The sequence below is a fragment of the Thalassophryne amazonica genome, chromosome 2 (assembly GCF_902500255.1).
Source record: "Thalassophryne amazonica chromosome 2, fThaAma1.1, whole genome shotgun sequence".
NCBI lineage: Eukaryota > Metazoa > Chordata > Actinopteri > Batrachoidiformes > Batrachoididae > Thalassophryne > Thalassophryne amazonica.
The window spans coordinates 115,186,860-115,763,575 of NC_047104.1; the positions used below are offsets into that span (position 1 = coordinate 115,186,860).

Genomic DNA, 576,716 nt, shown 5'->3' on the forward strand with positions numbered 1-576,716 from the left:
ATATTGACTTACGGTCTGAAGACCAATGGATGGCAGTCTGTCAGCATCTACATATTTGGTCCCATTCGCTCTGCTGTACCAAGTGTGTTGCACATGCTGAAACACTCTTGGCACCATAAAGATAGAACACACATCTGACAGCGGTCTATATGCAGTTTTTGCATCATCTGATCACAATCTACATCAGGGGTGCCCAAGTTCGGTCCTCGAGATCTACCTTCCTGACACTCTTAGTTGTCTTCCTTCTCCAACACACCTGAATCCAATGAAAGGCTCATTAACCCCTTAACACCCATCATCGCATATATGCTACAATCTCTGACTCAAATATGCAACTTACCAAATTGACCTGTAAGCCCGTTGTTGCAAATTTGCAACATACCATCATTATTATTATTACATTATAACATAAAGTCATTACCATAATACCCAATATTACTATCTAGTTTTTGTGCAAAATTGAAATTAATAATCTCAACATTATTTACCATCGACTTAAAGGCAAAAACACACACAAAACATTTTTTTATATACAGCTATATAAATTTGGGCGTTAAGGGGTTAAAAGCCTGCTAACAAGTCTTTCATTGGACTCAGGTTTGTTGGAACAGGGAGACAACTAAGAGTGTCAGGAAGGTAAATCTCGAGGGCCGAACTTGGGCACCCCAGTCTACATATTCTGACGGCATCAAAACAGCATCTGAAATGATCTGATCGTGGTTGATTGAACTCTGAGATCAATTGGTCCCTGCAAAGCCTGCCGACATGTTGTGGGATGTCCACCTCCACTGGACCCCGGCCAGGGACGGCAAAGGAAATCATATACAGTGGGTGTGAACAGCGCACAATCAAAAAGAAAGTACAGTGTGCCGCTGCACCTCTCCATGGTCTCATGAGTTGTAATGCGTCATAGCGCCCTTCAGGAATGGAGCTGAACGGATCTCATTGCTGTAATATGCATGTTATTACCTGATCACCATCTAAACTCTGTAGGAGGTGTCACATGGAACTCTATCCCAGGCCGTGATGTTATTAAACTTGAGACTTCCCAACAATGCAGAGCGCACAGGAACCAAACCACAGCCTGTGGTGAAAAGCCCCTCACCAGGCTGCTGTGTGCTGCAAATAACCATGAAAAAATTAAATCCTGTGTGATAATCCAGCTGACATCACAATGTACAGAGTTGTGTTGTGAAGTGAGTCCTGAAGTGAGCAATAAAGAAAAAAATAAATTAAAGTTAGTTGGAAAGGTTCCATCTGATGCATGGTGTGACTGCTTGGCCCACTGCCAGCAAAGTTTCAACAAAGGTGCCCTACACGTGCACGCTTAGTGGCATGCAGCCCTTATGAACACACACACAGAACAGCTGAGTGATAATTGTGCACTTGTGCGCACATGTGCGTGAGGAACACGGCGCTGCCTCCCACTCTGGTCCTGTGTTTGCCATCCAGACGTTTGGACATCAGGCAGTCTTCAGCACCTTTTATGGCCATCTGACAGCAGTCTGTGTCATTTAAACTGTTGTCTACATGTGCTTTGGATGCCATCGTGCAGGTGTAGATGAGGTAATCTGATTGCCTTCTGACACTGCTGGCCACGCTTCTTTTCCTCCCGACTGCGTCCGAAGATGGTAATATTTGCTGTTTTGACCTGGTTCTTGCACATTCTTGCTATGTGTGAAGGGGGCTTTAAGGTGCAGCCTGTCAGTGCAAATAACATAAACCTGAATAAACCACGCGCCAACTTGAAAGGTCTGGAGAAGAAAAGAAAAATAAACATAAAATTTAACTGAATGAAAGTATGTTCAGAGCACAAATTAAGGGAAAAAAGTCAATTATGCAAATTAGGCAATTATGTCATTTGTTGTTATAGGCCAGTCTGAGGCCTACTTGGATGGATGGATGGATGGATGGATGGATGGATGGATGGATGAGATTTATTGACATTGTCATTACAAGTGCAACAACAATGAGATTACGTACACACTCACATTTCCACAGACAAGATACAGCAATTAATCCACAATTATTACTTGTTTACCGTAATAATGGCACACATCAGAATTGAGTGTGTGGTAGCCGCTGCAACAGGAGTCACGCCACCGCTAGCTTGGGGGGAACGGGGACCTGCCGCAGCTAAAACCACGCAGCCCCCGGAGGAGAGAAGGGGTGGTGTGAGCAGTGGCCGGGATGGGGTGTGTAATGGGGGCAGGAGGGGAGGTAGAAGGGAAAGTGGAACATGCTTCAGTCTTTGTCCATGTGTGAGTTGGTCTGTCCTTGTGCACTGGAGTAAGAGAGATAAGGAGGCAGCCAATCTTCCCAAGGCTGTAGAAATTCTTCTGGAGGAAAAACAATGGGCATTTTATCCTTGAGAGGCTGATAAGCCTGCCGTGTTTGTGGTTGAACAGTGAAAAACACTTTTCCAGCTTCACATGAACAAACCAAATCCCAATTATGAAAATTCCCCAGCCTCTGAAATCTTCACCTTCTCCTGCAAGGCGTGCATTTGCTCTGAGATGTTATCCAATTTGCGTCTGAGTTCAAGGGTTAACGCAGTCTGAGAATGCATCACCTTGCCCACTCATTAATCATGACGGACAAGCAAGGGGTCGTGGTTTTGGCAGCAGCCATCTTGCCAATCTTCCAGTAGGTCAGGGCAGCACATAAGCCAATAAGTACCAGCCCTCCTACTATGAATCCAAATATGAATAAATCCTCGACGTCCTCCACACAGAAAGGCGCAAAGCATGCGACCCGCCACGTCTCCCAGGCATCGAGAACATAGCCCGCAGGGTAAGTTCCATCCAGGCACACGGGGTCCCTCGGCCCTGATCTTCTTGTAGAAAAATGGTGTCAATAGTGTTCAGAGACCACCTGATCAATTCCATGGTTAATCCAATATAGTTTCAAGAATTCACAGCCTGGTGAAGTAGGGACTTTGAAGGTTGGAGCAGAGATAGAGGAGAGAGGAGGAGATGCAACCACCCTCGCTGGAGTCCCAAGTTGTTGATCTTGTGCTTATTCTTTGTACCATGCACATTTACTTCAATAATGTATTATTATTGTTAAAACTTGATCTTTGTGCCAAAAAATTGTGTTACTATATTGGTACACAATATACTGTGGTGACTATGGCTTTCGATATAGCTGGTAGATCTCAATACACTTTCAACTTTAAAATATATCTTGGTTCAAAAAAGTTGGGCACCCCTGTGGTAAAGGATACCATCCTACATAACACTGTCAAATATGAAAGAAATTGTATCTTTTTTGACAAAGTTAGGAAATTTTGAAAATTCTTTCAATGTTAAAGACAGGGATTTTTCCACTTGTCTAAGATTTTTCCTGACGTTGACCTATGACATTGAAAATTTAATTAGTTGTTGCCTCTCAGGATATGTATCTTCAGTAAAAATTTCATAACAACATATGAAAAATTGTGGGCCGCAGGCTGTTCACAAACAGGCAAACAAGCAAACAGGAGTGAAAACATTACCTCCTCCAACTTCACTGGCGGAGGTAACAAGTAGCATTACTATCTTTAGGCCCATCTGCACACAAAGCACAGCCCTGAAAATATGTAAAGCAATTATGCTCCTTTCACCCCACATGAAGTAAATGGCTTAAAATCGATCAGTGGAATCAATAGTCTCATGCCGGGAGTCTCTCACACTGCTGGAGGATAAAACCAAGAGAGCAGAGAAAAGTGAAATGGAACAAAAATCCAACAGTGACATCAAAGAGAAAAACAGCGTTCAATACTTGTGGTAACATTGTTTTCAGCTGTTTGAAATTCATGAGCAAGTATTTTTATTTTTTTTTTACTTTCAATGTAAGCACAGTCCAAGAATATTTGTCCATATTATTGACTGTCGGTAAATCACATCATTTTTTAACCAGTGTCCTCGAGTGATGAGTGATTAAATTAAAGATTAAAGAGCTGATCTTTACTTATCCCTAATGACACAATGTTACAACTACCTTTTATTAGCTTGACTAAAGTATCTTGAAACATTTAAGTGGGATTTAGGATGCATCACTGACATACATTGATGAGGCTCAGCTGAAAAATTCTGCCTCCAACACAGTTATTTCAATGACAAGCAAGATACTAAAGTGAAACTGATATATGAGAAAAATCCTTCACTTATTGAGTGTCACTAAACCAAACTCTTTTTTTTGCTTTCAATTTCAGGCATGCACAGAATTGGCTTTGACTGAACACATGCACACAGTAGTTGTTAAAAAATGGCAATGCACATGGACGTGTTTGAAACAACGTGCTCTTATTGAATTCCTCACAGCGGAGGGTTGGGCACCCATGAACAGCCATCAGTATGATGTGTAAAGCGCTTTGAGCGTTTGATGCAGATGGAAAAGTGCTATATAAATACAGTCCATTTACATTTACATTTAGTTCCTTCCAAAATCCCATTCACTGCAACTAATGAAAGGAAACAGAGGTTTTACAGAGTTATGTAATCATCCTCTTCACCAATATGCAGACTACAATTACAAAGCCATTTCACTGTCATTGGACGTTCTTCTGCTTTGGATCTTAATGGCAGTTGGAAAACCAACTTAGAGGTGCTTTACTGCCACCTACTGAACTGGAGTGTGGACAGGAGACTCAGAGAGGAGAAAAAACCCTATATTCTCCCCATGAATCCTGTAATTTGAAGATAGTCTCACAAAAAATTGCATACTTTCCATGTTGCTATCCCCAACAAATTCCCATGTTAAATTTAGGTTGTTGTCCCTACATAAAGCCACTAATTTGGGCAGCCTCTCTCAGCACACAGCTTCCATAACAAGCAGAGCATTAATTAGGTAAGTGGGTGCCACAGTGTGGAGAAACAGGTGCACTTAATCAGACAAGCTGTCAGTGAAGATGTCAGTGAGGCTGTCATGGGTGTGCCATCACAAAAACCTACAACCGAGGCTGGTAAACAAATGACTGTACACTCCATTACAGTTCTAACTTACTTAGTTTCAGTCACCGAAAAGCAAATTTATAGTGTCAAGTTACCAACTAAATGCACCATGGCAGATGAACATAATAAACACCCAAAACAAAGTTCTAGCATTTGTTATGCACTTAAAAAAAAAAAAAAAATCAGTGATAGAATTCCAACATACGTACATTCAAACCTTAACACACCTTTACAGACACACGTAAAATAGCCTATCCATTAGCCTATCTGAACAAATCTCGGTGTCATTGAATTGAAGCATCACAGAACAGGTAACAGTATCTTCAAGACTATATTTCACACTGGAATATTAGTCACATCTAACAAAAAATATGTCATGAAGAAGTTAAAACAAACAAACAAACAAAAACATCTAAGTTGCATTGATTATTGAACCGTGGTGCTACTGCTTCATGCAACAAGAAGCAAACATAACTTAATCGATGCATTATTTATTTATAATGCAGACGCTGCATTAGCAAGCAGAAGGTAACGGGCTAATTAATGTTACTATTTGAGGCATAAACAGCTTAACGGCAAACTGCTTCTTGTCGTTACTGAACAAACAAATACGTCATTAGAAGTGTTCGGGTGCACAAGACTGGGTGTGCAGATAGTGCCCACCATACATATATACTGTATGTATATATATATATATATATATATATATATATATATATATATATATATATATATATATATATATATATATTCACGGCGCTGTGAATACTTTCCAGATGCAACGTACATGATAATGCAGTGTACATTGGCCATCAATTAATTTTAACGTATAAGTCACAAGACCAGCCAAACAAGAAATAAAGGTATGACTTATAGTCCATAAAATACTGTAGCTGTTTTCTTGTGAAAGATTTATAAAACTGATCATTATTGGAAACACTATATGTGTTTTAAAATTATTTTTTTAAACTTATATACAGGTATTATGACCAAAATGATTGTGTTTTATTTGTAAATTGCTTGTATTTTATTTATTTCAATGGTTATCTTGATGTTGCTAATTTTATAGTTTCTTATGATGTGTGCTGCAACATTTCTTGGCCAGGTCACCCTTGTAAAAGAGGTTTCGATCTCAATGGGCTTTTTACCTGGTTAAATAAAGGTTAATAATAATAATTTTCAATTCAATTTGTTTATATAGCACTAAGTAACAACATAAGTCACCACAAGGTACTTCACAAGGCTCAGGTCAAACATTATCAACCTCCATGAGCTAGCACATAGGCAACAGTGGCAAGGAGAAACCTCCCTGGGGTGTATTTGAGGAAGAAATCTCAAGCAGACCAGACTCAGAGGGGTGACTAACTGCTTTATAGGTCATCCTAACAGTAACAAAAATAGAGTACAAAACAGAGTACAACAAATAATTTTGAAACATACCAAAACAAAAACAGAAAAAGACTTTGACGATATTATAGTCCATCAGCTGTTACTGTCTAGAAACCTTTTGTCAAGACACTTCTGACAAGACACTAATGTTGTCACTGGCAGCCAGACCTTTACTTCACTAACAGTTCCAAAATTTAAACATGACCGTAGTCAGTCCTTCTTCATTATGGTGGAGCGTTATGTTTGAGGATTCTGTGTTGTGGGCTGGGGTGTTTGGCTGGCTTGGTTTTTGTTTTCTGTTTCTCCCACCAGGTGGTATGCATTCAGGACTGAGTGGCTGAGCATTAGGACCTCACCCTGAACACCTGAGGCTTGTTATCACGTGCAGGTCATCAGGACTCACAGCTGTGGTGTATTTTGTCTTGATCAGAGATTGCTGCATTTAAACCTTGAATGCACAGTGTGTGATTGCCAGAGACTCGACCTTGTGAGCAGACGTGTGAGATTGACGTCAGGAGAACAATCTCACCATCATGGACGCAGAGACCGCTCCAGGTTTGACGCCACAGTCTGTGAAGGAGGATTGGGTGAGGTCTCACGCTCTTCAGCACACTTCCTGAGGTAATTCGGTTTTTGGTGACTTTTATGAAGTAATGACAGTGGATTTGGTGTCCCTCACACCTTGTGTTAGTGAGCTGTCACGTTATGCTAATTGTCTAATCAGCTTCTGCTGCAGTGGAGATTTGAACTGAGTTGTTCCGTGCCTGCAGGGTAAGAAGCTGATGTATAGATTTAAGCCAGGAAGTGTTTGCTGATTGCGTGCACCTTTGAGTTGTGTCTCTCTGTGTGGAGTTGGACTCACCTTATGTTTTCTTTCTTCACAGACTTGGTTTGTCGCGGCCACCTGGGGGGTGTCGGCGGGGTCCCTGGGTCCGAACTGCTGTGGCTCCGGACCGTTTGCGCTGTTGAGAGCGCACCGTGTTTTCACCTCACCAGACCGCGGACATTTTTGGTTGTTTATCACTACACTGTTATGTTTATTAAATTCTGTTATCTTTTGAACCGTGCTCTGCTTATTTTATGCTGGGTCCTTTCAAACGCTGGGTCAGTGCTCCGACCGCGTCCGAAACATAACATTCTGTGCTGCCGCATGAAAATCCACTTCGAAACTGAGAATAAATTATTGCACATTTCTTTGGACGCTTCAAGACTACACAAGCAATTTCTGTAAGCTACTAATGTTGCCATACTTGCTGATGGTGATGATCATAATGAGCAGTGAGAAACAGCAACTTGTACCTGGCATGACTGTTTGTGATCACTCAGTCCACCTGGTGTCTTCACTAGTTTGACTAGTTCCACCACCAGTACCAGCATCAGCACCTGCAGAATATCTAAATGTCCATCCATCTGCTTGCTCCTTCTTCAGACTCAGAGCTGTACATCAGTTTTCAATCATCTAATAAAACCATCACTGCATCACCTCCTGCCTCGGTCCTGTGAACTGTTAGTGTTGTTAATTTCTCTGTCCACTGAATGAATTTTGAGTAGTTAATCAATATTGGTGGTGGTGCCAAATTAAGTTAAAACTAAAAATTTAAGTCAATGAGTTATGTTATTTTTTAAGAATAAGTTATTTCGGCTGCTCGCTTTCAGTTCGGTGTCACCACAGGGGATCCAACATGGATCTGCATATTAATTTTGCACAAGTTTTTTGTCAGATGCTCTTCTTGATGCAGTTCCACAGAACATGAATGGGCATGAGTGAGTGACTGAGGAATCTGAGTGTTTGGGTGCGTGACTGTACTGGATCAAGACTAAGATCCAGGTTTTCAAGAACATCCTGGACTGGGCCATTCAGAAGTGTACTTGTATGCAGCCAAAGTCTTGAACTTATGAAGACATTCTCTTATCTCGGTAGTGACGTTAATGTTTGTGGGACCTAGCCAAGACTTGGACACTAACCAGTCTGCTAGGGTGATGACTGGATGTCTTTGGTACTCAGTCTCTTTGGAGGATCCTTGGATACCGCTGAAATGTCAAACAAGTGGTACTTATTGAGATTAAGATGAGAAGTATCTCTTATATTGTGAGGGAGCATCAGCTTTTACCTTTTTGGCCATGTGATGCTTTTCCCTATGCATGATCCAGGGCCTTAGTGTTGAGGAATCCAGCAGCTGGAAAAGTCCAAGGGAACATCCACATCTCACCTGGCTGCTGCTTCCAGAGGCGAGAATGGACTTCTTGTCTGCCCGGGTGGTTGCCCTCTAGGACCCAAGGTGACTTTCTGGTGTTATGAATGCAGACGTGTGAGAGCACTGCATGCTCCCAGAGTTGACTTGCTTCAATCAGTGTTTGAACTTCAGACACAATGTTACTGGGATTCCTAACAGGACTTATCCCCTTTAAGGCAGAAACATATTTATGAGAAATCACAGGTTGCCACTGTTGACCTGTTTGCCCTGCATAAACGCATCAGGAAAGTGCTCACACAGCCAGAAATCACTTCAGCTGTCAGCCAGACAGACAGCGAGCGGTTGATGTGATCCACAATTCCATACGTCTCGGTTATTAACAGTTGGTTTCTGAGTGTGAAAGCTGGTCCCAGTGTCTCAGTTGTCTAAAGCTCACAAACCATTATTCAAAATAGGTCGTGTTTTGGGAAGGTGAAAAAGTACTTTGTGTCACAACCGGAGTTCAGTTACTCAAAGGATTCTTGACGAGTCATTTAATGTACACGCCCACCGTAGAGACTGGAACCTGACATAAATGCTGCAAAATGTTTCTTCTTCAGACAAATCACTGACAGAATCACATGCATCGCTTCACATCCACCAGAGTGCTGTTTCTCCTCCTTCTGTCTGCAGATGCAAATAGTAATATAACATCCATACAGCCGCTTTCATTGACTGGCTTTGCAGGAATGAATCACTTTGGTTTATGTGTAGTGGAGGGTAATAAAACATGACTTTTATTTTACGGTACAGATGCTGCACATTATTACTTAACCACAAATATTTCACTCTTCACAATGAAATGTGACTCACCCGGATGTGGGCAGGGTCAGTGGAGCCACCTTTAACACATTTGTCTGGTTGTCTTCCTCCCCTGTGACCATAAATAGAAACTACCCCAGACACATTACTGTTCATTTTCCAACGCAGATAACTTGCATTATTGCACAAAAGTGATACTGTAGTCATAACGGCTTCATATTTCCTTCCACTTCCACAGCAGAGAATCAATACAAGCCCACATGGCGACTGAAGGGAACTGACCCGTGCGATTTACATCGTGTAAACTGAGCAATGAGCTCCCATAAATAGAAGACTCAGAGTTATCGAAAGCAACACAAGCAGACACACTGATGTTTTCAGCACCTTTGTGATGACTGTTTTGGACACCACAAGCCCCAGTGGCAAACACACATCTCTAAATATGTAGTTATGGTCCTAATAAAGGGGTCAGAGGAAGCTTTCACTCTGACACGGCAGATGAAGTGCAAGGACTCTGGGAGAGCTGTAAGCAGTCATAATAACAGCAATCAGAGATTTCTGACGTCCGTCAATCTGTTAAGTAGTTTTGAAGATATCCTTCAAAGCACACAGTGGGGTAAAGAAGTATTTAGTCAGTCCCTGATTGTGCAAGTTCTCCCATTTAGAAAGATGAGAGAGGTCTGTAATTTTCAACATAGGTACACTTCAACGGTGAGAGACAAAATGAGAGAAAAAATCCAGAAAATCACAGTGTAGGATTTTTAAAGAATTTAATTGTAAATTATGGTGGAAAATAAGTATTTGGTCAATAACAAACAAGCAAGATTTCTGGCTCTTACAGACCTGTAACTTGTTCTTTAAGAAACTCTTCTGTTCTCCACCTGTTACCTGTATTAATGGCACCTTGTGGAACTCGTTATCTGTATAAAAGATGCCTGTCCTATCCTATGCCGTAAGAATATGTTACAATAATAACAACAGTGTTTAAAAATGGAGCGTCTTGTGTGTCCTTGAAGAACATCCCTGAACTGCTCAACCTTGTGGTACATTGTCTCTCACCTTCACAGTGAAGGACACAGAGGTGTGGTGATAAAAGAAGAAGAAAAACTCAAAATGTCTTGACAACATGTAGGAAATGGAATTTCAACTTTCATGTCATGGTGTTTACATTTAGCGTCAGGGGAGCAGGAAAAGACCCAAATACAGAATGTGTGTGTCAAGGCATGATGATTCGTGCTTATTTAGCAAACCGAAAAGCCAGGAGAAGCCAAGAAGCCAAAGGAATAAGGCTACAATCATGAGAGAAAATCCACTGATTAAAGTAAACAAAAGAACCAGACAATGAACACGGATCTTACACGGGAATACTCACCAAACACACTAAGCTGGCTGAACACGACATGATTGTAGGATAGGATACTGGTGTATTACAAACGCATTCATGTAATCAACCAGCGTATTGCAGAAAAACTGCAGAATACAGTGTAGACATAGACACTGCAATGTTTACCCCTCCCACGATCAACTCCATCTCTCTCTCTCTCTCTGTGCCAAACCTTTGACTGGTAGTGTATAAAAGGAGGAAAATTCTGGCCATTCCATTCTATGTGCAGTTTTTTTCTTTTTAATGTTTTCAGCCCTGGTTGTTGTTTGTGAACAGCCTGTAACCCACATTTTTTCATATATGAAATTTTTACAGAAGATTCATATCATGATAGGCAAGAAGTGATTCAATTTTCAAGCTCACAGGTCAAAGATCAAGTTCAGGAGAAATCTTGGAAAATTGGAAAAATCCCTATCCTTTATCATTGAATGAATTTTCGAAAATTTATAACTGTCAAAAAAGATCAAATTTTTTTCATATTTGAAAGCATTATGTAGGATGATATACAAATAATGAATGTTTATGAGTTCAATGGTATGAATATTTCATGAGGTGAAACCGAATTAAATATTCATTCCATTGAAAGAATGTAAAAACATTCATTATTTGTTTTATATAACGGCTAAAATAGATCATTGTCATTTGATATTTTATTAATTTATAAACAACAGAAAAGGGACTTACATTTTGGTGTTCCACTGTGACGTGGAGTCCAGTGATGCTGTGCACTGACTTTGGACTTCCATTAAAAAAAAGATTTTGTGTAGTTCCTCAGTCCAGCCAAAAATCACATCAGCGTTTCATGTTAGCAGCTCTTCATGCATCCAGATGGCTTACAGCAGAGTGGATTTTGTGTGTGTGTAGTGGCATCAGTTAACTCAATCAAGTCATCATGTCGCTGTCCTGCACACACATGCAACCGGCTCGGTCCAGCTGTGTACCTCCTCAGTGCAGTGAAAAAAAAAAGCCACATCAGAAATGAGTCCAGGTTTTCTTTCTCTTCCTGCTACCAGACAGCACAGTGGATTTGTTTTGTGTGTGTGTGTGTGTGTGTGTGTATCTTACACGAATTAGCAGTGTCAGTTAGCTCAAATTATGTCTCAGGAGAGTTGGGTCCTCAGTGCAGCGGGAGAAAAAAAGCACGTCAGAAATGAGTCCAGCTTTTGTTCTTTCTTCCTGCTAACAACCTCCAGGCAGCACAGTGGATTGGTTTTTTGTGCACGTGCATGTGCGTGCACGAGCATGTGCGTGCACGAGCAAGCATGGCCGCACGCGTACTTGTGTGTGCGTGACGTGCGCATGCATGAGCATGTGCGTGCGCACGTGCGCGTGCATGAGGACATGCGCGTTTGCATGCGTGTGCGTGCATGTGCGTGCGCGTGTGGAGGTGAGAGTGCAATGGTACCAAATGTATGGAACTAAATTTACACTCTAAATGGAACCAAGCCGCACTCTGAATGCAATGCAACAAAAATGGGATGAATTAATCCATGTCATGTGACATACTGTACAAAGCACCAATCAAATGACCAGTATCCACAATGACAAAGTTTGATCTGGTGTCGCCAACCAAAAAGTCCCCCCTAAAAATCGGTCCGCCCTGCCTTCACTGCGCATGCATCATTAGCTGCGGTTCACTGATTATCCAAGCCAGTCTCACGGCATGGCATGATTCAGAAGCACGAAATATACATTAATCTATTGGTTTGTCATACTGTCATGAAAAGTGCAAAATTTTCATCAGCACAAATTTATTCTAATTCATTCTGTGATGGGTGTGCGTAATTAAAAGTGCAGCAGGGGGGTTATGGTTAGGGTTGGGTGTAGGAGTAGGGTTAGTAATAGTGAGTTAAAAAAAAAAAAAAAACCCAGTCTCGACAATTTGAATCATTTTGTGACGGGAGGACGAAAAAAAAGTGAGACTGGGCTGGATTATCACCTCATTTCTGCTTCAAACTGCACTCCACTCATCATCTGTCTCAGCGACAGATATCTGAAGCTTTTGTACAACAATCATTTCCTCATATATTCAGCATTATTTCACCATAAAAGACAGAGGAAGAGATCAGAGCGCTAGCTGATGCATTCACTGCACGTCGGTCATTTCAAAGCGACACGTACAGTAGTATTGACTCGTTTCTGCTTCAAACTGACTTCAGAATTAATTAAGAGGTTTTATCTTGTCACCTGATGGTTCATAATCCCATTAATCCATTTGATCGCTTTGGGCGAAGAAACTCTGTCTCAGACGAGCTGCCGAACTGACGCATGTACAGTGGAGGCAGGGCGGACCAATTTTTAGGGATAGACGCAGCTGATTTGAATTACAGATTCTGTGGCCATTCAAATTAAACAGTGAAAACCCCATTTGATGTACATTTTGCATTACATCTCAATCAAAAGTGTCTCAATCACTCTGATTTGTGACAATGAGGCGCAAAGTGGCACTCTCAATGAATAGACTGTTTGATCCGCATCTAGGGTTGCCACATTTCAGAAATGAAAATAAAGGACCCCACCACCACGGCTCCTCAGGGCCACTACCACCACCCATGGAGTGGTATATTTAATTTTGAAAAAAGCATTTAGCCATACGGTGTTTAAAGCTTTAAGTGCTTTATTAACAAAACACTGTTAATGATAAACTGTGCAGTCACTGAAGTGTGCAATAATACACATAAATATTAAGGAAAACAGACCAATAATATTAATCTTTAAAGTGAGGGCATTTAATTTAAGAGGAAATAAAAAATAAAAATACTTGTTTGCCTACACTTTGCCTTGTACCCACTGCCACCATTGCTGTCAAGCCAGGGGTTCGACTCTTCCCACTCAACGTCTGTACATTTGCAAACATTTTTGCTTCTGTGGATGTGTTGGAGTTTCGGGTGTAGACATGCCAGGCAACCAGGACCAGAAAGGTGGGCACACGGAGATACAGACGTGAAAGTCTGAGGTCTGTCTGCTGTACCTCGAGGACTCGACATGAGGTACAGGGATGACATTGGCAGCCCTTAATATTTCCTGTTTTGTTTTGTTCATTATTCCATTTTGATGAGTGTATGTGTGTGTGTGTGTGTGTGTGGGGGGGGGGGGGGGGGGGGGACATTTATGAAAATATGGAACAATTTATGTCCCGTATTGATGCAATACAGGACGCAACAATTAATTGTCAAATAAAGGACAACGGGTGGCAACCCTATCCGCATCTGATCCGTATTGCGGATTTAGTGGATATTTATTTTAACATTGAAAAGCCCTTTTGATCTACATTTTGTATTCAATTTTAGCTTATGAAAAGCCACTTTTAACAGGACTTTGACCTTGAAAAATTTTCCAAGGTAAAAATTTGTGGATTTGGACACTAGTGTTGGCGGAGGTTTGCACTCTATGAGCACGGTGCTCAAGTGTCTTTGTTTTGACTGCTCCCAATCGGGGTCAACACCATACACAATTTCGTTCTGGAAGGCCAACTGTCTCTACTTGGCCTATTTTGGACGATGTCCCAATAACACTGTAGTATTTGGTGATGGGTGAGTGTGTCATTGCATCTGTAGAACTCCAAAGTGACGACGCCACTGCCCCTTGACAACTGCTTTGCTGGTTTTATACAAATTGTTGCTAGGGAACCTGTTGACATCAAAATAGCCTTGTTAGCATCCTTCTTTTCTGATGGGACAAAAATCGTTATTTTGAGGGGAAAACCACTACAAATCTGATCATCTGAAACGTTGTAACTATTCTCCATGTGACTGTGATGAACTGTGCGAGCTAGTGTGTGATATACGAGGTCTGTTAGAAAAGTATCCAACCTTTTCATTTTTTGCAAAAACCATATGGATTTGAATCACGTGTGATTGCATCAGCCAAGCTTGAACCTTTGTGCGCATGCGTGAGTTTGTTCACGCCTGTCGGTTGCGTCATTCGCCTGTGAGCAGGCTTTGTGTGAGCAGTGGTCCACCCCTCTGGTCGGATTTTTATTGCGAATAAAATGTCTGAACGATTTGGAGCTTTGCTGCATCAAATTTTTCCAGAAACTGTGAGAGACCTCCAGGTGGACACCATCTGAAAATTCAGATGGCTTTCAGGGACAATTTTATGGGGATTACACAGATTAAGGAGTGTTCCAGCCAGTTTAAAGACCGCCCACAGCGTCTGAGAGCACGGCGCACTCCGAGCGCCGATCGACAGGCTGACACCCCGCTGAAACAACCAGATCATTTCCAACGTGAAGGCTTTGTTGATCCGGGACGTCGTCTGACTTCCACAAAAATGGCAAGACGTGGATATAAGCACTTTTTCGGCACATTCCACTGTTACAGGAGTTTTTGTCATGGAAAGAGAAGTGGAGGGATGCGCCACGGAGCCGCTCATGGCGCAGGACAAAACCACCTCCGTGTTGGTCTCACAGGACGGCTCCTCTTTCCATGACAAAAACTCCTGTAACAGTGGAATGTGCCGTTCATTTCCAAACTGGACGCTGTGTTGATCCGGGACATCATCTGACTAGCACAGGAATTGCGGAAGATGTGGACATCAGCACTTTTTCGGCACATTGAGACAGACGTGCGGAGGAATTCCGCTCGTCGGGACGGAGCCGCATGGCGCAAAGCAACGCCGTGATGAAGCCTCACAGGACATGTTGTGGCATGTCCAGCTCATGCACAATTTCTCGGCTAGTCACACGACTGAAAAGCCACCGAAAGCCGTCTGAAAGCCATCTGAAAGCCGTCCTGTGAGACCAACACAGAGGTGGTTTTGGCCATGAGCGGCTCTGTGGCGCATCCCTCCACTTCTCTTTCCATGAAAAAAACTCCTGTAACAGTGGAATGTGCCGAAAAAGTGCTGATGTCCATGTCTTGCCATTTTTGTGGAAGTCAGACGATGTCCCAGATCAACAAAGCCTTCACTTTGGAAATGATCTGGTTGTTTCAGCAGGGTTTCAGCCTGTCGATCGGCGCTCGGAGTGCGCCGCGCTTTCAGACGCTGTGGGCGGTCTTTAAACCGGCTGGAGCACTCCTTAATCTGTGTAATCCCCATAAAATCGTCCCTGAAAGCCATCTGAATTTTCCGAATGGTGTCCACCTGGAGGTCTCTCACAGTTTCTGGAAAAATTTGATGCAGCAAAAGCTCCAAATCGTTCAGACATTTTATTCGCAATAAAAATCCGACGAGAGGGGTGGACCACTGCTCACACAAAACCTGCTCACAGGTGAATGACGCAACCGACAGGCGTGAAAAAACTCATGCATGCGCGCGAAGGTTCAAGCTTGGCTGATGCAGTCACACATGATTCAAATCCATATGGTTTTTGCAAAAATAAAAAGGTTGGATACTTTTCTAACAGACCTCGTAAATAAGTTACATTGTGGTAAGTGTTGCTGTTCTTCATTGTGTTTAGCTATTGTGGACATGCCCACATCTCTGTTGCTCTTAGATTCATGAAAGCTAAATGCCAAGACAAATACAATTAAAACTGTGTGAATGTCACTGGTGTTGGCCTGCATCTGACTGGGTCGTGTCACTAATGTTTTTCACAATGTTATTGATTTACATACTTCTAAATTTATATTTCCAATCTGTAAATTATGCATGATGAACGAGTAGATTGATTGGGTGGAAAAAGAGGCCAAAGTCAGATCTCTGCTATAACACCAGTGTAAGGCCAGGGCATGAAAACAGGGTAACCCCAGTGCAGATAGATTTGTGCATTGCTGTGGCTTTTATTTATTTATTGCATATACACAAATAACGGTGGCTTAGGGGTTAGCACTGTTGCCTCACAGCAAGAAGGTTTGAACGTTTTCCTGGTGCTTGCATAGCTTCCGGGTGCTCCGGCTTCCTCCCACATCCAAAGACATGCAGATTAGATGGATTGGAAACTTTAAATTGTCCATGGGTGAATGTGTTTGTTTGTCTATATGTGGCCCTGCGACAGACTGCCGACCTGTCCAGGGTGTACCCCGCCTCTCGCTCTGTGATTGCTGGGACAGGCTCCAGCCCCCCTGTGACCTTTAATTGGAGTAAGCAGTTGAAGATGAGTGAGTGATATAGACAAATAACTCACATTTTGTATTTTATCTGTCACCACTGTACAGGAGGATGAAAAAAGTCCACACGTTGCAATGAAATTTGACTTCAATAACACAAAATGACCATTATGAAAAGATCTTTTAGGACCTGCTCAAGCGTTGTCATGATATCAATGCAGAGGGGCACTGAATTGGTACCTCCCCTGCCCCCTCACCACCCCTAAAAACCCACATGTTGGATCATTGTCAGAGAAACAAGCCACATGGCCAAAATACCACAGCTGATGATACCTTACAATGCATGTGTAACCCAATGGGTTTTAGTGCCCAAAAGAAGAAAACTATTATTTTAGTGCCCAAAAGAATTATACCATTTATGGTAATGTCAATCATTTTTAAAACTGTAAATCAAGGCATCTTATAGGCCAAAATAGAAACACTGTTTCCCCATTGGCTCAAGACTCCAATTAGCCCCTTGTCGAAACGGGTGCATGCTCATATTTTTCTGTTGATCGAGAGATGAAAGCACACGCAGAAGAACCTTCGAGAGAGACGAAAGCACACATAAAAGAACCTTCGAGAGAGACGAAAGCACACGCAGAAGAACCTTCGAGAGAGACGAAAGCACACGCAAAAGAACCTTCGAGAGAGACGAAAGCACACGCAGAAGAACCTTCGAGAGAGACGAAAGCACACGCAAAAGAACCTTCGAGAGAGACGAAAGCACACGCAGGAGAACCTTCGAGAGAGACGAAAGCACACGCAAAAGAACCTTCGAGAGAGACGAAAGCACACGCAGAAGAACCTTCGAGAGAGATGAAAGCACACGCAAAAGAACCTTCGAGAGAGACGAAAGCACACGTAGAAGAACCTTCGAGGTAGACAGAAGCACACGCAGAAGAACCTTCGAGAGAGACGAAAGCACACACAAAAGAACCTTCGAGAGAGACGAAAGCACATGCAAGAGAACCTGAGGATAATCAAATTACTTCATCTGAACGAAACCACATTGGACCTGAGACATCGGAGGGCCGGACCCGACCCACCACTGCAATTTGAAAGCCATTGGAACACTTTGATCTGCGGGGAACTGGGCTGGAGGACTGGACTCTGATGAGAATAACTACAGAAGCATCTCGGCTGGGTTCTTTTTTTTCCCCTCCTTATTCTATCTACTGGACCTGGATCTGGAATTCTCCCTGACGAGAGAGATGGCGAGCCTACCCTGTTGAACTGAACTGAACCGGAGTTGGCCTTTTGGGAGAGCAGGTCGCTCTCCCAGCAACACAGACAATTGGAGTGTGGTAGGAAGACCTGCATAAAGGAGTTTTGAGTTGACTGACTAAGACACTGACTAAGCCGGCAGGACTAATAATTGTTTTGAGCTCACCTAGGGACACTGGATTTTATGTTTTTGTTTATTCCATCAATGAATGTAAACTGGATTTTTACAGTTGCGTTAATCAAATTGTCTTCAATACAGTTCATATAAACTTTATCTGTGGCTCCAGTAACTGTTTTGACTCTTACTCTTGTCTCATTACCCTCCCTCCCGAACCTAGTCTCTGGTCCATCTTAATCAATTATACGGTAATTATACGTCATTACCGCAAGACCTTGGTTACAGCGTTAAACATGCAGTACTTCTCTTATGAGTCTCCCAGAACATAAAAAAAAATTCTCTGTCAAGAATATGACTCACAGTCTGAAAGTGTATAAATCTTATTGGTGCAGCAGGTGTTCAAAAGTTCTCTACAATCTACTAAACTGTTAAATTAAAAAGTTTTTTTCATTTTCTTTTATAATTAAAGTAATATCGACATTTATTTTTTGCCCGCGTGGCCCTCCATCCAGATTCATTTAAAGTCCTTCAATCTGACACCTCTGGTTAAACTGAAAATTGTACAAGAATATGCATAAAACACAAGTGCGCCTTACGGATGTATATTCAAAGTTATTGTCAGTCCATAAAGTTAGATACACGTACAGTAAGTATTTGAACATGGGCACAGTTTTAGTCATTTTTGATAGACTTATTGCAGCACTTGATAGGACTTATGCTGAGCACAGACAGGTGGACAGACAGACAGATGGATGGACAGACGAAAAGCCTTTGCAATACCTGATCGCCATATTTGATTGCCTCGGGTAATAAGAGGACAGAACCAGATGGTGTGGCTCCTCCACCACCGGACCTGTCCAGCTCGCTGACGTGTGTGCACAGTGGGTCAGAGCTGGCCTGCCTGCAGAGCCGCGTGGCTGCAGGCTGCTGGACTCGCTCAGCCGCTTCCAGAAGCACTGTTCCTCTTCCATCATATAAAAGGAAAAGTGTGTTGTCAACCCCTCTGTTGTGTGGGCCGCTGAAGAGGAGGTACTGCTGGCCCACCACCACCAGAGGGCGCCCTGCCTGGAGTGCGGGCTCCAGGCACCAGAGGGCGCCGCCGCCTCACGTGAGCAGCTACGGTGACAGCTGTCACCCATCACCTGAGACAGCTGACGGCAATCATCTGTGGGGTATATCAGCAGGACGGCACCTCCACCTCATTGCCGAGATATCGTTTCTACCTACGAGGTAACGTATCAAAGCAGACGGAGTGTATCCTTTTGGATTAGTGTATAGCTTGTGGATTACTGTTCCAACGAGAGGTGGAGGTAACTTCCCTGCTGTTCGGAGTCTTGGGTGCAAACGCGCCCCCATCTAACTGTTCTTTGTTCCTCGCCAGCAGTACCAGGTTCGACACGCGGAGGCAGTGGCCACCTGGGAGTTCGGGACTTGGCGGCTCCAGTATTCCCGGGGTCCTGTGGCGGAGGAAGCCGTGTGGTTCGGGTCTTACCTTGGAGAGGCGTCTCCTATCTTCGAGCCTGCCCACACGACACTTTTGTGAATTGACTGTTGTCCATTTCGTGATTGGTTGTATTCGTTGTGCACGTTCACAACAGTAAAGCCTTGTTATTTGACTTTCTCCATTGTCCGTTCATTTGCGCCCCCTGTTGTGGGTCCGTGTACTGACACTTTCCCAACACCCTCACAAGTCACCTCACCTGTTGTACTGACTTACAGAAGCTAAACTGAGAAGGGTTTGAGACACCCGTGAGGAGAAATTTGTCTGTATGCAATTTCTGAACAGTTCAAAATTCAACCAACATGGAGCAACGTCCTGTGGATCATGCGAGAGAATTGCAACACCCGGCGTACGTTGTGTGAAATTTCCTGAAATCCATCGCAAATGCCAGTGAGATACTGTCTTAGGAAAAGCCCCATCAACATGTGGGTGTCAAACAAACCTCCTGTTGTTTATTCGGCTGCTCCCGTTTTTTTTTTTCGTACGTCTGTTTACTGTAATTCCGCAATGAGACAGTACTGTAATCTTTATGCAGTAACAGGCTGTTGTGTGTTACAGTAGGACCCCTGTATCATGTCTGTTTAGAACTGAATAGGCTTTATCAGGAGGCTAAAAGAGGTGTGCATGCCTCCTAAACGGAATAGTCCTGGTTCAAAGGTGGCCATGTCACATTCTCCTCATACAGCTGGATCTGCACCAGAAAAGCCAAATCAGCATGTAGATACCAAATCCTCTAATCTTTTAAGTTAGTTGGCACACTGTAGAATAACAGTATGAACCCGGTGTCGCAGAACGAACGGTCCCCCTAAAATCAGTCCCCCCGATGACGCGTTCACAGATTAACACCTTGTTTCTGCTTCAAACTACACACCAGTCATCATCTATCTCAGTGACAGATATCTGAAGCTTTTGTACAACAATCATTTCCACAATAATTCAGCATTATTTCATCAGAAAAGGCGGCAGAAGCTATCAGAGCTGTGGCTAAACGAGCTGTTAGCTGATGCATTCACTGCGCGTCAGACATTTCAAAGTTTCAAGGAATTTTGCCTCGTTTCTACTTAAAACTGACTTTAGAAAGATTTAAGAGGTTTTACCTTCATCATCTGATGGTTAATACTCCCATTAATCCATTTGATTGCTTTGGGTGAAGAGACTCCGTCTCAGACGTGCTGCTCTGGTCCAAAACGATGCATGCGCAGATGCAAAAGGAGGACAGATTTTTAGGGGCGGACCGTTCGGTCTGTGACACCGTCAACTGTAGCTGCCAGTAAATTACTGTAAATTAACAGTCTTTTTTTACCCAGTAACAATTTCCTCTGGATAATCCTAGTACCAAAGACGTCCAGTCATCTCCTTAGTTTCTTGGTTAGGATACAAGTCTGACAACCGTACAGTAAGACGGGAAGCACCAGGACTGTACCTTCATACTCCAGTGAAGACATCAGCATCTCCAAGCACGGTGACTAAAACTGTGCCCATGTTCAAATACTTACTAACATTATGGACTGACAACAGTACAGCTGTGAATGTACAGCTGGTGCACTTGTGTTTTATGCATATTCTTGTACAATTTTCAGTTTAACCAGAGGTGTCTGATTGAAGGACTTTAAATGAATCTGCATGGAGGGCCACACAGGCCAAAAATAAATGTCGATATTACTTTAATTATACATACAACTGCTGCTGCATTACAGTTAAATTAATTATAGTGAACTGTTTTTTATTTAACAGTTTGGTAGATTGTAGAGAACGTTTGAACACCTGCTGCACCAATAAGATTTATACACTTTCAGACTGTGAAAGAAGAGAAATTGCATCCAGCGCCGTGAGCATCACTTCTACCCTCCTCCTCCTGAGAGAGAGAGAGAGAGAGGGAGAGAGAGAGAAACTGGCTGTTTTCCCTTCGCTCTCGTTTTGGATAAACACGTCCAAGGAGAAACGCACTGACTTTCTCACTGAAGAAGTTCTTTTGAATCATTTTTGGACAGCCTAAAACCAAACTCTGTATATTCCAGTGCCCCCCCCCCCCCCCCCCCCCTGCATTATTATTCCTTCTTTTTTAACTTGCTACAGCTGTATTTTTTGCGCGCTATGATCGGTGCTTTCCATCCTGTCCACACGGAGGGAATCAGGATTCCCGATTGAGAAATACAGTTGAACTTCTTTGGATTCTGGATCTTTGGACGTCCCCCCCCCCCCCCCCCCCCGTTTTTTTTTAAAATATTTTATCTTAGGTTTATTTTTGGGGGGGGTGTTCTCCTCTGCTGACCAGCCTGCGCACCCTCTGACTCGGGAGCGCGCTCAGCATGCTGTCCGCCGGGACATACTGCGCGCTTTTCCACGCGCTCTCAAGTGTCCTGTCGGACCCGGGGACCACAAACCGAGGTGAGTGCACGTGCATGTAGATCAGCATGATGTGGATTCAAACTGTGATCCCCGCTGCCCACCTGTCTCCGCTGCACATCAGCGCACACACTCATGGACGCGCACGCGCGCAACGCAAAGTAAACAATAATGAGAAGAAGCACTGACTGGAAATAATGTGCAGTCAATTAAACATCCTGCTCCAACTCTCCATGGATGATGGAACGTGTCTGTTTGCAAGATGAGTGTGGAAACAAACTATTTGTATAAGAAGAACCTGCAGTGGGGGGGGGGGGGTGTATTCCTGACCTTAGGCATTTTGTTCATTTTGCGCCCTCATTAGGGTTGATGGATCAGGTGTGCCTGATTGTTGTCTGGCACAAAATACTCCCATGAGTATTTCCTCCTCCAAGGTCAACTGGACTGCCACTGATCCATATTCCAGTAACTTTTAAAAGGCTCCCCATGACATATTGTTTATTTCTTGAGATGTGTGAAAATAACAAAAAAAAGGGAAAAAATGGGAAAAAATTGGGGAAAAAATGAAAAACTACATGAAATTAAACTGCTAATGGGTTTCATGGGTAGTAGGATTCCAAAGCCAACCTGGTCTCACTGCAAGTCGTGATTCAGCAGTACGAAACTCGTATACATTAATCTAATGACATCCAGATAGCTGGTACTGTTATCCTGACCTGTTGAAGTAGAACCTGGAATTCCAAGAAAGAATCTTCCAGTATTTTATCCATGAACTTATTTAGAAAGGTTCTGCTACTAGTCTATAAAATTGTTCACGGACTGGCACCTGCCTACCTAGCTGACCTAATTAAACCTTATGTACCGGCCCAGGTTTTACATTCTCAGGGTGCAGGACTACTTTGTGTCCCTAGGGTGAATAAGAAGTCTGCGGGTCACAGAGCTTTCTCTTATCGTGCCCCTGTTCTGTGGAATGATCTCCCTGCATCAATAAAACAGATTCTGTGGAGAATTTCAAGTCCAGACTTAAGACGCACTTATTTTCCCTTTCGTATGGTTAGCATACTGGCATAGTATAGTTCTATGCTTTTTACTCTTTTAATTCATTTTATTAGGAAACGGAGCGTGCCGCGGCCTCAACTTTACCTAATTCTGGGTCCTTTAGTGAAGTTTAGGGCTAGTGGCTGGCGAGCACCTTAGTATTTACTGTTTTTCTTGTTGTTTAGTGCTGGCAAATTATACTGTATTTCTTGTCTTTCTGATGCCTGATTCTGTTTTTCTCCCTGTTTAAGGTGCAGCTCCATCCAGAGATGGGTGGGGTATTTGTGCTGGAGACCCTCCTGTTCTGTGCTCCATCAGCATTTCCTGTGTATTCATTTTGTGAATTGTTCTGTAATTTATGTTTGTAGCATGGCCCAAGCAGAGGGTCACCCCTTTGAGTCTGGTCTGATTGAGGTTTCTTCCTCAGAGGGAGTTTTTCCTTACCACTGTTGCTCTGGGGGTTAGTAAGGTTAGACCTTACTTGTGTGAAACGCCTTGAGGCAACTCTGTTGTGATTTGGCGCTATATCAATCAATCAATCAACTTTTTTCTTGTATAGCGCCAAATCACAACAAACAGTTGCCCCAAGGCGCTCCACATTGCAAGGCAAGGCCATACAATAATTATGAAACACAGTCTACGTCTAAAGCAACATAACCAAGGGATGGTCCAGGGTCACCCGATCCAGCCCTAACTATAAGCCTTAGCGAAAAGGAAAGTTTTAAGCCTAATCTTAAAAGTAGAGAGGGTATCTGTCTCCCTGATCTGACTTGGGAGCTGGTTCCACAGGAGAGGAGCCTGAAAGCTGAAGGCTCTGCCTCCCATTCTACTCTTACAAACCCTAGGAACTACAAGTAAGCCCGCAGTCTGAGAGCGAAGCGCTCTAATGGGGTAATATGGTACTACGAGGTCCCTAAGATAAGATGGGACCTGATTATTCAAAACCTTATAAGAAAGAAGAAGAATTTTAAATTCTATTCTAGCATTAACAGGAAGCCAATGAAGGGAGGCCAACACGGGTGAGATATGCTCTCTCCTGCTAGTCCCCGTCAGTACTCTAGCTGCAGCATTCTGAACCAACTGAAGGCTTTTTAGGGAACTTTTAGGACAACCTGATAATAATGAATTACAATAGTCCAGCCTAGAGGAAACAAATGCATGAATTAGTTTTTCAGCATCACTCTGAGACAAGACCTTTCTGATTGTAGAGATATTGCGTAAATGCAAAAAGGCAGTCCTACATATTTGTTTAATATGCGCTTTGAATGACATATCCTGATCAAAAATAACTCCAAGATTTTTCACAGTATTACTAGAGATCAGGGAAATGCCATCCAGAGTAACGATCTGGTTAGACACCATGCTTCTAAGATTTGTGGGGCCAAGTACAATAACTTCAGTTTTATCTGAGTTTAAAAGCAGGAAATTAGAGGTCATCCATGTCTTTATGTCTGTAAGACAATCCTGCAGTTTAGCTAATTGGTGCGTATCCTCTGGCTTCATGGATAGATAAAGCTGGGTATCATCTGCGTAACAATGAAAATTTAAGCAATACCGTCTAATAATACTGCCCAAGGGAAGCATGTATAAAGTGAATAAAATTGGTCCTAGCACAGAACCTTGTGGAACTCCATAATTAACTTTAGTCTGTGAAGAAGATTCCCCATTTACATGAACAAACTGTAATCTATTAGACAAATATGATTCAAACCACCGCAGCGCAATGCCTTTAATACCTATGACATGGTCTAATCTCTGTAATAAAATTTTATGGTCAACAGTATCAAAAGCAGCACTGAGGTCCAACAGAACAAGCACAGAGATAAGTCCACTGTCCGAAGCCATAAGAAGATCATTTGTAACCTTCACTAATGCTGTTTCTGTACTATGATGAATTCTAAAACCTGACTGAAACTCTTCAAATAGACCATTCCTCTGCAGGTGATCAGTTAGCTGTTTTACAACTACCCTCTCAAGAATCTTTGAGAGAAAAGGAAGGTTGGAGATTGGCCTATAATTAGCTAAGATAGCTGGGTCAAGTGATGGCTTTTTAAGTAATGGTTTAATTACTGCCACCTTAAAGGCCTGTGGTACATAACCAACTAACAAAGATAGAATGATCATATTTAAGATTGAAGCATTAAATAATGGTAGGACTTCCTTGAGCAGCCTGGCAGGAATGGGGTCTAATAAGCATGTTGATGGTTTGGATGAAGTAACTAATGAAAATAACTCAGACAGAACAATCGGAGAGAAAGAGTCTAACCAAATACCGGCATCACTGAAAGCAGCCAAAGATAACGATACATCTTTGGGATGGTTATGAGTAATTTTTTCTCTAATAGTCAAAATTTTGTTAGCAAAGAAAGTCATGAAGTCATTACTAGTTAAAGTTAATGGAATACTCAGCTCAATAGAGCTCTGACTCTTTGTCAGCCTGGCTACAGTGCTGAAAAGAAACCTGGGGTTGTTCTTATTTTCTTCAATTAGTGATGAGTAGAAAGATGTCCTAGCTTCACGAAGGGCTTTCTTATAGAGCAACAAACTCTTTTTCCAGGCTAAGTGAAGATCTTCTAAATTAGTGAGACGCCATTTCCTCTCCAACTTACGGGTTATCAGCTTTAAGCTACGAGTTTGTGAGTTATACCACGGAGTCAGACACTTCTGATTTAAAGCTCTCTTTTTCAGAGGAGCTACAGCATCCAAAGTTGTCTTCAATGAGGATGTAAAACTATTGACAAGATACTCTAACTCCCTTACAGAGTTTAGGTAGCTACTCTGCTCTGTGTTGGTATATGACATTAGAGAACATAAAGAAGGAATCATATCCTTAAACCTAGTTACAGCGCTTTCTGAAAGACTTCTAGTGTAATGAAACTTATTCCCCACTGCAGGGTAGTCCATCAGGGTAAATGTAAATGTTATTAAAAAATGATCAGACAAAAGGGAGTTTTCAGGGAATACTGTTAAGTCTTCTATTTCCATACCATAAGTCAGAACAAGATCTAAAATATGATTAAAGTGGTGGGTGGACTCATTTACTTTTTGAGCAAAGCCGATAGAGTCTAATAATAGATTAAATGCAGTGTTGAGGCTGTCATTCTCAGCATCTGTGTGGATGTTAAAATCGCCCACTATAATTATCTTATCTGAGCTAAGCACTAAGTCAGACAAAAGGTCTGAAAATTCACAGAGAAACTCACAGTAACGACCAGGTGGACGATAGATAATAACAAATAAAACTGGTTTTTGGGACTTCCAATTTGGATGGACAAGACTAAGAGACAAGCTTTCAAATGAATTAAAGCTCTGTCTAGGTTTTTGATTAATTAATAAGCTGGAATGGAAGATTGCTGCTAATCCTCCGCCCCGGCCCGTGCTACGAGCATTCTGACAGTTAGTGTGACTCGGGGGTGTTGACTCATTTAAACTAACATATTCATCCTGCTGTAACCAAGTTTCTGTTAGGCAGAATAAATCAATACGTTGATCAATTATTATATCATTTACCAACAGGGACTTAGAAGAAAGAGACCTAATGTTTAATAGACCACATTTAACTGTTTTAGTCTGTGGTGCAATTGAAGGTGCTATATTATTTTTTCTTTTTGAATTTTTATGCTTAATAGATTTTTGCTAGTTATTGGTGGTCTGGGAGCAGGCACCGTCTCTACGGGGATGGGGTAATAGGGGGATGGCAGGGGGAGAGAAGCTGCAGAGAGGTGTATAAGACCACAGCTCTGCCTCCTGGTCCCAACGCTAGACAGTCACAGTTTGGAGGATCCCAAAAAATTGGCCAGATTTCTAGAAATGAGAGCTGCTCCCTCTAAAGTGGGATGGATGCCGTCTCTCCTAACAAGACCAGGTTTTCCCCAGAAGCTTTGCCAATTATCAATGAAGCCCACCTCATTTTTTGGACACCACTCAGACAGCCAGCAATTCAAGGAGAACATGCGGCTAAACATGTCACTTTTATATAAATTAAAATAAATTGAAAAATGAAATAGAAAGTCACAAATGGACCAGAGGAATGGCGATTGTGCCCATCAAAATGAAAAAAGAGCCTTTTTTGACTGGAAAAACTACAGAGGCATCAAACTGATCTTACATGAAGATCCGTGAAAGGGTTGTAGAGTGGAGGGTGACCGAGGCAGTTTGGCTTTATGACAAGTAGATGAGCAAATAAGGGACTGGTCACAGTAAGACAGCTTATTATTGAGGTTTCAAATCCCGCAAAATCATGCAAAACTTAGGAGAGTTCGCCGCTCTGCGAGATGTCAGTAACACTAAGAAATGCATTGAGACACTCTGATCAGGCTGCAATTTAACCGCTGCACACGGACAACAGCACTGACACCGCAACATAGAACTCTTTGTATATTGTGTCTAAAACCCTGGGTTTATAGATGTTGTTATTGTTTGCTTTATGTAAACATGTGAGAAGCTCAGGTTGTTTCTCCGTTATTTTCAACGGGAGTTGCTGTGAGTCGTGATCACTTCCTGTTCATGTCGTTCTGAGGGAAAGTGAAGTTTGCTCTTTAACATCCTGCTTATTGTCCTTTACAGCACTGTTTATCCTGTTTGTTCCAGAGTAATATATATATATATAAAATGTCTGAAATTCGGTTTGCGTTTATGAAGTAGCAGACACGGAATATTTGGAATATTTGTTTTAGGAGGTTTTCAGGGTCTCATGCATGCAGTATCTTCTTAACATGATGAAAGGCATAAAATTGACATTTTGGTTGTATAATGTTCATTTGAAATTGTTGTCATGTGGTTTCTCCTTGTTGTTTAGACTGCAGTGACTCTCTGGTGTGCAAGGGATTATGGGATATCTCAAAAGGGCGTGGTATAGAGGAAAAATACACTGACTTACATTTGGAATTTATAGATTAAGAGGGTTGGACATGCAGAAATGTGGATAATGACTGATGAGAACATGTATGGAGGAGTAAAGAAACAGTAAGAAACAGTATTGGAGTAGCAGGAAAAAAGCACCATTTGGTTTTGGTGTACATCAAGGATCTTTTTAAAGCCCTTTTCTTTTTATTCTAGTTGTAGTTGTGTTGGGTTTTGGGGTTAAGGACAAGTCCCCCTGTTGTTGTTATTGGTGTTGTTGTTGTTTTAGCATAAGAAGATTGGATAAGGGCTTTGGAAAACATAGCTGGGTGACCTGAACAGCCAGAGGAGTCTGACTTTATGCTCAAGAAGTTAGTCTGCAAAAGTACATCAAACACAAATAATGTCACAGCTTCTTTGTACACAATGTAGATCTTCTGGAATGCCTTTGATGCACTGAAAAAAGAGCATGTTTGAACCAACTTAAAAAAGTGTTACAATTTGTGAAAACCTGAATGAATTAAGTTGTTTGAACTTAAATTTAGATAGATAGATAGATAGATAGATAGATAGATAGATAGATAGATAGATAGATAGATAGATAGATAGATAGATAGATAGATAGATAGTCTTTATTGTCATTGTTACTTTTTACAAAGTCACAACGAAATTGAAAGTGCTTCGGCTCGTGAGTTAAGAGTAATACATAGTTTAAAAACATAAAAACATATTGCACTGACTATGAACAGGAATAAAACATCTAAAAGAAAAAAAAAAATAAAACAAATTGCACTGTTTATGGACAGGAATGGTACGGTCACAGGTTACACTGGGTGAAAAAGACTGCCACCAGTGCACAATGCAAATTTTGCATTATAGCTGCTAAATACTGTTTTATTGTTCTGACTGTCACATCTGGGGCTTATTTAAGGGACTGTGTCCACCTTTTTTGGGCAACTTACAGGCATTTGTTGCAGTGTTATCCACAGATCAGTCATGTCCGTGGAGGCTACATTAAAAGGCTGCGCACCCCCAGCGTTATACATGAGCAACCCGTGGAGTACTCATGCGCCAAACAATGTAACAACGGTCTGTTGCTTGTTAACACAAATAGCAAATCAGCCAATCACATGGCAGCAACTCGGTGCATTTAGGCATCTAGATGTGGCGAAGACGACTTGCTGAAGTTAAAACCGGACATCAAATCGGGAAAGAAAGAGGATTAAAGTGACTTTGTAGCATGGTTGTTGGTGCCAGATGGGCTGGTCTGACTATATCAGAACCTGCTGAGTGTGTCGAATTTTCATGCACAACCATCTGTAGGGTTTCCTGCCTTAATTCTTTGTGGCATAGATTCAACAAGGTACCACCTTGCAAGGTGTACCTAATAAAGTGGCCAGTGAGTGTATGTTAAATTGAATAGGACAGTGTGTTCAAACTTTTGACTGGTCCTGTATATATCAACAGATACACTGATATTGTCAACTTTTTCACACCTAAAAACAACTCTCGACCTTTTCTTTGCAGATTTCACAGACCTGGCCATGAACCAGGTCAAGAGCCAAATGCTCAGTTACTTTAGTGTTTCAGAATGTGGGAGCACACACAAGAAGTGTTCCCCATCACCAGATTTGGCTTTAATTGCAGATGATTAAAACCAATATTCAACAAGATCTTCATCATCATTTACTTTCAACTGCAATATACTATGATAAGTAAAATAATTACTTTATCAATGTCAAAATATTTATGGATGTAAATGTACATGCAAAAATGTCTGCTTGATTTCTGTGTGCTGTCAGTCTGTGAGTGAATCAGACAATTTGTGAAACTTGTCTGGAAAGATTTCTAGAGTGTACAGATACTAGAACTGCTCAATTATGACAAAAACCATAATCTGAATTATTTGGGTTAAAAATGAAATTAAGACTATTTAACCAGCCCAGTCTCACATTTTTTTTTGTGTGCTCCTGTGACAAATGAGTCAAATTTTCGTGACAGGTTTTTATTTAACTCTGTTCCTAAACCTACTCCTACCCCCAACCCTAACCTTAACCCTAACCTAATATTACTCCTTCCCCCCACCTTAACGATAACCACCCCCGCTTCACTTTTAATTTCATGCAGCCATCATGGAATTAATTAGAATGAATTCGTGCTGCCGTGACAAAAATGAGGCGCTTTTTGTCACAATATCACGAACCAATATCAAATCAAATCAAATCAATTTTATTTATATAGCGCCAAATCACAACAAACAGTTGCCCCAAGGCGCTTTATATTGCAAGGCAAGGCCATACAATAATTACGGAAAAACCCCAACGGTCAAAACGACCCCCTGTGAGCAAGCACTTGGCGACAGTGGGAAGGAAAAACTCCCTTTTAACAGGAAGAAACCTCCAGCAGAACCAGGCTCAGGGAGGGGCAGTCTTCTGCTGGGACTGGTTGGGGCTGAGGGAGAGAACCAGGAAAAAGACATGCTGTGGAGGGGAGCAGAGATCAATCACTAATGATTAAATGCAGAGTGGTGCATACAGAGCAAAAAGAGAAAGAACCCCCCCCAGCAGTCTAAGTCTATAGCAGCATAACTAAGGGATGGTTCAGGGTCACCTGATCCAGCCCTAACTATAAGCTTTAGCAAAAAGAAAAATTTTAAGCCTAATCTTAAAAGTAGAGAGGATAGACAATAGATTAATGTATATTTCGTGCTGCTGAATCACGACTTGCCGTGAGACCAGGTTGATTTAACATGACTACATGACTATGGGAAAGCACCATGGCTTAGTGGTTAGCACTGTTGCCTAACAGCAAGAAGATCAATTCAGGCAGCAAGATCAATTCCCACCTGTGGCAATTCTGTGTGGAGTTTGCATGTTCTCCCTGTGTTTGTGTGGGTTCCCTCTGGGTGCTCCAGCTTCCTCCCTCACCCAAAGATATGCAGGTTAGGTGGACTGGAAACTTTAAATTGTCTGTAGGTGTGCGTGTGGGTGAGAATGTGTCTGCGACAGACTGGTGTCCCATCCAGGGTGTACCCCGCCTCCTGCCCTATGACTCCAGCCTCCCCCCCATCGCCCCCGTGACCCTCAATTGGAGTAAGCAGTTGAAGATAAGTGAGTGAGTGAGTACATGACTACGACTTTCAAAACTTTATTCAACTTTTTAAAAAATCTTGCATTTTGAGATTGGTCTATCTGAATTGAAAAGCAAGCATAAAATAAAACTAAATATTCAACTCTCAGACATAAATAAAGAAGGGAAGAATAAAGTGAAGGGAAGTGTGGGCAAGACCCGCATGAGGTGGGTGGGACCACTGAAGGCTGAACATACCTCCATCTGGTTGTTAACAAACAAGCTCAAGATAACAGGCTCAGCTTTGTTTTGGCTTCAATGGCCCCACCCCACTCACACTGATCTTGCCCACACACCAGGTGGATTGGCCATTGGGAGTACCAGGATTTTTCCCGGTGGGCCGATCAGTAATGGGCAGATGGCTGCCAGGTTTTTTATTTTTTGGTGTGTCTTGACATGGTAACGCTCGTGGCCCAGGGAGAGAGACATGCACCAGCCCACAGAGCTCAGCTGCAGCCTGCAGACACAGCATAGGCCCAGTGGCTTGTTTGTCAAAAGAATACCTGACCCGATTGTGGCCCTATGATAAGCTACAGAGGCCCAGGAGTCCCACCCATGCATGTTATAGACCCCCCCCCCCCCCCGTCCAATCACCTTTAATGATAAGCAATCACAATGAAAGAAAAGTATTTAAAATTTCACTCACCCTTAATTGGAGTAAGTGGGTATGAATGAATGGCTGGATTTGAGTCAGTGGAAATACTGGAGCACAGACATTTTTAATGGTTCTTTAGGCAAATTAACAGCCTAGAAACACAGTATCTCAGACAATTGCAATAAAATGCTCAGAAAGGACAAACATGGTTTCATCCACAGTAGCTAGTGCTACGCTTTTAGCTAATCCACATAACCGTACCTCGCAGAGGCTACCGCTAGCTGTGGCAGTCTACACAAACACACACACACACAAAACATTTGCTGCTTGAATTTATCACACGTCAAAAGATGAGCAACACTGAAAACACATTGCGCTAAAGTAATTCTTTTTTACTCACTCATAAGTGACATCAAAATGAGATTAATTACCAGGTCCTAACAGATACACTTTGGAGTTCCTGTAGTGTTACTCGATCTTGTCCGTGGTGTTTCTGAGATGCCCATTTCTGGAAGTTGTCTTCAGTGATTATACAACCCCTGGCAAAAATGATGGAATCACTGGCCTCGGAGGATGTTCATTTAGTTGTTTAATTTTATAGAAAAAAAGCAGATCACAGACATGACACAAAACTAAAGTCATTTCAAATGGCAACTTTCTGGCTTTAAGAAACACTATAAGAAATCAGGAAAAATAATTGTGGCAGTCAGTAACGGTTACTTTTTTAGACCAAGCAGAGGGAAAAAAAATATGGACTCACTCAATTCTGAGGAATAAATTATGGAATCACCCTGTAAATTTTCATCCCCAAAACTAACACCTGCATCAAATCAGATCTGCTCATTAGTCTGCATCTAAAAAGGAGTGATCACACCTTGGAGAGCTGTTGCACCAAGTGGACTGACATGAATCATGGCTCCAACACGAGAGATGTCAATTGAAACAAAGGAGAGGATTATCAAACTCTTAAAAGAGGGTAAATCATCACGCAATGTTGCAAAAAATGTTGGTTGTTCACAGTCAGCTGTGTCTAAACTCTGGACCAAATACAAACAACATAGGAAGGTTGTTAAAGGCAAACATACTGGTAGACCAAGGAAGACATCAAAGTGTCAAGACAGAAAACTTAAAGCAGTATGTCTCAAAAATCGAAACTGCACAACAAAACAAATGAGGAACGAATGGGAGGAAACTGGAGTCGTCTGTGACCGAACTGTAAGAAACCGCCTAAAGGAAATGGGATTTACATACAGAAAAGCTAAACGAAAGCCATCATTAACACCTAAACAGAAAAAAAACAAGGTTACAATGGGCTAAGGAAAAGCAATCGTGGACTGTGGATGACTGGATGAAAGTCATATTCAGTGATGAATCTCGAATCTGCATTGGGCAAGGTCATGATGCTGGAACTTTTGTTTGGTGCCGTTCCAATGAGATTTATAAAGATGACTGCCTGAAGAGAACATGTAAATTTCCACAGTCATTGATGATATGGGGCTGCATGTCAGGTAAAGGCACTGGGGAGATGGCTGTCATTACATCATCATTAATGCACAAGTTTACGTTGATATTTTGGACACTTTTCTTATCCCATCAATTGAAAGGATGTTTGGGGATGATGAAATCATTTTTCAAGATGATAATGCACCTTGCCATAGAGCAAAAACTGTGAAAACATTCCTTGCAAAAAGACACATAGGGTCAATGTCATGGCCTGCAAATAGTCCGGATCTTAATCCAATTGAAAATCTTTCGTGGAAGTTGAAGAAAATGGTCCATGACAAGGCTCCAACCTGCAAAGCTGATCTGGCAACAGCAATCAGAGAAAGTTGGAGCCAGATTGATGAAGAGTACTGTTTGTCACTCATTAAGTCCATGCCTCAGAGACTGCAAGCTGTTATAAAAGCCAGAGGTGGTGCAACAAAATACTAGTGATGTGTTGGAGCGTTCTTTTGTTTTTCATGATTCCATAATTTTTTCCTCAGAATTGAGTGATTCCATATTTTTTTTCCTCTGCTTGGTCTAAAAAAGTAACCGTTACTGACCGCCACAATTTTTTTTCCTGATTTCTTATAGTGTTTCTTAAAGCCAGAAAGTTGCCATTTGAAATGACTTTAGTTTTGTGTTATGTCTGTGATCTGCTTTTTTTCTACAAAATTAAACAACTGAATGAACATCCTCCGAGGCCGGTGATTCCATAATTTTTGGCAGGGGTTGTATTTGCGTACAGAAAAATCTGACTGTTACTGGGCTGGTGATGACACCAAATGTATCCAGCGTAATATAATCGTCTCGAAAATGGGTTTCCACTAACACAGACAGTGTGTTCTGCTGCATAAGTATGAGGAACACAGGATATAATGATGTTATCTCGTCTCAGTCACACTCACACATCACATGGATAAGTGGCTGCTATAATGTAATCTGCTCTTGACATCTTCCACTTCCCACATTTGCCGAGGTCACTTTTAATATTCCTGTCTGAATGTTTAATGTGTAAGATACAGCTTTTCAAAAACGACAGGAACCCTTTCACCAGCCAAATGTCAGCGTCTCCTTCACTGGCTTTGTGTTTGTGTGCAGTTTTCCCCCACAGGATGCTTGTGTGCCTGCGGTGGTGACAGGCTTGAAGGCTGAAGAGAACGCTTACAGGGGATACTGGGGGGAAAAACACAATATGATGAGCTAGAAATATAAAGTCTAAACTAATATTTCTTTGGGGGCCAGGTGCAATTTTTCTGAGGTTGTCTTTGAACGGAGAGTCTAAACTGTGGAGCACGTCTCTGTAGGACACACTGTGACAGATGAATGTGACTCGACACCATTGCCTACAAAGCAAAGTTTACTATAAACTTCTTTTTTAATCTGTTTCTTCAACACTAAATCTAAAAACACACATTTAACTACTCAGAATGTGTATTGGTCCACTGGGGCAGACTGTGCATGTGGACATTCTGGAAAAGTCCCAAACAGTCGTTCATTTCGTCAAATTTGACAAAATGTCTTACCTGAGCTCTATTTGTAGTCCCAAATGTCAGACTGATTGGTGGTGAGTTGTCTGTGTGAGTGTTTTCAGATGTGTGCATAAGTATTGCCAATTGACAGATTAAAAGTGTTTTCCCAATGATAACAACATATTTTATCTTGGAGTTCAGTATCTACTGTTGGAACCTGTGTGTAATGTTCTGCAACAACTGTGTTGAAGAATTGCAAGCAAAGTGCAAAACAGAATATGTGTTTAAGGTATTGTCACATTGGGCCTCATGTATCAACGTTGCGTATGGCGATATTTGATCGTATATGGGGTGTACGCCAAAATGGCTGCGCTACTTGACATTTATCAATGTGGTCGTTGGCGTACGCTGTGCTGAAAATATACACCACGTCAAGAGGTGGTGTAAATTATACACCAAAATGAACCAGCAGTGGAATCCACATAAAAATGAAAATGATCAACATGATAAACAGTGCCATCATACAAATCAATGCATATGTTAAATAAATAACACTTTCTTGATTATACTACAGAATAATTAATACAAATCCCGCTTTTGCGGGATTGTTGGTCTCGATCACGATCCATGGCCATGGCAGGTGCGCACTGCTTGATACATGTCACGGCAACATTGGTGTACTTCAAATTTACACCGTAAATTTACGCCACAAGTGCGCAACGTTGATACATGAGGCCCGTTGTGTTTTAGCTATTATTCCAAGAAGTTTTGGATTTGAAGTTTTAGTCTAAGCATTCGATTTTTGGGTGTAAGCAGTTGGCAAAAACTGGAATAAATATTCATCGTCATGGGTTTTGTGATGCTACTTGCTGTGAATGTGATACAATGACTGGTACATTATTGTGAGGCACAGTCGTATCAGTGGTACATATAGTGGTGGGCCTCTTTTGGGGGGAGTCCAGGGTGGTTTTTTTCAGTCGTACTCTTTTCCTGTTGGTCAATCTCAGGAAACTTTCATTTTTTACAAAGTTCCCAAGTGGAAGATGATTGCATTTTCCCTGTGCTAGAAAAAATTTAGGGCTTGGACAGCAAAAATGTAGTAAATCTTCTGTATTTTTTAACTTTAATATATCTGTCAAAATGCAACATATTTCAATCTACATCGATATAAATTTTGTTGGGTTTTGACCTAAAAGTTTACTGTTCTAAACAGAGAATCTCTGAGCATATAGCTGCAAAATGAGCTGCAGTTATTCAGAATTTTTCTGCTGGTGAACATTTGTAGAGAGAGAAATTCATGAAATTATCATGAAGTGGTGATTGAATGCATTTTGTATCAAATCAGTGCAAATTACCCTTAGTTTAGTTCACACTGTCTAATGGCACAATGAAGGTCTGAAGTGATTAGAAAAAAGTGGACATGGTGTTGAGAGAAGTGTGACAGTAAGTGTGCCCAGGTATGTGTGTCCTTAAGTGTGTGCATTTTAGTGTGTATGCTTGTGCGTATGATTTTATGTGTGAATGTGCATATTTATGTGTATATTTTTGTCTGTGTGATGACATGAATGTTATCTGTGTGCATTTTTGTGTGCCTGTCTGGGAGCCTCGATGGCAGTGCATGCATGCAATGTATGTGTGTGCATGCATGAATGCTATATTTGTGATTTGTGTGTTGAAGGGATGGGCTATGTGTTTATACGTTTTGTCAGTGAGGAGTGTGTGTGTGTGTGTGTGTGTGTGTGTGTGGGGGGGGGGGGGTCAGATATAGGGGAGATAGAGAGGGTGGTGGGCGTGTTGCTCCCTTGCAGCATTCTGAACACTTACAAAAACTACATCCAGTAGTGTTTTCACTCAAACCTCAATAAAGTCATGAAAGCAAACCTGCCTCATCGTTTCTAAGAAGCCTTCTTTAATTTGGCCCAGACTTCTTTGTCCATGTGACCAGCTGTGACACGCGTTGGGGAGCAGAGTAAATACAAACAGTACTCAAGTATTCTTACTTTATAATTATAATTCCTCAAGTAAAAGTACTCACAAAAATAAGTATTTGAGCAAGAGTAACAAGGTTTCTCCTAAATCTACTCAAGTAGCAAGTAAATTTTCTATTGTCCAATTTATTTAATTGAATTGCATTTGAATAGATTATTTAAAAGTTAAAGTGCACATTAATTGTCATTAATAAAGTAACACAACTAGGTAAATGCCAAATTAAAAGTACGGTTTAATTTCAAACATTCTGAATTTTTATTTATTTATTTTTTTACTAAATGGTTGCAATGTAAGGGAGTATCAACTATGACATTTTGGCCATGTGGTCTGTTTCTCTGTGCATGATCCAGCACACAGGAGCCTGAGTGTTGATGATTCCAGCAGCTGGAGAATGCCAAGGGGACGTCCATGTTTCACCTGGCTGCGGCAGATAGATGGTTATTGTAGAGATGTGGGAACAGACTGGTTGTCTGCCTGTGTGGTTCCCATCCAGGACCCAAGGCGGTTCTGTGGTGTTGCAGAAACGCAGCATCAGCACATGTTCCCAGACTTGGTTTGATTTGAAATCCTCAAAGCAGAGGCTCAGATGCAGTCTGCAAGTAAGAATGTTTTCAGTTATCAAAATAATCTGAAATTAAACTTAAAACCATAAAACGGACAAAAGATTGGAAGGTTGGACAGTTAAAAATCAAATCACATTCCAATAAATTAATAAATAAAAATCTATGCCTTCCACGGTGGCGGACACAGTTCCGTTAATCCGCTAACTTTTTTATTAGCTGATTAGCTTTTCAGATAACTTTGAAAACCATTAGCGGACCAATTAACATCCGCAAAATTTACTTCCAATAACTTTTAGACCGCAAACATATTTTTGTAGGCGTAGTGAATAAAGCTTAACAGTTAAACATGTTGGGAAAGTGTAGGAACACGGACCCACAACAGGGGGCGCAAATGAACGGACAATGGAGGTAGCCAAATAACAACACTTTACTGTTGTGACAAAAAGCACAACAAACACGGCAGATTACAACAATAGACAAGACGTCAATTCACACAATGTGTCGCGTGGGCAGGCTCGAAGATAAGAGACGTCTGTCCAAAGCAGAACCGGAACCACACGATTTCCTCCGCCACCGAAACCCGGGAATACTGGAGCCGCCAAGTCCCGAACTCCCAGGTGGCCACTGCCTCCGTGTGTCGGATCTGGTACTGCTGGCGAGGAACAAAAACAGTTAAAGGTGGGTGCGTGTGCACCCAGCAACCCGTATGGCGGGAAAACCACCTCCTCCTCTCGTCGGAAGAATGTCTGCTATTTCACGCACAAAAATAACAAGGTGTAAATGTTGACAAAAGACAACACAGTCGGCTGAGAACAGTACCTTCAAGGTAGAGCGATATCTCGGCAAAGAGGTGGAGATGTCGTCTGCTGATCAGATGATTGGTGACAGCTGTCATAGGCGATAAGTGACAGCTGTCACCCCGGATGCTCCTGTGAGGCGGCAGCGCCCTCTGGTGCCTGGAGCCCGCACTCCAGACAGGGCGCCCTCTGGTGGTGATGGGCCAGCAGTACCTCCTCTTCAGCGGCCCACACAACAGGACCCCCCCCTCAACGGGCGCCTCCTGGCGCCCGACCAGGCTTGTCCGGGTGGCGGCGGTAGAAATCGGCCAGGAGGGCCGGGTCCAGGATGAAGCTCCTCTTCACCCAGGAGCGTTCTTCGGGTCCGTACCCCTCCCAGTCCACCAAATACTGGAAGCCCCGGCCCATCCTACAGACATCCAAGAGCCGACGCACAGTCCAAGCCGGCTCGCCATCGATGATCCGGGCAGGAGGCGTGCCGGACCCGGAGCACAGAGGGGTGAGGTGTGATGCGGCTTTATCCGGGACACATGGAAAACAGGATGGATCCGCAGTGAGGCCGGAAGCTGAAGCCTCACTGCGGCTGGACTGATGACCTTAAGGATCCTGAAGGGACCGATGTAACGGTCCTGTAGTTTGGGGGAGTCCACTTTCAGGGGAATGTCCTTGGTGGACAACCACACCTCCTGCCCTGGCCGATACGCAGGGGCCGGGGTCCACCGACGGTCTGCATGGGCTTTTGCCCTCGTCCGGGCCTTTAGCAAAGCAGAACGGGCGGCGCGCCACACCCTGACGGCACTTCCGCAGGTGGGCCTGGACCGAGGGCACACTGACCTCTCCCTCAACCACCGGAAACAACGGGGGCTGATACGCCAGACACACCTCAAAAGGGGAGAGGCCGGTGGCTGAAGACACCTGGCTGTTATGGGCATACTCGATCCAGGCCAAATGGGTACTCCAGGCCGCCGGGTGCGCGGCCGTCACGCAGCGCAGGGCCTGTTCCACCTCCTGATTGACCCGTTCTGCTTGCCCGTTGGTCTGAGGATGATACCCGGACGAGAGACTCACCGTGGCCCCCAGTTCCCGGCAGAAGCTCCTCCAGACTTGCGAGGAGAACTGGGGACCGCGATCGGAGACGATGTCTGTTGGAATCCCATGCAGCCGGACGACGTGGTGGACCAGGAGGTCCGCTGTCTCCTGGGCAGTCGGGAGCTTCGGGAGGGCCACGAAGTGGGCCGCCTTGGAGAATCGGTCCACTATCATGAGGATGGTGGTGTTGCCCTGGGACGGCGCGAGGCCCGTGACAAAATCCAGGCCAATGTGGGACCAGGGGCGATGAGGCACAGGCAGCGGCTGGAGCAGTCCCGATGCCCTGCGGTGGTCAGCCTTGCCCCTGGCGCAGGTGGTGCAGGCCTGGATATAATCCCGGACGTCAGCCTCCAGGGACGCCCACCAGAAGCGCTGCCGGACAACTGCCACGGTCCTACGCACCCCTGGATGACAGGAGAACTTGGAGCCGTGACAGAAGTCCAGGACTGCAGCCCTGGCCTCTGGTGGGACGTAAAGTTTGTTCTTCGGCCCAGTTCCGGGATCCGGGCTCCATGCCAGGGCCTCCCGGACGGTTTTCTCTACGTCCCAGGTGAGGGTGGCCACGATAGCGGACTCCGGGATGATAGGTTCTGGGGGATCCGACAACTCCGTTTTGACTTCGTCTTCATGCACCCGGGACAAGGCATCCGATCTCTGGTTTTTGGTCCCGGGGCGGTAGGTGATCCGGAAGTCAAAACAGCCGAAGAACAGTGACCAGCGGGCTTGCCTGGGGTTCAGCCGCTTGGCGGTTCTGATATACTCCAGGTTCCGGTGGTCAGTGAAAACCGTGAATGGCACGGACGTTCCCTCCAACAGATGTCTCCACTCTTCAAGAGCCTCTTTCACCGCAAGGAGTTCTCGATTGCCGACGTCATAGTTCCGTTCAGCCGGGGTCAACCTGCGTGAAAAGTAGGCACACGGGTGAAGTACCTTATCGGTCTCTCCGCTCTGGGACAGCACGGCTCCTATCCCTGAGTCAGAGGCGTCCACTTCAACCATGAACTGGCGGCTAGGGTCGGGCTGCACCAAAACTGGCGCAGTAGAGAACCGTTGTTTCAACTCCTTGAACGCGGCTTCGCACCGATCCGACCAGGTGAAGGGGACTTTTGGAGAGGTCAGGGCTGTCAGGGGGCTAACTACCTGACTGTAGCCCTTAATGAACCTCCTATAGAAATTAGCGAAGCCGAGGAACTGTTGCAGCTTCCTACGGCTTGTTGGTTGGGGCCAATCTCTCACCGCCGCAACCTTGGCCGGATCAGGGGCGATGGAGTTAGAGGAGATGATAAACCCCAGGAAGGACAAAGACGTGCGGTGAAACTCGCACTTCTCGCCCTTCACAAACAGTCGGTTCTCTAACAACCGCTGCAGGACCTGACGTACATGCTGGACATGGGTCTCAGGATCCGGAGAAAAGATGAGAATATCGTCCAGATATACGAAGACAAATTGGTGCAGGAAGTCCCGCAAGACGTCGTTAACCAAGGCTTGGAACGTCGCGGGGGCGTTGGTGAGGCCGAACGGCATGACCAGGTACTCAAAGTGACCTAATGGGGTGTTAAATGCCGTCTTCCATTCGTCTCCCTTCCGGATCCGAACCAGGTGATACGCATTTCTAAGATCCAGCTTAGTAAAGATTTTGGCTCCATGCAGGGGGGTGAACACGGAATCTAACAATGGCAACGGGTATCGGTTGCGAACCGTAATCTCATTCAGCCCCCTGTAATCAATACATGGACGAAGTCCGCCATCTTTCTTGCCCACAAAAAAGAAACCTGCCCCCATCGGGGAGGTGGAGTTCCGGATCAGCCCGGCAGCTAATGAGTCCCGGATGTAGGTCTCCATTGATTCGCGCTCAGGTTGTGAGAGGTTGTACAGCCTGCTGGACGGGAAATCAGCGCCTGGAACCAAATCAATGGCACAATCGTACGGATGGTGCAGGGGAAGGGTGAGTGCCAGATCCTTACTGAAGACGTCAGCAAGATCGTGGTACTCAACCGGCACTGCCGTCAGATTGGGAGGGACTTTGACCTCCTCCTTAGCCTGTGAACTGGGAGGAACCGAGGATCCTAAACACCCCGGATGGCAGGTTTCGCTCCACTGAACCACCACCCCAGACGGCCAATCAATCCGGGGATTGTGCTTCAACATCCATGGGATGCCCAAAATCACGCGGGAGGTAGAAGGAGTTACAAAAAACTCAATCTCCTCCCGGTGGTTTCCAGACACCACCAGAGTTACTGGTTGTGTCTTGTGTGTGAGTAAAGGGAGGAGGGTGCCATCTAGTGCCCGCACCTGCAACGGCGAAGGAAGCGCCACCAGAGGGAGCCCTACCTCCCTTGCCCATCTGCTGTCTAGCAGATTCCCTTCTGACCCCGTGTCCACCAGTGCTCGGGCTTGAAGGGTTAAATCCCCACTTAGGATTGTGACTGGGAGTCGTGTGGCAATTTGTGTGTGTCTCACTTGAATGTTTTGACCCCCCCTTAGCCCAGTCTCTACGGGCGAGTGTTGTCGTTTTGGCCGTTTGGGGCAGTTTCTCTGTGTGTGCTCAGTTGAGCTGCAGAGAAAACACTCTCCACGGATTAGCCTCCCCATTTTGGCCCTGTGCGTTTCCCTAACAACGTCAGCAGGGGGAGCTGTTGCCCCACAAAGCGCTGCGGCTGTGGAGCGTGGGGAGGGCAGCCCCTTTTCGAACCCAGAAGGGAAAGGGGCGGCGCGTATCCGGTCACGTCCTTCGCCTCGCTCCCGACGGCATTCCTCCAACCGATTGTCTAACCGTATAACGAGATCGATAAGCCCATCTAAATCCCGCGGTTCCTCCTTAGCTACCAGCTGCTCCTTCAGAACCAACGACAGTCCGTTTATGAAGGCGGCGCGGAGCGCAACGTTATTCCAGCCGGACCTCGCAGCCGCGATGCGGAAGTTGACTGCATAAGCGGCTGCGCTCTCGCGTCCCTGTCTCATTGACAGCATCATGGTTGAAGCGGTCTCTCCTCTGTTAGGGTGATCAAACACTGTTCTGAACTCCCCCACAAACCCAGTGTATGCTGATAACAACCGTGAGTTCTGTTCCCAGAGCGCCGTAGCCCAGGCGCGTGCTTTACCCCGAAGCAGAGCAATCACATAAGCTATCCTACTAGCATCAGTCGCGTACATGACGGGACGTTGTGCGAAGACGAGCGAACACTGCATAAGAAAGTCCGCGCACGTCTCCACACAACCCCCGTACGGCTCTGGAGGGCTTATGTATGCTTCAGGGGAAGGTGGGAGGGGTCGTTGAACGACCTGTGGAACATCACTGTTGCGCACAGGATCGACAGGAGGGGGAGCCGCAGCAGCGCCCTGAGGGCGCGCTTCCACCTGCGCGGCGAGAGCCTCCACCCTGCGGATAAGGAGGACGTTCTGCTCGGTCATTAGATCCAACCGAGCCGTAAAAGCGGTGAGGATTCGCTGCAACTCACCGATCATTCCTCCTGCAGACGCCTGTGCGCCCTGCTCTTCCATTGGCCGTTCAACAGCCGGTTGACGCCCCTCGGGGTCCATGACGTTGGCCGAGATATCCTGTTGGGAAAGTGTAGGAACACGGACCCACAACAGGGGGCGCAAATGAACGGACAATGGAGGTAGCCAAATAACAACACTTTACTGTTGTGACAAAAAGCACAACAAACATGGCAGATTACAACAATAGACAAGACGTCAATTCACACAATGTGTTGCGTGGGCAGGCTCGAAGATAAGAGACGTCTGTCCAAAGCAGAACCGGAACCACACGATTTCCTCCGCCACCGAACCCCGGGAATACTGGAGCCGCCAAGTCCCGAACTCCCAGGTGGCCACTGCCTCCGCGTGTCGGATCTGGTACTGCTGGCGAGGAACAAAAACAGTTAAAGGTGGGTGCGTGTGCACCCAGCAACCCGTATGGCGGGAAAACCACCTCCTCCTCTCGTCGGAAGAATGTCTGCTATTTCACGCACAAAAATAACAAGGTGTAAATGTTGACAAAAGACAACACAGTCGGCTGAGAACAGTACCTTCAAGGTAGAGCGATATCTTGGCAAAGAGGTGGAGATGTCGTCCTGCTGATATACCACTGCTGATCAGATGATTGGTGACAGCTGTCATAGGCGATAAGTGACAGCTGTCACCCCGGCTGCTCCTGTGAGGCGGCAGCGCCCTCTGGTGCCTGGAGCCCGCACTCCAGACAGGGCGCCCTCTGGTGGTGATGGGCCAGCAGTACCTCCTCTTCAGCGGCCCACACAACAAAACACGTTTGTAAAGCCTGAAATCATATGTTTTAGTGCCTGGCTGTTACATGTTTTGTAGCAGACAGACAAGTTCAATCCTCTGACAGCATAGGAGAGCTGGCTATCAGAGAAAGGAAGAGGAGGAGGGAGAAAAAAGATAATTTATTTTCACACCATACAGACTTGCAGATGTATCACAGCAGGAGTCATGCACAGCAAAAATGTTTAAATTTTAAACAAACTAATTCCGGACAAGTTATTGAAATTAACGTTACATCTGTCATTTTAAAGTAATGCACTAATTTTGAAGGTTTTAGCATTTTACACACATGTGCCGAAAAGCATTATGGGAAAATTTGTTTCCTGTTATCACTGGTTGGTGATTATATGTAAAAACAAAACAAAAACAAAACAAAAAAACACACACACACACACACAAGTTACTGTAACGTGTCGATTTTTACAAATCTGTATTTGTAAATTTGTCTTTTTTGTAAAAAAAAAAAAGGCAATTTGAAAACTGAAAATTCTGTTTGCTAAGCGATTCAGCACTTTTAGCGAATGTGTGGCAATGAACACTGCTATCCAGTAGATGACAGTGTTCATGGCAGTGTGAATTCCAGTGGCAGTGTGAATTTTCCTATGCTTTTCGACGTGTCTATAAATGCTAAAACCTTCAAAATTAGCGCATTACTTTAAAACTAAAACATATAGCTGTTATTTTCACTTTGTAAAATGACAGAGGTGATGTTAATTTCATTAACTTAGTGAGGTAAGTGTTGAGCTTCAGAAGCAGTTGGTTCTCCAGACTCCTGCACTTGAATCGTGATCTTTTGGCAGTTGCATTGTCCAGCTTCTGCAGTCTGTCAGTGACTGAAATCTTTGCCAGACACAGAGAAGAACCATTGATTGTACAGGCAGTAGCCAATGAAAAATATAATTACAAATTGTACACATAAGTCCAGTGTGCAGAAAACGACAGTGTTGTGTTAAAACAACAACAAAGCAAATCATGAATGAATGAATGAATGAATGAATGAAAACTGTTTATTTCGAACATTTGATACAACAACAATTACAAGATAGATCAGTAAAGACAACAGCAAAAAAGTTCCTACTGTGTACCCAACATGTCCGAAAAGGGGTAGGGTGAAGCATCAGCTTATTTATCCCTACCCCTTCTTCCCCACAACCAGTAATACCCTTTGCCACATATACACATAGATTCCTACACACCTAAACCAATATCAATATATATATATATATATATACATATATATACACATACACATACATATACACATCAACATACATACACATATACATACACATATACACATATACATATATACACATATATATACACAAACATAAATATACACATACACATACCTACTTACATACAAAATACTATATATTTACAAGCTGAAGCAAAAAACAAAAACACCCTAACCCTCATTACCCTTCCTCCTCCCTATACCCAGAAAAAAACATATTTTTGTACCGCTGTTTGAACTGGTTCATGCTTGGACATTGCTTGAGCCCCACTCCCAATCTGTTCCACATCCTCACCCCACAGACAGAAATACAGAAACCTTTTAATGTTGTTCGTGCCCACTGATGCTTTAAATTAAATTTCCCCCTCAGACTGTAATCCCCTGATCTGTTAAAAAACATATTTTTAATATTTGCTGGAAATAAATTGTTTATTGCTTTATACACAATTTGTACTGTTTGAAAATGAACCAAGTCTGTGAATTTTAAGAATTTGGATTGTAAAAATAGTGGATTTGTATGATCTCTATAGCCAGTATTATGAATAATTCTTATAGCTCTTTTCTGCATTACTGATAGTGATTGTGTTGTACCTTTATAAGTATTACCCCATACCTCTGCACAGTACTGTAAATATGGTAAAACCAGTGAGCAGTAAAGAATGCGGAGTGAGTTGTGGTCCAGAATATGTTTCGCTTTGTTTAGAACTGAAATGCTTCTTGACAGTTTACTTTGTATATGTTTTATATGAGTCTTCCAGTTTATCTTATCATCTATTATCACCCCCAGAAACTTATTTTCATGTACCCTTTCAATATCTACCCCCTCGACTTGTAACTGAACCTGTATGTCTGTATTACAATAGCCAAATAACATGTATTTTGTTTTACTTAAGTTTAATGATAATTTATTTCTGTCAAACCATATTTTCAATTTTCCCATTTCTATACTGATCCTCCTCAGTAACTCCTGCAAATCCCCCCCTGAACAAAAAATGCTTGTGTCATCTGCAAATAATACTAATTTTAATATTTTGGAAACATTGACAATATCATTTATATAAATTAGAAACAGTTTTGGACCCAATACTGACCCCTGTGGGACGCCACAAGCATTGTCCAAGCATGATGATGTATATTCCCCCAACTTCACAAACTGTTTTCTGTTACTTAAGTAGCTTCTCACCCAGTGCAACACCAACCCCCTAATCCCATACTGTTCAAGTTTATTGATTAATATGTCATGATTAATTGTATCAAAAGCCTTTTTAAGGTCTATAAATATTCCAACTGAATGTAATTTGTGGTCTATGGCGTTTGTAATCTCCTCAACTGATTCTATTAATGCAAGTGATGTTGAACTATGTGCTCTGAATCCATATTGACTATCAGTAAGTAATTTATGTTTATTTATGAATTTGTCTAATCTATTATTGAATAACTTTTCTAATAATTTGGAAAATTGTGGAAGCAAAGAAACAGGTCTATAATTTGTGAAGTGGTGTCTATCCCCAGTCTTATACAGCGGCACAACCTTAGCTGTTTTCCATGATTGGGATCATGGAGGAAAGCGTTGTTCTGCAGCAACTGTTCCATCAAGAATGCATTCAAGTGGGTTTGGTTCGAGGAGAAGAACAAAAATGCTGACTTTTTCTTGTATATGAAAAACTAACACCACATTACTTTCATGACTGATGTAATTAGGTAAGAGTAAAAAGTACTCTCCTAAGCATCTACTTTGAAAAGCACATTTTTTTAAAAAAACTACTCAAGTACATGTTGGAGTAAATGTAGCACATTACTACCCACCTCTGTTCGGGGGTGGGATGACACACTCAGTGTTCTCACACAGGCACAAAATGATGTCTTTGCAGGCTGGCCAAGGAAAAAAACAATAAAATAAAAAACTTGTTGACCCCAGTCTTCTGCATACTGCGGATTCCAGTGCTTGTTTTCCTTGTCTGTATCTGTGATGACACCCGGGTACAGGTTATGTCACACTTCAGCACACACCATGTGCCACCATCTTCAGGATTTTTCCACTGAAATTGTGTGGCTGTGGTTACCGTGGTTGCCATGGGAGCTGACTGTTGATGACTGAACTTTGCATTAAAACACAGTACCGATTTTGTTGTTGTGCACAACCAGTAGATGTCCCTCCACATCAGTGGAGGGGTGATAAGGTTTCTGTCCTGTTGTTAATCCGATGATAATTTTCCCTCAGTTTTTTTTATACAATATTTGTGCTTTTCTCACTCATTGAAATCATTGGTGGTTTTCCACCTGCCTGACTCCAGGTCAAGGGTTACCAATTTTAGGGTCTGTGGGCCAAATTTGGCAAGCACACCCTTTGTTTTGGGCCACTATGGCAACTGATAAGCTCTCTGCATACCAATAAATTATTGTTAAACAGATTATAAAGCTGTGTTTTATTATTGCACAATTCTATTTTAGATTAAGAATGTTAAACTTCCATAAAACCTCATATGTTTAACTGTAATGTATTGCTATATGTATAACTATGGTGGCCGATAGAAGCCACAACACTTCACAACTGTAAGAGAGCCCTAGCAAATGGAAAATGCACAAATGCCAAAAGCACCTGCATCAATTCAACGACATGTTTGCTTCAATCCAGTGTATATACGGTACAATGAATCCAGAAAGTATTCACAGCATTTCACTTTTCCACATTTTCTGATGTTACAGCCTTATTGCAAAATGGTGGAAATTCATTTTTTCCCCTCAAAATTGTGCTCACAACACCCCATAATGGCAACATGCAAAAAGTTTTTTTGTTAACGTGCACGTGCATAAATATTCACATCCTTTGCTCAGAACTTTGTTGATGCACCTTTGGAAGCAGTTACAACTTCAAGTCTTCTTGAATATGATGCCACAAGCTTGGTGCACCTATCTTTAGGCAGTTTTGTTCATTTCTCTTTGCTGCACCTCTCAAGCTCCATCAGATTGGATGGGGAGCGTCGGTGCACAGCCATTTTCAAATCTCTCCAGAGATGTTCAATCAGATTCAGGTCTGGGCTCTGGCTGGGCCACTCAAGGACATTCACAGATTTATCCTGAAGCCACTCCTTTGATATCTTGGCTGTGTGCTTAGGGTCATTGTCCTGCTGAAAGATGAACCGCCACCCCAGTCTGAGGTCAAGAGCGCTCTGGAGCAGGTTTTCATCCAGGATGTCTCTGTACATTGCTGCATTCATCTTTCCCTCCATCCTGACTAGTCTCCCAGTTCCTGCCACTGAAAAACATCCTCACAGCATGATGCTGCCACCGCCATGCTTCACTGTAGGGATGGTGCCTGTTTTTCTTCAAACATGGCACCCGCCATTCACACCAAAGAGTTCAATCTTTGTCTCATCAAACCAGAAAGTGTTGTTTCTCATGATCTGAGAGTCCTTCAGGTGCCTTTTGAAAAACTCCAGGTGGGCTGCCATGTGCCTTTTACTAAGGGCCCCTAAACACATAACACAAAAGATGCAGAAACCAGAAGAAAATCCACAAAATGAGGAACTGCTAAACATTCCACCTGTTGTTGGGAGGGACGCACGGTCAGACAGGAGTGCACAATACCACGTTGACAGTTCATGTTCAGTTCATGCTCATGTTCACGCTCATGAACATGGTGCGAGCACGTGGAAAGGCATGCACACAGCAGCGGAGGAAATTTTTTTTAAAAAACACCACAATTCATAATACTTAATTCCTGTTATAAAGAGCGGATTTAGCCTCCGCCTAGACGTACACCAGGAAGTAAAGAAATTACGTGAATTAATGTTTTTCTTTTTATGTTTTACATGAATTACCTGATGTGCTCGTCTCATGAAGAGTCGGCTCCCGTCTCATGAAGAGTCGGGTTCCCGTGTCATGAAGAGCATTGTGAACACATCAATTGGCATGGCATGTCCACCGTGCATTGATCGATATTCACAAGCGATATTCACCAGCGTTACGGTGCACTGATCCGGTGATCAGCTGAAGCGATATGTTTTAATTTATTCCCACGTGAGGACAGCAAGCTGATGTCAGTGCTCCACTGTGAAGTTATGCGATGTCACATTCTACCAGCCACTACAGGTGTTCCCCCAGCTGTGACTTGCGAGCACAGATATCTGTACAGCTGCAAGTCGCAAGGGGATAAACCCTCCCCCTTTGCCTGCGGATGTCTCTGCTGTGGGGAAAAACAAAACACACACACATCTTAAACAACACTGCAATTTATAATATTTAATTCCTCTTATCGAGGAGACAATACAAGTATAGACCTTTTGTTTCTCTGTATATGACCCATGGTCATAGATGTACAGTCATGAAATGACATGATTATAGCAGTTCACGCTTTTCATGTTCCCACGAGCATGTCCAGTGAGCAGCACGTGTGTCCAGCGAGTGGCGTGCTGATGGAGAGACATAGTGTCATGTGGACCATAGCTCACATGGGTGACGTGACATTCAGATCACCAGCTGAGTGTTCACATGATCAGATGGTTCTTTTAACATGGAGCAGCCTGCTGGTGTGCACGGTGACTGGCTGCTCCAGCCCATGGCAAAAACAATATATGTTTTTATGTATTACCACGTGAGGACAGCAGGCACATGCACATGCTTCATGATGTAGAGTTGTAAGGTAATGTCATTCAAAACATGGTAGGTGTTCTCCAGCTGAGAGTCGCAGGTCCAGAGATCTTAACAGCTTCTGCTGTTTGGGGCCATGCCCACCTGTTCGTGCAGCTCACAGAACAAAGTGTCACTCTCTGTTTCTGTGATCTGTGATCGTTTGTTTTAGTTATTTGTTATGAAATTGTGTATGTAGTTATTGTAGTAATTCTTTATATACCTGTGGTCTCTGTGTTTTTAATGTATCATGTGCACTGAGCCATCATTTCCAGCTGTCACTGAGTGGCCGGCGATCATCGTGCTGTGTGTGCTCAGACGTGGCTGGTGTCCCCATGTGAACATGTTTGTACATACATATCAGCATCAGAATAACTACACCTTTTCTAAGTGCCCAGCGAGCAGTATTACATGTTCATGTGTGGCACCTGGAATTTGGCCGACACCTGCCGAGATAGGGGTCGAATGCGCACTCGCAGGGTATTTGTTATCTTCCGGCCACTTGTGTGTGTGGATGGTTATGGCGACAGCTGTACGAGGCATTTGAGGCGGCTACGATTTTTCACGAGTGGTATGCAATTCCTCCTTTGTGCGCCAGTCAGCTTCAATCATGTTATGTGTGAAGGTGCCCTAATGAGTGGCTTCTGTCTGGCCATTCTACCATACAAGCCTGATTGGTGGTTTGCTGCAGAGATGTTTGTTCTTCTGGAAGGTTCTCCTCTCTTCACAGAGGAATGCTGAAAGTTTGACAGAGTGACCATGGGGTTTTTGGTCACCTCCCTGACTAAGACCCTTCTACCCCATCCCCTGATAGGAAGGTTTCTGGTGGATCTGAACTTCCTCCATTTTTGTATGATGGAGGCCACTCTGCCCTTCTCCCCCAATCACTCAGTTTAGACGGATGGTCAGCTCTAGGAAGAGTCCTGTTGGACCAGAACGTCTTTGATTTATGGATTATGGAGGCTACTGTGCTAACTGGGACCTACAAAGTAGTAGAAATGTTTCTGTACCCTTTCCCAGATTTGTGCCTTGAGACAGTCCTATCTTGGAGGTCTACAGACAATTCCTTTGACTTCATGCTTGGTTTGTGCTCTGACATGCACTGTCAACTGTGGGACCTTATATGTAGACAGGTGTGTGCTTTTTCAAATCATGTCCAATCAACTGAATTTACCCCAGGTCGACTCCAGTTAAGCTGTAGAAACATCTCAAGGATGATCAGTGGAAACAGGATGCAGCTGAGCTCAATTTTGAGCTTCATGGCAAAGGCTGTGAATACCCGTGTACATATGATTTCTTAGTTTTTTTAATGTTTTTTAATAAATTAGAAAAATTCTCAGAACTTTTTCCACATTGTCATTATGGGCAACTGTGTGTAGAAATTTGAGGAAAAACTGAATTTATTCGATTTTGAAATAAGGCTGTAACAAAGCAAAATGTGGAAAAAGTGAAGCGCTGTAAATACTTTCTGGACGCACCGTATACAGTGCCAAATCACAGCATAAACTTACTCACTCCCTCAGCAAGCAAAATAAACATTTGCATCATAAACAGTGTCGCCACAGTTACTTTGAAAAAGTAATCCAATTACTGATTACTGATTACTCCTTGAAAAAGTAACTTAGTTACTTTATTGATTACTCAATTGTAAAAGTAACTACTAGTTCCTTTTTTACTTGCTTTCCCCAGCTGCCAACAACCCACCTCAACATGACAATGATACTTGTTTTGCCAAAACTCACTTTATAGTCACCCTTTCTTGACTTCAATGAACTTGTTTTATAAAAAGTAAAATAAAGACCTCTTTCTTGACCTCATATTTAACTGTTGACAGCACTGTAACAGTAAAATGTGCAATTTCTAACCTACATTGTTTATAAATGTAACTATTAAATTCTTTCTAACATTTTTCTAACATTTAAATTCTCTAAACATTTTACTTGTCAAAATTATTATTATTATAAGTAGTATTAGTAGTTGGAGTAAAAAAGGCTTTAAAACTGGACCTTTAATCTAGGGGTGTTGTTGGGGGGGGGCACATCCTTGCCCCATGCCCCCATTCCATCTGGATTTGCCCCTGCTTTGGCGTTTGAGCACAAAGAATGGATAACATTTATTTATGCAGAAAACATGACCAGATTTACAGGTAAGAAAGTTTTATTGCGTTTTCACATCATGTGGTCATCAGAAAGAGAGTTTAGGTGCATTTGAGTGGAAAATAGTGTTAGTTGTTGACGCGTCGCAGAGGATCAGCTGTTTTTAATGAGCAGATATGGAGCGGCTCAGCTCAGAATTCTAAATGAAGGAGAAAAAAAGCATAAAAATGTCTTTGTAAAGCTCAGTGCAGGTGTAAGAGGCGCTTTAATAGGTGAGGATGAGTCGTAGCTGCTGCAAAAAAACGCGGATGAAAAGCTCACAGCTCGCTTAAAGTGGGCAGTTCAGTCGAACTCCGACCCCCTGCCCACGGACCAAGTTTAATGCTGCTATCGACCCACAATGCAAAAATAATCGTAACGCACAGTGACTTGGAGAAGTAACTTTAATCTGATTACTGATTTGGAAAGATTAACACGTTAGATTACTCGTTACTAAAAAAAAAAAGTGGTTAGATTAGAGTAACGCGTTACCGACATCACTGATTATACATAATAATAAGAGTGTGTATATGATAACAAGAACCTTAACAATTTATAAATACATTAAGACAGTAAATTAACATTAAAAAATTACCCAATTACTCTTCAGGTCTGAGGTGTAACGTTCTAAAAACTCTGGACTCACACACCATTCCAACTCATTATAGAAACTGCATGATTTATTACCAGTCTTGAAAAAATGTCATCTACCTATTTTATAAAGACTACCCAATTTAGAGCCTGTGGATCCCCACGGGCAACGTGCTAGTAACTCTTTAATGTTATAAACTCAGTTCAGTTGTACTCGTTTTACATTTAATGACTTTGAGAAATGCAGTTTTTTTGTTGTTTTTTTTTGTTTCTTTTTTTTTTTGCTGATACCGTTAATATTGCAATTTAATACAAAAATATTTCATTTTAAAATTGAAATATACTGTAAAACACTGGACATCTTGTTTTACTCAGGAATAGAGGCACAAGTTCTGTATTTTCATAACTTATTTAAAAAAAAAAAAAAAAAATATATATATATATATATATATATATATATATATATATATATGCAAGATGCTTTTTGGAGCAACTACCCCCTGAGGAATTAATGCAAATGTTGTTAGTTTTTATTTTTTTGTAATTATCTTTTCTGCACGTGCTACTGTTTTCTTAATTTGGAACTGTTGTGGTCTCACAAGTAGTGTGGTGTAATTCATAGATAATTGGCAAAGCTTCTGGGGAAAACCTGGTCTTGTTAGGAGAGACGGCATCCATCCCACTTTGGATGGAGCAGCTCTCATTTCTAGAAATCTGGCCAATTTTCTTAAATCATCCAAACCGTGACTATCCAGGGTTGGGACCAGGAAGCAGAGTTGTAGTCTTACACACCTCTCTGCAGCTTCTCTCCCCCTGCCATCCCCTCATTACCCCATCCCCATAGAGACGGTGCCTGCTCCCAGACCACCAATAACCAGCAAAAATCTATTTAAGTATAAAAATTCAAAAAGAAAAAATAATATAGCACCTTCAACTGCACCACAGACTAAAACAGTTAAATGTGGTCTATTAAACATTAGGTCTCTCTCTTCTAAGTCCCTGTTAGTAAATGATATAATAATTGATCAACATATTGATTTATTCTGCCTTGCAGAAACCTGCTTACAGCAGGATGAATATGTTAGTTTAAATGAGTCAACACCCCCGAGTCACACTAACTGCCAGAACGCTCGTAGCACGGGCCGAGGCGGAGGATTAGCAGCAAACTTCCATTCCATCTTATTAATTAATCCAAAACCCACACAGAGCTTTAATTCATTTGAAAGCTTGACTCTTAGTCTTGTCCATCCAAATTGGAAGTCCCAAAAACCAGTTTTATTTGTTATTATCTATCGTCCACCTGCTCGTTACTGTGAGTTTCTTTGTGAATTTTCAGACCTTTTGTCTGACTTAGTGCTTAGCTCAGATAATTATAGTGGGCGATTTTAACATCCACACAGATGCTGAGAATGACAGGCTCAACACTGCATTTAATCTATTATTAGACTCAATTGGCTTTGCTCAAAATGTAAATGAGTCCACCCACCACTTTAATCATATCTTAGATCTTGTTCTGACTTATGGTATGGAAATTGAAGACTTAACAGTATTCCCTGAAAACTCCCTTCTGTCTGATCATTTCTTAATAACATTTACATTTACTCTGATGGACTACCCAGCAGTGGGGAATAAGTTTCATTACACTAGAAGTCTTTCAGAAAGCGCTGTAACTAGGTTTAAGGATATGATTCCTTCTTTATGTTCTCTAATGCCATATACCAACACAGTGCAGAGTAGTTACCTAAACTCTGTGAGTGAGATAGAGTATCTCATCAATAGTTTTACATCCTCATTGAAGACAACTTTGGATGCTGTAGCTCCTCTGAAAAAGAGAGCCTTAAATCAGAAGTGCCTGACTCCGTGGTATAACTCACAAACTCGCAGCTTAAAGCAGATAACCTGTAAGTTGGAGAGGAACTGGCGTCTCACTAATTTAGAAGATCTTCACTTAGCCTGGAAAAAGAGTCTGTTGCTCTATAAAAAAGCCCTCCGTAAAGCTAGGACATCTTACTACTCATCACTAATTGAAGAAAATAAGAACAACCCCAGGTTTCTTTTCAGCACTGTAGCCAGGCTGACAAAGAGTCAGAGCTCTATTGAGCCGAGTATTCATTTAACTTTAACTAGTAATGACTTCATGACTTTCTTTGCTAATAAAATTTTAACTATTAGAGAAAAAATTACTCATAACCATCCCAAAGACATATCGTTATCTTTGGCTGCTTTCAGTGATGCCGGTATTTGGTTAGACTCTTTCTCTCCGATTGTTCTGTCTGAGTTATTTTCATTAGTTACTTCCTCCAAACCATCAACATGTTTATTAGACCCCATTCCTACCAGGCTGCTCAAGGAAGCCCTACCATTAATTAATGCTTCGATCTTAAATATGATCAATCTATCTTTATTAGTTGGCTATGTACCACAGGCTTTTAAGGTGGCAGTAATTAAACCATTACTTAAAAAGCCATCACTTGACCCAGCTATCTTAGCTAATTATAGGCCAATCTCCAACCTTCCTTTTCTCTCAAAAATTCTTGAAAGGGTAGTTGTAAAACAGCTAACTGATCATCTGCAGAGGAATGGTCTATTTGAAGAGTTTCAGTCAGGTTTTGGAATTCATCATAGTACAGAAACAGCATTAGTGAAGGTTACAAATGATCTTCTTATGGCCTCAGACAGTGGACTCATCTCTGTGCTTGTTCTGTTAGACCTTAGTGCTGCTTTTGATACTGTTGACCATGAAATTTTATTACAGAGATTAGAGCATGCCATAGGTATTAAAGGCACTGCGCTGCGGTTGTTTGAATCATATTTATCTATAGATTACAATTTGTTCATGTAAATGGGGAATCTTCTTCACAGACTAAGGTTAATTATGGAGGTCCACAAGGTTCTGTGCTAGGACCAATTTTATTCACTTTATACATGTTTCCCTTAGGCAGTATTATTAGACAGCATTGCTTAAATTTTCATTGTTACGCAGATGATACCCAGCTTTATCTATCCATGAAGCCAGAGGACACACACCAATTAGCTAAACTGCAGGATTGTCATACAGACATAAAGACATGGATGACCTCTAATTTCCTGCTTTTAAACTCAGATAAAACTGAAGTTATTGTACTTGGCCCCACAAATCTTAGAAACATGGTGTCTAACCAGATCCTTACTCTGGATGGCATTACCCTGACCTCTAGTAATACTGTGAGAAATCTTGGAGTCATTTTTGATCAGGATATGTCATTCAAAGCGCATATTAAACAAATATGTAGGACTGCTTTTTTGCATTTACGCAATATCTCTAAAATTAGAAAGGTCTTGTCTCAGAGTGATGCTGAAAAACTAATTCATGCATTTATTTCCTCTAGGCTGGACTATTGTAATTCATTATTATCAGGTTGTCCTAAAACTTCCCTGAAAAGCCTTCAGTTAATTCAAAATGCTGCAGCTAGAGTACTGACAGGGACTAGAAGGAGAGAGCATATCTCACCCATATTGGCCTCTCTTCATTGGCTTCCTGTTAATTCTAGAATAGAATTTAAAATTCTTCTTCTTACTTATAAGGTTTTGAATAATCAGGTCCCATCTTATCTTAGGGACCTCATAGTACCATATCACCCCAATAGAGCGCTTCGCTCTCAGACTGCAGGCTTACTTGTAGTTCCTAGGGTTTTTAAGAGTAGAATGGGAGGCAGAGCCTTCAGCTTTCAGGCTCCTCTTCCTGTGGAACCAGCTCCCAATTCAGATCAGGGAGACAGACACCCTCTCTACTTTTAAGATTAGGCTTAAAACGTTCCTTTTTGCTAAAGCTTATAGTTAGGGCTGGATCAGGTGACCCTGAACCATCCCTTAGTTATGCTGCTATAGACTTAGACTGCTGGGGGGTTCCCATGATGCACTGTGTGTTTCTTTCTCTTTTTGCTCTGTATGCACCACTCTGCATTTAATCATTAGTGATTGATCTCTGCTCCCCTCCACAGCATGTCTTTTTCCTGGTTCTCTCCCTCAGCCCCAACCAGTCCCAGCAGAAGACTGCCCCTCCCTGAGCCTGGTTCTGCTGGAGGTTTCTTCCTGTTAAAAGGGAGTTTTTCCTTGCCACTGTCGCCAAGTGCTTGCTCACAGGGGGTCGTTTTGACCGTTAATTCACATAATGCTCAGCCACATGGGTGTACAAGCCAGTGCATTCTGAGTGCCGACACCAGTCCCAGGTAAATGAAAAGGGTTTGTCAGGAACAGCTTGTGGAGTATTTTGTCATATTGTACATGCTGATCCTCGATCAAATTTGGATGAGACCTAGGTTGAGAACGTCAACCACTGGTACAGTTGTCCTGCAAGTTTCACTGTTGGGTGAAAAAGAAAAAGTGTAGAGAATGTTCTGAGGCAGCAGGAGAGGAGGAAGGTGAGAAGTGTGGAAGTGCAAGTCAGAACTATGAATGTTGGCAGTATGACTGGTAAAGGGAGAGAGCTGTAGGATAAGGAGAGGAGAAAGGCAGACATACTGTATGTACAAGAGACCAAGTGTAAGGAAAATAAGACCGGGAGCATTGGAGGTGGGTTCAAACTGTTGTATCATGGGTTGGAGGAGAAGATAAATGGTGTAGGAGTAAATCTGAAGGAAGAGTATATTAAGAGTGTGTTGGAGGTGAAGTGTGTCTCTGAGGTAGTTACAGACGATGTCCTGGGGATGGAAATGGCACCGACTCGGCAGAATGGCTCAACTCATCATAATGCACACTTGCCTTGTTGTTTGCTTTGTAACATGATGATCTGAGGGTATCAGGAGTGTAAAACTGATGGGCCCAAAATAGCTATATACAGAAGGCCAAGGCACACTTCCCCAAAAAACCCTTGCTCACCTGTGGTCATGAGGGTTGGGTCATGACTGAAAGAACTAGATCGCAGGTACAAGCGGTTGAAATGGGCTTCCTTAGGGGGGTGGCTGGTGTCTCCCTCGAGATAGGCTGAGAAGTTTGTGGGGAGCTCGGAGTAGAGCTGCTGCTCCTTCGCATTGAAAGGAGCTATCTGAGGTGGTTCGGACATCTGGTAAGGATGCCCCCTTGGCGCTTCCCTAGGGAGGTGTTCCTGGCACATCCATCTGGGAGGAGACCCCAGGGAAGACCCAGGACTAGGTGGAGAGATTATATCTCCACACTGGCATTGGGAACTGTTCGGGATCTCCCAGACAGAGGTGGTGAATGTGGCCCGGCAAAGGGAAGTCTGGACTCCCTTGCTGGAGCTGTTGCCCCGTGACCTGATCCCGGATAAGCAGTTGAAGATGAGATGAGATAAAATAACAACAATATTGATTGATTTTATTTTGGTAAAAATCTATAGATGTAAAATGCACATATTAATAACCACATACAACACATAAAGTATAAAACACACTTATTTCTGTTGTTGTCCAAAAGAAGATACATGATCAGCATGTGTGCAACAGATATCCAATAATAAATGAAATTAATGAGGTTGCAAAATACAATATTAAAGAATAATCGTAAACATAGTAAGAGTTTAATATTGAATAAAAGCAGACAACTCCCAAGAAGGGTAATTATTGAATAAAAATTCCTTAGCTCGAGACCTGAACTGGCATTTGTACAAGACCAAAAACCCTGAAATTGAAAAACATTTAATAATACATATAGTGTAGTGTGCTAAATTGCACATCGATTGAGTTAAAAACATCATAGTTAATAATAATTAAAAATGGCTAACAACATTTGAGTATTTACATTTGAGTATCACAGCGGATACAGTCAGGTCTGGAATGGTATTTGGCACAAGTGTTACACCAGATGTCCTTTTTGATGCAACTCCAGTTTTCCTTGGAGAAACACACACAGGTCCTAGTGTTCCGAAGAAGTCTCACATTCAAGTACAAACCAGGACACACACTTAGCTTCTGAGATCTGATGGGATCAGGCTCACAGAGAGCAGACTGGCTGCACTTAGGTATTTAGTACAATTAAACTTATGAATGACAACCTTTTGATCCAATGTGTTCATGATGTGATTTTCCATGTTGAAGCTGTCAGATTTGTAGAAAGGTAAATGCATGTTCACTAGTGGCCTATCTGAGGGCATTCTGATTGATGTCCACAGTTTAGTCACTGTAGAGCCTCAGATTTTAATTTCCTTCAAAAAGACCTTTGAAATGTACTGGATGTAGCTGTTCTCAAGAATTAAAGGAAATCTCTGTGCTGTGTTGCTATCTGATGGTTGTCAGTGGTATTGCTGACAACAGTGGTAGTGGTAATTAGCTGGATGACTGATTTGCACAATGTGATGTAACAAATTGTTTAGTTAGCTGTATGTCATTTTCTTCATGAGCCGCCACTGATTACCAGTAGGAACAAGATAAATTAGAAGTGTCCTTAAAAGCAAAGCTGCGTGTCAATGTACAATGTCCTCCAAAAGTATTGGGCCCCTTGGTATTTTACACATTTTAATTTGTTTATGCCATTTCAAATACAAAACGTAAGTAAGTATGTTGGAAAAGTTCTTGTGCTTTATTATTTTTCATTATTATCGTGATGAGAGAATGTGGAGTTTTCTTTTAATTGATGTGATGTATGCTGAATATTTATTGTGCTAACTTTACATTTGTGTGACCACTTAATGCTGAGGTTTTTCATGTGAAAAGACAAAAGAGAGCTTTTTCAGGGAATAAGATAAGAGAAGGCCACTCTCCACCATTTGAGAAAAATATGTTTGCTTTGGCCAACCTTGGGTTAGATAAATGTGGCACCTGTATTGGAGACATGGGGGAGTTATGACTGGTGAAACTGTATATTATATGAAGTTTTGTTAATGTGCTTCAGTAATGGCACTCCCGCGGTAATAAAGACTTCAAATTGAAGCAAGACGTCTGTCTTCCTCTTCCTCTGCCACCAGTCAGGGTGGTTATTATTATTATTATTATTATTATTATTATTATTATTATTATTATTATTATTATAGTAGTAGTAGTAGTAGTAGTAGTAGTAATAGTATTTTTTTTGACAAAGTAAAGGCTTTTCTTTCACCAAAAGATCAAATCTAGGCTTGCATTTTAGATGTACCTTCTGGCAAATTGTAGCTGAACTTTCAGGTCTTCTGTTTAAGAAAATCCTCCTCTATACCACTTCATCATGAAGCTGTATAACTGGGAAAACAAAATGCAAAGCATGCACTATGCACAATTTCCCCAGTCACAGCCACACAAGCCTATAACTTCTTCTGGGTTGTCTGGGTGTCTTGGTGGCTTTCCTCACTCTTCTTCTTGCACAGTCACTTTTGAGTGTCTACCCAACACAGATTTACCATATAGTGCCATAGTGTTTGCATTTCTTAATACCTGATGTAAATAAAGTCCAAGACATATTCAGGGACTTGGAAATGTTCATGTATCCATCCCCTGACTTGTCTGAAGAAAACTAGCAATCAAACTGATTATTTGCAGGTATTATACCAAAGCATTCCATTGTACCCATCATCTTGGCTTTGATATTTTTAATTAATTTACATCAAGTTGAAGAAATTTGCTTTGAGTTTGAGATTAAGAAACATCATTTTAGAATTATTTTTATATTGAGAAGCCTTTACTTTTTGTGTTTGAAATAGCATAAACAAATTCAAATGTGTGATATACCGGGGGCACAATACTTTTGGAGGACACTGTGTGATGGAATAATTGAAGACAGGTGTCACAAGAGAAAACTAGGAGCAGTCGGGAATGTGGAACTTTAAGTGGATGTCAAACAAAAATGCATGATCTCAGCTGTCTGTGGCAATGTGTGACACATTTTTATTCAGACACTTTTGCTGTCTTTATATTATACAAGACTGCAGCCTCATCAGTGTCGTTATCAGGTTAATTAGAAGCTTATTATGAATGTAATTTGGAAGCTTTTTACATACTTTAATTATTATCTCATACAGAAAAACCAACAGCTCCAAGGCACATGAGTATACGGTGCATCCAGAAAGTATTCACAGCGCTGCACTTTTTCCATTTTTTTTTACGTTACAGCCTTATTCCAAAATGGATGAAATAAAGTTTTTTCCTCAACATTCTACACACAATATCCTGTAATGACAAGCTGAAAAAAGTTTTTTTCTTTAGATTTTTACAAATTTATATATATATATATATATATATATATATATATATATATATATATATATATATATACACACACACACACACACACACACACAAGGTTGGGTAGGCTCACTTTGAAATGTAATCCAAATGTATGTACATACATACATACATGTAATCCACATGTATTATTTCAAAGTAATCCTACCCAACCTTGTATATATATATATATATATATATATATATATATATATATATATATATATATAAAGAAATCACATGTACAGCCCCAATTCCAATGAAGTTGGGACGTGGTGTGAATTGTAAATAAAAAACAGAAAACAATGATTTGCAAATCCTCTTCAACCTATATTCAATTGAATACACTACAATTACAAGATATTTAATGTTCAAACTGATCAACTTTATTGCTTTTGTGTAAATATTTGTTCATTTTGAAATAGATGTCTGCAACACATTTCAAAAAAGCTGGGACAGTGGTATGTTTACCACTGTGTTACATCACCTTTCCTTCTAACAACACTCAATAAGCGTTTGGGAACTGAGGACACTAATTGTGAGTGTCATGACTGGGTATAAAAGGAGCATCCCCAAAAGGCTCAGCTGTTCAGAAGCAAAGATGGGGTGAGGATCACCACTTTGTGAACAACTGCATGAAAAAAATAGTCCAACAGTTTAAGAACAATGTTCAATTGCAAGGAATTTAGGGATTCCATCATCTACAGTCTATAATATAATCAGAAGATTCAGAGAATCTGGAGAACTTTCTACACGTAAGCGGCAAGGCCGAAAACCAACATTGAATGCCTGTGACCTTTGATCCCATCGTGTCCTCTGGACAAAAGAGGAAAAAGACCATCCAGATAGTTACCAGCGCAAGGTTACCAGCGCAAGGTTCAAAAACTGTGATGGTATGGGGGTGTGTTAGTGCCCATGGCATGGGCAACTTACACATCTGTGATGTCACCATCAATGCTGAAAGGTACATCCAGGTTTTGGAGCAACACATGCTGCCATCCAAGCAATGTCTTTTTCTGGGACGTCCCTGCTTATTTCAGCAAGACAATGCCAAGCCACATTCTGCACGTGTTACAACAGCGTGGCTTTGTAGTAAAAGAGAGCGGGTACTAGACTGGCTTGCCTGCAGTCTAGACCTGTCGCCCACTTAAAATGTGTGGCGCATTATGAAGCGCAAAATACAACGGAGACCCCGGACTGTTGAACAACTGAAGCAAGAATGGGAAAGAATTCCACCTACAAAGCTTCAACAACTAGTCCACCTGGGGTAAATTCAGTTGATTGGACATGATTTGGAAAGGCAAACACCTGTTTACATATAAGGTCCCACAGTTGACGGTACATATCAGAGCACAAACCAAGCATGAGCTCAAAGGAGTTGTCTGTAGACCTCCGAGGCATGATTGTCTCAAGCCACAAATGTCGGGAAGGTACAGAAACATTTGCCCTGCTTTGAAGGTCCCAATGAACACAGTGTCCTCCATCATCCATAAATGGAAGACTTTCAGATCCATCAGGACTTTTCCTAGAGCTCACCGCCCACCTAAACTGAGTGATTGGAGCAGAAGGGCTTTAGTCAGCGAGGTCACCAAGAACCCAATTGTCACTCTGTCAGAGCTCCAGTATTCCTCTGTGGTGAGAGGAGAACCTTCCAGCAACCATCGTCCAGCAACCGTCTCTGCAGCAATCCACCAATTAGGCCTGCATGGTAGAGTGACCAGATGGAAACCACTTGTTAGTAAAAGGCACATAGCAGCTCACCTGGAGTTTGACAAAAGGCATCTGAAAAACTCTCAGACCATGAGAAACAAAATTCTCTGGTCTGATGAGACAAAGACTGAACTCTCTGGCGTGAATGCCGTGTTGTGTGTGGATGAAACCGGGTATCATCCCTACAGTGAAGCATGGTGGTTGCAGTATCATGCTGTGGGGATGTTTTTCAGCAGCAGGAACTGGGAAACTAGTCAGAATTGAGGGAAAGATGAATGCAGCAATGTACAGAGACGTTCTGGATGAAAACCTGCTCCAGAGCACTCTTGACTTCAGACTGGGGCGATGGTTCATCTTTCAGCAGGACAGTGACCCTAAGCACCCAGCCAAGATATCAAAAGAGTGGCTTCAGGACAACTCTGTGAATGTCCTTGAGTGGCCCAGCCAGAGCCCAGACCTGAATCTGATTGAAATTTCTGGAAAGATCTGAAATGGATGTGCAACGACACTCGCCATCCAACCTGATGCAGCTTGAGAGGTGCAACAAAGAGGAATGAGCAAAACTGCTCAAAGATGGGTGCACCAAGCTTGTGGCATCATATTCAAGGAGACTTGAGGCTGTATTTGCTATCAAAGGTGCATCAACAAAGTATTAAGCAAAGGGTATGAATACTTATGTGGATGTGATTTCTTTTTTTTTCTTTTTTTTCATTTTTAGTAAATATGTAAGCATTTAAAAAAAAACTTTTTAATGTTGTCATTATGAGCTGTTGTGAATAGAATTTTGAGGGAAAAATTAATTTACTTCATTTTGGATTAAGGCTGTAACATAAAATGTGGAAAAAGTGAAGCGCTGTGGATCTATGCAATCCTACAAATAACATAAATTGTCTTCACTCCTGAACAATATTACATTTGTGGACAAACTATTAAGTGAGTCCAATTTTATGAGTTTATTTTATTATAACATGCATAATGCACTGTGTAGCAACAATTAAGTGATAATCATCAAATTTGATCAGCTTGTCAATCAGTTTCACAATTTTTACCTAGTTTCAACAAAATGTCCTTTTGCAATCATTTATGAGCAATGCTATGAAGACAAACAATCAAAGGCAAAAACAAAATATACTTTTTGAAAGCAGCAGCAATGTCTCCTGTTACAGTGCCTTTTTGCCTTGTTGGCAATGTGTGGACATTAGTTTACAGTTATGAGAGCATACGAGTATTCAATCTGTATCATCATCATCTTTTATCATGTTTGTGAAACTACAACGAATGCACATTTTGCATGTCACACTCAATGTATTTGTATAATACAAATATTTTAATTAGCATGCTGATGAATTTCCATGTGTGTGTGTGTGTGTGTGTGTGTGTGTGTGTGTGTGTGTGCCTACTCACATTTGCATGTGTATATAGGAGGGTGCCAAAAATGTGAAGGGAACAATTAAAGTGTCTTTTGTTGCCAGTATTTAACTGATGTTTGCAGTCACCTGAGATCCATCTGTCTTTAAGTGCTGTGTGTTCTTGAATCTGTCACACTGCAGTTTAGAGGGCAAACTCAGTTGACAGAAGCGAGCTTCCATCTACCCCAGGGGTGGGCAACGAGGGCCGAGACACTGCAGGTTTTCCTTGCAACCAATCACCTCAGCAGGTGGGTTGCTGATGAGCCTCTCCCTTGAACATAAACACCTGGTTATGAATGAAATCACCTGCTGAGACACCTGAACATTAATGAAATCACTTGCTGAGGTGATTGGTAGCAAGGAAAACCTGCAGTGCTTCGGCCCTTCATGGCACATGATTGCCCACCCCTGATCTACCCTATTTCCTCTGTACTCCTCCATATCCCATGAGCCCCCAGTACCACCCCCCACCAGACACACACAGAAAATGTTGCTCATGGCATTGAATAAAGGGAAACATCATAAAATACTGTAGTGGGTGTATGAAGGCTTTATTGTGATCCAGAATTAGGAATTCCATCTGCAACTAAGTTCTAATACTATGTAAGTTCTTGACTACTTTTTACTTTTGTTTAATTTTTCAGTTTTATTTTTGATTAAGTTTAATTTTTACCGAAGAGGAGGAATATGAGGGACAGCACCGTGGCTTAGTGGTTAGCACTGTCGCCTCACAGCAAGAAGGTCATGGGATCGATTCCCACCTGTGGCCTTTCTGTGTGGAGTTTGCATGTTCTCCCCATGTTTGCGTGAGTTCCCTCTGGGTGCTCCAGCTTCCACTCATTTCCAAAAACATGCAAGTTATGTGGATTGGAAACTTTAAGTTGTCCGTAGGTGTGCGTGCAGATGTAAATGTGTTTGTTTGTCTATATGTGGCCCTGTAACAGACTGGTGTCCTGTCCAGATTGTACCCCACCTCGTGCCCCATGACTGCTGGGATAGGTTCCAGCCCCCCTGTGACCCCCTAATTGGAGTAAATGGATGAGTGAGTGAGTGAGGATGAATATGAGCCCTAATGCTATGACCCTGCCTACATAATGTGTTAGGGACATCCCGAGCTGACTGATGCAATTGGAATCAGACCTGATCAAGCCATTTTTGATTGAACAGTACTGGATAAATTAAACCTGAGTCAATAAATAAATGTGCATTCCCTTTCACTTTGCTTTCGAGTGTGTGGTACCAGTGGAGCGAGCAGCCAGACAGAGCTGCTGTACACAATTTAAAAGCACATAAATGATGTTGCTTTATATTCACAATAGCCATCATCCGTTTTCTATACACACTTACTTCAATAAAGGGTCATGAGGATATCCACAAGTATGTTTTATTCACAGAGTTCATCAACAGTGCACGTCACTCTCACAGTTTCATCACCTCAGTCAGTGGCGGCTCTTGAAAAATTTCTCAGGATGGGCAATTTTTCCGATAATGACTAAGGCGACTCACTCACTATATACATTAAGCAAGCCTATCGTATCGATTTGATGTTAGCTGATTAACTCATAGAGCAATACCTCCACTAGATGGAAGCATATAACAGAAAGATTTTCCCTCTAGCTACATAAATTACAGGTGGAAATCTCTGGAAGATAGTTGCACCCAGGAACATTCACAAGCAAAATTTTAATAAAAAGCAACTGGGGATTAAGGACTTTGCCCAAGCAGGCCCAGATCCAGACCGGTTTGGACCGATGCAGTTGCATTGGTCAAATTTTTTTACGCATCGTTTGTCATCGGTAAAAAAAAAAAAACTTGAATAATCCCGAATAGTGCCGAACGTGTCCCCGCAGAGTCATACGGGCGTACAAATAAAGTCAGATATTCAGGGTTTGGTCTGCAGCGGGTCTGTAATCAACTGTTTCTGCAGCGCGACTCCACTTTGAAACCGTGAACCACTGAAGCAATACTTCGATTCAATGGCTCGTGGCTCTTTGATTCGCTGCTCTTCAGAAGCGGTAAGTCTGCTTCTTAACCCCTCTCAAAGCCATTAAAATATCATGAGTCACTTTTATGTGGATTAAAGTCACTAACTGGGACTCTTGTATTGTTGCAGTCAAGAAACGAAACACTCCACACGCTGCGCGGCTGAGACAGAGTCCGGACGGAATTACTAACTTCAAAATGAATTGCCGCTTTAAATAAAATGACACATCTTTCCAAACATTGTAATACAGACAAGAAACTACAATCGACTAAAATGTTTTTTTCCTCCCAAAATGAAATGCTGTATTTCGTTACAAATTACACCCTGACATGCTGTAAGAGCTCAGCTCAGATATATGGAGTGACATTTATGCCAATAATGTCTAAAAGGAAATGCTTTTGACAAAAACTACAGATTTTGTTTATTCCTATTTATGTCCAGAGATCAAGGATCCACCATGTAGAGTTTATTATGTCCAGGGTTAGGGTTAGGGTTAGGGTTAGCCTAACCCTAACCCTAACCCTTACATGCTGGACTGTTTCTAATTTTGATTGGTATCAATGGAAAATGTCTTCTGTGAACTGTCTGTATCTCAATATATTATTATTAAGAATATATGCAGTCATATTTTTATTGATTTTATCAATTGAAAAAAAAAAATCATATATAGATTCAGGTATAATTGAAATATTTTGGCAATAAATTTGATCCTGTTTACAGTCAATTTTTGTTATAGTGTTGTTTTTTTAGGATCATATTTATATAAATAAGTGTTCACTACGGTCCATGAAGTATAATAAATATATTAAAAGAAGTGTGACAGTGTATGTTGCACACGAGTAAAAGAATGAAGATTATTGAATAACAAGACGCGTACAATTTTTATGTTATCATTGGGCAAAAATGCATCTGTCAGATTTTCACTCTGGATCCAGCCCTGCCAAGGGCCCTTTGTGATTTTCAGATAGAAAAGTGCTGTATAGATTTGTGTACGTGTGTGTGATTCTTAGGTAAAATGAGATGATCTGGGGTATTTCTGTTACATATGGTCCTACTCTGGGCAGAGTAGGACCATATGTTCACTGGCAGTGTTAAGGTGTCTTGACACGAGCATGTTTTTGAGTAAATTCGTCTTTAACGGGTGCAGACAAGACGCTGGTGCTAAACTGCTTCCGGCATAGGCGATGCACATTATGCCTAACCAGACCCCGCCTACCGAGAGGCTGACTGCTATAGGCTAGTGACTAGAGGTTAAAAAAACTCCAGCTTTTGTTGGCTTCTGGTTTATTCTTCTCTACAAGAGTCAAGACAGAAGTCAGACTACCAGAGCAAGAATTTTAGCTGAGGAAGCTTCTGTGTTTTGAAGCAAAACGTCCTCACGTCAAGCAACCCAGTCCAGTAGAAGATTCAAGCTTCTCTACTATGGAAACCACCTGGACAACTGAGAGCCTACACAGAAACATTGCAACCAACTGTGGGTATGAGGCCCTGGCACTGGTACGTAAGCTGGAAAGGACTGCTAAAAAGATAGCTAACTTTAGAAACCACTTAAGATTTAACCTAAGATGCAAACAAAACAATGTTATTCCCAAATGCATGAAGCAAAAGGCACTAGAAGCAGGCCACACAGCAGAAAAGATCCAGCACAGTTACCTTAGGAGGATTTTGGGTCTTAGAATTAGAAGGCTTCATTTTAAAATATTAGACTTCCAAAATAATCTTGATAGTCTTTACAAAAGGTTAGAAACCTTAGTGGGGGAAGAGGCCCATAATAAGATCACAAAGTTCATAGTTAAAATTCAAATGGCTGAGCATTTAAAAAGTAAGGAGAGGCAAATCAGGAAGTTTCACAACCTTTTAGTGCAGAAAAGGTGTACTTTCAGTGGGAGTAGTTTTAAAGATACACCCAGACAAATTAGTGACAACAGGGAAAATTGGGTAAAGAATCTGTCCGACAGGGTTCTTACACAGACAGAAAAGGATGTGCTCACCAAAGGACTAAATTTCTCAGTGACCCCTAAACATATACCGACAGTAGATTACATCACTGCAGTAGAGTCAGCCATTAAACACAACAGTTTGTCAGAGTCAGAAGCTGGGGACCTCCGACTAAGAGTCACAGCAGCGCTTAACAGTGCTAAGCCTCCTCCGTCCAACATCACAGGAGAAGAACAGAAAGCTTTGGCAGCACTGCAGAAGGACCAAAGCATCCTTATCCTGCCAGCAGATAAAGGCAGATGCACAATGGTCCTGAACACATCGGACTACGAGGCCAAGATCAACAACTTGCTCAATGACTCCAGTACACACAAACGTCTGAAGAGAGACCCCACGAGTGGCTATAAGAAGAAAATCATTAGCTGCCTCCAAAACCTGGAGAAAGAGGGATTCATCGACAGGCAGACATACTACAGACTATACCCGGGGGACGCCACTCCGTGCATCTATGGACTGCCCAAAATCCACAAACAGGACGTGCCACTCAGGCCTATTGTATGTAGCACAGATTCCATCACATACAATTTGGCCAAGCACCTCAAGTGGATTTTGGCTCCTCTAGTGGGTAACGCAGACCACCATGTGGAGAACACACAAGATTTTGTGAACAAAATCAAGGACCTGCAGCTGCAGGCAGATGAAGCTATGGTGTCATTTGATGTGACTTCGTTGTTCACCTGCATCCCCACTGCTGAGGCCATCTCAGCTGTGAGGCAGAAACTGCTGGAAGATGTGTCTCTACCTGAAAGGACCAAACTCACACCAGACCACATCTGCCAACTCTTCGAGATCTGTCTTAACACCACATATTTCCTGTTTAGGGGGAATTACTACAGGCAGATACATGATTGTGCGATGGGGTCTCCGGTATCCCCCATTGTAGCCAATCTGTACATGGAGCGAGTGGAGAAGACAGCCTTGACGTCGTTCACGGGCATCTCTCCCAGTCACTGGTTCAGATATGTCAATGACACATGGGTTAAAATCAAGCAACAGGAGGTCGAGGACTTTACAGAACACATCAATTCGGTGGACTCCAATATCAAGTTCACACGTGAGGATGCCAGAAACAACCATTTAGCCTTCTTGGACTGTGATGTTACGATTGGAGAGAACAGGCAGCTCCAGACAGAGGTTTACAGAAAACCCACTCACACTGACCAATGTCTGCTCTTTGGCTCAAACCACCCCCTTGAACACAAGCTCGGGGTGATCAGGACTCTTCAACACAGAGCCCTACAGGTGCCCACAACTGCAGAGGGAAGGGCTAAAGAGCAACAACTTGTACGGAAAGCCCTCAGTATGTGGGTACCCACGTTGGTCCCTGGACAAAGTGCAGAAGTCCCAGAAAACAAAGAGACCAGATAGACAGGAGACGGAGACAAGAAGAAGAGGAGTGTCTCTCCCTTATTTAGCAGGAGTAGGGGAAAAACTACAGAGGATCTTCAGACAGCACAAAATCCCAGTTTACTTTAAACCAGTCAACACCTTGAGACAGCAATTAGTTCACCCTAAGGACAGGATCCCTAGTTACAAACATAGCAATGTAGTGTATCATATCAGATGTCAGGAAAACTGTAATGAACACTACATAGGTGAGACGAAGCAACTTTTACACAAGAAGCTATACCAGCACCGCAGAGAGGTCGCCAGTGGATCTCAGTCTGCAGTTCATCTCCACCTGAAAGACACTAACCACACGTTTGAGGACAAGGAAGTTAAAATCTTAGCCAGAGAGAAGAAATGGTTTGTGAGAGGTGTCAAGGAAGCATTCTTTGTAAAACAGTTGAAACCCAGCCTTAACCGCGGAGCGGGTCTCAGACACGCTTTGTCCCCTGTTTACAATGTGGTACTCAGGTCAAAGCAGTTTCAGTCTTTTGTTCATGGTAATGAGCCATTCACGTCATCAGGAGAGAGTCGTCAAGGGAGCCATCAGGGGAGGCTTCCGTCCTGTCATTAGGAGAGTGCTAACTAGAGCACAATAGGTGCTAATTAGAACTGTTGTTTAGTCACTAGCCTATAGCAGTCAGCCTCTCGGTAGGTGGGGTCTGGTTAGGTTAAAAAACGCCAGCTTTTGTTGGCTTCTGCTTTATTCTTCTCTACAAGAGTCAAGACAGAAGTCAGACTACCAGAGCAAGAATTTTAGCTGAGGAAGCTTCTGTGTTTTGAAGTGACACGTCCTCACGTCAAGCAACCCAGTCCAGTAGAAGATTCAAGCTTCTCTACCATGTTTTAGCTTATCTGTAAACAGTTGAATCATTTTAGGGTGTTCCACAACAGCAATTAAGCCAAATCCCTGCTTATTTTGACAAATCACAACTTTCTAAGCAAGGGTTACATTCCAGCAGTCTCACTAACATCAAGTCTCACTGACGTACCATAGTAACATATACTTCTGAACTAGTTTGGTTGCTACCAGGCTAATTGTCTGACTTGCCACTTAACCATACCTGTCAACTCTGGAAAATATCAGAGAGAGAGATATTTTTTTTGCCATGAACTTATCATGAATGTGCAACCCACCCTTGAGCCCCGTAGAGTGCTGTGCATTTTTTCTTTTTTTCTTACTAATTAGTTAATTCATTGTAATGAATTAATTTATTTATTATGCAAATAAATAAATAAAATAAATATAAATAAATATAATAATATAATATAATATAAATATAATATAATATAAATATATAATATAAAATATAATAATAAATAATATAAAATAAATGTAAATAAATAAATAAAAATAAAAAAATTCCACTCAAGCTAAGTGCCACTCTTTGCCACTTTGAGTTCATCCTTTGTAGATTTGAAGTCACTAACCTTGCAATCTGAGTTGAGTTTGAATCAAAACCACAATCAAATTTATTGCCAAGTAAGTTCGCACATACAAGGAATTTGATCTGGGTTTACTGGAGCAATAAGAAAAGAAAAGAAAAACAATTCTATAAGTAAAAGTCAAATAGACAAAACCATATTCACTGTTAAATAAATCAAATGGAATGGAATGGAATTCCAATGCATACGCTGAAATGTGAACAGTTACTGGCCACCACTTCAAGTTGGACCAATGCAATGCATTCTGGGTAAAATGTACTGATAAATAAATGTGTCCTTATTCTGCAGATTGCAATGCTTTATGCTACTGCTGTGGTGAACATGTTGAAGTTTCTTAGAGCTTGTTAAAATTATGTCCTTTTGATGTCTAAATTATGAAACAACATGACACCATAAGTGAGTGGTTGGGTTGTATTATGGGCTTCAACATATCAAGCTTCTGAGCTGTTGGAGTGTAGTGTTGTTGAAACAATTCCAGAAATTTCTCCTGCTTGTTTACCAAATGCAGATAACTTAATAAGTGACATTTTTTTTCTAGAGTCTGACGTATCACTCCATAAAAATTTTTTAATTTTTTTATGGAGTGATGCATAGCTTAAAGTTGTTTAAATAAATGTATCACTCCATAATTATTTTTTTGTTGTTTTATGGAGTGATACATAGCTTAAAGTTAGTATTTAAATTAATGTATCCCTCCCTAAAAAAGTTTTAATTTATTTTATGGAGTGATACCTTAGTCTAAATAACTTTAAACTAAGGTATCACTTCATAAAAACACTCTGAAAACAGTTATTTTAAAAAAGCTACTTAAACTTATCTATCACTGAATTAAAAAAAAGTTTAAATTTTTTATGGATTGATATGTTAGTTTGAAGGTTGAAAGGCACAAGTCAGATACCACAAAAAACTTAACTATGAAATTGTCTGTTTTTGTGAACATGCAGGAGAAATGTCTAAAACCACTGCAAAGCTCAGCATTTTGAAGCCCATATTATAACCCAACCACTCACTTATGGTGTCAAGTTGTTTCATAATTTAGGCATCAAAAACAAATCTAAGAAACTTCAACATGTTCACCACAGCAGTAGCATAAAGCTTTGCAATCTGCAGAATAAAGACATTTATTATCAGTACATTGTACCCAGAATGCATTGCATTGGTATGCACGTGCGTGCGTACGTGTGTACGTGCGTGCATGCTTCCAGCAGTTGTGGTAATTCATCTTTATATTAAAAGTGTGAGTGATTTTAAGTTCAATTTAAGTACATAATATAATTGTAAATATGTTAAAAATACATGGATGACACAAAAAATTTCCATTGTAGTCCATTTAAAAATCAAATGACAAAAAATAGAAATACAAATAAAATATTAATAGTGTATATAATAACAAGAACCTAAACAATTTCTAAATACATTAAGGTGGTAAATTAACATTAAAAAATTACATAATTAACAGGAAATAAAAGGGTTGAGTTTTTCTTCTAAAAATTGTTGAGGTCAAAGGTTCTACAAACATTCTGGTCTCACACGCAATTCCAACTCAATATACAAGCTTTGCTTAATTTATTAACATCCTTACCACAAAAACGTCACTACTTACTTTTATAATGCTGTAACTCAGTTACTTTTTGCAAGAAGTAACGAGTGACTATAACTAATTACTTTTTAAAGAAATGTTCCCAGTACTTAATATGAAACCCTTTAATACGTATTTATGATGGGCTGGACATGGCCTGGACATGCCAGAACATGTTCTGTGACGCTTCATCACGGCGTTGCTTTGCGCGTTCGCGGGTGCCGCGACGAGCAAAGTGTCTGTCTCAATTTGCCGAATTTGCCAAACGTCTGTCTCAATAGCACAGGAATTGTGAAAAGATGTGGACATCAGCACTTTTTCGGCAAATTGAGACAGACGTTTGGCAAATTTGGCAAATTGAGACAGACGCTTTGCGCATCGCGGCACAGAACATGTTCACATGTTCTGGCATGTCCAGGCTCATCCACAATTTCTTGGATAATCACTCGACTGAAAAACCACTGACAGCTGTCTGAACGCCATCTCAAAGCCGTCCTGTGAGACCAAAACTGAGGTGGTTTTGTGTCGGTCCAGCAGCAAATCCATCGTGACGCGTGAAGCGTCCGCTCGGCTTTCCATGACAAAATCTCTTGTTAAAAGTGAAATCTGCAGGAAAATAGTTGATGTCCAGCTCTTGTGATAACCAGAGAAATTGCACACGATGGTCACGGATCCACAGAGCGATCCATTTAGAAATTAAATGGTCGCTCAGCCTGTCGATGGCAGCTGGAGCGCGGCGCGCCCCACGGCTGCTCTGGGCCGTCCTTAAAGGGACAGTAACATCCCTTAATGTCTTTGAAGCCCATAAACTTTTTTACCAAAAACCACCTGAATTTCTCGAATGGTGTCCACATGGATGTGCCTCACAGTTTCTAAAAAAAATTTGATCAAGCAAAGCGGCAGTCTCTCAGCCATTTCCCTGACAATGAAAATCCGCCAAGAGGGCTGGACCACTCCTCACTCAAAGCCTGCTCACAGGCGAATGACGCAACCGACAGGCGTGAAATAAATCACGCATGCGCATGAAGGTTCAAGGTTGGCTCACGCAAGCGCACGTGATTCAAATCCATATGTTTTTTTTTTAAAATAAGGTCGGATACTGTTCTAATAGACCTCGTATATATATATATATATATATATATATATATATATATATATATATATACAGTGGTCCCTCGCTATAACGCGGTTCACCTTTCGCGGCCTCGCAGTTTCGCGGATTTTTTTTGTGCAATTTTGCATGCTTTTTTTAAACAGCGCATTGTGTTCTGCGTCCTTATCCGGCGGGCCGGTCGCGGCACCGGTCGACATCACCGTGATTGCTCTCACTGCCTCCGATGCGCTTTCTGCGGGCTCGGTAAGCACAGCAGCGGGCCACTCACACCGCCCTCCTGTCTGCTGTGTGGAGCTGCGCCAAATCTGGCAACAGGTCCAGAGACTACGCTCACTGTTTTGATGTGGATGTTGACCGCAGCCGCAGAGCTCTGTGGCCACCGAGAGAGGACTTGGATTCTTTGCGGGTCCCGCATCCGTACCTCTGGAGGCAGTGAGCGGAGGGAGAGTTCTGCGTGTGTCTGTTTATAATCTTCTTGCCCAGAAGAAAAAAGAGAGTGTTTACACAGGAGAGAAAAGTGAGAAAATGTTAATGCCTGTTTGAGAAAAGTGTATAAAGTGTGTAGTGAGGGGTTTTACAGCCTTAAAACATCTATAATAATTGCAAAAAATAGCTGACTACTTCGCGGATTTTGCTTATCGTGGGTTATTTTTAGAACGTAACTCCCGCGATAAATGAGGGACCACTGTATACAAACATACGTACACACATATGCACATATACATACACACCCACGTACATACTTATATATATATATATATATATATATATATATATATATATGTATACGCATACATATACACACATACATATGCATATATATAAACATGAGTGGGATTGAAAAGGAGATAGGAGCATCTACTTTACAATATGTGAAATGGAGTTTAGGTGTGGTAAGGTGACATTAGTGCAGGGATTTGTAAAAGAGCTGTTACTGCACGTGATTTGTGGACATATTATTGCATGTGGTTATTTCACAGTGTTATTGTACAGCCTGACAGCAGCAAGGAGGAACGACCTGCGGTATCATTCCTTCTTGCACTGAGGGTGCCTCAGTCTGTCACTGAACGAGCTGGTCAGCTCCACTACAGTCTGGTGCAGAGGGTGAGAGGAGTTGTTCATGATGGATTTGAACGTGGTTAACACCCTCTTCCAGAGAGTCCAGAGGACAGCCCAGGACAGAGCTGAACTTCCTGACCAGCTTGTTCAGTCTCTTTCTCTCCTGCTCTGTGCTGCCCGGGGACCAACAGATGACAGCATAGAGGAGAGCAGAGGCTGTAACAGAGTTGTAGAAGGTCTTAAGCAGAGGCCTGCTCACTCAAAAGGATCTCAGTCTCCTCAGGAGGTGGAGGAAACTCTGACCTTTCTTGTACAGGGCGTCAGTGTTGTGAGTCCAGTTGAGTTTGTTTGTTGAGGTGAACACCCAGGTATATGAAACTGTCCACGGTCTCTATGTCCCCCCCCTGGATGTTCACCGGTGTGTGAGGTGGTGGTTTCCTCCTGAAGTCGATCACCATCTCCTTCATCTTGCTGGTGTTGAGACACAAGTGGTTGCGCTCACACCAGTCCACAAAGTCTGTGATGACCGACCGGTACTCCAGCTCGTTCCCCTCAGACACGCGACCCACAATGGCGGCGTCATCAGAGAACTTCTGGAGGTGGCAGCTGTCTGTGTTGTAGGTGAAATCCGAGGTGTAGAGATTGAAGAGGAAAGGCAAGAGGATATGCCCTGGGGGGCACCGGTGCTGCACCATACCACCTCAGACTGACAGCCGCGCAGCCACACGTACTGCGGCTGGTCTGTGAGGTAGTCGATGGTCCAGGCGGCGAGGTGTCCATCCACACCTACCTCCTCCAGCTTCCCCCGCAGCAGCTCCGGTCTGATGGTGTTGAAAGCGCTGGAGAAATCAAAGAACATGACTCTCACAGCGCTCCCGCCAGTCTCCAGGTGGGTGAGCACTCGCTGCAGCAGGTAGATGACAGCGTCATCTACCCCGATGTTGGGCCTGTAGGCAAACCGCAATAGGTCCAGGGTGTTGCTCACCATGGTGTGGAGGTGAGACAGGACAACCCGTTCCATGGTCTTCATGAGGTGGGAGGACAGGGCAACTGGTCTGTAGTGGGCCGGTTCCTTGGCGTGCAGTGTTTTGGGAATTGGGACCACACAGGAGGTCTTCCACAGGGTGGGGACCACCCCCAGGCTGAGGCTCATGTTGAAAATGTGGCTGAGGACCTCACAGAGCTCATCTGCACAGGTCCTCAGCAGCCTCGGGGAGATCCCATCAGGTCCTGCTGCTTTCCTCTGCTTCAGCCGCAGGAGCTGGCCTCTCACCTCAGTCGGAGTTACAGTGAGGGGGGGCTGAGGTGTGAGTTGAGGTGGGCTGGTGCTGAATACAGTCGCAGGCGATGAGGGACAAGGTCCGGGGTGCAGTGGGGGTGACCGGGGGGTAGACGGTGGGGGGTCAGAGGGACTGGAGGGCTGGCTGCTGGAGACATGTGGAGGGCCGGGAGCAGGCAGGGGGGCAGGCGTGTAGGAGCCAGAATGGTTAAAGTAGCTGTTTAGCTCCTCTGCGAACCAAGAATCCCCAACTGCGGTCCTACTGGCACCCTGCCCAAATCGGCGGTTTTGAGGCATCTCCACATGTCTCTGACGTTGTTCCTGGCCAGCTGCTCCTCCATCTTCCCTACGTACACCTTCTTGGCTGCATGGGTCTTCCACTGGAGCTCCTGTTGGACTCTACGCTGCTCCTCTCTGTCTCCCGAGTTGAAAACCCTCTTCTTCTGGTTCATCAGGACCTTCAGCTCGGGGGTCATCCAGGGGTGGTTGTTGGGAAAGCACCGTACCCAGTTGCCCTCAAAAGTATTGCAACACTTGGTATTTCACACATTTTAATTTGTTTATTCAATTTCAAATACATTACAATACATTATCTTCCTTCGCTCAAACTGAAAGCAAATCTCTACAACTTGATATAAATTAATTAAAAATATAAAATCCTGCTTCCTGATAAAGTGGTGTAGAGGAGGATTTTCTTAAAAAGAAGACCTGATAGTGACAGAAAGTACATTTGAGATGAAAGCCTAGATTTGATGTTTTGGTGAAAGAGAATTTTGTATTTCTTCATAACTGATGTAAATAGAGTCCACGACATATTCAGTGCCTTGAAAATGTTCACATTTCCATCCCCTGACTTGTTAAAGAAAACTTACAGGTTTTATCAAGTTTTAGAGATTTGGTTTCAGTTTGAGTTTGAGGAAGATAATTTTAGAAATTTTTATTCTTTTTTTGTATTTCTCATATTTAAAATGGCATAAACAAATTAAAATGTGTGAAATTCCAAGTGTTCCATTACTTTTGGAGGGCACAGTATCCTAACCTTATGATGAGTGCAAAATGAGTGTGGTATTATTATTGTTTTGTTTAAGAATATTTAATTTTCACTGTTACTGAATTTTCATATCAATATGATATACGATATGACTATGATTTGACGCAAAGTGCAGCAAGGTATATCTTCTATTATACATTCCAAATCTAAGGTGGAACTCTACTAGTGTTTACTAAGGTACACTGAAATATCTTTAAAGAAAAAAATATATATTAAAAAAAAAAAGAGATACGAGAGAGTAGAGCCACTTATGTGCCTGGTCTTGAGAACCAGGGATGGTAGGTTGAAAAGCTTTTTTATCCCATGGGAACTCTCCCTACCCACCTAAGCAGCTCAAGAATACGGACAGCATGTATATAAGTTACATTTACATGACAACTTATATGACAATATTGAGTTACGATAATTTGGCCATATTGTACAGCCCTACTGTCAACTAGCTGAAAACTTTGAATATTAATTTACATCTACATTAAAAAAATGCTTAAAGTGGAAGGGAGTTAAGAGTGCGGTAAGTGGGGGGGGGGGGGGGGGGGGGGGGGGGGGGTCAACTGAAAAGCAAAAAAAAAAAGAAAAATGCTTAAAAAGGTGGGGGGTGTGAGCGGCAGAGCCCCTCCAGAGGCTGAAAGGCAAAATAAGGAAAATGTTTAAAAAGGCGGGGGGGGGGGGGGGGGGGGTAGTGAAGCTGAAAGGTTTTTGCCATGCTAATGCTCCCCTGAAGCATTTACTCAAAATAAAGTCTGAAGGACCTAAATGACATGGTGAAATGCTGACGAGCTTCGCTCATTCATGTCTGCAACATATGCATATTATTATTAATAATAATGAATGTATTTTAATAACTAAAAAAATTTTCAGTCAATATTTACTGAGTATCCTAGCTAAGTGTAGTTGATGAGCCGTGTAAAAATGTATTTTTTAAATGTTTATGAAAAAATAAATAAATAAATAAATATGTTGGGAAGGTGTCGTAACACGGACCCACAACAGGGGGCGCTAATGAACGGACAATGGATAAGGGAAGGAGTAACAATTTAATGTTGCACAAGAACACAACGTAAAATAAACAAAGGTACTGCCAATCACACACAAGAGGATTGCGGGCAGGCTCGAAGATAGGAGACCTCAGATGAACGAAGAGCCGGGACCCACACCGCTTCTACCACCAACGGCCTGAAGAACACCGAAGCCGCCAAGCCCCGAGTCCCCAGGTGGTCTCTGTCCTCCGTTGTCGGCCCTGGTACTGCTGGCAGAAAAAACAGAAGGTAGTGAGTGTGAATCCTCACACCCAGCAACCTTGATTATTGATTCTTGTGGAGGGAGAGCCTCCACCTCCAATCATACACACGTGCAGCTCCGAAAATCCAGTCAAGGAAATACCACCAGGAAAAAACAGCTGCAAAACAGATCAGATTATTATTTGACGGATAAGTCAGCAGAGAGATTACCTTGTATCGTAGGAGATTTCTCGGCGAGGAGGTGGAGTCGCCACCCGGCCTTTATGGTGATGGTGAGATGATGAGTGACAGCTGGTGTTGAGGATGATTGACGGCTGTCACTCCCAGTGGTTCTGGCGCCCTCTTGTGCTTGAAGCCCGCACTCCAAGCAGGGCGCCATCCGGTGGTGGTGAGCCAGCAGTACCTCCTCTTCAGCGGCCCACACAACAGGACCCCCCCCTCAACGGGCGCCTCCTGGCGCCCGACCAGGCTTGTCTGGGTGTCGGTGGTAGAAATCGACCAAAAGGGCCGGGTCCAGGATGAAGCTCCTCTTCACCCAGGAGCGTTCCTCGGGTCCGTAACCCTCCCAGTCCACCAAGTACTGAAAGCCCCGACCCATCCGACGGACGTCCAGGAGCCGACGAACGGTCCATGCCGGCTCCCCGTCGATGATCCGGGCAGGAGGTGGGTCGGGTCCGGGGGAGCAGAGCGGTGAGGTGTGGTATGGCTTGAGTTTGGAAACATGAAAAACCGGATGGATCCGCAGTGAAGCCGGGAGAGTTAGCTTCACTGCGGCCGGACTGAGGATCTTGGCGATGGGGAACGGCCCAATGAAGCGGTCCTTGAGTTTGTGGGAGGTTACCTGGAGCGGGATATCTTTGGTGGATAGCCACACCTCCTGCCCTGGTTGGTATGTAGGGGCCGGGGAACGCCGGCGGTCTGCATGGGCCTTGGCCCTCGTCCGGGCCTGCAACAGGGCAGAGCGGGCGGCCCGCCACACCCGGCGGCACCTCCGCAGGTGGGCCTGGACCGAGGGTACCCCGACCTCTCCCTCCACAAGTGGGAACAACGGGGGCTGGTAGCCCAGACACGCTTCAAAGGGGGAGAGGCCGGTGGCAGAGGATACTTGGCTGTTGTGAGCGTACTCGATCCAGGCCAGATGGTTACTCCAGGCCGCCGGGTGAGCGGAGGTGACACAACGAAGAGCCTGTTCAAGTTCCTGGTTCGCCCGCTCTGCCTGGCCGTTCGTCTGTGGGTGGTACCCGGACGAGAGACGCACGGTGGCCCCCAGTTCCTTACAAAAACTCCTCCAGACCTGCGAGGAAAACTGGGGACCACGATCCGAGACGATGTCCGACGGTATCCCATGCAGACGCACGACGTGGTGAACCAGGAGGTCTGCCGTCTCCTGGGCCGTTGGGAGCTTCGGGAGGGCCACGAAGTGGGCCGCCTTGGAGAACCGGTCCACTATCGTCAGTATGGCGGTGTTGCCCTGGGACGGCGGGAGGCCCGTGACGAAGTCCAGACCGATGTGGGACCAGGGGCGATGAGGCACAGGCAGGGGTTGGAGGAGACCCCTGGTCTTGCGATGGTCCGCCTTGCCCCTGGCACAGGTGGTGCAGGCCTGGACGTAGTCCCGGACGTCGGCTTCCAGTGACGCCCACCAGAAGCGCTGCTGGACTACTGCCACGGTCCTACGCACTCCAGGATGACAGGAGAGCTTGGATCCGTGGCAGAAGTCCAAGACGGCAGCCCTAGCCTCTGGTGGAACGTAGAGTCTATTCTTCGGACCGTTTCCCGGGTCCGGGTTCTTAGTCTGGGCCTCCCGGACGATCTCCTCCACGTCCCAGGTGAGGGTAGCCACGACAGTGGACTCGGGAAGGATGGTGTCGATGGGGTCCGACAACCCGACCTTGGCTTCCTCTTCGTGCACCCGGGACAATGCATCAGATCGTTGATTTTTGGTCCCGGGGCGGTAGGTGATCCGGAAGTCAAAGCGTGCGAAGAACAGGGACCAGCGGGCTTGCCTGGGGTTCAGCCGCTTGGCGGTCCGGATGTACTCCAGGTTCCGGTGGTCCGTAAAAACCGTGAAAGGCCCCGTAGCCCCCTCCAACAGGTGTCTCCACTCTTCTAGAGCCTCCTTCACCGCGAGGAGTTCTCGATTGCCCACGTCATAGTTCCGTTCAGCGGGGGTCAACCTGCGGGAAAAGTAGGCACAAGGATGGAGAACCTTATCGGACTCCCCGCTCTGGGACAGCACGGCTCCTATTCCTGAGTCTGAGGCGTCCACCTCTACTACAAACTGGCGAGTAGGATCAGGCTGCACCAGAACTGGAGCAGATGAAAACCGGCGTTTCAACTCCCTAAACGCGGCCTCGCACCGGTCCGACCAGGTGAAGGGGACTTTGGTGGAGGTCAGGGCGGTCAGGGGGCTAACGACCTGACTGTAACCCTTAATGAACCTCCTGTAGAAGTTTGCGAAGCCGAGGAACTGTTGCAGCTTCCTACGGCTCGTTGGTTGGGGCCAATCCCTCACCGCCGCAACCTTGGCCGGATCCGGGGCGACGGAGTTGGAGGAGATGATAAACCCCAAGAAGGACAGAGAAGTGCGGTGAAACTCACACTTCTCGCCCTTCACAAACAGCCGGTTTTCTAACAACCGCTGTAGGACCTGACGTACATGCCGGACATGGGTCTCAGGATCCGGGGAAAAGATGAGTATATCATCCAGATACACGAAGACAAACCGGTGCAGGAAGTCCCGCAGGACGTCATTAACCAAGGCTTGGAACGTCGCGGGGGCGTTAGTGAGACCGAACGGCATGACCAGGTACTCAAAATGACCCAACGGGGTGTTAAATGCCGTCTTCCATTCATCTCCCTTCCGGATCCGAACTAGATGGTACGCATTCCTAAGATCGAGTTTGGTGAATATTTTGGCTCCATGCAGGGGTGTGAACACCGAATCCAAGAGGGGCAATGGGTATCGATTGCGAACCGTGATCTCGTTCAATCCCCTGTAATCGATGCATGGACGAAGTCCGCCGTCTTTCTTGCCCACAAAAAAGAAACCAGCACCCATCGGGGAGGTGGAGTTCCGGATCAACCCGGCGGCCAAGGAGTCCCGGATGTAGGTTTCCATTGATTCGCGTTCCGGACGTGAGAGATTGTACAGCCTACTGGACGGGAACTCACTGCCCGGAACCAAATCGATGGCACAATCGTACGGTCGGTGTGGTGGAAGGGCGAGCGCCAGATCTTTGCTGAAGACGTCAGCCAGATCATGGTACTCCCCTGGCACCGCCGTCAGATTGGGAGGGGTTTTAACCTCCTCCTTAGCCGTCATTCCGGGGGGAACCGAGGATCCTAAACACTCCCGGTGGCAGGTTTCGCTCCACTGCACCACGACCCCAGACGGCCAATCGATCCGGGGATTGTGCTTCACCATCCAAGGAAAACCCAAAATCACTCGGGAGGTAGAAGATGTCACGTAAAACACTATCTCCTCCCGGTGATTCCCAGACACAACCAAGGTCACAGGCTGGGTCCGGTGTGTGATTAGCGGGAGTAGAGTGCCATCTAGTGCCCGTACCTTCAAGGGCGAAGGCAGAGCCACTAGGGGGAGCCCCACTTCCTTTGCCCATCTGCTATCCAACAGATTCCCTTCGGACCCCGTGTCCACCAGTGCTGGGGCGTGAAGGGTTAAATCCCCACTCAGGATTACCACTGGGATTCGTGCTGATTTGCGGGAACTTCCCGTGCACATGTTATGGCCCACCCTTAGCCCAGTGTCTAAGGACGGGCGTTGGTGTTTGACCGTTTGGGGCAGTCTTTTAACAGGTGCTCACATGAGCCACAGTAAAAACATTCCCCGCGGGCCAGTCTCCTTTGTTTAATATCTGATCTCACTTTAGCCCTGCTCGTGTCCATAGCTTCGTCAGCAGGGGGAGCTGTTGCCACACGGAGCCCACCGGCAATGGAGCGTGAGGACGACGTCACCCCGTCAGACCCGGAAGAGAGAGGGACGGCTTGTGCCCGGCCACGCCCCCCGGCCTGCTCCCGACGGTGTTCATTCAAACGGTTGTCTAAGCGTATAACCAGAGTGACAAGCCCGTCGAAAGTCTGCGGTTCGTCCTTAGCCAGTAAATGCTCCTTCAGTACTGGAGACAGTCCGCTTATGAAGGCGGCGCGGAGCGCGACGTCATTCCAACCCGACCTCGCAGCCGCGATGCGGAAGTCGACAGCGTAATCGGCCGCGCTCCGACGCCCCTGTCTCAGTGACAGCAGCACGGTCGAGGCGGTCTCGCCTCTGTTGGGATGATCAAACACCTGTTTGAACTCCCGTATAAACCCAGCGTATGACGTCAGAAGCCATGACTGCTGTTCCCAGAGCGCTGTAGCCCAAGCGCGTGCCTCACCTCGAAGCAGATTAATTACATAAGCCACCCGGGTGGCGTCTGCCGCGTACATGACTGGACGCTGTGCAAAAACGAGCGAACACTGCATCAAGAAGTCTGCGCACGTCTCCACACAGCCTCCGTACGGTTCAGGAGGACTTATGTAAGCTTCAGGGGACGGTGGGGGGGGTAGTTGAACGGCCAGTGGAACATCTACATTAGGCCCCGGACCAGCAGGAGGAGACACTGCAGCGACGCTTGACTCGCGTGCTTCCACTCTGGCGGTGAGAGCCTCCATCCTCTGATTGAGGCTTGCATTTTGCTCAGTTACCAGCTGTAACTGAGCAGTGAAAGCGGTAAGGATTTGCTGCAGATCACTTACCACGCCTCCTGCTGACGCCTGCGCTCCCTGTTCTCCCATTGGCTGTTCAAGCTGTGGTTGACGCCCCTCGGGATCCATGACGAATGGCCGAGAAATCCTGTTGGGAAGGTGTCGTAACACGGACCCACAACAGGGGGCGCTAATGAACGGACAATGGATAAGGGAAGGAGTAACAATTTAATGTTGCACAAGAACACAACGTAAAATAAACAAAGGTACTGCCAATCACACACAAGAGGATTGCGGGCAGGCTCGAAGATAGGAGACCTCAGATGAACGAAGAGCCGGGACCCACACCGCTTCTACCACCAACGGCCTGAAGAACACCGAAGCCGCCAAGCCCCGAGTCCCCAGGTGGTCTCTGTCCTCCGTTGTCGGCCCTGGTACTGCTGGCAGAAAAAACAGAAGGTAGTGAGTGTGAATCCTCACACCCAGCAACCTTGATTATTGATTCTTGTGGAGGGAGAGCCTCCACCTCCAATCATACACACGTGCAGCTCCGAAAATCCAGTCAAGGAAATACCACCAGGAAAAAACAGCTGCAAAACAGATCAGATTATTATTTGACGGATAAGTCAGCAGAGAGATTACCTTGTATCGTAGGAGATTTCTCGGCGAGGAGGTGGAGTCGCCACCCGGCCTTTATGGTGATGGTGAGATGATGAGTGACAGCTGGTGTTGAGGATGATTGACGGCTGTCACTCCCAGTGGTTCTGGCGCCCTCTTGTGCTTGAAGCCCGCACTCCAAGCAGGGCGCCATCCGGTGGTGGTGAGCCAGCAGTACCTCCTCTTCAGCGGCCCACACAACAAAATAAATGAGCAGCTTGGATTGAAGATAGGGTTTATTTTTTCTTCATGCGTGGCACATACTGATCGGTGGAGACCTGAGTTTAACAACCACCAATGGTACTGATGTCCAGCAGAATGGTAGCAAAAACTGTTACTGTTGGGCAAAGAAGAAGAAGAAAGTGAGAATGTGCCCAGAGGCAGTGGGAGAGTTGGAAATGTAGAAGTGTAGAAGTGAGAGTGGAGACAGTGAATGTAAGTAAGACTGTTAAAGGGAGAGAGATATGATGGAGAGGAGAAAGGTAGACATATTGTGCGTACAGGAAACTAAGTGGAAGGTAAATAAGGACCGGACCATTGGAGGTAGATTCAAAGTGTTTGAAGGTGTGGATGGATGGATAAATTAACTCAGATAAAACTGAAGTTATTGTACTTGGCCCCACAAATCTTAGAAACATGGTGTCTAACCAGATCCTTACTCTGGATGGCATTACCCTGACCTCTAGTAATACTGTGAGAAATCTTGGAGTCATTTTTGATCAGGATATGTCATTCAAAGCGCATATTAAACAAATATGTAGGACTGCTTTTTTGCATTTACGCAATATCTCTAAAATTAGAAAGGTCTTGTCTCAGAGTGATGCTGAAAAACTAATTCATGCATTTATTTCCTCTAGGCTGGACTATTGTAATTCATTATTATCAGGTTGTCCTAAAACTTCCCTAAAAAGCCTTCAGTTAATTCAAAATGCTGCAGCTAGAGTACTAACGGGGACTAGAAGGAGAGAGCATATCTCACCCATATTGGCCTCTCTTCATTGGCTTCCTGTTAATTCTAGAATAGAATTTAAAATTCTTCTTCTTACTTATAAGGTTTTGAATAATCAGGTCCCATCTTATCTTAGGGACCTCGTAGTACCATATCACCCCAATAGAGCGCTTCGCTCTCAGACTGCAGGCTTACTTGTAGTTCCTAGGGTTTGTAAGAGTAGAATGGGAGGCAGAGCCTTCAGCTTTCAGGCTCCTCTCCTGTGGAACCAGCTCCCAATTCAGATCAGGGAGACAGACACCCTCTCTACTTTTAAGATTAGGATTAAAACTTTCCTTTTTGCTAAAGCTTATAGTTAGGGCTGGATCAGGTGACCCTGAACCATCCCTTAGTTATGCTGCTATAGACGTAGACTGCTGGGGGGTTCCCATGATGCACTGTTTCTTTCTCTTTTTGCTCTGTATGCACCACTCTGCATTTAATCATTAGTGATCGATCTCTGCTCCCCTCCACAGCATGTCTTTTTCCTGGTTCTCTCCCTCAGCCCCAACCAGTCCCAGCAGAAGACTGCCCCTCCCTGAGCCTGGTTCTGCTGGAGGTTTCTTCCTGTTAAAAGGGAGTTTTTCCTTCCCACTGTAGCCAAGTGCTTGCTCACAGGGGGTCGTTTTGACCGTTGGGGTTTTACATAATTATTGTATGGCCTTGCCTTACAATATAAAGCGCCTTGGGGCAACTGTTTGTTGTGATTTGGCGCTATATAAAAAAAATTGATTGATTGATTGATTGATAAATGGTGTTGGTTTGATTCTCAACAAAGTATAATAAGAGTGTGTTGGCGGTTGAGTGAGTGTCTGACAAGATGATGAATGTGACATTACTAATTGAAGGGGTGATGATGAATGCTATCAGTGCATATGCCCCACAAGTAGTTTATTTGAAGAAGGGGAAATAATATTTTTGGAATGAGTTAGGTGAGGTGGATGAGGTTGATGTGAAGAGCTGCAGTAATTACGGAGGCATAAATTTGATCAGCCACAGCATGAAGTTAGAGCAGTGGAAGCTAGGCTGAGAAAAGAGGTGAGAAGACTGCATTTCTGATTCTGTCAAAAATCACTAGTTCTCTGTCTCTGTTAGTTTCTCGAAGTCCCACATTGTCATTTTATATCTCTGTCTACCTTCTGAACAGTAATGAGGCCATCCAGTTATATAATTCAGTCCTTAATTACCAACAGTGAATGAAAGTTAAATAAAGTCTGTGTAAATACTGAAGTGGTTGATTTAGTTTTACCAAATCTTTTTTTGTTATTATTTTACTTTACCTGTTCTTGCATTTAACAAACTGCATCAGCCCCATTAAATTTGACCAGATTGAGAAAAGTCTAATGTGGTCTGTGACAGGTCATCTGAAGATTTGACTCTGTGGTCTATAATGTCGACCACTGAAGAAGGACACACTTTATTGTTGAGAGATTCTAATTAACTAGTAATGCAGAGACAAAGATGATTGCACATTCATCATAACAAATTGACTCAGGGGGCGTCGCAAGGACCAGATAATGACTCTCTTCATGCCTGTGGCGTGACCAGCGTGCAGACAGATTGGGACGTTACACTTGTATGTCCACCATCTGCATGTGAACAAGTGTAAAATCATGTTTCTGCATAAAACACACACATTTTAAAAGAGCAACAAAATAAACGTGGCTGAAGCGAATGCGATTGTCCCACATAATGAAAACATCAGTGCAACTACCGACCTGCCCACTTGTCTGCCTGTCCATCTTAATCTCACATTATTTGACATTTACAGTGCCTTGCAAAAGTATTCAGCCCCTTGGTATTTTCCATTTTGTATCCCCAGTTACACAGCTTCATGGCAAAGTGGTACAGATGAGGATTTTCCTTCACCAAAACATCAAACCTAGACTTGCATCTCAGATGTACCTTCTGGCAAACTGTAGCTGATCTTTCAGAAACTCCTCCTCTATACCACTTCATCATGAAGCTGTATAACTGGTGGTACACTATGCAAAACATGCACTTATGCACAATTTCTCCAATCACAGCCACATACGAGGTCTGTGAGAAAAGTAATGGACCTTATTATTTTTTTCAAAAACTATATGGATTTGAATCACGTGTGATTACATCAGACATGCTTGATCCCTCGTGGGCATGCGAGAGTTTTTTCACGCCTCTCGGTTACGTCATTCGCCTGTGGGCAGTCTTTTGAGTGAGGAGTGGCCCACCCTCTCGTCGATTTTTTCATTGTTTAGGAATGGCTCAGAGACTGCTGCTTTGTTTGATAAAAAATTTTTCAAAACCTGTAAGGCACAACTGAGTGGACACCATTCGATAAATTCAGCTGGTTTTCGGTGAAAATTTTAACGGCTGATGAGAGATTTTGGAGTTTTACTGTCGCCGTAAGGACGGCCCATGGCGCCTGACGGCGATCTGCGCTCCGAGGCGGCGTCGTCTCGCTGTTTCAAGCTGAAAACTTCCTAATTTCAGGCTCTGTGGACCCAACACGTCGTGAGATAACAGAGAACTTTCAGAAGAATTCGGGATCAGGAGTTTATCCAGACATTCCACTGTTAAAGGAGATTTTGTAATGAAAGAACGTGCGGGCAGATTCGCATGTCGGGCCGGACCCGACCGCGGGGGGTCGCCACAGGAAAAACACCTCTGTTGGAAACCTTAACAGACAAGTTGGAACATGCCCAAGCTGTTAAACAATTTCTCAGATACTCACTTGTTGAAAGCCATCAAAAGCCGCCTGAATTTTACAAATGGTTTTCAACACGGAGGTGTTTTTCATGTCGCGGCGCAGACGGATTTGCCACGTCGTCACGGATCCGACTCGGCAAATTCGTCCGCACGTTCTTTCATTACAAAATCTCCTTTAACAGTGGAATGTCCGGGTAAACTCCTGATGCCGGCTTCTTCTGAAACTTCTCTGTTCTCTGACGACATCCTGGGTGAACAGAGCTTTAAATTAGGATGTTTTCAGCTCGAAACAGCCAGACGGACGCCACCTCCGACCGCGCCGCGCCGATCCGCTTTGTGGGCTGTGCTTAAAGCGAAAGAAACTCCACAATCTCTCATCAGCCGTTAAACTTTACACCGAAAACCAGCTGAATTTCTCGAATAGTGTCCACACGGATATCCCTCACCGGTCCTGAAAAAATTTGATAAAGCAACGTGCGCCGTCTCCCTGCAGCTTCTCAGACAAAGAGATTACGATGGGAGGGGGAGTCCACACCTCACTCAAAGCCTGCCCACAGGCGAATGACGTCACCGACAGGCATGACAAAACTCATGTATGCGCACGAGAGTTCAAGCTTGTCTGACGTAAAAACATATGAATCAAATCCATTTATTTTTTGAAGAAAATAAAAAGGACCGCTTTTTTTTATCACAGACCTCGTAAGCCTATAACTTCTTCTGGGTTGTCTGGGTGTCTTGATGGCTTTTCTCACTTTTCTCCTTCTTGCACAGTCACTCACTTTTTGAGAACTGTCTACTCCACATAGATTTACCATAGAGTGCCATACTGTTTGTATTTCTTCATAACTGATGTAAATAAAGTTCACGACATATTCAGTGCCTTGGAAATGTTCATGTGGACGAAAGCCGTCTGAATTTTCCAAATGGTGTAAGAGCTGGGCATGTTAGGGCTTGACCTGTGAGACCAACACGGAGGTGCTTTTGTCCCGCGCCATGAGCGGCTCCGTGGTGAATTTCTCCTCTCCTCTTTCCATTACAAAAACTCCTGTAACAGTGGAATGTGCCGAAAAAGTGCTATGTCCAGCTGTCTTGCCATTTCTCTGGTAGTCAGACGACTTCCCGGATCAACAAAGCATTTACTTTGGAAATGATCTGGTCATTTGAGCCTGTCGATCGCCGCTCGGTGCACGGTGCACCATCCGCCGCTGTGGGCCGTCTTTAATCCAGTTGTAATTGTCCTTAATCTGTGTGATCCCCATAAGATCTTCACCGAAAGCCATCTGAATTTTCCAAATGGTTTCCACCTGGCTGTCTCTCACACTTTCTGAAAAAATTTTGATGAAGCAAAGCGGCAGTCGATCAGCCAATTTCCTGACAATGAAAATCCGCCGAGGGGGCTTGACCACTCCTCCCACAAGGCGTGCTCACAGGCAAATGACGCAACCGACAGGCGTGAAAAAACTCACGCATGCGCACGAAGGTTCAAGCTTGGCTGATGCAATCACACATGATTCAAATCCATATAGTTTTTGCAAAAAATAAAAAGTTCGGATAGTTTTCTAACAGACCTCGTATGTCAGAGCACAAACCAAGCATGAAGTCAATATGGGGATTATGTCATGGCAGTTTTTGTCCATCTCTCTATCTGTCTGTCTGTCCATCCCAAAAAGGGGTATAAAGGTTCTGAAATCAACACACTTTTAGGGGTAGTTTTGTGAAACGTGGTATAAATCCTTGTTATAGGTTGGCGATACGCATATTTTCATATCGTTCGAGTTGGGCCCATTTTACCAGAGTTATGGCCCTTGATTAAGACAGCTAGACTCTGTCAGTTTCATGATTGGGTCCCTGCATTGTGAAATCAACTCCTCTCACATTTTTGGTAGGAATTTCATGTAAGGTGGTACAAGTCCTTGTTATAGGTTGTAATATGTATATTATGATATCATTCAACTTGGGCCCATTTTACCAGAGTTATGGCCCTTGATTAACACAGCTAGACTCTGTCAGTTTCATGATTGGGTCCCTGCATTGTGAAATCAACTCCTCTCACATTTTTGGTAGGAATTTCATGTAAGGTGGTACAAGTCCTTGTTATAGGTTGTAATATGTATATTATGATATCATTCAACTTGGGCCCATTTTACCAGAGTTATGGCCCTTGAGAAATCTACACTCCGTCAGTTTCAGGAGTGGATGCCTACTTCCTGAAATCAACTCCTCTCACATTTTCAGTAGGAATTTCATGTAAGTTGGTACAGATACTTTTAGCTTGGTGATATGCATATCATTCCAGTTGGGATCATTTTACCAGAGTTATGGCCCTTGATTAACAAAGCTAGACTCCATCAGTTTCATGTTTGGGTGCCTGCATTCTGAAATGAACTCCTCACAGTTTTAGTAGGAATTTCATGTAACTTGGTACAAATCCTTGTTATATGTTGATAATATGCATATTTTCATATGTTCCAGTTGGGCTCATTTTCCCAGCATTATGGCCATTGATTAACAAACCTAGACACTGCCAGTTTCATGAGTGGGTACCTGCATTCTGAAATCAATTCCTCTCACATTTTCAGGAGGAATTTTGGAGAACGTGGTACAATTCTTTCAAATGTTATCAGAATGTAGCAAGCACTTGTACCAAAGCAGCATTTGCCAGCGGGGGATATTGTGCTCTCAAAGCACTCTTGTTAAAGAGAATATAGCATCAAGTCTTTTCAACTTCTAGGATATTGAGCTTGTCAGTTAAGTAGCAGAGGAGGATGTTAATCAGTTTCAGCTGCCTTGGTGTTAATGAAATTAACAACAGGTGCACTAGAGCGACAACAGTGAGACGACAACCAAAACAGGAATGGTTTTGCAGATGGAGGCCACTAATGTTTTTCCTTCCTCACCTTTTCTGACTGATTTTTCGCTAGTTTTGCATTTGGCTAGGGTTAGTGTTACTACTTGGTGTACAGGAGTCCAACTCCTCCATGATGGTACATCAATATGTGCCATTGCCAGAAGGTTTTCTGTGTCTCCCAGCACAGTCTCAAGAGCATGGAGGAGATTCCAGGAGACAAGCAGTTACTCTAGGAGAGGTAGACAGCAGGGCCATAGAAGGTCCTTAATCCATCAGCAGGACTGGTATGTGTTCCATTGTGTAAGGAGGAACAGGATGAGCATTGCCAGAGCCCTACAAAATTACCTCCAGTGCATTAAAAAAACTGACTCTTTGGATGAATGCAATTCATTTAGGAGCAGGATTTCCATCTAATAAATATATGTAGCCCTAACTCAAACAAAGCACATCCATGCAAGATAATTTAGTTTAAACAAATATTTATTAGATGGAAATCCTGCTCATAATTGAATTGTGTTCATCCAATGAGTCAGGTTTTTTTTTTAGGGCAGGCCACTGGTGTGAATCTCTTTGACCACGCAATCATAAACAGACTTCATGAAGGTGACCTGAGGGTCTGACGTCCTGTAGTGGCCCCTGTGCTCACTGGCTAGCATCATGGAGCTCAACTGACATTTGTCATAGAACACCGGAATTGGCAGGTGTGTCACTGGCACCCTGTGCTCTTCACAGATGAGAGCAGGTTCAACCTGAGCACATGAGAGACATGAAAGGGTTTGGAGACACCGTGAAGAATGTTATGCTGCCTGCAACATCCATTGGCATGACCGGTTTGGTAGTAGATCAGTGATGGTCTGGGGAGGCAGAACCCTGGAAGGATGCGCAGACTAGGCTAAAGGCACCTTGACTGCAGTTATCGGTATTGGGATGAAATCCTTGGACTCACTGTCAGATTCTACACTGGTGCAGTGCTTCCTGGGTTCCTCCTTTTGCACGACAATGCCCAGCCTCATGTGGCGAGAGTGTGCAGGTAGTTACTGAAGGATGAAAGAATTTGTACCACTGACTGACCCTTACACATGTCTGACCTAAATCCAATAGACCACCACTGGGACATTATGTTTTGGCACATCCAACACCACCAGGTTGCACTTAAGTGATGCCCTGGTCCAGATATAGCAGGAGATCCTCCAGGATACCATCTGTCGTCTCATTAGGAGCATGCCCCAGTGTTGTCAGGCATGCATATAAGCCTGTGGGGGCCATACAACTACTGAGTACTATTTTGAGTTTTTTTGAGGGGTGGGGGTGACAGCCAATCAGAGTAGAGCTGCACAATGACATCACTGGCTGGTCTCTCTCTGGCTCTCCAAAACTGCTTTGTTTATGTGTAAATGTAACATGTTTCTCATATATTAAAAAATATGTAAAAGCTAGGGAGAAATAAAAACTTCTAAAACTGAAAATGCTGTTTTTTAACCTGATAACACCTCTGGAGTGATTTACAAGACATTTCACGGACGTGAGCGTGGTGAAGTCACTGGCTGGTCTCGCTAAAACCTACCGACAAATAAACACTTCTAAAACAGAAAGCACTGTTTTGTAACCTGATAACACCTCTGGAGTGATTTACAAGACATCTTGCAGACGTCAGCATGCACACTAACTCCTGCTTTTGTCAAAAGCTCATGTATGTGCACACACACATGCTCTCCTGCAGACACCATTAAAACATAAATAAAACATTTAGGCGCCACACATAGTGTGAAGTTTGGTCGACATCTTTTTTGGTCGATTACGTTGCAACAGCGTGAAACTGTTCGAAATTAGCGCACCATGAAACATCACACCGACGGGCAGGCGTGCACAAACCCGGTGCGAGAGTTCGTGCACGCGCCGGTGTCTTTCGAGCACGAACAGTGACAGGTGCAGCACATGCTACCGCTTATGTGGAAGAAATAAAAACCAGCTGGTACATGTTGAACCACATTGCGCCGCTTATGTGGAATAATTTAAAAAAAGAAAAAAGCAGGAGACAGGGACGACATTACACGGTTTGCACACGATTCCTGCGTCATGCACATTTCGTCCAAACTTCTTATTATGTGTGAAGGGGCCCTTATAATTGATTGATTGATTAATTGAGTTTATTCTGCAACATCAACATAAACATACAGAGGTGAATGTATCAATGACACACGGATAACTCATAAATGCTTATTTCCATTGTGGTCCTTTTGAAATTCTGATGTCACAAGATAGAGGGGCTTGATTAAACACATACAAATTGTACATAAGACAATAGGATCTTAATAATGAATGTAAATATCAATAAATGTTGTGACAACATTTGGGACCCCTTGCGCATTTGTTGTTCTTTTGGCTGCTCCAGTTTTCACTCTTGAATTTCCACAGTGGATTCACTATGGATCTGCATTTTAGCTTGGCAGAGGTTTTACATCTTGTATCTGGAAGGAATGCGTATGAACTGCTTGCACTGCAGAGATCCTTTTTTTGGTTGTTTGCTGAAAATGATACCCTTTGAAGTTGAAGTGAAGGCACTCTCGACAAAATGACATAAACTAGAGCACTGTGCTCATAGAGCGCAAACCTCTGCAAACATTAGTTTCCAATTCCACAAAATTTTACCTTGGAAAATATTTTCAAGGTGAAAGTTCTGTTAGAAGTGACTTTTGATTAACTAAATTTGATGTAATCAAATGTCAGGACTATGTATTTAGTTCATGCACTTGAAGTGAAGTTTTTTGGTGGTGTTGTCAGGTTTTTTTATTTTCTAATTTTCAGTTTCTGAATTCATTTTCAGATAATTTTCACAGAACATTGGTTATCTCTGCTATGTACAGTGGGGCAAAAAAATATTTAGTCAGCCCCTGATTGTGAAAGTTCTCCTACTTAGAAAGATGAGAGAGGTCTGTAATTTTCAAGATAGGTACACTTCAACTGTGAGAGAGAAAATGAGAAAAAAAAAATCCAGGAAATCACATTGTAGGATTTTTAAAGAATTTATTTGTAAATTATGGTGGAAAATAAGTATTTGGTCACCACAAACAAGCAAGATTTCTGGCTCTCACAGACCTGTAACTTCTTCAAGAAGCTTTTCTGTCCTCCACCTGTTACCTGTATTAATGGCATCTGTTGGAACTCATTATCTGTATAAAAGACACCTGTCCACAGCCTCAAACAGTCAGACTCCAAACTCAACCATGGCCAAGACCAAAGAGCTGTCCGAGGACACCAGGAAGAACATGGTAGATGTGCACCCGGCTGGGAAGAGTGAATCTACAATAGTCAAGCAGGTTGGTGTGAATAAATCAATTGTGGGAGCAATTGTAAGAAAATGGAAGACATATAAGACCATTGATAACCTGCCTTGATCTGGGACTCCACGAAAGATCTCATCCCATGGGGTCAAAATGATCATGAGAACAGTGAGCAAAAACCCCAGAACTACATGGAGGGACCTGATGAATGACCTGCAGAGAGCTGAGACCAAAGTAACAAAGGCTATGCACTACGCACAGAGGGACTCAAATCCTGCAGTGCCAGGTGTGTCCCGCTGCTTAAGCCAGTACATGTCCATGCCCATCTGAAGTTTGCCAGAGAGCATATGGATGATCTAGAAGAGGATTGGGAGAATATCATGTGGTCAGATGAAACCAAAATGGAACTTTTTGGTAAAAACTCAACTCGTTGTGTTTGGAGGAATGCTGAGTTGCATTCCAAGAACACCATACCTACTGTGAAGCATGGGGGTGGAAACTGGAAACATCATGCTTTGGGGCTGTTTTTCTGCAAAGGGAACAGGACGACTGATCTGTGTTAAGGGAAGAATGAACGTGGCCATATATCATGAGATTTTAAGCCAAAACCTCCTTCATTCAGTGATAGCATTGACAATGCAACGTGGTGGGTCTTCCAGCATGACAGTGATCCCAAAAACACCGCTTGGGCAATGAAGGAGTGGCTCCGAAAAATGATTTCAAGGTCCTGGAGTGGCCAAGCCAGTCTCCAGACCTCAACGCCATAGAAAATTTGTGGAGCGAGTTGAAAGTCCATGTTGCCCACCGACAGCCCCAAAACATCACTGCTCTAGAGGAGATCTGCATGGAGGAATGGGCCAAAATATCAGCTACAGTGTGTGCAAACCTGGTGAAGACTTACGGGAAATGTTTGACCTCTGTCATTGCCAACAAAGATTATGTTACAAAGTACTGAGTTAAACTTATTGGCCAAATACTTATTTTCCACCATAATTTACAAATAAATTATTTAAAAATCCTACAATGTGATTTTCTGGATTTTTTTCCTCATTTTGTCTCTCATAGTTGAAGTGTACCTATGATGAAAATTACAGACCTCTCTCATCTTTCCAAGTAGGAGAACTTGCACAATCAGGAGCTGACTAAGTACTTTTTTACCACACTGTACAATTTGTCATTGCTTTTTGGCACTTTGTTTCCAACTGATAACTGGAAGATAGACAAACAGGCACAGAATTGGAACCTCCAATTTTGGTGGTGTAGGTACAGTTGTATGCAAAAGTTTGGGCACCACTGATAATTTTCATGATTTTCCTTTTTAAATCATTGGCTGTCTGGATCAGAAATTTCAGTTAAATATATCATATAACAGACGAACACACTGCTATTTGAGAAGTGAAATGAAGTTTCTAGTATTTACAGAAAGTGTGCAATAACTAAACAAAATTGGGCAGTTGCATAAATTTGGGCACCCTTGTCATTTTATTGATTTGAATACATTTAGCACGAGTTTAGCACTACTAGTTAAGGCCCCAAGTGGCAGGCCAAGCAAAATCTCAGATAAGCTTAAGCGAAGGATGGTGACAACAGTCATAGTCAACCCACAGACCTGCTCCAAAGACCGACAACATGATCTTGCTGCAGATAGTGTCTCTGTGCATCGTTCAGCTATACAGCACACTTTGCACAAGGAGATGCTGTATGAGGCTGTAATGCAGAGGAAGCCTTTTCAGAGTTGCTTGAGGTATGCTGAAGCACATTTGGACAAGCCGGCTTCATTTTGAAATATGGTGCTGTGCACTGATGAAACTAGAATTGAGTTATTTGAACATAACACAGGGCAGTATGCATGGCTGAAAAAGAACACAGCATTCCAAGAAAAACACTTTTGGAGGTGGTTCCATCATGCTGTGTGGCCAGTGTAGGTACTGGGAATCTTGTTAAAGTTGAGGGTCACATGGATTCCAGTCAATATCAGCAGATTCTTGAGAACAGTGTTCATGAATCAGTGACAAATTTGAAGTTACGCCAGAGCTGGATCTTTCAACAAGACAACGACCCTAAACACTGCTCAAAATCTACTAAGGCATTCATGCAGAGGAACAAGTACAACATTCTGGACTGGCCATCTCAGTCCCCAGACCTGAACATTACTGAAAATCTGTGGTGTGATTTTTAAGCAGGTTGTCCATGCTCGGAAACCAACAAACCTGAGATGTTGTGTAAAGAAGAATGGTCCAAAATACCAGAATCCAGAATCTCATTGGAAGCTATAGGAACCGTTTAGATGTATTTTTTCTGTTGGGGTGCCCAAATTTATGCACCTGCCTAATTTTGTTTAAAGAATTATTGCACATTTTCTGTAAATCCTATAAACTTCATTTCACTTCTCAAATATCACTGTGTTTGTCTGCTGTATGATATATTTAACTGAAATTGCTGATCCAAACAACCAATGATTTATAAAGGAAAGTCATGGAAATTATCAGGGGTGCCCAAACTTTTGCATACAACTGTAAATCCATAACAGAAAAATGAGTGATTGAGGCATTTTCCATTGAGATATAATGCAAAATGTATAACAAAAAGGGCTTTTCAATATAAAATTCAAATGTCCACAAAATCCACAATCCAGATCAGACTTTGTCAGGCGATAGTGAGTGACAGTCTGCACCCCTCTTTCAAATATAAGAGTGATTGGGGCATGTTTGATTCAGATATAATGTAAAAATACATTCAATTTAAATGGCCACAAAATCTGTAATCTGGATCAGATATAGATCCATCTTTGTCATCCTATATAATGCTTCTAAATATGAAATAAATTCTTTTTTGACAGAGTTGTGAATTTTTGAAAATTCATTAATGTTTAAGATTGGGATTTTTCCAAATGTCCAACATTTTTCCTGACTTTGACCTTTGACCCATGACCTTGAAGACTGAATCAGTTCTTGTGTATCAGGCTATGAATCTTCAGTAAAAATGTCATAACAACATATAAAAATTGTGGGCTCCAGGCTATTCACAAACAATCGGGGTGAAAACATTACCTCCTCCAACTTCAGTGGTGGAGGTAATTAAATAAAAGCATTGAATACAAAAGATTGGCATGTATAATTATGTGCTCCTGTTAGTAGAACACAAGCAACTCATTGCTTTCACAGCTAGTTTTCGTTAAGGACGTCAGGGGATAGATACATGAACATTTCCAAGTCACTGAATATGTGGAAATGCAAACAGTAAGGCACTGTACGGTAATTTTTCCTGGATTAGGCCATTCTAAAAAAGTGAAAAAACCCAAATGATCCGCACAGCCACAGCACTCCCAGTCAGAAAAAAAATTTTATTTAACAAAAAAATAAATGTAACGTTTCAGGCAAATGCCCTTTGTTCTAAAAAAAGTGGCCATGCAAAGAGGAGACTAATGAGGGAAGCCACCAAGACACCCAGACAATTGTGCAGGAGTTACTGGCTCCTATAGCTATGACTGGAGAAGCTGTGTAGACCTTTTGTCTACTACATTATCATACAGCACAAAGAATGATTTTCCTCTTAAAACAGTTTTGAATTAAAGAAAGCTCCAGGTCATTCCAGGGTCTCAAACTACCTTGTTAGGCTTACAACTGGGTCTGGGGAGTTAAAACCCTTGAAAAAGAATTGTTTTCCACAGCTTTTTGTGTGTGCTGCACCCTGTAACTCCACTGTAGTTAATTTTGTGATGTGTTGTAACCTTACTTTGTGAAATACAAACACCACAAATGACTGAAGCATGAAATGATGGTTCTCAATTCCAAATTGGGAATTGTGAAACAAAAGCGCATAACAAGGATGGAAATGCGCACAAATGCACTCTTCCTTCTGCTGCATTAACGAAAATTCGCTTAAGAGTTGCGATACTAGTTGGATGGAAACCCAGCTAATGAGAGAGAGTACCAGTTCCTGTTGTAATACTGGTACACGTAAGTACCGTTTGTTACCATGACATAATATGGTAGAACAACCAAAGGTATTGTTCAGTCTTATTTGTGAAAGTTAATCCCACACGATCTGGTTTCTATACTGTGCTGGTTATTGCACCATAAGCAGCACAAAATACCAGCAAATTTGCTCGCTCTCCATTGACTCCGGTTAACTCTGGTGTGAGCCTGTTGTGAAGAGACTCATCCACTATGGTGGCGATGCTGGATTACGTTGCAGCAAGTTATGAGGCGTCTACGTATATAATGTCTATATTCCTACCCACCTGTGGATGTCAGCACGTTTGCCTCACAGCGAGAAGGTCCGGGTCTGTCTATATGTTTCGTACCTGTGAGAGACTGGTGGTCTGTCCAGGGTGTACGCCGCCTTTTAACCAGTGACTGCTGGGATAGAGCCTAGTGACTTTTAACAGGACTAAACTGGTTCAGAAAATGAATGAATGGATTTGGAGGCTGTAATTGGTATTGCTGCTGAACTTGGATGACACTTTTTGTATGACATGACATGAAAAGTTAAGCACTACATTTCCTGCATATTCCTATGAATTCCCATGCGTAATGTGGTTAAATAAAGTTTTTAAAAAATCTTAAACTGTTAACAAGCACCCATTTGGTTAAGGTTAGTTTTAAGGTTAGAATAACCATAACAATAAAGAAAATATGACTTACTATTTTTTATTCTATCTTGGATAAACCTTGTCCTGGGGGTTAAAATATGTGGCATATGTATAAAATCCACACAAAAAATACATATGGCTCACAATATGCTAAACTGTTATGAAAGTGTAACATAAAGGTCAGTTTTTCAAGTTACATGTTTTTATTGCAAACTAGTTTGAAATTGTAGTACACATATATTTCTTTCATAAAGCATAGCATTTTTTCTGGATATTCCACTGTTAAAGGAGATTTTTTTAATGAAAGACGTGCGGATGGGTCCGCGCGTCGGGACGCAGCCGGTGCGGTGCGGCGGCACAGGAAAAACACCTCCGTGTTGATAACCATTTGTAAAATCCAGGCGGCTTTTGATGGCTTTCAGTGGAGTGAGTATATGAGAAATTGTTTAACAGCTGGACATGTTCCAACTTGTCCTTAAGGCTTCCAACGGAGGTGTTTTTCCTGTGGCAGAGCATCGCGGCGGCTGCGAGCCGACGCTGCAATCCGTCCGCACGTCTTTCATTAAAAAAAATCTCCTTTAACACTGGAATATCCAGATAAAATGCTGAAACCGACTTCTTCTGAAACTTCTCTGTTCTCTCACGATGTCCTGGATCAATAGAGCCTGAAATGTGGAGGTTTTCAGCTTGAAACAGGCTGACGACGGCGCCTGGGAGCGCTGCGCGACATCTCGCACCGTGGGAAGTCCTTAAAGCGACAGAATCACCTCAAAATCTCTCATCAGCCGTTAAAATTTTCACTGAAAACCAGCTTAATTTTTCGAACCATGTCCACTTCGATGTGTCTCACAGGTTTAGAAAAAATTTTGATCAAACAAAGCGCCAGTCTCTCAGCAACTTCTCAGACAAAGGAATTCCGACGAGGGGCTGGACGACTCCTCCCACAAGGAGTGCTCACAGGCGAATGACGTCACCGACAGGCGTGGAAAAACTCACGCATGCGCATGAGGGTTCAAGCATGTCTGAAGTAAAAACATATGAATGAAATCCATATAGTTTTTGAAAAAATAAAAAGGACCTATACTTTATTGACAGACCTCGTATACATTAGTTACATTAGTTTTAACAATAACAAACATTTCTATTCAACAATCCATATTTAATAAACACATTCATGAAGTACCTCAGGTGTAATATAACGGTTTAGCATATTGTGAGCCATTTGAATATGTACAAATGTTTGTTTACCATTTGTCGTACATTTTAGTACAAACCTTTTGTGAGGTTATGCTGTACTGAGAGGTGTACCTAATATTTAAGCAGACCTCAGTCCAATTCTGATAAGTGGAAGTGACACAGAAATGATTTTGGATAAATATAGCCGAAGCAAACACTTCCTCCTCTGACTCTGTCCACGTATGTGTGGTTTTAAAGTTCCATTGCTTTGTCAGTTTCTTTCATTTCCAAAGCCTAGGTCTGGTGGCCACCAAGGCCACTGCTGTTTGTTTCTGTATAGAGAAAGAGAGAGAATCAGGAAGAGAGCCGCTGCGAGTCTGTACCAAACTGATGAACCTCCTTAAGTGTGTTGCTTGCACTGGGAATGACACAAAAGTATGTTGTCAGTAAGTCAAATTTAGAAAAAAAGACATCATTTTCTGTTTGCAATGTTTGCCAGAGAGAGAGAGAGAGACAGAGAGAGATAGAGAGAGAGATTGGGAGGGGGCATTGAGAGAAAGAGAGAGAGAGAGAGAGAGCCATGATTCTCCATTTGTCATTCCATCTTTTCTGCTAGAATCAAATCTGTGATGAAGACATGATCACTGCTAACAGGATGCACGTCCTGGTCCCTCCAGTCAGTTCAACACACACAAAACAGACATCCACAGCCAGTGGTGGGCACAGTTCTGCTAACCGCTAATTAGTGAAGCTAACTTTTTTGTGAGTGGATTATCTTATCAGCTAACTTCAAAAACCATCAGTGGACCAATTCGCTTCCAATAAATTTAGTTCCGATAACTTTTAGACCGCTAACTTTTTTTACCTAGTTAGTAATGGTGATAAACATTTATAAACCCCGGTGGCACCTGTCTGCTACATATTTTGCAGCAGTGTGTCAACTGAGCTCACCAGCAGAAGGGACCTGGCTGCAAGACTACCACAAAACAAAACAAAAGTCATCAAACTTCACAGAATTTGGTGGTCCAGCCGTCAGACAGACGTCTTGAAAAGGAAAGCAGGATTGACTTATAGTTTTGATTTATAAATCAAATTAATCTGGATAGAATAACTACATTAATGTCAACTCTCATTTGTACAAAGTGAAAATATAACACATCTTTTAATTTTAAAATAATGCACTAATTCTGAAGGTTTGAACATTAGTACACACAGATGCCCAATGGAATTATGGGTAAACTGAGCCTCCACTCACACTGATTGGTTGACTCATTCATTCTTGTAAAAACCAACACAAGTTAATGTAAAGTGTGTGTTGGTGTTTACAAATAAATGTGCATTTGTAAAATATGTATTTTTTTCATTTGTAAAAAAAAAAAAAGCATTTGCTAAACCGAAAAGTCTATTTGTTGAATTGTGATTCAGGTCGACAACTGTGTTATATAACCGGGCGCAATTCCCACTGCCATCCAGTAGATGGGTCAAAATGCATAGAACACTGCCATCTACTGGCATCCACTACAGGCAAGCAAGAGCTTTTGACAGCTCTTGCTTGCCTCTACTGGTGGTTGGCTCTCACTGCGGTATTGTATCACTTCCTGTTCCGGAGCACAGCGGTGTTTTGCTGTATCTGTTAGCTGTTTAATCTGCGCAGTTAGATTGATCTAGTTACCTAGATAACGATTTGTTTCACAGTGTAATCTTCACGTGCCTTAACTAAAGCACTCCCTCTGCTGAATCACCTCTAAATTATTTACACATTATTCACTTTGTGTGTTTTTAGGAATCCGCTAGCTTAGCGCAGCTACTAGCTCTTAGCCGGTTTAGCATGGCGGCTTCTCCTGTCTCTCCCGCACTTTTCTGCTCTGGGTGTGAAATGTTTAGTTATTCCTCGGCCTCCTTTAGCAGTAATGGTACTTGTAATAAGTGTAGCTTATTCGTAGCTTTGGAGGCCAGGCTGGGCGAATTGGAGACTCGGCTCCGCACCGTGGAAAATTCTACAGCTAGCCAGGCCCCTGTAGTCGGTGCAGACCAAGGTAGCTTAGCCGCCGTTAGTTTCCCTCTGGCAGATCCCGAGCATCCGGGAAAGCAGGCCGACTGGGTGACTGTGAGGAGGAAGCGTAGTTCTAAACAGAAGCCCCGTGTACACCGCCAACCCGTTCACATTTCTAACCGTTTTTCCCCACTCGACGACACACCCGCCGAAGATCAAACTCTGGTTATTGGCGACTCTGTTTTGAGAAATGTGAAGTTAGCGACACCAGCAACCATAGTCAATTGTCTTCTGGGGGCCAGAGCAGGCGACATTGAAGGAAATTTGAAACTGCTGGCTAAGGCTAAGCGTAAATTTGGTAAGACTGTAATTCACGTCGGCAGTAATGACACCCGGTTACGCCAGTCGGAGGTCACAAAAATTAACATTGCATTGGTGTGTAACTTTGCAAAAACTCTGTAGTTTTCTCTGGGCCCCTCCCCAATCGGACCGGGAGTGACATGTTTAGCCGCATGTTCTCCTTGAATTGCTGGCTGTCTGAGTGGTGTCCAAAAAATGAGGTGGGCTTCATAGATAATTGGCAAAGCTTCTGGGGAAAACCTGGTCTTGTTAGGAGAGACGGCATCCATCCCACTTTGGATGGAGCAGCTCTCATTTCTAGAAATCTGGCCAGTTTTCTTAAATCCTCCAAACCGTGACTATCCAGGGTTGGGACCAGGAAGCAGAGTTGTAGTCTTACTCACCTCTCTGCAGCTTCTCTCCCCCTGCCATCCCCTCATTACCCCATCCCCGTAGAGACGGTGCCTGCTCCCAGACCACCAATAACCAGCAAAAATCTATTTAAGCATAAAAATTCAAAAAGAAAAAATAATATAGCACCTTCAACTGCACCACAGACTAAAACAGTTAAATGTGGTCTATTAAACATTAGGTCTCTCTCTTCTAAGTCCCTGTTAGTAAATGATATAATAATTGATCAACATATTGATTTATTCTGCCTTACAGAAACCTGGTTACAGCAGGATGAATATGTTAGTTTAAATGAGTCAACTCCCCCGAGTCACACTAACTGCCAGAATGCTCGTAGCATGGGCCGAGGCGGAGCATTAGCAACAATCTTCCATTCCAGCTTATTAATTAATCAAAAACCCAGACAGAGCTTTAATTCATTTGAAAGCTTGACTCTTAGTCTTGTCCATCCAAATTGGAAGTCCCAAAAACCAGTTTTATTTGTTATTATCTATCGTCCACCTGGTCGTTACTGTGAGTTTCTCTGTGAATTTTCAGACCTTTTGTCTGACTTAGTGCTTAGCTCAGATAAGATAATTATAGTGGGCGATTTTAACATCCACACAGATGCTGAGAATGACAGCCTCAACACTGCATTTAATCTATTATTAGACTCAACTGGCTTTGCTCAAAATGTAAATGAGTCCACCCACCACTTTAATCATATCTTAGATCTTGTTCTGACTTATGGTATGGAAATTGAAAACTCCCTTCTGTCTGATCATTTCTTAATAACATTTACATTTACTCTGATGGACTACCCAGCAGTGGGGAATAAGTTTCATTACACTAGAAGTCTTTCAGAAAACGCTGTAACTAGGTTTAAGGATATGATTCCTTCTTTATGTTCTCTAATGCCATATACCAACACAGTGCAGAGTAGCTACCTAAACTCTGTAAGTGAGATAGAGTATCTCGTCAATAGTTTTACATCCTCATTGAAGACAACTTTGGATGCTGTAGCTCCTCTGAAAAAGAGAGCTTTAAATCAAAAGTGCCTGACTCCGTGGTATAACTCACAAACTAAGTTGGAGAGGAAATGGCATCTCACTAATTTAGAAGATCTTCACTTAGCCTGGAAAAAGAGTCTGTTGCTCTATAAAAAAGCCCTCCGTAAAGCTAGGACATCTTACTACTCATCACTAATTGAAGAAAATAAGAACAACCCCAGGTTTCTTTTCAGCACTGTAGCCAGGCTGACAAAGAGTCAGAGCTCTATTGAGCCGAGTATTCCTTTAACTTTAACTAGTAATGACTTCATGACTTTCTTTGCTAATAAAATTTTAACTATTAGAGAAAAAATTACTCATAACCATCCCAAAGACGTATCGTTATCTTTGGCTGCTTTCAGTGATGCCGGTATTTGGTTAGACTCTTTCTCTCCGATTGTTCTGTCTGAGTTATTTTCATTAGTTACTTCATCCAAACCATCAACATGTCTATTAGACCCCATTCCTACCAGGCTGCTCAAGGAAGCCCTACCATTATTTAATGCTTTGATCTTAAATATGATCAATCTATCTTTATTAGTTGGCTATATACCACAGGCTTCTAAGGTGGCAGTAATTAAACCATTACTTAAAAAGCCATCACTTGACCCAGCTATCTTAGCTAATTATAGGCCAATCTCCAACCTTCCTTTTCTCTCAAAAATTCTTGAAAGGGTAGTTGTAAAACAGCTAACTGATCATCTGCAGAGGAATGGTCTATTTGAAGAGTTTCAGTCAGGTTTTAGAATTCATCATAGTACAGAAACAGCATTAGTGAAGGTTACAAATGATCTTCTTATGGCCTCAGACAGTGGACTCATCTCTGTGCTTGTTCTGTTAGACCTCAGTGCTGCTTTTGATACTGTTGACCATAAAATTTTATTACAGAGATTAGAGCATGTCATACGTATTAAAGGCACTGCGCTGTGGTGGTTTAATCATATTTATCTAATAGATTACAATTTGTTCATGTAAATGGGGAATCTTCTTCACAGACTAAGGTTAATTATGGAGTTCCACAAGGTTCTGTGCTAGGACCAATTTTATTCACTTTATACATGCTTCCCTTAGGCAGTATTATTAGACGGCATTGCTTAAATTTTCATTGTTACGCAGATGATACCCAGCTTTATCTATCCATGAAGCCAGAGGACACACACCAATTAGCTAAACTGCAGGATTGTCTTACAGACATAAAGACATGGATGACCTCTAATTTCCTGCTTTTAAACTCAGATAAAACTGAAGTTATTGTACTTGGCCCCACAAATCTTAGAAACATGGTGTCTAACCAGATCCTTACTCTGGATGGCATTACCCTGACCTCTAGTAATACTGTGAGAAATCTTGGAGTCATTTTTGATCAGGATATGTCATTCAAAGCGCATATTAAACAAATATGTAGGACTGCTTTTTTGCATTTACGCAATATCTCTAAAATTAGAAAGGTCTTGTCTCAGAGTGATGCTGACAAACTAATTCATGCATTTATTTCCTCTAGGCTGGACTATTGTAATTCATTATTATCAGGTTGTCCTAAAAGTTCCCTGAAAAGCCTTCAGTTAATTCAAAATGCTGCAGCTAGAGTACTAACGGGGACTAGAAGGAGAGAGCATATCTCACCCATATTGGCCTCTCTTCATTGGCTTCCTGTTAATTCTAGAATAGAATTTAAAATTCTTCTTCTTACTTATAAGGTTTTGAATAATCAGGTCCCATCTTATCTTAGGGACCTCATAGTACCATATCACCCCAATAGAGCGCTTCGCTCTCAGACTGCAGGCTTACTTGTAGTTCCTAGGGTTTGTAAGAGTAGAATGGGAGGCAGAGCCTTCAGCTTTCAGGCTCCTCTCCTGTGGAACCAGCTCCCAATTCAGATCAGGGAGACAGACACCCTCTCTACTTTTAAGATTAGGCTTAAAACTTTCCTTTTTGCTAAAGCTTATAGTTAGGGCTGGATCAGGTGACCCTGAACCATCCCTTAGTTATGCTGCTATAGACTTAGACTGCTGGGGGGTTCCCATGATGCACTGAGTGTTTCTTTCTCTTTTTGCTCTGTATGCACCACTCTGCATTTAATCATTAGTGATTGATCTCTACTCCCCTCCACATCATGTCTTTTTCCTGGTTCTCTCCCTCAGCCCCAACCAGTCCCAGCAGAAGACTGCCCCTCCCTGAGCCTGGTTCTGCTGGAGGTTTCTTCCTGTTAAAAGGGAGTTTTTCCTTCCCACTGTAGCCAAGTGCTTGCTCACAGGGGGTCGTTTTGACCGTTGGGGTTTTTACGTAATTATTGTATGCCCTTGCTTTACAATATAAAGCGCCTTGGGGCAACTGTTTGTTGTGATTTGGCGCTATATAAATAAAATTGATTGATTGATTGACTGATTGATCCACCACAGAAATCATCCAATCCAGCACATGGATTCAGCCCCATCTCGAACAGAAGATACAGCTGAAGTAATTGATTCCTTTAGAAGCAATGGATATCTTGGTAGCACTATGATGACCACTAATAATCCTGTTTTGAGCTCATGAATAACATTTTGAAATATTATAAAATACAGTCAAAAAGGTCAATGTCGCTATGCACAAATAGTGTACAGAACATGGCTCTAATGCTTCCTCCTCTCTCGTTTCCTCTGACTGAGTGATTAAATTTCTAGATTGGAGGATTAGCCCCTGTGATTATTGCTACACTGACAGTTCTGTTTTGCCATGTCTGAAATAATACATGCAATTTCAGTACTCTTCAACTATCAGATCATTAACCAAAAATGATATGATACTTAATGATCTGACATTTCAGAGACACAATATCAGCTGTAATTCTGTATCAGCAAAGCAGACTGGTTGTGGCTGAACATTATGACATATAACATTTCTGAGACAGGCACCAGATGGTCTGGGATTGCTGTGATGTACTTGGCCATGCCACTGGCTGTTTAAGGTCGCCTCTGTATTTACAAAAGCAGCATGAGCCCTGTCTCTTTTCTGTTAGATATCTGAGCAATGACGGCTGTGGTTATTGTTGTCATCAATATAAATGAGCTGAGCATGGCAGATTTAACTAAATCATTGAATGGTGAATGTGATGGAGGGTAGAGAGAGGTGTCATTTGAGTCCCTGACTGAGCCAAAGACATCTTCTGAATGCCTTGGGTGGTGTGAAGCAGAGCGCCAGTCAAAAGTGAGATGCATCCTGCCTGTTTGTGTGTGATGTCGTTCTTACTTGTACAAACATTTTAGTTTTGGCGAAGTATCCCAAGAGCAATTCATAGATTGGCACTCAGTCTAATCAAGTTTAACCCTCTGGGGTCCAGGGGTATTTTCACAGTTTTATCATGCTTTCAGAAAATCCCCCTTTAAGGCAGTTTTTGTAGTATAATGCCCATGTCTTGCATCTCAACATGTTCAGGGCTTGGTTTCATAAAGCAGTCTAATATTTTAGTCTACTAAACCTACTTAGTCGACTAAGCTCAGTCAACCAGCATTAGCCATCTAATCTCCGTTTCACATTAGTTGATGATTTTCACGGGACTTGGAAGTGCTGTTGCCAAGAAACAACTCCAATGTACGAGAGTTTTGTTTATGTCCGGTGTCGCAGACCAAACGGTCCCCCCTAAAAATTGGTCTGCCCTGTCTTCACTGCGTATGTGTCATTTGGGCCCACAGCAGCACGTCTGAGACAAACTCTCTACACCCAAGAGATCAAAGGGATTAATGTGATTATTAACCATCAGATAAGGTAAAACCTCTTAAATCATTTTAAAGTCAGTTTTAAGCAGAAACGAGTTGATAATTGGTGAGTCGTATTGATGCTCTGAAATGACGTAGGCGCAGCTGCAACTGTGGCATTCTGATCGGTCTGCCGTCTTTTATTATGAAATAATGCTGAATTTATGTGGAAATGATTGTTGTACAAAAGCTTCAGATATGTCGCTGAGATAGATGATGACTGGACTGGAGTTTTAAGCAGAAACGAGGTGATAATCAGTGAATCGCTGGTGAAACTCAGAAATGGCAACGCTGAGCTCCGAAATGACACATGCGTAGTAAAGACAGGGTAGACTGATTTTTAGAGGGGACCGTTCTGTCAGCGTCACTGGGTTGGTCGTCTACTACAACCATGGCTGACTCTGCTGCACCCAGAGATGCTCCCAGAAAAAGGCCCCTATGTTCTCCAAAGAGGAAGAAGCTCTCCTTTTGGAGGAATACGAATGATGTAGGAGTGCTCTTGAGCGTTCCAAAGGAACAACGTCGGCCCAAGCTGCCAAAAGACGGGCCTGGGAGGAGATCGCAATGTCCCTCAATAGGTAGCTGGACAAATCGCATGATGTGCAGGATAAGTGCCGAACTAACATCCCTCACGATTCGGCACATGGTGGACTTGGAGACGTGGATAATGTCGCTGATAACCTGCTGAAAGGTCCCACTGGCGTAAATCCTCAGTGCAATCAAAACTGGAAGAAGGGCTGGCAAGGTGTTGTTTCTCCTGTTTTTGTGGTTGATGACTAGAGCTATCACGTCCATGATGAAGAGGATTGTAGACGAACAGAAATGGTATCGCTGTTGAACCTTGGTGTCCATAAACATCTCCAATGAATTATTGTGGTCCTAGAACACATGCTATCGCTGTAAGGCTCTCCTTCCTTCCTGCTCTATCAAGTGGTGGTACATGACAGCCACCATTTTTGAGGTAAGACACTGAAGTTTTGTTGACTAAAATAAAATTAGCCTCATCTGTAGCAGGCTAAAAACTTTAGTCAGCTAACGTGAAACTTTAGCCACCTAAGTGTTTTGTGCAATGACTAATGCCAAAAGATCGACCAAGTGAGTTAAGGCAACTAAACAAGATTAGAATCCTTGGTACTCTGGCAAAATAATTTCCTTCGGGATAAATAAAGTTTATCTTATCTTAACATATCTTATGAAACCGGGTCCTGAACAATCTCCGTTTTCAGAATATGTCACATATATGTCAAGATTACTGTATGTAGAATTACCCCATTATCCAATCAGAGGGCTCAAGGCTCTCCAGACAAAGTTCTGCCTGATGAGAGGGTGGGCCAATGCACAATCATGGCCAATATCATGTACATCAGAATGCCAATTTCAATAAAATGTTGAATGTCATACTAAATACAAACTATAGAGCACTGTGCTCGTAGAGCGCAAACCTCCAAAAAGCACAATCAGTTCTTGCCTATCAGGATATGACTCCTCTATAAAAAAAAAATGTCATAATGACATATGAAAAAGTGTGGGCTCCACAAACAAACAGGGATGAAATCATAACCTCCTCTAACTTCACTGGCAGAGGTAAAAATGAGTGATTGAAGCACTTTTGACTGAGATATAATGCAAAATGTACACCAAATGGGCTTTTCAATATTAAATTCAAATGTCCACAAAATCCACAATCCGGATCAGAGCTGGATCAAACTTTGTCAGGCGATAGTGAGTGACAGTCTGTACCTCACTTTCAAATATGAGAGTGATTGGGGCATGTTTGATTAAGAAATAATGTAAAATATACATGAAATGGGGTTTTCAATGTTAAATTTAAATGGCCACCGAAACTGTAATCTGGATCAGATCAGAAACTTCTTCAGTGGAAATGGGATACCATCCTACATAACACTCTCAAACATGAAACGAATTTGATCTTTTTTGACAGAGTTATGAATTTTTGAAAATTTGTTCTATGTTAAAGATAGGGGATTTTTCCTGACTTTGACCTTTGACCTATGTCTTTGAAAATTGAATCATTTCTTACCTATCAGGATATGAATCTTCAGTAAAAATGTCATAATGATATTTGAAAAATTGTCCAAGGCTGTTTACAGACAGACAGACAAACAAACAAGCAGGGTTGAAAACAAACATCTCCAACTTCGTTGACTGAGGTAACAAACAGCGGTTGAAACATAACCTCCTTCAACTTTGTTGGTGGCGGTAAATACATCACAAATAACTCACCTGATTGTGTCATTTTTTTGTCTGACACCTTTAATCATGTGGATGAATAGTTTTGGTGCTACAAATGGGTTGATCAAAGTCTTCAGGTCTCAAAGGCAGTGGTGGGCATCTCATTTGCCTACAGAGGATATAGTAGTTTTTTCTGAAAACAGCTCTCTTCTGTTTGCAGAGGGTAGAACAATATAACTACTAAGAAATTATTAACAGGTAGGTCTCAACTGCTTTTAAGTTTTAAAAATGTTTGTCACTGTTTAGCTTGGTTTATTACATTATCGGTCTAAAAGTTATTGGTCGGCAATTCATCAGAAGATAATTAGTCCGATGATGGTTTTTAAAGTTATCTAAAAAGATAATCCGATAATGAAAACGTTATCTTCGATAATTATCTGTTATCGGATTATCGGAAGTGTGCCCACCACTGCTCAAAGGTAGTGTAAAATATGTTACTCGTATTTCTACCCATTTCTTTTATGTAAGATTCTGCCCCTTACCAAAAACCAAACCATTGTATTCCTCATTTTGAGTTTATTCAAGGTCACATTAGAAACCAGGCCTGGAACACTCACAGACAGTGTCCATCTTGTGAAAGACTCCTAAAATGAGTCATACAACACTTTTTATACCTCGTGGGTGTTAACAATAGGTGTGGTTTAGTCTTACATTTCTAATGTTACTGGCTCTCACCAACAGGGGAAGATCTCCGTGTGTCTGAAACTTGGACACATGATGGAAGTGAAACTTAACTTGTATTTCTCAGAACCTCCAAACAAATAACACAGTAGTTGATAGCTAACATAAAAATAAAGAATTAGCACAGATATTATCTAACAAATATAAAGATCTTGAAGCAACACATAAATTGTTAAGTCCCTTTAGCTGTTCTCTTGTTTTCACTTGGGGGTTGCCACAGGAGATCTGCATATTGATGTACAAGTTTTATGCCGGATGCCCTTCATGATGTAATTCCCTGTGAGTTGGATAAATTTGGCAGAGGTGGGGTTTGAATCAAGAACCTTCTGCTCTGTAACCAAATGCACTAACCACTTGCCAACACCCCTACCCAACAAAAACTGAGATGCTGCACTTTGCAGTCTGTGGCAATGAGAACGAGAGAGAGAGAGAGAGAGAGAGAGAGAGAGAGAGAGAGAGAGAGAGAGAGAGAGAGAAAGTGACCATCTTTAGGTTCTGGAATTGGCTGTAAATGCAAGATCAGATACAACAGGGACTCAAACAAGAGGTGACATAAAGTCCCACAGTCTATGACAAAGATCACAGGGATTCACTGCTTGATGGGAAGTGCCTTGTTCTGTGCAGTATCATGCCATAGGAGAAAATATTTTATTGCACACTGTAAAAAATAAAGTTCAGTCAAGTTGAAAATGTAACACAACCGACACAATCCAAGTGTTTATTCTATTTAATTACAGTTATAGGTTTTGTGCCAGAGGGTAACTGTTCTAGAACAGTTCAACATTTCTTCATTGTGAGTGACTCCTGAGAGTTAAATAGAATCAACACTTGGATTGCGTAATGCTATCAATGTCTGTCATTCTTAAATGCTAAAAATAGGTTGCAAATGATGTAGTTTGGGGTGGTGGTCAAGCAACTAAGTGTGCTTGTTTCCAGCACAGAAGGTTCCTGGTTCACACCCCACCTGTGCCCATTGTCCATATAATATGCGCCAGGAAGGGCATAAAGTGTAAAACTTGCCAAATCCACCTCAGATCACCTGTGGCGCCCACCAGTGGAAAAACAAGGGAGAAGCTGAAGGGACTTACAAAGTAAAGATAACACAACCTGCTGTCAAAGATTTTTAAGTTTTGTGGGTTTTTTTCCCAACTTCAGGTGCCATGCAATTACATTAAATCAACTTGCTTTTCTAAAATTAGGTTATTAGTTCATTCAAAAGATAATGTTTATCTCAACCAAATCTTGCTAGTTATAATGCAAAGTGGAGTCAACTTAAAAACGCTTCACAGATGGTGTAAGTCATCCTTTTTAGATATCAACGTGAAGAAAACTAAAGAGATGTTAATTGATTTTAGGAAAAAGCAGGATGATATTTCTCCTGTAGTTATATTAATGGACTGGCTGTGGAAGTTGTACAGAACTATAAGTACCTTGGAACCTTTATTGACAGTGGATTAACCTTTGAGCACCAGATTGACCCGGTATGTAAGAAAGCTCACCAGCACATGTATTTTTACCGTAAACTCAGGCATTTTAATGTGGACAGTACTTTTATGAAGATGTTTTATTCCTGTTTTATTGAATCTGTTCTTACCTTTTCTTTTATCTGTTGGTATGGGTTTTTAAATTTGAAAAACAAAAACCGTCTGGATTGTATTGTAAATGAGTGCAACAAGATTGCTGGCGTTTCCATAAACGACCTGCCATCTATATATAAAAACAGATCAATTAAGAAGGCAAGGTTGATCATGGACGATTCCAGTCACCCCCTGTACCCTGAGTTTGCAATGCGTCCATCTGGTCATAGATTCATGTCAAGTATAAGAACTCCTTTATTCCTGTTGTTATTAGATTTTTAAACACTATCACATGAGTGGTTTTTAACTAGGTTTTCTTATTATTGAGTTATTATGTTTACTGTGTGGTGAGTTTTCATTGTGAGTTTTTATGCTATATTTTAGATCATGTTATGTCTATGTATGTCCGAATGTGTTCTACTGCTGGCTGCACAACGAATTGCCCCTGGGGGGCTAATAAAGTCTACTTGATACTTGACAGCTGGTTGTGTTATCTGACTCAACTTACGAGGTCTGTCAATAAAGTAACGGTCCTTTTAATTTTTTTCAAAAACTAGATGGATTTCATTCATATGTTTTACGTCAGACATGCTTGAACCCTCGTGCGCATGCGTGAGTTTTTCCACGCCTGTCGGTGACGTCATTCGCCTGTGAGCATGCCTTGGGAAGGAGTGGTCCTGCCCCCTCGTCGGATTTTCATTGTCTGGAAATGGCGGGATGAAAAGGACTTTTTTTCCATCAGAATTTTTTCAGAAGCTGTTAGAGACAAGCACCTGGAAACCATTCGAAAAATTTATCTGGCTTTCGGTGAAAATTTTACGGGCTTCACAGAGAATAAGGTCTGTTACTACAGCTTTAAGGACCCCTTTAAGGACGATCGGCGCGTCGCGCTCTGAGCTGCGACGACGCGGCACAAGCCACTGGACCATTTCTAAACGGATGGCTCTGTGGATACGAGACCGTCGTGTGCTCTTTCTCTGGTTATCACAAGAGGTGGACATCAGCCATTTTCCGGCAGATTTCACTTTTAACAAGAGATTTTGTCATGAAAAGCCGCGCGGAGGCTTCGCGTGTCACAACCGATTCGCTTTGGAAGCGAGACAAAGGAACACCTCCGTTTCGGCGTGTCAGAGGACAAGTTTGGACATGTCTATCTTGGCTTTCAATGCTTACCAGTCCAGTAAGTATCAGTGAAATTGTGGAGAGCTGGACATGTCCAAAGTTAATGAGTTAGAGTTAATGACTAACTCATTAACTTTGGACATGTCCAGCTCTCCACAATTTCACTAATGAGTGACAGCTGTCACCTATCACCAACTCATCAACCACTCCATAAAAGCCGGACGACATCTCCACCCCGCTGCCGAGATATCGTTTGCCTTCGAGGTATTTTCTCAGCCGTATCCAGTTAAGTAGTAGGTGCTACTGTTAATTCTTACTGTGTTCCTGTTTCGGAGGTGGAGGTGTTTTACCCACCATTGAGGAACTGTTGCTGATTGTATTCCTGGGTGTACACACACCCACACCTAACTGTTTCTGCTTCCTGCCAGCAGTACCAGATCCGACAGCCGGAGACGTGGCCACCTGGGGACTCGGAACTTGGTGACTCCAGTATTCTCTGGGTTCGGTGGCAGTGGAAATCGTGTGGGATTGTCTTCTATCCTCGAGCCTGCCCACATGTCACCTTAGTACATTTGACTCTGTCCAAATTCTGTATTTGTCTATATTTCGTTGTGCACACTTCACAACAGTAAAGTGTTGTATTTTTGGCTCATCTATTGTCCGTTCATTTACGCCCCCTATTGTGGGTCCATGTAATTACACTTTCACAACAGGATATCTCGGCCAACGTCAACCATCTGTTGGACAGAGAATGGAAGAGCAGGTGCACAGGCGTCTGCAGGGGGCGTGATCGGTGAGTTGCAGCAAATCCTCTCCGCCTTTACTGCTCGGTTGGATTTAATGGCCGAGCAAAATGTCATCCTCAACCGTAGGATGGAGGCTCTCACCACGCAGGTGGAAGCGCGCGCTCAGGGCGTGGCTGCAGCTTCTCCTCCTGATGACCCGGTGCCGAATATAGACATTCCACTGGTCATCCAGCGAACCCCCCCACCATCCCCTGAAGCTTACATAAGTCCCCCGGAGCCGTACGGAGGTTGTGTGGAAACGTGCGCTGACTTCTTAATGCAGTGTTCGCTCGTCTTTGCACAGCGTCCCATAATGTACGCTTCAGACGCCAGTAGGGTGGCTTATGTAATTAATTTGCTTCGAGGTGAGGCACACGCCTGGGCTACGGCGCTTTGGGAGCAGAATTCACAGCTCCTTACCACTTACACTGGGTTTGTGAGGGAGTTCAGAACGGTTTTTGATCACCCTAACAGAGGCGAAACCGCTTCAACAGTGCTGCTGTCTATGAGACAGGGAAGTCGGAGTGCAGCTGAGTATGCAGTCGACTTCCGCATTGCGGCTGCAAGGTCCGGCTGGAATACGACTGCGCTCCGCGCCGCCTTCATAAACGGACTGTCATTGGTCCTGAAGGAGCACCTGGTGGCTAAGGATGAGCCGTGGGATTTGGATGGTCTAATCAATCTAGTTATACATTTAGACAATCGATTAGAGGAACGCCGTCGGGAGTGAGACGAAGGACATGGCCAGGCACGCACCGTCCCTCTCCCTTCCGGGTCCGAAAAGGTTCCGCCCTCCCCACGCTCCACAGCCTCTGCGCTCCGTGTGGCAACAGCTCCCCCTGCTGACGATGCTATGGACACGAGCAGGGCCAGATTAAGATCATCTTACAGACAGAGGAGAATAGCCCGCGGGGAGTGCTTTTTCTGTGGCTCAAATGAGCATCAGCAGAGAGACTGCCCCAAACGGTTAAACACGAACGCCCACCCTTAGAGACTGGGTTGGGTCCAGACATTCACGTGGGACATACACGTATTTCCACACGTCTCCCAGTCACGATCCTGAGCGGGGATTTAACCCTTCAATCCCCAGCACTGGTGGACACGGGGTCAGAAGGGAATCTGCTGGACAGCAGAGGTAGGGCTCCCTCTGGTGGCGCTTCCTTCACCTTTGAAGGTACGGGCACTAGATGGCACCCTTCTCCCTTTAATCACACACAAGACACAACCAGTAGTTCTGGTGGTGTCTGGGAATCATCGGGAAGAGATAGAGTTTTATGTGACTCCTTCTACTTCCCGCATGATTTTGGGCTTCCCGTGGATGGTAAAACACAATCCCCGGATTGATTGGCCATCTGGGGTTGTGGCTCAGTGGAGCGAAACCTGCCACCGGGAGTGTTTAGGATCCTCGGTTCCTCCCCGTTTAAGTGCTAATGAGGAGGTTATAGTTCCCCCCAATCTGACGGCGGTGCCGGTTGAGTACCATGATCTTGCTGACGTTTTCAGCAAAGATCTGGCTCTCACCCTTCCCCCCCACCGTCCGTATGATTGTGCCATTGATTTGATTCCGGGCGTTGAGTACCCGTCCAGCAGGCTGTACAACCTCTCACGTCCGGAGCGCGAATCAATGGAGACCTACATCCGGGACTCATTAGCTGCTGGGCTGATCCGGAACTCCACCTCCCCGATGGGTGCTGGTTTCTTTTTTGGGGGCAAGGAAGACGGCGGACTCCGTCCATGCATTGATTACAGAGGGCTGAACAAGATCACGGTTCGCAACCGATACCTTCTGCCCCTGTTAGATTCAGTGTGCATGGAGCCCAAATCTTTACAAAACTTGATCTTAGGAATGCGTACCACCTGGTTCGGATCCGGAAGGGAGACGAATGGAAGACGGCATTTAACACCCCGTTAGGTCACTTTGAGTACCTGGTCATGCCATTTGGCTTCACTAACGCCCCCGCGACATTCCAAGCTTTGGTAAATGACGTCTTGCGGGACTTCCTGCATCAATTTGTCTTCGTATATCTGGACGATATACTCATCTTCTCCCCGGACCCTGAGACTCATGTCCAGCATGTACGTCAGGTCCTGCAGCGGTTGTTGGAGAACCGGCTGTTTGTGAAGGGTGAGAAGTGCGAGTTCCACCACTCGTCTTTGTCCTTCCTGGGGTTCATCATCTCCTCCAACTCCGTCGCCCCTGATCCAGCCAAGGTTGCGGCGGTGAGAGACTGGCCCCAACCGACAAGCCGTAGGAAACTACAACAGTTCCTCGGTTTTGCAAATTTTTACCGGAGGTTCATTAAGGGCTACAGTCAGGTAGTTAGCCCCCTGACAGCCCTGACCTCCCCAAAAGTCCCCTTCACCTGGTCGGATCGGTGCGAAGCCACGTTTAGGGAGTTGAAACGTCGGTTCTCGACTGCACCAGTTCTGGTGCAGCCCGATCCTTGCCGCCAGTTTGTGGTTGAAGTGGACGCCTCTGACTCAGGGAAAGGAGCCGTGCTGTCCCAGAGCGGGGAGTCCGACAAGGTTCTCCACCCTTGTGCCTATTTTTCTCGCAGGTTGACCCCGGCAGAGCGGAACTATGACGTGGGCAATCGGGAACTTCTTGCGGTGAAGGAGGCTCTTGAGGAGTGGAGACACCTGTTGGAGGGAGCTTCGGAGCCATTCACGGTTTTCACGGACCATCGGAACCTGGAGTATATCAGGACCGCCAAGCGGCTGAACCCCAGGCAAGCCCGCTGGTCACTGTACTTCGGGCGTTTTGACTTCTGGATCACCTATCGCCCCGGGACCAAGAATCAGAGGTCGGACGCTTTGTCCCGGGTACACGAGGATGAAGTCCAAACAGAGCTGTCGGATCCACCGGAATCCATCATACCTGAGTCCACTATCGTGGCCACCGTCACCTGAGATGTGGAGAAGACTGTCCGGGAGGCCCTGGCACGAAGCCCGGACCCAGGCACAGGTCTGAAGAACTGCCTATACATCCCACCAGAAGCCAGAGCTGCAGTTCTGGATTTTTGTCACGGTTCCAAGCTCTCCTGTCACCCAGAGGTGCGAAGAACCATGGCAGTGGTCCAGCAGCACTTCTGGTGGGCGTCCATGGAAGCCGACGTCCGGGAGTATGTCCAGGCCTGCACCACCTGCGCCAGGGGCAAGGCTGACCATTCGAGAGCCCAAGGTCTGCTGCAACCGCTCCCGGTGCCTCATCGCCCCTGGTCCCACATCGGCCTGGATTTTGTCACGGGCCTCCCGCCGTCCCAGGGCATGACGACCATCTTCACGGTAGTGGACCGTTTCTCCAAGGAGGTCCACTTCGTGGCCCTCCCGAACCTCCCAACAGCCCAGGAGACTGCAAACCTCCTGGTTCACCACGTCGTGCGTCTGCATGGGATACCAACAGACATTGTCTCCGATCGTGGTCCTCAGTTCTCCTCCCAGGTCTGGAGGAGCTTCTGCAGAGAACTGGGGGCCACCGTGAGCCTCTCGTCCGGGTATCACCCACAGATGAACGGACAGGCAGAGCGGGCTAACCAGGAACTAGAACAGGTCCTCCGTTGTGTTACATTTGCGCACCCGATGGCCTGGAGCAACCACCTGGCCTGGATCGAGTACGCACATAACAGCCCGGTGTCCTCTGCCACTGGCCTCTCCCCGTTTGAGGTGTGTTTGGGGTACCAGCCCCCATTGTTTCCCGTGGTGGAGGGAGAGGTCGGTGTGCCCTCGGTCCAGGCCCACCTACGAAGATGCCGTCGGGTGTGGCGTTCCGCCCGTTCTGCCTTGTTGAAGGCCCGGACGAGGGCTAAGGCCGATGCAGACCGCCGGCGTTCCCCGGCCCCTGCATACCAGCCCGGGCAGGAGGTGTGGTTATCCACGAAGGACATTGCTCTCCAAGTGGACTCCCCGAAACTGAAGGACAGGTACATAGGCCCCTTCAAGATCCTAAAAGTCCTCAGTCCGGCCGCAGTGAAGCTCCAACTCCCAGCTTCACTGTGGATCCACCCCGTGTTTCATGTTTCCAGGATCAAACCGCACCACACCTCACCCCTCTGTGCTCCCGGACCGGCACCGCCTCCTGCCCGGATCATCAACGGGGAGCCTGCGTGGACAGTCCGCCGGCTCCTGGACGTCCGTCGTATGGGCCGGGGGTTCCAGTATTTGGTGGACTGGGAGGGGTATGGACCAGAAGAACGCTCCTGGGTGAAGAGGAGCTTCATCCTGGACCCGGCCCTCCTGGCCGACTTCTACAACCGACACCCCGACAAGCCTGGTCGGGCGCCAGGAGGCGCCTGTTGAGGGGGGGGGGGGTCCTGTTGTGTGGGCCGCTGAAGAGGAGGTACTGCTGGCCCACCATCAGAGGGCGCCCTGCCTGGAGTGCGGGCTTCAGGCACGAGAGGGCGCTGCCGCCTCACAGGACAGCCGGGAGTGACAGCTGTCACTCATTAACTCCTGACAGCTGTCACCTATCACCAACTCATCAACCACTTCATAAAAGCCGGATGACATCTCCACCCCGCTGCCGAGATATCTTTTGCCTTCGAGGTATTTTCTCAGCCGTATTCAGTTAAGTAGTAGGTGCTACTGTTAATTCTTACTGTGTTCCTGTTTCAGAGGTGGAGGTGTTTTACCCACCATTGAGGAACTGTTGCTGATTGTATTACTGGGTGTACACACACCCACACCTAACTGTTTCTGCTTCCTGCCAGCAGTACCAGATCCGACAGCCGGAGACGGTGGCCACCTGGGGACTCGGAACTTGGCGGCTCCAGTATTCTCCGGGTTCGGTGGCAGTGGAAATCGTGTGGGATCCGGCTCTTCTCTGGACGGATGTCTTCTATCCTCGAGCCTGCCCACACGTCACCTTAGTACATTTGACTCTGTCCAAATTCTTTATTTGTCTATATTTCGTTGTGCACGCTTCACAACAGTAAAGTGTTGTATTTTTGGCTCATCTATTGTCCGTTCATTTACGCCCCCTGTTGTGGGTCTGTTTCATTACACTTTCACAACACTCACAGGCGAATGACGTCACCGACAGGCGTGGAAAAACTCACGCATGTGCACGAGGGTTCAAGCATGTCTGACGTGAAAACATATGAATGAAATCCATATAGTTTTTAAAAAAATAAAAAGGACCGTTACTTTATTGACAGACCTCGTATTCTTTTTTATAGTGTACACAGCAAAAACAGACATTAATTGAAATTAACACTTGTTGACAGCTCTTGCTCTTGTACGGTTGTTGCCCAAAGATGCTAAAACTATGCAGCATAGCTCCAGCATCTTTGCTGCTCCTCCCAAACAAGCCCATGTACGCTTCATGCCCCCCCCCCAAAATAAATAAATAAATAAATAAAAATGGTGGTATCTGCAAAATAGCTGATGCCACTTGCATTTTCTTTTGATGCTCAGAGAAGCTTTGTATGTTAGGCTAGCATGTAGCTAAGCTATCATTAGCACTACGGTACACAGATAATTCTTGTTGGATTATTAAAGAATTCCTTTAATCATGTTCACTTCAGAAAACATTCATATCCCCGTGATCACTAGGTAAAAGGTAGGGTACAGGCCGGTGTCACAGACTGAACAGTACCCCCTAAAAATCAGTCCCACCCCCTGCCTTCACTGTGCATGCGTCATTTCGGATGCTCAGCAACAATTCATGAATTATCGCCTTGTTTCTGCTTAAAACTGACTTTAGAATGATTTAATAGGTTTTAGTTTGTCATCTGATGGTTAATAATCACATTATTCCCTTTGATCGTTCGATCGAGAGTCAGACTCAGAGAGTCAGACTCAGACGTGCTGCTGTGGAGCTCTGATCGCTCCACCATCTTTTATTATGAAATAATGCTGAATTTATTTGGAAATGATTGTTGTACAAAAGCTTCAGAGATCTGTCACTGAGATAGATGATGACTGGAGTGCAGTTTGAAGCAGAAACGAGGCGATAATCGATGAAATGCTGCTGATGCTCCGAGATGACACATGCTCAGTGAAGGCAAGGGGGCCGATTTTTGGGGGAGGGCGGGCCTTTCGGTTGGTGACACCGGCATTCTATCACAGGGCCCCATACAGACAAACGCATTGAATTCCTGCATATCTTTGGAGGCGGAGGGAAGCCAGAGCAGCAGAAGGGAAACCATGTACAGTAAATTCCACATAGAAAGGACCAGGTCAGAATCAAACGTGGGACCTTCTCACTGTGAGGTAACAGTGCTAATCAAGAAGCCACTGTGCTATAATAATGTTTTAATAGTCATTCATAGCATCTTTAAGGGATCTGTAGATTTTTCAGTACATTTATTGGAGATGTTAATATAAAGACATAATCTTTCAGGTATTTAACAGATATGCATCTTGCTCTTTATTCTTCTTTTTATTTATACGTGATGTAGGACAGAAAACTCCTGACCTCTAGGAAGAAGAGCATTCATCTCCCAGACTTATGTAAACAGCGTTTACTTCAGGGGATGACTCAGACTTTCCTGAGAGCTGTTATTTCATAGGTGGTTGAATATGATAAGAGCTTTGCAGCTCTGGCAGCCTCTTTATTGACAGCTTGATAACAGTTGTCTGCTTTTTTCCTGTTGTGTCACCCCATTTCTCGTCTTCTTAAATTTCCTGTCCAACCTGGCTCACATCCTCTCTGTCCTGGTCTCTCGTCACTCTTTCCATTTATACTGTTGTTCTTTCGTTCTTCCAACTTTATGCTATTATTTTACTTTTGTATTGTCACCCCCACTCTCTACAGTGGTTCTGTTGGACACGACGGCAGTGCTTGGAGAACTGGACTGGAAGACCTATCCTGTCAATGGGGTGAGTTCCATTAGCATCTTCTTAAATATGTATCAACCTGCTGTTATGAAAATCTATCTATCTATCTATCTATCTATCTATCTATCTATCTATCTATCTATCTATCTATCTATCTATCTATCTATCTATCTATCTATCTATCTATCTATCTATCTATCTATCTATCTATCTATCTATCTATCTATCTATCTATCTATCTATCTATCTATCTATCTATCTATCAATCAATCAATCAATCAACTTTTTTCTTGTATAGCGCCAAATCACAACAAACAGTTGCCCCAAGGCGCTCCACATTGCAAGGCAAGGCCATACAACAACTATGAAACACAGTCTACGTCTAAAGCAACATAACCAAGGGATGGTCCAGGGTCACCCGATCCAGCCCTAACTATAAGCCTTAGCGAAAAGGAAAGTTTTAAGCCTAATCTTAAAAGTAGAGAGGGTATCTGTCTCCCTGATCTGAATTGGGAGCTGGTTCCACAGGAGAGGAGCCTGAAAGCTGAAGGCTCTGCCTCCCATTCTACTCTTACAAACCCTAGGAACTACAAGTAAGCCCGCAGTCTGAGAGCGAAGCGCTCTAATGGGGTAATATGGTACTATGAGGTCCCTAAGATAAGATGGGACCTGATTATTCAAAACCTTATAAGTAAGAAGAAGAATTTTAAATTCTATTCTAGCATTAACAGGAAGCCAATGAAGGGAGGCCAACACGGGTGAGATATGCTCTCTCCTGCTAGTCCCCGTCAGTACTCTAGCTGCAGCATTCTGAACCAACTGAAGGCTTTTTAGGGAACTTTTAGGACAACCTGATAATAATGAATTACAATAGTCCAGCCTAGAGGAAACAAATGCATGAATTAGTTTTTCAGCATCACTCTGAGACAAGACCTTTCTGATTTTAGAGATATTGCGTAAATGCAAAAAGGCAGTCCTACATATTTGTTTAATATGCGCTTTGAATGACATATCCTGATCAAAAATAACTCCAAGATTTCTCACAGTATTACCAGAGATCAGGGAAATGCCATCCAGAGTAACGATCTGGTTAGACACCATGCTTCTAAGATTTGTGGGGCCAAGTACAATAACTTCAGTTTTATCTGAGTTTAAAAGCAGGAAATTAGAGGTCATCCATGTCTTTATGTCTGTAAGACAATCCTGCAGTTTAGCTAATTGGTGCGTATGCTCTGGCTTCATGGATAGATAAAGCTGGGTATCATCTGCGTAACAATGAAAATTTAAGCAATACCGTCTAATAATACTGCCCAAGGGAAGCATGTATAAAGTGAATAAAATTGGTCCTAGCACAGAACCTTGTGGAACTCCATAATTAACTTTAGTCTGTGAAGAAGATTCCCCATTTACATGAACAAACTGTAATCTATTAGACAAATATGATTCAAACCACCGCAGCGCAATGCCTTTAATACCTATGACATATCTATCTATCTATCTATCTATCTATCTATCTATCTATCTATCTATCTATCTATCTATCTATCTATCTATCTATCTATCTATCTATCTATCTATCTATCTATCTATCTATCTATCTATCTATCTATCTATCTATCTATCTATCTATCTATCTATCTATCTATCTATCTATCTATCTATCTATCTATCTATCAAGTGGTTCTTTAACTTGTCATGATAGGGGAACCACCACTGGTGCTATTTTAGTGCTATTTGGCACAAATTTTGTTTTGCGTGTACCTCGCCGACAACATACCAACATAACCTCACCAATAACTGCGATGGACACACACACATATATATATATATATATATATATATACACACACGAGGTCTGTTAGAAAAGTATCCAACCTTATTATTTTTTTCAAAAACCATATGGATTTGAATCACGTGTGATTGCGTCAGCCAAGCTTGAACCCTTGTGCGCATGCGTGAGTTTTTTCATGCCTGTCAGTTGCTTCATTCGCCTGTGAGCAGGCTTTGAGTGAGGTGTGGTCCACCCCTCTCGTCTATTTTTTAGTGCGAATAAATGTCTGAACGATTTGGAGCTTTGCTGCATCAATTTTTTTTCCAGAAACTGTAAGAGACCTCCAGGTGGACACCGTTCGAAAAATTAATATGGCTTTCAGGGACGATTTTATGGGGATTAAACAGATTACAGGGTGTTACTGCCCCTTTAAGGATGGCCCACAACTGCTGAGAGCGCAGCGCGCTCCCAGTGCCGATGGACAGGCTGACACCCCGCACAAACAACCAGATCATTTCCAATGTGAAAGCTTTGTTGATCCAGGACCTCATCTGATTTTCACAAAAAGGCAGAAGATGTGGACATCAGCACCTTTTTCCGGCACATTCCGCCTTTACAGGAGTTTTTTTTTTCATGGAAAAAGAAGCCGAGGGACGCGCCACGGAGCCGTTTATTACGCGGGACAAAACCACCTCGGTGTTGGTCTTACAGGACAGCTTAAAGGTGGATTTCAGACGGATTCCGGTTGCTTTCCAGTCGTGTGAATATCCGATTGTGATTGTGCATGAGCTGAACATGCCAGAACATGTCCTGTGAGGCTTCATCGTGGCATTTCTTTTCGCCATGCAGCTCCGCCGCGACGCGCGGAATTCCTCTGCCTTTGTTCCTCTTTCCATAACAAAAACTCCTGTAACAGTGAAATGTGCCGTTCATTTCTAAACTGGACGCTGTCTTGATCCAGTATGTCCTCTAACTAGCACAGGAATTGTGAAAAGACGTGGACATCAGCACGTTTTCCGGCACATTAAGACGGACATGCGGAGGAGTTCGGCGCGTCGTGGTGCAGAGAAACGCCGTGATGAAGCCTCACAGAACATGTTGGGGCTTGTCCAGCTCAAGCTCAATTTTTTGGATATTCACACGACAGAAAAGCAACCAGAATCCGTCTGAAAGCCGTCCTGAGAGACCAACACCGAGGTGGTTTTGTGCCGCGTCAAGAGCGGCACGGTGGCGCGTCCCTCGGCTTCTTTTTCCATGAAAAAAAAACTCCTGTAACGGTGGAATGTGCCAGAAAAAGTGCTGATGTCCACGTCTTTTCACAATTCCTGTGCTAGTCAGAGGACATACCGGATCAAAACAGCATCCAGTTTAGAAATAACGGCACATTTCACTGTTACAGGAGTTTTTGTCATGGAAAGAGGAACAAAAGCGGAGGAATTCCGCGCATCGCGGTGGAGCTGCATGGCGAAAAGAAATGCCGTGATGAAGCCTCACAGGACTGGGAGGAAATGGAATCTATGAATAAGCCAAAGAAGAAACCCTGGTGTACAAGGCTGTGCCTAGCTCCAGTATACTGGGAGCCCTCTGGACTGCCAGACTGTTGGCCACTGCACCAACATCTACCTGCTGGATCTCTGCAGCAGCATGCAGACACAGAAGAAAGAGGAAGGATGTATGAAGACATCATGAAGGCAACAGGTCCTTCTACCTGTTAGACTTCCCTTCTCAGGTCCAAGACAGGTGAAACCATCATAGACCAGGGATAGTACCTACAGCATCGAGTTGACCAAAGTGTAGTTACAAACATTGTCCTGAATCCTATCCCAGACCTGTCTGTCATGCTGGAGCAGGATATATCACCAAATGTGGAAGTGCTTAGCAAAGCCACTGATTGCCTTGCTTGTGGGAAAGCTCCTGGGAGTGATAGTATCCCTCTGGAAATCCTGAAGAGTGGTAAACCTGTACTGCTTCAGTTCCTTCACAAATTCCTCTGCCTCCAATGGGAACATGATTATATCCCCCAGGACATGTGAGACCACAGTGACAGCAATAATTATTAGGGTATATCTTCTGAGTGTCATTGGCAAGGCATTTGCCCATGTCACTTTGATGTGCCTGTAAACTCTAGCCTCCCGCATTTATCCAGAATCCCAGTGTTACTTCTGAGCTGGCCAGTCAACAGTAGCCATGGTCTTCTCAAGACACAAGCTGCAGGAGAAGTTTCAGGAGCTGCAGATACATCTCCTTTATAGACCCAACAAAGGCGATTGACCTCGTCAATTGGGGCAGATTGTATCAGCTTCAGCAGAAGATTGGCTGCCCTCCTTAGCTGTTGTGATCATCATGTCATTCCATGATAACATGCACAGTACAGTCTGCTTCAGTGGTGCAATATTTGAGGCCGTCCCAGTCAGCAGTGGAGTAAAGTAAGGCTGTGCACTTGTGCCAACACTCTTTGGTATCTTCTTTTCCATCCTCCTCTGCTATGCCTTCAGTGACTGCAGAGATGCCTCTGCATTCAAACCAGGACTGAAGGCAAGGTGTGTAGCATCAGCCACTGCTGTTCCAAGACCATAGACATGGACATATAGCAGCGCAGTTTCATTTGGGGGTGGGCGCTAAAGGGGTAAAATATAATGCATATGACGTAATATCTCTACTTCCGGGGTGGAAACCACAACATTATCATTGGGGTTTTGGCCAAATTACATGTAAACAAAGTGAAAATGCAAATAAAAAGTGACGATGCGGTGGGAAAGTGGACATGTGTTGCAGTTGGTTTATGATCCAGAGCACAAACGTGTAGAGGCGGTTTTGCAGGTGACAGAACAGAGCTCCTCTGGTTAGCTGTGTAGGTTAACACTTACTGACATGACATCTCCTACCTCTTCACCTTTTCTTCTCCACCAGAAACCGAGAAAAATACTTTTCACCACTGCTTCGGTGATTGCAGCCGAAAACACAACCATACACACACCAATTATCCATGTGAAGTTATGTTGTGTATCAGCCCAGAGTCACGTTTTTTTTTTTCGTGCTCCCATCACAAAATCATTCAAATTTTTGTGACTGGGTTTTTTTAACTCACTATTACAAACCATACTCCTACCCCCAACCCTAACCTTAACAATAACCTAACCGTACTCCTTCCCCCAACCCTAACCTTAACCATAACCTAACCCTACTCCTTACCCCAACCCTAAATATAAACACCCCGACCCCACTGCTTCACTTTTACTTTTGTGCAGCCATCACGGATGAATGAATTTGTGCTGCCATGATGAAAATGTGGCGCTTTTGTGATTATATCATGAACCAATAGATTAATGTATATTTCGTGCTGCTGAATCACGACATGACATGAAACTGGGTTGTGTGTATATATTGGTCCCTATAAGTGGTCAAATCCCGCAATATCATGGAGGGTTAAAACGAGACTGCGCTGCCCTGTTGGAAAGCTACTTTTCGGTAATGATACAGCCTTGGTATCAAACATGGAAGATAGCCTGTAGCAGCTTGTTAGCTGACTCCCCCATGCATGCAAGGAATTTGGACTGACCATCAGTCTGAAGAAGACAAACATCATGGCACAGGGCGCACACCATCCTCCAAAAATTGTTATAGATGGGCACAACCTGGAGGTTGTAGAGAACTTTACATATCTAGGATCCATTATCTCCAGCTTGCTTTCTACTGATGCTGAAATAAGACACAGGATTGCCAAGGTTACAGCAGTTATGGCCAGACTAAACCAGAGCATATGGAATAACTCCAGTCTTGCCAATAAGACTAAACTGCAAATTGACCAGGACTGAGTGTTCAGCACCTTCCTCATAGACCACCTATGTGAGTCATGAGGGGAAGCACAATAGCCTCCATGTGAGATGCCTGTGGTGCATCCTGCGCATCCAGTGGCAGGAAAAGTCCCCAACACTTAGGTCCTAGAATGAGCCAATATGGAAAACATGTTCTCCATTCTCAGTGAGAGGCTCCTTTATTAGCTCAGTCACATCAGGGCCTGGTTTCATAAAGCAACCTAATCTTTCAGTCTACTAAATTTTCTTAGTGGACTACAGTTAGTCACCCAACATTATCCATCTAATCACCGTTTCACATCGATGACTAAACTTGTAGATTAGCTGTCTTTATCAGGCTGAATGGTCTGGAATGGACACAAATGCACGACTCAAGCAAACAGCTCTGGTTTTAAGATGGTTTTACTGTAGAAGACAGCGGAGGTCGGTACACGAGTAGGCAGTCCAGGAAAAGCAGCAGTACAAAAAACATCAGGCAATCAGGTGTGGTCAAAGCAACAGGCTGGAGGTCAGGTACACACAAAGAGGCAGGCAGAACTATGGAACGCAAGGACAGAGCTGGATTGAGGGCACAAGGCATGACAAACTGGCGAGAGACAAACACACCCAGTGAGCTTAAATAACTGCAGGTGGTAATCAGCAAATCAGGGACAGGTGTGCATGGAAAGCACCAGAACAAGGCGTGGCCAGAGAAAGAGAGAGAGAAACACCCAGCAAGAGAAGAAGCCAACCAAACCCAATGAAATGCAAAAATAACTAACAGCACAAAAGAACAAACAACCCAGAACACCAAGCAAAACTCAAACTGTGACAGTACCCCCCCCTCTACGGCCGGCCCCGGACGACCCAGGCACAGCAGGATGAGAGTCACGAAACTCACGGATCAGAGCAGGATCAAGGATGAAGCGGGAGGGAACCCATGACTGCTCCTCGGGGCCATAACCCTCCCAGTCAACCAAATACTGAACCCCACGACCACGGCAGCGAGAGTCCAGGAGCCGCCGCACGGCAAAAACAGGGCCCCCATCCACACACCGTGCGGCAGGGGGGGAATGGCCGGGGGGCACAACGGGTTGGAACGAGCAGGCTTGACGTGGTTAACATGAAAGTTAGCGTGGATGTGTATTGTCCTAGCGAGGCGGAGGTGAACAGAAACTGGATTTATAACCTTGGAAACAGAGGATGGACCAATGGCTCTGGGAGCCAGTTTCCTAGGTAGTCCTTTAAGAGGAAGATGACGGGTTGAGAGCCAAACTTTCTGTCCAGGTTCATATGCAGGTGCGGAGGATCTCTTACGATCGACTGCCATCTTATAGGCCGCAGCGTACCGTAGGAGGGCCCTACAGGCCCACTCCCAGGTTCGTCGGCAGCGGAGAATGAGTCCTAAGGCAGAGGGAACAGAAGAATCAAGTGCAGTGGACAGAAACAGTGGAGGTCGATGACCATAAACTACATGAAATGGAGAAAATCCAGAGGATGCAGAAGGAAGACTATTGTGTGCCAGTTCTATCCAAGACAGTTGAGCAGACCATGAGGCAGGATGCTGGGAGGCGAGAATCCGGAGTCCCTTTTCCAACTCTTGATTGAGACGCTCTGTCTGCCCATTGGCCTGGGGGTGGTAACCTGAGGTTAAGCTGCCAGAGACCCAGAGGAGACGGCAGAATTCCCTCCAGAAATTTGACACAAACTGCGGTCCTCTATCAGACACAGTATCCTCAGGAAATACATGCAACTTGAACACATTAGGGAGCATTATTTCTGCAGTTTCCTTAGCTGAAGGAAGTTTAGGCAGAGGGATGAAATGAGCCATCTTGGATAATCTATCCACCATGGTTAAAACCGCAGTATTACCTCTAGAAGATGGCAGACCAGTTACAAAATCCAATGTGATATGTGACCAGGGACAAGTAGGGACAGGCAGTGGCATTAAAGAGCCCGCAGGCGAGCGATTAGAGGATTTGTGAATAGCACACATTGAGCAAGCATTAACATCTTTCAACATCCCAGGCCACCAAAACCTCTGTTGAATTACAAACTCAGTCTTCTTGATTCCTGGATGACAAGAGAACCGACTGTCACGTCCCCACCTGATCACGTACCCTCTGAGTGCAACCGGAATGAAAAGCCTACCCTGGGGACAACCTGGAGGAACCGGAGTATTGCCTAAGGCAGACTGGACCCTGGATTCTATGTCCCACGTTAATGCCGACACAAAACAAGATGCTGAAAGATAGTCCCTGGATCAGCCGGCGTATCGACCGGGTCGCCCTGCCATGATAACGCATCAGGCTTGCCATTCTTGGAGCCAGGTCGGTAAGAGATTACAAAGTCAAAATGGATGAAGAAAATGGCCCACCTGGCCTGGCGTGCATTAAGCTGCTTAGCGGTTCTAAGGTAAGCTAGGTTCTTATGATCGGTAAAGACTAAAAAGGGAATCTGTGCCCCCTCCAACCAGTGGCGTCACTCCTCCAAGGCCACTTTAATTGCCAACAGCTCGCGGTCGCCAATGCAATAATTTCGTTCAGCCGCAGTCAATTTCTTCGACAAAAAGGCGCATGGATGCAACCTATTGTCTGAGGCTTTAATCTGCGACAGGACAGCACCAGCGCCAGTATCTGAAGCATCTACCTCAACCAAGAACTGTCGAGCTGGGTCAGGGAGGAGCAGCATGGGGGTCATGGTGAAGCAATGTTTTAGGACCCTAAAAGCCTCGTCGCACCCCGGTGTACATACGAACGGTCGGAGGGACGACATGACCTCATGAAACGGAGCTGCAACTGTGCTGAAATTATGGATGAACTTTCGGTGGAAACTGGCAAAACCCAGGAACCTTTGGACTTCCTTGCGGGTGGTAGGCACCGGCCAATCCAGCACGGCCACAACCTTCTCAGGGTCCATCTTAATCTCTCCCTCTGTAATAACGAATCCGAGGAATGATACTGTGGGTTTGTGGAACTCACATTTTTCGGCTTTAACAAATAGATTGTTTTGCAGCATAGTTTGCAGAACGGTGCAGACAAACATATTAAGATACTCGCGCAGCACGTCATTAACCAGGTTTTCGAACACCGCTGGGGCATTAGTGAGACCAAAAGGCATGACCAGGTACTCGTAGTGTCCTGAGGGCATATTAAAGACGGTCTTCCACTCATCACCTTGCTTAATATGAATCAAAGGATATGCGTTGCGAAGGTCGGTTTTGTGAAAATTTTAGCTCCTTCTAAGAGCTCAAAAGCAGATGAGATGAGTGGCAGCGGCAAAGGGATTTATCCTTCTTTTCTACAAAAAAGAATCCCGCTCCTGCAGGTGATGATGATGGTCTAATTAAACCAGCAGCCAGAGATTCTTAAATGTACTCATTCATGGCGTTGCGTTCAGGAGCTGACAGAGAATAGAGCTTCCCTCGGGGTGGACTAGCCCCGGGGAGTAGCTCTATTGCACAATCATATTCCCAGTGAGTTGGTAATGATTTAGCTTTGCTTTTACTAAACTGGTGCCTGAACTAAACTGGTCACTGTTGCCAAGTCATGATAGCAGGATGGCACCCCCACCAGGTCCATCTTGGAAGTGGACTGAGCACAAACAGGTTTAGACACACATGAATCGTAACAAGCAGGCCCCCAGGAAATATGAGTTCTGTTAGAAAAGTATCTGACCTTTTTATTTTTTGCAAAAACCATACGGATTTGAATCACGTGTGATTGCATCAGCCAAGCTTGAACCTTCGTGCGCATGCGTGAGTTTTTTCACGCCTGTCGGTTGCGTCATTCGCCTGTGAGCAGGCTTTGTGTGAGCAGTGGTCCACCCCTCTCGTCGGATTTTTATTGCGAATAAATGTCTGAATGATTTGGAGCTTTGCTGCATCAAATTTTTCCAGAAACTGTGAGAGACCTCCAGGTGGACACCATTCGGAAAATTCAGATGGCTTTCAGGGACGATTTTATGGGGATTACACACATTAAGGAGTGCTCCAGCCGGTTTAAAGACCGCCCACAGCATCTGAGAGCACGGCGCACTCCGAGCACCGATTGACAGGCTGAAACAACCAGATCATTTCCAACGTGAAGGCTTTGTTGATCCGAGACATCGTCTGACTTCCACAAAAATGGCAGAAGACGTGGACATCAAGACTTTTTCGGCACATTCCACTGTCACAGGAGTTTTTTTCATGGAAAGAGAAGCGGAGGGATGCACCACGGAGCCGCTCATGGCGCGGGACAAAAGCACCTCCGTGTTGGTCTCACAGGACGGCTTTCAGATGGGTTTCAGACGACTTTCGGTGGCTTTTCAGTCGTGTGACTATCCGAGAAATTGTGCATGAGCTGGACATGCCAGAACATGTCCTGTGAGGCTTCATCACTGCATTGTTTTGCGCCATGCGGCTCCACCGCGACGCGCGGAATTCCTCCGCTCCTCTTTCCATGACAAAAACTCCTGTAACAGTGAAATGTGCCGTTCATTTCCACACTGGACACTGTGTTGATCCGGGACGACGTCTGACTTCCACAGGAATTGCAGAAGACGTGGACATCTGCACTTTTTCGGCACATTGAGACAGACGTGCGGAGGAATTCCGCGTGTTGCGGTGGAGCTGCATGGCGCAAAGCAACGCCGTTCAGACATTTACTCGCAATAAAAATCCGACGAGAGGGGTGGACCACTGCTCACACAAAGCCTGCTCACAGGCGAATGACGCAACCGACAGGCGTGAAAAAACTCACGCATGCGCATGAAGGTTCAAACTTGGCTGATGCAATCACACGTGATTCAAATCCATATGGTTTTTGCAAAAAATAAAAAGGTCGGATACTTTTCTAACAGACCTCGTAATTTCTCCCCTAGCCCAGTCGAAATTGGGACCATGTTTTTGTAACCAGGGATGCCCCAAAATAACCAGGTGAGTCATTTTATTAAAAACATGAAAAATGATTGATTCAGAGTGGTTTTCAGAAATTATCATCTGAACTGACTGCGTGCAATGGTTAATCCACCCCACTTTATGACCATCCACAGCACGCACCACCAGAGGGCACAAGAGCTCATACAGTTTAAGATGTAGAGACTTGACCAGAGAAGACAAAATCAAGTTTGCATCTGAACCAGAATCCACAAATGCAGGCACAGATACTGATGAATGGTCAGAAATTAATTTAACCAAAATCACATCTTGTGCTGAGGAAGGAGAAATTGCGTTTTGACTCACTCGAATCTTGGCTTGTGGCTGCATGGTGGCACCCCTGGCTTGACAATAGGTTATCATGTGACTGGAACACCTACAGTAAAAACAAAGTCCTCTTTCATGGCGTCGCTGCCTCTCAGCGGAGGAGAGACGAGTGCGACCCAATAGTACTGGCTTCTCAGAGCTGCGGTGTGGAGATTCTGAGCAGACACGCCTGTAGGAGGATGAGTGGGCAGGAGGTCTTGTGGCGCGTCGAGCAGGAAGCCGGGCGGCATGGTGAGGAAGGTCCTGTAGCCGTCGGTCAGTCCGTATGGCGAGTGCAATGAGCTGGTCGAGGTCCCCAGGCAATTCTACAGCCACCAACTGGTCCTGAATGTTTTTGGCAAGCCCCTGAAGAAAAACATCATGGAGTGCCGCAGGATTCCAATCACTCTTGGCTGCCAGGATGCGGAGGTCCACAGCATAGTCGGCAACTTGGCCGACTATGCTGCTGCCTCAGCCTCATGAGGGCATGGGCTGCTTCTCGTCCCGGAGAAGTGTGCTGGAAAACCGATTGCAGTGCAGCTGTAAAAGCCGGAAGAGAGGCACAGGTTGCAGATCGGCGACCCCACTCCACTGTTGCCCACGCCAAAGCACGACCGGTCAGGTGAGTGATCACGTAAGCTATCTTTCCCTGTTGGATGGGAACTTACATGACATGAGCTCAAAGATCAATTCACACTGTGTAATGAAAGGTGTGACGTCCCCAGACTCGCCTGAAAAGCGTTCAGGAGGTGACAGCAAATTGCAGTATTCATGTTCAGGTATGGAGGCCAATGCAGACATTGATGGTCCTGAAGGAGGCACACTGGTGCTGTCGGTGGTTGGAACAGTAGAAGCCTGATGATCAAACATAGACAGTAATTGACCCATCTGGGTGCTCACCAACTCCATGAATGAGCTCTGGCGTTTAGCGAGGTCACTAAACCGGGAAGACAGTGCGGTGAAGCGATCCTGTTGCTGTGCGAGCTGCTTACTGTGGTGTTGTACTGCCAGCTGAAATAGGTTTGAGCCGGCTGTGTCCATCGTTGGCCAGTTTGTACTATCAGGCTGAATGGTCTGGAACTGCAGGACACAAATGCAGTCCAGGAAAAGCAGCAGTACAAAAAACATCAGGCAATCAGGCGTGGTCAAAGCAACAGGCTGGAGGTCAGGTACACACAAAGAGGCAGGCAGAACTATGGAACGCAAGGACAGAGCTGGATTGAGGGCACAAGTCACGACAGCGAGAGACAAACACACCCAGTGAGCTTAAATAACTGCAGGTGGTAATCAGCAAATCAGGGACAGGTGTGCATGGAAAGCACCAGAACAAGGCGTGGCCAGAGAAAGAGAGAGAGAAACACCCAGCAAGAGAAGAAGTCAACCAAACCCAATGAAGTGCAAAAATAACTAACAGCACAAAAGAACAAACAACCCAGAACACCAAACAAAACTCAAACTGTGACAGTACCCCCACTCTACAGCCGGCCCTGGATGACCCAGGCACAGCAGGACGAGAGTCACGAAACTCACGGATCAGAGCAGGATCAATGATGAAGAGGGAGGGAACCCACGACTGCTCCTCGGGGCCATAACCCTCCCAGTCAACCAAATACTGAACCCCACGACCACGGCAGCGAGAGTCCAGGAGCCGCCGCACGGCAAAACTCAAACCGTGACAGTCTTACCTTAAGCCTGGTTCACACGGCAGGATTTTAAAATTATCTTTAGGTTTCCAAAACCTGAGAGACCACACACGTGAAGATGAAAAAAATCATAGCTCTAACAGGTTTGGTCGTACAGTGTGTGGTGTTCAGCCACACAGTAAGGACAACACCACCACACATGAACAGATTTCACACACCAACATTCTCAGGTCAGACAGGAAATCTCGCAAAATCTCTCGAGATTAAACATGACTTCAGAGTAAACAAACAGAGATACTTGTGGGCTATTTAAAACAGAGTGTTAAAAAAAACAATACAAAAAGAAAAAGAAAAGGCATTCTTTAAAGGAGTGGAGACAACGCGACCACCGGACTTTCTGGTAAGTCAGAACAGCTGTTTTGATTTTATTTTCCGCTCCGTACGTCCATCACCTCACTTTCTGATTGGCTGCACGTCACATTCAGCAGGCTGTGTGCTCGTTTTAGTCGGAGGACACAACACACGCTGCGATATCGGGCCAAGAAAATCCAACATGTTGAATATCCCTGATTTGCGATCGGAGCGCTCCTGACATCTTTCCGAGCAGATCAGAGCGCTCTGAACACACCACACATGGCAGGAATATCTGATGAGATTATCTTTAGCATCATCACAATTGTCGGGGCATCCTTAAGATTGTCGGAAGGGGAAGATTGGGTCCAATATCAGCTTAATTATCCTGCCGTGTGAACCCGGCCTTAGTCGACTGTTTTCACAGGTAAAACGGCCTCGCGTGTGCCGTTACCGAGAGATGGCTCCATGCGCGACAGTTTTGTTTACGTCCGGGTTGGTTGTTGTCATGAACTATCTAGCCTTTGTTTCATTAACTGACTTTATTAACATTCACAGACCCATACGAACTGCAGAACGACTTGCTTAGGACTTAGCCTAGCAATTTCACTCTTTGGTTTCTTCTTCTATGCTTTCGTCAACCTTTTTGTGCACACAATGCTGCTCAGTGCAACAACGACGCCCGGTGGCTCGTGTGAGAACTGTCACAAACACATCATGACAGTCGTCTGCTGCAACCATGGCCAAAAGCAGAGGAAGTTCTCCTTTTGAAGGAATACCAGCGATGTAGGGGTGCTTTTAAGTGTTCCATCAAGTGGTGGTACATGGTAGCTGCCATTTTTTGAGGTAAGACATTGAAGTTTTATCGACTAAAATAAGATTAGCTTCCTCTGTACCAGGCTAAAAAGTTTAGTCAGGTAATGTAAACCTTCAGCCGACTTGCTTTGTGCAACTAACATCAACAAACTTGTAAACTAAGTGAGTTTATTCAACTAAACAAGATTAGACTGCTTCATGAAACCAGGCCCAGGAAAGTGGACCTACATCGCATCCCTAAAGACCTTCTGTATGTTGAGCTGGTAGAGGGCTCATGGTTTACAGCGCTACAAAGAAATCTGTAAGAAAGATATGAAAATGTGCACCATCAACAATGACACTTGGGAAAACTGTGGAGAAGACTGCTCAACCTGGCGCCACGCTGTCAAACAGGGTACAGTGGTCCCTTGTTTATCGTGGGAGTTACGTTCTAAAAATAACCCGCAATAGCCAAAATCCGCAAAGTAGTCAGCGTTATTTTTTACAATTATTATAGACGGTTTAAGGCTGTAAAACCCCTCACTACACACTTTATACACTTTTCTCAAACAGGCATTAATATTTTCTCACTTTTCTCTCATGTGTAAACACTCTCAAAGTTCAAACCTCAGTAGAAAAATAAGACCAACCTGTTTTCAGGCCCAAACATTTGTTTGAGAAATAAAAATAGAACGTTTTCCTATAAATAATTATGATGGCTTTTAGAACTAACAAATTTAATTTTAACGATCAACCTACGAGGTTGGACACATAAGAAATTATTAATAGTGACTGACCAGTATTTCACAGTTCCTCTGATCGTGCCTCTTCGTCCTGGCACCGCTCCGCTGTAGCGTGTTTTTCCACTGAGTGGCACCCCTGTGCAGGTGTCTTTTTCCGAGTGAAGAACACAGTTATGGGTAGTTGTTGGCGCTGTTTTTTCTTCTGGGCGAGAAGATTCTTATAAACAGACATGCAGAACACAGTGCGCGTGCTCTCCCTTCGTGGTGCCGCGACTGGCCTGCTTGATGAGGACACAGAACACAATACGCTGTAAAAAAAAAAAAAAAAAGCATGCAAAATTGGACTAAAAAATCTGCGAAACTGCGAGGCTGCAAAAGGTGAACCACTTTATAGCAAAGGACCACTGTACACAGATAGAGGTGAGGACTGTGCAGCTCGAAGGAAAGAGAGCTAGGATGAAGGCAAAACAACAGCAACCAGAGAACTTCAAGACTGCCATTCACGAGTTGGACTGTTTAGCTGCTCGTAAAGGTGCAAATGAACATATGTATACAGTACACATAATACAGATGGTGAATCAATCAAGTGGCTAAAGTAAATCACAAAACACAGAACAAATCAAACAACAACAAAAAATTTATCATGCGATGTCACTTCATAAGAGCTCCTGAGCTAAAACTCCAAACTGTCCTTACTCTTATCTTTATTCAGACAGACCCTCTGGCCAGAAATGTCAGGGATTTCATTCCGCTCAGAACAGATAAAGATGTAAACAGGCACAACTATTTTTACACTAGAGGGAAGACAAGCCTTGCATTTCAAAGAAAATCACACCGACAGTTGGTGACATAATTCCAGTGCTGAAATCTGTGCCAGCAGCCTGATCTCCAACTCAGTCAACTCAGAAAAACCTAGAGACTTTCTTGCAGAAAAGTCAGTTGAAAAATGTCAAAGATATATTTGATATATTTGAGATTTATCTCAAGTCAATTAGTAATCGGAAACTTTGAATGGCACTGCCATGTCTGCAAAAAGCTTCTTTCAGAAATCACAGCAAGAGGTTTGTAACACATCCAAGGCTGACTCAGGAATGAGTGAACTTAAACAAGAAGGTTATGTTTTTAACATATCAGTCTCTGGGTTTTTAAGCTCAGTCACAAAAAAGTAATTAAAAGATGTTCAGAAACGTTGATAAGGAGGTTGACCTGACCTGTAGGAGGTGTGATTACAATGTGAAGTGGCACTTGATAATTATAAGTGGCCTTGTACTTGAGATCCACTTTCACTGACACTAGCATGTTGGTTGTGTTTGCTTGATCTGGAGCTTTCAGTTCATGTTGTAAATAGAAACTCATACGAGGTCTGTTAAAAAAGTAACGGACCTTTTTATTTTTTGCAAAAAATCACGGGACATGTTGACATGCCCAGCTCTCCACAATTTCTCGGATACTCACTCGACTAAAAAGCCACCGAAAGCCATCTGAATCTTCTGAATGGTGGAAGACATGTCCCGTGAGACTTCCAACACGGACCTGCTTTTGTTCTCCGCCATTGCGGCTTCGTCCCAGCGCGCGAATTCCACCGCACGTCTTTCATTACAAAATCTCCTTTAACAGTGGAATGTGCCTAAAAATGGCTATGCCCACCTCTTCTGCAATTTCTCTGGGTCACACGACGTCCCGGATCAACACAGCCTTCACTTTGGAAATGATCTGGTCATTTCAGCCTGTCGATGGCTGCTTGGAGCGCGGCGCGCCCTCTGCCACTGTGGGCCATCTTTAATCCGGTTGTAATGCTCCTTAATCCTTGTGACGCCCATAGAATCTTCACCGAAAGCCATCTGAATTTTCCGAATGGTTTCCACCTGGCTGTCTCTCACAGTTTCTGAAAAAATTTGATGCAGCGCTGCTCCAATCGTTCAGACATTTTCCTGACAATGAAAATCTGACAAGGGGGGAGGACCAGTGCTCACTCAAAGCCTGCCCACAGGCGAATGACACAACTGACAGGCGTGAAAAAACTCACGCATGCGCATGAAGGTTCAAGCTTGGCTGATGCAAGCTCACATGATTCAAATCCATATAGTTTTTGCAAAAAATAAAAAGGTCCGTTACTTTTCTAACAGACCTTGTATAAGTCCTTTTCCTAATTTTGGGAAAGTTGAACATGCAAACTTACTTTCTCATGCAACATCCAAAGATCATCACTCCTTGCTTTGTGTTTTGGTGCATACAAATACTGTAAGTTTATCATTTTGGTGAAACTACCATAAGAACTGGCCCTGAGCAGGTCCATAGAGGCAGGGTTCTACAATAATAGACAGGATCTGAGGATTCAAGATGGAAGCAGGTACATTGCACACTAAGAGGCACAACCAAGTAGGTAGGATAATGTATAGTAGGGGTATTCATCTCCAGTCCTCGAGGGCCAGTGTCCTGCAATGTTTAGGTGTGTCTCTGCTGCAAAACACTTGAGTCTATTAATGAGGTCATTAGCAGCACTCTGGAGAACTTAACTGCATATTGAGGAGGTAATTCAGCCATCTGATTCAGGTGTGTTGGACCAGGGACACATCTAAAAGTTGCAAGACACCGGTCCTCAAGAAGTGGAGTTGAAGACTCTTGATGTATAGGAACATCTGTGACAAATATAGATTTGGGCACCAAAAATCTAAGTGGGCAACATCATCAAAGGTGGTTGAAAACAGTAGGGCTGAGTTGCTGTGGGAATTCAAGTTCCAGATAAACAATCAGGTGCTGTCCAACCAGTCGGTTATAGTGGTGGTTGGTTGGCGAAAAGCCATGAAGGGCAGTTGTGGTAGACGTGGCTATTCCAAGAGATAACAGCATTAAAATGGCAGAACATGAGAAGATAAAGAAGTACCAAGGGCTGCAAGAAGAGCTACAATGGATGCAAAAGGTAAAGGCCAATTGGTCCCCATGGCAACAGGAGTTCTCAGGGCTATGATCACCAAACTGGGAGAATGGCGTCAGCAGCAGGTGGAACATCTGAGGAGTCTGACAGTTCCAGACAGTATTTTAGCTGTTAATAAGGACTGCACTCTTCTGGACAACCTCCCAGTCCTTTAGTTGACGATCGAATCTTGAGGGAGGCACACACCGCTCCCACCACAACCGCAACTGCCACTACACAAGGATATTTTTTTTTTCTTTTTTATAAAGGAATACTGCTGTATTTGTGGAATACTGCAGTTACAAGGAGTAGAAGTGGTGAAAGTAGATGAGTTTAAATATTTGGGGTCAACTGTTCAAAGTAATGGAGAGTGTGGTAGAGAGGTGAAGAAGAGAGTGCAGGCAGGGTGGAGTGGGTGGAGAAAGGTGGCAGGAGTGATTTGTGACCGAAGAATATCAGCAAGAGTGAAGGGGAAAGTTTACAAAACAGTAGTGAGACCAACTATGTTGTATGGTTTAGAGACAGTGGCACTAACAAAAAGACAGGAGGCAGAGCTGGAGGTGGCAGAGCTGAAGATGTTGAGATTCTCTTTGGGAGTGACAAGAATGGACAAGATTAGGAATGAACATATCAGAGGGACAGCTCAGGTGGGACGGTTTGGAGACAAAGTCAGAGAGGCGAGATTGAGATGGTTTGGACATGTGCAGAGGAGGGACCCAGGGTATATAGGGAGAAGGATGCTGAGGATGGAGCCACCAGGCAGGAGGAGAAGAGGGAGACCAAAGAGGAGGTTCCTGGATGTGCTGAGAGAGGACATGCAGGTGGTTGGTGTGACAGAGGAAGATACAGAGGACAGGGTGAGATGGAAACGATTGATCTGCTGTGGCGACCCCTAACGGGAACAGCCGAAAGACAAAGAAGAAGACTGCTGTATTTTCTGTGATAGCCTGAATAGTTTTGCTGTAGTGAGCAACAGTCTCATTAACTGGTTAAATAAAACAGCACAACAATAAACCACAGCCACAATTCTCAGCAAATCAATAATTTATCACAACTATAGAGATTTAAAAATATTTTTATTGGCCCTGGCTCTCTTTCTTCGTTCTGTTCTGACAATGACAGATTGTCTTGTATGAATCAAATCTTCACAACTCTTATCCAGGACGAGCACCTTAATCTATAGAAGCATGTGTGTGCCTGTGTGTGTGTGTGTGTGTGTGTGTGTGTGTTTGTGTGTGTGTGTGTGTGTGCGCACGTGCGTGTGTGTGTGTGTGTGTGTGTTTTCATTATAACATACCAATAATGTCTAACTGAAAGTGATTATTGGCATTCAAACCACATTTTCACCTTTAAGTAAACAAGAATTATTTAGCCATCCAGCATGTTCGCTGTCAACAGCACACAGTGGTCTTGTTTGTCTCTTTATGAGTGAGTGATACCAGGTCAGGGATAGCCTCATCTGAAGAAAAGTGGGACAGCAAAAGATGGGTGACAAAATTAAAAAAAAGTGGAGGAAGCCAAATGTGATGTGTTGGCAGGACACTAGACAGAAGGGGAGCAATGACAGTTTATTTAAATTTATTTTAGTTCATATAGTGCCAAATCACAACAAAGCTGCCTCAAAATGCTTCACACAAGTAAGGTCTGACCTTACCAACCCCTAGAGCAAGCACACAGGGGACAGTGGTAAGGTAAAACTCACTCTGATGATATTGAGGAAGAAACCTCAAGCAGACCAGACTCAAACGGGTGACCCGCTGCTTAGGTCATTCTACCAAAAAGGTTTATTTACAGAACACAACAGCTATTGATGAGAGTCCATGCAGGCATCCAGTCAACCTTGCTCAGTTCTTCTCACTTCTCTGCCCTTGCTCTACTCCAGGGGTGGCCAAGTTCGGTCCTCGAGAGCCACCTTCCTGACACTCTTAGTTGTCTCCCTGCTCCAACACACCTGAATCCAATGAAAGACTCATTAGTTGGAGCAGGGAGACAACTAAGAGTGTCAGGAAGGTGGCTCTTGAGGACCAAACGTGGCCACCCCTGGAGTAGAGCAAGGGCAGAGAAGTGAGATCAGGTTGTAACTTGCTGTACAGTTGCACAAATGAGCAAGATAGGATGTTGACTGTGTTATACCAAGACTCTAAAGACAGTAGCATCAGTATGAATAGAGCTGATTGATCATGAGTGTGAACCTGGGCTTTGATGAGACTGTAGTTAGCATTACTTACATATATGCTACCCATGTTGGCTGTGAAGAGGAGAACTATTTCTGAGATCAAAAAAATAATGAGCATAGGAAGACACCAGATGGACAAAAGGAGTTTTTGTGGTCTGTCCCCTGTCTGTGTCTTTTGTCCTTGTTAGTTGTCTTTATGATCTGTCCCCTGTCTGTGTTCCTAGGTTAATGGTCATTGTGCTCCAGTCTTGTGTTCATGTCCATTAGCCATGCTGTTTTCCTGTTTGCACTCTTTTACATCTTTGATTTCCATGTTAGTTTTCTGCCTTTTCTTCCCTGGTTTGTACTTGGTTATTTTGTGGTTCTCCTTTTAGTTTTATTATTATTATTATTATTATTATTATTATTATTGTGGTATGTTTTAGGTTCTACTCACCCCCAGGGTTACTTGAGGTTTGTGACATGACGCTTTGGTCTTTGTCAGTTTCTGTGTGTGTTTGTAGGCGTGTCATTTTTACCGGTCTCCCCTACACAGCTGCTCCACACTTCCTAATCACTCCACCTGTTGTTTGTCAGCCCATTTCTGTCACTATTTAGTCATGCACTGTTTCCTTTTTAGTTTGTCGGATTAGTCTTTGCATTGTATTTGCTCCACCGTACTGTTGTGATGAAAAGGGAGCTGAGCCATAGTCCTCTTCTGCTGACGTTTTGACATCATCTTCACTTTCCTCCACAACCGACTCGGTCCACTCATCTGCCTTGTTATCCATCAGTTCTTTCGGGTGCTGAACACCATAATTGGATTGTCGGCTTGATCTGTTATGTCGTTCCACAAACTTCAAATACCAGCCATTTGAGGCGTTGACGTTCTGGTTTCCATGTTGCTTATGCAGCCGCAATGCCTCATATTTCCCTGTCACGTAACCTCTGCTGTTTGCCTTTCCTGGAACCATTTTATCAGCTCCTCTTCAATGTCCTGATAGCGTGCTTTAGGCCTGCCACTGAACAGCCGTTTTGCTGTTATGTCCAAGGTTGTAAGCTTATCCTTACACCACTCCCGGACACATACCCTATTGACTAGGAAAATCTGAGCATGCTTCTCCTTCTCTTCCACTTAATGACTTTTAGCTTGAACGATGCCAAGTAGCAGCATTTGTGCTGAGCCATTTTATGTAATTGTGTAGCAGCCACTGCATGCAGAAAAACATTTGTTTCGACTCTGCGCTGCTTCCGTTGCATGCAGTACACATGCCGCCCGTACATACCGTAAGGCCGTACTGTGTACAGCATGCATGCAAGCAAGCATGTTCACTCAAACAATTGTCAATAAATGCCCCCCTTTGCGAAAATTTCAGTCCTCCGTGGGATTTAATAGAGTAAATATGGTGTTTAGACAAGCTGCAGTTTTTGGGAAGAAAACACCCCTATGAAGACAATCAAAGTAGAGCTGATGAAGACCTTCTGCTGTGGATCAAAAAAGTAACAAGAGCCTCGATGCACACAATCAGTTTGTATGTGGCTGGGTACAAGAGTGACCTGCAATCACATTTGAGGAAAATGTGGTTTCAGCCAAGGTAAGAACACTGTGTATTTTTTTTTCATGTACTCCAAATAAACATCCACTTTTCCACATGCCCTTGCTCCACCCAGCCGTTTCACTCAAACATTGGTCAGCACAGGTAACAGCTGTGGGGCAGCTTAATTCAAAGCAATTCTCATTTCAAATAACACCAAAAGCAGGAATGACGTTGAAATGCACTTTCACTTACTATGAAATGACTGCAGTAAATCAATACGTTAGCAAGATTTGTGCCATCAGAATTATCCTTCAAAGCTGCCTGCCACACTCAGTGTCGATCTACACACTACTTTTCATGTGCTTCTCCGTGGTGTGTTATCTGATAATAATGCCTCTCCACCTGTCCATCATACTCTGATCTATAGTGTCAACCTTCCACTTTACATTAATTGACCCTCATCCTTGGGATTCTGCAGTTTACAGCTGATTTATTCACGTTTGTCTTACGTGTAAGTTTATTTGTGTGTGTGTGTGTGTGTGTGTGTGTGTGTGTGTGTGTGTGTGTGTGTGTGTGTGTGTGTGTCTGTGTGTGTGTGTGTGTGATGTAGTGTGCATCTCTAATGGCCCGGTCACACGGCAATCGCTGAACAAAGGGGAAAAAAGTCACAAAGCCACAAATCGTCGAGAAAAAATGGACGAATGAGCCGGCATGTCTTCCATCACCGAACAGCCCGCGAGTGCAGAGCGCATAAAAGACCGAAACAAAACCGAAATTAACAAAAGAAAAACAAAGTGAACGGAGACCTTGATGCATTGATCATTTCTGCAGTGAGTCTGCAGCTGCGTTGTCTTGACAACAGGTTTGTCTTCATTACGTGTGCCCACACATGCATGTTGGCGCCAGAGACGCCTGCAAAGTGCGTAAATACTTAAAGTAGTTGATCAAATGTTCTTGCCACTATTGTTTGTTTATGAAAACATTGCTTTTCGTCCCACACATGGACGAGTCACGTTCAGCTCGTTGGATCTTTAGCTATTGATCCCTTCAGATACCGTCAGTGTTTGTGCACACGTCACTTAACAAAGGGCAACGAAGCCCTAACAAAACAAGAAATCTGGACTTTTGTTGACTTTTGTTGGCATCGTTTAACCTTCACTCAGCTTCGTTCCTGCAGTGGTCGCTTCATCAGGATTTTTAAACTGTCGAAAAATTTGAACGAAAGGTAATGAAAACCTCAGTTCTTCTGTATTTCGTTTTATGTTATCGTTTGCTTAGTTTTTGTAATGTTAGCCTTTTGTTTGAGTTTGTTCAACCAGCTGAATGTTTTCACACAGTACAAAAGCTGGTGTCGCAGACCGAACGGTCCCCCCAAAAATCGGTGCCCCCTGCCTTCACTGTGCATGCCTCGCCTTCACTGCTCATGCGTCATTTCAGCAGAAATTCACAGATTATCACCTCATTTCTGCTTCAAACTGCACTCCAGTCATCATCTATCTCAGCAACAGATATCTGAAGCTTTTGTACAACAATCATTTCCACATAAATTCAGCATTATTTCATAATAAAAGGCGGGGGAGCACGGCAGCAGCACGTCTGACTCTGTTTCTCTGAGTCTGACTCTACACCCAAAGCGATCAAAGGGAATAATGTGATTATCAACCATCAGATGACAAAGTAAAACCTCTTAAATCTTTCTGAAGTCAGTGTTAAACAGAAACGAGGCTGTTTTAAGCAGAAAAATCAAATCAATTTTATTTATATAGCGCCAAATCACAACAAACAGCTGCCCCAAGGCACTTTATATTGTAAGGCAAGGCCATACAATAATTTCGGAAAAACCCCAACGGTCAAAATGACCCCCTGTGAGCAAGCACTTGGCGACAGTGGGAAGGAATAACTCCCTTTTAACAGGAAGAAACCTCCAGCAGAACCGGGCTCAGGGAGGGGCAGTCTTCTGCTGGGACTGGTTGGGGCTGAGGGAGAGAACCAGGAAAAAGACATGCTGTGCAAGAGAGCAGAGATCAATCACTAATGATTAAATGCAGAGTGGTGCATACAGAGCAAAAGGAGAAAGAAACACTCAGTGCATCATGGGAACCCCCCAGCAGTCTAAGTCTATAGCAGCATAACTAAGGGATGGTTCAGGGTCACCTGATCCAGCCCTAACTATAAGCTTTAGCAAAAAGGAAAGTTTTAAGCCTAATCTTAGTGTGACTCGGGGGTGTTGACTCATTTAAACTAACATATTCATCCTGCTGTAACCAGGTTTCTGTAAGGCAGAATAAATCAATATGTTGATCAATTATTATATCATTTACTAACAGGGACTTAGAAGAGAGAGACCTAATGTTTAATAGACCACATTTAACTGGTTTAGTCTGTGGTGCAGTTGAAGGTGCTATATTATTTTTTCTTTTTGAATTTTTATGCTTAAATAGATTTTTACTGGTTATTGGTGGTCTGGGAGCAGGCACCATCTCTACGGGGATGGGGTAATGAGGGGATGGCAGGGGGAGAGAAGCTGCAGAGAGGTGTGTAAGACTACAACTCTGCTTCCTGGTCCCAACCCTGGATAGTCACGGTTTGGAGGATTTAAGAAAATTGGCCAGATTTCTAGAAATGAGAGCTGCTCCATCCAAAGTGGGATGGATGCCGTCTCTCCTAACAAGACCAGGTTTTCCCCAGAAGCTTTGCCAATTATCTATGAAGCCCACCTCATTTTTTGGACACCACTCAGACAGCCAGCAATTCAAGGAGAACATGCGGCTAAACATGTCACTCCCGGTCTGATTGGGGAGGGGCCCAGAGAAAACTACAGAGTGCGACATTGTTTTTGCAAAGTTTCACACCGATTCAATATTAATTTTAGTGACCTCCGATTGGCGTTACCGGGTGTCATTACTGCCGACGTGAATTACAATCTTACCAAATTTATGCTTAGCCTTAGCCAGCAGTTTCAAATTTCCTTCAATGTCGCCTGCTCTGGCCCCCGGAAGACAATTGACTATGGTTGCTGGTGTCGCTAACTTCACATTTCTCAAAACAGAGTCGCCAATAACCAGAGTTTGTTCCTCGGCGGGTGTGTCACCGAGTGGGAAAAATGGTTAGAAATGTGAACGGGTTGGCGGTGTACACGGGGCTTCTGTTTAGGGCTACGCTTCCTCCTCACAGTCACCCAGTCGGCCTGCTTTCCCGGCTGCTCGAGATCTGCTGGAAGGGAACTAACGGCGGCTAGGCTACCTTGGTCCGCACCGACTACAGGGGCCTGGCTAGCTGTAGAATTTTCCACGGTGCGGAGCCGAGTCTCCAATTCGCCCAGCCTGGCCTCCAAAACTACGAATAAGCTACACTTATTACAAGTACCATTACTGCTAAAGGAGGCCGAGGAATAACTAAACATTTCACACCCAGAGCAGAAAAGTGCAGGAGAGACAGGAGAAGCCGCCATGCTAAACCGGCTAAGAGCTAGTAGCTGCGCTAAGCTAGCAGATTCCTAAAAACACACAAAGTGAATTATGTGTAAATAATTTAGAGGTGATTCAGCAGAGGGAGTGCTTTAGTTAAGGCACGTGAAGATTACACTGGGAAACAAATCGTTATCTAGTTAACTAGATCAATCTAACTGCACAGATTAAACAGCTAACAGATACAGAAAAACACCGCTGTGCTCCGGAACAGGAAGTGATACAATACCGCAGTGAGAGCCAACCAGCAGTAGAGGAGGCGATAATCGGTGTATCGCTGCTGATCCTCTGAAATGCACAGTGAAGGCAGGGGGGACCTTTTTTTTATGGGGGCTTGTTTGGTCTGCGACACCGGTTTTTGAGCGCTTTTGTGGAGGAGCTACAGCTCCATCCCAGTGCCGAGTCCTGGAACGCAGAGATGCAGATGCACACTGCTCCAGCGGTGGCTCCAGGTGCATTTCATTTAAAGCGTCAAGATCAACATTAGCTTCGGTTTTGTTTCATTCCTCTTTCGTCCCTTTTTGCGCTCTTGAGTCGCAGGCTACTTGGTGATAAAGCTCGGTTGTCCACCTTTTCTCAATGAATTGTGATCTTTTTTTACTTTTTTCCTTCGTTCAGGAATCATCGTATGCTGTGTGACTGGGCCATTAGGTTTGTTTCCTTTCTTGGACAAGACACTTTGTCTGCATAATGCCAATATACCCAGCTGTAAAGGATTACTGGCATCGGCAAAAAGGAAGTAACCTGTGATGGACTGTCATCCTGTCCAGGTGGATTTTGTAGCACGAGATAAGCACAGCACCAATGGGTTTTAGGGCCTATGTATGTAGGACTAAAAGAAGAAGAATTGGTGAATTGTTCAGAGTGAAAGTACTCTGTCTTGAAACAATGAGCATTATCAATTACTCTAACATGATTTTCCTTTCTCTTTTTTTTACATTGACACGTGCAGTTAAAACGATGTAGAAAAGTCAAGAACAGGCAAAAGGGAAAGCAGCTAATGTCAATAGTCAATAGAGCTCAATAGAGCCGGTCCATAAGTAAAAATTATATTCATATTATCCATAGAGATTTAGACTACAAGCTCAAAAGTTGTAACCATCCAACACAGACTCACTAAGATCTATGATGTTGCGTAATGATGGTATGTGCTCCTGTTGAAGCCACAAGTTTGTATGATAGTCACCTCATTTTAACAAAAATATGTTTTATTTGCAATGCCACCAAAAAGAACAACACGACCCAGAATCCTAAAATTCAATGTCAATTTCTCTGAATGGTGGATATCAGATTACCAGATAAATATTTTTATTAAACCCTGAGGTAACCAGCTGTTGTGGTTCTGGTGCTCTCAGTTAATATGACATGAGAAATGCTGCCTAGATGAGCATCTCAGTGGGTCAGCCTACAATGAGGCACACATAATGTGAATGTAAATGCTTTTGCTAAGCTAAATTCAAATTCTGATTCACGGGAGTTTATAGAATTATTTTATTATAGTTTATTATTAACTATCTAACTGTTTTTCCAAGTTGACTGGGAACAATTTTGGACTCCTATTTAAAGTTCTTGTTGGACTGTTGACATCAAAGCACCAGTGACGCACACCAAAAATGTAAGTCCCTTTTCTGTTGTTTATAAATGAATAAAATATCAAATGACAAGGATCTATTTTAGCTGTTATATAAAACAAATAATGAATGTTTTTCATTGTTTCAATGGAACGAATATTTAATTAGGTGAAAGCTGGAATTTTCCATTCAACAAGGCGAAGCGTAGTATATTATTTTAATATTTTATAATTATACAGTAATTCACCTCATGAAATATTCATACCATTGAACTGATAAACATTCATTATTTGTATACTATTATTAACCATATTAAAAACTATAAGAATGCAAAGGATTTGAAAAATGTTGAGAAGATTGAGATGGTTGGATTCGCATTTAAACATAATTGGCGGTATATACACAATCTTGGACCCTTTCCTACTTTTCTTGTTTTTCTTTCCTTTTTTTATCCATATCATATGTTTTATGGTTGTAGTTGATTGGCTTGGTTCCAGTATTAAAGTCAAGTCAACTTTATCTGTCAGTTTTGCAATGTATACACAGATATAATGACAATTGCAATTTTGTTCCTCTCAGTCTCCTGGACAACACAGAGTAAAAAAAGTAAGAATGTACTACAAGAGCTATCAACAACAGTAAACAGTAAGACAGTAGAATGTGGTCAGTGAGGTACCTGTTGGTAGCAGGATGTCTTGTGCAAATTGAGCAGTGATTCAACATTGATGAGCTTATTCAAAGTAATTTAAAGTGCATGTAGTGCATAAGCAGTCCTTGGAGATACATTCAGTGTTTGTGAGGAGGTTGTCAGGAGTAACAAGTCAGTGTCCTTGGAGTGGTGGGGGGGTCAGGATCCAGAGTTTGTGTGTGAGCAACAGGAGAAATGAAGGAAGAGCAGGGAGATAGTTGAGTGCTTTGACAGCCTGGTGAGTAAAACTGTCCCTCAGTCAGCTCGTCCTGTCCTGGAGACTCTGCAGTCTCCTCCCTGACGGTAACAGGCTGAAGAGGCAGTTTAATGGGTAAGTGAGATCTCCCGTGATGCGTATGGCCTTGTGGGTGAGTCGGGTGCTATATATGTCTTGGAGGCGGAGAGGGGTACCTGTGATCTTCTCAGCTGCTATCACGATGCGTTGAAGGGTCCTGCTGTAGGATGCGGTGCAGGCGTGAAACCACACCATGGTGCAGCTTGATAGGATGCCCTCGATCGTGCCCCTAAGGTGCACATGATGGAGGGCGAGGCCCTAGCTCTTCTTAGTTTGTGGAGGAAGTGGAGACATTGGTGAGCCTTCTTGGCCAGTGATGTCTCTGGTGGTCGAGGAGAGATCCTCTGTGATGTGTACACCCAGGAACCTGGTATTGCTCACCCTCTCCACAGCAGCACCGTTGCTGGTCGGAGGGGAGTGTTGGATGTCTGCTCTCCTGAAGTCCACAACAATCTCTTTTGTCTTCTCCATATTCAGGGAGAGGTTGTTGTGCTCATACCATGAAGTCAGGTGGTTCACCTTGTTCTTGTAGTTGGTCTTATCGTTGTTGCTGATGTGACCCACCACACTTGTGTCATCTGCGAACTTGATCAAGAGGTTGGTCTTGTGCAGCGGTGTGCAGTCGTGGGTCAGCAGGGTGAAGAGGATGGGGCTCAGCACACATCCCTGGGGTGCATCCGTGTTCAAGGTGATGATGCTAGATGTGTTGCTGTCGACCCGCACTGCCTGTGGTCTACCTATCAGGAAGTCCAGCAGCCAGTTGCACAGTAAGGCGTTCAGTCCCAGCTGGTCCAGTTTGACGATCAGCTGTTGGGGGATGATTGTGTTGAATTCTGAGCTGAAGTCAATGAACAGCATTCTGACATATGAGTCCTTATTGTCCAGATGTGTAACCGCTGTGTGGAGAGTAGTGGCGATGTCATCCTTGGTTGAGCGATTGGACCGATATGCAAATTGGAAGGGGTGTAGGGAGGAGGGGAGTGCAAACATGAAGCTTTGTGAGCGCTGATTCTGCTGAATGTTCTTCTAACACTGCCCACAGACAGTATGATCGCAGTATAAAATAAAATGCTTTATGTAAAGATTTTCTGAAACACCAATGAAGAAAATGAGTGGGGTTTGTACTGCTGGAAGTGAAGCCCTTAAAAAAGTGGGCAGTCACTGTTGAGCTCTATTTAGCACATGTCTATACAAAACATATGTCACATTAACATTTTTATACCCAGTATGATTGACTAAATCACTACGAAAAGGTTCAATTATGGCACAAAGTGCAGAATCCTGTGTAGTAATTGCTGAGTAACAACAAGTCAAAGCTGTGCACCCCCTCCAGGCCTTACCTGCACAGTTCCAGCACATCATTCCAGATGTCTCTTTCATTATTATTGAAAGTACAGGCTACTGTTTATGGTAAAAAACATGGCCTCGATTCAGCTGTCACAGATTGTGTACAGGGTGTCTTTATCTTTTAGGAAACATTCCCCTCTCTAAGCCTCTGTCAATGATGAACAACTCCTTTCCCCTGACTAAACTGAATGGTTGTCAGAGATTCCCATCAGGCACTAAGTATAGACTTTAAGCTACCAGGTGCCTTTGGATGGAAAAAAAAAAACGAAATATCAAACAGAGGTAGGTTTATGTGAGGGTTTCACAGCTGTGTTTGAATAAAAAAATGAATCTTAAAGCGGCTACCCATTAAAGTTCTGAGAGGCTGGTATAAGCATGCATCATATGCGTGAAAAGGCATTGAAAACAGGATACGGCAGACAAATTTACTTGGGATGCGCATGTTTTTATGCTGTGAATGAACACAGAATATGATTCACATGTTCACACTGAAGGTGTTCTTATTGGTGTCATTCCTGACAGTTTTTGATGTTAACCTGCTCTGCCTGCCAAACAAAAGGGTTCTGCTGGAAACGCAAATCAAGCCAGACTTAACTGTTCCGACCCGTACCATACTGTGCAGTACCGACCCGAGCCACTAGGTGGAAACGGGGTTGTCAGCATATGCTGGCTAAATCGTCACAGTCTGACAGGACCCTTAAGGATTAAATCTAATATTGTATAGAGAGCTGACTATCACATTCAGGTCACAGTTTATAGCTCACAGAAAGAAGCATATGGCTATTAATTTTACTGTTGTACTTAAAAATTGAATGTGGCACCAGCAGATAATTGAGGTTTCATCCAACTTTAAAAATTTCTTAATTTTTCTCGAGCAAATTTCTAAACTTTAACCATATATCAGCAATTATATAATGGCTGAGTGGATCTTTGTCATTTGATTGGTACTTTGTATGTCACGTGACATGGATTATTCGTCCCATTTGTGTTGCGTTGCAATTAGTGTGCAAATATGGTTCCATTTACTGTGTAAATTTGGTTCCTTTGGTACATTTAGTACCATTGAACACTGCAAACCCCGCCTACGCATACACTAGTGGGGGCAGTGTATAGCTAAATATGGCGGTGTTTGTTTTGCTGACGGACGATGATTTGAAGGAGCTACGTAATTGAAAGTGCTAATTCTTCGAATACACGCACACACACACACACACAAAAAAAACATCCACTACGCTATAAGTTGTGTGGAGGCATGAAGACCTATTTGGATGAAGAGGATAAAGTTAGGATGAAAAGCTGGACAAATTTCTGACACAATTTTTCACTTGACTGAGGAAGTACACAAGGTGTTTTTTTTTTTTTTTTGGAAGTATCACGGAGTGCATCTGTTTTTGCAAGGTGACTGAGAACAATTTTGGACTACTATTTAAAGTTTGTGTTGGACTGTTGATGTCAAAGCACCAGTGACACACACCAAAATGTAAGTCCCTTTTCTGTTGTTTCTAAATTAATATAATATCAAATGACAATGATCTATTTTAGACATTATATAAAACAAATAATGAATGCTTTCTTTCAATGGAACCAATATGTCATGACGTGAAAGATGGAATGTACCATTCAATGAGGCAAAGTCGAGTTGAATGGTACATTCCAGCTTTCACCTCATGAAATATTTGTACCATTGAACTCATAAATATTCATTATTTGTATAATATATCATTTCTAAATGATACATTTAGAGTATAATCAAATGCTATCTGTCATATTTTGTGCTTTTATCTGTAAGTGGGCAATTGCAATAAGTGTAAGACAGTGAAAATGTCAAATAACTGACATCCAAGGTTGACAAACGAAAACATTAAAGTTAAAGTAAAATGTCCTTACAAAAATTAAGTGAAATAAAACATTTTGCCTACATTGTTATGAAGGCTTTTGTAGACAAATAGTTATTTTACAGATTTTTCACTAAATCATCATGACCACACACCTTCAATAAGCCTATGGCACTAAAAGTTCAGCAACCTTAAAATTAACTTTAAAAATGTTAAATTGTTAATATGGAATTAGCTGACCTAATTATACCCTATGTACCGGCCCGGGCTCTGCATTCACAGGGTGCAGGACTACTTTGTGTGCCTAGGGTGAATAAAAAAATTCTGCAAGCCACAGAGCCTTCTCTTATCATGCCCTTGTTTTGTGGAATGATCTCCCTACGGAGATAAAACAGTGAGATTCTGTAGAAACATTCAAGACAAGATTAAACGAGGTTAGCAACGGGGAGGGTTGGTGTGCGGTGACCGGACCTGTGGTGGTGGAGGTTACGGGTGAGAATTGTTTTTTGCAATTAACAGTGGCCATACTAAGCCACAATAGTTAACATGGCACCACCCAAGAAAACGGAGCAACTTGAGGAAAAATATAGAGGAGATAAAGACCTCAATAAACCAGATATTAAAAGACATGTCTAATTTAGACAAGCTGACAGTGGAGATTAAAGAACTCCAAAAACTGGTTAAAGAGAAGGGCAAGATCATTAAGAAACTTGAACAACGTGTAGATGAACTTGAACAATTCACTAGAAAAGATGATGTTATAATATCTGGACTAGAAACAAGGCATCGGACATATGCAAAGGTTGTTGGATTCTGGTGGAACCAGTGGGGAGAATGCACCACCTGAAGAACGACAATCATTGGAACAGCAAGTTACAAACCTTTTATATAAAAAAGGTGTTGACATCCATCAAGACACGATATCAGACTGCTATACTGTTCCAACTAAAGATAGAAAAAATAAACTGTCTAACACTGTTATACGATTTACAAGCAGAAAATATAAAAATGAATTATTAAGACAGGCAAAGAATTTGAAAGGAACGAGTGTCTACATAAATGAGCATCTAACAAAAAAAAATGCAGATATTGCTAGGGAAGCAAGACTATTAAAAAAACAGAAACACATTGTTGCTACATGGGTCTGGAATTACAGGGTGTGGATTAGAGTAAAAGAAGGAACAAACGGTATACAAATCGAAAACATGGAGGACCTTACAAAATACAGACCTGAATAGACAATCAAATATGACGTCTGTTGGTAATTGGACCAACAACAAAAAAATCAGCTCAAACATGGAAACAGATGATAAAATATATGACATAGACACTAATATTGATGAAAGTATATTTGACAAAAACGATTGGTTGTGAGTATTATACGGTAGAACAGCTAAATAGTGAAAAAATTGCAGAAGATACCCTGTCACTCATACATATAAACAGTCAAAGCTTGTATTGTAAAATGTCACAAATAAAAGATTATTTAAATCAGTTTAAAAATAGATTTAGTATTGTTGCAATCACTGAATCTTGGCTTAATGATGATCTCATGGATGATGTTCAAATGAAGGTATATGAGCTGTATTTTGTGAACAGAAGAGATAAAAGGGGCGGTGGTGTTGCTCTGTACATAAAGGCAGATCTGATATGTACAATTGTAGAAGAAATGACAACTGTGGATGACGTCATAGAAATTGTAACAGTGGAACTTGTACATGAAACATCTAAGAATATTCTAATCAGTTGTGTATACAGAGCACCAGACACTTGTGTTGTGAAATTTACAGATAGAATAATAGAGTTATTCCATCAAATTAAAAATAAAATGCTTTTTATATGTGGAGATCTGGAGCTCCAGTTGCCAAAGAATAAGTGATTTTGTGAATTCAGTGTATAGTTTGGGGTTATTCCTCTTGATAACAAAACCAACCAGAATTACATCGCAAAGTGCAATGGTAATCGACAATATATTTACAAATAGAACAGATGAAATTATCAGGAATGGGATCTCGATGACAGATGTTAGCGATCATTTACCAGTTTTTTCAATATTTACATATAAAAATAGGTACAAGAAAAAAAACTGTTATAAACTTTAAAAGCGATAAGTCAGTAAAAGCCTTAGAGGCATTAAAATATGATCTTAAAAATCAAAATTGGGAAGAAGTTTATGTCAGTGATGTTAATGTAGCATATAACTAATTTATGAAAATATTGATGAACTCATATAATATAAACTGTAAATTAATAGAAATTAGTAAGAAAAGAGTAAATAAACCATGGCTGACAAAGGGAATAAAAAATGCTTGTGCAAAGAAAAACTATTTATACAGGTGCTTTTTAAAAATGCAAACAAAGGAAACAGAACACAGATACAAAAAAGATAAAAATAAACTATTGACAATAATTAGGAAACAAAAAAAAGATTATTATAGTGAACAATTAAATAAGAGTAAAGATAATATGAGGGCAACATGGGGAATTATAAAAAGTGTGATTGAAAGTGATGGAGCAAAAGCAACTTTTCCAAATTACTTTGTCAAAGAAAATAAAGAGAGATATGACATAAAAGAAGTGGCAAATGGGTTTAATGATTATTTTTCAAATATAGGATCAAGTCTGGTGGGAAATAAACCAATAGTAGAAGATACATTACATACACTTGTAAATACGGTCAATAGTATTTTCCTGGACAATGTGGAAAAAGATGAAATAAGAAATATTGTAAAAAACTGCAAAAGATCAAATGACCATGAAGATTTAGACATGATGACTGTAAAAAGTACAATAGAAACTGATATTGAACCATTCACTTATATTTGCAATTTGTCTCTGTCAACAGGGATTTTTCCAGATTAAATAAAAATTGCCAAGGTAGTCCCATTATATAAAAATGGAGACAAACATAATTTCTCTAATTACAGGCCAGTATCATTGCTTCCACAGTTTTTTAAATTATGGAAAAAGTTTTTGTGACAAGGTTGGATAAATTCACTGAGAAACATCATATTTTAAATAATGCTCAGTATGGATTCAAAACAAAACATTCAACAGCTATGGCAATTATGGAATTAATAGAGAAAATATCAACAACAATAGAAAATAAGGATTATTTTGTAAGTATTTTTATTGATTTGAAAAAGGCTTTTGCTGTTATTGACCACTCAAGATTGCAATATGGAATAAGAAGTATTGCGCATCAGTGGGTAAAAAGCTACTTAGAAAACAGAAAACAGTTTGTTCAGATAAATAATACCAAATCAGAATTGTGTAATATTACTTATGGAGTACCACAAGGATCAGTACTTGGACCCAAACTGTTTATTTTGTATATCAATGATTTTGTGAATGTATCTAATGTGCTTGGTAGCATTTTATTTGCTGATGATACAACGCTGTTTTACTCTGGATCAGATATACAGGAAGTAGCACAAGTGATAAATACAGAATTGGAAAAGGTTAAACATTGGTTTGATATAAACAGACTGTTACTAATATTAATAAGACAAATTTCATATTGTTTAATGACAGAGCAAAAAAATAACGTGTCATTACAAATAGATGGAATGGATATACAAAGGGTAAAAGAAACTAAATTTTTAGGAGTCATGATTGATGAAGATCTTACATGGAAGTTACGCATAAATTACATAAAAGGAAAAATAGCGAAAGCCATTGCTGTTTTGCATAAAGTAAAATATTCATTAAATAGTTATGGATTATTAACATTGTACAATTCATTGATTGTCCCATATTTAACTTATTGTGTAGAAATCTGGGGATCAACATATACAGCTTATATACAACCTTTGCTTATTCTGCAGAAAAGGGCTTTAAGGGTGATTAGCAACAGTGGTTTTAGAGATCCATCTAATCCATAGGGTACTTAAATTTCATGATTTGGTCGATTTGAAAATATTACAAACAATGTACCAAGCTAATAAAAATGCTTTACCAACAAACATTCAAAATATGTTTGAGAAAAGAGTAAGTAGTTATAAACTGAAAGAAATAGAAGTCTTTAGAAAGCAAGATTTAGAACCAAAGTAAAGGAACGGAGTATTGCAGTAAATGGTGTAAAATTATGGAACAATCTCAACAAAGAAATTAAAAAATTAAGGTTGCTTAAATGATTTAAAAAACGTATTAAACTAGATGTATTAACTAAGTATGAAACTATGAAATAAGTCAGTGGGCTGTAAGGAAGTCAAAAAGGTAATTTATTAATAATCTTTAAAATGTTTTAAGTTTAAAAATGTAACCTGTCAGAGATGTAATCTATTAAATAATGGTCATAATTATGAAATAAGTCAGTGGTATGTGACAAGTTAAAGAAATACAATCTGTTAAATAATGTCGAATAATGACGCTGGATATTGAAAGATTGTATTGTAAAAAGAGGCAGAAAATATAAGACTTGTTCTTCTCTCTGCTTCCTTTCATTCTGGTAATTGAGATGCTTTATTTCTGCTTTTCTGTTTTTTTTCTTTTAAATGAATGAAATAAATATTGAAAAAAAAGATGCATCTATTCTCCCCCTCGCATGGTTAGCATATTGGAATAGTATGATACTATGCTTCCTATTCCTTTAACTCATCGTATTAGCAATGGAACAGGTCTTAGTCTCACGTCATCTAAATTCTGGGTCTGTTAGTGAAGTTCAGGGCTAGCTGCCAGCGATCACTTTTGTATTCTCTCCGCTTCCCTGTCAATTTACTGCTGGTGAACTCAGATCTTAGGTGCAGTTTTTCCCAGCTGACTGATTCTGCTCTTTTTCCTCTCTGTCTGAGGCACTGACAGTACCATCCTTGTCCAGCACCACCAAGGTGCCAGATTGACCAGATTAGCCTGTTCCATGAGGGACCAGAGGTCCCGACCTGCAGCCTACCAGTGCTGAACATTATGTATGACAGACAGACCCAAGATGGACTCTGCTGTATTTTCAATTAAGGACTCTGTTTTTGTTGCTCATCTGTTTGTAAACAAACTTTTGTACAATCTGTAAAAACCTTGTAACTGTTAGATTGGCTTAAGCAGTGTGTCACCCCTCTGAGTCTGGTCTGCTTGAGGTTTCTTCCTCATTATCATCAGAGGGAGTTTTTCCTTACCACTGTCCCCTGTGCGCTTGTTCTAGGGGTTGGTAAGGTTAGACCTTACTTGTGTGAAGCGCTTTGAGGCAGTTTTGTTGCGATTTGGTGCTATACAAATAAAATAAATTGAATTGATGGACACAAACATTTATAATATGAGATACATATTTGTCATTTTACATAAATTCTAAATAAGTAAATTGTACATGATTTTTTGTAAAACTGAAGAAAATTGTCATTGTAAGCTTAATAGCTAAAATAAAAGTTGGTTTATTACAGGTAATGCGTTTTTTCACAGTTTTTTTTATCTAGTTAAAATAAAATCAAAAACAACTTGAAAACAATAGTTATTCTCAGTTAAACTAGCATATATTTTTATACACTGTAGGTCAATTGTGGTTTTCTTCATCAAAATGAAAGAAAACTCCTCACAATGTTTAATTATAATTATCGGCATTGTTATCAGCAAAGATTAATTTGAAATTATCTGCATTTCAAATGTTGGCAAAACCCTAATATTGTAGATCCCTAAAATAAATGGCATGCAAGAAATCAATATTATGTGTTCAGTAGTGTCACCCCCCCACCCCCTGCTCCTCCCGTAGCTTGCCTTCTTCTACTCTTCCTGTTTCACTCCAGACGACAATGTCAAGGTCAAGCTTGTGGGGTTTGCGAGAGATGAGAGCTGTTGGCCTTTCTGTTTGTACTTGACTTTTGTTGTCTATCAAGGTTCATATGGTTCATGATCCAAATATGATTACTAATGTTTCTTTTTTTCTACCACAAAGCTGGTGACTATCTTGATGCAGTAATCCAGACAGGTTAAGGTGAAGCAGACTATGTTTAGGGCATCTTTTCTAGCCCCCTCCCTGTTCAGGGTGAACAGAGCGAATCCGAAATAGGGCTGCTCAGTCGCAGACGCATCCAACGAAAAACCCTCCTTCTTCTTCTTCCAAGGGTCTGACACATCTAATGCTTCCATGCTGGGTCAGAGCTCAGGGCTTCCAGATTGACAGTCTTGCTCCTGTCCCTCTTTGTAGATCACAGAAAGACTTGTGGGTGTGCAGCGCAGCATGGAAAATCTGCATCCAGGGTTGATCTAGAAAGGCCTGTGCATGGGTTTGTTTAACAAGACAGTATTGTTGCACGCCAACAAACACATGGACCGTGAGAGACTGTAAGCCTGGTCCGATTGCCGGGAAAGCCCAGACAAGCTGGGTCTGAGGGCCTGCTGTAGCCTTCATCCCCCATCACAGCCATTAGGTTACAAGCCTTCACTTCCTCCACCTGATCTGGTGCTGTGGAGGACGTCTTTTTGTCACCAGCACCCCATTAGCCACCACATCTTCAGGGTTCCTGTTTGACACAAATGGTTACTGTAGCAGCCACAGTGCACACAAGGTGTCCACTGTATTTCACCTTAATATCATACGTGATCCATTGCCCGAGTGTCACGACGCAGATAAGGATTTGAATTTTACAACCCTTTGATGGACCACTTCAATCAACAAAGCAATTTTGTTCTGCCTATGAAATAATCTATTCACCTGAGTGTCATTTCGTGCACACACCACATGCTGAATACTTGGGCAACAGCAGGTTTTTCAGCCACAAGTAATAAACCCATCTCTACTCTGCAAGTACTTTATAGGACATGTCAATCCACTTGTGATGCCTAATGAGAGTGAGTTGAGGTGTGGTTATTAGAATAATTTGTGTTCTCATGTCTCCATCTTTCTGGAACCAAATCTCATTGTCCCTTCAGGAATTTTCCTTCATATTGGGTATGTTATTAAATTGGATGTCTTGTCAAAATTTAAATAGATAGCAATCTGTTAAAACTGATATTTTAAGCTCTTTGTTCATCACCTCAGCAAATATTTGGTACATTAACTCCATATTTGCTATGATGTTTGAGGTGATGATACAGTTTATATACACTCAACAAAAATATAAATGCAACACTTTTGGTTTTGCTCCCATTTTGTATGAGATGAACTCAAAGATCTAAAACTTTTTCCACATACACAATATCACCATTTCCCTCAAATATTGTTCACAAACCAGTCTAAATCTGTGATAGTGAGCACTTCTCCTTTGCTGAGATGATCCATCCCACCTCACAGGTGTGCCATATCAAGATGCTGATTAGACACCATGATTAGTGCACAGGTGTGCCTTAGACTGCCCACAATAAAAGGCCACTCTGAAAGGTGCAGTTTTGTTTTATTGGGGGGGATATCAGTCAGTATCTGGTGTGACCACCATTTGCTACATGCAGTGCAACACATCTCCTTCGCATAGAGTTGATCAGGTTGTCAATTGTGGCCTGTGCAATGTTGGTCCACTCCTCTTCAATGGCTGTGCGAAGTTGCTGGATATTGGCAGGAACTGGTACACACTGTCGTATACGCCGGTCCAGAGCATCCCAAACATGCTCAGTGGGTGACATGTCCGGTGAGTATGCCGGCCATGCAAGAACTGGGACATTTTCAGCTTCCAAGAATTGTGTACAGATCCTTGCAACATGGGGCCGTGCATTATCCTGCTGCAACATGAGGTGATGTTCTTGGATGTATGGCACAACAATGGGCCTCAGGATCTCGTCACAGTATCTCTGTGCATTCAAAATGCCATCAATAAAATGCACCTGTGTTCTTCGTCCATAACAGACGCCTGCCCATACCATAACCCCACCGCCACCATGGGCCACTCGATCCACAACATTGACATCAGAAAACTGCTGACCCACACAACGCCACACACGCTGTCTGCCATCTGCCCTGAACAGTGTGAACCGGGATTCATCCGTGAAGAGAACACCTCTCTAGCGTGCCAAACGCCAGCGAATGTGAGCATTTGCCCACTCAAGTCGGTTACGACGACGAACTGGAGTCAGGTCGAGACCCCGATGAGGACGACGAGCATGCAGATGAGCTTCCTTGAGACGGTTTGGTTATGCAAACCGATTGTTTCAGCAGCTGTCCGAGTGGCTGGTCTCAGACGATCTTGGAGGTGAACATGCTGGATGTAGAGGTCCTGGGCTGGTGTGGTTACACGTGGTCTGCGGTTGTGAGGCTGGTTGGATGTACTGCCAAATTCTCTGAAACGCCTTTGGAGACGGCTTATGGTAGAGAAATGAACATTCAATACACGAGCAACAGCTCTGGTTGACATTCCTGCTGTCAGCATGCCAATTGCACGCTCCCTCAAATCTTGCGACATCTGTGGCATTCTGCTGTGTGATAAAACTGCACCTTTCAGAGTGGCCTTTTATTGTGGGCAGTCTAAGGCACACCTGTGCACTAATCATGGTGTCTAATCAGCATCTTGATATGGCACACCTGTGAGGTGGGATGGATTATCTCAGCAAAGGAGAAGTGCTCACTATCACAGATTTAGACTGGTTTGTGAATAATATTTGAGGGAAATGGCCTTTTTTTTTTTGAAAGGAAGATACCTCAGTCAGATCAGACTTGGTGTGGTGGCCATCTGATATGAATATTCTATCAAGACAGAACAGATAACACACTACTGAGAGAACATACAAACATCACAGAAAAGTTTCAGCCAAATCAACCAATGTCATTTTTCACAATGTAGATAATTGAATAGACAAGTTTGAGATCAGAGTCTCAGAGAAACAGGCTGAGTCCAAATTCAGCAGCTGCACCTAACTAAGGATGTAAGTGTCAATAGCTAGTTCTTGATTTATAATGTTAGATATCAAGGTAGGATATCACATAATTTTAAGCAAAGAATGCAACTGAAGCATTTTGGAGTATTGTAAGCTTTGAATTGAAGCCAGCAGGCTGAATTCAAAACAAGAAGCCACAGCTGATCAGCTTCATCAAATTTAAACTGCCTGAACAGCATTATGGTTCTACACTGTGACTGTTAATTCCGTACATAGATTGATTAAATATTGTCATTCAAAGACAGGTGATACTGTGTGTGTTGTGTGTTTGTGTATATGAGAAAGAGAATGACAGAGAGAGAGAGAGAGAGAGCAAGGTGACTGCAAATATACACTCAGTTGCCATATATAATGCAGCCCTGTAACAAATCCACCTTCATGAAGTAATGAAACTGTGTCCTCTTAAAATCAATGCCACCAGCCGCCACTGTGCAGGACCTCAGTCACTCAGATCCAAGCTATCCAGATGTTAACGTATCTATATCAAGAGGATTTTCTTTCACCAAAATATCAAATCCAGGCTTACATCTCAGATTTACCTTCTGGCAAACTGTAGGTGAACTTTCAGGTCTTCTTTTTAAGAAAGTCCTCCTCTATAACACTTCATCATGAAGCTGTATAACTGGGGATAAAAAATGCAAAACATGCACTATGCACGATTTCTCCAATCACAGCCAGCGAGTCCTATAACTTCTTCTGGGTTGTCAGGGTGTGTTGGTGGCTTTTCTCACTCTTCTCCTTTTTACATAGTCATGCCGTTTTTGAGAACTGTCTACTACACACAGATTTACCATAGAGTGCCATATTGTTTGTATTTCTTCATAATTGATGTGAATAAAGTCGAAGACATATTCAGTGACTTGGAAATGTTCATGTGTCCATCCCCTGACTAGTCTGAAGAAAACTAGCAATCAAACTGAATATTTACAGGTATTATACCAAAGCGTTCTATTACTTATGCAACCCAACATCTTGACTTCTAGATTTTTAAATCATTTATATCAAGTTGTAGAGATTTACTTTCAGTTTGAGTCTAAGAAAGATAATTTAGCAAATTTGTATTTTTTGTATTTGAAATGGCATACTCATACTCATTTTCAACCGCTTAGTCCAATTAAGGGACCCATAGGACTGGTGCCTATCCTAGCAGTCATAGAGCATGAGGCGGGGTACACCCTGGACGCCAGTCTGTCACAGGGCCACAAACAGACAAACAAACGCATTCACGCCCACTCGCACACCTACAAACAGTTTCAAAGATTCCAATCCACCTAACCCGTATGTCTTTGGATATGGGAGGAACCCGGAGCACCCGGAGGAAACCAACACAAACACGGGGAGAACATGCAAACTCCACACAGAAAGGCCACAGGTGAGAATTGAACCCATGACCTTCTCGCTGTGAAATGGCATAAAAAATTAAAATATGTGAAATACCAAGTATTCCAATACTTTTGGAGGGCAGTACAGTGTACAAACCTCAGTCCGTGATTAGCATAATTCGGTATAATTCCACTGCGCGCCTTTGACAGTGATTGATTTATTTTAAATGCCTGGATTTTTCATAAATAGATAGACATGACAGTGAGCTGAAAATATGATTAAAAATGCAGAAAAAAGCAATGAACCAACCATTCACCAGCCTGAATGTTCATAACACTTGCAGCCATGATGCGCCACTCTTCAGTAACATGACTTGCAGTCTTCTCACTCTGTTGCTTTGGCTAATTTTAGTCAGCCGGATATTGCAGTATCAGTGTGAGCACAATGTATTTAGTTCTACACTTTACGCTGGAACTTTTTCTGCTATGCCTGTTCTCATAGGCAGAGTGATTAGGTGCATAGCTAATTGCCTCAGAGAGTGCAGGCTACATCTCATCTTTCATACGAGTGTCTGCATTTGTTTTCGCTGCTGTGAACCATGCCACATCCCCAGGGTTCATTTTAGAACACAGAGGCAAACCGAGTGACAAATCACCGTTTTCTCTTGTTTGTATGCATAATGGAACGCCAATTACTTAATGCTGATGTTATGCAAACCAGAGCGCCTGCCTTCTTTAACGACACCGTATTTCTGCTGCTATCCCAATAAGGAGGACACCCAGTTGACAAAATGTGCAGCGTTTAAGTAATGCATCATAGAGACATCAAAAATGTATTTTTTATGTTTATGCACCTGTTTTGTATTTATGAGGACATTTGTACTTCAGTGCACAAGCTAAAAAAAGTGAGAGGATAACTGATGTGGGAAAGCACAGACAAGTAATCTACAACTTATTTTGTTCATCAAAACCATCATAGTGACAATATGAATAGCAGAAAATTTACTTCATTAAAAGGTTAGTTAAGTACAAAAAAGTTACCTAACAGTAATAATTAGGGAGGCTACATATCGCTTTTCCATATCCAATACGGCACTGACACCACAATGTGACTCATATGAGCAACAGAAGTGTTGGGAAAGTGTAGTGACACGGATCCACAACAGGGGGCGCAAATGAACGGTCAATAGATGAGCCAAAATATAACAATTTAATGTTGTGAATGTGCACAACGAACATACAGACAATCTCAGAATATCATAACAGTCAATACACAAAGGTGACGTGTGGGCAGGCTCGAGGATAGAAGACGTCTGTCCTGAGAAGAGCCGGAACCACACGATTTCCGCCGCCCCAGAACCTGGTGAATACTGGAGCCGCCAAGTCCTGAATTCCCAGGTGATCACCGTCCCCGACTGTCGGATCTGGTACTGCTGGCGAAGAACAAAGACAGTCAAGTGTGGGTGTGTGTACACCCAGTAACAACAACGGTGGGAATGCCACCTCCACCTCTCATTCAATATGTTGCAGCGGTCTCAGCTGAAAAGGAGCGCCGTCTTGCACAGCCTCCTCACAAACGACCGGTTCTCCTGCAAACACTCACAATAATAGATTTATCGATCTCAAAAAGGCTGAGAGTATTACCTCCAATGAAGTATGATATCTCGGCAACGAGGTGGAGATGATGTCTGGTCTTTATGGAGTGAGATGATGTTGAGTAGATGGATGACAGCTGTCAAGAGTTAATGAGCGACAGCTGTCACCCCCGGCTGTGTCCATGGCGGCAGCGCCCTCTCGTGCCTGAAGCCCGCACTTCAGGCAGGGCGCCCACTGGTGGTGGGCCAGCAGTACCTCCTCTTCTGGCGGCCCACACACAACAGCTCCTCTTCACCCAGGAGCGTTCTTCAGGTCCATACCCCTCCCAGTCCACCAAGTACTGGAACCCCCGACCCATCCGACGGACGTCCAGGAGCCGGCGCACCGTCCAAGCCGGCCCCCCGTCGATGATCCGAGCAGGAGGGGGCGCCGGTCCGGGAGCACAGAGGGGTGAGATGTGATGAGGTTTGATACGTGACACGTGGAAAACCGGATGGATCCGCAGTGAAGCCGGGAGTTGGAGCTTCACTGCGGCAGGACTGAGGACTTTGAGGATCTTGAAGGGGCCAATGTACCTGTCCTGAAGTTTTGGGGAGTCCACCTGGAGGGGGATGTCCTTCGTGGAAAGCCACACCTCCTGCCCGGGCTGGTAAGCAGGGGCCGGGGATCGCCGGCGGTCTGCATGGGTCTTCGCCCTCGTCCGGGCCTTCAACAAGGCAGAGTGGGCGGAGCGCCACACCCAACGGCACTTCCGCAGGTGGGCCTGGACCGAGGGCACACCGACCTCTCCCTCCACCACGGGAAACAACGGGGGCTGATACCCCAAACACACCTCAAATGGGGAGAGGCCCGTGGCCGAAGACACCTGGCTGTTATGCGCATACTCGATCCAGGCCACATGGTTACTCCAGGCCGTCGGGTGCGCGGATGTGACGCAGCGGAGGGTCTGTTCCAGTTCCTGGTTGACCCGCTCTGCCTGTCCGTTCGTCTGTGGATGGTACCCGGACGAGAGGCTCACGGTGGCCCCCAGTTCCCTGCAGAAGCTCCTCCAGACGTGTGAGGAGAACTGGGGACCACGATCTGAGATGATGTCAGAGGGTATCCCATGCAGACGGACAACGTGGTGGACCAGGAGGTCTGCTGTCTCCTGGGCTGTTGGGAGCTTCGGGAGGGCCACGAAGTGGGCCGCCTTGGAGAAACGGTCCACTATCGTGAAGATGGTGGTGTTGCCCTGGGACGGCGGGAGGCCCGTGACGAAATCCAGGCTGATGTGGGACCAGGGGCGATGAGGCACCGGCAGCGGCTGGAGGAGTCCTTGGGCCTTTGTGTGTACTGCCTTGCCCCTGGCACAGGTGGTGCAGGCCTGGATATATTTCCGGACGTCTGCCTCCATAGACGCCCACCAGAAGCGCTGCCGGACAACTGCCACGGTCCTTCGCACCCCTGGATGACAGGAGAGCTTGGAACCGTGACAGAAGTCCAAGACTGCAGCTCTGGCCTCTGGTGGGACGTACAGACGGTTCTTCGGACCTGTTCCTGGGTCCGGGCTCCGTGCCAGGGCCTCCCGGACGGTCTTCTCCACGTCCCAGGTGAGGGTGGCCACGATAGTGGACTCAGGCAGGATGGACTCCGGTGGATCCGACAGTGCAGTTTTGACCTCCTCTTCGTGTACCCGGGACAAGGCATCCAACCTCTGGTTCTTGGTCCCGGGGCGATAGGTGATCCGGAAGTCAAAACGCCCGAAGAACAGTGACCAGCGGGCTTGCCTGGGGTTCAGCCGCTTGGCGATCCTGATATACTCCAGGTTCCGATGGTCAGTGAAAACCGTGAACGGCACAGACGCTCCCTCCAACAGGTGTCTCCACTCCTCAAGAGCCTCTTTCACCACAAGGAGTTCTCGATTGCCGACGTCATAGTTCCGTTCAGCCGGGGTCAACCTGCGTGAAAAGTAGGCACACGGGTGAAGAACCTTATCGGTCTCTCCGCTCTGGGACAGCACGGCTCCTATCCCTGAGTCAGAGGCGTCCACTTCAGCCATGAACTGGCGGCTAGGGTCGGGCTGCACCAAAACTGGCGCAGTAGAGAACCGTCGTTTCAACTCCTTGAACGCGGCTTCGCACCGATCCGACCAGGTGAAGGGGACTTTTGGAGAGGTCAGGGCTGTCAGGGGGCTAACTACCTGACTGTAGCCCTTAATGAACCTCCTATAGAAATTAGCAAAGCCGAGGAACTGTTGCAGCTTCCTACGGCTTGTTGGTTGGGGCCAATCTCTCACCGCCGCAACCTTGGCCGGATCAGGGGCGACGGAGTTGGAGGAGATTATAAACCCCAGGAAGGACAAAGACACGCGGTAAAACTCGCACTTCTCGCCCTTCACAAACAGTCGGTTCTATAACAACCGCTGCAGGACCTGACGTACATGCTGGACATGGGTCTCAGGATCCGGAGAAAAGATGAGAATATCGTCCAGATATACGAAGACGAATCGGTGCAGGAAGTCCCGCAAGACGTCGTTAACCAAGGCTTGGAACGTCGCGGGGGCGTTGGTGAGGCCGAACGGCATGACCAGGTACTCAAAGTGACCTAATGGGGTGTTAAATGCCGTCTTCCATTCGTCTCCCTTCCAGATCCGAACCAGGTGATACGCATTCCTAAGATCCAGCTTAGTAAAGATTTTGGCTCCATGCAGGGGGGGGACACGGAATCTAACAATGGCAACGGGTATCGGTTGCGAACCGTAATCTCATTCAGCCCCCTGTAATCAATACGAAGTCCGCCATCTTTCTTGCCCACAAAAAAGAAACCTGCCCCCATCGGGGAGGTGGACTTCCGGATCAGCCCGGCAGCTAATGAGTCCCGGATGTAGGTCTCCATTGATTCGCGCTCAGGTTGTGAGAGGTTGTACAGCCTGCTGGACGGGAACTCAGCGCCTGGAACCAAATCAATGGCACAATCGTACGGACGGTGTGGGGGAAGGGTGAGTGCCAGATCCTTGCTGAAGACGTCAGCAAGATCGTGGTACTCAACCGGCATTGCCGTCAGATTGGGAGGGACTTTGACCTCCTCCTTAGCCTGTGAACCGGGAGGAACCGAGGATCCTAAACACCCCCGATGGCAGGTTTCGCTCCACTGAACCACCACCCCAGACGGCCAATCAATCCGGGGATTGTGCTTCAACATCCATGGGATGCCCAAAATCACGCGGGAGGTAGAAGGAGTTACAAAAAACTCAATCTCCTCCCGATGGTTTCCAGACACCACCAGAGTTACTGGTTGTGTCTTGTGTGTGAGTAAAGGGAGGAGGGTGCCATCTAGTGCCCGCACCTGCAATGGCGAAGGAAGCGCCAGCAGAGGGAGCCCTACCTCCCTTGCCCATCTGCTGTCTAGCAGATTCCCTTCTGATCCCGTGTCCACCAGTGCTCGGGCTTGAAGGGTTAAATTCCCGCTCAGGATTGTGACTGGGAGTCGTGTGGCAATTTGTGTGTGTCTCACTTGAATGGTTTGACCCCTCCTTAGCCCAGTCTCTAAGGGCGAGTGTTGTCGTTTTGGCCGTTTGGGGCAGTTTCTCTGTGTGTGCTCAGTTGAGCTGCAGAGAAAACACTCTCCACGGATCAGCCTCCCCATTTTGGCCCTGTGCGTTTCCCTAACAACGTCAGCAGGGGGAGCTGTTGCCCCACAAAGCGCTGCGGCTGTGGAGCGTGGGGAGGGCGGCGCCTTTTCGAACCCGGAAGGGAGAGGGGCGGCGCGTATCCGGTCACGTCCTTTGCCTCGCTCCCGACGGCGTTCCTCCAACCGATTGTCTAACCGTATAACGAGATCGATAAGCCCATCTAAATCCCGCGGTTCCTCCTTAGCTACCAGCTGCTCCTTCAGAACCAACGACAGTCCGTTTACGAAGGCGGCGCGGAGCGCAACGTTATTCCAGCCGGACCTCGCAGCCGCAATGCGGAAGTTGACTGCATAAGCAGCTGCGCTCTCGCGTCCCTGTCTCATTGACAGCAGCACAGTTGAAGCGGTCTCTCCTCTGTTAGGGTGATCAAACACTGTTCTGAACTCCCCCACAAACCCAGTGTATGCTGATAACAACCGTGAGTTCTGTTCCCAGAGCGCCGTAGCCCAGGCGCGTGCTTTACCCCGAAGCAGAGCAATCACATAAGCTATTTTACTAGCATCTGACGCGTACATGACGGGACGTTGTGCGAAGACGAGCGAACACTGCATAAGAAAGTCCGCGCACGTCTCCACACAACCTCCGTACGGCTCAGGAGGGCTTATGTATGCTTCAGGGGATGGTGGGAGGGGTTGTTGAACCACCACTGGAACGCCCTGAGCGCTCGCCGCCATCTGATCGGAGAGAGCCTCCACCCTGCGGTTCAGGAGGATGTTTTGCTCAGTCATTTGATCCAACCGAGCCGTAAAGGCGGTGAGAATGTGCTGCAGCTCACCAATCACGTCTCCTGCAGACGCCTGCGCTCCCTGCTCTCCCATTGGTCGTTCAACAGCCGGGTGACGCCCCTCGGAGTCCATGATGCTGGCCGAGATATCCTGTTGGGAAAGTGTAGTGACACGGACCCACAACAGGGGGCGCAAATGAACGGTCAATAGATGAGCCAAAATATAACAATTTAATGTTGTGAATGTGCACAACGAACATACAGACAATCTCAGAATATCATAACAGTCAATACACAAAGGTGACGTGTGGGCAGGCTCGAGGATAGAAGACGTCTGTCCTGAGAAGAGCCGGAACCACACGATTTCCACCGCCCCAGAACCTGGTGAATACTGGAGCCGCCAAGTCCTGAATTCCCAGGTGATCACCGTCCCCGACTGTCGGATCTGGTACTGCTGGCGAAGAACAAAGACAGTCAAGTGTGGGTGTGTGTACACCCAGTAACAACAACGGTGGGAATGCCACCTCCACCTCTCATTCAATATGTTGCAGCGGTCTCAGCTGAAAAGGAGCGCTGTCTTGCACAGCCTCCTCACAAACGACCGGTTCTCCTGCAAACACTCACAATAATAGATTTATCGATCTCAAAAAGGCTGAGAGTATTACCTCCAATGAAGTATGATATCTCGGCAACGAGGTGGAGATGACGTCTGGTCTTTATGGAGTGAGATGATGTTGAGTAGATGGATGACAGCTGTCAAGAGGTAATGAGCGACAGCTGTCACCCCCGGCTGTGTCCATGGCGGCAGCGCCCTCTCGTGCCTGAAGCCCGCACTTCAGGCAGGGCGCCCACTGGTGGTGGGCCAGCAGTACCTCCTCTTCTGGCGGCCCACACACAACAAGAAGACTTGGACTGGATCAGAATTTTTGTTTCTCCTTACTTTATGATATCATATCATAAATATTATCAGTTATCAAGTTGTTCACCAATGAATACGGCTTTATACACCCTGAAGAAAACCATAAATGTATGGTTTTCTGAAGGATGTAAAAAGCCATATTCACTGGTAAAACAACTTAACGATTTTATCATATACCTATAAATGATAAATGTTGTATGGTTTTCTGAAGGGTGTAAAAAGCCATTGGTGAACAACTTGATAACAATTTTATCATATACAGTGGTCCCTCATTTATCGCGGGAGTTACGTTCTAAAAATAACCCGCGACAGGCGAAATCCGCGAAGTAGTCAGCATTATTTTTTACAATTATTATAGATGTTTTAAGGCTGTAAAACCCCTCACTACACACTTTATACACTTTTCTCGAACAGGCATTAACATTTTCTCACTTTTCTCGTCTGTGTAAACACTCAAAGTTCAAACCTTAGTACAAAAAAAAAAATAGAACGTTTTCCTATAAATAATTATGATGGCTTTTAGAACTAACGAATTTAATTTTAACGATCAACCTACAAGGTTGGACACGTAAGAAATTATTAATAGTGACTCACCAGTATTTCACAGTTCCTCTGACCGCACCTCTTCGTCGTGGCGCCGCTCCGCTGTCCAGATTGGCTGATTACTCGGGTGGTATGAAAAATATTACCCGTCCGTGAAAAGGGTGTATTGCTATTTATTCTTTAGTGTTTTATCCAATCGTATTGGTGTATCATTTATAGGTATATGATAATAGACTGTATTGTACTGGCTAATAATAGACTGATATCAATCCAAAATTTTGGATTGCCACTCTGATACTTTACTGTTTCTAACCCTATATACAGTAGGGCTGTTCATCTTATACTACTACTTATATACTACTTGGGCTTTTATAGGTGCAGACCAAATTTGAACTCAATCAGATAAGATGTAGAGGTCCCCCAGAGTAGCATATATTCCTCTCCCTCCGCTGGTGAGGCAATGCCACCCTAACGGGAGAAGACTCTGATGCCATTATTTTTCTTTTACAGGTACATGTGATGGCTTCTAATCGCAAAAAGTGGTTGTTGATTGGTCACCCAGAGGAGAACATTACTGGAGTTACTGGATTATTACATTGCTTGTTTGGGGAAAATTGTTGCTTTATGGGAGACCCCTAAACAATGTCCGATTACAATAAAATTTGGCACAGATCTTTTATTTTATTAGTGGAACAAGAACAACATGTGGCCCAAATGGTAACATTTGACATTTTGAACACGTCTAAATATACAGTACTTGCAAAATTTCGATCTCTATCTATCTATCATCTCTGAGCTCGTTTTCATCCAGGATGTCTCTGTACATTTCTGCATTCATCTTTCCCTCAATCCTGACTAGTCTCCCAGTTCCTGCTGCTGAAAAACATCCCCACAGTATGATGCTGCCACCACCATGCTTTACTGTAGTGATGGTATTAGCTAGGTGATGAGTGGTGCCTGGTTTCCTCCAAACATGATGTCTGGCATTCACAAAAAGAGTTCAATCTTTGTCTCATCAGACCAGAGAATTTTGTTTCTTGTGGTCTGATAGTCCTTCAGTTGTCTTTTGGCAAACTATATGTGGGCTACCATGTGCCTTTTACTAAGGAGTGGCTTCTGTCTGGCCACTCTACTGTATAGACCTGATTGATGGATTGCTACAGAGGTGGTTGTCGTTCTGGAAGGTTCTCCTCTCGCCACAGAGGAATGGTGGAGCTCTGACAAAGTGGCCATCGGGTTCTTGGTCTCCTCATTGAATAAGGCCCTTCTCCCCAATCACTTAGTTTAGACATGTGACCAGCTCTAGGAAGAGTCCTGATGGATCTGAACCTCTTCCATTTACAGATTATGGAGGCCACTGTGCTCAGTGGGACCTTCAAAGCAGTCAAAATGATTCTGTACCCTTCCCCAGATTTATGCCTTGAGACCCTCCTGTCTTGGAGGTCTACAGACAATTCCTTTAACTTCATACTTGGTTTGTGCTCTGACATGCACTGTCAACTGTGAGACCTTATATGTAGACAGGTGTGTGCCTTTCCAAATCATGTCCAATCAAATGAATTTACCCCAGGTGGACTCCAGTTAAGCCGTAGAAACATCTCAAGGATGATCAGTGGAAACAGGATGCATCTGAGCTCAATTTTGAGCTTCATGGCAAAGGCTGTGAATACTTATGTACACGTGATTTCTTAGTTTTTGTTTTTTAATAAATTGCAATGTAAAAAAAAAAAGCATTGTCATTATGGGGTATTGTATATGGAAGAGGGAAAAAAATAAGGCTGTAACATAAAATGTGGAGAAAGTGAAGCGCTGTGAATACTAACCGAATGCATTGTATACTACAGAGGTATAAATGTATGATGTAAGAATAAAATACATCTTTAAATGTTTTTAACCTATCACAGGCTGAACATATAACAGAGTCTACATTTTTACAGAGTGTTACTGTTTCACACAGCAGTGATATATGCATAACTTTACAGTACCTCTGGGTCCACTTAACATCGTAAGGTACAGGAGGAGCGTTATTAGGAGGTAGGAGTTTCAAAAGAACACACCACTGCTCATGATTAATTAATCACTCAACCCTTGGGTGTCACATAGAGCTTTTTTAGATAGAGTAATTAATATAAGATTAATTGCGTTTGCAGACTCCATTCAAGGTTAAAGTGTTATTTAATAATTTATATATGAGAACACTCAGCTTCTGTTGTATTAATTTCCTCAAAGAGTCAACGTGCTGTCTGTCATCCACTTTTAATGGGTCTGTGTTTGAGTGACACGTTCAAGATATTCATTCTTGTGAACTTTGCAGTCCAGTGTGTGTGTGTGTGTGTGTGTGTGTGTGTGTGTGTGTGTGTAAGCAGGTAGATAAGGAGCTGGGCTGCGAATTCTGTATGCAGACCTGGGTTTGATCCCTGCTCACACTATCTGGCACTGCCCTTGGACAAGATGCTTCATCTGCATCTTCCCAGTCCACCCAGCTGTAAATGGGTACAAACACCAACGTCAGTGGGCCTCAGAGCTAATACAGGAATTTTCTCTTTACTTCTCAACAGCAGAACGGAGTTGACAGTGAGGTCTAATTATAGTTCGAAAGTGATCAGATTTTTGCATTTTTGTGTGTACACCACCATAATGGAACTGAAATGACACTATCAGGATGTGTTTGCAGTGTAAACATTCAGGTTTAATTGAAAAGGTTTTACAAAAATGTTTTTATACACATCTCTCCATTTTCAGAGGCCATTAGCAAATGGACAAACTAGGCAAGTCAAGGCAAGGCAAATTTATTTATAGAGCACATTTCGTACATTAAGCATTTCAATGTCCTTTACAGATAATAAGGAACAGTGCAAAATATAAAAAGAGAATAGAGAAAAAAGTAAAATAATAATAAAAAAATCAAATGCAAGATAAAACAGAATATGGTATAAAACAAAACAAGATAAGAAATAGGAGGTACAAGCTAAAAAGATAATGCAAAACAAAAAAGAAAAGATTTAACAATATGCTTCATTAAAAAGATTTGTCTTGAGTCTGTTTTTAAAAACAAAAACAGCTGGGGCATCTTTAACTCCATCTGGTAGCCTGTTCCAAAGTTTAGCTGCATACAGACTAAAAGCAGTTTCACCACATTTAGTTTTAGTGGTGGGTTCCATTAGAAGATTCTTATTTTGAGACCTGAGTGATTTACTTGGGAGATATTGTTTGAACATGTCATGTATGTATTTTGGGCCACTGCCATTTAATGCCATTTAATTTAAGAAGCAAAGCTTTAAAATCAATTCTATAGCTTACTGGAAGCCAGTGTAAAGACCTTAGAACAGGGGTAATGTGCTCACTTCTTTTTGTTTTAGTCAAAACTCTAGCAGCTATATTTTGTATAACTTGTAACTGCTTTATAGTCTTTTTGGAAGTCCAGTTAAGAGGGCACTGCAGTAATTGACTTGTAATAAAAGCTTTCTAAAAGTTTTCTAAATCTGTTGCTGACATGAGGTCCCTTAATTTTGCAATGTTCTTCAAATGAAAGAAAGCAGATTTAGTAACTGATTTCACGTGACTGTCAAATTTCAGATTGCTATCAATATTGGCACCAAGATTTCTAACAACAACCTTTGCCTTCAGTCCCTTTGCCTCAAGCAGATTTGCAATCTTGAGTTTTTGTTCCTCCTTACCAAATATGATGACTTCAGTTTTATCAGAATTCAGCTGAAGGACGTTTTGTGACATCCAGCTGGTAATCTGATTTAGACATTGATAGAGACAGTCAAGGGGCGCATAATCGTTTGGAGCAAGAGCAAGGTAGATCTGCATAGCTATGATAACACATTGCATTCTTCCTGATGATCTGGCTAAGTGGGAGCATGTAGAGATTGAACAGTAAAGGGCCTAGGATTGATCCCTGAGGGACACCATAGGTCAAGGATGCTGGTGCTGAGGAATAGTTTCCTATGGCAACAAAATAAGTCCTGTCTTGTAGGTAAGATTGAAGTCATTTTATGACAACACCTGAAAAACCAACCCAGTGCTCCAGTCGATGAAGTAGTATCTGGTGGTCGACTGTATCAAAAGCCGCACTGAGGTCCAGCAGCACCAGGACAGATGTTTTCCCTGTATCAGTGTTTAGATGAATGTCATTTATTACCTCAACAAGGGCTGTTTCAGTGTTATGATAAGCACGAAAGCCTGATTGATACTCATCATAATAATTATTTGACAATAGAAATGCAGTTAATTGGTTATAAACAGTTTTCTCAATTATTTTTCCAATAAAAGGAAGATTGGAAATAGGTCTGTAGTTACTCAGTACTGATGGATCCAAGTTATTCTTTTTGAGCAGAGGCTTTACAACTGCAGTTTTAAGGGACCTAGGAAAAGTGCCAGTTTGTAATGATGTGTTTATAATCAGAAGCACATCTGCTGCAATGAGATAAAACACTAGTGGGTGCACTACTACAACAACACTACAACACTACTCTCAAAAAAACTAGTGGGCAATGTGTCCATTTGGGAAGTGGCAGAGCTGAGATTTTTAACAATTTTAATAAATGTTTCATGGTTGATCGAGTTAAATTCTGACATAATGTATTGAGGCCGTCTTTCAATACCTGACAGTTCCAAAAGATGAGTTGTTTGCAATTTTGATGTTATGTTCAATCTTATTTTCTCAATCTTAAAATGGAAAAAGGACGCAAACCCGTTGCATTTATGTACCGAGAGAAGCTCGGGTACTAGGTCATTTGGGGGATTTGTTAATCTCTCAACAGTAGAGAATAGAACACGAGCATTATTTATGTTTCTCTCGATAATAGAAAAAAAGGCCTGTCTTGCCTTGCAAATTTCACAATTATACAGCCGCATCATATCCTTATGGATTTGGTAGTCAATATGAAGCCCAGACTTTCGCCATTTTCTCTCAGTTTTCCTGCAATTTCTCTTTGCTAACTTAACTATTGAATTTCGTCTCCATGGTGCACTTTGATTGTTGTTGATTTTTTTCATTTTCATAGTAGCAGTGTCATCCATAATTTGTGTCATCTTTAAGGTGAAATTAGTCATATTATCTACAGAGTATGATGTCCAGGGCAGGCTCTGAGCAATTGCTTGCTCAAAAAGAACAATGGTATTCTCATTTATGACTCTCTTTCTTACAGTCCCAGACCGATTATGAAGAAGAGGGGACATGCATATATCAAAAAACACACAAAAATGATCAGACGCAGCCAAGTTCATAACATTTGTACAAACATTTAGGCCCTTTGGACAATACCAGGTCAAGAGTATGACCATGTGAATGGGTTGGCCCCTGTACATGCTGTGTTAAGCTAAAAGTGTCCATGAGCATAAAAAAGACTCCTTGCATCTGTGTTTTCAGAATTATTTACATGCAGATTAAAATCCCTTGTGATGGTAATACTACTAAAAAACTAAACATAAGGATTATTCTCAACAAAATAAATAAATAAATGAATGAATAAATGATCATTTTTACAGCCAGTTTACTACAGGTCAGTGGATATATGTACACTGAAAAAAGAAGTTTGTAAGTTTGAACTAAGTTTGTAATTTAACTTGCAACCTTAAGCTCAAACAACTTAATTCATTTAGATGTTATCAATTGAAACACTACATTTAAGTTGGTTCAACTATTCTCTTTTTCAGTGTACATGAACATGTCCAAGTCTTGTTCTTGCACAGTCACTCTATTCTATGAGCCAGTCATCAGTTTTGACCTAATCGGTCCCATGTAAGGTAACAAAACAACACTTAGAAACCAGCCCCAGTGTACCATGTGTCAGGGACTGAGGTGATGAGGCACAGCGGGCGGATGGACACAAATGCATGACTCAGATGTGGGTTAAGAAAAAGGTTTTATCCAAAAAACAGGCTCAGGTTGATACACAGGGTCACAAGCAGGCAGGCGGCAGTACAGACAGTGTTGAGGCGGCGGCGTGGTCAGTGACAAGTGGAGTTCCAGCACGAGCAAACAGGTGTATCAGAGGAGGCAAAAACATAGTCAAAAACAAGCAGGGTTCAGGCACAGAGAAGCAAGTTAACAAGCTCAGGCAAAAACATGGTCAAGGACAAGCAGAGGTCGAGAACGGCAAAAACACAGACTATGACAGGATACAGGTCGCTTGGAACGAGGCAGAATGCACAACGAACTAGCAGTGAGCTGTGGAAGACAAAGGGTTTAAAAGTAGAGGATAATCAAGGTGTGATGAGATGCAGGTGCAGGAAAGAAGGCGTGGTTGAGTGAGACGAGTGGAGTGACAGGTGAGCGTGTCAGACAAAGCAGGAAAAAGAGGAATATGACAGTGACAGAACAAATGTTAAACAATTAGGAAATAATGATACCTAGAATACAAATGTGGGAAACAGAATAAACAAAGGCAGAAAGAACAGAAAATTAAAGGCTGGATCTAAACTAGATGAGAACTCAACATGTGGCAGGAGTGTACACCCTGATTTACAAATGTGCTCAAGACAGTGACTGAATAACCAGAAAGTAAAGGATGAAGACTAAACTAGAACAGAACTCAATAAGTGGCCGAAGTGTAACAGATAATCCTCAAAACCTAATGTGATGACACAGTATGACTAAATAAAAAGCAGAGACTAAACTAGAACAGAACTTAACATGGCTGAAGTGTAACAGATCATAAAACCAAGACCAAAGTGGAAGAAACAGAAAATAAACACTCAGAGCTAAACAGAAGGACCAAGACAGGGACATGGACGGAGACTGGGGACAAAACCAGATTCTGGGCAGGTCCAGGGCTAAAACCTGACACCATGGCCTACACAAAAATGTAGTACAGCCATCCCAGGGGTGCAGCTGTAGCCAGCTAGGGGTCAATGAAGAATTACACAGAGGTCAAAATTTAAAAATGTTGCAATCACGTTGAAAACTACACTACATTATTTGTCTGAACATCATGATTCCAAAAGGTTTGGACTATCTATGACTGAATGTTCTGGAGTTATGGAGTTAAAACAGCAAAAATGGTGACAAAGGTCAGTTTCAGTTTGTACAGGGGTCAGAAGTTAAAGTTGCTCCAATTTCAGTAAAAAAATGACGCTAATTATTGGTTGAAATAAAGGATTAATAAATGAAATATTTTTGACTGTGCTGAATGTTTGGTCTCTAAAGTAATGATCAAACAAGGTCTACGTCCATTGGATTCTATGACATGTGACATATGTTACCCTGTAACATGAAAACTAAGCATGACAGATGGTGAAAACTATTCATGTTTAGAACCCTATGAACCCAAACAATAATTTGCATAATTTTTTTTATTATTTTTTTATTTTTATTTTTTTTACTGAAATTGTAGTAACTTTAACTTTTGCCCCCTGTACAAACTGAAACTGACCTTTGTCACCATTTTTGCTGTTTTTACCCCATAACTCCATGGAATTCAGTCATAGATATCACAAACTATACCGTTTTGGGATTGTTATGATCAGACAAATAATGTGGTATAGTTTTTAACATGACTAGAGCATTTTGACCTCTGTGTAATTCTTTATTGACCCCTACCTAGCTATAACTACCATTAGATAATATATATATATATATATATATATATATATATATATATATATATTAGATTTTTCACAGTTATATACAACACTCATAGCTGATTAATCATTTGCTCTCAGAGATTGGCTGATAAAACCATCTGTAATCGCTCCAGAAGCACAGAGGAATTTTCTACAGCACTTTTCTTGTGCGCTTCTTGGGGTGGAGAAAGCGTTTGGGATCATCTTAAGGTAATTATTTATAATATTTATATTGTAATGGCTTGGTAAAATAGTTGCATTTTCACTCCTTCTTATAAGCATCTGTAAAATTATGTTTATTATGGATTTAGACAGTTGATTGATTGATGCTGTCACTGACTGACCACACGTCTGTTTATGTTTTTACACCACTTTGACCTTTAAACCAACCTGGTCGCGCATGTACAACCCCTGGCAATAATTATGGAATCACCGGCCTCGGATGATGTTCATTCAGTTGTTTAATTTTGTAGAAAAAAAGCAGATCACAGACATGACACAAAACTAAAGTCATTTCAAATGGAAACTTTCTGGCTTTAAGAAACACTATAAGAAATCAGGAAAAATAATTGTGGCAGTCAGTAACGGTTACTTTTTTAGACCAAGCAGAGGGAAAAAAATATGGACTCACTCAATTCTGAGGAATAAATTATGGAATCACCCTGTAAACACCTGCATCAAATCAGATCTGCTCATTAGTCTGCATCTAAAAAGGAGTGATCACACCTTGGAGAGCTGTTGCACCAAGTGGACTGACATGAATCATGGCTCCAACATGAGAGATGTCAATTGAAACAAAGGAGAGGATTATCAAACTCTTAAAAGAGGGTAAATCATCATGCAATGTTGCAAAAGATGTTGGTTGTTCACAGTCAGCTGTGTCTAAACTCTGGACCAAATACAAACAACATGGGTAGGTTGTTAAAGGCAAACATACTGGTAGACGAAGGAAGGCATCAAAGCGTCAAGACAGAAAACTTAAAGCAGTATGTCTCAAAAATCGAAAATGCACAAAAAAACAAATGAGGAAAGAATGGAAGGAAACTGGAGTCAATGTCTGTGACCGAACTGTAAGAAACCGCCTAAAGGAAATGGGATTTACATACAGAAAAGCTAAACAAAAGCCATCATTAACACCTAAACAGAAAAAAACAAGGTTACAATGGGCTAAGGAAAAGCAATCGTGGACTGTGGATGACTGGATGAAAGTCATATTCAGTGATGAATCTCGAATCTACGTTGGGCAAGGTGATGATCCTGGAACTTTTGTTTGGTGCCATTCCAATGAGATTTATAAAGATGACTGCCTGAAGAGAACATGTAAATTTCCACAGTCATTGATGATATGGGGCTGCATGTCAGGTAAAGGCACTGGGGAGATGGCTGTCATTACATCATCAATAAATGCACAAGTTTACATTGATATTTTGGACACTTTTCTTATCCCATCAACTGAAAGGATGTTTGGGGATGATGAAATCATTTTTCAAGATGATAATGCATCTTTCCATAGAGCAAAAACTGTGAAAACATTCCTTGCAAAAAGACACCTAGGGTCAATGTCATTGCCTGCAAATAGTCCGGATCTTAATCCAATTGAAAATCTTTGGTGGAAGTTGAAGAAGATGGTCCATGACAAGGCTCCAACCTGCAAAGCTGATCTGGCAACAGCAATCAGAGAAAGTTGGAGCCAGATTGATGAAGAGTACTGTTTGTCACTCATTAAGTCCATGCTTCAGAGACTGCAAGCTGTTATAAAAGCCAGAGGTGGTGCAACAAAATACTAGTGATGTGTTGGAGCGTTCTTTTGTTTTTCATGATTCCATAATTTTTTCCTCAGAATTGAGTGATTCCATATTTTTTTTTCCCTCTGCTTGATCTAAAAAAGTAACCGTTACTGCCACAGTTTTTTTTTCCTGATTTCTTATAATGTTTCTTAAAGCCAGAAAGCTGCCATTTTAAATGTCTTTAGTTTTGTGTCATGTCTGTGATCTGCTTTTTTTCTACAAAATTAAACAACTGAATGAACATCCTCTGAGGCCGGTGATTCCATAATTTTTGCCAGGGGTTGTATATTCCCAGAGTGTGAAAAGGCTTTTTGCCACAGGTGCAAAAAAACCTTCTCACAGCTGCTGCTTTTACCATGTCTGCATCAAAATGAACAGTTTTCACTTAAAAACGAGTTGTCATAACACGACATCACACTTGTGTAAACTTTGGAATTAATCTGTGCCTCCGTTCTTAACCTTAACAGATACATTCCAATGAAGCTCATGCTGGGGCGCTCCTAACACCTACGTCACCTGTCGGAAACTCACGAGTACTTTGTTCTTGGAAGTCTCTGTAGCTGTTTGCTGCAATTGCCATATACTTTGAAACCAGTCACGAAAGTGCACAAAGTAATCCCGTGGATCATCAGATGGTCACTGCAGCTGGTCTGCTCTGTGTAAGCCTGATCCCATCAGATTTCAGAAGCTAAGGGCCCCTTCACACATAGTGCAAATACGTACAACTCCAGGGCGACTCATGGCGAAACAGCTCGTATGATAGAACCACGAAACATCGCGATGATGGGCAGGTGTGCATGATGCCGGTGCGACGGTACGTGGGAACACAGTGCCAGCAGCTGCACAATGTGGTTACACAATGTGTGAAAAAAAATAAATAACAATTAAAAAAATACATGCTGCAACTGTTTTGTGCATGCAGGAAGACAGCAGCTTTTCACAGCAGCTGTGCAATGTGGTTACACATCGTGCAGCTACTGAAAATAAAAAAAATTACATGCCAGCCACAGGAATCAAATCTGCACCTTCCAAAAGCTGAGCAGTCCTATGAAAGCTATGGGAATCTACCTGAAATGAGGAAGGAGATGGATGTATTTAAAATTAAATAAACCCACACACCATATAAAAACACTGCATTTATCAAGCGAGCAATACAAGTATGATCCGTCTGTTCCTCTGTAGATGACCCATGGTCACAAACATACAGTCATGAAGGGACCATTAAATAACCCTGGTTAAATAAAAAGAAAAAACACCATGGGATTCAAACCCACACCCTCTGCTTACCAGACAGAAACTTTACCAGTGCGCTGCAATCACTGTCTTGTAACAGGAGCATGAAATGGGTAAAATCAACAAGCAGATAAACATATTTTCTAAAAAAAAAAAAAAGTGCTGTGATAACTGACCATACAGCATTTGGTACGGCATATTTCTGCTGATACATTACTGAAAGTGGTGTATTTATCATACTGTTCGCTTGTCCTGGTCGTGCGGCACACTGCTCACAGCCCTCACATCCCGACACATGTGTCCTGTCAGACATGACATTCAGATCACCTACTGCGTGTCCAAACAGATTGACGGCCCGTTTCTCCTCCCATCGCAAAATCAGTATATGTTTTATGTATTTCCACACAAGCACACACACGTGCGTGTTCGTCAAAACCTGGGACTTGTGCTGCAGCTGTGATGTCCAGAACCAGAGAAGTCCCAACAGCTGTGGGCAGCCAGAGACGCCCACTGTCCTGTCAGCGCACAGACCAAGATGTCACTCTGTGATTAGATGAGAGATGGGTGAACCACACGCACAGATATGTTGTGGGGGGGTGGGAAACACATGCACACGTGTTGTGGGGAGAGCCGACACTCTGGCACGCCACATGTACACTTGGCAATTTCACACCCGTGGGGCACTTAGACAAATTTCACATCCACCTTGACAGTGATCTTCTGCTGACTGTTTTCGCGATGATCGTACAACTGGCCACACATTTTCTAAGTGCCAAGCGAGCACTGTTAGATGTTTGTGCATGTCAGCTGGAATTTGGCCGTGAGAGGGATCAACTGGCTCGGAAAGCGCACACTCTGTCTTTCAGCCGCTGGTGTACGCAAATAGTTGTAGCAACAGGTGTACGATGCGTTGGAGGCAGCTACAAAATTATACATTTTGCACACGATTCCTGTTTCATGCGCACTTTCTGCACAAATTGACCAAATTCGCACTATGTGTGAAGGGGCCCTAAGCAGTGCAGCATCTGGCTAGTACTTGGATGGGAGACCTCTTCGGAACACCAGCAGCTGTGTGTTTCTCCGGGTGAGACTGGAGTTGTGTCAGGAAGGGCATCCGACGTAAAACTTTTGCCAATTACCAATGCGGATCTGGCTGTATCCACTGTGGAGACCCCTTCCTGAGATGGGAGCAGCCGAAATGACAACACAATCGGATGGTCACTAAATCTAAATTGTTATGATTTTAGTGTGACATGTCCTTTACCGAAAACCTGCTTGGCCCATTCGGGGTTTTCACGTATCCCATAATCCCTTGTGCGCCAGAGAGTCGCTGCAGTCAAAACAACATAGAGAATCCACATGATGACGATTGTAAATGACTATTATACTACAAAAATGTAATTTTTTATGCTTTTCATCACGTTAATAAGAGACTGCTGCATGATACCCTGAAAACTTGCTAAAACATTCATTCATTCATTCATTCATCTTCTAGCGCTTAGTCCATTTAAGGGTCACAGGGGGCTGGAGCCCATCCCAGCAGCTATAGAGCGCGAGGCGGGGTACACCCGGGACAAGACGCCAGGCTGTCACAGGGCCACAAACAAATAAACACAGACACACCCACACACACACCTACGGACAATTTAAAGATTCCAATCCACTTAACCCGCATATCTTTGGATGTGGGAGGAAACTGGAGCACCCGGAGGAAACCCACGCAAACACGGGGAGAACATGCAAACTCTACACAGAAAGGCCACGGGAATTGAACCCACGACCTTCTCACTGTGAGGCAACAGTGCTAACCACTAACCCACCGTGCTGCCCACTTGCTAAAACAATTATAACAAATAATCCATGTCTGCTACGTTTAATCTGCTTGGAATTTAATAAGCGCAAACCGAATTTCAGACATGTTATATATATTAGTCTGAAACAAAGAGGACAAACAGTGTTGTAAAGAACAATAATCAAGACGTTAAAGAGCAAACTTTATTTTCCCCCAGAACAACATGATCAGGAAGCGAGTGTAGCTCACAGCAGCTCCCATTGAAAATAACGGAGAGATAGCCTGTGATTCTCGTATGTTTACATAAAACAAACGCAATAATGTCTATAATCCCAGAGAATATATTCCCGAGAGTTTTAGGCACAATATAAAAATACTTTTATGTTGCGATGTTAATGCTGTTGTCCGTGTGCAGCGGTTAAAGTGAAGCCCAATCAGAGCGTCTCAATGCAGTTCTCAATGTTACTGAGATCGCGCAGCGCGGCGACCTCTCTGAGGTTTTGCAGGATTTGAAACCTGAAAAGCCTCAATGGACTATAGTCAGTTTGTGAGAACTGTCTACTTCATACAGATTTACCAGACAGTATCTTACTGCTTGTCTTTATTCACAGTTGATGTAAATATGGAAATATCAAAGTCATGTGGTCATGTTTATGTCAGCGCGTCACCTTTGTGCATTCCCTCACTATGTGTCTTTGGACCACCTGTTCTGTTTATGGCACACGGTTTGAGTGCACTACCAACATGCTGTATGCCTCTGCATGCAGATTAAAAACATTAAGCCACAAAGTCCGTCACACGGGAAATGTTTGTTTTAGGCTTGTGTGAGGTGTGTTTGGACCACATAATTGAGCACATGAGCGCACCTCTGTGCACAGCCCAAACAGCAAAAAGTTGAAGCCAACATAATTAAACATAAGCTAGATGACAGAAAGTGGGCTGGTTTATATTCTATTTGTTATTTTGAGGAGTGACAGCAGTGTGTCAAGGCTGTTTATTGAGCAGCCCCTCCCATCTTTGTAATTTATACGGAGATTTGTTATCCCATGTGAATCTGCCATAAATATTACAGACATCCTGTGGTAAAATTGTGTTACTCCACCTCCCATATAAAATTAATACCATCCAAATAGGGCTTTAGAGGAAGATGAAATGTTCTGAGTACCTTAAACATTAATCTGTATGTGTGTCTTATGTAAAAGACTGGAGCAGTGACACCCCTTTTCATTTTGACCTGCTCTTCAGGGTTACACTAGACTGCACATTATTCAGATGGTCATTTTATATTCGCCACGTCAAACCAATTTGCATGTTCAGAATTTTATTTGTTACAATTGTCCAATAATGCATTATCAATCATTATCAAGCTGGTCTTTTATAAGGTCATAAATTCAACTTTATTTTGCTCAACATTTATAGGACAAAGATGGAATTTATGCCATCTCAGCTGATATAGCTTAGAAATATTACAACCAGGGCATGTACAAGAATCCTAAAGGTTTAGTTGGGAGGCACAGGCGTTCTGTCAATAAATGTTTGAGGTTATAAACCTCTGATCATCACAGTGTTAAAGCACTGCCGACAAATGAGAACCTCTGCATGATGCAAAAGCTTGAAAATATTAGTAAGACCAGCTCACTATCTCTCAAATATGCATCATGTTTCTATACGAATTAGGTTTCGCTACATGCAATACTAGAATCTAGTATTATATATAATATTGAACCTGGGCATCTAGTCACTAGATGCCCAGGTTCAATATTTAACATAATTCATGCTCATCATAGGTGTAATTTGTCATTTCACAATTGTACAGTGTCCTTATGTTGCCTGTGCCAAGAGAATACTTTGAAAATCAGACTTTCTGACTATCCCTCACTTTTGTCTTGAGACATCATCAGTTTTTTGTTTTGGTTAATTTTTTATGTTCTTAATGTGACAACCTAAGGATGTATTGTGTGTTTTTTAATGTGTTTTTACAGTGGGATGCCATCACAGAGATGGATGAGCAGAACCGACCCATTCACACCTTCCAGGTGTGCCATGTAATGGAGCCAAACCAGAACAACTGGCTACAGTCTGGATGGATCCCCCGGCAGGCTGCACAAAGGGTTGGAGTCACATTACAAACTTATATAAAATGACACAAGATACAGATGTAAAACCAATATTCTTTCTCAGGTGGACTGCTCAGTAAACTGCCAGAAGTGTTAATTATGCACAGTGTTGTTCTACAACCCCAATTCCAATGAAGTTGGGACATTGTGTAAAATGTAAATTAAAACAGGATACAATGATTTGCAAATCCTCTTCAGTCTATATTCAATTGAATACACCACAAAGACAAGATATTTAGTGGTCAAACTGATACACTTTATTATTTTTGTGCAAATATTTGCTCATTTTGAAATGGATGCCTGCAAGACATTTCAAAAAAGTTGGGATGGGGCAACAAAAGACTGGGAAAGTTGGTGAATGCTCAAAGAACACCTAATTGGAAACAGGTGAGTGTCCTGATTGGGTATAAAAGGAGCATCCCCAAAAGACTCAGCTGTTCACAAGCAAAGATGGGGTGAGGATCACCACTTTGTGAACAACTGTGTGAAAAAAATAGTCCAAGAATTTAAGAACAATGTTTCTCTATGTTCAATTGCAAGGAATTTAGGGATTCCATCATCTACAGTCCATATAAACAGAAGATTCAGAGAATCTAGAGAACTTTCTACACGTAAGTGGCAAGGCCGAAAACCAACATTGAATGCCTGTGACCTTCGATCCCACTGCATTAAAAACCAACATCATTGGGTAAAGGATCTTACTGCTTGGGCTCAGGAACACTTCAGAAATCATTGTCATTAACACAGTTCATTGCTGCATCTACAAGTGCAAGTTAAAACTCTGCCCTGCAAAGCCAAAGCTATACATCAACAACATCCAGAAACACCGCCGCCTTCTCTGGGCCCGAGCTCATTTGAAATGGACAGACGCAAAGTGTGCTGTGATCTGATGAGTCCACATTCAAATTGTTTTTGGAAATCATGGACATCGTGTCCTCCAGACAAAAAAAGGAAAAAGACCATCCAGATTGTTACCAGTGAAAAGTTCAAAAGCCAGCATCTGTGATGGTATGGGGGTGTGTTAGTGCCCATGGCATGGGCAATTTATACATCTGTGATGGCACCATCAATGCTGAAAGATACATCCAGGTTTTGGAGTAACACATGCTGCCATCCAAGCAACGTCTTTTTCAGGGACGTCCCTGCTTATTTCAGCAAGACAATGCCAAGCCACATTCTGCACGTGTTACAACAGCGTGGCTTCGCAGTAAAAGAGTGCAGGTACTAGACTGGTTTGCCTGCAGTCCAGACCTGTCGCACATTGAAAATGGGAAAGAATTCCACCTACAAAGCTTCAACAATTACTGTCTTCAGTTCCTAAACGCTTATTGAGTGTTGTTAGAAGGAAAGGTGATACAACACAGTGGTAAACATACACTGTCCCAGCTTTTTTGAAACGTGTTGCAGGCATCCATTTCAAAATGAGCGAATATTTGCACAAAAACAATAAAGTCTATCAGTTGGAACATTAAATATCTTGTGTTTGTGGTGTATTCAATTGAATATAGGTTGAAGAGCATTTGCAAATCATTATATTCTGTTTTTATTTACATTTTACACAACATCCCAACTTCACTGGAACTGGGGTTGTATTAGTGCTCCAATTATCGTTCAGTCTTACTTGCTTACAGTACTGGCCAGTAATTAAAATGAGAGCACTATGATCAAAGATTACTGGGAGACTCTGTTCTTTCTTGAGTCTGGATTTGTGGAATGTGCTTTATCTCTGTGTTGGCTGGGCCGTCCACCGCTGACTGATATGTTGAGGACATTATTGTGATCTTATCTCACTTTGTGGTCAGCAGCATATGAGTAAATTTCAGTGAGCGTTTGTGGCAAAGTAAACCTTTGGTCACAGAAATCTATATTTACTTTTTCAGGTGGATGTGGGTCCAAGATTGTTTTCAATTAATACTTTCATAAGGGCTCCCATTGATTTAAGTGTTATTCCTACACTGGTCAAAAATGGCCTCATCTGCACTTTGGCTTCATTAAAGGTGAGATAAAAAAAGCACTGTTGGGCTTTGGTGGAGGTGCATGCTCTCACCATACCCTCTAATTTAAATCAGTTTTGGTCAGTTCAAAAAGTGCCCAGTCTTCATACTGACTAATGGGATCTTTAAAAGGTGTAGTCTCTTTTAATTATTATTATGTTTTTGCCATTAAGTCATAAAAAAGGATTTACTCCTGCACTTTATTCTCCATTTCAGTAAAAGAGTCGTAATATTACATCACCAATACGATCAAAATTTACCTTGTCTGCAAACACTTTAGGATTTTGACCCATGTGAATTACAAATACAGCAACAAGATGACGTGGCACATTTTGTTTGATTAGGTTAGATTAGATTAGAATTTAATATTGAAAAGCCCATTTGATGTACAATTTGCATTAAATCTCAATCAAACATACCTCAATCACTCTCATTTGTGACAATAAGATGCAAACTGCACTCTTGATGAATAGACTAAATTTGATCCACATCTGATAGATTAGATTAGATAGAACTTCATTAATCCCTTGGGAAGACTTCCTCAGGGAAATTGAAGATCCAGCAGTGTTGTATAGCAGCACAGAGGGTAAGAAGCACACAGAGAATCAAAAAGTGAAAGTAAAAAAGGAAAACAGTTGTATTTACAATGCTTGATGTTATCAGGAGCGTCAAACAGAAACGGTTGGACACAAGTGCAGGACTCGACATGATAGCTCTGGTTGAGAAAGGCGTTTACTGAGTTACTCAGTGGGGTTCGGTACACAATTAGGCAGTCCAAAAAGAGCAAACAGATCAGGATCATCAGGCAAAAAGCGTGGTCGGTACAAACAGGCAAGTGGTCAGATACACTATGTGGAAACAGGACTTGGAAAAACACACAACTCAGAGCTAGAAGCGAAGGCAAGTGCAACCAGTGAGGCTTAAATACTCCTTGGTGATGAGCTGCTGATAGGAAACACCTGTGCGGAAGGATCCAGAAGTGGGCATCTTAAAATACTGTGCCACGCCCACCACCCAGCACCAAGAGACAGGGAAGGCACACAGAAGACATAACCACCAAATTAATGCTATAATCAAACATGGCAGAAGAAAAGAGCAGCCACAGAACATGACAGATGTCCACATTTTATTTTTACATGTATCTATGAGAAAGCCCTGCAAGTTTATCTGATTTTACAAGGGTGTGACCATGAAGGCAGGGAGAGGAAGCAATGCTGGATTAGGAATCTCAACAGCACAGCTGTGGTGTGGACAGAGGACTTTGAAGCAGTTAGCCCTGCTAGATGTTAGTGGTGTCTATGCATACTGGCATATTGACTGTGGGTGGACAAATGAAAGAGTCAGAAGACACAAAGGTGGCAATGACAATCGGATGTTTAATGACCATCATGTGGGACTTTGAAATATCAAAGGATACAAAGCTCTGTGGAGCCCAAAACCTGCACTGGAGAGCAGGATGATATTCTCCATGACTGCTGTTTGCCAATGAAGGAAAAGTAAAATCAGTGGACCTCGCTTATGTTGCAAGGTATGCATTTATTATTTGTTAATTAGTCTGTCCAGTCCATTTTACACTTATTGGATGTATTTTTAAGACTCGCTGTTCCAGTTAGAGTGCAACCAGAAGAATGGCTGACTGTAAATGTCTTCAAAATAAGGTGAATAATGATTATGTGCCCCCTACCATGGCCTGGATGTCACTATATGTGGCAGAGAGAGTTGCTGTGTTACTTGTCAATATTAACATGGGTTACAGTTAAGATTTCTTCCTGGTCACCAAAATGAGACTGTGGGCAGACTAAAGTTTTATAGCTTCGTAAAACTATATATCTTTCCAAGTTGGAAGATGGAAATTCTGACTCCCCAGTTTTGTGTGTATTCATAGTCAAAACAACTATGGCATCACCGCTCTATTTGGTCAGAGGCCATTTTGGACATTTGAGAAAGAGGCAGGTATTTTACAGGAGGAATGTTTTGCCCATGATTCACCACTTATGACACCGTAGCTATCAGGACAAGTGATCTCTTTAAAAGCATGTCTCCACCATAGAGCACAGACAAAGCCTATGTGACATCACCAATACATTTTCTATTGACGGTTTTAGAGTATCCCAGAATCCTTTGCGCGCTAGGGAGGGAGGCTCGATAATGGTTCAGCTTAATGCTAACTTTAACATTGAAAATGCCAGAGACATGCTAACGCGTTAGCATCGGTCCTGGTTTTTAAGTTATAAAATACATCTATCAACTGTTTCAGCAGACCATAACAGATCGGTTTAACATAAAAAGGTAAATATTACTCACAGACATATGCTGTTTAGGGTTTTAGAGGGGAAAATTAAGATAAAGCGAATTAAAGAACCAACGAAGCAGCAGATCGAAGATCGAAACACAGCTTCATTGGTTCAAGGCTCAAAGCAAAGCCGCACTGCAGACACGCTTGATTATATAGACCCACTGCAGGGTCTGTAATCAATGTAAAGAAATGATCATTTTCCTGACAAACACCCTCAAAAACAACGGCCACTCTGAAGGACCAATAAGAGAATCGTTAAGCAAAAAGGCTATTGATGTCGATGGATCGAATCATTTCTTAAGGATACCCGAAAAGAACTGGTTCCCGACACACAACCCTAACAGCATGATGCTTTTTTTTTTTTTTTATAAACCTCACATTAAAGACTCACAATTATCGTAGTTCAACACCTAAATACATATTTTGGTTGAACTCACCTCCATAACGACGCAATGTTACAAACAAGTTGCTGCAAATGCCTAAACACTGACAACAACATCTCGGCCTCGCCAGCAAGAACGTGATTACGCACGAGATTTGACACCGTAAAGGCGTTAATAGAGACCCAGAAGAGCTGATGTGAAACTATATCTAGGTGTTGCCATGTTGGTAGCATTGACTCTGGCTACGTCATGATGAACCCATAAATGGATAAAGAGGTGGAGTGTGGATGAATCAGTGTGTGACCTGGACAGGATGAAAGAAGGGTGTTTATTAAATCATATTTGTGAAGACTGCACTTTGGTTCTGCTTTAGTGCGAGCATTAAAATTTATGATCTGCTTATTTTCTCTGTAATCCTACATTTACAGGACTTAACAGATGAAGCTACTGGTAGCTGGTGAAGCTACTGGTAGCTGGTAAAAGTGCTAACATCGATAGCATACAACATTAAATAAGACAAGAATTTCACTCACTGCAAATATTGCAGAAGAGATGTCTTAGACGTGTTAGGACATTTCACCACAGAACAAGGCATGTCACTCCAGGTTTTTTGGAATAAAATGCTCAAAATGATAGACACAGTCCTCCACAGTAGAGGTGGGCGATTCCAGAAATTTGGTATTGATTCGATACCAAGTAAATACAGGCCCAGTATCGCAGATATTGATACCGATACCGATACTTTTTCATATTTAAACTTCATAGATCCAAAGGATCCAAAAGACCTAGGATAGAATTTCGCCAAACATTGTACGTGACAACAAAGTACTTTATTATCACAATCAACATTTTTGCTTAAAAATATCACTCTACACAACTTAAAACAAAATCTCCTGAGGTAGAGGGCTGACAAACCACAATACAAGGGTGCGCTGCGCCGTGGTGTGTGCCACAGCGCAGCACTGCTCTTACAAACAGAGAGTAGACTTTGATGAATCTGCGTATGCAGCAGTCAGTGCGTGCGGGAGAGAAAAAAAGCTTGAGTATCGATGTTTTTACATGAGGGTCGTTCAATATCAATACCAGCGTTGGTATCGATATTATCGATATTAGGATCGATCCACCCACTTCTACTCCACAGCTAGTTGCCACCGCCAGTGGAGTCAGAATTACGGATGCTGTGAGAGTCGGCCATCAGCCAAGTGAACACAACCCTAGTTAGATTAATGTAGTATTGGCTGCAAATCCTGCAAAGCATAGTGATGCAACAATACTGAATGATACGGTGTCCTACTCGATAATTGTTCAATTCCTTGTAGAAATGCCTGAGCTGCTTTATAGTTTTGATTTTTATTGTGGCATTGTTAATCCCTGCAGACAGAACACAATATTTGAGTATGCATCCATCACTTACTTCTCAGGACATCTGCCCAGAGTGATATAATCTAGTTGATGAATGTGACACTATTAAAACAAAATGAATGCATGTAATATTCCTTATTTATTATTAGTTTTATTCTGTTTGGAAAATTAATCTTAATGTAGTGTATGTTGCATACATAGATGATGGAGTGTCTCACCATGCAAAATATTCTGATGACCTGTCTCATATGATCTGATACCAAAAGTTAATCACTACACTTCGTACATATTTGTATGAATTCACACTTTAATGCACATGCACATGTCCAATGCATGTTTCAAATTTCCATCCATCCATCCATCCATCCATCCATCCATCCATCCATCCATCCATCCATCCATCCATCCATCCATCCATCCATCCATCCATCCCATTTCCATCCATGGATGGATGGAAATATGAATGTTTGAAAGGTGCATGTGCATGTTTGAAAGGTGGTGTTTGTTGAACAGACTCGGATGGATCTTCATCAGATGTCACCTGTTCCTCCTGAGCATCCTCCCTGTTGGAGTCTGCACAGTGTAGGAGCATGGTTTATCTCTTTATTGGATGACAACTGCAGGCTCTTAACCGTCTCCTGACTGCATGTGTATGGTGTCTGCTGGGTTCAGTGCCAGCAGTGGCTTTGGATGCTGGTCAAAGTGTTGTTTCTGGTAGGACTGCAGGACTTGTATTTTGTCGTGGATGTGCTGTGGGGCCGACTGTTTCAGCACGCCACTGGAACATGGAAGTGTGCTCTGCAAAACTCTTCCCATTAACATTTGTGCAGGTGACATGTTCAGTCCAGTAACGTGGGGTGTTCCTCAGTGACAGCATCGCTAGATGCGCATCAGTCCCAGTCTGTATTGCTTTCATTAGCGAATGTTTGACCATCTTTGTGGCTTGTTCAGCCATACCATTTGAAGAGGGAAAACATAGGCTGGAGTGAATGTGATCTGGTCCAAGACCCCAGCGTTATTAGATAACTCTCTGTATCAGAGTTTGAACCTTTTTCAATACATTTAAACTTTGAAGTCCATTTCCTGTCCAATTCTTTTTGAGATCACTCACCACAATAAAAGAACCTAACATACGCCTGACTGTTCACCTCAAAGATGTCCACACCAGCTTTCACCCATGGTATTTCTGGAACCTGATGTGGAATGAACGGATCTATTTGGTGTTTAGACTGTAGCTGCTGGCGCTGCACACACTTCTCCACCATTGTCTCCATATCTCATGCCATGCCAGGCCAGTAAAGGACTTTTTGTGCTTTGGCTTTTGTGCACTATACTCCTTGGTGTGCAAGATGCAGCTTCTCTAAAATCACTCTCCTGAAGCTTTGAGGTATGACAATTTTGTCCCCAATCATTACAATGTCATTCTGCATGCTGATGTTGTGTCTCACTGGCTAGTAGCTGTGTAGTTTCCTGTCCAGGCTGTGCTTCTTTGTAGGCCACCCTTTCATGTGTTTCTCCCACACAGCTTGTCACACTCTATCTGTCGTGCTTGCTTCTTTCAGTTGACTGAGAGTTTCCTCACTCAGGGTGTCTGTGACCTCCAAGGCATACACAACTCTCTCATCACAGAGGTTCTCACCTTCATTTTCATCATCTCTGTTTGCTGTAGCATGTGAGAGTGTGTCAGTGATGTACATGTTCTTGCCTGGTGTGTTTGTAACATTTAGATCATACCTCTGGAATTGAAGCAGCATTCCCTGCAGTCGTGTTGGTGTTTTGTTCAATGGCTTGCTCATGATGACGTCCAGAGTCCTATGATCACGCTGCACGATCTATATTATTTATAGTCTTTGTTTTGTAGCTGGCTGTCTTTTCAGTGCCTGCTCTACACACCTTCGAGAGAAGGTTGTTTTTTTCCACGGTTGTGACACACAGCTCTATACACTGGGCATTAATGGGTCTCAGGCTTGTTTCCACACTTACGTCAGACAGTTGTGGCTTGCTTCTTGGTGGTTGTGTTACTTTTGTTCCCGCTGCCCGTCCATGTCTGCTCTGGTGTTTTCTTTAACTCATCCACTTAGGTGTAATGGACAACAGGGTGCACCTGCATCACCTGTTTTTGTGTTTTGGCTTGCGCAGTGTAAGGTCATGGTTAGGGTTGGTGGAAGGAGTAGGGTTAGGTTATGGTTAAAGTTACAGTTGGGCGTGGGAGTAGGGTTAGGAATAGTGAGTTAATAAAAACCCTGTCACGAAAATTTTAATGATTTCATGATGGGAGCACAAAAAAAAAATATCTGAGACTGGGTTGTATTAACACAATCACTGCCTCCCTGTGGAAAAAATGAGCGATATGGATGAAATCTGCATAAACCAATCTGTCTAAATATGTACACATTTTTGTGCACCACTGTTTGTGCATGTTTTACTGCAAATTTTTAGTGAAACTCGGCTGCATCGTAACACCACCTGATGGATATTGCCTGAGTGCACATAAAAATGTCTTTGGTGCTCATGTGTAATGTGATATGATTGAATGTTGAATGCTTCAAAATTAAGATGCCAAGTTATTGACCTTAAACTGGAATGATATGGTGTTGTGGTGAGATTTGGCATTAGAACCCAACCATTACATTTCCCTAGTGGTTCACAAACCTGGTCCCAACCCTTACCTCTCCCTGCTCTACCAAAAGCTGATTTGCTTAGTCAAGTGTCTGTTAGTACTTGATTGATTTATCACATCAGAATGAGCTAATCAGCATTTGGCACTGAAGAGAAAGATGAAAATATACAGTGTACGAGGACCCTGTGGACCAGGGTTGGGACCATTACCCTTGTGTAGGATGAGGGTATGATAGTGAGGTATAAAAAATGGCATTTGCTTTACATCTGATAAATGGAAATAACCACTTTGCAGCAATACATTTATTCAGTCATTATGCCATAGTAGCTTTGCTATTTCAAAAGGATTGTCATCTCTCTTAAAGGTTTTTCCCAGTTTTTGACTTTTCAGTGTCTGGTAAATTTCTTTTCCTTTTTTTTTTTTTTGCCCATTTTGTCAAAGATAAAGAACCTGTCTAATAGTTGTGCACACCTTGATATAGGGTATTATGTAAGGATTAAACAACGAGAAGCCGTGCATTATACGGTTTGAATAAATGACGCGGAGTCTAAAACACCACAATGCGAAGCCGGGTGGTGTTACTCCGCGAAGTGCATTCAAACCATATAATGCACGGCTTTGAGTTGTTTAATCCGCTTTTACCATGGTCCCACACAGTGAGCTAACACACAAATATTTATTTAAGGTAACAGAACTTGATAAAAACGCGTAAGTATTTGGGACTATTTTATGCCAGTCTCAAGACATTTTGCCTCGATGCGCTTACCGTGTCTGCGGGCTCGGTAAGCGCCGCAGCGGGCCACTCACACCGCCCCCTACTCTGTTTTGTGGAGCTGCGGCCAACTCTGGCAACAGGTCCAGAAACTCGCTCGCTGTTTTGATGCGGAGCGCTCCAGCAGCCCGCAAGGATAGAACCGTTCTCGTGTTCTTTCCCGTCTTCAATCTTGTCCAGTTCGTCTGATTTTAAATCTTTACAAATCTTTTGCTTTTGCTGTTCTTATCATTTGCTGTCCTCTTCTTTCCATTCCTGAAACATTTTATTTTGGCCAAAAATAGTAAAATTCACTTGGAAATCCATGTTTTATCACATGTCTGTCATTCACCTGTCAAAACACAGCTGATCTGTGCCAACTGATTTGCGCGTTGCTGTGGTGATGACCAGAGCGGAGTGATTATAACAGTGACTTAACTTGCCGAACTACGTGTGCGTATACACAAAAATAATGCACGCCAGTTAGACATGGAATTCTCACTGACCATGGTATAAATCAGTTTAAACCACATCCTCCCTTGTTAAACAAATGCATATCACCTGAGAATGCTTAAACCTAAAAAAAATGTTGGGAAAGTGTAGTGACACGGACCCACAACAGGGGGCGCAAATGAACGGTCAATAGATGAGCCAAAATATAACAATTTAATGTTGTGAATGTGCACAACGACCATACAGACAATCTCAGAATATCACAACAGTCAATACACAAAGGTGACGTGTGGGCAGGCTCGAGGATAGAAGACGTCTGTCCTGAGGGGAGCCGGAACCTCACGATTTCCGCCGCCCGAGAACCTGGTGAATACTGGAGCCGCCAAGTCCCGAATTCCCAGGTGATCACCGTCCCCGACTGTCGGATCTGGTACTGCTGGCGAAGAACAAAGACAGTCAAGTGTGGGTGTGTGTACACCCAGTAACAATAACGGTGGGAATGTCACCTCCACCTCACACTCAGCGCGTTGCAGCGGTCTCAGCTGAAAAGGAGCGCCGTCTTGCACAGCCTCCTCAAAAACGACCGGTTCTCCTGCAAACACTCACAATAAACAGATTTACAAAAGGCTGAGGATATTACCTCCAATGAAGTATGATATCTCGGCAACGAGGTGGAGATGACGTCTGGTCTTTATGGAGTGAGATGATGTTGAGTAGATGGGTGACAGCTGTCAAGAGGTAATGAGCGACAGCTGTCACCCCCGGCTGTGTCCATGGCGGCAGCGCCCTCTCGCCTGAAGCCCGCACTTCAGGCAGAGCGCCCACTGGTGGTGGGCCAGCAGTACCTCCTCTTCTGGCGGCCCACACACAACAAAAAACCTTTGAATACAGTTCCTTGAAAAAGTATTCAGCCCCTTGGGATTTTACACATTTTAATTTGTTCATGCCATTTCAAATACATAAAGTAAACCATGCTTCTTGATGCTTCTTCAAATTTCTAAAATTGTCCTCCTTCAACACAAATTCAAAGCAAATTTCTACAACTTGATATGAATTAAATAAAAATATAAAAGCCAAGATGATGGGTTGCATAAGGTGCGCCATGCAGTGAAAGTTCTGCATTTTGCATCACCAGTTATATGATGAAGAAGTGGTATATAGAAGGATTTTCTTTTTGATTATCTGGGTGTCTTGGTGGCTTTCATCTCCATCTTATACAGTCCCTTAGTTTTTGAGCATTGCCTCCTGCAGACAGAGTTACCATACAGTACTATACTGTTTGTATTTCTTTAAAGATTGATGCAAGACATATTCAGTAACTTGGAAATGTTCATGTATCCATCCCCTGATTTGTCTGAAGAAAGCTGTCAAGAAAACTGATCATTTACTTTAAAGTGGCCTATGACTTATGAAGCCCATCCTCTTGACTTTTATATTTTTATTTAATTTATATCAAGCTGTACAGATGTGCTTTGAGTTTGACCTTTGGATGTGAGAGGAAGCTGAAGCACCCGGAGGGAAACCACGCAAACACAGGGAGAACATGCAAACTCCACACAGAAAGGCCACAGGTGGGTATCGATCCCATCACCTTCTTGCTGTGAGGCAACAGTACTAACCACTAATCCACCATGCTGCCCAAGTATTGAACACACTTACTGAAATGTATTTAATACTTGGTACAAAAGCCTTTGTTGGTAATGAAACTTCAACACACCTCTTGTATGGAGAAACTAGTCACATGCTTTGCTCAGGTGTGATTTTGGCTCATTCTTCCACACAAACAGTCTTAAAAAACTTGAAGCTTCAGTGGACCTCTTCTATGAACTCTGATCTTTGGTTCTTTCCATAGATTTTCAAGGATTCAAGGATTCAAAAGAATTGTATTGTCATATGCACAAAGGAACATGTTCCCTGCACAATGAAATGTGTTTACTGCATTTAACCCATCCTAATTGCCAGTTAGGAGCAGAAGTCGCCTTTAGGCGCCCGGGGACCAGCTCCAGATGTATGTCCTGCCTTAGGTCAACAGCAGGGCTGAGCAAGCCATGACCGGCCTCATGACGACAGACGACACACACAAACAACACATATAAGCCGGCCCGGTACATGAACACATATAAAAAGCACACACAAGGTAAAATTGGATTCTAGTCAGGTGTTTGGCTGGGCCTTTCCAGCAGCTTCATTTTCATTCACTGAAACCAGTTGAAAGTTTCCTTGGCTGTGTGTTTGGGATCATTGTCTTGCTGAATTGTCCACCCTTGATTCATCGGCATCATCCTGGTAGATTTGTTTCAAGAATGTCTCAGTACATTTTTTCCATTCATCCTTCCATCAGTTATGTGATATTTGCCAGTGTTGGCTGCAGAAAAACAGCCCCAAACCATGATGTTCCCACCTCCAAACCTCACTGTTGATGTGGACCATTCTCCCTGTATTTCACAGGCTTGTTTAAATGTTGTGCAGCAAACTTTAAATGAGCTTCAAAATGGTTTTTCTTCAGCAATAGAGTCTTGCGTGGTGAGCGTGCATACAGGCCATGGAGGCTGAGTGCATTAGTTATTGTTTTCTTTGAAACAGTTGTACCTGCAAATTCCAGGTCTTTCTGCAGTGGTCCTTGGCTCCTGCACAACTCTTCTAATATTTCTTTTCACTCCTCTGTCAGAAATCTTGCAATGAGCACCTAGCCATGGACTGTTTGTGGTGAAATGATGTTCTTTCCATGTTCAGATTATGGCCCTACAGTGTTCAGTGGAACATTCAGAAGTTTAGGAATCCTTCTCTAATCAATGCCATCAGAATGTTTTGCAACAGTAAGGTTGTGAAGATCTTGAGAAAGCTCTTTGCTTTTAGCCATCATGAGAAGTTTCTTGTGTGATATCTTGGTAATGAGACACTGTTTAATAGGCCATCAGCTGGGATGGAACCAGCTGATATTACGGTGCATCCAGAAAGTATTCACAGCGCTTCATTTTTTCCACATTTTGTCATGTTACAGTCTTATTCCAAAATGGAGTGAATTCATTTTTTTTTTCTGTCAAAATGCCCACAACACCACATAATGACAACATGATTTTTTGTTTTTTGAAATTTTTGAAAATTTAATAAAAATAAAAAGCTACGAAATCACAAGTACATAACTATTTGTACCCTTTGCTCAGTACCTTGTTGATTCACCATTGGCAGCAATTACAGTTGCAAGTTTTCTTGAATATGATCCCACAAGCTTGGTGCACCTATCTTTGGGCAGTTTTTTCCATTCGTCTTTGCAACACCTCTCACGCTCCATCAGGTTGGATGGGGAGCGCCGGTGCACAGCCCTTTCAGATCTCTCCAGAGATGTTGAATCAATTCAGGTCTGGGCTTTGGCTGGGCCACTCAAGGACATTCACAGAGTTGTCCTGAAGCCAAGGTCGTTGTTTTGCTGAAAGATCAACTGTTGCCCCAGTCTGAGGTCAAGAGTGCTCTGGAGCAGGTTTTCATCCATGATGTCTCTGTACATTGCTGCATTCATCTTTCCCTCAATCCTGACTAGTCTCCCAGTTCCTGCTGCTGAAAAACATCCCCAGAGGATGATGCTGCCACCACCATGCTTCACTGTAGTGATGGTGCCTGGTTTCCTCCAAACATGATGCCTGGCATTCATGCCAAAGAGTTCAGTCTTTGTCTCGTCAGACCAAAGAATTTTGTTTCTCATGGTCTGAGAGTCCTTCAAGTGCCTTTTGGCAAACTCCAGTTGGGCTGCCATGTGCCTTTTACTAAGGAGTGGCTTCCATTTGACCACTCTACCATACAGGCTTGATTGGTGGATTGCTGCAGAGATGGCTGTCCTTCTGGAAGGTTCTCACCTCTCTACAGAGGAATGCTGGAGTTCTGACAGATTGGCCATCGGGTTCTTTGTCACCTCCTTGACTAAGGCCCTTCTCCCCCCATCCCCTGATAGGAAGATTTCTGGTGGATCCAAACTTCTTCCATTTATGGATGATGGAGACCACTCTGCTCATTGGGATCTTCAAAGCAGTAGAAATGTTTCTGTACCCTTTCCCAGATCTGTGCCTCAAGACAAATCCTGTCTCTGCGGTCTACAGACAATTCCTTTGGCTTCATGCTTGGTTTGTGCTCTGACATGCACTGTCAACTGTGGGACCTTATATGTAGACAAGTGTGTGCCTTTCCATTTCATGTCCAATCAACTAAATTTACCTGAGGTGGACTCCAATTAGAAACATCTCAAGGATGATCAGTGGAAACAGGATGCACCTGAGCTCAAAGGCTGTTAATTCGGGTCACGTGGTTTCTTTTCATTATTATTATTATATTTCATAAATTTGCAAAAATCTCAAAAACTCTTTTTCACATTGTCATTATGGGTTATTGTTTTTAGAATCTTGAGGGAAAACAATGAATTTCATCTATTTTGGAATAAAGCTGTAACATTTAAAATTGTGGAAAAAAGCACTGTGAATACTTTCTGGATGCACTGCAGCCCATACATACAAATAAAATGCAACACCAAGTGCTTTTACAACAGAGGTGGACAACTTGTTCCAGAAAGGGCCAAGAGGGTGCAGGGTTTCTTTGCATCCACTGACGCCACCAGGTGATTTCACTGATTAATATCACTTTGAGCGGATGGAATCAGTTAATCAGTGTCCAATCAACTGAATTTACCCCGTCAACTCTGATTACACTGCAGAAACACCTCAAGGATGATCACTGGAAACAGGATGCACTTGAGCTTGTCAGGTTGGGAGGTAGTGAGGCACTGACTAGTGACTAGTGAGGCTTGACGCAACATGCAGACTCACAGGCTGGCGTATGAGTAAAGGCTGGGTCTTTAATACACGGGTACGGTACACAGGCAAGCAGTCCTCGGTGCAAAAGTGCAGATAAGGGTGAGACAATAAGTCGAGGTCCAAAACAAGCAAGGTTTAGTAAACCAGCAAACAGGGCAATCAGAGCAAAGGCAAAAATGGGTTCCAAAACCAGAGCAGGGGTCAAAAACACGGCTAGGCAAACAACAGAGCAGTGATGTGAGCTGGTAAGTGACAAAGTCGACAAACGATATGGAAAGGAGGTGTGGTCACGTGAATGCAAGAGGGGAAAAGGGATTCAAGAAAAGGCAGTGACAAGTGGGCAAGGAAAAGAAAGACAAAACGGGGTGTGACCAACAGATGAGGAAGTGCAGGTGCAGGACAAGAGAGTGCGATGATCAGGGGGAGACTGTGATAACAATGAAGTGGGTGGGAACTGGGTGTGAACACATGAGAACTGAGATGAGTGCAGACATGGAGCAGACAAAGACAGGATGAGACAGACAGGTGTAACTGTTCAATACTTATTTTACCTGCTGTAGGTCAAAATAGGCAAGACCCTTTAGAAATACAGTGGACATCTGTTTAATTTTGGGCATATGAGTTCCATATTTAATACATTTTAAAAACATTTTTCCTTTTTTTTGGTGGTTGCTACCATTTGTTTCGAGTGGTATCCATCTCATCCAATTCAATATTGTTGAGCCACTTTAAGACTCCATTCTGTTATACTGCATGCATCCATTTAATCACTGTGAACAATATTCAGCAAATTTAACACATTCCAGACAGGCATTATTTCATATTTTAATATTAAACTTGGTTTGAAATATCTAATAAACTTGACTATTTTTGTTTTTGTTTGTTTTTTCAGGTGTATGTGGAGCTGCGTTTCACTCTGAGAGACTGTAACTCTATTCCTTGGGTGTCTGGGACTTGTAAGGAAACCTTCAATCTCTTTTACCTGCAGACAAATGAACCACTTCCTGCAGGGGCACGGTTTCATCCCACTGACTATGCCAAGGTTAGGGAGGATACTGTTATATGGCTGGCTGCCTTTTTGTTTCTGTCCTTTGCTTCTCCTTCCAGGTGGTTTGCATTTGGAACTGAGTGGCTGTGTTGCTGAGTTTATCAGGACCTCACCCTGATCACCTGAGGCTGATCACCTGCGGCTCATCAGGACTCACAGCTGTGGTGCATCTGCATGGATTGGAACATGGTGGCATTTAAGACTGGGGTGCACGGTGTGTGTTTGCCAGAGACTCGACCTTGTGACCAGACGGGTGAGATCGTCGTCTCGGGAGCCATCTCATCATCAATGGATGCAGAGAACGTCCAGGTTTGATGCACGGTCTGTGAAAGAGGAGGGGGTGAGGTCTCACGCTCGTCAGCACACTTCCTGAGGTACGTTAGATTTTGTGACTAACATTTATACAGTCAGTAAATGTGGTGTCCCTCACACCTTTATTATATTGAGCTGTATGTTAGTCATGTATCGACTTCCCCTGCAGTGGAGTTTTGTGAACTGGATGTTCCATGCCTGCAGGTTGGGAAGTTGATTAGTAATCAAGCCAGGAAGTGTTTGCTGTTTGTACACCTTTAAGTGTTCTCTCTGTGTGTAGAGTGTGGACTCACATAATGGTTCCTTCTTTCACAGACTCGGTTTGTTGCGGCCACCTGGGGGGTGTCGGCGGGGTCCTTGAGCCCGAACAGCTTCTGGCTCCGGACCGTTAGCGCTGCTGGGAGTGCACCACGCCAGACCGCACTTTGTTTTTTATGTATCACTGTTATGTATTAAATTCAGTTAGCCTTTGTACCGTGCTCTGCTTATTTCATACTGGGTCTTTCAAACGCTGGTCGGTTCTCCGAGCTGCGTCCGACACATAACAGTAGTCTCTGGCCAAACATCACGGACCCAGCGGTAGCAGAGACGGTAACGCGCCGGGAAGGCGGCAGCAGACGTTCAGTAGTTATCCGGATCAGTTGCGGGTGCTCTCCGCCCGGATGGTGCGTGTTTGAGTCCCATTACTGAATACTGATTTGTGCTCTCTTGCAGCTGTGTTCCTGTGTTGTGCCTTATCCGTGGGTCGTGGTGGAGTGTGACTGGCGACGGCTTTGCGTCGCACTTCGACCGGATAAGAGGTTTAGACGGGAGCTGCAAGAGTGTGTCTGTAATGGGTGAACGCGCGCGGCGGAGCTCTGTCACACGGGTCGCTGAGCTTCCCGTGTGACAGTTGTAGCCCCGTTTCCCCGGATGAAGATAACTACTGCGTCTGTTGTCAGCTCCGGTGTTATTTAGTTGAATCACATTTTTGGTTGTGTGTTGCTCACAGCTGCGCACAAGTGAGCGGCTCGTTTGTTTTCTCTGTCACCAAAGAGGGTTTTTTATTTTTAGCACTCTGGCTCCCTCTTGTGGTGACTGAGTCACATTACCGTCAAGCTCTTAAGTTGGAACAGGTGTGTTCCATTTGTTTGAGCTTGACGGTATAAAACACTTATTTGTTTTGTGTTAGTTCATTTTGTGTGGGTGTTTTTTGAGTTGGTTTTTGTGTGGGATTTTTTTTTTTTACACTATTAGTGTCTGGGGTTGTGACCCTGCAGTTCTGTTCAAAGATAAAAAAAAATAAAATAAAAAAAAAAAACAGAACGAGGACCCAAGCAACTGTATGTTACTCTGGTAGTCTTTCTTTTTATTTCTTTCAGTTTCGCCTCCCAGGGTTTGATGGGACGGTCCCCTGGGGGGTCATGGGGGGGTAATTGGGTTGTTTGTTTTTGTTTTGTTTTTTGTTGTGCCCTCTCTTCTCCTCTGACTCCAGCCGTGTGAGCCGTAGTGTCAGCGTTGCTGGAGTGGTGCAGTTTGGTTATGCTGGGCGTTTCCCAGGTAACCTCTGCACCTGGGGGGGGGGGGTTTCTTTTTGTTCCCTCTCTTCTCCTCTGGCTCCAGCCGTGTGAGCCGTAGTGTCGGCGTTGCTGGAGTGGTGCAGTTTGGTTATGCTGGGCGTTTCCCAGGTAACCTCTGCACCTGGGGGGGGGGGGGTTTCTCCTTTTGTTTTTCCCCCCAGTTTCCGCCCTCAGGGTTTGACTGTGGTGTCCTCTGGGGGGGAAAGGGCTGTGGGTCCATCTAGCCATAGACGGCCGGGGCTGGGTCCGTTGGTCCTGAGGGGAGGCGTCTCCTGGGGTTGACGAGTGGTCCTCTGGGAGGCGCTGGGAGTCCCCGTGGGTGACGTTGGATCCCAGAGGGACCTCGGCTGTGGTTATTACCCCTGGAGCTGGCGGGAAGTCCTCTGGGGGGTGTTGGTCCCTACATGTCGTTTGGGGGTGTTAGCATTTTTATTTGCAAGCTTCAGTTTGGGTTTTTCTTTTTTCCCCTTCCCGGGGTTTGATGGAACGGTCCTCTGGGGAGGGGGGGGGGTGTTAGCATTTTTATTTGTTAGTTTAAGTTTGGGTTGTTTTTCTTTTCTCCCCTTCCCGGGGTTTGATGGAATGGGCCTCTGGGGAGGGGGGGGGGGGGGGGGTGTTTTGGTTGTTTGTGTTTGTCTTTTTGGTTTTATGACTAACCAGACTGTGAACACAGTTGGACAAAGACTGACCGCACAGGTTTAAGAACTCCTGGCCACACCTGTGCTAAGTGACTGACGGAAACAAAGGCAAAGATGCAGCCAGAGGAGAGGACATCCATCATTCTGTTGGTCGACAAATGCAGATGCGGTCTCCAGCCATGGTCCCTGGAGGGGGGTGTTTCTCCTGGGCCAGGTTTGTGTGGTCACCGGGAGGCTTCCCGTGAGGGTGGGGTACTGTTATATGGCTGGCTGCCTTTTTGTTTCTGTCCTTTGCTTCTCCTTCCAGGTGGTTTGCATTTGGAACTGAGTGGCTGTGTTGCTGAGTTTATCAGGACCTCACCCTGATCACCTGAGGCTGATCACCTGCGGCTCATCAGGACTCACAGCTGTGGTGCATCTGCATGGATTGGAACATGGTGGCATTTAAGACTGGAGTGCACGGTGTGTGTTTGCCAGAGACTCGACCTTGTGACCAGACGGGTGAGATCGTCGTCTCGGGAGCCATCTCATCATCAATGGATGCAGAGAACGTCCAGGTTTGATGCACGGTCTGTGAAAGAGGAGGGGGTGAGGTCTCACGCTCGTCAGCACACTTCCTGAGGTACGTTAGATTTTGTGACTAACATTTATACAGTCAGTAAATGTGGTGTCCCCTCACACCTTTATTATATTGAGCTGTATGTTAGTCATGTATCGACTTCCCCTGCAGTGGAGTTTTGTGAACTGGATGTTCCATGCCTGCAGGTTGGGAAGTTGATTAGTAATCAAGCCAGGACGTGTTTGCTGTTTGTACACCTTTAAGTGTTCTCTCTGTGTGTAGAGTGTGGACTCACATAATGGTTCCTTCTTTCACAGACTCGGTTTGTTGCGGCCACCTGGGGGGTGTCGGCGGGGTCCTTGAGCCCGAACAGCTTCTGGCTCCGGACCGTTAGCGCTGCTGGGAGCGCACCACGCCAGACCGCACTTTGTTTTTTATGTATCACTGTTATGTATTAAATTCAGTTAGCCTTTGTACCGTGCTCTGCTTATTTCATACTGGGTCTTTCAAACGCTGGTCGGTTCTCCGAGCTGCGTCCGACACATAACAGATACGTGTTTGTTTACAGTCATCATTTAGTACCAGTGTCCAAGTAAAATGTGCTTGATGGCTTTTAAGGTGGACACGATCGCAGCAGATGAGAGCTTTACACAGACGGACCTTGGAGATCGGGTTCTTCGCCTCAACACAGAGATCAGAGAAGTTGGGCCAGTGACATTAAATGGTTTCTACCTGGGATTCCAGGATGTGGGCGCTTGCATTGCTCTTGTTTCTGTCAAGGTTGGTGACCTGGGCGGTGATGCTTTGGCTGTGAATGTGTCTATTTTATGTACAATCAAAAGTATTTCATTTACTTATTTTATATGAAGGTGTTCTATAAGCGCTGCCCATCAACTTTACGGAATCTGGCAGCCTTTCCTGATACGGTACCACATATGGATTCATCATCCCTGGTGGAAGTGAGAGGTACATGCGTGGACAATGCAGAAGAGAGAGACACACCCAAATTATACTGTGGGGCTGATGGAGACTGGTTGGTGCCATTGGGTCACTGCATCTGTAGTCTTGGCCATGAAGAGAATGATGGATACTGCCAGGGTGAGTAGAAATTGGGTGTGTTTGTGTGCTTATTTCAGACCAGTAAATTTCACCATGGAGAGGGGAGAAAACCAAATGCAAGAAGACAAAGTAAAGGAGGATATTGTTTTCGCTGGGTTGTGTGTATGAGGAGCAGACAAGATAACTCAAAAACAGCTGAATGGATCATCTTCAAACTTGGTGTTTGAAGATGCTCCATTCTTACTACAATGTCATAATAGCTCTTAATAGCTCATTCTGATGTGCTTTTTGAGTAGTTTGGTCAAACTCAAACACTGGTCAGCTCGTTCAGTGACAGACTGAGGCACCCTCAGTGCAAGAAGGAACGATACCACAGGTCGTTCCTCCCTGTTGTGGTCAGGCTGTACAATAACACTGTGAAATAACCATGTAACCCACATGAATTGTGCGTTAAAAATAAATAAACCTCTAAATTCCTCTCGTAATGCATCAGTGAATGCAACACTCTAGTCACGTGATCCCACGTGCATGTGCCCTTCCGCACTCATGACGTTCAGCCAATCGTGTTGCTCGTAGTGCCTGATATAGACGCCTGTTCCCACTCTCTGACAGACGTGTGGGAGAGGAGGCTTCAGGAGGGCTGCATCAAGAAGTTAATATCCGCTGACGCTGGGGTTCGCGCTGTGGGAGCGTTTCCTAAGCAGAATAGGCCAGGTGATTCCTGTTGGGGTAAAAAACCCGTTTGATGGCGAGCTTAGCCCTGAAAAGTGCCTGAGACCCTACACAATCTTAGCTACTGTATGGTAGGAGGCTGATGCAGCCGTTCCTCTCCAACTTCTGTTCACTCTCTCGGTTCCACCAACTGCCTATGAACTTTATGGACAGTATCAACCACTCCTGTTGAACTTTATGGACAATTAAACCACATCAATTCAATTCAATTCAATTTTCAATCAATTTTTTTTTTTATATAGCGCCAAATCACAACAAACAGTTGCCCCAAGGCGCTTTATATTGTAAGGCAAGGCCATACAATAATGATGTAAAACCCAACGGTCAAAACGACCCCCTGTGAGCAAGCACTTGGCTACAGTGGGAAGGAAAAACTCCCTTTTAACAGGAAGAAACCTCCAGCAGAACCAGGCTCAGGGAGGGGCAGTCTTCTGCTGGGACTGGTTGGGGCTGAGGGAGAGAACCAGGAAAAAGACATGCTGTGGAGGGGAGCAGAGATCAATCACTAATGATTAAATGCAGAGTGGTGCATACAGAGCAAAAAGAGAAAGAACCAAACATTTATTTTTGGAATCTTGAGAGACTGTTCCATTTCCACTCTGGACAAGCAAAAGTTGTATTTTCTGTTGAACAGAGCTGTGTGTGTATTTGTGTTTGGAATATTGGTTTTGACTAGAAAACTGTTTTTTTTTCCTTGTGGGAAAAAAAATCTACCTCATCTGCAGATTGTATATATTGTAAATATTTTTCTATTCACTATTTGCACTTAATAATAAGGCATCCGCCACATAAATTAAAATCTCTGTCTGTGTATTTGCTGTTCCTATACCTCCCAGAGCCGTATCTTATCTTCTGATCTAGCCCAACATCTGACAAACTCATATTCCCAAATCTTAAATTTTCTTATAGGTTACATAAAAGGAAAAACATGGCGTTAGCCAGCCAGGAGGTTGTGGAACAGTAAATTATATTTTTCATTAAGTTTCACCAATTCACAGAAAATATGGATTTATTTCAGTCGCTCGGTATTAAAATTCCAAATGCGGTTTTAGTGAGTAGTACTCCAAAATGTGATATTGAGGAAGTGGAAGAATTTTTACTTGAATACGGAACTATAGAGCGGTCTTTGACAATAAATGCACCTGAAAGCAAATATAATGACATGCTTGTTGAATTTAAAACCGGTTCAGCTTTTAATTTCTTGGGTCCGATCTTGCCATATACTTTTAAATCTGTGAATAATCAATAAGTAAGTCCCTTCAGCTGCTCCCTTGTTTGCACTCGGGGTCGCCACAGCAAATCCAAGGTGGATCTGCATGTTGAATTGGCACAGGTTTTACGCCGGATGCCCTTCCTGACGCAAGTCCACATTACATGGAGAAATGTGGCAGGGGTGGGATTTGAACCCGGAACCTTCTGCACTGAAACCAAGCGCATTAACCACTTGGCCACCACCCCTGCTCTGTGAATAATCAATACTGCGTTAAAAGCTTAGCTAAAGTTTACGCTGCGAATGTAGGTTGCACCAAGACAAAGACTTATTTAGCTGACTTAGAGGAAGTTGCTAAACTGTCTGGACAAGACTTCACAGAAGTCCTTCAGGTTTTAATGGTCCAAATAAATGATGCTGTTGCAGAGCTTCGCCCAGCTAAAACAGAAGGAAAGATTCCTCCAGAAATCAAAATGGCTGCCGCTGCTCCTCCTCAACATATTCACAACATGGCTGCGTCTTCCCCAATGCCTGCACCTAAAATAAATATATCTGCTGCCGATTTAAATCCATCTGAGGTGCAGAGGTATGTTGTGGAACACATTGTTAAGAGTGATGATTTAAATGTACGCTCCTCTCACAGACTCTGCATATTCTCTGGAAAAACACCACGCCCACAGCATGAAGTGGATTTTGACACATGGCGTTCAGCTGTTGATATCATCCTTCAAGACCAAGCAATATCGGAACTCCAAAAGTCGAGATACATCATGGACAGCTTACTACCACCTGCTGTGGACATTGTGAAACATCTCAGCTCAGATTTGTCTGCTGAAATCTATATCCAGCACCTTGACTCAGCTTATGGAACCGTACAGGACAGGGAGGAGTTGTATGTTAAATTCATGGATACCTGTCAGGATGAGGGGGAGAAATCATCTGTTTACTTACAAAGACTGCAAGTAGCTCTTAGTCTGGCTGTGAAGCGTGGAGGAGTAAGGCCCAGTGACTTGAATAGGCACCTGCTTAATCAGTTTTGCAGAGGATGCTGGAATAACAATTTAATTTCAGAACTCCAGTTAAAACAACGCAAATTAAACCCACCCCCTTTCACCGAACTGCTGCTCTTGCTGAGAACAGAAGAAGACCGGGAAGTCAGTAAGCTGAACGGATGAAACACCATCTTGGAACAACAACACAAAAAGTTTCTGTGAAAACACAGTTAGCAGTTGAAGAGGAGAAAGGAGTTTGTGCTGCATTGCCCACTCTCACAAAACAGATGGCAGGAATACAACAGCAACTAGCTGCTCTCACTGCCTCCAAATCCTCCAGCTCATTCCAGCCCCTTACTCCGAGACATTCTCACACTCAAAAGACTCACCAGAAACCAAGAACTGTACTTTCAACTCCAAAACCTGGATTTTGCTTCCGCTGTGGAGAAGATGGACATATAAGACCACAATGTCGGAATCCTCCCAACCAAACACTCGTTAACACAAAGCGCAAACAGTTCAATGAAAGAAAACAGAAATGGCAAAGACAAAATCCTTCCTCATGAGTCTTTAAACTAGAATCAGTTCCTGTTGAGGGACACACAGGAACTGTGCAGGACCCACCCTGTCCCGCAGCAAAGAAGAGGAATGTCAATTGTGCAGAGCTACAACAAACCAGTCCAGGGCCAGAAACAACGTTGCCCCGAGGACTGATTGGATCCAGGTGCACAGCTGAAGTCAGTATTGCCAGTCAGACCTACCAGTGCCTGCTTGACACCGGATCACAAGTGACCACGGTGCCTGTATCATTTTATAATAAATATCTTCATGAACATCCAATACAACCGTTACAAGACCTATTACAAGTTGAAGGTGCTGCCGGTCAAAAGGTTCCTTACCTTGGCTATGTCAACATTTCCATCAAGTTTCCCAAAGATTTTGTCGGTGAAGACTATGAACTGTCGACCCTTGCCCTTGTTGTCCCAGATACACACCCTGACTCTCCAGCCACTGTACTTATTGGCATGAATACACTTGAACCACTTTACAAGCAGTATGTTGACAAACATTCTACATTCCAACCCAGTGAACATGGATATAGAGCCGTATTAAAGATTCTGCAGCTTTCACACCAACAGGACAGCCATGACAGTATTGGAGTTGTAAGGCTCCTAAGTAAGACCCCTGTGCGTGTTCCGGCCGGCCGCACCATTGTTATCAAGGGCACTGCTAAAGTCCCTACTCCACAGTTCTGCCGCAGTGTTCTGATGCGACATCCTGCTACCCCCCTCCCTGGTGGCTTGTGTGTCAGCAGCTGCCTAATATCCCTTCCAGTCCGTCCTCCATACAAGGTTCCAGTGGTACTTACCAACAAATCAGAACAAGACGTATACATTCCATCCTTCACTGTTGTTGCTGACCTGGAAATGTACCAGTGTGTCCTCTCAGAACATCATGTGACTAAGCCAACAGTTCAGAACCCACCGTCCAACTTAAATCTTGATTTTGGCGATTCACCACTGTCACTTGAATGGAAAAAATGGATAACTGAGAAACTCAATGCCATTTCAGAAGTATTTTCACGACATGACATGGACTTTGGTTGCACTTTTATTGTGAAACATAACATACCACTCCACGACAATACACCTTTCAAACAACGAGCCCGGCCTATCCATCCTCAAGATTTTGAAGCTGTCCGTCACCACCTACGTGAGTTTCTGGAGGCCGGTGTTATACAGGAATCCTCATCCCCTTTTGCATCACCTGTCGTGGTTGTGAGGAAGAAAAACGGTGAATCAGATTGTGCATTGACTATCGGAAACTTAATGTTCAAACGATAAAAGATGCATATCCTCTACCAAATCTGGAAGAATTGTTTTCTGCTCTTTGTGGTTCCAAATGGTTCTCAGTACTCGACCTAAAGTCTGGTTACTATCAGATCGAGATGTGTGATGAAGATAAGGCCAAGACCGCCTTTGTGACCCCACTTGGCTTTTGGGAGTTTACAAGAATGCCCAAGGTGTGACGAATGCCTCAAGCACGTTCCAGCGCTTGATGGAGTGCTGCATGGGAAACCTTCATCTAAGAGAAGTGCTGGCATTCTTGGATGACATAATTGTATTCTCAGATACTTTAGAAGAGCATGAACGAAGGCTTTGAGAGTACTGAACAGACTCCGTGAATATGGGCTAAAATTGTCACCTGAAAAATGCAGACTATTCCAGACTTCAGTTCATTACCTGGTCCACATTGTATCTGAAAATGGTGTTCAAACAGATCCAGAAAAAACTGAAACAATAAAAACCTGGCCAGTTCCAACAACCTTGAAACAACTGAGATCTTTTCTTGGCTTCGCAGGATATTACCGCCAATTCATAAAAGATTACTCCATCATTGCAAGACCATTAAACAATCTGACCCGGGGGTATGCACCTGTCTGAAAACCAAAGCGCCCACAAACCAACAATTCGCCTGTTTATTCTCCAACCCAGCCTTTTGGACAGAGATGGGATCACAACTGCCAGCTTGCCTTTGAGACTTTGATTGAGAAATTAACAAACGCTCCAGTGCTTGGGTTCGCTGACCCATCTCGTCCATACATCCTTCATAGTGATGCCAGTGTAACAGGACTAGGAGCAGCCCTATATCAGGAACAAGATGGGAGACTCAGAGTCATCGCATATGCCAGCCGTGGGCTATCACACAGTGAAACCCGTTACCCTGCCCATAAACTTGAATTTCTTGCCCTGAAATGGAGTGTGACAGAAAAGTTCAAAGATTATCTGTATGGTGTCGATTTCACAGTGGTAACAGACAGCAACCCGCTGACTTATATTCTAACTACAGCCAAGTTGGATGCCACTGGACACCGTTGGTTGGCTGCATTATCTACCTATTCATTTAAACTCTTGTACCGAGCAGGAAATCAAAACTGTGATGCAGATGCTCTGTCATGTCGACCACACCCTTTTTCCAGTGACGATATCACAAAAGATCCTGAACTCATTCACCAGTTCATCTCTCAGCATACTGCCGGCGCCCATACCATTTCAGAGGAAATTGTTGAAGCCATTTGCCAGAGTCACCTCATCCGAGCCACCCAGCCACATGACGACAATCAGATTTCGTTCACACTTGTTGAAACGATGTCAGCCACTGTAGATACCATCTCTGAAAGTTACAACTCCGAAGACCCCCAGTTTCCAGTCATGCCAGTTTTTGATATAAAAGAGAAGCAACACGCTGATCCCACAATACGAGAGCTAATCCATCAACTTGAGACTGGGGAAAAGGTACCGCCCACAGCAAGATTAGAACTGCCAGAGCTCCCACTGTTGCTCAGGGAGTGGTCAAGATTAGAGCTAATGGATGGAATTCTGTACCGGAAAAGGCATGAAAATGAAGACGTTTCATACCAGCTTGTCCTTCCTGAGGAACTACGTCCTTTGGTTCTGAAGAATCTCCATGATGACATGGGTCACATGGGAATTGAGCGCATGATTGACCTAATCCGCACTAGATTCTACTGGCCAAAAATGGCAGTGGACGTGGAGCAAAAAATAACTTGTGCAAAATAAAACTTGTGGCCGCTGTGTGCGAAGGAAGGCCTTACCAGAAAGAGCTGCCCCATTGGTAAATATAATAACATCCCGACCACTAGAACTTTTATGCATGGATTTCTTGAGCCTCAAACCAGATTCCAGTAACACATGTGATATCCTTGTTTTAACTGATCACTTCTCTAAATTCGCTGTCGCAATACCTACGCCAAATCAAAAGGCCAAAACTGTTGCAAAATGCTTATTGGATGGGTTCATAACTTACTACGGCATTCCAGAACGCATACACACCGATCAAGGAAAAGACTTGAATCAAATCTGATTAAAGAACTCTGTGAGGTTGCAGGAATCCAAAAGAGCAGAACAAAATCATATCATCCGAGAGGAAACCCAGTGGAACGTTTCAACCGTACGCTTCTTGCTATGTTAGGAACGTTGGAACCAAAGCAGAAATCCAGATGGAAAGAACATGTTAAACCATTGGTCCATGCTTACAATTGCACTAAGAATGAGGTTACAGGATTCAGCCCGTATGAACTTATGTTTGGCAGAACACCACGCTTACCTGTGGACCTTGCTTTCAATCTTCCAGTGTGAGGGAAGGGGACCAAGAACCACTCACAGTACATCAAATCTTTGAAATCCAGGTTGGAAGAAAGTTTTCAAATTGCCTTGAGAAATGCAACAAAGACGGCTGACCGAAACAAAGCCCGCTTCGACAGTAGAGTAATTCCACCTGCTCTAGAACCAGGGGATCGAGTTCTTGTGAGAAACGTACGATTACGAGGGAAACATAAGCTTTCTGATAAATGGGAACAAGAAGTTTATGTCGTGGTCCACAGAGCTGGAGACCTTCCAGTGTACAAAATCAAACCAGAAACTAGTGATGGACCAGCACGTACCCTCCATCGAGACCTTCTGCTCCCCTGTAATTTTCTCAAAGTCAGTGAAGAGGAGCTAAATTCCGATAACTCACCTGTTCGCAGACCTAGAACTCGACAGCAGAGCAAAAATTCAGACTGCCTGACAGACCTTCCTGCGGACGAAGATGAGAGGATGGCTTTTTACAACTCTAGTCCATCTACAGTGCATTTTACAGTGGAGAAACAACATCGCACTCCGGTTCCAAGTTCATCTCTTCAAAATAAAGACCAAAATGAACTGTTGCCTGATCCTTCAGCTGAAAAACAAATTGAAGCACCATCTTTAGCCAATATTTTACCTTCAGTCATCAAGTCCAGCAGTGAACCCCCTCAGACTGATGTTGAAACCTTGTTAGAAACTGTTGCTGATAACCAACCTGAAAACCAAAATTACTTACCTGAAGAAACACTTACCTTAGATCCTGTTGAACAACCTGACAATGACGTTACTGCAGTTAATCTCAGATGTTCACAGAGAAACAGGAACCCACCTGAAAGACTTCAGTATCCAATCCGCGGTAACCCGTTAATCTCAATTGTCCAAACGATGCTACATAGTTTGTCTGACGCACTTTCAGTCAGTCGTTACTAAAATCTGTTATTTCGCATTCAAGCTTGTTATCATGCACCAGGATGTGCACGATTTTAGGCGGGAAGGATGTAACCCACATGAATTGTGCGTTAAAAATAAATAAAACTCTAAATTCCTCTCGTAATGCGTCAGTAAATGCAACACTCTAGTCACGTGATCCCACATGCATGTGCCCTTCCGCCCTCATGACGTTCAGCCAATCGCGTTGCTCATAGCGCCTAATATAGACACATGTTCCCCCTCTCTGACAGACGTGTGGGAGAGGAGGCTTCAGGACGTCTGCATCAAGAAGTTAATATCCGCTGACGCTGGGGTTCGCGCTGTGGGAGCGTTTCCTAAACGGAATTGGCCAGGTGATTCCTGTTGGGGTAAAAAACCCGTTTGATGGCGAGCTTAGCCCTGAAAAGTGCCTGAGACCCTACCCTGCACTTAATAATAAGGCATCCGCCACATAAATTAAAATCTCTGTCTGTGTATTTGCTGTTCCTATACCTCCCAGAGCCGTATCTTATCTTCTGATCTAGCCCACCATCTGACAAACTCATATTCCCAAATCCTAAATTTTCTTATAGGTTACATAAAAGGAAAAACGTGCAATAATGTGTCCACAAATCACATGCAGTATTATTAATATGTCCACATAGCATGTGCAATAACAACTCGTTTACAAATCCCAGCACTAATGTCACCTTATCACATCTAAACTCCATTTCACATATTGTAAAGAAAATGCTCCTATCTCCCTTTCAATCCAATCATGTTTATATATATGAATGTGTATATGTGTATGTGTATAGGTATGTCTGTGCATATGGGTATGCGTGTATGGGTGTATGTGTATGTGTATATATATATATATATATATATATATAATTTCTACCTCATTTCTTATATCTTGTACTGTTACAAGTATTATTATTATTATTGCTTATCCTTGCACACGCTGTTCGATGAACATTTTCCTCTACTTGCACCCACCTTGTGTGTTGTCTTAAGAGCTGACGTAACATGTAAATTTCTCCTCTGTGCGATCAATAACGTTTTTATCTAATCTATGTAATCTAATTATGTAATTATATAATCTAAAACATCATGGTCAAGGAAAATTTTGGTTGTTTTATGTGGTGAATGAACTCAATAACTGTCAGAAGACAGACTTCAAAAACAGATGTCGTATTAGGATGTGCCTACACTGTGAACAGAGTCACTAAGACAGCGCTGGGGTCTTCTGAAAGCAAAACGTCACATGCACCTTTGCAACAGAGAGCTCCGACATTAGGGATGAGCTGTTCTTATTCCTGCAATCGATCTGCCCCCAGGTGGGCGGTCTTGTCCTGTTGTCGTGTATCAGTGGAGCTATGTGATTGGCTGCACATACTGGTGCGTCAATATGGTAAGCAGGTGACAGGTGTGTGATATCAAAATTTTGTGATGAACTTGTTTGTGTCAGTGTGATAAGCAATAATGGAACATTCCATTGGGCACCTCGATTTTTTGTCCCAGACAGATATGAAGCACTTGGTTTTACCCATTTAGACTGCACACAAATGATGAAGTTTGGGAGTGCATCATGATTGCTGTATGTAAAGCAGTCAGGTCAAATCCAGTTTGTAACTTTAAGTGGTCTGAGGACATTTGCGTGTGCGTCATGGAACATTCCTACAAAAACTTAGTCTGAAAAACATCTTTTTTGCATATTTCAAAAACCAAGAAGTCTAGATGGATGATGTAAAGAATATATACAATAGTGTTCAGAATAATAGTAGTGCTATGTGACTAAAAAGATTAATCCAGGTTTTGAGTATATTTCTTATTGTTACATGGGAAACAAGGTACCAGTAGATTCAATAGATTCTCACAAATCCAACAAGACCAAACATTCATGATATGCACACTCTTAAGGCTATGAAATTGGGCTATTAGTAAAAAACGTAGAAAAGGGGGTGTTCACAATAATAGTAGCATCTGCTGTTGACACTACAAACTGAAAACTATTATGTTCAAACTGCTTTTTTAGCAATCCTGTGAATCAGTAAACTAGTATTTAGTTGTATAACCACAGTTTTTCATGATTTCTTCACATCTGCGAGGCATTAATTTTGTTGGTTTGGAACCAAGATTTTGCTCATTTACTAGTGTGCTTGCGGTCATTGTCTTGTTGAAACACCCATTTCAAGGGCATGTCCTCTTCAGCATAAGGCAACATGACCTCTTCAAGTATTTTGACATATCCAAACTGATCCATGATACCTGGTATGCGATATATAGGCCCAACACCATAGTAGGAGAAACATGCCCATATCATGATGCTTGCACCACCATGCTTCACTGTCTTCACTGTGAACTGTGGCTTGAATTCAGAGTTTGGGGGTCGTCTCACAAACTGTCTGTGGTCCTTGGACCCAAAAAGAACAATTTTACTCTCATCAGTCCACAAAATATTCCTCCATTTCTCTTTAGGCCAGTTGATGTGTTCTTTGGCAAATTGTAACCTCTTCTGCACATCTTTTATTTAACAGAGGGACTTTGCGGGGGATTCTTGCAAATAAATTAGCTTCACACAGGCGTCTTCTAACTGTCACAGCACTTACAGGTAACTCCAGACTGTCTTTGATCATCCTGGAGCTGATCAATGGGTGAGCCTTTGCCATTCTGGTTATTCTTCTATCCATTTTAATGGTTGTTTTCCATTTTCTTACACACGTCTCTGGTTTTTTTGTCCATTTTAAAGCATTGGAGATCATTGTAGATGAACAGCCTATAATTTTTTGCACCTGCGTATAAGTTTCCCCTCTCCAATCAACTTTTTATCAAACTATGCTGTCTTCTGAACAATGTCTTGAACGTCCCATTTTCCTCAGGCTTTCAAAGAGAAAAGCATGTTCAACAGGTGCTGGCTTCATCCTTAAATAGGGGACACCTGATTCACACCTGTTTGTTCCACAAAATTGACGAACTCACTGACTGAATGCCACACTACTATGATTGTGAACACCCCCTTTTCTACTTTTTTTTACTAATAGCCCAATTTCATAGCCTTAAGAGTGTGCAGATCATGAATGCTTGGTCTTGTTGGATTTGTGAGAATCTACTGAATCTACTGGTACATTGTTTCCCATGTAACAATAAGAAATATACTCAAAACCTGGATTAATCTTCTTAGTCACATAGCACTACTATTATTCTGAACACTACTGTATGTCATAACTTCAGAGTTTTCACATAAAGCCTATTCCTTACTTCAAAAGAACAGTAAAGCATCTGACAAAGTATCATTTTTTGATGCTTTGTAATGAGAATGTGTTGAATATTCAACTGAACTTTACAGAACGTCTATTTCAAAATGTTCAATAAACACCTCAATGACTGTTTAAAAGAGCATTCTTGCACACCTTATCTCTGATTAGTCATGCCAGCCATACCTAATTGTGGTCCACAATCAGCAGAACATATAAAAAAGAATGTTCACTGATCTCTTAGTGAAGATGTATCATATAAATTACACTGTATAAACAGACTGTGGACAAGGCAAAATGTTTTTTCCATTTGTTAGATTCAAATGTCGGGGTGTGAGACTCTTACAGGGCTACAAAGTCACCAGTCATTTTTGTGATTTTCATGGACGGGTTTTGAAGGCTCAGTCAAGGATTGGATTGGAGGGTGTCCAGCTGGGTGACCTCAGAGTTGCATCTCTATTTTTTGAGATAATGTACTGTAGCTCTGTTGGCTTCATCACACAGTGACCGCCGAAGCACACTAGGCAGTTATTGCCCCAAGTCAAGAAATTTAAATATCTCAGGGTTTTGTTCATGGGTGAAGGTAAGGTGTAACATGAGAATCCTTTGAGGTCCAGCAGATATTTTACCAGACCACTGTTGTGAAAAAACAGCTGAGCCAAGGAAACGCTCTTGATTTACTTGGCAACCTATGTTCCTATCCTAACCCATGGTCATGAGCTTTTGGTGGTGACTGAAAGAACAAGGTCGTGGATATAAGAAATGAGGAAGCTCCATTTGATATCTGGACTTACACTCTGAGACGGTGAATAGCTTGATTATCTTGGAGAGACACACTGTAGAGCTGCTGGTCCTTTGCACTGAACATTACCAGCTAAGGTAGTTGTGGTGAGGATACCCCATTCATCTTCTGAGAGTGATATGTCGAGGTATGTCAGGCATGTCGAGACTCGGTTATCCAGGCATGTCCACCCTGGAGGAGATCCCAGGACAGATTAAAGGCATTATATCTCCCAGCTGGCTTGGTAATGCCTCAGGCCTCCCCAGGAAGGGTTAGAGGGCTTTGCTGAGGACATGGAAGTGTGGTTTGAACTGCTTAGTCTGCTGCTATGATCCAGACCCAGATAAGCTTTAGAAAATGAGAAAATGAATGAATGAATGTTTGATTCACGGCTGACTTGGCCTCTGTGTATCACTTGACTCACTTCACCTTCTCATTCCTTTAAGAGGCTTAGTTTTCACTCTGACAGGTGTTGAGCCTTACTGCATGATCACAACTGAACCTACAGGCATCTGAGGTAATTAAAGTAAGATTCATATTGCATCCCTGTGGTAATGTGGTTAATCCTGTCATTATAGAAAGAAATCCAGCCATCAATACTACATCTGATGTGTATGGCAGCTTATAATATCACCTTTATTTGCTTCTTTGGTATACTGTCATTCTTCATTGTCTTCTTACATCTACTTTTGTCACTTTATTTCTCTTTCCTCTTGCATTCTCTTTTTCTCACTGATTTCACAGATGTGGTTAGGCACCCCTGTAGCTTGTCAGGAGACATTATTGATGGCATGGTCCTTGAGAAGGTTTTGTTTGTTTGCTTGTTTGTTTGTGGTGTTTGTCATATGTGCCCTAAATCTTCTTTGATTACTTGCTAACAACTTTTATTTCAGCAATACCATCACAGTTACTTCACTAATAACCCATTTTGCAGAAAAGCTGGTGGCAGTACTTCAGCTGAGCAAGCTTACATTAGGGCCCCTTCACACATAGTACGAATAAGTACAAATCAGGACGAATCACAGTGGAACAGCTCGTATGAGAGAACCACGAAAACATTGAGCTGATGGGCAAGTGTGCACAATCCCGCTGTGACGGTATCATGCACGTGACGGTGTCGTGCGAGCAGGAACGCAGTCCGAGCAGCTGGGACGTGGTGCCGCTGAAGTGGAGAAAAATAAAATAAAAACCAGCTGTATAATTAGTCACTATAACTGGGTTGATATTAATAATAAATAAAAGGGGGCACAATACAACACCCCACGGTTAAATAACCCTGTTTAATTAAAAAACGAATGCCCCTCACAGGATTCAAACCTGCAAGCTCTGATTACCAGACAGATACTTTACCACTGCACTACAATCACTGTATTATAACAGGACTGTGAATGGCTAAAACAACAAGCAGATCAACATATTTTTAAAAAAAGAGAAAAAAACGCAGTGATAACTGACCAAACGCCATTTGTTACGGCATATTTCTGCTAATACATGACTGAAAGTGGCGTATTTGTCACACTGTTGGCTTGTCATATGGTCCTGCAGCGCACCACTCACAGGACACGTGTGTTCTCTCAGACAGATGTGACATTTAGATCTCACAGTCCAATGTGAGAGCTGCTGGGCTAGGGTGTGATTGATGAACATTCATCTGCCCTGGAGCCAATGAGGACCTCCAGCTTCAACAGAAGAGATGATGGCATGAGAGTGATGGTGATGAGGCATGGAGGACAAGGAAGAAGAGTGGCTCACCAGATGTCCTGTGTCTGCTGGTCAGCCCTGTTTTTTAGTAGGCATGTGGCAATAAAATTGTGTGAATCCCCATCATTGATGCAAAGAAGCAGCTGTACTCATAGCATTCCTCCAGGGGCCAATTTGTAATGGCCAACCGTCATGGGTACTTTGCTGCTGTGGTGAGTAGCTGAGACTAGGGAACTGGGTGGTTTCTGCTGGGCTGGACTCTCTGGAAGAAAAGCAGGATGGATGATGTCTAATGGCAGCAAGGAATCTTTGATTCTGAGCATCCATCCAGGAAAATGTAGTGAATTGTAGCCCTGTTTCAACCACAAGAACACGACCTCTCCTCACTTGAGTGACAGTAATCCTCTTAGCCCTTTGCAGCAGGGAGCACCACCCTTGAAGATCCTCCTAATAGCCTCAGAGAATGCTTCAGCTGATTGGTATATCGGGGAATGCTGGTACCATTCTGCCACTACACACTTCTGGACCTGCCCAGTATGATGGCTAATAATAAACATCACCCGAAAGGTGTCCAAAGGATAGCAACTGGGCTGTAAGATGAAGGTCATGGTGCATAAATGTGTTCAATAGGTGGGAGCCAGGGATCAGAGCCCCTGGGTGGCTTGGAATTTCCACTGCGTTGTTGCTGTTGTGTAACTTCTGAGCCTGATGCTGCAAGACAGTGGAGACATGATCATTCCCTACTAGGCTCAACATTACCAGAATGTACTGTAACAAGTTCAACACAATTGTAGACCCCAAGGAAGAGAACACAGGTGTAAAGATAAAACAGTCTTTAATTGGCCAAGCAGAGTTAAGTACACACAATGGGGGCAGTCTGCATAACAAAAGTGTCCATAAGGGAGCATTCAGAAATGCTGTCCAGTACACAAGCACCGGATATCCAAACACAAGTGACCTTCACACCAGGCAAACACTGATGCCAGTAGGATAAACTCATTTGACACAAAATTGCAATAATAGGTGCAGAAAACACAGAAAAATGATACAAGAAAACTTGCACTAACACAACATGTTCTGGCACTAGTGTAAGGGAAGATGGAAGATTAAGTACTGACACAAAGTGCACGTAGAACAGGAAGAAAGCCTTGAAAACAGATACAGACCAACAACATCAGAATAAAAGTACGAGCAGAAGTATGCGGAGCTTGAGTATAACAGCAAGTATTAGTGGTAAATGGTAAATGGACTGCATTTATATAGCAATCCATCAGATGCTCAATGCCTCACATTCACCCTGATGTCAGGGTGCTGCCATACAAGGCGCTCACTACACGCTGGGAGCAACTAGGGGGTTAAGGACCTTGCCCAAGGGCCCTTAGTGATTTTCCAGTCAGGCTGGGATTTGAACCGAAGATCCTCTGGTATCAAGCCCAACACTTTGACCACAAGACCATCACCTCCCCTAAAGTTGTAGTGTTGAATTATTGAGTTGATATTAATGTCAAGTCAAACAAACCAGCAGGCGGCAATTTATTCTATTTTATTTAATAAGTTATGTATTTACTCAACAAAAATATAAACGCAACACTTTTGGTTTTGCTCCCATTTTGTATGAGATGAACTCAAAGATCTAAAACTTTTTCCACATACACAATATCACCATTTCCCTCAAATATTGTTCACAAACCAGTCTAAATCTGTGATAGTGAGCACTTCTCCTTTGCTGAGATAATCCATCCCACCTCACAGGTGTGCCATATCAAGATGCTGATTAAACATCAAGATGCTGATTAAACACCATGATTAGTGCACAGGTGTGCCTTAGACTGCCCACAAGAAAAGGCCACTCTGAAAGGTGCAGTTTTGTTTTATTGGGGGGGATACCAGTCAGTATCTGGTGTGACCACCATTTGCCTCATGCAGTGCAACACATCTCCTTCGCATAGAGTTGATCAGGTTGTCAATTGTGGCCTGTGGAATGTTGGTCCACTCCTCTTCAATGGCTGTGCGAAGTCGCTGGATATTGGCAGGAACTGGTACATGCTGTCGTATACACCGGTCCAGAGCATTCCAAACATGCTTTGTGATGATGTGCAGATGAACACTTTGCATGAGAGCATCCTGACATTTGTGTGTGTGTGTTTGTGTGTGTGTTAGATGAATCATAAACCACTGAGTATGTGCTTGAGATGGATATGGTCTATATAAATACATTCTATTTATCAATTAAACCTTGCTTGCAATAGCTGTACCAACCCTGGTAAATCACCATATTGTTGATTTCTTCTTATATTATACTTTACCAGAACTTTACAGCAGTCTCTTTCAGTTTTTAGTTGTTTAGAAGGGTTCTCCCTTCCATCTTTTTTTGTTTTGGAGTATTTTTTTTACAACATTCTTCTTGATTAATTTGAATCAATTTTACTATAAAATGACAAATAAAGTAGTTTGGTAGGGTTCTGATTTATTCTGCTGCAATCATGAGTTGCATTTGGGTCTATAAGTATTTGAAGAGTGATACATTTTTTGTGATTTTACTTCTGTTCACCACTCTATTGGATTTGAAATGATATAATGAATGGTAAATGGACTGCATTTATATAGCGCTTTTCCATCTGCATCAGACGCTCAAAGCGCTTTACAAATAATTCCTCGCATTCACCCTGATGTGAGGCTGCTGTCATACAAGGCACTCATTATACACCAGGAGCAACTAGGGGATTAAAGACCTTGCCCAAGGGCCCTTAGTGATTTTCCAGTCAGGCTGGGATTTGAATCGATTTGAACCAAGGATCTTCTGTTCTCAAGCCCAACGTCTTAACCACTAGACCATCACCTCCCCCAGCGCTATATATGAATCAGAATTAGAATCGCCTTTATTGTCATTACAATGACAATAAAGGCGGCTAACAACAGCTTGTTAGCCGTTCGCATTCGCGTGCACGTGCGCGCGAACAGCCAGCAAACTGCAGCTTCGTCTGTGATTCAGGAGGTGATTAGAGCCTTTTTCAACAGCCGATTTGCAGAATAAAATTTTATATATGCAGCATCCAGCGCAGAGCGCGTGGCAGCCGGTAGAACAAAGAACGGCGTCCAGCTGTGAACACAGCGCATCTGATTTGCATCCGCCGCAAATCAGATGCAAAGCAGACGTAATAAAAATGCTTTATTCATGGCCAATTTGTATGCAGTTGCTACAGCTTATTTTAGTTCATGATGTGGACATGATGGGCATGCAAAATATCCGTTTTACACGCTGTCCCAGTCCGCTGCCAAGCCACGAATCCCTGTGAGTTGCGGATATCAGCCGATGACAGCGAATATACAGTGCATAGATTGAGTATGTATTGAGTATGTAAGGCGGATGTCATCCGCAGCCAAAATTTTGTGCAGCTCAAAAATCCTGACAGCAGAAAAACGTACCTCTATTGATAATTGCGGACATGTGCGGGTGTCAGCCGACTCATACAAGCATGTTTCACGGATATTGCGGATGTTAAGCGAATATGAGCCAATTTTGTGCGCAATCCATATGCAAATCTTCCTAAACGCCAGTGGGACCGGGCCCCTTCATTATCTCAAAACAGGATTTACAACAAGGTGCAAATAATTTGCAACACTCAATAACAAGAAAGCCAAATTAGACTTCAAAATTATGCAGTGCATCATGCTATACTCTCTGCTCAGATCTAGTCAAATGGTCCTAAACTGTTTAAATTATATTAGAGTAGATATTAAATGTTAAATAACCGCAGCCTCCTCAGGAAGTATACCGTGCTCTGTCCCTTCCTGTACAGATGGTTGGTGGGGGTTGTCCAGTCTAGTTTGCTGTCTAGCCACAGCCCGAGGTACTTGTAGGAATCCACAGCCTCCACCTCAGCTCCCTCAATCAGAACTGGTCATGGACTTGGCCTGGACTTCCCAAAGTCAATGCCCAGTTCCTTTTTCTTCGAGGTGTGGAGCTGTAGATGGTTTGTGTGGCACCAGGAAGCAAAGTCCCTCACTAGGCTCCTGTACTCCTCCTCTCTGTCATCCCTCATGCATCCAACAATGGCTGGGCCATCTGCGAATTTCTGGACGTGACACAGCTCAGACTTGTATCAGAAGTTCAGGGTGTACAGGGTGAAGAGAAGAGGGGCCAGTACCATGCCTTGGGGTGGTCCAGTGCTGCTAATCACAATATCAGATGCGGTGTCCCTCAGCCCTCAGTTTGTCCTGAAGCACATGGAGCTGGATGGTGTTGAAGTCGCTCGAGAAGTCTGGGAAGAGAATCCTCACTGTGCCGCTTCCTTTATCCAGGTGCGAGTCGACTCAGTGTAGCAGGTAGAGGATGGCATTTTCCACAACAACACCTGCCCGAGATGCAAACTGCAAACAGCTCTGGGGGTGTTGCACCTGGGGTTTGAGGAGGTTAAGGAAGAGCTGCTCCAACATCTTCTTAAGGTGTGAAGTGAGTGCCACTGGTCGGACGTCATTCAGCTCACTGTGCCGGTTCTTCTTAGGAACTGGAACGGTGCAGGATGTCTTCCAGAGGGTGGGCACTCCCTAGCTGCAGGCTAAGGTTGAAAATACATTGTTGGAGTTCTCCCAGTTCAGTCGCGCAGGTCTTCAGTAGTTGGGGACGCATCTTGTCCAGGCCTGCTGCTTTCCTGGGATGAAGCTTTGTCACCTGTCCTCTGACCTCTCACCTGAGGCTGCTGCTGTGATGTCTGGGGGGTGTTGTGCTGAGAGAAGAAGGAGAGATGGCTGCAGTGAGGGTGGGGGAGCATGGACTGGTTAGAACAGTTTTTCATAGTGCTGCTGGGCAATACCCCAAGGCATTCTGCCAAAGCAACCCAGCTGCTTCTGAAGGCAAAGAAATGGCATATTCTTCAAAGGCACATTCTTCAAACATGCTTTTCATGACAAGAAGACATAATATTGCTCTGGAGAGGGCATGAAAATAAAGACACCATGTACTGCAGTGCCACTCGCTGAACACTGACACCTGCTGGGTAGTTCAGGAATGTCCATCCATATTGAATAAAGAATTAAATTTTCCAGCATAGTCAGCGCCGGGTGTATACGTGCACTCGCACATACCTTGGTTGTCTAGAAAGCGTGAGGTGCAAAGACACAGCATTTGGGACATTTCCTCTTTAGCCTTGAATGGCTGAAGGGTAGAAATGCATGTACTGTATGAGCACAGTGGAACACTCCATGAATGTTGTTTCTTGTAAATGTCTGCTATCTCAATCCACAATGTGCTCTAACAATCAATTAAATATTTATAAGTAGCTCAAGTATTAATGTGTGATATGGAAAAGTGAAACCAGCCGAATGCTTCTTTGCAGCAGCACCGTGATAACAAAACATACAGAAAACTGGAATAATGCACCAACATGTAGTACTTTCCCAAAAGCTGATTCATAATGAACGTGATAATGTCTGTAATGCGAAGTTGAAAACTAGCATATTCAGTAATGCATTTAAAGACAAATGACAAATGAGAACACTATTGAGACACTTATTAATCTCTAGTTGATTTCTGAATGTTCCTAATACATACATTTCTGAATGTCTCTATGAGTACAACACTTTCACCACATACAGATTTACATCTGGTGGCCGGGTTCAGGAAGTCATTAAAATCCTGGATCGTAGTCTTGATCCAGGACAATCGCAAATTCCGATTCCTCACTCAGCTTCCTACGGAGCCCTGGAAGTGTCATTGCAAAATGTTTTGCATGTGGAGAGAATGTACATGTTTTATTATATTGTGCGCTCGTTTTATGATATTGTGCACACGTTTTATTATATTGTGCGTTCATTTTATTATATTGTGTGCTCATTTTATAATATTGTGTGCACATTTTATTATATTGTGTGCTCATTTTATGATATTGTGCGCACATTTTATTATATTGTGCACATGGTTTAAGCATCGTTTGAGTAAAACAAGGGCACAAGCTACTAAAACGTGGCCACAATTTGTAAAACGTGTGTTGGGGAAAGTGTAGTGGCATGGACCCACAACAGGGGGCGCAAATGAACGGTCAATAGATGAGCCAAAAGGTAACAATTTAATGTTGTGAATGTGCACAACGATTATACAGACAATCACAGAATCTGATAGCAGTCAATTCACAAAGGTGACGTGTGGGCAGGCTCGAGGATAGAAGACGTCTGTCCTGAGAAGAGCCGGAACCACACGATTTCCACCGCCACCGAACCTGGTGAATACTGGAGCCGCCAAGTCCCGAATTCCCAGGTGATCACCGTCCCCGACTGTCGGATCTGGTACTGCTGGCGAGGAGCACAAACAGTGAGATGTGGGTGTGTGCACACCCAGTAACAAAAACAGTCAGAAGGTGGAAAGTCACCTCCACCTCTAATCACACACTCGTGCAGCTCCTGTTAAATCACTTATCTGGCTGGAGTGTGAAGCGAAGCCGTCGCTGATCACACTTTACGCCAATCCCACAGATAAGGAAATGCCACAGGAATACGGCTGCAAAGAAGTTCACATTATTACTCAATGTTTAAGTCAGCAGAGACAATTACCTTCACAGGTAGATGATATCTCGGCAGCGAGGTGGAGATGACGTCCGGCTTTTATGGAGTGGATTGATGAAGTGGAGATGGGTGACAGCTGTCATGAGTTGATGAGTGACAGCTGTCAACCCCGGCTGTGTCCGTGGCGGCAGTGCCCTCTCGTGCCTGAAGCCCGCACTTCAAGCAGGGCGCCCTCTGGTGGTGGGCCAACAGTACCTCCTCTTCTGGCGGCCCACACAACAACGTGCACTCAATATTGTCTTGACACATAAATGTCGGCTATTAGTCAACAAACCAGGAGACAGTGTGATACATTTCCCCATTAGAAATGGATCTGGTCAGAGTGTATCATCATGGTTTGGGCGCACAAGGACATACAGAGAACTGTAGCTACCCAGTGTAGCACATTAAAAAGGATGCTGAGGGCGAAGCGTCTCCCCGTCGTGAGGATGACAATTTAGGTCATATTATGGAGTTCATTTTGAACGAAAGGAAAACGTGCACATGTTTTATTAATTTGAGGGCTCAATTAAAGGAAAATGTGTGCACGTTTTATTAATGGAAGGCCGCCATGTCCATAACTCTCATTTGGCTATTCGCATGGCAAGACTGGTGGCAAAACTTGAAACTACTTGTATAAACAAACATACTGCATTAAATGAGAGTTATGGACACGGCTGCCATTTGAATAGGGTCTGCCTTTTGCCACCAGAGTCTTGCCGTGCAAATAGTGAAATGAGAGTTATGGACGCGGCCGAATTAAAAAAAAAAAAATCAGCAAAATCAAAAAATATTAAAGGAGTTAAGATATCTTGAATGCAGTATGTTTGTTTATACAAGTAGTTCCAAGTTTTGCCACCAGAGTCTTGCCGTGTGAATAGCCAAATGAGAGTTATGGACACGGCCACCGTGCGAATAGCCACGGCCTTTATTAATTCAAGGGCTCAATTAAAGCAAAACATGTGCACGAATTATCACGGCCAGGAAAATGTGCTCACATTTTATTAATTCGAGGGCTCAATTAAAGGAAAACGTTCGCACGAATTATCACGGCCAGGAAAACGTGCTCACGTTTTATTAATTCGAGGGCTCAATTAAAGGAAAACGTGCTCACGTTTTATTCATTCGAGGGCTCAATTAAAGGAAAAAGTGCTCACGAATTATCATGGCCAGGAAAACGTGCTCATGTTTTATTAATTTGAGAGCACGTTTTATTCATTTGAGGGCTCAATTAAAAAAATATGTGCTCAAATTATCATTACCAGAAAAAAAAAATCACTTTAAGTGACCTCTCCCTGGTTCCGTAGCTTCCCAAGTATTCCACAAAGATCACAGCACCAGCAAAGTCAAGGTCGATAAACCTTTTCTTGCCAACAAAAGCACCTAAGTGACTGTTTTCCAAAACCCTACCCAACACTCAGTCCATAAATTAAACAATGTAGGACCGAGTCCAAATGCAATCAGGTATTTTTGCAAAAATGACTATTTCCTGTAAGATTCAGGCTTCTGTGAAACACAAACCAAAGCATATTTGGGGTAAAATAAGCCAAAGGTACAACTTTGTTATTCTCTTACACAATCCAGTCATTAGTGTTGGGCTCAGGAATATCAGTTTACATTCACAGGGGAAGACGTTTGATTTTACAGCACAGTGCATGTAAGAAAAACGCTCCTTGACTTTGTTAGTTCAGGATGAGTGACTAATCTGCTGTTTGAGGCTGAAAAATAGAGGAGCAGAGAGAGTGGGTGCTACTGGGTGAGCGCCACTAAGCCTGAGGCAAAAAAGGAAACCGGGCTTCTTGGCATCAGCCAATCCCCACAGCAGCCGCTGTATGGTTCACTCAAAGCTACTGTGGAATTCAGAAAAGTGCTGCAGAAAAGTCAATGTAGGTCTTTACCTCATGAATATTATTTTTTTTTCCCCGATCATTCTTACCAAACAAACCTCTCATTAATAGGAAATGAGAGATGTTGGATTGATATTAAACTGTATCAATAAAAATTACATCACGTTACATCATGCATGATTTCTGCAATCCATATTCTCCTTTGAAATGTGTCCGTTTTAAACTTACTCATTTTGTAACAACCCATTGTTAAGGCAGGGTACATACTGAGCCATAGCTTTAATAATTTATAGCCAATCATTTTTCCTCATCAGTAGTTTCGATTGGCCTCGCAGAGCTTATGTTGTGATGCAGATGTGCACTTGGAAATAGTTGTGGGAAGTTTAGGCGTGAACTTTGGATGACTTCTGCTTTCTCCTCGTTTTCATTTTGGAACACTGCTTCAAAGGCTGCTGTGATCAAAGCTGTCTGAGAGGCAGCATGGGGAAAGAGCAAAAGATGTGGAGAGTGAGACAGAGAGAGGCAGGGAGAGCCAGAATAAGGAAAACCCCAACGCTCCCAAATATAAGCACAAGCTTCGTGCATCCATCTTTCCCTCTCAGCTCCCTAAACAAAGGCGCCAGCTCCTATCAAACCCTGCTTCCATGTTCCACCCCATAGCGTTCTGCCAGACTGTTTTGACATCTCAATCGAGCCCTTTATTATTCTATCCCTTTCATTCAGCGCCAGTCACAAGAGGATTACCCAAAGATTGGTTAGTTATATCATGACCTAGATAAGGCAACATCATATTGCTAATTCTATTTGTTCCACATCTTTTCGTCACAACATTTTCAAACAGAGGTGCTGAGTTGTAGGGGAAGCTAATAGGGACGTCATCTGGCATTTGAACTAATTCCCACTGAACAGTGGGTGAAGTAATCATTCCCATTCAGGGAAAAATGTTCTGTATTTAAAAAAAAAAGTTTTGGCTGGGGGAAAAAAGTAGTTTGTATTTAAGACTCATGGTCCTATTCTCCACTGGGCGTAATTCAATTTCAGTTCATTTTATTTTAGTTATATAGCACAAAATCACAACAAAGCTGCTCTAAGATGGGACATGGGTAAGGTCTAACCTTATACCAACCGTCACAACTGATGCACCCGCACAATGAAAGTGATACTGTTTGACAATAAGTCATTCCAGCGATACCCAATCCTCCAAGGGCACCTATACCAAAGACATCCAGTCATCACCTTAGCTTACTGATTAGCTTACAGGTCTCACCAGGGCTCGACATAGCTATTTGCCACTGGCGTGGCTCCAATTTGGCCCACTTTTGGGCCACTACAGGCCAGTACAATTCATCAAATGATGGCACGCTCGGGCCACTACAAAAATATGCAAAATTCTATTTATTTTACCATATTTTGCTGTGGCAATGTCAAATTTCTTCACATCTCTGTGTCATCAAACTTTACAGAGTCTGCCATGTTTGTTTTGGTCTTGCACCATGCTCCATGCTCCCACAGAATCTCGAGCATATTGAAATGTATGTTGTAGATGCGTGAAATGTGTGTTTGGCCATTTCCATCACCGGTCTTCAGCAATGTTTGTTAGCATCTTTAAATGTGCGGGAAGCTGCAGGAAACGAAGAAGAACAAGACGCAAATCTAACAACACACTTTGAAACCTGCCGATGGGCAGGTGTGCACGAACCCAGTGCGAGAGTTCATGCACGCACCAGTGTCTTTCAAGCAGGAACAGTGCCAGGTGCAGTACATGGCGCCGCTTATGTGGAAGAAATAAACATAAAACCAGCTGGTATGTGTGGGACCACATCACGCAGCTTATGTTGAATAATAAAAAAACACCCACATCATGCAGCTTATGTTGAATAATAAAAAAAAACACCCACGGGAGACGAACTCATGCCTTTCAAAAGCTCTGATTACCAGTCAGCGACTTTACCACTGAGCTATGGAGTTGTTCTTTGAAAGCTGTGGGAATGTGCCTTGTATCAGGAAAGACATGGAAGCATTACAAAAAAAATTTAAATCACACAACATAAAACATCGCATTTATCAAGGGAGCAATACAAATATGATCTGTTCTGTTCCTCTGTAAATGACCCATGGTCACAGACATACAGTCATGAAATGACATGAATGAGAAGCAGTTTGCTCCTCTCATTCATGTCTGCATCTGCTGGCGTGTCTCCAACCAGCTGCGCACCGCAGGACACCGCATCACGTGGAGCAGAGCTCATGTGGGTGATGTGCGCGTTCTGATGTGACGGTCCATTTCAACCTGGGAGCAGCCTGTCCATGTGTGTGTGCCCGCTCGCTGCAGCATGTCACCACAACATGTCGCCACAGTGATATATGTTTTTATTTATGTCCACTTGATAACAGCACACAGACACACGCGTGTCACAGTGGGCAGTTGTTTGTCCATATCTGTCCAAACACAGTATGTGGTGTTCAGCTGGGATGTCCAGATCCACAGATTTCCACAGCCGCTTCAGTGGCAGGACACACCTCCTGTCATCTCAGTGCACAGACCAAAGTCACACTCATGTGAGACTCAGACAAATTTCTCTGCGGGTATGAAAGTGATTGTCTGCAGTCTGTTATTGTGCCAAGAGTGCGACTGGCCACACATTTTCTAAGTGCCATGCGAGCAGTGCTAGATGTTTGTGCGTGTCACCTGGCACCTGCCACGAGAGGGTGCGATGGGTTCACACAGCGCACACTTTGTCTTTCAAGCGCTTGTGTGCGCAAATAGTTGTAGCAACAGGTGTATGAGGCGTTGGAGGCAGGGACGACATTACACAGTTTGCACACGATTCCTGCGCACTAAGTGTGCACTTCGTCCAAACTTTGCACTATGTGTGAAGGGGCCCTTTGGGATGTCTACCCAACCTCACTAATGTTCACTGATATCCTCTGGTGTTTTGAAAATCAGGAGTAAGCAGGCTATTGTTTTCTTAAATTCAGGTGAAATGGAATAAAAAATGAGGTCACTTGTCACTGTCTACTTTGTATGTGCCTCGCTCTTCTCTTCTGTTAAATACTGTTTATTCATCCTGTCCCTTAACTCAGTTCAAACAGACTAGATCATCATTCATTCTCAATGAAGCTTCCCATTTACACATTAAAGCCGAGAGATCAGGGTAAACATCACTGATAGCACCATGTGTTTGTGACAGCGTAAGGTAAAGAGAGGACTTCCTGCACATCCAAACAACCTGAAACCTATTAGTCAACATGTCATTGCAGCCCTGCAAATATATTGGTGATGGAATTCATTGGACTAAACTGGTCAAGGTAATTTACTGGAACTCAACTCCTAAGCAATGTAGGTGGATTCACTTTAGATGTAGTACATATCTGTTTCCTTTATTTCATTGTGTTCAACTTGCTAAATGATTGGTACTAGACCCACAACATACAAAAAAACACAATAAGTATCTATTTATCTCTGTCTGTCTGTCTGTCTGTCTGTCTGTCTGTCTGTCTGTCTGTCTGTCTTGTAGACTGTCTGTCTACAAGACAGAGCCCAATTTTAACAATCTTTGGGGCACAGTCTATGGTGAAAAGTATAAACCCTTTTGGAGTAGATCAAAATCAGTTTAGCTGTTTACATGTAAAAATTGGGTTGGATTTATGGGACAACCAGTTCATGTTTCCACAGGATACCAGTGCACCATCACTGTGCTCGGCAACACCTTAATGTCCCCATTGGTGCACAGATGAGCGCAATTATACTCAATATTTACACAACATGGGTACATGAAAACTGTTGGGTATAAATGACCAATAATACATGCATTGCATTACACCCCTGACTAAATAAGTGACTAAATACAATATCTTTACTCCCTTCTTTACCCCTTCTTTGCCATCAGATTGCACACCATATAAATGGTAATGTGCAGATGGACATGCCCCAAGTGTCATTGAGTTATGCACTTTAGACCATGTACTGTAGATCACCAGGGTCCTTCGACTCTAAAATGTAGTTTGCAACTTGTGACAACTTGTGACATCAATCAATTTATTCAATCAATTTTATTTATATAGCACCAAATCACAACAAACAGTTGCCCCAAGGCGCTTTATATTGTAAGGCAAGGCCATACAATAATTACGTAAAAACCCCAGCGGTCAAAACGACCCCCTGTGAGCAAGCACTTGGCGACAGTGGGAAGGAAAAACTCCCTTTTAACAGGAAGAAACCTCCAGCAGAACCAGGCTCAGGGAGGGGCAGTCGTCTGCTGGGACTGGTTGGGACTGAGGGAGAGAACCAGGAAAAAGACATGCTTTGGAGGGGAGCAGAGATCAATCACTAATGATTAAATGCAGAGTGGTGCATACAGAGCAAAAAGAGAAAGAAACACTCAGTGCATCATGGGAACCCCCCAGCAGTCTAAGTCTATAGCAGCATAACTAACGGATGGTTCAGGGTCACCTGATCCAGCCCTAACTATAAGCTTTAGCAAAAAGGAAAGTTTTAAGCCTAATCTTAAAAGTAGAGAGGGTGTCTGTCTCCCTGATCTGAATTGGGAGCTGGTTCCACAGGAGAGGAGCCTGAAAGCTGAAGGCTCTGCCTCCCATTCTACTCTTACAAACCCTAGGAACTACAAGTAAGCCTGCAGTCTGAGAGCGAAGCGCTCTATTGGGGTGATATGGTACTATGAGGTCCCTAAGATAAGATGGGACCTGATTATTCAAAACCTTATAAGTAAGAAGAAGAATTTTAAATTCTATTCTAGAATTAACAGGAAGCCAATGAAGAGAGGCCAATATGGGTGAGATATGCTCTCTCCTTCTAGTCCCCGTTAGTACTCTAGCTGCAGCATTTTGAATTAACTGAAGGCTTTTCAGGGAACTTTTAGGACAACCTGATAATAATGAATTACAGTAGTCCAGCCTAGAGGAAATAAATGCATGAATTAGTTTTTCAGCATCACTCTGAGACAAGACCTTTCTAATTTTAGAGATATTGCGTAAATGCAAAAAAGCAGTCCTACATATTTGTTTAATATGCGCATTGAATGACATATCCTGATCAAAAATGACTCCAAGATTTCTCACAGTATTACTAGAGGTCAGGATAATGCCATCCAGAGTAAGGATCTGGTTAGACACCATGTTTCTAAGATTTGTGGGGCCAAGTACAATAACTTCAGTTTTATCTGAGTTTAAAAGCAGGAAATTAGAGGTCATCCATGTCTTTATGTCTGTAAGACAATCCTGCAGTTTAGCTAATTGGTGTGTGTCCTCTGGCTTCATGGATAGATAAAGCTGGGTATCATCTGCGTAACAATGAAAATTTAAGCAATGCCGTCTAATAATACTGCCTAAGGGAAGCATGTATAAAGTGAATAAAATTGGTCCTAGCACAGAACCTTGTGGAACTCCATAATTAACCTTAGTCTGTGAAGAAGATTCCCCATTTACATGAATAAATTGTAATCTATTAGATAAATATGAATCAAACCACCGCAGCGCAGTGCCTTTAATACCTATGGCATGCTCTAATCTCTGTAATAAAATTTTATGGTCAACAGTATCAAAAGCAGCACTGAGGTCTAAGAGAACAAGCACAGAGATGAGTCCACTGTCTGAGGCCATAAGAAGATCATTTGTAACCTTCACTAATGCTGTTTCTGTACTATGATGAATTCTAAAACCTGACTGAAACTCTTCAAATAGACCATTCCTCTGCAGATGATCAGTTAGCTGTTGTACAACTACCCTTTCAAGAATTTTTGAGAGAAAAGGAAGGTTGGAGATTGGCCTATAATTAGCTAAGATAGCTGGGTCAAGTGATGGCTTTTTAAGTAATGGTTTAATTACTGCCACCTTAAAAGCCTGTGGTACATAGCTAACTAATAAAGATAGATTGATCATATTTAAGATCAAAGCATTAAATAATGGTAGGGCTTCCTTGAGCAGCCTGGTAGGAATGGGGTCTAATCGACATGTTGATGGTTTGGATGAAGTAACTAATGAAAATAACTCAGACAGAACAATCAGAGAGAAAGAGTCTAACCAAATACTGGCATCACTGAAAGCAGCCAAAGATAACGATACGTCTTTGGGATGGTTATGAGTAATTTTTTCTCTAATAGTTAAAATTTTATTAGCAAAGAAAGTCATGAAGTCATTACTAGTTCAACCAAACTCTTTTTAAAACCAAAAATCACTGCTGTGTGAGGTAAATACAGAGATTAAAAAGAATGAATGCAACTTCATTGTGGTCACATGCAATTATCTTAAATTAAATACTCACTATTTAGTGAGCAGCAGCAGCAGCATACTTGCAGTTGAAGAACATATGGAGCTCCAAGGTGGTATCAACTTGCACGAAGATCAGGCTGTTTAACGCCAACGTCAAGTCAGTGCTGCTGTCCAGAGCCGAGACATGGAGGACAACAAAGACTACCACCAGGAAAGTACAGACTTTCATCAACAGCTGCCTGAGAAGAATCCTGCAGATCCACTGGCCCAAGACCATCACCAATTCACACGTGGCAGCGTGCCAACCAATTGTCAACCAAAGATGAGATCCGGTGCAGAAGATGGGGATGGATTGGGCACACCCTGAAGAAACCAACTAGTAACATCACCAGACAGGCGCTGGCATGGAACCCCCAGGGAAAACGAAAAAGACGACGGCCAAGAAACACCTAGCGGCTGGACCTTGAGGAAGACAGAAAGAAGATGGGATACACCTGGAAACAACTGGAGAGGGTAGCCCAGGACTGAGGAATCTGGTGGACTGTTGTCAGCGACCTATGCTCTGAGAGGAGTGACGGGCAAAATGAATGATGAATGATTTAGTGAGTCACAGTGTACGCTTTGTCCAGACTTCAGTTTTTGGAATATGAATGTATACATGTGGTAATATTGTTGTTGCCATGAAGAAGAATATCTCCCATGACAAAAGGTTGACAAGTAGCAAACAAATTCTATCTTGCGTGTGGCAGACATATGTTTGCAAACCTTTTGATAGAAATAGTGGTATATGAGTACAATCATTGGTTTCTGGGGTGATCTTCCCAAGCTTATAGCAGAGAAGGCAGAAGCTGGGAAATCAAATGAATTCAAGCGTTTGTTGCCTTTGGCAGGTGCTCAGTATAGAAAGAAAGTAATATCCAAGTGAATGAGAAACCTCAAAATTGGATGGTGGGTGATAAATTCTACCTTTAATTAGGAGTTACACAGCAACACAGTTTTTGGGAGGATTTATCCTATCCTATCTCTGCCAATCGCCGTGTTCTCAGTTTTAAACATCTTTATTTCCCATTGTGTTTACATGTTTACCGTTTTCTGTTCTCATCCCTTTTATTCAAAGCAGACCTTTCTTAATGATGCAAACATACTCATCTCTTACAATTTTGTGTCGTGTTACAGTTTGAGCTTGTTTGTCGTCTTCATTTGAGATTCTGTTAATGTGACTACAAGAGACACAATGAGCCTGCCGATGTTACAGACCATTTCCAGGGGAGGACGGTGTGTTATGATGAACAAGTAGCTGAGATTTAATCACGTGAATATAACATTTCATATACAACATATGTATTGAACAGTTCACCCTTTTTTCTCAGTAAATATATTTCTAAAGGTGCTATTGACATGGAATTTTCACCAGATGTCATTTACAACCCACGTAAACCATAGATGCAAACAAACCAAAACAAGTAAGTACAGAAGTTAAGTTATGTATAATGAAATGGAATGACACAGGGAAATGCACCGAACAGTCTTACTGAAATTTATTTAATACTTTGTACAAAAGCCATTGTTGGTAAGAGTTTGAGTGCAGCGGTGACTTCCACCAGTGTGATGGCACCAGATCTGCCCGAGTCTTCCATCCCTGCCTCTTCAATGGAGGGCATGTCAGTCCAGTTTAGCAGCGTTCCACCCTTGCTGAACAAAGCCTTGAATAAGAATTGCCTCCCTATCCTGAGTCGCCTGACAGTTTGTCAGAAACGCTTTGAGGCTGACCGAAAGTCATTCTTCATGGCCTCTCCAAACTCCTCCCATACCCAAATTTTGCCTCAGCCAACAATAAGACCACAATCCTGCTGGCCTACAGTACCTGAACACTGATTCCAGTACCTCTGCGCCAATCAGACATGAACTGCATCCTTCCTCAGCATGACGGCTTCCCTTCCCAAGCTTGTGGTTTCATATTGAATGAGGCTTGAGGCTGCTGCCAAAGGTGCATCAACAAAGTCTTGAGCAAAGTGCATGAATACTTATGTACATGTTATTTCTTTTACTTTTAATAAATTTGCAAAAATTTCCCAACAAAATCTTTTTTCATGTTGTCATTATGGGGTGTTGTGAGTATAATTTTGAGGGATTGCAACAAAATGTGGAAAAGGTGAAGCGCTGTGAATACTTTCTGGATGCTACAGGGCTCAGGAGAGGTCACTTTAAGTGATATTTTTTTCTGGCCATGATAATGTGTGAGCATGTTTTCCTTTAATTGAGCCTTCGAATTAATAAAATGTGACCATGTTTTCGAGGAGTTCCGGGTTATCCGAGTGTGAGCAGCGTGAGAAGAGGCAAAAGAAACCTTGAAAACTTATTTATATAATTTTTTTCTTCGGAATCGGACTAAACGGACAATGGCTATGGATAAAAATACAACGTAAAAAAAAGGATATTGGACCTCGGAGTTACGTAAAACAGTAACTTTCAGCGCAGTTTGGGACCGGGTCTAGCAGTTTGCCACGCTGCTACCAGGTGAGGTACCGAGCAGGGTAAACAGCTGAAGACGAAATCACTACAAAATGGGACCAAAGAAAAGCTCGGTGGTGGAAGAGTCGGAGGAGGTTAAAAAGGCGCTTGAGTTAGTGTCACTGGACGTAGCTGACATAAAGAATAAGCAGGACAAGATACTCAAACTAGTGGAGGAAGTCACGCGACTACGAGCCTTATTAGAGGACAAGGACAAGAGGATCGTGGCTCTCGAGAAGAGAGTTGAGGACTTGGAGTAGTACTCAAGGATTGACGATGTGGTTGTGACTGGTTTAAAAACTAAACCCCGCTCATATGCCCACGCAGTGGCTGTGGGCAGTGATCTCGAACCTGGCGAGATGGAGGAGAGCTCTGCGGAACAACAGGTCGCCGCGTTCCTGGCGTCCAGGGACACTGATTTGGACGTAAATTGTCTTGAAGCTTGTCACCCTCTCCCTACGAAGAAAGGCGCTCCTCCTGTGCTTATCATGAAGTTTCTCAACAGAAAGGATAAGGTCACATTGTTGAGGCAAGGAAGAAAATTGAAAAGTACAAATGTTTATTTGAATGATCACTTGACAAAAACAAATGCAGACATTGCTAAAAAAGCCAGATACTTAAGGAAAACAAACAAAATTCAGAATACATGGGTCAGGAATTGTAAAGACTTCATTAAACTGAATGGGTCTCTGAATGGGTCTCTGAATGGGACATAAAAGAGCTGGAAAAATATGACATATGAGTCAATAATGTATGGAGAAATAAAAAAGTAAAAAAAAAAAAAAAACTAGTTCTACTTCACAAACCATTGAATCAAAACCCATAATCTCTACTTCAGGAGATGAAATAATACAACAGAGGATAATAAACCAGGAATTATTGGAATTAAAAGCAACTGAGTATACTGAACATAAGATAATGGATTTGGAAAACGAAATAGACCCGGATAATATGTTTTTTTCAACTGATACTGTTCATTGCAACTACTATACGGAACAGGATTACAATAATACAGTTAAAACAGAAGGTAAATTATCAGTTATCCACTTTAACAGCAGAAGTATGTACACAAACTTTAACAGTATCAAAGAATTTCTTCAGCAGTTTACAAAACCCTTTAGTATAATAACAATTTCAGAAACGTGGTTCAATGCGCAAAAAGGAATACAATTTGAGTTGGATGGTTATGATCTAAACTACATCAACAGAGTGAATAAAGGAGGTGGAGGTGTTGCTATATATGTGCGGAAAAATATTAAATTTAAGGTAATAGAAAGTATGACGTTAACAATAAAAGATGTGTTAGAATGTATATCAATAGAAATTTATAATGGAAACAAGAAAAACATTATTATAAGTTGTTTATATAGGGCGCCAGGCTCAAATATGGCTACATTTACAAACTGGGTGGACAGAATGTTTTCATCAATAAATAACAAAAAAATATTTATATGTGGAGATTATAACACTGATTTAATAAACCCCAATAGGCACACATCAACTGACAAATTTCTAAACACAATGTACAGCATGAGCTTATACCCAGTTATCACCAGGCCAAGCAGAATTACATTGAATAGTGCAACTCTAATATATAACATCTTCACAAACAACATAGAAACTAAAAATATAAGTGGTTTATTGATTTGTGACATAACTGACCATCTTCCTGTGTTCACTGTGTATGACTCCAGTTGTAATTTTCAGGTAAAACCCCAATACTCTGTATTTAAACGGGTAAGAACCCAAAAAGCAATAGATCACCTCAATAATGACTTAACAAAGCAGGACTGGTGCACTGTGTATAGGGAGAATGATGTGGATTGTGCCTTCAATAAATTTCTAGACATTTTCAATTCATTATATGAGATAAACTGTCCAATACGCCAAGTCAACAAAAACAGTACTGTCGCCAAAAGTCCATGGTTAACAAAAGGTCTACAAAATGCTTGTAAAAAGAAGAATACATTATACAGACAATTTGTTAGACTAAGGACAAAAGAATCTGAACATAGATATAAATTATATAAAAACAAACAAACTAATATAATCAGAGCCAGCAAGAAATTATATTATACCAATCTATTAAATAATAATAAAAATGACACCAAGAGAATCTGGGAAATTCTTAACACTATAATCAAAAATAAGGTAAGAGGTAATTCTTATCCAAACTATTTTATTGATAAGAACAAGGACATCTATAATATGTATAACATAGTTAATGGTTTTAATAACTTCTTTGTTAATATTGGACCTGACTTGGCAGCAAAAATTCCCGATGGTTGTAACAAGGAGCAGGAATCACTCATAAAAATCAATCCAAACACAATGTTTCTCTCCAGTGTTAGTGAAGCCGAAATAATAGATATTGTTAATAAATGTAAAAATAAAAAATCAACTGACTGTTATGACATAGATATGAAGCTAGTAAAAACAATAATCAAAAGCATATCAAAACCCCTGACTCATATATGTAACTTGTCATTTCAAACTGGGACATTCCCAATCAAAATGAAGATGGCAAAAGTTATTCCACTATACAAAAATGGAAATAAACATATCTTCACAGTGTTAGTGAAGCCAAAATAATAGATATTGTTAATAAATGTAAAAATAAAAAATCAACTGACTGTTATGACATAGATATGAAGCTAGTAAAAACAATAATCAAAAGCATATCAAAACCCCTGACTCATATATGTAACTTGTCATTTCAAACTGGGACATTCCCGATCAAAATGAAGATGGCAAAAGTTATTCCACTATACAAAAATGGAAATAAACATATCTTCACAAACTACAGACCGGTCTCTCTACTTCCACAATTTTCCAAAATTTTAGAAAAGCTTTTTAACAACAGGTTAGGATCCTTTATAGAAAAATATAACATAATTAACTAATGTCAATATGGGTTTAGGTCTGGTAGGTCAACTTCACTTGCAATAATTGAAGCAATAGAAGAGATTACAAACACCTTAGATAGTAAAAACTATATAGTTGGAATATTCATTGATTTAAAGAAAGCGTTTGACACACTTAATCACTCAATTCTACTCAATAAATTGGAAAGATATGGTATCAGGGGAGTGGCTTGGAACTGGATTCAAAGCTATTTAACGGAGAGACATCAGTTTGTGCAGATGGGTGCATTTAAATCTGGGTGTTTGGGCATCCCTTGTGGGGTCCCACAGGGATCCATACTGGGTCCACATTTTTTTAATCTTTATATAAATGACATATTTAATGTGTCACAATTATTAAAATTATTATTATTTGCAGATGATACCAATATATTCTATTCCAGTGATAACTATAGCAAACTTATTAATGTGGTAAATAGTGAATTAATTAAGCTGGAAACTTGGTTGAATATTAATAAATTATCCCTAAATATAAAAAAGACTAAAGTCATGTTTTTTGGAAATCATAATGTCAATTCTATTTTACCAATAAATATAGACGGTGTCGAAATAGATAAAGTGTCAGAAGTCAAATTTTTAGGAATAACCATCGATAGTAAATTAAGCTGGAAGTCTCATATCAGCCACATACATAAAAAAGTTTCCAAGAATGTCTCTATTATGTACAAAGCAAAAATATTTTCTGGATCATAATGCATTATATTTATTGTATTGTTCTTTAATCTCTCCTTACTTAACATATACGTATAGAAATCTGGGGTAACAATTACAAAAGTTTGCTACATCCCCTCTGTATAATCCAAAAGCGGGCAATAAGAATCATCTATAAGGTAGGATATCTTGATCACACAAATAGTCTATTTTTGCAATCCAAATTGTTGAAAATGCCAGATCTGGTTAATTTTCACACTGCACAATTATTATATAAAGCCAGTAAAAACTCATTACCTAGTAATATTCTGAGTCTCTTCACCCAGAGAGAAGGAAGCTATAACTTGAGGGGATGTGGTAACTTTAAAGTCAAGGCAGTGAGAACTACCAGGAAAAGTTTCTGTGTGTCCGTGTGTGGCATTAAGCTGTGGAATAGTTTGGCACCTCAGCTCAAACGATGTCCTAACATCCATCAATTCAAAAAAAGATACAAAGAAATGGTTCTGTTGAAATACATGAATGAGGAGAGAGGTGCGTGATCGTCACGTCTTTTTAATTTATTTCTAGTTAATTTACCTTTGCTTTTTTGCCTTGTCAGCAATAGAAGGGGTCTCGCTAGGACACACAAACTTTCATAAAATACCTGGAATTATCCTGTACATCAATTTAATTATATATATCATAGCCATAATTGTAAACTATATTATATAAAAAAAATGATAATAATGATAATAAAATCTTACTATATGTGTGTTAATATAATAGATGTTAACATATTTGCATAATACCTGTTATTGCCAGTGTCGTAACCATGGTCAAAAGTATTATTTTTATACATCATGATCCTGTAGTTGAAATGCTAGTCAAATAGAAGTATGGTGATGATGGTAATAACTTAGAGAGAGGGGGAAACATGTATATGCATGTATGTATATATGTATGCGTATATATATGTGTATGCGAGTGTATGTATGTATGTATGTGTGTGTATGTATGTATGTACATATATATATATGTGTATGTATAATATGTATGTATATGTGGGTGTGTATGTATATATATATACATATATGTATATTTATGTTTACATTTATATAAATATGTACATATGTAAGTTTATTGATACATAAAAAGACTTTTCCTTTTCTTTCCTCCTTGTTTCCCCCTCTTACATCATTATCACTAGATCAGGGTCGGCAAGTGGGGGTCTGTTGCTCAAAGGTCACCCCCTTCTGCCAGCAGACTCCAAAACCTTGTCTTTTAATGCAGAGCCTAGAACATTCAGCAAAGGGTGGATCTGTGTCAGGGGGCGACCCCTCTCTGGCAGCAGGTTTACAAAATACTTTGCATCTTTTAATGTACCACACATGACAAATGGGGAAGGAGGGGAAGGGGAAAAAAAAAGAAAATAATAATAATAATAATGATAAATTAATAAAAAAAAGTTAAGATAATTAAATTAATAAAATAAAATGAATGTAGCATAATTGTAGATATGTATTATGTGTATACATGTGTGTATAGGTGATGTATGTGTGTATTTTGTGTATGTATGTTCGCATGTATGATGTGTATATATATATATATATATATATATATATATATACAACCCCTGGCAAAAATTATGGAATCACCGGCCTTGGAGGATGTTCATTCAGTTGTTTAATTTTGTAGAAAAAAAGCAGATCACAGACATGACACAAAACTAAAGTCATTTCAAATGGCAACTTTCTGGCTTTAAGAAACACTATAAGAAATCAAGAAAAAAAGATTGTGGCAGTCAGTAACGGTTACTTTTTTAGACCAAGCAGAGGAAAAAAATATGGAATCACTCAATTCTGAGGAAAAAATTATGGAATCACCCTGTAAATTTTCATCCCCCAAATTAACACCTGCATCAAATCAGATCTGCTCATTGACATTGACCCTATGCCATGACATTGACCCTATGTGTCTTTTTGCAAGGAATGTTTTGCAGTTTTTGCTCTATGGCAAGATGCATTATCATCTTGAAAAATGATTTCATCATCCCCAAACATCCTTTCAATTGTCCAAAATATCAACATAAACTTGAGAATTTATTGATGATGTAATGACAGCCATCTCCCCAGTGCCTTTACCTGACATGCAGCCCCATATCATCGATGACTGTGGAAATTTACATGTTCTCTTCAGGCAGTCATCTTTATAAATCTCATTGGAAAGGCACCAAACAAAAGTTCCAGCATCATGACCTTGCCCAATGCAGATTCGAGATTCATCACTGAATATGACTTTCATCCAGTCATCCACAGTCCACAATTGCTTTTCCTTAGCCCATTGTAACCTTGTTTTTTTTCTGTTTAGGTGTTAATGATGCCTTTCGTTTAGCTTTTCTGTATGTAAATCCCATTTCCTTTAGGCGGTTTCTTACAGTTTGATCACAGACGTTGACTCCAGTTTCCTCCCATTCGTTCCTCATTTGTTTTGTTGTACATTTTTCGATTTTTGAGACATATTGCTTTAAGTTTTCTGTCTTGATGCTTTGATGTCTTCCTTGGTCTACCAGTATGTTTGCCTTTAACAACCTTCCCATGTTGTTTGTATTTGGTCCAGAGTTTAGACACAGCTGACTGTGAACAACCAACATCTTTTGCAACATTGCGTGATGATTTACTCTTTTAAGAGTTTGATAATCCTTTCCTTTGTTTCAATTGACATCTCTCGTGTTGGAGCCATGATTCATGTCAGTCCACTTGGTGCAACAGCTCTCCAAGGTGTGTTCACTCCTTTTTAGATGCAGACTAACAAGCAGATCTGATATGATGCAGGTGTTAGTTTTGGGGATGAAAATTTACAGGGTGATTCCATAATTGTTTCCTCAGAATTGAGTGATTCCATATTTTTTTCCTCTGCTTGGTCTAAAAAAGTAACCGTTACTGACTGCCACAATCTTTTTTTCTTGATTTCTTATAGTGTTTCTTAAAGCCAGAAAGTTGCCATTTGAAATGACTTTAGTTTTGTGTCATGTCTGTGATCTGCTTTTTTTCTACAAAATTAAACAACTGAATGAACATCCTCCGAGGCCGGTGATTCCATAATTTTTGCCAGGGGTTGTATATATATATATATATATATATATATATATAGAGAGAGAGAGAGAGAGAGAGAGAGAGAGAGAGAGAGAGAGAGAGAGAGAGAGAGACAGAATTACCATCGACACACACAAGAATAGTCCTTTTAAAAAGTAATTTTCTGAGTAAATGTGGGGAATTTATTGACATATGAAATTGGCTTAAGGAATGACACCAGCAATATCAATAGCAATTCAAAAAAAATGGTAGTAATAATAATAGAAATAAAAAATAAAAAAAATTTTGATTGACAATAATTATTGTCATTATTACTGTCTATTATGGTGGGAATTGTTTTTATCATTATTATTATTATTATTATTATTATTATTATTATTATTATTATTATAGATACTCATCACTAATATATGATATCAATTACATAGTAATAAAAAAGGAATATTGGTCACACTCGGTAGTCGTAATAACGTATGGGTATTTGCGGGTGGGATTAAATAAGTTCGTCTTCATCCCACCCCTTTTCGGGTTAAGTGTGCGGGTATGTATGCGTGTATGTTTGTATCTCCTGTTCTTTTCAACCCAATGTGGGTAAATGTAGATGTCAAAGAAATGCTTATTTTGTAAAACCCAAAATAAATGATCAATCAGTCAATATGTATGTATATGTACGTGTATATGTGTGTATATATATGTATATGCATATATGTAGTATGTATGTGTATATATGTATACGTGTGTGTGTGTATGTATGTATATGTGTGCGTGTATATATATGTGTATATGTGTAGGAGTATGTATATGTATGTGTAGGTATAAATGTATGTATGTGTATATATATCAATCAATCAATCAATCAATTTTTTTATATAGCGCCAAATCACAACAAACAGTTGCCCCAAGGCGCTTTATATTGTAAGGCAAGGCCATACAATAATTATGTAAAACCCCAACGGTCAAAACGACCCCCTGTGAGCAAGCACTTGGCTACAGTGGGAAGGAAAAACTCCCTTTTAACAGGAAGAAACCTCCAGCAGAACCAATCAATCAATCAATCAACATTTATTTATAAAGCGCTTTACAGCACCGACTGGTGTCCAAAGTGCTTAACATTAAAAACACAAATTTACAAAATAAAACACATATAAAATAAAATTTTAAAACAACACATAAAAAAAAACATAAAAATAACAGAACATGTCACCTCCCCACTAAGTGTTAAAAGCCAGTTTAAATAAATAAGTCTTTAACTTAGATTTAAAAAGTGCTAGGTCAGGAATAGTACGTAACTCAAGAGGTAGCTCATTCCACAGTCTGGGGCCAGCTACCGCGAAAGCATGATCACCCCAGCGTTTATATCTTGACCTTGGAACATCTAAGTAAAGCTGGCCAGACGCCCTTAACGTCCTACTGTAGGTGCGCAAAGTTAAAATTTCAGACAAGTAGGGAGGTGCAAGGCCATAAATAGCTTTAAAAACAAACATTAAAATTTTAAAATCAATTCTAAAACGAACTGGAAGCCAGTGGAGTGAGTATAGGATGGGCGCAATATGCTCACGTCTAGAAGTGTTTGTCAAAAGACGAGCAGCAGCATTCTGCACCAACTGGAGACGCGCAAGAGACGACTGATTAATGCCCGCATAAAGTGCATTACAATAATCAAGTCTGGAGCTGATGAAAGCATGAATGGCCGTCTCAAGATCACGTCTACTGAGAAAGTGCTTTATTTTAGCCAAGAGGCGAAGTTGGAAAAAACTAGCTTTGACAACAGAATTTATCTGTTGATCGAACCTCAAACAGCTGTCAAATATCACTCCCAAATTCTTGACAGCTGGTTTTACATAGTTAGCCAAAGCACCAAAGTTTGGTGTTACCACATTTGGTATGCCAGTGCACTCAAACACCATGATCTCAGTTTTACCATCATTCAGGTAAAGGAAGTTTCGGGACAGCCACTGCTTCACATCACGAATACAATTAAATAATGATGACAAAGCATCACTCCCATTAGTCCTCACAGGCAGATAGATTTGCAGATCATCTGCATAACAATGAAAGGACAAATTGTGCTGGGTTATAATTGACCCCAATGGCAGAATGTACAAAGAAAATAGAATCGGCCCAAGGACAGATCCCTGCGGCACTCCACAGCACAGAGGAGCAGTTGATGAGGAAAGGTCCCCAATCATGACAGAAAAGCTCCTTTCAGCCAAATATGATCTAAACCACTCAAGTGCAATACCATGAATGCCAATAAAATGTTCCAACCGGGAAACAAGTACTGTGTGATCCACAGTATCAAAGGCTGCTGTGAGGTCCAACAGAACCAGCACAGCAGGATTCCCTGCATCCACCGACAAAGTAATATCATTATGAACTTTTAAAAGTGCTGACTCAGTGCTGTGTGAAAATAATGAAAATAACTCAGACAGAACAATCGGAGAGAAAGAGTCTAACCAAATACCGGCATCACTGAAAGCAGCCAAAGATAACGATACGTCTTTGGGATGGTTATGAGTAATTTTTTCTCTAATAGTTAAAATTTTGTTAGCAAAGAAAGTCATGAAGTCATTACTAGTTAAAGTTAATGGAATACTCAGCTTAATAGAGCTCTGACTCTTTGTCAGCCTGGCTACAGTGCTGAAAAGAAACCTGGGGTTGTTCTTATTTTCTTCAATTAGTGATGAGTTGAAAGATGTCCTAGCTTTACGGAGGGCTTTTTTATAGAGCAACAGACTCTTTTTCCAGGCTAAGTGAAGATCTTCTAAATTAGTGAGACGCCATTTCCTCTCCAACTTACGGGTTATCTGCTTTAAGCTATGAGTTTGTGAGTTATACCACGGAATCAGGCACTTCTGATTTAAAGCTCTCTTTTTTAGAGGAGCTACAGCATCCAAAGTTGTCTTCAATGAGGATGTAAAACTATTGACGAGATACTCTATCTCACTTACAGAGTTTAGGTAGCTACTCTGCACTGTGTTGATATATGGCATTAGAGAACATAAAGAAGGAATCATATCCTTAAACCTAGTTACTGTTGGGGAAAGTGTAGGAGCACGGACCCACAACAGGGGGCGCAAATGAACGGACAATGGATAAAGCCAAATACAACACTTTACTGTTGTGAAAATGCACAACAACAACAACAGATTACAATAGTGAGTCAAATACAAGATGTCATGTGGGCAGGCTCGAAGATAGGAGACATCAGTCCGAAGTCGAACCGGAACCACACGATTTCCTCTGCCACCGAACCCCGGGAATACTGGAGCCGCCAAGTCCTGAACTCCCAGGTGGTCACTGCCTCCGCGTGTCGGATCTGGTACTGCTGGCGAGGAGCAAACACAGTTAGAAGTGGGTGCGTGTGCACCCAGCAATACGTACGGTGGAAAACCACCTCCTCCTCTCGTCGAATAAAGAGTTCACAAAAAACACTCAAGCAACAAAGGGTTATTATCTCACAACCAGCTGAGGTACGTTACCTTCAAGGTAGAACGATATCTCGGCAAAGAGGTGGAGATGTCATCTGGCTGATATACCAATGCTGATCCTGTTGAGTGGTGACAGCTGTCAAGGATGATGAGCGTCAGCTGTCACCCTGGCTGCTCCTGTTAGGCGGCAGCACCCTCTGGTGCCTGGAGCCCGCACTCCAGGCAGGGCGCCCTCTGGTGGTGGTGGGCCAGCAGTACCTCCTCTTCAGCGGCCCACACAACAGTTACAGCGCTTTCTGAAAGACTTCTAGTGTAATGAAACTTATTCCCCACTGCTGGGTAGTCCATCAGAGTAAATGTAAATGTTATTAAGAAATGATCAGACAGAAGGGAGTTTTCAGGGAATACTGTTAAGTCTTCTATTTCCATACCATAAGTCAGAACAAGATCTAAGATATGATTAAAGTGGTGGGTGGACTCAATTACGTTTTGAGCAAAGCCAATAGAGTCTAATAATAGATTAAATGCAGTGTTGAGGCTGTCATTCTCAGTATCTGTGTGGATGTTAAAATCGCCCACTATAATTATCTTATCTGAGCTAAGCACTAAGTCAGACAAAAGGTCTGAAAATTCACAGAGAAACTCACAGTAACGACCAGGTGGACGATAGATAATAACAAATAAAACTGGTTTTTGGGACTTCCAATTTGGATGGACAAGACTAAGAGTCAAGCTTTCAAATGAATTAAAGCTCTGTCTGGGTTTTTGATTAATTAATAAGCTGGAATGGAAGATTTCTGCTAATCCTCCGCCCCGGCCCGTGCTACGAGCATTCTGACAGTTAGTGTGACTCAGGGGTGTTGACTCATTTAAACTAACATATTCATCCTGCTGTAACCAGGTTTCTGTAAGGCAGAATAAATCAATATGTTGATCAATTATGAATGAATGAATGAATAAAAACTGTTTATTTCGAACATTTGATACAACAATTACAAGATAGATCAGTAAAGACAACAACAAAAAAGTTCCTACTGTGTACCCAACATGTCCGAAAAGGGGTAGGGTGAAGCATCAGCTTATTTATCCCTACCCCTTCTTCCCCACAACCAGTAATACCCTTTGCCACATATACACATAGATTCCTACACACCTAAACCGATATCAATATATATATATATATACATATATATACACATACACATATATATACTCAACAAAAATATAAACGCAACACTTTTGGTTTTGCTCCCATTTTGTATGAGATGAACTCAAAGATCTAAAACTTTTTCCACATACACAATGTCACCATTTCCCTCAAATATTGTTCACAAACCAGTCTAAATCTGTGATAGTGAGCACTTCTCCTTTGCTGAGATAATCCATCCCACCTCACAGGTATGCCATATCAGGATGCTGATTAGACACCATGATTAGTGCACAGGTGTGCCTTAGACTGCCCACAATAAAAGGCCACTCTGAAAGGTGCAGTTTTATCACACAGCACAATGCCACAGATGTCGCAAGATTTGAGGGAGCGTGCAGTTGGCATGCTGACAGCAGGAATGTCAACCAGAGCTGTTGCTCGTGTATTGAATGTTCATGTCTCTACCATAAGCCGTCACCAAAGTCGTTTCAGAGAATTTGGCAGTACATCCAACCAGCCTCACAACCGCAGACCACGTGTAACCACACCAGCCCACGACCTCCACATCCAGCATGTTCACCTCCAAGATCGTCTGAGACCAGCCACTCGGACAGCTGCTGGAACAATCGGTTTGCATAACCAAAGAATTTTTGCACAAACTGTCAGAAACCGTCTCAGGGAAGCTCATCTGCATGCTCGTCGTCCTCATCGGGGTCTCGACCTGACTCCAGTTCGTCGTCGTAACCGACTTGAGTGGGCACATGCTCACATTCGCTGGCGGTGGCACGTTGGAGAGGAGTTCTCTTCACGGATGATGCGAAGGAGATGTGTTGCACTGCATGAGGCAAATGGTGGTCACACCAGATACTGACTGGTATCCCCCCCCCAATAAAACAAAACTGCACCTTTCAGAGTGGCCTTTTATTGTGGGCAGTCTAAGGCACACCTGTGCACTAATCATGGTGTCTAATCAGCATCCTGATATGGCATACCTGTGAGGTGGGATGGATTATCTCAGCAAAGGAGAAGTGCTCACTATCACAGATTTAGACTGGTTTGTGAACAATATTTGAGGGAAATGGTGACATTGTGTATGTGGAAAAAGTTTTAGATCTTTGAGTTCATCTCATACAAAATGGGAGCAAAACCAAAAGTGTTGCGTTTATATTTTTGTTGAGTACATACACATATACATACACATATATACACATATATATACACAAACATAAATATACACCTACACATACCTACTTACATACAAAATACTATATATTTACAAGCCGAAGCAAAAACCAAAAACACCCTAACCCTCATTACCCTTCCTCCTCCCTATACCCAGAAAAAAACATATTTTTGTACCGCTGTTTGAACTGGTTCATGCTTGGACATTGCTTGAGCCCCACTCCCAATCTGTTCCACATCCTCACCCCACAGACAGAAATACAGAAACCTTTTAATGTTGTTCGTGCCCACTGATGCTTTAAATTAAATTTCCCCCTCAGACTGTAATCCCCTGATCTGTTAAAAAACATATTTTTAATATTTGCTGGAAGTAAATTGTTTATTGCTTTATACACAATTTGTACTGTTTGAAAATGAACCAAGTCTGTGAATTTTAAGAATTTGGATTGTAAAAAATAGTGGATTTGTATGATCTCTATAGCCAGTATTATGAATAATTCTTATAGCTCTTTTCTACATTACTGATAGTGATTGTGTTGTACCTTTATAAGTATTACCCCATACCTCTGCACAGTACTGTAAATATGGTAAAACCAGTGAGCAGTAAAGAATGCGGAGTGAGTTGTGGTCCAGAATATGTTTCGCTTTGTTTAGAACTGAAATGCTTCTTGACAGTTTACTTTGTATATGTTTTATATGAGTCTTCCAGTTTATCTTATCATCTATTATCACCCCCAGAAACTTATTTTCATGTACCCTTTCAATATCTACCCCCTCGACTTGTAACTGAACCTGTATGTCTGTATTACAATAGCCAAATAAAATGTATTTTGTTTTACTTAAGTTTAATGATAATTTGTTTCTGTCAAACCATATTTTCGATTTTCCCATTTCTATACTGATCCTCCTCAGTAACTCCTGCAAATCCCCCCCTGAACAAAAAATGCTTGTGTCATCTGCAAATAATACTAATTTTAATATTTTGGAAACATTGACAATATCATTTATATAAATTAGAAACAGTTTTTGACCCAATACTGACCCCTGTGGGACGCCACAAGCATTGTCCAAGCATGATGATGTATATTCCCCCAACTTCACAAACTGTTTTCTGTTACTTAAGTAGCTTCTCACCCAGTGCAACACCAACCCCCTAATCCCATACTGTTCAAGTTTATTGATTAATATGTCATGATTGATTGTATCAAAAGCCTTTTTAAGGTCTATGAATATTCCAACTGAATGTAATTTGTGGTCTATGGCGTTTGTAATCTCCTCAACTGATTCTATTAATGCAAGTGATGTTGAACTATGTGCTCTGAATCCATACTGACTATCAGTAAGTAATTTATGTTTATTTATGAATTTGTCTAATCTATTATTGAATAACTTTTCTAATAATTTGGAAAATTGTGGAAGCAAAGAAACAGGTCTATAATTTGTGAAGTGGTGTCTATCCCCAGTCTTATACAGCGGCACAACCTTAGCTATTTTCATTTGATTGGGAAATTTACCGGTTTGAAATGATAAGTTACAGATGTATGTTAATGGTTCTACAATCCATTCAATGACCTGTTTTACCACCACCATATCAATTTCATTTAAATCGGTAGATGTTTTATATTTACAATTATTCACAATGTCTATAATTTCATTTCCATCCACTGCTGTGAGGAACATTGAACAGGGATTTCTTTCTATGAGATTATTATCCCAATCCTCAGGTTGGGAATCGGGAATTTTTTCTGCCAAGCTTGGTCCAATATTTACAAAGAAATTATTAAAACCGTTGACTACCTCATCCTTATTTTCCTTCTTGACATTATTATCAATGAAATACTGAGGGTAACTCTGTTTTTTATTACCATTTTTGATAATGCTATTTAATATATCCCATATTCCTTTAATATTGTTTTTGTTATTATATAATATGTTACTATGATATTCCTTCCTACATACCCGTATAATATTAGTTAATCTATTTTTGTATTTCTTATATCTATTTTCTGCCTCTTTAGTCTTTAGTTTTATGAATTCTCTATACAGTGTATTTTTCTTATTACATGCATTTCGTAACCCTTTCGTCATCCATGGTCGAGCTTGGATTTTTTGTTTTCTGTAGTCTTGTTTAATTGGACAATTTTTATCATATAATGATGTAAATATTTGTAAAAAAAAGTTTCATATGCACTATCAACATCACTTTCACTGTATACCTTTTCCCAGTTTTGCTCCTGTAAATCCTTCTTTAGTGTGTTCATGTTTTCCTCTGTCCGCACTCGCCTGTATTTTATTTTCTCCTCTGGCTGATTCCGCCGATGGTTTCTATTATAAACGATGAAAACTGGTAGATGATCACTAATGTCATTGATTAATAATCCACTCACAGTGTTATTCTCAATATCATTGCTGAATATATTATCAATTAAGGTGGCACTATGGGATGTAATTCTGCTTGGCCTGGTGATTTTTGGATATAAACTCATACTGTACATTATACTGATAACTTCATCTGTTATTTTATGCTTATTTGGATTGAGCAGATCAATATTTAAGTCACCACAAATGAACACAGTTTTTTGATTAGTTTTTGAGAACATTTTTCCCATACAGTCAGTGAATGTTTCAATACTAGATCCTGGTGCTCTATACGAGGGCTGTCCGTAAAGTATAGGTCCTTTTTATTTTTTCAAAAACTATATGGATTTCATTCATATGTTTTTACGTCAGACATGCTTGCACCCTCGTGCGCATGCATGAGTTTTTCCAGGCCTGTCGGTGACGTCATTCGCCTGTGAGCACTCCTTGTGGGAGGAGTCGTCCAGCCCCTCGTCGGAATTCCTTTGTCTGAGAAGTTGCTGAGAGACTGGCGCTTTGTTTGATCAAAATTTTTTCTAAACCTGTGAGACACATCGAAGTGGACATGGTTCGAAAAATTAAGCTGGTTTTCAGTGAAAATTTTAACAGCTGATGAGAGATTTTGAGGTGATTCTGTCGCTTTAAGGACTTTTCACGGTGCGAGACGTCGTGCAGTGCTCTCAGGCAGCGTCATCAGCCTGTTTCAAGCTTAAAACCTCCACATTTCAGGCTCTATTGATCCAGGACATCGTGAGAGAACAGAGAAGTTTCAGAAGAAGTCGGTTTCAGCATTTTATCCGGATATTCCACTGTTAAAGATTTTTTTAATGAAAGACGTGCGGACGGGTCCGTGCGTCGGGATGCAGCCGACGCGGTGCGGCGGCACAGGAAAAACACCTCCGTGTTGATAACCATTTGTAAAATCCAGGCGGCTTTTGATGGCTTTCAGTGGAGTGAGTATATGAGAAATTGTTTATCAGCTGGACATGTTCCAACTTGTCCTCAAGGCTTCCAACAGAGGTGTTTTTCCTGTGGCGGAGCATCGCGGCGGCTGCGAGCCGACGCTGCAATCCGCCTGCACGTCTTTCATTAAAAAAATCTCCTTTAACAGTGGAATATCCGGATAAAATGCTGAAACCGACTTCTTCTGAAACTTCTCTGTTCTCTCACGACGTCCTGGATCAATAAAGCCTGAAATGTGGAGGTTTTAAGCTTGAAACAGGCTGACGACGCCGCCTGAGAGCGCTGCGCGACGTCTCGCACCGTGAAAAGTCCTTAAAGCGACAGAATCACCTCAAAATCTCTCATCAGCTGTTAAAATTTTCACTGAAGACCAGCTTAATTTTTCGAACCATGTCCACTTCGATGTGTCTCACAGGTTTAGAAAAAATTTTGATCAAACAAAGCGCCAGTCTCTCAGCAACTTCTCAGACAAAGGAATTCCGACGAGGGGCTGGACGACTCCTCCCACAAGGAGTGCTCACAGGCGAATGACGTCACCGACAGGCGTGGAAAAACTCACGCATGCGCACGAGGGTTCAAGCATGTCTGACGTAAAAACATATGAATGAAATCCATATAGTTTTAGAAAAAAATAAAAAGGACCTATACTTTACGGACAGCCCTCGTATATACAGCTGACTAATACATTTTTGCTTTTTTCTTCACATATTTCAATAGTTATACATTCTAATAAGTTATCAATCACAGTTGTCATATTGTCTACTATTTTATAATCCATGTTCTTATCCACATACACAGCCACTCCTCCTCCACTCTTATTCTTTTTGTTTACACAATTAAATTCATATCCATCCAGTTCAAAATCCATTCCTTTATCTTCATTGATCCATGTTTCTGATATAGCAATTATGTTAAATATTTTTTTAAACTGACTTAAATATTCTTTAATGTTGTTAAAGTTTGCATATAGACTTCTGCTGTTGAAATGGATTATTGATAATTTGTTATCCGTTTTAATGATCCAATTAAACTGTTCATCTGTATAATAGCAACAACTGTCATTGATATTTGAGAAGAAATTATTGTCCGGGTCTATATCGTGCTCCAAGTCCAGTACATTGTGGTCTGTGTATTTAAATGTTCTCAGTTCTACTTTTCCATGATCAGCAATCCTTTGAGTTATATCCTTCTTGTCTCCAGATGTAGATGAATAGGTTCCTCTGGTCTGTGTCATGGTGTTGTGATGTGTTTGTGTCCTCATACCTTATTGATCGTATTTGTCCAGTTCCTTGATGTTCCTGATTACCATAACCTTCGCTTGTTCTGGTGTTCCATTCAATTTGATAAATGTTTTGCAGTTGGATGTCCATGTCTGTTGAATTTTTCCCTGCTTTTTTAAGAAACGAGCTTTCCTGGCGATGTCTGCGTTTCTTTTGGTCAGATGTTCATTGATGAATACGTTTGTTCCTTTGAGTTTCCGTCCCTGTTTTAACAATGCCATTTTATGTTTTCTGTTGACAAACCTCATAATAACTGCTCGCTTGTCTCCATCCTCTCTCCTGGGCAGGGGGTGGCACGCTTCAATGTTATTACAGTCCATTTGAATACCTTTAGATTGCAGGAAGTCAGCCACCTGTTGTTCCACTGAGCTGGCCTCCTGCTTGCTGGCCTCCCCTCCGCTGTCTTCTGACACCGCCCATGCGTAGGATCGAGGTTTAATATGAATTCCTGTAATAATAATGTCGTTCATCCTTGTGTACTGTTCCAACTCCGCAACACGGTTCTCCAGGTGCACCAGACGCCGGTCTTTCTCGGCATTCTGGATCCGGAGAGCCTTCACTTCTTCCACCAGCTCCATAATGGATTTCTGCTGCATTTTAACCACAGAGATTTCCTCAGACAAAAAGTCCAGGGACTTCTTGATATCGTCTCCCTCCTCCGCTGTCAGTGCCTTCTTCGGACCCATGGTCAGATAACTCCGCGCTGGCGCCTCGGGCCTCGGGCCTCGGTAAAGCCGCGCCGGTGGAACTGCGCTGACGCCTCGGGCTTCAGGTGGAGCCGCGCCGGTGGATGTGCGCTGACGCCTCGGGCCTCGGTAAAGCCGCGCCGGTGGAACTGCGCTGACGCCTCGGGCTTCAGGTGGAGCCGCGCCGGTGGATGTGCGCTGACGCCTCGGGCCTCGGTAAAGCCGCGCCGGTGGAACTGCGCTGATGCCTCGGGCTTTAGGTGGAGCCGCGCCGGTGGATGAGGCAGAAAAAGCAAAGAGATATTTCTTACACACACAGCCCGCGTCTGTCTTCAGCCAGGATTAGGACGCATTCAAGGACACTCAAAGATCAAGGACACTCCCATGTTTCGTGTGTCTTATTATATCATTTACCAACAGGGACTTAGAAGAGAGAGACCTAATGTTTAATAGACCACATTTAACTGTTTTAGTCTGTGGTGCAGTTGAAGGTGCTATATTATTTTTTCTTTTTGAATTTTTATGCTTAAATAGATTTTTTCTGGTTATTGGTAGTCTGGGAGCAGTCTCTACGGGGATGGGGTAATGAGGGGATGGCAGGGGGAGAGAAGCTGCAGAGAGGTGTGTAAGACTACAACTCTGCTTCCTGGTCCCAACCCTGGATAGTCACGGTTTGGAGGATTTAAGAAAATTGGCCAGATTTCTAGAAATGAGAGCTGCTCCATCCAAAGTGGGATGGATGCCGTCTCTCCTAACAAGACCAGGTTTTCCCCAGAAGCTTTGCCAATTATCTATGAAGCCCACCTCATTTTTTTTTATATATGTAGTGTATATTTATTTATGTGTTAGTGGGTATGTATATAGGTATATATGTGAGTGTGTATATGTGTGTGTATAAGTGTATATATGTATATAATGTGTGTGTATGTATGTACGTACGTATACAGGTATATATGCACGGCCCAAGCAGAGGGTCACCCCCTAGAGCCTGGTCTGCTTGAGGTTTCTTCCTAAGAGGGAGTTTTTCCTCACCACAGTTGCCTAGTGCTTGCTCTGGGGGTCGGCAGGGTTAATATGGAGTGACTTGGGCCAGGTTTGCTGTGATTTGGCGCTTTATACATAACATACTTATACATGAATTGAAATGTAATTGAATATTGAAGTGTATGTCTGTGTTGATATGTAGTGTGTTGTGAATTTGTGTATATGTTGTTATGACTGTTATAATTGTTGGACTCATACTAGCAGGGGTGGGCGTTGATAAGCTTTGCTTCTGCCCAGACCCTTTCGGACTCACAGGCTTGTTTATATAACATTCATATTATTGGTATGTTTCTGTTCTTTCGGATTTGTGTGTGTGACAAATAAATCCATTCATTCATTAAAAAACCCCTCAAATTATTAAAAAGTGAGCACATTATAGGCCTAAACTGAGCTCTTAAGATGCTGCATGTATTTCGTGCTTATGTTCAGTAATTTCCGACATTTTCTCAATGTTCGCTGTCACAAGTTATTGTACAGAGATTTGGGTGACTAGTAGGTTGTCCGTAACATAGTTAAGTAAAATTGGAAAGATATGCAAAGATTAGACTTTTCAGAATCAATAACTGCAAACAATAAATGTGATATTACTGACTTTTTAACAACGCATTTCCTTTAGCAATGGAAATTTGTTAACGATCCATGAGCTCCTGTTTTGCAGCCGGAAGCACATCAAGTTTCAATGTCATTCATAAGGGCCCTTTCACACATAGTACAAATAAGTACAAATCAGGGCAAATCACGCTGGAACAGCTCCTATGAGCCGACAGGCAGGTGTGAATGATCCCGCTGCGATGGTTTTGTGCACGCAACGGTGTTGTGCATGAGCGTGCACAACACCGTCGCAGTGGGAACACAATGCGAGAAGCTGGAGCATGTGTAACCACACTGCGCAGCTGCTGTGAAAAAAAAATAAAATACATGCCACCCATGGGATTCGAACCTGCAGTTTACAAAAGCTCTGATTGCCAGCCAGAACCTTTACCACTGCGCTACTATTGCTGGCCTGTAAAAGGTGCGGAAATATGCCTGAAATCATCAAGGAGATGGACATATTAAAAATAAAAAATAAAAACACACACCATAAAAAACACCACATTTTATTGACTCTCTCTTATCAAGCAGACAATACCAGCATGAATCATCTGTTCCTCTGTAGATGACCCATGGGACAGACGTACAGTCATGAAATGACATGAATGAGAAGCAGGGCACTCTTATCATGTCCATATCTACTGGTCCGGTGTGTCCAGCCGGCCCCGGGCACGTGTCCGGCCCGACATGCATGTCTTGTGGGCAGCGCACCACAGGACAGACACCACATCATGTGGAACAGAGCTCACATGGGTGACGTGACATTCAGATCACCTGCTGCATGTCATGAACTGACGGTCCCTACACAGTAAAATCACCACTGTAAAATTAACACTGACAGCGAATACATGGTCCCACTCTGACCAGAGTAGGACCATTTATGCACTGGCAGTGTTAATTTTACAGTGGTGATTTTACTGTGTACAGGCCCGGTGGCAGAAAAAAAATATTAAGGGGGCGATGAGTTTATCACAGGGGGCGGGGTCGCCCCCCCCCAAAAAAAAAGTGCACACAGGAGGGGACGTGCCTCTGAGCATGCGTAATGAATTGGGTGCACTCCTAGGAAGCTTGTGTATTTAGGCTACACTGTTGTAAGAGACTGACTAAGAGTAAACAGTGATGACAGTATTTTTTTAATTATTATTTGAACGTATAAACCCTCAGTCAAGTGATCTCCTGCATACCACAAAACCAAACCAACAACTGATCTGAGAAACGACACGAGACAGTAGATTAACCCCACATACAGCCCTCCATAACAACCGCAAACACAGCACAACTGAGCATGACAGTCATGCAACGGGTCAAAGGTAAACCTTTCATGTAGATAAACAGTGGTCCCTCGTTTATCGCGGGAGTTACATTCTAAAAATAGCCCGCAATAGGCGAAATCCATGAAGTAGACAGCGTTATTTTTTACAATTATTATAGGCGTTTTAAGGCTGTAAAACCCCTCACTACACACTTTATACACTTTTCTCAAACAGGCATTAACATTTTCTCACTTTTCTCTCGTGTGTAAACACTCTCAAAGTTCAAACCTTAGTAGAAAAATAAGACCAACCTGTTTGGTCTTAACAGGTGTCCTGTCATCTCGACAGAACACCGGCCTGCTTGTTGAGGACGCAGATCACAGTGCACTGTAAAAAAAAAAAAAGCATGCAAAATTGGACTAAAAAAATCTGCGAAACTGCAAGGCGCTGTATTTTCCAGTATTTCTTTTTCTTTCTTTTTTATTTTTATTTTTGATAACTCTCACATCTGAGGGGGCGAGGTTGATGACGTGAGGGGGCGTCACCCCCAAACGCCCCCTCGTGGTGCCGGATCCGACTGTGTATCACCTGGGGGAGCCTGGCACTCGCTCGCTGCAGCCGGTTGCAACAGTGATATATGTTTTTATGTATGTCCATGTGAGGACAGCAAGCAGACACATGCACGTCATAGTGGACAGTTCATGTCCATCCAAACACGGTACGTGTTCTCCAGCTGGTACTTCTAGAACCACAGATTTTAACAGCTGTGGCTGTCGGGCAGCATACATATCAGCAAATCAGCATTTTATGCAAGAGTGCCCCCCCGGCAGGCCATGTGTGTTTCAGGGGCGACACACATGCAAAACAGATGCAGGCCACTCGTGGAGGCACTTAGACAAATTTCACATCCAGCTTGAAAGTAATTGTCTGCTGACTGTTTTCATGCTGACTGTTTTCATGCTAACAGCGCGAATGACCAAGTGAGCGGTGTTAGATATTCGTGTGTGTCTCCTGGAATTTGGTCAACACCTGCCGTGAGAGGGATCGAATGGGTTCTCACAGGGCACACTCTGTCTTTCAGCTGCTGGTGTGCGCAAATAGTTGTAGCAACAGGTGTACAAGGAGTTGAAGGCAGAAGCAACACATGTACGAGGTGCTGGAGGCAGCTCAGATTTTTAACAACTGGCATGCAACTTTTCCTTTGTGCACTAGTCAACTTAAATCATGTTATGTGTGAAGGGGCCCTAAAGAACGGAAGACGTCTCATTTTGGGGGAAACAGCTGTTTTGCTGTTTTTAAAACAGCAATTTGCTTTGAAGTTCTTGATTCTGGAAAATCTAATCTTTGAATGTCTTTCCAACTTTACTTAACTCTGTAAGGTTACAGTTCATATTGGTAAGTGATGATAACTGTAGGCAGTTATTTAAAGTGTTTTTAGTTTTTCCCATTAGGTGGTGACAGTTGACTAAAAGCTTACGTTTCTGTGCACACAAGGTGCGTTTTAGTAGATTGAGATCTCAAATATACTATATCATGCTCATGTTTACATGTGTCACGACAATACTGAGTGCACATTTTACAAATTGTGGCCACATTTAAGTAGACTGTGCACATGTTTTATAACAGTGTACACTAAATTGTGCTCTCATTATACTAAATCCTTCCCGTCTTACTAAATTGTACGTTCATTTTAATAATTGTGTGCTCATTTTACTAAATAGAGCGTTCATTTTGCAATGCTTAAAATGAGTGCGCACTATAGTAAAACAAGTGCACAATATCATAAATTGCGCACACAATTTAGTAAAACAAGAGCAAAATGTAGTAAAACGAGCACATGATTTAGTAAAACAAGTGCACAATATAGTAAACTGTGCACACAATATAGTAAAACGATAGCACAATTTAGTAAAATGAGCATGATTTAGTAAAGCAAGCACACAGTACAGTAAAATGAGCACAATTTAGTAAAACAAGCGCACAATATAGTAAATTGTGCACACAATATAGTAAAACAAGTGCAAAATTTAGTGAAATGAGGATGATTTAGTAAAACAAATGCACAATATAGTAAATTGTGCACACAATATAGTAAAACGAGATCACAATTTAGTAAAACAAGCACATGAGTTAATAAAACAAATGCACAATATAGCAAATTGTGCATACAATATAGTAAAACAAGAGCACAGTTTAATGAAACATGCACACAATTTGCAAAATGAGAGCACAATGTAGTAAAACTAGCGCACATTCTTGGCATGCAAAACATTTTTGCAGTGACACTTGTCGGGCTCCGTAGGATACACTGTATTTGCTACTGAAATAAAGGGAGCTCTAGCCAAGAAAATGACACTTGCATCATTGCTGATATCAACAAGTTGTTAACAGTCACAAACAGTGCATCAGTAATACTAATGAGGAAAAGCAAAAATTTGTCCTGACCCGGCCCTTTAGGGCCAGTTGTGGTTCTGGACTCTGGTCACTTCTGGGCTCTGAGTCTTCTGTGTTTGTACTCATGTCATGTCAGGTTTTCTTGGTCTTGCTTCAGTTTTAATTGGTTTTGTTTCATTTACTCTGTGTATCACTTGCTTGCCACATATATAGCTTTGCTTTATTCTTTATTGTTTGCTTTCACTCTCAGTCCCTTAAGCTGCTTTAGTCTTAGTTTTGTTCTGTTTATCACATTTGTTGTATTATGCTTTAGTCACAAATTTTGTTCTGTTTGCTATTGATTGCATTTTCTGTTATCTCTGGTTTTGTGTCATCATTTATTTTCTAGTTAGTCACTTCGTTATCATTAGTGTATCGTTTATCTGTTTTGTTTTGATCATATGATATATTATCTGTCCTTCTATTTTAGTCTAGTTTAGGCTTTGTTTTTTATTTTCTCTTTGTGTTTGCACTCTGTCCTTCACTGTAATCAGTTTTGTTTTCCTTTACACTTTAGCCACGTGGTGAGTTCTGTCTTAGATAAGTTCTGCTTTTTATTTTCTGTGGTATTCAGTTCTTTTTGTCTCTGTTTGGTCGTGGGTGGGGTCGCTTGCACTCCGTTATTTTGTCTGTCACACCCACCTGTGTTCCCTGTCTTGTCTGGCCACGCCGCTTCTAGAACCTTCCTTGCACCTGCTTCATGTCACGCCCTGATTACTCCCCTGGTATTTAAGCCCTTGCTTTCTGTCTGTCCCCTGCCAGTTTGTCTAACTTGTTTCACATCCTCACATCCTTGTTTCAGTCCTGTTTGCCTCATATTTTTGACCTTGCTTGTTTTCTCCGACCTCCGTCACACCGTGATCCTTATCCCTGCTTGTTTGCTGACCTATGAATCTACCTCTCATTGAACTGTACCGCCGCCCCGCTGATTGCCACACTGTGTGCCGTACCCTTGCCTGTTATCTTGATAAAGCCTTTTTACCTTTACTCCTTTGCCTGCAAGTCTGCATCGTGTGTCCTACCTCCTTCTGTGCCAAACCACACTAAGCCATGATAAAACTGATGGCAAATTATTATTTTTTCCCCTATTTCTTTTTTTAGTTTGGGAGGGATCAGCAAATGCAGAATTTATTACAATTCTTGGCTCCATAGGGCTGCCTGCCATGAAGTCTTGATTGATTTTCCCAAAGTGTTACCTTTTCGCTCTGTCAATGCATCTGTCTTATAACGCAAATATTTATTTGCTTATTTTGAAATTACCTCTCCCAGAAAAATACCACCCACACAGTTCACACACAAATGACTCTGCAATAATAACATCTCCAGACTCCCAGAATATTAAATAATTGTGCTATTAGTGCTCTATTTTTTTCTGCTGAGATAAAGCTGCAGAGAAGGAGGCAATCTGCAGTGGTTTGACCATCTTTTGATAAGCCTTAAGGGAATGAGAGGAAAGCAGGAGGTGGGGGGGGGGGGGGGGTATTGGAAGACAGATGAGGTAAAGCAAGAAAAGGTGATAAGTAGAGTAAAAAGTGGAAAATTATTGCAAGCAAAACAGTTGGAAAAAAGGGGCGATAAGGAAAGGTGGAATTAATGGAAAAATAAAATAGCAGGGTAACACTGGAGAGAAACTGAGGCATAATGAGGGAGGAAAGTGAACTAGGGCAAAGATGGAATGACTTTTTGGAATATGAAGGTCTGCAGGTGAACGTAAGAGATGATGAAAATTTAACTGAAAGCAGGCTGTATGGTACGGAATACAAATTCTCAATGTTTATGAGTGCAATAATAAGAATATTTGCATGAGTTGAATGATGGAACGTACCATTTAACCATTTACAGTTTGTTTCCCTCTGATGACCTTGGCAGCCATTGTATAAAATGGCCTTCTGCAGTCACTTGTTACCTCCACCAACAAAGTTGGAGGAGGTTACGTTATCGCCCGTTTGTTTGTCTGTTTTTTTGTCTTTTTTTCTCTTTCTAGAGCCAGTCTAGAGCCCACAATTTTTCATATATCATTACAGTGTTTTTACTGAAAATTCATATCCTGATAGAAAAGAACTGATTCAACATTGAACAAATTTTCCAAAATTCATAACTCAAAAAAAAAAAAAAATCACATTTCTGTCATATTTGAGATCAATGTAGGATGCACTCAAAAAATGACTCATTGGATGAGCTCAATTCAATCATGAGCAGGATTTCCATCTAATAAATATATGTAGCCCCAACTCAAAAAAGCACATCCATGTAAGATAATTTAATTTAATTTAGTTGGGACTGCATATATTTATTAGATGGAAATCTAATCCAATGAGTCACTTTTGTGAGTGTGGCATCATTTATCATCTGACAAAGTTTGATCCAGATCTGATCCAGATTACAGATTTTGTTGTCATTTAAATTTAACATTGAAAACCTCATTTAATGTATATTTCATATTATTTTAATTATCTTAATCACATCTTCATCAAACATGACCCAATCACTTCTCATATTTGAAAGTGAGGTGACACTCACTATTGCCTTACAAAGACTGATCCGGATCTAACCCAAATTATGGATTTTGTGGACACTTGAATTTAATATTGAAAAGCCCATTTGGTGTACATTTTTGCATTAAAACTCAATCAAACATACCTCAATCACTCTCACTTGTGACAATAAGATGCAAACTGGCACTCTCGATGAATAGACTAAATTTGATCCACATCTGATAGATTAGATTAAATTAGATTAGATAGAACTTTATTTATCCCTTGAGAAGACTCCCTCAAGTTTGCAAATATAAAAGCACAAATATAAATACCAGACATACTGATCAATACTGGTTTACTGGCTATGACTGTTCCTCTCCTTCCCGTCCTCTGTCTTCCTGTTACTCCGCCCCCTGAGTGAGGAGTTGTACAGCCTGATGGCCTGAGGGACAAAGCACCTTTTCAGTCTTTTGGTCCTGCACTTGGGAAGGAGCAGTCTGTGGCTGAAGAGGCTCCTCTGATTGCTGATGTGCTCCCACCTCCCAGCACAACACGGTGAGAAAGTGGATCCTTGCTACTACAGACCGGTAGAACATCCACAGGAGTTTCCAGCAGATGTTAAATGACCGCAACCCTCTCAGAAACTACAGCTTGCCCTGTCCCTTCCTGTAGAGGTGGTTGTCCAGTCCAGTTTGCTGTCCAGCCACAGCTTGAGGTACTTATTGGAATCCACAGCCTCCACCTTAGCACCTTGGTCACAGACTTGGTCTGGACTTCCCAAAGTCAATGACCAGCTCCTTTGTCTTTGAGGTGTTGAGCTGCAGATGGTTTGTGTGCCACCAGGCAGTAAAGTCCTTCTCTAGGCTCCTGATCCATTTTGCAGTTTTAGCGGATATTTGATTAATAGAAAATCCCTTTTGATCCATAGTTTGTATTATACACTCAACAAAAATATAAACGCAACACTTTTGGTTTTGCTCCCATTTTGTATGAGATGAACTCAAAGATCTAAAACTTTTTCCACATACACAATATCACCATTTCCCTCAAATATTGTTTACAAACCAGTCTAAATCTGTGATAGTGAGCACTTCTCCTTTGCTGAGATAATCCATCCCACCTCACAGGTGTGCCATATCAAGATGCTGATTAGACACCATGATTAGTGCACAGGTGTGCCTTAGACTGTCCACAATAAAAGGCCCCTCGGAAAGGTGCAGTTTTGTTTTATTGGGGGGGGGATACCAGTCAGTATCTGGTGTGACCACCATTTGCCTCATGCAGTGCAACACATCTCCCTCGCATAGAGTTGATCAGGTTGTCAATTGTGGCCTGTGGAATGTTGGTCCACTCCTCTTCAATGGCTGTGCGAAGTTGCTGGATATTGGCAGGAACTGGTACACGCTGTTGTATACGCCGGTCCAGAGCTTCCCAAACATGCTCAATGGGTGATATGTCCGGTGAGTATGCCGGCCATGCAAGAACTGGGACATTTTCAGCTTCCAAGAATTGTGTACAGATCCTTGCAACATGGGGCCGTGCATTATCCTGCTGCAACATGAGGTGATGTTCTTGGATGTATGGCACAACAATGGGCCTCAGAATCTCGTCACGGTATCTCTGTGCATTCAAAATGCCATCAATAAAATGCACCTGTGTTTTTCATCCATAACAGACACCTGCCCATACCATAACCCCACCGCCACCATGGGCCACTCGATCCACAACATTGACATCAGAAAACCGCTCACCCACACGATGCCACACACGCTGTCTGCCATCTGCCCTGAACAGTGTGAACCGGGATTCATCCGTGAAGAGAACACCTCTCCAGGGTGCCAAACCCCAGCGAATGTGAGCATTTGCCCACTCAAGTCGGTTACGACGACGATCTGGAGTCAGGTCGAGACCCCGATGAGGACAACGAGCATGCAGATGAGCTTCCCTGAGACGGTTTCTGACAGTTTGTGCAGAAATTCTTTGGTTATGCAAACCGATTGTTTCAGCAGCTGTCCGAGTGGCTGGTCTCAGACGATCTTGGAGGTGAACATGCTGGATGTGGAGGTCCTGGGCTGGTGTGGTTACACGTGGTCTGCGGTTGTGAGGCTGGTTGGATGTACTGCCAAATTCTCTGAAACGCCTTTGGAGACGGCTTATGGTAGAGAAATGAACATTCAATACATGAGCAACAGCTCTGGTTGACATTCCTGCTGTCAGCATGCCAATTACACACTCCCTCAAATCTTGCGACATCTGTGGCATTGTGCTGTGTGATAAAACTCACCTTTCAGAGTGGCCTTTTATTGTGGGCAGTCTAAGGCACACCTGTGCACTAATCATGGTGTCTAATCAGCATCTTGATATGGCACACCTGTGAGGTGGGATGGATTATCTCAGCAAAGGAGAAGTGCTCACTATCACAGATTTAGACTGGTTTGTGAACAATATTTGAGGGAAATGGTGATATTGTGTATGTGGAAAAAGTTTTAGATCTTTGAGTTCATCTCATACAAAATGGGAGCAAAACCAAAAGTGTTGCGTTTATATTTTTGATGAGTGTATGTCTTGTATGCAGAACTGTTTAGCCATTGTCACTACCTAGGTCTTCCCCTTTCTGCATATATAAACCATCATCACTAGGCCTACAGTTGTAAGTTGTTCACATACTAATACAATAACATGCTTTTCTACCTTGGAAACAAAATTTTCAAGGTCAAACTCATGTAAGAAGTGGGTTTTATAAGCTAAATACACTCAACAAAAATATAAACGCAACACTTTTGGTTTTGCTCCCATTTTGTATGAGATGAACTCAAAGATCTAAAACTTTTTTCACATACACAATATCACCATTTCCATCAAATATTGTTCACAAACCAGTCTAAATCTGTGATAGTGAGCACTTCTCCTTTGCTGAGATAATCCATCCCACCTCACAGGTGTGCCATATCAAGATGCTGATTAGACACCATGATTAGTGCACAGGTGTGCCTTAGACTGCCCACAATAAAAGGCCACTCTGAAAGGTGCAGTTTTATCACACAGTACAATGCCACAGATGTCGCAAGATTTGAGGGAGCGTGCAATTGGCATGCTGACAGCAGGAATGTCAACCAGAGCTGTTGCTCGTGTATTGAATGTTCATTTCTCTACCACAAGCCGTCTCCAAAGGCGTTTCAGAGAATTTGGCAGTACATCCAACCAGCCTCACAACCGCAGACCACGTGTAACCACACCAGCCCAGGACCTCCACATCCAGCATGTTCACCTCCAAGATCGTCTGAGACCAGCCACTCGGACAGCTGCTGAAACAATCGGTTTGCATAACCAAAGAATTTCTGCACAAACTGTCAGAAACTGTCTCAGGGAAGCTCATCTGCATGCTCGTCGTCCTCATCGGGGTCTCGACCTAACTCCAGTTCGTCGTCATAACCAACTTGAGTGGGCAAATGCTCACATTCGCTGGCGTTTGGCATGTTGGAGAGGTGTTCTCTTCACGGATGAATTCCGGTTCACACTGTCCAGGGCAGATGGCAGACAGCGTGTGTGGCGTCGTGTGGGTGAGCGGTTTTCTGATGTCAATGTTGTGGATCGAGTGGCCCGTGGTGGCGGTGGGGTTATGGTATGGGCAGGCGTCTGTTATGGATGAAGAACACAGGTGCATTTTATTGATGGCATTTTGAATGCACAGAGATACCGTGACGAGATCCTGAGGCCCATTGTTGTGCCATACATCCAAGAACATCACCTCATGTTGCAGCAGGATAATGCACGGCCCCATGTTGCAAGGATCTGTACACAATTCTTGGAAGCTGAAAATGTCCCAGTTCTTGCATGGCCGGCATACTCCACCAGACATGCACCCATTGAGCATGTTTGGGATGCTCTGGACCGGTGTATACGACAGCGTGTACCAGTTCCTGCCAATATCCAGCAACTTCGCACAGTCATTGAAGAGGAGTGGACCAACATTCCACAGGCCACAATTGACAACCTGATCAACTCTATGCGAAGGAGATGTGTTGCACTGCATGAGGCAAATGGTGGTCACACCAGATACTGACCGGTATCCCCCCCAATAAAACAAAACTGCACCTTTCAGAGTGGCCTTTTATTGTGGACAGTCTAAGGCACACCTGTGCACTAATCATGGTGTCTAATCAGCATCTTGGTATGGCACACCTGTGAGGTGGGATGGATTATTTCAGCAAAGGAGAAGTGCTCACTATCACAGATTTAGACTGGTCTGTGAACAATATTTGAGGGAAATGGTGATATTGTGTATGTGGAAAAAGTTTTAGATCTTTGAGTTCATCTCATACAAAATGGGAGCAAAACCAAAAGTGTTGCGTTTATATTTTTGTTGAGTGTAGATCAGAGCCCTCTGTGGGACTGAAATCCCTCTCTGTAGCCTGATGTGCACCCCCCCCCCCCCCCCCCCCCCCCCCCCCCAACGACAGAGACGGCAATGGCTGTGATTGGTCACTTTTACAGTTTCACTCCTTCCTCTCTCATAAGACTTAAAAGTTTTTGCAGTGCGCACACCAATTACATTTTGATCATGGATTAAAGAGAGGACGTTTGGCAGAAAAGTCTGTAAATACAACTAACTTTTGTATAACACGGAGTTGAAAAACTACAAAGACACTCAAATGACCCACAATTAATGGAGGGAAATTGCATGTAACCGTTGCGTTGGTTTGGAGGTTGATGACTGTATAAAGAAGTAGAGCTCTTACATCACGCCCCTACTATTCTGACAGTAGAACACCTACCTACATAGGTGTCGTACTGTCCTGGACGTGACGTGGGCGCATGACATGGGTGTGTGACATCAACGTCAACATCACTGCGTGGCCACAGAGTTACTAAATTGTGCAATCATAGATCAGGCTTTAGGGCCCTGTCCCACTGGGGAGAGGATTAATTGCGCATGGAGTATACAAACTGTGGGCGTTCATTGTCGTCCGCAACAAAAATGGCCAAAAATGACAAATGTCACAGTATGAATTACGGATATATTAATAATATATAGCGAATATATGATGAACAATCATGGTTATATAACGCATGTACTGAGGAAACAGATCCGACACATTGAGATTATCACGGCAGTATTACAGGTGTATTATGAATGCATCGCGCACGTGTTGCGCGTGCACGGCATCTGCACTGCGGTCATAAAAGAAGCGTACTTGCTCCTTTCAGCATCATTATTCATACCAACAATACAGCCTCTGGAGCATTTGCTGGACTTGGACAAGTTGATCACAGAGTTATTGTTCATGTTGTCATGTGAAGGTTAACTGTTCATGAGTTTGGGGAGCGGGAGGGGGGAAGCCGCTGGTGGTGTGAGATGGTGTTTTTTTTTTTTTTTGAGAGTGTCACAGAAAACAGACTTCAGTGTGAGTTTACAGCAACTCTTCCTTTTCTTGGTGTTAAATAAAAGTCCTGGATTGTAGCAGCTATTACGTCTTTGTGGATTTACACAGCCGGACCGGCACTGACTGGCAGGTATGTCGCTTTCTGCCACATATAGTACTTTGGGTTTACGTGACGTGTTTGTTATGCATTCACAGATTGTCCGCAAATCAGCTGCAAAGCAGATGTAATATAAACGCTTTATTCGTGGCCAATCTGTATGCATTCACTATAACATATTTTAGTTTGTGATGTGGACATGATAGGCATGATATATATCTGTTTTACACACTGTCCCGGTCCGCTGCCAAGCCGCAAATCCCCTTCAGTTGCAGATATCAGCGGTTAACGGCAGATATACAGCGCATAGAGTGAGTATGTATTGTGTATGAATTGAGTATGTATGGAGTATGTAAGGCGGATGTTATCCGCATCCAGATTTTTGAGCTACTCAAAAATCCTGGCTGCGGACGTGCGTGCCTCTGCGGATGATCACGGGCGTGTTCGGATGACAGCCGACTCATACAGGCATGTTACATGGATATTGCGGATGTTTGGCAAATATGGGCCAATTTTTGCGCAATCCATACACAAATCCTCCTAAACGCCAGTGGGACAGGGCCCTTAGGATATTAAGCTACCACTCTGCAGCGCACATAGAAAAAAACAGTGACTTGACCAAATATAATCCTTTTAATGCACATAATGTCTGGTGCTTATATAAATGGTAAAATAGACTGCATTTATATAGCACTTTTCCATCTGCATCAGACGCTCAAAGCGCTTTACAATTATGCCTCACATTCACCCATTCACACAGATACACTCACACACCGATGTCAGGGTGCTACCATGCAAGGTGGTCATTACACACCGGGAGCAACTTGGGGATTAAGGACCTTGCCCAAGGGCCCTTAGTAATTTTCCCGTCAGGCTGGGGTTTGAACCGAGGATCCTCTGGTCTGAAGCCCAATGCTTAACCACTAGACCATCACCTCCCACATTTATGGCAGGTGTTTATTTTTTTCAGACTAAGTTTTGACCCGGTCATTAAATGACACAGGCCCCTTTCAAGGTAAGGCGTTTAATCAAGAAAATACAATAAAGGATCTTAAAATAAACTGTGAAGATCACAGGAATAACGAGTGCAGAGACTTTAAAATGTGTGTATTGTGCTTTCTTCCTGGTCCTCGTCAATAGATTGGTGGCTGAATCTTGCAATAATATTTAATATTTAATATAGCTAAATTTTCTTAGGGAGACCAGAAAGAAGAGCATTACAACAGTCAATTCTACAAGAAATGAAAGCACAAATCAGTGTCTCTTTTGAAACTGCACGTCTGACTTTTGCAATGTTCTTCAGATGATCAATTTCTGCTTTCATTAAATTTCTAATGTGGTAGAAAACTAAGATCTCTGTCAAAGATCACTCCTAGATTCTTAAGTTATTCACTTTGAGTTTTTTCTTTTAGTTTTGCAATGACGTTCTCTCTCTGAGCTTCAGAACCAGTAACGAGGACTTCAGTTTTGTCCTGGTTGCACTGTTGAAATTTCTCTGCCTTGTATGACTTGATATCTAAAATACAGTTTAAAGGACATCAGTAGGCAATGGGTCATTAGAAGACACAGCATTGTACAACTGTGTATCATCAGCATAAATGTGAAAATTTATGTCATGCCCCTGATGATGTTTTCTGGCGGTAAGACACAATGTGTAAAAACTGAAACGTAAAGTAACTAAAACAGAACTCTGAGGGACATAATCCATTTTATCATTTTAAGAAAAACATTCGACATTTTCTACCAGTATGATAAGAACTAAATAATTTTAAGACAGTGCCAGAGAGGCAAAAGAAGTTGTGAAATCTTGTTAAAAGACATGTATGATCTACTGCATCAAAGGCAACACTTAAGTTGAGTAGGACCAGTTTTTTTCATGCTTATAGTCGAGCCACACGTTGGATTTCAGAGATGTTTGCTGTGGAGGCCAGCCTGGCAGGGGTGTCTGTGGGGTCTTCTGAGAACTGGACAGTGAAAGTGACAACAATGCTCCCGCTGTCATGGAGGTGGTACAGGAGCATGGGGAGATCAGTGGTGGTGGCGATGATAGCAGGTATTTGCCAACATAGTGTGGATAAACACTTATTCATATAAATGTTTAGCCTTTCATATAAAAGGAAACAGCACCCTCCCCCCTTTTCCAGTTGCACCTACGGGCCCAAGTGAGTAACATACTGTGTAGTCATCATTTATTTTATTTAAGGCTCCAGAGTATAAAGGGATATTGTTCAGTATAGTAGTGTTACTAAGGGCTTGTGTGTTTATATGTAGTTCAACAAGGGGCGAGTTGGCACAGTATCTGTACGTGGATTCTAGTAGTGGTGGGCCAGTCTGGACCAAAAAGTCCAGGGTCAAATTTTTGTCCCAGTCGCAAGGACAAAACAACAACAACAACAGCAAAACAGCCCTACAACTCTCCTAACACATTATGACCAAGCGGTTGTTGGAGTCGTAAACACGGAGTCTCCCACAAACACGTGTGACAAGGCAGCAGTTCAACAGAATATACTGTAAAAGCGAATGTTTGGGCAAAGGTTTTGTTTCGTGCACAAACAGAACTATTTTTGGAGTGACGACAGTATGAAGAGGTAAGCTAATGGATTGCTCATGCCACTGCTAACAGCTGAATAAGCTCCTATGTGAACAGTCTTTTCAAAGTTCACATTTAATGGTTCTGTGCACATCTACCATGTTCCTCTCTCTGTCTCTCACTCTCTCTTTTTTTCCTCCTTTGCTCTCTTGGTTGCTGTCCCACTGAAATACTCCTCTTGTTAGAGTTTGGGCTTTCCCTTTCCTTGTGTGTCTTGTTGTTTTCCCTCCCTGGTGTATCACGTTTGTCTCTGTCTGTCTCTGTGTTGATGGTCATAGATTCTGGGTTCCATCCTCTGGCCTGCCCATCTGATCTTCTGCAGCTGCTGAGTCTGCTCACCTGCAATCTATCTCTAATCAAGGCACTGCAGTATTTAACCGCGGCTCAACTTTCAGATGCCGCCAGATCTTTCAGTACCATTATGGTACAGAGTTATTTGCCTTATCTCGGAGAAGATTTTTCACGATTTGTTTTATGGTGTTATTTTCCTGGGCATCTGTTTACCTGTTTGCTCTGTGCCTCATGTCCTCCATGCCTGAGCCAGCAGAATCCTTGTTGCCATCTGCCTTGCTTCAGTCTTCAGCCTGTTTGATTCACTCATATTCGACTCTGCTGCCTCTCTGCTTAGCTGTTCCTGTCATCTGCTGTCAGACCACTACAGCCAAACCTGCCTACATGTCACCAAAATAAACCCTAAAAAAACATTCTTTGTCTCCAGGTTGTGTCTGAATGTTGGGTCCTATCTGTCAGTTCCTGGGTCAAGGTCATAATGCCTCCTTCTTCTTACACACAAGCAGTGCCAACCGCCATCTTGGCTACCCCACTTTAAATTGGGGTTCACCCGCTAATGCAGGCAATCTCACACATGTATACACACACACACAAATATTTTGGTTTCTCAGAATGCAAAAGATGGAGAACCACATCCTATGTTTTGGGTCAAGCTCAAAACTTCTCAATCGCTCCTTGTATTATTCTTATATGCATACATTATTTAAATAGCCACTTTAATTAATGATATATTCTATTAACCCTTTAATATCCTCACATTTTCAATAGAATGTAGGATATATCAATATGCTCGACCAAACAGATGAGTTGACATTAAAGTGCTAATGAAAGTAACATTGACACCAGCTGATATCGCAATCATTAATAATTTATATTAGACCGAAAGTCATGATCTCTGTTATTATTCATGCATGCTCTTATTGTGATAACTGCTGGGTGAGATGGCCTGTGCCCAATTTATACCATTGCTCATTCTTAACTGCAGATTCCTGAATATAGTAAAAATTCCACGTGAGCCCTAGTTTTATATTGTTCTTTTAAAGGTTAGTCGATGATCCCTGTTACTAGGGTAGTTCCCCAAAATGGATAGATAAATTAATTAATTTATTAATAAATAAATATGTTACCTTTTCATGACACTTCATTCAGCATTTGTTTGGTAAAACATCATTCATAGACATATTTTAAAAGATTAAGATATCAAATGATAAGAATTTTGAACATGAGGAAAAAATGTACAAAAAAAAAAAATGCACACATTTTAAAATGCCTTAATGTTCTGTGTAAGAATATTATTTTGCCCGGTTTTTAAGTCTCCACTCTCAGGTTCAGAGTACTGTGAATATAAACTGAATATGAACAGTTGACCTGTCTGTCACACAGATGATGTCTAAGAAAAAAAATACAAATAATGCATTATGATTATATAATATGATACTTGCATAGATCCTTGTCATTTGATTGCTGGATTGTTTGTCACATGTATGCCATTATTTCTCTCACTGTATCAGTGACATGATGTACCATTCATTTTTCTCCCATACACTGTTCACTCTATTGAATAGTGGGGCAGCACAGCTTATCTATTGTTCATTTTGTCATAAAAGCACAAAATGTGGCACATTTGTAAGTTTATATGCTAGCACGTAATCTGGATACTTGGCCATTGTAGATTTGTCCTGAGACTTTTTAAAAAAATGGCTGCCAATTTTTCCATTTTGGGTACATGTGTGCTTGATTTTGAGGGAACATTTTCAGGCCTCCTATCTTACAGGCCAAGAATGCAGTTTTCAAACCCATTGGTTGCCTTAATGTAAATTAAGGCAAGCTGCATTAAATCCAACCAATTATTACTGAAATATTACACAGTGTTCACAACACATGATTGGTAAGGACCAATAATTCCAGGAAGAATTATTGTATTTGCAGCAACATCATTGTAAGCACAAGAACGTAACCTGAAATTTAATTAACCAAATCTATCAGTAGAATTTATCAACAGTTCTGCCACACTGAGCATTACTAACAGCTTTGCAATCACGGTCAAACAGCACAGCAGTACTGACTTCAGCTTGTTGCCACAAATCAAGAGCTCTTTCAAGTTCTAGGTGAAAGATAATGGTTTGTCCCCATGACATGTGCCAGGAAGATTTTCATGAGAATATTCAGATTTCAGACTTTTCTCAGTTCTCTCAACCTTGGTCTTGTTGAAGCACAGCCTGCATAAATGTTGCCACTTTGCTGTGTTAGGAAGGTAAGTTGAATGAACTCCTTCACCTTCATCCAGTCTCTCAAGTGACAACATGCTTGGCTGGTGCCTCAGTTCACTAAACCTCTGCAGATGATCAGTGAAGGATGGATAGGCATTTCCTTCATCTGCCAATGGTTTCTTTGTTTCCTCTTGACATATCACACAAAGTGCCCAGTTTGTCTTTGTAACTGCTTTAGTTAAAGATTTTGAGGGCATTGGATATTGATTCTCAAACCCAGGGATATGTGTGAAACACCATATTACAGTGAAGGAAGCAAGCAGCATTTTGTTAATAATCACTGGCTTTGAATAAAGGCCTGCCTTGTTTAGGCACTGGGTCTGAGCACAGTTTGAAAAATATAAATGCCCAGGTTTTTAATCAAGGAAATATGGTACTTGGTTTATGAATGTCTTAAAGGTCTTTGTCCTATTTATTTATTGTATTTGCTTTGACTCTATGAACCCTTTAGAACCCTCTGGTCTTCTGGTGTTGGCCTCTTAATTATCCTTAAAGTCAAAAATAAAACCCTTAGTGCGAAAGCTTTTTGCTATTATGGTCTGTGGAGAGTGTTGATATTTTTAATAGCAAACTCAAGACCTATATTTTTAGTCTGGCTTTTAATTGAATTTCACCTTCACCTTTTATAGTACCTTTTAATTAATTTTAAAGAAGACCATTTTTAGCACAGAGCTGGTGCTCTAGGTGTGTGTGTGTGTGTGTGTGTGTGTGTGTGTGTGTGTGTGTGTGTGTGTGTGTGTGTGTGTGTGTGTGCGTGTGTGTGTGTGTGTGTGTGTGTGTGTGTGTGTGTGTGTGTGTGTGTGTGTGTGTGTGTGTGTGTGTGTGTGTGTGTGTGTGAGAGGGGGGCAGCAGGATGTGGATGGTTGGGAGGTATCTGTGGCGCTGTTATATTGTAAAAGCAATTAGTGTTGCATTTTATTTGCATGGATGAGCGATACTGCATCCAGAAAGTATTCACAGTGCTGTACTTTTTCCACATTTTTTTATGTTACAGCCTTATTCCAAAATTAATTACATTTTATTCCTCAAAACTCTACAACACAATACCCCATAATGACAATGTGAAGAAGGTTTTTTTGAGACTTTTGCAAATTCATTAAACATTAAAAAATGCCATGAAGCTTGCAGGTGCGTCCTGTTTCCACTGATCATCCTTCAGATGTTTCCACTTGGAGTCCGTATGGGGTAAATTCAGTTGATTGGCCATGAATTGGAAAGACACATGTCTGTGTACATATAAGGTCCCACAGTTGACAGTGCATGTCAGAGCACATACCAAGCATGAAGTCGGTGGAATTGTCTGTAGACCTCCGAGACAGGATTGTATCAGGGCACAAATCTGGGGAAGGGTACAAATCATTTCTGCTTTGAAGGTCCCAGTGAGCACAGTGGCCTCCATCATCCATAAATGGAATAAGTTCGAATCCACCAGGACGCTTCGGCTGGCCACAATCAAGGGAGAAGGGCCTTAGTCAGGGAGGCGACCAAGAACCTGAGCTCCAGTATTCCTCTGTGGAGAGAGAAGGACCTTCCAGAAGGACAACCATCTCTGCAGCAATCCACCAATCAGGCCTTTATGGTAGAGGGGCCAGACGGAAGTCACTCATTGGTACAACCCCAATTCCAATGAAGTTGGGACGTTGAGTAAAACGTAAATAAAAACAGAATACAATGATTTGCAAATCCTCTTCATCCTATATTCAACTGAATACACCACAAAGACAAGATATTTAATGTTCAAGCTGATAAACTTTATTGTTTTTTGTAAATATTTGCTCATTTTGAAATGGATGCCTGCAACACATTTCAAAAAAGCTGGGACAGTGGGATGTTTACCACTGTGTTACATCACCTTTCCTTCTAACAACAATCAGTGAGTGTTTGGGAACTGAGGACACTAATTGTTGAAGCTTTGTAGATGAAATTCTTTCCCATATGGAAAAGATATACATAAATTTTATAAAGTTGTATCTGTTCTATCTGGAACTTGTAAGTAACACATGTGACAGTCAAACCAGATATAAGATCCATAGTAAATTTGTACAATATGTACTTATATAAATTGGGAACTTACAAGAACAATATATGACAGTAATTCCACATACAGAATCCTTAGTAGATATGTGTAATATCAAACTGAGACTTATAAGCACAACACATGTCAAATATAAAGTTTATTACTGGAACCGATGTAATTTCTTGTAAGTTTTTTCTATTCCTTTTCCATATGGGTTCCCAATCTTGATTGATGTACGACTTCAGTTGTTCAACAGTCCGGGGTCTCCATTGTCGAATTTTGCACTTGCCCTGCCATCCCCTCATTACCCCATCCCCGTAGAGACGGTGCCTGCTCCCAGACCACCAATAACCAGCAAAAATCTATTTAAGCATAAAAATTCAAAAAGAAAAAATAATATAGCACCTTCAACTGCACCACAGACTAAAACAGTTAAATGTGGTCTATTAAACATTAGGTCTCTCTCTTCTAAGTCCCTGTTAGTAAATTATATAATAATTGATCAACATATTGATTTATTCTGCCTTACAGAAACCTGGTTACAGCAGGATGAATATGTTAGTTTAAATGAGTCAACACCCCCGAGTCACACTAACTGCCAGAATGCTCGTAGCACGGGCCGAGGTGGAGGATTAGCAGCAATCTTCCATTCTAGCTTATTAATTAATCAAAACCCAGACAGAGCTTTAATTCATTGAAAGCTTGACTCTTAGTCTTGTCCATCCAAATTGGAAGTCCCAAAAACCAGTTTTATTTGTTATTATCTATCGTCCACCTGGTCGTTACTGTGAGTTTCTCTGTGAATTTTCAGACCTTTTGTCTGACTTAGTGCTTAGCTCAGATAAGATCATTATAGTGGGCGGTTTTAACATCCACACAGATGCTGAGAATGACAGCCTCAACACTGCATTTAATCTATTATTAGACTCAATTGGCTTTGCTCAAAATGTAAATGAGTCCACCCACCAATTTAATCATATCTTAGATCTTGTTCTGACTTATGGTATGGAAATTGAAGACTTAACAGTATTCCCTGAAAACTCCCTTCTGTCTGATCATTCTTAATAACATTTACATTTACTCTGATGGACTACCCAGTAGTGGGGAATAAGTTTCATTACACTAGAAGTCTTTCAGAAAGCGCTGTAACTAGGTTTAAGGATATGATTCCTTCTTTATGTTCTCTAATGCCATATACCAACACAGTGCAGAGTAGCTACCTAAACTCTGTAAGTGAGATAGAGTATCTCGTCAATAGTTTTTACATCCTCATTGAAGACAACTTTGGATGCGTACTCCTCTGAAAAAGAGAGCTTTAAATCAGAAGTGCCTGACTCACAAACTCGCAGCTTAAAGCAGAAACCCGTAAGTTGGGAGAGGAAATGGCGTCTCACTAATTTAGAAGATCTTCAACTTACCTGGAAAAAGAGTCTGTTGCTCTATAAAAAAGCCCCCCGTAAAGCTAGGACATCTTACTACTCATCACTAATTGGAAGAAAATAAGAACAACCCCAGGTTTCTTTCAGCACTGTAGCCAGGCTGACAAAGAGTCAGAGCTCTATTGAGCCGAGTATTCCTTTAACTTTAACGAGTAATGACTTCATGACTTTCTTTGCTAATAAATTTTAACTATTAGAGAAAAAATTACCTCAACCATCCCAAAGGACGTACGTTATCTTTGGCTGCTTTCAGTGATGCCGGTATTTTGGTTAGACTCTTTCTCTCCGATTGTTCTGTCTGTTCTGAGTTATTTTCATTAGTTACTTCATCCAAACCATCAACATGTCTATTAGACCCCATTCCTACCAGGCTGCTCAAAGAAGCCCTACCATTATTTAATGCTTCGATCTTAAATATGATCAATATATCTTTATTAGTTGGCTATGTACCACAGGCTTTTAAGGTGGCAGTAATTAAATCATTACTTAAAAAGCCATCACTTGACCCAGCTATCTTAGCTAATTATAGACCAATCTCCAACCTTCCTTTTGTCTCAAAAATTCTTGAAAGGGTAGTTGTGAAACAGCTTGTTATGTGTCGGACGCAGCTCGGAGAACCGACCAGCTTTTGAAGGACCCAGTATGAAATAAGCAGAGCACGGTACAAAGGCTAACTGAATTTAATACATAACAGTGATGTGATACAAAACAACAAAGAGTGTGCGGTCTGGCGTGGTGGTGATACGGTGCGCTCCCAGCAGCGCTAACGGTCCGGAGCCAGAAGCCGTTCGGACCCAAGGACCCCGCCGACACCCCCCAGGTGGCCGCAACAAACCAAGTCTGTGAAAGAAGGAACCATTATGTGAGTCCACACTCTACACACAGAGAGACCACTCAAAGGTGTACAAACAGCAAACACTTCCTGGCTTAATTACTAATCAGCTTCCCAACTTGCAGGCATGGAACATCCAGTTCACAAAACTCCACTGCAGTGGAAGCCGATACATGACTAACGTACAGCTCAATATAATAAGGTGTGAGGGACACCACATTTACTGACTGTATAAACGTTAGTCACAAAATCTAACGTACCTCAGGAAGTGTGCTGACGAGCGTGAGACCTCACCCCCCTCCTCTTTCACAGACCATGCATCAAACCCTGGACGTTCTCTGCATCCACTGATGATGAGATGGCTCCCGAGACGACGATCTCACCCGTCTGGTCACAAGGTCGAGTCTCGGGCAAATACACACTGTATACTCCAGTCTTAAATGCCACCATGTTCCAATCCATATAGATGCACCTCAGCTGTGAGTCCTGACGAGCCGCAGGTGATCAGGGTGAGGTCCTGATAACCTCAGCAACACAGCCACTCAGTCCCAAATGCAAGCCACCTGGAAGGAAAAAAAAAAGACAGAAACAAAAAGGCAGCCAGGCCCCCCAGCCATACAACACAGCTAACTGATCATCTGCAGAGGAATGGTCTATTTGAAGAGTTTCAGTCAGGTTTTAGAATTCATCATAGTACAGAAACAGCATTAGTGAAGGTTACAAATGATCTTCTTATGGCCTCAGACAGTAGACTCATCTCTGTGCTTGTTCTGTTAGACCTCAGTGCTGCTTTTGATACTGTTGAAGATAAAATTTTATTACAGAGATTAGAGCATGCCATTGGTATTAAAGGCACTGTGCTGCGGTGGTTTGAATCATATTTATCTAATAGATTACAATTTGTTCATGTAAATGGGGAATCTTCTTCACAGACTAAGGTTAATTATGGAGTTCCACAAGGTTCTGTGCTAGGACCAATTTTATTCACTTTATACATTTTTCCCTTAGGTATTATTATTAGACGGCATTGCTTAAATTTTCATTGTTACTCAACTCAACTCAACTTTTTTTTTTTATATAGCGCCAAATCACAACAAACAGTTGCCCCAAGGCGCTTTATATTGTAAGGCAAGGCCATACAATAATTATGAAAAACCCCAACGGTCAAAACGACCCCCTGTGAGCAAGCACTTGGCAACAGTGGGAAGGAAAAACTCCCTCTTAACAGGAAGAAACCTCCAGCAGAACCAGGCTCAGGGAGGGGCAGTCTTCTGCTGAGACTGGTTGGGGGTGAGGGAAAGAACCAGGAAAAAGACATGCTGTGGAGGGGGGCAGAGATCGATCACTAATGATTAAATGCGGAGTGATGCATACAGAGCAAAAAGAGAAAGAAACAGTGCATCATGGGAACCCCCCCACAGTCTACGTCTAAGCAGCATAACCAAGGGATAGTCCAGGGTCACCCGATCCAGCCCTAACTATAAGCCTTAGCGAAAAGGAAAGTTTTAAGCCTAATCTTAAAAGTAGAGAGGGTATCTGTCTCCCTGATCTGAATTGGGAGCTGGTTCCACAGGAGAGGAGCCTGAAAGCTGAAGGCTCTGCCTCCCATTCTACTCTTACAAACCCTAGGAACTACAAGTAAGCCTGCAGTCTGAGAGCGAAGCGCTCTATTAGGGTGATATGGTACTACGAGGTCCCTAAGATAAGATGGGACCTGATTATTCAAAACCTTATAAGTAAGAAGAAGAATTTTAAATTCTATTCTAGAATTAACAGGAAGCCAATGAAGAGAGGCCAACACGGGTGAGATATGCTCTCTCCTGCTAGTCCCCGTCAGTACTCTAGCTGCAGCATTTTGAATTAACTGAAGGCTTTTTAGGGAACTTTAGGACAACCTGATAATAAAGAATTACAATAGTCCAGCCTAGAGGAAATAAATGCATGAATTAGTTTTTCAGCATCACTCTGAGACAAGACCTTTCTGATTTTAGAGATATTGCGTAAATGCAAAAAGGCAGTCCTACATATTTGTTTAATATGCGCTTTGAATGACATATCCTGATCAAAAATGACTCCAAGATTTCTCACAGTATTACTAGAGGTCAGGGAAATGCCATCCAGAGTAAAGATCTGGTTAGACACCATGCTTCTAAGATTTTTGGGGCCAAGTACAATAACTTCAGTTTTATCTGAGTTTAAAAGCAGGAAATTAGAGTTCATCCATGTCTTTATGTCTGTAAGACAATCCTGCAGTTTAGCTAATTGGTGTGTGTCCTCTGGCTTCATGGATAGATAAAGCTGGGTATCATCTGCGTAACAATGAAAATTTAAGCAATACGGTCTAATAATACTGCCTAAGGGAAGCATGTATAAAGTGAATAAAATTGGTCCTAGCACAGAACCTTGTGGAACTCCATAATTAACTTTAGTCTGTGAAGAAGATTCCCCATTTACATGAACAAACTGTAATCTATTAGACAAATATGATTCAAACCACCGCAGCGCAGTGCCTTTAATACCTATGACATGCTCTAATCTCTGTAATAAAATTTTATGGTCAACAGTATCAAAAGCAGCACTGAGGTCCAACAGAACAAGCACAGAGATAAGTCCACTGTCCGAAGCCATAAGAAGATCATTTGTAACCTTCACTAATGCTGTTTCTGTACTATGATGAATTCTAAAACCTGACTGAACCTCTTCAAATAGACCATTCCTCTGCAGGTGATCAGTTAGCTGTTTTACAACTACCCTCTCAAGAATCTTTGAGAGAAAAGGAAGGTTGGAGATTGGCCTATAATTAGCTAAAATAGCTGGGTCAAGTGATGGCTTTTTAAGTATGGTTTAATTACTGCCACCTTAAAAGCCTGTGGTACATAGCCAACTAACAAAGATAAGTTGATCATATTAAGATTGAAGCATTAAATAATGGTAGGACTTCCTTAAGCAGCCTGGCAGGAATGGGGTCTATAAAACATGTTGATGGTTTGGATGAAGTAACTAATGAAAATAACTCAGACAGAACAATCGGAGAGAAAGAGTCTAACCAAATACCGGCATCACTGAAAGCAGCCAAAGATAACGATACATCTTTGGGATGGTTATGAGTAATTTTTTCTCTAATAGTCAAAATTTTGTTAGCAAAGAAAGTCATGAAGTCATTACTAGTTAAAGTTAATGGAATACTCATCTCAATAGAGCTCTGACTCTTTGTCAGCCTGGCTACAGTGCTGAAAAGAAACCTGAGGTTGTTCTTATTTTCTTCAATTAGTGATGAGTAGAAAGATGTCCTAGCTTTACGGAGGGCTTTTTTTTATAGAGCAACAAACTCTTTTTCCAGGCTAAGTGAAGATCTTCTAAATTAGTGAGACGCCATTTCCTCTCCAACTTACGGGTTATCTGCTTTAAGCTACGAGTTTGTGAGTTATACCATGGAGTCAGACACTTCTGATTTAAAGCTCTCTTTTTCAGAGGAGCTACAGCATCCAAAGTTGTCTTCAATGAGGATGTAAAACTATTGACGAGATACTCTAACTCTCTTACAGAGTTTAGGTAGCTACTCTGCTCTGTGTTGGTATATGACAATAGAGAACATAAAGAAGGAATCATATCCTTAAACCTAGTTACAGCGCTTTCTGAAAGACTTCTAGTGTAATGAAACTTACTCCCCACTGCAGGGTAGTCCATCAGGGTAAATGTAAATGTTATTAAAAAATGATCAGACAGAAGGGAGTTTTCAGGGAATACTGTTAAGTCTTCTATTTCCATACCATAAGTCAAAACAAGATCTAAGATATGATTAAAGTGGTGGGTGGACTCATTTACTTTTTGAGCAAAGCCAATAGAGTCTAATAATAGATTAAATGCAGTGTTGAGGCTGTCATTCTCAGCATCTGTGTGGATGTTAAAATCGCCCACTATACGTATCTTATCTGAGCTAAGCACTAAGTCAGACAGAAGGTCTGAAAATTCACAGAGAAACTCACAGTAACGACCAGGTGGACGATAGATAATAACAAATAAAACTGGTTTTTGGGACTTCCAATTTGGATGGAAAAGACTAAGAGACAAGCTTTCAAATGAATTAAGCTCTGTCTAGGTTTTTGATTAATTAATAAGCTGGAATGGAAGATTGCTGCTAATCCTCCGCCCCGGCCCGTACTACGAGCATTCTGACAGTTAGTGTGACTCGGGGGTGTTGACTCATTTAAACTAACATATTCATCCTGCTGTACCAGGTTTCTGTTAGGCAGAATAAATCAATACGTTGATCAATTATTATATCATTTACCAACAGGGACTTAGAAGAGAGAGACCTAATGTTTAATAGACCACATTTAACCGTTTTAGTCTGTGGTGCAGTTGAAGGTGCGATATGATTTTTTCTTTTGAATTTTTTTGCTTAAATAGATTTTTGCTGGTTATTGGTGGTCTGGAAGCAGGCACCGTCTCTACGGGGATGGGGTAATGAGGGGATGGCAGGGGGAGAGAAGGCTGCAGAAAGGTGTATAAGACCACAGCTCTGCCTCCTGGTCCCAACGCTAGACAGTCACAGTTTGGAGGATCCAAGAAAATTGGCCAGATTTCTAGAAATGAGAGCTGCTCCATCTAAAGTGGGATGGATGCCGTCTCTCCTAACAGGACCAGGTTTTCCCCAGAAGCTTTGCCATTATCAATGAAGCCCACCATCATTTTTGGACACCACTCAGACAGCCAGCAATTCAAGGAGAACATGCGGCTAAACATGTCACTCCCGGTCTGATTGGGGAGGGGCCCAGAGAAAACAACAGAGTCCGACATTGTTTTGCAAAGTTACACACCGATTTAATGTTAATTTTAGTGACCACTCCCGATTGGCGTAACCGAGTGTCATTACTGGCCGACGTGAATTACAATCTTACCAAATTTACGCTTAGCCTTAGCCAGCAATTTCAAATTTCCTTCATTGTCGCCTGCTCTGGCCCCCGGAAGACAATTGACAATGGTTGCTGGTGTCGCTAACTTCACATTTCTCAAAACAGAGTCGCCAATAACCAGAGTTTGATCCTCGGCGAGTGTGTCGTCGAGTGGGGAAAAACGGTTAGAGATGTGCACGGGTTGACGGTGTACACGGGGCTTCTGTTTAGGGCTACGCTTCCTCCTCACAGTCACCCAGTCGGCCTGCTTTCCCGACTGCACGGGATCTGCCAGGAGGGAACTAACGGTGGCTAAGCCACCTTGGTCCGCACCGACTACAGGGGCCTGGCTAGCTGTAGAATTTTCCACGGTGCGGAGCCGAGTCTCCAATTCGCCCAGCCTGGCCTCCAAAGCTACGAATAAGCTGCACTTATTACAAGTACCGTTACTGCTAAGGAAGCCGAGGAACAACTAAACATTTCACAACCAGAGCAGAAAAGTGCGGGAGAGACAGGAGAAGCCGCCATGCTAAATCGGCTAAAAGCTAGTAGCTACGCAACCTAGTGGATTCCTAAAAACACGCAAAGTGAATAATGTGTAAATAATTTACACATTACCCAGCTTTATCTATCCATGAAGCCAGAGGACACACACCAATTAGCTAAACTGCAGGATTGTCTTACAGACATAAAGATATGGATGACCTCTAATTTCCTGCTTTTAAACTCAGATAAAACTGAAGTTGTTGTACTTGGCCCCACAAATCTTAGAAACATGGTGTCTAACCAGATCCTTACTCTGGATGGCATTACCCTGACCACTAGTAATACTGTGAGAAATCTTGGAGTCATTTTTGATCAGGATATGTCATTCAATGCGCATATTAAACAAATATGTAGGACTGCTTTTTTGCATTCACGCAATATCTCTAAAATTACAAAGGTCTTGTCTCAGAGTGATGCTGAAAAACTAATTCATGCATTTATTTCCTCTAGGCTGGACTATTGTAATTCATTATTATCAGGTTGTCCTAAACGTTCCCTGAAAAGCCTTCAGTTAATTCAAAATGCTGCAGCTAGAGTACTAACGGGGACTAGAAGGAGAGAGCATATCTCACCCATATTGGCCTCTCTTCATTGGCTTCCTGTTAATTCTAGAATAGAATTTCAATCAATCAATCAATTTTTTTATATAGCGCCAAATCACAACAAACAGTTGCCCCAAGGCGCTTTATATTGTAAGGCAAGGCCATACAATAATTATGTAAAACCCCAACGGTCAAAACGACCCCCTGTGAGCAAGCACTTGGCTACAGTGGGAAGGAAAAACTCCCTTTTAACAGGAAGAAACCTCCAGCAGAACCAGGCTCAGGGAGGGGCAGTCTTCTGCTGGGACTGGTTGGGGCTGGGGCTTAAAATTCTTCTTCTTACTTATAAGGTTTTGAATAATCAGGTCCCATCTTATCTTAGGGACCTCATAGTACCATATCACCCCAATAGAGGGCTTCGCTCTCAGACTGCAGGCTTACTTGTAGTTCCTAGGGTTTGTAAGAGTAGAATGGGAGGCAGAGCCTTCAGCTTTCAGGCTCCTCTCCTGTGGAACCAGCATCCAATTCAGATCAGGGAGACAGACACCCTCTCTACTTTTAAGATTAGGCTTAAAACTTTCCTTTTTGCTAAAGCTTATAGTTAGGGCTGGATCAGGTGACCCTGAACTATCCCTTAGTTATGCTGCTATAGACTTAGACTGCTGGGGGGTTCCCATGATGCACTGAGTGTTTCTTTCTCTTTTTGCTCTGTATGCACCACTCTGCATTTAATCATTAGTGATTGATCTCTGCTCTCTTCCACAGCATGTCTTTTTCCCGATTCTCTCCCCTCAGCCCCAACCAGTCCCAGCAGAAGACTGCCCCTCCCTGAGCCTGGTTCTGCTGGAGGTTTCTTCCTGTTAAAAGGGAGTTTTTCCTTCCCACTGTGCTTGCTCACAGGGGGTCATTTTGACTGTTGGGGTTTTTACGTAATTATTGTATGGCCTTGCCTTACAATATAAAGCGCCTTGGGGCAACTGTTTGTTGTGATTTGGCGCTATATAAATAAAATTGATTGATTGATAATGTGCCTCACATTTTCAGTGGGCGACAGCTCTGGACTGCAGGCAGGTCTAGTACCCACACGCTTTTACTACAAAGCCATGCTGTTGTAACACGTGCAGAATGTGACTTGGCATTGTCTTGCTGAAATAAGCAGGGACGTCCCTGAAAAAGACGTTGCTTGGATGGCAGCATGTGTTGCTCCAAAAGCTGGATGTACCTTTCGGCATTTATGCTGTCATCACAGATGTGTAAGTTGCCCATGCCATTGGGCACTAACACACAACTAACACACCCATACCATCACAGATGCTGGCTTTTGAATTTTATGCTGGTAACAATCTGGATGGCCTTTTTCCTCTTTTGTCCAGAGGACATGACGTCCATGATTTTTGAAAACAAAATTGAAATGTGGACTCATCAGACCACAGCACACTTTTCCACTTTGCGTCTGTCCATTTCAAATGAGCTTGGGTCCAGAGAAGGCGATGCCATTTCTGGATGTTGTTGATGTATGGCTTTCGCTTTGCAAGGTAGAGTTTTAACTTGCACTTGTAGATGTAGTGACAAACTGTGTTAACTGACAGTGGTTTTCTGAAGTGTTCCTGAGCCCACGCGGTAAGATTCTTTACACAATTATGTCGGTTTTTAATACAGTGCCGCCTGAGGGATCAGACGTCACGGGCCTTCAATGCTGGTTTTCAGTCTTGCCACTTATGTGTAGAAAGATCTCCAGATTCTCTGAATCTTCTGATTATATTATGGACTGTACATGATGGAATCCTTAAATTCCTTGCAATTGAACGTTGAGAAACATTGCTCTTAAACTGTTGGACTATTTTTTCATGCAGTTGTTCACAAAGTGGTGATCCTCGCCAAATCTTTGCTTGTGAATGGCTGAGCCTTTTGGGGATGCTCCTTTTGTACCCAATCATGATGCTCACCTGTTTCCAATTAGGTGTTCTTTGAGTATTCACCAACTTTCCCAGTCTTTTGTTGCCCTGTCCCAACTTTTTTGAAATGTGTTACAGGCATCCATTTCAAAATGAGCAAATATTTGCCCAAAAACAATAACGTTTATCAGTTTGAACATTAAATATCTTATTTTTGTGGTGTATTCAATTGAATATAGGTTGAAGAGGATTTGCAAATCATTGTATTCTGTTTTTATTTACATTTTACACAATGTCCCAACTTCATTGGAATTGGGGTTGTAAAAGGCACATGGCAGCCTGCCTGAAGTTTGCCAAAAGACACCTGAAGGACTCTCAGACCATGAGAAACAAAGTTCTCTGGTCTGATGAGACAAAGACTGAACATTTTGGTGTGAATGTCAAGTGTGATGTTTGAAGGAAACCAGGCACCACTCATTACCTAGTCAATACCATCCCTACAGTGAAGCATGGTGGTGGAAGCATCATGCTGTGGGGATGTCTTTCAGTGGCAGGAACTGGGAGACTAGTCAGGTTTGAGGGAAAGATGAATGCAGCAAAATACAGAGACATTCTGGATCAAAACCTGCTCCAGAGTGCTCTTGACTTCACATTGGGGCAACGGTTCATCTTTCAGCAGGACATTGGCCTTAAGCACACAGCCAAGATATCAAAGCAGTGGCTTCAGGACAACTCTGTGAATGTCCTTGAGTGGTCCAGCCAGAGCCCAGATCTGAATCTGATTGAACATCTCTGGAGAGATCTGAAAACGTCTGTGGACTGATGCTCCCCAACCAAGCTGATGGAGCTTGAGAGGTGCTGCAAAGAGGAATGGACAAAGATAGGTGCACCAAGCTTGTGGCATCATATTCAAGAAGACTTAAGGCTGTAATTGTTGCCAAAGGTGCATGTACATGTGATTTCTTTTTTTTTTTTTTTTTTTTTTTTTTTTTGAATTTGCAAAAATTAAAACAAGAAGCTTTTTTCTTGTTGTCATTATGGGGTGTTGTGAGTAGGATTTTGGGGGGGGGGGGGGAAATGAATTTACTCCATTTGGAATAACTCTGTAACTTGGTTGGAAAAAGTAAAGTGCTGTGAATACTTTCCAGATGCAGTGGGGTGCACAGTAATGCACCAAACTACAATACACATGAATAAAAAACATTAACTAGATTGAGACTCTAACAGGTGCAAAACTCATTGCCATGGGGATACTCTATCAATGGGGAAAGTATACTCTGCTTCAATAAAAAAAACTGACCTGACTGAATATGTTCAGTGTCATTCAATGTCAAATGTGATATTTTTTGGAAGCTGATATATTTTGGAATGAGGATGTAACATAACAAAATGTGGAAAAAGTGCAGCTCTGTTAATACTGTGTGATAATATATGTGCTATTTCTTATTTTATGTTAGTGATCAAGTATTTTCCTGTTATCTGTTTGGAAGTCTCTAAGATCTGGTTTAAAGTTGAAACATAAGAGATACAGGGAGGGCTCCTCCTATCTGTGAGAGCCAGTAACATATAGACTAAACCACACCCACTGTAATGCCCACTTTGTCTAAAAGTTTTGTGTGAGCCATCTTTGTCATCTTTCACATGATGGACTCCGTCTGTGAAGACCCAGGCCTGATTTTCAACGTGACCTTCAATAAATATAAAATGTGGAATATATTGATTTGGTTCTTTGTAAGGGACAGTAAATTACATAAAGAACTGGGAGAAATCATAATACTTTCTGAATGCACTGCATATAAATAATGCTTGATTAATTAATTGTTACGTACACTCTAAAAAGTAATTCAGTGGCTTTGTGTATATCACAGTAAGAAACAGCTTTACTGACTTAATAACATCTCTGAAACACATTCAATTGATTGTTTGAGTTCAAAATACCAAATTAAATGCCTAAAAATTTAACAGTTAATTTTATCTTAACTTTATGTTTATAAATGAATAATAAATCAGCATTTGAGGCAGCACGGCGGGTTAGCGGTTAGCACTGTTGCGTCACAGCAAGAAGGTCATGGGTTCGATTCCCACCTGTGGCCTTTCTGTGTGGAGTTTGCGTGTTCTCCCCGTGTTGGCATGGGTTCCTTCTGGGTGCTCCAGCTTCCTCCCACATCCAAAGACAGGCAGGTTCGTTGGATTGGAAACTTTATTTTATTGTAGGCGTGCGTACAGATGTGGCTGTGTTTGTTTGTCTATATGTGGCCCTGCGACAGACTGGCGTCCTGTCCAGGGTGTACCCTGCCTCGCACTCTATGACAGCTGGGATAGGCTCCAGCACCCCGCGACCCTTAATTGGACTAAGCGGTTGAAGATGAGTGTGTGTGAAATATACTTAATTTGTTTGGTAAATTTCATTCAGAATATTTGGAAAGGATTAATATACTTAATATTTTTACTTAGATTTACCAAGATCATCAAGTATATTTAAATGACTTCACAGCTTTTTAATTTACTCAATATATTTAAGTGTAAAAATGTTTCACCAAAAAAAAAAAAAAAAAAACTGAGTAGAACACAGTAAACGTTTTTTTTAGAGTCTAGTACTTATTTATGCGCTTTATGAGTTTGTTTCTACTTTGAGTTTTAGATACCTGATTTTGAAGACAAAAAAGCTCTCACACTGCCAAAACGTTGCTTGATTAAATTTACCCTGGTGTTGCAAGTGAGGCGGTGTGCGAGACCTTTTTTTGTCTTCTTGTTCAGCAGCCTATGTGCCCTCTGTTACGCACCTGTCACCAAGGGATGTGCGAAGTGATTTCCTTGGTTAGATATCTGATTTTAAAAGAAATCACAATGACATCTCAGTAATATTGAAATAAAAGACTTTCGGCGGCTTTATGAATATTTATTAAGAATCCAAGCATTGCATGTGTTTGCTTCTTGTTAGATACAAGTACAGGCACAGATATAAGCATGAGGCGTTGTGAGCTTATAAGCAGGTGACAGTGATCCATAGTACCTCGGGAAATAAGGTCAGATTTCAGAGGAGGAAAAAGAAACCATTGAAAAAGTGTTTGCTAATGGAAACGCAGGTAATGCATGAAAAACTTTGAAGGATCTCCTTAAGGGGATGCTTAATGGATTAAACTATTACAATGTGACATCAAGTCACTCATATGATTCAAGAATTAAAGAAAAAAAACCCTTGCATTTTGAGTGTTAATTAACTAAATTACATCAATATTTTCTTTAACATTACCAACGTCAAAAAATGTTCAATAGCATCTAAAAGAATGAATCAATACATTTGAGGCTTGAGTTCACCCATTTTTTTTGACAGTTTTCTATTAGTTTCAGAGTAATAATGTGTTCCAAACCTCTGTTTTGTGCATTGTGGGAACAACAGTTGTTTGAAGAATTGATCTTCTCATCTTCTATCTATCTTCTGCTTGTTCTTCCCCTTTGTTCCAGGCTGCAGACCTGGTTTCTTCAAGGCATTCGCTGGGAACACTAAATGCTCCAAGTGTCCTCCCTATAGCTCCAGCCATGACCAGGCAGCCACCATGTGTCACTGCGACAAAGGCTACTACAGAGCTGTTGAGGACCCCTCCACCACGGCGTGCACACGTTAGTAGAGCATCTGCAAAATGTTTTGTGTCTCTGTCTTCCAGTGTGTGGTTATTCCAGCATACAGCTGTATTGTCTTTCTTTTCTCCTTCTGCTCCTTTTTGCTTGTTTGATTTGATTTGCTTTTTGAATCAATATGACTGAGCTAATTTTAAGTTTATTCTGCCACAGGGGTGGCCAAGTTCAGTCCTCGAGAGCCACCTTCCTGACACTCTTAGTTGTCTCCCTGCTCCAACACACCTGAATCCAATGAAAGACTCGTTAGCAGACTTTTAATGAGCCTTTCATTGGATTCAGATGTGTTGGAGCAGGGAGACAATAAGAGTGTCAGGAAGGTGGCTCTCGAGGACCGAACTTGGCCACCCCTGTTCTGCCATATGGCAACAGTTGTGATGTTTTCATTCTCTAAAACACTGAGGATATCCAAGAATATTACAGTATGAACCCACATACACAAATGTTCAAACGCATGTGCACACCCTCAGTCCAGATCACACCCTGACCATATTGCACAGAAACAAGATATGACATTTCTTTTCATAAAAATGACATCAGATACTGGAAACATTGTCCAGAAAGAAGCCACTGGTGTGAGTTTGTTTATGGTGGACAGCAACTTGAAAGGATGAAGCTCACACACTGTGGCTCCAGGTTTGAACTTCATGGCACACAGGGTGTGACTTGCTAGACTCAACAAGGAGTCTAGCCAAAAATCTGGTTTGTTGGACTTGACCTTGAAGCCTGTCCGACAGGCTTAATCACAGCCCCTTTAGCTGTGTCATGTCCAGGGTTCCTGTTAGACAGTCATGGCTACCGTACTGGCCATGGTCTGCACATGAACCTCACCATACTTTGACCCAACAAGCAATCCTCTACTTGAGCCATTAGCCAGGTGCAATAATGTGGACGCAGGTTTGGACTTCTGGCACCCCAGTGAAAACCGATGACCATGCATGTATATAAACACACAAAACAAAGCGGATTTGAAGAGACCAGCGACTGACGTCATGGTGCAGCGCTACTCTGATTGGCTGTCACCCACATCACTCAACAACAAAATGGATGAGGCTCAAACAGAATGTGACATTTTAACCTCTTAAAATACATCAAGGTTAGCCATCTTTGAACTTGTCCAAGGTCCTGAGAATGTTCCCTGTGAATTTCAAGAGTCTTGCATTAATAGGACTGGACTTATGCTGAGCACAGACAGACGGACAGACAAACCGAGGGACAGACGAATGAAAAGCCGTCGTAATACCTGATGGCCATATTTGATGGCCTCGGGTAATAAGAATGAAACTGTTTTCAGGTCAGTGGGTTGGTTCTTACTGATTTTCTGAGAGTTTAATGGCGTGTTTCACTGATAATGCCAGACTAACACATGCTGCAGCCAGTTGTAAACCGAGAGGCACTGATGTCGCAAGAGCACGTGATATACTCCGGTTTCTGGGATTGGTGTTGGGAAAGTGTAGGAACACGGACCCACAACAGGGGGCGCAAATGAACGGACAATGGAGAAAGTCAAATCACAAAGTTTTACTGTTGTGAACTCACACAACAAACACAACAGATTACAAATACAGCAGTAACCGAATTCCAAAGATGTCGTGTGGGCAGGCTCGACGATAGGAGACGTCTGTCCGAGTCGAACCGGAACCACCCGATTTCCTCTGCCACCGAACCCCGGGGATACTGGAGCCGCCAAGTCCCGAACCCCAGGTGGCCACTGCCTCCGCTCGTCGGATCCGGTACTGCTGGCAAGGAACAGAAACAATCAGGTGTGGGTGCGGCTGCACCCAGCAACACACAGGGTGGAAACACCACCTCTACCTCTTCTCAAAAAACAACACTGAAGGATTGGAAGGTGAGTACTTATCTAGTCACGTCCAACACTGTCTTCAGCTGACCTTGAGCACAAGCAAAAAGTATTAACTCTTAGAATAGAGTAACTGGCTGAGTCGTTACCTCCTTGGTAGAGCGATATCTCGGCAATGAGGTAGAGATGCCGTCCTGCTGATATACGTCCCTGTTGATGGATATCAGCTGTCTCGTCTCAGGTGATGGGTGACAGCTGTCACCCTGGCTGCTCCTGTGAGGCGGCAGCGCCCTCTGGTGCCTGGAGCCCGCACTCCAGACAGGGCGCCCTCTGGTGGTGGTGGGCCAGCAGTACCTCCTCTTCAGCGGCCCACACAACAGGACCCCCCCCCTCAACGGGCGCCTCCTGGTGCACGACCAGGCTTGTCCGGGTGGCGACGGTAGAAGTCGGCCAGGAGGGCCGGGTCCAGGATGAAGCTCCTCTTCACCCAGGAGCGCTCTTCGGGACCGTACCCTTCCCAGTCCACCAGATACTGCAAACCCCGGCCCATCCGTCGGACGTCCAGGAGCCGGAGTACAGTCCAAGCCGGCTCGCCGTCGATGATCCGGGCAGGAGGTGGTGCCGGACCCGGAGTGCAGAGGGGTGAGGTGTGATGAGGTTTGATTCTGGAAACATGGAACACTGGATGAATCCGCAGTGAGGCCGGAAGCTGAAGCCTCACTGTGGCGGGATTGATGACCTTGAGAATTTTAAACGGACCAATGTATCGTTCCTGTAGTTTTGGGGAGTCCACTTATAGGGGAATGTCCTTGGTGGACAACCACACTTCCTGCCCAGGACGATACGTAGGAGCCGGGGTCCGCCGCCGGTCTGCATGGTTGTTCGCCCTCGTCCGGGCCTTCAACAAAGCAGAACGGGCGGCACGCCACACCCGACGGCACTTCCGTAGGTGGGCCTGGACCGAGGGCACACCGACCTCTCCCTCGACCACCGGGAATAACGGGGGCTGATACCCCAAACACACCTCAAAAGGGGAGAGGCCGGTGGCTGATGATACTTGACTGTTGTGGCCGTACTCGATCCAGGCCAGGTGGGTACTCCAGGCCGTCGGGTGCGCGGCTGTCACACAACGTAGGGTCTGCTCCATCTCTTGGTTGCCCCGTTCTGCTTGCCCGTTGGTCTGGGGGTGATACCCGGACGAGAGACTGACCGTGGCCCCCAGTTCCCGGCAGAAGCTCCTCCAGACATGCGAGGAGAACTGGGGACCGCGATCGGAGACGATGTCTGATGGTATCCCATGCAGACGGACGACGTGGTGGACCAGGAGGTCCGCTGTCTCCTGGGCCGTTGGTAGCTTCGGGAGGGCCACGAAGTGGGCCGCCTTGGAGAATTGGTCCACTATCGTGAGGACGACGGTGTTTCCCTGGGACGGCGGGAGGCCCGTGACAAAATCCAGGCCGATGTGAGACCAGGGGCGATGAGGCACGGGCAGCGGCTGTAGCAATCCCGATGTCTTGCGGTGGTCGGCCTTGCCCCTGGCGCAGGTGGTACAGGCCTGGATGTAACCCCGGACGTCGGCCTCCAGGGACGCCCACCAGAAGCGCTGCCGGACGACTGCCACGGTCTTCGCACCCCAGGATGACAGGAGAGCTTAGAACCGTGACTAGACGTCCAGAACTGCAGCCCCTGGCTTCTGGTGGGACGTAGAGTTTGTTCTTCAGTCCGGTTCCGGGGTCTGGGTCTCGTGTCAGGGCCTCCCGGACGGTCTTCTCCACGTCCCAGGTGAGGGCGGCCACGATAGCGGACTCTGGGATGATGGGATCCGGGGGATCCGACGACTCCGTTTTGACCTCATCTTCATGTACCCGGGACAAGGCATCCGATCTCTGGTTTTTGGTCCCGGGACGGTAGGTGATCCGGAAGTCAAAACGGCCGAAGAACAGTGACCAGCGGGCTTGCCTGGGATTCAGCCGCTTGGGCGGTCCTGATATACTCCAGGTTTCCGGTGGTCAGTGAAAACCGTGAATGGCACGGACGTTCCCTCCAACAGATGTCTCCACTCCTCAAGGGCCTCTTTCACCGCAAGGAGCTCTCGATTGCCGACGTCATAGTTCCGTTCGGCTGGGGTCAACCTGCGGGAAAATAGGCACACGGGTGAAGGACCTTATCGTCTTCCCGCTCTGGGACAGCACGGCTCCTATCCCTGAGTCCGAGGCGTCCACTTCAACCACTAACTGGCGACTAGGATCGGGCTGCACCAGAACAGGTGCAGACGAGAAGCGCCGTTTCAACTCCTTGAACGCGGCTTCGCAACGATCCGACCAGGTGAAGGGGACTTTTGGTGAGGTCAGGGCTGTCAGGGGGCTAACTACCTGACTGTAGCCCTTAATGAACCTCCTGTAGAATTAGCAAAGCCTAGGAACTGTTGCAACTTCCTACGGCTTGTGGGTTGGGGCCAGTCTCTCACCGCCGCAACCTTGGCCGGATCAGGAGCGACGGAGTTGGAGGAGATGATGAACCCCAAGAAGGACAAAGACGTGCGGTGGAACTCACACTTCTCGCCCTTCACAAACAGCCGGTTCTCCAACAACCGCTGCAGGACCTGACATACATGCTGGACATGAGTCTCAGGGTCCGGAGAAAAGATGAGTATATCGTCTAGGTATACGAAGACGAACCGGTGCAGGAAATCCCGCAAGACATTGTTAACCAACGCTTGGAAAGTCGCGGGAGCGTTTGTGAGACCGAGCGGCATGACCAGGTACTCAAAGTGACCTAAGGGGGTGTTAAATGCCGTCTTCCACTCGTCTCCCTTCCGGATCCGAACCAGGTGGTACGCATTTCTAAGATCGAGCTTGGTGAAAATCTGGGCTCCATGCAGGGGTGTGAACACCGAATCCAACAGGGGCAACGGGTATCGGTTGCGAACCGTGATCTCGTTCAACCCCCTATAATCAATGCATGGACGAAGTCCGCCATCTTTTTTGCCCACAAAAAAGAAACCTGCGCCCATCAGGGAGGTGGAATTCCGGATCAACCCGGCAGCTAACGAGTCCCGGATGTAGGTCTCCATTGATTCGCGCTCAGGCCGTGAGAGGTTGTACAGCCTACTGGACGGGAACTCACTGCCCGGAACCAAATCAATGGCACAATCATACGGACGGTGAGGGGGAAGAGTGAGAGCCAGATCCTTGCTGAACACGTCGACAAGGTCGTGGTACTCCACCGGCACCGTCCCCAGATTGGGCGGGACTCTGACCTCCTCCTTAGCTCGGGAGCCGGGAGGAACCGAGGAACCTAGACACAACCCAATGGCAGGTCTCGCTCCACTGAACCACTAACCCCCGGACGGCCAATCAATCCGGGATTGTGCTTCAACATCCAGGGAAATCCTAAAACCACACGGGAGGTGGCCTGAGTCACAAAAAACTCGATCACCTCCCGGTGATTCCTGACACCACCAGAGTTACAGGTGGTGTCTTATGCGTGATCGGAGGGAGTAGGGAGCCATCTAGTGCCCGAACCTGTACAGGCGAGGTAAGCGCCACCAGAGGGAGCCCTATCTCCCTGGCCCATCTGCTGTCCAACATATTCCCCTCAGAGCCCGTGTCCACCAGTGCTGGGGCCTTCAGGGTTGAGTCCTCATAAAGGATCGTGACTGGGAGTCGTGTGGCAATGTGGGTGTGTCCCACGTGAATGTCTCAGCCCACCCCTAGCCCAGTCTCTAGGGGCGGGGCGTTGGAGTTGAACCGCTCGGGGCAGTCCCTCATATGGTGCTCTATCGCACCACAAACAAAACAGGCTCCGTGGCCCTCTCCTCTGTGCGTCGGTGCCCTAAATGTTGCCCTACTCGTGTCCATAGCTTCGTCAGTAGGGGGAGCTGTGGCCCCACGGAGCGCAGGGGCCGTGGAGCGTGGGGAAGGCGGAGCGCGGTCGGAACCGGAAGGGAGAGGGACGGCGCGTGCCCGGCCACGCCCTTTGTCTCGTTCCCGCCGACATTCTTCTAACCGGTTGTCTAACCGTATGACAAGATCGATGAGCCCATCTAAATCCCGCGGTTCGTCCTTAGCCACCAGGTGCTCCTTCAGAACCAATGACAGTCCGTTTACAAAGGCGGCGCGGAGGGCAGCGCTATTCCAGCCGGACCTCGCAGCCGCGATGCGGAAGTCGACTGCATAGGCAGCTGCGCTCCAACGCCCCTGTCTCATCGACAGTAGCACAGTTGAAGCGGTTTCTCCACTATTGGGGTGATCGAACACGGTTCTGAACTCCCTCACAAACCCATCATATGTTTGAAGGAGCCGTGACTTTTGCTCCCAGAGCACTGTAGCCCAAGCGCGTGCCTCGCTGCGAAGCAGGTTATTACATAAGCTTACCTTGCTAGCATCAGTCGCGTACATAACTGGACCTGTGCGAAGACGACGACACTGCATAAGGAAATCCGCGCACGTCTCCACACGCCTCCGTACGGCTCTGGGGGGCTTATGTATGCTTCCGGGGAAGGTGGGATGGGTCGTTGAACGACCAGTGGAACGTCAATGTTACGCACAGGGTCTACGGGAGGGAGAGCCGCAGCGGCGCCCGGAGGGCGTCTTCCACCTGCGCGGCGAGAGCCTCCACCCTGCGGTTCAGGAGGACATTCGCTCGGGTCATTAAATCTAACCGAGTCGTGAAAGCGGTGAGGATCCACTGCACTCACCGATTACCCCTCCTGCGGACGCCTGCGCGTCCTGTTCTTCCATTGGCCGTTCACAGCCGGTTGACGCCCCTTGGGATCCATGACGTTGGCCGAGATAATCCTGTTGGGAAAGTGTAGGACACGGACCCACAACAGGGGGCGCAAATGAACGGACAATGGAGAAAGAGTCAAATCACAAAGTTTTACTGTTGTGAACTCACACAACAAACACAACAGATTACAAAGACAGCAGTACCGAATTCCAAAGGTGTCGTGTGGGCAGGCTCGACGATAGGAGACGTCTGTCCGAGTCGAACCGGAACCACCCGATTTCCTCTGCCACCGAACCCCGGGGATACTGGAGCCCGCCAAGTCCCGAACCCCAGGTGGCCACTGCCTCCGCTCGTCGGATCCGGTACTGCTGGCAAGGAACAGAAACAATCAGGTGTGGGTGCGGCTGCACCCAGCAACACACAGGGTGGAAACACCACCTCTACCTCTTCTCAAAAAACAACACTGAAGGATTGGAAGGTGAGTACTTATCTAGTCACGTCCAACACTGTCTTCAGCTGACCTTGAGCACAAGCAAAAAGTATTAACTCTTAGAATAGAGTAACTGGCTGAGTCGTTACCTCCTTGGTAGAGCGATATCTCGGCAATGAGGTAGAGATGCCGTCCTGCTGATATACGTCCCTGTTGATGGATATCAGCTGTCTCGTCTCAGGTGATGGGTGACAGCTGTCACCCTGGCTGCTCCTGTGAGGCGGCAGCGCCCTCTGGTGCCTGGAGCCCGCACTCCAGACAGGGCGCCCTCTGGTGGTGGTGGGCCAGCAGTACCTCCTCTTCAGCGGCCCACACAACAATTGGCTTTGAGTGATATATTGTCTCAAGGGAAGATAGAAAATACAGTTGAGAAGTTGTAGATTCACAAAGTGTTCTTACAAAATCTCTGTGACATTCTGTTGCTGTATTAATTAAAATATGATGAAAAGTTGATCAGGATGTGTCTGTATACCTCAGAGGGTTTAAAGCAAACCTGACTGAATGGCTTCCAGTTGCCTGCCACATGCACTCAAACACCTGCTGCTGACCTGATGCACACTTGGCTGCCAACCAAATATGCTCATATTACTTAACCACCTGTCAGTTATAAAGAAAAGAAGATGAATGGTCTGTACAGCCAACAGGCCTGAGCTTTACTTCTGCAATATGGAAAATGGACTACATTTATATAGTGCTTTTCAGTCTATATCAGAATCTCAAAATGCTTTGCAGTAATGCCTCGCATTCACCCATTCACACACCCACTACATTGACTCAACTTTCCATTACAGCTCCCAGCTCAGATTTGGTTCAGATAAAATTATCTTTTGAATGAACTAATAACCTTACTCAGAAAAGCAAGATGACTTCATTGCATGGCTCCTAACTTAAAAGTGTTCCACAGATCTGCCTAGTGATTTGGCACAAGTTTCACACCAGATTCCCTTTCTGACACAATTCCATATTGCATGTTCAGTGGGAAGAGTTTGAACCCGGAACCTTCCACACTGGAAACAAATGCACTTAACCACTTGGTCACCACACCAAACTACAGCTTTATTTTACTCTCAGGAGTCACTCACAAATATTAACAACTATTAACAAGCACCGTTCCAGGGCAGTTACTTTCTGGCATATAGCCTAGTTTACTCACTCGCTCACCTTCAACCACTTACTCCAATTAAGGGTCACTGACTGAGTTAAGCTATTTGTGTCTGTCATTCTTAAATGCTAAAAACAAGTTGTAAAATAATGTACTGGACAAGTGTTTCAGTGAACTTATTTCCAGCTTGGAAGGTTCCACGTCCAAGCCCCACCTCTGCTCATTGCGCATGACCACAGAAGCAAAGGCAAAGGGCCTTACTTAGGCCCCTTCACACATAGTGCGAATACGTACACCTCTAGGGTGACTTACAGCGGTAGAGCTCGTATGAGTGCACCACGCAACATTGCGCCAACGGGCAAGCGTGCATGATGTCGGTGCAACATTTTATGCACGAGTGAACACAGTGCCAGCAGCTGCTGCTGTGAAGAAAAAATAAATAAATAAAGATTATTAGTTCATTCAAAACAAATTTTTTATCTGAACAAAATTTGAGTTGCTTGTTGTAATGCAAAGTTGAGTCAAACTAACCTCCTATTCTGTGTGAACTCAAAGGCTTACTTTGAAGAAACTATCAAGCCTGACGTTGAAACAATTTAAAGACCTTTCACAACTGGTTGCATTATATTTTTTAAGTTGACTCAATTTTTTTTAATACAATGATGGGGATTAAGGCTCTTGCCTAAGGGCCCTTAATGTTAGGGGAAAACAAGAAACAAGGACACAAGAAACAGAGTAAGTTTACAACGTTGAAACATGGAACAGAAAATGCTGCAGAGATGAGGCCGAGGAAACCTGGAGACCATTGTAGTTTCCAGCGTCTGAGAGCGTGAAGAGAAGAGGTATTTGTACAGGAGGATGATGAGTGTGAACAGGTGAATCCAATCAGTTCCACAGGTGGCTCCAGCAGACACAGGAAGGGAGGGGGAGTGAGGCAGAACCAGCAGCAAGGTGCAGCAAACAAAGGCAGCATAACAGGACCCCCTCCCCCCCTTCAACGGGAGCCCCCAGGCGACCTACCAGGCCGAACCGGATGAGCCCGATAGAAGTCAGAGATGAGGGAGGGGTCCAAATTAATGCCCCATGAGACCCAGGAATGCCCCTCTGGTCCATACCCATCCCAGTCCACCATATACTGGAAGCCCCGGCGAGGAACATCAAGGATACGGCTCACCGTCCAGGCAGGATGGCCATCCACAGTCCGGGCGGAAGGGGGGGAATGGTAGGCGGGCACAAGATGCTGGAACAGACTGGTTTCAGACAAGACATGTGGAAGACAGGATGGATCCTGAGGGTCCGAGGCAATTTGTTATGTGTCGACGCGGGTTGAGGAGCGGACCTGCGTCTGACGGAACCCAGCGCTAAAATAACCAGAAAGCGGTTCCAATAACAAAAACAATTTATTGAGTCACCCTCTGGTGCTAAACAAAGTGTAGAAACTAAAACAGCGTCATTCTGGTGGAGTGAAGGCTGGCATGCTCTCCAGCGCCCAAAAGGATCGAAGCCCGGTGCTTCTGGACTCACTGTTACCACCAAACACCCCCCAGGTGGACACGACAAACCGACTCTCTGTGAAGGATAGAAGAGGTGAGGTAAGTCAGCAGTTACAACCAATATCCTTCAAAAGACACACACCATCAGCAGCACATTCAGGTCTGTATTTTAAGCTTTATGCAAATGAGCAGCCTCTCACAACAGGTGGAGGATCACTTGTCCGCACGCCACAGCAGTGAGAAGCGAGCTGCACAATTCTCATCACATTCAAATCTACTGCGTAACAAAATACCAAGTTACTATCAACAAGTAGTCAAACAATTAATCACCTCTGATGTGTGCTGACAGCATGTGTCCCTCACCCTTCCTGCTTCACAGGCACAATGTGTCAAACCCAGGCGCGGTCCTCAGCATCTCACAAACGAACATCACAAGGTCGAGTTCCCGGCAATTCTGCTTGAATCACACATGGCTTAAATGCAGAACGCCATCTAATTATCTGCTTCAGCTGAAAGTCTTTAAGGTTGCATGTGAGCACCATCCACAGGTGCTGCACATGATGTTGATGAGGGTGAAGGACTCTTCAGCCAGCACCTTCTCCACAGACAAATCAGTTTTCATACCACCTGGAGAGCAAAGAAAAGAAAAGAACACCAAAATGTCCAGCCACACCCCCCCCCCCCCCAACACACAACACAATTTGAGCCTAACAGCTGCAGGGTTGACAACCTTATTGATAACAAATGGACCCAGGTACCAAGGAGCCAGCTTCTTGGCGGCTGCCTTAAAAGGCACATCCTTGCGGACAACCAGACCTCCTGGCCAGGCTGGTAGTGGGGAGGCCGGGAACGATGCCGGTCTGCATGGCAACCAGTCCTCTCCCTCGTCCGGGAGAAGGGTGGAGCGGGCGGTCCGCCAGACTCGTTGACAACACCGCAGATGGGCCTGGACTCAAGGCACTGAGAGGTTCAATTCCTGAGCAGGGAACAGAGGCGGTTGATAACCCACAGAGCACTCAAAGGGCGACAGGGCGGTGGCCGAGCTCACCTGAGAATTATGTGCATATTCCACCCATGGCAGGTGAGTACTCCAGGAAGATGGATGGGAAGATGTGACACAGCGAAGGGTGGTTTCCAATTCCTGGTTAGCCTGCTCCACCTGCAGTTGGTCTGGGGATGGAATCCAGATGAGAGACTGACCAAAGCCCCAAAGGCAGCACAGAAGGCCTTCCAGACCTGAGATGTAAACTGGGGTCCTCGGTCCGACACGATGTTCAGGGGGATGCCATGCAGCCGGAACATGGTGGACCAGGAGGGTTGCAGTCTCCAGCGCTGAGGGTAACTTGGGCAGGGCCAGGAAGTGTGCTGCCTTTGAAAACCGGTCCAGGATGGTGAGGAAGAATGTGTTTCAGCTTGATGGAGGCAATCCGGTGACGAAATATAGGCAGATGTGGGACCATGGTCGACCAGGTGTGGGAAGCGGATGAAGAAGACCAGATGGCTGTTGGTGGGAAGATTTATTTTGGGCGCAGATGGCGCAGGCGTTGACACACTCACGGGTGTCTGCTTGGAGAGATGGCCACCAGAAATGCTGCTGAGCAAGGTGTATGGTCTATGAATGTCGGGATGACAGGAGAATTTGGAGGAATGAACAAACTGTAGGACATCAGATCTGGCTGAGGGGAGCACAAATAGGTGGCCGGGAGGTCCCCCTCCAGGGTCAGGATGAGTTCTTTGGGCCTCCCGGATGACTTACTCAATGTCCCAGGTGAGGGCGCCTACAACCATGTGGCTGGGAAGGATGCAGTCTGGTGTAGGGGAGTAGTCCTCAGGAGCAAACTGGCAAGACAAGACATTGGGTTTTATGTTCTTGGAACCAGGTCTGTAGATGAGGGTGACGTTAAATCGGCCAAAAAATAAAAACCACCTGGCCTGTCTGGAATTGAGTCTCAGCATTTTGAATGTAAGCCAGGTTTTTTGTTTTTATGATCAGTCCAAACAACAAATGGAATTGACGTAGCTTCCAGCCAGTGTCTCCACTCCTCCAGCGTCTCCTTCATGGCCAAGAGTTCCCAGTCACCAAGATCGTAATTGCACTCAGCGGGAGAGAGCCGCTGGGAAAAAAAACCACAAGGGTGCAATAGATTGTCGCCCTCAGCCAGCTGGGAGAGAATGGCCCCGATCCCAATGTCGGAGGCGTCGACCTCCACAACGAACTGGCGGTCTGGATTGGGTTGAATGAGGACAGGAGTGGTGGTAAAACTATGTGTAAGGGACTGAAAGACTTGTTCAGCTTCAGTGGACCAATGAAAACTGGACTTGGAAGAAGTGAGTTTATGGAGAGGGGCAGCTACTTGACTAAAGTTATGTATGAAACAACGGTAAAAATGAGCAAAGGAACATCACACCCAAACACAGTTCGTCTGGAACCAACTCAGAACAGGACCAGGTGGCACAATTAAGCTGACGGAACCAGGAGCACTGAGGACGCAAGAAACACAGACTAAGTTTACAATGTTGAAACATGGAACAGAAAATGCTGTAGAGATGAGGCCGAGGAAACTTGGAGGCAACTGTAGTTTCCGGCATCTGAGAGCGTGAAGAGAAGAGGTATTTGTACAGGAGGTTGATGAGTGTGAACAGGTGAATCCAATCAGTTCCACAGGTGGCTCGAGCAGACACAGTAAGGGAGGGGGAGTGAGGCAGAACCAGCAGCAAGGTGCAGCAAACAAAGGCAGCATAACACTTAAATGATTTTCTAACCAAACTGGGGTTTGAACCAAAGATCCACTGGTCTCAAGCCCACTGCTTAACCACAGACCATCACCTCAATATGTCACTTTGTACCTATCTTCCATTTAGAGCAGGTTTCACAGACAGTCTTGACTTAAAATGCAGACTGCTGATGCTACATCTTTAATTTGTGAAACAACCCATGCTTTTTACTGTGAAGGAGAAAGGACAATAATGTATTAAGTGACCAAAAAAAATTCTCTCCAAATTTTAAATGTGTGGGTCTTTAAATTGGTCATGTTTTGTGTGTGTATGAAGGTAACAGAAATACAGATATATGAAACTGTATTCTGGTACAAGGTAAATGTCTTTATAGGATTTGTCAAACTAATAAACAATCCATTTGCAGAGGTAAATATTGGTTTTCTGTCACATATATGGCTTTATGTTTTATGCACTATATATTGTGTGAGTTAGTGGCAGCAGTAATAAAAATGGGGGGGGGGGGGGGGGGGGTACATTTTCCAAATAAGATTCAGTGCAGAGGTTGTTATTCCTGAATTGTTTTCTGGATTCCTGTAGAGCTGTGTTGTGAGGAAGCTCTAAAGAATTATTCTCTTCATCTTTTCCTACTAATATGTGGGGTTGTGACTTGTCAGCCTTTCCACACCTCCTCCTTTTTCAACTCCCTTTTCTTCAAAGCTGTCTTTAATCCACCTCCACTTCAGCCTTTTCCCCTGCACTTCCTTGAAATTGTGCCTTGTAATGCTTTCATGTTCTGAGAGATTGTCAAGTAGCTACAATTTGAATATGTTGTATCCCAGAAGCTGTGGCAATTTGGGAACAACTACTCTCCAAATGATGTGTTTGATCTTGAAATGGAGTAACAGTTATTTGTGTTGTTTTCATCTATGTCTCCTCAGGGCCCCCCTCGGCTCCCAGGAATCTGGTCTCACTGATCAATGACACAGCTCTCTTCCTGCAGTGGATGCCCCCCAGTGATACAGGAGGCAGGAAGGACATTACTTACAACATCCTGTGCCAACGCTGTGATGGCAGTGATATTGACAATGTTGTGGTACAGTGTGAACCATGTGAACCCGACCTGCGCTTCATTCCACGGCCACTCGGGCTAACTGGTACCTCTGTGGCGATACTAGATTTTGCTGTCCATGCCAACTACACCTTCCATGTTGAGGCCGTGAATGGCGTCTCTGGGTTGGGTGTGGTTCCTCGATCACTGGCAAATATTTCTGTCAATACACACCAAGGTGGTGAGTTACAGACCTTCTCAGATTCTGGTTGATTTTGCAGTATTTCTTGGGGGTCCAACATCATACTATACAGTAGTGTTCAGAATAATAGTAGTGCTATGTGACTAAAAAGATTAATCCAGGTTTTGAGTATATTTCTTATTGTTACATGGGAAATAAGGTACCAGTAGATTCAGTAGATTCTCACAAATCCAACAAGACCAAGTATTCACGATATGCACATTCTTAAGGCTATGAAATTAGGCTATTAGTAAAAAAAAAAGTAGAAAAGGGGGTGTTCACAATAATAGTAGCATCTGCTGTTGACGCTACAAACTCAAAACTATTATGTTCAAACTGCTTTTTTAGCAATCCTGTGAATCACTAAACTAGTATTTAGTTGTATAACCACAGTTTTTCATGATGTCTTCACATCTCACAGGTCTTGCGAAGTACTGTTAAGGTAGTAAAAAAGTGCAGAAGAAAAGATATGTGCCAAATTAAAGTTCATTGTCTGAGGATCAAAAAAATGTAAAACAATAAATTTTTTTGATGAGGGATTCTCAAGAAATTGCATTTTGAAAATTATGTTTATTTTCGCCTAAATAACGTGATTTTGAGGTCTTTGCAAAAGCGCAGTATTGCAAATTTTGGAATCAAAGAGCATTTAAAACATGAAAATTATGATTTTAGGGCTGTGATCAACTGTTTCAAAAGCATTTGGTATATCCAAAAATAAATTATCAGCTCTTTCAAAAGCAATTGGTTCTTTTTTGTGAAGGTGAGATAAATAGTGACTTTAGCTGAACTCAACATGCCTCCAGCAAAAAGTCATGATGTCAATAGATCTTTTGTTTGCCTTGTCTGCTTTAAGAAAGGCTCATACATGACTGCTATCATTGTACCTGCTGCAGAAACATCCTCTTGGATAAAGACAAGGGAAAGCCTGCTGTTCTGGATGATCTAGTTGATTTTTCAACTTTGAACTTTCCAGTTCTGACAAGAACGTTTGGAGGAGTCACTGAACTTAAAGATTTGCAGGGTTGTCCATGCAGTATTTGCATGATTGCTAGAGCGAATCCTGGTCAAGAAGGCCATAAAATTGGTGGCAAAACCAAGCAAGGGCCTTTTCCTGTTGGAAGGCCACCTTTGCCAGCTCCAAAAAGGTTAGCCACACCTAAGCCAGTCAAAATCTGCAAACGCTGTAGGCAGGTGATTGGCAAAGGAATCCAACATCCACAACCTTGTGGTATTTCTGATAGGAGGGAGAATCTGCAAGATGTCATGCTTCAAGATCCAAGAGGTGCAGAAATGGCTACTTCTGCCTCATTAGGCAAAAAATAGATGGTGCGCCTAAAGACTCTTCCTCCATTAAGCTTGCCACAAGTGGCTTGCCAACAAATATCCCCATACCTGGTCCGTCCCGAGCCAGAAAATCCCTTTTTCAGGATGAAAGTGTTCCAGCTTCAGAGCTCCAGCGTTTGATGACTTTGAACAATATGTCACAGAAGCAAACTGAGCAAACTGCGAAGATGATTCGATCTTGGAAAGGGCAAGATTTCTTTGAACCTGGAGCTATGGACACGCTCAGAGCAGCAGACAAGTCCCTAGAGCAGTATTTCACTTTGGGGACATGTGAAATGGATTCCTCATTAAAGGAGGAGAGGGCTGGAGGCAGAAAGGTCAATAGAACTGTTGTCTATTGTAACAACCTTATTGGTCTTATTGCCCATCTCCGCCAAATTAGAGGTTACCATCCCCTGACCAGATATTTTGTCAAGGTTGGCATTGATGGCGGAGGGTCATTCCTCAAGGTTTGTCTCAACCTTGAGAGACAAGATGATGAGTTGTCCAGCCCAACTAGCCAAAAGACCAAGTGGTCCTATGCAGCAGGAGCTTGCTCTGAAAAGTTTAAAGACTCAGGGGTCCGTAAGCTTATGATTGATTTTTCATTAGCTGTTAGATGTTGTTCTTGTTTCTTTTCATATTCAGAATTAATACCATATATGAAATATTATATCTGTGATTGGTACCTTGATGTGGTAGATAGGCTTAAGGAGGTATGTAACTCCTCTGAACTAAATCCAGTCAAAAACGAGAATATTTACACTAAGTTGTCCTTGAAACATCCACTTTCATGTCTTAAATGCGATTTTGGTCCAACATTTACAATACTGTGCCTTTGCGAAAACCTCAAAACCACATTATTTGGATGAAAATAAGCATAATTTTCAAATTTTCACAATTTCTTGAGAATCCCTCATCAAAAAATTTATTTTTTTTACATTTTTTTAATCCTCAGATTCTGAGCTTTAATTTGGTACTAATCTTTTTTTCTGCACTTTTTTACTACCTTAACAGTACTTCGCAAGACCTGTGATCTGCAAGCCATTAATTTTGTTGGTTTGGAACCAAGATTTTGCTGGTTTACTAGTGTGCTTGGGGTCATTGTCTCATTGAAACACCCATTTCAAGGGCATGTCCTCTTCAGCATAAGGCAACATGACCTCTTCAAGTATTTTGACATATCCAAACTGATCCATGATACCTGGTATGCAATATATAGGCCCAACACCATAGTAGGAGAAGCATGCCCATATCATGATGCTTGCACCACCATGCTTCACTGTCTTCACTGTGAACTGTGGCTTGAATTCAGAGTTTGGGGGTCGTCTCACAAACTGTCTGTGGCTCTTGGACCCATAAAGAACAATTTTACTCTCATCAGTCCACAAAATATTCCTCCATTTCTCTTTAGGCCAGTTGATGCGTTCTTTGGCAAATTGTAACATCTTCTGCACGTCTTTTATTTAACAGAGGGACTTTGCGGGGGATTCTTGCAAATAAATTAGCTTCACACAGGCGTCTTCTAACTGTCACAGCACTTACAGGTAACTCCAGACTGTCTTTGATCATCCTGGAGCTGATCAATGGGTGAGCCTTTGCTATTTTGGTTATTCTTCTATCCATTTTGATGGTTGTTTTCCATTTTCTTCCACGCGTCTCTGGTTTCTTTGTCCATTTTAAAGCATTGGAGATCATTGTAGATGAACAGCCTATAATTTTTTGCACTTGCATATAAGTTTTCCCCTCTCCTTTAAACCTTTAAAGGCCATTATAGGCTCAACCTTTGTCCACATACCAAGTTTAGTGGAAATCAGGCCAAGATCCTAGGAACAGCAGGGGAATAAAAAGACCACTAGACAAACAAACACTGCTCAGATTATATAGTTTAATGCATACCTGCCTTTCACAGAGAACACAAATCAAATGTCATTGATATGGTTTACAGTGGGGCTAAAAAGTATTTAGTCAGTCCCTGATTGTGCAAGTTCTCCTACTTAGAAAGACGAGAGGGGTCTATAATTTTCAACATATGTAGGTACACTTCAACTGTGAGAGAAAAATGAGGAAAAAAAATCCAGGAAATCACATTGTAGGATTTTTAAAGAATTTATTTGTAAATTATGGTGGAAAATAAGTATTTGGTCAATAACAAAAATTCAACTCAGTACTTTGTAACATAATCTTTGTTGGCAATGACAGAGATGTTGGTGTTCTATGGCAAATGCCAGCTGAGCTCCACAGGGCTGGCCAGTGAGCACAAGGCCCACTACAGGACATCGTCCCCTCAGGCCACTCTCATGAAGTCTGTTTCTGATTGTTTGGTCAGAGACATTCACACTCGTAGCTTACTAGAGGTCATTTTGTGGGGCTCTGGCAGTGCTCATCCTGTTCCTGATTGCACAAAGAAGCAGATACCACTCCTAATGATGGGTTAAGGACCTTCCGCAGCCTTGTCCAGTCTCCTAGAGTAAGTGCCTGTTGTTTCCTGGAATCTCCTCCATGCTCCAGAGACTGTGCTGAGAGACACAGCAATGGTGCCATGCTACCAGTAGTGACATCAACCCTAGCTAAAAGCAAAACTAGTGACAAAAGCTGAGAAGGAGAGGAAAATGTCAATGGGGTTCACCTGTAAAACCATTCCTGTTTCGGATGTTGTCTTATTGTTGCCCTTTTAGTAGATCTGTTGTTAATTTCATTAACACCAAATCAGCTGAAACAGATGATTTCTCTACTGTCTCTGCTACTTAACTGACCAAATCAATATCCCAGAAGTTGAATTTACTGGATGCTATACTCTAATTAAAAAGTGTTCCTTTAATTTGTTGAGCAAGATAGACAGATAGGTAGGTAGGTAGGTAGGTAGGTAGGTAGGTAGGTAGGTAGGTAGGTAGGTAGGTAGGTAGGTAGGTAGGTAGGTAGGTAGGTAGGTAGGTAGGTAGGTAGATTGTTTACCTTATTTGTCAAGCCAGCATAACCATGGATGCACATGTGAGTGCAATAATATCTGTATTTACATAGGATGGGCGCTTTGGGCCTATACACTCTGGGTGTTTCTGTGCTTCAGCGTAACAATATGTCACATTAGCTGCACTTTCACGTTATTATTCATTATTTATTCACCCAGGAAATAATTTGTACAGCTTCCTTTATCTAATGGATCCTTAATGGATCTGTGTTTGCTTGTTTTGTTGTTGTTGTTGTTTTGTGTGTGTGTGTGTGTGTGTGTTTACCATAATCATCAAGCATACCCCCCTCCCCCACCGTATTGAAAAGTATAAAATACAAGTATTATTTCTGGAAACAGAATGTGGCTGATAGGTTGTCATCATGCCATGGAAACCAGATGTCAGGTGTATGCTGGATACTTCATAGACATCTTGCTAGGAGAAAGCCGAAATGCAAATGTTCAATGTGGAGGAGTGGAGGAGGAGAAGCAGCCTGTGGGCATGTTCCCATTAGGATGTTTAGAGTGGATTAACTTGTCAAACTGCCTTGCATCACTCGACATGCTGTATATACACAGACAAGCACCCAGGCAAATTAATCCACACACACACATACACACACATATGTATATATATATATATATATATATATATATATATATATATATATATATATATATATATATATATATATATATATGAATACTGAGTTATACTTGTGTCCTGTCAGTATGTGTTTTTATTTAAGTTAAAACAGTTAAAGATGATGGATAAGGACATAGAGTTCAGCCTTATAATTAAAAGTGATACACTGAGGGCCCCATCATACTCTTTGCACAAAGCAGCACACAGTGCAGTACAAGTGTCTGTGCTACTTTCTAACTACTGAACTTGTCATTTTCACGTCTGTCACTCACATTTTGTAAATAGCAAGTGTGGCTGCACTTAGAGGTGCATCTCAGAAAATTAGAATATCATGAAAAAGTTCAGTTTTTGATAGATATTTCAGAAAGTGAAAATTATATAGGGTGTCTCAAAAAAGTACCCAAAATTATTTTGCAGCACAGAAAAACCAAACAATATGATCAGACATTTTTTGCATGACCATGTGGTTGAAGCATGTTAAGTTTTCTTCCCAATGCACAGTTTTTAGTTCAGTCTTTCCTTTTTGATGTTTTAATCCTTTATCTTTTGCACCACATGATCAGTGTAACCTCCTCATCTGAAGTTTCCTAACAAACAAATCATCCATCTCCAGGTTTCTGGAAAACCACTTAGCAAATTCAAGTCTCCTTGCCATTTTCTGGGAAGTTAGTTCACTATGAGACTGAATTTGTATGGAAAGTCGGCCCTTAGGATGCGTTGCAATTATTTTTGTTCTCTGAATTATGGTCAACTGCAGCATTTTTCCTAGACTTCAGTGTCTTGCAGAACAGACTTTAGAGTTCCTGCAAATGAGAAAAACAGCATTATTTCCCAGTTAAACTAATTCCTGGTATTCATATTTCATATGAATCTGTATCTTATATCTCATATCTCATATGTATCTTAAACATGGGTATCTCAAAATATTTTAATATTTCTGCTTATGCAGCACAAACATCATGAACTAAAAAGTACACACAACTACAGACATGGGGTAAGACTGCTGGCTTGACAGTTGTACAGAAGATACTCACTGGAGTTTGTTCACAGAGTGCTTTATTGAAGCATATTGACTGGAAGATTGACTGGAAGTTAAAAGTGTGGTAGGAAAAGATGCACAATCAACATGGATGACCACAGGTTTAAGATGATTGTTAAGCAAAGCTGATTTAAGAACCTGCTGGAGCTTCACAAAGAGTGGACTAAGGCTGGAGTCAGTGCATCAAGAGTCACCATGCACTGACACGTGAAAGAAATGAGCTACAAGAATTTCATTCCTAGTGTCAAGACACTCCTGAACCACAGCCAATGTCAGAAGTGTCTTACCCATGTTAGCAAAAAAACAAAAAACAACAAAAAAAAAACTATACTGCTGATCCATGGATCAAAGTCCTCTTTTCAGATGAATGGAAATTTTGCATTTCATTTTGAAATCAAGCTCCCACAGTCTTGAGGAAGAGCGGAAATACCCAGCATCCAAGATGCTTGAAGTTTCCACAGTCAGTGATGATTTGTGGTATCATTTTATCTGCTGGTGTTGGTCCTCTGTATTTAAGTCCAAAGTCAACGCAGCCAGCTTCCAGGAAATTTTGGAGCACTTAATGCGTCCATCTTCTGACAAGCTTTATTAAGATGTTGATTTCCTTTGCCACCAGGACTTGTAGTGCAGCAGACAACTGAAACAATCCTGCGAATGGTGATACAAGCACCAAAGTTGTTACAAATGCTCTTTAGACATTACTGTTTTGAAAAAACAACTAGCCACTTGAATTTTCAATAGGCGGACAGGTAGGGGTCAATTGTAAAATTACATGGGGTCAAAATTAAAAATGCTCCAATCAAATTGAAAACTATATTACATTATTTGTCTGATCATAATGTTTCCAAAAAGGTATAGTTTGGACTATCTATGACTGAATGTTCACCCATCAAAAATGGGGAGGTGATGGTCTAGTGGTTAAGCTGTTGGGCTTGAGACCAGAGGATCCTCAGTTCAAATCCCAGCCTGACTGGAAAATCACTAAGGGCCCTTGGGCAAGGTCCTTATTCCCCTAGGTGCTCCCAGTGTGTAGTGAGCGCCTTGTGTGGCAGCACCCTGACATCAGGGTGAATGTGAGGCATTATTGTAAAGCGCTCTGATGCAGATGGATAAGCGCTATATAAATGCAGTCCATTTACCATTTAAAAATCGTGACAAAGGTCAGTTTCAGTTTGTACAGGGGTCAAAAGGTAAAGTTCCTTCAATTTTGCTAAAAGTGATGCAAATTATTGGTTGAGCTAATGGGATTAACTAATGGAATATTTTTCACTGTGTTGAATGTTTGGTTTCCAAAGTAAAGGTCAAACAAGGTCAGCGTCAATTGGATTCTATGACATGTGACATATGTTACCCTGTAACATGATAACTAAGCAATTTTGACCCCTGTGTAATTCTTCAATTGACTCCTACCTGGCTGCCTAATGAAAATTAAGTGGCTAGTCAGTTTTTTTCAAAAGAGTAGTGTCTAAGGAGTATTTGTGCCAAATTTGATGCTTGTATCACGATTTGCAGGCTTTTGCTCTAAATATTCTCTAGCGGTATTAATATTCACGTTTACATTATGAATATGTACGTATATGTACGTTATGTATTAAAATAGCAGTATTTAATTTGGCGACCTTGTTTAACTCGCGAAATTCACATAATAAATCCCATGCGAATATTTGCACCTTTACAGTATTTGCATCAGGAAGGAGAAGCTCCCTTTATTCTCAGCTTATACATACAAACATGTTTTTACAAACCAGACAAGTGTAATTGTGTGTCTACATGGGTATTTACAAGCCTACTAATCTGTTTGATATCAGAGGAGGACAGGGACCAGGGAGCAAAAATTCTCAACCCCCATGGGAAAAGTTTATCTAGCAGTTTCCCCTTTCATCAATTAAGGGATTACTCTGGCAGAGGAAATTGAAACTTGAGGGTGTGTGATAATAGCTGAGTAACAGTTAGTGCTTGTTGCTTATTATCAATGAAAAGAAAATACATAACGTTGCTATCCAGATCAGAAAAAAATCAGCAGAAAAAAATCAGTAGAATTCTCGGGGGGGGGGGGGGGGGTTGAACCCCCTGAACCCCCTCTATATACGGGCATGCATGAGCACCGTGACTTTATACTATGCAGACATTTTTATGTTCATTGCAACATCTATATACAAAAAAGAAAAATGTGTGTGTGTGTGTGTGTGTGTGTGTGTGTGTGTGTGTGTGTGTGTGTGTGTGTGTGTGTGTGTGTGTGTGTGTGTGTGTGTGTGGCCTGGTCCAAACAGCACCTCAGGATTGAGTCAAACTTGACACACATATGCTTTGATATAGGAGGAGTGACATACTGAGCAATTTAGTGGTAGTAGTAGTGAGGAGAGAGATGTTTGTGCTGCAGAACTGAGCCACATATACTTTGACATACAGGAGTAAGGAGTTAAGGGGAGAGACACTTTTGTGCTGCATCATCATCGACAAGTGTGCTAAAAGGTTTGTGTCATACTTATCTATTCTCTTTTTACCTCTTCATTTTTGCAAGTAACTGTAGTAGTAGTAGTAGTAGTAATAGCAGCGGGTAATCAGTTAGTAATAAATATATTCAATGTTTTACAAAACAATCATTAGCAATGCAGTACAAAAGTATAACTCAGAAAAATGTGTTACCAACATACAGTGGCGGTTCTACATTGAATTACTCTCCGGTCGAGACCCCCTACAGGCATTTTTTTTTTTTTGTGGACAAAGAGCCATTTATAATTATAGCAATAAGGTGCACAATCTCATCCCACCTCCAACATTGCCAAAAAGACAATGAGGCAATTCTGCACAAAACAGTGTAAGTTATCAAAACTTAAATAAATATACACTATATACAAGTGGCAAATATATACAATCTGACTCATCATTCAGACGGGGAAAAAAGATATATTTTTAATGAAAAAATTCTGCGGAGTGGTACCTTAAAATCCTAAAGCCTGATTAATGCTTCTCCGGCTCTGTGGCCATGCAATGACATTGATGTTCGCTTGACCCTTTTAAAGTTCTCCGTAGCATCTTAATGCAATTTGCCACAGGAACAGCAGCTTTTTCTGGATTAATTTGTCCCTCAATGAGCTCCACTTCTTTATACAATCATTAACCTCCAATCCATTGGTATGGTATGTGTAATTTTCCTCCATGAATTGCGAATCATTTGAGCTTCTTTTTCCGACTCTGTGTTGTAAAGTTGGTTATATTTAGGGACTTTTCTGAAAATAGTATTTGATCCATGATCGAAATGTAATTGTTGTGTACACTGCAAAACCTTTTAAAATATGATAGGAGAGGAAGGAGTGAAAGTAGAAAAGTGACAAATCACAGCCTTTTGTGGTGTTCATCATTTAGCAGGTGTGCAGGTTCGCAGCCACCCAGAGGGCTGTGTTCTAAAGTGGTTTGGCTCTGGACAGGATGTTTTTGTGCGATGTGAGTGAAAATCTGTTATACAAAATCCGGTATATACAGTGTTCATTTCATGGAAAACCATTAAAAAACATTGGGATTATTGCTTTTTTTCTGGTGAGTGTGAATATTCAGTTTATACGATGACGGTTTATATGTGGGTTTTACTCTATTTGGGTTGGGGTGGTTGTTTGATTGAAGTTAATCTTTCGCTGAAGCTTCCAATCACTGTTAAACTAGAAGAAACACATAAAACAACACATTTTGTTCATTATAATGACTTAGTTTCTGTCAAATAATTACATTATTCATACTATTGTCTCACATAGTAAATCCATATGAATAGGTTCCGATTTTGTTGTGTCCTGCTTCAGAACATTTTTCCTTTCTTTTACTTTGCTTTGCTCTTTTCACAAGTGGATTCTGTTCTCTCTTTTTTGTCTCCTCTGCTGACTTCTATTTATATGCTCAGATACTGGGGAGAGATGCAGTCTCATGGGAAATTTTTAGCTGTTCACTCTGTCTCCTTTTCTAGCTATTCTTTCTTTTGCTGTCTTTTTGAAAATATTGTTGAGGGTAAACCTTTTTTTATGTCAGGATCTTGTAACTAAAGTGACCTCATAGTATAGTGCCATGGTATTGTGATTAAAATGTAATGCCCATAATTGTTTTCTTTTAGCCACACAAAACAGTACCAAACTATAACCAATTGGTTGGATGTTTCCGTACATATTCACAGAAAAACGTTTAAAACTGATCAAATTCACGTTAGTTGGTGCAGTGATTAGCATAGTTACCTCACAGCAAGAAGGCCTGGGGTTCAATTCCACCAATGCTTGTTTCCACCAGGTGCTCCTATTCAGGTTTTTTTTTCTCTTTGTACATCTGGAGATGTGACATAAAAAGTTGCGTGAAATCAATCTTGAATCAAGATCTTTGGGTTCCTTCAGGGGCATAGCACCAAATTCTGGGCCCTAGGTACTAGCCATATTGAAGACCCCCCCCCTCCCCCCAACACACATACACACACACACACTGTTATGTTCTTTTTTATTAACGCAAACACCAAATTTCTAATGCGTAGGCAAATAAGGTCTAAATCATGTATAGCTCAGATCACACCTGGGAGTCAGAACCCTTTTTAAAGTTGGCAGAGCAATATTGAGTTGGGGGGTCTGGTGCAATTGCACCATTTTTCTTGAAAATGGTGCAATTTGGTGCATTCTGTCTGTTAAAATGCACAGGAATGCACCAAATTGCACCATTTTTCTAGAAAATGGGTGCAATTTGGTCCCCCAGACCCCCCAACTCAATATAGCTAACTTTCAAGCTCACCTCTCTTCAAATAATTTGGTTAGCAGCTGCTTTCTCTCATTTAGTTTTCTTTCCCTGTCCTTTTTTCTCTTCTTTTTTGAAATCCAGACTTTGATTTTTTAGGAAAGACATATTTTATTTCAGCCTAAACACTAGGGCTGCAACTAACGATTATTTTACTAATCAGTTCATCAGTCGATTATTTTTTCGATTAATCGTTTTGGTTTTTTTTTTTTACTTACATGTGAGTTTTGCCATTATTTCTTTAAGTGAGTTATTATTAAAAGGCTTTTATCACGCAACATCAACGTTTGAGCTTGTAACAAAGTTATGTTATATTGTCACCAAAAACATACCTGGAGTAGTGTTTTGTTTTATTTTGCACATACATACATCACCGACACACCACAGAGAGATTTCTATCAGGTTTCACCCGATTATGAGCATTTTTAGATGCCTACAGAAACTATCTCAACCACTGACAACATATTACAGCAAGAGTCCAAAAAACTATTTTAAAGGCCTGACTAAAGTGTAATATGTTATATTTAATAAGATATTTTCATGAAAAAAGACACAAATGTGCAGTTTACTGCATTTTATTTTTTTCTTGTGTTAACACAATTTAGATGTGGTTTGACCAAAACAAATTGTCATTAAACTTAATAAAACAGGGATGAAGTGGAGGATTAAGAGTCACTAGGTGTTCACAGGAAACACTTATTTATTTATTTATGTTCATTGTTAGTTGGTTTAATCTTTTCTGTTTTGTTTGATCAGATTCTTTTTGTCCGTTTCTCTAAAACTGTATTGTGGCATTATTAGTTATTATTACTATTATTGTTGTTGTTGCTCTTATTATTATTATTGATATATAAACATTTGACTCTTTTACAACAACAAATGCTGAGCCATGAATTATTATACAGAAAACAAATGTGCTGACAGCTGCAACAGCTTAATGCTAACTTTAACATTGAAAACGCCATAGACATGCTAACACGTTAGCATCGGTCCTGTTTTTAAGTTATAAAAACACATCTATTAACTGTTTCAGAAGACCATAACAAGTCAGATTAACATAAAAATATAAATATTACTCACAGACATGTGCTCTTTGGGATTTTAGTGGGGAAAAATTAAGATTAAGCGAAATGAAACACTGAATCAACAAAGCACCAGATCGAAGCACTGCTTTGATCTGCGAATCACTGCTTCGATTGGTTCAAGGTTCAAAGCAAGGCTGCGCTGCAGAAACAGTTGATTTATATGGAAGAAACGAAACATTTGCGGTAAAACAAAGTTATTTAACAACTAATTGATGACTAAATTAGTTGACAACTATTTTAATAATCGATTAAATCGATTAGTTCTTTCAGCACTACTAAACCCCTCCTCTTTCTGTGAGATCCCGTTTGGGATGTGTGTGTGTGTGTGTGTGTGTGTGTGTGTGTGTGTGTGTGTGTGTGTGTGTGTGTGTGTGTGTGTGTGTGTGTGTGTGTGTGTGTGTGTGTGTGTGTGTGTGTGTGTGTGTGCCACCTGTCCGCCTAGACTAAACCATTGTACAACTGTGCAGGGGTGGGAAGGGCCCTCAGAGATCTTTCAGTATTATTGTTAGAGCAGAATTATGTTTTGCAACATTTATACATTCATTCTAATTATATTCTTTTACAACATGAATTGTATGGACATTAATACATGCAACACAAAAATGTATTTAATGACAGTTTTTGTAATGCTCCCCCCCCCCCCCCCCCCCATGCTCTGGGCCCTGAGTACATAGTACCCTTTACCCCCCAGTCCAGCGCCTCTGGGTTCCTTACCAGAGATGAACTGGTAAGCAACTGTGTGAGGATAAATTTATGTATGTTTTTAGTCATAGTTTTCTTGTAATAATTTTAGTATCATTTTAAAGATTATTTATTATGTAACATTTGTGTTTTAGACCATGGCCTTTCCTAAGCTGAATGCCAGCACTTAAACTAAAAACAAAACATCCAGTAATGTGTGTCCCCTCTGCACCTTTTTTTTCCTGACAGTTTGTTTTTCTCAACAGCAACATACAGTAATTTTTCAAGGAAATCTCCAAGTTATCTCCAAGTAATCGCAAAGTTATTTTTGTTGTCATACCTCAGGTCCGAATAGGGATGGGTATTGATAAGATTTTGTCAATATCGATACCATTATCGATTCCATTCATCGATCCGATTACTTATCGATTCCCTTATCGATACCTATTGTGAATTTTCTGTGTACTAAAAGTAGGCTTTACATGTTTTCTATGTCAACAACATTTTACTGAGTCTGAAAGTAAATAAATATGAAATTAGTCACTGGATCCTTAACCTCTGGACATAAATAAACTCTACATGGTGGATCCTTGATCTCTGAACATAAATAGAAATAAACAAAATCTGTAGTTTTTGCCAAAAGCACTTCCTGTCAGACATTATTGGCATGAATGTCTTTCCATAACTCTGAGCTGACCTCTTGCAGCTGTGCTGTGCTGCACGTCAGGATGTGATTCATAAAGAATGCAGGGCGTCTCATTTTGGGAGGAAAATAAATTTTCATCGATTGTAGTTTATTGTCTGTATTACAGCATTTGGAAAGAGGTGTCGTTTTATTTAAAGTGGAAATTCATTTTGAAGTTATTAATTCCGACCGGACTCTGTCTCGGCAGAGAGCCGCGCAGTGTTTGGAGCTGTGCCAGTGGAACACTGGACAGTTCTCATTTCTTGACTGCAACAAGACAAGAGTCCCAGTTAGTGACTTTAATCCACACAAAAGTAACTCACGATTGACATATTTTAATGGCTTTGAGAGGGGTTAAGAAGTGGACTTGCCGCTTATGAAGAGTTACTGTTGCTATTATTATTATTAATATAAAAAAATTACAATTTTTAATACATTTGACTCTTTTACAGCAACAAATGCTGAGCCATTAATTATTATACAGAAAACAAATGCACAAAAACGTGCTGAAATGCGAACAGCTAATGCTAACTTTAACATTGAAAATGCCATAGACATGCTAACACATTAGCATCCGTCCTGTTTTTATGTTATAAAATACATCAACTGTTTCAGAAGACCATAACAGGTCTGTTTAACATAAAAAGTTAAATATTACTCAAACATATATGCTCTTTAGGGTTTTAGTGGTGAAAAACCTAAGATAAAGCAAAATAGAACCAACAAGCCAGCTGATTGAAGCAATGCTTCATTGGTTCACGTTTCAAAGTGTAGTCGCGCTGTAGAAGTGGATGATCACAGAACCACTGCAAATGATCATTTTCCCAACAAACACCCACAAAAACAGCAGCCGCTCTATGAAAATAGGCTGTACATTCTTCGATCAACATATGGATCCACACATCTGTTGTGGCATCTCTCATCTGATCACAGAGTGACACTTTGGTCTGTGCGCTGGAGCTGTTGACAATTCTGGTACGTCACAGCTGCAGAACATGTACCATGACGGCTGACACGCACATGTGTGTGTGCTTGCTGTCCTCATGTGGAAATAACATAAAAACATATATCGCTTTTGCGATGGGCTGGAGAGTGCGCACATTGACAGGCTGTCCCAGCTGAAACGGACTGTCCATTCATGTGCACACGTAGAAGGCGATCTGAATGCCCAGTCTCACGGTTTTTTTTTTTGTTTGTTTTTTGTTTTTTTTGTGCTACTGTCATGAAATGAGTCAAATTTTTATGACTTTTTTTTTAACCCACTATTACTAACCCTACTCCTACCCCCAACCCTAACCTTAACCATAATCTAATCCTACTTCTTCACCCCACCCTAACCATAACTGTTGGGAAGGTGTCGTAGCACGGACCCACAACAGGGGGCGCAAATGAACGGACAATAAGTAAGCCAAAAGGTAACAATTTAATGTTGTGATATTACACAACGAAACGTGTCTTAATGTTCACAGTCAATAAACACCAGGTGACGTGTGGGCAGGCTCGAAGATAGAAGACGCCCGACGAGAGAGAAGCCGCGTCCCACACGGCCTCCACCACCAACGGCCTGAAGAACACTGGAGCCGCCAAGTCCCGAGTCCCCAGGTGGCCTCTGTCTTCGGCTGTCGACCCTGGTACTTCTGGCAGAAAACAGAAAGATGATGTGTGAGTGTGAGTCCGCACACTCAGTAATTAACAGTCCAGACACCGTTAGGAGGGAGCACCTCCACCTCCAAATCACACACACTTGTGCAGCTCCTGATCAACCACTTATCTGGGACGGGGTGCGAGGTGAAGCCGTCACTGTCACACCAAACGCCAATCCTCCAGACAAGGAAAGCACCAGGAAAACGGCTGCAACAGAAGTTCAGATTACTATTCAACGTATAAGTCAGCAGAGAAAATTACCTTAGTACTGGTAGTCGATTTCTCAGCGGGGAGGTGGAGTTGCAGTCCGGCTTATATGGTGGTGTAGATGAGTGACAGCTGGAGTAATGAGTGACAGCTGTCACCTCCTCTGGGTCTGGCGCCCTCTCGTGCTTGGAGCCCGCACTCCAAGCAGGGCGCCCTCTGGTGGTAGTGGGCCAGCAGTACCTCCTCTTCAGCGGCCCACACAACAGGACCCCCCCCCTCAAGACCAGGCTTGTCCGGGTGTCGTCTGTAGAAATCGGCCAGGAGGGCCGGGTCCAGGATGAAGCTCCTCTTCACCCAGGAGCGTTCCTCAGGTCCATACCCCTCCCAGTCCACCAGATATTGGAACCCCCGGCCCTTACGACGGACGTCCAGGAGCCTGCGGACCGTCCAAGCAGGCTCCCCGTCGATGAGCCGGGCAGGAGGCGGCGTAGGGCCAGGTGCACAGAGGGGCGAGGTGTGGTGTGGCTTGATACGGGACACGTGGAAAACAGGGTGGACCCGCAGTGAAGCTGGGAGTCGGAGCTTCACTGCGGCCGGGTTGATGATCTTGAGGATGGGGAACGGGCCGATGTATCTGTCCTTTAATTTGGGTGAGTCCACACAGAGGGGGATGTCCTTTGTTGACAGCCACACCTCCTGCCCGGGCTGGTATGTGGGGGCCGGGGAATGTCGGCAGTCCGCATGGGTTTTGGCCCTCGTCCGGGCCTTTAATAGGGCAGAGCGGGCAGTCCGCCACACCCGGCGGCACCTCCTGAGGTGGGCCTGGACCGAGGGCACACCGACCTCTCCCTCCACCAGCGGGAACAATGGGGGCTGGAACCCCAAACATGCCTCAAAAGGGGAGAGGCCGGTAGCAGACGAGATTTGGCTGTTATGGGCATACTCGATCCAGGCCAGATGGTGACTCCAGGCCGCCGGGTGCGCGGAGGTGACGCAGCGAAGGGCCTGTTCCAACTCCTGGTTAGCCCGCTCTGCCTGGCCGTTGGTCTGGGGGTGGTACCCGGACGAGAGACTCACGGTGGCCCCCAGCTCCTTACAGAAACTCTTCCACACCTGTGAAGAGAACTGGGGACCACGATCTGAAACGATGTCCGATGGTATCCCATGCAGCCGCATGACGTGGTGGACCAGGAGGTCTGCCGTCTCCTGGGCCGTCGGGAGCTTCGGGAGGGCCACGAAGTGGGCCGCCTTGGAGAACCGGTCCACTATCGTGAGAATAATGGTGTTGCCCTGGGACGGCGGGAGGCCCGTGACAGAAGTCCAATACGGCAGCTCTTGCCTCTGGTGGGACGTACAGTCTGTTCTTGGGGCCAGTCCCCGGGTCCGGGCTCCTTGTCAGGGCCTCCCGGACGGTCTTCTCCACGTCCCAGGTGAGGGTGGCCACGACAGTGGACTCGGGGATGATGGTCTCGGTGGGGTCCGACAGCCCCGCTTTGGCTTCTTCTTCGTGCACCCGGGACAATGCATCTGGTTTTTGGTTCTTGGTCCCGGGGCGATACGTGATCTGGAAGTCAAAGCGCCCGAAGAACAGAGACCAGCGGGCTTGCCTGGGGTTCAGCCGCTTGGCGGTCCGGATGTACTCCAGGTTCCGATGGTCTGTGAAAACCGTGAAGGGCAACGATGCCCCCTCCAGCAGGTGTCTCCACTCTTCAAGAGCCTCCTTCACCGCAAGAAGTTCCCGATTGCCGACGTCATAGTTCCGTTCAGCTGGGGTCAACCTGCGGGAATAAAAGGCACAAGGATGGAGGACTTTATCAGCCTCCACGCTCTGGGACAGCACAGCTCCTATCCCTGAGTCAGAGGCGTCCACTTCTACTATGTACTGGCGATCAGGATCAGGCTGCACCAGAACTGGTGCAGTCGAGAACCGGCGTTTCAACTCCTGGAACGCGGCTTCGCACCGATCCGACCAGGCGAAGGGGACCTTGGTGGAGGTCAGGGCAGTCAGGGGGCTAACTACCTGACTGTAACCTTTAATGAACCTCCTGTAGAAATTTGCAAAGCCTAGGAACTGCTGTAGTTTCCTGCGGCTTATCGGTTGGGGCCAATCTCTCACCGCCGCAACCTTAGCTGGATCAGGGGCGACGGAGTTGGAGGAGATGATGAACCCCAGGAAGGACAAAGAAGTGCGGTGGAACTCGCACTTCTCGCCCTTCACAAACAGCCGGTTCTCCAACAACCGCTGTAGGACCTGACGTACATGTTGGACATGGGTCTCAGGGTCCGGGGAAAAGATGAGTATATCGTCCAGATACACGAAGACGAACCGATGCAGGAAGTCCCGCAAGACGTCATTTACCAAAGCTTGGAACGTCGCGGGGGCGTTAGTGAGGCCGAACGGCATGACCAGGTACTCAAAATGACCTAACGGGGTGTTGAATGCCGTCTTCCATTCGTCTCCCTTCCGGACCCGAACCAGGTGGTACGCGTTTCTAAGATCCAATTTTGTGAAAATTTGGGCTCCATGCAGGGGCGTGAACACTGAATCCAACAGAGGTAATGGGTATCGGTTGCGAACCGTGATCTCATTCAGCCCTCTGTAATCAATGCATGGACGGAGTCCGCCGTCTTTCTTGCCCACAAAAAAGAAACCAGCACCCATCGGGGAGGTGGAGTTCCGGATCAGCCCGGCAGCTAAGGAGTCCCGGATGTAGGTCTCCATTGATTCACGTTCCGGACGTGAGAGGTTGTACAACCTACTGGACGGGTACTCAGCGCCCGGGGCCAAATCGATGGCACAATCATACGGTCGGTGCGGGGGAAGAGTGAGTGCCAGATCTTTGCTGAAAACGTCAGTAAGATCGTGGTACTCCTTTGGCACCGCCGATAGATTGGGGGGAACTTTGACCTCCTCATTAGCCGTAGTGCCGGGAGGAACCAAGGATCCTAAGCACTCCCGGTGGCAGGTTTCGCTCCACTGCATCACAACCCCAGACGGCCAATCAATCCGGGGATTGTGCTTCACCATCCATGGAAAGCCCAAAATCACTCGGGAGGTAGAAGGTGTTACATGGAACACTATCTCCTCCCTGTGATTCCCAGACACAACCAAAGTCACTGGTTGTGTCTGATGTGTGATTAATGGAAGCAGGGTGCCATCTAGTGCTCGCACCTGCAATGGTGCCGGCAGAGCCACCAGAGGGAGCCCTACTTCCTTTACCCATCTGCTGTCCAGCAGATTCCCTTCAGACCCTGTGTCTATCAGTGCTGGGGCATGAAGGGTTAAATCCCCACAAAGGATTGTTACTGGGATTCATGCAGATTTGCGGGGTTTTCCCGCGTGCATGTTATGACCCACCCTTAGCCCAGTTTCTAAGGACGGGCGTTGTAGTTTGACCGTTTTAGGGCAGTCCTTCTGCATGTGCTCGCAAGAGCCGCAGACAAAACACTCCCCGCGGCCAGCCTCCTTTGTCTGATTTTTGATCTTAATTTGGCCCTGCTCGTGTCCCTAGCCTCCTCAGCAGGGGGAGCCGTAGCCACACGGAGCTCTCTGGCAGTGAAGCGTGGGGACGACGCCACCTTGTCGGAACCGGAAGGGGGAGGGACGGCTCGTGCCCGGTCACGCCCCCCGGCCTGCTCCCGACGATGCTCATTTAAACGGTTGTCTAAACGTATAACCAAATCGATCAGCCCGTCAAATTCCCGCGGTTCCTCCTTGGCCAGTAGGTGCTCCTTAAGGACCGGGGACAGTCCATTTACAAAGGCGGCGCGGAGCGCAACGTTATTCCAGCCGGACCTCGCTGCCGCGATGCGGAAGTCGACTGCATACTCGGCTGCGCTACGGCGCCCCTGTCTCATCGACAGCAGCACGTTCGAAGCGGTCTCGCCTCTGTTGGGATGATCAAACACTTGTTTGAATTCCCGTACGAACCCAGAATAAGACGTTAGGAGCCGTGAATTCTGCTCCCAAAGCGCCGTAGCCCATGCGCGTGCCTTTCCTCGAAGCAAATTAATAACATAAGCCACCCGGCTAGCGTCTGATGCGTACATGACGGGGTGCTGTGAAAAGACGAGCGAACACTGCATGAGGAAGTCCGCGCACGTCTCGACACAGCCCCCGTACGGTTCCGGAGGGCTTATGTATGCTTCAGGGGACGGTGGGGGGGTTCGTTGAACGACCAGTGGAACGTCTAATACGGGCCCAGGACCAGCCAGAGGAGTGGCTGTAGCAGCGCCCTGATCGCGCGCTTCCACCCTGGCGGTGAGAGCCTCCACCCTCCAATTAAGGAGGACACTCTGCTCGGTCACAAATACTAACCGGGCCTTGAAGGCGGTAAAGATCTGCTGCAGCTCACTCAACCCGCCTCCCGCTGACGCCTGCGCTCCTGGCTCTTCCATTGGCCGTTCAAGCTGGAGTTGACACCCCTCGGAGTCCATGACGATGGCCGAGAAATCCTGTTGGGAAGGTGTCGTAGCACGGACCCACAACAGGGGCGCAAATGAACGGACAATAAGTAAGCCAAAAGGTAACAATTTAATGTTGTGATATTACACAACGAAACGTGTCTTAATGTTCACAGTCAATAAACACCAGGTGACGTGTGGGCAGGCTCGAAGATAGAAGACGCCCGACGAGAGAGAAGCCGCGTCCCACACGGCCTCCACCACCAACGGCCTGAAGAACACCGGAGCCGCCAAGTCCCGAGTCCCCAGGTGGCCTCTGTCTTCGGCTGTCGACCCTGGTACTGCTGGCAGAAAACAGAAAGATGATGTGTGAGTGTGAGTCCGCACACTCAGTAATTAACAGTCCAGACACCGTTAGGAGGGAGCACCTCCACCTCCAAATCACACACACTTGTGCAGCTCCTGATCAACCACTTATCTAGGACGGGGTGCGAGGTGAAGCCGTCACTGTCACACCAAACGCCAATCCTCCAGACAAGGAAAGCACCAGGAAAACGGCTGCAACAGAAGTTCAGATTACTATTCAACGTATAAGTCAGCAGAGAAAATTACCTTAGTACTGGTAGTCGATTTCTCGGCGGGGAGGTGGAGTTGCAGTCCAGCTTATATGGTGGTGTAGATGAGTGACAGCTGGAGTAATGAGTGACAGCTGTCACCTCCTCTGGGTCTGGCGTCTGGGTCTGGTAGTGGGCCAGCAGTACCTCCTCTTCAGCGGTCCACACAACAATAACCACCCCAACCCCCCGCTTCACTTTTAATTTCCTGCGGCCATCACGGAATGAATTAGAATGAATTTGTGCTGCCGTGACGAAAATGAGGCACTTTTCGTCACAATATCACAAACCAATAGATTAATGTATATTTTGTGCTGGTGAATCACGACTTGCCGTGAGACCAGGTTGGAATGTCACCTCTGTCTGATAGGACACATGTGTCCTGTGAGCAGCACACCCCAGTACTATATGACAAGCCAGTAGTGTGACAAATACGCCACTTTCAGTCATGTATCAGCAGAAATACTCCGTAACAAATGCTGTTTGGTCAGTTATCACGGTGCTTTTTTCTCTTTTTAAAAAAAATAAGTTTATGTCCTTGTAGATTTCAGGCATTTTTCTGCACATTGATATGATATGATATGATACAGTATGATAGTATTTGAACAACTATTCATCAAATGTTTGTAAAACATTGATTATTAGTGTGTGAGTTGAGAAAATGTGATGTTAAGAAACCTTTTTGAAATGTAAGTGCTGAGCCATCACATACATTAGATTCAGTCATCCTGCTTTGATATGTACTAGTAGTTCCTCATCAGATTCAGTGTGACTACAGTTTTAAAGGCATCTTTATTTGCTTATGCTTTATTTTATTACTTCTCCTGATGCAGTGGATGTTTAAAGATATGTATTTCTTTGTCAGTACACCTTTCTTCAAGTGTGGTTTATTTTGAAACTTGGAAGCCAAAGAAAATGTCACATCCTCCCTTCAGTACCATCTTGTCATGTTTTATGCAACTAATTAATTAAGACCACCATAAATACTGAAGAAGCTAGTGCAGTTTATAAAAAGGGTTTGAGTGAGTACTCCTTATACATAAAATGTTCCCACATGAAACAGATGGAAAAGGCTGTATGATCTTTTTTTTCCTGAGAAACTGCTGGTTTAAGCCAACACAAATCTAAAGGTGCCACGTTGTAGAACTTTTCATTAAGCTGATGTAGCTCATGAGGTTATTAATGTTTATGAAGTGTATTTAATAAAATTTGAAGCTGAAAACACCCCACAGGCACTGATGTGTAGATCCCCCCCAAAATATACACCATTTTCAGCTTTCTGAAGCTGCATTTTCATGTTGTTCTAAATACAGTCTTATCGGTCGTTATAGCAGAATCCCTGTCACGTGCAGCAGTAGTCATGATATGTTCAAATTTGATGGACAACAATTGTACTTAATTATAACACGTAATCATACCTCGTTTTCCACAGGATAATATTAAAGTTCTGGCTGATTGTTGAATGGATTTACTCTTTTGTTATTTGACAACTACGTTTTTCTTTCCTGTTGATCTGATGTAAAACTTTATTCTGGACTAAAAGAATTAATATCACACTGTCCATCTTTGGCCATCGTTTTAAGTTTTAGTGCCATGTACAGTTGCATTGCATGAGGCGCTACCTTCACAGCCACTTAGGGGGGGTCAGTCATCATGTCATTGAAACCAATGGATCTTTTATTTAATAATCGTTCTTTGATTTGATTTATATACCACCGACATGTGAATGCAGCAACACAAATGAGCTGTTTCTGTGCTGTTGCTTTAAATGGAAATGAGCTGTCATGCTTGGCATACAGTCTCTCTGAGGGAGGCAGAAGCAATGTCAAGCCTGAACTGTGTGGGTGACTCTCTCTCTCTCACACACACACACACACACATGCAGACACTGACAGGCATAGTGGGAGTGACACACAGCACAGAGGTAGATCAGATATGGACACAACAGCATACAGATGTCAAAAAAGGGCTATCACGCGCCTAATTTTGATAATGTTGAGGGAGTTAATCCATGCACAGTCATAGAATTGTGAAAATTTGCAGTTGTTTGTATTGAAACTCCAATCAAATTTAATGGTCACTGTGCCTTTGAGTTTTGTTATGTATTTTAAAGTGCCATGACACAGATGGCATTTGCCAATCAGCTCGGAGGCGTTGGGTCATAACCGTGCACTTTTGCTCCCATGTGGTTTGTCAGTAGTCACTATACACTATGAAATGTATTTGCTGGTGTTTGTGCTGTTTGCTATTAATAACTGCTGCAGGCAAAGAGGCTGAGGAGCTTAAGATATTCGCACAACATCTCGAGGCACTGGCTTCGGCTCAGACAGTTAGCTGTCAGCAGCACAGAAAGAGCACGTGTTGCACGATGGAATGTGGTGACATCTGATGCATGATTGGAATTTGATGCAATGGTATTTTGACACTGTGATGGTGACATTTGTGATTTAATTTGCAATGAATACTGCAATAGTTCTAACTGTCTCACATATCTATATACTGTACAACGCCAATTCCAATGAAGTTGGGACTTTGAGTAAAATGTAAATAAAAACAGAATACAATGATTTGCAAATCCTCTTCAACCTGTATTCAATTGAATACACCACAAAGACAAGATATTTAATGTTCAAGCTGATAAACTTTATTGTTTTTGTACAAATATTTGCTCATTTTGAAATTGATGCCTGCAACACATTTCAAAAAAGCTGGGACAGTGGTATGTTTACCACTGTGTTACATCACCTTTCCTTCTAACAACACTCAATAAGCATTTGGGAACTGAGGACACTAACAATCAATCAATCAATCAAATTTTATTTGTTAAGCACTTTACAACAACCTAAGTTGACCAAAGCACTGTACATATAAAAATCATATTTAAAATACAGTTAAAAAGAAGAACACTGATACATTTTATTCCCAAGTCTAAACCAGACTAAGTATCAAAAGCACATCTAAACAAATACGTTTTGAGTTTTGTTTTAAAAAGGGGCAGATCTGAGATGGCACGCAAGTCGAGGGGCAGCGAGTTCCAAAGTTTAGGACCTACTACTGCGAAAGCACGATCACCCCACTGTTTGCTTCGAGACCTGGGCTGCTCCAGCAAGTAGAGCTGTGCAGATCATAGAAATCTGCTGGGCTGGTGAAAGGTCAGAATCTCACATACATACGCAGGTGCGAGGCTGTGGATGGAGCAGAAAACAAACAGGAGAAGTTTGTATTGGATTCTGTATTGCACTGGCAACCAGTGGAGAGAGCGCAAAACACGTGTGATATGGTGATGTTTACGAGAATTTGTGAGGAGCCGGGCAGCAGCATTCTGTACCAGTTGTAATCTGTGTAAGGATGTTTGACTGAGTCCAATGTACAGAGCATTGCAGCAGTCCAAGCGTGAGCTGAAGAATGCGTGGATTGCTTTCTCCAGGTCACAACAACTGAGGAAGGGTTTCACTTTTGTAAGAATGCGGAGCTGAAAGAAGCTTGTCTTAACAACAGAGTAAATTTGTTTATGGAGATTTAGGTCAGTGTCAAAGTGAACTTCCAAGTTTCTGATTACGGTGTTATGGTGAGGAAGTGAGTGACCGTTTGAGACAACGGCGAGTGGGCTTGTGGTGCCAAAAAGACAGAATTCCATTTTGGATTCATTTAGACTCAGGAAATTCTGTGTGAGCCAGTGCTTGATGTCATCCATACAGGTGTTGATGGCCTGAAATGCACACTAACACTAACAGTTGAAGCTTTGGAGGTGGAATTCTTTCCCATTCTTGCTTGATGTACGACTTCAGTTATTCAACAGTCCAGGATCTCCGTTGTCATATTTTGCGCTTCTTAATGCGCCACGCATTTTCAGTGGGTGACAGTTCTGGACTGCAGGCAGGCCAGTCTAGTATCCACACTCTTTTACTACAAAGCCACACTGTTGTAACACGTGCAGAATATGGCTTGGTGTTGTCTTTCTGAAATAAGCAGGAACATCCCTGAAAAAGACGTTGCTTGGATGGCAGCATGTGTTGCTCTAAAACCTGGATGTACCTTTCAGCATTGATGGTGCCATCACAGATGAGTAAATTGCCCATGCAATGGGCACTAACACACCCCCATACAATCACAGATGCTGGCTTTTGAACTTCGCGCTGGTAACAATTTGGATGGTCTTTTTCTCCTTTTGTCCAGAGGACACGACGTCCATGATTTCCAAAAACAATTTGAAATGTGGACTCATCAGACCACAGCACACTTTTCCACTTTGCATCTGTCCATTTTAAATAAGCTCCGGCCCAGAGAAGGCGGCGGCATTTCTGGATGTTGTCGATGTATGGCTTTTACTTTGCATGGTAGAGTTTTAACTTGCACTTGTAGATGTAGGGACAAACGGTGTTACCTGACAGTGGTTTTCTGAAGTGTTCCTGAGCCCACACGGTAAGATCCTTTACACCATGATGTCGGTTTTTAATGCAGTGCCACCTGAGGGACTGAAGGTCACAGGCATTCAATGTTGTTTTTTGGCTTTGCCGCTTACATGTAGAAAGTTCTCCAGATTCTCTGAATCTTCTGATTATATTATGGGCTGTAGATGATGGAATCCCTAAATTCCTTGCAACTGAACATTGAGAAACATTGTTCTTAAACTTGCACTATTTCTTCACGCAGTTGTTCACAAAGTGGTGACGCCCCATCTTTGCTTGTAAACGGCTGAGCCTTTTGGGGATGCTCCTTTCATACCCAATCATGACACTCACCTGTTTCCAATTAGGTGTTCTTTGAGCATTCAACAACTTTCCCAGTCTTTTGTTGCCCCGTCCCAGCTTTTTTGAAATGTGTTGCAGACATCCATTTCAAAATGAGCAAATATTTGCACAAAACCAAAAACGTCTATCAGTTTGAACATTAAATATCATGTCTTTTTGGTGTATTCAATTGAATACAGGCTGAAGAGGATTTGCAAATCATTGTATTCTGTTTTTATTTACATTTTACAAAACATCCCAACTTCATTGGAATTGGGGTTGTATTTATTTATTTATTTGTACTATCATGTTGCCCGTGGGGATCCATGGGTTCTAGATTGAGTAGTGTTTATAAAATAGGTAACTGACATTTTTCAAGGGCAGTAATAAATTAAGCAAAGCTTGTGTAATGAGTTGGAATGGCATGTCAGTCCAGAATGTTTTTAGAAACTTAGACCTCAACAATTTTTAGAAGAGGAACTCAGCCCTTTTATTTCCTGTTAATTATGTAAATTTTTAATGTTAATTTACTGTCTTTATGTATTTATAAATTGTTGAGGTTCTTGCTATCATATACACACTATTATTATTGTTATTATTGTAATTATTTAATTTTTACCTCTATTTTGTCATTTGTTTTTTAGATGGACCACAATGGAAATAAGTATTTTCACTTTCTTATGTCATCCATGTATTTTTAATGTATTTACAATAATATTATGTACTTACATTAAACTTACTAAATAAAATCACTCACCACACTCATGCTTTAATGTAAAGATAAGTTACCGCCCCCTGCTGGAATGGCATGTGAGTCCATAATGTAGTTAGCAACATCCACAGTTCAGTGTTGTTAGCTATTATCCATAGTGTCTCCAAAAATATCAGTCCTATCAATGTTCCATTTTGGCAGCGTTCATCCTTGACTCAAAATACATAAGCATACCAAACGGCAAATGTCACTTCTCCTTAGTTTGTCTGTTATTGAAGTCTTTTCCGCAGACTGTCGCAAGCAGGTACTTCTAATTTTAGACAGGCAGAAACAGAGACAATATCAAACAGACTACAGTTTTCACTCATGGTGACAGCAACATGAGACTTAACTAAACTGACTAAATCACACTTTAAAAAGATCTGCTGGCTCAACAAGAAAAATTGATGTCACAATTTGCAAAGATTTTTTTCAAGTTATTTCAGCGAATCCATTACTGAGTTAATGCCACAAGTCTTCTCTTGGTACGCGAATTCAGTTACTTTAGTACAAGCAACATGATTTGCTTTGTCTTCTACAAGCTTAATTAAGCTGAACCAACTAAATTTGAACTGTGTAAAAATTATTATTCTTACCTATTGTTTTCCTTTGATTCTTCTCAGAAATATTTATGCAAGTTACTAGTACTAGTAGCAGTAGTAGCAATAGTAGCACTAGAGAAGTCTTTTGGCATTAACTCAGTAATGGCTAAGTTGAAATATCTTTTTTAAAAAAACATGCAAATTGTTACTTCAATTTTTCTTGTTGAACCAGCAGATCTTTTTTTAGAGTGCAATTTAACTACAAAAACACAATAAATCAATAACACTAACAACACTGTTAAACTAATATGAACCACAATAACAATATTTAAAACTCCAAAACCCGAACTCCCATGGTGCATTGCAGTACAACAGCTATTGTTTACTGGTTAGCTAAAATTGCTAATTTCTCCAAAAATATTTGTACTATCAACTTTCTGTTTTCACAGCATTCATCCTTGATCTAAAATACACAAGTAGACCAAACCGAAAATGTCAGCTCTCCACTCACACACACACACACACACACACACACACACACGCACGTGCACACACACACACACACACACACACACACACACACACACACACACAGAGGCCACGTGGCTATTATAATATAGATTCCTTGCACTTACATATTTATTTGGACTGCAGTCTTTTTAATTTTGAGTCCATTATTTCTTTTCAGTTGCTCTGTCAATATAATTTGAAGCTGTTGAGATGTTGGACTGTAATGCATCATGTCTGGGTCAGGATTCTGCTGCAGAATATGGTCTTCCTGACGCCGTACGAGAGTTGAGTCTAAACCCGAGTGGATTCAACGTGATTCAGTGGCTTTTCACCTCCTTCTCTGTCCAGTGTGTGGCCTTCTGTGTGTTGCAGCTTTTCTGCTTGTCTGAGCATGATGACAGTTTAAGACATCAGTCTTGCATTTGTATTCAAACAGTGAACTTCCTGACGGCAGTAAGACAGAAGCGCTGGATCTATGAGTTTGCAAAATCATGTTCTGTTCAAGCTAAGGCATTATGAATAATTGAATATTTGAATCACTGGTTCATTCTGCATCTCCTCATGGAAAATATTTTTCCAAATTCAGCAACAGTGATAAACAGTTGCAATAGGCTCTGCGGATGGTTAACAGAGTGCAGTTCTCTGCTCTCACTGCCTGTCTTTCCCTTTGGGCATTCCTGTGATACTGATGCTCGACCAACCTGTCACTGGATCTTCACATTTTTCAAAAGTTTTTTTTTACATCACACTGTCTGCTGTATCCTGCAGAATTGTAATGACATATTGGCCTATATGGCATCAACTATTTTCCTCTGGATGTATATATGTTTAGAGGTCTGAAGCCTTTTGTTTAGTATTGAAATCATGTGAGAGAACACTAGTTCTGCAATAGGTCAAAAATAAGTCTGTTTTTTTCTCTTTTTCACACTCATTCAGCAGGGCAAGTTGCTAAGCATCCAGTAATTGAGTAGAATTGCATTAAGTGCATGGTCACTTTAATTCACCCCTCAGAAAATATTAAATTATACAAATACACAAGTTCTGGCAGGGGCGGTGGCCAAGTGGTTAAGTGCGCTTAAAGTAGAAGGTTCCTGTACAAGATCACCCCTGCCCACTCTCTATATGATGTGGAGTTGCATCAGGAAGGATATCTGGCATAAGTCCTGTGCCAACATCAACATGCAGATCCACCTCGGATCTGCTGTGCCGACCCCGAGTGAGAACAAGGGAGAAACCGAAGGGACTTACTATACAAATACACAAGTTTGAGGAAAAGTTCATTGTCTGTAAAACTATTTTTTTTTATTTACTTCTGTTAAATGCTACACGTTTGCTGTGTGCAACATCACATCACTTTTAAATAATTTACTACAAATCTCCTCAGGTCCCTCTCTGGTGGGCGCAGTGAGAAAGGACTGGGCTTCTCAGAATAGCATTGCCCTCTCTTGGGAACAAGTGGAACAGTCACCCTCAGACATCGTGGACTACGAGATCAAGTACTATGAGAAGGTAATGCACTCACGCTATCAAAAATATGTTTCAGTTTATTCTTCTCAGACAGAAATTATTTTATAATAGTAATGATTCACATGAAAAACACTTTACACAAACAACAAAACTAGAAATTTGCTGAATGAAATTTGTGAATGATGTACACAAAAACATGGAAGTGCAAATGACACCTTTGTTTGCTCTTCTGTTACATTTATACCATTATATTAACACATGTCCCTCAGAGGCAGATTTACATGCACTCCTCGTGGACATGAAAGTCATAGCAATTTTGGGCTTTTAATTATGTTTCTGAATTGTTCTTTTGCCAGTGTGGAGTTATTTTACAGCATACATCATTAATGACCTAAACAAACAAGAATTCAGTACACAAGTTTGAAGTGACTTTGGATCTTCTGTAATCCACACAAGGTCAAACTTGTACATGCAGGGCCAAATATATACATAACTGATTTTAAATGGAAAATGGACTGCATTTATTTAGCACTTTTCCATCTGCATCAGATGCTCAAAGCGCTTTACAATAATGCCTCACATTCACCCCAATGTGAGGGTGCTGCCATACAAGGTGCTCACTACACACTGGGAGCAACTAGGGGATTAAGGACCTTGCCCAAGGGCCCTCTGTGATTTTCCAGTCAGGCTGGGATTTCAACCAAGGATCCTCCGGTCTCAAGCCTAACACTTAAATACTAGACCATCACCTCCCCTCATCGTTTAATAAGTGGTGCTGAAGGTTCTACAATGTCTTTTGATGTGAAAAGGCCAAGGCCTATTAACGCCTCCTTTGTGATCATGATTGACTACAACTGGTAGTTTCTCTTTTCCAGCACAAAAAGGATGTGTTTGACAGCCCTCACTGGACTGACAATACTCAGAGCAATAGGAAGTAATTTCTAAACAACTGCAGATTCCATAATCATCCGTTCAAACAACTGTAAGTACAAGTTAGTAGGATATGTCACCACTTTGATCTGGAAGAAGACCCAAACTGTCACCTTGACATGAGAGCAAACTAATTAGGATGCTGAAGAACAACCCAGGAACCACCAAGGTTCAGGCCTGCCATGAAATACAAACTGCTGGAACACCAGCATCACTGTCCACAGTGAAGTGAGGTTTACATCGCCATGGACAGAGAGGGCACCGACCAAGAAAGAAGCCTCTGCTCTAAAATCAACACCTTCAAGCTAGCTGTCCACATGAACAAACCAGCTACCTTCTGGAGAAATGTTTTATGGTCAGATGAGCCAAAGATTGAGTTGTTTGGCCACAACTACAAGAGGTATGTTTGGAAGTGTAAAGGTGAGGCTTTCAAACCCAAGAATTCGGTACCAACTGTCAAGCATGGTGGTGATAGCATCGTGCTCTGGGACTGTTCTGCTGTCAGTAATACTGGTGTATTGCACAACGTGGGTGGAATAATGAAGAAGGAGGACTAACTCCAAATTCTTCATATGTCACCTGAAATCAACAGCTAGATGGTGGAAACCTGGCCAAAATTGGGTGTTCCAACAGAACAGTGATCCCAAACATACATCAGAACTGGTTGTGACTTGGATAAAGCAGGGTAACATTAAGCTTCTGGAATAGCCTCCCCAAAGCTCCCAGCTCAACTCTATTGAAAATTTGTGCACTATGCTTAAAGGCTGGGTTTGTGCCAAGAATCCATCCAGTTTAAATAAACTCTATCAAGTCTGCCAATGTCAAATATCCAGCCAGAATTTTTCCAGAAGCTTTTTGTGTCTGGTCGAGGTGTGGCTTGTTAAGCGACATTTAATCAAACATTATTGGAGGCGTTTGTATATATTTGAGCCTGTATGCATAATTTTGACCTTGTGTGGATTAAAGATCCAAAATAAATTCAAACTTGAGCACGTAGTTCTTTGTAGTAGTTGTTTTTTTAATAATTAATGCTGTATGTTGTACAGCCATTGCACCCTGTCAAAATAACAGCTCAAAGACATCACAAAAAGCCCAAAATTACCATGACATTCATGTACATGATGAGTGTATGTAAACTTTCAACCCCAATTATACATTGCACCAGAGTACAAGTTACCTTTTTTTTCTGAATGTGTATCACATTAAATGCCAAAAATAAGCAAGATGGACAGATAAACGTGTGATGGGCAACATAATGGATGTTAATTTATGACATTTCAACAACAACAAAAATGTCAGATGGACACATGCATAAGTGAACAATGGATTTTTGCAGAAATCTGTATGCAACATGTGGACATTTACACTGCAAAAATAGCCAAGAGGGACAAATAAACGTGATGGACAACAAATTCAGCCAATCAATCAACCAACATTTATTTGAATAGCCCTTTACAGCAGCCAGACAGTGTCCAAAGTGCTTCACAGTAAAATCCAAGATCAAGAATTCACACACAAAAAAAAATGCAATAGAGTTAAAACAGCACATAAAAATAAAACGTCACAGCATCACTAGCTATTTAAAGCCAGTTTAAATAAATAGGAATAGTGAGTAAATCAGGAATAGTGAGTAAATGAGAAGGTAACTTGTTCCACACACTGGGGCCAGCTACCACAAAAGCAGGATCGGCCCAGAGTTTAGATTTTGACTTTGGAATATCTAAGTAAAGCTGACCAGATGCCAATAATGTCGTACTGTAAGTGCAGACAGATAAAAATTTCAGACAAGTAGGAAGGTACAAGGCCATTAATATCTTTAGAAACAAACTGTTGGGAAGGTGTCATAGCACGGACCCACAACAGGGGGCACAAATGAACGGACAATGAGTAAGCCAAAAGGTAACAATTTAATGTTGTGACAATACACAACTAAATATACAGAAATTGCAAAGTCAATTAACACCAGGTGACGTGTGGGCAGGCTCGAAGATAGAAGACCCCGACGAGAGAGAGGCCGCGTCCCACACGGCCTCCACCACCAACAGTCTGAAGAACACCGGAGCCGCCAAGTCCCGAGTCCCCAGGTGACCTCTGTCTTCGGCTGTCGAACCTGGTACTGCTGGCAAAAAGCAGAGACAAGATGAATGAGTGTAAGCCCTTACACTCAGTGGTCTACAGTCTGTACACAGTCAGGAGGAGGACCTCCACCTCCGAATCACACACTCGTGCAGCTCTTTGTTTAACCACTTATCTGTGGCGCAGTCGTCGTCGTCACGCCACACGCCAATTCCCCAGATAAGGGCGAACACCACAGGATACCGGCTGCAACAGAAGTTCAGAAATTACTCAACGATATGAGTCAGCAGAGAAATTACCTCTCGGTAGTCGATTTCTCGGCGGGGAGGTGGAGTTGCAGTCCGGCTTAAGTACTGGTGTAGATGAGTGACAGCTGGTGTGATGAGTGACAGCTGTCACTTCCTCTGGGTCTGGCGCCCTCTCGTGCTTGGAGCCCGCACTCCAAGCAGGGTGCCCTCTGGTGGTGGTGGGCCAGCAGTACCTCCTCTTCAGCGGCCCACACAACACAAACATGAAAACCTTAAAAATTAATTCTAAAATGAACTGGAAGCCAGTGGAGTGACAGACGTAATATGCTCACGTCTGGAAGCGTTTGTTAAAAGATGAGCAGCAGCATTTTGCACAAGTTGGAGGCGTGCAAGAGAAGACTGGATAACACCAGCAGAAAGTGCATTACAGTAATCAAGTCTGGAGCTGATGAAAGCATGAATGGCCATCTCAAGATCACGTCTACTGAGAAAGGACTTTACTTTAGCCACGTAAATGGAAAAAAAAAACTTGCTTTTACAACAGCGTTTATCTGTGGATTGAACCTTAAACAGCTGTCAAATATCACTACCAAATTCTTGACAGCTGGTTTTAAATAATTAACCAGAACAACAAAGGTTGATGGTACAGCATTTCACATGTTAGAAAGCCCAAACACAATGGTCTCTGTTGTACCATTATTCAGGTAAAGGATGTTATCTGATGCCGTCTGAACTTCCTGTCCCAGTATTTTTCCTTCGTCCAACCACTTTGCCCTTTTCCTTCATTTTGCCCAGTCATGTGAATTTGCAAAATGTGAAGTGTGAAGTGAGAGTATTGGGATTGGGCCACAAGCAGCACACTGAGCAGTGCATGTGGCACTGGAAGTGTCCTTCTGACGCAGTCCAGTAGTTTCTTCTTCTTCTTTCCATTATGACAGAACACACCCAAGATGAATGAAGAAGATGAATCCAGTACCTTTGGGCCATGTCCCCTTTTTGTGCTCAGATTATACACCCACTTACTAGGAGACCGTAGTCTCATTTGAACCCTCCGTGATATCGCTGGACCTCCATTTACTATATACACAGTAAAACTTCACATGAAAACTTCACCACAGCAGTTGCAGTTTTTTTTTTTTTTTTTTTTTGGTTCCTGGTGGAGAAGAAAAGGCAAAGAGGTGGGAGACATTATGCGGGTAAGTGTTAGCCTACACAGCTAACCAGAGTAGCTCCGTTCTCTCACCTGAAAAACCACCTCGACACGTTTGTGCTCCGGATCATAAACAAACCGCAACACATGTCCACTTTCCCACCGTGTCGTCACGTTTTCTTTGCATTTTCACTTTTGTTTGCGTGTGAGTTTCCCAAAACCCAATGAAAATGCTGTGGTTTGTACCCCAGAAGTAGAGAAATGACGTCATATGCGTCATATGCATATGAAGTTCTTTGGAAGTTCTTCTCTGTGTAACAGGATTTGTGACATTAAGGAAGCAGACTGGTGGAGTTACTTTGGTGGAGCCTGGAGGTCGGACGTGGAACAGCACGTAGCTCGTGCATGTTCTCCATTGCAGTGAGGTCTTGACACTTAAAGCTATGTTTTTTAATGCTTTGACAGGTTTTTGGGATGTGTGATCGTACAAGGTTGTAAGTAGAACGTGCTTCGGTCAAGTAGGAAATTGTGACATTAAGGACGCATGTGAATGTGCTGTTTTGGTGTGTTGCAGGGATTGTGTAGCCTGGTGGAACAGTAAGGTTTTTTGTTAGTTTTTCAAACAAATCCTGTGATTAGTAATGTAACAAAGTACATTTGTATAGTTGGATGTTTGAAAGTGATTTTCTAAGAGCTGGCCAAACTCAGGTGTAGCAAATACACGTTTTTTAGGTTAGGTCAGGTTTTTACGTAATTATTGTATGGCCTTGCCTTACAATATAAAGCGCCTTGGGGCAACTGTTTGTTGTGATTTGGCGCTATATAAATAAAATTGATTGATTGATTGATATGCGTCATATTTTACCCCTTTAGCGCCCGCCCCCAAACAAGACTGAGCTCCCCTATAGTAATGAGATGGACACATTCCAAATACAACTGCACTATGTGCCATAGATCATGCATCATATACAGTCAAGATAGAGCCTAATGAGTTCATAGAAACACCATGTGTATCGTTTCTCCGGTTCTATAATGTTCTTTTTAACAGAAAGTTCAACTGTGTTTCTATGTTTCAGGAACAGCAGCATCTGAGCTACTCATCAATGCGGACAAAAAAACCCAGTGTGGTGGTCACAGGCCTCAGACCTTCCACTGTTTATATGTTCCATGTGCGTGCACGTACTACTGCGGGCTACACGGCTTACAGTCCCAGCTTTCAGTTTGCCACTGGACCTCAGGGTATGCTGTGCAGGAGTGGGCATGACAGAATGTGAACAAAATGTTCGTACCTTCAGATGTACTGTGTTTCATAGTTTTTCCAGTCAATTAGTTGAAAGCTTGAATTGTATTAAAACTGAAATGTAGAGTCCCTTTATTCAGAGAGTAGCGTGACTCATGGTGCCATGACTCTTGGTGCCATATATGTGTCTGTGTGTGTATATATATGTATTTATGAAATTATGTGTGCATGCATGTATATATGCGTGTATAGTAGGCATGTGGAGATTAATTGATATGATTCGGTATCTAGATACAAACGTGTGCGATGTGAGTGCATCGATTCATTCAGTGTGCATCGATTCAGTTGATGGGTGAAATCATGTTGGGTCGCTCGCTGCCTGCTTGCATTGATTTTTTTCCAAGGCACATTGAATGCACCACGGAAGGAAGCCAGAAAGCACATTTCTACCACAACAAAAATGATGACATAACGAGCCTTTTTGCTTAACGATTCCCTTAGCGATCCTTCAGTTTGGGACACCGGAGCGGCCATTGTTTTTGGGGGTGTTGATCGGGAAATGATCATTTCTCTATGTTGTTTGCGGACTGCAGCGGGTCTGCTTGATGCTTGAACCAACAAAGCAGTGCTTCAACCCGCTGTTCGCTGGTTCTCTGCTTCACTGGTTTTCAGAAGTGGCAAGTCCGCTTCTTAACCCCTGTCAAAGCCATTTAAAGATGTCAATTGTGAGTCACCTTTGTGTGGATTAAAGCCACGAACTGGGACTCTTGTCTTGTGGGCAAGAAATGAAAATCATCCTCCGTTCCACACCGAAATTTTACGCGATGGTTCTCTGGCATGAGCACCAGCCAGTGCATAAACTGAAGTAGTCCATCAGGTAATGGAAACAATAATAATAATGTCTCTGGGGACTTTGTGGGATTAAGAGCACAGCTCCAAAAAGCCACACAGATTTTGGTCTGAATTAATAACTTCAGTGCGAATCGTCATTTTAAATCAAATGACACCTTTTTCCAAACGTTATAATACAAACAATAAACTACAACTGACCAAAACTGTTTTTTTTTTCTAAAATGAGATGTCCTAAGATAAGACTTTACCAATTTCACAGTGGAGAAATTCATGTTACGTCAGCTCTTAAAAACACACAAGATGGGTGCGAGTAGAGGAAAATGTGCATCAAACAGTGTGTGCAAGGATAAGCAATAATAATAATACTTGTAACAATACAATAAAATAAGAAAATGAGATAGAAATAGAATATATATATATATATATATATATATATATATATATACACACACAGTGGTGGGCACACTTCCGATAATCCGATAACAGATAATTATTGAAGATAACGTTTTCATTATCGGATTATCTTTTTAGATAACTTTAAAAACCATCATCGGACTAATTATCTTCCGATGAATTGCCGACCGATAACTTTTAGACCGAAAACGTAATAAACCAAGCTGAACAGTGAAAAACATTTTTAAAACTTAAAAACAGTTGAGACCTACCTGTTAAAAGTTTCCTATTAGATATGTTGTTCTACCCTCTGCAAACAGAAGAGAACTGTTTTCAGAAAAAACTACTCTATCCTCTGTAGGCAAAGGACACCATAACATTAACACCATACCGATATAACCGCAATATCACCCAAGTCATCCAGAGGCATACATTTTTAACTTATGGTTCAAATTTTAACCTACTCATTTTGGACAAGTTATTTAAAATTACTGTCATGTCTGAAGTTTTATAAAGTGAACATATCAGATATATGTTTTCGTTTTAAAGTAATGTGCTAATTTTTAAGGTTTTGTGAGCACATGCTGTGCCCAGCAGCAATGCATTATGGGTTGCATAGGGTAATCTCAGACGTTCACGACAGAACAAATGCATTTCAGACACTCTGTTCAGGCTCCACGGACAACAGCATTGAACTCTAGTGCCTAAAACTCTCGTGAATATATTCTCTGGTTTATAGACGTTATTGTATTTGCGTTTAAATTCCACGCATCTTAAATGTAGGAGACGGATTATCTGGAATTTTGTTTGGCAACTTTTCAAGGCCGCTACTGCTATCTACTGGCCAGTAGTGTTCATGGCAGTATTCACCCCAAATACTAAGCGTCTGGGCACCTGTAGATGGCAGTGTTCTATTTATTTTGACCCGGTTATATCAGATGGTGGTCAAATCCACTTTTTGGCTTTGCAAATGGCTTTTTTTTTTTTTTTTTTTTTTACAAATTAAGTTTAAAAACAAAACAACAACAACAAGAAAACATTACAAGACAGTTCTGCGGTTGGATGCTTTGTAGCTCTTCAGCAGCAGGAGGTGGTCGTGAGATGTTAAAGCTTGTTACTCCACTACACGATGCAGGACGCGCGATTAACCTGAAACTCGGTCCAAAAAATTCTCGCACGAATGAAAAATCATCTGAAAAATGGCCAAAACACGCACAGTGTAAAGCCAACATTTATGTGTCAAGATAAGGCTTTTCAGAATTGACCAATTGTTAACCTTGTCCTTTGTTTTATCTATGTTTTTATTATTGCATTTTAACCTGTGAAGTGCTTTGTGACTTATGTCTGTGAAAGGCACTATATATATAAATTTACTTACTTACTAATATTGAGTGCACGACATCACATCATCAAACATTCTCTCCACATGCAAAACATTTTGCGATGACACTTCCTGGGCTCTGTAAAAATGCCTGTTTTTACAAATAAAAATGGAATAGTCAGTTTTTTTCCAGAAACTGTGAGAGACCTCCAGGTGGACACTGTTCGAAAAATTAATATGGCTTTCAGGGACGATTTTATGGGGATTAAACAGATTACTTCACGATATGATTTTGTTCAAGACTGTTCAATTAATGTACAAAGTGAAAAATAAACAAGTGCCCTTTAGAATTCAAGAATTTTTTACTGAGAGAGGTAAAATATAATTTATGGGGCTTGTATCTTTTTAAAATTGCTGGTGCTCGGACGACCAGGAAAGGTTTTTGTGTCTCCATGTGTGGCCCTAGAATATGGAATAACCTGACGGAGGAACTCAAACAATGTCCAAATATCAATCAGTTTAAAAATCAATATAAAGACATGATGTTTTCAAGATATGTATCTGCTGAAGAAGGATGAGTTTGGTGTGTTGCCAATTGTAAATGTAAATTTGTAAATGTAAATATGCAAATGTAAATTTGTTTGGTAGCATTCGGATTGTGTCCTTTAAGCTGAAGAGTTTGAAGTGGTTGAAAATGGGAGTGGGAATAGATGGGTTTTTTTACTTCCCCCCACTCCTTTTGGACTAGATAATTTTATTTTTGGTTAAGGGGGTAAGCGTTAAAAAGCTTTGTTTCTGGCTATACCCTTTCAGGCACACGGATGCATTGTAATTCATTTTCTTTTTTCACTGTAAGTTTTTTGTTGTTGTTTTGGATTGTGTGTGCTAAATAAATAAATTAATGAATTCATTCATTCATAAGGGAATCGGTAAAAAATCGTATCGATAAGCGAAATCGGTAATGGCATCGATATCGATAAAATCTTATCGATACCCATCATTAATCATATTGCACCAAATCGCATCATATCGCATTGTGAGGAATTGAATCGCCATCAAATACATATCAAAAAGCATCGAATCGGAAACAGGGGTGAATCGTATTGTATTGCATCGTATTGTCAGTATCGCTAAATGTATCATATCGCTGGTATCGCTAAATGTATCATATCGCTGGTAATGTATCTAGGTGCATCTTGAATCTTTGTCAGTGATGAGATTCACATGCCTAGTGTATACATTTCTTATTTTTATAGTATAAAGGGTGGATATTGATAAGCTTTGCTTCTGCCCTCACCCTTTCAGTCACACGGGTGCGTTGTTGAGTTGTTTTCTTATGAGTTTTTGTTATTGTTGATTTGTGTGTCAAATAAATTCATTAATTCATATTCGCAGTCACTGGACAAAAAAAGTCCCAATGTTTTTGTATTGTTTTCCATTGAATAAACACTGTATATATTACAGATTTTTCGCTCACATCAGAAAAAATGCCCTGTATAACCGCAATGCATTTCCATTAAAAACCCCGAGCATGTGGGACTGGAGTCATTTCCGTGATTACAAGACCGGCTGTTAATTTATTTTTCAATCTGTGCTCAGACTCGGACCTGCAGTCTGGACGTGCACCTGTTAAATCAGACACCACAAAAGGCTGTGATGTGACACTTTTCTGCTTTCACTCTTTCCTCTCATATTTTAATAGTTTTTGCAGTGCGCACGCTGATTATATTTTGGGATCACATACATTTGGCAGAAAAGTCTGCAAATTTACAACACGGCGTTGGAAAAATACGAAATTGTACAGCTTACCTTTGAACTGGAGATGATGATTGTAGAACGAAAAGCTTGTTGAGTGTCAAATTAATCCATAATAAAGCATAATCCAGCAACAGAGAACTTTACAACTGTCACACACATCATTGCATGACACAGAGTTACAGAGTTGCAGAAGCATAAATCAGGCTTTCAATTAATTAAATAAATCATCATAAATTGTAAATTCATGTAAATTTGATAGCTTAACTATTTTCTATTTTTATATTTATTTTGATGGGACCTGTACCTGGATGTGTTGCTGTATGTGGTTAACGGATTAAAAAAAATGTTGAAAACATAAAAAGGTTCATTCAGTAGTTCAGCACAACTGGCCTCAAAATGGTACCATGTTCTCAGTTGTCACTACTCTCTGTATAAAGGGACTCTACTGAAATGGGTTTGGTTTGGTGTAAATCACAGATACAGTTTCAACTTGGAAAAAGCTGGAGATTGTTGAGTGATGTTAAAATTTCAATAATTTTTAAAGACCCTGATGAGTGATCTTTAGAAGTAAAATATTTAAACTTTGAAAGTCCTCAAAGTTTCATGCTTTGTACAGCTTTATTAAATGTGTGTCCACTACTGAAATCACTGATCAGGATGCACTGGCTCTTATCTACTCCATATATGAATATGTAAAAACAATTCAGCCTACTGTCACAATTTCATGGGGTGAAAGATGAACTTCTACTGTATATGATCATCCTCCAGTCCATCCACAGAACCTTGCATGTGTTCATTGCGCTGGGCACCACATGTTGCATGAACCACACTGTGTATGCGCAGAGGCATCATGAAGATGCACCTCCAACAATAATGACACGGGGGGGTGCTAATGACATTGTAATTCAATCTTTTTCTGTGTCCGCTTGCTGCAGTTAAGGGTCACAGGGGGTTGGAGCCTATCCCAGCAGTCATAGGGCAAGAGGCAGGATACACCCTGGACAGGATGCCAGTCTATCACAGGGCCACATATAGACAGACAAACCCATTCACACTTACACACACACCAACACTTGGAAATGGGAGGATTTTTCAGCAAACCTTCACTGCGAACATGATGACCTTCCCAATCCTGAATTGGTGGAACTCTAAGGTGTTTATCACAGTCTGGTTAATCTCAATCAAATTTGAGCTTATCCCCAATAATTCAAACAGTTGCAAAAGTTATTAATGTGTACATTGTTTTGTTCTTAAATCAATTTAAAATGAGCAAAAACACTGTGTGAATGTCTTTGAATGCTTCCTGCATCACAAAATCAGGTTACGTGTTTTAACCTCTCAGAGTGATTTGCTGATTCTCATCATTACAATCTGTGCTGTTGCCTGTCCTCAGATCCTGATATGGCTGATCAGGGTCAGGTTCTGGTGGTTGTCACTGCGTCTGTTGGAGGCTTCTCCTTGTTGGTCATCTTGACCCTCTTCCTCCTCATCACTGGACGGTAAGAAACTCTTGTTGCAAACAACTTCAGATGCACTTAACTATCAGCCCTGCATCTCTTCTCATTATCTCCAGGGTGACACTCAAACCAGAACTCTGTTAATGGACACAGTTTTGCCTCCAAGCAGACACTATTATTTTCCAAATGGCTGAACCTATTTTCTGCCTAATTACCCTGCATGTACTGGCAGTTTTCTTCTTTCCACTAGTTAACTTCACACGATTGTCTCCAGCATGCTTCTAGTTCAAAGGGTTTGAATTTACTGACACTTTAAGTATTTGGGAAACAATGAAAAAACATGCATCAGTAGATATATTTCCTGATGTTTCTTCTAACATGTGATTATTTGAGAAAACCTGCAAAAGTCACATGTTAAACATATATTGTCCACGAAAGTGGAATAATTTGCAGAAGTTTAAAGTTGACAAATACTAAATTCATGTCTTCTTGACTTTTTTCTTCTTCTTTTGACTGCTAATGTAAATTAAATCATTCATCTCCACCTCTTTCTATTTCCTGTTCAATTCAGTTTGATTTATTTCATTTACATAGTGCCAAATCACAGCAGTGCTGCCTCAAGGTGCTTCACAAGAGTAAGGTCTAACCTTACCAACACCCCCCCAACACACACACACACACACACACACACACACACACACAGCAAGGACACAGGTGACAGTGGTAAGGAAAACGTCCTCTGGTGATAATGAGGAAGAAACCTCAAGCAGACCAGACTCAGAGGGGTTACAGATTTTACAAGAATTTCTTTACAAACACAAGAAACAGCAACGGAATGAAACAACAGAGCAAGAAAATCAGTCCTTAATTAAAATTAAAACACAGTCCATCTTCAATCTTCAGTCTCTGTACCTTCAGGTCATGAATAGGTAGGGCTTCCTGAGGTCAGTGTGATGCTCTGGGGTGCAGGGCCAGCATCCATTAAAGGTCTCATCAGTGCCTCAAACAGAGAGAAAAAAGCAGACTCAGTCGGACGGAAATAACTGCACCTAAGGCATTAATTCACCAGCAGTAAATCAACAAGGAAACAGAGATTACTAAGGTGATCACCAGCAGCTAGGCCTGTGCTTCACTAACAGACCCAGAATTTAGATGTTGTGAGGCTGAGACCTGTTCCGCTGCTAAGATTATGAAATAAAAGATGAGGAAATATAATTTAATGTTACATCAGTATGCTAGTCATGTGAGAGAGAGAATAGATGCTAGTCCATCCATCCATTCTCCCAATGGGACGTGCCCCCGGAACACCTCTCCAGCGAGGCATCCAGGGGGCATCCGGAAAAAATGCCCGAGCCACTTCAACTGACTCCTTTCAACATGGAGGAGCAGACTAGATGCTAGTCTTGTTTCTCAATTACTTAGTGAATTTCATAAAAATACAGTTTAGTAACAGTGCAGAAGAAAACCAGTCTTACATAGGCCCTGAGACCCATTGCTGTGGGCGCTTATCCACATATTCTGTGATGAGAATCTAGGATCCGAGTTTACTGGGGCACCAGTCCTCCATAGGTTACTTCTCCAGCTAAGGCTGGTGCTCATTTACAGCTGGGTGAACTGAGACAACGTAAATGAGGTCTCTTGTCCAAATACACAGACAAGTAGTGTGACCAGGAATCAAACTTACTGCTATGTATTTTCCTCTGGTCCTTATCTGTAACATTATAACATTCTTGTAATGCGCAGTAACTGAGTTTTTTTTTTTTTAAGTGAGTCCACATCAGATTTAATCCGTTGGGCAATGAGCCACTTCTGCAATAAAAGTGCACTCCAGAAAATGTGGTTAATGTTTATGTTTTTTATTATTATTATTTCCATGTTAGGAATGAGAACAGGTTGCCAGAAATGGTATGTAACTGAAATTTACAATACAGTTTTTTTTTCTCTTTCCTTAATCATTGCATTTTTTTTTGACACATTTATTCTGATTAACAACAGGTGACTAGGGTGTACCCACCCAGGCCAACACGGGGAGAACATGCAAACGGCACACAGAAAACACCAGCTGGGAGGTGATGCCAGGACCTTGACGCTGTGTGACAACACTACTAACCACTAAACTACCGTGTTACTTTTTGCTTATTACTAGTTGCCCTCCACCCCCCTCCACTTTTACCAGGAAGCTGAGCCCTGAAAGTCTTAAATTTGTGAAGGTGGAAATCTAATAAAGCTGTGAAAATGTGTGGGGGGAGGAGGATAAAAAGTATTATGTAATGAACTAAAATTGCTACATAATAATGTTATAGAAAAGTGGAAAGGGTCTATGTAGAGATTTCTTGCAACAAAGGGACTGATGATGTGGCCTCCTAATGTGGAAAAGCTATGTAATAATTTTCCCAGTATGAAGACCATTTTTCCTGTTGGAAGAAAAATTGTATTGTGTGGATTGTGTTGATGATCCTTTCTGCACAATCTGAAGTACACAGCACAAATGGGTTTGGAGTATATCTACAGTAGCTCAAACGTACTATTTACATGGTGCGTAATCTGCAGGGCGCAAAGTTGGATTGAGTCAGATAATTTGTCATGGGTGTTGTTTTAGGTAGAGCAGTGCATAAACTAAGTGCTTCTTCACTGGCACATATCTGAATACTGCACTGCACAAAGAGCAGAGGGGCAGCATTGTGGCTTTGTGGTTAGCACTGTTACCTCACAGTGAGAAGGTTCTGGGTTCATTTCTGACCGGGTCTTTCTGTGTGGAGTTTGCTGTTCACTCCATGTTTGTGTGCTCTGGCTTCCTCCCTCTACCAAACACATGCGGGTTGGATGATTTGGTGACTTGAAATTGAATGTCGGTGTGTGTGAATGTGTTTGTCTATATGTGTCGGCCCTACAATAGACTGGCAGCCTATCCAGGGTGTACCCTGCCTCTTGCCCGGTTAGGCTCCATCTCCCCGTGGCTCAGAAAAACTGCCCTCAACTTTAGACCAAGTTTTTCATGGACTAGACATGAACTCTAGATTTGCTAGACAAACCGTCCCTGACATCACCTACAGGTTTTCTGAAGAGCAGTTTTGAAGCCCAAATGGAGTGGTTCTGGATGTCGCCCTGTTGCAGTGCTTATTCCACTTAACTCCTGGCCAACTCATAAATGTTTAAAGAGGCGGAGCATGGGCCAGAACAGTGACCTGACCATTTTGTACAGTATAATGCCCATGTGTTGCACAGTATCAGCTTTCAGAATATGTGTCACATATTTGTTTAGAGCATTGTCTGTAGAAATTACTTGGCGCTAAATCTGAAAAAAGTTAAATGTTTTTATAAAATTCTTCAAATCTTTCTTGAAAATACAGTTTTATTCATGTCAATGAACTGTTTTGGTGCTAGAAATGGCTTCACCAAAGGCTATGGCTCACAAAGGTAGTGCAATATATGAAGAAAATTATAGGTCCCTGTATAATGTGTCCAAAATTAAAATAAAAAAATGTAATTTCATTTTTAATACATTGTTGTTTTTTTACTCTGCATTTAGCAAATGTTCAAAGTATAATGCCCATGAGTTGCATATCAAAATGATAAAAAAGAATCTCAGCTTTCAAAATGTGTCACTGATATTTCTCAAGTACACTGTACAGTGGTCCCTCGCTATAACGCCTTTCGCGGCCTCGCAGTTTTGCAGATTTTTTTTTATGCAATTTTGCATGCATTTTTTTTTTAACAGCGCATTGTGTCGTGGCACCGGTCTGCATCACCGCGATTGCGCTCACTGCCTCCAATGCGCTTACTGAGTCTGCGGGCTCGGTAAACGCAGCAGCGGGCCAGTCACACCGCCCTCCTGTCTGCTGTGCGGAGCTGCGTCAAATCTGGCAACAGGTCCAGAGACTACGCTCGTTGTTTTGATGCGGATGTTGAGTGCAGCCGCAGAGCTCCGTGGCCACCGAGAGAGGACTTGGATTCTTTGCGGGTCCCGCATCCGTACCTCCGGAGGCATTGAGCGAAGGGAGAGTTCTGTGCAGGGGCGTCGGACTGGGGGAGTAAAGGATACTATGTACCCAGGGCCCAGAGCATGGGGGGGGCCACAAAAAACTGGCATTAAATACATTTTTGTGTTGCATGTTATTAATGTCCATATAATTCATGTTGTATGAGAATATAATTAGAATGAATGTATAAATGTTGCAAAACATAATTCTGCTCTAACAATAATATTAAAAGTTCTCTGAGGCCCCTTCCACCCCTGCACAGTTGTACAATGGTTTAGTCCAGGCGCACAGGCGATACCCCCCCCCCCCCCCCCCGCCCCACATACACACACACACACACATCCCAAATGGGATCTCCCAGAAAGAGGAGGTGTTTAGTAGAGCTGAAACAACTAATCGATTTAATCGATATTAAAATAGTTGTCAACTAATTTAGTGATCAATTAGTTGTTAAATAACTTTGTTTTACCGCGAATGTTTTGTTTCTTCCATATAAATCAACCGTTTCTGTAGCATGGCTTTGCTTTGAACCTTGAACCAGTCGAAGCAGTGATTCGCAGATCGAAGCAGTGATTTGTTGATTCAGTGTTTTATTTCGCTTAATCTTAATTTTTGCCCACTGAAACCCCAAAGAGCATATGTCTGTGAGTAATATTTACCTTTTTATGTTATGTTATGTTGTGGTCTTCTAATACAGTTGATAGATGTATTTTATAACTTAAAAACGGGACCGATGCTAATGCGTTAGCATGTCTATGGCATTTTCAATTTTAAAGTTAGCATTAAGCTGTTGCAGCTGTCAGCACATTTGTTTTCTGTATAATAATTCATGGCTCAGCATTTGTTGTCATAAAAGAGTCAAATGTATTACAAATTGTAATATTTTATTAATTTATTTTTATTTATATATGAATAATAATAATAATAATAATAGAAAAAACAATAATAGTAATAATAACTAATAATGCCACAAAACAGTTTTAGAGAAACGGACAAAAAGAATCTGATAAAACAAAACAGAAAAGATTAAACCAACTAACAATGAACATAAATAAATATAGAAATAATTGTTTCCTGTGAACACCTAGTGACTCTTAAACCTCCACTTCATCCCTGTTTTATTTAAGTTTAATGACAATTTCTTTCAGTCAAACCACATCTAAGCTGTGTTTTTACACAAGAAAAAATAAAATGCAGTTAACTGCACATTTCTGTCTTTTTTTCATGAAAATATGTTTTTAAAGATCATATATTACACTTTAGTCAGGACTTTAAAATAGTTTCGTAGTCTCTTGCTGTAATATGTTGTCAGTGGTTGAGATAGTTGCTGTAGGCATCTAAAAATGCTCATAATCGGGTGAAACCTGATAGAAATCTCTCTGTGGTGTGTCGGTGATGTATGTATGTGCAAAATAAAACAAAACACTACTCCAGGTATGTTTTTGACGAGAATATAATATAACTTTGTTACAAGGTCAAACGTTGATGTTGTGTGATAAAAGCCTTTTAATAATAACTCACTTAAAGAAATAATGGCAAAACTCACATGTAAGTAAAAAAAAAAACAAAAAAAACGATTAATCGGAAAAATAATCGACTGATAAACTGATTAGTAAAATCATCGTTAGTTGCAGCCCTAGTGTTTAGGCTGAAATAAAATATGTCTTTCCTAAAAAATCAAAGTCTGGATTTCAAAAAAGAAGAGAAAAAAGGACAGGGAAAGAAAACTAAATGAGGGAAAGTAGCTGCTAACCAAATTCTTTGGAAAGAGAGGTGAGCTTGAAAGCTAGCTATATTGAGTTGGTGGGTCTGGGGGACCAAATTGCACCATTTTCTAGAAAAATGGTGCAATTTGGTGCATTCCGTCTGTTAAAATGCACGGGAATGCACCAAATTTCACCATTTTTCTAGAAAATGGTGCAATTTGGTCCCCCAGACCCACCAACTCAATATTGCTCCCCCAGCTTTAAAAAGGGTTCTGGCTCCCAGGTGTGATCTAAGGTATACATGATTTAGACCTGGTTTGACCACGCATTAGAAATTTGGTGTTTGCGTTAATAAAAAAGAACATAACAGTGTGTGTGTGTGTGTGGGGGGGGTGTCTTCAATATGGCTAGTACCTAGGGCCCAGAATTTGGTGCTACGCCCCTGGTTCTGCATGTGTCTGTTTATAATCTTCTCGCCCAGAAGAAAAAAGAGAGCGTTTACACAGGAGAGAAAAGTGAGAAAATGTTAATGCCTGTTTGAGAAAAGTGTATAAAGTGTGTAGTGAGGGGTTTTACAGCCTTAAAACATCTATAATAATTGCAAAAAAAATAGCGCTGACTACTTTGTGGATTTCACTTATCGCGGGTTATTTTTAGAAAGTAACTCCCGCGATAAACTGTATAGCGAAAAAAAAAATTAGCTTTAAATGTGAAAAACAGAAGCTTTTTTTTCAAAAATTGCTCAAATCTTTTGTGAAAATACAACATTATTCAAGTGGATGAATCATTTTGATGCTAGAAGTCTTTAGGAAAAGAAGTATTGTCATATATGAAAAAGATTTTAAAACAATGTATAAATAAATTATTAAAAAAAATGTGCAGTGCATTGTAGCAGCTCCAACTTCTGGGAACTGTGCAAGTCTGTCACATTCAGATTATTGTAAGTAATGTGCTAAATCTGAAGGATTGAGCATTAACTGACACATGCACCAAAAGGCATTATGGGAAATGAGTCACCTCCACCAATAGTGATTACATATGAGAACTAGAGAACGCACTCCCAATGCTGCACACTAAACGAAAACGTCCCTTCATGGACAACGACATGACCTCTCCTAACTGTGCAAAATATTGATGAAGTTCCCGGATGTTAATTCATTTTCAATGGAGATTCATGACTGAACACACTCAGAGAAATGCTCACAAAATACGTGTTAAAATGCCATTTTGACCTGGATATAGAGCCAGTAAAATTAATTTACATTAAATTATGTCAGGAAAGTATTCAACTTACTCGGACACACACATTCCCAAATATTAGTGCTGAAAGTTACACGGATATGCACTGTTCAAGCTGCTGAGCTGAGGCGTCCTGCTGCAGCAGGTGCTGTGTTCAACGCAGCGCGGCTCCTAAAACCATTACTATATATATATAAAAGCCATCTGTGCCCAGTGGGAGCCTCTAGATGGCTTTGGATCAGGAGGAGCGATCTGTGGGGAAATGCTACTGGGACACAAGCCCAGGGTCTGATCATCCCTGGCTGTCCCAGTGCATCTCAGGATGTATCTTTTAGTTACCTTAAACTGGCACAGCCAGTGACACCCAGGAACAGGCTGGGGGACAACCAGGAGTAGTCTGGTGACAACTGGAGAGACAGTTGACAGCTTGGAAAGACGGCAACTGGGGCGGGACAGGGTAGCATCCCAACTCGCATCTTCTGTGAGGGAGAAACCCAACTATGCTACAGAACGACCTACTGAGAAATACCCCCAGGGGAACCCGAGAGGGGGGGAGGATGAGTTCCCCAACAGGACAGACACAACGTTAACGACTCTAGCAAATGGCTTAACGCCGATGACAGCCAAAAGATGCATTTGCGGCAATATCTGCAAAAACGAGCGTGGCCTGACGATTCATCAGTGCTGAATGAAATGCTTGGTGCAGGAGAGTGCGGCACAGCACACAGGACCTAGTCCCGGTGAGACGACGGAGGAGCCCGGCCAGGAGACACCCCACAGAGCCCAGAACCTCCAAGTGACAAGCTCTCCATCCCCCAGCAAAGTAGTTCAACAGCCACGCATCAAGTGGCCGGCAGTGAGTCAGTCAAAATTGTGGCACCAATTCGATGTAGACGCAGCCAGAATCATTGAAGCAACAGCAAAAGGGGATGCTGACATGCGGCTCCAGACCATGGCAACCATCATTGATACCTTTGGAACAGAGAGGTTTGGTGTGGAGGAGTGCAAGTCCAGCAGACCTGACTACATTAAAAACCGAAGGGCTGAAAAGATCAACCATCTGCGGAAAGAGCTGCGGGCCCTGGCTAGGCAGTACAAGATAGCGATAGAGGAGGAGAAATCACCACTAGCTGAGCTCCAGAACATCATCAGGATGAAACTCGTGACCCTGCGAAGAGCTGAATGGCACAGGAGATGGAGGAGAGAGAGAGCCAGGAAGTGAACTGTATTCATAGCTGATCCATTAGGATTCACCAAACAGCTGTTGGGGCAGAACCGCAGTGGGCGGCTAGTTTGCTCCAAGGAATAGGTAGACCAGTTCCTGGAAAGCAACCTGAGCGACCCTGAAAGTTAGCACGAGTTAGGGCCTCAAAGTGCCTTGTTGGACATGCCATCTCCCACTGTTGATTTCATCACCTCTGACCCCACCTGGAAGGATATCCAAGAGGTAGTGACTGCAGCCAGAGCAAAATCAGCTCCAGGACCCAGTGGAGTACTCTACAAGGTGTACAAACGCTGCCCGGAGCTTCTTGGAATCCTCTGGAAGATCCTGCATGTGATCTGGCGCAGAAGAGCTGCTGCAGATCAGTGGAGGCAGGCGGAGGGTGTCTGGATACCCAAGGAGGAGAATTCCACCAAGCTAGAGCAGTTCAGATCAATCTCGCTCCTTAGTGTGGAGAGGAAGATTTTCTTCAGCATCCTTTCCAGAAGGTTGACAGACTTCCTCCTTAAAAATAGTTACATTGACACTTCGGTCCAGAAAGGTGGGATTCCAGGAGTGTTGGGATGCTTCGAACACACCGGAGTTGTCACCCAGCTGATTAGGGAGGCACGGGAGGGTATGGGAGACCTTGTGGTGCTTTGGCTTGACCTGGGCTCCATACTCCACAAGCTCGTGGAGACTACCCTGGTTCGACATCATGTACCCAAGAAGATCAAGGACCTCATCCTGAACTACTACGGGAATTTCAGGTGCAGAGTCACTTCTCGAAGTGTAACATCAGACTGGCACCGGCTTGAAAAGGGCATCATAACTGGGTGCACCATCTCAGTTAGTCTTTTGCCCTGGCCATGAACATGGTTGTCAAGGACGCTGAGAAAGAGTGCAGAGGTCTTCTGTCCAAGTCTGTCATTCGGCAGCCCCCCATCAGAGCCTTCATGGATGACCTCACTGTCACCACAACATCTGTGCCCAGTGGGAGACAGTTACTCCAGGGCCTGGAAGAGCTAATCTCTTGGGCAAAAATTAGCTTTAAACCAGCTAAATCCAGGGCCATGGTGCTGAAGAAGGGTAAGGTGGCAGACACGTTTTGCTTTTTCTTGGATGGCACAGTAATCCCATCTGTCACCGAGAAACCAGTCAAGAGCCTGGGCAAGGTTTTCAACTGTAGTCTCAGGGATACAGGAGCAATCCAAGCCACCACCAAGGACCTTGAGTCGTGGCTATCAGCAGTAGACAAGTCTGGCTTACCCGGTAGGTTTAAGGCATGGATTTACCAGCATGGCGTCTTACCCAGGGTACTCTGGCCTCTGCTGGTGTATGAGGTGTCCCTGTCAACAGTAGAGACTCTGGAGAGGACGATAAGCGGCTACCTCCATAGATGGATGGGCTTTCCACACAGCCTTTGCAGTGCCGCACTGTATGGGAGGACGAATAAACTCCAGCTGCCGTTCAGCAGCCTTCAACGAGGAGTTCAGGGTCTCTCGCACAAGAGAGGCTTTGCTCTATCTGGACTCCAAGGACTCGAGAGTGGCAGCAGCAGGCATCGTGGTATGAATGGGCAGGAAGTGGAGGGCTTAGGAGTGTTTGGAGGCAGCAGAGTCTCGGCCGAGGCACAGGGCTTTGGTGGGAATGGTGACTAGGGGACGTGCAGGGCTAGGAACATTTCCTCAGCCACTCTATGAGAAGGTACACGGCAAGAACAAACGCCAGCTAGTCCTGAAGGAGGTGCGCTCAGGGATCGAGGAGGAACGGGCCAGTAGGATGGTGGGCATGCAGCTGCAAGGAGCATGTACAAGGTGGGAGGGCGTGCTGGAGAGGAAGGTTTCTTGGCCCGAGATCTGGCTGGCAGAACCCCAGCGCATCAGCTTCATGGTTCGAGTAGCTTATGATGTCCTGCCCAGCCCATCCAATTTCCAACTCTGGGGCATGGGTGACTCTCCAGCTTGTGCATTGTGCTCTAGGAGAGGCTCTCTGGAACACATTCTGAGCAGCTGCTCGATAGACTTGGGAGAGGGCCGATACCAATGGCGGCACGGCCAGGTGCTGAAGTCTATTGCAGAGACTCTCTCTAAAGCAGTGCATAAAAACTACAGCACCAAGCAACAACTGGGCAAAAGGAACATCACCTTCATCAGGGCTGGAGAGCAGCCACAGTCACACCCCAAACCTGTAGCCAGCCTCCTCACCTCAGCTGTTGACTGGGATCTATGAGTGGATTTGGACAAACAGCTCAAATTCCCAGACTATGTCGCAATAACTGCTTTGAGGCCAGACATCGTGCTCTTGTCAGTTTCCTCAAGGCAGGTGCTATTGATTGAGCTGACAGTTCCCTGGGAGGATCGCATAGAGGAGGCAAATGAGCGTAAGCGATCAAAGTACCAGGAGTTGGTCGAGCAATGCCAAAGAAGAGGCTGGAAAGCACGCTGCGAGCCCATTGAAGTGGGGTGTAGGGGTTTTGCTGGCCGCTCACTATGCAAGGTGTACTCACTGCTTGGCATCACAGGGGCTGCAAAACGGAAAGCCATCAAGTCCACCATGGAGACAGCAGAGAGAGCCTCCAGATGGCTTTGGATCAGGAGGAGCGATCTGTGGGCAAATGCTACTGGGACACAAGCCAGGGTCTGATCATCCCTGGCTGGGTCGCCGGAGGGAGGGCGTATGATGTTGAAAGACCCGAAATGTCCGATGAGCTCCGGAACATCACTGAAGATGTGTCCCAGTGCATCTCAGGATGTATCTTTCAGTTTTATATATATATATATATATATATATATATATATATATATATATATATATATATATATATATATATATATATATATATATATATACACACAATTATACACACAATTATCATTTATTGACCGAGTTTCATTCATGAAGTCAGTGGTGTGCGTACACATCTCTGTCTGTGGGTGTGGGTGTGACTGTGAGCGGCACAGCGCGGGTCATTATAATCTCATTATTTTAGGGTCTTGTTGAACAATTTTAATCCCTAATGACAAGTATTTTAGCTAGACATTGGTCTAGTAGTGGAAAATATCAACTAGACATAAGTGAAGAGTTAATGGTCTGTGTCATCGGGCGACACAGGTACGGCAGGAAACATACAGCTGTTTGTCATCCAATTATCACGGACAAAGTGACAAGAATAACCAAAACCACTTACTTATGGAAGGAAATATTGTCTCCCTTGTTCCTCCGTTTGTGGCTTTGCCAACATGTGCAGCTTTCTGGCATATTCCACCTGTTTCTGGGAACTTCTATGCACGCAAATCACTAACTTGCCAGGAATTAAAATGGTAATCACGCCTCCTTGCCGGCACAGGGTTCAGGGCAAGTGTGTTCTCTAGTTCTCATATATAACCTCTTTGCCTCCACCTCTCCACCCACTCCCCCACCATCAAAATGCATAGATCACTGCCATCTACTGGATCGGAGTGTGAATAGCGACCAACATATTTTGTGAATCTCAAATGTGTTTTGCGCTCAGAATGTCTCAATATTGCTTAAGTGAGCAAAGCGATGAATGCGTGTGACTTCTCTAACAGAATTTTCAGTTTTGCAAATGCATTTTTTTAGAAATGAAAAAAAAAAGACATATTTACAAATGCACATTTATTTGTAAAAACCAACACAGAAGTTACAAATTGGAAATTTGTGTTTGTGGATCGCAAAATGCGTGCAAATCAAGGTAGATCACCCTCTGTGCATTTGCAGGTATTAATGAGACAAATTTAACTCCATACTTAAGTGTCTTACATGTATACGCTGTCTTTAAGCAGGCACAGTGTCAATCACTGCTGAAATGCATTATGGGAGTTCAGGGTTCAGGGTTTTTTTAACTATTGTTGTAGTACATATTAGTTTAGCAGTGTTGTTAGTGTTATATATTTGTTGTGTTTTGATAGTTCAAGTAGTGTAATTAGTTTGGCGAAGAGTTGTGTTGTGACCATGAGTGAAAAGTGCCTTGCATTTGATCTCTTCTGCCACTGTCTGTGTTGTTGTGTGTGAATAGTAAATGACATTTTTTTTGCAGCAGCAGCAGCAGCCACCCCGCCCCACTCTACTCAAAAAAAAAAAAAAAACAGCAACAAGAAAAGGACTATTTCAGTCCATATGTACAGTTGGAAATAAGTTCCGTTTGTACATAAAATATAAATAAAAAATGAAAAAGGATTATTGAACAATGGGTTACACCCACTACACTAGTTTGTTGTGTGCACCTGTTAAGGTTGCCAGGTGACAATGGGTAGGTGTAGGAAAATGCTCTGTGGGCTAGACCATTTTGTTTCAAAATGTTTGGTTCAGCCTCAGCAGTCTCATAAGGCCAGATCTTCACAGTACACAGCCTTAGAAGTATGTAGCCCCTGAACTAGAACACAGACTGTGTGTATGTGTCACACTGAGCATTGGATGTTGCAATGGGCGTGTCACATAGACCAAGCCCACACATAGATTATGGTACAACCCCAATTCCAATGAAGTTGGGACGTTCTGTAAAATGTAAATAAAAACAGAATACAATGATTTGCAAATCCTCTTCAACCTATATTCAATTGAATACACCACAAAGGCTGAAAACCTGTTGGGAAAGTGTAGTGACACGGACCCACAACAGGGGGCGCAAATGAACGGACAATGGAGGAAGTCAAATAACAACACTTTACTGTTGTGAATAAGCACAACAAACACAGCAGATTACAATAATAGTCAATGAAGTCAATTCACAAAAATGTGTTGCGTGGGCAGGCTCGAAGATAAGAGACGTCTGTCCAAAGCAGAACCGGAACCACACGATTTCCTCCGCCACCGAACAGCGGGAATACTGGAGCCGCCAAGTCCCGAACTCCCAGGTGGCCACTGCCTCCGCTTGTCGGATCTGGTACTGCTGGCGAGGAACAAAAACAGTTAGATGTAGGTGCGTCTGCACCCAGCAACACGTATGGTGGAAAACCACCTCCACCTCTCGTCGGAAAAAAGGAAACAAAATATCTGCTATCCAACACACAAAGTAACAGGTATTCCTGTCAGGAAGACAACAAAGTCGGATGAGTACGTTACCTCCTCGGTAGAGCGATATCTCGGCAAAGAGGTGGAGATGTCGTCCTGCTGATATACCACTGCTGATTGGATGATTGGTGACAGCTGTTGTAGGCGATAAGTGACAGCTGTCACCCCGGCTGCTCCTGTGAGGCGGCAGCGCCCTCTGGTGCCTGGAGCCCGCACTCCAGACAGGGCGCCCTCTGGTGGTGGTGGGCCAGCAGTACCTCCTCTTCAGCGGCCCACACAACAGGACCCCCCCCCCCTCAACGGGCGCCTCCTGGCGCCCGACCAGGCTTGTCCGGGTGGCGGCGGTAGAAATCGGCCAGGAGGGCCAGGTCCAGGATGAAGCTCCTCTTCACCCAGGAGCATTCTTTGGGTCCGTAGCCCTCCCAGTCCACCAAATACTGGAAGCCCCGGCCCATCCTACGGACATCCAAGAGCCGGCGCACAGTCCAAGCCGGCTCGCCATCGATGATCCGGGCAGGAGGCGGCGCCGGACCCGGAGGACAGAGGGGTGAGGTGTGATGCGGCTTTATCCGGGACACATGGAAAACAGGATGGATCCGCAGTGAGGCCGGAAGCTGAAGCCTTACTGCGGCTGGACTGATGACCTTAAGGATTTTGAAGGGGCCAATGTAACGGTCCTGTAGTTTGGGGGAGTCCACTCTTAGGGGAATGTCCTTTGTGGACAACCACACCTCCTGCCCTGGCCGATACGCAGGGGCCTGGGTCCGCCGACGGTCTGCATGGGCTTTGGCCCTCGTCTGGGCCTTTAGCAAAGCAGAACGGGCGGCGCGCCACACCCGATGGCACTTCCGCAGGTGGGCCTGGACCGAGGGCACACCGACCTCTCCCTCAACCACCGGAAACAACGAGGGCTGATACCCCAGACACACCTCAAAAGGGGAGAGGCCGGTGGCTGAAGACACCTGGCTGTTATGGGCATACTCGATCCAGGCCAAATGGGTACTCCAGGCCGCCGGGTGCGCGGCCGTCACGCAACGCAGGGCCTGTTCCACCTCCTGTTTCACCCGTTCTGCTTGCCTGTTGGTCTGAGGATGATAACCGGACGAGAGACTCACCGTGGCCCCCAGTTCCCGGCAGAAGCTCCTCCAGACTTGCGAGGAGAACTGGGGACCGCGATCGGAGATGATGTCTGTTGGAATCCCATGCAGCCGGACGACGTGGTGGACCAGGAGGTCCGCTGTCTCCTGGGCAGTCGGGAGCTTTGGGAGGGCCACGAAGTGGGCCGCCTTGGAGAATCGGTCCACTATCGTGAGGATGGTGGTGTTGCCCTGGGATGGCGGGAGGCCCGTGACAAAATCCAGGCCGATGTGGGACCAGGGGCGATGAGGCACAGGCAGCGGCTGGAGCAGTCCCGATGCCCTGCGGTGGTCAGCCTTGCCCCTGGCGCAGGTGGTGCAGGCCTGGATATAATCCCGGACGTCGGCCTCCAGGGACGCCCACCAGAAGCGCTGCCGGACAACTGCCACGGTCCTACACACCCCTGGATGACAGGAGAACTTGGAGCCGTGACAGAAGTCCAGGACTGCAGCCCTGGCCTCTGGTGAGACGTAAAGTTTGTTCTTCGGCCCAGTTCCGGGATCCGGGCTCCGTGCCAGGGCCTCCCGGACGGTTTTCTCTATGTCCCAGGTGAGGATGGCCACGATAGCGGACTCCGGGATGATAGGTTCCGGTGGATCCGACAACTCCGTTTTGACTTCGTCTTCATGCACCCGGGACAAGGCATCCGATCTCTGGTTTTTGGTCCCGGGGCGGTAGGTGATCCGGAAGTCAAAACGGCCGAAGAACAGTGACCAGCGGGCTTGCCTGGGGTTCAGCCGCTTGGCGGTCCTGATATACTCCAGATTCCGGTGGTCAGTGAAAACCGTGAATGGCACGGACGTTCCCTCCAACAGATGTCTCCACTCTTCAAGAGCCTCTTTCACCGCAAGGAGTTCTCGATTGCCGACGTCATAGTTCCGTTCAGCCGGGGTCAACCTGCGTGAAAAGTAGGCACACGGGTGAAGTACCTTATCGGTCTCTCCGCTCTGGGACAGCATGGCTCCTATCCCTGAGTCAGAGGCGTCCACCTCAACCATGAACTGGCGGCTAGGGTCGGGCTGCACCAAAACTGGCGCAGTAGAGAACCGTCATTTCAACTCCTTGAACGCGGCTTCGCACCGATCCGACCAGGTGAAGGGGACTTTTGGAGAGGTCAGGGCTGTCAGGGGGCTAACTACCTGACTGTAGCCCTTAATGAACCTCGTATAGAAATTAGCGAAGCCGAGGAACTGTTGCAGCTTCCTATGGCTTGTTGGTTGGGGCCAATCTCTCACCGCCGCAACCTTGGCCGGATCAGGGGCGACGGAGTTAGAGGAGATGATAAACCCCAGGAAGGACAAAGACGTGCGGTGAAACTCGCACTTCTCGCCCTTCACAAACAGTCGGTTCTCTAACAACCGCTGCAGGACCTGACGTACATGCTGGACATGGGTCTCAGGATCCGGAGAAAAGATGAGAATATCGTCCAGATATACGAAGACGAATCGGTGCAGGAAGTCCCGCAAGACGTCGTTAACCAAGGCTTGGAACGTCGCGGGGGCACTGGTGAGGCCGAACGGCATGACCAGGTACTCAAAGTGACCTAATGGGGTGTTAAATGCCGTCTTCCATTCGTCTCCCTTCCGGATCCGAACCAGGTGATACGCATTTCTAAGATCCAGCTTAGTAAAGATTTTGGCTCCATGCAGGGGGGTGAACACGGAATCTAACAATGGCAACGGGTATCGGTTGCGAACCGTAATCTCATTCAGCCCCCTGTAATCAATACATGGACGAAGTCCGCCATCTTTCTTGCCCACAAAAAAGAAACCTGCCCCCATCGGGGAGGTGGAGTTCCGGATCAGCCCGGCAGCTAATGAGTCCCGCATGTAGGTCTCCATTGATTCGCGCGCAGGTCGTGAGAGGTTGTACAGCCTACTGGACGGGAACTCAGCGCCTGGAACCAAATCAATGGCACAATCGTACGGACGGTGCGGGGGAAGGGTGAGTGCCAGATCCTTACTGAAGACGTCAGCAAGATCGTGGTACTCAACCGGCACTGCCGTCAGATTGGGAGGGACTTTGACCTCCTCCTTAGCCTGTGAACCGGGAGGAACCGAGGATCCTAAACACCCCCAATGGCAGGTTTCGCTCCACTGAACCACCACCCCAGATGGCCAATCAATCCGGGGATTGTGCTTCAACATCCATGGGATGCCCAAAATCACGCGGGAGGTAGAAGGAGTTACAAAAAACTCAATCTCCTCCCGGTGGTTTCCAGACACCACCAGAGTTACTGGTTGTGTCTTGTGTGTGAGTAAAGGGAGGAGGGTGCCAGCTAGTGCCCGCACCTGCAACGGCGAAGGAAGCGCCACCAGAGGGAGCCCTACCTCCCTTGCCCATCTGCTGTCTAGCAGATTCCCTTCTGACCCCGTGTCCACCAGTGCTCGGGCTTGAAGGGTTAAATCCCCGCTCAGGATTGTGACTGGGAGTCGTGTGGCAATTTGTGTGTGTCTCACTTGAATGTTTTGACCCCCCCTTAGCCCAGTCTCTAAGGGCGAGTGTTGTCGTTTTGGCCGTTTGGGGCAGTTTCTCTGTGTGTGCTCAGTTGAGCTGCAGAGAAAACACTCTCCACGGATCAGCCTCCCCATTTTGGCCCTGTGCATTTCCCTAACAACGTCAGCAGGGGGAGCTGTTGCCCCACAAAGCGCTGCGGCTGTGGAGCGTGGGGAGGGCGGCCCCTTTTCGAACCCGGAAGGGAGAGGGGCGGCGCGTATCCGGTCACGTCCTTCGCCTCGCTCCCGACGGCGTTCCTCCAACCAATTGTCTAACCGTATAACGAGATCGATAAGCCCATCTAAATCCCGTGGTTCCTCCTTAGCTACCAGCTGCTCCTTCAGAACCAATGACAGTCCGTTTATGAAGGCGGCGTGGAGCGCAACGTTATTCCAGCCGGACCTCGCAGCCGCGATGCGGAAGTTGACTGCATAAGCGGCTGCGCTCTCGCGTCCCTGTCTCATTGACAGCAGCACGGTTGAAGCGGTCTCTCCTCTGTTAGGGTGACCAAACACTGTTCTGAACTCCCCCACAAACCCAGTGTATGCTGATAACAACCGTGAGTTCTGTTCCCAGAGCGCCGTAGCCCGGGCGCGTGCTTTACCCCGAAGCAGAGCAATCATATAAGCTATTTTACTAGCGTCTGACGCGTACATGACGGGACGTTGTGCGAAGACGAGCGAACACTGCATAAGAAAGTCCGCGCACGTCTCCACACAACCTCCGTACGGCTCAGGAGGGCTTATGTATGCTTCAGGGGATGGTGGGAGGGGTTGTTGAACCACCACTGGAACGTTTATATCCTGCACAGGGTCGGCAGGAGGACGAGCTGCAGCAGCGCCCTGAGCGCTCGCCGCCATCTGTGCGGAGAGAGCCTCCACCCTGCGGTTCAGGAGGATGTTTTGCTCAGTCATTTGATCCAACCGAGCCGTAAAGGCGGTGAGAATGGGCTGCAGCTCACCAATCACGTGTCCTGCAGACGCCTGCGCTCCCTGCTCTCCCATTGGTCGTTCAACAGCCGGGTGACGCCCCTCGGAGTCCATGACGCTGGCCGAGATATCCTGTTGGGAAAGTGTAGTGACACGGACCCACAACAGGGGGCGCAAATGAACGGACAATGGAGGAAGTCAAATAACAACACTTTACTGTTGTGAATAAGCACAACAGACACAGCAGATTACAATAATAGTCAATGAAGTCAATTCACAAAAATGTGTCGCGTGGGCAGGCTCGAAGATAAGAGACGTCTGTCCAAAGCAGAACCAGAACCACACGATTTCCTCCGCCACCGAACCCCAGGAATACTGGAGCCGCCAAGTCCTGAACTCCCAGGTGGCCACTGCCTCCGCTTGTCGGATCTGGTACTGCTGGCGAGGAACAAAAACAGTTAGATGTGGGTGCGTCTGCACCCAGCAACACGTATGGTGGAAAACCACCTCCACCTCTCGTCAGAAAAAAGGAAACAAAATATCTGCTATCCAACACACAAAGTAACAGGTATTCCTGTCAGGAAGACAACAAAGTCGGCTGAGTACGTTACCTCCTCGGTAGAGCGATATCTCGGCAAAGAGGTGGAGATGTCGTCCTGCTGATATACCACTGCTGATTGGATGATTGGTGACAGCTGTTGTAGGCGATAAGTGACAGCTGTCACCCCGGCTGCTCCTGTGAGGCGGCAGCGCCCTCTGGTGCCTGGAGCCCGCACTCCAGACAGGGCGCCCTCTGGTGGTGGTGGGCCAGCAGTACCTCCTCTTCAGTGGCCCACACAACAAAACCAACATTGAATGCCCATGACCTTCAATCCTTCAGGCAGCACTGCATTAAAAACCGACATCATTGTGTAAATGATCTTACTGCGTGGGCTCAGAAATACGTCAGAACACCATTGTCCTCAGTTGCCAAATGCTTATTGAGTGTTGTTAGAAGGAAAGGTGATGTAACACAGTGGTAAACATACCACTGTCCCAACTTTTTTGAAACATGTTGCAGGCATCCATTTCAAAATGAGCAAATATTTGCACAAAAACAATAAAGTTTATCAGTTTGAACATTAAATATCTTTGTCTTTATGGTGTATTCAATTGAATATAGGTTGAAGTATTCTGTTTTTATTTACATTTTATTATACACAACGTCCCAACTTCACTGGAATTGGAGCTGTAGTTTCACAAGCTGTAGCATGCAACAGCAGCCATATTTCAGTTCAAATGCAGCACGGTGGCTTGCTGGTTAGCATTGTTGGCTCACAGCAAGAAGGTCATGGGTTCGATTCCCACCTGTGGCTTTTTTGTGTGGAGTTTGTATGTTCTCCCTGTGTTTGTGTGGGTGTGCTCCTGACCGTAGGGGTTTTTCTGTAATTATTGTATGGCTTTTGCCTTACAATATAAAGCGCCTTGGAGCAACTGTTTGTTGTGATTTGGCGCTATATAAATAAAATTGATTTGATTTTGATTTTGTTTTGCTCCAGTTTCCTTCCTCATTTAAAGACATGCAGGTTAGGTGAACTGAAACTTTGTAATTGTCTAGGTCTCGATCTCTAATGGAGGTCACATGTGTTGAATGACTGATGGTGTTTGATGTGATATTAAAACAATATTATTCTAACTGCTTCACCTGCACAGGTGTCAGGGTTACATCAAAGCCAGGATGAAGTCAGAAGAGAAGCGCAGGACACGCTTCCACAGTGGACATGGTAATATGCTTCATTAATAACAACAACAAAACACCCATAAAATTGTCAACATCATTTTGGCACTATTATGCATTTTAATATTTTGTGCACAGAACATTCTGTCAAATTGTATGACAATCTTTCTATGTATGTCATGCATGCTCCACAATGAATTAGGTAGAAAAGGACAGTACATTTTGTAGTTGTGTTTTGGTGTTTGCAGAATTACAGTGAATAGCCCAAATTTAGTATTGTGTCTTATTTTTCATCCAGCAGCTCATAAGCAATTTCTCACTGGATTTTGACAAGCCTTTGGGTATTGCAGTATTCAGTTTTCAATTATTCAGTGATTGTCAACTATTTGATGCTCCAATCATAGAGACAGAGAAAGAAAGAAAACATTACATATGTCCTGTTCCAGAGAAGAACTATTATGCTGATAAAACCCATGTCTGTTCAGTAAAAATGTTGTCATGTTTTTGTCTGTACAGGCATGATTTACAGATTAATTGATTTTAATGCAAAACATGAATGTAAATCTTGCAACATGCTGCACCAGATCTGAGAACACATTTGAGAATATGTGTGCATATCATTTTTCTTTGTGCATACTGCAACTGTCTATCTATAGAACAACCAAAGGGTTTAGGTATCTGAAAGTATTTAAAAAGCTTGTTTGTTTAGTGCTACATTAGTGTAGTGTCATTTTTCTTAATTGTTTTAAAATGGATCAACAGAAAATTATGGCTCTGTGATAGACTGGCGACCTGTGCACAGTATACCCTCACCCGATGACTGCTAGAATAGGCTCCAGCCCCACCATGATCCTTAATTGGAATAAGCAAGTATAGAAAATGCATGGATGCCTCATGTTTGATACCCCAATAAAATCAAATGTGATAGTTTATTTGTTGCATTAAAGATTGGATCTGGGAATATGCATTGGTGTCAAGTATCACCTCATCCATTACGCTACTGCCCTAGATCGCAACCACCCAAAAAAAACAACTGGACCGTCCGCACCTGTCTAAGTAACAATCTAACTTCCACAGGAGAGTGATATGTGAGCGCTCTGTTGGCCTTGTCGTGTTGCTGACACCTCTGTCACACCTTGATGATTTAGCCACCGTATGTCAAATGTATACAAAATGCTGGCATACCCTGGTGTACATCTAATAAGTTATGGATAGGTTTTGTGTGAGTTAAGAGCACTTTGAAGCACACTGATGTATGTTGTAATACAGTAAGTACGTCGAAAAATGTTGGTCATGCACAATATTTTCGAAGTATGCCAGCGTATGTCTCATACATTCTGCATACGCAGTTGTTGTTGTTGCTTGATGACGTGGTTGCCAGTATTTACGTGTTCCACCTGCCAAACAAAAGGGTTCTGCTGGTGGTGGAAACGCAAACCAAGCCAGGCTTAACTGTTTCAACCCGTACCATACCATGCAGTATCGACCCGGACTGCTCAGTGGAAGCGGGACTGTGAGCATACACTGGCTAAATCGTCAGGGTATGACAGGGCCCTAAGGTCTTCAACACTGACTCACCTATGGACTGGAGCATACCAGAGAAACCACATTAGTTATGTCATAGCTGACATTCCCTTACACTGCTAGTGCTATGCCACATATACATACTCCAAAGTAGCCATTCCTTAAAAACAAAATCATTTCAGAGACCTAAAGCCAAATAATACAATCACTGCCTTTGGTCACTGGTTAGCTTCTAGATCTCAAAAGCATTACTGTTAGATTGGAAACACCAGGACCCTAAGACTTGGTTCGTCATTCTCCTGCAAAAGGTATCAGCATTGACAAACACCTCTGTGCAGCAACCTCAAGACTCCATAAGCACTTCCCAAGTGTCTCTCTGTCAGGACTGCAGGTGGCTTCACACAGGAAATGGGAGGAAACCAATGTAGACTCACAGGCATGGTTGGTTTAGATTGATAAAAGGCTTTATCTGGTGACCAGGCATGGGGTTCAGTACACAGGTAGTCAGACGTACGGGCAGAGGTATTATCGGACATGGTGCAGGCTTGGTCATGGTCCAGAAATGAGCAAAGTTCATACAAACAGCATTGAGGAGTTAAACAGGCAAAACAGAGGCAGAGTCAAAAACAGGCTGAGTTCAGGGCAATGGTAAGACAGAGGTCGGAGTACACAAACAAGGTCAAAAAACACACAAGAGCAAACTGGACAGGAATGAGAGGCAAGAAAGTGAGCAGAGTCAACAATCAGGCAGTGAGCTGTGGAACTGTGAGGGCTTAAATAAAAAGCAAACTAATCAAGGTGATGTGAAGCAGGTGTGTGGAAGGTTCTGGAAAGAGGTGTGGTTATGTGAAACAAACAAGAGGGAAGAAATGCAAGAGAGTGCGGGAGGGCAAAACAAAGCAGTGCAAAGCAAGAGACAAGTAAGTGACAGAAAAACTAGCTGAATAATGAGACGTGTTCCAGACAAACAATAATGCATGGGCAAAACAAAAAGGGCAGAACTAAGAAATACTGTGACTAGTCAAAAGAGGGGAAAGAACAAGAGCTCTAATAATATACCACACTAGGACAGAGCTGATACTGGCTGAGACATAAAAGAGAACACAAACAATGATGATGACAAAACAAACTACTGGTATAACAGAAAATAAACAAACCCGGTAACTATAGAATTATGCAATAAATAAAACAAGATAACTGAAAAAACAAGAATTCAGTAAATGGTGAATGGAACATAATCTGATGAGCAACACTGAAGATAAATAATAACAGAAACCTGTGACTAAACATAATACAATAAATGTGAATAACAGAACTAAACTAAGACTAACGTAACTTAAAGGACCATGAGTGAACAAATACAATAACCAACTACAGAATAAAGCAATGAATAACTGACAAACGATGAATGATAAGATAAAGAATGAAACCACTGACTAAACATAAACAAAGAAAAGCAATAAACAGAACCAAACTGAGACTAACATGATAAGGTATAAACAAATACAAAGTAAAACCGATAAACCACCGAGGAAATAACACAGAGAATCGAGACCTAAACCCTGAGCCAGGGCCAAGCATGACACTCTCGATCTTAAAAGTAGAGAGAGGACTCAGAAACATGAATTTCACTGCCAAGATAAGATGTATTTCAACATGTTTCACACTTTCTCCACAAATAGATACACTTCTGATGGCTGAGTCCAGGAAGTCATTGGAAGTCTGCATGTCAGTCTTCATCCAGCTAATGGACCATTGCTGACAGGCAAAGGCACCCAAGTTCTCCAACAAATGCCTCCTTGTCTTGCCTCAGTGCCATAACAGCCCACATTCTCAGCTCCATATACAACCCAGACTTTTCACCAATAACTCAGGGCTGCAAAACCTCTGTTTGTATACAGATTTCTGTCAAAATTTGATTCCATGTTCCAATTATTTCATCATATAAAACCGTTTATACGAGCCAGCGGCGTGAGGCTCGCTCTGTGGTAGATGAAGCCACAAACCGGAAATGGCACAAAAAATCTCTGCAGTCATCAAAAAGCCACAAACCGTTGTCGTAAAAAGCCATAAAAAGCCACAAACCGACAGTAGACGAAGGCACAAACCGGAAATGGCACAGAAAATCTCCAAAGCGGGGAAAAAGCCACAAACCGTTGTCTTAAAAAGCCGTGAAAAGCAACAAAGTGATGGTAGATGAAGGCACAAACCGGAAATGGCACAAAAAATCTCCGCAGTGAGGAAAAAGCGACAAACCATTGTTGTAAAAAGCCGTAAAAAGGCGCAAACCAATGGAAGAAGAACATAGACATTATAAAGTAGAGTGTACGCCGCAGTGGTTGCTGTGGCGCAACAAATGCGGGCGCCATCTTGGACCAATCATAGTAGTGATTTTATCACATGGCACAGTGAGGGTTTGATTTTATAATCTTATTTTCTTTTTAATCTTTCTAACATAATATGTGTGAAATACCAAATGTTCCAGTACTTTTGGAGGGCACCTTATCCTAAGCGTATGATGAGTACAAAATGAGTGTGGTATTATTACTGTTTTGTTTAAGAATGTTTCATTTTCACTGTTGCTGCACTTTGTGTGAAATCATAGTCATATCTTTTATAATATTGATACAACCCCAATTCCAATGAAGTTGGGACGTTGTGTAAAATGTGAATAAAAACAGAATACTTCAACTTATATTAAATTGAATACACCAAAAAGACAAGATATTTAATGTTCAAGCTGATAAACTTTATTGTTTTTGTGTAAATATTTGCTCATTTTGAAATGGATGCCTGCAACACTTTCAAAAAAGCTGGGACAGTGGTATGTTTACCACTGTGTTACATCACCTTTCCTTCTAACAACACTCAATAAGCATTTGGGAACTGAGGACACTAATTGTTGAAGCTCTGTAGGTGGAATTCTTTCCCATTTTTGCTTGATGTACGACTTCAGTTGTTCGACAGTCCAGGGTCTCTGTTGTCACACTTTGCGCTTCATAATGCGCCACACATTTTCAATGGGTGACAGGTCTGCACTGCAGGCAATCCAGTCTTGTACCTGCACTCTTTTACTATGAAGCCATGCTGTTGTAACATGTGCAGAATGTGGCTTGGCATTGTCTTGCTGAAATAAGCAGGGACGTCCCTGAAAAAGACGTTGCTTGGATGGCAGCACGTGTTGCTCCAAAACCTGGATGTACCTTTCAGCATTGATGGTGCTATCACAGATGTGTAAGTTGCCCATGCCATGGGCACTAACACACCCCTATACAATCACAGATGCTGGCTTTTAAACTTTGCGCTGGTAACAATCTGGATGGTCTTTTTCCTCTTTTGTCCGGAGGACACGACATCCATGATTTCCAAAAACAATTTGAAATGTGGACTCATCAGACCACAGCAAACTTTTCCACTTTGCGTCTGTCCATTTCAAATGAGCTCAGGCCCAGAGAAGGCGGCGCCGTTTCTGGATGTTGTTGATGTATAGCTTTTACTTTGCATGATAGAGTTTTAACTTGCACTTGTAGATGTAGCGACGAACTGTTAACTGACAACGGTTTTCTGAAGTGTTCCTGGGACCATGCAGTAAGCTCCTTTACACAGTGATGTTGTTTTTTAATGCAGTGCTGCCTGAGGGATCAAAGGTCATGAGCATTCAATGTTGGTTTTCATGCTTGCCGCTTACATGTAGAAAGTTCTCCAGATTCTCTGAATCTTCTGATTATGTTATGGACTGTAGATGATGGAATCCCTAAATTCCTTGCAACTGAATGTTGAGAAACATTGTTCTTACACTGTTGGACTATTTTTTTCACGCAGTTGTTCACAAAGAGGTGATCCTCGCCCCATCTTTGTTTGTGAACGGCTGAGCCTTTTGGAGATGCTCCTTTAATATCCAGTCAGGACACTCACCTGTTTCCAAACAGGTGTTTTTTGAGCATTCATCAACTTTCCCAGTCTTTTGTTGCCCCGTCCCAACTTTTTTTTTAATGTGTCGCAGGCATCCATTTCAAAATGAGCAAATACTTGCACAAAAACAACAAAGTCTATCAGTTTGAACTTTAAATATCTTGTCTTTCTGGTGTATTCAATTGAATATTAGTTGAAGAGGATTTTCAAATCATTGTATTCTGTTTTTATTTACATTTTAGACAATGTCCCAACTTCATTGGAATTGGGGTTGACAATATTGCAATATGATAATTTGGCCATATTGATGACTATATACGAGGTCTGTTAGAAAAGTATCAGACCTTTTTATTTTTTTCAAAAACCATATGGATTTGAATCACGTGTGATTGCATCAGCCAAGCTTGAATCTTCGTGCGCATGCGTGACTTTTTTCACGCCTGTCGGTTGCGTCATTCGCATGTGAGCAGGCTTTGAGTGAGCACTGGTCCACCCCTCTCGTCGTTAAGGAAATGGTGGAATGATTTGGAGCTTTGCTGCATCAATTTTTTCTTGAAACTGTGAGAGACCTCCAGGTGGACACCATTCAGAAAATTAATATGGCTTTTAGGGACGATTTTATGGGGATTACACAGATTAAGGAGTGCTCCAGCTGGTTTAAAGACCACCCAAAGCGTCTGAGAGCGCGGCGCGCTCCGAGCGCCGATCGACAGGCTCAAACCCCGCTGAAACAACCAGATCATTTCCAACGTGAAGGCTTTGTTGATCCGGGACGTCATCTGACTTTCACAAAAAGGCACAAGGCGTGGACATCAGCACTTTTTCGGCACATTCCACTGTTACAGGAGATTTATCATGGAAAAAGAAGCGGATGAATGCACCACCATGGCGCGGGACAAAACCACCTCCGTGTTGGTCTCTCAGGACAGCTTTCAGGTGGCTTTCAGATGGCTTCCGGTTGCTTTTCAGTCGTGTGCATATCCGAGAAATTGAGCATGAGCTGGACATGCCCCAACATGTTCTGTGAGGCTTCATCACGGCGTTGCTTTGCGCCATGCGGCTCCACCGCGACGCCCGGGATTCCTCTGCTCCTCTTTCCATGACAAAAACTCCTGTAACAGTGGAATGTGCTGTTCATTTCTAAACTGGACACTGTCTTGATCCGGTATGTCGTCTGACTAGCACAGGAATTGTGGAAGACATGGACATCAGCACTTTTTCGGCACATTGAGAGAGTCATGGCGGAGCCGCATGGTGCAAAGCAATGCCGTGATGAAGCCTCACAGGACATGTTGGGGCATGTCCAGCTCATGCTCAATTTCTCGGATATTCGCACGACTGAAAAGCAACCGGAAGCCGTCTGAAAGCCGTCCTGAGAGACCAACACGGAGGTGGTTTTGTCCCGCGCCATGAGCGGCACGGTGGTGCATTCATCTGCTTCTTTTTCCATGAAAAAAAACTCCTGTAACAGTGGAATGTGCCGAAAAAGTGCTGATGTCCACGCCTTCTGTCTTTTTGTGAAAGTCAGACGACGTCCCGGATCAACAAAGCCTTCATGTTGGAAATGATGTGGTTGTTTCAGCGGGGTTTGAGCCTGTCGATCGGTGCTCGGAGCGTGCCGCGCTCTCAGACACTGTGGGCGGTCTTTAAACCGGCTGGAGCACTCCTTAATCTGTGTAATCCCCATAAAATCATCCCTGAAAGCCATATTAATTTTCCGAATGGTGTCCACCTGGAGGTCTCTCACAGGTGATGCAGCAAAGCTCCAAATCATTCTGCCATTTCCTTAACGACGAGAGGGGTGGACCAGTGCTCACTCAAAGCCTGCTCACAGGCGAATGACGCAACCGACAGGTGTGAAAAAACTCACGCATGCGCACGAAGGTTCAGGCTTGGCTGATGCAATCACACGTGATTCAAATCCATGTGGTTTTTGAAAAAAATAAAAAGGTCCGATACTTTTCTAACAGACCTCGTATATATATATATATATATATATATATATATATATATATATATATATATATATATATATATATATATATATATATATATATATATAAAGGGCGGGGGGCAGCACTCCCCCAGAAGCTGAAAGGCAAAAAATATTTAAAACGGGGGGGTTCTGGGGTAGCAGAGCTGAAAGGTTTTAGCCATGCTCATGCTCACCGAAGCATTTACTCAAAAAAAGTCTGAAAGACCTAAATGACATGGTGAAATGCTGAAGAGCTTCGCTCCTCATGTCCACGACATACATATATATATATATATATATATAGCTTTATTTTGACACGAAACGCACTAAAATGTGACCCTGTGGAGAAAATCAAGCGCACCCTTCTCTTCTGTGGTGGCAGCCGGCATCCTTATCGTTGCATTGCTGCCACCTTCTGCATCAGTCCATTATAGCAGCACTAAATCCACTTGATGAGTCAAGTGTCTTTCCAGTACTGTAAGGGCAACACGTCCCCCTCTCACTTGACCTTATGGCTAAAATACTTCCTACACAAACTTCTTTTAGGACTTACAGTTGATTTCCTTCAGTTTATACACTTTAATAGATAAACCATTCAAAAATGACAAGCCATATTTTGTAGAATAAAATATTTTGAGGTAAAATTGGTTAGGATTTTTATTATTTATATTACAACTGGTGGCAGTTGAAAGCCCTGCATTCTGGTGATGGCATTTCACAACACTTTATTTTGAATTCAATTAGTCTGTTGGTGGTATTTGTCATTATAATGTGGTATTGATCTGGTGATGCTTTTTTTTTATTATTTAATTTTTAAACTATTGCATCAGTTTAATTGACTTACAAGTGACAAAAGACTTTTCATTAGCAATAGTTATGTCTTTAAGTATATTATTTACTAAAAGCAGAAAGGGTGCAATTATTGATTTGTTTCATAAGACACACTTAGAATTTGATAAATGTAGAATGAAAACAATGAAAGCATAATTAAAGTCAGTTAATGCAGGCAGTCAGTCCATTTGTGGAAACTATAATACCACTGTGTTTTAAACCAAGAAAAACTGACCACAGTGCTCTCAGAATGTACCAAATTGCACCATTTTTTTTTAAAACTTTCCCAGGGACATGCCCCTGGACTCCCCTAAGGGACCTCAAACTTGCGGCAATCATGCTGTGTGGCTTCACTCGCAGAAAATGTTCAGTCAAAAAAATTTCAGTTGCTTGCAGCCATGATAACTACACTGGATGATATGCAGAATGCACTCAGACATAAAATATCTCCCCGTGGACATTGGTGACTCCAGTGCTACCCCCGGCAGCTGTCAGGGTGTTATCGTGAAATAAATCCAATATTCTCTTTGGGGCAACAGTTGTGTCAAGGTTTGAAAGTTCTTCACCTAGATTGTGTGCAGAGTCTCGTGAAACAGTTTGATCTTGAAATCCAGAGGGATTAAATCTGAGACATTCAGCAGTCTGTGGGAGTGCAACTAAATATTTAGGGAAGCTGCAAGTATGTGGTTAGGGTCCACAAATTGGAAATTATAAACCCTACAATTTTGCAGGAGAGCAGAAATGTCATTGCTGGTTTCGAACTGATGCAGCTGTCATTTTTACATTTTACATTGTCATTTTCTGTGAGCTCATGGTTTGGTTTCTTAGGCTCAAAATGAGGTGTCATCAGGCTCAATGTTGGTACAGTGCTATTAGCAGTGGGTTTGCGATCAGAGGATCCTTAGTTCTAATCCCCATCAGATGGGAATGTCACTAAAGGCCCTTTCCCTAACCCTCAAATTGCTCCTGGTGTGCAGTTTAGCACCTTGCATGGTAGCAAGCTGGTGTGTGTGTGTGTGTGTGTGTGTGTGTGTGTGTGTGTGTGTGTGTGTGTGTGTGTGAGAGAGAGAGAGAGAGAGAGAGAGAGAGAGAGAGAGAGAGAGAGAGAGAGAGAGAGAGAGAGAGAGAGAGAATGTATGTGAGGCATCTTTGTAAAGCTCTTTGAGCTTGGAAGCTCTAAAGCAGTCCATTTCCATAATATCTCTGATTTGTACACTAGTTTTTAACACTAGTTTTTAAGCATTTGCAGGAGGTGTCCCTCCTGCAAATGCTTACATGTCTTACATGCTTACATTACCTGCATGTCTTCCAAGTGTTTAACTTGTGTGGGCACTGGGAAAGCTGATAAACGTAAACATAGCCAGAGTGCATCAGAGCTGACCTGGGCATGGTCCATGAGCAACAGGGGGTGCTGTCTGTTTAATTTAGAGGAGCTTGAGTGGATGCAGATGGAGCAAGGAGGAGGAAGTGATGCAGGAATAAGATGTTCAGTTGTGTCACCTCAATGAACTGTGGTGGATGCTGCTTGTGTAAATTCATCCATGAGATTTTGACGTAATCAGTGCCACTTAATGGGACTAAACAGCACTTACACTCCAGCCTTTGTGTTAAACGGCCTACACAAAAATGTACGATAGCCTTCCCAGGGTGGTCACTATAGCCAAGTAGGGGTCAATGAAGAATTACACAGGGGTCAAAATTTAAAAATGCTCCAGTCATATTGAAAAGTACACCACATTATTTGTCGGATCATAAATATTCCAAAAAGGTAGAGTTTCCTGTTATATGGCTGGGGGGGCCTGGCTGCCTTTTTGTTTCTGTCCTTTGTTTCTCCTTCCAGGTGGTTTGCATTTGGGACTGAGTGGCTGTGTTGCTGAGGTTATCAGGACCTCACCCTGATCACCTGCGGCTCGTCAGGACTCACAGCTGAGGTGCATCTATATGGATTGGAACATGGTGGCATTTAAGACTGGAGTATACAGTGTGTATTTGCCAGAGACTCGACCTTGTGACCAGACGGGTGAGATCGTCGTCTCGGGAGCCATCTCATTATCAGTGGATGCAGAGAACGTCCAGGGTTTGATGCACGGTCTGTGAAAGAGGAGGGGGTGAGGTCTCACGCTCATCAGCACACTACCTGAGGTACGTTAGATTTTGTGACTAACATTTATACAGTCAGTAAATGTGGTGTCCCTCACACCTTTTTATATTGAGCTGTATGTTAGTCATGTATCGGCTTCCACTGCAGTGGAGTTTTGTGAACTGGATGTTCCATGCCTGCAGGTTGGGAAGCTGATTAGTAATCAAGCCAGGAAGTGTTTGCTGTTTGTACACCTTTAAGTGTTCTCTCTGTGTGTAGAGTGTGGACTCACATAATGGTTCCTTCTTTCACAGACTCGGTTTGTTGCGGCCACCTGGGGGGTGTCGGCGGGGTCCTTGGGTCCGAACAGCTTCTGGCTCCGGACCGTTAGCGCTGCTGGGAGCGCACCACGCCAGACCGCACTTTCTTTTGTTGTATTTTGTATCACTGTTATGTATTAAATTCAGTTAGCCTTTGTACCGTGCTCTGCTTATTTCATACTGGGTCCTTCAAACGCTGATCGGTTCTCCGAGCTGCGTCCGACACATAACAGTTTCCTGGCTACAGCTGGCAACATGGGATGGCCATCATACATTTGTGTGCAGGCCTTGGTATACTGAGGCTGGACCATAAGACTTGTTCAGTCCCCTTCCGTGTTACAAAAAGCCTTGACACTTTTGGATCAGTTTCTTCACCAGAAAACCTCTCTCTTCTGTCAACTGAGTCCACCATCAAAATAGCAATGTGTACAATTCAAGTCTATGCAGCTCTCAAAGGCAGCTCTGAATGGTTTATTTTATGTTACACCCGTAACATACTCATGAATAATTAACACACTAAATCTAACACCTTTGGGCCCTGAGCTTTACTTTGCACCCAGACTACATGCCATGTAAATCATAGTATAGAGTTGGACTTGCCCCAAAACACTTTTTCTATGCAGTTTTGACCGTGACCATATTTAGATTGTCAAGATAATGTCTAAAAAATAAAAAGTACCACACATTTGACTGATTTTATTTAAATAAAAAGGAATATTAGATATTCAGCAGTTTTAATTATTTTTAACAGTGTGCTAATATCAACATTTGCTGATACAACTATGCATTTGAGTCTTTGCAGTCATTCTCTATGTATACTTACTATACTATGTGCTATTATCTTGTTTGATTCTTCATTCATGGATGTTATGTGATCACCATAGACTGTCTAATTAAATCTCACAAAGTTTTTAAATAAGATATAATAATGATATAGTGGGGTGTTGTAGGCTTTTGGTAACAAGATTTGATAAGAATTTATGGCAAACTGGTTCCACATAAGGATCAAGGAACATTTTTGGTGTTATAGTATATTGTACTGTCTTGCCACTATAACCCCCAAAAGATGTAGTCTTTGACCAAACAGCCAACCCTCCTCCAAATTTCATTGAAATCTATTGATACTTTTTGTGCTATCCTGCTGACAGTTATAAAGATCATGCATTGATCTTGGTACAGGTATGTAGTCTCTGTTCTTTGCTGTTCTGTACTGTGAGACATCACCAAGACAGGGATGTCAGCAGGCTCAACAAGCCACACTCCACTGTAGACATGAGGTTAGACACTCTGGAGACAGAGTGGAGACCTCAAAGTGGAATCGACCTCAGATATTGTATAGCCTTTGCCCTTCTGCAGTTTGAGCTGACACAGCTATATAGCACCTTTAGTCCCCAACTCAGTCAGTTTGAGGTGTACCATAGGGTGCTTCAAGATATCATTTGTGAGAGTCATCACACGGTCCTCACTGCAACAGCATCCCCAGACTCAGTGCTGCCTGCACTGCTGTGCTCCTTGAGGGCATTTTCTCTGCTCTGTCTTTGCTTCACCATATTTCAACATCTTAACACTGTAACACAAGGACGTACAAATAACAACTAGACAACTTCTCTGAAAAATGTAGAAGCCAACATCTTAAAGTACATACAGTATCTCACTCCAGTCAATGCCATCTTAAGAAGAAGAAGAAGAAGAAGAAAGAACTTTATTAATCCCAAGGAAAATTGTTTGTTTTGCCAGAGTGCCAAAACACTAACCAGTAAACATTCCTTTTTTTTTAACAGTGAGAATGATGAGTACAACATGTTTATGCAAAATGACTGAAAGACACTTGCACAAGATGTTTGACAGTATTGCACATAGCTCTGAGTAACTGAAGAACTCTGATCATTCTGTATTCATCCTGCAGAAGGGGGAGGAGTTATACAGTCTGATTTCCACAGGTAGGAAAGACCTACTGTGGTGTTGTGTGGTGCACTTCGGTGGCCTCAGTCTTTGGCTGAAGATGCTCTGACAGGACATGAATGCGGCATGCAGGGAGTGTGAGGTGTCCCACATGGTGAGCAGCTTCCTCAACATCCTCCTCTCTGACAGCTCCACCACAGACTTCAGCTCCACCCAGGGTCGGACTGGGAACAAATTTCGGCCCTGGCATTTTTCCTCTGGACCAGCCCACTATTGGCCCGACGAATCCACCCCCAAACACGCACACCCACCGTCCATACCGAACCCCCAATGAATAAATACTATACACCTAAACACCATGAACACACACCTAAACACACACTTTCACTGTCATGCGGACCCGGCGCCATGAGGGGGGCATTTGGGGGCGACGCCCCCTCACGTCATCAACCTCGCCCCCTCGGATGTTAGAGTTATCAAAAAAGAAAAAAGAAAAAGAAATACTGGAAGATATAGCAAAATATTAGGTATTTAATAATATCACGTATTTAACATCCAGCAGAACATCACCTGCTTCTAAATAAAGGCTCTTTAAACAGCAACTATTTTATTATTTTTAAAAAAGCTGTTTCATTTTATATTTTAACAATAAATGAACGGATCATTAAAAATGTCCACGAATCAAGGTCAAAAGACATTTGCACAGGTAGAAGCTCTCCACTTATTGGGCCTCGTGTATCAAAGTTGCGCACTTGTGGCGTAAATTTACGGTGTAATTTTGAAATACACCAAAGCTGCCGTGACATGTATCAAGCAGTGCGCACCTGCCCATTTCTGGCGTACGCCTGACGTGATCTTGATAAATGCGGCGGGTGGAAACGATCGTAATTATAATAAACACGCCCATAAATATTCAGACTCGGCTTCAGACACACCCTCATTTTACGACGTGGAAGCCAGGAAGATGGCAAAGAAAAAGAACTTCACCAATCATGACGCGTGCCAATAGGGCGCCAAAAGCAGCCGTCGTATCAACTGTTTTGTAGTATAATCAATAAAGTGTTACAGTGGTCCCTCGTTTATCGCGGGAGTTACGTTCTAAAAATAGCCCGTAATATGCGAAACCGCGACGTAGTCAGCGTTATTTTTTACAATTATTATAGACGTTTCAAAGCTGTAAAACCCCTGTAAAACCACTCTATACACTTTCACAATCAGGCATGGACATTTTCTCACTTTTCTCTCGTGTGTGAACACTCTCAAAGTCCAAACCTTAGTAGGGAAATAAGACCAAACTGTTTTCAGGCCCAAACATTTGTTTTAGAAATAAAAATAGAGCGTTTTCCTATAGATAATTATGATGGCTTTTAGTACTAACGAATTTAATTTTAACGATCAACGTACGAGGTCGGACACATAAGAAATTATTAATAGTGACTCGCCAGTATTCCACAGATCGGGCCTCTGCGTCGTGGCGCCGCCGCGCCTTTTTCCACTCACATCTCGCTGCAGCAGGTGTCCGTTTCCGAGTGACAAACACAGTTATGAGTAGTTGTTGGCGCTCTTTTCTCTTCTGGGTGAGAAGATTCTTATAAACAGATACGCAGAACACAGAACACTGTAAAAAAAAAAAGGCATGCAAAATTGGACTAAATACTCTGCGAGACTCTGAGGCCACGACAGGTGAACGGCGTTATAGCAAGGGACCATTGTATTCTCTTTTCACATGTCAATAATTCTTGACGTGGATATTTGCTCGCTCAATTAATAAGACACGCCTAATCTGTCAGATTTCTTTATTTTTTAAATGTATTTCTGTATTTATTCTATTGTGACAAACGAATGGAGACGAGAAAACCTGGTTGCAGCACGGGCGAATTAAGGGAATGACGAAACTACAGTTGTTATTATCAATTTCATAGTCTAAAACGATCACACCACATGAAGTTAAGCTCAGCGCTGCTCTGGCTCCAGGCTCGACGTCTGGAGAAAAAGGCGAGCAGCGCTTTCTTTGCTGTCAGCGCTGTAGCCACGGATCGTGCTCCATAACAATCCCGCAAAAGCGGGATTTGTATTGATTATTTTGTAGTATAATCAGGAAAGTGTTATTTATGTAACATATGCATTGATTTGTATAATGGCACTGTTTATCATGTTGATCATCTTCATATCTATGTGGATTCCAGCGCTGGTTCATTTTGGTGTATAATTTACGCCACCTCTCGACCTGGTGTATATTTTCAGTGCAGCATACGCCAACGACCACATTGATAAATGCCAAGTAGCGCAGCCGTTTTGGCGTACACCCCATATACGCTCAAATATCGCCATATGCAATGTTGATACATGAGGCCCATTGTGCTCAAATTCATATTTTAGAAATTACTCTGTCCTGATAACATTAAAGGCAATTACATATTTTGACAAAATTACAAGTTTAAATGACTATATATATATATATATATATATATATATATAAACATCATGAGGTTTATGTCACAGAACTCCTACTTTACAATCACACTGCAGTCATTGTTAAATTATTTCCTTTTGCATTTATAATAAACATTTGTATTTATTTAGTGTTTGTTTTTCTGGTTGAAATAAGATAAATAATCTACCAGACTTGAGTGTCCATGTTATTTTGTCTAAAAATAAATGTCCAAGGTTCCTTATGTTAAACAAGAAATTATCTAATCTGAAATAACAGGTGGTTTTAATTTACAGATGAAAGGTTTCTAAAGAACCATTTATTGATTTATTTAGCTATTTTAATTACAAGTGTTCTAAACTTTTTTTTTACAGTAATCAGAAATTTTGAGGTAACAAACAACAAAAAAACATTTCCAATGATTTTTCTTCAGAAAACTGCTCTCTAAATGAGCAGTCTTGTCACACGTTAATGTTTTGTACAGATCAGTGGTTTCTGCACCAATCGGATTGGTCCAATCCATTTTGAACAGATCAGTGGTTTCTGCCACGAGTCTTCCGTGTTTTGGCCCGACGCGTCTTTCCTATTGGACAATGCGAAAGTACGTCACAGCTCAGAGTATCGAAAGTTGGCACACCTCATCTCGACAGAACACCGGCTCTGTGGTATGCAAGAGATCACTTGACCGAGCATCTATACGTTCAAATAATAATTTAAAAAAAATACTGTCATCACTCTTCACTCTTAGTCAGTCTCTTACAACGGTGCAGCGTAAATACACAAGCTTTCCAGGAGTGCACGTCTCCTCCGGTGCGCACTTTTTTTGGGGGGGGAGGGGACCCCGCCCCCTGTGATAAACTCATCGCCTCCTTAATATTTTTTTTTCTGGCGCCGGGTCTGACAAAACGGAAGCAAAAGCACACAAGCGGGAAAAAAGCTTTTGTGTCTCCAAAGTGAGAGAGAGAGAGAGAGAGAGAGAGGTAATGTGTAACCACGGCTAGGATTCACACAGCAGCAAATTAAGGAGCTGAAGTCCGTAGCTGTTGCATTTAAAGATTAACAAAAGTAAAGCACAGTTAATTAAGATAAAAGGAATGATTCCAACCTTGTAGTCAGTAAAAGAGCGGACAGAAGTCCAGGCGCCGAGGAGTCAGTCCATTCACAGGGGCGGGAGCGGCTGCCTGCTCTTCCTGCAATCTGATTGGCCACCCTGTATGCTTCTCCAATTGTCATTGGCTGTTGGTCATGTCAGTCATTGTGCTTGATGTAAGTCACCGTTGTGTGATCAAACGGAAACAAAACTGAAACCTAGAATAAGACTGCGCCGTGTATGAAACACTACAGAACTTTTATTTTGACACAAATTCAGGAAGTGGTTCTGCAGCTGCGCCGATTAAATGCTGTAGCTTCACCGATCACGGACTTTCCTCGTGTTGACAGCAGCACGTGGTTCGAGAACACTGTATTTCCATAATCTCTATAAATATGGGAGGGCCGGCCCACGCACGTCTAAACGTGCAGCAGCCCACCGGGCAAATGCCCAAAATCACAGATTATCAGTCTGAGCCTGGCTCCACCCCAGGACAGAGCCAGCTCTCCTGATGAGCGTGTTGAGTTTGTTCATGTCAGCTGCCTTCAGCCTGCTGACCCAGCACACTACAGAGCAGAAGATGACGCTGGACCACTGAGTGATAAAACATCTGCAACATATTTCTGCAGACATTGAAAGATCTGAGCCTCCTGAGGAAGTACAGTCGGCTCTGACCTTTCTTATACCCAGCATCTGTGTTTACAATCCAGTCCAGTTTGTTGTCAGTGTAGACACCCAGGTAGTGTAGTAGTCCACAATGACCACCTCAGTTAAAAAAAAATTATCTCTCTATATGTATTATATTACATATCTTCCAAGTCTTTAACTTGTGTGGGTACTGTACAAACAAGACACCCGAGTCTCTTCTGTCTCGTGGAACCCCAGCCGTCTTTATTCAATACCCAGAAGTTCATACAACATCCGTCGAACAGCATTGTGGGAACAGTAGTCTCCCGCTACACCTCCTCCTTTTAGCTAAAGACATCTCTAAGAAAACAACTCAAAATGGCTCGCCAAAAACATAACTGAGGAGCATCTTTCATTGTAAACATTTTAAATACTTTTTTCCGTACCGCTACTTGTAACATAGAACACAATTGCATTTCTGGTAAACGTTCTCTTTTACAGCCTAACGAACATTTCTATAAGCCTGTATGCATACCATTAGCAGATTTACATATCCAACCTTTGTGGAGGTCTCACAACTCTTCCAGATCTGGTAACCGTCCCAGTTGGTCTGAGGTGGCTCCTATTTCTCCTCAGAAAACCCCTGTCAGTTTCTACCTCATAAGATCTGGGAGCATTGGCAGGTCTAACTACTGCTCCAGTGATTCCTTCCGTAGTTATCCACACTTTCTGTCCTGTCTCCAATTCTGGGAGCGGTCTGGCACGATGTCTCCGGTTATATTGCCATGCCTGTGCACCCCTCCCCTCCTCATCCTTCGTCCGAAAAGCCTGCAGGTCGGGCCACTTGGGCATCAACTTGGCTGCGGACTGTGGAAGGGAGCTGCGCAGGTGTCTCCCCATGAGCAACTGCGCCGGTGAGAACCTGTGTTCCAGTGGGGTGGATCTGTAGACAAGCAGCGTGCTGCTGAAGTCACAGTCCATTCTCCACAGATCTTTGATGGTACGAACAGCGCGCTCTGCCTCCCCATTAGCTTGGGGGTATCTAGGGCTGCTCGTGATATGTGTGAACTGATACTCCTTAGCAAACTGTCTGAACTGGTCTGAAGAAAACTGTGGCCCGTTATCTGACACCACAGTCTCTGCAACTCCGTGTCTTGCAAAGGCCTCTTTCACTGCCTTAATAGTGACCTCTGCCGTTGTGTGCTTCAGTTCAGCTATCTCAATGTACTGAGAAAAGAAGTCAATAATCAGCAAATATTGTTTCTGTGACCACTCAAAAAGATCCATGCCAACTTTCTGCCACGGGCGGTCAGGAACAGGAGTTGGTAACATGGATTCACAATTCTGTACCCTGTGCTTTTGACATATTTCACACCTGTCTACCATCTGTTGTATTTGAGTTGAGATGCCCGGCCACCACACAGCCTCTTTAGCTCTAGCCCTGCACTTTGAAATGCCCTGGTGGCCTTCATTGAGACATGCCAAAACCTCTGCTCGCAGAGGAGGTGGTATCACCAGTCTCTCTCCTTTCATGAGAAGATCCTGTGCTACATTTAAGTCCATTCTGTATTGCCAGTAATCCCTTAACTCTGGATCTAGTTTACACTTTTCTGGCCATCCTAACAAGCAGTGATTTACCACCTTTTTGCACAGTTCATCTTTACCTTGTGCTAGTTTAATGTCCTCCAGCCTTTTGTCTGTGGCTGGAAGCTGGGATACAACACAGTCCACAAAGACGTCCACTTCCTTTTCCAGCACAGCTTTAGCAGAGCCGGTCCGGTCATCGGAAAGGACAGTCCAGGAACAACAGGACGAATCCAGCAGCCTCTCGTGCGCAGCGCACGCTCCCACGCCCAAAAACATCATCCATCCCAGAGAGACAAGGATCAGACCCTCTAGTGAAGGCTGCCAGGTAGAACTTAAATTTCACCAACGCACCGCTCCGCTTTCCGCGCCTTCTAAAGCGCCTCCTCCGGAGAGGAGCGTAAGGAAAATGGAGCAGGTGCAGTGGGACCTATGCGAGCACAGGTGGCAGAGCAGGGCGGGGGCGGGGCCCTCCCAGCCCGGACCCAGACGACAGCAGCGGCTCATAAAGAGCATTAATGTTCAAGAGAGACTGACGATTATACACAAGCAAGGCAGAGATGTCCCGGCAGAACACACAGAGCAAAAACACAGCTACAAATAACAAAAAACTCAATGAGCGGTAAAGACAGGGCTGACGGCATGCCAAACACACAGGCGCCATCTTGCCACTCCCCCCCATCTGAGCTCATTTGACATTTCATTTACCAAATTCCATACAAGTCCAAACCTTGCTCATCATAGTGGATGCTATCCAGTGGTGATGTTCTACAAAGTGTCAAATTTTCTAATGAAAGGCATCAATAATTTTGATCTATACTTGTGGACAGTGCACACACATAATTACAAATGTAAATCTGTCCTTGGCAGGAGACCAAAGGTCGTAAGCTCTGTCGTAGACAAAATACACACAAAATTCAACTTAGTGACTGAAGAGATATTCAATAAAACTACTCACTCATCACTCATCTTCAACCGCTTATATGGGAATGGGTCACAGGGGCAACAGCTACAGCAGAGGACCCCAGACTTCCCTTTCCTGGGCCACATTGACCACCTCTGACTGGGGGATCCCAAGGCGTTCCCAGGCCAGTATGGAGATATAATCTTTTCACCTAGTCCTTGGTCTTCCCCGGGGTCTCCTCCCAGATGGATGTGCCTGGAACACCTCCCTAGGGAGGTGCTCAGGGGGCATCCTTGCCAGATTCCCGAACCACCTCAGCTGGCTCCTTTGAACTTGAAGGAGCAGCAGCTCTACTCCATGTCTCCTCATGGATGACCAAGCTTCTCACCATATTTGAGGGAGACACCAGCCACCCTCATAAGGAAGCCCATTTTGGCCACTTGTATCCGCGATCTTAGTTATTTCAGTCATGACTCAACCCTCATGACCATAGGTGAGAGTAGGAACAAAGATTGACCAGTAGGTTGAGAGCTTTGCCTTTTGGCTCAACTCACAACAGTACAGCAGAGCAAATGCAACACCGCCCCTGCTGCACTGATTCTCTGGCCAATCTCACACTCCATTGTCCCCTCACTCATGAACAAGACCCCGAGGTACTTGAACTCCTTCACTTGGGGCAAGACCTCATTCCCTACCCATAGTAGGCAATCCATGGCCTCCGATTTAGAGGTGATGATCCTCATCCCAGCCGCTTCACACTCAGCTGCAATCCAATCCAGTGAGTGTGGGAGGTCACAGGCCGATGAGCCAACAGGATCACATCATCTGAAAAAGCAGTGATGAGACCCTCCTCCCCCTGTTATTTTACTAATGGATGTATTTTGTATCATTGTTTGTTATTCGACTACCACATTTATAATAAGGGTCTTTAACACTTCTTGTGTTATCCTGTTAAAATGGACTGTGTCAGTTGCACAACACTGTGGTTTCAAGAAAGTAGACACAAGTGAAAGGATTTCTGGTGAATTTTTTCTTATTTTGTTTAGTGGTTGTTGTCATTTTTCTTTGATGACGTATTTTACAGCATATATGTTGCCTGTGTCTGGAGGAAGCATTTGGGGTGCTGAGCTAGTGGGGACGGGTGGGTTCCCATCATGAACAATATCACTTCACTTTGTAACCTCACCTCACAAAAGTTGCACTTTTAACCTGGCTGTATGTCAGTGCTGTCATATTATTTAGCATGTGTGCTATCTGAACATGTCAATTTATTTGTGTGTGCATGACAGATAGAGTGAGAGAGAGCGATAAAGAGAGATAGCAAGTGAGAGGCAGTGCTCGCTCTCCCATAAAATATTAGGGGTGTGGGAAAAAATCAATACAACATTGCAATTTCTTTTTCCAAAATAGATTTTTCAAGAAAGTTTTTCAAGTCCACAACTGATATAATTTAAAAGTAATTGGTTATAGATGAGGTGGAACAATGGCGTACCACTTGTATTTAGTGGAGGGTGCAGGGTATTTGTTGTAGACATAATGATACCAGCGGTTTTGCCCAGTGAAAGATTGTGCTGGGGAGTTACCCGGAGATCAAATTGTGTTTTCATGCACTTTTGGGAGTGTAATGTCTGAGATGCACTGGCCACTCAGATGTAGGTTTGGCTGAGGCAGGAAATCCAAACATATTCTGACTGAATGCCCCAGGGGGACTTTAATCTGCTGCTCAGCTCATAGCAGCCCAGGACTGTTGCTTGGCACAAGTGCTCAACTTCACTTTTTATACATCCAGTTCTGACTCAGAAAATGGGGTTTGTATTGTTTTTGTAAATATACTTGTGATATACCACCTTTAGAAGAGTCTTGTTCAACTTTTTGCCATTGTCTGCTGTTACAAAAAGGAAGTATGAAAATGCAGGTCAATCCTTCACTTTTTAAAAATGCTTATTCCAGTTAAGGAATAACTATTTGCACACACTGAGATCCTTGGGTGACCACTGACTGATCCACAATTGGCCCAATTTCTCAACGATCTCCTAAAGCTTCAAAAAACCCGATGCAGTGTAAATGTTTGGGAGATCCTTGTGCGCCCGTTGTGTGATCAAAAATGCAATTTTTGCAGCCTCCTGCAGAGACCTTTGAGTTTGCTGAGCCCCCGCTGTGTGACGAGCGATCACTGAGAGATCTACAGAGATCACTAAGAGATCCAGTATGACCAAGAGAATTAAATTAGTTCAGCAAGAGGTTGTTGAGCATTCATTGAGAGATTGAGAGTTCACTGAGAGATTGGAAGTTGAGAGATTTGCATGAATTTGATATTTTCTGAAATCTGTGAATAGCTGAAGGTGTACTGACATGAGCATGCCTGTGACTCATGCAATAGCATGAACATCATCATGATGATCCCACCCGCTGTGTTCACAGCTGGACGCCATTCTTTGTTCTACTGGCTGTCACGTGCTCTGCGTTGGATGCTGCATATATAAAATAATTATTTCATGGCGGATTATTCATTTTTTCTGCAAATTGGCTGTTGAAAACGGCTCTAATCACATCCTGAATCACAGAAGAGGCTGCAGCCGGAGCCATTCGTGTGCACATGCGCACCTAACTACCTGCACAAAGCATTTTGAGCCATCTAAAAAGGTAGTTATTTGTCTTGTTTACATTGTCATGGCTTGATAAAACATTTGTGTGTTCTTTCCTTCTTGTATGCAGCTGTTAAAGTAAGTTTATAACAGATTGAACTTCTTGTTATAATCCTTCAGATGTGCTGCGCTCTGATGCGATCCGCTGACGTCACCACTCGCTCTGCTCACTTTTTCTTTACTCCAGTTGACGCGCTGCACGTAGTGTTGGAGAGTAGATCGTGCCACATAGCACGACATTTGTGCATGAAAGATTTTTTGAACATTTCAAAATTCTCTGTGTGCAATAGCATGCACCGGTGCCCCTCTGGCGTCCTGTCTGCACCAGTTAAAGATAAGTTTACTCTCCAGCACGACACAGGCCGTGCTATTGCGTGATCAAAGGCATGCTTGTGTCAGTGGGCCTTAAGAGCCACACCTTACATGTTTGACACAGTCAGGCAAATTAATTCTTTGTGATTCAGTGATTTGCAATTCACATAACCACAATATATGGTTGTGTGTGGCCCAGACATTTCATCATTCCTGTCCAAAACCCTTCCACCATGTTTAATGCCCTAACCCTAACTCTGACTCTAACCCTAACCCAGAGCGTTCCGTGCAAAATTCTGCCTGAAAAGGGGGTGGGCGAATGCACGAGCACACAGCCAATATTATGTTCGTCAGAAAGTTCACCTTTCCATATACAGTGTATCCAGAAAGTCTTCTCAGCACTTCACTATTTTCCACATTTTGTTATGTTACAGCTTTATTACAAAATTATGTAAATTTATTTTTTCCCTCAAAATTCTACTCACAACACCCCATAATGACAGCATGAAAAAAGTTTTTTTTTCACAAATTTATTGAAGAAATTAGAAACTAAGAAATCACATGTACATAAGTATTAACACCCTTTGCTCAATGTTTTGTTGATACATCTTTGGCAGCAATATCAGTCATCTTGAATATAATGCCACAACCTTGGCACACCTGCTTTGCTTGCCTCTACTGGTGGTTGGCTCTCACTGCGGTATTGTATCACTTCCTGTTCCGGAGCACAGCAGTGTTTTTCTGTATCTGTTAGCTGTTTAATCTGCGCAGTTAGATTGATCTAGTTATCTAGATTACGATTTGTTTCCCAGTGTAATCTTTACGTGCCTTAACTAAAGCACTCCTTCTGCTGAATCACCTCTAAATTATTTACACATTATTCACTTTGCGTGTTTTTAGGAATCCTTTAGCTTAGCGTAGCTACTAGCTCTTAGCCGATTTAGCATGGCGGCTTCTCCTGTCTCTCCTGCACTTTTCTGCTCTGGGTGTGAAATGTTTAGTTATTCCTCGGCCTCCTTTAGCAGTAACGGTACTTGTAATAAGTGTAGCTTATTCGTAGCTTTGGAGGCCAGGCTGGGCGAATTGGAGACTCGGCTCCGCACCGTGGAAAATTCTACAGCTAGCCAGGCCCCTGTAGTCGGTGCGGACCAAGGTAGCTTAGCCGCCGTTAGTTCCCCCCTGGCAGATCCCGAGCAGCCGGGAAAGCAGGCTGACTGGGTGACTGTGAGGAGGAAGCGTAGCCCTAAACAGAAGCCCCGTGTACACCGCCAACCCGTTCACATCTCTAACCGTTTTTCCCCACTCGACGACACACCCGCCGAGGATCAAACTCTGGTTATTGGCGACTCTGTTTTGAGAAATGTGAAGTTAGCGACACCAGCAACCATAGTCAATTGTCTTCCGGGGGCCAGAGCAGGCGACATTGAAGGAAATTTGAAACTGCTGGCTAAGGCTAAGCGTAAATTTGGTAAGATTGTAATTCACGTCGGCAGTAATGACACCCGGTTACGCCAATCGGAGGTCACTAAAATGAACATTAAATCGGTGTGTAACTTTGCAAAAACAATGTCGGACTCTGTAGTTTTCTCTGGGCCCCTCCCCAATCGGACCGGGAGTGACATGTTTAGCCGCATGTTCTCCATGAATTGCTGGCTGTCTGAGTGGTGTCCAAAAAATGAGGTGGGCTTCATAGATAATTGGCAAAGCTTCTGGGGAAAACCTGGTCTTGTTAGGAGAGACGGCATCCATCCCACTTTGGATGGAGCAGCTCTCATTTCTAGAAATCTGGCCAATTTTCTTAAATCCTCCAAACCGTGACTATCCAGGGTTGGGACCAGGAAGCAGAGTTGTAGTCTTACACACCTCTCTGCAGCTTCTCTCCCCCTGCCATCCCCTCATTACCCCATCCCCGTAGAGACGGTGCCTGCTCCCAGACTACCAATAACCAGCAAAAATCTATTTAAGCATAAAAATTCAAAAAGAAAAAATAATATAGCACCTTCAACTGCACCACAGACTAAAACAGTTAAATGTTGTCTATTAAACATTAGGTCTCTCTCTTCTAAGTCCCTGTTGGTAAATGATATAATAATTGATCAACATATTGATTTATTCTGCCTAACAGAAACCTGGTTACAGCAGGATGAATATGTTAGTTTAAATGAGTCAACACCCCCGAGTCACACTAACTGTCAGAATGCTCGTAGCACGGGCCGGGGCGGAGGATTAGCAGCAATCTTCCATTCCAGCTTATTAATTAATCAAAAACCCAGACAGAGCTTTAATTCATTTGAAAGCTTGACTCTTAGTCTTGTCCATCCAAATTGGAAGTCCCAAAAACCAGTTTTATTTGTTATTATCTATCGTCCACCTGGTCGTTACTGTGAGTTTCTCTGTGAATTTTCAGACCTTTTGTCTGACTTAGTGCTTAGCTCAGATAAGATAATTATAGTGGGCGATTTTAACATCCACACAGATGCTGAGAATGACAGCCTCAACACTGCATTTAATCTATTATTAGACTCTATTGGCTTTGCTCAAAAAGTAAATGAGTCCACCCACCACTTTAATCATATCTTAGATCTTGTTCTGACTTATGGTATGGAAATAGAAGACTTAACAGTATTCCCTGAAAACTCCCTTCTGTCTGATCATTTCTTAATAACATTTACATTTACTCTGATGGACTACCCAGCAGTGGGGAATAAGTTTCATTACACTAGAAGTCTTTCAGAAAGCGCTGTAACTAGGTTTAAGGATATGATTCCTTCTTTATGTTCTCTAATGCCATATACCAACACAGTGCAGAGTAGCTACCTAAACTCTGTAAGGGAGATAGAGTATCTCGTCAATAGTTTTACATCCTCATTGAAGACAACTTTGGATGCTGTAGCTCCTCTGAAAAAGAGAGCTTTAAATCAGAAGTGTCTGACTCCGTGGTATAACTCACAAACTCGTAGCTTAAAGCAGATAACCCGTAAGTTGGAGAGGAAATGGCGTCTCACTAATTTAGAAGATCTTCACTTAGCCTGGAAAAAGAGTCTGTTGCTCTATAAAAAAGCCCTCCGTAAAGCTAGGACATCTTTCTACTCATCACTAATTGAAGAAAATAAGAACATCCCCAGGTTTCTTTTCAGCACTGTAGCCAGGCTGACAAAGAGTCAGAGCTCTATTGAGCTGAGTATTCCATTAACTTTAACTAGTAATGACTTCATGACTTTCTTTGCTAACAAAATTTTAACTATTAGAGAAAAAAATACTCATAACCATCCCAAAGACATATCGTTATCTTTGGCTGCTTTCAGTGATGCCGGTATTTGGTTAGACTCTTTCTCTCCGATTGTTCTGTCTGAGTTATTTTCATTAGTTACTTCATCCAAACCATCAACATGTTTATTAGACCCCATTCCTACCAGGCTGCTCAAGGAAGCCCTACCATTATTTAATGCTTCGATCTTAAATATGATCAATCTATCTTTGTTAGTTGGCTATGTACCACAGGCTTTTAAGGTGGCAGTAATTAAACCATTACTTAAAAAGCCATCACTTGACCCAGCTATCTTAGCTAATTATAGGCCAATCTCCAACCTTCCTTTTCTCTCAAAAATTCTTGAAAGGGTAGTTGTAAAACAGCTAACTGATCATCTGCAGAGGAATGGTCTATTTGAAGAGTTTCAGTCAGGTTTTAGAATTCATCATAGTACAGAAACAGCATTAGTGAAGGTTACAAATGATCTTCTTATGGCCTCGGACAGTGGACTCATCTCTGTGCTTGTTCTGTTAGACCTCAGTGCTGCTTTTGATACTGTTGACCATAAAATTTTATTACAGAGATTAGAGCATGCCATAGGTATTAAAGGCACTGCGCTGCGGTGGTTTGAATCATATTTGTCTAATAGATTACAATTTGTTCATGTAAATGGGGAATCTTCTTCACAGACTAAAGTTAATTATGGAGTTCCACAAGGTTCTGTGCTAGGACCAATTTTATTCACTTTATACATGCTTCCCTTAGGCAGTATTATTAGACGGTATTGCTTAAATTTTCATTGTTACGCAGATGATACCCAGCTTTATCTATCCATGAAGCCAGAGGACACACACCAATTAGCTAAACTGCAGGATTGTCTTACAGACATAAAGACATGGATGACCTCTAATTTCCTGCTTTTAAACTCAGATAAAACTGAAGTTATTGTACTTGGCCCCACAAATCTTAGAAACATGGTGTCTAACCAGATCCTTACTCTGGATGGCATTACCCTGACCTCTAGTAATTCTGTGAGAAATCTTGGAGTCATTTTTGATCAGGATATGTCATTCAAAGCGCATATTAAACAAATATGTAGGACTGCTTTTTTGCATTTACGCAATATCTCTAAAATCAGAAAGGTCTTGTCTCAGAGTGATGCTGAAAAACTAATTCATGCATTTATTTCCTCTAGGCTGGACTATTGTAATTCATTATTATCAGGTTGTCCTAAAAGTTCCCTAAAAAGCCTTCAGTTAATTCAAAATGCTGCAGCTAGAGTACTGATGGGGACTAGAAGGAGAGAGCATATCTCACCCATATTGGCCTCTCTTCATTGGCTTCCTGTTAATTCTAGAATAGAATTTAAAATTCTTCTTCTTACTTATAAGGTTTTGAATAATCAGGTCCCATCTTATCTTAGGGACCTCGTAGTACCATATCACCCCAATAGAGCGCTTCGCTCTCAGACTGCAGGCTTACTTGTAGTTCCTAGGGTTTGTAAGAGTAGAATGGGAGGCAGAGCCTTCAGCTTTCAGGCTCCTCTCCTGTGGAACCAGCTCCCAATTCAGATCAGGGAGACAGACACCCTCTCTACTTTTAAGATTAGGCTTAAAACTTTCCTTTTTGCTAAAGCTTATAGTTAGGGCTGGATCAGGTGACCCTGAACCATCCCTTAGTTATGCTGCTATAGACGTAGACTGCTGGGGGGTTCCCATGATGCACTGTTTCTTTCTCTTTTTGCTCTGTATGCACCACTCTGCATTTAATCATTAGTGATCGATCTCTGCTCCCCTCCACAGCATGTCTTTTTCCTGGTTCTCTCCCTCAGCCCCAACCAGTCCCAGCAGAAGACTGCCCCTCCCTGAGCCTGGTTCTGCTGGAGGTTTCTTCCTGTTAAAAGGGAGATTTCCTTCCCACTGTAGCCAAGTGCTTGCTCACAGGGGGTCATTTTGACCGTTGGGGTTTTACATAATTATTGTATGGCCTTGCCTTACAATATAAAGCGTCTTGGGGCAACTGTTTGTTGTGATTTGGCGCTATATAAAAAAATTGATTGATTGATTGATTGACACCTATCTTTGGGAAGTTTGGTCCATTGCTCTTTGCAGCACCTCTCAAGCTCCATCAGATTGAAGGGGAACATAGTCATAGGGGGTGCATAGTCATTTTCAGATCTCTCCAGAGATGCTGAATCGGATTCAGGTCTGGGCTCTGGCTGGGCCACTCAAGGCCATTCCCAGAGTTGTCCTGAAGTCACTCCTTTGATATCTTGGCTGTGTGCTTAGGGTCATTGTCCTGCTGAAAGATGAACATTCACCCAAGTCTGAGGTCAAGAACGCTCTGGAGCAGGTTTTCATCCAGGATGTCTCTGTACATTGCTGCATCCATCTTTCCCTCAATCCTGACTAGTTTCTCATTTCCTGCCACTGAAAATCATCCCGACAGCATGATGCTACCATCACCATGCTTCACTGTATGGATGGTGCCTGGATTCCCCCAAACACGGCACCTGACCTTCACACCAAAGAGTTTAATCTTTGTCTAATCAAACAAGAGAATTTTGTTTCTCATGGTTTGAGAGTCCTTGAGGTGCCTTGTGGCAAACTCCAGGTGGGCTGCCATGTGCCTTTTACTAAGGAATGGCTTCCATCAGGCTACTCTACCATACAGGCCTGATTTGTGGATTGTTGCAGAGTTGGTTGTTCTCCTGGAAGGTTCTCCTCTCTTCACAGAGGAATGCTAGAGCTCTGACAGAGTGACCAACAGGTTCTTGGTCACCTTCCTGACTAAGGCCTTTCTCCCCTAATTGCTAAGTTCAGATGGGCAACCAGCTCTACGAAGAGTCCAAGTGGATGCAAACTTCTTCCATTTACAGATGATGGAGGCCACTGTGACCTTCAAAGCAGCAAAAACATTTTTCTACCCTTCCCCAGATTTGTGTCTCAAGACAATCCTGTCTCGGAGGTATACAGACAATTCCTTTGACTTCATGCATAGCTTGTGCTCTGACATGCACTGTCAACTGTGGGACCTTATATGTAGACAGATGTGTCTCTTTCCAAATCATGTCCCATAAATTAAATTTACCACAGGTAGACTCCAGTTAAGCTATAGAAACATCTCAAGGATGATCAGTGAAAACAGGATGCACCAATTTTAAGATTCATGGCAAAGGCTGTGAATACTTTTTATACATGTGATTTCTTAAGTTTTTATTTTTAATGCATTTAATTTTTCATCTCTCATCTCATCTTCAACTGCTTATCCAGGATCGGGTCTTGGGGCAACAGCTCCAGCAGGGGACCCCAGGCTTCCCTATCCCACGCGACATTGACCACCTCTGACTGGGGGATCCTGAGGCATTCCCAGGCCAGTGTGGAGATATAATCTCTCCACCTAGTCCTGGGTCTTCCCTGGGGTCTCCTCCCAGATGGACGTGCCTGGAACATGTCCCTAGTGAGGTGCCCAGGGGGCATCCTTACTAGATACCCGAAACACCTCAGCTGGCTCCTTTCAACACAAATGAGCAGTGGCCCTACCCCGAGCTCTGCACGGATGATTGAGCTTCTCACCTTATCTCTAAGGGAGACACCAGCCACCCTCCTAAAGAAGCCCATTTCAGATGCTTCTACCCGCGATCTCATTCTTTCGGTCATGACTCAACCCTCATGACCATAGGTGAGAGTAGGAACGAAGATAGACCAGTAGGTCGAGAGCATCACCTTTTGGCACAGCTCCCTTTTCCTCACAACAGTACAGTAGAGCGAATGCAATATCGGCCCTGCTGCCCCGATTCTCTGGTCAATCTCATGCTCCATTGTCCCTTCACTCGTGAACAAGACCCAGAGGTACTTGAACTCCTTAATTAGAATTATTTTAATAATCAGAATTTTTAATAAAGACTCCATGAAAAAATGAGACTGGAGCACCCTCTGTAGTAGAGGCAGAGCTGGAAGCTGTTGGGGAATCATCATCACCTGGTGGAAGTTGCTAAGGTTGTCAAACATCTCTGCAATAGCAAAGCCCCGGGTTTGATGAGATCGATCCAGAAATGCTGAAGGCTCTGTGTGTGGAGGGACTGTCTTGGATGAGATCTCTTCAACATTGTGTGGAGGTCTGGGACAGTGTCATAGGAGTGGCAAACTGGGGTGGTGGTCCCCATACTTATAAAAAAGACCAGAGTGTGTGCCAATTACAGGGACATCACACTACTCAACCTCCCTGGTAAAGTCTACTCCAGGGTGCTGGAAAGGATGGTTCAGCCAATAGTCAAACCTTTGATTAAAGAGGAACAATACGGGTTCTGTCCTGGCTGTGGAAGAACCAACCAGCTCTTCACTCTCCAGTTTACATGTGGTTTGTGAACTTGGAGAACACGTATGATTTGGTGGAGATACTGTGGGAGGTACTGTGGAAGTATGGAGTGAGGGGGTCCCTTCTCAGAGCCATCCAGTCTTTGTACTCACAAAGCAAGAACTGTGATCGGGTCCTCAGCAGTAAGTTGGACTCATTTCCCTTGGGGGTTGGCCTCTGACAGGGCTACGCCTTGTCACAATCTCTTTTGTGATATCCATGGGAAAAATATAGAGACACAGTCAGGGAGAGGAGGGTCTTCAGTTTGGTGAGCTCAGGGTCTCATCATTGCTTTTTGCAAATGATGTGGTCCTGTTAGCTTCATCGGCCTGTGACCTCCAGGACTCACGGGTTGTTCTCAAGCGAGTGTGAAGTGGCTTGGATGAGGATCATCACCTCTAAATCTGAGGCAATGGATCTCAGCAAGAAACTAATGGATTGCCTACTCCAGGTAGAGAATGAGGTCTTGCCACAACTGAAGGAGTTCAAGTACCTCGGGGTCTTGTTCATGAGTGAGGGGACAATGGAGCGTGAGACTGGCTGGAGAATCGATACAGCAGGGACAGTATTGGAAAAAAGCGATACTCTCAATCTACCAGTCAGTCTTCATTCATACTCCCACCTATACTTATGAGGGTTGGGTCATGAGCAAAAGAATTAGATCACAGGTACAAGCGGCAGAAATAGGTTCGTGAAGAACTCGGAGTAGAGCCACTGCTTATTCACATAGAAAGGAGCCAGCTGAGGTGGTTTCCTGGTAAGGTGCCTCCCTAGGGAGGTGTTCCAGGAACATCCATCTGGGAGGAGACCCCAGGAAGACCCAGGACTAGGTGGAGAAATTGTATCTCCACACTGGCCTGGGAATGCCTTGGGAACCTCCAGTCAGAGGTGGTTAATGTGGCCCGGGAAAGGGAAGTTCGGGGTCCCCTGCTGGAGTTGTTGCCCCTTCGACCAAATCTCGGATAAGTGGTTGAAGAGGTATGTACAAGGTCTGTTAGAAAAGTATCCGACCTTTTTATTTTTTTTCAAAAACCTGATGGATTTGAATCACGTGTGCTTGCATGAGCCAACCTTGAACCTTCATGCGCATGTGTGAATTTTTTCACGCCTGTCGGTTGCCTCATTTGCTTGTAAGCAGCCTTTGTGTGAGGATGGATGGAGTCTCTCATCGTTTTTTCTTTGCAAGGAAATGACGGAACGACTGGAGCAGCATGACTGCATCAAATTTTGCCAGAAACTGGGCGACAGCCAGGTGGAAACCATTCGGATTATTCAGACGGCTTTCGGTGACGATCCTATGGGCATCACACAGATTAAGGAGCGGTACAACCGGTTTAAAGGCGGCCGCACAATGGTGGAGAGCGAGCCACACTCCGGTCGGCCATCAACATGCTGAAATGACTAGATCATTTCCAAAGTGAATGCTGTGGTGATGTGGGACCGTCGTGTGACTATCCGAGAAATTGCGGAAGAGGTGGACATCAGCACTTTTTCGGCACATTCCACTGTGACAGAATATTTTGCCATGAAAAGAGTTGCAGTGAAATTCATCGGCACGAAGCTGATGGCGGAACAAAAGAGCCTTCGTGTTGAAGCCTCACAGGACATTTTGTGACATGCCCAGCTCTTCCACCATTCGGAAGCTTCAGACGGCTTTCAGTGGCTTTTCAGTCGTGTGACTATCTGAGAAATTAAAATAATCCGAATGGTTTCCACCTGGCTGTCACCCAATTTCTGGCAAAATTTGATGCAGTCACCCTGCTCCAGTCATTCCACCATTTCCTTGCAAAGAAAAAATGATGAGAGACTCCACCCATCCTCACACAAAGGCTGTTTACAAGCAAATGACGCAACCGACAGGCATGAAAAAAATCACGCATGCGCACGAAGGTTCAAGGTTGGCTCATGCAAGCACACATGATTCAAATCCATCAGGTTTTTGAAAAAAATAAAAAGGTCGGATACTTTTCTAACAGACCTCGTACGTATGTATAAATTTGCAAAAAAAATTCAAAAAAGCTTTTTTCACATTGTCATTATGGGGTATTTTAAAATGGGGTGGCTAAGATTTTGAGCAAAAAAAGAATTTCATCCATTTTGCAATAAGACTGTAACATAACAAAATGTGGAAATATTGTAGGGATGTGAATACTTTCTGGATGCACTGTATTTCACTAAAATATCTGATTATATCTCTTGTACTACAAACTCTCAAAGTGACATAATTGTCATGCAACTACTACTGATTTTAAAAAACTAGAAACACATATGCATATAGATAAAAAAAAAAATCATGAATTAAAAAAATAACAATTCCCCAAGCAAAATAAAAGTTATTGTGGGTCACCCAGTACATTTATGGAACTCGGGAAAGACCAGCATACCCTGATGACGTGGTCACAGGTAAGTCGTGGAAGCAACGAGAAAAGCCTCATGAAAACACTTTGCTTTTTTCAATCTCTTGGGGTGATGAAATTAATTTAATTAAGGGTGGGTTTAATCAGTTGTAATGAAAATGTATTTAATTTAGGGTAAGCGTTTAAGCAACTTTCCTCTGTTTAGTCAGGCTGTTCTCTTGATATCTTTTCTGTAACAGTTCTGTGCCATGTGCATTACATTTGCTGCATTAAATTTGCTGAGGTCATCCGGAAATTCTGCAGATTTTTGACTAATTTGGATGAACTCCCACCCAAAAATTAATATTACTTCATTATTAAACCCCCGGGGGAATAATTCAGACCCATGACTGTAGGTTTGTCCTCCCTGCATTTATATTAACTGCAAACATTTTGTAAGTCTGCCAGTCATCGACATATGGGAATTTTTTGGGACTATTCCGTTATATAGTAGTCTCATTCATATGCTATACTCTGAATAGTTTGTGTTGTTGTCTTTGTGCATTTTGTCTTGCAGTTATTTACTGCTGTAGCTCAGTTTTGGTCCATTTCGTATTTAATTATATTCCAAAATTGTAAACTATGTGTTATATTTTCTTCTCTGCCAGTTCCATTCTCTGGAATAAAAACCTATGTGGACCCAGACACATATGAAGATCCCACTCAAGCTGTGCAGGAATTCACCAAAGAGATAGATCCCTCATGCATATGCATCGAGAGAGTGATTGGTGCAGGTAATATCACCACACGTGCAGTATATGTGCAGTACTTGGGTATTTATGACATGAACTAGAGGAGTAAATACATCATGACAATGAATACTTTATAATAGAAGAGATACAGTTGTGTTATTTTAATCTTATTTCTTGGATTTGGTAGTACACAGATACTTTTGTTTACTTTCAGAACACTCTTTTAGGATTATGTGAGCACATTTTACCATTTTATTTTGTCCATAATTGATCTGAAATACCATTTCCTGTAAAATCTAAATTTAAATTCTGAAGCCACTCATCAAACTGATTTAAAGTAATTTATTTCATTGTAGTTTGGGGGAGAGTGTGCTGTGGGGGGGGGGGGGGGGGTGTCAGTACAACTAATTGTGAAAAATATTGTACAGTGGTTCATTAAACAGATCAGATTATCTCTGCTTTGTCGTGCTGCCTTGCATTTGTTTTATTTTTGTAAAGTCATCTCCATCTGGTGGAGGAAGTGTACACCTACACATTTTAAAAATGAAAAGAGCAACAGACATCTTCCCTCTTAACACTGAGGTAGCGCCATGATATTTTAAAGGTTAATCAATGCGGCTAAATAATGTATTTTCTGTTTAACCCCAATTACTTTCCTAGAGCCACACAATGTATCCATAAATGACAGCAATGGCATTAAGAGCCAAATTCACATACCAAAGGTTTCACTGAAGATATCTGACTTGATATTTACCCCATTTATTGGACCAGGGCCCAGTTTTATAAAGCAGTCTAATCTTGTTTAGTCAAATAAACTCAGTTAGTTGACTAATTTTTTTCAATGTTAGTCGTTGCACAAAGCGCCTAGTCAGCTAAAGTTTTGCATTACCTGACTAAAGTTTTTAGCCTGGTACAGAGGAGGCTAATCTTATTGTAGTCTACAAAACTTCAGTGTCTTACCTCAAAAACTGGCGGCTATCAGATACCAACACTTGATGGAACACTCAAGAGCACCCCTATGTCACTCGTATTCCTCCAAAAGGAGAGCTTCCTCCACTTTTGGTCATGGATGCAGCAGACAACTGTTATGATGTGTTTGTGACAGTTTTCACATTCGCCACTGGGTGTCACCGTTAGGCAGAGCAGCATTGTATGCATAAAATTGGTTGAAGAAGAAACTGAAGCGTGAAACTGCTAGGCTAAGCAGTTTGTATGTGTCCGTAACGAAACAAAGCCTGGACAGTTGATGACAACAACCAACCTGGAAGTCAACAAAACTGTTGCACATTGGAGCCGTCTCTTGGCAACGGCATGCACGAGGCCATTATGCCCATGAAAACCATCGACTCACGTAAGACAGCCAACCTACAAGTTTAGCCGTCGATGTGAAACAATGATTAGACGGATAATGTTGGACGACTAACTGTAGTCAACTAAGTATGTTTAGTAGACTGTAAGATAAGACTGCTTTATGAAACCGAGCCCTGGTGTGTAACTTATACGAGGGCTGTCAATAAAGTAACGGTCCTTTTTATTTTTTTCAAAAACTATATGGATTTCATTCATATGTTTTTACGTCAGACATGCTTGAACCCTCGTGCGCATGCGTGAGTTTTTCCATGCCTGTCGGTGACGTCATTCACCTGTGAGCACTCCTTGTGGGAGGAGTCGTCCAGCCCCTCGTCGGAATTCCTTTGTCTGAGAAGTTGCTGAGAGACTGGCGCGTTGTTTGATCAAAATTTTTTCTAAACCTGTGAGACACATCGAAGTGGACACGGTTCGAAAAATTAAGCTGGTTTTCAGTGAAAATTTTAACAGCTGATGAGAGATTTTGAGGTGATTCTGTCGCTTTAAGGACTTTTCACGGTGCGAGACGTCGTGCAGCGCTCTCAGGCAGCGTCATCAGCCTGTTTCAAGCTTAAAACCTCCACATTTCAGGCTCTATTGATCCAGGACGTCGTGAGAGAACAGAGAAGTTTCAGAAGAAGTCGGTTTCAGCATTTTATCCAGATATTCCACTGTTAAAGGAGATTTTTTTAATGAAAGACGTGCGGACGGATCCGCGCGTCGGGACGCAGCCGACGCGGTGCGGCGGCACAGGAAAAACACCTCCGTGTTGATAACCATTTGTAAAATCCAGGCGGCTTTTGATGGCTTTCAGTGGAGTGAGTATATGAGAAATTGTTTAACAGGCAGGACATGTTCCAACTTGTCCTTAAGGCTTTCAACAGAGGTGTTTTTCCTGTGGCGGAGCGTCGCGGCGGCTGCGTCCCGACGCGCGGACCCGTCCGCACGTCTTTCATTAAAAAAATCTCCTTTAACAGTGGAATATCCGGATAAAATGCTGAAACCGACTTCTTCTGAAACTTCTCTGTTCTCTCACGACGTCCTGCATCAATAGAGCCTGAAATGTGGAGGTTTTCAGCTTGAACAGGCTGATGACGCTGCCTGAGAGCGCTGAGCGACGTCTCGCACCGTGAAAAGTCCTTAAAGCGACAGAATCACCTCAAAATCTCTCATCAGCCGTTAAAATTTTCACTGAAAACCAGCTTAATTTTTCGAACCGTGTCCACTTCGATGTGTCTCACAGGTTTAGAAAAAATTTTCATCAAACAAAGCGCCAGTCTCTCAGCAACTTCTCAGACAAAGGAATTCCGACGAGGGGCTGGACGACTCCTCCCACAAGGAGTGCTCACAGGCGAATGACGTCACCGACAGGCATGGAAAAACTCACGCATGCGCACGAGGGTTCAAGCATGTCTGACGTAAAAACATATGAATGAAATCCATATAGTTTTTGAAAAAAATAAAAAGGACCGTAACTTTATTGACAGCCCTCGTATGAATTATGTATCACCACCACTGCTTACCGAGCAGCATAAATTTTACATACACTCGCAGAGCACGCTCTTTCTGTGTCAAGTGTCATAAAGTAACAGTAAATTCTAAACTTTTGGATGAGTGAAGACTTCTAGTTTAAATCACTTAAACTAATTTGTGTCTTTAGTTAAATGGACTGAATTTATATAGTGCTTTTCTATCTGCATCAGACGCTCAAAGCGCTTTACAATAATGCCTCACATTCATCCCGATGCCAGGGTGCTGCCATACAAGGTGCTCACTACACACTAGAAGCAACTAGAGCAGGGGTGGCCAAGTTCGGTCCTCGAGAGCCACCTTCCTGACACTCTTATCTCCCTGCTCCAACACACCTGAATCCAATGAAAGGCTCATTAAAAGTCTGCTAACGAGTCTTTCATTGGATTCAGGTGTGTTGGAGCAGGGAGACAACTAAGAGTGTCAGGAAGGTGGCTCTCGAGGACCGAACTTGGCCATCCCTGAACTAGGAGATTATATAAGGCCCTTGCCCAAGGGCCCTTAGTGATTTTCCGGTCAGGCTGGGATTTGAACCAAGGAACCTCTGGTCTCAAGCCCAGCAACTTAACCACTAGACCATTACCTCCCCCTTAGTTCAGTTCTAAATTGGTTGGAAGAAGAAAACATAATAGTTACATTAATGCCATTTTCCAATTAAGTTTCACATCAAATCAAACAACAAACAAAAAATTTAAACCTTCATTACATTATAATAATCACATGAACAATAAGTTTGTAGTTTAGCAGGTCCATTGATCAGTTTTTGCTGAATATCAGGATTTCTGAGGTTACACCTTGGTTTGCTAAGAGAAGTCATCTCGATGGTCTTGGCTTTGGGGTTTGCTGAGAAAGTAACCTGCTGATTCATCCAGAGAAAGTCGTAGACTCTCATTACACCATGGAATCCTGGCATACGAGGTCTGTTAGAAAAGTATCAGACCTTTTTATTTTTTGCAGAAACCTGATGGATTTGAATCATGTGTGCTTGCATGAGCAAACCTTGAACCTTTGTGCGCATGCGTGAATTTTTTCACGCCTGTCGATTGCGTCAGTTGCTGGTAAGCAGTCTTTGTGTGAGGACGTGTGTTGTGCTCTTGGCGGATTTTCATTGCAAGGAAAATGGCGGAACGACTGGAGCAGCGCTACTGCATCAAATTTTGCCAGAAACTGGGCGACAGCCAGGTGGAAACCATTTGGAAGATTCAGACGGCTTTCGGTGACGATGCTTTGGGCATCACACAGATTAAGAAGCGGTACAACCGGTTTAAAGACGGCCGCAGCGAGCCACCCTCCGGTCGGCCATCAACATGCTGAAATGACCAGATCATTTCCAAAGTGAACGCTGTGGTGATGCGGGACCGTCGTGTAACTATCCAAGAAATTGTGGAAGAGGTGGACATCAGCACTTTTTCGGCACATTCAACTGTGACAGAAGATTTGGCCATGCAAAAAGTTGCAGCAAAATTCATGCTGCTGCTGACGGCGGAGCAAAAGCACCTCCATGTTGAAGTCTCACAGGACATGCTGTGACATGCCCACCTCTTCCACAATTTCTCGGATAGTCACACGACTGAAAAGTCACCAAAAGCCATCTGAATCTTCCGAATGGTTTCCACCTGGCTGTCGCCCAGTTTCTGGCAAACTTTGATGCGGCGCTGCTCCAGTCATTCCGTCTTTTTCCTTGCAATAAAAATCCGCCGAGTGCACAAACATGTCCTCACACAAAGGCTGCTTATCAGCAACTGACGCAATCGACAGGCATGAAAAAATTCACGCATGCGCATTAAGGTTCAAGGTTGGCTCATGCAAGCACACGTGATTCAAATCCATCAGGTTTTTGCAAAAAATAAAAAGGTCCGATACTTTTCTAACAGACCTGGTATACAGGCAGATTGTTCTTTTTTTGTTGTTGTTTTTTTAACATTCATTCCTGACTTTCCATTCAGATGGGCAAATAGCATCTTGCCTCACAACAGCAATCTTTGCATTGTATTGAGTCCTGATCTAAGCCTCAACCATATGATGACTTTTAATATTACAAATTAACAGCTCAAAATGATACATGCAGCTGAAATTCACACACCAACAATAACATCTCTTAAGAAGGTTGATAACCAAAAATGTTAAGGATAAGTTCAGAAATATATGTACACAGTAAATTTTGCAGAGTAACATTTACTCTTTTGGGATAACATTTGCTCCCAGTCCAAATAGAGTTAAATATACTCTACACTCTATACTCTAGTATACACAGTGCTAAATCAGTTCTATCAGAGTAAAATCAACTCTTATTGGAGTAGAAACACTTGATTTGACAAGACTGTAGAGCTGATTTCAGTCTATAATAGAGTATATTTTACTCTGTTTAGACTGGTACCAAATGTTATCCTGGAAGAGTATATTTTACTCAGCAAAATTTACTATGTAGATTCAGATACTAAAAGTTCTACTTGAAAGTAATGTTAGTTGAATTCTCAGTTGCATTGAATTTCCCCTTTAGATTATTTCTCCTTTCAGTCAGATTCACATTTTTCTCTCTCTCTTTCTCTCTCTCTCTCTCTCACACACACACACACACACACACACACACACACACACACACACACACACACACACACACACACACACCTGTTTTTAATGACAAATCAGGACGTATGACATGGGAACATGCCTTTCCCAAGGTCCTACAGGCCTGGGAATCAAACTCATTCTGACCCACGTTTACAGGAATATGTCCATCTTTTGAGTTTTTGGCTGGGGCTATATTTTGGTCAATGCTGATTTTCATGCTACATATGAGGATACTGTCAGGTTTATGTGACTTATGAATACAATAATATCACACTGAAAGTGTGAAAAATGTAAGTTCCAAAACTGGCCACTAGGCGGTGAAACTGAATATGAGCAAAAACGATAAACCCACTTACACGCTTATTTTCCAAAAATTGTGATATTTTAGGACATCAGAGATTTTTGGTTTGGTACCATGTTGTGCACTGCAGAAAATACCTCAACCAAAAACTCTGGGTAAACTGTGATGTAAGGGCCAAGCTATGTGCACGCTCGGCTGCATTCATCTCAGACACTGCTGAGGACTATAAAAAGAGCAGATGTGACCTGAGCAGGGCCATCAGAGAGACCAAGAGACAATACAGGCTGAAGCTGGAGTGTTACTACTCTACCTCTGACCCTCGACGCATGTGGGACGGACTCCAACACATCACAGACTCCCCACATAGGAGCAGTGCAGTCACATCCAGCCAAGCCACACTGCCAGATGAGCTGAACAAGTTCTAGGCTTGCTTTGAGACCCAAGATACTGATCAGCAGGGAAGGATGTTGGGCAAGAAGAGCATACAGGACTCATCACTCATGGTAATGTTGGCAGACGTGCGCAGGGTTCTGAGCAAAACAAATCCACAGAAAGCAGCTGGTCCAGATGACTGTGACTGTGCACTCAGGCTTTGCTCATCAGAGCTAGCTGATGTATTTTCTGATATATTCAATCTGTCCCTTGCACAAACTTCTGTATCCACCTGTTTTAAGTCCACCACTATAGTGCCCGTCCCCAAGAGAAGCACTGTCACCTGCTTAAATGACTATCATCGCATAGCACTCACTCCAATCATAATGACGTTCTTGGAAAGGATAATCATGACCCACATTAAAAACACCATCCCAGACATCCTTTGACGCCCTACAGTTTGTGTATTGCCAGAACAAATCCACTGACGATGCAGTTACCACTGCTGTCCACACAGCCCTCATGCACTTAGAGGGCAGGGACACATATATCAGAATGCTGTTCATTGACTACAGCTCAGCATTCAACACAGTCATGCCCCACAAACTCACAGATAAGCTCCTCACACTCAGACTGCCACCCTTCCTTTGTAACTGGGTGCTGAATTTTGTAACAGGAAGACCCCAGTCAGTTAAGATTCATAACCACACATTTTGCATAAGAATTGTGAGCATGGGGGCTCCCCAGGGCTGTGTGCCGAGCCCCCTGCTCTACATACTCCTCACGTATGACTGTGTAGCCTCCCAGAATAACATCAGCATCATTAAATTTGTGGCTGACACTACAGTCATCGGTCTTATCACTGGTGGGTTCTGAGACGTGGCAGATCTGGTAGCCTGGTGTCATGACAATAATTTTACCTCAGTGCAGACAAGAACAAAGAGATGGTTATTGATCCAAGGAGGAGTGGGGAGCTGCGCACACCACTTACATTAATGAGACAGAGGTGGAGAGGATGAACACCTTCAAATTCCTCAGCACTCACATTAGAGATGATCTCACCTGGTCTTACAACACCCAACAGATCATCAAGAAGTCCCAACAGAGACTGTACTTCTTGAGAAGACTGAGGAAATTTGGGATCTCAGCAAGTTCTACAGGTGTACAATTGAGAGTGTCCTCACCACTGTCATCACAGTCTGGTACGGTAATTGCATGATACCAGGGTGTAATGGTAGTCTGGTATGGTGACAAGACAGGAAGGCTCTCCAGCGTGTGATTAAGACCCCACAGTACATCTCTGGAGCAGCCTTTCCCTCACTGCAGGACATTTACCAAACCAGAGTCCTACGTAGGACACACAACCTCATAAGGGACAGTACACACCCCCAACACTCACTCTTCACACTCCTACCATCAGGCAGACACCACAAGAGTCTGAAGTCCAGGGCCCGTATGCACGAAGCATCTCAGTCTTCTCAAAGAGCTCCAAACTTAGCCTAAAATTTCCTGGCAAGGAATCTTAGCTTAAGAGTGAGCCAGGAGGTGTCTGATAGCAAGTCTGAGCAAGAAGGAGACTGAAACTCAGATAAAACTGAAGTTATTGTACTTGGCCCCACAAATCTTAGAAACATGGTGTCTAACCAGATCCTTACTCTGGATGGCATTGCCCTGGCCTCTAGTAATACTGTGAGAAATCTTGGAGTCATTTTTGATCAGGATATGTCATTCAAAGCGCATATTAAACAAATATGTAGGACTGCTTTTTTGCATTTACGCAATATCTCTAAAATCAGAAAGGTCTTGTCTCAGAGTGATGCTGAAAAACTAATTCATGCATTTATTTCCTCTAGGCTGGACTATTGTAATTCATTATTATCAGGTTGTCCTACAAGTTCCCTAAAAAGCCTTCAGTTAATTCAAAATGCTGCAGCTAGAGTACTGACGGGGACTAGAAGGAGAGAGCATATCTCACCCATATTGGCCTCTCTTCATTGGCTTCCTGTTAATTCTAGAATAGAATTTAAAATTCTTCTTCTTACTTATAAAGTTTTGAATAATCAGGTCCCATCTTATCTTAGGGACCTCGTAGTACCATATCACCCCAATAGAGCGCTTCGCTCTCAGACTGCAGGCTTACTTGTAGTTCCTAGGGTTTGTAAGAGTAGAATGGGAGGCAGAGCCTTCAGCTTTCAGGCTCCTCTCCTGTGGAACCAGCTCCCAATTCAGATCAGGGAGACAGACACCCTCTCTACTTTTAAGATTAGGCTTAAAACTTTCCTTTTTGCTAAAGCTTATAGTTAGGGCTGGATCGGGTGACCCTGAACCATCCCTTAGTTATGCTGCTATAGACGTAGACTGCTGGGGGGTTCCCATGATGCACTGTTTCTTTCTCTTTTTGCTCTGTATGCACCACTCTGCATTTAATCATTAGTGATCGATCTCTGCTCCCCTCCACAACATGTCTTTTTCCTGGTTCTCTCCCTCAGCCCCAACCAGTCCCAGCAGAAGACTGCCCCTCACTGAGCCTGGTTCTGCTGGAGGTTTCTTCCTGTTAAAAGGGAGTTTTTCCTTCCCACTGTAGCCAAGTGCTTGCTCACAGGGGGTCGTTTTGACCGTTGGGGTTTTACATAATTATTGTATGGCCTTGCCTTACAATATAAAGCGCCTTGGGGCAACTGTTTGTTGTGATTTGGCGCTATATAAAAAAAAATTGATTGATTGATTGAAACTCCTATCGTAGGAAGGAGGCAGAGTCGACCCCATTGCTAGGTATGACGTGGTCCCGTAAGAGCTGTGATTGGTTATCGCAGAAAGGGGAAGGGGAAATAAGAAAACAAATGCACTCTGCGCTCCTACATATGAATGAATAGTAAAATTAACCAGTCATATAACTGCATTAAGAAATGCATAATCATGAAAATAATTTAATGTCATGACGATGATACTCAGCAAAATGAAATTGGAGTGATCGCCGGGCCAGTCGCTAAACCTGTAAATTCTTGTGCCGCAATGCATTATGGGAGTTCTGGATTTTAGGGTTTAAAATGTTGCTATTGTGGTTCATGTTAATTTAAAAAATGTTGTTAGTGTTGTTGATTTATTGTGTTTTTGTAGTTTGGAAGTCAGACTCTCTAACCAGAAAGCTAAAACCCAGGGCTCTGGCCTTGTGAGCAGAGAATCCTTTTGAGCTGTTGGGAGTGAGGTTTACTAACTACATATTTTTAACTACATACAGCGACACCTGCTGGTCTCCATTACATAAACTCAAATAAAATGAGTGAATGGAATGCACTGGAAATACATCACAAACAATTAAATGCCCCAAAACGTTAAATGCACTTAAAGGAACTGAGTTGTTATGACAACAATTCATTTTGACTTGGTTTAATTAATGGAAATGAGTGAGTATAACTTTTTCAAAGTTTGAGTTACATTAACTTAATTATTGAGGAGTGTTCGGTTTAACAGTGCATCCGTCAGTTGCTGAACAATTCAGATCGCTCCAGTTTGCTCCTCAAAATCCACAGCAGAAGAACTTTGTGACTGCATGCTTCATTGGGCTCTGTGCCATGGAGTGGCGCAGAGAGAAGGAGGAGACAGAGAGAGCCAGATATGTGGCTTCACATGGCTCTCGCCTCGCTCGTTTTCCCAAACAACAGCCACAGCAGCAGGTGGAACACCTGCAGGAGCGCGCTGAGGAGCATTGGAAAGAAACTTTTAGCTGACTTGGCATCACTGTCCTTCTTCAGCATATTGCAGCAATGAAACTGAATGTGGTGCTACAGGGTTTAATTGTGCACATGTCAGAGAAGAACGCTGTCACGCTCTATTAAGGATCATTACTAATCAAGACAGATCAACACGCTCAGTTGCGACCTCCATGACATGAGGCTTAATGAGGGTGGTGCGTGACATTCGTGGAAGATTTTTTGACAGCCAAAAACATGCTCCAGGAATATCACATAACACGCACTATTAAGAAACCTATTCAGATGCATTAAGTCACGTTAAGAATGTCAGGAATGTGCCAAGAATGACGCAAATATGACATTCGTGATGTGTCTTGCCTATGTGTAAATGCAGCATTAGATTTTTAAAAAGCCACAAGAGGAATTTTCTGAGACTTTTAGTATGTGATTCTACACATTTTTCTGGAACTAGGCAAAAAAACTGAGCTTGTTCAACAAAATTTACATTTTTAGCTAATGCTCTTGGAGCACTGGGAGCGTGCACATCCTCTGCACTGCACCCAATGACAAAATAAACCAGCGCAGCCTCTTGAGTTATTTTATCTTCACATTCTGCATCTTGCAGGTGAGTTTGGAGAAGTCTGCAGTGGCCGTTTGCGAATACCTGGGAAGACTGACATCAGCGTGGCAATAAAGACACTTAAAGGTGGATATATAGAACAACAGAGGAAAGATTTCTTACGTGAGGCATCAATCATGGGGCAGTTCAACAACCCGAACATCATCAGGCTGGAGGGAGTGGTCACAAAAAGTAAGATAGTGTGTATGCGCTTACACAGAAATATTTTCTCATGCTTCTCCATTTGTCTAAAAGCATTTTTTCTCAGTACTCTGCTCATTTGATGTGTTATCACTCTTTCTCAGGCAGACCAGTAATGATAGTGGTTGAATACATGGAGAACGGAGCACTCGACTCCTTCCTTCGGGTAAGAAACGGCATATTTTAAAATGTACACTTATTTACATAAAAAAAAAATCAACATTACATCTACTCTGTTTCTCTGTTCCACAACTTCATCAGACACGTGACGGTCAATTCACAGTGATCCAGCTGGTTGGCATGCTGCGAGGCATTGCTGTCGGGATGACTCACCTCTCAGACATGGGTTACGTTCACAGAGACCTTGCAGCTCGCAACATCTTGGTGGATGAGAATTTAGTCTGTAAGGTGTCTGACTTTGGCATGTCCAGGGTGTTAGAAGCTGACACAGAGGCAGCCTATGCCACCACAGTGAGTGTGCGTGCAACCACTTTCCCCATAATACATTGCATGTGATGTAACTGCTCATTAAAATTTGTGAATGTCATTTCAAGAAGCTCTGTTGTTGTTGATTTATTTTATTTTGGCTCAGGGGGGGAAGATACCAATACGCTGGACAGCACCAGAAGCTATCACTTATGGCAAGTTTTCCTCTGCCAGTGATGTGTGGAGTTATGGCATCGTCATGTGGGAAGTCATGTCATATGGCGAGAGGCCCTACTGGGAGATGTCCAATCAAGACGTAAGCTGTTGGTCACATGAGCACTTTGTGTCATTTTAATGTCATGATATCCACCTATGGTAGTTTACAGATTGAACAACCAACCTGACAAAATATCTGCTTCCTCATATGATCTCAGGTGATATTATCGATTGAGGAGGGCTATCGTCTGCCGGCACCGATGGGCTGCCCTGTCATTCTGCACCAGCTGATGCTGCACTGCTGGCAAAAGGAGACGAGTCAGCGTCCATGCTTCAACAATGTGCTCTCTTTCCTGGACAAACTCATACTTAATCCTAGTAGTCTGCTCACTCTGGCCAATGATGTGCAGAGGTAACATTAAGTGCAGACTGACACAAACACTGATTACCCCCGCAAACGAAGTTAGAGGAGGTAATGATATTGCCAACGTTTTTTGTCTGTTTGTGAACAGCCTGGAGCCCACAATTTTGCATATATCATTATGACATTTTTACTGAAGATTTATATCCCGATAAGCAAGAAGAGATTCAATGTTCAAGGTCATGAGTCAAAGGACAAAGGAAAATTGGAAAAACTGCTGTCTTTAACATTGAACAAAATTTTTTAAATCATAACTCTGTCAAGAAAGACCAAATTTCTTTCATATTTGGAAGTGTTATGTAGGATGGGATCCTTTATCAACTGACAAAGTTTGATCCTGATCTGATCCAGATTACAGATTTTGTGGCCATTTAAATTTTACATTGAAAACCCCATTTAATGTTTTACATTATATCTTAATCAAACATGCCCCATTCACTCTCATATTTGAAAGTGAGGTGCAGACTGACACTTACTAAGCAGACTGGCACTTACCCATCCAGGGTGTACCCTGCCTCTTGCCCTTAAGTAGGATAAGCAGGTTTAGAAAATGGATGGATGGATGGGTGGAAAGTTGAAACTGCTACCTTGACGTCATCATATCACAGATCAGTTCTGATATGGATCTGGAGCCACATCTGCAAAAACACTTTCGAGTTATTAACCATTTAGTGATCAAAGCAGTTTTCATTTTTGACCCTATCTACCCAGCACAAAGAAGCACAAAATGCATCATAAGCATCATCCCTAGTTTCTACTCAACAGTTTCACAGATATCATCCATATTAAAACTGAAAACAACAACAACACAAAGTGAACCCATGTGCTTTCGCCTATGATTTAGAGGCTACATACACTCAACAATATCCTGATGTGTCTCTTATAACTGTCATTGTTGTTTGTCATTTCAGTTGCCCTGACTCACCAGAGGAAATGTCAGACTACCCTCTCTTCATCTCCATCGGCGACTGGCTCGACTCTATCAAAATGAGCCAATATAAGAACAACTTTCTTGCAGCAGGCTACACAACATTGGATTCTATTTCAACCATGAGTTTAGAGTGAGTGAAGTCAGATATTCTGGAGTACAGCAAACAGAGAAACATGAAAAAAGTCAACAAAGTGGTAGGAGTAGATCAAACACTTCACAACGAACACATTTGCATCATGTATCTTGTAGATCTAAAGTGCCACTGTCCATAAGTAATTGGACAGTGGCACTGTTTTTGTGATTTTGCTTCTGTAAACCACAAGACGAGTTGAAAGGAGAGAGTTGAAAGCTCACTGAAAGATGTCCCTACTCTTCCAAATTAACTGCTTACATAGATAAGCAGTTATAAAATAACTGTAATAGTTTTGCTAACGAAGTCAATATTTTATGATGCATGAATTAAAATCAAAAACCAAGTTATGTTCCCTTGAAGAGTTTTTTTTCCTTCATGCACTTTAAAATTTTCTTTGAATCCCTCCAAACAGTTTAGGTGGAGATCTTCTTTAAATTACTCATTGGTCAGAAGGATAGACAGATGGACAAGGAAAATCTCATACCCCCCCAAAGTTTTTGTTTTGGGGGTGGGGGAGTAATATGAAACAATCCAGATGTGTTTGTAGTGTTGAAGCTCAGCTTTAATTGAAGGGGTTAAACAAAAATATCATATTAACCATGCATAGAGGGTGCCCTCTACCCACAGTGGGGGACCTTCATGGCTCTTACTGTCTCAAGAGAACCAACACCATCCAAAAGGACTCATCCCACCCTGGCCACTCTCTGCTTGAGCTACTGCCATCAGGCAGACGGTACAGGGCCATTAAAGCAAGTGCAAATAGACTGAAAAACAGTTTCTACCCAACTGCTGTTAGAGCTTTGAATGCCACTGGAACCAAATAGCCATGTCACAGGCCACACTTGAAATGAGTGCAGTATCTGTTTTTATTATATGGCTGTGATGCTACGCGTGCTTTGATTGGCTGATTACCGATCGGATATTTTCCCATATCTGGACCGGTTTCCATGACAATACACACAACGTGTATTTTCATTGCAAACCAGGAAGCATGATTAGAAAAACAAAGTCGGACATGAACGTACTCCATAAATATCTAAACAGCGTCTGAAAAAGCACACAGATTGAAAGTTTACCAGCTAACGACCAGACCATCTGTTAGCAAGTTCTACATGGAGGTGAAGCGAACAGGTCAGACTACGAGCCATCAACAGCTTTTATATTCAGGCAACACTGTAAGTTTGCGTGTTTATATATATAATAGCCATATAGTAATAAACAAATTATTAACCTCACTTGCTCGATCTGTACAGGGATATCAGACCTCACAGTCAATTAATAATCCTTTTATGTGCAATATCTGCTGCCACTGAAATAGCCACAGTTTTGTGCATAGTTTTCTGTTTTATTATATGTAATCTCCTTCTTTTCTTCCCCAGGCCATTCAACTCTGCATGTGGTTTACTCAGGTTTATATTTGCACTGAAAGGCTTGCACCTTACCTTTCATTGTACCTGTAATAATGACAATAAAGAATCTATATTTGTATTAACCAACCAAGATTTACAGGTATTTTTATACATAGTCCATGTTTTTTTTTTTTTTTTTTCAGAAGTTGTAGCTAAGTAAACTAAATATACATAGTGGTTGTAGTTAAATCATCACTTTTATGTTTTATGTTTTCTTGAAACATATCAGGGATGAATAAATGGCTGCAATTCCAAAATGGTTAATGCAATGTATTTTGTTAAACCCCTTGGATTAAAGCTGAAAGTCTACACTACAAGCACACCTTGAATTATTCCTTTAAACTTCACTAAGGTGGTGTACAGAAGCAAAGTTACAAAAATTGTTATTGTCCAAATACCTATGGACCTGACTTTACTTGCAGGGAAGTCGAGGCCTAAATGTTAGAGAAGCAAGCTTGTTACCAGAAGGCCATAGATTAACCGGGAACAATTTCATTGAGGTCCTTAATCCCCGATTTGTTCCCAATGTATCATCATGTACAACAGTTCCTGGATATCAAGCATGCGTTTGAATGGCTGAATGTGACGTGGTTTGAACAACTGTTTCACACGGAAAAGAATTACATGCATAGTATTTATCCCTCTTTCACAATTGAAAAATAATGGGGTTTCATGTAAATAATCCTTATCCACAGTTACATGTCTGTGTGTCGTGCAGATTCTTGCGCAGTCTTGCATTAGTCAAGACAGAATTCATGAAAAGTGGCTTTATAAAAGCTTAACCAGCATTGTTTTTAACTTGTTCAAATGGTTCAGTTCATGGAAAAAATAGGATACCAAGCTAACCTTTTTATTCTTAGCTTCTAAATGGACAAGAAACATACACGGTAGATAAACAACAAATTTTTAGTAAAACATTCAACATTTCTATGTATTTTCCCAAATAACATCATGACAAAATCATATTACTCTTAAAATGTTGAGTAAACACAATGAATGTCTTAATTTGTCACTTCTACATGTTCTATGCCATTTCATTAAGAAGTTATAACTGATGTTTGGAATTTATTGATTTAACGGTGGTTGCAAAATATGACGTATGAGGAACAAACTAGTAACAAACGGTGCACATTCTAAAGTCCAAGTTATGTTTTTTAAATCATGACCAACACATAAATGACCATTTGACCAAAAGACAAATTAGACAAAAATAAGAATTAAAGACAAATATTCACCATCCACAGAATACCAACATGCATGTTTGCACATATTTTATGTGTTGTCATTCAAACATTGATCATATCCTGCTGCTTTTGCTTTTCTTAAACATGATAAACTTGATATGTGGAAACATTATTAAATAATATTCAAAACTGAAACAGCAATATAAAATCACATTGCACATGCTGGACAACATCATTACCAAAGGGCATTGGTTGAAACACTGAGATACTATGAAATTTTGCCTACTTAGGGATACATTTCTAAGTGTGTTTTTCCAATGAAAATTTTTAAACTTGAGCTTGGTATCTATTTTTACAAGATTCCATCCAAAAAGAGTGGATACCAACTTCTACTCAAAAATGCCGCTTCCTGAAAAAAATGGTGGTATGTTGTCTAGTCTATGTACATGAGCTGAAGGACAATGGGCCCATGGGGCTCCACATTTTTCAAGATAAAAGTATTGTGGTGATGAATAAGACGTTGGAAACAGTGATACACAACAAATGCCTGACTAACAAGAACAGGTGTTGAAAAAAAAAACACCAGAACAGGTGTTGTTGTGTACAAACTCAATATATATCTGTCACATTACTTTCCATGCACATTTTTCACACATTGAAATAAAAGATTCAAGATTTCTTCACACAAAAGGCTCATTTCTCTTGAATGTTCACACAAATTAGTCAAATTTATCTTGATAACTCATCAAAATGGCAGGTGTGGCATATCAAGATGCTGAATAAACGTGATTATTGCACACATGTCCACAGGAGTGGCCCCAATGAAAGGAGGCGCTCTCATAATATCATCATGTACTTAACATAAGCTAATGCAAACACTGGTTCTATCATAAGGTTGCACATTATACCAGAGCAAAGTCTGAAATCCTGAGTTAAACAGTTGTAGCATCACATTATTCCATACAGATATCTATTGCAAGTTACAGTCAAGTAGTTACTTTGCATTCATTATATGTCCGGGTTTGGTTTAGAGTGCCTGAGTGAATTCTTGAACTAAATCTTTTAATCTTTTTCTACCCTGCAGCGATATCAGGCGTATTGGGGTCTGTTTGATTGGCCACCAGAGGAGAATCATAAGCAGCATACAGTCTCTTCGCTTGCAGTTTCACCACATCCAACAGAGTGGCTTTCAAGTGTGAAGGCATTGCACAGGCAGAGTGGGTGGAACCAAAGCAAAGTTCCTCTGCATCATCATCCAGTTAATTGCACAAACATCAGACTGTTCGCTGTAGCAGCTATAACACCTTGCTCGTATGAGAGCACTTAGCCACATTGATCATCTACTAGATCTTCATCAATACAGCCTCCACAACAACTAACCTCTGTCAGCATCGGCCAAATGTGGTCTCTTTATTATCTCAGCAAATATTAGCATTCACTTGAATTTTGACTCGTTTTCTCTAGTGTCTATTCAAGTGTTCACCAATACCTCTTATCTTTCCAAATGACAATCCAATGATCTCTATTGACTTTGAATGGTCTAACGTCTGATACCTCATGACCAGAGATGATGTGGATGTGATATATGGTAAAGTAATGTAAGATATAATATGTGATTTTAACAGTAGTTTTCCTGCTGGTTTATGAAATAATTCTATAGAAATACACACTGAAAGATTATGGAACTGAAGACCACTGAATGTCAAAAGATTTTATAGAAATGTATGTGCTCTTTCTTCATGATATTGGAGTGTCTTGTATAAAGTCTTGTGAAAGGTGTATGATTTATTCAGTATGTTTGTTCATTAATAAACAGCCCTATTTTAATATGCTTGGTAGTTTTCTTACTTACTTTAAAAGCTTCAGGCCAAAACATTAATATCTTGTCAAAGCAGGCAGGTTTAAACTTTAATTCCTAATGCATAATAACACACAAAGCTATCCACAGATACACAGTTACACCCAAGCATGGTTTTCAAACAGGAAGGAATTTTAGGTAACTTGGCTATTCAGATGCTTCCGTCATATAAGTGTGTTAAAGAGCCTTACAGAACAATTGCAAATGGCATGCATGTTTTATGAATAACATACAGTTGTGGCCAGATGTTTATATACACTTCTCATGGGCATGAATGTCATGATAATTTTGGGCTTTTAATTATGTCTTTGAATTGTCCTTTTGCCAGGTTGGAATGATTGTACAGCATATATCAGTAATGACTTAAAAAAAAAAAACAGGAATTTGTTGCGCAAGTTTTAATTTCACATTTTGGATTTTTAATTTCTATTTTTGTATCTTCTCTAATCCACACAGGCTCAAAACTATACATACAGTCAAGTTACTTTGCATCCGTTTTTAGTTTATAGTGCCTGGGTGAATTCTTGAACTAAAATTAAGCTTTTCAACACCCCACTAATATTTGGTTAAATGTCCCTTAGCAAAGTGTACCTTGACAAGACACCTTTGGTAGCCATCAACAAGCTTCTGGCATACTTCCTGCTAGATATTTGACCACTCTTCTTGACAGAATTGGTATAGTTCATTAAATTGGTTGGTTTCCTGGCACAGACCCCGCTTTATAGCATAGTCCACAAATTTTCAATAGGGTTGAGCATGGGGCTTTGGGAAGACCATGTTAGCCTGCTTTATCCGACTCACAACTAGTTCTTATATTTGTTTGGGGTCATTGTCTTGTTGGAACACTCATTTGTGTCTAAATTTCAACCATCCAGCTGTTGATTTGAGGTGATGTTGACGAATTTGGAGGTGGTCCTCCTTCATCATTATTCCATACAGTTTGTGCAATGCACTAGTACCATTGGCAACAAAAAAGTCGCAGAGCATGATGCTGCTACCACCATGCTTGACAGTTTGTACAATGTTCTTAAGTTTGAAAGCCTCACATTTACTCCTCCAAACATAATTCTTGTCATTGTGGCCAAATAGGTCACCGCAGTCTTGTTTGAGGGCGGGCACAAAAGGGGTAAAATATGACGTAATTTCTCTATTTACGGGGGAAAAAAACCACAGCATTTTCAATAGGTTTTTTGGCAAATCACATGCAAACAAAGTGAAAATGCAAAGAAAAGTGACAATGCAGTTGGGAAAGTGGACATGTATTGTGGTTTGTTTATGACCCAGAGCACAAACGTGTCGAGGCAGTTTTGCAGGCAAGAGAATGTAGCCACTCTGGTTACCTGTGTAGGCTAACACCGACACGACGTCTCCCTTCTGCCTCGTCTTTTCTTCTCCATTGGGAACCGAAAAAAAAATACTTTTAACATCTACTTGGGTAATTGCAGCCAAAAACAAAACAGTACACCATTTTCCCATGTGAATTTATGTTGTGTATATATTGCACAATGAAGCGGAGGTCCCTGTAAGTGGTCAAATCCTGCGATATCACACAAGGTTCAAACGACTGTGGTGCCCTATAGTTCAATCTTTGCCTTGTCTAACCATACAACTTTTCTCCAGAAGGCAGCTGGCTTGTCCATGTGGGCAGCTGCAGAGTTTGAAGTTGTCAGCTTTAGAGCAGTGGCTTCTTTCTTGTGTGCTACACTCTCAATCTATGGAAACCTCGTTTCACTGTGGACAGTGATGCTGGTGTTCCAGCAGTCTGCAGTTCATGCCAAGCCTGTTCATGGGTTGTTCCTGGATGTGGCACCATGTGGCACCACTGCATGTTCCAAGACCTGCTGTTGGAACATTTCCTCCTAAGGAAACCCATTTTGGCTGTTTGTACCCGTGATCAAGTTCTTTCGGTCATGACCCAACCTTCATGTCCATAGGTGAGAGTAGGAACAAAGATTGACCAGTAGATCGAGAGCTTCACCTTTTGGCTCAGCTCCCTATTCGTCACAACAGTACGCTAGACCGAATGCAACACCGTTCCTGCTGTGCCAATTCTCCGACAAATCTCACTCTCCATTGTCCCCTCACTCGTGAACAGACCCTGAGATACTTGAACTCCTTCACTTGGGGCAAGACCGCATTCCGTACCCAGAGTAGGCAATCCATTGGTTTCCTGCTGAGAGCCATGGCCTCAGATTTAGAGGTGCTGATCCTCATCCCAGCCACTTCACACTCAGCTGCAAATCAAGTGTGAGTGTTGGAGGTTACAGGCCAATGAAGCCAACAGGACCACATCATCTGCAAAAAGCAGTGATGAGACCCTGAGCCCACCAAACTGGAAGTCCTCCTCCCCCCGACTACGCCTCGATATCCTGTCCATGAATATTACAAACAGGATTGGTAACAAGGTGCAGCCCTGGCGGAGGCCAACCCCCACCGGAAATGAGTCCAACTTACTGCCAAGCACCCGAACACAGCTCTCACTTTGTGAGGACAGAGATTGGATGGCCCTGAGAAGGGGCCCCCTCACTCCATACTCCGGCAGCACCTCCCACAGTATCTCCTGGGGTACCCGATTATACACCTTCTTCAACTCCACAAAACTCATGTAGACTGGATGGGCATACTCCCATGCACCCTCCAGGATCCTTGTGAGATCCTTTTTTTTTTTTTTTTAGCACTGTTGTCGTGCGTTACCTGTGCTGCTCCACAGCCTGTCCAGTGGATTTTTATTTTATTTTTTAGCACTGTTGTCGTGCGTTACCTGTGCTGCTCCACAGCCTGTCCAGTGGATTTTTATTTTATTTTTTACCACTGTTGTCGTGCGTTACCTGTGCTGCTCCACAGCCTGTCCAGTGGATTTTTATTTTTATTTTATTTTATTTTTTAGCACTGTTGTTGTGCGTTACCTGTGCTGCTCCACAGCCTGTCTAGTGGATTTTTATTTTGTTTTAGCACTGTTGTCGTGCGTTGCCTGTGCTGCTCCACAGCCTGTCCAGTGGATTTTTATTTAGCGCTGTTGTCGTGCGTTACCTGTGCTGCTCCACAGCCTGTCTAGTGGATTTTTATTTTGTTTTAGCACTGTTGTCGTGCGTTGCCTGTGCTGCTCCACAGCCTGTCCAGTGGATTTTGATTTTGATTTTATTTTTTTGGGCGCTGTTGTCGTGCGTTACCTGTGCTGCTCCACAGCCTGTCTAGTGGATTTTTATTTTATTTTTTACCACTGTTGTCGTGTGTTACCTGTGCTGCTCCGCAGCCTGTCCAGTGGATTTTTATTTTATTATTTTATTTTATTTATTTATTTATTTATTTATTTTTTTGCACTGTTGTCGTGCGTTACCTGTGCTGCTCCACAGCCTGTCCAGTGGATTTTTATTTTATTTTTTAGCACTGTTGTCGTGCGTTACCTGTGCTGCTCCACAGCCTGTCCAGTGGATTTTTATTTTATTTTTTAGCACTGTTGTCGTGCGTTACCTGTGCTGCTCCACAGCCTGTCCAGTGGATTTTGATTTTTATTTTATTTTTTTGGGCGCTGTTGTCGTGCGTTGCCTGTGCTGCTCCACAGCCTGTCCAGTGGATTTTTATTTTTATTTTATTTTATTTTTTAGCACTGTTGTCGTGCGTTACCTGTGCTGCTCCACAGCCTGTCCAGTGGATTTTTATTTTATTTTTTAGCACTGTTGTCGTGCGTTACCTGTGCTGCTCCACAGCCTGTCCAGTGGATTTTGCTTTTTATTTTATTTTTTTGGGCGCTGTTGTCGTGCGTTACCTGTGCTGCTCCACAGCCTGTCCAGTGGATTTTGATTTTGATTTTATTTTTTTGGGCGCTGTTGTCGTGTGTTACCTGTGCTGCTCCACAGCCTGTCCAGTGGATTTTTATTTTGTTTTAGCACTGTTGTTGTGCGTTACCTGTGCTGCTCCACAGCCTGTCTAGTGGATTTCTATTTTGTTTTAGCACTGTTGTTGTGCGTTACCTGTGCTGCTCCACAGCCTGTCTAGTGGATTTTTATTTTGTTTTAGCACTGTTGTTGTGCGTTACCTGTGCTGCTCCACAGCCTGTCTAGTGGATTTCTATTTTGTTTTAGCACTGTTGTCGTGCGTTACCTGTGCTGCTCCACAGCCTGTCTAGTGGATTTTTATTTTGTTTTAGCACTGTTGTCGTGCGTTGCCTGTGCTGCTCCACAGCCTGTCCAGTGGATTTTTATTTTTATTTTATTTTATTTTTTAGCACTGTTGTTGTGCGTTACCTGTGCTGCTCCACAGCCTGTCCAGTGGATTTTTATTTTTATTTTATTTTATTTTTTAGCACTGTTGTTGTGCGTTACCTGTGCTGCTCCACAGCCTGTCTAGTGGATTTTTATTTTATTTTAGCACTGTTGTTGTGCGTTACCTGTGCTGCTCCACAGCCTGTCTAGTGGATTTTTATTTTGTTTTAGCACTGTTGTCGTGCGTTGCCTGTGCTGCTCCACAGCCTGTCCAGTGGATTTTTATTTTTATTTTATTTTATTTTTTAGCACTGTTGTTGTGCGTTACCTGTGCTGCTCCACAGCCTGTCTAGTGGATTTTTATTTTATTTTAGCACTGTTGTCGTGCGTTACCTGTGCTGCTCCACAGCCTGTCCAGTGGATTTTTATTTTATTTTTTACCACTGTTGTCGTGCGTTACCTGTGCTGCTCCACAGCCTGTCCAGTGGATTTTTATTTTATTTTTTACCACTGTTGTCGTGTGTTACCTGTGCTGCTCCACAGCCTGTCCAGTGGATTTTTATTTTATTTTTTACCACTGTTGTCGTGCGTTACCTGTGCTGCTCCACAGCCTGTCCAGTGGATTTTTATTTTATTTTAGCACTGTTGTCGTGTGTTACCTGTGCTGCTCCACAGCCTGTCCAGTGGATTTTTATTTTATTTTTTACCACTGTTGTCGTGCGTTACCTGTGCTGCTCCACAGCCTGTCCAGTGGATTTTTATTTTATTTTTTACCACTGTTGTCGTGTGTTACCTGTGCTGCTCCACAGCCTGTCCAGTGGATTTTGATTTTGATTTTATTTTTTTGGGCGCTGTTGTCGTGCGTTACCTGTGCTGCTCCACAGCCTGTCCAGTGGATTTTTATTTAGCGCTGTTGTCGTGCGTTACCTGTGCTGCTCCACAGCCTGTCTAGTGGATTTTTATTTTGTTTTAGCACTGTTGTCGTGCGTTGCCTGTGCTGCTCCACAGCCTGTCCAGTGGATTTTTATTTTTATTTTATTTTATTTTTTAGCACTGTTGTTGTGCGTTACCTGTGCTGCTCCACAGCCTGTCCAGTGGATTTTTATTTTGTTTTAGCACTGTTGTTGTGCGTTACCTGTGCTGCTCCACAGCCTGTCTAGTGGATTTTTATTTTGTTTTAGCACTGTTGTCGTGCGTTACCTGTGCTGCTCCACAGCCTGTCTAGTGGATTTTTATTTTGTTTTAGCACTGTTGTTGTGCGTTACCTGTGCTGCTCCACAGCCTGTCTAGTGGATTTTTATTTTGTTTTAGCACTGTTGTTGTGCGTTACCTGTGCTGCTCCACAGCCTGTCTAGTGGATTTCTATTTTGTTTTAGCACTGTTGTCGTGCGTTACCTGTGCTGCTCCACAGCCTGTCTAGTGGATTTTTATTTTGTTTTAGCACTGTTGTCGTGCGTTGCCTGTGCTGCTCCACAGCCTGTCCAGTGGATTTTTATTTTTATTTTATTTTATTTTTTAGCACTGTTGTTGTGCGTTACCTGTGCTGCTCCACAGCCTGTCCAGTGGATTTTTATTTTTATTTTATTTTATTTTTTAGCACTGTTGTTGTGCGTTACCTGTGCTGCTCCACAGCCTGTCTAGTGGATTTTTATTTTATTTTAGCACTGTTGTCGTGCGTTACCTGTGCTGCTCCACAGCCTGTCTAGTGGATTTTTATTTTGTTTTAGCACTGTTGTCGTGCGTTGCCTGTGCTGCTCCACAGCCTGTCTAGTGTCGGATTCCCTGTTTGGGAATCCGCTAGCTTAGCGTAGCTACTAGCTCTTAGCCGTTTTAGCATGGCGGCTTCTCCTGTCTCTCCCGTACTTTTCTGCTCTGGGTGTGAAATGTTTAGTTATTCCTCGGCCTCTTTTAGCAGTAACGGTACATGTAATAAGTGCAGCTTATTCGTAGCTTTGGAGGCCAGGCTGGGCGAATTGGAGGCTCGGCTCCGCACCGTGGAAAATTCTACAGCTAGCCAGGCCCCTGTAGTCGGTGCGGACCAAGGTAGCTTAGCCGCCGTTAGTTCCCCCCTGGCAGACCCCGTGCAGTCGGGAAGGCAGGCTGACTGGGTGACTGTGAGGAGGAAGCGTAGCCCTAAACAGAAGCCCCGTGTACACCGTCAACCCGTTCACATCTCTAACCGTTTTTCCCCACTCGACGATACACTCGCCGAGGATCAAACTCTGGTTATTGGCGACTCTGTTTTGAGAAATGTGAAGTTAGCGACACCAGCAACCATTGTCAATTGTCTTCCGGGGGCCAGAGCAGGCGACATCGAAGGACATTTGAAATTGCTGGCTAAGGCTAAGCGTAAATTTGGTAAGATTGTAATTCACGTCGGCAGTAATGACACTCGGTTACGCCAATCGGAGGTCACTAAAATTAACATTGAATCGGTGTGTAACTTTGCAAAAACAATGTCGGACTCTGTTGTTTTCTCTGGGCCCCTCCCCAATCAGACCGGGAGTGACATGTTTAGCCGCATGTTCTCCTTGAATTGCTGGCTGTCTGAGTGGTGTCCAAAAAATGAGGTGGGCTTCATAGATAATTGGCAAAGCTTCTGGGGAAAACCTGGTCTTGTTAGGAGAGACGGCATCCATCCCACTTTAGAGGGAGCAGCTCTCATTTCTAGAAATCTGGCCAATTTTTTGGGATCCTCCAAACTGTGACTGTCTAGCGTTGGGACCAGGAGGCAGAGCTGTGGTCTTATACACCTCTCTGCAGCTTCTCTCCCCCTGCCATCCCCCTATTACCCCATCCCCGTAGAGACGGTGCCTGCTCCCAGACCACCAATAACTAGCAAAAATCTATTTAAGCATAAAAATTCAAAAAGAAAAAATAATATAGCACCTTCAATTGCACCACAGACTAAAACAGTTAAATGTGGTCTATTAAACATTAGGTCTCTTTCTTCTAAGTCCCTGTTGGTAAATGATATAATAATTGATCAACGTATTGATTTATTCTGCCTAACAGAAACTTGGTTACAGCAGGATGAATATGTTAGTTTAAATGAGTCAACACCCCCGAGTCACACTAACTGTCAGAATGCTCGTAGCACGGGCCGGGGCGGAGGATTAGCAGCAGTCTTCCATTCCAGCTTATTAATTAATCAAAAACCTAGACAGAGCTTTAATTCATTTGAAAGCTTGTCTCTTAGTCTTGTCCATCCAAATTGGAAGTCCCAAAAACCAGTTTTATTTGTTATTATCTATCGTCCACCTGGTCGTTACTGTGAGTTTCTCTGTGAATTTTCAGACCTTTTGTCTGACTTAGTGCTTAGCTCAGATAAGATAATTATAGTGGGCGATTTTAACATCCACACAGATGCTGAAAATGACAGCCTCAACACTGCATTTAATCTATTATTAGACTCTATCGGCTTTGCTCAAAAACTAAATGAGTCCACCCACCACTTTAATCATATTTTAGATCTTGTTCTGACTTATGGTATGGAAATAGAAGACTTAACAGTATTCCCTGAAAACTCCCTTTTGTCTGATCATTTTTTAATAACATTTACTTTTACCCTGATGGACTACCCTGCAGTGGGGAATAAGTTTCATTACACTAGAAGTCTTTCAGAAAGCGCTGTAACTAGGTTTAAGGATATGATTCCTTCTTTATGTTCTCTAATGTCATATACCAACACAGAGCAGAGTAGCTACCTAAACTCTGTAAGGGAGTTAGAGTATCTTGTCAATAGTTTTACATCCTCATTGAAGACAACTTTGGATGCTGTAGCTCCTCTGAAAAAGAGAGCTTTAAATCAGAAGTGTCTGACTCCGTGGTATAACTCACAAACTCGTAGCTTAAAGCAGATAACCCGTAAGTTGGAGAGGAAATGGCGTCTCACTAATTTAGAAGATCTTCACTTAGCCTGGAAAAAGAGTCTGTTGCTCTATAAAAAAGCCCTCCGTAAAGCTAGGACATCTTTCTACTCATCACTAATTGAAGAAAATAAGAACATCCCCAGGTTTCTTTTCAGCACTGTAGCCAGGCTGACAAAGAGTCAGAGCTCTATTGAGCTGAGTATTCCATTAACTTTAACTAGTAATGACTTCATGACTTTCTTTGCTAACAAAATTTTGACTATTAGAGAAAAAATTACTCATAACCATCCCAAAGATGTATCGTTATCTTTGGCTGCTTTCAGTGATGCCGGTATTTGGTTAGACTCTTTCTCTCCGATTGTTCTGTCTGAGTTATTTTCATTAGTTACTTCATCCAAACCATCAACATGCTTATTAGACCCCATTCCTGCCAGGCTGCTCAAGGAAGTCCTACCATTATTTAATGCTTCAATCTTAAATATGATCAATCTATCTTTGTTAGTTGGTTATGTACCACAGGCCTTTAAGGTGGCAGTAATTAAACCATTACTTAAAAAGCCATCACTTGACCCAGCTATCTTAGCTAATTATAGGCCAATCTCCAACCTTCCTTTTCTCTCAAAGATTCTTGAGAGGGTAGTTGTAAAACAGCTAACTGATCACCTGCAGAGGAATGGTCTATTTGAAGAGTTTCAGTCAGGTTTTAGAATTCATCATAGTACAGAAACAGCATTAGTGAAGGTTACAAATGATCTTCTTATGGCTTCGGACAGTGGACTTATCTCTGTGCTTGTTCTGTTGGACCTCAGTGCTGCTTTTGATACTGTTGACCATAAAATTTTATTACAGAGATTAGAGCATGTCATAGGTATTAAAGGCACTGCGCTGCGGTGGTTTGAATCATATTTGTCTAATAGATTACAGTTTGTTCATGTAAATGGGGAATCTTCTTCACAGACTAAAGTTAATTATGGAGTTCCACAAGGTTCTGTGCTAGGACCAATTTTATTCACTTTATACATGTTTCCCTTGGGCAGTATTATTAGACGGTATTGCTTAAATTTTCATTGTTACGCAGATGATACCCAGCTTTATCTATCCATGAAGCCAGAGGATACGCACCAATTAGCTAAACTGCAGGATTGTCTTACAGACATAAAGACATGGATGACCTCTAATTTCCTGCTTTTAAACTCAGATAAAACTGAAGTTATTGTACTTGGCCCCACAAATCTTAGAAGCATGGTGTCTAACCAGATCGTTACTCTGGATGGCATTTCCCTGATCTCTAGTAATACTGTGAGAAATCTTGGAGTTATTTTTGATCAGGATATGTCATTCAAAGCGCATATTAAACAAATATGTAGGACTGCCTTTTTGCATTTACGCAATATCTCTAAAATCAGAAAGGTCTTGTCTCAGAGTGATGCTGAAAAACTAATTCATGCATTTGTTTCCTCTAGGCTGGACTATTGTAATTCATTATTATCAGGTTGTCCTAAAAGTTCCCTAAAAAGCCTTCAGTTGGTTCAGAATGCTGCAGCTAGAGTACTGACGGGGACTAGCAGGAGAGAGCATATCTCACCCGTGTTGGCCTCCCTTCATTGGCTTCCTGTTAATGCTAGAATAGAATTTAAAATTCTTCTTCTTACTTATAAGGTTTTGAATAATCAGGTCCCATCTTATCTTAGGGACCTCATAGTACCATATTACCCCATTAGAGCGCTTCGCTCTCAGACTGCGGGCTTACTTGTAGTTCCTAGGGTTTGTAAGAGTAGAATGGGAGGCAGAGCCTTCAGCTTTCAGGCTCCTCTCCTGTGGAACCAGCTCCCAATTCAGATCAGGGAGACAGATACCCTCTCTACTTTTAAGATTAGGCTTAAAACTTTCCTTTTCGCTAAGGCTTATAGTTAGGGCTGGATCGGGTGACCCTGGACCATCCCTTGGTTATGTTGCTTTAGACGTAGACTGTGTTTCATAATTATTGTATGGCCTTGCCTTGCAATGTGGAGCGCCTTGGGGCAACTGTTTGTTGTGATTTGGCGCTATACAAGAAAAAAGTTGATTGATTGATTGATTGAGAGTGAAGAGCTGGTCAGTTTTTTCCACGACCAGGTCAAAACTCGCACTGTTCCTCTTCAATCAGAGGTTTGACTATCGGCCAAACCCTCCTTTCCAGCACCCTGGAGTAGACTTTACCAGGGAAGCTGAGTAGTGTGATGCCCCTGTACACACTACTCTCTGATCCCCACACTCTCACACTCTCTGATCCCCTTTTTTAAATATAGGGACCCCAGTTTGCCACTCCTTCGGCATTGTCCCAGACCTCAACGCAATATTGAAAAGACGTCTCTTCCAAGACAGTCCCTCCACACCCAGAGCCTTCAGCACTTCTGGACGGATCTCATCAACCCCTGGGGCCTTGCCACTGCAGAGTTGTTTGACTACCTCAGTGACTTCCACCAGGGAAATTTATGATAACCACCATCAGATTCCAGCACTGCCTCTACTACAGAGGGTGCTCCGGTCTGATGCAGGAGTTCCTCAAAGTTTTCCTTCCAGTGCCAGATCACATCCTCAATTGAGGTCAACAGAGTCCCAACCTTACTGTAGACAGCTTGGATGGTTCCCTGTTTTCCCCTCCTGAGGTGCCTCACGGTCCACCAGAAGCACCTTGGTACCGACTGAAAGTCTTTCTCCATGGTTGCTCCGAACTTCTCCCACACCCGCTGCTTTGCCTCCCTCACAGCAGAGGTTGCTGCCCTTTGGGCCTGTCGGTATCTTGCAACTGCCTCCGGAGTCCCCCGAGATAACATATCATGGAAGGACTCCTTCTTCATTTGGACGGCATCCCTGACCACTGGTGTCCACCGTGGTATTTGAGGGTTGCTGACCCTTGAGGCACCTAAGACCTTAAGGCTACAGCTCCCTGCTGTAGCTTCAACAATTGAAGCTTTGAACATTGCCCATTCTGGTTCAATGCCCCCAACCTCCACAGGGATGCTAGAAAAGCTCCGCCGGAGGTGTAAGTTGAAGATCTTTCGGACATTCCCAGTTCACCCGCACTATCTGTTTGGGCTTACCAAGTCTGTCCAAAGTCCTCCCCCACCCACTGATCCAACTCACTACCAAATGGTGATCAGTTGACAGCTCTGCCCCTCTCTTCACCCAAGTGTCCAGAACATGCATGTTCGGGACACCCTGTTGCTAATGCAAACTGCTTAAAAAGCTTCAACTGTGATAACCTTCCATCCATCTAACACAGTGAGATGCATGGATACAAACTCTGAAAGTATACAATGTAAAATTGATGAGTTCAAACTTTATGTTAATGAGGTGAAACCTGACATTATATTTGGAACCAAAACATGGTTAAAATGTGTCATACCAGATTGTCTTTTAAATATACTTGGTTTTAGTTTTTTACGTAAAGATATTACTGAAGTCAGAGGTGGTGTAATACTAATGGTGAGAGACCACATAGAGGTTAAGTTGTGTAACGAGTTAAACAATATGGATGTCCAAGATACTCTGTGGGTTTGGATGAAAAGCGAGTGTAGTAAAGACAACCTACTTGGTGTGGTATAAAAAAAGGGTGATGCAAGTGATGAATGTAATGCAAGCTGCTTGGAACAATTTGATATTGCTAGTAGTAGTTGCAAAGATAAGATACTGATAAATGGTTATTTTAATTTTCTTAATATTGATTGGCCAAATTGCATGGTCAAAAAGTTGAAACTCTTTCTCACAGAGATTTTATGACAAAATGTATGATTTATTTTTTATGCCAACATGTGTTAGAACCTACTACACAAAGGGAAAGTAATACTCCAAATTGTTTAGACAGTAATCTCTTCTTCACCAATGATTGTAAGCAATGTTAGTATTTGTTGTCCCATCGGTAAAGCTGACCACAGTGTTCTGACATGGAATCTTCATGTAAAGGTTCACATGTCATGTGACAAAGAATTATTCAGGTATTCAGGACTACAGTCAAGCTGATTATGAGAAATGATGAGAAAGTAAATCTTCCTTGGTTAAACTGGTTTGTGAAGAGGTGTATCAGGAAAAAATACTTTGCTTGGAAAAGGTATCAGGGAACCAAATCAAAAAAATGCAGGTAACAAAATGATTAGGGCTGCGAAAAGGGACATTGTAAAAGGTGAAAAAGAACCCTAAAGCCTTCTACTTGTATGTTAATTTCCTTCAGGAATAATAAAGTTCTTCTTCTTCTAATTATTATTATTAACAGTAAGACAAAAAACAGACCAAAAATGAACAAGCTTAAAGGAGAAAATGGTTTTGACATTAACGATGACCAAGAAATTGCTGTTGAACTAAATTGCTTCTTTCAGTCAGTCTTTGTCCGAGGTGGGACGAAGTCACTGTCACGTCAAGTCATCAATCCTGTAAGTCTCAATTCAAGTCTCAAGTCAGCTTGCAAACAATTGGTGGTCATTATGACTTGAGACTTGACTTTGGACTTGCTGATTCACATCTTGAGAGTGACTTCATGGTGACTTTGTCTCACCTCTGGTCTTTGTAAAGGAAGAAGACAAAAGTCTAATCTGGTTTAACGATTTTATGCATTGCATTTATGGTGAAACAGTATGTGAGCCTTTTAATTTTTATGGTCAAGTTGGTGAAAATAATGTATTAGATAATATTTTTTCTCTCCTGATGATGTAAAAAAAAGTTGCTATCGATCAATCCCAACAAATCGATGGGCCCCAATGAAATTCACCCTTGGGTGGTGAGAGAGTCTGCTGAGGTTGTTGATTTTCCCCTGTATTGCATAATTAGACGGTCCTTTGACCAATGTAAATACCAGAGATCTGGAAGTATGCTAATGTTACCCCAGATTTTAAGAAGGGAGTCAAGGCTGTCACAGGTCACTACAGGCCAGTGAACCTGACCTCACAGGTATGTAAATTATGTAAAAAACTTGTCAGAGACAACCTTGTGATTTTCCTTGAAAAAATACTATCGATTGAACAATAGGGTTTCCGAAGGGGCAGATCTTGCCTCACGAACTTGCTGGTTAGCTTGGAGGAGTGGACTAAATTGTATGACAAAGGCCTGCCCTTTGACATCCTGTATCTTGATTTTTTTTTTAAAAGCGTTTGATTCTGTGCCACACTCCAGACTAATATATGAATTACAGAAGTAGGTATTGATGGAAAATTTTGTAATTGGACAGATGATTTTCTTAGTGAAAGACAGCAGTGAGTCTGCATGAATGGAGTGAAGACAACTTGGATGCAAGTTACCAGCTGCTTACCCCAGGGTTTGGTTATTGGGCCAATTTTGTTTTTGTTATTTATTAACGACTTGCCAAGCGCAATAAAATGCAGTTGTAAAATCTTTGCCGATGATGCCTCGGTGTATCATCCCATACTTTCTCCAAAAATAATTCCAAAAAGAATGAAAAAAATGTAAAGTTCTTCACATGGGGAACAAAAACCCATATTATGATTATATTATAAAACACGGAGGGAAAAGATCTTGGCATCTTGATTTCAAATAATCTATCTTTTTATAAGCATATTGCTGTCAGTGCCTAAAGCTAACAGGCATTGGACATGATAAAAAGAGCCTTCTCATACATCGACAAGGAGTCCTTCCTTCTTTTATATAAGAGCTTTGTTCACCCTATCTTGAGTATTGTGTTCAGGCATGGGCACTGTATCTTGAAAAAGACAAAAATACATTGTAAAAGGTTCAAAGAAGAGCCACCAAATTGGTCCCGAAGATGCAGCATCTGCCCTACAAGGACAGACTTGCTGAAGTAGGTTTAACTACTTAGATGATAGTACAAAATTTTGCATGGCTATGAAAATGGAAATTATTAAATCTTCTGTGAAATGAGAAGATATGTTGGCCTGAGAAGCTATGAGCTGAGCATTGAGGTAGAAAAGTCAAGACTGAAACCTTAGAAAAAAAAATGATTTAGTAATAGAGCAATTGTATTGTGGAATAATTTGCCAAATGAAGTGGTTCTCTCACCAAGTGTTAATGCGTTCAAAATTAGTTATGATTTGTATTATAGTAACACCACTAGGTTATAACAGTGGTTCTTAATGTATTTTGTTATTGTTATGATGTGTCATTATATCATATTATATAATATTATGTAGACTTCTTTTTACACAATAAAATTAATTAGATATTTTGAATTAATTCTTGCAGAGCGACATTTGGTTTCCTTTTCCAAGCTTCTTTTGAACTTGACTGCGTCAGTTTCTCTAGAAAACTACAACTCCCAGGTGCTGAAATTAAACGTACTTATGACGTTTTGAGCCACGACTTTTTCGACCACTGGGTGGCAGAGGTGAGTCAGAATACTGTTGCACTGCTGTTCAGGCAACGCAGTGTAAATAATCTGTAGTTAAGTGTCGCTCGTTCTTCGGAGAGATGAACGAAACGATTTAACTTTGCTGCTCAACGCACCTATTAACGACAGCGTTGAGTGCCTCACGGAAGGAGGATTCCAGGGCTAAAATTCCAGGTAAAATTAAGTTCTACAAAGGATAATGCTAGCGTTAGCGAACATGCTAATTCTGCTCATACTTTATTTTTCGATGCCATCTCATGTTATTCAAACCTTGTGTGAATGTCTTAAACATTTGATAGCTATGCAAAGTTGTCGAGATGAAGTGACCCTCTTTCTAGCATTTACTGAGCTAATGCTGGCTAGCTACAGTAACAACAGGAGATTAGCGAATTCTGTCACGTTAAATGTGTGAATGTCTGAATATCAAATGTGTTGATAAATCTAACCACCAAAGTGATGCTAAAGTGGCAAGAGCATCGCGTATTCGTCAGTAAAATGATATAAGGAAGGTACCTGCACTGCAAGTCACCGTCAGTGCCTTGTGCTTAAAGACTACATTTATAAAGAAGCGCTTGGGGTGTACAGAATCAAAGTTACAAAAACTGAGTCACTGTCCGACTCTTTCTGTATGTGTGATGATGACGTTGGACAGGGACTGGTTTAGTAGAATGAGCAAAAGAAGAGCAGTGTGAAGTTGGCACCGGGTTCGATATTCAGTATTCGAATATGTTGATGGCACCGAGTTCGATAATCGATTTTCACACATGGAGCTAGCTCTTGTCAGATTGTACTTTAAGAACGTCCTCCGGTGTGCCATCCTATCCTGTCCTGCAACAGTCCATTCAGCTTGCAGTTCCAAGGTGATGGTTGGATGGCATAGGTTCAGTTTAGTTGTGTAACAACTGGAAAACCCCTATACATCTAACAGTAAAGTCAGTGGCCAAGAAATCATCCACTGTTCCACCCTGGACAAGATGGCTGTCCAACCACCCATCCAAGATGGTCAAAACCAAATGGTATCTTGGGCAACACAGCAGCAATTTATTGTACAACAGCAAGGCAAAGATGACAGTCCCCTCCCATTACAGAAAATCCTACTATGTAAAACAAGGTCGATCGCCAGCAAATTATCCACTGTTCCACCCTAGACAAGATTGCTCTCCAACCACCCATCCAAGATGGTCAAAACCAGATGGTGTCTTGGGTGGCACAGTGGCAAATTAGCGTGCAACAACAAGGCAAAGCCGGCAACCCCTCCAATTACAGACAATCCTAATTTGTCAAACAAGGTGAAACAAGCTCCTTGTAATGTGTGGTTGCATCTGGCATAAAACTTGTGCCAGTTCAACATGCAGATCCACTTTGGATTTGCTGTGGCGACCCTGAGTGCAAACAAAGGAGCAGCCAAAGAGACTTAATTACTTAGAACAGTTTTATTATCAGAAATAGTAAAATATATTTATGTTGGAAACGATCATGTCACAACTCAGGGGTGTGCCAGTGGGACTGAACTAATGATAAATTGAAAAAGATAAAATGCTAAATTCCATTTTTCTTTTTGAATTTGTCTTTTTCATTTATCTTTATTGTGGTACGACTGTATATATCAAAAACAAACAAATAATGAACAAATGACTGAAACGTGTTCTCCCTTCCATCTTTATTTATTCGTATATATATATATATATATATATACATATATTTATTTATTTATGTATATGAGCCAAACACTGAAAAAAAATCATGTGAAACACTCTGGTGAGAGTTGACCAGACACCAAAGTGAAACAATATAACACGAGTAACATATATGGTAACTGACTCTGTGGCCAAGGTCCACAGCACAGATAGACACACAAAAGATTATTTAACAATCACAGTGGCAGCACTGTGTCTTTTTGGGGTTTTTGCTATACCCCAAATGATATGAGTTAAATCCATAAAAATGAAATTAACAAATATGATACACTGAAGTACAGAAAAATATCTGGCTGCAAAAGCAACATGGTTGGACTTTGCCTTTGTAGTTATTGGCTGCAAATTGAGAAAGAGATGATGTTGCCATGAAATTTGTGTAAATGTTTACTTTTTGTTTTCCTACCTACATCAAACAGGCAGCTTATGCTTGCTGACTTTGCCAATGGGGCTGTTTGACAAGCTTGCAGGATGGCTGGGGCTGAAGAAGAAGGAGGTTAATGTGCTTTGTCTGGGCCTGGACAACAGTGGCAAAACCACCATCATCAACAAACTCAAACCCACAAATGTAAGTTGGCATTAATGCTGTAAGTTCCACTGTGTGTTTTTAGAGGTTGATTTCCTTTAGTGAAAGATTAAATAAAAATTAAAGTGTCTTCCAGTAGCTGAAAAGGCTGTATTTCTGCATTTTTTTTTCTTCGATTTCAAATAGTTCTTTCTGCAGCAAAATCTCACACACACACTGAGTGTGTCAGTCTGCTAAGAGGAAGCGGAGGAGACAGACTCATGTGATCTCCTCCTGCCTCTAGGATTGGCTGTGAGGCACATATCACCTAACGGGGGGGGTCCATTTTAAGGATGACCGTGTGTAGTTTCAAAAAGAGGTTGAATGAAGTCTCTGTGATGCTATTTTGCTGATCTATTAATAGGAACATGGTGAGAAACTGAGTCAAATATGCCTGCACATCCATCAACCTTAGGGCCCTGTCCCACTGGCGTTTAGGAGGATTTGCGTATGAATTGCGCACAAAATTGGCCCATATTCGCCAAACATCCGCAATATCCGTGTAACATGCCTGTATGAGTCGGCCGTCATCCGAACACGCCCGTGATCATCCGCAGAGGCACGCATGTCTGCATCCAGATTTTTGAGCTGTTCAAAAATTTGGATGCGGATGACATCCGCCTTACATACTCCATATATACTCAATTCGTACACAATACATACTCACTCTATGCGCTGTATATCTGCCGTTAACCGCTGATATCTGCAAGTGATGGGGATTTGCGGCTTGGCAGCGGACCGGGACAGTGTGTAAAACAGATATATTGCATGCCTATCATGTCCACAATGAAAAACTAAATTATGTTGTAGCGAATGCATACAAATTGGCCATGAATAAAGCATTTTTATTACATCTGCTTTGCAGCTGATTTGCGGACAAGCTGTGAATGCATAACAAACACTTCACGTAAACCCAAAGTGTGGCAGAAAGCGACATACCTGCCAGTCAGTGCCGGTCCGGTTGTGTAAATCCACAAAGACGTAATAGCTGCTGCAATCCAGGACTTTTAGTTAACACCAACAAAAGGAAGAGTTGCTGTTTACCCACAACTCAAGCTGATGTGACACTCTCAAAAAAAAACAAAAAAAACACCGTCTCACACCCTGAGCGGCTTCCCCCCTCCCGCTCCCCAAACTCAGGAACAGTTAACCCTCGCATGACAACATGAACATTAACTCTGTGATCAACTTGTTCAAGTCCAGCAAATGCTCCAGAGGCTGTATTGTTGGTGTGAATAGTGATGCCGACAGCCCGAGTGAGCTTATTTTATGACCGCAGTGCAGATGCCGTGCACGCGCAACACGTGCGCAATGCATTCATAATACACCCGTAATACTGCCGTGATAATCTCAATGTGTCCAATGTTTCCTCACTACATGCGTTATATAACCGTGATTGTTCATCATATATTCGCTATATATTATTAATATATCCGTAATTCATACTGGGACATTTGTCATTTTTGGCCAAATTTTGTTGCGGATGACAACGAAAGCCCACAATTTGTGTACTCAATTCATGCGCAATTAATCCTCTCCCCAGTGGGACAGGGCCCTCAGTGTTAATGACTGACTATTCTTGATGCAGTGCCATCTGAGGGACATGAAATCATGTGTTCATCTTGAGCTTGCACCTTTGCCCTTTATATACGATAGAAACTCTTCCAGTTTCCTTGAATCATTTAATATTAATACGTACTGTAGTGGGAGAAATACGAGCATCCGTCCCAATCTTTCTTTGAGTAACATTGTTTTGAAACAATGTCAGAAATTGTTTAAATTTTTTTTTTTTTTTTTTTGACAAACTGGAGATGTGCTGCCCATCTTTGTTCCTCAAAGACTCAGCCTTGTGTGGATTCTCCTTCTTTTAACCAAATCATGATTAGAGTCACCAGTTGACATCACCTGTTTGAAATAACATCATTATTTATTTTTTACCTCGTTACCTGCCCTAAATCAAAATTTAACAAGTGAAATTAAGTTGACCACACAAAACAAGGAATAACTTGGGTTCATATGGTCTGTAATGAAATAGATGTCAAAGTAACTGTAAAAATCAATGAGTGTCGTTTTTCTTTTTTCATTTTCTGTATTGTTCCAACTTATTCTGATGTGGGTTTGTATGATAATATAATTCATGTTCACTGTTGCAGACCTCACAGTTTTTTAATGGTGTATAAATAACCAGTCTGTAAATCCCTTCGGCTGCTCCCTTGTTTTGTACTCGGGGTCACCACAGCAAATCCAAGGCAGATCTGCATGTTAGATTGGCACAAATTTTACGCCGGCTGCCCTTCCTGACGCAACTCCACATTACATGGAGAAATGTGTCAAGTCTGTGCATGTCAAATATTGTGGCTGTTCATTTGAATTTTTTTTTTTTTTTTCCCTGCACCACTATGATCTGCCAATGACTCTGTCAGACATGTTCAAGATTTAGGGAGTGATATACTAAAGGTTTTCAATGACAATTGCTCCCACCAATAAATAAATAAATAGTATCCTGATTTACTGACATTGTGCACTGAAGATTGTGTCTGTCAAATGTGCAAAATAATATATGTTGTCAATTTAACACATTTACCTTCATGAGTATACAATCTGGAGAATCATAACGCTACTGGCCACAGATGCACAAAGATATGGCATCGTACCGTCACAGTTGACATGGTTGTGAGATTGTAGGTAAGCCCAACCAGGCCATTCCAGTCACTCACCTTTGTCCTCCCCTGAGCATGGAGGACCCTTCTCAAGAGTACTGATTGATTGTGTTGGCCTCGTACCAAAAATGAAGAAAGGAATTGAGTAAACAAATATGAGAAGGTCTTATCATTATTATTATTTTATTTTAATGAACAAACTGCGATTCTCTCACAGGCCCAGACACAAGACATTGTTCCCACCATTGGCTTCAGCATAGAGAAATTCAAGACATCCAGGTACTGTCAGTGTTTATCATGAGCAAAAATGTATTTGGTCATGAGATAAATCAGTGGTCTACTGAATATTCTGTGATGATGTAACATTTTGAAAGCCCATCGAATGTTACGTAGGTTAATGGTAGGTTTGATATGTCCCTGCATTATTTTTCATCTCACTTTCTTCTCATGTTGTCTTATAGTCTTTCTTTCACCGTGTTTGACATGTCTGGTCAGGGCAGATACAGAAACCTTTGGGAGCATTACTACAAGTAAGTATTCACTATTCATAGTGCAAAAACACAAGTGTTGCATCCTTAAGCCCCTCTCACACAGATGACATGTATGTAACATGTTGGTGGTAACAATTGGTGCACTATGTTCGCTGGCACTCATTGCGAATACCGGTGACTGCCGGTGTTTGTGTGTTGTGTAACCACTGCTTGTGCATATCATGTAACCATTGTGTGTGTGCTGGGTTCAGTGGTTTTAACAAAGTATCACCTGGTGCTTGCTGGCCCAGTAGGGGTGTTAAAAAAATTGATTTTCATCAAAATCACGATTCTTATCCTTAATGATTCACAGTTGATTCAGAACTTTCCAAATCTATTTTTAAAATAACGTTGTCTCCATTTTGTTTTTTCCTCACTGTCATAAATGTAGTGTTGTTGTCGGGCGGCCCTCTCAGCTTCCATTCAGCAGTTTGCAATGTTTTAGCAAGTTAGCTCAGCTCATCTGCATGGAACAGTTCTATGTGTGAGGGGTGCTCAGCACCAGCCATTTCAGGCAACTGCATCACTCCATGCAGTAGGTGAAGAAGAATAAGTTGAATTGGTTAACGTCCTCCTTTTCCTAACCTCCTTTTCTTCCAAAATAGTAATCTAAAAGTCAACGTGTACTGACCCATATGTGTGTTGAATCACTGTCCCCATATAAGAGCAGTCCGCTGCATGTGCAGTTAGACAGCTAATGTGACCAACTTATTACAAAAGTTGACATTTTGTAAGATTGGTGTAAGATTTCACAGATGGGATGTTCGCCGAATAGCGATGCTGCCTACAATGATCTTTCATCGGTACAGAGTGAGGTTTTATGAGATTCCATCATTTGTGCAAAAACCAAACAAACTTAAAATTAACAAAATACTGAAGGTAATCTTTTGTGACACCTCGCGCAAGTAGTAAAAAAAACCCAAAAACAACGCACTGCACAGTTTACTCATCCAGCATGAATGACAAGAGCTATAATCCAATTAAAAAAAAGAAAGTTACATTTTACTCTGTCTCATGGTGCTAAAGTGACTGACGCAGCTTTCTGCTGCTCACAGATTTCCAGCTGCAAATGCTATATCCATCCAATATTAATGTGATTTTAACATTTTAAACATTATATATTACTTATGTAGAACACAAATTCATGAAATATGAAATGTGAATCATATTTAACATAAATTGGCTCAAGTTGTGGCTCTTACAATAGATACAAATAAAATAGATAAAAATTGAAATCTTTAATTATTTATTGTATTACTAGCTGGGGCACCCAGCACTGCCCGGGTTAACCTGTTTTAGACATAAGCCAAATGCCAATCATTTTAATCAAAACAATTGCCCAACATTTGTTTTTGTAATATTGATGTCTTATAATAGTTAATGGGCTAAAGTTTGTCCAGCAGAACTATAAGAGGTGGACTCCTCAAACTAAGTGGAAATACTTGGTTAAAAGACAAACACATTTGAAGTCCTTCATGCAGACTTTGTTTTGCAATCAAATTTATAACAAAATTACACACAAAAGGTAGATAACAGTAAGTGTAAATATCAATGAATCAAAATTGAGGTAGTGGTGTATTTCACTGTTTTTACATTGCAATTTTACAAACATAAAATGAATGTGTTCAGACAGGAAGGCAAACTGAGTTGTACAGGACAGTCCTGTGCTTAACAGTTGAGAACATAAAGTAGCTGAAGAAAGGGATTAAATAAACAGAGATGGCCAGCACATATACAGGGCTGGAAATTTGAATCTGCCTGGTCATACCTATAGCCGGCTATTTTGGGGGTAATTTTCAGTTCAACTTTTTAAAAAATGGTAGCAGTTTGTTCCCCATGTCATGAGGATTCAGAATATATACTTTTTAGGGCTACGTATTATAGTTTGGGAGTTTATCCCAGACAGACAGAAAAAAAGACAGAAGTGGCAGCATGAAAAGCACATGGTACAACACTGTATGGTCTTACATAAATGGCTATTTTGGGGGTAATTTTCAGTTCACCCTTTTTAAAAAATGGTACCAGTTTGTTCCCCATGTCATGAGGATTCAGAATATATATAGTTTTTAGAGCTACATGTTATAGTTTGGGAGTTTATCCCGGGCAGACAGACAGATGTAGCCCTTTATGTATATAGATATTCCGCTTCACATAGGCCAATGGACTATATGCACACATTAGTTCCGCGTTCTACGCCTGATGGCACCGGAACTTCCGGTGTAGGGGAGACTATAGTGGAGTGCACTGTACTGTGAAGATGGCTGAGTCCACTGAGTTTACTCGCTGTTTACTGGAGCTTCCCAAAGTCTCAGTAAATGATGTGAGGCGGATTGTTTGTTTAGCGACCTCATCTCCACAGAGCCTGATGGAGAAAGGATTTAAATTTTATGTTTGTTCCTACACCCCTGACCGGAGCGCTTCGGTCTCATCAAGCCCCAGATCCACTGCAGCTGGTTAAACAGAAGAGCAGTAGTCATGGTCAGGCAAAGTTACCTCCATCGCTGGTTCCTCCAGGTGATCAGCGAGAGGGTTTGGTCGCTTTCTTCGCTCCTAAACCCCGGGACAAGGGGCAGAAATGGAGTAGTTGTTCCACTCAAGAACGGGGAAGGCTCCTTTTTTAACAAACGGTGCCTCTGTGTGGTTGACGACTGGATCACATCAGCAAGCAGAAAATGCAGAGAACAGACTTTGGTGTTACTTGTTACTACAAAATGATCCTTCTGAATATTTATGACCCATTTCCTTTGCTGCTCAGCATCTTTCAGGAAAGAGAAAAAACTCAAAATGGAGTTACACGAGACAGAAGCTGTACATTTGGGTACGAAGCAGTAATAGCTCGATGTAATATCCTCTCTCCTCTGGAGAGAAAACTTGGTCTTCTTCGATGTCATGATGGATACACACAACCGCAAAAATATGAACAGTGACAAAAAAATTAGAAATGTTGTAAATTGATTAAAGTTTTCAGCTATCGAATACAATCAAACACTGGCATCCGCCATAACCGGAAATGACACAGCAGTCAGAGATTTTAATGGAAATATGTCACACCACTCCGTGCATATAGTCCATTGGTGTCTGGGAAGGGCCCATCATATTGAGATAATGCCCCATTAAACCACATCCCACATTTGAAATATGAATCACTTTATTTAGGATTTTTTTTTTCATATTTCAATTCCATTGTTGAATATTCTTGAGAATCAAACGTTTATTGGTCTTAGTACTTGCATGTACTTTTATTTTTATGTGATAGTGTCATATTAATGGCATGAAATGGTTTTAAAACAACATTGATAATATCATATCATCGTTTATTGTGCTATTTTCTGAGGCAATATATTCAGCAAAATTTATCATCATGACAGGCCTACTGCTCCGTCCACATTAAAAACAAGCGTTTGGGCAAACGTTGGATTGTATAATATCCTGGATTAAAAGGAGCGTCATACTACCAATTTGATATGAAAGCTGTGCAAACTGAAAGTCAAGCATTTCAAAAACACAACAAATGCTCCGGCACATTGAACACATCACCATTCCAGTTGAAAGAAGTTGAACAGCCGGAGCAGCAATACCAGGAGCCGAGCAGCACACTCTACATCACTTTAACAAACTTCCATACAAGTCTGAACGCGCAAAAACAATAACTAGATCTATTACCTGTTTCATTTCAGAGACCTGCGCCCCTACAGCGTCGTGGAAAACAAATACCTTAATTCATAGATTTGCTTTTGTTTATGTTGCCTTTTTCAAATATAAAACTACTTAATTTTAGACACACTTTGCTTTCATGGCATCATTTGCCACACCCCCTTTCTTAGCACACTGCCGCACAGTTGAGTAACTCCTGAAATGAGCAGCTCTATGTACTTTTACTACTTTTTTTAATTCAAAATTGTCTTGAATTGAATTTGATTTTGAATTGAACCATGACCCCATGAATCGAAATCAAATCATGAGTTAAGAGATTCACACCCCTACTGGCCAGTGTTTTTATCAGCTTTCCCTCTAGCCCCCCTCATTTTATTATGGATTCTCTCACAGTGATAGCATGCACGTGGCATGTTAGTAACATGTAAGAGGCAACTGCACGACGAGTTTAGTTGAGTGGCAAGTGATGACCACAATACTTTGCCACATAGTGTCAGCATCCGCGTGGAATTGTGTTGTATTTGTGGGGGATCTGGACCAGTTGAGTGGCAAGTGCTACACGCACCTCTAAACATCACACACATGCCATCTGTGTGAGAGCAGCTTTACACAGTTGTGTTTTTTGTTTGAATGTTTGTTTTAAATTAATGTCTTCTCTTCATATTTGTCAGGGAGGGCCAGGCCATTATATTTGTCATTGATAGTGCAGATAAGATAAGGATGGTCGTGGCCAAAGAAGAACTGGATACTTTACTGATTCATCCTGGTAAATATATGTACAGTGCATTATGATTTAAAAATTTGTGCTTCCATGCTTTTTGTAATTCTTGTTTTCTACTTATTCAGATTTTTTAAACTATTTTGTTGTTGTTTTATTTTTTCTGGCTAAAGTGCATTTTACAATGTATGCAGTAAACTGTAGTGAATACAATTCTTTTTAATCCAGTCAGAATTATTTATAAAGTGCTTTAAAATCCAGACACAACGTGCTTTACATTTTAAACAGAATTAACATGAAAATAAAATCAATGACTCAAGACACAAATAACCCATTGTAAAAAAACAAAGCAAATTAACACGAAACTTGCAACTCACTATAAATTACAAGGAAAAAAAAAACTCAACCGGGTGGCACAGTGGCTTATTGGTAAGCACTGTTGCCTCACAGCAAGAGGGTCCTGGGATCGCTTCCCGTCCTGGTCCTTTCTGTGTGGAGTTTGTGGGTTCCCTCCAGGTGCTCTGGGCTTCTCATACTACCAGAGACATGCAAGTTAGGTGAACTGGAAACTTTAAATTGACCGTAGGTGTGTGAATGTGTTTGTCAACATGCCATTAAAAAATTTTTAATTTTAAGTAATTACAAAGTTTGCAATAAATTAATTGCATGTATAATTTTTTTTTTTTTAATTATCACCCCTTAAATTATTAAACATACTGTCACAAACACAAAAACAATGAGGAAAAGAAATTCACTCTTAAATTACAGAAATATTATAGTGTATAAAAACTATTTTTAATTTAACCAGATTAGTCCCATTGAGATCCAGATCTGTTTTGTAAGGGAGGCCTGGGCAGTTATAAAGTTTCCAATTCACCTAACCTGCATGTCTTTAAATGTGGGAGGAAACCGGAGCACCCGGAGGAAACCCACACAAACACAGGGAGAACATGCAAACTCCACACAGAAAGGCCACAGGTGGGAATTGAACCCATGACCTTCTTGCTGTGAGGCAGCACTGCTAACCACTAAGCCACCGTGCTGCTAAAATAAACTGCTGCAGTTACTAAACTTTGGAAAAATGCAACGTCTTGAGTGTAATGAGCAATACGAGTATTTATTGCTGCATTAAAAAAAATGTATTTAAATTTTTTTCTCACTTCAGTTAAGATGGTGGTGTGTGTGTGTGTGTGTGTGTGTGGGGGGGGGGGGTATTTTGCTAATCTCAGGTAAAATTAGAGTGAGGGGGTTGATTGCCACAAGGGGTTTAGACTGTTTTAAATGTTTCAGAACACTGTGTGGTTGTAAATTTACTCAGGGGCCTTGAAATGATTGTTAAAGACAAGCTTTCAGAAAGTTAACTTGGATTTTTCTTTACAAACTAACAATCTAAAATCAAAAATGTTTGTGTTTTATGACTGCGCGACAACAGCACTAATTACATTACACGTCGACTGACTAGTCAAAATATACATAAACAATAAACGTGCTGCAGTGTAAATCTGATCTGATGCGAATGGCAAACATTTAATGAAAAAATAGTTTACATTCATACTCTGTGTCTACATTTGGGAACACAGCAGCAAACAATACATCCATCCAGTATCAATTTGTTTTTGACATTATTTATGACTAATATATAAGCTAAATCCAAACTGACAAGCTTGAGGAATTAGCCATTTAATACTTAGCACGTTCCGCTCTCTCGCTCTCTTCCTCTCTGAGTGTGCATGAACAGTGAGGAAATATGAAGGCAAACCACTCAAAATTCTGCATATACGAGGTCTGTGATGAAAAAAGCGGTCCTTTTTATTTTTTTCAAAAAATAAATGGATTTGATTCGTATGTTTTTACGTCAGACATGCTTGAACCCTCGTGCGCATGCGTGAGTTTTTTCACGCGTGTCGGTGACGTCATTCGCCTGTGCGCAGGCCTTGAGTGAGGAGTGCTCCACCCCGCCCGTCGGAGTCTCTTTGTCTGAATAGCCGCTGCGGACGGCGCGCGTTGCTTTATCAACCTTTTTTCTGGACCTGTGAGGAATATCCGGGTGGACACTATTCGAGAAATTAAGCTGGTTTTCGGTGAAAAGTTTAACGGCTGATGAGAGATTATGGGGTGTTTCTGTCGGTGTAAGGACTTCCCACGGAGCTGGACGTCGCGCAGCGCTTCCAGGCGCCGTCGTCGGCCTGTTTCGACCTGAAAACATTCTAATTTAAGGCTTAATTCACCCAGGACGTCGTGAGAGAACAGAGAAGATTCAGAAGAGGCCGGCATGAGGACTTTATGCGGACATTCCAGTGTTTAAGGACATTTTGTAATGAAAGACGTGCACACAAATTCGCCGAGTCGTTTCCGTGACGACTCGGCAAATCAGTGTGCGCCGCGACAGGAAAAACACCTCCGTGTTGAAAACCATTTGTAAAATTCAGGCGGCTTTTGATGGCTTTCAACAAGTGAGTAACTGAGAAATTGTTTAACAGCTTGGGCGTGTTCCAACTTGCATGTTTAGGTTTCCAACGGAGGTGTTTTTCCTGTTGCGACCCCCCGCGGTCGGGTCCGGCCCGACATGCGACTCTGCCCGCACGTTCTTTCATTACAAAATGTCCGTTAACAATGGAATGTCCGAATAAACTCCTCATGCCGACTTCTTCTGAAAGTTCTCTGACGACTTACTGGGTCAACAGAACCTGAAATGTGGAAGTTTTCAACTTGAAACGGCGTGACGCTGCCGCCTCGAAGCGCAGATCGCCGTCAGGTGCCGTGGGCCGTCCTTACGGCGACACTACAGACCAAAATCTCTCATCAGCCATTAAAATTTTTACCGAAAAGCAGCTGAATTTATCGAATGGTGTCCACTCAGTTGTGCCTTACAGTTTTTGAACAAATTTTTATCAAACAAAGCAGCAGTCTCTGAGCCATTCCTAAACAATGAAAAAAACGACGAGAGGGTGGGCGACTCCTCACTCAAAGACTGCCCACAGACGAATGACGTAACCGACAGGCATGAAAAAACTCTCGCATGCCCACGAGGGTTCAAGCATGTCTGATGTAATCACACGTGATTCAAATCCATATGGTTTTTGAAAAAAATAATAAGGTCCGTTACTTTTATCACAGACCTTGTATGTCAAAAACAAAAAAGTGGCAGATCTCCGTGGAAATGTCACATCATCTATCGCACAAACTCCATGTGAGACAACAACATGCACAAGAGCCAATGAAGTAGCTACATGGAAAGGTGTTTTCGTGTCACCTCTGCAGATCGGCCATGTTTTAAACCACACAACAGACTCAACTGCTGCCATCCTGTGTATATATATCATATTTGCGCATCTGAGTTCCCAGGGCCAAGTTCATTAAATGCCCACCTGAAGTGAAATTATTATTATTATTTTTTTTTTTTTATCAAATTTTATTAAACATCCACCTAAAATAAATTAATTCCATGACCCCCAGCATATTGTAAAAAAAACAAAGAACAATGAGTTTTCAAGATGTTTTTCTGTTCTTCCATGTCTGACTTGTGATGTCATCCACTGTCCTGTGCTCTTATTGTGAAAGACTCTTGTGCAAGAAACAGTGTTCTGTGACAATGTAGCTAGCTTTGTACATGCCCGTCACACGGTGAAGGAGCTGCTATCAGTTTGTGTTCATTTTAGTCTGGCAAAAGTCCTTTTTCCATTCAGCAAAATGAGTTCCTTGTCAGCTGATGCCCGCAAATTTTTTCAGAACGTTTTGTGCCTGTTCAAAAACATTGACAGGAGTTCAGACGGAGATCTTTCCTGCTGCTGTTTTAAGTGTGAGAGACATGGAGCACTTCCGGACATGAACACAGAGAACACTGACTTTGTGTTGATAGTCAGTGACAAACTGGATGTGCCACTGTGAGAAGCTGACGGGAAAATTACAGATTTTTTTTTTTTTAATCTCAACAAGCAGTAATCATGTACAGCAACAAATGGATTGTGTGTTTTGTTTTCACAACAGATATTAAACACAGGAGGATTCCCATCTTGTTCTTTGCTAACAAGATGGATGTCCGAGATTCTTTGTCATCAGTAAAGGTCTCACAGCTGCTGTGTTTGGAGACCATCAAAGATAAACCTTGGCATATCTGGTAAGAATGATTGCATTTATTTGAGTGAGTTTACCAATATGTAAAATATAGCCATATCCTCATATCCATATAAATATCCTCCTTATCATAGATAAATTGTCACATTTTGTGAACTCATACACATAAACCAATAACACTCCTGCATTGAAATAAGCTTTTAGGGAGGGGGTTGAACCTAGCAATAAATAATCATCATCACTAACTACAGTCAGGTCGATAAGTAATGGGACAGTGACACAATTTTTATAATTCTTCCTCTGGACATCACCACTATGATGTTGAAATGATACAAACAAGATACACTTATATTGCAAACTTTAAGGGCATGATTTACCTGAGGTCTGTGTGCATAAAAACGTGCGAATACTGTTGCACTCATAGATACCCCTACATGCTCAAAATAACTTGTATTGACAATTTAGCATGTTTGCCTTTATGAATATGTAATTTTGGAGTGATCCATATAAGAGCACAACATTCTGGGAGGGAACTTGCAAATAGGTGAGGTTTCCACATGCAAAATGATCTGTCAAGTCACATTTATTTATTTATTTATTAAGCAGATTTCATTACAGAGAAAACCTAGTGGGTTTTTGAAGATCTAAAAAACTGAATAAAACAAAATATACAGAAAAGAAAGAAACCAATAATACAATTCCAGTATCATATTCTCCTCAACTCCCCCCCCCCCCCCCCCCCCCCGACAACAAAGACATTTACACACACATACACCCTCATACAGACACAAATACTCATGCACACAAACAGAACACACATTCACACTTGGTCACATCAACTTTTCTCATATGCTTGATAAAACATAAAGGTTTGAGCTTAGATTTAAAGCTGGAAACAGCATTTGCCAATCGTATTTCATGAGGTAAAGCATTCCATAATTCTTTGTTGAATAGGGAGCCCGTGACGTGATTTGTGTATTGGAGAAACGTGATGATAATTTCTTGTCCCTGTAAGTATTCTGGTGGCTGAATTCTGAATCAATGGACAACATATCAGAAGGAGTTATGGGCTTCTTTGTATGTGATTGCATACAAAGCAAGTTTTTCCTGTTGGACCATCAGTCACAGCTGATTAGGACAAAGTAGGTAATCAGAGATCTGCTGTGTTAACAGAAAACAGAGCTCAATATGGAAAATCAAAACTGCCCTTTGACCCCTTAATGGTCGATTCAACCGTTTGGTAGAGCATATTGATATCTGCTACATTCTGTTGAAAAATGTGAGGGTGCTAAAGGACTAATGTGAATTGTTTATGTTTCAGTGCCACTGATGCTTTGAAAGGAGAAGGTTTACAAGAGGGAGTTGACTGGTTGCAAGGTATGATGATAAATGCTGTTTGTGTGTATGTAAAAATAATTATGAACAAAAATCATTTTAATAATAGTACAGTGGTCCCTCGTTTATCGCCGGAGTTATGTTCTAAAAATAACCCGCAATAGGTGAAATCTGTGAAGTAGTCAGCGTTATTTTTTTACAATTATTATAGATGTTTTAAGGCTGTAAAACCCCTCACTACACCCTTTATACCAGAGGTCTCAAACCGGTTCCAGAAAGGGCCGAGATTGTGCAGGCTTTCTGTGCAGCCACCCACTCCAGCAGGTGATTTCACTGATTAACTGATTTCACCTGTTCAAAGTGATGTTAATCAGTGAAATCACCTGCTGGAGTGGGTGGCTGCACAGAAAACCTGCACCCTCTTGGCCCTTTCTGGAACCGGTTTGAGACCTCTGCTTTATACATTTTTCTCAAACAGGCATTAACATTTTCTCAGTTTTCTCTCCTGTGTAAACACTCTCTTTTTTCTTCTGGGCGAGAAGATTATAAACAGACACACCCAGAACACAATGCGCGTGCTCTCCCTTTGCTCACTGCCTCCAGGGGTATGGATGTGGGGCCCGCAAAGAATCCAAGTCACAGCAGCTCTGTGGCTGCGGTTACCGAGACTATGCAGTGGGCGCTGCGGATTTTTCCACAAGAAGTCTGTCTTTGCGGGCTGCCAGAGCACTCCGCATCAAAACAGTGAGCGTAGTCTCTGGACCTGTTACCAGAGTTGTCCGCAGCTCTGCACAGCAGACGGGGGCAGTGTGAGTGGCCCGCTGCGGCATTTACCGAGCCCACAAACTCAGTAAGCACATCGGAGGCAGTGAAAGCAATCACGGTGATGCCGACCTGTGTCGCATCAACCGGACGCAGAACACAATGTGCTGTTAAAAAAAGAAAAAAAAAAAGAAGCATGCAAAATTGCACTAAAAAAAATCTGCGAAACTGCGAGGCCGCGAAAGGTGAACCGCGATATAGCAAGGGACCACTGTAATAGATTTGTAACACAGGTGACAAACCTGTAGATAAGTAAACATATTGATTTAACTTTTCATTTTTTCAGTTTAATTGAGGGGCAGCATGGTGGCTTAGTGGTTAGCACTGTTGCCTCACAGCCACTGGTGGTCACAGTTCTGCTAAACCGCTAATTAGCAAAGCTAACTTTTTTGTTAGTGGATTAGCTTTTCAGCTAATTTTGAAAACCTAAATGGGGCCTAAATGCATGGAGTTGCTGCCATGTGATTGGCTGATTAGCTATTTGTGTTAATAAGCAATTGAACAGGTACATGAGTGGGTTTGTATGTATGTACAATCCCAGTTACATTGAAGTTGAGACATTGTGTAAAATGTACAGTAGTGTTCAGAATAATAGTACTGCTATGTGACTAAAAAGATTAATCCAGGTTTTGAGTATATTTCTTATTGTTACATGGGAAACAAGGTACCAGTAGAATCAGTAGATTCTCACAAATCCAACAAGACCAAGCATTCATGATATGCATACTCTTAAGGCTATGAAATTGGGCTATTAGTAAAAAAAAGTAGAAAAGGGGGTGTTCACAATAATAGTAGTGTGGCATTCGGTCAGTGAGTTCGTCAATTTTGTGGAACAAACAGGTGTGAATCAGGCGTTCCCTATTTAAGGATGAAGCCAGCACCTGTTGAACACACTTTTCTCTTTGAAAGCCTGAGGAAAATGGGACGTTAAAGACATTGTTCAGAAGAACAGCGTTGTTTGACTAAAAAGTTGATTGGAGAGGGGAAAACCTATACGCAGGTGCAAAAATTATAGGCTGTTCATCTACAATGATCTCCAGTGCTTTAAAATGTACAAAAAAAACAGAGACGTGTGGAAGAAAACGGAAAACAACCATCAAAATGGATAGAAGAATAACCAGAATGGCAAAGGCCCACCCATTGATCAGCTCCAGGATGATCAGACAGTCTGGAGTTACCTGTAAGTGCTGTGACAGTTAGAAGATGCCTGTGTGAAGCGAATTTATTTGCAAGAATCCCCCGCAAAGTCCCTCTGTTAAATAAAAAACGTGCAGAAGAGGTTACAGTTTGCCAAAGAACATATCAACTGGCCTAAAGAGAAATGGAGGAATATTTTGTGGACTGATGAGAGTAAAATTGTTCTTTTTGGGTCCAAGGGCCGCAGACAGTTTGTGAGACGACCCCCAAACTCTGAATTCAAGCCACAGTTCACAGTGAAGACAGTGAAGCATGGTGGTGCAAGCATCATGATATGGGCATGTTTCTCCTACTATGGTGTTGGGCCTATATATCCCATACCAGGTATCATGGATCAGTTTGGATATGTCAAAATACTTAAAGAGGTCATGTTGGCGTATTCTGAAGAGGACATGCCCTTGAAATGGGTGTTTCAACAAGACAATGACCCCAAGCACACTAGTAAACCAGCAAAGTCTTGGTTCCAAACCAACAAAATTAATGCCTCGCAGATGTGAAGAAATCATGAAAAACTGTGATTATACAACTAAATACTAGTTTAGTGATTCACAGGATTGCTAAAAAAGCAGTTTGAACATAATAGTTTTGAGTTTGTAGTGTCAACAGCAGATGCTACTATTATTGTGAACACCCCCTTTTCTACTTTTTTTACTAATAGCCCAATTTCATAGCCTTAAGAGTGTGCATATCATGAATGCTTGGTCTTGGATTTGTGAGAATCTACTGAATCTACTGGTACCTTGTTTCCCATGTAACAATAAGAAATACGAGGTCTGTCCAAAAAGCAACGGACCTTTTTATTTTTTTCAAAAACTATATGGATTTGAATCATGTGCGTGTGCATCAGACAAGCTTGAACCTTCGTGCGCATGTGTGAGTTTTTTCACGCCTGTCGGTTGCGTCATTCGCCTGTGGGCAGGCTTTGAGTGAGCACTGGTCCACCCCCCTCGTCGGATTTTTATTGTCAGGGAAATGGCTGAGAGACTGCCGCTTTGCTCCATGAAATTTTTTTCAGAAACTGTTAGAGACAGCCAGTTGGAAACCATTCGAAAGATTCAGATGGATTTCAGTGAAGATTCTGTCGGCGTCACACGGATTAAGGAGTGTTAAAACCTTTTTAAAGACGGCCCACAGCAGCGGAGGGCGCGCGGCGCACCGAGCGGTCATCGACAGGCTGGAACGACCAGATCATTTCCAAACTGAACGCTGTGTTGATCCGGGACATCGTGTGACTACCACAGAAATGGCAAGAGAGCTGGACATAGCACTTTTGCTGTACATTCCACTGTTACAGGAGATTTTGTAATGAAAGACGTGCGGAGGATTTTGCGCGTCGTCACGGAGCCGTTCATGGCGCGCAACAAAAAAACACCTCCGTGTTGGCAACCATTCAGAAGATTCAGACGGCTTTCGATGGCTTTTCAGTTGAGTGAGTATCTGAGAAATTGTGTAACAGCTGGACATGCCACAACATGTCCTGTGAGACTTCCAACACGGAGGTGTTTTTTCCCTGACAATAAAAATCTGACGAGGGGGGTGGACCATTGCTCACTCAAAGCCTGCCCACAGGCGAGTGACGCAACCGACAGGCGTGAAAAAACTCACGCATGCGCACGAAGGTTCAAGCTTGGCTGATGCAATCACACGTGACTCAAATCCATATAGTTTTTGAAAAAAATAAAAGGGTCCGTTACTTTTTTGACAGACCTCGTATCCTCAAAACCTGGATTAATCTTTTTAGTCACATAGCACTACTATTATTCTGAACACTACTGTAAATAAAAACATAATACAATGATTTGCAAATCCTCTTCAACCTATATTCAATTGAATACACCACAAAGACAAGATATTTTAAAGTCTAATAGTAAAAGAGCGCAGGTACTAGACTGGCCTGCCTGCAGTCCAGACCTGTCGCCCAATGAAAATGTATGGGGCATTATGAAGCGCAAAACACGACAATGGTGACCCCGGACTATTGAACAACTGAAGTCGTACATCAAGCAAGAATGGGAAAGAATTCCACCTACAAAGCTTCAAAAGTTAGTGTCCTCAGTTCCCAAACGCTTATTGAGTGTTGTTAGAAGGAAAGGTGATGCAACACAGTGGTAAACATACAACTGACCCAGCTTTTTTTGAAACGTGTTGGAGGCATCCATTTCAAAATGAGCAAATATTTGCACAAAACAATAAGGTTTATCAGTTTGAACATTAAATATCTTGTCTTTGTGGTGTATGCAATTGGATATAGGTTGATGAGGATTTGCAAATCATTGTATTCTGTTTTTATTTACTTTTTACACAACGTCCCAACTTCATTGGAATTGGTGTTGTAATATGTAATCTGCTTTGTTTTATATTTTTTTGCCTTTTTCACTCTTATGTTCGGTTTCATTCTAATTCGATTCTTGTGGTATTTAAAAAAAAAAAAAAAGTATTTCTTCATACAGACACATGGCTTACATACAATGGTTCGTTGTTGGGTGAAGCCATTTATTGTCAAACAACTGTTTACTCTTTGTAAATCATAATGACAACAGAAACTACCTAAGGATCATTCCATATCAATTCAACGAGGGCCTCATGCACTGTGTCTCAGATTTTCTTCAAATTTTAATCAAATATTCCCAGACTATTCAGAACAACAAATCTGAAGTTTGAGGCCTGTAGGCCAAGTAGTTTCTGAGATATGGCCATCATTTCTGGAGCCATGTTCAAGGTAAAATATCTCAGCAAATAATGGACTTAGAGGCCTGAAAATGCACAAAATGCTTTTTTCAGATTTCAGAGGTTTCTCCCACAATAGCTGTTTACCACAGATGTGCCAAATTTACATATTTCATAGCCAGTATAGCTGGCATTAAGGAGTCAAGAAATGGAAAGGTTTCTTTGAGTGTAATGGTATGCTTCAGTGTCTCAAACATCGATGCTCGCAATAGTCAATGTAATATTTTCCATAGTGTGAGCATACATAAACTTCACAGTTTAGTGTCAATGTCTGTTGTTTGACTATAGTCCAAGTCTGGGTCTCCATGACAACTGGCACAGAAAATTTCAGGCCTCTAAGTCCATTATTTGCTGAGATATTCCACCTTGAACATGGCTCCAGAAATGACGGCCATATCTCAGAAACTACTTGGCCTACAGGCTTCAAACTTCAGATTTGTTGTTCTGAATAGTCTGGGAATATTTGATTCAAATTTAAAGAAAATATGAGACAAAGTGCGTGAGGCCCCTCAAATATTTGTTGAATTGACATGGAATGACCTCCAAATGACTGTGATCAGACGTTTACATACCCCTGTTCTTAATACTGTGTATTGCCCTCTTTAACATCATTGACAGCTTGGAGTCTTTTGTGATGGTTGTGGACGAGGCTCTCGGGTGGTAAAGCTGCCACTGAATATGTCTTTGACTTTATTTACATCACTTATGAAGAAATACAAACAGTATGGCACTCTGTGGTAAATCTGCAAAGCTTGCACTGTGCATTGTATTCCCGTGAATTGTATTTCTTGATTTTACTGTAAAGCATTTTGGTTTAGTTGCTGTAAAGGGCAATGCTTGATTGAGTGATTGAAACAAAGCAGTTGCCAAATTACTTTGAGGCTTGGCTGTTTTAATATGACTAAAGTTGTAAAAATAAACAGCACATGAATTACCACTTATTCTGCACCTATTATTAACAAGACACCTATATTGTGTTTTGTGTTTCTCATTCAAATCCTGCCATAGATCAAATACTGCAGTGAGTACTATATGTTGTGTATGTTATTATTCTGTTAGTTTAGTTGTAGACAGTCACATAATAACTGCCCGGTAGTTTTACGCAGTGGTGGGCACAGCTAACCGAAAAGTTGGCTTCGATAACCTGAAAAGTAAATTTTTTTTGAACGCTAAACTACAAAAAAAAAAAAAATCTTAGCAGAAGTTACAGCTAATCACTAAGTTTTAGCAGTGCTGGGTTGAAAAGATCGATTCACAGATTTTTATTTGATTTTTAATTTATGCACTTAACGCCAGCGTTGGAACAGTGTTGCTGAAGAAATGATGCTGCAGTTGGGCAGTTGCGCTGTTTCCCAGGGTGTGAAAATGATCTCTACATTGATTGTAGACCTGCTGGTTCTGATTTAGAAGTAGGTCCCCGGTTTATTCATAAACCTCTGTCAAACCTATTTAAAGATGTCAATCATGACGACTGGGACTCTTGTCTGTTGTGAGTAAGAAAAAAGAATCATCTGCTGTTTCACACAGTCATGGTTTTTGTTGTTTTTTTTTTGTTCGCTCCTCATATGGTGCATTTTCTGTGGGACAGTGCGCGAAGGTTCTCTGTTGTGGACTGACTTTTCAGTCAGTCTTTTCCACCAGTACTTGCAGCGTGGCTGTGGGAAAAGACAGCCACGCAGACTGACTGTGTCAGACTGATGTTCTGCTGCGTGCCGCACAGCCAGCACTGTTGGGGATTGTTTGCCCCGGGAAAATTTTTCAATTTATAACTGTCTGAAACACTGTTGCATTCATTTTGAGGGCCACATTTTGTGAAGTAAAGCCATAGTTTTATTTTAAATCATTGTTACAGCCTTACTTTAAATCCATAAGAAACAAGGCATCAGGCCAAAACATGGAAGCCTGTAGAAATGTAGCTGTGTCAGGGCCAATGAACCAGGCACCTCTGGCACCATCTTTTGGCTGGTCTTCAGCCTGTTTGTAAAATAAAAATACTACTGTATCATTCTGAGAGGGGGATTGGTGTGTGCCATCAGTCTTATAGCCATCATTATTAGCTACCAATATTTCATTAATTTGCTGTCAAATGTCAGTACAATACTAGTATTAATATGCTGCATAACTAGGTAGGTAACAGCTCAAAAACAGTTTTAATAACACTAACCCAAATTGATATCATTGAATTGAATCGAAATAATCAATTATGAATCTTAAGAATCAGAATCGAATCGATTCTTGAAATTTAAATCGATTTAAATCGATACCCAGCTCTAACATTTAGTATTGACTCGATACACTGTTGGCTCGATACACTGTTGGCTACTGATAAGCCAGTTTAGAGTTTAAGCACCACAGGGGCTTCTGTAGCTTCACCGATCACGGACTTTCCTCCTGTTGACAGCAGCGTGCGGTTCGAGAACACTGTATTTCCATAATCTCTATAAATATGGGAGGGCCGGCCCACGCACGTTTAAACGTGCAGTGGCCCACGGGGCAAATGCCCAAAATCACAGATTACCAGTCCGAGCCTGGATGGCAGAAGACATCAAACATAAGGCACTTTTCACTCATGGTGACAACTAGGGTTGGGTATCGAGAACCAGTTCTCTTCGGGTATCGTTGAGAAATGATTTGATCCACAGACATCAATAGCCTTTTTGCTTAATGATTCTTTTATCGGTCCTTCAGAGCGGCCGTAGTTTTTGGGGGTGTTTGTTGGGAAAATGATCATGTCTCTATATTGATTGCAGAACTGCTGCAGGCTCTTTGTTGAAGCTTGAAGCAATGAAGCATTGATCTGACCCATTGCTTCGTTGGTTCTTTGTTTTATTTTGCTTTATTTTAATTTTTCCCCTCTAAAACCCAAAAGAACATATGTCTGTGAGTAATATGTACCTTTTTTTATGTTAAACCGACCTGTTATGGTCTTCTCAAAGAGTTGATAGATGTATTTTATAACTTAAAAACGGGACCGATACTAATGCATTAGCATGTCTATGACATTTTCAGTGTTAGCATTAAGCTGTTCGCATCTCAGCACTTTTGTGTGTACAGTGGTCTCTCGCTATATCGCGGTTCACCTTTAGCGGCCTCGCAGTTTCACAGATTTTTTATTTTTTTTTTTTTGTGCAATTTTGCATGCTTTTTTTTTTAACAGCGCGTTGCGTTCTGTGTCCTTATCAAGCGGGCCGGTCGCGGCACCGGTCGACATCACCGCGATTGCTCTCACTGCCTCCGGTCAACGCTCGGTAAACACCGCAGCGGGCCACTCACACCACCCTCCTGTCTGCTGTGCGGGGCTGCGCCAAATCTGGCAACAGGTCCAGAGACTACGCTCGCTGTTTTGATGCGGATGCTAACCGCACCCGCAGAGGTCCGTGGCCACCGAGAGAGGACTTGGATTCTTTGCAAGTCCCGCATCCGTACCTCCGGAGGCAGTGAGCGAAGGGAGAGCACGCGCATTGTGTTCTGCGTGTGTCTGTTTATAATCTTCTCGCACAGAAGAAAAAAAGAGTGTTTACACAGGAGAGAAAAGTGAGAAAATGTTAATGCCTATTTGAGAAAAGTGTATAAAGTGTGTAGTGAGGGGTTTTACAGCCTTAAAACATCTATAATACTTGCAAAAAATAGCACTGACTACTTTGCGGATTTTGCTTATCGTGGGTTATTTTTAGAACGTAACTCCCGCGATAAACGAGGGACCACTGTATTTGTTTTCTGTATAATAATTAATGGCTCAGCGTTTGTTGTCATAAAAGAGTCAAATGTATTACAAATTGTAATTTTTTTTAATTTATTTTTGTTTAGATATTAATAATAATAATAATAGGGAGGTGATGGTCTAGTGGTTAAGGTGTTGGGCTTGAGACCAGAAGATCCTGGGTTCAAATCCCCGCCTGACTGGAAAATCACTAAGGGCCCTTGGGCAAGGTCTTTAATCCCCTATTGCTCCTTGTGTGTAGTGAGCGCCTTGTATGGCAGCACCCTGACATCGGGGAGAATGTGGAGCATAATTGTAAAGCCCTTTGAGCGTCTGATGCAGATGGAAAAGCGCTATATAAATGCAGTCCATTTTACCATTTAATAGCAACAACAACAAGCAAGAAAAGCAATATAATAACTAATAATGCTACAATACAATTTTGGAGAAAGAGACAAAAAGAACCTGATTAAAAAAACACAACAGAAAATATAAAACCAACTAACAATGAACATGAATAAGTGTTTCCTGTGAACACCTAGTGACTCTTAAACCTCCACTTCATCCCTGTTTTATTTAAGTTTAATGACAGTTTGTTTCGGTCAAACCATATTTTCAATTTGTTAATTTCTTCAGTGATTTCCTCCAGAACTATCTGCCAAGCTAGAAAACTGCTGCATCCTGGTAAGAGCAGAATACTACTGGAATGAATTTAAATAAGGAAAGTTGGGGGTTTTTTTCTCACTAAATGGATGGTGCACTCACTGCAGTTTATTATCTGGAATAGTCCCAGATTGCATTTCAGAGCTTCTAGAATTCAAACATTTTCGTGTGGGTGGTGTTAGGGGGTAATTTTGGGTTACAGCTTTTTTGTTTTTCACCACTTTCATCCCTGAATATGTCAGTCGTGAGTCACGTTTGTGCAGATTAAAGTCACTAAATGGGACTCCTGTCTTGTTGCAAGAATGAAACGAGACTCTTGCTCCATTCTGATCACACAGCTTGAAACGCTGCGCAGCTCTCTGCCGAGTCAAGTTGGAATGATAGAGTCCAGTCGGAATTAATGACTTCAAAGTGAAACGCCATTTAAATCAATTGACACCTCTTTCCAAACGTTTTAATACAGACAAATTGCAGTCAATCAAAACATTTTTTCCTCCCAAAATGAGACGTCCTACGCTGACTTACAGCAGCCGGCTGAGCTCAGCTCAGAGGTATAGAGAGACATTCATGCCCAAATGTCTGAAAGGAAATGCTTTTGTCAAAAACAACAGATTTTGTTTATTTTTATTTGTGTCCAGAGATCAAGGATCCAGTAACCAATTTCATATTTATTTACTTTAAGACTCAATAAAATGTTGTTGACATAGAAAACCTGTAAAACCTACTTTTAGTACACAGAAAATTCACAAGCGGTATCGATAAGGGAAACAATAAGGAATCGGTTCGATAAGCAGAATCGATAATGGCATTTATCGATAAAATCTTACCAATACCCATCCCTAGTGACAACATAACTTTTCACCAAATTACCTACACTACTTGAACTAGTATTGCTGTATTTTTATGTAAAGACAAAACTTATGTGGGTTTTCTTCAGTGGGGAAGCTCGTGATGAGGTGTAGATTTTACCATTCGCATTGAACGCAACACGGGTGAGCCGCTCCTGAATTGTGCTGCTGCAATGCGTTATGGGAGTTCGGGGTTTAGCTTTTTAAAATTATTGTTCTTGTAGTACATGTTGGTTTAACAGTGTTGTTAGTGTTGTAGATTTGTCAAGTAATGTAGTCTGTTTGGTGAAGAGTTTGTAACCATGAGTGAAAAGTGCCTTGCGTTTCATGTCTACTGCCACTGTCTGTGTTGTTGTGTGTGAAAAGTAAATGACACCTCTTTGTGGCAGCTGCCCCCCCCCCCCCTTTCTGCTGGGGGACGGCTGATCTCCTCACAGCGGCCACAGACAGGAACTAATTATGATTTTAGGGTTTACAAACATTTTTGACCATTAAGCTTTACTCATTTTATTATATTTTTATATTTTTTTTTTATTTCAGAATTTTGCACATCATCTGTGATGCAAGGCAAGATTTCAAAGAATTTTTAAAATAAATACATTTCTAGATTCTGTGCCTGATTTGGATCTGAGCCACAATTACATCTGACATTTTGTAAAATTTTCCAAAGCTATCAGAATATTATGTCAGAATGACTATAAACAGATGCCATGTAATAACAATAGTAATGGCACTTTCATTAGCACTGGTGCCTCACAGCAAGAAGGTTGTGGGATTGGGTTCACACCTGGTCCTTTCTGTGTGGAGTTTGCATGTTTTCCCTGTTAGCTTGGGTTTCCTCTGGATACTCTGGTTTCCTCTCACTTCCAAAAACACGCAGGTTAGGTGTATCGGTGATTCTAAGTGTCTGTCTATGTGTGCATCAACCCTGTGATAGACTGCTGTCCTGCCGGAGTGAACCCCGCCTCTCGCCCAGTGACAACTGCAAGAGGCTACAACTCCCTCTTGACCCTTAATTGGATTGAACGGTTATAGAAGATGAATTAATGTTAATTAAAGAATTTTTCTTTACATAGCATTTCTCAAACAATTATGTATGTCAAAGTGCTTTACAATATCACAACAGTAACAAGAATACACACATTTGGAAGTGGCATCATTAAAAACTTACAAAAAAAAAAACAGCATGGATCTGTTTAATCTTGGACAGCTGTGCCACAATTACATCTTATGTTGTGTAAAGGTGCGTTTACACATAAAGATGACAAGTGACAAATGCCACAAAGTATACATTCTTGGCTGCTGATCACGAATGTGATGATTTGAGGCAGAGGCGTCAGGTGTCCTCAGGAACTGCTGCAACCTGTTACCACGCGTTATGATTAATGGCACGTGTTGCTGGAGAATGATCAGGAACCATTATGCACGGTCAAGAACAAGTGTCCACATTGTTGCGCACTGTTAGTTCTGTCACGTTGTGAATGAGATTAATTGTCTCCACACACACCCCCATATTCATCCATCAGCTGCTGAACAATTCAGATCGCTCCATTTTGCTCCACAGAAGAACTTTGTGACTGCATGCATAGTTGGGCTCTGTGCCATGGAGTGGTGCAGAGAGGAGGAGGAGAAAGACAGCCAGATGTGTGGCTCCACGCGGTTCTCATCTCGCTTGTTTTCCCAAACATCATGCGCATGCAGCAGGTGGAACACCTGCAGGAGTGCGCTGAGGAGTATTGGAACAAAAGTTTTAGCCAACTTGGCATCACTGTACTCCTTCAGGATTACTGCAGCAATGAAACTGAATGTGGTGCAGCAGCGTTTAATTGTGTGCACCTCAGAGAAGAACGCTGTCATGCTGTATTAAGGATCACCACTAATCAAGACGGATCAACACGCTGAGTTGCGAGCTCCACGACATGAGGCGAAATGAGGGTGGTGCGTGACATTCATGGAAGATTTTTTTGACATCCAAAAACATGCTCCAGGAAAATCACAAATATCACTCACCAACGCGCACTATTAAGAAAACTATTCAGATGCATTAAGTCACATTAAGAATGTCAGGAATGTGCCAAGAATGACGCAAATATGACATTCGTAACGCATCTTGCCTATGTGTAAACGCACCATAAACTTTCTCAAGATCGTCAGAGGTTTGTCAAAGAGAGTGTCAAATTGTGTAGATAAAATAATAACAATAAATTTTCACATAAACAGATGGTAGTAACAATACTTTTTTGTGTAACATTTGTCAAAACAAAACGTGAATAAAATGTGTTATAAATAGCACTACAAAAAAAGACATAAAGCGCATAATTGGAAGTACCACACAAAATACCATAAACGTGTAATCGTTTTTGTGTTCACACCATCAGAAATAAATATTGCTTTTCTGCACAGAATGTGCTAAAAAGTAATAATAAAATAAAAACAATGGAATTGCAGGTTTCTAGCCCAGGTATTAAATTAATTTCAGTAAGCGTGTAAACTTTTTTTTCACTGTGGCATTTCATTTTATTACACATAACATCTGTACTTGTTTGTTTTGGTTTCTTTGCGTCTATAGATTTCTTGGGTTGTTACTGATATCAGGTGAAAATTTCATGTCAGTAGCACCTTTAGAAATATATTTACTGAGGAAAATTGTGACGTGTTCAATACTGTGTGTCAGAACAATCACAACATGTTTCTTACTCTGAGACAGTGAAATATAAAATACACTTTTTTTCATTCTTCACATTATTTTTCTGATTTTATGTGTTGAACCTTCTTTTCAGATCAAATAAGAACGATGAGAACGTAAGGACTTAAAACTGATCCGTCTGAAGAGGGAGCATCAATGACGTTTGAATTGGTTCATCTTTTTGTGAATAAATGGTTGGTGGTTTTTTTTTTTTTTTACATTCTCATCCAGATGTACAATAGAAAACTGTTGTTAATGGAATTTTAGATACCTATGTTATGTTTTTGATTTAAGTGGATTTAATATTTTATGGAAAAATCAAAATCAAGTCATATTTGGAGGTAATGCCCTGTTCTGTCACCTCCCTGCCCTCCCACATGCATACATGGTAAGCCCAAGGCAGGGACAGCAGCACTTGCCCCCAGGGTACAGAACAAAGTATACATCAGTGACAGCCAACATCATATTGAGTCAAACCCAGAATTAAAGGAGTTGGGGTGAAGGTGGGGTTGTTAATTGGCCTTGTGGTTGCAGCAGTGACGAGGTAGGTTAAAGCAGTTTAAATGGGGTTTCATAAATAACCTTACCAATGAACAGCTAGCAGGTAATCAGCTGAGCTACTCTCTTGACAAATCAGCCAGGCTACCAGCTGATCATGTTGATATTTTGAGAAAGTGGCCTGGCTTGACTTTGCGGCCTGGTTGATCGAATCTTGTATTTAGTCATTTGTGTGTATCAGGATGACATAAAATCGATGCTTCCATGAAAGATACTTTTTGTGATCTCGCCCCAAACATGTTATTGATTGATTAAAAGCCTTTTTCTTTTCCCTCCATTTTCTCTAACTGCATTAAAACATTTTAGAAGCCTTTAAAAATATGAATGATTTTACGAGACTGTTTATGGTGAACTACATAACTGTGGAGCTAGATGAGTTACAGTTGGCCACAAGGATGACAACATTAACTTAACCCTCCAGCGACCAAGCTATTTTAGCGACTAATATGACCGAGTCAGGTTATTTATGACCGCATTGAATTTGTATTGGAGTACTTCTATATAAATGATTGTTTTAGGCATCTTGATATTTATTTCACTCTCTAATGTATTTGTCCATCAGCCTTTTCATCTTCACTCTGCACATCAATAATCAGTCTTGATGCTTGTGCAGCTGTAAATCATGCTATTCTAGGTCTGTTGGCCATGCTTCCTTGCAAAACAGTGAAATATAATGGTTAGAGTTGGAAAATTAAAATACCATCTGAAGCCATAATGTTGAAAATCTCATGGATCTACACCCCGGATCATAAGTGATCTCGCACAAGTTTGGATTATACTTGTCACACGGATTGGTCGATCCTTGCAAAAATCTATGAACAAATGCAGGACAAAGAGATTGACAAATTAATGGTAGGAAACTTTTTCTGAATAAAATTAGAAAAAGAACACAGTGCTAAAATACCCTTGGCCGTATGAGTCTTGTGTTCTTTATAATTTGCAGTTGTTTAATTAATTATTAAGCTCCTCTTGTCTTACGTATAATTTTTACATGTTCAATAAAGCCCCTCTATAATAAGTCAATCAAAGACAATATTTACATTTTAACAGCATCTGCAGGACGCTTTGTGTGTGCGTGTACATGAGCTTTTGACAAAAGCGGAACTTATGCAAATCAAGGAATATTTGTCGATCACCCTCTGTGCATTTGACAAATTTAACTCCATAGGAAGTTAGCTTTGAGTTAGCAGAAGTTAGCTTGCATGCTAACGCCACAAAATGTGTTATCAGCATACAAAGAGCATTTTCAGTTTTAGAAGAGTTTATTTCTCGCTACCTTTTACATATTATATGACAAAGAGGATATGTTTACACACAAACTAAACAAAGTTTTGCAGCTAGCTACCAGCCTGTGACATCGGCATGCTAACGTATGCAAAATAAGTTCAGAGGTGTTATCAGGTTCCAAAATGACGTTTTCAGTTTTAGAAGTGTTTATTTCTCATTGACTACATTTACACGCAGCCAATAACTCTTTCATAATGCTTTCATAACCGGAATATTAGCAATAACCCGGTTGCGCACGGCCATGTAAACACCCACAAAAACCCGAATATGCTCATATTCCTGTTTTTAAAAACCCAAATAAGATCCCTGGGTTACTCCTTTTCTAACCCGAATATCAGGTCATATAAACGCGCATCGGAATATCCCCATAGAAAGGAACATTATTTTGTGTTCTGCGCATGTCCTATCCGCAAGGAATCTTGGTCTTTTGAGTACGGCAACTACTTGTATGTGGTGCGCACAACCCACCGGACACTACAGAAGCATAAGTAAACAGCGCATTATGTTCTGTGTCCTTATCAGGCGGGACGGTCGCGGCACCGGTCGGCATCACCACGATTGCTCTCACTGCCTCCGATGCGCTTACCGTGTCTGCGGGCCGCAGCAGGCCACTCACACCGCCCCCCCCCCCTCTCTGCTGTGCGGAGCTGCACCAAATCTGGCAACAGGTCCAGAGACTGCAGTCACTGTTTTGATGCGGAGGCAGTCCGCAGGAGAGAAAAGTGAGAAAAATGTTAATGCCTGTTTGAGAAAAGTGTGAAGTGAGGGGTTTTACAAGAAGAAGGATTTGCACGAACGCCAGACCAAATCAAGCACCGGTGGAATACGTGCATCGCTGTTTAGATGGGGATATTCCAAATGATACCAATGACCATGTATACAGAAATAACTCTGTCTGCTTAAGCATGTAAACGGGCTATTCCTAATGATTCAGAAACCGGAATATTGACCTTAACCTGAATATTAACGGCATGTAAACGTAGTCACTATATTTTACAAACGAAACAGAGTTTTGCAGCTAGCTACCACCCTGTGACATCACCATGCTAATGTACGCAAAATAAGTTCAGAGGTGTTATCGGGTTCCAAAAACGGCATTTTCAATTTTAAAAGTGTTTATTTCTCTCTAGCTTTTACATAATATATGTGAGACGTGCATATAAACACAAAGCAAAGTGGTTTTGAAGAGACCAGCCACTGACATCACGGTGCAGCTCCACTCTGATTGGCTGTCATCCCCCGCCACTCAAAAACAAAGCAGAACAGATTTAAACAGAATGTGACTTTTTAAACCTCTTAAAATATGTCAAGGTTAGCCATCTTTGAACTTGTCCGAGATCTGTGTCCCAAGAATGTTCCCTGTAAATTTGAAGACTGTGGCAGTAATACAACCCCTGGCAAAAATTATGGAATCACCGGCCTTGGAGGATGTTCATGCAGTTGTTTAATTTTGTAGAAAAAAAGCAGATCACAGACATGACACAAAACTAAAGTCATTTCAAATGGCAACTTTATGGCTTTAAGAAACACTATAAGAAATCAGGAAAAAAAAATTGTGGCAGTCAGTAACGGTTACTTTTTTAGACCAAGCAGAGGGAAAAAAATATGGAATCACTCAATTCTGAGGAATAAATTATGGAATCACCCTGTAAATTTTCATCCCCAAAACTAACACCTGCATCAAATCAGATCTGCTCGTTAGTCTGCATCTAAAAAGGAGTGATCACACCTTGGAGAGCTGTTGCACCAAGTGGACTGACATGAATCATGGCTCCAACACGAGAGATGTCAATGGAAACAAAGGAGAGGATTATCAAACTCTTAAAAGAGGATAAATCATCACGCAATGTTGCAAAAGATGTTGGTTGTTCACAGTCAGCTGTGTCTAAACTCTGGACCAAATACAAACAACATGGGAAGGTTGTTAAAGGCAAACATACTGGTAGACCAAGGAAGACAAAGCGTCAAGACAGAAAACTTAAAGCAATATGTCTCAAAAATCGAAAATGCACAACAAAACAAATGAGGAAGGAATGGGAGGAAACTGGAGTCAACGTCTGTGACCGAACTGTAAGAAACCGCCTAAAGGAAATGGGATTTACATACAGAAAAGCTAAACGAAAGCCACCATTAACACCTAAACAGAAAAAAAACAAGGTTACAATGGGCTAAGGGAAAGCAATCGTGGACTGTGGATGACTGGATGAAAGTCATATTCAGTGATGAATCTCGAATCTGCATTGGGCAAGGTGATGATGCTGGAACTTTTGTTTGGTGCCGTTCCAATGACATTTATAAAGATGACTGCCTGAAGAGAACATGTAAATTTCCACAGTCATTGATGATATGGGGCTGCATGTCAGGTAAAGGCACTGGGGAGATGGCTGTCATTACATCATCAATAAATGCACAAGTTTACGTTGATATTTTGGACACTTTTCTTATCCCATCAATTGAAAGGATGTTTGGGGATGATGAAATCATTTCTCAAGATGATAATGTATCTTGCCATAGAGCAAAAACTGTGAAAACATTCCTTGCAAAAAGACACATAGGGTCAATGTCATGGCCTGCAAATAGTCCGGATCTTAATCCAATTGAAAATCTTTGGTGGAAGTTGAAGAAAATGGTCCATGACAAGGCTCCAACCTGCAAAGCTGATCTGGCAACAGCAATCAGAGAAAGTTGGAGCCAGATTGATGAAGAGTACTGTTTGTCACTCATTAAGTCCATGCCTCAGAGACTGCAAGCTGTTATAAAAGCCAGAGGTGGTGCAACAAAATACTAGTGATGTGTTGGAGCATTCTTTTGTTTTTCATGATTCCATACTTTTTTCCTCAGAATTGAGTGATTCCATATTTTTTTCCCTCTGCTTGGTCTAAAAAAGTAACCGTTACTGACTGCCACAATTTTTTTTTCCTGATTTCTTATAGTGTTTCTTAAAGCTAGAAAGTTGCCATTTGAAATGACTTTAGTTTTGTGTCATGTCTGTGATCTGCTTTTTTTCTACAAAATTAAACAACTGAATGAACATCCTCCGAGGCCGGTGATGCTATAATTTTTGCCAGGGGTTGTAGAACTGGACTTAAGCTGTACACGGACGGACGGACGCCAGGTATTCACAATTCCCTGATGGGCATATGTTGGCCTCAGGTGAAAATGGTCCACAACAATATATGCCTGGGGTCATTTATGACCCCACTCGGTAGCTTGAGGGTTAAAACTGCTAGACCTGTTGCTACACCACACGTTTGTCTATGTACAAGTCTGCTGGCTGGCCTTCTTACAGCATTTAGAGCAAATATTCATTTAAAGTGCAGGGCATCAGGAAAGTATTCACAGCACCACAATTTCTCCACATTTTGTTGTGTTACAGCTTTATTCCAAAATGGATTAAAGTCATTTTATGATTGGAGGAAACTAGGCACCATCCCTACAGTGAAGCATGGTGGTGGCAGCATCATGCTGTGGGGATGATTGACGTTCACACAGCAGCAGTACTTATTATGGTCAAATATACCATTCCAGGGTGGTCATTGTTACTGGCTCAAAGGTTCACAGAAAGAAAACGAGATATACACATGAATCATTTCACTGCTGACAAATGAGAACTTTACAACTTATTTTTTATTTGCAATGCTGCACTGTTATAAAATTGTCCTTTGATTGTGTCAAAAATATTTCTAAAATTTGGACATGTCTCTCCCTGAGCAATACAGGTTTGATTACTAGTGGACTTATCTATCTTATAATACTTCAGCACTGTCTTCTGCCTGTAACTTGGATGGGTCACATTCAGTGAATTCATATTTCAGCTGCAGAAGTGCTGTCCAGGACCATTTGTGTCCCTTACTGTCATAGTTTAAATTCAACACAATTTTGCACCAGGATGCTTTTTAATCTATGAATCAGGCACCAAAGATCAGCAGGTTCTTTTTTCTCAACTCCCTAAATTAACATCTAAATGCTTCGGTGCTGTTTGTTGTCAGTCTACACTAAGCCTCCACAACAACCTTCTATGGACAGGAGCTGCACATGACACTTAAAACTCACCTTTATCATTCTGGTTTTCATGTACACTCAGTATTTCATGGATTTGTATTTATTTATTTATTTTATTGTCTAATTTCTTTTATTTATTTATTTTTTTCTGTTTTTGTAGTGTTTGAACAAATTAAGGATTACATTTTATGTGCTGCATCAGGAAACACTTGTCTTGTGTCCGTTGTCCCTCTTCTCACTCACTTGCTGTTGTGTGCTGTAAATTGTCGCTAATATAAGTTAATATGTCATGTAAAGTATATTGGCAGTTTATCACCACCTGTATGATTCTTTATTAATCAAATCTTACCTTTAAATTTCATTACAGTTTTCTGTTACCACTCAGAGCTTCTATAGATACTCGTACTTCATCATTTGTGATTTTGTAGCATTACAGCTGTCAATACTTTTTAACCTATTAATGAGTTATGAAATGAGGCTGTTTCTGGGTTTGTGTGACTGATTCCAGAAACTGCAGTGCATTAAAGTTAATGTTGCCTTCATAAAGCTTGCATAGAACACCATCTGTTGGTGGCAAAAAGACAGCAACTTCTATATCTTACTGTAGTTAATAAATTGTATATTTTGCGTATTGAATACACAAAAAATGTAATTACTGGATGTTTACAGTGTGTGCTAGTTTTGTTGTTGTTTTGTTTTGGGTTTTTCTATGTATTTAATGGCTGACTAGTACAATGTGTGTGTCGGGGGGGAGGATAGCTTAGGTAATACATTAAAGGACATATCCTAGTAGCAGATTATGAATCATTTCTTCAAAGTCTTTAACTTGTTTGGACCCTGATCTAGCGAATTAAAATAACTTACTGAATAAACTCGCGGACGCACACACACTTTTAATATATGGATAATCGGCATGTGAATGAGGTACATTGAAACATTTTCAGATTACGTTACACCCTGCTGGAATGGCGTATAAATCCAGAATGTAATTATCAACATCCATTGTTCAGTGTTGTTAGGTAATATCCATAGTTTCTCCAAAAATGTTAGTCCTTTCAATATTCCATTTTGGAGGCGTTCATCTTTGACCCAAAATATACAGCGGCCCCTCGCTATAACGCGGTTCACCTTTTGCGGCCTCACAATTTTGCAGATTTTTTTTTTAGTGCAATTTTGCATGCTTTTTTTTTTTTTTTTAAACAGTGCATTGTGTTCTGTGTCCTTATCAGGCGGGCTGGTCACGGCACCAGTCGGCATCACCGTGATTGCTCTCACTGCCTCCGATGCGCTTACTGTGTCTGCGGGCTCGGTAAACAGTGCAGCGGGCCACTCATACTGCCCCCTGTCTGCTGTGCGGAGCTGCGGACAACTCTGGCAACAGGTCCAGAGACTACGCTTGCTGTTTTGATGCGGTGCACTCCGGCAGCCCGCAAGGATAGACTTCTTGCGGAAAAATCCGCAGCACCTGCTGCATGGTCTCGTTAACCGCAGCCGCAGAGCTCCATGGCCATGACTTGGATTCTTTGCGGGTCCCACATCCATACCCCCGGAGGCAGTGAGCGAAGGGAGAGCACGCGCATTGTGTTCTGCGTGTGTCTCTTTATAATCTTCTCACCCAGAAGAAAAAAGAGAGTGTTTACACAGGTGAGAAAAGTGTGTAGTGAGGGGTTTTACAGCTTTAAAACATCTATAATAATTGTAAAAAAATAAAGCTGACTACTTTGCAGATTTCACCTATTGCGGGTTACTTTTAGAACGTAACTCCCGCGATAAACGAGGGACCACTGTATAAGCATACCATACGGCAAATGTCAGCTCTCCCCAGTTTGTTTGTGATTGAAGTTACACACACACATACACAGATCTTTTTGTCTTTTCTGCATTCTGCTGCAAGCAGGTGCTTTTATTTTTACACACCTACAAACAAATGATGGCGGAAGACATCAGACACACTACACTTCTCACTCATGGTAACAGCAACATGACACTTAACTGACTAAACCAATTGAACTACAAAAACAAATCAATAACACTAACAACACTTAAACTGTCATGAACCACAATAACATTTAAAACCCCGAACTCCCATGGTGCATTGCAGCACAGTGTCCATTGTTCACTGTTGTTTGCTAATATCGCTAATTTCTCCAAAGATGTTAGTCCTATCAACTTTCTGTTTTTGCAGTCTTCATCCTTGACCCAAAATACATGCCAAAGGGCAGTGTTGGGCACAGCTAATCAAAAAGTTAGGTTTGATAACTTTTAATCCACTAACTGAGAAGTTATCTTTTATAAATTTGTCTTTTATTTCAAAAATTATTGAAAAAGTTGTTTTTAAACAGTTACAAGTGTTCTTAGATAGTAATTTTATTCTTGAAAAATTTCAGTAAGGGTTCAGAACAAGGCACAGCACAGAATCTGCACTCCTCAAAGTCCACAATGATATGGCTCTGTCGCTTGATGCTAAATGTCCAGTTCTTTTAGTGCTTCTTGACTTGACAGCAGCATTTGATACTGTTGATCACAGGATCCTCTTGTCTCGTTTAAAGCACCATTTTGGCATTTTTGATGCAGCATTAAAGTGGTTTAGTTCCTATCTAATGAACACAACATTTTCTGTCATGATAGGTGACTTGTCCTCCTCTGCTGCAGCCTTGTCTTGTGGAGTACCCCAGGGTTCCATTTTGGGCCCCATTTTGTTTTGTTTTCTATATGTTACCACTGGGCTCCATTATGGAGAGACATAACATGTCTTTTCATTGCTATGCAGATGACCTGCAGATTTATCTGCCAGTGTCTTCAAATACAAATGACGCTATCAGACGTTTGTCAGACTGCATGGCTGATATAAAGCTGTGGCTACAACAAAATTTTCTTTATTTGAATGAGGACAAAACTGATTACATTTTGTTTGGTGACCCTGCTCTTCTAGGTTCTGGTTTGTTGTCTGCGTCTTCGAAACCTATAGTAAGAAATCTTGGGGTGGTATTTGACAATTCTTTTAGATTTGACAAACAAATTGACAGCGTGGTAAGAACAAGTTTTTATCAGTTGCGTCTTTTATCTAAGGTTAAACCATTTTTAAACCACACTGACCTTGAAAAAACTATCCACGCTTTTATCAGCTCTAGAATTGACTATTGTAATGCCCTTTATGTTGGAGTTCCTCAGACATCTCTGAGTCGTCTCCAGCTGGTGCAAAACGCTGCAGCCCGATTTTTAACAAACATATCAAGACGTCAGCACATCACCCCAGTTCTTTTTAATTTGCACTGGCTTCTGGTCTCTTTTAGAGTTGATTTTAAAATTTTGATGTTTGTCTTTAAAGCCCTTAATGGCCTGGCCCCTCCTTATTTGACTGAGCTTTTGCATCCTCATGTCTCAAACAGGTCTTTGAGGTCTGTAAATTAGCTTTTACTGGAAGTGCCCAGGTCCAGGTCTAAACGCTGGGGTAATCAGGCCTTCTCTGTTGCTGGGCCCAAACTTTGGAATAAATTGCCCCCTGAAATGTGAATCATCTCTGACTTAGAGCTTTTTAAGTCCAGGCTCAAGACGTATTTGTTCAGGCTGGCTTTTAACACTCAGTAGCATGATGGCGCTTTATTTTATGCTATTAAATGTTTTGATGCATATTTTATTTAATTGTTTTTGTAATGGTTTTACTGTTGGATATTTGTTTTTACCATGTTTTGTTTTTAAATTTTGTTGTAAAGCACTTTGGTCACTTTGAGTGTTGTAAAGGGCTCTAGAAATAAACCTCTAAAAAAAAAAAAATTTAGTGGAAGTTACAGATAATCGCTAAACCCATAACTTTCAGTATTGACTTCAGTACACTGGCAGGCAACTACCGACAGAACAACGGGTCAGCACTTCTGTCTCAGATCAGCCTTCTCTCAGCAAAAGAGACCTGGTGATCAGAAACAAAGGAAAAGGAGGGGAAAAAAATGTAAGTTATTTTTCACACCATACAGACATACTGGCGTATTACTGGAGTCATGCACAGGCATACAGTTTTGACTTATGGTTAAACTTTTAAGCAAACTAATTCCGGACAGGTTATTGAAGTTAACGTCACCCCTGTCATTTTACAAAGTAAAAATGCCAGCTATATGTTTTAGTTCTAAAGTAATGCACTAATTTTGAAGGTTTTAGTGTTTAGACACACATGCCACAGTGCATTATGGGAAGATTAGTTTCATGATATCAGTGGTTGGCTGGTTGGTATAACACACAAGTTACTGAAATGTTACATGTGGTGGGTTTTACAAATAAATCTGTATGTGGAAATATGTCATGTTTTCATTTGTAAAAAAAAAAAAATGCAATTTCAAAACTGAAAATTCTGTTTGTGATTAGATAACTTTTAGTGAATGCGTGGCTGCTCACACTGCCATGTACTGGATTTACACTGCCATCTACTGTTAAGCGTTATTTATTTACTATGCCCGCAAAAATGTGTTTGCGGTCTAAAAGTTATTGGAACTAAATTTATTGGAAACTTATTGGTCCACTGATGGTTTTCAAAGTTATCTGAAAAGCTAATGTGCTAACAAATGTTATCTTCGATAATTAGCAATTAGCGGAACTGTGCCCACCACCGTTCACCGGCTGCATCTGAAGAATGTTGCGCGCATGAGGAAAGTTGGCATATATTAATCGAACACCTAAAGGGATGTTTTCCCAGACTACAACAGCAGGTGATCACTGACAGTTGTCAGCCTTTTTGTGTGCGTACTCTGGATGGACAGCTCCTGGGCTCACGTGTGCACATGTGCCCCGCATGTGCACGCAGAGCGGCTCTTTCAGCCATTATGAGCAAACATTTCGGCCACACAAACACCGGGTTTGATCACCTGTTATACGCGTGCACACACACCTAGTGTGTGTATGCGTAACGGCTCATTCAACTATTATGAACACACGCAGCTGAGTGACCATCTGGCCACACACTCGCACACTGGTTGGATCACCTGTTCTACACACGCACATGTCTGCACTCCATCATTTGAGAGACACACACTTCCGCCAGTGCACCCTCCTCCTGATGAGAGGTCAGTCAGTGCTGGGAATGTGAGGACAAGCAAAGATGTGATTGGATGGGAGAGTGAGTTACTGATGACAGCTCCAGTGTTGGTGGCGTCTGACAGCAGTCTGTGTCGTCTGACTGTTCTCTAATGCTGCATTTACACATAACAACGGCAAGTCACGAATGCCACGAAGTATAGATTCTTGGCTGCTGATCACGAATGTGATGATTCAGGGCAGAGGCGCCAGGTGTCCTCAGGAACTGCTGCAACCTGTTACCACACGTTACGATTAATGGCACGTGTTGCTGGAGAATTATCAGGAACCATTACGCATGGTCAGGAATAATGTTTAGCGTTGTTGCACTCTGTTGCATGCTATTGCATGGGGAAAGTGCGCATATATGGTAGTGTTCAGAATAATAGTAGTGCTATGTGACTAAAAAGATTAATCCAGGTTTTGAGTATATTTCTTATTGTTACATGGGAAACAAGGTGCCAGTAGATTCAGTAGATTCTCACAAATCCAACAAGAGCAAGCGTTCATGATATGCACACTCTTAAGGCTATGAAATTGGGCTATTAGTAAAAAAAAAAGTAGAAAAGGGGGTGTTGACAATAATAGTAGTGTGGCATTCAGTCAGTGAGTTCATCAATTTTGTGGAACAAACAGGTGTGAATCAGGTGTCCCCTATTTAAGGATGAAGCCAGCACCTGTTGAACATGCTTTTCCTTTGAAAGCCTGAGGAAAATGGGACGTTCAAGACATTGGTCAAAAGAACAGCGTAGTTACCTGTAAGTGCTGTGACAGTTAGAAGACGCCTGTATGAAGCGAATTTCTTTGCAAGAATCCCCCGCAAAGTCCCTCTGTTAAATAAAAGACGTGCAGAAGAGGTTACAATTTGCCAAAGAACACATGGCCTAAAGAGAAATGGAGGAATATTTTGTGGACTGATGAGAGTAAAATTGTTCTTTTTGGGTCCAAGGGCCGCAGACAGTTTGTGAGATGACCCCCAAACACTGAATTCAAGCCACAGTTCACAGTGAAGACAGTGAAGCATGGTGGTGCAAGCATCATGATATGGGCATGTTTCTCCTACTATGGTGTTGGGCCTATATATCGCATACCAGGTATCATGGATCAGTTTGGATATGTCAAAATTCTTGAAGAGGTCATGTTGCCTTATGCTGAAGAGGACATGCCCTTGAAATGGGTGTTTCAACAAGACAATGACCCCAAGCACACTAGCACACAAAATCTTGGTTCCAAACCAACAAAATTAATGCCTCGCAGATGTGAAGAAATCATGAAAAACTGTGGTTATGTGTTGGTTACTAGTTTAGTGATTCACAGGATTGCTAAAAAAGCAGTTTGAACATAATAGTTTTGAGTTTGTAGTGTCAACAGCAGATGCTACTATTACTGTGAACACCCCCTTTTCTACTTTTTTTTTTTACTAATAGCCCAATTTCATAGCCTTAAGAGTGTGCATATCATGAATGCTTGGTCTTGTTTGATTTGTGAGAATCTACTGAATCTACTGGTACCTTGTTTCACATTTAACAATAAATATATTCAAAACCTGGATTAATCTTTTTAGTCACATAGCACTACTATTATTCTGAACACTACTGTATTAATCAAACACCTAAAGGGATGTTTTGCCAGACTGTACAACAGCAGGTGATCACTGACAGTTGTCAGCCTTTTTGTGTGCGCACTCTGGATGGACAGCTCCTGGGCTCGCGTGTGCACGCAGAGCAGCTCATTCAGCCATTATGAACACACATACACGCTTACTAACAGCGCATTGTTATGTTCTGTCACGTTGTGAATGAGGCGAATTGTCTCCACACACACACCCATATTCATCCTACCGTCAGCTGCTGAACAATTCAGTTTGCTCCTCAAAATCCACAGCAGAAGTACTTTGTGACTGCATGCTTAGTTGGGCTCTGTGCCATGGAGTGGCGCAGAAAGGAGGAGGAGACTGAGAGAGCCAGATGTGTGGCTCCACGCGGCTCTCGTGTTGCTCGTTTTCCCAAACATCAGGAACAGCAGCAGGTGGAATGCCTGCAGGAGCGCGCTGAGGAGCATTGGAACGAGACTTTTAGCCAACTTGGCGTCACTGTCCTCTTCGGGATATTGCAGCAATGAAACTGAATGCGGTGCAGCAGGGTTTAATTGTATATACCACCAAAATTAAAACACCAATATTTTCATAATTATTTATTTTGAATAGTCAGCTCATTTTACATTTCATTTACTGTACCAAACATATGCCCTTTAATCTATTAAACAAAGGGTAGGTGGATTTGTGTCTGAGTGTCCGAGTATTGTTGGGCCAAACAATGAATTGCAGCAACCATGCAGAAATGGAGCCACACAACACAGTGATTTCTAACAAGTGATGAATGAACACGTATATCTACTTAGCGTTTTCTGCCTGTTAACCATTCAAAATTTGGAAAGTATTATGTTGAGTAGGTAGTTTTCTGATTGTCTTTTTTATGTGAAAGACTTTAATTGGTATAGAGATGAAGATCTGCTACATTAACCAATGTTTCAATCATTTCAAACTCCAAAAAAAAAAAAAGAAACATTTCCAAAGGCTGTGCTTCATAAATCAAGCTCCAGAGCTTTAGTCTCTGATGGAAATCATGGCAAAAGCTGGATTTCACAGTGCAACATGGGAAATATTTTTTTTTAAGTCAGCATCTGTTTTTTTTTTTCCTACTTCCTTCTGACTTGGAGATTGAACAGCAGTCGTAATCAGCATGTCACCAAATAGTTAATAATAATATTTTCTGTTACTTTGGTGCCCACTGGGGTCCATATTGACATTTGCTTACAGTGCGCATGTGTGCGCCACCATCTTACAGGTTGTACGTGTTCCTAGAATTATGCTGTCAAGATTTACATAGTGTGTGGTACTGCTGAAGGTGTAAATGTGACAGTATTGATCATTTAAATAAATGATTGCATTCTGTTTCTTTCATATGACACTCTGAGTCTTTCTCCCTCAACAGGGTTAGGTGAGGGCTGCCACCAAGAGCTGCTCATCACTTCTCAGCCTTGAGTTATTAAATTTATCCAAACCCACTGATTGAAAACTATGATTGTCTTCATTTTAATGTATTTCTGAAGCATGCTTGTAGTTTTTCTAAACAATGCTGTGAAAAATCTTGTGCCCCCTTAAGCTTTACATACTTTAACTGATTTGCAACATCAAATGTTGAAAAAATCAGACTTTTTATTATGATTTTGAAAATTATACCCTATAAACTCACAGTGAGAACAGATTTCTACAATATAATCAAAGCCAAACAATAGTGTACATAAGTATGTACGTGTTAGTTTAAAAACAAATCACTTTTACAGCCATTTTTCTTGAGATAAGTCAGGGGATGGATACATGAACATTTCAAACCACTGAATATGTCTTGGAGTTACATCTTGAAAATAAAAGTTATATGGTTCTGTATGATAAATGTGCCTAGACTCTGTAGTTTTCAAAAAACCGAATTACCATGCAAAAAGAATAGTAGTGAGGGAAGCCACCAAGATACCCACAACAACTCTGAATGAGCTACAGTGCAACTTTTGTCTGTTACATAACCAATTGTACAGCTTCACGGTGGAGTGGCACAGAAAGATTTTCTTCAAAAAGATATGAAATTTCAGCTGTTTTTTTTTTTTTTGTTTGTTTGTTTTGTTTTGTTTTGTTTTTTACACCAGAAGGCACATGGGAGACTTGAGCCTTGAGTTGATCTGTTTTGTTGCATTAAAAGTGTCCTCTGTTCCACTCATGAACCTGATGGGTGACGTGATGGTCAAAGGGTGCACTCGGCACAGTTTCTTCAGTCACAGCTGCAAAAACCTACAAGTCCTTCAGAGCTGTCTTGATGGCTTCATTGAATAGTCTCCTTCAAGCAAGGTCACTCAGTTCTTGAGAAGTGCCTCCTCCAAATAGATTCCTGTACTTTTTAATGACTGATGTGAATGAAGTCAAACACATATTCATTAACTATGAAATATTCATGTATCCATCTTGTGTAATGAAAGCTGACTGTAAAAGTGATGATTTAGTTATACTTATGAGGCAACACACTTATGCATGTCTTTATTTGGTTTTGATATGTTTTAGAGCCTGACCAATGTATCAGTAGGCTGATAGTATTGACCAGTCAACAGTATCGGCCAATATGGGCCTTTCATGAAAAAACGTATCGTTTTTGCCAATGTGAAAACTTTTTTTTATTATTATTTATAGAATAAACAATGCAGAAAAAAAAACATTGTTGGAAATGGTGTGATTATGCACTTTGTCCAGCAGAGGGCACTCCAACAGCATTGTTTAAATTGGGACCCAAATAAAATCACCTCTTGGTCACATCAGCTCCAAGAGACAAAGTCCGCAGCTCCCATTTATTATAGTTATTTAAAACAAAATTCATCTTTACACTGGAAAACATCAAGCCTCAATTACATTTCTTTGTCATAAGGGTTTGATAAAAATCCTTATCTTTCCTTCAGGCTCTGATATTTTTAATTAATTCATGTGATGCAGAGATTTGTTTTTTCACTGTGATTTTTCAAGGAAATGCATTTAGACATTTTAATATATATCGATTTTTTATTTATTTTTTTAACTATTTAATCATAAAATATATAAGAATTCACAGCCGCACAGGCTCTCACAGCACTGTAGAATATTTTTGTGCCGCTCTGATTTGTGGCGAGGCTGTAACAAATAAACGGTGTCGATCATGTCTTTATTTCATCTAAGGTTTCTATTTTTAATGTGCTATATATATATATATATATATATATATATATATATATATATATATATATATATATATGACAATTACGTTGGGGATTAATAAACGTTTGTAGTTTAAACAGGTGTGTGTGTTTCAGCGTGTCAGCTTTGTGAGAGATCTTTTAAGATTCGGCCATCACTTTCACAGTACCGTTTTTTTGTTGTTTGTTTTCTGTGTATTTTGTATCCTTTTATTGAACTTAATATTTCAATTCAGCTTCTCCCTTGTCTTCACTCGGGTTCGAGGTGGATATGGATGTTAATTTGTCATAAGTTTTACACCTACAGCTCCACATACAGAATGGACAGCGGTGATCTTGTTTGTAATTCTGTGTTGCTGTGTTTGTGACGTGAGCACGTGATCCGCTGCCTCTGTCCATGGTGCTACGTCGCGGACTGGTGCGTCTCCTGATGAATGAGCATTTTCTCTTCACCTCATGCCTGATTCAAAGCTTTTTTTTTTTTTTTTTTTTTTTAAATAAAGCCAGACTGATCATTAAATGTCGCTGGCTGCGCTCCAGGACGCGCGGATCCATTCCTAATTGGACGCCTGACAGCTTTGACAAGTGCAGACCGGTGATTAAGCGACTTCAGGCTGAGAAGACCACTGCTCATGAACGAGAAGTGACGCACACATTTATGTATTTCAATTGTATTTTTTAATTGTTTAACTATCATAAAGGATAAACATTTCGCGGTGACGCGTATTAAGACGCAAAAAATAACAAACCTCTCCTGCTCAAGTGGACACGACCAAACGGGAAAAAAGTTGAAGAAAAGCTCTGAGGGTGAGTTTTTTAATAAATGTCACAGTTCCACATTCCAACAAGTCAGGATGCAACATTTGAAAGGAATCTTGCCGACGCCAGTGAGTCTGGATGCTGTGACGCGTTACAGCGCATGTGCTGCTTTAGTCTCTATGACGTGCGCGTCCGCGCTCTGACGGCACTTGTCCCCTTAAATGCCCGTGTAAGTCACCCTGGAGATGTGCACTAACCTTGTAACTGCTGTGCACGGCGCGGAGCAGAGCAGGACGCGGCTCCTGGTTTTACGCACTGTTCCGGCTGTGCCACCTCACATCGCTGTAGAAACACTGAAGGTAAGTTAGCGCTCAGTTTTGTTTGGATTTTGACAGGCTGTTTTAATAAACAGTGCGGACTGCAGTAGAGATCATAGGTTGAGGTTCATTTGGATGAAGGCGCATGATGGAAACTGGAAAATGTAACTTTTACCCACGTGTCCCAGCAAGCAGAGAGATGAAATGGCTCAAACGTAGAGTGTAGAAGAGGAATTGTAATCTGGTGTACATTTTGGGGCTAACTGCAAATTTTAAAAAAGGCAAATGTTTAAAATCATTGCATTAATAAGGGGAACATAAAAACTTTGCTTAAAAAATTGTTAACTTTACTTGTCCAAAACATAAGTAAAAGTCACCCAAGTGTGCAGTTGAAAGTTATTTTGATTCAAAATACACTGATTTCAGCTGATACATTTATGTGAGATCATTCTCCCATAAGCGCAAAAGTCGTGTCGCCATTGGTCACTGTATTAACTTTTTTTTTCTGCACCTGTAGTAGATTTCTCGAAGTCCTGAAATCAACTCGTCTCTGACCGTGAACTCGTCTCCTCTGTGCGCCACGCACGTGTCCATGCTGTCCCGCTCCTAGCGGCGCGACAATGACCGTCCACGTCGAGGGGATCGTGGCCATCGCGCTTTTCTATCTGCTCATCCTCTTCGTGGGCATCTGGGCGGCGTGGAAAAATAAACACTCCGGGGTGGCGGAGGGCACAGACCGCAGCGAAACCATCATGGTCGGAGGGAGAGACATTGGATTGTTTGTCGGCGGATTTACCATGACAGGTGACCTTTGTAGTGTTTACTTTGAATGATCGTTTTGAAAGGTTTTTATTTATTTTTAAATTTTTTAAGGTCCAAATCCCGATTTTAGTGCTTGTCCTTGAACGTAGCACTTTCTCCTATAACAACTTTAAATGAGCCAACCTTCTATTCTTGTGCAGATTTAAAGGATCAGTCTTTAAAATGATTTTTATTACTGTATTTCACATATCTAGAATTTTTTAAGTACAACTCCTCTAATAGTGGAAATTTGGTATATTTTTCCAGCAACCTGGGTTGGAGGAGGCTACATCAATGGCACAGCTGAGAATGTGTATCGACCTGGTTATGGCTTAGCTTGGGCACAGGCTCCCTTTGGATATGCTTTGAGTCTTGCTGTGGGTAAGCAACGCGCCGTGTGAAATAAAAAGCATCCGAGCGCTGATTTATACTCTGTGCACTCTACACACTACAAAATAAATGCACAAGCACATATACAAGTGTCTGTAATGGTGTTTTTCTTTCTGTTTATGACTTCTGTGTAACTCCATTATGAAGTAATTCATACCAATCAATCACAAATATTTTGCTGATCAATATATGCTATAGATTATCAATCTAGGTTTCTTAGTTGTTAAGATATACAAAAGAAATAGTGTTTTTCTGACATTTTCCTGACCTTGACCTTTGACCTGACACTTCCAAAATGTAAACACCTCTAGGTATTTATACAAGTAATATTACCACCATGTTTGATTTGTCTTGGCTTCAAGGTTGTTAAGATTCTTCTACCCCACCACCACCACCACCCAAAAATGTATTTTCAGGCCATGCTGTCCTTGACCTTTGACCAAGCTACTTTAAAATCTACTCACCTCTAGATATCTATCCATGTGATATCCCCTCCAAGGTTAAAGGAAATTTGTCGTCATTTTTGAGTTATCTTGTCCACACACACACACAAAAGTGAAATCAATACCCTGCTATCATCACTTTACTGACACACTGGATAACAAAACAGTTTTAAACCAGAAACAGTATAACATATATACACTCAACAAAAATATAAACGCAACACTTTTGGTTTTGCTCCCATTTTGTATGAGATGAACTCAAAGATCTAAAACTTTTTCCACATACACAATATCACCATTTCCCTCAAATATTGTTCACAAACCAGTCTAAATCTGTGATAGTGAGCACTTCTCCTTTGCTGAGATAATCCATCCCACCTCACAGGTGTGCCATACCAAGATGCTGATTAGACACCATGATTAGTGCACAGGTGTGCCTTAGACTGCCCACAATAAAAGGCCACTCTGAAAGGTGTAGTTTTATTGGGGGGGGGGGGATACCAGTCAGTATCTGGTGTGACCACCATTTGCCTCATGCAGTGCAACACATCTCCTTCACATAGAGTTGATCAGGTTGTCAATTGTGGCCTGTGGAATGTTGGTCCACTCCTTTTCAATGGCTGTGCGAAGTTGCTGGATATTGGCAGGAACTGGTACACGCTGTCGAATACGCCGGTCCAGAGCATCCCAAACATGCTCAATGGGTGACATGTCCGGTGAGTATGCCGGCCATGCAAGAACTGGGACATTTTCAACTTCCAAGATTTGTGTACAGATCCTTGCAACATGGGGCCGTGCATTATCCTGCTGCAACATGAGGTGATGTTCTTGGATGTATGGCACAACAATGGGCCTCAGGATCTCGTCACGGTATCTCTGTGCATTCAAAATGCCATCAATAAAATGCACGTGTTCTTCGTCCATAACAGACGCCTGCCCATACCATAATCTCACCGCCACCATGGGCCACTCGATCCACAACATTGACATCAGAAAACCGCTCACCCACATAACGCCACACACGCTGTCTGCCATCTGCCCTGAACAGTGTGAACCGGGATTCATCCGTGAAGAGAACACCTCTCCAACGTGCCAAACGCCAGCGAATGTGAGCATTTGCCCACTCAAGTCGGTTAGAACGACACACTGGAGTCAGGTCGAGACCCCGATGAGGACGACGAGCATGCAGATGAGCTTCTCTGAGACGGTTTCTGACAGTTTGTGCAGAAATTCTTTGGTTATGCAAACTGATTGTTTCAGCAGCTGTCCGAGTGGCTGGTCTCAGACAATCTTGGAGGTGAACATGCTGGATGTGGAGGTCCTGGGCTGGTGTGGTTACACGTGGTCTGTGGTTGTGAGGCTGGTTGGATGTACTGCCAAATTCTCTGAAACGCCTTTGGAGATGGCTTATGGTAGAGAAATGAACACTCAATACACGAGCAACAGCTCCGGTTGACATTCCTGCTGTCAGCATGCCAATTGCACGCTCCCTCAAATCTTGCGACATCTGTGGCATTGTGCTGTGTGATAAAACTGCACCTTTCAGAGTGGCCTTTTATTGTTGGCAGTCTAAGGCACACCTGTGCACTAATCATGGTGTCTAATCAGCATCTTGATATGGCACACCTGTGAGGTGGGATGGATTATCTCAGCAAAGGAGAAGTGTTCACTATCACAGATTTAGACTGGTTTGTGAACAATATTTGAGGGAAATGGTGATATTGTGTATGTGGAAAAAGTTTTAGAGTTTCTTTCAGTTCATCTCATATGAAATGGGAGCAAAACCAAAAGTGTTGCGTTTATATTTTTGTTGTGTGTGTGTGTATATATATATATATATATATATATATATGTGTGTGTGTGTGTCTTTTTGTGGGCAATAAGTCATTCTGGTGTGGATTTCAAGGCTCTCTGCGGCTCTGAGGACATCCGTTCTCCGCACTGTGATGTCTCATTCCTGTGTATTGTGTCTCAGGTGGCCTCTTTTTTGCCAAAACCATGCGTTCTCGAGGTTATGTCACCATGTTGGATCCGTTCCAGCAGCTGTACGGGAAAAGAATGGGTGGCTTGCTGTTCATACCTGCACTCATGGGTGAGATCTTCTGGTCTGCTGCCATCTTATCAGCACTTGGTAAGTTCTTATTGGCAATGAAATCAGGTGGGTTTGAGCACCTGGTGTTATGTTGTATATAATACGACACTGTGGTGTTCATGATTTTAGGTGCTACTCTGAGTGTCATAGTGGACATCAACATGAAGATGTCAGTGATCATCTCTGCACTCATTGCAATTTTTTACACTCTGGTTGGAGGTCTGTACTCTGTGGCCTACACGGACGTCGTGCAACTGTTTTGCATCTTTGTGGGCCTGGTACGTAAGTTTTTGTTCTAGCACAATCGCTGTGTATATATATATATATATATATATATATATATATATATATATATATATATATATATATATATATATATATGTGTGTGTGTGAGATGTGGAGGCCAACAGGAGTTGTTGTGCATGTGGTAGTCAATTGACGCCTTTACAGTGTCAAATCTCGCGCATAATCACGTTCTCGCTGGGGAGGCCGAGATGACGTTATTTGCCTTATTCGCACCATTGCGTCACTATGGAGGTGAGTTCAACCAAAATATGTATTTAGGTGTTTAACTAAGATAATCATGAGTCTTTAATGTGAGTTTTAAAAAAGCGTGTTACTGTTAGGGTTGTGTGTCGGGAACTGGTTCTTTTCAGGTATCCTTAAGAAATGATTTGATCCACCGACATCAATAACCTTTTTGCTTATCAATTCCCTTATCGGTCCTTCAGAGTGGCCGCTGTTTTTGGGAGTGTTTGTCAGGAAAATTATCATTTCTCTACATTGATTTACAGACCCTGCAGCGGGTCTGTAATCAAGTGTTTCTGCAGCGCTGCTTGAAGCAGTGGTTCATTGGTTCTTTGTTTTGTTTCTCTTTATCTTAATTTTTCCCCACTAAAACCCCAAAAAACCATGTCTGTGAGTAATATTTACCTTTTTTATATTAAACCGACCTGTTATGGTCTTCTGAAACATTGATAGATGTATTTTATAACTTAAAAACAGGACTGATGCTAACACGTTAGCATGTCTATGCCATTTTCAATGTTAAAGTGAGCATTAAGCTGAGCCATTATCAAGCCTCCCTACCCAGCGCACAAAGGATTCTGGGATACTCTAAAACCGTCAATAGGCCTCACTCCTCCGACAGCCAAGGATACTCTGGCCACTTAGCACGTCACTCAGATTTCTGTCGGCTATTGTCTGTGACAATATCAAAATTGATATAGAATCTGCGATATTGTTTAAATCACAGGCAGAATATTTGCATAAGTGTGAAAATAACAAACAGAATTAAGATTTTTTTTTATTGTAGGCCATGTTTCCTGCCAATTTATTTCTCTGAATCAAATTTATTTGACTTTTGTTGTGATTAAGTTGTGTGGAGGCTGAAGGATTTTCAGGCTTGTCTGTGAAAGAAAGAATCAAGACATTGACCGTTTGTCAAATAACAGGCTTTTTAATATGAAGTGCTTCGGACGCTGTGCCAACCAGGGTGTTCTGATTGGAACAGTGTGAAGTGTGGCTAAAAGTTACACTGTCAGAAGAATGCATCTGTTTAAACATAAACCCAGAGTTAATTAAAAAGAAACAAGTTGTCAAAAAGTCTTGACTGAATGATTGTCCTTCTATCTCCAAGAATGACAGGGCTGTGATGATCAAAGAGTCCCTTTCATCTAAGAGAATGTCTTTTCATCGTGGCGTGGATCAGGGGTCACTTGGAGGTCTTGAAACAATGTCCCACTGTGAGACTGTTTGTTTAAGACAGTGCTTCTTCTTCAATTTCATTTCAATTTAATCAGCTTATAAAGCACCAAATCGCCAGAAAAGCCATCTCAAGGTGCTTCACACAGAACAGTTCAACATAAAAATTAAAATAAATAAATAAAAATTAAAAAAATTAAAAATACATAATTAAAAACAGAAGTAAAAGAATAAAACAGATAATAAAAAAATAAAAACTATTCAGAAGAAAGAGAATAAAAACAGGTTTTAAGTCTTGACTTAAAAATGATCACGGACTCCGACTGCCTCACGGTCGCAGGAAGACTGTTCCACAGAGTGGGAGCATGATAAGAAAAAGCTCTTTGACCCGCTGACTTCTTCTTCACCCTGGGAACACAGAGTAGTCCCGCATCCTGTAGTGTGATTGATCAGAGTTTTGCAGTGTCACTCAGGGGTCATTTGTGTCAGGCAAGGGAAGGCTGAAGAAATGTCTCTTATCAGATACCTTCACTCTCAGTGGTGGGCACAGATAACCAAAAAATGAACTTCGATAACACATAATCAGATAACTGCAAAGTTATCTTTGATAAAGTTAAAACGATAAACCACCCAAAAATGTATCAGAAGTTACAGGTATCCGATAAATTCCAGTATTGTCTCTGGTACTCTTGCAACTACTAACAAGCTGATTTTGAGTTTCAACACCACAATCGCTTCTGGTAGCATCAAAAGTGACAACAGACCCAAACAATGAGTCAGCGCTTCTGTCTTTGAGTGTCCTGCCCCTCCTGGAAACTCCAGTTTACTACATGGCTTCCAGCACAAACAAAGCTGAAAGGAGCCACAAAGCTCAGCTCTCTACTCAATCGCAACGCTGCCATCAGGTCGAGGTCTTGGAAAATAAAGCAGTGCTGAGTTATGGTTTGGTGTATAAATAAAATGAATACTGATAGAATAACTCCATTAATGTCAATTCTGTCATTTGTGCAAAGTTAAGATATAACATATATCTTTTAATGTTGAATAATGCACTAATTCTGAAGTTTTGTAACAAACACAGACAGATGGCATTCTGGGTAAAATGTGCCTCTGCTAAAACTGATTGGTTATGTAAACCAACACGTTAATGTGAGGTGTGTCGTGTTTTGGTGTTTCCAGATAAATGTGCTTTTGTAAAATATGCCAAAAAAAAGGCATTTAAACCCCCCCCCCCCCCCCAAAAAAAAGCCAAGTTGTAATTAGATAACCCTCTGATATAACCGGTGTCAAAATAAACAGAACACTGCCATGATCTACTGGTGCCAGTGCGAGTTTTGTCCCTTTTTCAGTTGATTTTTCATTGGTGCGAGCATTTTTTGGATCGCACCAGGTTTCAAGGTAATCGCGCGTCCTGCATCGTTTAGTATACATGGAGTAACGAGATGCATTTAACATCTCACGACCACCTCTCGCACTGTGCCTGTGCAAACACAACAGACCTGTCTTGTAATTGTTTGTTTTATTTTTAAAACCTTGATGTCTCCCATCGAGAGTTTTTGTAAATTAAGTTTGAAAAAAAGCTTCTGTTTACGTTTTGCCTCTGGAAACACGAGTCCAACGTGTGGTTTTTGAACGTACAATGTGTGTGAGAACATAAATCGTGCGCTCTGAACTTTTACACCGTGCGGTTCTGTGGTATGGAACTGAGTACAGTGATTGAAAATATCAGCCCAGCTTCAGTTTGAATACTGCCATGAACAATACTGGCCAGTAGATGGCAGTAGAGACTTGCCAAAACAAAATTCCAGATAATCTGTGTCTGCTGCTACTCTGCTACATTTAAGATGTGTGGAATTTAATAAATGCAAACACAATAACATCTATAAACCCAGATGGTTTGAACTCTGGTGGTTGGCTCTCACTGCGGTATTGTATCACTTCCTGTTCCGGAGCACAGCGGTGTTTTGCTGTATCTGTTAGCTGTTTAATCTGCGCAGTTAGATTGATCTAGTTATCTAGATTACGATTTGTTTCCCAGTGTAATCTTTACGTGCCTTAACTAAAGCACTCCTTCTGCTGAATCACCTCTAAATTATTTACACATTATTCACTTTGCGTGTTTTTAGGAATCCGCTAGCTTAGCGTAGCTACTAGCTCTTAGCCGATTTAGCATGGCGGCTTCTCCTGTCTCTCCCGCACTTTTCTGCTCTGGGTGTGAAATGTTTAGTTATTCCTCGGCCTCCTTTAGCAGTAACGGTACTTGTAATAAGTGTAGCTTATTCGTAGCTTTGGAGGCCAGGCTGGGCGAATTGGAGACTCGGCTCCGCACCGTGGAAAATTCTACAGCTAGCCAGGCCCCTGTAGTCGGTGCGGACCAAGGTAGCTTAGCCGCCGTTAGTTACCCCCTGGCAGATCCCGAGCAGCCGGGAAAGCAGGCTGACTGGGTGACTGTGAGGAGGAAGCGTAGCCCTAAACAGAAGCCCCGTGTACACCGCCAACCCGTTCACATCTCTAACCGTTTTTCCCCACTCGACGACACACCCGCCGAGGATCAAACTCTGGTTATTGGCGACTCTGTTTTGAGAAATGTGAAGTTAGCGACACCAGCAACCATAGTCAATTGTCTTCCGGGGGCCAGAGCAGGCGACATTGAAGGAAATTTGAAACTGCTGGCTAAAGCTAAGCGTAAATTTGGTAAGATTGTAATTCACGTCGGCAGTAATGACACCCGGTTACGACAATCGGAGGTCACTAAAATTAACATTAAATCGGTGTGTAACTTTGCAAAAACAATGTCGGACTCTGTAGTTTTCTCTGGGCCCCTCCCCAATCAGACCGGGAGTGACATGTTTAGCCGCATGTTCTCCTTGAATTGCTGGCTGTCTGAGTGGTGTCCAAAAAATGAGGTGGGCTTCATAGATAATTGGCAAAGCTTCTGGGGAAAACCTGGTCTTGTTAGGAGAGACGGCATCCATCCCACTTTGGATGGAGCAGCTCTCATTTCTAGAAATCTGGCCAATTTTCTTAAATCCTCCAAACTGTGACTATCCAGGGTTGGGACCAGGAAGCAGAGTTGTAGTCTTACACACCTCTCTGCAGCTTCTCTCCCCCTGCCATCCCCTCATTACCCCATCCCCGTAGAGACGGTGCCTGCTCCCAGACTACCAATAACCAGCAAAAATCTATTTAAGCATAAAAATTCAAAAAGAAAAAATAATATAGCACCTTCAACTGCACCACAGACTAAAACAGTTAAATGTGGTCTATTAAACATTAGGTCTCTCTCTTCTAAGTCCCTGTTGGTAAATGATATAATAATTGATCAACATATTGATTTATTCTGCCTTACAGAAACCTGGTTACAGCAGGATGAATATGTTAGTTTAAATGAGTCAACACCCCCGAGTCACACTAACTGTCAGAATGCTTGTAGCATGGGCCAGGGCGGAGGATTAGCAGCAATCTTCCATTCCAGCTTATTAATTAATCAAAAACCCAGACAGAGCTTTAATTCATTTGAAAGCTTGAGTCTTAGTCTTGTCCATCCAAATTGGAAGTCCCAAAAAACAGTTTTATTTGTTATTATCTATCGTCCACCTGGTCGTTACTGTGAGTTTCTCTGTGAATTTTCAGACCTTTTGTCTGACTTAGTGCTTAGCTCAGATAAGATGATTATAGTGGGCGATTTTAACATCCACACAGATGCTGAGAATGACAGCCTCAACACTGCATTTAATCTATTATTAGACTCTATTGGCTTTGCTCAAAAAGTAAATGAGTCCACCCACCACTTTAATCATATCTGAGATCTTGTTCTGACTTATGGTATGGAAATAGAAGACTTAACAGTATTCCCTGAAAACTCCCTTCTGTCTGATCATTTCTTAATAACATTTACATTTACTCTGATGGACTACCCAGCAGTGGGGAATAAGTTTCATTACACTAGAAGTCTTTCAGAAAGCGCTGTAACTAGGTTTAAGGATATGATTCCTTCTTTATGTTCTCTAATGCCATATACCAACACAGTGCAGAGTAGCTACCTAAACTCTGTAAGTGAGATAGAGTATCTCGTCAATAGTTTTACATCCTCATTGAAGACAACTTTGGATGCTGTAGCTCCTCTGAAAAAGAGAGCTTTAAATCAGAAGTGCCTGACTCCGTGGTATAACTCACAAACTCGTAGCTTAAAGCAGATAACCCGTAAGTTGGAGAGGAAATGGCGTCTCACTAATTTAGAAGATCTTCACTTAGCCTGGAAAAAGAGTCTGTTGCTCTATAAAAAAGCCCTCCGTAAAGCTAGGACATATTTCTACTCATCACTAATTGAAGAAAATAAGAACAACCCCAGGTTTCTTTTCAGCACTGTAGCCAGGCTGACAAAGAGTCAGAGCTCTATTGAGCTGAGTATTCCATTAACTTTAACTAGTAATGACTTCATGACTTTCTTTGCTAACAAAATTTTAACTATTAGAGAAAAAATTACTCATAACCATCCCAAAGACGTATCGTTATCTTTGGCTGCTTTCAGTGATGCCGGTATTTGGTTAGACTCTTTCTCTCCGATTGTTCTGTCTGAGTTATTTTCATTAGTTACTTCATCCAAACCATCAACATGTTTATTAGACCCCATTCCTACCAGGCTGCTCAAGGAAGCCCTACCATTATTTAATGCTTCGATCTTAAATATGATCAATCTATCTTTGTTAGTTGGCTATGTACCACAGGCTTTTAAGGTGGCAGTAATTAAACCATTACTTAAAAAGCCATCACTTGACCCAGCTATCTTAGCTAATTATAGGCCAATCTCCAACCTTCCTTTTCTCTCAAAAATTCTTGAAAGGGTAGTTGTAAAACAGCTAACTGATCATCTGCAGAGGAATGGTCTATTTGAAGAGTTTCAGTCAGGTTTTAGAATTCATCATAGTACAGAAACAGCATTAGTGAAGGTTACAAATGATCTTCTTATGGCCTCGGACAGTGGACTCATCTCTGTGCTTGTTCTGTTAGACCTCAGTGCTGCTTTTGATACTGTTGACCATAAAATTTTATTACAGAGATTAGAGCATGCCATAGGTATTAAAGGCACTGCGCTGCGGTGGTTTGAATCATATTTGTCTAATAGATTACAATTTGTTCATGTAAATGGGGAATCTTCTTCACAGACTAAATTTAATTATGGAGTTCCACAAGGTTCTGTGCTAGGACCAATTTTAGTCACTTTATACATGCTTCCCTTAGGCAGTATTATTAGACGGTATTGCTTAAATTTTCATTGTTACGCAGATGATACCCAGCTTTATCTATCCATGAAGCCAGAGGACACACACCAATTAGCTAAACTGCAGGATTGTCTTACAGACATAAAGACATGGATGACCTCTAATTTCCTGCTTTTAAACTCAGATAAAACTGAAGTTATTGTACTTGGCCCCACAAATCTTAGAAACATGGTGTCTAACCAGATCCTTACTCTGGATGGCATTACCCTGAGCTCTAGTAATACTGTGAGAAATCTTGGAGTCATTTTTGATCAGGATATGTCATTCAAAGCGCATATTAAACAAATATGTAGGACTGCTTTTTTGCATTTACGCAATATCTCTAAAATCAGAAAGGTCTTGTCTCAGAGTGATGCTGAAAAACTAATTCATGCATTTATTTCCTCTAGGCTGGACTATTGTAATTCATTATTATCATGTTGTCCTAAAAGTTCCCTAAAAAGCCTTCAGTTAATTCAAAATGCTGCAGCTAGAGTACTGACGGGGACTAGAAGGAGAGAGCATATCTCACCCATATTGGCCTCTCTTCATTGGCTTCCTGTTAATTCTAGAATAGAATTTAAAATTCTTCTTCTTACTTATAAGGTTTTGAATAATCAGGTCCCATCTTATCTTAGGGACCTCGTAGTACCATATCACCCCAATAGAGCGCTTCGCTCTCAGACTGCAGGCTTACTTGTAGTTCCTAGGGTTTGTAAGAGTAGAATGGGAGGCAGAGCCTTCAGCTTTCAGGCTCCTCTCCTGTGGAACCAGCTCCCAATTCAGATCAGGGAGACAGACACCCTCTCTACTTTTAAGATTAGGCTTAAAACTTTCCTTTTTGCTAAAGCTTATAGTTAGGGCTGGATCAGGTGACCCTGAACCATCCCTTACTTATGCTGCTATAGACGTAGACTGCTGGGGGGTTCCCATGATGCATTGTTTCTTTCTCTTTTTGCTCTGTATGCACCACTCTGCATTTAATCATTAGTGATCGATCTCTGCTCCCCTCCACAGCATGTCTTGTTCCTGGTTCTCTCCCTCAGCCCCAACCAGTCCCAGCAGAAGACTGCCCCTCTCTGAGCCTGGTTCTGCTGGAGGTTTCTTCCTGTTAAAAGGGAGTTTTTCCTTCCCACTGTAGCCAAGTGCTTGCTCACAGGGGGTCGTTTTGACCGTTGGGGTTTTACATAATTATTGTATGGCCTTGCCTTACAATATAAAGCGCCTTGGGGCAACTGTTTGTTGTGATTTGGCGCTATATAAAAAAATTGATTGATTGATTCACGAGAGTTTTAGGCACTAGAGTTTAATGCTGTTGTCCATGGAGCCTGATGAGAGTGTCTCAAATGCATTTTTCATGTCGTGAATGTACTGAGATTATCCTTTACCCATAATGCACCTGGACACAGCATGTCCACACTAAACCTTAAAAATTAGTGCATTACTTTAAAACTAAAAACTAAACTAAACTTAAAACTAAAACACAACATATCTGATATTTTCACTTTATAAAACTTCAGATGTGATGTTAATTTAAATAACTTGTCTGAAATAAGTTTGGTTAAAATTTGAACCATAAGTTAAAAATGTATGCCTCTGGATGACTATTGGCCACGTATCACTATAGGGTTAAAAGAAGTGAGTTGTGTGTGTGTGTGTGTGTGTGTGTGTGTGTGTGTGTGTGTGTGTGTGTGTGTGTGTGTGTGTGTGTGTGTGTGTGTGTGTGTGTGTGTGTGTGTGTGTGTGTGTGTGTGTGTGTGTGTGTGTGTGTGTGTGTGTGTGTGTGAGAGAGAGAGAGAGAGAGACCGTGACCAGTTCTCCTTTGCCTGGAGAGGATAGAGCGGTTTCTTCTAGAAGCAGCTCTCCTCTTTTTGCAGAGGATAGAACTGCACTTCTGCTACAAAACATTTAACAGGTAGGTGCTCAACTGATTTTAAATTTTCTAAGAGTTTGTAGCTGTTTAGCTTTGTTTGCCACGTTAGCGGTCTAAAAATTATCGGACAAAAATTTATCGGAAGATAATTAGCTCGATAATAGTTTCAAAGTTATCTGAAAAGATAATCTGATAACAAAAACATTATCTTCGATAATTATCGGTTATCAGAACTGTGCCCACCACTGTTCACACTACACATGCCTTAAGTTTTAGTTAACAGAAAGGTACATGTGGTGGCAAAGCCCCCCAGAAGCTGAAGGATTTAACCATGCTAATGCTCCCCACAACCATTTTACTGTAAAAATGCTTGAAGGACCTAAGTGACATGGTGAGATGGTGAGCAGCTTCCAGCCATGTGACAGGCAAATAAAGAAAAATGCTTAAAATGGTGTGGAGTCAAGACGGGAAGCTGATCAATACTATATATATATATATATATATATATATATATAGATTATGAATCACTACTTCTAACTCTTTCACTTGCACAAGTCCTGATGAAGCTGATAAAAATAAAATTAGCCATAGAGTGTCTGAAAATGCACACAGATTCAGAGCTATTTTAGCCATAACACTGACGTAACCTCAGGTGCTGCCTAAAGGTCACTCCACCTGTGTTCAGCTACAGTCCACTTCATGACCTACACCTGTACACACAGTCAGTCTGGGCTGTTTTTTGTCTCCAAATGTAATTTGACCTTAATATGCTTTTAATATCACTTCAATTTGGTTTTCAAATCAAATCCTTGTATTTTGCAATCAACATTTGTCTGTCTCCTCCATGGTGTATTTAGAAAAAAAAAAATTGCATACGTCTCAAGAAGACTGAATAATAACGGTCACATACCGTGAAAGTGGTGTCTGATTTCATTCCTGTTGTGTTCACACACAGAGTCATGCAGAACTCCACAGTGTGGCGCTGTGTTTTCTCCTTTACAGCCGTCTTCTATTGGTTTAGCTCATCTTAGCCAATAACACAAAATGTCTGGAAGCTGATTGGTTCTCCTGTTAACAGTGATCACTCCTTGTACGTCTGTCCTACTCGTAATCACAGAACTGGGTTCGTCAGCCAGACTCGTCAGCGTCCCGTGTGTAGCATTAGCTTAGTTTAGTGCAACACCACTGCACAAACCACAAACAGGGCTGGTTCAGCGCTTTCGGAAGAGGAAACACACTTTGTTAGAGTTTGCAAAGGGAAAGCATAATATGTGTGGTTAGATCTGTTTTTTGAAGACCATTATCATGTTGTGGTCATCTTCACTTCTGCTCTGTCCCAGAGGGACTCCTGAAAAAAAAAAAAAAAGAAAAAAACTCACATTCCTTCTCAAAAATTATCTTTGGAAAATTTGTCCACCTAATAAACAACAATAGTTGTGTGACTCCATCCTTGCAAAACACATGTATTTGCTGTAAAAGTCCACAAAACACACTGATTTCACACTGTAAAAAATGATCTTTTCCCCCTTTTCATTTTTTGGCCCGTGCCCTGAGATGATGTCACCAAAATTCATATTTCTGAGCGATTATCAGAGGCAGGTGAAATCAAGCTAATTTCCCCTTATTTATGGTTTAGTTTCACCACAAAAAGGTTTAGGGGCACCACAAAAAGGTGGGACCCCGGAGGCAGCTGACAGGTACCGGCAGGCCAAGCGTGCCGCAGCCCGTACGGTCACAGAGGCAAAAACTCGGGTCTGAGAGGAGTTTGGGGAGGCCATGGAGGAGGATTATCGGTCGGCCTGACACACCTCTGCAACATCGCGTGGCGATCTGGGACAGTGCCTCTGGATTGGCAGACGGGGTGGTGGTCCCTCTGTTTAAGAAGGGGGACCGGAGGGTGTGTTCCAACTATAGGGGGATCACACTCCTCAGCCTCCCCGGTAAGGTCTATTCCAGGAGGAGCAGTGTGGTTTTCGTCCTGGTCGCGGCACACTGGACCAGCTCTACATGCTCCATCGGGTGCTCGAGGGTTCATGGGAGTTCGCCCAACCAGTCTACATGTGTTTTGTGGATGTGGAGAAGGTGTTTGCCGTATCCCTCGGGGCACCCTGTGGGGGGGTGCTCCGGGAGTACGGAGTCTGAGGTCCTTTGCTAAGGGCTATCCGGTCCCTGTACGACCGCAGCAGGAGCTTGGTTCGCATTGCCGGTAGTAAGTCAAACCTGTTTCCAGTGCACGTTGGCCTCCGCCAGGGCTGCCCTTTGTCACCGCTTCTGTTCATTATTTTTATGGACAGAATTTCTAGGCGCAGCCAGGATGTTAAGGGGGTCTGGTTTGGGAACCACAGAATCTCGTCTCTGCTGTTTGCGGACAATGTGGTTCTGTTGGCTTCGTCAAATCAGGACCTTCAGCGTGCACTGGGGCGGTTTGCAGCTGAATGTGAAGCGTCCGGGATGAGAATCAGCACCTCCAAATCCGAGGCCATGGTTCTTGACCGGAAAAAGGTGCTTTGGCCTCTTCAGGTCGGTGGAGTGTCCTTGCCTCAAGTGGAGGAGTTTAAGTATCTCAGGGTCTTGTTCACAAGTGAGGGACGGATGGAGCATGAGATCGATAGACGGATCGGTGCAGCATCTGCAGTGATGCGGTCGCTGTATCGGACCGTCGTGGTGAAGAGAGAGCTGAGTAGGGGGCAAATCTCTTGATTTACCGATAGATCTACGTTCCGATCCTCACCTATGGTCATGAGATTTGGCTCATGACCGAAAGAACGAGATCGCGAGTACAAGCGGCCGAGATGAGTTTCCTCCACAGGGTGGCTGGGCGCTCCCTTAGAGATAGGGTGAGGAGCTTGGTCACTTGGGAGGAGCTCGGAGTTGAGCCGCTGCTCCTCCACATCGAAAGGAGTCAGTTGAGGTGGCTCGGGCATCTTTTCCGGATGCCCCCTGGACACCTCGCTGGAGAGGTGTTCCGGGCGCGTCCCATTGGAAGGAGGCCCAGGGGAAGACCCAGGACACGCTGGAGGAACTACATCTCTTGGCTGGCCTGGGAACGCCTTGGAGTTCCCCCAGAGGAGCTAGGGGAGGTGTGTGTGGATCGGGAGGTCTGGGCGGCTTTGCTTGAGCTGCTGCCCCCGCGACCCAACTCCGGATAAAGCGGAAGAAAATGGATGGATGGATGGACATCAATGTTTTCATAATTCATTATTTATTTAGAATATTCAGCTCATTTGACATTTTATTAACTTGTGATATGCACTTTAAGCTGCTTACTCCATGTACACTGTAATGCCTCACTCCACATATTTCCTAGTAATGTCTATATGATCCACTAAACACTTCCTCCACATTGGGTGGGCTATGTAAGACGTACACTTCCCAGCTTCCCCTCTGCTGATCACATGCTGCCATTGCTGCATCTATATCAGCACCCACTTGTGGGCTCTGACTTGGGGAAATGTGATGAATTATCACTTCCCAATATCATGGCAAGCATATTCAGGGAGGGACTTGGTCAGAGCTCTGACGACTACATTCTGCTCCTGCATTAAATATGCTTAAATTTCAGCTGTCTGACTGAGCTGTGCATAGTGCAATCCTCCTGTTACACCATCATTCACAGCCTCATGGTGTAGTGCAGCAGAGACTGACTTTGTTAGAAGAAAAGGTGGAAAAAAATCCAGGTTTGTGTCTGCCATGTAGTATCTGCTGGCAAACTGTAGCTGAAATGTGATATTGTTTTTACCAAATGTGACCCTTTGAGTCAATACAGTGAGTTTGTGTTTTGTGTGGTTGTTACAGTGGATCAGTGTACCATTTGCTCTGATGAACCCGGCGGTGTCTGACATCTCTGTGACGGCAGTGAAACGAGTGCACCAGGCTCCCTGGAGAGGCAGTGTCCAAAAGAATGACACCTGGCAATGGATTGATAATTTTTGCCTCCTGGTACAGTAATAACCACACTCAGCTCATGTCTAACTTTCCAGAAGATACTTTACTTAATCTACATAAATAGTTTCACAAATTTTAAAGCTTTTCAGCTGTTCAGTGCAAAACTACTATCAATATCAGACACTTTGTCTACGAATAATTAATCTATATACATAAAGGGCTACGTCTGTCTGTCTGTCTGTCTGTCTGTCTGTCCGGGAGAAACTCCCAAACTATAATATGTATATATATATATATATATATATATATATATATAAAACCCCTAAAACAGCCATTTATGTAAGTCCATACAGTGTTGCACCATGTGCAATAAACTCCCAAACTATAATATGTAGCCTTAAAAACTATATATATTCTGAATCATGACATGGGAAACAAACTGGTACCATTTTTTAAAAAGCTGAACTGAAAATTACCCCCAAAATAGCCGGCTGTGGGTATGAGCAGGCAGATTCAAATTTCCAGCCCTGTATATGTGTTGGCCATCTCTGTTTATTTAATCCCTTTCTATAGCACACTCAGCACAGCACAGCCACAGCACACTCTTAGGCTTAGGCTGAGGCCGTGGGTATGACCAGGCAGATTCAAATTTCCAGCCCTGTATATGTGTTGGCCATCTCTGTTTATTTAGTCCCTTCCTTCAGCTACTTTATGTTCTCAACTGTTAAGCACCTGACTGCCCTGTACAACACATTTTGCCTTCCTGTCTGAATACATTCATTTTATGTTTATAAAATTGCAATGTAAAAACAGTGAAATACACCACTACTTCAGTTTTGATTCATTGAGATTCACATTTACTGTTACCTACCTTTTGTGTGTAATTTTGTTATAAATTTGATTGCAAAACAAAGTCTGCATGAAGGACTTCAAATGTGTTTGTCTTTTAACCAAGTATTTCCACTTAGTTTGGGGAGTCCACCTCTTATAGTTCTGCTGGACAAACTTTAGCCCATTAACTAATATGTTTATAAGACATCAGCATTACAAAAACAAATGTTGGGCAATTGTTTTAATTAAAATGATTGGCATTTGGCTTATGTTTAAAACAGGTTAACCCGGGCAGCGCTGGGTACCCCAGCTAGTTGTTTAAATAAATTACACCAAATAATAAACACTCATTTTGCTAATGCTGGTTACTTGTTGTGTACAGTGTCTCAATTCTTTATTTTATTATTTTGTGAACAAAAAAGTAAGGAAATCAAAAGCTTGACGAATAACTTGGTCAAATTCAAACAAATGAAAAGCAGATTTTAGAACCATCTGAGCGTCACCTGATTTGTGGTTTAAATTGTGACATATTTAAGCAGTTTTGTTGTTGTGCCAGATTCCAAATTGTTGACTGGAATTTTTAAAGCTCAAACTTAATTCAGGATCATACTTACAAACAGTACTTGACTTTGTCTTCATAGCAGGTCTCTGTATGAATGTGGATTAATTTATTGTGTGTTTGGAAGCTATATGTCTATTAAGAGACAATTTTTTACAAATTATACAATTTTTTTAAAAGGCCAAACTGAGAAGGCCATACATCAAGTATGTTTTCCCCTCCCTACTACAGACTGAATCTGCCACATTGTTTTGTTTCTGTATTTTATTTATTTATGTTGACATTATATTAAATGGTGACAAAACAAGCTGGAGTTCAGTCCTGCCAAAATAAGTTAGCAAATAAATAAGTTATGTTAATACTTTCCAAACAACTGTTACAAAGTGCTGTACAACATCATTATAATATGACATTTAAAACACCAACATTTTAAATAAATTTTAAAAAGACCCAGAAGATGAGAATTATGGCTTTAAAAACTAATTTTATTACACATACTTACATGATTATTAAAATATGTGTAAAATCTAATAAAATAAAACAATAACATACGCAGACATTTAAAATACATACTTTTTTAGGTTGTTACATGATCACAAACATGATAAAGTCAAATTTAAAACCATTCTTCATCAGGTTTTTATGAGTCTGTCACAAAAATAAAATAAAATAATCTGCTTATCAAATGCTTTTCTTGTACTGGAAATAATCTTCAACAATCAGGAAAGTAATCTACTGTAAAAAAAATTGTACACAACTTATTGCTGAAAGTTTCAGTTGTAGTCAAGCTCCTGTTGCTCAGGTTACTGCAATATTGGGGACCATTAATGCAAATGCTGTCTTTAAAAGTCAATGCAGTGCATATTTTATACCAAATCCACTGTAGTTCTGCATTATATTGTCTGAGCTTTTTAAGAATATGTTGGTGGATGGGCAAACAATTTAAACAATTACACCCTTCCTCAGTGCCCACAGTAGACAGGGTTTGTAAAAAGTTTTCTTCCTCCATGAAATGATGTAGCTACATCATACAAGTGGTTTGCCTGCAGCATGGTTTCCTTTCATGTTGGCTTTAGTTGTTAGTCTGTTTTTGATTGGTTAATTGTGCAACAGATACTTGGAGGGGTTCCTTGGCAAGTGTATTTCCAGAGAGTTCTGTCCGCCTCCTCGGCTACCTACGCACAGGTCCTGTCCTTCCTGGCTGCTTTCGGCTGTCTTGTCATGGCTGTGCCGTCCGTTCTCATCGGAGCCATCGGGGCCTCCACAGGTGAGAGCGCTGACACGTGAGTGTGAGGATGAGGTGTGGATTTGTTTTCGAGGTAGCTCACGAAGGGCCTGTGCTGCCTTTAGATCTGAGAGTCACTGGTAAATAGCAGCTGGTTCACCTCATCCATAATGAAGAAGCAGCCTGTTTAATAACTGTGCTGCCTGTATAAATATTACATTAAAGGGTGGTGAGGGACCAAATTAGAGGTGTGAACTCCAGATTTTTATCTGATGAACAACTCTGTCAGCTTCAGTTCATCCAACGTGATAATAATCATTAGGTACCATTGAAAAGTGAAACTTGCACAGGAATTTTTGCTGCTTTATTTTGCAATGATATTTTATGTGGCAGCACAGCAGCTTAGTGGTTAGCAATGTTGCCTCACAGCAAGAAGGTCATGGGTTCGATTCCCACCTGTGACCTTTCTGTGTGGAGCTTCCGTGTTCTCCCCGTGTTTGTGTGGGTTCTCTCTGGGTGCACTGGCTTCCTCCCATATCCAAAGACACACAGGTTAGGTGGATTGGATACTTAAATTCTCAGTGGGTGTGAATGTGTTTGTCTATGTGTGGCCCTGCGGCAGACTGTTGTCCTGTCCAGGGTGTGCCCCACCTCACGCTCCATGACTGCTGGTATCTCTAATGTAATTATTTCTGTACAATGTAAAAGGCAGTTGTTACTTATTGTACATTGATTCCCATTTGCTCTGAGCCGCCACAGGAGCTTAGCATGAGATCTAGGTGTTGATCTGGTCTTTCTTTTTACAACTACAGCTGTTTAATGTGAATGGGCCTTGGGAAGCCTTGAACCTGGGATATTTTGCTTGGGAGACAAGCAAGACTTACTGTTTGCATCACTGTGCTGTCACGCAATAGGAACCACTCTAAAAATAAAATAAAATGTCATATTGCCAATATTAACATAATCTTACTGTATTTCTACAAAGTATGTTAATACCTGGTGGCACCGTGGCGTAGTAGTTCGCACTGTTGCTTCACAGCAAGAAGGTAATTGGATTACTTCCTGCATGGGCCTTCTGTGTGGAAATATGTTCTCCCTGTGTTCATGTGGGTTCCCTCTGGGTGCTCCAGCTGCTTTCCACTTCCAAAGGCATGCAAGTTGGGTGAAGTGGAAGCTTTAAATTGACCGTAGGTGTGATTGTGTTTGTCTGTCTGCATATTCCATTTTTGAAAATTAACTCTTCATTTAACAACTTCTTATGCCTTTTTTTTAATGTTACTTTTGTTAAACCTGTCCAGACTGGAACCAGACCTCATATGGTGCCATTTCCCCTGAAGACAAGTATGAAGCAGACAAGATTCTACCCATAGTCCTCCAACACCTTTGTCCACCATTTGTTTCATTTTTTGGCTTGGGTGCGGTTTCAGCAGCAGTTATGTCCTCTGCAGACTCGTCTATCCTGTCAGCGAGCTCCATGTTTGCGAGGAACATCTACCAGCTGGCGTTTCGACAGTCGGTCAGTGGGTCTTGTGTGTTTTTTGTGGGCCTTATCAAATGGTGTTCTACAATCAGTTACAATCCAGCCATCTCTGTCTCCTCAGGCATCAGACCGAGAGATTGTGTGGGTGATGCGTATCACTATCTTCGTGTTTGGTGGGCTCGCCACAGTGATGGCGTTGGTAACTGGCACCGTTTATGGCCTTTGGTACCTGAGTTCAGACTTGGTTTACGTCATCATCTTCCCCCAGTTGCTCAGTGTTCTCTTTGTCAAAGGCACTAACACGTATGGCTCAGTGGCTGGCTACGGTTTTGGCTTGGTGTTGCGTATTGGTGGAGGAGAGCCCTACCTGCAGCTGCCACCATTCATTTATTACCCCGGCTGGACCACTGAACTGCGAGAGCACCAGATAACTGGAGAAATGGAGGAAGTTGTCATCCAAAAATTTCCTTTCAAGTCCGCCTCAATGCTTGCCTCCTTTCTGGGAAATGTTGCTTTTTCCTACCTAGCCAAGTACCTGTTTGAGAGCGGCAAGCTGTCACCCAAGTACGACTTTTTTGACGCAGTGGTCTCCAAGCACAGCAGAGAGATTATGGATAAGACGACGCTTGTTAATTGGGGCAACAACATTGGACTATCTGAGATGGTGTCTGTCAAACCACGACTGAGCGTTACTTTGGCGGCAGCTTTTACGCGCCGCAACACGCTGCCTACAGAAACAGTTGAGGAAGAGGAGGAGGAGTCCAGCCCTGACTCCTCCCATGATAATGACAAATAACAAACTGTAAATGTGGTGCAACAGGAGACTCCAGGACAACTTGTGACTCTGTAAGCTTGAGTAATAAGACACTAGACGCCCTTAAAATATCGGGTATTGCAAAGAGTTTGCGTCTGTCCATCCATCCATATGCCAGTCTTCAAATTCACAGGGAACATTCTTGAGACACAGACCATGGACAAGTTCAAAGATGGATAACCTTGACCTATTTTGGACAAGTTCAAAGATGGCTAACTTTGACCTATTTTGAGAGGTTAAAAGTCACATTCTGTTTCAATCTAGCCATTTTTTTGTTTTTGAGTTGAAGATAGAGCTGCACTGTGATGGCAGTAGCAGGTCTGTCTGTTTCTCATATAAACGTTAGCAAGAAATAAACACTTCTAAAACTGAAAACGCTGTTTTTAGATCCTAATAACACCTCTGAAGTAATTTACGAGACATTTAGCGGACATTAACGTGGCGACATCATAGGCTGGTAGCTAGTTGCAAACTCTGTTTTGTTTGTGTGTAAATATAGCCTCTTTGTCATGTATTATGTAAAAGCTAGCAAGAAATAAACACTTCTAAAACTGAAAACACTGCTTTTGTAAACTGACAACACCTCTAGAGTGATTTAAATGACATTTTGTGCATGTCAGCAGGTGCGCTAACTTCCGCTAACTCAAATCTAACTTCCGCTTTTCTCAAAAGCTCATTAACAGTAATATTGTTGATGATTGATTGATTGATTGAGGGGCTTTATTGAACATCTACAAATTGTAAGTAAGACAATAGGATCTTAATAATTACTGTAAATAACAGTAAATGTATAAGTATATATTTCGGGTGTCTCAAAAGATGTACCCAAAAGTACTCTGAAAGATGAATAGCAGGAAATGGTTTTACTGGGAAATAATGATGTTTTTCTCATTTCAGGAACCCTAAAGTTTGTTCTGCAAGACATTAATGTCCAGGAAAAATGCCGCAGTTGACCATAATTCAAGGAAAAAAATCCTTGAATTCTGTGCAACGCATCCTAAGGGCTGACTTGCATCTCTTTCCATACAAAATTCAGTCTCAGAGCAAACTAACTCCCCAGCAAATGGCAAGGAGAATTTAATTTGCTAAGTAGTTTTCTGGAAAACTGGATACAGCTGACTTGTTGCTTATACCCCCATCACACATATTCCGATTGAGGCCGAATTGCATCAGAATGACACATCTGGCCACAGTCGGGAAATATTGACTTGTGGTACGAAGACCAATGGACAGTAGTCTGTGATCATCTACATATTTGGTCCAATTCGCTCGGCTGTCTATATGCAGTTTTTGCATCATCTGATTGCAGTCTATATATTCTGGTGGCATCAAAACAGCATCTGAAATGATCTGATCGTGGTTGATTGAGCTCTGAGATTGATCAGTCACAGCAAAGCCTGTCGACATGTTGTGGGATGTACACCCTCACTGGACCCCGGCCAGAGAGGGCAAAAGAAATGTTGACAAGTAATGACATGTTTGTGAGATGAGATGAAATTTATTGTCATTGTCATTACACGAGTGCAACAACAGTGAAATTACGTTTACACGCCAATTACCTCAGACAAGATACAGCAATTAATCCACAATTATTACTTGTTTACCGTAATAATGGCACACGCCAGAATTAAAGACAACACATATACATTTGACATTGTTTATGTGCACTAAACTTGAAGCAGTCCGTCATCCAAATTGAGGTAAAGTGGGTGAAGGCTGCAGCAGGAGGGGCCAGCGCCGCCCAGCTTGGGGGATTGAAGGCTGCAGCAGTAAAAACAGCGCTGCCTTCAAGGTGGCAGAGAGGAAGCCAGGGTGAGGAGGGGTGGAGAGACATGGGGGGGGTAACAGGGATGGAAGGAGGGAGACGTGTCGTGTGCAGATGAGTTATGTTTCTGTCAGTTTCTGTCTGTGTGTGTAAAGTCTGATGTTGTTAGGCAACAGCAGGCTGGGGGGGGAGTAGATAGATGAGAAGGGGAAGCCGAATTCCTTCACCAAGGCCGTAGATCTTTCTGGGAAAGAGCAGGGTATTTGGCCTTGAGGAGCCGATTAGGCCGCCATGTTGATGTTAGGCAGAGAGATACAGAATTCCATTTACTGCACCTCTGACTGTCTCAAGTCCAAATTTCTGAAGAATATTCTCCGGTCCTCAGCAGCACATTCCTTTGCAATACAGCGTATTTGCTTCAAGATGGTCTCCATTTTGCTTTTGAGTTCAAGAGTTTACACAGTCTGAGATTACTCAGCATTGCCCAACTCATTAATCATGATGGACTTATGAGGGGACAAGATTCTGGAAGCAGCCGTCTTGCTAATATTCCTGTGGGTCAGGTCAACGCACAAACCAATCAGCATCAAACCTCCCACCATAAAGTAAATAAAAATAAATCCTCAACGTCTTCCACAGAGAGTGGAGCCAAGCATGTCACACTCCGTCTCTCTCAGGCATCGAGAGCATAGCCCACTGGGTAGGTTCCATCAGGGCACGCAGGGTCCCTCAACCCTGATTTCCTTGTAGAAAAAAATGCTGTCAAAAGCGTTGAGAGACCAGCTGATCAATTCCATAGTTAATCCAAATCTTAGTTTGAAGAATTCACAGTCTGGTGAAGCTGGGACTTTGAAGGTTGGAGCAGAGATAGAGAACAGAAAGGACGAGAGGAGAGGGGAGGAATGCGACCGTCCTTGCTGGAGTCCCAAGCGAATTTGGCACACATTCAGCACATACAGTGAATGTGAACAAACAAACTGAAAGTACTATGTGCCGCTGCACCTCTCTGTGGTCTCAGGCGCAATAATGTGTCATAGCGCACATCAGACACGGAGCTGAACAGATCTCACCGCTGTAATGTGCATATAATTACCTGATCACCATCTAAACTCTGTAGGAGGTGTGATGTGTAACTGTATCGCCAGGCCGTGTCATTATTAAATTTGAGCCTCACCTCCAGCATGGAACCAGGACAGCGCAGAGTGCACAGGACCCAAACCACAGCCTGTGGTGAAAAGACTCTCACCAGGCTGCTGTGTGCTGCAAATAACCATGAAAAAATTAAATCCCATATGACAATCCAACCGACATAACGATGTACAGAGTTGTGTTGTGCTCCTGAAGTGAGCAAAAAAGAAAAAAGAAATTAAAGTTTGCTCAAAAAGTTCCATCTGACGCATAGTGTGACTGCTTGGCCCACTGCCAGCTAACTTTCAGTAGCGGTGTCCAGTGGTGCGCGCGCACGCTTATTGGCTCATGCAGTCTTTATACGAACACACACAGACACACAGCTGAGTGATAATTTCAGCCCCACGTGTGCACCCCACTCACACGCGCACGTGCACGTGAGAAACACAGCGCTGCCTTCCACTCCGTTCCTGTGTTTGCCATCCACGCCTCTTTCCCTCCCGGCTGCCTCTAATGATGATAATATTTGCCGTTTCGGCCTGGTTCCTGCACATTCTTGCTATGTGTGACGGGGGCTTCAGGAAACTTCAGATGAGGAAGTTACACTGGTCATGTGGTGTAAAAGATAAAGGGTTAAAACATCAAAAAGGAAAGACTGAACTAAAAACTGTGTATTGTGGAGAAAAATTACATGCTTCGGCCACATGGTCATGCAGAAAATGTCTGATAATATTGATTGGTTGTTCTGTGCTGTCAAAATACTTTTGGGTGCATTTTTTGAGACACCCTATATATATTGTTTAACTGGTATCCCAGTCCAAAGTGTATATATGTATTTATATATATATATATAAACACACACACTCATCTTCAACCGCTTAGTCCAATTAAGGGTCGCGGGGGGCTGGAGCCTATCCCATCCCAGCAGTCATAGAGCGCGAGGCGGGGTACAACCAGGACAGGATGGCAATCTGTTACAGGGCCACAGAAAGAAGCCCATGCTCATCCGGCCAACAGCCATACGTATGACCATTATTTTAGCATTGCGTTATATTTAAATAATATGCACTCATGATAAAATTTATTGTGCAACGTGAAATGTTTTACCAAAATTGGAGCAACTTTAACATTTGACCCCTGTACAAACTGAAATTGACCTTTCTCACTGTTCTTGCTGTTTTTACCCCATAACTCCAGACCATTCATTCACAGATAGTCCAAACTATACCTTTTTGGAATCTTTATGATCAGACAAATAATATGGAATACCTTTCAATATGATTGGAGCATTTTTAAATTTTGACCCCTGTGTAATACTTTAAAAGTTCACGTGGGTACCCGGCATTTTTAAAAGAGTAACATCTAAGGAGTATGTGTGCCAAATTTGGTGCTTGCATCACCATTTGAAGCATTTTTTTCAGTTATCCGCTGCACTATTAAGACTGTCAATCAAAACAGAAACCACGCTTCAATCTCAGTAAAAAATATACAAATAGTAGTTAATGTGTGTATTGTCTGTGCTGTTGGGTGTAGAAATGAACATCATCATAAGCATCAGTGTAAATTACATGTGCAATCTGTTTTCATAATCAACTGCCTTAATGAAAGTTATAAGGTGAGATACTTGTGAAGACTTGAACATGAATGTAACCTTTACATGTCTCATTGTGTACTTCTACTGCACTTTGTGGACATTTTTGAACAGGAACTTGGAGAAGAAATGTGGTGGCAGGTCCTGACATAGAATTCTATACTTTAATTTGTCGTAAACAGCTGTGCACAGATTTTCTCTGTGATGTGTGTTTGTAGTTGTATCAAAAATAATATATACATATACTAATTATGCTGGTTAAAACTATCCATATAAGGTGCAGCTATGCTGTCCAGATGTTTATTTTTGGTGTCAGAAAAGATGAAACAATAAAAAAGAATGCTTTTTCAAAATAATATATACATTTCAGTTTTTTTTTTTAGCAATATAAAATATGTGTTCCACATCATGCAAAGGGACTTTTTGAGAACAGTGGTGCTGTTTTATGTCATCTGTGATATTTCAATAGAACTGTCTTAATTTCTAGTTTCACTATATGCAGAACACGAACTATAGTTTATTTTATTGCCATAAGTCTGAAGAGCACTGTGATTTGCCAGGGACTCTTTAAGTCTTTTTTTTTTTTTTTTTTTTTTTTGCTTCAGTCTAAACGAATATGCTGATTAACAGGAAAATAATAGCTTTTGATAATCTGTTCATTATTAAAGCAATTCAGTAAGGATAAAATGCTTAGCTTTAAATATAATAATTTGGTCATTTTTTCTGAGGTTTTTTTTTTTTTTTACTTATTGACAAATATATTTTGGGTGGCTAATTGGATGAAAGTCATCACCTTGGTATATAAAAATTAAAACATATGTATTGCCAACTAAACAGCTGATTAACATTAAAATAATTGACAGATTGGTCAGTAATGCAAATAATTAGTTTTGGCCATTCTATCAACTCATTTTATGGTACAAGCCATGATTGTTTCTGATCTAAGAGCAATGTCAACAAAATCCAGATATATGTATTATTAGTATTATTAACATCATTATTATTTTAGTATAACTGGGGCACTGAATCTGGATCTGCTCAAAGATTTTACAGACCTTCAGCCAGCGATGCAGCAGACAAAATGAAAATGTGACTGAAATTCCAATTGTTTGCCGTTATGTCTTTGTCCCTGTCCACTGATGACCTTAAAATAGCTCTCTAGTTATTTACATTACCGTAAGTGCTTTGCTCGTCTGGGGTTCTGCGAGGAGCAACACAGAGGGGTTGATAGTGGTCAGAGAGGATGGTTTTAGGCGGGGCTTAGGAGGTGTAGCTTACTGACGTAGTTGATGGAAAATCGACTGATGCTGATGCACAGGAATGACGCAGGTACCTCGCCCTTCCTCTGCAGTCGTGCCTCCATGTCTCCGCCCTCCCCCAAAAGTGTCCTTTTTGACGTCCTTCAAAGGGAAGACCAATCCCATTAACAAAAAAAAAAAAAAATCAAGGAGTGGAGAGTATCCATTCAGAAAAAGTACTCCCAAGAGCACTCACATTAATTAACAGAAAACTGTCCCTTCTACAAAACTGATCTGTTTATTTGAACTTTTATGGAAGGGAGGCAATGGTTATGAGTAGTGGAAGCTTTTGGATGGGAACCCAAACAAATTTGTTCTTGACAATGATCTGTATTTAGCGATGTCTTTCCAGAGGCTAAAGTTTAGTCATTACAATTATTATTTTGTCCTGTATTAGTAACAGTTTACCATTCAGCCATATTCTGAAGATCACTTTCATTGAGGAGCTTCGTCTCATCAGCTGTTGTCCTTTCTCTTCTCAAAGATAAATATCTATGATACATCAAGCAGGGGGATGTTACTTTCACCCCGAATGGATCCTGGATAGGAGTGTTTGCATTTGCATTGATTAAAAGCAGGACCGATCACATCACTGACCTTCCACCAGCATGTAACTGTAGTTTTCTGCGCCAAAATAGCATTTAATAACAAGAAAAAAAATCTGAGATTTCTGGCGTCTGCCAAGGGTTGTAAGGACTCAAAATAAAAGACGTGATTCACATCGTGACCCAGACTTTACCAGGATCTGGATTTCACAACACAATGCAATAACTGCATACTGATCCAGAATGGTCCGACTGACCAAGATGTTGCAATCTGATATTTAATTCACAAGCTGAAACAGAATAGTGTCTTCCTGATCTTGGTTTTACATTGTGATGTTGTATGTTTCTGCTGCAGAACCTGCATATTGTTCCACACTAACATGGTCTTCTTTTACTTTGTATAATGCCACATGTGATTTAATACCTCTAGATGGGACACCTATCTGACGGCGGTCCATGCGCAATCTGAGGACCATCTGACTGCAATTTACATATAATGATGGTGGCAAAACAGGATCCGAAATGATTTGAGCACATAAGAGGGAACTTTGAGATGAATCTGGCACAGCAAAGCCTGTGCCACGTATAATTATGCCCCCCCAGAGTGCAAAGAAGCTGTTGAAATGTATATGCGGCACGCTTCATCATGATAATAATTATGAATTATTATTATGTACAGTGAATGTGAACAGCGGCTATCAAACCAATAGCACTGTGTCCTACTGCGTCCACGCCGCAAATCTGAACAGGCTGTTATATCCACAATAGACCTTACAGTACAGATATTTGTCCATTCCTTCCCATGGGCGATGAAAATAATGTGAACTATTGTCTCTGTCATAACACGGGCAGCTGTGCCTCAATGCGGTGCGCAGTAACGCATCATTGTACGCATCAGGCTTGGAGCTGAACGGATCTCACCTTGTATTACACAATCACCTTCTAACTGTGGGAGATATGACATCGAACTGTGCAGTGACAGCATTAATAAACCTGACTCTCACCACCAACAGCGGTCCAGGAGTGTTTCACAGCGCGGATGTGGACATGAAGCCGGGACAGCAGCCTGCATTTAAAATCCTCTCACCAGGCTGCTGTGTGCTGGAATGAACCACGCAAAATTAATTCCCATGTGATAATCCAACCATTGCGGTGTCCAGAGTTGCATTGTGCAAAAGGGAGCCAAAACACACTTAAAAAAAGAAATTAAAGTTCCCTGGAAAGCCTCCGTCTGATGCATGGAATAGCATGGCTCACTGCCAGCAAACTTTCAGTGAAAGTTGTCCAGTGGTACTTGCGTGCATGTATGCCCCCCCACACGCGCTTAGTGGCTTATGCAGCGTCACGCATACACACAGACACATGCCTGAGTGATAATTGCAGCCCCATGCACACACGCGTGCACATGCATGTGGGAACACAACACTCGCTCCCAGTCTGGTCCCGTGTTTGCAATCCAGGCGTTTGGACATCGGGCAGTCTGCAGCACCTTTTATGGCCGTCTGACAGCAGTCTGTGTCATCTAAACTGTTGTCTACATGTGCTTTGGATGCCATCGTGCAGGTGTGGACGAGGTACTCCGGATATGTTCTGACACGGCTGACCACTCCTCTTTTCCTCCCGACTGCATCAGATTATGGCAATATTTTCCGTGTTGGGCTGGTTCCTGATCATTCTTGCTATGTGTGAAGATCCATCAGGCAAATTTGAGATGATGCTCGAAACGTTGAAAATGTAATGATCCAGAATCAGGATTTTGATCTCGATCCACTCCAAAATTTAATAGCGTCTTCCATGCTCTAATATCTATCTGTTGTGAAAATTTCATCTAAATCTGTGCAGTAGTTTTTACATAATCCTTGAAAGCCTATAAAGAGAAATCCTGAGCCGTGGATGTGGTGATGTGCGGCAGCAATGCTCACGGACTGACCTGCGACCGTCAACTGCCTCAAAAATAATATTTATGAGAAAGTGAACTTATTTTCTCTATTTGCTGCAACTGTGTTCTCAATCTATCTGACTTTTTTATGAGAAAACCCTGAAAAGACAAAGAGATTGTGAGAATCAAAGTAGAGTGAGCGCTCACCCATCTGATGTGCAAACAGACGTCAGGCACATCTTTAAAGAAGACCTGAGTGCCCGTATATGTAAACTAATGCTGCTTTTCATTCTGTTTAGCATGGAATTTAAAGAAACATGAACTTTAAGTCTGCTAATATAACAACCTTTGGTCCCAGTCTAAATAGAGTTAAAATATACTCTACCACAGGGCTAAATCAACTCAACATAGCGTAGAATCAACTCTTATTGGAGTAAAACCACTTGCATTGACTAGACGACCGAACGGTCCCCCCCTAAAAATTGGTCCGCCCTGCCTTCACTGCACATGCATCATCGCGGTTCACTGATTATCACCTTGTTTCGGCTTCAAACTGCACTCCAGTTATTATCTATCTCAGGGACAGATATGTGCAGCTTTTGCACAACAATCATTTCCACATAAATTCAGCATTATTTCATCAGAAAAGACAGAGGAAGTGATCACAGCGCCAAAGCTACAGGAGCTGCTAGCTGTTGCGTTCACTGACCGTCCGTCATTTCAAAGCGTCACAGATTATTTCTGCTTAAAACTGACTTCAGAATGATTTAAGAGGTTTTACCTTGTCATCTGATGGTTAATAATCCCATTAATCCATTTGATCGCTTTGGGTGAAAAGAGTCCGTCTACAGAGCATCTGAGCTCCAAAATGATGCTTGCACAGTGGAAGCACTCTACAATAGAGTGTTTTTTACTCTGTTTAGACTGGGATCAAATGTTATCCCAGCAGAGTAAATTTTACTCAGTAAAATTTCTTGTGTAGACAATCATGACTTGTATTTGGTCTAGAATTTGGCAAAAATATTGAAAACCATCAAATTTCACAATGTTAAATAAAGTGAAATTGGTTCCACATTGTTCCCCAGAACAACCCCAAAATTTAATGTGTGCTTCTTTAGCCCACACTGCATAGCTTCACAAAAAGAAATTTATGGAAATTTGAGAAATTTGGTAGTAAAGAAGGCCCAATCTGCCATCCATCCATTCATTTTCTATACCTGCTTACTCCATTTAAAGTGGATATGACACCTAAAAAATTAGGTAAAACTGATATAAATATCAAAATATACATAGAGTATAGAAGTTGAAAGTGGTTTTAATTATTATCACTGAGAAGTAAAGTTTGTACAGTTTCTCAAAAGTGTGTTTCTTGGAAAGTGCGCTGGCAGCGTTCCATCACCGGTCACGTGATGCCGTGACGTCACAACGTGTAGAGTCCCGTCTTGTGTCTGTTAAATTGACAACAGGAACAGATGGACCTCAGCATGGACAGTGACGAGATCAAGTGTGGATTATTTCTGACTTGGATCCTGAGGATTTCGCAGCAGTGATTAGACCCTACAGATTGGAGCCGTATCTTTCGGATGAACATTCAAACCAGGAGCATTCCGGCAGCGAAAATAATGCCGACGGTGTTTATGGTGGAGCCGAAGCAGAGGCAAGAGATGTGGATCTTGAAAGGCTGCAGAATATGGAATGGTAAGGGAGGCTTTGATTTTTGTTGCTGCTGTTTATAACACTATAATTATAGCATTTTTTATTCTAGCGTCTGTTTACTGCCTTTGTTATTGTTCCGGAGCCGTGATAGTGTAGCTATTACTTGCAGACCACCGTCATTACCTTCGGGTTTTTGCAGTTTTCGAGTGCCTGGCATTGCATTCATCCGTGTTTAGTTACGTTATTTTCATGAAAGAATAGGAAATAAACAGGGAACGTTTCAAAAAAGATCGCCGAAAACAACAGTGAGCATGGCACCACCGTGTTTACTACGTATTGCACTGACATTTTTACAAGTTCCTTGACCATTTCAAGAATATTGTGAACATATTATTTGGGGTTGACATTTTATATGTGTTCCTGTGAGCAGTGAGAACATGGAGATGGTAGAGGAAAGTGTCTTCTGTCGGGAGCAAATGCGGGTGAGCGAGCGGAGAGAGCGGCAGCCTGACATTTCGTGCATCACAACACCACAGCTTTCGATCAATCTGCCTGGACTTGAAAAGGCTAAAACCTTTCGCCCTTGTGTTTGTGCAATATGCTGCGACACACTGTTCAGGCATATTGACAAACAAGTCCCTGAGAGCTGTGTTTAATCAAAGTTCCTGCCGCTAAAAAAAGTGTACACAACAGCCGCCAGGCGTGCAAGCCGATACGGACTACACGTAGTGACGTATTTCAGGCTTGGTGCTCAGCGGGAAGCTAGTCACGGGGCGTGCACATTTTTCAGTGGCGGGACGTTCAAATGTTATATATAATGGGAGAATCACGTCCATTTTCCCAAAACGCTTAGGTTGACTGAATTATATAACCTTTGTTACATGTAATAAGACTATGTTGTCTTTAAGTGTCATATCCACTTTAAGGGTCACAGGGGGACTGGAGCCTATCTCAGCAGTTATAGGGCATGAGGTGGGGTACACCAAAATCAAATCAAATCAATTTTATTTATATAGCACCAAATCACAACAAACAGTTGCCCCAAGGCGCTTTATATTGTAAGGCAAAGCCATACAGTAATTACGGAAAAACCCCAACGGTCAAAACGACCCCTGTGCGCAAGCACTTGGCGATAGTGGGAAGGAAAAACTCCCTTTTAACAGGAAGAAACCTCCAGCAGAACCAGGCTCAGGGAGGGGCAGTCTTCTGCTGGGACTGGTTGGGGCTGAGGGAGAGAACCAGGAAAAAGACATGCTGTGGAGGGGAGCAGAGATCAATCACTAATGATTAAATGCAGAGTGGTGCATACAGAGCAAAAAGAGAAAGAAACACTCAGTGCATCATGGGAACCCCCCAGCAGTCTAAGTCTATAGCAGCATAACTAAGGGATGGTTCAGGGTCACCTGATCCAGCCCTAACTATAAGCTTAGCAAAAAGGAAAGTTTTAAGCCTAATCTTAAAAGTAGAGAGTGTGTCTGTCTCCCTGATCTGAATTGGGAGCTGGTTCCAGAGGAGAGGAGCCTGAAAGCTGAAGGCTCTGCCTCCCATTCTACTCTTACAAACCCTAGGAACTACAAGTAAGCCTGCAGTCTGAGAGCGAAGCGCTCTATTGGGGTGATATGGTACTATGAGGTCCCTAAGAGAAGATGGGACCTGATTATTCAAAACCTTATAAGTAAGAAGAAGAATTTTAAATTCTATTCTAGAATTAACAGGAAGCCAATGAAGAGAAGCCAATATGGGTGAGATATGCTCTCTCCTTCTAGTCCCTCTCAGTACTCTAGCTGCAACATTTTGAATTAACTGAAGGCTTTTCAGGGAACTTTTAGGACAACCTGATAATAATGAATTACAATAGTCCAGCCTAGAGGAAATAAATGCATGAATTAGTTTTTCAGCATCACTCTGAGACAAGACCTTTCTAATTTTAGAGATATTGCGCAAATGCAAAAAAGCAGTCCTACATATTTGTTTAATATGCGCATTGAATGACATATCCTGATCAAAAATGACTCCAAGATTTCTCACAGTATTACTAGAGGTCAGGGTAATGCCATCCAGAGTAAGGATCTGGTTAGACACCATGTTTCTAAGATTTGTGGGGCCAAGTACAATAACTTAATTAGAGGTCATCCATGTCTTTATGTCTGTAAGACAATCCTGCAGTTTAGCTAATTGGTGTGTGTCCTCTGGCTTCATGGATAGATAAAGCTGGGTATCATCTGCGTAACAATGAAAATTTAAGCAATGCTGTCTCAATGCTTAAGGGAAGCATGTATAAAGTGAATAAAATTGGTCCTAGCACAGAACCTTGTGGAACTCCATAATTAACCTTAGTCTGTGAAGAAGATTCCCCATTTACATGAACAAATTGTAATCTATTAGATAATATGATTCAAACCACCGCAGCACAGTGCCTTTAATACCTACGGCATGCTCTAATCTCTGTAATAAAATTTTATGGTCAACAGTATCAAAAGCAGCACTGAGGTCTAACAGAACAAGCACAGAGATGAGTCCACTGTCTGAGGCCATAAGAAGATCATTTGTAACCTTCACTAATGCTGTTTCTGTACTATGATGAATTCTAAACCCTGACTGAAACTCTTCAAATAGACCATTCCTCTGCAGATGATCATTTAGCTGTTTTACAACTACCCTTTCAAGAATTTTTGAGAGAAAAGGAAGGTTGGAGATTGGCCTATAATTAGCTAAGATAGCTGGGTGAAGTGATGGCTTTTTAAGTAATGGTTTAATTATTGCCACCTTAAAAGCCTGTGGTACATAGCCAACTAATAAAGATAGATTGATCATATTTAAGATCGAAGCATTAATTAATGGTAGGGCTTCCTTGAGCAGCCTGGTAGGAATGGGGTCTAATAGACATGTTAATGGTTTGGAGGAAGTAACTAATGAAAATAACTCAGACAGAACAACCGGAGAGAAAGAGTCTAACAAAATACCGGCGTCACTGAAAGCAGCCAAAGATAACGATATGTCTTTGGGATGGTTATGAGTAATTAAATTTTATTAGCAAAGAAAGTCATGAAGTCATTACTAGTTAAAGTTAAAGGAATACTCGGCTCAATAGAGCTCTGACTCTTTGTCAGCCTGGCTACAGTGCTGAAAAGAAACCTGGGGTTGTTCTTATTTTCTTCAATTAGTGATGAGTAGTAAGATGTCCTAGCTTTACGGAGGGCTTTTATATAGAGCAACAAACTCTTTTTCCAGGCTAAGTGAAGATCTTCTAAATTAGTGAGACGCCATTTCCTCTCCAACTTAATGAGCTCAATGAGGATGTTCTGGCAGTTAGTGTGACTCTGGGGTGTTGACTCATTTAAACTAACATATTCATCCTGCTGTAACCAGGTTTCTGTAAGGCAGAATAAATCAATATGTTGATCAATTATTATATCATTTACCAACAGGGACTTAGAAGAGAGAGACCTAATGTTTAATAGACCACATTTAACTGTTTTAGTCTGTGGTGCAGTTGAAGGTGCTATATTATTTTTTCTTTTTGAATTTTTATGCTTAAATAGATTTTTGCTGGTTATTGGTGGTCTGGGAGCAGGCACCGTCTCTACGGGGATGGGGTAATGAGGGGATGGCAGGGGGAGAGAAGCTGCAGAGAGGTGTGTAAGACTACAACTCTGCTTCCTGGTCCCAACCCTGGATAGTCACAGTTTGGAGGATTTAAGAAAATTGGCCAGATTTCTAGAAATGAGAGCTGCTCCATCCAAAGTGGGATGGATGCCGTCTCTCCTAACAAGACCAGGTTTTCTCCAGAAGCTTTGCCAATTATCTATGAAGCCCACCTCATTTTTTCGACACCACTCAGACAGCCAGCAATTCAAGGAGAACATGCGGCTAAACATGTCACTCCCGGTCCAATTGGGGAGGGGCCCAGAGAAAACTACAGAGTCCGACATTGTTTTTGCAAAGTTACACACCGATTCAATGTTAATTTTAGTGACCTCCGATTGGCGTAACCGGGTGTCATTACTGCCGACGTGAATTACAATCTTACCAAATTTACGCTTAGCCTTAGCCAGCAGTTTCAAATTTCCTTCAATGTCGGCTGCTCTGGCCCCCGGAAGACATTTGACTATGATTGCTGGTGTCGCTAACTTCACATTTCTCAAAACAGAGTCGCCAATAACCAGAGTTTGATCCTCGGCGGGTGTGTCGCCGAGTGGGGAAAAACGGTTAGAGATGTGAACGGGTTGGTGGTGTACACGGGGCTTCTGTTTAGGACTACGCTTCCTCCTCACAGTCACCCAGTCGGCCTGCTTTCCCGGCTGCTTGGGATCTGCCAGAGGGAAACTAACGGCGGCTAAGCTACCTTGGTCCGCACTGACTACAGGGGCCTGGCTAGCTGTAGAATTTTCCACGGTGCGGAGCCGAGTCTCCAATTCGCCCAGCCTGGCCTCCAAAGCTACGAATAAGCTACACTTATTACAAGTACCATTACTGCTAAAGGAGGCTGAGGAATAACTAAACATTTCACACCCAGAGCAGAAAAGTGCAGGAGAGACAGGAGAAGCCGCCATGCTAAACCGGCTAAGAGCTAGTAGCTGCGCTAAGCTAGCGGATTCCTAAAAACACACAAAGTGAATAATGTGTAAATAATTTAGACGTGATTCAGCCGAGGGAGTGCTTTAGTTAAGGCACGTGAAGATTACACTGTGAAACAAATCATTATCTAGTTAACTAGATCAATCTAACTGCGCAGATTAAACAGCTAACAGACACAGCAAAACACCGCTGTGCTCCGGAACAGGAAGTGATACAATACCGCAGTGAGAGCCAACCACCAGTAGAGGCAAGCAAGCGCTCCAAGAGTTTTGTTCCAATGCTTCTCAGGGCACTCTTGCAGGTGTTCCACCTGCTGCAGGTGCCTGATGTTTGGGAAAATGAGCGAGAGAGAGCCGCATGGAGACACATATCTGGCTCTCTCCGTCTCCTCTTCCATTCTGCGCCACTCCATGGCACAGAGCCCAACTAACCATGCCATCACAAGGTTCTTCTGCTGTGGATTTTGAGGAGCAAACTGGAGCGATCTGAATTGTTCAGCAACTGATGGTTGGATGTGTGTGTGGAGACAATTTGCCTCATTCACAACATGACAGAACTTAATGAGCTGTTACACGCGATAGCGCGCAACATCCCGGAACATTATTTTTGACCAAGTATAATGGTTCCTGATAATTCTCCAGCAACACGTGCCATTAATCGTAACACATGGTAACAGGTTGCAGCAGTTCCTGAGGACACCTGATGCCTCTGCCCCGAATCATCACATTCATGATCAGCGGCCAAGAATGTATACTTTGTGGCATTTGTGACTTGCAGTCATTATGTGTAAACGCAGCTTAAAAATATTCAGGTTAGGTGAACTGGAAACTTTAGAATTTTTTTTTATACAGCAACAGACTCTTTTTCCAGGCTAAGTGAAGATCTTCTAAATTAGTGAGACGCCATTTCCTCTCCAACTTACGGGTCATCTGCTTTAAGCTGCGACTTTGTGAGTTATACCACGGAGTCAGGCACTTCTGATTTAAGGCTCTCTTTTTCAGAGGAGCTACAGCATCCAAAGTTGTGCTCAATGAGGATGTAAAACTATTGACGAGATAATCTATCTCACTCACAGAGTTTAGGTAGCTACTCTGCACTGTGTTGGTATATGGCATTGGAGAACAAAACAAAGAAGGAATCATATCCTTAAACCTAGTTACAGTGCTTTCCGAAAGAATTCTACTGTAATGAAACTTATTCCCCACTGCTGGGTAGTCCATTAAAGTAAATGTAAATGTTATTAAGAAATGATCAGACAGAAGGGGGTTTTCAGGGAATGCTGTTAAGTCTTCAATTTCCATACCATAAGTCAAAACAAGATCTAAAGTATGATTAAAGTGGTGGGTGGACTCATTTACATTTTGAGCAAAGCCAATTGAGTCTAATAATAGATTAAATGCAGTGTTGAGACTGTCATTCTCAGCATCTATGTGGATGTTAAAATCGCCCACTATAATTATCTTATCTGAGCTAAGCACTAAGTCAGACAAATGGTCTGAAAATTCACAGAGAAACTCACAGTAACGACCAGGTGGACGATAGATAACAACAAATAAAACTGGTTTTTGGGACTTCCAATTTGGATGGACAGACTAAGAGTCAAGCTTTCAAATGAAATAAAGCTCTGTCTAGGTTTTTGATTAATTAATAAGCTGGAGTGGAAGACTGTTAACCAGATTGTTTAATAAAATCTTGGAAAGTGAGAGGATGCCTGAGGAGTGGAGACGAAGTGTGTTGGTTCCTATTTTCAAGAACAAGGGTGATGTGCAGAGCTGCAGTAACTACAGAGGCATAAAGTTGATCAGCCACAGCATGAAGTTATGGGAAAGAGTAGTAGAAGCTAGGCTTAGAAAACAGGTGAAGATCTGTGAACAGCAATATGGTTTCATGCCGAGAAAGAGGACTACAGATGCAATATTTGCTCTGAGAATACTGTTGGAGAAGTACAGAGAAGGCCAGAAAGAGTTACATTGTGTAATTGTGGACTTAGAAAAAGCTTATGATAGGGTGCCAAGAGAAGAGCTGTGGTATTGTATGAGGAAGTCTGGAGTGGCAGAGAAGTATATTAGGGTAGTGCAGGACATGTACAAGAATAGTGTGACAGCGGTGAGATGCGCAGTCGGAATGACAGACTCATTCAAGGTGGAGGTGGGATTACACCAAGGATCAGCTCTGAGTCCTTTCTTGTTTGCAGTGGTGATAGACAGGTTGACAGATGAGATCAGACAGGAGTCCCCATGGACTATGATGTTTGCAGATGACATTGTGATCTGTAGTGAGAGTCGAGAGCAAGTTGAGTCTAGACTAGAGAAGTGGAGATATGCTTTGGAGAGAAGGGGAATGAAAGTCAGTAGAAGCAAGACTGAGTACATGTGTGTGAATGAGAGGGAGCCCAGTGGAATAGTGCAGTTACAAGGAGTAGAAGTGGTGAAAGTAGATGAGTTTAAATATTTGGGGTCAACTGTTCAAAGTATTGGAGACTGTGGCAGAGAGGTGAAGAAGAGAGTGCAGGCAGGGTGGAGTGGGTGGAGAAAGGTGGCAGGAGTGATTTGTGACCTAAGAATACTAGCAAGAGTGAAGGGGAAAGTTTACAAGACAGTAGTGAGACCAGCTATGTTGTATGGTTTAGAGACGGTGGCACTAACAAAAAGACAGGAGGCAGAGCTGAAGATGTTGAGATTCTCTTTGGGAGTGACAAGAATGGACAAGATTAGGAATGAACATATCAGAGGGACAGCTCAGGTGGGACGGTTTGGAGACAAAGTCAGAGAGGCGAGATTGAGATGGTTTGGACATGTGCAGAGGAGGGACCCAGGGTATATAGGGAGAAGGATGCTGAGGATGGAGCCACCAGGCAGGAGGAGAAGAGGGAGGCCAAAGAGGAGGTTCATGGATGTGGTGAGGGAGGACATGCAGGTGGTTGGTGTGACAGAGGAAGATACAGAGGACAGGGTGAGATGGAAACGATTGATCTGCTGTGGCGACCCCTAACGGGAACAGCCGAAAGACAAAGAAGAAGAAGAAGATCAATATCAGCGATACTGGGCCTGTATTTACTTGGTATTGGATCGATACCAAAATTCCTGGTATCGCCCACCTCTAGTAACAAGTTACGATGCAATGTTAGTTCTCTTCATTTAAAACAGAAGGATTGTTAAAAAAAAAAAGGGTCATGGATCCTGATCACTGTCTGGAGACTGATGATTGAAAACTCATATCTCATTTCATCAGCTGCTATGTACGTCCTTCTTTCGTAATGTCCCCTCTAATGTAAGTGCAAACCAGCTAATTGCAACATGGGAAATAGGAGCTGGACAACAGGGGGTTGGAAAAAAAAGCTAAAATAGGCTGGGGCAGTATTTGCTAAGACTGTGAATAACAAAAACCATTTTGTTATATGCATGTGCACTCACACAAAATGCACAACCAGATGATGTCACGTCTGATTGTTCCTCACTGATCTCACCATCTACACCATTAGTCTGAATGACAACTCAGGAGCATCTTAAAAAAGAAAAAAAAAAAAAAACTGTGATCTAATTAGCCAAGAGAGCCTGATTACAGATTGAGCTTTATTCCACTCTGGCCTTCTTCAGGAACACCGTTTGCAGCTCAGCACAGGAATGATGCTCCACCATCAGCATCCACAAGATTCCTTATCAGCTGCAGCCACAAATCAGCCTCAGTGACACATTACATCTGTGAGTCCAACAGATTGTCAGATCCCAAACAACAAAAAAATGTTTGATTTGACCTGTGTGTATGGAGGAATTAAACAAGATCAAATACATGAGTAAAAGTGGTATCAGCTTTTCACACTGCTTATGTAACATGTATGTTTCATTCAGGTTGTTTTTATTTGTCATACAGCATGTTCCCTTCAGCCCATCGCTTTTCTAAAGACAGGAAAGAAGGAGGAACGCCGGCCATTTAAAAAAAAAAATCCCATACCATTTAAGCGGGCATATGCAGAAAAATATTACTTGCACTCAACAAAAATATAAACGCAACACTTTTGGTTTTGCTCCCATTTTGTATGAGATGAACTCAAAGATCTAAAACTTTTTCCACATACACAATATCACCATTTCCCTCAAATATTGTTCACAAACCAGTCTAAATCTGTGATAGTGAGCACTTCTCCTTTGCTGAGATAATCCATCCCACCTCACAGGTGTGCCATATCAAGATGCTGATTAGACACCATGATTAGTGCACAGGTGTGCCTTAGACTGTCCACAATAAAAGGCCACTCTGGAAGGTGCAGTTTTGTTTTATTGGGGGGGATACCAGTAGGTATCTGGTGTGACCACCATTTGCCTCATGCAGTGCAACACATCTCCTTCGCATAGAGTTGATCAGGTTGTCAATTGTGGCCTGTGGAATGTTGGTCCACTCCTCTTCAATGGCTGTGCGAAGTTGCTGGATATTGGCAGGAACTGGTACACGCTGTCGTATACACCGGTCCAGAGCATCCCAAACATGCTCAATGGATGACATGTCCGGTGAGTATGCCGGCCATGCAAGAACTGGGACATTTTCAGCTTCCAAGAACTGTGTACAGATCCTTGCAACATGGGGCCGTGCATTATCCTGCTGCAACATGAGGTGATGTTCTTGGATGTATGGCACAACAATGGGCCTCAGGATCTCATCACGGTATCTCTGTGCATTCAAAATGCCATCAATAAAATGCACCTGTGTTCTTCATCCATAACAGACGCCTGCCCATACCATAACCCCACCGCCATCATGGGCCACTCGATCCACAACATTGACATCAGAAAACCGCTCACCCACACGACGCCACACGCTGTCTGCCATCTGCCCTGAACAGTGTGAACCGGGATTCATCCATGAAGAGAACACCTCTCCAAAGTGCCAAACGCCAGAGAATGTGAGCATTTGCCCACTCAAGTCGGTTACGACGACGAACTGGAGTCAGGTCGAGACCCCGATGAGGACGACGAGCATGCAGATGAGCTTCTCTGAGACGGTTTCTGACAGTTTGTGCAGGAATTATTTGGTTATGCAAACCGATTGTTTCAGCAGCTGTCCAAGTGGCTGTCTCAGATGATCTTGGAGGTGAACATGCTGGATATGGAGGTCCTGGGCTGGTGTGGTTACACGTGGTCTGCGGTTGTGAGGCTGGTTGGATGTACTGCCAAATTCTCTGAAACGCCTTTGGAAACGGCTTATGGTAGAGAAATGAACATTCAATACACGAGCAACAGCTCTGGTTGACATTCCTGCTGTCAGCATGCCAACTGCACGCTCCCTCAAATCTTGCGACATCTGTGGCATTGTGCTGTGTGATAAAACTGCACCTTTCAGAGTGGCCTTTTATTGTGGGCAGTCTAAGGCACACCTGTGCACTAATCATGGTGTCTAATCAGCATCTTGATATGGCACACCTGTGAGGTGGGATGGATTATCTCAGCAAAGGAGAAGTGCTCACTATCACAGATTTAGACTGGTTTGTGAACAATATTTGAGGGAAATGGTGATACTGTGTATGTGGAAAAAGTTTTAGATCTTTGAGTTCATCTCATACAAAATGGGAGCAAAACCAAAAGTGTTGCGTTTATATTTTTGTTGAGTGTATTAGCCCCTGGGGATTTGTTTGCTCCCAGGTTGAAACCATGGGAGATGTGACCAATGTGAAACACCGATGAGGGGTTGACACAAAGACAGAAAAAAATGTTTGATGAAATTGTCATAGAGAAACCTAGACAGAGCCTATAAAGGAAATATTTATTGTTTTCCAGCCAAATTCATATTTAATGGCCACTGCAATGTTTTAACATGGGAAGGTCCAGAGTTCAAAGACTACTATGCCTATTCATACATCAAGAGGTGTGTCATGAAGGGAATCCAGTGTAAAAACCAGTTCCAAATCAGTCCAGACGGGGAAAAAAAAAACAAAAAAAAATGATTTCTGCTTGATTTCAACAATATTCATTCAGTACTTTCAATTTAATTTATTTCTATAGCACCAAATTACAACATATGTTGTCCCAGGGAGCTTTAAAAGGGTCAGGTCTACCCTTACCAACCCTCTGAGCAAGCACACTGGCAATAGTGGTAAGGAAAAACTCCCTCAAGCGTTTTTTGATTGTAGGTAGAAACTTCAAGCAGACCAGACTTAAAGAGGTGACTGCTTTCGTCATATTACCAATAAGAAAAACATGACGGAACAAAAATCCAGGCACTTATAAAGCCCAGTGTTCATAGTGACCAGTAGTCCACAAAAAGTGGTACAGTTCATGGACCTGTGAAGTAGGACCATCATCATCAACCATCAGCTCTGTTAACAAAACCCAAGTAATCATCACAAGTCGCAGAGTGTGATCCACAGCAGGCCATGACCCTTAGTCTTCCTGCCCCAGTCGTAGTCCCGTGAAGGTGCGGGCAGTCATGCCAAGTCCCACATCACATGAGCAGAAGGTTTTGCTTGGAATATTTGCAGTCGCATAACAGAAACTGACAACAGTAACACAGATGTTGCTAGCTTGTTCTATTGAAATATTGGGAGTTTGTTCTGATGTTGTTGTTAGTGTGCTGTAAATAAAATCACAAATTGGTTAGCCTGACATTTTCCACAAATATATTATTTGCTGGCAAGTGAACTTTGCGGGTAAGTTACAAAGTAATGTATTGAGCATTGCCACTAGCCAACAATAAGTACCGTAATCAATTCACTCAGTTGTGTTTTCTTACAGGTGGGTGAAATAAGTATGCGGTAATAGCACAATAATACTCAGAGAGTAAAAAAGAAAATGTACAAATAAAGTGTTCAGAAGTGTTGATAACATAAACTTATAAAATCATAAAATGTATAATGACTACAAGGTTAACAATCATCATAAATTAGCATGGAGATTATTTTTGTGAGTAGGTCACATAGCACAACCAGTAGGCTGTGCTACCTGACAAATAATTAGCCTTAATTTAAAGCTTAATTAGTGTCAAATTGATCAAATGAGATGGCTATCGAATATAGCTACTGCTGTAAGCTAGCGTGGAGAATATTTCTGAATGTAGACTACACAAAAAAGACATTTATTGAAGGATGCTATAAGTATGTTTTAAACACAGAGAAAACACAAAAACAAGACAGGATACACTACCAGTCAAAAGCAAAGTGGCTACACCACTGGATTTAAGTTGACATAGAGTGTTTCAGGGTCCCACATCATCCCCTGTGCACTTGGAGTAGCCCAACAACCGGTCCTGAATTGGGCCAGATACTGGCCTCTCTCTCCTAGCCTGTGATTGGTTGGCGGCCGAGACGCTGACGTCAGCCCATTGATCAGCCTCATGTTGATGTGGCGCTGCTCTCCTATTGGTTGTTTAGGAAAGGGAATTCCAGTGCTGCTCTCCAATTGGTCATTTAGGAGTGGGAAATCTCACTCCAAAATGGAGGCCAGTATCGGCCCAATTCATAGCTGGCCCGGTTGTCGGGCTACACTTGGAGTGATTCCGGTTTAACTCACCAGTTGTAAACAATGAAAACAGCGTAACCATTTGTTACACACAGAGAAAAAAGAAGAAATGCAAACCGGCATGAAATACTGTCAATGAAGACACTCAAATGTTATTTATGTGTAGATTTAAAAAAAATATATTTCTTATCAAATCCCAGACAAATCACACCCAAGTTACGTGCCATGGATATTCCCATTCCAGAAGGTCCTTAATTTCCAGAAAACTCTGAAGAAACATTGAATCTCTGTGCAACATCATATTAGTGCATGACTGTACTCCATGTGCGCAAAAAATTGTACCCGATTGTACCCTGAAATCGTCTATATGGCTCTTTTAAAAGAGATTTCAAAATATCTGTGTTTTTATGTTTTACAACTAAATGATATCAATGTGATTTTAGAAATGTTCAGGCTTCAACAGGGTATAATTTACCCGCGTCCACAGACTGCATGGTGTTTTTGTGGTTATGCAGACATGGCTGGTTAGGTACTGTGGCTAATAGCCAATTAAAGCTACTTACATAAAGGGACCGTCACTGCCAATTTGGACCCATTCAATGCCCCAACCTCTTTGAGATAGGAACTCAGTAAAAGTATAATTCCCCTAAATGAGCTATAGCTGAAAGCAGGCACAAAGACATTAAGACGGAGACACAATCAAATGTCTTGATTGGGCAGGGGATTCACTTCTCTTTCAAGAATAAATGGCCATAAAGCCTCACACTGCAGACAGTGAAGAAAGCACGACTCCGAGGACATTGTGATGGCAAATCCACAAGAAACAGAGGACAAAGCCACTGAGAGGAGGGTCTACCTCTTAGCTCATCATGACGCACATCCATCGCCAGCCTTGCCCTATTATATGAGTGTATGTCTTTAGTATCACAATCAGCGGCATGTCTGACTCTGAGCCAGATGATCCATTAGAGCTGATTGAGGAACACAAGGGTGCAGATGTAACCCTGACAGAAGGCGACAAGTACACAGCCACACTGTGCATCACACTACCGTCCCAAGAAACTATGTCAAAATGCAAGAAAGCCCAGTTTGACTATTCTAATATATCACAAACCCCATGTGTGATCACATATGTGAACATTTTTATTTTAATGTGGTGGGTGAGGGCTAAATTTGAGATGGACACAGAAAATTAACCCGTTTATGCCCAGATTTTTTTTATAAGTGGAAAAAGCATTACCTTTTGAGATTTTTTATTGTGAGTAGAAAATAACAGTGATACACTTCGGCAGCAATTGTAGCCAGTGGGGCAAAACGGGTTACTGGTGGTCAGGATGAATTAACTAGTTTAAGTTAGTCTCTAAATATTTGGTTCCCACTGTGCTCAAGCTTGGCTGAATGCAAGTGTTAAATATTTAATTATTACACAAACTGTTGCTCTTAAAATATTCTTATATACTTACATACTTATGTAATCACTCCTATCTGATGGATTTGTTAAACACACACACATGCACAAAGTGGAGAAATGGTAAATGGACTGCATTTATATAGCGCTTTTCCATCTGAATCAGACGCTCAAAGCGCTTTACAGTTATGCCTCACATTCACCCCGATGTCAGGGTGCTGCCATACAAGGCGCTCACTACACACCGGGAGCAATAGGGGATTAAAGGCCTTGCCCAAGGACCCTTAGTGATTTTCCAGTCAGGCGGGGATTTGAACCCATGATCTTCTGGACTCAAGCCCAACACCTTAACCACTAGACCATCACCTCCACCAGAAATTGATTTGCAATGATTTTATGTTTTGTGGTGATCTAGATGTTCGTTATCTTTCTTAAACATTGGTAGGTTTTTCTTTAATTACAAACATTTTAACCTTTAAGTTAAAATACAAACAGATAAATTTATCTTTTATAATTTTTTTAGTTATTTTGTGCATGTAGTCACATATTAAACCTGTTTTTCTCAGTGTAGTCAGTAGAAAGAACGCGTGTGCATGTGTGTGTGTTAACTCTAACATCAGCATAGGGGGTTGATGACACGGACACTGAAGAGACCAGGGAGAAACACAATATGACAAAGGAAACAAAAAAGAATAAGTGCCCATGAATCAGACTTTGACACTGGAGAAGTAAAAAAAAAAATAAAGAAATTAAAATGCATTGAAAACTGGAATACCAGCTGCCATGTCTGTGTCAGAGGCAACTGAAGCAGCCTATGTGTTTGTGCTGTATATGGCTTTAGTGGGTTGAATTATGTTGTAGCACCAAGCGCTCTGCTGTTCTTAGATCTTAAATTGTTGACATACTTCTTCAGCTATTACAACAAACCATACTGTCTTTGAGTGTGCAATCAGAATTTCGAGTAGAATTTGTGCATTCTAGTCAGTCTGTGTGGTTTTATCTCAGGCTTTTTGTTAATGTTTGAGTGGGGCTGCTGTTTACTTTGAAAACTGGGCCAATCTTATTGGAAATGACAGGGCCATTTTTTGATCCCATTCCGTCGCTGCTCATGACATCACTATGAACGAATGATGTAATCTCAACACAAGCATCTTGGTTCATGTAGTCATGATCCAAGAGAGATCCATAGGGGTGTCTGGGTTTGTGACTGTCCTGGATTAAGATTATGCTCTGATACTTTATATCAGAAATGGTAACATCATGATTTCAGACTGACCATGATTTTCACTAAATTATTCATTGAAATTGTCAGCGTGTTATTGATCTTGTTTTTAACCATTTTATATTTTATATGAGCATCAGCGCAAGCTCACTCTATGGTAGAGAGATGGCGAAACCAGAAATGCCAAATGTTGAGTCGACACAGAAACCGGAAATGCCAAATGTTGAACTCTTCCTGGAGTGACAATAGAGGAGATCTCCCACCAATTCAGTGGACAGTCAACACTGAAACCAGAATTGCCAAATGTTAAAATCTTTCTGGAATGACAGTAGAGAAGATCTTGCGCAAATTCAATTGACAGTCGACAGTGAAACTGGAAATGCCAAATGTTGTGAGTGGACAGCCAACAATGCAACTGGAAACGCTAACCTGAGAGGTGGCCCGCACCTTGACAGCCCTTAAAGTGTAAGTGACACGATGTTTTTTTTGAGTATTTAAGACTAAACTTAAACAATAGTTTGAAATTAATGCTTTCCCGGTGCGCGGTTACTGAAGAGATAAATATTCTGATTTTGAACTGTACGCCACTAAAAACCAGGAACTTCCAGGCAAGTCACGACATTGGAGAAGAAGGAGGAAGTGACATCAGCAGGATTATCTGAACAGCCCCATTTGTTTGGTTAGAGATTGGATGTATTTCTGTGTGCAAGTGCGTCAATTCTGGAGTTATGCCAGCTCTATGTGTTTGCTGCTGGCTTTTATTAAAACACTGTTGCAGGCGGAGTCAGCCAGTTTCAGTTTCCTAAGGATCATGTACGTCGAAATTAGTGGATTAAACAGATAAGTGGGTCACCCAGCAAAACCAGAATTGCCAAATGTTGAAGTCTTCCTAGAGTGACTATAGAGGAGATCTCATGCAAAATCAGTGGACAGTCAACACTGAAACTGGAATTGCCAAATGTTGAAAACTTCCTGCAACGATAATAGAGGAGATCTTGTACAAATTCCGTGGACAGTCGAAACTGAAACTGGAAATTCCAAATGTTAAGTCGACACAGAAACCGGAAATGCCAAATGTTGAACTCTTCCTGGAATGACAATAGAGGAGATCTCCCACCAATTCAGTGGACAGTCAACACTGAAACCAGAATTGCCAAATGTTGACGTCTTCCTGGAGTGACAATAGAGGAGATCTCCCACCAATTCAGTGGACAGTCAACACTGAAACCAGAATTGCCAAATGTTGACGTCTTCCTGGAGCGACAATAGAGGAGATCACGTGCAAATTCAGTGGACAGACGAAACTGAAACTGGAAATGCCAAATGTTGAGTCGACACAGAAACTGGAAATGCCAAATGTTGAACTCTTCCTGGAGTGACAATAGAGGAGATCTCATACAAATTCAGTGGACAGTCAACACTGAAACCGGAATTGCTAAATGTTGAAATCTTCCTGGAACGATAATAGAGGAGATGTTATGCAGATTCAGTCGACAGTTGACACTGAAACCAAAAATGCCAAATGTTGAAATCTTACTGGAGTGACAGCAGAGGAGATCTCCCACCAATTCTGTGGACAGTCAACACTGAAACCAGAATTGCCAAATGTTGAAGTCTTCCTGGAGCGACAATAGAGGTGATCACATGCAAATTCAGTGGACAGTCGAAACTGAAACTGGAAATTCCAAATGTTGAGTCGACACAGAAACTGGAAATGCCAAATGTTGAACTCTTCTTGGAGTGACAATAGAGGAGATCTCATACAAATTCAGTGGACAGTCAACACTGAAACCGGAATTGCCAAATGTTGAAATCTTCCTGGAGTGATAGTAGAGGAGATCTCCCACCAATTCAGTGGACAGTCAACACTGAAACCAGAATTGCCAAATGTTAAAATCTTTCTGGAATGACAGTAGAGAAGATCTTGCGCAAATTCAATTGACAGTCGACAGTGAAACCGGAAATGCCAGTTTCAGTTTCCTAAGGATCATGTACGTCGAAATTAGTGGATTAAACAGATAAGTGGGTCACCCAGCAAAACCAGAATTGCCAAATGTTGAAGTCTTCCTAGAGTGACTATAGAGGAGATCTCATGCAAAATCAGTGGACAGTCAACACTGAAACCGGAATTGCCAAATGTTGAAATCTTCCTGGAGTGATAGTAGAGGAGATCTCCCACCAATTCAGTGGACAGTCAACACTGAAACCAGAATTGCCAAATGTTAAAATCTTTCTGGAATGACAGTAGAGAAGATCTTGCGCAAATTCAATTGACAGTCGACAGTGAAAACCTGTCCTGTCCTCAGCACATTTTGAAGACAGCTGTTTTGACATTGTCCCATTGAGGAGGGTGAGACTTCAACTGGAACCAAACATTTGACAGCTGTGGACCAGCAACCTAAAACTATTTTTCACACGCTTTGAACACTATGGCTTAAACAATGATGCAGCTAATTTATGGATTTTTACAGGCTACGGACAGCCCCGTTTCCACTGAGTGGTTAGGGTTGGTGCTGCACGGTATTATATGTGTGGGAATGGTTAAGTCTGGCAGACAGAACCCTTTTGATTGGCAGGTGGAAGGAACACTTATATTGACGAGCGTGCACACGGTGTCACGCGGCGTCTCCACTCCACACGGAGGCAAAAATATTTTCACATTAATATTTTAAAAAAAAATTTGTGGATCATCGGACAATTTCATTGCATGCAGACAGAATCCACTGATGTATGTGGTAACTGAGATGTTAATGAATGAGGTGCTGCAAGTCTTTCTTGCAGTGTAGAGAGGCCTGGTGGAGAAAGAGGAGGCTCTGCTCACAGCAGAGACTCGAACCAGCAGCCACAGACACCAAATCAATGGATTACACCTGTAGGAGAACGTGAGGGTCCCGGATCAGTACAGCAGAGAATCAAACCAGCAGCCACAAACACCAAATGAAAGTATTACATATGCACGAGACCATGCCAGTGCTGTAACCTGATAGAGCAATTGACGCAAATTGCCAGTGTCACAGGGAGATTTTCCTTCAGCCAGGACAAGCAATTAAATTATTTTCAGATGTTGTTTTCCAAAAACAGGCTTTATGTGGATACATTTTGATCAGACTGTGAAGATGATCGCACTGAAAGGTGACTTTATATATACTCCATGTGTGAATGGTTTAAATATTTAACAATAGCATGTTTATCATGCTACTAATGTGCAGTACACTAACTGTATTCAAGCAGGATACAAGATTTATTTAAAAAACTGATATTTTCAGTCCCTCGCAGGTGCAATGTGTCATTTTTCAGATTTGAAATGTACACTCAACAAAAATATAAACGCAACACTTTTGGTTTTGCTCCCATTTTGTATGAGATGAACTCAAAGATCTAAAACTTTTTCCACATACACAATATCACCATTTCCCTCAAATATTGTTCACAAACCAGTCTAAATCTGTGATAGTGAGCACTTCTCCTTTGCTGAGATAATCCATCCCACCTCACAGGTGTGCCATATCAAGATGCTGATTAGACACCATGATTAGTGCACAGGTGTGCCTTAGACTGTCCACAATAAAAGGCCACTCTGAAAGGTGCAGTTTTGTTTTATTGGGGGGGGATACCAGTCAGTATCTGGTGTGACCACCATTTGCCTCATGCAGTGCAACACATCTCCTTCGCATAGAGTTGATCAGGTTGTCGATTGTGGCCTGTGGAATGTTGGTCCACTCCTCTTCAATGGCTGTGCGAAGTTGCTGGATATTGGCAGGAACTGGTACACGCTGTCGTATACGCCGGTCCAGAGCATCCCACACATGCTCAATGGGTGACATGTCCAGTGAGTATGCCGGCCATGCAAGAACTGGGACATTTTCAGCTTCCAAGAATTGTGTACAGATCCTTGCAACATGGGGCCGTGCATTATCCTGCTGCAACATGAGGTAATGTTCTTGGATGTATGGCACAACAATGGGCCTCAGGATCTCGTCACGGTATCTCTGTGCATTCAAAATGCCATCAATAAAATGCACCTGTGTTCTTCATCCATAACAGACGCCTGCCCATACCATAACCCCACCGCCACCATGGGCCACTCGATCCACAACATTGACATCAGAAAACCGCTCACCCACACGACGCCACACACGCTGTCTGCCATCTGCCCTGAACAGTGTGAACTGGGATTCATCCGTGAACACCTCTCCAACGTGCCAAATGCCAGCGAATGTGAGCATTTGCCCACTCAAGTCGGATACGACGACGAACTGGAGTCAGGTCGAGACCCCGATGAGGACGAAGAGTATGCAGATGAGCTTCCCTGAGACAGTTTCTGACAGTTTGTGCAGAAATTCTTTGGTTATGCAAACCGATTGTTTCAGCAGCTGTCCGAGTGGCTTGTCTCAGACGATCTTGGAGATGAACATGCTGGATGTGGAGGTCCTGGGCTGGTGTGGTTACAGGCTGGTTGGATGTACTGCCAAATTCTCTGAAACGCCTTTGGAGACAGCTTATGGTAGAGAAATGAACATTCAATACACGAGCAACAGCTCTGGTTGACATTCCTGCTGTCAGCATGCCAATTGCACGCTCCCTCAAATCTTGCGACATCTGTGGCATTGTGCTGTGTGATAAAACTGCACCTTTCAGAGTGGCCTTTTATTGTGGGCAGTCTAAGGCACACATGTGCACTAATCATGGTGTCTAATCAGCATCTTGATATGGCACACCTATGAGGTGGGATGGATTATCTCAGCAAAGGAGAAGTGCTCACTATCACAGATTTAGACTGGTTTGTGAACAATATTTGAGGGAAATGGTGATATTGTGTATGTGGAAAAAGTTTTAGATCTTTGAGTTCATCTCATACAAAATGGGAGCAAAACCAAAAGTGTTGCGTTTATATTTTTGTTGAGTGTATGTACAGTGAGGAAAATAAGTATTTGAAAACCCTGCGATTTTGCAAGTTCTCCCACTTCGAAATCATGGAGGGGTCTGAAATTTGCATGTTAGGTGCATGTCCACTGTGAGAGACATAATCGAAAAAAAAAAAAAAAATCCGGGAATCACAATGTATGATTTTTTAATAATTAATTTGTATGTTACTGCTGCAAATAAGTATTTGAACACCTGTGAAAATCAATGTTAATATTTGGTACAGTAGCCTTTGTTTGCAATTACAGAGGTCAAACGGTTCCTGTAGTTTTTCACCAGGTTTGCACACACTGCAGCAGGGATTTTGGTCCACTTCTCTATACAGATCTTCTCTAGATCTTTCGGGTTTGGAGTTTCAGCTCCCTCCAAAGATTTTCTATTGAGTTCAGGTCTGGAGACTGACCAGGCCACTCCAGGACCTTGAAATGCTTTTTATGGAGCCCCTCCTTAGTTGCCCTGGCTGTGTGTTTGGGGTCATTGTCATGCTGGAAGACCCAGCCATGACCCATCTTCAATGCTCTTACTGAGGGAAGGAGGTTGTTTGCCAAGATATCACAATACATGACCCCATCCATCCTCCCTTCAATACGGTGCAGTTGTCCTGTCCCCTTTGCAGAAGAGCACCCCCAGAGTATGATGTTTCCACCCCCATGCTTCACAGTTGGGATGGTTTTCTTGGGTTTGTTCTCATCCTCTAATCATGGTAAGTGGAGTTGATTCCAAAAAGCTCTATTCTGGTCTCATCTGACCACATGACCTTCTCCCATGCCTCCTCTGGATCATCCAAATGGTCACTGGTGAACTTCAAATGGGCCTGGACATGTGCTGACTTGAGCAGGGGGACCTTGCTGCCCTGCAGGATTTTAAACCATAACAGCATCGTGTGTTACTAATGTAATCTTTGTGACTCTGGTCCCAGCTCTCTTCAGGTCATTGACCAGGTCCTCCTGTGTAGTTCTGAGCTTTCTCAGAATCATCCTTACCCCACAAAGTGAGATCTTGCATGGAATCCCAGACCGAGGGAGATTGACAGTCATCTTGTGTTTCTTCCACTTTCTAATAAATAATCATAACAGTTGTTGTCTTCTACCAAGCTGCTTGCCTGTTGTCCTGTAGTCCATCCCAGCCTTGTGCAGGTCTACAATTTTGTCCCTGGTGTCCTTAGACAGCTCTTTGTTCTTGGCTCTCACTGCGGTATTGTATCACTTCCTGTTCCGGAGCACAGCGGTGTTTTTCTGTGTCTGTTAGCTGTTTAATCTGTGCAGTTAGATTGATCTAGTTATCTAGATTACGATACGTGCCTTAACTAAAGCACTCCTTCTGCTGAATCACCTCTAAATTATTTACACATTATTCACTTTGCGTGTTTTTAGGAATCCGCTAGCTTAGCGTAGCTACTAGCTCTTAGCCGATTTAGCATGGCGGCTTCTCCTGTCTCTCCCGCACTTTTCTGCTCTGGGTGTGAAATGTTTAGTTATTCCTCGGCCTCCTTTAGCAGTAACGGTACTTGTAATAAGTGTAGCTTATTCGTAGCTTTGGAGGCCAGGCTGGGCGAATTGGAGACTCGGCTCCGCACCGTGGAAAATTCTACAGCTAGCCAGGCCCCTGTAGTCGGTGCGGACCAAGGTAGCTTAGCCGCCGTTAGTTACCCCCTGGCAGATCCCGAGCAGCCGGGAAAGCAGGCCGACTGGGTGACTGTGAGGAGGAAGCGTAGCCCTAAACAGAAGCCCCGTGTACACCGCCAACCCGTTCACATCTCTAACCGTTTTTCCCCACTCGACGACACACCCGCCGAGGATCAAACTCTGGTTATTGGCGACTCTGTTTTGCGAAATGTGAAGTTAGCGACACCAGCAACCATAGTCAATTGTCTTCCGGGGGCCAGAGCAGGCGACATTGAAGGAAATTTGAAACTGCTGGCTAAGGCTAAGCGTAAATTTGGTATGATTGTAATTCACGTCGGCAGTAATGACACCCGGTTACGCCAATCGGAGGTCACTAAAATTAACATTAAATCGGTGTGTAACTTTGCAAAAACAATGTCGGACTCTGTTGTTTTCTCTGGGCCCCTCCCCAATCAGACCGGGAGTGACATGTTTAGCCGCATGTTCTCCTTGAATTGCTGGCTGTCTGAGTGGTGTCCAAAAAATGAGGTGGGCTTCACAGATAATTGGCAAAGCTTCTGGGGAAAACCTGGTCTTGTTAGGAGAGACGGCATCCATCCCACTTTGGATGGAGCAGCTCTCATTTCTAGAAATCTGGCCAATTTTCTTAAATCCTCCAAACCGTGACTATCCAGGGTTGGGACCAGGATGCAGAGTTGTAGTCTTACACACCTCTCTGCAGCTTCTCTCCCCCTGCCATCCCCTCATTACCCCATCCCCGTAGAGATGGTGCCTGCTCCCAGACTACCAATAACCAGCAAAAATCTATTTAAGCATAAAAATTCAAAAAGAAAAAATAATATAGCACCTTCAACTGCACCACAGACTAAAACAGTTAAATGTGGTCTATTAAACATTAGGTCTCTCTCTTCTAAGTCCCTGTTGGTAAATGATATAATAATTGATCAAAATATTGATTTATTCTGCCTTACACAAACCTGGTTACAGCAGGATGAATATGTTAGTTTAAATGAGTCAACACCCCCGAGTCACACTAACTGTCAGAATGCTCGTAGCACGGGCCGGGGCGGAGGATTAGCAGCAATCTTCCATTCCAGCTTATTAATTAATCAAAAACCCAGACAGAGCTTTAATTCATTTGAAAGCTTGACTCTTAGTTTTGTCCATCCAAATTGGAAGTCCCAAAAACCAGTTTTATTTGTTATTATCTATCGTCCACCTGGTCGTTACTGTGAGTTTCTCTGTGAATTTTCAGACCTTTTGTCTGACTTAGTGCTTAGCTCAGATAAGATAATTATAGTGGGCGATTTTAACATCCACACAGATGCTGAGAATGACAGCCTCAACACTGCATTTAATCTATTATTAGACTCTATTGGCTTTGCTCAAAAAGTAAATGAGTCCACCCACCACTTTAATCATATCTTAGATCTTGTTCTGACTTATGGTATGGAAATAGAAGACTTAACAGTATTCCCTGAAAACTCCCTTCTGTCTGATCATTTCTTAATAACATTTACATTTACTCTGATGGACTACCCAGCAGTGGGGAATAAGTTTCATTACACTAGAAGTCTTTCAGAAAGCGCTGTAACTAGGTGTAAGGATATGATTCCTTCCATATGTTCTCTAATGCCATATACCAACACAGTGCAGAGTAGCTACCTAAACTCTGTAAGTGAGATAGAGTATCTCGTCAATAGTTTTACATCCTCATTGAAGACAACTTTGGATGCTGTAGCTCCTCTAAAAAAGAGAGCTTTAAATCAGAAGTGCCTGACTCCGTGGTATAACTCACAAACTCGTAGCTTAAAGCAGATAACCCGTAAGTTGGAGAGGAAATGGCGTCTCACTAATTTAGAAGATCTTCACTTAGCCTGGAAAAAGAGTCTGTTGCTCTATAAAAAAGCCCTCCGTAAAGCTAGGACATCTTTCTACTCATCACTAATTGAAGAAAATAAGAACAACCCCAGGTTTCTTTTCAGCACTGTAGCCAGGCTGACAAAGAGTCAGAGCTCTATTGAGCTGAGTATTCCATTAACTTTAACTAGTAATGACTTCATGACTTTCTTTGCTAACAAAATTTTAACTATTAGAGAAAAATTACTCATAACCATCCCAAAGACGTATCGTTATCTTTGGCTGCTTTCAGTGATGCCGGTATTTGGTTAGACTCTTTCTCTCCGATTGTTCTGAGTTATTTTCATTAGTTACTTCATCCAAACCATCAACATGTTTATTAGACCCCATTCCTACCAGGCTGCTCAAGGAAGCCCTACCATTATTTAATGCTTCGATCTTAAATATGATCAATCTATCTTTGTTAGTTGGCTATGTACCACAGGCTTTTAAGGTGGCAGTAATTAAACCATTACTTAAAAAGCCATCACTTGACCCAGCTATCTTAGCTAATTATAGGCCAATCTCCAACCTTCCTTTTCTCTCAAAAATTCTTGAAAGGGTAGTTGTAAAACAGCTACTGATCATCTGCAGAGGAATGGTCTATTTGAAGAGTTTCAGTGAGGTTTTAGAATTCATCATAGTACAGAAACAGCATTAGTGAAGGTTACAAATGATCTTCTTATGGCCTCAGACAGTGGACTCATCTCTGTGCTTGTTCTGTTAGACCTCAGTGCTGCTTTTGATACTGTTGACCATAAAATTTTATTACAGAGATTAGAGCATGCCATAGGTATTAAAGGCACTGCGCTGCGGTGGTTTGAATCATATTTGTCTAATAGATTACAATTTGTTCATGTAAATGGGGAATCTTCTTCACAGACTAAAGTTAATTATGGAGTTCCACAAGGTTCTGTGCTAGGACCAATTTTATTCACTTTATACATGCTTCCCTTAGGCAGTATTATTAGACGGTATTGCTTAAATTTTCATTGTTACGCAGATGATACCCAGCTTTATCTATCCATGAAGCCAGAGGACACACACCAATTAGCTAAACTGCAGGATTGTCTTACAGACATAAAGACATGGATGACCTCTAATTTCCTGCTTTTAAACTCAGATAAAACTGAAGTTATTGTACTTGGCCCCACAAATCTTAGAAACATGGTGTCTAACCAGATCCTTACTCTGGATGGCATTACCCTGACCTCTAGTAATACTGTGAGAAATCTTGGAGTCATTTTTGATCAGGATATGTCATTCAAAGCGCATATTAAACAAATATGTAGGACTGCTTTTTTTGCATTTACGCAATATCTCTAAAATCAGAAAGGTCTTGTCTCAGAGTGATGCTGAAAAACTAATTCATGCATTTATTTCCTCTAGGCTGGACTATTGTAATTCATTATTATCAGGTTGTCCTAAAAGTTCCCTAAAAAGCCTTCAGTTAATTCAAAATGCTGCAGCTAGAGTACTGACGGGGACTAGAAGGAGAGAGCATATCTCACCCATATTGGCCTCTCTTCATTGGCTTCCTGTTAATTCTAGAATAGAATTTAAAATTCTTCTTCTTACTTATAAGGTTTTGAATAATCAGGTCCCATCTTATCTTAGGGACCTCGTAGTACCATATCACCCCAATAGAGCGCTTCGCTCTCAGACTGCAGGCTTACTTGTAGTTCCTAGGGTTTGTAAGAGTAGAATGGGAGGCAGAGCCTTCAGCTTTCAGGCTCCTCTCCTGTGGAACCAGCTCCCAATTCAGATCAGGGAGACAGACACCCTCTCTACTTTTAAGATTAGGCTAAAACTTTCCTTTTTGCTAAAGCTTATAGTTAGGGCTGGATCAGGTGACCCTGAACCATCCCTTAGTTATGCTGCTATAGACGTAGACTGCTGGGGGGTTCCCATGATGCACTGTTTCTTTCTCTTTTTGCTCTGTATGCACCACTCTGCATTTAATCATTAGTGATCGATCTTTGCTCCCCTCCACAGCATGTCTTTTTCCTGGTTCTCTCCCTCAGCCCCAACCAGTCCCAGCAGAAGACTGCCCCTCCCTGAGCCTGGTTCTGCTGGAGGTTTCTTCCTGTTAAAAGGGAGTTTTTCCTTCCCACTGTAGCCAAGTGCTTGCTCACAGGGGGTCGTTTTGACCGTTGGGGTTTTACATAATTATTGTATGGCCTTGCCTTACAATATAAAGCGCCTTGGGGCAACTGTTTGTTGTGATTTGGCGCTATATAAAAAAATTGATTGATTGATTGATTGATTGGCTATAGTGGACAGGTTGGAGTGTGATCGACTGAGTGTGTGAACAGGTGTCTTTTATACAGGTAACAAGTTAAAACAGGTACAATTAATACAGGTAAAGAGTGCAGAATAAGAGGGCTTCTTAAAGAAAAATTAACAGGTCTGTGTGAGCCAGAATTCTTGCTGGTGGTAGCTGTTCAAATAATTATTTCATGCAATATAATGCAAATTAATTATTTAAAAATCGTACAGTGTGATTTTCTGTTGTTGTTTTTTTTTTTTTTGGATTCATCCCACTTTGGATGGAGCAGCTCTCATTTCTAGAAATCTGGCCAATTTTATTAAACCCTCCAAACCATGACTATCCAGGGTTGGGACCAGGAAGCAGAGTTGTAGTCTTACACACCTCTCTGCAGCTTCTCTCCCCCTGCCATCCCCCCAATACCCCATCCCCGTAGAGACGGTGCCTGCTCCCAGACTACCAACAACCAGTAAAAATCTTTTTAAGCATAAAAATTCAAAAAGAAAAAATAATATAGCACCTTCAACTGCACCACAGACTAAAACAGTTAAATATGGTTTATTAAACATTAGGTCTCTCTCTTCTAAGTCCCTGTTAGTAAATGATATAATAATTGATCAACATATTGATTTATTCTGCCTTACAGAAACCTGGTTACAGCAGGATGAATATGTTAGTTTAAATGAGTCAACACCCCCGAGTCACACTAACTGTCAGAATGCTCGGAGCATGGGCCGAGGCGGAGGATTAGCAGCAATCTTCCACTCCAGCTTATTAATTAATCAAAAACCGAGACAGAGCTTTAATTCATTTGAAAGCTTGACTCTTAGTCTTGTCCATCCAAATTGGAAGTCCCAAAAAACAGTTTTATTTGTTGTTATCTATCGTCCACCTGGTTGTTACTGTGAGTTTCTCTGTGAATTTTCAGACCTTTTGTCTGACTTAGTGCTTAGCTCAGATAAGGTAATTATAGTGGGCGATTTTAACATCCACATAGATGCTGAGAATGACAGCCTCAACACTGCATTTAATCTATTATTAGACTCAATTGGCTTCGCTCAAAATGTAAATGAGTCCACCCACCACTTTAATCATACCTTAGATCTTGTTCTGACTTATGGTATGGAAATTGAAGACTTAACAGTATTTCCTGAAAACCCCCTTCTGTCTGATCATTTCTTAATAACATTTACATTTACTTTAATGGATTACCCAGCAGTGGGGAATAAGTTTCATTTCAGTAGAAGTCTTTCGGAAAGCACTGTAACTAGGTTTAAGGATATGATTCCTTTGTTTCTGTGTAGGCTCTCAGTTGTCCAGGTGGTTTCCACAGTAGAGAAGCTTGAATCTTCGACTGAAGTGGGTTGACTCGAGGACGTTTCGCTTCAAATCGCAGAAGCTTCCTCAGCTAAAATTCTTGCTCTGGAAGTCTGACTTCTGTCTGACTCTTGGAGAGACGAATAAAACAGAAGCCACAAAAGCTGGAGTTTTAAACCTAACCCGACCCCTCCTACTGAGAGGCAGACTGCTATATGGTTAGTGACTAAACAATAGCTCTAATTAGCAACTATTGTGCTCTAGTTAGCACTCTCCTTATGACAGGGCAGCTGTCCCTCCTAATGATGGGATGGAAGCCTTTCCTGATGGCTCCCTTGATGACTCTCCTGATGACGTGAATGACTCATTACCATGAACAAAAGACTGAAACTCCTTTGACCTGAGTACCCCATTGTAAACAGGGGATAAAGCGTGTCTCAGAACCCCTCCCTGGTTAAGGCTGGGCTTCAAACATTTCACAAAGAATGCCTGCTTGACCCCTCTCTCAAACCATTTCTTCTCTCTGGCTAATATTTTAACTTCCTTGTCCTCAAACGTTTGGTGAGTGCCTTTAAGGTGGAGATGAACTGCAGACTGAGGTCCACTGGCGCCCTCTCTGCGGTGCTGGTATAGCCTTTTGTGTAAAGGTTGCTTAGTTTCACCTATGTAGTGTTCGTTACAGTTTTCCTGACATCTGATAGAATACACTACATTCAATTACACTACACTACATTCACTACATTCAACTACATTCACACTACCTTCAGTGTAGTGTGAATGTATTAAAGGCACTGCGCTGCGGTGGTTTGAAACATATTTGTCTAATAGACTACAATTTGTTCATGTAAATGGGGAGTCTTCTTCACAGACTAAGGTTAATTATGGAGTTCCACAAGGTTCTGTGCTAGGACCAATTTTATTCACTTTATACATGCTTCTCTTAGGCAGTATTATAAGAAAGCATTGCTTAAATTTTCATTGTTATGCAGATGATACCCAGCTTTATCTATCCATGAAGCCAGAGGATACACACCAGTTAGTTAAACTGCAGGAATGTCTTACAGACATAAAGACATGGATGATCTCTAATTTCCTGCTTTTAAATTCAGATAAAACTGAAGTTATTGTACACTCAACAAAAATATAAACACAACACTTTTGGTTTTGCTCCCATTTTGTATGAGATGAACTCAAAGATCTAAAACTTTTTCCACATACACAATATCACCATTTCCCTCAATATTGTTCACAAACCAGTCTAAATCTGTGATATTGAGCACTTCTCCTTTGCTGAGATAATCCATCCCACCTCACAGGTGTGCCATATCAAGATGCTGATTAGACACCATGATTAGTGCACAGGTGTGCCTTAGACTGCCCACAATAAAAGGCCACTCTGAAAGGTGCAGTTTTATCACACAGCACAATGCCACAGATGTCGCAAGATTTGAGGGAGCGTGCAATTGGCATGCTGACAGCAGGAATGTCAACCAGAGCTGTTGCTAGTGTATTGAATGTTCATTTCTCTACCATAAGCCATCTCCAAAGGCGTTTCAGAGAATGTGGCAGTACATCCAACCAGCCTCACAACCGCAGACCACGTGTAACCACACCAGCCCAGGACCTCCACATCCAGCATGTTCACCTCCAAGATCGTCTGAGACCAGCCACTCGGACAGCTGCTGAAACAATCGGTTTGCATAACCAAAGAATTTCTGCACAAACTGTCAGAAACCGTCTCAGGGAAGATCATCTGCATGCTTGTCGTCCTCATCGGGGTCTCGACCTGACTCCAGTTCGTCGTCGTAACCGACTTGAGTGGGCAAATGCTCACATTCGCTGGCATTTGGCACGTTGGAGAGGTGTTCTCTTCACGGATGAATCCCGGTTCACACTTTCCAGGGCAGATGGCAGACAGCGTGTGTGGCGTCGTGTGGGTGAGCGGTTTTCTGATGTCAATGTTGTGGATCGAGTGGCCCATGGTGGCGGTGGGTTATGGTATGGGCAGGCGTCTGTTATGGACGAAGAACACAGGTGCATTTTATTGATGGCATTTTGAATGCACAGAGATACCGTGACGAGATCCTGAGGCCCACTGTTGTGCCATACATCCAAGAACATCACCTCATGTTGCAGCAGCATAATGCACGGCCCCATGTTGCAAGGATCTGTACACAATTCTTGTAAGCTGAAAATGTCCCAGTTCTTGCATTGCCGGCATACTCACCGGACATGTCACCCATTGAGCATGTTTGGGATGCTCTGGACCGGCGTATATGACAGCGTGTACCAGTTCCTGCCAACATCCAGCAACTTCGCACAGCCATTGAAGAGGAGTGGACCAACATGTCTAATCGTGTCTAATCAGCATCTTGATATGGCACATCTGTGAGGTGGGATGGATTATCTCAGCAAAGGAGAAGTGCTCACTATCACAGATTTAGACTGGTTTGTGAACAATATTTGAGGGAAATGGTGATATTGTGTATGTGGAAAAAGTTTTAGATCTTTGAGTTCATCTCATACAAAATGGGAGCAAAACCAAAAGTGTTGTGTTTATATTTTTGTTGAGTGTACTTGGCCCCACAAATCTTAGAAACATGGTGTCTAACCAGATCCTTACTCTGGATGGCATTACCCTGACCTCTAGTAATACTGTGAGAAATCTTGGAGTCATTTTTGATCAGGATATGTCCTTCAATGCGCATATTAAGCAAATATGTAGGACTGCTTTTTTACATTTGCGCAATATCTCTAAAATTAGAAAGGTCTTGTCTCAGAGTGATGCTGAAAAACTAATTCATGCATTTATTTCCTCTAGGCTGGACTACTGTAATTCATTATTATCAGGTTGTCCTAAAAGTTCCCTGAAAAGCCTTCAGTTAATTCAAAATGCTGCAGCTAGAGTACTGACGGGGACTAGAAGGAGAGAGCATATTTCACCCGTATTGGCCTCTCTTCATTGGCTTCCTGTTAATTCTAGAATAGAATTAAAATTCTTCTTCTTACTTATAAGGTTTTGAATAATCTGGTCCCATCTTATCTTAGGGACCTCATAGTACCATATCACCCCAATAGAGCGCTTCGCTCTCAGATTGCAGGCTTACTTGTAGTTCCTAGGGTTTTTAAGAGTAGAATGAGAGGCAGAGCCTTCAGCTTTCAGGCTCCTCTCCTGTGGAACCAGCTCCCAATTCGGATTAGGGAGACAGACACCCTCTCTACTTTTAAGATTAGTCCTAAAACTTTCCTTTTTGCTAAAGCTTATAGTTAGGGCTGGATCAGGTGACCCTGAACCATGATGTACTGTTTCTTTCTCTTTTTGCTCTGTATGCACCACTCTGCATTTAATCATTAGTGATTGATCTCTGCTCCCCTCCACAGCATGTGACAGCAGAAGACTGCCCCTCCCTGAGCCTGGTTCTGCTGGAGGTTTCTTCCTGTTAAAAGGGAGTTTTTCCTTCCCACTGTCGCCAAGTGCTTGCTCACAGGGGGTCGTTTTGACCGTTAGGGTTTTTCTGTAATTATTGTATGGCTTTTGCCTTACAATATAAAGCGCCTTGGGGCAACTGTTTGTTGTGATTAGGCGCTATATAAATAAAATTGATTTGATTTGATTTAGATTCTGTCTCTCACAGTTTAAAGTGTACCTACGATAACAATTACAGACCTCTCCATTCTTTGTAGGTGGGAAAACCTGCAAAACTGACAGGGGGTCAAATACTTTTTTTCCCCACTGTACCTGTTTCTAAGAAGAAAAAAAAAACATAGATTAAAAAAATCTACACTTCCTCATCACTTTTTTTCTGTTGTCAAGGATGATAAAACAAACTTTTTTTAATCAGTCGATTATGACAAAGTTCATCATCTCCGCCCTCATGCTGAAATTGCCTGCATTATTATTATTATTTTTTTTTTATGCTCACCATTCTGTGTTCTGAATTCTGCCAATATCATCACTGTTGTCAGACTGAAGGTCTTCCTGCAAGGTTTTGTCTCCTTCACTGTCATCTAAGTAAGCCTCAAAATGATAAGGCTGTGTCCTCCACAGCTTCTTCGGTTATTTTCAGAATCACCTTCAGACTGGACTTAAAAAAAAGCTCCACACAAGAAAAAAAAAAAGGTCAGAAAACAGAGTAACCTCCGTGTTTTTACAATTGATTTGGCCTTGAATCAGCAGGTCCCGTTCTCCAGATGACATCACAACAATATGGCCGCGGCTGAGGGCTGAAATAGAGCGCAGGCTTCAGACAGCTGTTGTTTATCCTTCACTTGTGCAGTTATCTACTTTTATTGTTCAGGATTTTATTATATCACAATTATATCACCATTTCATCATTTTTAGTGATTATTTGTGCACATTTTTGGTGTCACCTACTCTTTAAGGAAGGTGCCAAAATAAAAGGGTGGTAACAAATCAGATGATGTTTGAGAGAAAAATAGAATTTTGAGTTCTCTTCATACAGAAGAGAATATTTGTATCATCTAGTATCAGACATGACCAGGAAGGTGATGACTGCACAAGGAGAGATGGCACATGATGAAGGTTGTGGTTGTTCACCAGGACTACTGAAGAGGCCACAGAACACTAACGAGTGACAGTGACATTAGGAAGCTGCTTAATGTCACATACAGAAGGTCACATGATCACTCAGTGAGATCACACACAATGCTGTACTACATAAACACACAGACACACACACAATGCATGCATTGACGCACACACACAAAACCACAACAGTTTGTCGCCCTACAAACACCAAGAACGAGGAAAAAAGTCATTATCATACAGTAGTGTTCAGAATAATAGTAGTGCTATGTGACTAAAAAGATTAATCCAGGTTTCTTATTGTTACATGGGAAACAAGGTACCAGTAGATTCAGTAGATTCTCACAAATCCAGCAAGACCAAGCATTCATGATCTGCACACTCTTAAGGCTATGAAATTGGGCTATTAGTAAAAAAAAGTAGAAAAGGGGGTGTTCACAATAATAGTAGTGTGGCATTCAGTCAGTGAGTTCGTCAGTTTTGTGGAACAAACAGGTGTGAATCAGGTGTGCCCTATTTAAGGATGAAGCCAGCACCTGTTGAACATGCTTTTCTCTTTGAAAGCCTGAGGAAAATGGGACGTTCAAGACATTGTTCAGAACAGTGTAGTTTGATTAAAAAGTTGATTGGAGAGGGGAAAACTTATATGCAGGTGCAAAAAATGATAGGCTGTTCATCTACAATGATCTCCAATGCTTTAAAATGGACAAAAAAAAACAGACGTGTGGAAGAAAACAGACAACCATCAAAATGGATAGAAGAATAACCAGAATGGCAAAGGCTCACCCACTGATCAGCTCCAGGATGATTAAAGACAGTCTGGAGTTACCTGTAATTGCTGTGACAGTTAGAAGATGCCTGTGTGAAGCTAATTTATTTGCAAGAATCCCCCTGCAAAGTCCCTCTGTTAAATAAAAGACGTGCAGAAGAGGTTACAATTTGCCAAAGAACACATCAACTGGCCTAAAGAGAAATGGAGGAATATTTTGTGGACTGATGAGAGTAAAATTGTTCTTTTTGGGTCCAAGGGCTGCAGACAGTTTGTGTGACGACCCCCAAACTCTGAATTCAAGCCACAGTTCACAGTGAAGACAGTGAAGCATGGTGGCGCAAGCATCATGATATGGGCATGTTTCTCCTACTATGGTGTTGGGCCTATATATCGCATACCAGGTATCATGGATCAGTTTAGATATGTCAAAATACTTGAAGAGGTCATGTTGCGTTATGCTGAAGAGGACATGCCCTTGAAATGGGTGTTTCAACAAGACAACGACCCCAAGCACACTAGTAAATGAGCAAAATCTTGGTTCCAAACCAACAAAATTAATGCCTCGCAGATGTGAAGAAATCATGAAAAGCTGTGGTTATACAACGAAATACTAGTTTAGTGATTCACAGGATTGCTAAAAAAGCAGTTTGAACATAATAGTTTTGAGTTTGTAGCGTTAACAGCAGATGCTACTATTATTGTGAACACCCCTTTTCTACCTTTTTTTTTTTACTAATAGCCCAATTTCATAGCCTTAAGAGCATGCATATCATGAATGCTTGGTCTTGTTGGATTTGTGAGAATCTACTGAATCTACTGGTACCTTGTTTACCATGTAACAATAAGAAATATACTCAAAACCTGGATTAATCTTTTTAGTCACATAGCACTACTATTATTCTGAACACTACTGTACACATGGTGGTGCTGTAGGCAACAGATTAGAAGCTCACAATAAAACAAAACCAAAAAAAATAGTTCCTCCAAGCACTTGGTCAGCAGATATGGAGTATCATGGAAGCCAAACTGCGTCACAGATGAAAACACATCCTACAGTCACACTATAATGGGGCTATGACACCCGAACATGAGGACAATCCTTGAAGTTAAAGTGCATATCACCAGTGAATAAAACTAGGGCGCTGACCCACGGGGAACCACGGGTTCTAGATTTGGCCATTTGTACCATATACGGAGGACAGCTGACTTTTGGGGAAAATCTGTTTACAGTTATGCTACATTTTTAAAGTACTGACATAGCAAAATGTCTTAGCTTTTCTGAAAGTCTTTATTAAACGTTTAATCTGTTGTCAGTTGTGTTCAATTTTCTAAAAATGAATTTTTGTCATCAATAAGGTTTTCTGAAGGCGCTTGCACTGTAACAGTGTTCACATTAGATCAAATTTCTTGCTTTTGTGTGTGTGTGTGTGTGTGTGTGTGTGTGTGTGTGTGTGTGTGTGTGTGTGTGTGTGTGTGTGTGTGTGTGTGTGTGTGTGTGTGTGTGTGTGTGTGAGAGAGAGAGAGAGAGAGAGAGAGAGACTGTTGAGACACAATTCTGCTGTGCATCAATTCTGGTGTGTGAACATATGCTGCATTTACACATAACGACAACAAGTCACAAATGCCACGAAGTACACATTCTTGGCCGCTGATCATGAATGTGATGATTCAGGGCAGAGGCGTCAGGTGTCCTCAAGAACTGCTGCAACCTGTTACCACACGTTACGATTAATGGCACGTGTTGCTGGAGAATTATCAGGAATCATTACGCACGGTCAAGAATAATGTGCCCAGAGAACTTAAGTCATAAACATGGGGAAAATAGCCTGGTTTCCCCTGCCTCTGAAAAACGCTCCTAAACCTCGAGCTGTGAGGAATATTAATTTTGGTAATGTCATCTCAGGTTCCACAGATAATATTTTGAAGAAGAAAGTGAGAGGTTTTTTTTCAGGAGTCCCTCTGGTACAGAGCAGAAGTGAAGCTGCAAGCATGATAATGGTCTTCAAAAAAAAAAAAAATAGAGGGATTTTATCCTTTCTCTTTGTGATAAAGTGTGTTTCCTCTCCTGAAAGCGTGGAACCGGCCACGTTTGTGGGTTATGCTGTGGCTTTGCACTATGCTAAACTAAGCTAAGATACTACATGCAGCGGGATGTTGGCAAGTCTTGCTAACGTACCCGCTTCTGTGATCACAAGTTTGACAGTCGTACAATGAGTGATCACTGATAACAGGAGAATATCACATGGATCAGCTTCCAGACATTTTGTGTTATTGGCTAAGCTGAGCTAAACCAATAGTTACGCTAAGCAAAGCTACCGAGAGACGTCCGAAGAAGGCTGTAAAGGAACGCTGCTTTCCTGTGGATAACAAACAGCACCACACGATGGAGTTCCGTGTGTGAACACAAGAGTAAAATCAGACACAACTTTCACAGTATGTGATTATGATCATTCAGTCTTATTGAGACATATGCAGTGTTTTTTTTCTGAGTGCACTGCGAGTTTACAAAGAGACGGAGACAGACAAATGTTGATTGCAAAATACAAGAATTTGATTTGAAAACCAAATTAAGGCCATATTAATTCTATGTTACATTTGGAGACATAAAACAACCCAGATTGACTGTGTGTACTGGAGTAAATCATGAAGCGTACTGCAGATGAACACAGGTGGAGTGACCTTCAGGCAGCTAATAGCTAGTTAGCACCTTCGGTTACATTACATTTATGGGTAAAAAAAAACTCTGAATCTGTGTGCATTTTTCAGCTGTATCTTGTTGTTGTTGTAGCCTGATAAAAATGTCTGAAACACACCGGCCTGGAGCAGACTAGCTAGCTATTCATACAGCTATTACTTAGCCTCCTAGCCTAAGCGTGGTGTGGCAACATATTGGCTCATGGCAAGTCTATTGTTGTTGTGTCATATGTTGGTATAAAGTAGTCATTTTTATTGTCATGCTCAGACGTTAAAACTTTTGTGAACTCAGATGGTGGAAGTGTTATTAAAAGATAATAGATAATAGAGACTATGAATACATGATTTGGATGCACAAGTCAACAAAATGATATCTGTACCCACAAAACTACAGTAATACAAAAAGTTATCTGGCCTCAGGGTCAGCTTAAAAAGATAGGATGAAAGTGTCAACTTCCAACAGCATGATTAGTAAATGAGCTGCCATTTCTTTGAAGCTCCACATTCTGCAGGTAATAGCTGAAGACTCACCTCAGTTTTACATCTTTTCTTATCCAATTATCCTCAACCAGACTGTGAGGGGGAACGTAACCTTTAACAGCACTGACAGCGACATGTGGTCACAGACAAAACACACACGGGCTAGTCAAGATACTGACTGAGATTTTAAAAGAAAAAAGAATGAAGTCTTTTCTCTTCCTGTGAAAATGTATGAGCCGGACATCACTTTAGTAAGAGACACTGACCATTAAATTTGTATATATGTGTGTGTGTGTGTTGGTGTGTCTGTCCACTAGATGTCACCCTTATTCAACAATGTAAATTTAGACACAAGCTGGTTAAAGTGTTTCTTCGAAAAGTCCATTTCACTGAACCATCTGTGAACAGACAAACAACTTGCTCAGTAATGTGTATCTACCTAGAGATGCCATTTCATGCTGTGATATGAATTGTAAGGACCCTCAACATGGTGTTGAGTTATGTGCTATGTATGAGAGTGTTCTGAAGGCTCTCCTCACCTCTAGCAAGCCACTGTATGGAACTAGATCACACAGTATTAAGCCAGGCTGGAATGGCTGTGTGGGAGAGCTGTATGCAGAGGCCAGAAGTGTTTTTAAAGCATGGGTTGACTCAGGTAAACCTAGATATGGTCCTTTATTTGAGTGCAAAAAACAGGCAAATGCAAACTTTAAATATGCTTTAAGATATATAAAGAGAAATGAAAATATCATGAGGTCTGACTCACTTGCAAGGAAGTTACAAGAAAAGAAATTTAAAAAAATAAATAGCTGTAAAACATCAATACCAACCAATATTGATGGTGTTAGTGATGTGAAAGGAATCACTAAGTTATGGCAGGAGCACTACAGTGAGTTATTCAACTGCGTTAAAATTAACACCTTTGTAGTGGGTAACATACATAGTAGTGAGGATGTGATTGTCTTTCCACAAGAAATACACAATGCAATTATGACACTGAAGGACAACAGGGCATGTGGTATGGATAAGATATCTACTGAACATTTGAAATATGCCAGTAGGAAACTCTGTCCATTACTTTCTATATGTTTTAATGTTTTTTTAATTCATGGTCTTTTACCTAAATGTTATCTATCATACTACAATAGTACCCATCATTAAAGATAAAGCTGGTAAGATCAATTTTATGGAGAACTACTGACCTATAGCTTTAGCTAGTATTTTGTCAAAGGTCTTAGAAAGGATATTATTGAATAGGTTGGAGGAGTTTGCTTTGACCTCTGACAACCAATTTAAATCTAAACATGGCACTGACATGTGCATTTTTGCACTAAAGTAGATTTTAGATTTGTATAATAGACACAATACCACATTATTTATGTGTTTTATTGATGCCTCAAAGGCATTTGATCGTATTAATCATGAGAAGTTGTTTCACAAGTTACACAACAGAGGAGTACCAAAATACCTAATTAGAATACTTGTCTATTGGTATGGGCATCAGTCCGTGTATGTGAAATGGGGTAACACTATGTCTGACGCATTTAATGTTGGTAATGGAGTCAGGCAGGGAAGTGTATTGTCCCCTTACCTCTTTAACATCTATATGGATGAACTGTCAAAGCTGTTAAACAGCTGTAAAACAAGATGTATGGTTGGTGACCACATAATCAATCACCTGATGTATGCAGATGATTTGGTGGTCTTCTGTCCATACAGTGCTGGTCTTCAGCAGTTATTAAGGATATGTTCCCAGTATGGGTATGACTTTGACATTAAATATAATGCCAGAAAAAGTAATATCATGATTGTTAGAAGTAAGGCAGATAAGAAGTTGATGACTCCTGACTTCTCCCTGTCTGGCACAGTTCTTAACATAAGTAATGAGGTTAAGTACTTGGGGCATTTCATACAAGATGACCTGTCTGATGACCGTGACATTTATAGACAATATTGTATGATGTATGCACAAGCAAATATGCTGATCAGAAAATTTGGTATGTGTTCATTTTCCGTAAAACTACCACTTTTTAGAGCCTTCTGTATCCCAATGTACACTGCTCATTTGTGGCGGCGATATAAAAAAAAGCAGTTTATAGAAACTCTATGTGGCATACAATGATGGTATGAGGTTACTGCTCAAAGTGCCTAGATGGAGTAGCGCTAGCCATTTGTTTGTAAATGCTGATGTACCCACATGTCCTGCTGTGCTCAAGAATCTTATGTATAGATGTATGTGTAGACTTACTGTGTCATGCAACAGCATAATTGTAATGCTAGTGAATCATGCATTGAGTACAGTCAGATTCACTTCAAGATTATGGAATCATTGGTGTCACAGTTTATATGTGACTTTATGAATAATGTCATGTACTGTAGGTTTTTTTAGATCTTATTAACTTATTTATTTATACTTTTTTGTATGATTGTACATGTTTTTATGGACCTTTTGTGTCTGGAATAAAGATTGATGACATCTATGTATTTCAAACTGCTCTGACAGTCCTCAGTATGTTTAGTAACCCCACAGGCATCTCTTTAATTGTGAAAACAAAGGGGGGGGGGGGGGGGGGGGGGGGAAGCAGCATCAGGGATTTTCATAGTAGTAAATAGATCAATGAACACAAAAATATAAGCAAAAGGGTTAAAACTTAAAAAAATTCATTATGGTTGTGAATCAATTCATAAATTTCACCTGGATGAGTTTTGTGGTCTTGACTCTTGAATTCAGGTTATAGCTCACATTGCTGTAATTTAAGGTAGTGAAGCATCTTATTTTATCGGCTTACTTACATATTTAAATGTATGTGTTGCTCAAGTGTTTTTTCTTGTCTTATCGTTGATGTAATATGCTTTATCGTAAATTGTTAATGGCAGTATTTAAATAAAGTTATGAATATTACAAAATGGGAGGAGCTGAAAGAACTTTTTATTTATTATAGCTGTAGAATTTGTAATCAAAGTATCATTCTAGAAAATTAACTGAATCTAATAATCATGTCATCTTAGAATTTTGTTTCTAATGTACATAATGAATAAAAGGTGAATATTTGTACAATACTGTCTCCATAGTTTAATGGTTGATTTAATGATAATATCGAAATAGCCTAAATGTATATCAAAATTGCATTTATTGCATTTTTATCATAACTCAAAATCAGAAAATGTTGGGAGGATATACTGGAGGACCACACAAAACATGAAATACCTTGGGTTCATACTGTCTGCAATGAAGGAAGTCAAAATAAATGCAAGAATCACTGAATTTTCTTTTTTATTTTAATTTTCCATATCTTTCCTACCATTTCTGATTTTGCGTTGTATATCACAGTGGGTCACTCTTTAGTATTATTATTTCCAATGCTGTAAAAGTGTCTCTAAATGTTCTCACAAACATTTATTTATTTATTTTTTGCCTGTTACTATGACATTTTTTTGCTCCTTAATGCAGATGGCACATTCACAGTATCTGATGGTCGCATGAGAGATAAGAGATCAGAGGGAACACAATCATTACATCTCCCACTGGGATCATAAGCCATCGCATGTCAGATCTTACAAGAAAAATGACCGGAGCCTAAAACGTGGAGCCTGTGTTCTACTTCACAACTAGATCAAAGAGCTGTGTTAGGCAGGAATTTATCATGGCTTAGTTTATATCTGGGTTGAATTAAAAACCATGGCCTCCTTTAAAGATAAAAGGAAGATCCAGCAGATCTGCCATCATTAGCTTAGTGGCAGAGTTTGTGGTTGGTTTAGCAAAGACTGTATCCGGTACAGTTGTTGTGGGTACTCAACCTCCAAAAATGAACATAGTGAGCACTAATGGGAATCCCCAAAAAATTGCAGGCCTCACAGCTGGTTCCCCTCTTTTCACTTGTTCAACAAAATAGATTGTTCAGCAGAGGAACAATTCATGCTTCCCCTATTAACTTAAAAAAAGCCTCAATGCTAAAATACCCTCGGCCGTATGAGCATTGTGTTCTTCTTTACAATTTGCAGTTGTTTAATTAATTATTAAGATCGTATCATCATACACACATTTTGTACATATTCATTAAAGCCCCACTTTCAATCAATCTGTCAAAAACAGTATTTACATTTTAATGTCTGACGGTTCCTGCTGCTGAAAAACATCCCCACAGCATGATGCTGCCCCCACCATGCTTCACTGTAGGGATGGTGCCTGGTTTACTCCAAACATTACACTTGGCATTCATGCCGAAGAGTTCAATCTTTGTCTCATCAGACCAGAGAATTTTGTTTCTCATGGTCTGAGAGTCCTTCAGGTGCCTTTTTGGCAAACTCCAGGCGGGCTGCCATGTGCTTTTACGAAGGAGTGGCTTCCATCAGGCCACTCTACCATACAGGCCTGATTGGTGGATTGCTGCAGAGGCGGTTGTCCTTGTGGAAGGTTCTCCTCTCTCCACAGAGGAATGCTGGAGCCCTTCTTTTGCCTTTTGAATGCTTGAACGACGACGTCAGTCGCGCAAAGAAATCAAATAATAGTGAAAACATGTTCATTGCACCCAGAATGTTATTTTGGTGGTTGAACTTTACCAGCAACGAATGTAAAGCCCTGGTCACACGGCACTAACAAAGGAACTGAAGCCAAAACGAAACAAGAAATCTGGACTTACGTTGACTTTTGGAGACATTGTTTAACTGACATCTAGCTTCGATTGGTCAGCCGCTCACTGAGGCGTCATAACATCCGATTGCTCAGTCGTTCCGTGAGGCGTCATAACATCCAATTGCTCAGTCGTTCCACGAGGCGTCATAACATCCGATCGGTCAGGCGCTCCCTGAGGCGTCATAACATCCAATTGATTAGTTGCTCCGTGAGGCGTTGTAACATACCATTGATTAGCCGCTCTGTGAGGTGTCATAACAAGCTGTTGTTTCTAATGACGCCAAACATGCGAGCGAGAGGCTCCCTAACCGGAAGTCTTGGTTTCAAGATAGTGACGCATCTTGAAAATTGTCCATTACATACAGAATGACTGAAGATGCTTCATGAGGCATCATAACATCCGACTGATTAGATGCTCTGCGAGGCATCATAACATCCAATCAGTCAGTCGTTCCATGAGGTGTCATAACATCCAATCGGTCAGTCGTTCTGTGCGGCATCATAACATCTGATCAGTCAGCCGCTCCCTGAGGCATCATAACATCTGATTGCTCAGTCATTCCTTGAGGCGTTATAACATCCGATCGGTCAGCCGCTCCGTGAGGCGTCATAACATCCGATCAGTCAGTCATTCCATGAGGCATCATAACATCCGATCGGTCAGTCATTCCGTGAGGCGTCATAGCATCTGATCAGTCAGTCATTCCGTGAGGTGTCATAACATCCGATCAGTCAGTCATTCCATGAGGCATCATAACATCCGATCAGTCAGTCATTCCGTGAGGCGTCATAACATCTGATCAGTCAGTCGTTCCATGCGGCGTCATAACATCCGATCAGTCAGTCATTCCGTGAGGCGTCATAACATCCGATCAGTCAGTCGTTCCGTGAGGCGTCATAACATCCGATCAGTCAGCCACTCCCTGAGGTGTCATAACGTCTGATTGCTCAGTCCTTCCATGAGGCGTCATAACATCCAATTGCTCAGTCGTTCCACGAGGTGTCATAACATCCGATCGGTCAGGCGCTCCCTGAGGCGTCATAACATCCAATTGATTAGTTGCTCCGTGAGGCGTTGTAACATACCATTGATTAGCCGCTCTGTGAGGTGTCATAACAAGCTGTTGTTTCTAATGACGCCAAACATGCGAGCGAGAGGCTCCCTAACCGGAAGTCTTGGTTTCAAGATAGTGACGCATCTTGAAAATTGTCCATTACATACAGAATGACTGAAGATGCTTCATGAGGCATCATAACATCCGACTGATTAGTTGCTCTGCGAGGCATCATAACATCCAATCAGTCAGTCGTTCCATGAGGTGTCATAACATCCAATCGGTCAGTCGTTCTGTGCGGCATCATAACATCTGATCAGTCAGCCGCTCCCTGAGGCATCATAACATCTGATTGCTCAGTCATTCCTTGAGGCGTTATAACATCCGATCGGTCAGCCGCTCCGTGAGGCGTCATAACATCCGATCAGTCAGTCATTCCATGAGGCATCATAACATCCGATCGGTCAGTCATTCCGTGAGGCGTCATAACATCTGATCAGTCAGTCATTCCGTGAGGCGTCATAACATCCGATCAGTCAGTCATTCCATGAGGCATCATAACATCCGATCAGTCAGTCATTCCGTGAGGCGTCATAACATCTGATCAGTCAGTCGTTCCATGCGGCGTCATAACATCCGATCAGTCAGTCGTTCCGTGAGGCGTCATAACATCCGATCAGTCAGCCACTCCCTGAGGTGTCATAACATCTGATTGCTCAGTCCTTCCATGAGGCGTCATAACATCCGATCGGTCAGCCGCTCTGTGAAGCGTCATAACATCCGATTGCTCAGTCGTTCCATGAGGTGTCATAACATTTGATCGGTCAGCCGCTCCATGAAGCGTCATAACATCTGATCGATCAGTCGTTCCGTGAGGCGTCATAACATCCGATCAGTCAGTCGTTCAGTGAGGCAACATAACATCTGATCGGTCAGTCGTTCCGTGAGGCGTCATAACATCCGATCAGTCAGTCGTTCAGTGAGGCAACATAACATCCGATCGGTCAGTCGTTCCATGAGGTGTCATAACATCCGATCGGTCAGCCGCTCCATGAAGCGTCATAACATCCGATCGGTCAGTCGTTCCGTGAGGCGTCATAACATCCGATCAGTCAGTCGTTCAGTGAGGCAACATAACATCCGATCGGTCAGTCATTCTGTGAGGCGTCATAACATCCAATTGATTAGTTGCTCGTGAGGTGTTGTAACATATGATCGATTAGCAGCTCCGTGAGGTGTCATAACAAGCTGTTGTTTCTAATGACGCCAAACATGCGAGCGAGAGGCTCCCTAACCGGAAGTCTTGGTTTCAAGATGGCGACGCATCTTGAAAATTGTCCATTACATACAGAATAACTGAACATTCAGACTATTTCTCACCAAACAGTTCGAGCAGAAGCTCTGATGGTCGAAAAGTGTGTTTTCTCCACCTTCTTTGGGTGCTTCTAACCTGAGTATAAAGTGCACATCACTCACACATGGGGACACAGCGCCATAGTGACAGCAGCAGGTATTACATCAGTCCAATTAAATTTTAAAATGAAAACAATCATAGATTTTAACAATGTATATTTTCCACAGGTACCTATTTTTTCGCCTGGTTACCTATATAAACACAAACATCCACCAAGTGACTTACCAGTCACTATGGAGTTTCTGTTAAACTCATATGGTTCACCAAATCTACAAATATCCAGCTCAGAATCGACGTCATATTCTTCAAGCCATGTTTCAGTGACATCAGTCAGACAAGATTCATTTCTCCTTAACAAGCTGAACTACAGCTGTTTCTGTTGCAGTGGCAGCTGTTTTCTTTTGTTTTGTTTTTTGTTGTTGTTGCTTCTTTTGCGCTTGGAATTTAATGGCAATTGTGGGAAAAGTTAACAAAGGTGCCAGAGCCCGTTCTGGATCATCCAGCCCACTTTAACCCCTGATTATTTGAGTTATTGTTGCATTTCTGTTAAGGCAAACCAGTATTACAATTGCTTTCTGATCTCTGCCATCAACAAGCAATTTCCACCCAGAGAACCACCACTCACTGGACGTGGTTTCTTTTTTTGAACCATTCTTTGTCGACCCTAGACATGGCTGTGTGGTACAATCCCATTATCCACAGTTTCTCAAATACACAAACCAGCATGTCTGGCACCAACAACCATGCCACTTTCAAAATAATGAAAACCCCTTTTTAATTCTAGTGTTTGGTGTGAACTTCTTGACTATGTCTGCATGCCTGAATGCATTTAATTTCTGCCACCTGATTTGCTTGTTAGATATTTGACTTAATATGCAGTTAAACGGGTGAGATTATAGTTGTGTTCAGTGTTGAAAATCAAACTGCTGCATGCACCCCCAACCTAAACAAATAGACTTAAATTATAAGTAATGTATCAAAGGAAACACTGGCTTCATAGAGCCCCCAGACAGCCCAGTCAAAAACACCACGCTCTGTAGAGGTGGGCGGATCGATCCTAATATCGATAATATCAATACCAACGCTTGTATTGATATTGAACAATCCTCATGTAAAAAGATCGATACTCAAGCTTTTTTTCTCTCCTGCACGCACTGACTGTTGCACACACAGATTCATCAAAGTCTACTCTCTGTCTGTAAGAGCAGCGCTGCATTGTGTCACACAACACGGAGCAGCGCACCCTTGTATTGTGGTTTGTCAGCCCTCTACCTCAGGAGATTTTGTTTTAAGTTGTGTTGAGTGATATTTTTTTAAACAAAAATGTTGATTGTGATAATAAAGTATTTTGTTCTCATGTACAATGTTTGGCGAAATTCTATCCTAGATCTTTTGGATCCTTTGGATCTATGAAGCTTAAATATGAAAAAGTATCGGTATCAGTATTGATATCGGCGATACTGGGCCTGTATTTACTTGGTATCGGATCAATACCAAAATTCCCGGTATCGCCCACCTCTAGCGCTCTGCTGCTTAGCAAAGTTCTTCAATCTAAATGGAACACGTATTCCTGTTAGGCTACTTTATTGTGAAAAACTGCAGCACAACAAAACACACTGCTCATTACTCCCTTATTCATTAAGAAGTCCATTAGCTGTCATAGAGGCATTACACTGCTATAAAAAAAAACAATGAAAAACAATGTCCATTGTGGTTACAAAAAAGCTTCCAAATCATCAAAATGGAATATGGGTGAATACAAAGATATCACAGTGTATAATGAAGTCTAATGTGCTTCTAATGCAATATGCAGATTGTCACAGTTAATGGAGATGATGAGAATTATGAGTTGGTTGTTACACTAACCGGAATTGCAGCTTTATTACAAAATTCAAAGAAAACATTAAAACATTCCATACAGTTTCATACAGAAATGAGAAATGTAATTTTATTACAGAGATTAGAGCATGCCATAGGTATTAAAGGCACTGCGCTGCGGTGGTTTGAATCATATTTGTCTAATAGATTACAATTTGTTCATGTAAATGGGGAATCTTCTTCACAGACTAAAGTTAATTATGGAGTTCCACAAGGTTCTGTGCTAGGACCAATTTTATTCACTTTATACATGCTTCCCTTAGGCAGTATTATTAGACGGTATTGCTTAAATTTTCATTGTTACGCAGATGATACCCAGCTTTATCTATCCATGAAGCCAGAGGACACACACCAATTAGCTAAACTGCAGGATTGTCTTACAGACATAAAGACATGGATGACCTCTAATTTCCTGCTTTTAAACTCAGATAAAACTGAAGTTATTGTACTTGGCCCCACAAATCTTAGAAACATGGTGTCTAACCAGATCCTTACTCTGGATGGCATTACCCTGACCTCTAGTAATACTGTGAGAAATCTTGGAGTCATTTTTGATCAGGATATGTCATTCAAAGCGCATATTAAACAAATATGTAGGACTGCTTTTTTGCATTTACGCAATATCTCTAAAATCAGAAAGGTCTTGTCTCAGAGTGATGCTGAAAAACTAATTCATGCATTTATTTCCTCTAGGCTGGACTATTGTAATTCATTATTATCAGGTTGTCCTAAAAGTTCCCTAAAAAGCCTTCAGTTAATTCAAAATGCTGCAGCTAGAGTACTGACGGGGACTAGAAGGAGAGAGCATATCTCACCCATATTGGCCTCTCTTCATTGGCTTCCTGTTAATTCTAGAATAGAATTTAAAATTCTTCTTCTTACTTATAAGGTTTTGAATAATCAGGTCCCATCTTATCTTAGGGACCTCGTAGTACCATATCACCCCAATAGAGCGCTTCGCTCTCAGACTGCAGGCTTACTTGTAGTTCCTAGGGTTTGTAAGAGTAGAATGGGAGGCAGAGCCTTCAGCTTTCAGGCTCCTCTCCTGTGGAACCAGCTCCCAATTCAGATCAGGGAGACAGACACCCTCTCTACTTTTAAGATTAGGCTTAAAACTTTCCTTTTTGCTAAAGCTTATAGTTAGGGCTGGATCAGGTGACCCTAAACCATCCCTTAGTTATGCTGCTATAGACGTAGACTGCTGGGGGGTTCCCATGATGCACTGTTTCTTTCTCTTTTTGCTCTGTATGCACCACTCTGCATTTAATCATTAGTGATCGATCTCTGCTCCCCTCCACAGCATGTCTTTTTCCTGGTTCTCTCCCTCAGCCCCAACCAGTCCCAGCAGAAGACTGCCCCTCCCTGAGCCTGGTTCTGCTGGAGGTTTCTTCCTATTAAAAGGGAGTTTTTCCTTCCCACTGTAGCCAAGTGCTTGCTCACAGGGGGTCGTTTTGACCGTTGGGGTTTTACATAATTATTGTATGGCCTTGCCTTACAATATAAAGCGCCTTGGGGCAACTGTTTGTTGTGATTTGGCGCTATATATAAAAAAATTGATTGATTGATTGATACAGATTAATAAATACATCTTGTAATTGGTATACCCTTAAAGCAGTCCATAGCTTATGAGCGGGGCCCATTAATATTTAAAAACAACAAATGTACAATAAATACAAATCTAAACCTACTTTTACCTATCATAACTAACCTACTCTGTTACAATATCTACAGCAGACTAAGACAATAATGTTCACATTTCTTAAATGACAGAATTTTAAAAGTATTATGACATATCAGTGTAATAAATTCAGACATATAGGCCCATGGGTATTTCAATAGATATAAAGAAGTCGTCAGCTGGTTGAATTTTAATTATATTTTGCAAGTAACTCTAGTTTAAGTTTCTTTTTGAAAATATGTAAAGACAGAGACTTTTGAGTATTCTCACTCAGCTCATTCCAAATTTGTGGACCCTTACATGCCACACTAAAACTTGTACTTTTTAACCTCCTACTTTTACCCTTTAGGTGTAATTTTCCTCTGGTGTTATAATGATGAGAGGAAGTTGAAATGGGAATGAGCTGACAGAGTCTATCATTAAGTCTGTGCACCACAATGTACATGGTACAGGCATTGTGAAATAAGTTGCACTCTGTGAGCCTCAGAAGTCGATATTTATAAAAGAGAGAATCAGTTTGAGAATTATATTTGGCCCAAGAAATGGCTCTTATAACTTTCTTTTGTAAAGTTTGTAGTTTTAAAAGGTAACTCGGGTAAGTATTACACCAAATAATATTGCAATAATTTAGATGAGGTTCGAATAAGGACCTGTATAGAATCAGAAGAGCCTCAAAGGGGAGGAAATACCTCACCTTAAAGAATAGTCCAACATATTTAGATAATGTCTTAATCAAGTAATTTAAATGTTTACTGAAATTTAAAAATTCATCAATTTGGATTCCAAGAAATTTGATTGATTCAACTCTTTCAATCACTTTATTATTTATATTAATTTGTACATTTTTAAAACATTTACGATTTCTACAAGAACGAAATATAATACATTTTGTTTTGTTTGTATTTAATGACAATTTATTACATTTAAACCAATTATCAACTCTTGCCAATTCATAATTTAGTTGATTTTGAAGGTATTGCGGGTCTTTATGAGATAAAAATAAGGTAGTGTCATCTGCAAATAATAATTTATGGAGAATGTTAGAAGAATTTGGGAAATCATTAACATAAATAATAAAGAGTAGTGGACCCAAAATTGAGCCTTGAGGTATCCCACATTGTATAAGTTTTCGTTTTGATAGTTTATCATTTATGTTCACATATTGCTCTTTCATTTAAATAACTTCTAAACCAATGAAGTGCTAAACCCCTAACACCATAATGTTCCAATTTACCAAGTAGAATATTAAAATCAATCGTATCAAATGCTTTTGACAAATTGAGGAAGACACCAATTCCACACTCACCTTTATCAATAGCGTTATTTATTTTTTCAGTGAGATCCAGGATTGCCATACAAGTAGTACTTTCCTTCCTAAAACCATATTGTGATGGAGAGAGTATATTACTTATATCTTGTTCCCTGTGGGGCAATAATCAAAACAGTATGATCATAGTTTTTGGCTTGATCATCAAATTTTATCGATCAGTGTGTGTGTGTGTGTGTGTGTGTGTGTGTGTGATCTTTAAACCATGTGTCAGTCAAAACTGTGGTTCAAGGTTTGGGTCGGCCCCATGACATCAGAATTCAAAGTGGTTCCTGGCAGTCTGAAGTTTGGAATGGCTGCTTCAGACCATCATCTAAACTGAAAGTTATTACTGCTATCCATCGATTTCTACTTACTCACTAGATGGAGGGCCGCGGCGATCTGCTCATTCGCTGGCTGTTGCCAGAGCGCCGCCATCTCGGTTAGCATCCAACAACCAGACATCAATAAAAATCAGTGTGGCCGTGATCAATGTTTTCAAGAGAGTTTCACCATGAATCTGCATTTTCCGCAGTATTACTGCTGTTACATTTATTCAAACTCAGTCCCATATTTGTACAGCCAATATTTCTCCAAACAAATACAGAATACAAATGCTATTTATATAATAGACTTGAATGAATTTGTTCGTCCTAGTCCAGATAGAAAATAATACCATCAGTTTGTCAAACACACTATGTCTGCCACGACACCAGATACTAGTCTGATCCTTAATTAAATTCATTATGAAGTTAAGTTAAAGATGGGATATAATCAGGGGTGAAAGTAAGAGCTTCACACGCTCGGATCATATTAAATATATGAATATTAAAGACTGCTCTTAACCCACCTGCAGTGCCGCTTTTACGGAGCGCTTCTCTGCGAAAATATCAAATAAAATGAAACATCCACCCCAGCCACGGTGAAAGTATTTGTCTCATTTGTGTATATTCTTATATTAGTAGAATATACAATGTCAAAGCGACTGTCATGTCACCCACCAAATTGAGAGAAAAAGCATTTCCACTCTATGATTTTGCTCTGACAGAATATCTCAGGATGGAAAACCTGATGTGAAGAAGAAACCTGAGGCTAATTAAAAAGGGATAAATTGAGACTTATGAAAGTGAGACTTCTAATTGAATCGGTAAACGAACGGTGAGATATTTCTCACAGCAAAGCATTCAGGCAGCAAAATCGAACTCACTGCAGAATACAGATCGACACAAAAATAAATCAGCTTCTAACCTTTATTCAGCAATTTTATTCATTTCCCCACATCATTTATATTACATATAATACTCACTGATGAAAGCTCACTCCACCATTTATTATTGTTTATTTTGTATTTATTTAACCAGCTGATAGTCAGCTTGTCGCAGCACCTGAACGCTGCACAAAACAACATTTTTAGACCCAAGTTTAAAGGCCCCTCCACACCTTGACACCTTGATCTGGCACACGCTGCCGCACATCTAATAAATTAATGCAGCTGCCACACCTTGATGATTAACTAGTGTATGCCGACAGCCCCGTTTCCACCCAGTGGTTCGGGTCGATACTGCACAGGATGATGCGTGTCAGAAACAGATTAATTTAACATTATTTTATTTTTTATTTTCATTTTTTATCTTGGTGGACCATTTTCGTTATGTACAGAATGCTGATGAGTGGACTGGCTGTGGAAAACGCTGCCGTGAATGAATGAAGTGTTGTCACTTTAAATGTTTGTTTGTTTGTTTATTTATTTGGATCCCCATTAGCATCTGCAGTATAACGGCATCAGCTACTGCTAACAGCTATGTTTAAAGCGCCGTGCGGCTGCTTCCTGATCAGCAGACCTGATCAGATCTGATCAGGTCGTCACAGGCCTGAATAATGAAACGCTGTGGTGATTTATACTTTAAAAGCACCAGTCGACCATGATCAGGTGTGATCTGAATGAAGTGCTGTAACGCTAAGCAAGATGGCGGCTGCTGGCAACAGCTCACAGGCTGCATCCGCCATCTAGTAGATTAAATAGAAATCAATGTTGCTATCATTATTATGAACTAGTGTCCCTTTATGCAGAGAGTAGTGACAACTGCACATCGTGCTATTTTGGGGCCAATTGTGCTGAGCTACTGAACAAAACTTTTATGTGTTCAATGCTTTTTTGAACATAACCACATACAACAATACACCCAGGTACAGGTACTATCAAAATAAATATAAAAATAGTTAAGATATCAAATCATCATAAATTGTAAATTTATGATGATTTGATAGCTTAACTATTTTTATATGTAAAGCCTAATTTATGCTTCTGCAGCTGTCATGCAATGACGTGACGTCAAAGTGCGTGACAGTTTTAAAGTTCTCCATCGCTGGATTATGCTTTATTCTGGATTAATTTGTCACTCAACAACCTTTCTTTCTAATCAACTTCCAATTCAAAGGTAAGGTGTACGAGGTCTGTCCATAAAGTAACAGTCCTTTTTACTTTTATTTTTTTCTGTGAAGCCCGTAAAATTTTCACCAAAAGCCAGATAAATTTTTCGAATGGTTTCCAGGTGCCAGTCTCTAACAGCTTCTGAAAAAATTCTGATGGAAAAAAGTCCTTTTCATTCCGCCATTTCCAGACAATGAAAATCCGACGAGGGGGCGGGACCACTCCTTCCCAAGGCGTGCTCACAGGCGAATGACGTCACCGACAGGCGTGGAAAAACTCACGCATGCGCACGAGGGTTCAAGCATGTCTGACGTAAAACCATATGAATGAAATCCATACAGTTTTTGAAAAAAATAAAAAGGACCGTTACTTTATGGACAGACCTCGTACAATTTCCTCTTTTTCCATCTCTGTGTTGTAAATTTGCTGACTTTTCTGCTAGATATATTTAATCCATTTGTAATCAGTGTGCGCACTGCAAAACTATTAAAACTATTAAACTAACTATTAACTAACTATCAAAACTATTAACTATTAAAATCACAACCTTTTGCTGTGTCTGATTTAACAGGAGCATGTCAGGCTGCGGGTCTGTCTGAGCACGGTGTGAAAAAAGTAAACGGCTGGGCTTGTAATCACAGAAATGACTCCAGACCCACTTTACTTGAACCTGTGAGTGTCAGAGAGCTGAACTTTAATTTTGTACCTCTGTTACTATGCACATCCAGGCTGCTCTGAGTTTTTAATGGAAATACATTGCGGTCGGATGTTTGTCTGAAGTGAGCGAAAATCTGTTTTATATGGCGTTTATTACATGGAAAACCATACAAAAAATATCCGATTTATACGATGACAGTTTAGGTGAGTTTTATTGTACATGGGACTGAACACAAAATTTACCTCTCAACATCTTGAACCCCTTGTTGTGTCTATTTGTGCATCCAAATGCACAACACTCCAGCATTTTAAGCGAATAAATTAAAAAATAAGATGGATTTACATGCAGATAGTTTAACAGCAAACGCTATTTTTGCCCCAAGATGGCACCACAAGTCACGTGACTGATTTTTTTCTACTTTTGTTTTGGCTCGTCATGTCGCTACTCTCTGTATAAATGGACTCTATTATGAACGAGGCAGCACGGTGCCTTAGTGGTTAGTGCTGTTGCTGCTGTCACTCAAAGCAACCACTCCCCCCAAATTCACAGAACATTATGGCTTAAAACGTATTAAACCCCCATATATGTCATGGAGGCGGACACATTTTCTATACCAGGTTGTAAACATGTTTATTTCTGCTCTGAAATTGGACATTTTAACATGGACTTCTATTGGGAATGTGCTCTGTTTTGGAGCCAGTCTCAAGCAGCCAGTCAAGGAACTGCAACTTTTTGCATTTCTGAGAGGGACTCGTCAGACGCCGTCGCCGTTTACCGCTTGGGTTTTGCGAGTGTGTGCCTGCCTCCTTTTCCACCCTAGTGGAGCCAGTTTGGCCCCATGTGCTAGAATGATCTCAATAAATTGTCATATAACTGTCACCATTTTATTTTTCTGGTTCACATATTCAGTAGTACATACATCCTATGGCACCACACTACACACCATCATTGCATATGAAGAACTGAGGTTATTTTGCGCCAAATCATGACAGATTTTGACAACTCACTCGTAGTAAACAAGTCGACAATGGTGCAGTGGCTTTTTGCCCTCCAGCCCTGTAGTGCAGTCACGTGTCCAGCAGGCGTGGCATCACGCATCATTTCCTCTATAGAAAATGAATGAATTATTATTATGATTGACGTAAAGTATTTAATTTAGCTCAAAAAAATATGCATAATTTACTTCACATATTTAGATGGTAAAAACTTGTTAGTTTTGAGCCTATTGTTTTTGTTGATGTTTGTCTTTTGGATGTCCCCATTTTTTTTCTTCAGGGTCACCACAGCAGAGGCAGTACAGAGCCACACTGGGATTTGGCCCAAGTTTTACCTGGAGAAACAACCTGGTCTCACGGCAAGTCGTGATTCAGCAGCACGAAATATACATTAATCTATTGGTTTTTGATATTGTGATGAATTTCGTCACGGCAGCACGAATTCATTCTAATCCATTCCGTGATGGCTGCACAAAATTAAAAGTGAAGCGGGGGGGGGGGGGGGGGTCGGGTGGTTAAGGTTAGGGTTGGGGGTAGGCGTAGGGTTAGGAATAGTGAATTTAAAAAAAAACCCTGTCATGAAAATTTGGCTCATTTTGTCACGGGAGCACCAAAAAAAAAAAAAAAAAAGTGAGACTGGGCTGGGAGAAACACGCACAGGCCCTGGTCTTCCTTCCAAGTACTAACCATGACCTACCCTACTTAAATTCTGAGATCTGACAGGATCTGTCTTACACAAAACAGAGTGATTGTGTTTCTTTAGAACAGGGGTGGCCAAGTTCGGTCCTCGAGAGCCACCTTCCTGACACTCTTAGTTGTCTCCCTGCTCCTGAATCCAAGTGTCAGGAAGGTGGCTCTCGAGGACCGAACTTGGCCACCCCTGCTTTAGACGTTCTTTTAGCCCCGCATCCCCCTTTTTGCTGGGGGAATCGCCACAGCAGATCCAACATGTACTGCAGATACCCAACTTGACATCACATTGAGAATGAGCGCAGGTAGTCTTGAACTTGAACCTGCTGTTTAGATTCGTACAAGGGGACGGGGGTAGAAACAGTTGTTACAACTGTCCCCAGCTTCCCCTACACGTTGAACGTATTTTTCCGCAAAGCTCGTTGAATTTACTTGCAGTGAAATGTGCTGCAAAATAAAAGAGTTCTGGCTTGAACAGACCTTTTGATATGTTTATATATATAAAAAAAAAAAAGTCAGTAATTTGAAAGCTGTTCTTCCAGTGAGTCCCTGAACGCAGCTCGACGTCCGTCCCCCTCCGTCAGACCCATATAAACGCTCGGAGCTCGGCGCTCGGACCGTCCGCAGTCCGCCGGGTGAGCACGCAGCCATGGCGCACGCTTTCCCCGAGATAGTGGAGCTAAACGTCGGCGGGCAGGTGTACGTAACCCGGTACGAGACTCTGACGGCGGCTCCGAATTCCCTCTTGTGGCTGAAGTTCTCTCAGAGCTCCCCGGACGAGCTGGCGAAGGACAGCAAGGGCCGCTTCTTCTTCGACCGGGACGGCTTCCTGTTCCGCTACATTCTGGACTACCTGCGGGACTCGGAGCTCTTACTGCCGGACTCTTTCTCCGAGAGGAGGCGGCTGCAGAGGGAAGCGGACTTCTTCAGGCTGCCCGAGCTGTCCCGGAGCCTGGCAGCCGTCAGCAAAGACACCTCGGAGGAGGACAGCGGGGAGCCGGAGGAGGCCGACCTGAGTCCGGCCACCACCACCGCCTCCTCCTCGGAGCGGGCCCCGCGCTCCCCGGGGGCCGCCTCCGGCTTCATCACCATCGGCTACAGAGGCAGCTACACCATCGGTAGAGACATCCAGGCGGACGCCAAGTTCCGCAGAGTGGCCAGAATCACCGTCTGCAGCAAGATCTCTCTGGCTAAGGAGGTTTTCGGAGAAACCCTGAACGAGAGCCGGGACCCCGATCGGACCCCTGACAAGTACACGTCCCGGTACTACCTGAAGTATAACTTCTTGGAACAGGCGTTCGACCGGCTGGCCGAGGCTGGCTTCCACATGGTGGCCTGCAGCTCCACCGGCACCTGCGCCTACAACAGCAACGACCCGGGAGAGGACAAGATGTGGACCAGCTACACCGAGTACGTCTTCTGCAGATGACTGTGCGCGTCTCCACCGTCTGACCTCCAACTTTGGAACACTTCTGATGCGAACAGAGCAACAATTAAACGCTTTGTTCATCACATTCAAAAAGTACCAAGAAATAAAATCCTGATTATGTCTGGTCTGTTTTTTTTCTCCAAAAAAATACTTCAAATAATAAATATTAAAACAGACATTCAATTTTTGCTCTTTTGCAACAAGACTGTTCCAACTGGAAAATGTGTTCATAACCTTGACGAATGTAGATCATGCTTTATGTGATTTGAAATTGTTCTGCACCAACAGCATTTAAAGGGGGGGACATATGTAATTTTTATTTCATTTTTAAGAAACTTTATTACAACAGCAAAATGTGTTCAACTTTGCAAAAAGATGACTAAAGTAGATACAATGTTGTTTTAGGTGATATATTTTTTTTAAATTGGTCTACACCAAGAAGACTGGTTTAAAGTACTCATTTATAAAGGGATCACATTATTCACATTATTGAGCAAATCTAGATCACTTGATGTAGTAAAATATGTTTTTTATTTTTGTATTGTGTTGCAGAATTCACAAAAATTGGATAATTAAAAATGTTTGTGTGCAGGTTTGTATGTGGTGGTCTGTACAGTGTATTTATTAATTCAATTTCTATACCTACTTACTGTAATTAAGGGGGGGAGCCTATCCCAGCAGGCATAGGGGGAAGGCGGGTACATACAGGACAGGAAGCCTGTCTGTCATAGAGCCACTAGACAGACAAACACAGTCACACATACAGTCCATTTAGACTGTGTCACCAGTTCACCTCACCTGCATGTCTTTGGAAGTTGGAGAGAAGGTGCAAACTCCACACAGAAAGGCTCCAGACGGGAAGCGATCCCAGGACCTTCTGGCTGTGAAACAACCACGAAGCCACTGTGCTGACTTAAAGCCAGATTGTTTTGTGGATATCATATTTTGCTAAAATGTTGATCAGATTATTTAAATTTCATCAGAGGATCAAAATGGAGTCAATTCAATGTTAACCCAAAATTTTCGACGAATTTCTCAATAAATAAAACCACAAAGTGGTGGAATAAAAACATTCTACAAACACATACACAGTGGTTTCCACGTCACAATTACAAAAAGTGCATCTATTGCTTACAGTGTGAAGAATTGACAAACATTAACTTGGTAATATCTGTGCAGTTTTATTTAGAACTTATTTGATTCTGTTTGTAATTACGTATTCACGGCAAAGAAGAACCACAGCATTCCATTGTTTTTTATTTGTACACAATGCATGAGGGGCTGTGTGTGGACAATTATGACTGGCTATCTCTGACTGGAAGACTGCTGCATCCTCTCTAATGATATCCTCCATCGCTGTGAAAGCACATCAGTTTATTGCTGTAAGTAATTATATACAACTGAACAGATGCTTAGTAAAAACTTCTTCTATTTCTGCTGATGAACACCCCAAATCATATACGGTGCATCCGGAAAGTATTCATGGCGCTTCACATTCTCCACATTTTGTTTTGTTACAGACTTATTTCAAAATGGAGTAAAAAAATTTCCCTCAAAATTCTACTCACAACACCCCATAATAACATGATTTTTTTTTTTGCAAATTTATTAAAAATAAAAAAAAACTCTGAAATCACATGTACATAAGTATTCACAGCCTTTGCTCAGTACTTTATTGATGAACGTTTGACAGCAATTACAGACTCAAGTCTTCTTGAACATGATGCCACAAGCTTGGGGCACCTATCTTTGGGCAGTTTTGCCCATTTCTCTTTGCAGCACTTCTCAGGCTCCATCAGGTTGGATTTGGAGCATCGGTGCACAGATGAGATGTTCAGTCAGATTCAGGTCTGGGCTCTGGCTGGGCCACTCAAGGACATTCACAGAGTTGTCCTGAAGCCACTCCTTTGATATCTTGCTGTCTAGCTCAAGAGCACTCTGGAGCAGGTTTTCATCCAGGATGTCTCTGTACAAAGAGATAGGTGTGCCAAGCTTGTGGCATCATATTCAAGAAGACTTGAGGCTGTAATTGCTGCTAAAGGTGCATCAACAAAGCATTGAGCAAAGGGTGTAAATACTTATGTACATGCAATTTTTTAGTTGTTTTTTTTTTATATATAAATTTGCAAAAATTTCAAAAACATTTTCCATGCAGTCATTATGGGGTGTTGTGAGTAGAAGTTTGAGGAACTGTTGAGTTTTTGCGACCATAAAATGTCAAACTCATTTAGAATAGCCTATGGAATTTGGTTAAAATACACCTGTAGAGTCTAATAAACATTAATATGAAGTCACAAGTCATCTTCATATTTTCACATGACCTTTGACCTGAAGTGACCTTCAAAGGTCAAACTCATCTCTTGTGGAATTTGTCATTAATATGAAGTCATATATCACCTTTCTATGATTCATGTGACCTTTGACTTTGGTTCAAACTCAAGGTCCTGTCTTCAACTCTTGAACTAAACAGCTATGACCTTGAGTTTGACCTCTTCAAGCATCAAAAATGTTTTCAAACAGTTTCGACTCAAGATGGAACAAATATAGCGGAAGGTTTTGTGTCAGTCCCCGATAAGTGGGCCAGTGCTGGATAGAACTGATCAAATGTCAAGGCCACACGGAATCATATTGTAAGGTATCACAGAATCACACTTAGAATGAATCAGTCACTCTCCGCGCATCTCTCCCAGGTTTGAGGTGTTTTATTGTGTTTAGTTTAAGTTGAATTGATGATAATGTCCACTACACACAGCAAAAACATTTCCACAGATCTTCATTGTTATGTGCCAAATGTGAGCTATTGTCATTGTTTTCACAGTTTTGTTTAAATATGAAGCTACAGCAAATAAAGTGTGATAATTTAACACTACCCACCTCGTTGTCTTGGTTTCTCTGTGAAAACTCTTGAAGAGTGTTCCAAAGAAACTTGACTACTGTCCAAACTCTTTTTCTGATAAAGACCTCTGTGAGGACGCAGAACAAGCAGAGATGACAAAGCTTTAAAAAAGACAAACTGCCCGGTGGATCTTTTGAAGAAGTAAAATTTATCCCACACACGGGCCAGACTGTCCCCATTACACACATCTCTTTACAGTAAACATCTCCCAAATGGTGTCCTGATGAGAGAAGTCATACCATGTTGAGTGTCATTTTTATAAGAAAAAAAAAGATACAGTATTAGTAAATCAGGAGAAAGTGTTGTTGTGAATGACATTCTGTAAATGTTGATGTGCTGTGGAAACTTCACAGTCAGCTACACATGTTATATAACTAATAATCTGTCGTGTTTCCCAGCTGGAGGATCTGAGACACCATCTGCTGTTTGGTGGAGGTTCAACATAATTTACACATCAGACAGGATTTTAGTCATACTGACACGGAACCATTCAAACAGTATTTATTTAAAAGGGTCATATTAGGGGAAGGAAAAGAAAAAAGAAAAATTCAGCTTCCGAACAAAATTTTTCCTGTCTGTTGCTTTAAATGCAAAAGAGCTGCGTCTCGCCCCACCCCAATGTCTCTAACAGGGTCCATCTGTCTGTCACTTCCACATAATGTGTGGGTGTGTTGTACCCGGCATAGGGGTCAACACAATGGGCGGGTATCACAGCGCAAACAGGGTTCCAAATAAACAAATATCAGACACACATTACAAAGGTCAAAAACTACACAATCATGGACATATTTAGTGGTAAAAGGATCTATATAGATCTCTCTCTCTCTCTTTATACGAGGTCTGTCCGTAAAGTATCGTACCTTTTTATTTTTTTCAAAAACTATATGGATTTCATTCATATGTTTTTACGTCAGACATGCTTGAACCCTCGTGCGCATGCGTGAGTTTTTCCACGCCTGTCGGTGACGTCATTCGCCTGTGAGCACGCCTTGTGGAAGGAGTGGTCCCGCCCCCTCGTCGGATTTTCATTGTCTGGAAATGGCGGAATGAAAAGGACTTTTTTTCCATCAGAATTTTTTCAGAAGCTGTTAGAGACTGGCACCTGGAAACCATTCGAAAAATTTATCTGGCTTTCAGTGAAAATTTTACGGGCTTCACAGAGAATAAGGACTTTAACTACAGGTTTAAGGACCCCTTTAAAGGACAGTCGGTGCGCCGCGCTGCGAGCTGCGACGACGCGGCACAAACCACTGGATCATTTCTAAGCTGATGGCTCTGTGGATACGAGACCGTCGTGTGCTCTTTCTCTGGTTATCACAAGACCTGGACATCAGCAATTTTCCGGCAGATTTCACTTTTAACAAGAGATTTTGTCATGGAAAGCCGCGCGGAGGCTTCGCGCGTCACGACCGATTCGCTGATGAAGCGAGACAAAGGAACACCTCCGTTTCGGCGTGTTAGAGGACAAGTTGGGACATGTCTATCTCGGCTTTCAGTGCTTACCAGTCGAGTGAGTATAAAAGAACTTGTGGAGAGCTGGACATGTCCCAACTTGTCCTCTAACACGCCGAATACGCACGATACATTTTTCGAATGGTTTCCAGGTGCCAGTCTCTAACAGCTTCTGAAAAAATTCTGATGGAAAAAAAGTCCTTTTCATTCCGCCATTTCCAGACAATGAAAATCCGACGAGGGGGCGGGACCACTCCTTCCACAAGGCGTGCTCACAGGCGAATGACGTCACCGACAGGCGTGGAAAAACTCACGCATGCGCACGAGGGTTCAAGCATGTCTGACGTAAAAACATATGAATGAAATCCATATAGTTTTTGAAAAAAATAAAAAGGTACGATACTTTACGGACAGACCTTGTATATATATATATAAACATTTTGACATTTGATATATAGATAGATATAGATAGATATAGAATCTATTTTTATCTCTCTATCTATCTATAAGTATATCATTTTATATATCTAAGTTTATTAAATATGTTATATTTAAATCATCACTGTTTATTAAATATAAATAACTATATACCTATATTATAGATATCTATCTATCTATCTATCTATCTATCTATCTATCTATCTATCTATCTATCTATCTATCTATCTATCTATCTATCTATCTATCTATCTATCTATATATATATATATATATATAAACATTTTGACATTTGATATATAGATAGATATAGATAGATATAGAATCTATTTTTATCTCTCTAATCTATCTATCTATAAGTATATCATTTTATATATCTAGGTTTATTAAATATGTTATATTTAAATCATCACTGTTTATTAAATATAAATAACTATATACCTATATTATAGCTATCTATCTATCTATCTATCTATCTATCTATCTATCTATCTATCTATCTATCTATCTATCTATCTATCTATCTATCTATCTATCTATCTATCTATCTATCTATCTATCTCTATATATATATATATATATATATATATATATATATATATATATATATATATATATATAAACATTTTGACATTTGATAGATAGATATAGAATCTATTTTTATCTATCTATCTACAAGTATATCATTTTATATATCTAAGTTTATTAAATATATGTTATATTTAAATCATCACTGTTTATTAAATATAAATAACTATATACCTATATTATATCTATCTATCTATCTATCTATCTATCTATCTATCTATCTATATATATATATATATATATATAGATATATATATAAACATTTTGACATTTGATATATAGATAGATATAGAATCTATTTTTATCTATCTATCTACAAGTATATCATTTTATATATCTAAGTTTATTAAATATATGTTATATTTAAATCATCACTGTTTATTAAATATAAATAACTATATACCTATATATATATATATATATATATATATATATATATATATATAAGTTCATTAAATATGTTATATTTAAATAATCACTGTTTATTAAATATAAATAACTATATACCTATATTATATCTATCTATCTATCTATCTATCTATCTATCTATCTATCTATCTATCTATCTATCTATCTATCTATCTATCTATCTATCTATCTCTATATATATATATATATTTGATATATAGATAGATATAGAATTTGATATATAGATAGATATAGAATCTATTTTTATCTCTCTAATCTATCTATCTGTCTATCTATCTACAAGTATATCATTTTATATATCTAAGTTTATTAAATATATGTTATATTTAAATCATCACTGTTTATTAAATATAAATAACTATATACCTATATTATAGATAGCTATATACGAGGTCTGTCAATAAAGCAACGGTCCTTTTTATTTTTTTCAAAAACTATATGGATTTCATTCATATGTTTTTACGTCAGACATGCTTGAACCCTCGTGCGCATGCGTGAGTTTTTCCACGCCTGTCAGTGACGTCATTCGCCTGTGAGCACTCCTTGTGGGAGGAGTCGTCCAGCCCCTCGTCGGAATTCCTTTGTCTGAGAAGTTGCTGAGAGACTGGCGCGTTGTTTGATCAAAATTTTTTCTAAACCTGTGAGACACATCGAAGTGGACACGGTTCGAAAAATTAAGCTGGTTTTCAGTGAAAATTTTAACGGCTGATGAGAGATTTTGAGGTGATTCTGTCGCTTTAAGGACTTCCCACGGTGCGAGACGTCGCTCAGCGCTCTCAGCCGCCGTCGTCAGCCTGTTCAAGCTGAAAACCTCCACATTTCAGGCTCTATTGATCCAGGACGTCGTGAGAGAACAGAGAAGTTTCAGAAGAAGTCGGTTTCAGCATTTTATCCGGATATTCCACTGTTAAAGGAGATTTTTTTAGTCGGGACGCAGCCGACGCGGTGCGGCGGCACAGGAAAAACACCTCCGTGTTGATAACCATTTGTAAAATCCAGGCGGCTTTTGATGGCTTTCAGTGGAGTGAGTATATGAGAAATTGTTTAACAGCAGGACATGTTCCAACTTGTCCTTAAGGCTTCCAACAGACGTGTTTTTCCTGTGGCGGACGCGCGGACCCGTCCGCACGTCTTTCATTAAAAAAATCTCCTTTAACAGTGGAATATCCGGATAAAATGCTGAAACCGACTTCTTCTGAAACTTCTCTGTTCTCTCACGACGTCCTGGATCAATAGAGCCTGAAATGTGGAGGTTTTCAGCTTGAAACAGGCTGACGACGGCGCCTGAGAGCGCTGAGCAACATCTCGCACCGTGGGAAGTCCTTAAAGCGACAGAATCACCTCAAAATCTCTCATCAGCTGTTAAAATTTTCACTGAAAACCAGCTTAATTTTTCGAACCGTGTCCACTTCGATGTGTCTCACAGGTTTAGAAAAAATTTTGATCAAACAACGCGCCAGTCTCTCAGCAACTTCTCAGACAAAGGAATTCCGACGAGGGGCTGGACGACTCCTCCCACAAGGAGTGCTCACAGGCGAATGACGTCACCGACAGGCGTGGAAAAACTCATGCATGCGCACGAGGGTTCAAGCATGTCTGACGTAAAAACATATGAATGAAATCCATATAGTTTTTGAAAAAAATAAAAAGGACCGTTACTTTATTGACAGCCCTCGTATATTTGTATGTATGTATGTATATATATATATATATATATATATATATATATATGTTTATTAAATATGTTATATTTAAATCATCACTGTTTATTAAATAGAAATAACTATATACCTATATTATAGATAGCTATATATATTTGTATGTACGAGGTCTATTAGAAAAGTATCCAACCTTATTATTTTTTTCAAAAACCATATGGATTTGAATTACGTGTGATTACATCAGACATGCTTGAACCCTCGTGGGCATGCAAGAGTTTTTTCACGCCTGTCGGTTACGTCATTCGCCTGTGGGCAGTCTTTGAGTGAGGAGTCGTCCACCCGCTCGTCGATTTTTTTCATTGTTTAGGAATGGCTCAGAGACTGTTGCTTTGTTTGATAAAAATTTTTCAAAACTGTAAGGCACAACTGAGTGGACACCATTCAATAAATTCAGCTGGTTTTCGGTAAAAATTTTAACGGCTGATGAGAGATTTTGGTCTGGTAGTGTCGCTTTAAGGACGGTCCACGGCGCCTGACGGCGATCTGCGCTTCGAGGCGGCAGCGTCTCGCCGTTTCAAGTTGAAAACGTCCACATTTCAGGCTCTGTTGACGCAGTAAGTCGTCAGAGAACAGAGAACTTTCAGAAGAAGTCGGCATGAGGAGTTTATTCGGACATTCCATTGTTAACGGTCATTTTGTAATGAAAGAACGTGTGGGCAGAGTCGCATGTCGGGCTGGACCCGACCGCGGGGGGTCGCGGCAGGAAAAACACCTCCATTGGAAATCTTAACGGGCAAGTTGGAACATGCCCAAGCTGTTAAACAATTTCTCAGTTACTCACTTGTTGAAAGCCATTAAAAGCCGCCTGAATTCTACAAATGGTTTTCAACACGGAGGTGTTTTTCCTGTCGCGGCGCACACAGATTTGCCGAGTCGTCACGGAAACGACTCGGCGAATTTGCGCGTACGTCTTTCATTAAAAAAATGTCCTTAAACAGTGGAATGTCCGCATAAATTCCTCATGCCGGCCTCTTCTGAATCTTCTCTGTTCTCTCACGATGTCCTGGGTGAATTAAGCCTTAAATTAGGATGTTTTCAGCTCGAAACAGGCCAACGACAGCGCCTGGAAGCGCTGCAGGACGTCCCGCTCTGTGGGAAGTCCTTACACCGACAGAAACACCCCATAATCTCTCATCAGCCGTTAAACTTTTCACAGAAAACCAGCTTAATTTCTCGAATAGTGTCCACTCGGATATTCCTCACAGGTCCAGAAAAAATTTTGATAAAGCAACGCGCGCTGTCTCGAGCAGCGTGTGAAACAAAGGAATTCAGCCGAGAGGGCGGGACCACATCTCACTCAAGGCCTGCCCACAGGGAAATGACGTCACCGACACGCGTGAAAAAACTCACGCATGCGCACGAGGGTTCAAGCATGATTGGTGTAATCGCATGTCATTCAAATCCATATAGTTAAAGAGATATATATATATATAGATATATATATATACGAGGTCTGTCCATAAAGTATAGGTCCTTTTTATTTTTTTCAAAAACTATATGGATTTCATTCATATGTTTTTATGTCAGACATGCTTGAACCCTCGTGCGCATGCGTGAGTTTTTCCACGCCTGTCGGTGACGTCATTCGCCTTTGAGCACTCCTTGTGGGAGGAGTCGTCCAGCCCCTCGTCGGAATTCCTTTGTCTGAGAAGTTGCTGAGAGACTGGCGCTTTGTTTGATCAAAATTTTTTCTAAACCTGTGAGACACATCGAAGTGGACATGGTTCGAAAAATTAAGCTGGTTTTCAGTGAAAATTTTAACGGCTGATGAGAGATTTTGAGGTGACACTGTCGCTTTAAGGACTTCCCACAGTGCGAGACGTCGCGCAGCGCTCTCAGGCGGCGTCATCAGCCTGTTTCAAGCTTAAAACCTCCACATTTCAGGCTCTATTGATCCAGGACGTCGTGAGAGAACAGAGAAGTTTCAGAAGAAGTCGGTTTCAGCATTTTTTCCGGATATTCCACTGTTAAAGGAGATTTTTTTTAATGAAAGACGTGCGGGTGGATTGCAGCGTTGGCTCGCAGCCGCCGCGACGCTCTGCCACAGGAAAAACACCTCTGTTGGAAGCCTTAAGGACAAGTTGGAACATGTCCAGCTGTTAAACAATTTCTCATATACTCACTCCACTGAAAGCCATCAAAAGCCGCCTGGATTTTACAAATGGTTATCAACACGGAGGTGTTTTTCCTGTGCCGCCGCACCGCGTCGGCTGTGTCCCGACGCGCGGACCCGTCCGCACGTCTTTCATTAAAAAAATCTCCTTTAACAGTGGAATATCCGGATAAAATGCTGAAACCGACTTCTTCTGAAACTTCTCTGTTCTCTCACGACGTCCTGGATCAATAGAGCCTGAAATGTGGAGGTTTTAAGCTTGAAACAGGCTGATGACGCCGCCTGAGAGCGCTGCGCGACGTCTCGCACTGTCGGAAGTCCTTAAAGCGACAGTGTCACCTCAAAATCTCTCATCAGCCGTTAAAATTTTCACTGAAAACCAGCTTAATTTTTCGAACCATGTCCACTTCGATGTGTCTCACAGGTTTAGAAAAAATTTTGATCAAACAAAGCGCCAGTCTCTCAGCAACTTCTCAGACAAAGGAATTCCGACGAGGGGCTGGACGACTCCTCCCACAAGGAGTGCTCACAGGCGAATGACGTCACCGACAGGTGTGGAAAAACTCAAGCATGCGCACGAGGGTTCAAGCATGTCTGACGTAAAAACATATGAATGAAATCCATATAGTTTTTGAAAAAAATTAAAAGGACCTATACTTTATGGACAGCCCTCGTATATATATATATATAGAGAGAGAGAGAGAGAGAGAGAGAGAGAGAAAGAGAGAGAGAGAGAGATCTATCTATCTATCTGTGTGTGTGTGTGTGTGTGTGTGTGTGTGTGTGTGTGCGTGCGTGCGTGCGTGCGTGCGTGCAATAGAAACTCTATGAAAATGACCATGTAGTCAAACTCCACCCAGCAACACAAATGTCACATCGTCAATCTGCTGTCAACTGACACATGCAGCCATCTGCACAGGAAAAAGGAAAGACTGTCCATTTTTCTTCCTCTTTTGCTATCTAAAGAAACAGGACACAGGTCTCACTGTCCTCAAACGAAAGTGACAACTGGAGCAAAAGTAGCCACATTTATTTGTTTCTCTGTCAGTGAGGTCATGTGATCAGCATTTTCCTGTTGTAGTGGAGCAGATAACTATAGCCATCATTTATTTCTGGAAACACGCAGCAAAATGTGCACACATACTCCTTTGTCATTACTCTTTTGAAAAAAACAAAACAAAACAAACAATTGACCACTTCAATTTTCAAAAGGCAGCCAGGTAGGGGTCAATTAAAGAATTACACAAGAGTGAAAATTAAAAGATGCTCCAATCATATTGAAAACTACACCACATTATTTGTCTGAGTGATCACAGAGATTCTAAAAAGGTGTAGTTTGGATTATGTATGACTGAATGTTATGGGGTTATGGGGTAAAAACAAAAAACAAAGAATGGGAACAAAGGTCAATTTCAGCTTGTACAAAGGTCAAAAGTTAAAGCTGCTCTAATTTTGGTACAAAGTCTTTCAGCCGCTGGTGTGCACAAATAGTTGTAACAACAGGTGTACGAGGCGTTGGAGGCAGCAACAATTTTACATGTGCACTTCATGCACAAATCGACCAAATCCGCACTATGTGTGAAGGGGCCCTTAGGCGGGTTTCCATTACCCTCAAAATTACACCAACAGAAGTAGTGAAGTGAAAACACACTAAATAGAAACGTGCATTTAAAAAACCCTCAAATATCACAAAAAAGTTTTTACACTGCTATGAGGTAGTTTTTCAGGCGAATTGAACTGGCCTTATTTTAAAAAAGTGGAATGGAAAACCTTTTTTTTTCATTATTACAGGTTACTTGGTGTACAGACACCATGACGTGACATTCTAAAATACATAACATACATAGCATGTGTGGATGAAGTAAAAGACAGAGAGCGTCTTAAACATTATAAGAGATGGAGACATGGTAATGTTGGATAGAAAGAAAATAAAAATGGCAATATTTAGTGGGACTTAATGATCCGAATGACAGTTATAATGAGAACACAGAACCCAGCAGTCACGTTCCATCAATTAATGGAAATGCTGTCATTTCGCTATTCTGATTTGTAAACATTCTGAAAATGTCGATACACTTTTGCATAAATCTGCAGCTATGTCAGCGGCCTCAGTGAGTAAAAGTCCTACCACATGTTGCTTCTACCTAAAACTGAAGAATTGAATTAATTAGAATCAGCTGGTTTAGTGGGTGGATGGAAGAAACACGTGGTAGGACTCTGACCCCAGCAGATCTGATATGGATCTAAAGTTTTACAGCAGATGCCCTCCTTCCTGAATGCAACTCCACATTACATGAAGAATGGGCAGGGGTGGAACCTTGACCCTGGAACCTCCTGCTATGGAATAAAGAACAATAACTGCTTGGCCACCACGTGGGCCGATCAGTTAGCTAACTGAAATCAGGTACGTAATGTCTAAATTCAAGGTGCAGTTAATTTGTGCTTTCTTTCTTGGTATTTAGATTTTTGCGTGTGGTTAGGCATTTCTTTTTTGTTTTGTTTTTTTGTGAAATGTTGCTTTTGCTTTTTTAACACATAATGGCTGAAGGAGGAGAAGAATTCAACCTGATCCTGGAATTAAAAGAAAACTCTTATACTGGAATTGAAATGAACCAATGTACTTAATGACTGTCACTGAACTTTTTAACTTTTTATAAAGAAAAACTGAGGCTGAACGCGCGGCTCCATCCAGAGGTGGAAGTGAAAGTATTCTTATGCAAGCCTCCCGTCCTGAACACCAGCATAGACTCCCAAAAAGTTTCTGCATATTTGTATTGTCAGTTGTGTCAGTAGCATGGCCCAAGCAGAGGGTCACCCCTCTGAGTCTGGTCTGCTTGAGGTTTCTTCCTCAGATCATCAGAGGGAGTTTTTCCTTACCACTGTCGACTGTGTGCTTGCTCCAGGGGTTAGTAAAGTTTGACCTTACTTTTGTGAAGCATCTTGAGGCAGCTTTGTTGTGGTTTATATAAATGAAATAAATTGAATGGAATTGAACTTTGTTTTTCAAGCGATGAATAGCCTTGGTAAGTGTCATAGATTATTACGTGTCTGTAATGGTTATAGGCGATTGCTTGCTTTATATTGTTGCTGCAAATGTTAAAGAGATCTGTGGCCTGTCCGTGTCAATGTCTGTATGTCAGATGTATACACACACACACACACACACACACACACACACACACATATATATATACTCAACAAAAATATAAATGCAACACTTTTGGTTTTGCTCCCATTTTGTATGAGATGAACTCAAAGATCTAAAACTTTTTCCACATACACAATATCACCATTTCCCTCAAATATTGTTCACAAACCAGTCTAAATCTGTGATAGTGAGCACTTCTCCTTTGCTGAGATAATCCATCCCACCTCACAGGTGTGCCATATCAAGATGCTGATTAGACACCATGATTAGTGCACAGGTGTGCCTTAGACTGTCCACAATAAAAGGCCACTCTGAAAGGTGCAGTTTTATCACACAGCACAATGCCACAGATGTCGCAAGATTTGAGGGAACGTGCAATGAGCTGTTGCTCGTGTATTGAATGTTCATTTCTCTACCATAAGCCATCTCCAAAGGCGTTTCAGAGAATTTGGCAGTACATCCAACCAGCCTCACAACCGCAGACCACGTGTAACCACACCAGCCCAGGACCTCCACATCCAGCATGTTCACCTCCAAGATCGTCTGAGACCAGCCACTCGGACAGCTGCTGAAACAATCGGTTTGCATAACCAAAGAATTTCTGCACAAACTGTCAGAAACCATCTCAGGGAAGCTCATCTGCATGCTCGTCGTCCTCATCGGGGTCTCGACCTGACTGTAGTTGGTCGTCGTAACCGACTTGAGTGGGCAAATGCTCACATTCGCTGGCGTTTGGCACGTTGGAGAGGTGTTCTCTTCACGGATGAATCCCGGTTCACGCTGTTCAGGGCAGATGGCAAACAGCGTGTGTGGCGTCGTGTGGGTGAGCGGTTTTCTGATGTCAGTGTTGTGGATCGAGTGGCCCATGGTGGCAGTGGGGTTATGGTATGGGCAGGCGTCTGTTATGGACAAAGAACACAGGTGCATTTTATTGATGGCATTTTGAATGCACAGAGATACCGTGACGAGATCCTGAGGCCCATTGTTGTGCCATACATCCAAGAACATCACCTCATGTTGCAGCAGGATAATGCACGGCCCCATGTTGCAAGGATCTGTACACAATTCTTGGAAGCTGGAAATGTCCCAGTTCTTGCATGGCCGGCATACTCACCGGACATGTCACCCATTGAGCATGTTTGGGATGCTCTGGACTGGCGTATATGACAGCGTGTACCAGTTCCTGCCAATATCCAGCAACTTCACACAGCCATTGAAAAGGAGTGGACCAACATTCCACAGGCCACAATTGACAACCTGATAAACTCTATGCGAAGGAGATGTGTTGCACTGCATGAGGCAAATGGTGGGCACACCAGATACTGACTGGTAGCCCCCCCAATAAAACAAAACTGCACCTTTCAGAGTGGCCTTTTATTGTGGACAGTCTAAGGCACACCTGTGCACTAATCATGGTGTCTAATCAGCATTTTGATATGGCACACCTGTGAGGTGGGATGGATTATCTCAGCAAAGGAGAAGTGCTCACTATCACAGATTTAGACTGGTTTGTGAACAATATTTGAGGGAAATGGTGATATTGTGTAAGTGGAAAAAGTTTTAGATCTTTGAGTTCATCTCATACAAAATGGGAGCAAAACCAAAAGTGTTGCGTTTATATTTTTGTTGAGTGTATATATATATATATATATATATATATATATATATATATATATATATATATATATATAATGTCCAATGGCTGATTGCGTTATTTGTATTCATGGCATTTTTGCTTGGATAGTGGTCATATGAGTACATGTGGCTGGCTGTTGTGAATTTTTTTCTTGCTTGTTTGGAAATAATAATGACTTTGGATATATGCAATGTCTGTTTGTGATACTCTATCATGTCACACTGTGTTTAATTGCGGGATGATAGCTCTGAAGGCGATGTAAAATGTAATGCAAATTCTTCAGGACAGCAGTTCTTGTATTTCTATATAATACTGTATATCAGACTGGCTAACAAGATGACAGTAACATAGATAATGAATTAAATTTGTCTGTCAACGCACATGGGTCAATGGACACATCGGCATGTCCAACTCTGCTTTTTGTCATGTTTTGATTAATGGCATGTCAGAGTGATTTCATTCAACCACATCTTGAATCTACAGAGTTTCACCTCTTATTCCTATACCTGTTGTAGATGATCTTTACCTCACAGTCAATGCTAGAGCTTGGAGGTCACATAGGTCTCTCTCTCTCTCTCTCTCTCTCTGCTGCTTCAACAGGCTCATTCAAAGTGCACTGTCTCTGTGCACAAATGGGGGAGATTAGGAGAGCCAAATGAAATCATTTACTGAGTTGGAGATAACACAGAATGTTAGCTTTCTTCCTGCCAACTGTATTTTTTCTTTCACACTTTCTCCTACAGCCTGTGCTTACTGCAGCTTACGTACATCGGATATTTTAAATACATTTAATTTTTATACGGCTCATCTTTTACAGACACCTCACATTGTGTTCAGACAGAATCACACATGAACAGCTGATGAGTTTTCATTTTTAAATTAAATGAGACCATCTCACTCGTACAGAGAGCAAACCTCTGCCAACACACACTTAGACTCATTTTTATTGTCATTCAGTAAAAACATCACAGACATCGGTAGTTTCCAAGTTCACAATTTTTTAGTACCTTGGAAGAAATTTTCAAGGTCAAAGTCCTGTTAGAAGTGGCTTTTCATAAGCTAAACTATAATTCAAAAGATTGATCAAAAGGGCTCTTTAATGTTAAAATCAAATGTACGCTAAATCCGCAATACAGATCAGATGTGGCTCAAACTTAGTCTATTCATTCAGAGTGCCAGTTTGCACCTTGTTTTCACATATGAGAGTGATTGAGGCACTTTTGATTGAGATATAATGCAAAATGTACACAAAATGGGCTTTTCAATATTAAATTAAAATGTCCACAAAATCCACAAACTGGATCAGATGTGGATCAAACTTTGTCAGGTGATAGTGAGTGTTAGTCTGCACCTCACTTTCAAAAATGAGAGTGACTGGGGCATGTTTGATTAAGATATAAAGTAAACAATACATTAAATGGGGGTTTCAATGTTAAATTTAAATGGCCACAAAATCGGTAATCTGGATCAGTCTTTGTCAGTCAATAAAGGATATTATATAACGGCTGAGTGGATCTTTTTCATTTGATTGGTGCTTTGTATGTCACATGACATGGATTAATTCATCCCATTTGTGTTGCATTGCATTTAGAGTGCAGCTTGGTTCCATTTAGAGTACAAATTTGGTTCCATACATTTGGTACCATTGCACTCTGCACGTGTGCAGACACACATGCACGTCCTCATGTACGGGCGCGCGCATGCACGTGCACGCACACATGACACAAATCCACTGTGCTGTCTGGAGGCTGTTAGCAGGAAGAGAGAAGAAAAGCTGGACTCATTTCTGACGTGATTTTTTTTTCGCTGTACTGACGACGTACACAGTCGACAGAGCGGGTTGCGTGTGTGTTCGCGTGTGGGGGATCAATCAATCAATCAATCAACTTTTTTCTTGTATAGCGCCAAATCACAACAAACAGTTGCCCCAAGGCGCTCCACATTGCAAAGCAAGGCCATACAATAATTATGAAACACAGTCTACGTCTAAAGCAACATAACCAAGGGATGGTCCAGGGTCACCCGATCCAGCCCTAACTATAAGCCTTAGCGAAAAGGAAAGTTTTAAGCCTAATCTTAAAAGTAGAGAGGGTATCTGTCTCCCTGATCTGAATTGGGAGCTGGTTCCACAGGAGAGGAGCCTGAAAGCTGAAGGCTCTGCCTCCCATTCTACTCTTACAAACCCTAGGAACTACAAGTAAGCCCGCAGTCTGAGAGCGAAGCGCTCTAATGGGGTAATATGGTACTACGAGGTCCCTAAGATAAGATGGGACCTGATTATTCAAAACCTTATAAGTAAGAAGAAGAATTTTAAATTCTATTCTAGCATTAACAGGAAGCCAATGAAGGGAGGCCAACACGGGTGAGATATGCTCTCTCCTGCTAGTCCCCGTCAGTACTCTAGCTGCAGCATTCTGAACCAACTGAAGGCTTTTTAGGGAACTTTTAGGACAACCTGATAATAATGAATTACAATAGTCCAGCCTAGAGGAAACAAATGCATGAATTAGTTTTTCAGCATCACTCTGAGACAAGACCTTTCTGATTTTAGAGATATTGCGTAAATGCAAAAAGGCAGTCCTACATATTTGTTTAATATGCGCTTTGAATGACATATCCTGATCAAAAATAACTCCAAGATTTCTCACAGTATTACTAGAGATCAGGGAAATGCCATCCAGAGTAACGATCTGGTTAGACACCATGCTTCTAAGATTTGTGGGGCCAAGTACAATAACTTCAGTTTTATCTGAGTTTAAAAGCAGGAAATTAGAGGTCATCCATGTCTTTATGTCTGTAAGACAATCCTGCAGTTTAGCTAATTGGTGCGTATCCTCTGGCTTCATGGATAGATAAAGCTGGGTATCATCTGCGTAACAATGAAAATTTGATCAATTTGATCAATCAATCAATCAATCAATTTTTTTATATAGCGCCAAATCACAACAAACAGTTGCCCCAAGGCGCTTTATATTGTAAGGCAAGGCCATACAATAATTATGTAAAACCCCAACGGTCAAAACGACCCCCTGTGAGCAAGCACTTGGCTACAGTGGGAAGGAAAAACTCCCTTTTAACAGGAAGAAACCTCCAGCAGAACCAGGCTCAGGGAGGGGCAGTCTTCTGCTGGGACTGGTTGGGGCTGAGGGAGAGAACCAGGAAAAAGACATGCTGTGGAGGGGAGCAGAGATCGATCACTAATGATTAAATGCAGAGTGGTGCATACAGAGCAAAAAGAGAAAGAAACAGTGCATCATGGGAACCCCCCAGCAGTCTACGTCTATAGCAGCATAACTAAGGGATGGTTCAGGGTCACCTGATCCAGCCCTAACTATAAGCTTTAGCAAAAAGAAAAGTTTTAAGCCTAATCTTAAATTACACGATGATTTGATTGAGCTAACTGACGTTGCTTGAAACATACACACATACACGTACACATTTTGTGTGGGTGTGTACACACACACCCACACAAAATCCACACCACTGTAAGCCGTCTGGATGCATGAAGACCTGTTCACATGAAACGCTGATGTGATTTTTGGCTGGACTGTGGAACTATACAAAGTCTTTTTTTTTATGGAAGTCCGAAGTCAGTGCACAGTATCACTGGACTACACATTACAATTTGGACTTTAGCAGCAGTGGAACACCAAAATATAAGTCCCTTTTCTGTTGTTTATAAATTAATAAAATATCAAGTGACAAGGATCTATTTTAGCCATTATATAAAACAAATAATGAATGTTTTTACATTCTTCGCCTCAATGAATGGTATGTTCCAGCTTTCTCCTCATGAAATATTCATACCATCGAACTCGTAAACATTCATTATTTATATACTATCCTGCACAACACTCTCAAATATGAAATAAATTATATCTTTCTTGACAGAGTTATGATTTTTTTAAATTCATTTAATGTTAAAGATGGGGATTTTTCCAATTTTCCAAGATTTTTCCTTAGTGTGACCTTAGACCTGGAAATTGCATCAATTCTTGCCTATCTGGATATGAATCTTCAGTAATAATTTCATAACGATACATGAAAGATTGTGGGCTCTAGGCTGTTCAAAAACAAAGAAACAGACAAACAAGCAAACAGGTAGAGAAGCTTGAATCTTCGACTGGACTGGGTTGCTTGACGCGAGGACGTTTCGCTTCAAATCGCAGAAGCTTCCTCAGCTAAAATTCTTGCTCTGGTGGTCTGACTTATGTCTTGACTCTTGTAGAGAAGAATAATCAAGAAGTCACAAAAGCTGGAGTTTTAAATCTAACCAGACCCCTCCTACCGAGAGGCAGACTGCTATAGGCTGGTGACTAAACAATAGCTCTAATTAGCACCTATTGTGCTCTAGTTAACACCCTCCTAATGACAGGGCAGCTGTCCCTCTCCTGATGGCTCCCTTGACGACTCTGCTGATGACGTGAAGGACTCATTACCATGAACAAAAGACTGAAACTGCTTTGACCTGAGTACCCCATTGTAAACAGGGGATAAAGCGTGTCTCAGACCCCCTCCCTGGTTAAGGCTAGGTTTCAAACGTTTCACAAAGAATGCCTCCTTGACCCCTCTCTCAAACCATTTCTTCTCTCTGGCTAATATTTTAACTTCCTTGTCCTCAAACGTGTGGTTAGTGTCTTTAAGGTGGAGATGAACTGCAGACTGAGGTCCACTGGCGCCCTCTCTGCGGTGCTGGTATAGCCTTTTGTGTAAAGGTTGCTTAGTCTCACCTATGTAGTGTTCGTTACAGTTTTACTGACATCTGATAGAATACACTACATTGCTCTGTTTGTAACTAGGGATCCTGTCCTTAGGGTGAACTAATTTCTGTCTCAAGGTGTTAACCGGTTTAAAGTAAACTGGGATTTTGTGCTGTCTGAAGATCCTCTGTAGTTTTTACCCTACTCCTGCTAAATAAGGGAGAGACACTCCTCTCCTTCTTGTCTCTGTCTCCTGTCTATCTGGTCTCTTTGTTCTCTGGGACTTCTGCACTTTGTCCAGGGACCATCGTGGGTACCCACATACTGTGAGGGCTTTCCGGACAAGTTGTTGTTCATTAGCCCTTCCCTCTGCAGTTGTGGGCACCTGTAGGGCTCTGTGTTGAAGCGTCCTGATCACCCCGAGCTTGTGTTCAAGGGGGTGGTTTGAGCCAAAGAGCAGATATTGGTCAGTGTGAGTTGGTTTTCTGTAAACCCCTGTCTGAAGCTGCCTGTTCTCTCCAATCGTAACATCACAGTCCAAGAAGGCTAAATGGTTGTTTCTGGCATCCTCACGTGTGAACTTGATATTGGCGTCCACCGAGTTGATGTGTTCTGTAAAGTCCTCAATTTCCTGTTGCTTGATTTTAACCCATGTGTCATCAACATATCTGAAACAGTGACTGGGAGAGATGCCCGTGAAAGATGTCAAGGCTGTCTTCTCCACTCGCTCCATGTACAGATTGGCCACAATGGGGGATACCGGAGACCCCATTGCACAGCCATGAATCTGCCTGTAGTAATTCCCTCTAAACAGGAAATACGTGGTGTTAAGACAGATCTCCAAGAGCTGGCAGATGTGGTCTGGTGTGAGTTTGGTCCTTTCAAGTAGAGTAGAGCAAACAGGTGAAAATATAACGTCCTCCAACTTCTTTGGCGGAGGTAACAAACAAACAAGGGTGAAAGCATAACCATAACCACATATTTACCTGTGGCTGCAGGATAAACATCTGACACTGCTGCCCCATATATACATAAAACACAGTAAAGCATTCCTCTGTCAATTAAATTAAATTATGAACATAGCGTCAAATCACAACATACAATAAGTCTTCTCAAGGTGCTTCACAATGGTATGGGCAAACCTTACCACCCCCCCAGAGCAAGCACATAGGGAACAGTGGTAAGAAGAAAACTCCCTCATATATTTTTTGATTTTAATATCAACTGTAGTATTTAAATAATTTTGAGAGTAATTTATTATTGCAGCAACAGGTAAATAAAAGCAACTCAGGATTTTTAGTTAAAATTGTATCCACTTCTTAACAACCATTACACTGACAAAAACATATAAATACCTTAAAATGGGAATTACAAACTCATCAAATGATATTTTCCTCAATGCAACATGAAGAAAAAAAAATGCTGCTTTGGCTTCTACTAAACAGTGAGGACCGCAAGTGTTTTAACAGTGACAATTTGGTAATTTTGCCTCTGTAAGTAAGTCCCTTCAGCTGCTCCCTTGTTTGCACTCGGGGTCACCACAGCACATCCAAGGTGGATCTGCATGTTGAATTGGCACAGGTTTTATGCCGGATGCCCTTCCTGCGCAGAGATGAATAGAACTGATACAGGTGTGTCAGCATCAGGATAAGATCTGCAGTTATATTGTTTGACCGAGTTAGGTTACAGCCAATATGGATACAGTCCATCTGGAAAGTATTCACAGCACTTCACTTTTTCCACATTTTGGTATGTTACAGCCTTATTCCAAAATGGAGTAAATTCATTTTATCACTCAAAATTCTACTCACAGCACCCCATAATGACAACCTGAAAAAAGTTTTTTTTGAAATTTTGAAATTCAGTTTTGTCCATTCCTCTTTGCAGCACCTCTCAAGCTCCATCAGATTGGATGGGGAGTGCTGGTGCGCAGACATTTTCAGATCTCTCCAGAGATGTTCAACCAGTTTCAGCTCTGGGCTCTGGCTGGGCCATTCAAGGATATTTACACAGTTGTCCTGAAGCCACTCCTTCGATATCTTGGATGTGTGCTTAGGGTCATTGTTCTTTCTAAAATATGAACCTTCACTTGTGGTTTGTGCACTTGGTTTCGGTGCAGAAGGTTCCTGGTTCAAACTCCACCCCTGCGACATTTCTCTATGTACTGTGGAGTTGCAATTGTCCTGCAGGAGCTAAAAGACAAAGATGGACCACCAGACTCTTCTTAATTTGTCTGCCTTTCCATTGTGCCAATTTGTCCTACAAATTGGGGGTGGGGGGGTGGGGGGTGGCTATGTTGAAAAGGCAGTAACTGTATAGCAATGAGAGATATTCTAGTTATAGTAAGGTGTCATGACACCTCTAGTGGCAAACACTGGTAAGTGTGCTCTTTAGTTTAGAATGACGCAACACTGTAATTAGGCCAACATGAGGCTGGGGTATGTACAGTCACATTGGCAGCTCATGTTATGTGCGTGGCTGACAAACTGTTGGGAAAGTGTAGTGACACGGACCCACAACAGGGGGTGTAAATGAACGGACAATGAAAGACTCGAATATGAACACTTTACTGTTGTGAATGAGTACAACCACAACACAGAGGAATGTGAAAATTTGCAAACAGTCAATCACAAGGGTGACGTGTGGGCAGGCTGGAGGATAGAACACGTCTGTCCTGAGATGAACCGGAACCACACGATTTCCTCCGCCACCAAACCTGGAGAATACTGGAGCCGCCAAGTCCCGAGTCCCCAGGTGGCCACCGTCTTCGAAGGTCGGATCTGGTACTGCTAGCAAGGAGCAGAGACAATAAGATATGGGTGTGTGCACACCCAGTAACAACAACGATGGAGAGTCCACCTCCACCTCTAACACACACTCGTGCAGCTCCTGTCTCAAACACTTATCTGGTGGGGTAGTAAAGCGAAGCTGTCGCCGGTCACGCCAATCTCCAGATAATACTCCGCAGGAAAACAGCTGCAACAACGAGTTCACTAAACAAAGTTAATATGACAAAGATCAAGGCTAAGAACGTTACCTTAACGGTTCGACGATATCTCGGCAATGAGGTAGAGATGACGTCCGGGTTTTATGGAGTGAGTTGATGAAGCATGGATGGGTGACAGCTGTCAAGAGATAATGAGTGACAGCTGTCACCCCCGGCTGTGTCCGTGGCGGCAGCGCCCTCTCGTGCCTGAAGCCCGCACTTCAGGCAGGGCGCCCTCTGGTGGTGGGCCAGCAGTACCTCCTCTTCTGGTGGCCCACACAACAGGACCCCCCCCTCAACGGGCGCCTCCCGGCGCCCGACCAGGTTTATCGGGGTGTCGGCGGTAGAAATCGGCCAGGAGGGCCGGATCCAGGATGAAGCTCCTCTTCACCCAGGAGCGTTCTTCGGGTCCATACCCCTCCCAGTCCACCAAATATTGGAACCCCCGGCCCATTCGACGGACGTCCAGGAGCCGGCGCACTGTCCAGGCCGTGCAGGAGGCGGCGCCGGACCGGGAGCACAGAGGGGTGAGGTGTGGTGTGGTTTGATCCTGGAGACGTGGAATACCGGGTGGATCTGCAGTGAAGCTGGGAGTTGGAGCTTCACTGCGGCAGGGCTAAGGACCTTGAGGATTCTGAAGGGTCCGATGAACCTGTCCATCAGTTTCGGTGATTCCACCTGAAGCGGGATGTCCTTCGACGATAGCCACACCTCCTGCCCGGGCTGGTATGCAGGGGCCGGGCACCGCCGGCGGTCTGCATGGGTCTTGGCCCTCGTCCGGGCCTTCAACAAGGCAGAACGGGCGGTGCGCCACACCCGACGGCACCTCCGAAGGTGGGCCCGGACCGAGGGCACACCGACCTCTCCCTCCACCACGGGAAATAACGGGGGCTGGTACCCCAAACACACCTCGAACAGGGAGAGGCCAGTAGCAGAAGACACCTGGCTGTTATGTGCATACTCGATCCAGGCCAGGTGGTTGCTCCAGGCCGTCGGGTGCGCGGATGTCACACAGCGGAGGGTCTGTTCCAACTCCTGGTTGGCCCGTTCTGCCTGTCCGTTCATCTGTGGGTGGTACCTGGACGAGAGGCTCATGGTGGCCCCCAGTTCCCTGCAGAAACTCCTCCAGACTTGAGAGGAAAACTGGGGACCATGATCCGAGACAACATCAGTAGGTATCCCATGCAGACGATGACGTGGTGGACCAGGAGGTCCGCTGTCTCCTGGGCCGTAGGGAGCTTCGGGAGGGCCACGAAGTGGGCCGCCTTGGAGAATCAGTCCACTATCGTGAGGATGGTGGTGTTGCCCTGGGACGGTGGGAGGCCCGTGACAAAATCCAGGCCGATGTGGGACCAGGGGCGATGAGGCACAGGAAGCGGTTGGAGCAGTCCTTGGGACCTCCTGTGGTCAGCCTTGCCCCTGGCGCAGGCCTGGATGTACTCCTGGACGTCGGCCTCCATAGACGCCCACCAGAAGCGCTGCCGGACAACTGCCACGGTCCTTCGCACCCCCGGATGACAGGAGAGCTTGGAACCGTGACAGAAGTCTAGGACTGCAGCCCTGGCCTCTGGTGGGACGTATAGTTTGTCCTTTGGTCCAGTTCCTGGGTCCGGGCCAGGGCCTCCCGGACAGTCTTCTCCACGTCCCAGGTGAGGGTGGCCACGATAGTGGACTCTGGAAGGATGGGCTCCGGTGGAGCCGACAGCGCAGTTTTGACCTCGTCTTCGTGTACCCGGGACAAGGCATCCGATCTCTGGTTCTTGGTCCCGGGGCGATAGGTGATTCGGAAGTCAAAACGCCCGAAGAACAGTGACCAGCGGGCTTGCCTGGGGTTCAGCTGCTTGGCGGTCCTAATATACCACAGGTTCCGATGGTCAGTGAAAACCGTGAACGGCACAGACGCTCCCTCCAACAGGTGTCTCCACTCCTCAAGAGCCTCTTTCACCGCAAGGAGTTCTCGATTGCCGACGTCATAGTTCCGTTCAGCCGGGGTCAGCCTGCGAGAAAAGTAGGCACACGGGTGAAGAACCTTATCGGTCTCTCCGCTCTGGGATAGCACGGCTCCTATCCCTGAGTCAGAGGCGTCCACCTCAACCACAAACTGGCGGCTAGGGTCGGGCTGCACCAAAACTGGCGCAGTGGAGAACCGTCGTTTCAACTCCTTGAACGCGGCTTCGCACCAATCCGACCAGTTGAAGGGGACTTTTTGAGAGGTCAGGGCTGTCAGGGGGCTAACTACCTGACTGTAGCCCTTAATGAACCTCCTATAGAAATTTGCGAAGCCGAGGAACTGTTGCAGCTTCCTACGGCTTGTTGGTTGGGGCCAATCTCTCACCGCCGCAACCTTGGCCGGATCAGGGGCGACGGAGTTAGACGAGATGATAAACCCCAGGAAGGACAAAGAAGTGTGGTGAAACTTCTCGCCCTTCACAAACAACCGGTTCTCCAACAACCGCTGCAGGATCTGACGTACATGCTGGACATGAGTCTCAGGATCCGGAGAAAAGATGAGAATATCGTCCAGATATACAAAGACGAATCGGTGCAGGAAGTCCCGCAAGACATCGTTAACCAAGGCTTGGAACATCACGGGGGCGTTGGTGAGGCCGAACGGCATGACCAGGTACTCAAAGTGACCTAAGGGGGTGTTAAATGCCGTCTTCCACTCGTCTCCCTTCCGGATCCGAACCAGGTGATACGCATTCCTAAGATCCAGCTTAGTAAAGATTTTGGCTCCATGCAGGGGGGTGAACATGGAATCTAACAACGGCAACGGGTATCGGTTGCGAACCGTAATCTCGTTCAGCCCCCTGTAATCAATGCATGGATGGAGTCCGCCATCTTTCTTGCCCACAAAAAAGAAACCTGCACCCATCGGGGAGGTGGAGTTCCGGATCAGCCCGGCAGCTAAAGAGTCCCAGATGTAGGTCTCCATTGATTCTCGCTCAGGTCGTGAGAGGTTGTACAGCCTGCTGGACGGGAACTCAACGCCTGGAATCAGATCAATGGCACAATCGTACGGACGGTGCGGGGGAAGGGTGAGTTCCAGATCCTTGCTGAAGACGTCAGCAAGATCGTGGTATTCAACCGGCACCGCCGTCAGATTGGGAGGGACTTTGACCTCCTCCTTAGCATGCAAACCGGGAGGAACCGAGGATCCTAAACACACCTGATGGCAGGTTTCGCTCCACTGAACCACCACCCCAGACAGCCAATCAATCCGGGGATTGTGTTTCAACATCCACGGGAAGCCCAAAATCACGCGGGAGGTAGAAGGAGTCACAAAAAACTCGATCTCCTCCCAATGATTTCCAGACACCACCAGAGTTACTGGTTGTGTCTTGTGTGTGATTAAAGGGAGAAGGGTGCCATCTAGTGCCCGCACCTGCAATGGCGAAGGGAGCGCCACCAGAGGGAGCCCTACCTCCCTTGCCCATCTGCTGTCCAGCAGATTCCCTTCTGACCCCGTGTCCACCAGTGCTGGGGCTTGAAGGGTTAAATCCCCGCTTAGGATTGTAACTGGGAGTCGTGTGGAAATATGTGTATGTCCCACGTGAATGTCTTGGCCCACCCTTAGCCCAGTTTCTAGGGGCGGGCGTTGGTGTTTAACCGCTTGGGGCAGTCTCTCTGCATGTGCTCATTTGAACCGCAGATAAAACACTCCCCGCGGGCCAGCCTCCGCTGTCTGATAGGTGGTCTAAATGTGGCCCTGCTCGTGTCCATAGCTTTGTCAGCAGGGGGAGCTGTAGCCACACGGAGCGTTGAGGCTGTGGAGCGTGGGGAGGGCGGAACCTTTTCGATAAGCCCATCTAAATCCCGCGGTTCTTCCTTAGCTACCAGCTGCTCCTTCAGGACCGACGACAGTCCGTTTATGAAGGTGGCGCGGAGCGCAACGTTATTCCAGCCGGACCTCGCAGCCGCGATGCGGAAGTCGACTGCATATTCGGCTGCGCTCCGGCGCCCCTGTCGCATTGACAGCAGCACTGTTGAAGTAGTCTCTCCTCTGTTAGGGTGATCAAACACTGTTCTGAACTCCCTCATAAACCCAGTATAAGTGGTAAGGAGCCGTGAGTTTTGCTCCCAAAGCGCTGTAGCCCAAGCGCGTGCCTCACCACGAAGCAAGGTAATCACATAAGCCACCCTGCTGGCATCAGACGCGTACATCACGGGTCGTTGTGCAAAGACGAGCGAACACTGCATCAGAAAGTCTGCGCACGTCTGCACACAACCCCCGTACGGCTCTGGGGGACTTATGTATGCTTCAGGGGATGGTGGGGGGGTTCGTTGAACGACCAGTGGAACGTTTATATCCGGCACCAGGTCGGCAGGAGTAGGAGCCGCAGCAGCGTTCTGATCGCGCGCTTCCACCTGTGCGGTGAGAGCCTCCATCCTGCGATTAAGGATGACGTTTTGCTCGGTCATCAAATCCAGCCGAGCGGTAAAGGCGGTGAGGATTTGCTGCAACTCACCGAGCACGCCTCCTGCAGACGTCTGTGCACCCTGCTCTTCCATTGGCTGTCCAACAGATGGGTGACGCCCCTCGGGATCCATGACGCTGGCCGAGATATCCTGTTGGGAAAGTGTAGTGACACGGACCCACAACAGGGGGCGTAAATGAACGGACAATGAAAGAGTCGAATATGAACACTTTACTGTTGTGAATGAGCACAACCACAACACAGAGGAATGTGAAAATTTGCAAACAGTCAATCACAAGGGTGACGTGTGGGCAGGCTCGAGGATAGAAGACATCTGTCCTGAGATGAACCGGAACCACATGATTTCCTCCGCCACCGAACCTGGAGAATACTGGAGCCGCCAAGTC

At 42.4% G+C, this 576,716-nt stretch overlaps 4 protein-coding genes and 2 long non-coding RNA genes across 6 annotated transcripts; 5 read left to right on the plus strand and 1 right to left on the minus strand.

Annotated features, from left to right (window-relative positions):
* The first annotated feature begins 21,842 nt into the window (after nt 1–21,842).
* LOC117529603 (ephrin type-A receptor 6-like) lies at nt 21,843–406,155 on the plus strand. The gene is made up of 20 exons (XM_034192438.1): nt 21,843–21,966; nt 118,792–118,856; nt 180,876–181,004; nt 196,561–196,710; nt 200,403–200,564; nt 200,654–200,882; nt 283,451–283,606; nt 296,895–297,245; nt 325,196–325,320; nt 330,759–330,921; nt 336,640–336,745; nt 356,118–356,188; nt 388,890–389,015; nt 399,412–399,597; nt 399,711–399,772; nt 399,868–400,077; nt 400,199–400,348; nt 400,467–400,660; nt 401,581–401,730; nt 405,411–406,155. Exons 1-20 carry the CDS (start codon nt 21,888–21,890, stop codon nt 405,523–405,525), a joined length of 2,979 nt encoding a protein of 992 aa, XP_034048329.1. The 5' UTR covers nt 21,843–21,887; the 3' UTR covers nt 405,526–406,155.
* Nucleotides 135,210–145,546, plus strand: LOC117529611. The gene is made up of 3 exons (XR_004566049.1): nt 135,210–135,220; nt 145,392–145,394; nt 145,431–145,546. It is a non-coding gene; the product is annotated as an uncharacterized LOC117529611 (long non-coding RNA).
* Nucleotides 406,156–420,581: 14,426 nt separating the features above from the next.
* Nucleotides 420,582–448,715, plus strand: arl6 (ADP-ribosylation factor-like 6). The gene is made up of 8 exons (XM_034192456.1): nt 420,582–420,766; nt 422,706–422,854; nt 425,729–425,790; nt 425,973–426,041; nt 430,367–430,461; nt 434,401–434,530; nt 435,809–435,864; nt 448,560–448,715. The coding sequence occupies exons 2-8, from the start codon at nt 422,732–422,734 to the stop codon at nt 448,583–448,585; spliced, it is 561 nt and encodes a 186-aa protein (XP_034048347.1). The 5' UTR covers nt 420,582–420,766; nt 422,706–422,731; the 3' UTR covers nt 448,586–448,715.
* Nucleotides 448,716–465,085: 16,370 nt separating this feature from the next.
* Nucleotides 465,086–486,727, plus strand: LOC117529628 (high-affinity choline transporter 1-like). The gene is made up of 9 exons (XM_034192467.1): nt 465,086–465,261; nt 465,740–466,023; nt 466,288–466,401; nt 468,829–468,984; nt 469,075–469,223; nt 481,579–481,722; nt 484,172–484,325; nt 485,582–485,799; nt 485,885–486,727. The coding sequence occupies exons 2-9, from the start codon at nt 465,840–465,842 to the stop codon at nt 486,557–486,559; spliced, it is 1,794 nt and encodes a 597-aa protein (XP_034048358.1). The 5' UTR covers nt 465,086–465,261; nt 465,740–465,839; the 3' UTR covers nt 486,560–486,727.
* Nucleotides 466,977–491,600, minus strand: LOC117529637. The gene is made up of 3 exons (XR_004566056.1): nt 491,493–491,600; nt 483,118–483,121; nt 466,977–466,991 (listed from the first exon to the last, which is right to left on the minus strand). It is a non-coding gene; the product is annotated as an uncharacterized LOC117529637 (long non-coding RNA).
* Nucleotides 491,601–548,650: 57,050 nt separating this feature from the next.
* On the plus strand, nt 548,651–550,383 carry LOC117504046 (BTB/POZ domain-containing protein KCTD12-like). Its single transcript, XM_034163408.1, has 2 exons — nt 548,651–548,660; nt 548,940–550,383. Exons 1-2 carry the CDS (start codon nt 548,651–548,653, stop codon nt 549,782–549,784), a joined length of 855 nt encoding a protein of 284 aa, XP_034019299.1. The 3' UTR covers nt 549,785–550,383.
* The last annotated feature ends 26,333 nt before the right edge of the window (nt 550,384–576,716 follow it).

Coding starts and splice junctions, on each gene's coding strand:
- LOC117529603 (XM_034192438.1), top strand. CDS start 21,888: ATGCTGTCCGCCGGGACATACTGCGCGCTTTTCCACGCGCTCTCAAGT. Junction 399,773..399,867: donor CACTCGACTCCTTCCTTCGG/GTAAGAAACGGC, acceptor CAACTTCATCAG/ACACGTGACGGTCAATTCAC. Junction 400,349..400,466: donor GGGAGATGTCCAATCAAGAC/GTAAGCTGTTGG, acceptor ATATGATCTCAG/GTGATATTATCGATTGAGGA.
- arl6 (XM_034192456.1), top strand. CDS start 422,732: ATGGGGCTGTTTGACAAGCTTGCAGGATGGCTGGGGCTGAAGAAGAAG. Junction 422,855..425,728: donor ACAAACTCAAACCCACAAAT/GTAAGTTGGCAT, acceptor ATTCTCTCACAG/GCCCAGACACAAGACATTGT. Junction 425,791..425,972: donor GAGAAATTCAAGACATCCAG/GTACTGTCAGTG, acceptor GTTGTCTTATAG/TCTTTCTTTCACCGTGTTTG.
- LOC117529628 (XM_034192467.1), top strand. CDS start 465,840: ATGACCGTCCACGTCGAGGGGATCGTGGCCATCGCGCTTTTCTATCTG. Junction 468,985..469,074: donor TGCCATCTTATCAGCACTTG/GTAAGTTCTTAT, acceptor TCATGATTTTAG/GTGCTACTCTGAGTGTCATA. Junction 484,326..485,581: donor AGCCATCGGGGCCTCCACAG/GTGAGAGCGCTG, acceptor AAACCTGTCCAG/ACTGGAACCAGACCTCATAT.